Source organism: Equus przewalskii, chromosome 1, assembly GCF_037783145.1.
Source record: "Equus przewalskii isolate Varuska chromosome 1, EquPr2, whole genome shotgun sequence".
Taxonomy (NCBI): domain Eukaryota; kingdom Metazoa; phylum Chordata; class Mammalia; order Perissodactyla; family Equidae; genus Equus; species Equus przewalskii.
Window position 1 is genome coordinate 126,488,474 of NC_091831.1, and position 441,726 is coordinate 126,930,199.

At 49.1% G+C, this 441,726-nt stretch overlaps 2 protein-coding genes, 2 long non-coding RNA genes and 1 other non-coding gene across 18 annotated transcripts; 2 read left to right on the plus strand and 3 right to left on the minus strand.

The window, feature by feature from the left end:
- Positions 1-28,529: 28,529 nt before the first annotated feature.
- MEGF11 (multiple EGF like domains 11) lies at positions 28,530-365,433 on the plus strand. 14 transcript variants are annotated; one of them, XM_070576490.1, is made up of 27 exons: positions 28,613-28,759; positions 92,389-92,540; positions 143,048-143,153; positions 147,774-147,875; positions 152,011-152,111; positions 189,170-189,262; positions 286,310-286,556; positions 287,840-287,960; positions 295,052-295,188; positions 299,863-300,075; positions 307,129-307,303; positions 330,103-330,223; positions 331,096-331,259; positions 332,359-332,461; positions 337,644-337,790; positions 338,165-338,299; positions 343,170-343,298; positions 344,299-344,427; positions 344,896-345,024; positions 345,529-345,657; positions 347,195-347,431; positions 348,991-349,109; positions 351,546-351,612; positions 352,238-352,339; positions 354,861-354,917; positions 361,507-361,713; positions 362,333-365,433. In XM_070576490.1, exons 3-27 carry the CDS (start codon positions 143,056-143,058, stop codon positions 362,491-362,493), a joined length of 3,423 nt encoding a protein of 1,140 aa, XP_070432591.1. In that variant the 5' UTR covers positions 28,613-28,759; positions 92,389-92,540; positions 143,048-143,055; the 3' UTR covers positions 362,494-365,433. The 14 variants fall into 14 exon arrangements, 13 of the variants coding, with proteins under 13 accessions (XP_070432661.1, XP_070432629.1, XP_070432645.1 ...); XM_070576537.1 differs by lacking the exon at positions 92,389-92,540 and having other exon boundaries at positions 28,561-28,759; XM_070576497.1 differs by lacking the exons at positions 28,613-28,759; positions 92,389-92,540 and adding an exon at positions 67,798-67,936.
- On the minus strand, positions 301,452-349,781 carry LOC139076095 (uncharacterized). Its single transcript, XR_011527362.1, has 3 exons — positions 349,619-349,781; positions 305,252-305,399; positions 301,452-303,954 (listed from the first exon to the last, which is right to left on the minus strand). It is a non-coding gene; the product is annotated as an uncharacterized lncRNA (long non-coding RNA).
- Positions 365,434-370,568: 5,135 nt separating the features above from the next.
- On the minus strand, positions 370,569-389,539 carry RAB11A (RAB11A, member RAS oncogene family). The gene is made up of 5 exons (XM_008522658.2): positions 389,108-389,539; positions 382,345-382,540; positions 381,912-382,105; positions 380,652-380,732; positions 370,569-372,336 (listed from the first exon to the last, which is right to left on the minus strand). The coding sequence occupies exons 1-5, from the start codon at positions 389,145-389,147 to the stop codon at positions 372,197-372,199; spliced, it is 651 nt and encodes a 216-aa protein (XP_008520880.1). The 5' UTR covers positions 389,148-389,539; the 3' UTR covers positions 370,569-372,196.
- A 58-nt stretch (positions 389,540-389,597) lies between these two features.
- TRNAQ-CUG (transfer RNA glutamine (anticodon CUG)) lies at positions 389,598-389,669 on the plus strand. The gene has a single exon. It is a non-coding gene; the product is annotated as a tRNA-Gln (tRNA).
- A 37,599-nt stretch (positions 389,670-427,268) lies between these two features.
- LOC139076097 (uncharacterized) lies at positions 427,269-429,605 on the minus strand. The gene is made up of 2 exons (XR_011527364.1): positions 429,413-429,605; positions 427,269-427,467 (listed from the first exon to the last, which is right to left on the minus strand). It is a non-coding gene; the product is annotated as an uncharacterized lncRNA (long non-coding RNA).
- Between the last annotated feature and the right edge of the window lie 12,121 nt (positions 429,606-441,726).

The window sequence follows — 441,726 nt, forward strand, 5'->3', positions numbered from 1 at the left end:
ATAACCCAAAGTTTGCAACTTTTTGAAGAGCTTGTCAATCTATGCAGTATCAGCTAATTACAGCTAATGTTTCTCAAGCTTTTACGAGGTGCCAGGCACTGCTCTAAGCACTTTTTCTGTTTTCTCATTTAATCCTCAAAACAATGCCTTGACTATGATACTTGTTACTGTGGGGACCTGAAATTGGCCACCCCAAGATATGTCTCTTTGGCATCAGGATTATTTGAGGCTCCTTGCTTTTGATAAACTGGGACAGGCAAGGAGGCTCTGAGGAATGGAACTTGCCCTTTGTTAGGACACATTTACGTTTGTAAGGTAATCTCTATCTGTAAAAGGTGCCTCCCTCTCTGTACCAGGAAGAAGAGAGGCGATGACCTTCTCTCTAAAAACTCTTAATCAATACCAAAGGCAAGGACATAAAAATCTGCATTTTATTGTGCTAGTCTGGTAACCTCCTGTAACTGACTTCCCTCCCCCTCCCAACTTTGGCATTTCTTTAAGGATTAAGCATCTTTCCTTAGGCTAGGAACCGATTGCTGCGCTCACCTGTGACCGCCCAGCTCCAGACAATCCACTTGCCTCCTGCTACGCCCACCGAGATAGCAGACCACTACTTGCTGTGTCCATCAAGCCCTGTGCCAACAGGGCAATCTTGTGACTATTGTGGGAGGGACATTTCAATCACATGTGAAACACCCCGTTTGGGGGTATATAACCACTATGTGCACCCCACTTCTTCGGTGCCCTTTCTTCCTTCGGGAAGAAAGGCCCCGGGCCATGGTTCCTCATAAAGCTTTGTTTAATTTTCTCTTGCTATTCTGTCTCATGTGAATTTAATTCGTTCTCCGGCCAGATGAACCCCCATTTGGGGAGAGGAAATGTCCTCCTCCCCTACATTACCAACTACATTTTACAGGCAGGAAAATGAAGTAACGAAGGACTGAATAATTGCCTCAGGCCACACACTCGATGTGTGGCAAAGCCAGACCTGGAACCCAAGCAGTCTGGCTACAGAGCCAGGCACTAATGACACAGTCCTGCCACCTTTCAGCTAGTGGAGGGTGAGAGTTGAAGATGGGGTACCTTCTATAGTGGAGCAGGCATGAACTCAGTTATTTTAGGTTTAGAGAATTGGAAATGATGACATTCAAATAGTGACCCCACTACTTTCCTAACTCCCACGAGCCTTAGTGATTTCAACTGTAAAAGACAGCCAGCAGGACAGATGTTGCTGAGTATCGGTATTAACCAGTCAATGATTCTAAAGGGTCATGGAAGAGTCTAAAATTATCCCATTTGTCTGAAGAATCAGCCTCCTTTCATTTATGCTCCATCTCAGTGGCAGAGTCATTGGAGGACAGACGGCTGCTGAGACTCCTCTGCTACTTGTATTAGGGATAATTTAATTTCCAATATGTTAAAGGCTGTTAATCCTTGATTTTCACTTTTCCCAGCAGATACAATGGCTCCCTTTTGGCTTTCTAAACACCCTGTGAATCCCCGTAATCCACTTTGCAATGATTACTCTAAAATGTTCCACTTAACTCTTTCTAATTTTTTAAAGAGAAATTATTTTGTGCTTACCAATTTACATCTCAGCAAGATTTTTGCTGAACTGTTAACCTACCAGTAATTTTGTCCTTCTACCACTAAGGGGTGCTGTTTCATTGATTTTGGGGGGAGGGGGCAGCAGGCGGTTGCTTCCGCTGATGCTTGGCCTTTCACACAGTACCATTAAAATGCAGCCAATTATTTGAGACAAACAAACAAACAAAAAAACCTTAGTATTACACAATACCTTTATCCAAGGAGCTCAAAGGTCCAGATGCTCCAAAATTAATTAGACACCAAGCTTCATTGATTAATAACGGAAAAGAAAAAGAAAATCCTTTAAGTCTTGAAGCTGACTAGAGGAAAATTCAGTTATATGGATAAGCCGTTTATAATTCAAAAATAGAAATGTTACTATTAGTCATTTATTTTTTTTGTATTGATGTTAATTTGATGAAATTAAATTTTTATCTATCTGGTAGGATTATTATTACCAGTGGAATACCATTCATGGTATATAGTTATTCATTGGATGATATATTGCAAGGAGTTTTCTGTTTATTTTACCATTTTGTTACTGCGTATGTTTGAATTTGGGAAAGTGAATTCCATTTTATATCTTATAATGATAGACTATGAATTCTAAAACCTTATAATTACAATAGAAAGGTTGTGAAAAAATGGAAGAGAGAATAAAGAGTGCTTAGCCATAAGCCTAACCTCTAGGAAACCTTCCAGATTTGGGATAAATATAAACAAAATATTAAATTTTTAAATTTAATTTTTATTGTTTAATAAGGAAAAGGCATATTACACTACACTTTTGTATCTGATTCTCAAGGAAGAAGAATGAGGGCTAAAATTAAAATTACATTTATATTTAACTTTCTTGACATTCGAGGCCAGAGCAATACTCTATATCTGCTTGTATTGGATTTCTGCTGCTGCATAACAAATTACCACAAGCTTAAAACACGCTCAGTTTTTATCTCAGTTTCTGTAAGTCAGAAGTCTGTTCCCTGGCGGAATTCAGTTCCTTGCAGTTGTAGGTCTGAGGGCTCTGTTCTCTTGCTGGCTGTTAGGCAGGGACCAGTCTAAGCTCCTAGAGGCCACTCACAGTTCCTTGCCACGTGGCCCCTCCATGTGCACTCTCATACTCCAAATCTCTTTCACCAGAAGAATCCAGTCCTTTGGAGGGCTCGCCTGATTAGCTCAGGCCCACTAATGTTCTATTTTAAGGTCAACTGATTTGGGAACATGATTGCATCTGAAAAATCTCTCCACAGCAGCATCTAAAGTAGTGTTTGATAGAATAACCTGGAGAAGATGTGTGTACACCAGGGCACAGGAGCCTTGGGGGCCATCTCAGAATTCTGCCTACCTGTCTTAGTCCATTTGGACTGCTATAACAAAATACTACAGGCTTGGTAGCTTATAAACAACAGAAATTTATTTCTCAGAGTTCTGGAGGCCGAAAGTCTGAGATCAGGGTGCCAGCAGGGTCGATGGGGGCCCTCTTCTGGGTCGCAGACTTTCCCTTGTATCCTCATATGGCAGAAGGGGCTAGGGATCTCTCTGGAACCTCTTTCCCAGTCATGGGCACTAATGGCACTAATCCCATTCATGAGGGTTCCACCCTCATGACTTAAACACTTCTCAAAGGCCCCACCTCCTAATACCATCACCTTTGGGGTTGGGATTCCAACATGCGAATTTTGAGAGGACACAAACATTCAGACCATAGCACTACCATAATGATTCATGATAAACATTTGAACTCAATAAACTATATTTAAAGCTAGGGTATTTATTAAGTATCTTGAGTGCAGCATAAATGATTTTCTTAAAAAAGAAGAGAGAGAAGCAAGCCAGTAATCCAGAGGCTGTATGAAAGTAAATGAATAGTAGTGCTGTCTTGGTTGTTCAAGCTAAGGAGAAGAAAACCCCACCCATACTAACTCAGTTCTATTAATCTTAAGTAGCACTGATTCACACTGGGCCCAGAATTCCCTCCAGAATCGCTGCATAGAGCCCAGCCTCTTTTGCTAACCCAGGATCAACTTGGAGAAGGCAGTGTGTCTTGGGGGTCTTATGGATAAGAACCATCTTTTGTTTTACCCCTCAGTTCCTACCTTAGAGGAGTGATGCTGTATCCCCCAGATCAGAATTCTCTCCTAAAACCTCACTGTGATGCCCTGGCATTTTTTGAAGATTTGAATTTTAAATTTAAAATGTCATCATCATCACAGACGTCCTTCATTGTGTGGCTGGCTGCTGTCATCAAACCCGGGAGAGTGGGTGGCTGCCGGTGTTTGCTGCCGTCTTCCGTGTAGAATTGTGATGGGGTCAGGGCCATGATGAAGGAAGCTTCTCTGATTGCAGTGTTTGGGTGGGGGAAAGCAGGAGGGCTTTCTTTTCATTTTTTTCTATTAAATCTGACATTTTAAGAGATATCATTAAAAAATATTCTTCTGCCCAGGAGAGAAAAGGCTTGGATCTTCGATATCTTTCGTTGGAACCATAAAGCTCTTGTTATGTTTATCATTTCAGCCTTCAAGGCCTTATCTTTGCTGACTTGGAGAACTGAGGGCATTTGGATCCTCTTGCAGTTCTACAAATAATGTTCTTTAATCACCTTGAGGCATCACTGTTGATCAGAGAACAGCATTTCCTCCCTCCCTAAAGCGAACAGCACCTGCCAATCCCCGCATCCGGAAGCAACAGAGAAGGGCTGTTCTTTGAGCCCACAGAGCACTGTTATTTCCAGTGTATGTGAAACTGTAGAAAATAACCTGAAACCTCTTGCCTTATTAATAGATGCAGAGCATAGTGTTGTTTATAGATTTAAAAGCAAGAGCATGGACCCACATATCCACCAAACATTTATTTCTTTATAGCTAGTGTGATTGTTGTGATATTGGAAACACGGTGTTTCATTCCCACTGGCATTAAGTTCATCATCTTAGTGAAAATGTAAAAGGGATAAATGACTAAACAGGAAGTAAAAGTGTATTGTGAATCATATTGTTGATTAACACTGAGCAAGCTCTAATAAACCACACTTTTCTCTTTGAAGCTTCTTGTGCACATTATATATATATATGTAAAATCAGTTATGATTAGCTGGGTTATGCTGCAGTAACAAACAGCCCTCAAATCGCAAAGGTTTAAAACAACAAAGGTTTATTTCTTGCTCACATTGTCTGTTCCTCTGCTCTGTGTCATCCTTACCAAGAGATCTAGGCTGATGGAGACTCCCTGTCAGTGTGTCTGCGAGCCCTTGGCAGGGGAAAAGACTGAGACAAATTGTGTTCTCACTCCTAAAGCTTCCAGTTGAAAATGACACAGCGACTTCTGCTCACATATCACGAGCCAAAGCAAGCCACTTGCTCACACTCAATTCCAAGGGCGGAAGATAGAGAGCCAGAAATATTTGGTGAGCAGAACTTATGACAGACACACACATATACATATATATTTTTTAATGTGTAGATTGAAAAGGGGGGAAATAACTTCAATCGCAGCCAAGTGAAGAGAGTCGACTTTGATTTATCGTTGTAATATTGTTAGCGCAATAAGTTTAGAATCGGTGAAAACAATGACATAGGTTACGTTCATGAGATATACTGCAGTCAGTGAGAAGGATAAGGCAGATCTTTATGTACAGACATGCAAATATCCCCCAGAAATGCTGAATTTAAAAAAGAACAAGTAGCAGAATACCATGGTCTTGTTTATTTTAAAAGACATAGAAATATATAAATCTGTTTATGTGCACATTTGTGTGTGTGTGTTGAGTGCATAGGACAAGGCCTAGAAGGGTTGTTACCAGTTACCATCCGCGGTGAATACAGAGGGATTTGTGTGGCATGGAGGAGAGTATCGCCCTTTTTACGTTACATGATCCGGTACTGTTTGAATTAATTACATCTATTTATTCATGTGCTACTTGTGTTAGCTTCCTAGGGCTGCCTTAACAAGTTACCACACACTTGGCAAAACAGAAATTTACTTTCACAGTTCTGGGGGCCCGAAGTCAGGAATCTGCCATGGTCGTGCTCCCTCCAAAGGCTCTAGAGGAGGATCCATTCCTTGCCTCTTCCAGCTGCTGGTGGATGTTGGCGTTCCTTGACTTGTGACCACGTCACTCCAATCTCTGCCTCCATGGTCACATGGCTTCCTCCTCCTCCATGTGTCTCTTAGAAGGATGTTTGTCGTTGGATTTAGGACCCACCTGGATAATCCAGGATGATTTTCTCCCCTCAAGATCCTTAAGACTCTTTTTCTAAATAAGGTCACATTCACAGTTTCCAGAGATTAGAATGTGGACACATTTTTTTTTTGTATGTCAGGAAGATTGGCCCTGAGCTAACATCTGTGCCAGTCTTCCTCTACTTTGTATGTGGGACACCGCCACAGCATGGCTGATAAGTAGAGTGGGTCTGTACCTGGGATCTCAACCTGTGAACCTGGGCTGCCGAAGTGGAGCGCACAGAACTTTAACCACTCAGCCACAGGGCCAGCCCCCACAATTTCTTTTGGGGGAGGGGGTGGTGGAAGGCATGATTCAAGCCACTACACTTGTGTAATGTGAAAAAAAAATAGGAAAAGATTGGAAAAAAGCAATCATTATTAACAATGATTACTTCTAGGAGGGAAAATTTGCCAAATTTTCTATAATAAACTTATGTAACATTTATAGTCAGGAAAAAAACAAAGAGACAAAATCATAGAGCAATAACAACCACCACCACAACAAAAGAAAGACGTGTGCAGGTCCTAACTTACACACACCCTATGAACAAACGGCCCTGACACATCAGAGAGGAGTGGAAAGGTCATATCCCCAGACTCAGTGATGGGGCCAGGCGGAGGGCTTAGCTTTAGGGCCCGAGACACTATATCAGCCTTGGGTTCTTAGAACCCCAGAAACATTAGTCATCTCTAATAAAAGGTAGAGCCTTAACCTGGGATTAGAGCCTGGGAAGAGCCACCTACCTCTCCAGAAGAGGGGAAATACTTTCCTGCTGTTGGCTTGTAGAAATTAAAATGCTTTTTTTCCCCAAGGAAGCAACATTATGGAGTGGAGGTTGCAAGCAGAGGCCAATTTCAGCCCACCAACGTGTCTTGTTTCATCTGCACTGTGTATACAATTTTTTCAAATTAGTTGCCAACTATTTTCCCATAAAATTTTGGTTTTGGCTTCTCCTGTTCTGCTGCATTGGACCTGCATTCTCCCGTGGCAGCCGTCCGCTGCTGCTGGGGAGTGGCTGCCCTCTTGAGATGGGGCATGCGCAGGTGCAGCATAGTCTCCATCATTCTGTATTTTCCTGACCTGACTCTCCTCCTTTACATTGTCCACCTAGCCACTACAGGCATTTGAGAGGCATTGCAACCCCTTGATGAACAGGATAAAAATTGCTTTGTGATATTATAGTGTAGTATATTATGGGTTAAGTGGGTTTGTGCACACATTCTTGCTTCCAGGGAAAAACACGTTCTATGTTCCAAATAGCCAACAAATGAACTTGAAGCATGCAACCTGTTCATAAATTGGCAACTCCTCTACAGTGATATTTTATAGTCTGCCTAAACAAGTAATGGAAAATGCATATCCATATATGCACTCAGATATCAGAAATTCAATTCCACAGGCTATTTGGGAACGAAGTTTCAAAATTCTGCTGAGGATGGTTATGTCACGTGAGTCTGTGTGCAGGCGGGCATGTGTGCACCCACGGGGGCATGGACGAGCTTTCACACACTGGGGCCAGAATCTGTCCTCCTAACCTGAGTTGTGGGCATTACCAAGTCATGAGCTAAAACGAGCCTCAGCATTATTGGGGAAGAGCCAGGACCTCTACAGAATTTCCTCACTGGGATCTGTGTTGGCTCCTGGTGGTGTTTCCAGTGAAGCTCTTGAATTTTTAATTTGAGCTGAGCCGCGGAGGGAAGAGGAAGTGGGTCTCGTAGAGTGTCGCCTCACCCGGCCTGGAGCCTTTTGGAAGTCAGTCCTTTTCTGTAACTTCCAGAACAGATTGCTGACTTTCAAGATCTCCGTGGAGAAGAATGTTCTTAAGATTTTCTCCTTCTAAAATGATAAGTATTTGGTGAGCACCTGCTTTGCTCAGAGCACTAGGCTAGGGCGACAGAAATAGTGGGACGTGGACAGTGCTTGCAGACCAAGGAGCTTTCAACCTGATCAGGAAGTGGAGGCACAAAGGAGCAAATCATGAAATCACAGCTCAGTGTCGAGTAAAACAGACGAGATGCCACAGGTAATGAGTCACGAATTGCTAAGTAGATGATAGAGACTCTAAGTGTACTGTCTATACCTTCAGGGAAAAGAAGTATCATTGCAGGCCAGGGGATCGCCAAGCAGTGGAGGTGGTGGCCAGACTGAGTCTCAGCAGAGCAGAAGGTGAAACACCAAGAAGACACATGGCAATGGGAAAGTGGAAGGTGGCTTTGCCGTGACAGAAAATTAGGTCAGAAAGATTAAGACAGCAGGATTGTGGAGGATCTTGAAGGACAGGATACCCAATCCTGGGCTTTGTTGCATAGGCAATGGGGAACCCTGGAAAGTTTTTGAGCAGAGGAGTGATACGATCCAAATAGTGTATTAGGAGATCAGTCTGGAGGTGATGTCGGGGTGGTTTGGAAGAAGAAAGAAATGAGAGCAGGAGGTAAGCTCCTGCAGAGGAGAAATGGTTTATACTTGGATAGGCACAGAGGCTTGAATAGAAGAGATAGATGGGGGAGAGTCTTAAAGGAGTTGGTGGCAGGCAGATTGCAGTGAGTGGGGAGAAGGAGGAGGAGAAGCAGTAACAGCATCGTGGAGGGATGGCCCCAGGTTTGGAGCCAGAAACTTGGATGATGGGGGTGCCACAGGCTAAAAGAGCCAAGCGAGGCTGGAGGTCCAGTGGGAGATGGCAAGAAGAGCAGATTGATTTGAGTCCTGCTTTGAGGCCGTGATGGGGCATGCAGATGCAAGGATCCAGCTCTGGTCCCACATTCTCAACTGCTTGCTTGTGCTTTCCTGGATATGTTCATCTCTTTACTCACACCCTATGGGCTCAACACTAGTAATCAGATAGGCCCTATTGTGGGTGCTGAAACTCACTTGGTAGACCTCTCAGCCCCCCATGCCTCCTCCAGCTGGTGGTCAGTAGTCTCAGAATCCGCAGACCATTCACCACGCAGCCTTGCCTGGTTAAGTAAGTGTTTTGTACCTGAACGACGTGAAGGATGTGCAGTGGTCATTCTAGCCCATATCTCCACCTTCAGGAAGAGCCACACCTCCGAAAGTCAACGAGCTCCTTTGACTATGCTTCCAGGGTTCCCCACTCCCCATGGTCAGAAAGTCCTTCCTTACACTTACTTTACGTTGCTCACATTGAGCTTTGACCTTCACTATGGAGTTCCAGTGCGACCCCCTTTCCCAACGAGGCACCCTTGAAGTCCATGAGCTCATGTGTGTATGGGGAGAGTAACTCCATTAAAGGAAATACCAAGCTTGACATTATTATACTTCTGCTGAATACTCATTAAGTATTCACCAGAATGGGGAAAAGCAAAGAAATTGGCCCCCTGACTGTTTGGGATGGTGGCTATATGCAAAGACAAAATCACCAAGGGAAGCCTGAACTTAGGTACAAATGAGGATGCTCTGTTTAATAGGATTCTGAGTAAACCTCTGCTTATTCCTTTTTATTCGTCTTATTTCTTTGTCCTCTTCAATTTTCCCCCATTGGGCATCAAGTCCCTTTTCTCTGCCCTTTGTGCTCCTGCCACTTCAATATCCCCCTTTGTTGCTCCACAACCAGTCTGCATTGATATTCATTCCCAAAAAATTACCCAGCCCATTTCGTGGTAGAAAGCCGAGACTGGTGACTGGTGCAAATGTTGGAATATATAAATATGACTCTTTTTCAGGTAGCATCTAAGATGTCAGTCTTAGCAGCTTCATTTTAAAAACTATTTATATTCACAAAAGTCTATAATAGCCTTTTTATTGTGTACGCCTGTGATTTGGATGCATTTTTTTTCCCCATGCCTGTTTTTTATTATCGTTCAACACTGACTACAGCCTTAAATGATAATGAAAACAGAAACACTCTTTTTAAAAGGCGATGACTGCTTTCCACATCCGTTAGCCGTATGTATGTGCTCCCCTGCCTGAAGGGCCAGGTTAGCGTTTAAACTGTCTGCACCCGACGCCTTCAGAACCCAAGTTCATGTCCTTGCAGCATTGACTCAGTCTTTTATTCTTCTGCAGAGAATAAATTGAAAACCAGGCTGTTTAATGTGTGGGTGTCTTTGGGTTTTATAACCCAGAGCTCCTCTGTGGCCACTGGGCATGTTGGAGTTCTTGTCCTGCTGTCCTGGACCCGGGTTCTAGAACCTGACTTGGCTCCAGATGTCACACACTTGTTTTTGAAAAGAGGCGTTTATTTGCACCTTTCTTCCCTCAGCTCCTGTTATTTTTTGCTTCCATGATGTGACCTCCTGCATTCACCCTAGTTTTCCAGTGCGTTAAAAAAATCAAGTAACAGAACAGTTTCCCTCAAACTGCTACAAATATAAGCTTGTTATCTGTGTTCCATTATTATGAATAACTCGCCGACTCTCATGCCATGTGTATGATTGACTTGCAATTACGGGTTGTGTTTGACAGCAGCTCTGGTTGGTATTCTGCCCTGGCTGTTCCTTAAGCCGAGCCTGGAACCCCTGGGTCAAATGAGGAAGGGTGGATTTTATAGACTCCACCCTATTGTTGTTTTTTTTCTTTTTTACCCTAAGCCTAGATATGGGATCCGTAATTAGTGATGCAATAATAATACCTTCCATTTGCCATTTTATGCCTTTTCAAAAATGCTCTGCATGTTCTTGTGATTGACTCTCACAAAAATGCTTTTGGCACAGGCAGTGCAGATATTATGGCCTGGTTTTATAAGGAAACATACAAAACGAGGTTAAATGACTTGCCCAAGTTCTTACGGCAAGTCTAAGATGGATCTGGGACTGGAACTAGATTTCATGATTTCAAGGTGCGTGGTTTTCCTACGGCCACTGCATTTGTAACAAACTCAAGTCATTAGCTTTTACATAAAAGATTTCATTTGATCCTATGATGACGTCACAAGATAGGGTGAGCAGGTATTATTATCCTCATTTTCCAGGTCAGGAGATAGAAGCCCGGAGAGGTTGAGTTGCCAAAGTAATATGGTGATGAACAAAAGAGGCAGGATTCGACCTCAAGGCTCCAAGCCCATTGCTCTTGGTGACACTTTGCGGGCTGATTAATGACACCATCACTCATTCAATTGCCTTGGCCAGAAACTTAGACTCATCCTTGACTCCCTTTTCTCTCTTACCCCATGTCTGAGCCATCAGCAAATCTTACTGATTCAACCTTCAAAATATATTCCAGATCAACCATTTCTCACCACCTCTGCTGTTATTATCCTAGTCAAACCTTTGTTTTTTCTTACCTGGATTGCTGTAATAATCCTACACGGCTAATTTCCAAAGATGGTCCCCAGTGAACCATGCCTTCCAGAAGTTATTCCTGTGTGGTTCTACGACATTGAATCTCAGCTAGTCTGTGACTCATTTTAATCAACAGGATGTGGAAGATGTATTTTGTGTCTTTCAGGCCTAAGCATCAAGAAGGCTCTTGTACTTCTGAGAGGCCTGAGCCATTCATAAGAAGGTCTAGCTACTCTGCTGGAGAGACAAAGAGAAGAGACCACATGGAGAGCCCACTGAGGGAGGAGAGGCCCTGTGACTGCATGGGGTGGGAGGGAGGCCCAGCGGTCAGTGTCCCAGCTTAGCCCAGCCTTTCACTGCCCACAAAGGTGCCAGACATGTGAGTGAGGGTCGTGGGCATTTCAGCCAGGTGTACCCTCATATGACTGCAACCCAGTTGATACCACATGTAGCAGAAGAACCATCCGGCTGAGCCCAGCTGACCCACGGAGTCATGAGAGATAATGAAAGGCTTGTTGGTTTCAGCCACTAAGTTTTGGGTTCGTTTGTTATGTAGCAATAGATGCCTGACACATCTAAGGGGTCTCCTTGCTTCCACTCTTAGTTGCCACCAGTCTGTTTTCCACACAGGTTTTTTTTTTTTTAATTGTGGTAAAATACACATAACATAAAAGGTCACCATCTTAACCATTTTTAGGTATAGAGTTCAGTAGTTAAGTACTTTCCCATTGTTGTGCGACCAACCTCCAGAACTCTTTTCATCTTGCCAATTCCCCTCCTTTCCAGCCCCTAGCAGCCACTGTTCTACCTTCTGTTTCTGCGAATTTGGCTCGTCTAGGTACCTCAGATAAGTGGAATCGTACAGAATTGGTCTTTTTGTGACTGGCTTATTTCACTTACCGTAATGTCCTCAAGCTTCAACCATGCTGCAGCATGTTACAGAATCTCCTTCCTTGGGTTGTTTCCACCTTTTACCTATTGTGATCATGCTGCTATGAACACAGGTGTACAAACATCTCTTTGAGACCCTGCTTTCAGTTCTTTTGAGCACACACCCAGAAGTGGAATTGCTACATCATATGGTCATTCTATTTTTAATTTTTTGAGGCAGCACCCTACAGAGAAGATTTTAGAAACATAAATTTTGTCACTCCCTTGCTCAAAACCCTCTGTTGACTTCTTATTACTCAGAATAATAGCCCAGACCCCTGCTATGGCCTACAAGGGCTGCTATGACCAGGCCCGTGGCCGCCTCACCAGCCTCATTTCCTGCTGCTCCTCTCCCTCCCTCTGCTTTAGCCATTCTTAGTGTCTTGCTGCTCCTTGTCACCCCAAGCATGATCCTACTGTAGAGATTTCACACTTTCTATTCTCTCCACCTACAATATTCCTCCTTGGTTACTAACATGGCTCACACCCTCACCTCATTCAGGCTTCAGTTAAAATGTTCCCTCCTTCAGAAAGGCCATTCCTGACTGCCCAATTTTAAATAGCACCTCAATCATCTATGCCTTTATTTTTTTATTTTTGAGGAAGATTAGTCCTGAGCTAACATCTGCTGCCAATTCTCCTCTTTTTGCTGAGGAAGACTGGCCCTCAGCTAACATCCGTGCCCATCTTCCTCTACTTTATATGTGGGACATCTACCACAGCATAGCTTGCCAAGCGGTGCCATGTCTGCATCGGGATCCGAACCCGTGAACCTCTGGCTGCCGAAGTGGAACGTGGGCACTTAACCGTTGTGTCACCAGGCCGGCCCCTCTATGTCTTTATTTTTAATTTGTCATTTTATTTTTACCTGATAAGTGGGAAATCTATATTAATGGCACACACATATAATACTGTATGCCTGGCACTGTTCTGAACACTTTACACATGTTGACGTAACTGATCTTAATGGCAACCTGTGAATTAGGTATTATTATTATCATCTCCATTTTACAGATGAGAAAACTCAGAGAGCAGATGTTAAATAACTTCCCTAAGGCTTTCCAGGTAGTAATTGACAGAGGTGGGATTGAACTAAGGCAGTCAGGATCAAGAATCCACTATATGGTACCCGTCTCATCATAAATGTATACGTGTAAAATATGTATACGGCATCGTGTACATGCTTGTTTATTGTACATGCTCTCCCACTGGGTGTAAGCTCCACAAGGACAGGAACGTTGTTTTGTTCACTGTTCTCAGGGCTCAGAACAATGTCTGGTATGTAAGTTTTCAATAAAAACGTGTTGAGTGAACGACTGAATGAATTCCTGTATTAGATGGCCATGGACACCTGTCAACACTTTCGTGTTCCAAAGACTTGTACTGATAAAATTTATTATGGAGTGGATCTTGGTTTTTGAAGTGTATGTGGGGCTTTGTTAAGCTCTCAGTTGTTTTTCTCCATGAATCTAGTTGTGTCTGAAAAGCACCGCCTACCAAATAGAGCAGTGACATATAGTAGATGCTCCATAGCTATTTATTCAGTAACCATTTCGTGAGCTGCTTGGGGATAGAGACCTGTAGCTGTCTCACCTCTGTCTCCTCCGCAGCCCCTGGTCCACCGTTGGGCTGCCCAACCTTTGTGGCTGTCGTAGAAGAGAAGACTTCATTGAGTGACTCTAGACTCCTGTGTTGTGGCAGAGTTCTTGTTTTCACAGAAGTAGGTACAAGGAAACCAGCGCGCAAATTCCAAGCCGAAGGCTCTGTGGAAGAGAGACCATTTCCAGAATCTCTTATTTTGTTTTTTGTAATCCTACACATCAAAAGCATCATTTTTCATAGGATTTAGTGTCAGCTTGTTTTAGACACTAAAACAAGTTTCTAAAACTGTTTCTAAAACACTGTTTTAGAAAATACCCATGATTTCCTTCGTCATTCTTCTCCTTTTAAAGAACCTCCGTCAGGCAAAACCTGTTTCCTCATCTCAGCTTTTGGAAAAGTCAGGCTGCAGAGGTCTGCTCAGTGCCTCACCCCGAGAAATTGCCCCACAAACAAATGCTGCATTAATTAACTATTTAATTAAGCATTCTCTTCAGAAATAGATACGAGGAACTTGGTTCCATCATTGGTTAGCTTTCTAATTGGGAGCCAGCTGTAATTCAACATGTTATTTTTTTCTCTCTGGTTTCAAATCCACTTAGGAGAGTCCTTCCAGCTACTTTTTCCACCAGATTGTCATCAAAATGCAGGTCAGAAATAAAGAAGACCAGCGTCTATTGAAGAGGGTCGTCAATGCATTAAAAGTTACCCTGGTGGCCTTAAAGACTTACTGCAGCTCTTTAAAATGGCTAATTTATACACTGGGCTACTCCAGCTCGTCCTGGTGCACATCACATTATACAGAAAAGTAGATGGAACACACATATAGCAGGCGACGGCTGGGCTCACTTATGACCTTATTCTCACTGATAAAGACAAATCTCATAATTCACTCATAGCAATGTCAGTCTTTTATCTCTTCCTGGACTCATGAGGACACAAGTCACATCCACTGAGCCTGCTCTGTGTGTGACGAGGAAACCCAGGCGGCCAGTCACCACAAAGGTGATTCATTCATTTGCATTCAGAAATCCTGTTGGTTGAAAAGCATTAAAAGTGTTTGGGTCTTTCTTTTTTTTTTCACTCTATAAAAAGTGGCTTGCTGGTGAAATATACGCCTTCACTCATCTTGCAGAGCTGCAGTGAAAAATAACATTTGGCAGTGGGAAGTGGGACTTTTGCTTGAGGAACTGATATATATATATATAATATTTGTACATTTCTTCGATGGCCATGGACACTTGTCAGTCCTGTCATTTTCCTAAGACTTGTATGGTTAACATTTACTATGGTGTGGGTCTTGATTTTTAAAGTGTACACAAGGATTTGTAAAGTGCGAGATTGCAAGTTGAAGTGATGAGAGAAACAAGGGGATCGGAGCAGTAGGATGGTGACATTAAGTGAAGTGTTTAATCTGACTCACACCAGTCATGAGAAAACACTGTGTTTTCTGTCCCCCACATTCCCTGCCTGCTCGAGCTCCATTTCAGTCTTGGTTGCTCATGTCCGCTTCTGCTCTCTGCACTGTTTTTTGAGCCCTGACTTCGGCTGTGTTGACCAGTTGAGGGCCAAGCAACCCAGACAGGGAGGGTCTCAGAACACCGAGCATATTCCAGAGGACCCGAAGTTGCTCAAGGAAAACGAAGAAACAGCATCAGGCGGGTGGAGGGTGGAACGTTCCCATGTTGCCTGAGGCTGGTTCCCCCTGCTGGGGCATCAATCCAGTAGGGGAGCCTAGATGTTTACTTTCAAAGCAGGAGCTGCATCTTCCTTTATGCTCTGTGCTGTGCTAAGTACAATGTTGGCACTGGATAAATGTTAATAACAGCAGCCTTAATGATGATGACAATAACAATCTGGTAACCCCACCTCCTGCATGCCAAGGGGGTTTAAGAGACTCAACCATTTCTTGTGATTGATGTTAGTATAACCATGGGTAGCATTCCTTGTCCAGCAGACCCCGAACCCCTGGTGTTCTTCCTGTTCTCCCATCTGCTTGGAAAGACTCCGGGGAGGTAGGAAAGAGGTCCCAGAGACCAGGGCTCTCGCATGTTCCTCTTCAGAACAGTTACTCTGAGAATGAGCAAATGCCCCCACATGTCTTGTCTGCCAATCGGGACCTTCTGTCCGCTGAGACCCTTTAAAAAAACAATCACGATACCTCCATTTTAATTATTCTCTTTTTTGGTCCCACTCAGGATTATGCCTTTTAAATAAACTACATCAAGCTTTCTTCCTTCTCATCTCGCTCCTAATTAAGGACAGTGGGGGGTATTCTTTGGTCTTATTTTCTTATAATTTTAATTACACTGATCTTGGCTTAAAACGGGACCCATTTAAGTGCTGAGAAGATATGTATTTTATGGTTCAGTGAGGGTTTTCCCTTCCCATGCCTCTTAGAGGAGGACAAAGTTGAGAGATGGCCCTTCTTGGAGCACCGAACCTAACTAAGCCTTCCTTGCCCTGGATGAAGGACAGGGAGCCCCCATGGGGAGTCTAGCTGCTGCAGGAGAGAGCCCTGTATCCTCAGGAGGACTGGCATTTTGCCATAAGGAGCAGCCATCATGGTGGGAAGTCGGAGTTGGGAAGGCAGCTCCGGGAAATTTTCCAAGAGGAATGGAGTGGTGGCTGTCTCTGAAGGTGAACCATCTACTGGTTGCTCTTCCCTGCCCTCCATAGCACCTGGCCTGGTCTCGCTTAGAAGGACAGTCTTGTGCCATTTGCCTTCCTCCTCCTCTGCCTTCTAGATCCTGGTCTGGCATGGTCTTCTTGAAGTATTGCCACTCTCTGCTTCCTAGCGTCCACGTGATTCAGTGGTAAGAGATTATGAGCCCTGGAGGCCAAGGCCGAAGCCAAGGTTTGAATCCCAGCCTGGCCAACACTGGTGATACAGTCTTGGGCAAACGATTTTCCTGTTGGGCTCTGGGGACCTCTTCAAAAAGAGGGGATCAGGATACCTACTTGGCAGTGTGGTTGGGAAGGATGCCTACGGTAATGAACTCAAGTGGAGAATGCCTCCTGGCACAGGTAAGTGGTCCATCAATGTTTGTGGCCCTTTTTCTTTGTTAGACAGATGTGGGCAAGTACCTGAAAGGGTGGGCACATATTTGAAGGGCTGGATAATAAAGATAATAATTCTTGATCACACACAAACACACACACACAAAATGCCCTATCCTGTCCTCTCTGCCTGTCCCGCATCCCATCCTTTTCTCATGCCTTTTTCCACCGCCTCCTCCATAAGGTTTACTCTGATTGTTTCCAGCCTACAATGATCCTGCCCAACTCTTTTGTCCTTATTGCCTCAACCACACACCTTAACATTACATTATAAACTGTCGTGGTTTGTATGTTAAGATCTTCTGTCTCTAATAAGATAAGCTCCTCCTCGGGAAGGGACTACGCATGATTTTTTTTCCTGTCTTTGCAGCGTCCAGCACAGTGCCCGGCATGCAGTAAATGTTTAATAATTGATTATTAAGTGCAGTGCCATTACTAGTCCTACCTGAGGGCAGAGACTGTATTTTGTGTTTTCTGCGTCTCCACAGCAGTTTGCCCAGTGCTAAGCATCCAGACATTCATAGGCACTCGAAACACATTTATCAGATTAAAGGTACCTTTTGGTTTGAGGGGTGGTCAGCCATTGATAGGAAAAGTATAGCAAGAGACCTGGGGAGTAAAGGCTGAATCGACAAGGTTCTGAAATGCCTGGGATTCGGGGAAGGCATAGCTTCCTTTATAGCAGCTTATAAATCATGTCCTGTGAGGGCAGAAAGAGCCCTGTGCAGGCAGTTTGGAGACTTGGCTTCTGGTCTCCACTGGGGCAATTTATTTGATATGGCCTCATAGGCCAGGTCTGGAACCAGGCGGCCCTCTGGCTTTCAGTGAAAAAGTAGGTTTCCTCTTGACTCCAGTCCTTTGGAAACTTGTCACCTCTCAGTGACCCTATTGACAGCTCCCGGTTTCTTCTGATAGGTTTGATCTTGGCCCATAATCCTTAAATAGATAAAACTTTCAAGGAAGCTGATTTGCATTGGACTGAAAGTCAATTGGACTGCCGTAAGAATATGAAATTAGACCTCAGGGGAAGGAAAGCACTTATTTTTCAATTATCCACAGATCGGAGGCCGCAGTGGGGCTGCTCATCCTGGAGTCGCCCCTGAGAAGGTGACCCTCTGCCTTCCGTAAGTGTGACCAGGAAACTCAGCTGGACCCTTCTCTGGGCTGCTCTCTGTCGATCCCCTGGCCTGTCATGAGGCTCGTCGTCCTTCCACGTGTGCACAGCCCTGGCTCCATCCCCTTCCAGGACCCTGGCTGAGGGACCCCTGTGGCTGGTGGCTGACATGTTCCCTGACCTCGGGAGCTCAGTTCTGTAGGCCTTTGTGCCTCTAAGTGTCCACCTGACACAGCGGACACTGCAGTAACTGTGAGATGTAGCCTTGAGGCTACAAAACCCAGCAACAGGGCAGCCCCAAATTCTGACCCTGAGCTAGCTTCATACTGCTCTCATGGCAACGTACAGGCGTGGCCTTAAACACAGAGCCAGGGGATAGGGAAGTCCTGCTTTGTTTGTGGTGTTTCACACAGCCCTGTTTCTCTTTCGCCCAGCCTGATTTCTTTTTTAGCTTCCTTCGAACTATCCCAACAGTGAAGGGCCGAAGCCTTCTCAGCTGAGCTCGACGAGAGCTCTAGGGCAGCAACGGAGTCATCCTGGAGGAGGCTGTCCGAGTGCACAGCCCGCACTCTTTCCAGTACTTCACAAAGCTCTCTCCACGTGGGAGCCAGACAGGCAGCACTATTGTTATCATCTATCACCCGCACTGAAGAAACTGAGGCAGCTCAGGGACAGGAGGGCTGGCAGAGTGGGCTCGTCCAATGGGAAGAGGGGGTGGAGGAAGCGCTGACGTAGGCGCAGGCAGCCTCGGCCTGGCTCCCTCCGCCAGGGGCTCAGAGCAGGGCAAAGGGGTGAAGGGGGGGCCTGTGGGAGGAGCGTTTCAAATCAGGCACCCCACCACGGCCGTTTGCTCTTTGGGTCCTAAATCGAATACATTTTGATTCAATTTGGACATTCTGGATTAGTGGAAGGGAATGAGGCTTAAAAGAGGTCAGCTCCATTACTCAGCATTATTAATGATGTTGTCCGCCGTTAAAATCTCAAAAAACTAGGAAACTAATAAATTTTACATATTGAAAAATCACAGATGGATCAGGCAAATGGATAAATTCTTAAAAGTATTTAATATCTGTTAAGAGGACAGAATGATAAATTCAATATTGAAAACCAATATCAGATTCACAATTACAGGCCATTTATCATAACCAACTGCATGGACAGCATCTTATTGTGGGGAGAACGCTGTGATTCATAAGCAGAGACCCGGAACAAGTCCATATGAAACGAGAAATAAATCTGCTTTACATATTGGAAACTTATTTCCACTTCCTATCTTTACTGCCAACAATAACGTTAGCTTTCAAGAACAAATTGTTACACATTAAACTTATGCATAATGAACCCAATTGAGTCACAAACTTCCCTAAAAAGAGCTTTAAATTATTCCAAATTGGGTTATTAGCTTTAACTCTAATTCCTCTGAGAGGGCCCACCAATCTTATACATGGTAAGTTTCAGCATTTAACCAGACTGTTAGTTTCCCAGGTCCGGCCCCAAAGTTCTGAATTTGTTCTTTCTTCTCCTTCCCCTGAAGAATTAACACTGTCAGACTAAAGAACAAACATGATCGCATTTAACAGAAGCATTAATTAAACAAATTGCTAGAACAATGCAATTTATATTTTTGATTTTAAGATGAATTATTCTGCTTTCCTTGAATATTTGAGTACCTATGAGCAAATGGAATGACTTGAATTCCAACCATTGTATGTCACAGCTGGGACACTAGCTCAGTCAATGTTTTGATCCCCAGGCATCCTGGGCTCAAGTGGCAGGGAGGTGGTTTGGCTGTGACATCTCTCATTTCACGGACTGCCCAGGCTGACCCAACTGACAACACTCTAATCAAGACACAGAATGGATTTTTTTTAATTTCATTTTTTTCCTGATTTCAAGAATGAAGTACTCAAATGTAGAAAATTTGGATTGTGTAGGAGGAAAAAATCCTAACCCCCTCACAGAGGCCACTGCTAATTACATCTGACATGTGTCTCTTTCATTTTTGTTTTTTTTGTTGTGTATTTTTTTCTTTACACAGTTGAGATTACATATATATACAATTTTCTGTCCTATGCAGTCATAATCGCAATGGTTGTATAATACTCCATCATTTTATAATGGAACCTCTCCTGATGTTGGGCACTTAGGTTGCTTCCAACTTCTCTCTATTATAAATAACATTGCAATAATCATCTTTGTGCATGCATCTTTGGGTGAATTTCTGACTATTTCTTTAAGATTTATTCCCAGAAATTTCATTACCGGGTTAAGGACTGTGAACATTTTAAGACTTTTGATATATACTAAAGCTAAAAAGAGAATTTTATGTAAAGCCCTGATTCATGAGTTTGTTAATTGTTTAGACAAGCTGCAGCCGCAGCCTAGAGGTTGAAATCATGGATTTTGGAGTCATCCGTCTTCATTCAAGTTCCAGGTCTGCTACAGACCAGCCAGGAGATTTAACCACTCAGAACCGCCATCGCTGCATCTGTAAAATGGGCATCACGATACCTACATCTCAGGGTTGTTATGAAGATAAAATGTGACAAGGCCTATCAATGCCTGACACCCAGTAAACACTCCATAAAAGGCAGATGGTGAAAGTATAAATACTTTTGTGACTGAGTATTATAACACATGTCCTATAACAGGTATAATATATGCATAAAGACATCACGTAATTTTAAAAACTTTAGGCTTTAATAATATCCTTCATTATCTCCAGAATCAAATTCTAACTTATCAGTCAATATCCTTCCCCATCAGAGCCCAGCTCACCCTTACAACCTTTTTGTCTCCCTTTCCCCTGCAGTTACGTTTGCTCCAATTGCCTAGGACATGTATCCTTCATGAGTGTGCCATCTGCTTCCTATCACTGTGCCCACGTCACTTCTCTTTCCCTTCTTTTCACTGTTTGTCACTCTCCACTCATGGATTTAGGCTTGGCTCAGGCATCGCCACTTCCATCAAGTCTTCCTTGTTACCTTCCCAGGCAAAATGAGTGTGTGTGTGTCCTCTGTGCTCCCACAGCACCTTGTGTATACCTGGGTTGCAGCATTTCTCAGTCTCATGTGTTACAGTGGGTAAGGTACATTTTGGTCTCTTCCACTAACCTGCTAGCTCTGTAAAGGCCAAGATTGTGTCTTATTAATCTTGGTTTTCTTTAGCGCCTACTACAGTGCCTGACACAATAGAAGGACTCAATAAAAGTTTGTTAAGTGTAACACAGGTAGTGGGCATGATCTAAGAAATCCGTAAGTGGCATTTAAAGGCAAATTGAATTTCAACTGACTTAAAAGCTGATTGAACTTTAATTTTTTATTTATCATGGGATTTTAAATGCAAATGTACTTTGTGCAATTGTGAAGTGTTTTCTAAGCTTTGAAATACTTAATGCTATTTGCAAAGTGTTTCTAGGCAAATCATTGAGATTTAAAAATGTACAAAGAATTTCAGAAGACCCTGTATAAACATTTATCAAAATATCTCATGGGAGACTACTGGACGTGTGCGTTATATAGGTAGGGACATTGAAGCCCAGAAAAGAGAGACTATTGAATTATTGGGATCTTGAATTTCCTGCCTTATTCAAATAATATTATGGTTAAAGCTAACATTTAAAACGGTCTTTGTATTGACTCCAAACACCGCTTAACTAGCCTAGTAAAATATCTGGCTCATGTCTAAGGAACAGCACTATCGTCATCGTTATTTTTGTCTGTTTGGCCCAGCACTGGATCTCCAGTACCTAGACCAACGCTTGGCACATGGTAGGCACTCAATCAATATTTGCCAAATGACCAAATGAATCAGTGATCACATTTAGTATGACCCAATCTGCATCCGCTTTGGGTTGTTTAGTTCAACTTGACAAATCTTTATAGAGTGGCTTCTATGTTCCAGACACCTCGCCAAGGAGCTGAAGGATGAAGATGAATAGCATATGGTTCCTGTCTTCATGATCTCAAAGTCCAGAGTGGGAAGCAGACACATAGATAAATGCAGTATGCTGTGGTTAGTGCTAAGAGAGGCCTGTGCTCGGGGTGCCGGGAAACTCAGAGGAAGGGTGTTTGGTCCAGCCCGGGCACTGCAAGGAAGACTTCCTAGGGGAGAATAAGCCTGAGCTGCCTTGCTGGATGAGTAAGAATTAGATTGAAGAAAGATGGAAGGGCCTTCCAAACAGAGGAGACATCACTAGCAAAGACTAAGGTAAGACATCTCATTCATTAATTCATCCAAGAAACATTCACTGATGGCCTACTATGTTCCAAGTGCTGTATATATGGTGGCAAACAAAACAAAGTCGCTTTCCTCATGGAGCCTGTGTTCCCAGGACCCACAAGCCCTTTAGCGTCGCTGGAGGACCAGTGCAGGGCAGGGAGCGATGGCCGAGGAAACTGAAGAGGAGGAGGCAGTTTGTCTTATGCTTGAGAGTTGAATGGATACCCTACCTACTTTCACAAAGGATTTGAGGCATTTACAAAAAAGCGAAGGATTTTCCAAATCAAGCTACCACTCAGCAGGAGTCCTAGACCCCTTCCTGAGGTGCAGATTCTTCTGCTTCCCCCACGTCTCTTGGTTGCTGCAGGAAGATGGCTAATAGTACAAGAGAAAAGAGGCTGCTTCTGGACCCTGTGCGCTCCTAGAAATCCCTTTGGTTTGATTCAGTCATTTGCGTTGTGACTCAAGGCAGTGAGTGGAGAGCCTGGCACATAGTAAGAACTCCAAAAGTGTTTGTTGAATGAAAACATGAGGATGACGTATTTAAAACAAAGGAAGAGGCTAATCTCTTTAAGCTTTGACTTGAGTTGAAGAATGAGTGGCATTATGAGCTTCCTAGAAAGTAAGATGGTTTCTACACCAACACCCTGCTCGACTCAAGTCAAAGGATAAAAAGCCATAGTAAAACTCATGTGTCTTTATTTCCAACTCTGACCATCCATCCATCCAACATTAGGCCGGGGTCTGTGCTAGACACTGGAGATACTAAAATGACTTTATGGAATTCATTACCCAACAAGGGCAGGTAGACCTGTAAACAGACAGTGTTTACAGTGAGACAGTGAGAAAAGTGCTAATCGAGGTAGGTTAAACACGTAGGGTGAGGGGGCCAAGGAAGGCTTTGTCAATGGAGCAGACTTTTAAAGGATGAAACTGGGGTTTGCCAAGCTTGAAAGAGGATAGGAAGGGCGTTCCGGCTCTGAGAACAGCAGAAATAAAACCAGGGGTCCCAGAGCACTGTGTTGAATTCAGGATGTGCAGGTATCACAGGATGTGTGGCTATCAGGCGGGATGTAAAGGTTGACAGGTTATTGAAGACGGGGAGAGGGGCAAGTGTTTAGAGGTACACTTTTTCCAATTGTCTGTTGCAAATAAAAGAAAGATGGTATGCAAGGAGTTTGACTACACTGACTTGAGTCAGGCTTACTCTCCACCTGATGGGTTTATTGTCATTACTATTCCTTGAGCAGCATTCATTTACATTTGCTTTGGATCCCAAATCAAAGCAAATCAGAATATGACAAAGGTGTGTGAGTGAGATGAGTTATTTGATAAGGAATGCATTTGCTCTCTTTTGTAAGTAAGCAGTTTATATCCTGCTGGGTTGCAGCCTGCTGTGGCATAAGGACTATTTCCAAGGATTTGACTTTGGGTCCCTAACAAACCACATTTTATAATTACCGATTACCCAGAGAGCATCATTAATATAGCTGTAACATGTAAAATCTGCATATGTGGATATGCTATGTTCATTTATTAATTTCCAGAGTCTCAAATCCTCTAAGGACTTTCACGAACCTCCATGATGCCTCTGAAAGCTGTGTTTTGCATCTGATTTTCTTATTTCTGTAAAAAAGATTCAGAAATTCATGTTGCTTGTCTCTAGTCCACAAAGCAGAGTTCCTTCTCTTGGACAAATTGGTCTAGGACAAAGTATACCACATAAATTGCTTCCAGATTATTTTGTGCCTGTGGGAGGACTACAGGCTTGAGACAAGATGCAGTTCACACCATCATGTTTGGTCCTTTTTCCTGGTAAACATGGAGGAAAGAGAACAGAGACCCAATCCAAGTTTGCCTGGATGCAAGGAAGTTCAATGTCTAAATGTCACATTTCGTGGGACTGTGTAATAATCTATGTTATAATAGTGGAGCGTCATAACAAATAATGGTGGAATAATGTCAAGATGATAACCTATAATTTAAATAAACCCTTGAAAATGTAGATTGGAGAGATCTCCAACATAGCTTCTCAGAATGAGTCACAAACTCAATTCTCAATTCAAAGCAATTGGCACTTCTGACGTTTATACATAAATAGATTTCCACCGGTCTCATTAAATATTCAATCCATATTCAAAGTTATTAAATATTGAACACAATTTAATAAATACAACTAAGTTAATCAAGACTTTGATTGGTAGTTATAGGTTCATAAAAAGCTTGTGAAAAGAGTCATTCCACTTGGGGTTTATTCTTTTCCTCCATCTCCTTCCTCTGCTTTTGAGCGCAGGAATTATACGTGTGTGGAGGCGCTTTGAGTTGTGTTGGTGTGTACGTAGGTGTGTTGGGTTGTTATCTCTTAGCAATTTGTGTATTGGGCAGGATTGTTGTATGTGGGTACGTTTGAGGAGGTGTCCAGGTGTACTCTGTTGGTGTGTGTTATGTGAGCAGATATAACACTAGTGAGTTACCTGAGATCCTGGCTGCTCGTTGGTTTCCTCTTTGCATCAGGTCAAAGGCTAGGACACAGGGATCCCACAGTCCCCTATAATTTTCTGGGGGGTATCCAAAGATTGCTTTTGCTCAGGGTTGTGCAAGGGCAGAGCTGGTGCCTGATTGTGAGTGTCTTCTGAAGCTTTGGCCCTAGGCCTTTTGCTTGCCATTTCCTAGTCCAGCCTTGCAGTACAAGACACTATAGCATAGAGGAAAGATTTTGAACTCAAAGACTTGAGTTCAAATTTGGTTTCTGTCACGTCCTGGCTATGTGGCCTTGGGTAAGTTTACCGTCTTGGTCCCTCAGTTTCCCCTCTTTGTGAAAGGGGGATAATAATGCCTGTCATATAGAATTGTTAGGAGGTTTAAATGAAGCCATGGGAATACCTTATTAACACCTGATAGATATTTATTATTTTAACGAGGCAAGGCCCTGTGCTAGGCTTTGTAAAAGATAGGAAGGTGAATAAGACCCCGGAAGACAGACATTTTCTCAAGCACCCTAATATGTCAGGTTATACTTGAGGAGTTTAAAAGATCCTACAGGTTCTGAAATCGTTCCATCACTCAGCAAATTTCCGTCATCCCCAGTGTTGTGTGCACATCCCTGGTGTGTCCTCTGTGGGTATTCCTCCCTGGGACTTTGAGCCAGAGCTCTGCAGAAAGAGGGAGGCAAAAAGGTGGTCCCTCAGCAAGGAGAGGAGGGTGAGGGGAGGAAAACAAAGGGCATGTCCTGGACATCTGAGACAAGAAAGGAAAGGACCATCATGGTCTGCGGCCTGGACGTTCTGTCCAGTGTCCTAGCCTTCTGATAATTTATTTCTAAGAAGGAGGAGGTCCTCCTACCTTGGTCATCAGAGTTTTGGCCTCCTCACCTCCCACCCCCATCCAGGCTAAAGTGTGTAAACGGAGCTGGGGTTCAGATGCCATTTCATTGGAGAAGAGACACCTGGCACCTTGCAGGAAGAAGAATTAGAGAGGCAGAGGGGAGCACGTAGAGGTGGGAGCAAGGCCTATGAACTCAATTCTGCTTGGGTTCTCTTGACTTTCTGTGTGATCTTGAGCCAGGTAATTCTTCTCTCTGAGCCTCAGTTTCCTCCTCTGTAAGATGGGGATAGTAGCAGTGAGATCTCATTATCATTCCCACGTCGCCGATGAGAACACCAAGGCATGGAGAAATTAAGTAACTCACTCGTGGTCACATAGCTAACAAGTGATGGAGCCAGGATTTGAACTCAGGCATCCTCTTCCAGAGCCCCTGCTCTCAATGACCTCACTCTACTCCTCTGTTTTACTCTCTTGTAGTCCCAGTTGGAAGGTAAGCTTTTTGAGAGCAGGGTTTATCACTCAGAATAGTGGACTTCTGTTTCAGATTATGCCCTCAGATGAGGAGCCCGGTCTTTGATGTTACCCTAACCTCCAGATAAACTTGTTGCGGCTGGGTTGAACATCTATACAGCCGTGGGATGTGCAAAGCAGTGTTTCCCATAAGCGGGCTCTCAGGGCCTGGCAAATGAACAATGAATCATGGGCTCCAACGTGACCCCCAGCCGACCCTCAGAGATGTTTGCTAAAAGTGTTCCTGGCTCAGTTGGGACATGTGTCCTTGGAGGTCTGCCATCTGGGTGGAGAAGGTGCAGCTTTATAGATCTGTGTGGCTTTTTAGAATATGGCAGAAAACCAGGCAATCCCCAGCCCAGCGTGGAGGGGCTCAGCAGCCCTCAGACACAACAATTCACGCCTGGCAGTGTGGGAGTGTGGGAGAGAGATGGGGGAACGAGTTGCTTTCCAGTGCCTTTGCTGGTTGAGATGGGGTGGAATGGTTACCCGGGAAGACCTGCCCATGTCGCCACACCTATTAGAACTGGGGTTTGAGAATTATAAATGGATGGCTACCATACAGAAGTGGGGGAGGTGGGTGTTGGGAGTTGCAACTCATTATCAAAAAGGGAATGTGAAAATGAAGAAAAGAGATGCTAAAACCACCTTGTATAATATTAATTGCTAATGGTTATCAAGTGCTACTATGTGCATTATTTGGTTTAATCCTCACAGGGCTCACAGTACTGTTATCATTCCCATTTTACAGATATGCAAACTGAGGTTCGAGAGGTTAAGTCACAGTTAGTAAGTGGTGGAACAGGACTATAAACCTGGAAAGTTAGAACTCACTCTCTTAGCCTTTGGAGTCTCTGATACCCAGAAACTATAGCACCTCAGAGCTGGAGAAACCCTCACAGAACATCAGTTTCAGCCTCTTCATAGTCAGGAGGGGGAACTGAAGACCAGAGAGGGACAGTGATGGACCAAGGTCACACAGCTGGTTAGTGACAGCCCTAAGATCTGACTGCAGTGTCAAGGTTAGGGTGAGGCTGGAAGTTACCTAGGGTGCAGAGTTTAAGGAGGTGCCCACGCTCAGATGCTGACCCTGCACTTGCAGACCCTGAGAGTGAGCGCCACCTTAAACTTTGTGTCAGTGGCACCTCTCTTGCTTCACCAGAGTCAGAGCTCTGACCAGATGCTTCTGGTTTTGTGGCGTGAACAACAGAAGCCCAGCACGGGTTTATTTATTTGATTTGATGTCCCAAGGCAGGGAGCTTGGTATATTTGGAGTATTGTCAATATTGGAGTTTCTACCCAGGAGCTAGATGGAGGGTCTGCTTCTGGTTGGTGCCATGGAAGGGACACTTCTGAAGGGGGACAAACTGGAGGGGCCCCAGGATTAGAGCTGCAGCAGGGCTGCAGAGTGGGGTCATGGGAACCAGAAGCCTACATCTCTCCTCTGGACCTCACTGGGCTGAAACGGGGAGGTGCCAGGAAAAGCTTCTGGGGTGGGACTTGCCCAGTCAGACCCAGAATGAAGCCGATTATACACGTGGACCCCGGGTACTGGGCGTCCAGACACATGTACAGACATGAATTTCCGCAAGCCTCAGAAAATGCATTCACTTTATTTGCAAAAAAATTCCTCCCTGGAGGTGTGTACAGCACCTTTTCCCGATCTGAGCCTTCCTGCTCTGGTAGTTCAAGGAGAAAAGGAGACATACCACACAGGCAAAGGCCCATGCTGCTCTCCAGCCCTGGGAAGCGGGAGTGCATTGGGAAGTCCGCATTGCTCCGAGGAGTGGGGGTGGGGAGAAGAGGTTCCCTTCCCCACGTTCGAGAGCCAGGTCCTCCCCCGCCCCTGGGCTTGGCCCCTCTAGCGTGTTGAGGGGCAGCGAGGAGGCCCAAGGTGCTGTCGCAGAGGGAGACGCCTTCCTCCTGGTGGCCCTGGGGCCTGGGGCTTGGGGCGGGCCGAGAGGATGAAGGAGCGAATCTGCCTCTGGCCCCCTCGCATTTTGTGCTGCGGGGAGCAGTGGTGGTCCAGGCCCTGCCTCTGGGGCAGACCTCGGCAAGGCAAATCCCTCGCTCTCTTCTCTCTGGGCCTCAGTTTCCTCGTCTTACCAGGCGTGGCTCTGCCCGGCTTGCCCAGGGGCCTGACATTCCGAGTTCTTTGCCTTCTTGCCCTTTCCCCAGGCTCAGATGGTTTCTCAAGCCCTTGTGTGGAGTCCCAGACTCCAGCCCTGGCCCTTCCCTCTCTGTCCTCAGCCTGTTAGCAGCAAGGCCCGGGGGCTTCCCTGGCCCCTAAGAAACCCCCATCCGGAGCGGAGAGAAGGAGGCGGCACGCAGACCACTCTGACCCACCCGGAGGGAGAGGGAGAGTAGGGATGAGAAAGGAGAGTAGAGACGGAAAAGGTTAAAAGGGGGAGAAAATAGCAAAGAGAGACAGAGAGGGGTTAGAGGCAGAAAGGACTGATCGCAGGGAAGCGAGAAAAAGAACGAAAGGGGAGGTAGGGAGGTGGGAAAAGATGCTGGAAAGGGTTGAATCAGAGAAAAATGAACCCAAAGGAAAGCTGGAGAGAGAGACTGAAAGAAAGGAAAAAGAGCGAGCGAGCGAGCCGAGCGAGAGAGCAGGGTCTGAAAAGACCGAAGAGGGAAAAAGAGAGAAAAAAAGGGGGTGGGGGGAGAACAGAGCGAGGGAGCCGCGAGCAGGGAGGAGGGAGGAGGGGAGGGACGGAGGGACGGAGGGAGGGAGGGACCGAGGGACGAAGCGGGTGGGGGCTGGCTCGGCAGCAGCCGCCGCGGCTCCAGCCGCCCGCCGGCTCGCTCACTCGCTCGCGGTGTCCGCCGCCCGCCGCCCGGCTCCGGGCTGCCCGCGGCTCCGGCTCCTGGCCCGGCGCTCCGGCGCGGCTCCGGCTCCGGAGGAACAGGACCGCGCGACTGGCCGGCCGAGCCCAGGGCCGGCCGCGGAAGCAGGTAGGTGGCGGGGCGGGGACAGCGAGGACGCGGAGCCTCGGAGCGCTGAGGGCACAGGGGGACGGGGGTCGGGGGTTCTGGCGGCGGTGAGGGGGCTTTGCAGCCCCGGGACTAACTTTCCACCCGCTCGGTGGATCCCCGCTTCCCTGCCCGGGTCCGGGCTGCGGAAGCCGAGTTGGGCGCGGGGAGGAGGTGAATGCCGAGGGTTAGGAGAACGCCAGGGGGTCCGGGCAGGACGTGGGGCGCACCGGCGTGGTCGGGTGCGGGCCCTCTGGCCGCAGTCGGGACGCAGCGCCCGCGGCGGGGAAGACCCGAGCGCAGCAGCGCGGCGTGGTTGTCCCGGGGAGGGCGCCCGCCCACCCCTCGCAGTCTGGGGACTCCCACCCGCCAGCCGCTCCGAACCGCCCCGGGCGCGCCGGCTGCACGCAATGCAACGGGCGCCCTCCCTGCAGGGGTCGGGGCGCAGAGCCTGCGGGGCGCGGCCAGGTCCCCCGCCATGGCTAGCCGAGCGCCTAGCTGCCGCCAAGCCCCAGCCGGTGCCATGCGCGCTTTTGCTTTTTGGAAGCGCGAAACCGAACATATACCCCCTTCATTTCTTTTTCATCCTGTCACCCCGACTCACTTCGGGGAAGTCCGGAATAGCCCTGTGGGTCGATTCCCCGGACGTCTCTCCTACTCTCGGCGGCGACCCCTGCTCACGAAGTTAAAAGAAAAGCGAGTCACTCCCAGTGCGCGCCTGGAGCGCGGTCCCGAAGTTCCCAACTTCTCGCTCGCCACGGCCGGTGGTGTTGGAGGTGGGGAAGCGGGTGGTCGTTGTGGCTCCTTGGAGCCGCAGAGCGCAGCCGCCTTCCACCTGGACTTGCTTTCTTTTCCCAATTTATTAGAAAAAAACGCGACTTAAAAATATGCAAAATCGTTCCTCTCCGGCGTCAAGGTCTGTGAGTGGGATGGAGCCAGCACCCGAGAGGAACCTGGGAGCGCGGAGCCTCGGCCTGACCATTCCCGGAGCCCCCGAGCCCTGGCTGCTTTCTCCCGCACCTGGACTCCTGGGCTCCATCCTACGGCAGCCGCTTCTTGGGATCCGTCTCCAGCTAGCCCGTGCTGCGAGGCTGGTCTGACTCTCTCCCGCGTGGTCGTGTTCTCTAGAAAAATATTTCAAAGTGGCTCCGCTTCAGGGTCTCGCACTCCGTCCCCCCAGGAGCGCATAGAGCAGAGCTTCCGGCAGGTTGGAGGAGGCCTTTGGCTGGTTTGGGCTCCCGGCCATCTCAGCTCGCTCTGGCAAGGGTACTCGTGCCCTGGTATCTGCGCCCTCCCGCGCTCTGCCGCGGCAGCAGGGGTGGATGGCCGGGGCTGTTGGAGCCTGCCGGGCGCGGGTCCGCTCGCTCCCGGAGTCCCCGAGGCTGGATTCGCCTCCCAGGGCGGCTTCCTCGCAGCTCGCGACCCAGCCTCGCAGCCCTCTGTGTTGGAGTGCTGTTGGAGAGGGACTCTGGAAAGGTTTAGAGCAGCATTAGTGGGACCGAGAGCTGGGGGCTTGGCGGAGAGGGTCCCAGGGCCGACTGGCTATTGTCCCCTGCAGGTTTGGCCCGGTTCCTGGAGGGCATTGAGCCCACCACCCTGAGCACACCATCCTCAGCTCCTTTGGCAGGTTTTCTGTGGTGCCCACCACACACGGGATCTCGATGCTGGTATTATTTAAGCTGCTAGCAATTCAAGGTCCACGACTGCAGTGTCCAACTCTTCCTCCCATCTCACAGATCAGCAAACCGAGGCCCAGAGAAGAGTGAAAGGACTCGCTTAGAGCTGGTTAATAGGGAGGAAGGGAACGTCAGCCAGGTCTCCAGACTCCTAGTTCGGGCTTTTTCTGGTATCTACGCTGATGGTATCAATTTCTTATCACAGGCCCAGCATTGCAGTCAGGCCCCAGCGTGCCCTGGGCGGCTTGATGTGTGTGAGGTTAGAGGAAAGGGACTGTCTGGATTCTCTTGTTAGATGCTGGGCTGTGATCATCTGCCAGGATAAGTCACTTTGGTGGCAGTTTGTGGCATACCTATCCTGTGCCTGCACTGAAGTCTTGGGGTAAAAGGAGCCCTTCCAACCCCAAAAGGTGCAATCCACGGGGAAAGAGCAGCCATTGCTTCCTAGCCCGGGACTGGAGTATAGACTTTCTCAGGTGAAGCCGATTAGGGAAGGGGCGGGATGAGGGACCGCCTTGGGAGAAGGGAGGATGGAATTGAGTCTTGGGTAGCTTTATAGTTGAGGGAGGAGGATTGTGGGGCACAAGCCTTGAGTACTAAGAGAGAGGCAGGAAAGCTCTTGACTTGTTAAGTGTCTGGTCAAAGGACGACAGAGTCAGGGCCCGAAGAGAATTTGGCCTTTGAGTGAGAAGCGCTGGGGCAGTTGAGTTGAATCTTGTCTCATTCAACAAGACCCAGCTGCTCAGAGCTCCAGCTCAGCGCTCGGCCCCGAGGTCTTCCAGTTCTAGAGCTGGGGCGAGCAATTGGCTGGGAAGTCAGCACCCCATGAGCTCCCTCTGGGAAATATTCAGGCTTTTGCTTCTCCTTTCGCTCTTTCTCATTGTTCCCTGGGGTTTCTAGTAGTTCCTTTGCCCGTTCCCAACCATAACTTTTAGAATTTAGAGACTTGAGAGTTTTGGACCTACTAGGGGCAGGGCATTTACTGTGCTGGGAATCTCGAGTCACCAAATGGTTCCTTAGCTCCTACTTTGTGCCAGGCACTGGCCTGGGCCTTGGGGACAGGCAGAGTCCCATACCTCATGATGCTGACATTCTAGGCTTCCGTCCTCCATAGGCTTAAAGTCCAGTTGTAGAATGGAGGCAAATACACAAAAGATGTCTGAAGACGTGCTGAAATAGGACAGTGTGACAAAGAGAATCCCGTCAAGGCTCTGGATGATAAGGCTTGAAGCTGTTGGCTATGAGATTTGGAGAGTCTGTGGCTTCCATGACCCAGCTCCTGGTTGCCAAGGGTAACCCAGAGACAGCTGCATTGATGACCTTAGCTATGGCATTGGAAAACTGCTCTGCAGAGCTTCTACCAGTCAGAGTACTGCTGGAGGGAGCAGGTGAGTGTTGGCCACCGTGAGCTTGCTAGGTATCCATAGAGACTGGTGCCAGGTAACCATGTGCCTCTTAAATTCCAGCATCCACAGATACTTGGTGAACTCTGTAGCCCCATTGTACAGAAGGGTAAATGGAGCCCGGACTCTGCAGACTAGGAGAGCTATGCAGAAAGGAGCCCAGGCCCTACAGAGTCCAGGTGTCCCTGACCTCTGATTCAACTTAAAATGATGCTGTCTCCTTCCTATTCTGTAGACCACTGGTTCTCGAACTTCGGTGTGGAAGGCTTGTTTAAACAGATTGCTGGGCTCCACCCCCGAGGTTTCTGATTCAGTGGGTCTGGAGTGGGCCTAGTAATTTGAATTTCTAACAAGTTCGCAAGTGACGCTGATGCTCTTGGTCCTGGGAACACACTTAGAGAACCACTGTGGCAGAACAAGTGGCTCTACAAGTGATTTCCTTGAGATGATGCGATGGGGAGCCTGGAGCAAAGGCTGTGATTTAGCTCCAGGAACTCCCAGAATTTGCTTAGGTTCAGTCCCCTCTCCCTTACCCCCAGGAGGCCATGGAATTAAAAGAATATTTTATCTTCATCAGCACACACACACAGAGAATACATTGTGGTATAATTAGGGAACAAATAGGTGTCGTGTGTTGGATGAGGACTCCATGCCCTGTGGCTCCGTGGGGGTTTATTATGGCAGTGTTATAATGGAAAAGGTGTCATCCACTCGGACAGCCCCTCATGAAACTTTCATGGCCTGGGCGGTCATTGTCCAAAAAGGCATGTCTTCTTCATTTAAAAGGAAGAAAGTCAGAGAGATGGCTTTTCCTGCTAATGGGACTATCTGTGCTTCATCTGACAGTAACTATGCCATGTGTTCTTAAGGGAGAGAGAAAAAAATCGAACAGCCAGTGTGAACAGAGAGGGTTGGAGGAAGTCCACATCCCAGGTTTACAGATCGGTTTGGTGAACGTTTCAAAATGTTTTGAAACTGTCTGTGTGTCTGTTTCACCTACATTTTTGGGGTGAAGCTGTGTCTCAGCAGGACCGAGGGAGAGTTTGTGTTTGACTTAGCTGGTTGGGTAAATGGAACAACACACTTTATCCCCCATGTGTTAATTAGACCCAAAAGAAAAGAACTATAAAAGAGTTGTTCTCCTAAATGCTGGTATTTTTCATCTGGATTCTATTTATTGATTATTTTACAGTTGAGAAGGAGCAAAAAATCTATGTTTTTATAGCAAATAAAGCTGGCTGCAGTAATTATGCAGGCTCAACATGTCTGTTCTGGAGCAGGAAGTTGGAATTCAGCCTGACTCTCAAACATTTGGGTGAGATCTAATTGAGAAAGACATTTCAAAGAACAAATATTTAGGAATGCAGAGTTTCGCTGATGGTCCCTCTGGGCCAAGCACAAGTACCTTGCTTTTAACTTGATCCTCAGAGGTGGGGGGAGGCGATGAGGAAGGAGCTGGTCAGTAAGTTGAGACCCCAGTCAAAACGTGAGGCTGAAACTTAGAGATAATCAGAGAAGCTTAGTAAAGGGAAAAAAGATGCCTTCGGGGAATATATCCCCTGTAACTCGTGAGCAAAGGGAAAATTGATTAATCAAATATAGATTGAACACGTATTGAATGTTCAGTCTTGGAATAGGCACAATGAAATAAGGCACCAGGACTTTTACTTGTTATATATCTCCCATAATGCTTGGTTTAGGTATCTACGGTGACAAAAGCCTTTGACTGGAGTGGGTATTAGTCAGGGCTGCAAGCAGCAGAAAACTTGAACTCAACTGGCTGAAATAATAAGCAACTTTGTATCTTTCATGACAAGAAATGTGGGTTGTGTCTGTCCCAAGCTTGGTTCTTTCATTTTTTCAACAGCATCATCAGAGATCCCAGTTTTTTTCATCTTTTTTTGTTCTCAAGGTCACAAGATGGCTGCAACAGTTCCAGGTATTACACCCTTACAATAAAGTGCCGAGGCAGAAAAGACAAGAGGGGAGCCTTTCCTAGAACCCCTCAGCACACTTTCCCTTGTGTCTCTTTGGCTGGAATTGTGAATCACCCGTCCATGCGTAAACCAGCCTTAGGCAAGGGAAGGAGACCATCATAATTGACTAGTTGGATCTCAGAGATGCTTTTGGAAAGAAGAAAGGAGCAACTAACAGGGGCCTGCTAGCGTTTAAGACCTGGGTTTGAATTCTCTTTCTAGTCCTTTTTAACCCTGTGACCCTGGGCAAAGTATTTCACGTCTTTGTGCCTCAGTTTACTCATCTATGCAATGGACATTTATTGGGAAGATATATCTGAATTAACCCAATACTTATACTTGATTGGTATATGAGAAATGGAAGATTGATCTCCGACGTCAAAGAATTATAATCTAGTGCAGGAGACGTGTGAGGACTAGAGCATGTAGAGTACCAAAGAGTCAGAGGACAGAACCAGAGAATAAATAAATAATTATGATTGGCAGACCGCCCATGGTAGGAGGAGCATGACATCAGTGGGAGCCACAGTAGTCAGGGCCGGCTTCCTGGAGGAGCTGGTTCCTAGTGCATACTGGAACTCCAGCAGTTAGTTACAGATGAGTTATGTGCTGCTGCTGCCCGACTTGCTTCCTCTTGCTTTTCTTTTCTCAGTGGTAAAATGGGACTGTTAGGCCAAGATGAGCGCTTATCTCTACAGTCAGACCATTTTTGACAGTCCAAATATAGCCAGTTGTGGTTCTGTGAGGCAGGTCCCAGTGGCTTCCTTGCCAGTCTTGGATTCCTGGCTTTCATTCCTGGATGACCCATCAATTTTCACCTCTCAAACTACATTTCAGTTGCTGATTAGATATTATTATTATTTGGATGTCTGGCTGCCATTGTACAATCTATATGCCTGAAATGAAATTGAATGTCTTCCCGTCTCTCAAGCCATCTGCCCTTCTGGATCCTTCACTTTTTGTTGTTGGCAGCACCATCTTCCCAGATGCTTGGGCTCAAAACTTTAGCAACACTTTTGACGCCCACCTCCTTCCTCTATTTCCAATCTTCAAGCACTAGCTTTCTTTTGTCTTCATTGGGTTTCTTTGATATGAGTCCTCCTTTCTGACACGAGACATCCCCTTTGTTTGGGTTCTTCCCACGTCAAGCTGGGCGATGGCACTAGCCTCTGGCTCTGATCTCCCATCCTCAGGGGCATAGTGCATGGGGGTCATGGGGACGTGTGTCTCTAGGAGCAGTCTCTGGGGCTCTGCAAATAGGATGGTCCGTAACTCTGGTGCAGAGGTGGCAATGAGTCTGGAATCTGGGGCTGCAGACACATGATGCTGCTTGGGTGCCGTTTCCCAGCCTCTCATCTCTCCCTCCTTCAAGTCATCCTAAAACATCATTTTTATCTACTGGTTTCCTTACATTTTTTTCCATACTACTCACTGGATGAAGCCCAGACTCCTCAAATAGACCTTTGAAAGCCTCCACGACCTGCCATGCCCTGTCTCCCCATCCCTACCTGCTAGAACTCACCGCCACAGCAGACTCTGCTTCAAGTTCTGCCCTTCTCTGTGTTTAAGCCAAACGGCCCTTCCCTTCAATTCCAGTGTCAGAGCTGCATCCTCATTAGACATTCCCTGACCACCGTAGCCCACAGTGATCTCGAAGCATCGATCTTTCCTTCCCCTGAACTTCTGTAGCAATTATTGCCTACACCACAAATTCGGGACTGAATAGTATGCTGCTGGGGTCATTGTTCAGCGTTTCGTTGGAATGCTTCTTGTCTTCCCAATCGGATGTTAAGGGCATGGAGGTCCGAGATGGGGTGGATCCTTCTTTGTATCCAGCGTTGTGGCCACCAAGCACATGGCCCTTCAGTGAGTGTTTATTGAATTTATAAATCACAGGAATAGGGGAAATAAGGTTATTTACCTGAAAAGTCAGTTAATCTTCACCCTTTTTTCCTTAACCTCAATTTGGGGAAGGGACTAAATTTGATGAATGCTTGCTCTGTGCTGAGCCCTACTTTAGGGGATTTTTAGGGACTGTTTTAACTCAGCCTTGTTACAACCTTGCAAAGTCGGGATTATTGTCGTCATTTTACAGACGAGGAAGTGGAGGCTGGGCGAGGCGAAGTGGCTTGCCAAGCTCACTGGGCCAGCAGGAGTCAGAGCGCGGGGCAAGGTCAAGTTCTTTCCTCTCCATTTCATACATCTTCTTGAGGTCCTTCCGACCCTGTGGGTGCCCTCTTCTCTCAGTCTTCCTTTCCCCATTTGCTGTGTCCCCTGCCTCCTTCTGTCTCCTGTCTCTGCTGAGACTCAGGCTGTCTTTTGTCCCAAGAATGTGTGTGTTTGGGGGCTTTTTAAACTCCAGTGTTTACCGTGACTCTTTCCTGAGGCCTTTGCCTCCCGTCAGGTTGTGGCTCGTATTGATCACTCACCTTTTTACCTTGACTATCTTTCCTGCCTCCCTCAAGCCTGGACCAGAGATTCCTTTTAGAGCATAAAACATTCTGCTAGTGGAATCAAGCTGAGTCTGAGCCAGGTTTTCTGGACTCCTCTGCCCTTCCTTGTCCTCCATCTGACACTTCGTATCCTTCCACCCTCACTGCCACCACTCCTGTTCTGTGTCTCAGGGGTCTTACCTGTGGAAGGAAGACACTGCTGACTTATCAACAGGAAGGTGGTCTGTTGGAGGTCTCTGCCACCTCTAGGAGCTATGACTGGCATTCTTCCATGCTCTATGGAATTCTTTTTTCCTCTCAATCATTCATTCATTCGTTCTATAAATACACAACATTGGCCACATGCTCAGTATAGCAGGGGACAAAACAAAGCCCTTGCCTTCATGGGGCTTGCATTGAAGTGAGGGGAGACAGGTGGTAAGAACAAACACATTATGTAATATACTTTGTGATTGTTACAATGAAGAAAAATATCAAAGTAAAGGGGTATATATGGTGATAGGAGGCTGCTGTTTTACACAATGTGGTCAGGGAAGGCCTCTCTGATGGCGACATTTGAGCAGAGACTGAGAGGAAAGATGCCATGTGGATATCTGGGGGTAGAGGGCATTGAGCAGAGGGAAGAGTAAGTGCAAAGGCCCTGAGGTGAGAACTCCCTGGTAAGTCTGAGGATTAGCAAGAAGGTGGTGGTGGAGAGGGGGAGGGGAGCTTGGTAGGAGGTGAGGGCTGCTCACCTTCAGCCTCTTCACTGTCTCAGAAACACTGTTGCCCTTATCATAGCTGTTGCCACTGGCTGAAATGGCCACTTCCCTCCACTTAGCCAGGTCCCACTCCACCTTCACAGCTCAGCCCTGGTCTCCCACCTTCTAGGGGGCTGCCATCTCTGCCATTTCTCGTTGATCTACCTCTCCTTTTAGTTCCTACAACTCTCTCCTGTCCACTACACGCCTGAGCCCTTGATTACTTACTGGCTGGTTTCCCTTCACCTGGACTCTGCCCGTGTAGGTCTCACCTCCCTATCAAACCAGCTCCTCAAAACTGGTTTATTCCCCCTCCCCAGGACTCAGCACCTAGCTGGGCTCAGTGTCTACCCGTTGGTGATGCTGGTGTCAGAGACGGGAAAGAGGGGGGCTCTGCAGAGATCTGTGGCTGGAACCTTCTTCACACTATGCCCACTGTCCCTTCACATTGGAAGGAAATCTTTTCTTCCGGGCATTCTTGGAGCACTTTGAGCTGGAAGCCTCTGCTTGGAGCTGGGAGAGGAATCCACCTTTCCCCAGGACCTGGGTCCAGTTTTTTCTCTAACGGGAGAGGAAGGGGAGCTGGGATGCACAGAAAGCCACTTCTTTATTAGGCGTTATTCTCAGTCAAAGAGGAATAGGATGGTTCAGGAGCAACGGAGGAAGGAATTCACCCAAGATTCCAGAGACCTCCCTGCTGTTCAAGGTAGGAATCCTGAGTGGGGAGGTTGACCTGTGAATGACCTTGGACAAGTCACTTAACCTTCGCCTATTATGCTTTCTTCTCAGCCAAACCTCTCCTCTCTCCATCCATTGTAGAACAATAATCCTGATTTTTAGGGACCCTTGTTCCTCCTCAGGTTGGTCTCTGCATTAATTTTTAGGGCAATGGTTTTAAAACTGGAGAAATGTACAGCTGGTTCCATTTTAAAGGCAGGGGGCAGCTTCCCACAGACCTCCAATATTGTCTTCAATTATTAATGTAATAATATTTAGATATATATAAACACAAGAGTAGGCATAAACACCTTATGCTTTTAACTCTTCCACAAGCTTAAACTCTAAACAAGTTTATAAATTAAAATGCAAACTACAAAGCCAATCCCTTTCAGATTAACACGATTAACGTGATAGATGCTGCTGTGGCCCTCGGACTCCATCAGCCCTTGCTATGCCGTCGTGATTTTGGCCCCGTGGAGCTTTTTGGCTGCTTCCTCCACCACGTGCCCGGTGGTGACTCAACCGTCTCACTACTTTTTTAAGTTGGAATGACTGTGCAACCTTTGCTCCTACAGCCTGCGGAGGTGTCATTTGGCCAGCACTCAGCACAAAAGCATTTGTGTGCTAGGCTGCCGCTTTTCCCTCATTAGCCCAAACAATTAAAGGAGCTCTGTTTAATTCTCATGCAACAACAGACCCTGACGCAGAGCTGGACTTGAGACTGGGTGTCACTGGTTGGTCCCTGGGATGAAACACAACACTGGTTCTTACCGAGCCTCCGGAACTCCGGCTTGAGAACAACTGTTGCGCTCCCTGAAACGGCGCCCCCGGTGGTCTGAAAGAGTTAACGCCAGAACCGCTGTGAATTATTCTGCAATGATAATAATAGAAACCGTGTTTTGAACCTTTGTTGTGCACCATGAGCTCGAGAGGTGGGTGGAATAGTATTAGCCCCACTGGACAGAGGAGAAGGTTGAGGCTCAGAGGGGTTGGCCAGTCAAGGTCCCATCGGTGATGGGCAGCATCTGGATTCCACCCGGGCTGTGTGACTCACAGCCGGGGAACTTCCCACTAGGCTCCAGGGCGCTTTGAGTTATCAGAGTACAAGGACTTGAGAGTAATTCGGGGCCTCTAGATTCTCCCATGGACTCAGAGCTTTCTGGAGCCGTTAAGATGTTATCTGGTGCAGAAAAGAGGAGTGAAGCCAGTAGAGAGCAGGATAGAACTTAATAATGGTCCTCAGATCCTCCGGAGGCTTTAGATGGCAGCGGGGGAATGGAGCCTCCCGTGAGGGCGCGGGAGCAGTGGGTGCTGTTACCCTGAGAGAGAGGCAGGTGCGATACCTTAACGAGGACGACCTTACAGGGCTTTACACTTCAGCAAGCATTTTTTTGGTGCAAGTGTTTTCAAGTTTGTGTGTTTTTTTTTTAATTTTATTTTTAATATGCCACAACTAGAAGGACCTGCAGCTAAGATATACAACTATGTACCAGGGGGAATTTGGGGAGATAAAGCAGAAAAAAAAATTTTTTTATTTTTATTGTAGTAAAATACACATAACATGAAATTTACCTCCTTACCATTTTAAGCGTACAGTTCGGTGGTATTAAATTCAGTCATAAGGTGGTGTGACCATCACCGTAATGCTCTAGTGTCTGTTTTACAACAACTTTGCAAAACAAGGTATTGTCCTCAGAGACAGGGGCTCCAGTGACTTGCTTAAAGTCATACCCCAAACCTGGTACTTGCCTCTCAATGGTGACCTTGAGTGACAGTGGCAGGCTTGGCTTCCCAGGGGCTTGTCAGGGCCCCGTGAGGCGGTCCGGCTTCCTGAGGTACAGGCTCAGTGGGCTGACCCTGGAAGGGCTGTCCTGGTTCATTCTTCGGGTCAGCGTAGGGGTGACTTGCTCCTGTGTATCTAGGACCCACCTCTCCTTGGAGCAAAAATGAGTTAAAACCCGCTCCTTCCCCTGCCTGACCTGCCTGGTTTATCATCCGAGCTTAGAATAAATACAATAATGAAAAACACCCCGAAACTTTTTTATCCTGCAGTGGATGAGCAACGATCTACATATGCAAATAAATGGCATGCCAGTCTCCATGAATATTAATTTGGAAAGAGAGTCTGCGGCCCTCAAATACACTGAAAACTAACAATTTGGCATTTTGCAACTCCTGCAGCCTGCTCCCAGAATCACAGCCTTATCAAACGTAAGGGTCCCCTGCTCCCAGCTGACCTCCAGGTTCCCAGGGGGATGTAGAGTGTCTCAGGGGGGCAAGCCAGAGCCCTGGGGCCACTGGGTGAGCCTGACCCCGGGGCTGTGGCTGGCCTTGCCCTTTCCTGGTGGGGCCCCAGGCCTTTGCTCCTCTAGGTCCTGACATAAGCACGGAGTCCCCGAGGCCGGGGCAGTGCTGGGGAACACTGGAGGGCAACCATCAGCCTCAGGCTCTTGTGCTGCCAGGGAGATGGAGGGGCCTCAGGACTCAGCTTGTCTTGGCTCTCACAGGCAAATGAGGAAACTGAGACCCTAGGATGGTAGGTGACTTGGCCAAGGTGACACAGTGAATTAATGGCAGGAAGCGAGAAATCTTACTCGTGCGTTGCCCTGAAAAGCACATTTCTTTTTGAGTGTGTGTGTGGGAAGGGGTGGGCATGGTGGCATTTAAGGTGCATATGCTTTCGGGGAGTCATTCTTCCAGTGTGAACATTCACCCAGAGGCAGGCAGTGACTGAAAAACTTGCCTTGTATCCCATGCGAGTTGAAAGAAATGATTTCCTTCCTCCCCCAGGAGGTTTCGGAGTAAGATTTTACATAGGCCAGAATTCACGGGAGGTCGCAGCACAGAGCTCTCCCCAGCTGAGAGATGGAAGGGTGGGACAGAGATGGGCCGGGGGGGTCCCTGAGGAAGCCAGAAGGGACTAATGACTGGCTGGGGAGGGCCATGAAGGGGAAGAGTAAGAACCAACGGTGATTTCTGTGTCCCACTGTAGGGGGAAGGCTCCCCGGCGGGAGGGGGCTGTTGCCGCCTTGTGGTACCACCTGAAGTTGGGTCCTGTGGCTTACTGGGTCAGCTTAAGCCTATGGCTTCACCTTTGGGCCTCTTTTCCCTTGTCAGTAAATATTGGGATAATCACCCCACTTCTCACTGTCACTTCGTGAAGATTAAATGAGGATTTAAAGTTCCTGCTTCGTGTGTGGTACAAAATGGGTATTCAGTACATCTTGAGTTTGTTCTTTTCCAGACAGGTTTATCTGACTGGCTGCACTGGGTCAGCGTGGCTAGGTGTGCATCTGTGTCTGTGTTTCCGTGTGGGTCTGTGTTGGTGTGTTTCTGTGTGCATTTGTGTGTGTATGTGTCTGCTTTCACCCGTGTGTGTTTTTGAGTGTGCAGTGGAGCGGGTAGGTGTGTCTGTGCATCTTTGTGTTTGTGAGAGGCTGTGTCAGAGTTTCCATGACTGTTTGTGCGTGTTTCTCTGGGGGTGCGTGTACTTTAATGTGTGTCCACATGGTGACAGTGGTTGTGTGAGTGTGCATGTGTGTGTATGTAGTGCAGGGCTGGTGTGACCGGAAGAGCTCCGTGGGGCTGGGAAGGCTCGAGTTGCACAGAGAGCCCTGGACCTGGGGTGCTTTCTAAGGTGCTCCCACCCAAAACACTCCCCAGTCGCTGACCCAGGTCCCCGGGCCCTCCCTAATTGCCCTCTGTCGCTTTCCTCTGTCTCTAGGGTGCTGGGCCTCAGCCATGCATACACCCCGACCCCGACCCATTTGCATTCGCGTTTGCATATCGCATGCATATCATTTGCATTATCTACCCAGACTCTGCTTTGAGTTCTGCAGTTTTCATGGTAAATGTAGTTGCTCTTCTTGAAGGTCATTATATTAAGAATTGCTGCTTTTTGTTTTATTCTTTCTGGTCCAGAACTCCCTTTCAGAAGTGATGGGCTGGGGGCCGATGGAAGCCCCAGAAACCTGTTTTTCCCTCCGTGGAGCAGAGGGACTGGTTCAGTGGGTGGAGGCCCTGGCACCCTGGGAGGAGCAGCTCACGGGAGAAGACTTTCTCATTCCACGGGTGGTTGCTTCTGAGAGTCAACTATGTCGTGTCAGCCAGGGACAAATACAGTCCAACTGGTGCTGTCGCCGGCTTCTCCAGCTCCCACGGACTCCCCCCTGCGGGGAGGAAAAGGAAGGGCCACCCTGGATGCTTCACCACCTCTGTCCCTGTCCCTGGCTGGGGAGGGACTGTGAGGCCAGGCCTGGCCTGTGGGAAACCAAGGAGCAAAGGATGTCTTTTCTTTTGAAACACCTAATGTATAATTAATGATATTTCTAACGCCACAGAAAATACCAACCCAAAGAACTTCCCCAGGAGGGCTGTGCCCCCAAAGTATCTTCCTTATGGGCTGCCACTGCGCTCCGTGTTTCCTCTTCAGATAATCAGTTTGAGTCCTCGTTGCATGGTCTCTGACAAGTTACCTAACCTGTCTGAGCACCCATTTTCTCATCTGTAAAAGGGGGAATAATAATACTACTTAATGCTAATAATAGTACATAGGGTTGTTGTGAAAATTAAGTGAACAGTGCAGGTAAAGGGCTTAGCTTAGTACCTGGAACATAGCAAAGACCCAGTACGTGTGAGCATCGCCAGTCCTCACAGGCTCCGTTAGAAAACAGGGGTTCCAGAGCCAGCCCTGATGGCCTAGTGGTTAAAGTTCAGCACTCACCACTTCAGTGGCCCGGGTTCACTTCCTGGTCGTGGAACCACACCACCCATCTGTCAGTAGCCATGCTGTGGTGGCAGCCCATATAGGAGAACTAGATTGACTTACAACTAGGATATACAGCCATGCACTGGGGCTTTGAGGAAGAAAAAAAAAGAGGAAGACTGGCGACAGATGTTAGCTCAGGGCAAATCTTTCCCTGCAAAAAAAGAACGAAAAGAAAACAGAGATTCCATATTATGTCTTTTACACTCTAGTATAAATTGCTCATCAGACGCTCCTGGGACTAGCAACAGGCAACACTGGAATCCCCTCAGTGCCTTTCAAGAAGTCAAGTCCCCAGGGAACTTGGGCTGCTTTCCCCTCCCCATGGGTGGAAGGATCTGCAGAGGCAGCTCGGGAACAGGAGATCTTTTGTGTCTCCAAGGATTCAGGTCCCCACTCTCCCCCATCAAAGGGTCGGCAGTATCTCATTTCCTTCTCAAAGTCAAGTAATTCATCTTCTCTTGTGTGTCTTTACTCCGAGCAGGTCCCCCCAGGCATCAAGGCCATCCATGGCTGAGTGGATCTTGGCTTCCCCAGAAAACAGAGCTTCAGGCAAAACTTGGTGCTTTACTGGGGGTAGGGGTGCAGCCTCAGTCAAGGAGAGTGTGAGGGAAGGGGAAAGGAGGCACGGAAGGAGGAAAAGCACGTGCCGGCTTGCCGTGGCTTCATCAGGAAGGAAAGCTGCTGTGTAGGCGTGAGGGATGTCTGCGGTGGAGCGGCGAACCCGCTGTGACTCAGAACAGTTGCTGAGAAGGGGGAGAGCTCACCTGCCACCACCTTGGTGTCTCACTGGTCTAAGTTTTCCCCGTGGGACATTAACTGCCTTGCACTTCTGGGTCATGTCACCGGGTCCCCTGGGCACCCACTGGAGAAGTCAAATCCGTGCCCTGGGTCATGACAGCTCAGCTGAGTCCAGGAGCGGAGAGAACAGCCAGCACCTCTGTACGGGCAGGGGAAGGGCCCTGGGACTGGAGCTGCTGCGCCTGCTGTGGTGGGTGCAGAGGAGGCCGTGCCCCAGCCCCGCCCTCACCACAGGGGAGGTGGAGATGAAATCATGCAGTGGAGGCGGCCTGGCTCTCCCTCTGGGAGGCAGGTGGGGTGGAGCAAATCTGGGAAGGCACCTAGATAGGGTCTGATTCAGCCCCCTTTAGTCAATTAATTAATCAACAATTGGGATCAGGTGCTGGAGTCTGGCCCTTGCCCTGCAGGCAGTGTGGAGCCATCAGCATTCCTGAGCAGGTGAGAGACCCGCTCAGCACTCAGCAGTGACAGGGTCTGTTGTCTGCTCAGGCTGCCATCACACAATACCATAGACTGGGGGGCTTAAACGACAGAAATTCATTTTCTCACAGTCCTGGAGGCTGGAAGTCCGAAATCAAGCTCTCTTCCTGGCTTGCTGTGTGCTCACATGGCCTCCTGTCCTCCACAGGTGCTTGCTCCCACCTGGTGGCTTTTGTTTTTTTTTTTTTCAAAGATTTTATTTTTCCGTTTTTTTCTCCCAAAGCCCCTCGGTATGTAGTTGTGTATTTTTAGTTGTGGGTCCCTCTAGTTGTGGCATGTGGGATGCTGCCTCTGCATGGCCTGATGAGCGGTGCCATGTGCGCGCCCAGGATTCGAACTGGCGAAACCCTAGGCTGCCAAAGCAGAGTGTGTGAACTTAACCACTTGGCCACAGGGTGACCCCTGATGGCTTTTGTTATAACGACGATAATCCTATCGGATCAGGGCCCCACCCTTATGACTTCATTTAACCTTAATTACTTCCAAATACAACCACACTGGGGGTTAGGGGTTCAACACAGGAATTTTGGGGGAACACGGACAGGGCTTTGGAGAGGGTCTGTTTTCAGTCTGCTTGTCTTTGCCGCAAGCGGTCAGACAGGAGCTGTTCCAGAAGCCCTGGCATTCCCAGCTCAGACCAGGGGACAGACGAGGCTCAGAGTCACGGTTGCCCGTGGAGTTCCATTCGGCAGTGGGGAGGCTGGGTCCCCCTAAAACACAGGCCCTGATCCGCGAGGGGAATGAACCTCCTGGGGCGGTCAGAGCACTGGGTCAGGGACCAGAGTGCTGGCTTTGAGCCCCAGCTCTTCCATCTAAGAGCTGGGTGACCTTGGGCACGTGACTCAACCTCTCCTCATTCAACAAGTGTTTCTTGAGCCCCTGCTATATGCCGGGCTTTCTAGCCGTTGGGGACACTGTGGTGAACAACGCAAGACAGACAGACAGAGATCCCAGCCTCTGGGAAGCTTACATTCTTGTGGAGGCAGCCAGACCATAAACACAATGAGCTAGGAGATGATAGAGCGTATTTGAAGGTGATGAGTGATGTAGGGGGAAAGCATGAGGGTGAAGAGGGAGGGGTGGGGTGGGGCTGCAGGTTTTAGTAAAGTGGCCAAGGAAGGTCTCAATAGAAAGCTGACATTTGGGAAATAGCCCGAAGGAGATGAGGGAGTGAGCACTGCCATCTAGGGGAGATCCTTCCGTGCCTCAGTTTCTCACCTGGGCAGCGGGGTTGTGCTGGCTCCAACCACACAGAGCTGCGTCGAGGGTTGACTAAGTTAATCCATACAGTGGACTTAGACCTGGCCTGGCACTTAGTAGGCACTCATTAATGTGGCCTTTTATTATTGTCACTGCTGCTCAGGAAGGAGCCTGTCCTTGCTGCCGCCCACGGCCCACCTGGGTTCCAGACTACAGGGGCTTCGGTGGCCTTCATCTCCCCAGGAGTGGGAGCGCCTCTCCTCATCTCCTCATTAAAAGGGGACACACAGCCTGCAGTTTGAGAAGCAACACATGCATTTTCTTTTTACTCGAGCATCTAACTCCCAAAGGGACTCGCAGAAGAGCCTTCAGCAAAATCCAGGTTTGGGAAGCAGCTTCGAGCCTTTCTCTGGAGCATCTGCAGACGGAGGTGGGCAGGCACGTCTGGCCCAGCTCAGAGCTGGGCTCAGAGGAGGGGTCGCCCGCCTGGAAAACTGGACCCCCAGAAGTAGAGACACGGGCCCTGCCCTGCTCCCCCACTCCTGTCTGGGTGGCTGCCCAGCTCTCATCAGCAGGCGCCGAGTCCCTTCAGCAATTGGGACGCCATTATTTACTATCGCGGAGATTTTTGTGGCTGTAATTTACCACCACTGCGAAGCCCCGGGACCTGAATCCCAGTAGCCCTCAGTGTAGATATTGCATCTAATCAATCCTCTATTACTATGCAAATACATCCTATAGGCTACTGATGTCTTTTCCTTTCAAACACTTAATACATAATTAATGATACTTCTAATGCCACAGAAGACACCAACCCAAAGAGCTTCCTGCTATAATTTATATCCATCCAGACAAAAAGATTGGTTTATGGGTTCACTGATTATTCGGGAGTGTACCTCCTCCCACCCTCCCCAGGAAGGGCCCAGGGTCGGTGGGGGCAGGAAGCGCCGGGCGGGCAGCCTGCCCTCCAGACAGCATTGAGCTGAGCGGGATGGTGGCTCTGTGTGGGAGGGTACCACTTGCCAGCTCCTTTGTGAATTGTCTCCCTCGGTTCTCTCAAACCACGCCGTGAAGGAGCTCTTCCTGTGATCCCACTCCCCAGATGAGGAAACTGAGCCCAGAGAGATGACCCAACCCAAGGTCACACTTGGGCCTCTCTGCACACTAGTGGACTTTGCAGGAGAGCTTGGAGATGCAGGCTTGGACAGAGAGCTGTGTGACTTGGGCAAGTGGCTCAACTTCTCTGAGTCTCAGGTTCTTAACCTGTAAATTGGCAGCAACAGTTGTTCCTCGGCAGGATTATGTGAGAACTAAGGATAATGGCACGTGTTAGCCTCTGAAAATATGCTTGCTGATTTCCGTATTCGGAGGTGAAGTGGTGAGAATGTCGCTTTTAAGGGTTTTGTTGGGAGCTAGGTGATCTTTTGTGGTGGGGAGGGGGAGATATCTGGAAGGACACAAGAGGTCGGACCCCACTGGCGTCAGGAAGCACACCTTCTCTGGGCAGACTGGGTGTCCTGACGGAGTCCCCACGGGGAGCCTTATCATCGGGCTTTGGCAGCACCGGTCTTGGGAGTGAAGGAACTAGGTCCCTGTCCTCGAGGCACTGCGTCCAGTGGAAATGAACAGACTCAGTATCTGGTGTGGCAGGGCGTACTGGAGGTCAGCGCTCAGGCGCCAGGACCCCGACAGCTGGGGGCAGCCCGATGGTGTTGTCAGTGGGCAAAGGAGGGGGTGCCGAGTGGTGGGTGGGGTGTGGCTCAGGAGAGGCCTGAGAATGAGGATTGGGGTGAATTTCGAGAATGAGATGGCGGGGACAACAGTCCAGTCTTTCCCCGGGGTTGGGATGGGTGGCCCCTCTTGGCGCAGCCTGCTGCCCCTCCGTTCTGATGTAGGGAAGTGGACTGCGGACGGCAGAGCCTCCTCCCCACCCCAGGGCAGGAAGAGTGGCTGGAGGCTGAGCAGAGGCTGGAGGGGCCGGAGGGGCCTGGGCGTGATGGGCAGCTCCTGCAAACGGCCGTGTGGCCAGGAGGGCACAGAGCCTCACGGGACCCCTCCTGGGCAAAGGACTGGGGTTCGAGTTGCTTTCCTTCCCTCCAGCACAGCCCTTCCCGTGCCCCCACGGAGCCCCAGGGTGCCCCCTCACTCTTCCTCATCCTGCCCAGACCCCATCTGTGGCCTAATATAGTATCGAGGGTAGAGCTGCTTGTGCCCCCAGACCAGAGGGCTGCTTCTCCCCTCTCGTCCCTCCCCAGTCCACACGGCCTGTGGCCTGCCGGGGGACCTTTCTAAAGTGCAAACTGGACCATGTCCCTGTCCTTCGGAAACCCTTTAATGGTTCCCCATCGCCCTTGGGATAAAGTCAAAGCTCATTAGCACAGCAGTGAAGGCCCAGCTGCCTCTCCCTGTCCTTTCTCCATAATCCACCCTGTATTTTGTGCCTTGGTCACACCAACCTCCCCCAGAACACACAGTGCTGTGTCACACCTCCGCACGTTTGCTTATGTTGTTTTCTGACTGCAGTGCCCTTCCCTATTTCCTTAGTCCTATTGACTCTTACTCATCCTTCATGATTCAGCCTGGGCACCGCCTCCTCCAGGAAGCCTTCCCTGAACTCTCCTCCCTCGATTAGGCTAAGTGACCTGTGTTTCTGCTCCCTTGGCACTCTGCTTATTACAGTCTTATAACTTCAAGGCCACAGTGAGAGCCTCAGGAGCAGGGACCTGGCCAAACAGGGACCCAGTCCCTGGTGCTGTCCCTGGCACATAGTAGGACTAAAGATATGTTGTTATACCGAACTAGGGTAGTCCTTGCCCTTGATACGAGATCCTGAGGCTTGCTGTGGTTCTTCCTGACCTGCGGGGCAGAGGTGGGAGTGGGCAGCTCATTTTGGGGCGGACTGTGAGAGGCGGGAGTCTTGTCTGCCCCGGGACCCGTCCCGGCTTTTGTTCGGAGGATCCGGGCTTCGCTGGCCTTTAGAGAGCATCAGTGTTCTGAGGACCTGAGAACATATTTTGACATTTGAATCGTTTTAATCAGCTCCCACTTGTATGTCCCCAACTCGATTCACTGGCTCCCCCATCTGTGGCAAAAGGGATTTAAGAAGAGAAGAATCTTCAGAAAGCAGGAGACTCTGAAATGGGTCTTCGGGGGACAGTGGCACCTTCTCCCCCACTTCGTGCCGAGCAGGGGTGGAGAGGCACATGCGTACAGGCAAGGGCCCCTGGCTTCTTGGCCGTGGGGAGGACAATGCAGTGACATCCCGGAATCCTGATCCCCGAGGTGGGAGGGCGGAGAGGGCCTGGTGAGGGGCCGGGAATTGCTTGGGGGCTCCCCAGTGGAGGCTCCCTGTCCTTCTGGGTAATTTCCACCTTTAATTTCTCAGTGTTTTATGAACAGGGAGTAAATCAGGGCCCTGCGCCGACTGCTCCATGTAAAGGATTAATAAACCAGAGATTTATGGGGCAGCGCCAGAGGAAGGCGGTGGAAGTGGAGAGCGGGACGAGACTTGGTTCCCAAGGGGCAGGGGCTGGCTCCAGGACCTTCCCTCCATTGTGGGGTGTCTGCTGATGGCCCCTGTGGGACCCTTGTCCTTCAGGGCTGGGAGTCAGAGCTGGGTGGCCAGGCTGGGCCTGCACCCTGGCTTGTGTTTTCTATGTAGGATTGAGCCAGGCAGGCACATGGTTGAGGGGAGAGAACCAATTCTGGGTCTGTCTAGGTCGATAGCCTGGTATCCAGTCTTTTGAGTAGCACACAGATATGAGCTCTGGGCTTGGACTCAAGCAGTCAAGTTTTGAGTCTGGCGCCAGAGAGTTCACATTCCCTTTGGCTGTGTCAGTTAGGCTGCAAGTAACAGAGGATCATGACATCAGGGGCTTAAACAAGAAGAAGCCAAGTCCTTTCCTCCTCTCTGGCTGCTCTCCTCAGCATGTTGGCTCATCCTTGTGCTAACGCCTCATGGTGGTGAGATGGCTGCTGTAGTTCCAGTCATCACATTCAGAAATGACAACATCCAGTGGAAGAAGCAGGGTGCCCATCTCTTGCTGGGCATCTCCTTTTACAGGCAAGGACACTTTCTCCAGAAGCCCTCTAGCAGCTTTCCTCATGTCTTATTGGCCAGAACTGGGTCACATACTCCTTCCTAAACCAATCGCTGGCACGACAAAAGGGATTACCATGATAATACTTGGCTCCAGTAATGACCATTCACTTGGATTATGCTTCCCTGAGTCCTGTTGAGCAGGAGTGGGCACCTGGACAAAAGTGGGGTGCCCTGGGAATGAGGAGGGGGCATGGCTTCTGGGCAGGTATTTACTGTAGTGACTTTGGGTGGTTTTTTTTGCTCGCTAAGACTTAGTTTCCCCATCTGTAAAGTGAGAGTAAGAATAATAGTGCTTTTCCTGTGGCGTTGTGAGTATTAAATGTGCCAAGGTGTGTAAGTGCTGCGTAGGGCGCCTGGCACAGAGTTTCTGCTAAGTGAGGTGTTAGCGTTGGTAACAGCTGGGTGACCTTGAGCGCACTGTTTACCCTGTATGGTGTCAGTGCTGTGTGAAATGGAGGTGGTACTGTCTCCTCTGGGGTCACACCTGCCTGTGTTAGCACTAGTGGTGGTGTTAATTTGGTCATAACCCTGTGTGAGTCAGAGGTCAGGTCCCCAAGGACTGGGGTGCCAGTCAGCTAACAAGGCAGAGCTTCCATATTATAGAAGGAGCCAACAGGCAGGGGCAGAGGGAAGACCCGAGCTCAGATGGTCCAAGGTGGCCCAGAGCTCCCTGGGGACTTTAGATGCTGAGTCTCTGACAGCTCAGCTGATTCTGGCTGCCACCGTCTGCCCTGACTGGGGCTGGTCCAGCTGCAGGGAAAGGCCTCCCAAAGGCAGGTGACCAGGACTGAGCGTGGGGGTGGGGACAAAGGCAAATGGATAAGCCAAGGGGCCTGGGAAATTGCTGGGGTTGGTCTCTACGGCGTGGGGGTCTTGGTGCGGCCATGCTGGCTGCCCCGCATCATCCCCGACTCTCAAGACCTGCCAGTGGGGGATCAGCTGGGTAGGCTCCTGACCAGGGAGCACCAGCTGAGCCAGCTTAGTGGAGCGGTTCTGAGCAGGGCCTCCAGACTCCCCCTGCCTGGGGCCAAAGCTCGGCTCTGTCACTCAGTTTGCCCATCTGTACAATGGGGCGTAGAAGAGAACCTGCCTCCTAGGGCCGCTGAGGGGATTGTAAGTGGAACACCCCCAGCACGGGGCCGGGCACGCAGGAAGTGCTAGCGAGGATTAGTTATTTTGCTTGAGGATGATAAACAGATGCGTTTCCAGCTTTGACAAAGCAAATCGTGTTGTCTCTTACTCCTTCTTCTATGGCCCGAGGCCTCGCTACCGAGGGGGAGAAGCGTGGAGAGGAACGTGATAAAACTCATGCCTTATTAGTGATTAAGCATCAGTGTAGCTGCCCAAAGGGCCTGTGAACCTGCCAAAGAAGCTGGTGTGAGCACAAAAGGGGCCGGGGGTGGAGGATTAGCTGGGAAGGGAGGGGAGGAGCTCAGCTCAGGAGAGGGTTGGTGCATCTGTTCCTGTAGCGCGTGCAGGGGCAGCTCGTCCAGGAAGGACGACCCCGGCCCTCCTCCAGGAGGAAGCTTTGTGGGGCCCCAGCATAATTTGGGAGGCTGGAGGGCCTCCTGTGCCCTCTTGGCATTGTTGGCAACTCCCGCTCTGACCCAGCCATTATCCCAGAGCGTCATCACACCCCATAAGAGCCCCCAGCCTCTGCAGGTTATGTTTGTCTGACATCTGCCCCCAGCACTTCACATGCCCGGCAGGGTCCATCCTCAGCACACCGTTTCACGTGGGTTTCCCTTGGCCGGGATTCAGATTTCTGGAAAGCTCTGCTCTGGGCGCTGGTGGGGATCTGGATGCACAATAGGGCTCCTCTGCGCTGTGCGTCTGAGGCAGCTCGGTGATTCCCGACTGTGTTCTAGGAAACACTAGTTCTACAGAATGCTCTATAAAGGCTCTGACAAGTCCTGCAGGAAATGGACCCGATTGCTTTGTTTAACCCTTCGTTAAACTTCTTTAACCACGGGATCTTAGTCTCTGTCGAACCCTTTTAACATCCCAAGGAAATGATGTTTGTGGGACCTGCTTTGGGTGACAGTGACGTAGGAAAAGAGCCCTCGACAAGGAGTGGGGACGCTCCTTCTTTAGGCGTGCAGGTCCACACAAACTGAGGCACTGCGGCAAGCCCAGCCGCCCTCTGGGCTTCAGTTTCTTCAGCTTTAAAATAATGCTGGTGACGATCGTGCCTCTTACTTCCAGACAGAGTGTTTCTTGGGAAACTCTTTACAGTGGAAAATCCCCAATAGATCGCCAAGTAGAGAGAACGGTGTAGGCCCCGTGTCCACAACCCCCTCCTCAGCAGGAATTTGCATTTCACCTGTCTTGTTTCATCTGTTCCCCCCCAACTTTTTATAAGGATGATTTTGAAGATGATATAAAATTAAGTCTGTGAACATGCTTTCAAACTTCAAAGAGCTCTATGAATGTCAGTCATCTATCATTACTGTTATTAGGGTTATTAGTTCTTATTCCTAAAGTTCAAAGTGCTGTGTAAATGTCCGACGTCTGTCATCCTTATTATTATGCTTATAATTTCTTATTACTATCCAGTCGGGTCCCCCAAAATTCCCAGTGATGTGGGTATTTATGGAAATCTATTTGTAGGAAGCTGGGCTGAGCCTAGAGGGGATATAAAGTTTAAAACCCAGCCAGCTGCCAGGGTGCTTCTAGTGGAGTGGCAGGAGGGGAGGTGAGACAGGAGAGCTGAAAACCAGCCTCACAGAACCTGTGGTGCCTGGGCAGTGCCAGCCGGGGAAATCGACAGTTCTGGAGCAGTTCGGGGAAGGAAAGAAGCGGAAGGCTGAGGAAGGTCTGGCTGGAGGCGTTCCCTCGTTAGAGGGGTTTGCCTCTGCCCAGCAGGTTTGGGAGCTCGGCTGGGCCTGGAGGCAGCTGGCGGGAGAAGGTGCCCTTTCTGGGACATAGCCCCCTAAGCACCCAGTGATTTGATGGTCCTGAAGGAGGGCCTCCGTGAATGACGCTAATTTCCCCCTCTCCCGGGAGCTAAGGACGCTGCCATCACCTTCCCCGCTGTGGGGCATACGCACCACTGCCACTTTCAGATAGAACTTGGTGCAGCCTCAAAACAGACAGAGCTTGGTAACAAACAAACCAATGAATGAACAAGCAAAGCCCGAATAGCCCAAGCCTTTCTGAGGCCAGCTCATTGTCCAGGGGGTCCCTCACTTCTTTTTTTTTTTTTCTTCCCAAAGCACTACTACATAGCTGTGTGTCCTAATTGCAAGTCATTCTAGTTCTTCTCTGTGGGACGCCGCCTCAGCATGGACCGTGCTGGCCCTCTTCCTTCCAGGGTGGACACTCAGAGCGTGCAACCTTGGCAGGGCCATCAAAGCTGTCATCCCCTGAATTGTCTACGTAGAAGATGGAATTTCGGTATCAGAGGGTAACTCATGGGGGAACAAATAACTCTCTGTTGGCCGCGGATGCGTTTGGCTCGCATTTTGCTTTTAAAACGTGAGCCAAGAGAAGATTTCTCATAAAAATATGTATTTCCAATTCCTTTGAATAATTAGAAGACTCTGGGCCCGCCTGCCTGCCTGGCAACAGTGGAGGGAGCTGAGTGGTGGCCTCCTGTTCAGCCGGGTGCGTGCCCTCTGGGTCGCGTGGCTTCCTGGGGTGTCTCGGACTTACTGGTATTCCTGACTGGGTCCTGGTGGGCATTCAGGTTGGGGACCCCACTACAGAGAGCTCTGTTGCACTGAGAAACCACAAGGCCAGATAACCCCAAAGCTGTTTCTGCCTGACCGCCTTGTTTCTGGTCATGACAATTTTATTATCATTTGACCAAGAACATTTTCTCTGGGGTCCTGACAGGAAAGAGGTGGCATACTCAAGCTGGGTAATTTGACGAGAGTTTAATAAAGGGATTGTTTACAAAGGTGTGGGCAGAGTTTAGGAAAACTGACAAAAGTCAGCGCGACACCCTGAGGCTGGCAACGGTGGGGAGCAGTTAGCACCCCCTGGCCCGTGGGGACTGGGAGAGGGTACCGTGTAGAGAGGGCCACCTGATAGGAGCGTGGACCTTCTGGAAGGGACCAGCCAATCACAGTGATCCTGCTCACTCGCCTCCTGTTCTGCCATTACCTGTGGGCTGTCCCATTGGCCAAACCCAACTGGAAGGCGGAGGTCAAGGAAGCTTCTGACGCTTCTGATGCTGGTCAGCCTCCTGCGGCCCCGAGCAGAGGGAGAAGTGTGGAGGGAAGATATGCAGGAGTAAATGGAGAATATCCAGTACAGGCAACGTTATACCAGGTCGACAAAGCCCGATCCCTCAGCTGGCTGTGGTGGGAGGTGGTTCAGTGTGTGGGGAAGCTGGCCTGATAGTGGGGAGCAGTCCCCTTGGGGCGGGGGGCTGTTATTTCTGGGGGCTGAGGCGCTCCTCCCCTGCAGGCCTGCCTGGCCTGGCTTTCCGTCCTGTGGGGTGTGGCTGCTCTCAGTGTGTCTGTGTGTGAGTGGTGGGCACCCCGCGCCCCCCCAGCGACCCCTTTCTCTGGAGCTCCACAGGATCCCACAAGCAGCTCTACAAGGAAACTCAGAGCAGGAGGGGAGTGGGCCTGGCTGTCTGCGAGGGCTCACGTGGCCGTGCGGGGACAACCTTCCTGTGAGCTCTCGGGCAGGGCAGTGTCTCTTTATTGACTCTGTTACTTGAACACCCTCTGCGTGTGGTATCTTCTGAAGAGCTTTCCTGCTGTGATATGATTTAAAAAGCTCCCTCGCCTCAAATTATCTTCCCTGCTAGACTGCCTTGGATTTTGAGATTCTATGCAGCTTCCCAGCCTGGAGAATGTTACAGCCTGAAGGACTGTCCGGTCCCCTGGTTTGGCAGAGAGCAAGCTGAGGTCCAGAGAGGGGAAGGGACTGGCCCAAGGTCACAGAGTGATCCAGGGTTAGAGGACGGGGAACCTGGACTGGCTCCTGGGCTCGGGGTCTTGGGCCTCCACCTTAAGCACCCCGACAGGTGTTTTAGGGGTAAAATCTGGTGGGAAGTGGGGCAGTCTCAGAGACTGGGTGGCTGGGCCCAGGTGGTCTTGGGAGGGGGGGTCTGAAGCATAACAGGATCTGCTGCCTACTGGGCCAGGGCTGGCCCTTCACGGGGGCCTCAGGCAGAGCGGAGATGAGGCAGTATAAGGTAGGAGCCATTTCAGAGCGTATCTCCAACGGTGGGACCTGGACCGGGTCCGTGGGATGGACTCAGGAAGGAAGACGCTGTCTGCTCCTTCTGCTCTTCTCTCCCCACCCCCACCCTTTCTGCAGGGAGATGTTGAGAAGCAGGGAGAAGCTCAAAATGTGGGGCCAGGCGGGGAGGAGCAGGTCCCAGTGTGCGATGGGCACGGGGAAGTGGAAGGACTTCCCCGGAGGCCTGAACTGCGTGGCGGTGTGATCGTGGGCACAGACCATCTAAAGGCTGGGCTTTTATTTTCATTTGCACAAAATGAGGAAAATAATGCTTCACAGGATTGCTGTAGGATTTATCGTTGTTAATATTCAGTGTTAGTAATAAAGCCGAGGATAAAAGCTGTCGTTTACTGAGGCTCACTCTGTGGCAGGCACTGGACTTGGCAGTTTGCGTGCATTATCTCATTTAATCCTCTCAGCGACTCCACGAGCAAACTGAGGCTTGAGATGAGCGGGGGTTAGCAGGGCTGCAGGGGTTTGAGGAGAGAGTGTAGGAAGACGTTCCCTATACACTGCAAAACCCCGATATGCTTTCTCTTGACCCAAGAAAAGGTATCGCACCACCATCCACATGCCCCCCTCGGGCCGTGGACTGCCGTGGAGACCTGCTCCAGCACGGGGGTTTTCAGCGGTCCCTGTGGACCTGTGCGTTGTCGCTCCTCATGCCACCTGTCTGGGAATCCTGCCCAGGGGATAATTTTCAGAAGGAGGAAAAGAGCCTGGCAGATGGGAAAACAGTCTTCTGACTTAACTGCTTGCCCCCTGCAACCCGTGCTCTCAGCAGAGCGTGGAGCCCTGGAGGGCTGAAGGGCTGCCGTGGGTACGTGCGTGAGTGTGTAAGTATGTGTGAACATATGCATGTGATTGTATGTATGTGAGAGTGTGAGTATAGGTGTGCGTGAGGATGAATGTGGATGTGAGTGAATGTGTGCATATGGGCGTGTTTGCATGTGCATGAGTGTGTCTGTGCATGTCTGACTGTATGTAAGCTGTTTATGTGTGTGTGACCACATGTGTGTGCTTGCAAATGAATGCCTGTGTGTGAGTGTGTGAGTGTATATGTTTGTGTATAGGATAGTGTATTATGTGAATGTGTGCACGCTCGTGTGTGTGTGTGCATGAGTGTGTGTGGGTATGTTATGTGCATGTCTGTGATTGCATATGTCTCTGGGTTATTTATGAGAATGTGTGTATGCTCAAAAGTGTGTGACATTTGTGAGTGTGTGATGCAGACGTATGCCTGTGTGTGACCGTGTGTATACCAGTTGTGACCAGACTGGGTCCCTGCCTCCAAAGGGCAGTCATTAGGGAAGTGTTTTAATTATCCCAACCTGATAAGGAGCCTGGTGGGCGCAGAGCGGTGTCACCCCTAGTGCTGGTCTCCCACCTCCTCGCTGGGGCTCTAATGGCCACGGCGCCCTCAGCCATCACCTTCCTGGGGAGAGAGCTGGTCGTTATTGCCATTCTCAAGCAAAACGGAGCGTGGCTGATGGGCAAGCGAGCCGAAGAGGCCTCTCTTTCGGGCAGGGCTGCCTGCTCCCACTCCTGACGGGAGAGGGCTCCTGCAGGCTGGGCCTTGGCGCTGCTCCCTCATGGGCACTCCGGAGAGGTGCTGGGCTGTGACCAAGTGCGCATCCATGCCGGGCCACTCACCTCGGCTGGAGAGCAGATGGCGGGGCTGGGCCCTTCTGGCTGGCTGCTCCGCCGGCCCAGGCTCTCCCTGCTGCACACCTGCCTCCTCGTCTCAGGGCCCGAGGATGACAGAGCACGCTGCCAGGGTCTTTCTTGCATCCGTATCCTCCAGCACTCAAACGAGCCAAGATCCTTTGCACTGAGAGGAGAGGGGCTGGCATGTTTGGGCTGAAGGGAGAGAGGGCTGGGGGAAGCACCGTGTAACTCAAGGAGAAATGGGCGCTTGGAGGTGTTGAGTGAGATGAATATGAATTTTGTAAGACTTGCCCATCACTAAAACAATTACCGAGATTCCCTCCCCCATCTTGTATAGCACTTATACCGTGACAGGTACTTATATGTGTGAATTCATTTTGTCCACACAAAAGCCTTATGGGGGAGATAATATTGTTATTCCTTCACTTTATAGATGGCAAAACCAAGGCTCAGAGAGGTGAAGTAACTTGCCTAAGATCACACAGCTGGTCACAGGCAGATCTGGGGTTTGATACCAAGTGGTCTCCTGCTTAGTAGGAGTACTGCTCTTAGCCGCTACACTGTATTATACTCGGAGCAGTAAGTTGTCCTGTTGTTGATTAAATTTCTCTCATGCCGGTCGATTCAAAGAAAGAGGTCAGTCACTGTCCTTGTTGGGCCGAGCTGGGCGCTAACATCTTGAGGGAGGATGTAATAGCAGAAGAAGGATGCTCTATACTCAATGACCCTGAGTGGAGGATGTTCAGGGACTCAGGCTCCTGGGGCTCAGTCCTTCTAGCACTTGCCCCTGCCACTCAAAGTAAATGCCCAACAAGTGATTTTTAAAATAAAAACATTTTGATAACAGCTTTATTGAAATATAATCCACATACCATATAATTCACTGTTTAAAAGTGTACAGTTCAATGGTTTTTGGCATATTATTATAATTCAATGTATTTAGTATATTCACAGAGTTGTGCAACCATCACCATAATCAATTGGTGATCACCATGATCACCCCAAAAATAAACCCCATACCCATCCAAGTCACTCCCCATTCTCCCTCTCCCCAGCCCCTGGCAGCCACTAATCTACTTTCTGTGTCTATGGACTTGACTGTCCGGACATTTCATATAAGTGGAATCATATAATAGGTGGTCTTTAGTGACTGCCTTCTTTCACTTAGCATATTGTTTTCAAGGTTCATCCATGTTGTAGCTTGAACGAGTGCTTCATTCCTTTTTATTGCCAAATAGTACTCCACTGTATGGATATGCCACATTGTGTTTATCCGTTCATCAGTTGGTAGATATTTGAGTTGCTTCTGCTTCTTGGCTGCTGTGAATAATGCTGCTATGAAGCTTGTGTGTGAGTTTTGCATGGATATATGTTTTTCACTTATGTTGGGTGTATAGACAGGAGTGGAATTGCTGGGTCGTATAGGGTGACTCTATGTTTAACATTTGGGGAACTGCCGAACTATTTTCCAAAGTGGCTGCACCATTTTGCATTCCCACCAGCAGTATATGAGAGTCCCAGTCTCTCCGCATCCTCGTCAACGCTTTTATTATTTGCTGTTCTTTTGATAGTGGCCATCTTGACGGATGTGAGGTGATATTTCATTGTGGTTTTGATTTGCATTTCCCTGGTGATTAGTGATGTTGAGCATCTTTTCACGTGCTTCTTGGCCATTTGTATATCTTCTGTGTATATCTGTTGAGATCCTTTGCCCATTTTTTAATTGGGTTCCAACAAGTTTGTTGAAGGAAAGAATGAAGGAGTGAGTGAGCCAGCCTACCACATGTCAGGCACTGGGAATGCCAAGATGAATAGGACCCGGTCCTTGCCCTCGGGTAACTCACAGCCAAGAGCTGGAGACAAACACACAATTGAGGCATCAGATAGCTACGGTAGGTGCTTGAACAGCAGTAGGTGCAAGAGGCTGGGTCAAGGAAGGAAGGCTTCCTGGAGGAGGAGCCATTTGAGCTGGGTCTTCAAGGGAGATGTGGGAGAGCAGGGATGAGGAAGAGCCATTCAGGTGGGAGCACTTGCTCTGGGCGGAGGAGGCACAGGCGTGGTTGGGGAGCATCCAGGAAATAAAGGGCAGTGGAAGGACGAGGCTGGGGGGGTGGTGGGGGCAGGTGGCAGGCATCTAGAGAATGGTTCTGGATCCACAGAGAAAGAACCAAGAGAGGTGCCTGCGTGGCAGGGAGGTTGGAGTGGGGGGAGCTTCACATCGGTTTCAGTCTGCCCTCACAGCCGTGCTTGTCCTCGAGCCCTCTAACAGAATTGCTGAAGCTGCTGCCATGGTCCTGAGTGGGTCCTTTTATGTTTTAGTAATTATCCTGTCACCCACCAAAAATAATTTCATCCCAGGAAGAAGGAAGGTTTGGTGGTATTGAAAACTGCTGCCGTGTAAGTGCAAGTGGCCTAATTGGGATTCATAAATCCACTTTTTAACAAGCACAATTAGGAATACTTATTGCAGGCCAGCTTGAGGAAATCAGGAAAGTGCTGTTCACAGGAGCAGCTTTTATGTGGCTTTGTTTAATGGGATGGAAGCTTGGTTTGGTCCTGGCTTCTCAATTAGTCATGAGGGGAGCAAGTCTCAACTTAAAAGTGGAATTTTACCCCAAAGTTTAATTCTGGGTAGGCTATTAGGCAATATTAGAATGGGAAGAGGGGTGTTCTAGGTTGTTCTTTGGGAGAAAGTGGCAAATCCCGTAAGTTTGAGAAAAGATAAGAGAGATCCCCCATAAATAAGACTGATAATACAGACAAACACTCAAATAAGGAGGGTTCTATCCCTCGGGCCCCCCCCCCCCCCCCGCCCCCGCTTTTTCTTTCTATTCACTCAGCTCCACTCAGCTGTGGGAGGGGCAGTGGTCTGGCCAGATGGTTGAATAAGACTCCTGACGGTTGTGAAATCATGTGAGTCTGAGGGTATGGGGAGAACGAAGCGTAGAAGCAGCGGTGGTCAACGGTGGGAGAGACCTTGCGGACAAGAATCATCTGGAAAGCTCTCAGGGTGGAAGCAGGATTGGGCTGGGGCTGGGAGGATGGGCGGGATTCAGGAGGGTGGAAGGAGAGGGGAGCTCGGGACCCACCGTGAGCCCCTGCCCTGGGCAGCCCCCTCCCAGGGAGAGGTGCGGGAGGAAGGCAGGCAGGCAGAGCCGTCAGCGGTGATGGAGTGCTGCTGCGGTGGGACCTGCGTGGAGAGGGCTGGACACGAGCTGGGAGGCGTGGGGGCTAGTCCTGGCCCTGCCACTATCTCACTGCGGGACTGGAGGCAAGTGTCTTCCCCTCTGTTGGGGATATCAGTGTTCTCTTGAATGCTCTCCGAGGGTCATTCCAGCCTTGACACTGTGGAACGTGGACAAGACTCTGGCTCTCTACAGAGCTGGGGGAGGTTGAGAAGGGATGGTGGTGGTGTTGCCTAAGGCAGGCAAAGGATGTTCCAGTGAATTCCCAGGGTGGAAACACATGATGAAATGTGAAAGGGTGGAGCATTTCAGGGGATGTAGTGTAAAATGAACATCTGAAGATCCTCATATGTGTGGGGCCAGAGCACTCATGGGTCTGGTCAATTCAGGAAAACCCCACAGAGAGAAAGGATTTCCTATTGCTTCTTGATAAAAATGAATGAGTAGATGAAAGCAGGATGGGCTTTGTGCCTGGTGTAAAGGAAGGATCCCTGCTTCGGAGTCGGGCAGGCTTGGTCTGATTCCTCTTCTGCCCTTACTGGCTGTGTGTCATTGCATATGTTAACCTTTCTGAACTGAGGTTTCTTTGTCTGCAAAATGGAGATTTAATATTACTTGTGTCATAACCTTGTAATAATCAAATGAAAGAAAATAAAGTGCCTGGCACACAGTAGGTGGTGATCATGCTGATTCCCTTCTCTCCTTCCTATTCCTCACCTGCCTCCCTAATGTGCACCCCTTTCCATTTGGAAAATTGGGATGCTTACACCTGCTCTGCCTCTAACTGGGTTCTTTTTGAGGCTCTAAGGAGGTATAACATGTGTGTAAAAATACTTTGTAAACTATACTTTGCAACCATAAAGGAGTAACTCTTGTTTTTGCAGGACTATTTGGAATGCTACTAGGGTAATGATGGAGGGGAAGGGAAGGAGAGATGGCAAATGAGGTCTCAGAGCAGGGGAGAGTTATTAGCTGCACCCTATTAACTCTGGGGGCGAACGGCAGGGGAACTTCGCAGAGCCTGGCCGGGGCTACCAGAGAGGGTGTTTCTGCGGAGGTCTGAGCTTCAGGGCAGCCAAGCCCTTAGGGGGGCCCAGGGGAGGAGATCTGGAAGGCTGGCCTTCTAGAGGGACCTAGGTCCCCGGGAGAACCTTGTTTGACCTTGAAGGGTGGAATCAAACACAACGGCAGGTCCAAAAGACAAATTGGAGGAATTGTGCTGGTCAGGGTAAAGATCGGAACTAAGATTACTCAGCACCATCCATGTTCTATTCGTGGCTTCAGATGGTTTTACACACACTGCCTCGTGTGTAATATGTGCACTGAGTGTCAGATTCCTGTGTGAGAATTTACGTGGGAGGAGCCTGAGGCTCAGAGAGGTGAGGTGACTTGCCCTAAGCTGCAGAGTTAGTAAATGGTGCGGCTGAAATGCCAGCCCAGGTTTGTCTGCCTCTAGAGCTGGCTGGGAGTCAATTTTGAATAGTAACATGTTTTTTTCTTTGCGCTTGTAAGACATGTTGAATCCTCCCAACACTCCTTTTTAAAAAAGTTATTATTTTGAAATAATTTCAGGCTCACATTGAAGTTGCAAAAATAGAGAGTTCTTGGGTTCTCTTCACCGGGTTGCCTGATGATAACATGTGATGTAACCATAGTGGAAAACCAGGAGTTGACGTTGGCACCGTGCTGTTAACGAAACCGCAGATCTCATTTGGGTTTCACCAGTTTTTACATGAATTCACTCCACGTGTGTCTGTGTATCTCTCTGAATTTTGTCCTAGTTATTGACTCATGGAACCACTACCACAATCAGGATAGAGAACTATTCGATCACCCCCCAAAACTCCCTTGTGCTCCCCCTTTATAGTCCTACCCTTCCTTCCCCACGTGCCTGGTGACCACTGGTCTGGTTTCCATGCCTCTAATTTTGTCATTTTGAGAATGTCATATAAATGGAATCACACCGCGTGTAACCTTTTGAGATTGGCTTTTTTCACTCAGCACGATTCTCTGGAGATCCATCCAGGTTGCCGCGTGTGTCCGTTTGTTCCTTTTTACTGCTGAGTGGCATCCCATGGCGTGTTAGTTTCCTAGGGCCACGTAACAAAGTACCACCTGGGGAGACTTAAAACAACCGAATTTCTTCTCTCACAGTTCTGGAGGCGGAGGTCTGAAGGCAGGATGTCAGCAGGGCCACACTCCCCCCGGAGCCTCCAGGGAAGAATCTTTCCTTGCTTCTCCCTAGATTCTGCTGGCTGCCGGCCACGCTTGGTGCTCCTGGCTTGTGGGTGCACCTCTGCAGTCTCTGCCTCCGTCATCACATGTCCTTCTCAGAGGGACGCCAGTCATTGGATTTAGGGCCCACCTTAATCCAGTACGACCTCATCTTAACTTAAATAATTGTATCTGCAAAGACCCTATTTCCAAATCCGTCATCTTCTGAGGTTCTGGGTGGACAGGAATTTTGGAGGACACTCTTTGACCTAGTGCGCATGGTACGTGTGTACTACAGTGTGTTTAACCATTCACTCATTGAAGACATCTGAGCGGTTTCCATGTTTTGGCTGTTACAAATAAAGCTGCTATAAATATTCTTGTGTAGGTTTTTTCATGAACATAAGTTTTTATTTCTCTGGGATAAGTGCCCAGGAATGCAATTGCTGGGTCATCTGGTAGTTGCTTGTTTAGTTTTTAAAGAAACTGCCAAGCTGTACCCCATTACATTCCCACCAGCGATGCATGAGTGATCCAGTTTCTCTGCATCTTTGCCAGCATTTGGTGTTACCACTAATTTTTGTTTTAGCCATTCTGATGTGAGATCTGAGTGATCGCTCATTGTGATTTTAATTTGCATTCCCTTGATGGCTAAGGATGTTGAATATCTTTTCATGTGCTTATTTGCCATCTGTGTCCTCTTTGGTGAAGTATTTCAAGTTCAAGTATTTTACCCATTTTTAAATTGGATTGTTGATTTCTCACTGTTGGGTTTAGAGAGTTCATTGTATATTCTAGATACAAGTGCTTTGTTGGATATGTGATTTGCAAATATTTTCTTTCACTCTGTAACTTGATTTTTCATTCTCTTAACAGTGTCTTTATCAGAGCAAAAGATTTTCATTTTAATGAGGTCTAATTTATCAATTATTTCTTTTGGAGTCATGCCTAAGAACTCTTTGTCCTAGGAGATTTTCTCCTATGTTTTCTTCTAAAAGGTTTTACATTCTGTATTTGTGTCTATCCATTTTGAGTTTAAAAATATGTACCTTTATATCTCTCTCCATAGACATATCTATACCTATATCTATATATCTAGATAAGGTTTAGATCAAGCTTCAGTTTTTTGCCTATGGATTTCACATGGTTCTGACGCGGGATGTTGAAATGGTTTTCCTTTCTGTCCCAATACTTTCAGGCTTCAATATGGTGGGATAAACGGGCACTTTAGACAGATTCTGCTGCTGAGAGCTAAAATCCAGATAGGATGAAGGACTAATTTGAAGTTAACTGCAAGTTATCAACAGACTGGGAGCTAACATCCAGGTTTCCATTGTCCGAGGACATCCTCATTTGAAAGATGAGAAAATTGAGGCTAGTTGATGGCAAAACAGGCCCTGTCTTCCTGCCAGGGGCCACTATTCATAAAGCAAGCAGACAGGCAAACATACAGAATGAAAGACGAAAAGATCAACGTTTGGGGCTGGAACCCAGGACCTCTGTCCTACACCCATTGCCAACTGAGCCTCATCCAGCAAGGATCTGAGAAGTTTGTCCTAAATGAGGCAATCAGGTTCAAGTGCAGAGTCCGGGGATTCCCTCCTCCTTGGCTTTGAGAGCATCCTGACTCTTGCTGGAGAGCACTGCCTTGGAGGCTGGCATCCTGGCTGCTAGCAGTGTCTGGGAGCCATCGCTGTGGCCCTGAGAGCAGGCTTTTAGCTTAATTGAACCCTACTTTAAAATGGCAACTCATCAGTCAACTTTCATTTTGTTCCTTTTGTTTAATTGTATTTTCCTCTAGGGACTAACCAAATCAGTGAAAATGCTAGGTGATTGTTTTTGTTTTTTTTTCCCATTTTTAAATTTTGGGGACACATAGACAGGTGATTGTCAACTGTAATAACCCAGCTGGTAACAAAAAAAGTATCTCTTTAGTTGAAAAAGGCTCCCAGTAAATCTCGTAAAACGGCAGCGCTTATGCCCGGTTCTGAGAAGGTTGCTGGTGAGGTGCGCCAAGAGACGCTGAGAGACCACGGAGCGAGTTTTTGACTTAAGGGCCCACAGAGTGACAGAGTGACAGCTGGGCCGAGTAGGGACCAGGGAGTTACCTTCCTCAGTTACTCACTGTGAGCCGAGCCTCCTTGTGGGGTACAATGCTTGCAGCCTTCTGGAGGGTTCTGGGGGAAGCGTGGAGTCAGGAGGCCTGAGTTCCAGGGGCAGCTCTGCCAGGGACTGGCCACGTGGACAGGGACACGTCTCTTCCCCTCTCTGGGTGCCCTTGGCTCTGACATGAGGGACTAGACTAGACAAGGGATCTTGTGCCACCTCCACCTCTGTGGCACCTGCCACATCAGGGCTTGTCTCCCTTCTGCCCTCGATATCAACACGTGTGGGGAGTGAAGGCAGCAAAGCGGAGCACAGGTAGCCGCTAGGCTGCCAGGCAGTCACAGCAGGGCCCTCGCCCTCCCGTGGGAGCTCCATGGCGGGGCCAGGCCTGCAGAATTGTGGCCCCTTGAGGCAAGGGGACCAGGCCTTTAGACTAACTAACCAGGCATTGGATGCAGCTGCCCCAGGTTCGGGATGCGACCTTGAGCCAGGCTGAGGGCAATTCCCAGACAGGGACTAGGGAATGAAGGGGGGATCTGAGTGGCCCACCATAGACTTTAACATGTCCCCCCCGGCCCCCTCTCTAGGTACCCCAGACTGAGAGACATCAGTCTCTGGGGTGGAAAACCTAGATTTCTACACTCCTGACTGTTAGCTGCCTCTGGGCTGGACCAGGGTCTGGGCGGAACTGAGTTCCAGGACTTGCCCGTCCACTGCCTGCCCTCTGTGGCTGGCCTGGGACCTGTGTTGTGCCAGAGAAGGACGAGTTTGGAGTGAGTTTGCCCAGTGTGGCCCTGAGAAGACAGGCAGCATCTCGTCTGGTCTTCCACAAACGTGGCTGTGTACCAGCTGGGTGCCGTGCACCAGGATGCTGTTAGTGTGGGAGGTGCAGGGGTCTAAGTGTGACCTGGCTGTTTTGAAGCTCTGTGCCTCAGTGTCTCCTTCTTGGGGTGATGGGGTATCTTTTAGAACCAAAACCATCCTCCTAGCATGTGGGTCCCCCTACACTGGACAGTGCATGGATTTTAAGGGGGATCTGGAGTCCTTCCCCAAAGACCCCACCAGGCCAGCAGCTGCCACTGAACCTCCACCTTGCCTTAGCATCGATGGAAATTCCAATTTACGGATGGTGGTTTTGGAGAGACTTTGTGACAGAAGCCATCAATCTCTGCATTTCAAATTTATTTTATTTTATTTTTCCAGCCTGGGTGCCTGTTCTGCTGTGAACTCGATCTGTGTAATCAGCGTGCAGGCAGTAGAAGGAGAGTGGGTGTCCCCTTGATCTGGGGGGTTTATGTGCATAATTCCCTTTAATTCATCTCAGACAGGGCTTGGCGAGCCAGGGTTGAGAGTGATTTTCAAAGTCTCTCGCTGGAGTTCAAAGATGCATCTCTCCAGCCCGACTAGTAAATTACTGGGGCAATTTGCCACGAATTTCCAATGTGGAGCGATTCCCAGGTGCGCTGGTGGGGGGGGGGAGGTGCGGGGCGCAGCCGGGGGAGGTGCGGTCTGTGGCTCAGTGTGTGGAGAGCACCTCTTTCCCATGCTGACTGGACCCTAGGTGCCCCAGTCCTCTGGCCTTTGCTGGCCCCTGATCCTACAGACCCTCCCGCTGAGCGTTTCAGTCTCGTCTTGAACCTGTGCTGATGCCTCGTTTGTGGGGGACTCCGGGTCACTTGTGCACTCCGGTGCTGACAGAACCTTTATCCTGAGTGTATGTCTTCACACTTTATTCGCCTGTATGATAAATGCAATTTCCGCCTCAAGACTATCAGTCATTTTCTGATGTGATCTGTGCAGCGCTGCCTGAATTGGATCAGCTCCTGTATTATTGTGACAGTTTATTTGGTAGGAAAATGAAATCAGATGTGTAAATTAAAGTGGGGGTGTGCTTGGTGTAATGGGGTGGTTCCGGGGACTCAGGTGCACCTGCTGGGGCGTTTCCCTTCTCCTCTGCCTCCTGCGTGGGGCTCCCAGCTCTGCTGCCCTTTAAGCTCAGCAAAGAGACCAATGCAAAGACACAAGTGATGATTAGCAGAGGTGAAGATGCTGGCATGTGTCAAGGGACAAGAGGTTAAAAAGTCAAATGCACTGAGACTGGAATTCGGGTTTAGCATTACAGTCTCAAAGCAGAGGGCTTGAGAGAGAGCGTGTTTGTCTGTGCGTGTGGGGGAAGCCTTATGACTCCGAACTGGAGGTTAATGATAAGTAGGATGTGGAGACCATTTCCCCAGATTCCCTGTGCGTCTGCCTTCCCCAGCCCTTGACAGGCAGGGCCATTGCTGACCCAAGGCGGCAGTCCTTTTCTTCTCTCTTCCCCTTCCCTCCCCTCTCCATCGTCCATCCCCACACACTCAATTCAGATGAACTCTGAGCTGGGCCTGGGCACGGTGTTACCTGGGAGGGAAGAGCGGCCTCTGTGTGTGCCATCTATGTAGGAAGGATGCCCACAGCACCATGAGCTCCTTGGAGGAGATGCCAGGCTTGGGGGTGGCATGGCCAGTGAGCAGACAAGATGCTGCAGCGAGGAGGAGGGCATGCGGGAGCTCGGAGGAGAGAGGCAGCCACTCTGCCCCAGTCTGTGGCAGCAGTGGGTTCTACCTGGCCGGCTTCACGTAGAAGTAATCTTAATTAACCATGCCACCATTTCTCTCCTCCCCGAGGCCCGCCCTTTTCCTTTCGCTGTGTCATTTCCAGCTGCTGTTGAGTAGGCCTAGGCCAACCCAGGAAAACCAGGGCTTGCCCTCTGCACAGGACCTCCCAGAACACATTCCAGGAATGCTGGCCCCCTGCAGTGTGAGGACCAGAACTGGGAGGGGTCAGGCCTCCTGGGCAGAGGGAGAACTTGCCAGAAGCAAGGAGAGAGGCAAAGTTTTACCCTCAGCAGTAGGCAGCTCATGCGCAGTCTCTGTCCCCCGGATATTGCCAGCTGCTTCTGAGTCTCAGGAAGAGGGGTGGGTCAGGGGCCATTTTCTCCATCTCGGACAGTGGCGGGGATGGTTGCCCTGGTTGGGGAGCCGCCTTGGGGCCTCTGAGAGTTCCATGGGACAGTCGCTGGTGGTATTGTCCTGGGTGGAGGAGCTGGTCTGCTTAGCTACTGGCAAAGTGGAGACAACTGATTAACTGAGCTCTCTATAATGGCACTGTCCAATATTGTGGCTACTAGCCACATGTGGTTATTTAAATTAGAATTAACTAAAATAAAATTAAAGATTCAGTTCCTGCATGGAAAAAGATGTACCACACAAATATGAATCAGCAGAAAGCATGAGTGGCTATATTATTATCAAAGTCCACTTCAGAGCAAAGAAAATTACCAGGGATGGAGAGGGATATTACATAACGATAAAAGAGCCAGTCCATCGTGAAGATAGAGCAATCCTAATATTATGCACCAAACAGCAGAGCTGCAAAACGTATGAAGCAAAAATTTTGTTCTTTGGTCACACCAGCCCGATTGCCAGGGCTCTAAAGCCACATGTGGCTATTGACTACTGTATTGGACAGCAAGGTTAGAACTTTTCCATCACTGCTGAAAGTTCTGTTGGACAGTGTTGCTCTAGACTGTTAACTCCTTGTCTGTATTATTCACTGCTGTGTCTCCACCATCTAGACGAGGCCCCAGCACAGAGGTGGTACTCAGTATTTGGAGACTTGAGGAGTTTTGGCCCTGTTGCTGCCACCATCTTGCTGTGTGACCTTGGACATGTTGCTTGCCCTCTCTGAGTCTCTTCATCCATAAATCAAAGGGTTGGCCTTATCTCTGAAGTCCCTTTCAGCTTTAATGAGCTAAGATCTTAAGGATCTAGTTGGATGATTTCATTTATTTTATTCACAAGGAGGGGTCAGAGAGAGCAGGAAAGGATGAGGGGGCAAGTTTGGGTTTTTTCTTTTTTTAAAGATTGGCACCTGAGCTAACAACTGTTGCCAATCTTTCTTTTCTTTCTTTTTTTAATGGCTTTTTCTCTCCAAATCCTTCCAGCACATAGTTGTATATATTTTAGTGCAGGTCCTTCTAGTTGTGGCATGTGGGATGCTGCCTCAACATGGCTTGATGAGCGGTGCCATGTTTGCGCCCAGGATCCGAACCAGTGAAACCCTGGGCTGCCAAAGTGGAGCGCATGAACTTAACTACTCGGCCATGGGGCCGACCCCACAAGTTTGGGTTTTAATTTCAGGTCTGAGTTAGCTGTGCTCACCAGCACTCCTCCAGTGCTGAGATTTGCAAGCGTTGCCTCCCCTGACTTTTCCTTCCTGCTCTTCTTTGTGCTACAATTTTCAGATATCACCACACAGCTTCTTGGCCCTCCCCAGCTCTGCCTTAAACCCCCAGCAGATCTGCAAGCTCAGGAAGCCGGAGAGGGCTCCAGGGGCTGACACCGGTCGCAGAGCTTGGCCCTCCCTCCCTCCAGCTGTCTGGGGCTTGTGGCTCTTTCTCCCTTTGGATACCTCCTGTGGTTCACGGCTTCAGGTAACCTGCTCAAGCCCTTGAGTCCTGGCTGCTGGTGCTCCCCATGGGGGCCAACGGGAGTCCCTAGCTGTGGGGACTCTGCTGGCTGCTGCCTCAGAACATCTGCCAGCAAGCCTCTGGGGACAGCCCCGGCCAGGGAGATGCCATGTTTGTGGGTGGAGACCAGGCAAAAAGCTGGCTGCGGGGGCTGGGAGGAAGGGCATCCTTGTATGGCTGGGGGAAAATGTGCCAAGAGGAGGAAAAGAAATGTAATTACCTTGAGTGCCGGGCTCCCGGCAGAGTGAAGGGCCAGCCCCACCTGGCTCTGGGGCTCTGCAGGCTGAGGGTCTGGCCATGCTGGGAAAAGAAGTGCTCCTTCACCAGCTCTCTGTCCGGGGGGCCTAGGGCAGGGGCGGGCAGGCCCCCTGGCCTCTCCGTGGCAGGCAGTCTGCCCAGGACACACTATGCCTGTGCGATGGGGACAGGAGGATCAGGGGACGTCTCTGAGAGGGGAGGTGGGTGCTGAGTCCTGCAGGTCTGAGCCAGGCCTGTGGTTCTGGGTCTTGGCGCATAAGTGGCTGTGTGTGATAGGTGTCCTCTGTCTCTGTGGGTCTCTGATCGCCTCTTTGTGCCTCTTAGATTGCCTGCTCTTCTCTGCCCTCTCTGCCTGGAGAAGCTTGCTTTTGCACGGGCCCCCTTGCTTTCTGCCTCCTGGTTGGGTTTGGCCAAGGGGAGGCATGTATGGGAGACAGAGGGCGAGAGGAGACAGAGGTGGGGGATTTCTCCCCTACTCCCTCCCTGCTTCTTTCTGGCAGTGGCTGTGTCCCTCCACAGCTATCGCTCCCCCTCCTCGGCCCCAGCTCTCACCACCTCCTGCCATCCTGGTTCTTCACTTTGCTCTTTCAGGACTTGGGGTGGTAATGTGTTCCCACCACTCCAAATCCCTGAGTTTTTCTTCTTCTTTTTTTTTTTTTGGTGAGGAGGATTGGCCCTGAGTGAACATCTGTTGCCAATCTTCCTCTTTTTGCTTGAGGAAGATTGTCCCTGAGCTAACATCTACAATCTTCTTCTATTTTGTATATGGGATGCTACCCCACCATGGATTGATGAGTACTGTGTAGGTTCACCCCTGGGAACTGAACCCGTGAATGCCAGGCTGCCAAAGCAGAGAATGTGAACTTAACCACCGGGCCGGCCCCAAATCCCTGAGTGTTTTATCATTCTTGGTGCGTTCCCCTAATCCTGCCCATGCCTCTGTAAATAGTCCCTTTCAGTAAACTGTGCTCAGTTAAACACTTCTGAGTGAAATTCTGATGGTCTCTTTGAGTCTATGCTTATCTCGGGATGTCTGATTTTGTTTCATTAAGTCTCTGCTGGGGGTCTGTATTAGTGATTTGGGTCCTTGGGGCAACAAGTCAGTGTGTTTTTCTATGACTTCTCTGGCAGGGGGAGTTACATAGGGAAGGGAACATATCCTGGCATTCTGAATATATCCAGAGTACGGTGAGGAGCTGCTTCCAAGAGGCTCCCTCATATCCCATGTGGGTCAGAAGAGTGTCTTACCCAGCGTTATAGGCAAAATATTTGGCAGTTAGTACATCGTAGCACTGACCAATCAGAATGAGACATTGGCCAATGGGAAAGGGCTCCTGGCAGAGTCCAGAAGAGATGTGGCCTTAACACAACTGCTGACGCTGGATCAGTGTAAACTGCTGATGACCATCCTGGAGTGTGTCTTGGCTTTGCTTTCTTTCCTGTAAAATGGGGCTGAGTCACACACTTAACAAGATGCTGCTTATGTTTGTCTAATTATAAAGCTCACAGAGAAGGGCATGCCCAAGGAGACAGATAGGGACAAAAGGAGACACACAAAGTTACCCCATCATCCCCACAGCACCCCCCACCCCGCCCCCGCTTGATTGAGATGTGCAGAGAGAAAGCCCAAGATTGCTCCGTGCCTCAAAGGATAACAGCCAAGGAGACCTTTCTTCTCTCTGTTTGGCCGACATTTCTAATTCCCCCAAAGGAGGTATCTTAGTCCTGGCCCTTAGAAAACAGAATTTGAAGTAAAAACTTACTGACACTTAGGGAGGAGTGCCGTCCTGGGGAAGTAGGAGGGAGGGAGACAAGAAGAGGGGCTGGGAAGGAAGGAGAGCAAAGATAAGGCGGTGAGTCAGGGAGCCGGCACTGCGCGAGCTGAGGTGGGTGCTCCATCTTGCCTTCCGAGAGGCCGTGTGAACCCCTGTGTCTGGGGGAAGGGTGTAACCCCAGCCCCCGTCTCCCTGTGGCTATTACCTTCCCACACTTCCGGATGGCCCGTGTGTGGGTGCTGAGTGGCCGCTGGGGTATCTCATACCTCAGTGCCAACAGGGGAGCCCCAGGGCGGGAGAGGGGCTCATCGCAGGGGCATGAGGCCAGCTGCTGCAGGTCAGCAGAGGCTGAGCAGAGCCTTCCCTCCTGAGGGTTACTGAAGACAGGTGAGGCCAGGAGGATCTGAGCCGCTGATTAGAGGCGTGGGATACAAAGGGGGTCTGATTAGGCTGGCGTCCTGCTTCCCTCCTGGGTGTGCTCCTCCTGAGAAGGGAGCCCCAGCTGGCTGGGAGACCTTGACTTCCTGGAGTGCAGCTCCATAGGGTGAGTTCCTTTCTTATGGCAGAGCCTTGTCTTAGAGAAAAAAACTCTGAAGAGAGCAATTCAGCGCGTGTGTAATGCCTCCAGGGGAATGGATGGTGGCCGCGGGAGAGGAGGTGCCCAGGAGGTTGTCAGAAGTGGTGGCAGAGCTCAAACTGTACTCTAAAGTCATCCTTGACTGCCACTTCTTTCTCGCCACTTCTGACCTGCCCCTTCCCCTTGTCCTGGGGGTTCAAGTCCAGCTCTTCCTGGATCCAACGGCCCTGAAGATGTTTGTTGCTGGGAACTGTTACCTGGGAGGCAGAGATGCTGCCGTGTTTGCCTTTCATTCTGATGTGCTTTCTGCTCATGAGAGTTGGACGTGGAGTCGTGGTGAGAACCCCAGGGAGAGATGCAGCTGTGTGACTCTCCTGGGCCTCAGTTCTCCAGATATAAGGCCAGATGATCTTGAAAGCCTTTCCTCTCTTTAGAATTGGATGCACTTGGTTCCCCCTTAAGAGTGGTGGATCACCCCACTCATACTTCCTTACTGGCATCCACATACAACCGAGGTTGCTTGTTGCAAGACACTTGGACTACAATGGTTGGGAGGTGGGTGGTGTGGAACATCATTGTGTTCCTGGCCCCCTTAGGGATCAAACTTTGGTCCTCTAGTTCTAGAATTCTCCAAGTGGGCCTGAGAAAGCATCATTCCCAGGCAGGGCTGGTTCTAGAGTGAGGCAAGGGAGGCACCTACGGTCAACACTTAAGGAGGTGCTCACTGTCAGGTACTGACCTTGCACTTGCAAGACCCTGAGAGTGAGTGCCTCCTTAAATTTTTTTGAATTGAATTTCTATTTTGAGATACTTGTAGATTCACATACAGTTGTAAGAAATAATATGTTTTACTCAGTTTCCCCCAGTGGTAATATCTTACAAAACTATAGTACAAAGCACAGCCAGGATATTGACAGATATTGACAGGATATTTGTACAGTCAAGACACAGTGATAAAGTTTCTCCACATCCTTGGCAGCATTTGGTGTTGTCACTATTTTTTATTTTAGCCACTCGAGTTGGGACATGTTTTTTTAAACCACCCTGCCAATCTCAATCCCTCCTCCTCTCCTTTTGATTTTTTTCAATCTCTCTTTTAATTGGTGTATTTAGGCCATTTACATTTAATGTAATTATTGATATCTTAAGTCTTAAGTCTACCATTTTATTTTTGTTTGTTCTTTCTGTTTTTCATTTCTCTTTTATTTTTCCTGCCTTCTGAGGGTTACTTAAATTTTTTTGGAAATCCATGTTGATTTATCTACAGTGTTTTCCATGTATATCATTGTAAAGCCTTTTTAGGGATTGCTCTAGGTGTTTCATTATTTATACATAACTTATCACAGTTTTCTGGTGTCGTCACTTTCCCAGTTTGAGTGAAGTATAGAAACCTTACCTCCCTTTATATCCCTATAATTTCATTTATAATATAACACTTAATGCCAACTTAATGTCAATAGCATAAAAACTTTGCTGTTATATTGTATAGCTCCCTTCCCTCCCTCTGCTTTGTGCTGTTATTTGTCATACAAATTACAGCTTTATACATTGTGTGCCCATCAACATGGATTTATAATTATTGCTTTATGCTGTTGTCTTCAAAACCATATAGGAGCAAAAAAGTTACAAACAAAAATAGATTTAAACTATCTTTTAAAAACCCAGGGAGGTCACGATCATGTGAGGTCTTGAGGTCCCTCGTTGGTCTGCTTCTTCCTTCCCCCTTTCACAGTCTTCTTGTGATTGTTTTATGTAGTGTCTGGGGCTTTTATTTGTGCTTAGCAGGATGAATAGGGCAAAGTGCACTTATTTTATCTTCCTGGAAGTAGAAATCTGTAAATTTTGTATCTCATTGCCTCCTGCTGATCTTATCAAGTAGGGGAAATGCAGAGAAAGGACAAGAATGAACATTTATTGAGGCCGCACGGAGCATTATGTGCTTCTACATGTAGAAGTTCATTGAGTTCTCACGACTTGGTGAAGATGGTTTCATTATTCTTGCTTTACAAATAAGAGAAACCTGAGGCTCAAAGAACATACATTCAGACAGACAGGAGGGGCTGGGCTGGCCCTGAGCCCAGGCTCTCTGACTTCAGTGCACATGCCGTGTTTCCTGGAAGTCACTCAGCAGCTAAAATCTGGGTTTGGCACTGGCACCACGAGGCCTGGAAGTGTTCTTTGTGCCTCTTTCCTCCTCCTTTTAAAAGTGCGTGTTTTTTGATTTGTTCGCTTTTGTTTTAACTTTTTATTATGAGAATTTTCCAAGGCGTAGAAAAGTGGAAAGAATGGTACAATAAAAATCCATATACCACCACCAACATTCGACAGTTGTTAACATTTTCCTAAATTTGCTTCATCTAGTATCTTTTTTATAGAACCGCTTTGAAGTAAATTACAATATCATGATATTTACTCCTAACCATGGTAGCAGACATCTCCAAAAATTAAACACACTTTCCTACATGATTCCAAAAATATTATCATAACTAACAAAATTGATACTTTCCTAATATCTTCTAATACCTGGCCCATATTAAAGCTTTCTCTGTTGTCCCCCAAATGTCTCTTATAGCTGTTTTTTTCCCCCAAACCAAGCTCCGGTTAGGCATCATGCGTCGTTGCCCTGCTTGTTTGGTCTCTTTATCCTATTAATCTGGGTAAGTGTTTCTAACCTCTGAAGAGCTATGTTTTGGTTAACTTGGGTGGGGCGAGGAGGAAGGAGCAGAGGTGCTTTGGGTCAGAGCTGGGACTGCCTGACTCAGTTTCCCTCTGGGGTCAGAGTTCCCCTTGGGACCATAGCCTTCTCGTAAACAGGCAAGTTGTGGCACAGGAGGGGTCTGAGAGGTCACCCCTCGCATTCTCACAGTTTAGGTGCAGGACAACCCAGGCCTGTGTGCTAGCTCCTGCATGGGACCCCAGAGTCTGCCCTGAACGCCTGAGAGCCCCACCCGCTCCCCAGTGCCAGTTCCGAATGAAAGAACAAAACTCTGCCTCCTGAGAAACCAGACAGAGTGGTAGGTGCAATTCAAAGTCACTTTCCCCTGTGCTGCGGAGGATTTACCACGCCCCATAAATAACTGCCCGGCCCCTGCAGGTGAGGCTGGTCTTCCGAACCAACAGATTGATGCTCTGATCTCATGAAGGTCTTGGCGGCTGCCCCGCGTGGGGAGGGGGCTGCGCAGGCTCAGGCGGGTGGAATTGCAGAAGGCACTTTGGGGTTGCGGCCGCGGCCAGAGAGGCAGGGGCTGAGGCCTGCGGGAACTGGGCTGAGGTTTGGGAGCTAAGGCTCCCTGAGGCCCTTGCTGTGGAGTGACCTGAGAATGGGGCTTTCTCCAGGCAGGAGAGGGTGTGGGCTGGGTGGGGGATAGCGGCTGTCTCACGTGGCCAGATGCCTCAGGTCAGTTCCTTTAGGCCCCTGGCAAGCCTGAAAGAGGGTGGTGTCTTTCTCTGTCACTGTCACACGCGCTCTTCATATGTCCGCTTCATTGCCAGCAAGGCCTGGCCGTCTCCCTGACAGGACACTCACCTCCCCTTAGGGACCAGAGCTCCAGCAGAGGGGGGCACAGCCCTGCCTGGCAGTCAGTCCTGAAGGAAACCAACCATAGGCACGAAGGGAAGCTTCCAGAAAGGGAAGGAGCTCCTCAGATCTGCGTTGGGTGGGAAGTTGGGGACCGGGGGTGTTGCTGCTCAGAGACACTGAGGGAAGGGAGACGGCGGGGTGGCCGGGTGGGCGTGGTGGGCAGGCTATAGGGAGGCAGCGGTCAGGGCTGCCGTTAGGTGCTGGGAGATAGGGGAGCAGCTTGCGGCCGGCTGCGGCGTGCCCTCCCCTCTGAAGGGGTGGGGGCGCTCCCCCTACAGAGCAGAATAGGACTTGACCTTAGTGAGGAGGGCCGTTCTGCCCACTCACTGCGGGCGTGATTGCTCTTCATGGCCTCTAAATGTGTCATTGTAAATACACAGGGGTCCACATGGGCTGCCAAGCTGGCACTGGGCGTTGATTGCTCTAATGGCTGCTGACTGTGTTGAGGGCATGTGTATGTGTGTGGTGTGTGCACATGTATGGTATTTGTGTATGTATGTGGCGAGTGTGAATGTGTGTGCTGCATATGTGCATGTGTGCTTGTGTGGTGTGTGTCTGTGATGTGTGTATGTGCACACGTGTGCTTGCACGTGCATTAGGTCTCAGCACTCACAATGGCTCCGCCCCATCTGCCATCTCCTTCTGGATGCTGAGGAAAGCCTCTACCCACACTGGGATAACGGCCAGGTCTGGATGCAGGTTTAAGCTCAGGAAACAGTTCAGGGTGTTAAAGGCATCATTTGGAAAGCGGTGTCTGGGCAGGGGTGTTCGCGGACGTCGAGGGTGACATTGATTCTTCTGGCAGAGCTTCCCCACAGCTTTCACAGCTCCTCACACCGCCCTCTGTCCTGTCAGCGCTCTTGCACGGCTCTGCTTGGCCTCGGCACCCTGTGCCCTCTGTGCCTTCTCCCGCCGTTTTTCCTTCTGGGGTCTCCTTCCCTCTCCGGGTCCATCCTCTCCCCCAACCCCATTCTGATAGCAGCTGCGGGGTGGGGCTCCCTCCTGAGCCTGGAACAGCCTCTCTAGCCCCACATTCAGCCTGGAGGCAGAGGAGGGAGCAGGGAGAGAGAAGGGAGGAAGGGGGGCTGTGTTACTGCAGCTGAGGCCTGGAGGAAGAAGGGGTCATGGGGGATGGGTGGACCCGGGCTGGGGTGGGGTCAGTGGGAAGTGTGGACCTCACTGGGGCCCAAGGAGTTATGAGTGCGGGTTACGCAAGGCGTGAGGGCTTCTGTCTGGGCCTGTCATCGAGCATCAGGTGCTGCCCCTTCAAAGACCCTTCTTCTGACCCTGAGTGGCCATCTGGTCCTGGCCACAGCCCCCTCCCAGATGAGGTGTGCACAAGGGGACAGCCCAGCCAGCAGCCTCGGGTTGGTGTCTGGACACTGCTGTTTGACGGTGGGGAGGTTGAGGGTGCTTTGGCTCTGAGCGGCCGTTATCCCCAGGGACATGACCCTGCCCAGGACTCCGTAGGGGCACACTGGGGTCATGGCACTGGAGGGAGGCTCCAAGTGGCCTTGCTCTTTGCCAGCCCGCTCCTGACCCCCCTGGAGAAAGGAGCCGCCCCACTTCATGCTGAAAGGGAAGTTCTGGCTTCTGTCTAACCTCGCTCCTTCCTGTCGGAGTCATAATCCTTTCTTGTGTCTGGGTGCCAGTGGGGATGAGAATTGGCTGCTGTGTCACAGGCACTTTGCTGGCTAATTTGGGCTCAGTTACTAATGTTCCAGGGGCTCTGGAACTCAGGGTAGGGAGGGTAACTGATGACAAGAGGTAAGATGCCTGAATTCCTAGGGAGAGTAACTTCTCAGGAAAAGCACTCCCATTTCTCCAGAAGAAATAATACTCCATTATCCCCTTGAGACTTTTACAAGGATAAAACAATGTCATAAGCAAGCACAATTCAGATTTTCAAAACAGTCTTTGGATTTACAGTATAAGCTTTCATAAGAAAAATACTGTTTGGTTCTGCTTTATTTTTGTAAATGTAGAAGCAAAATTTGTTCTTTGTAGAAAACCAGAAAAAACCCAGAAATGTATAAAATAGAAAACCAAAGTCATCCATGATCCCATAAATCAGAGCCTTGCTCACTGCCGGGTGCGTAAGGAGCATTGACGAATACTTGCTGAATTGGTGAATGAAGGCAGAGAAAGCCTCTAGTAACGTTTTGCTCTGTTTCCTTCCAGGCTTTTTTCTCGTGCATGTTCATTCATAGTCGAGATTACACTTATTTTTCAGGAAGTGATGTGAGATGTGATGTGTCTCCTAGAACCCCACCCATAGCGGGTACTTTTATGAACAAAATTTATACGCTCAAAGCCAGTGATCAGAGGAGCAATTTTCATTCTGGAATCATGGTTGTTTTTTTTCTTCCCACCATTGACTATATATTTGGAGATTAAGATTGTCTTGGAAAACTCAGCCTGTGAGTCAGAGTGCATGTTTCCTACATCCTAGCTGAAGAGTGTCTTCTGATCTGGTTTTCTCTTTTTTTTTTAAGTGCGATATGGTTGACATATAACATTCTATTAATTTTAGGTGTACAACATAATGATTTGAAATATGTATATATTGTGAAATGATTACCACAAAAGGTTTAGTTAACATCCATCACCAGACATAGTTACAATTATTTTTTCTTGTGATGAGAGCTTTTAAGATCTGCTTTCTGGGCCAGCCCCGTGGCCGGATGGTTAAGTTCACGAGTTCCACTTCTGCAGCCCAGGGTTTTGTGGTTTCGGATCCTGAGCGCGGACATGGCATCACTCATCAGGCCACACTGAGGCGGCATCCCACATGGCAGAGCCAGAGGCACTCACGACTAGAATATGCAGCTATGTACTGGGGCTTTGGGGAGAAGAAGAAGAAGAAGAAGAAGAAGAAAAAAGAAGATTGGCAATAGATGTTAGCTCAGGTGCCAATCTTTAAGAAAAAAAAAACACCTACTCTCTTAGCAACTTTCAAATATACAGTCTGGAATTGTTAACTATGGTCTCCAGGCTGCATTACATCTCAAGGACTTATTTATCTTATAACTGGAAGTTTGTTATACCTTTTAACCATCTTTACCTATTTTACTCACCCCTCTCCCCCGACCCCCCACCTCTGGCAACCACAAATCTGTTCTCTGCATCTATGAGTTTGGTTTTGTTGTTTTTAGATTCTGCATATAAGTGAGATCATGCAGTATTTGTCTTTCTCTGTCTGACTTATTTCACTTAGCATAATGCCCTCAAGGTCCACCCACATTGTCACAAATGGCACGACTTCCTTCTTTTTTATGGCTGAATAATATTCCATTGCATCTACATACCACATCTTGTTTATCCATTCATCTGTTGGTGGACTCTTGTTTCCATATCTTGATTGTTGCGAATAATGCTGCCATGAACACAGGGGTGCAGATATCTTTTTGAGTTGGTGTTTTCATTTCCTTCGAATAAATACCTAGAAGTGATGGAATTGCTGGATCACATGGTAGTTCTATTTTTAACTTGCTGGGGAACCTCCAAAGTGGCTGCACCAATTTTCATTGTCACCAACAGTGCACAAGGGTTTCCTTTTCTCCACATCCTCGCCAACACTTGTTATTTCTTGTCTTTGTGAGAATGGCCATTCTAACAGGTGTGAGGTGACATCTCATTGTGGTTTTGATTTGCGTTTCCCTGATGATTAATGATGCAGAGCATCTTTTCATGTGCCCATTGGCCATTTGTATCTTCTTTAGAGAGATTATACTTTATATAGATTTTGAGGCCTGCCTTTGTACTTGATCTTATAGCTTGAGAATTTCCCCATATTACTAAAAATTTCCGGACACTGTAATTTTTAATGGCTGCATATTAGACCATCATGTACATATACTATAATTTGTTTTCCCAAAACCCTCCTGGTAGGTGTTTAGATTTTTCTAGTTTGGACTACATTATATAACACTCAAGGGACATTTTTATATTGTTGGTATATCTCAACTACGTAATTACCCACGTAAGTAGCGGCCTGGGCTTTGAGCTGGGCTGTGGGCTCAGGAACCAGGTCTGGATGTGGGAGCCTCTGAGACTGGCCTGGGGAGCAGGGTCCAGGCCCAGCTGATGGACAGTGAGTATACAAGGGCCCTCAGAAACACCAGAAGACTGGACGGAGAGCAAGCCAGAGGTCTGAAGCAGACAGCAACAGAGTGGAGGTCTGAGGGAGGTGGAGGCCAGAGAAACACGCAGGCAAGAGGGCAGGGGGTGGGAGGAAGGCAGGAATAGTGAGGAGGGTAAATGAAGGGGGAGTATTTTCAGCAGCAGCATCTACATCTTTTTAATTGTCCACTGCTCTTTATGAAGCGTTTTGAACTCCATTCTAATATATGTAAATTTATGTAAAATAATCAATGCACACTAAGTATTTAATAATTATTTTTCTCCTTTTAGGTAAAGTAATACAAATAGGAGAGGGTTGCTGGGGCCCACAGCCTTTGGCAAGACATCCAGGTGGAGAGAAAAGCGCCCGTGGGTGGGTTCAGAGTCACACCGCATGGGGTACTCCCACTGGACATGGTTAGTGAACATTTTTACATGTGACTTGAAAGTCAATATTCATGGTGCGCTCCAGGCTTGCTGATGACATCAAGATCACGTGGGTGGGGAATTAGGAAGCTGGGAGCAAATCAACTGGGGGAAAACTGAAGATCTTTACGAAGGGTCAGAGACAGCAGATAAGGAGCAAAGTGAATGAGAATAAAGGGATATGTGGCTGTCATTTCCAACCTGGGGTCCCTTTAAGACGTATCTCCAAAATTTCAAAAAGCATCTCCCTTCTTCCTCCCATTGAACATTTATCCATCTTAACAGACCCTTTTCTCTGCTTTTATCTGAAATGCTGTCAAGTCCACATGGTGGGAAGTTTCACACTGATCAGAAGCTCCCGACTGGTAGTGATGAATGTCTTCGATTAATTTAAAGTTGGAAAACTATTTTAACTATTGCTTGGTAAATGTAACTTGTTCCGTGGGCAAGATTTCCTGAAACCAGGAGGCCTTCTGGAAGGGAGGGGCTCAGGGAGCATTAGCAAGAGGGCTCCTTCCAGGAGCTCTGCTGGGCTGACAGGATGTGACTCAGCTACCCATTCGCACACAGCCCAGGACAAAGGAATTCTGGAGACTTTAGAGATGTAGTTGGAACCTAAAAACATCAGCTCTGTGAGAGACAGTGGCCCAGAAGGCAGAGAAAATTTAATGGACCTGGAGATGAGGCTGCGTATATTGTCCTACTGAGATGACACAAAGCATTGAATTGTCGAATCAGACTCATGAATCAGAGAGATCCTTACCCAGTATCAAGATTTACGAATAATTTCGAGAATACAGGCACAGAAGTGAAGCAGGGAGAGGTCTGGGACGGCTAAAGCAGCCCACCAAGTCCTTCTCCACCACGTGCAGACATGCTCTGCCCAGATTGACACCTGAGGGCTCTGAGAACTGTACGTGACTGCATCACTTCCACCCAAGGGAGCTATTGTGGCATTGAAACGTGTCCACCTTATACTCAGTGAGCTACATAGCTTCTGTGACAAAAGGGATCCACGCTCCACAGCTTCATAGATGTCCATGTTTTTTACCATAAGCAATCCTGACACCCAGGTAAACCAGGTACAGCTGCTAAAAGCATTCCACAGATAAGGACAAACACTGCTGGTTTATTGCCAGAGATCTGTCATTAGCAAGTTGACTAGGAGTTGGGCCAGTCATCTTCTTTCTTTCCCAGGAGGCATGCCCCCCACCTTCCCCTGCTTAACCGTTTCTTTCCCAGGAAACCATTTTAAACCAGGATATATCCACAGTTGCCACAGGCAATAGTTCAATAGTTTCTGGTCTTAGTCACCTTAATTGTTGGTTGAAAGTGGGTGGGATGAATGCTACACTTCAGGAAAGTCACAAAATAGCCATTCTTTCTATCCTAAACCTGTCTCCACCAAGTAGGTAAACTTTTTAAACACAAATTTGTTATGGGTCTCTCCCTACCCCTGCTTAAAACCCTTTGATAACTCCCATCCCTCTTAGGATAATGTTCCAAATCCTTAATATGAGCCTGTATAGTTTGGCATCTGCCTGCTTTCCCAGCCTCTTCTCCCACCACTGGTTCTCCGCCTGAACTCCAGCTACACTGGCCTTCTTTTAGTGTTTTGAATGTTCTATGTTCCCTCCTGCCCCAGGGCCTTTGCACATATTGTTTTTTCTGCTTGGAAAGCTCTTCCTGCCATTACCTGTCTCCAATTAACTCCTATTCATCCTGCAGCTCACAGCTTGTACCAACACCTTTTGGGCCTCACTTTATACCCTCTCATCCCCACATCTTACTTCAGCCCCTGCTGTAGTGACCAGTTCCATCCCGGCTTTAATCAGCTTTGCATAGATATACTTTGATAGGGTCTTACCTTGGCCCATTCCACAGGTCTCTTGCTTCCTGTCCCTGGAATTTTCTGACACTGAGCTGAGAGACCCCCAAGGGAACCCAGTGTGGAAGTGCAGAGGAGTTAACACCAGTGTGGCCGACCCTAGCCAGTGGGGACAACAGTGGTGAATAAATGCTTCCCCATTTTGTTTCCTGGCAGACACTTCTGAGATGCTCCTTAGGAGTCCCAGCAGAATGAGCCCAGTTGCCTGTAGCTTTAGCCGGCTCAAAATGGGTCCTTGTGTTGGCTCTCTGCCCTCTGTTTAACTCCTCTCGTGACTCTTTCCTGCCCTCTGGGGTCACCTCCAGATAAACTACCTGCCCCCATGCCTTTGTCTCGGCTCTGCCTTTGGGGAGTCCAGGCTAAGACTCAACTCAAATGTCACTTCCTCAGCGAGGCCTTTAAGGGTCCCCCAGATAAGTAGGGTCCCTGTTCTCTGCTCTCATTGTTATGTGCCCCTGAACGTTTATTTCTTAGAATATTGTTATGAGCTGAATTATGTGCCCCCCAAATCCATATATTGAAGCCCTAACCCCCAGACCTCAGAACGTGACCGTATTTGGAGACAGAGCCTTTAAAGAGGTGATTAAGGTAAAACGAGGTCATATGGGTGGCCTAACCCAATGTGACTGGTGTCCTTATAAAGAAGAGATTAGGACATGGAGGAAGGCATGTGAGGACACGGGGAGACGGTGGCCCTCTGCAAGCCGAGGAGAGGGGCCTCAGAAGAAACCAGCCCAGCCAGCACCTTGATCCGGAGCTTCCAGCCTCCTGAACTGTGAGGAATACATTTCTGTCGTTTAAGCCCCCAGTGTGCGGTGTTTGTTCTGGCAGCCCGAGCAGGCTAATATATTGTAGTCAGTACTTGTACACTTACGTGACTATTTTACTGGTATCTCCCTCCTAGAGGTCGGTCAGCTCCAGGAGTTTAGGGTCTGTACCTACTTTGCTTAATATTGTACCTCTTGTGCTTAACACCGTGCCTGGCACACAGCAGGCACTTAGATTTTTGTTGCATGAACGAATGAATGAAGTGGAGAATCATTGAAAGGACTAGGGGAGTCCCTGAGCGCAGCATAGGGGCAGACATATGAACACAAGTGAATCGGCTTCAGTCTGGACCACGGGCAGCTGGCGGAGGATGTGGTCGCAACATCGAGCATCCCAGTGGCTTTGGAGTGAAAGGACAGACTTTACCGTAGCCCAAAGTACCTAAAGTCTTCATGAAATGATGAAGCAGGGTTTCTAGCACAGGTCCTACCTTTCTCTGCTGACAGTGTGTTCACACATGATACTGATCTGAAAACAGAAATGCATCTAAGGACTTACACTGACCTGAGGATTGTTTGGTTCATTCCGATGATCCAGGGACGGTTGGGGTGTTCCGGGATGTCCTCACTATTGCCTTGGTGCTGACTCATGGGAAGCCAGAGGGCTGCAGGTATTTCCTGGCCCTGGAGGGAGGGCTGGTGTGGGTGGATTTCTACCCCCTGCCATCCCTTAAGGCCAGCGCTGCACAAGTGCTCGCATGGTCATCACATCGCAGTCTTGACCGTGGGCTTTTCAGCAGGAACAAACTACTTTCACATATGTGATTTCATTTGATTTTCTCGTGCCTCATTATTATTATCACTCCCATTTTAAAGATGAGGAAACTGAGGCTTGGAGAGGTTAAGTAAATTGGCTTATGTTTCACAGCTGGCAGGTTAAGAAGGTAGGGTTCAACCCAGGTGTTCTGACTCTACGTTTTGTGTCCTGGTGTCTTAGAGCCGGTTCCTGAGCAGCAGAGCTCGAGACAGGGATCTGGGAGCAGGGGATGCACTGAGTGCCCCTGGGAGAGGGGAGTGAGCCATGATGTTTCCCGTGAAGTCTAGTTCAGCCTGACCCTGCGGGGAGCTCTGCAGTGGAAGCTCTGCAGAGCCTCTGTCTTGAAGAAGGGAGCTGGGCTTTTATGCCATGATCCTAGTCAGTCGTTACCCACTGCGGGGGGGGGGGTGCGCTTCCAAGAGTCGCCATAACAGCAGCTCCCATCACCGAGGACGGTTCCCAGAGCAGACAGGGGAGGGGAGGGGCATATTAAACGGGAAAGGGACTCTGGGGCTCTGGGAAGGGCACACTGTGATAAGGGGTCGGGGAAATGGCGGGCAGGCACAGGCGAGGTCCTCACGGAGCATGAGGCCCTGGTCGATGGGAATGTGTGAGGGCTTGGGGAGAAGTGAAGAGCGCCACTGGTCGTGCTCCTCCCACATTCGGGACTGAGGTGGCACCTGCCATTCTCAAGTATCCCAACCCCTTGACTTCCACGGTGTCCCTCGGCAGGCATGTGTGCGCACGTGTGCATGCACATACACGTGTGTGTATCACCGGTGGCATTCTAGCACGGGAGCACTGTTTTCTTTTTCAGATTAACACTGACACATGCCCACTCAAGTGACCGCATGTTCCCCGGTGAATCAGCTCGTTTGGTGGGACAAAGGTCCTCATGCCAGTTTGAAGAACAGAGCAGGAAGGCCACAGAGGGAGCTCAGGGGCCACGCCTGCCTCTGGGAAAGCTGAGTTACAATTCGGTGAGGAGCTCGCTCATCATCCCCTCTGTCTCTTTCACTCTCTTTCTACTTCTTTCTAAAAAACTCAGCCCTCTCCCTCTGTAGTTCTGGTTTGGCCCAGGTACTGCAAGGATCCCTGGATTGCACTATCTTCATGGATAGGAACCCCCCTCAGATTGGGGACCCCCTCCAAAGCGGGGCTGGGGACTGAGGCTCCCACATCAGGTCGGTAGCTATTTCAGGGCAAGGACTGGGTCTTCCTGTCTGGCAGGTGCTCTCCTAGGGCTGGAGATGCATCTCCCCCATCAGACAGGGAGCTGCCTAGAGGCAGGGGCTGTGTCTCCCCTGTCAGACAGGGAGCTGCCTGTGCAGGGGCTGTGTCTCCCCCCTCAGACAGGGAGCTCCCCGGAGGCAGGGGCTGTGTCTCCCCATCAGACTGGCATCTCTGGAAGGCAAGGCTGTCTCCTCTGTGAAACGGGCCCAGTTGGTGGTGGTGCTGACTGACTCGCTACTGTGCTTTCATCAGGATGTGAAAAACAGGGATGTTTATTTCCAAAGCCAACTCCTTTCCAGGTGAAGGAGGCTGTGAGCCATTTAATTGTTTCCAGAAGCAGAGTTTCACAGCCTTTGGGTCTTTCTGTGGATCAAGAAGCAGAAGAGAAAACAAACAGAAGTTCCCAGCATCCTTTGAAGGCAGACGACTGTGAATGGTCTCCTGCCTGCGGTAGCTCCTGGGACGCAGGGTGGGGGCTGGGTTCTGCACCATGATGTAGCACAGTGCTTTCCTGCTAGAAGGGGAGAGAGACCAGGATCATGGTCACTCAGAGAAATGGAAAATGGCCTTCTTACGAGAAACACTGCTACCCGGAGGTGGGGGTAGGCTAGGGGCGGCCCACTGAGAGAGCTTGGAAATATTCCAGTGAGCCTGGTGGGTGAGGGATGTCACGCCCCAGTCTTTCCCTTACTTCTTTCTCCTCATCTAAACTCGCCTGTTTCTCTCCTGTGGGTCTCAGAGTTCTGCTTTGTACTTCAATATCCTTCATGCTCCTCATCCTCTGAGGTCAATGGACAGGAGGTGTTCTCCCATTTTTCAGATGAGGAAACTGAGGGTCAGGGAGATTCAAGAACTTGTCCCATGGGAGACACAGCTAGGAAGGATCAGAGCTGGGAGCAGAACTCAGGTCTCCCTGAACCAAAGCCCATGCCGTTTCTCCATCACGCCACCTCCAAAGACCATTTTGACAAATGAATAGCTAGCACCAAATCACAGACTCGTGTGATATTTGTAATATTTAAAAAGGCAGGGCGGTACAGTGAAAAGGACCCACAGAATCAGAGGATTTTGCCTGCCAGCCAGTGATCTGAGGTGAGTCTCTCAGGGTCACTGGAACTTGTCCTTCTTGTCACTGACACCGTGGATCGTCCCCGCTTTGCAGGACAGCTGAGAGGCTTACCCGGAGTAACGTGGTGGTGAAGAGCCCCACAGGCGGAGGGCAAATACGAGCTCTGTTACCTTCCACCATGTGACCTGGGGCAAATCACGCAGGCTTTCTGAACCTCAGTTTTCTCCTCAGTGAATTGGGATAATTATAAAGCCTCTATCCTAGGATTGTTAGGAAGATTTTAGCATTCTGCCTTTTCCAGAATAAGCCCTCAACATCTCTGAGCTACCGTTTAGTAGGGCTTCTTATCAGGAGTGTAACCCAGGCATCAGCTGGGGTCTCCCAGGTCCCCGAGGTCTAGATAAGACACACTCTAATGCCACTCTCCTGCTCTCCTCAAGGCTTCTGGGAGTTCACAGTGGTAGGGGGCTCATCTGAACGGGGTTGCTGTCTCAGTCTGAAGCCACGTGGACATCGGGCACTCTCACTGTCCCCCACCCCTCATCAGCCCGAGGTCTCATCCCATCTTGCCTTTCTCTGTGCTTGAAGGAGTACAGCAGACGACCACCCTCCCTGTGGCACCCTCTCCGTGGCATCCTCTCCGTGGCATCCTCCCCATGGTGCCCTTTCTCCGGAACCATCTCTGTGGTGTCATCTCCGTGTTGCCCCCTCTGTGATTGCCTGACTTCAGTGCCCTCGGACCCTCAGGGTCCAGGTCCCACAAGCAGCATATCAAAGGCTTTTCTTCCCCGAGAGACATTCCCTCCCTAAGAGGAATTCTGGTGCGGCTGTCAAGATAATGGATTTTTCCACTCAACTCTGTGATGCAAAGCCTCAATTGAAACCCCTGTGTACGAGCTGAGAGGCAGGAAGGGACCTTAAAAGTCAGCTGCATCCTTTGTGCTTTGGCCTTGACAGTGTGTCTGTAGTAAATGAAATGACCATTCGGAAGAGCGGGCCTTCCTCCAGCCTGGGCTCAGACAGGACTGTGGACAGCCAACTCGGGTTTATGCTCTGGGGGGTGCAGTTAAAACAGTGAAACTGCTTTGATCCTCCTTCAGAGGCAGCCCTCCGTCTTACCCCTGGCCTCATCTGGGGGGAGAAAACTACTTTTTCTCTCTCCCTGGAAGTGTAGCCAGGCTGTGTCATCCGCCCAGCAGGTCCTCCCCAGGCTGCAGCGTGTTAAAATCCCGATGATAGGTTGGAATACAATGGCAGCAGGAGGGACAATAAATAAGCCAATTTATTTTATCTCACCTGCTTGGAGTTGGGGTCTTTCTTGAATCGAAACAAGCAAATTTATGCAAATGACCTGCAAATTAGACCCTTCCCAGATTAATAGAAAGGAAATTGAAGCTCTGGTGCCCAGGGCCTGGCACTGTGTAGGGTGTATTGTGAATCGCAGTGTGCCGTATGGGGTGGGTGAATGGACTCACTCCCGGGATGATGTGCACGTCCTGAGGTTAAGAGTGGTGCTGGGGCTGCCAGGTCATCTGGAGTGTCCCTCTGGGAGTCTCATGTGGGCAAGGATCTCTGACAGGTCTGGCATTTTGAAGGGTGCTATCTCCTGGTCACCCACAACCCCTCTGTCCTCACTTCTTGCCCACTCTCCTTACCAGGGACCTTGCTTGGTCCCGTTCATACGCATCGGGGGAGGGCCTCTGGAGGGCCCCCAGCCTCTTCTTGCTTCCTCCTTCAGTCACAAAGGGCTCATTTCTGCTCTTACCGATCCCCATATAGGGACATTCTACATCTTCCCTTGGATCTGCCTTCTAGAGTCCTTTAGAAAAGCTCCACTTAGCGTTTACCCTGAGTCTTTCCAGCTGCAGAATAATCCACGTCTTCATGTTATATCCGAAACGGAGACAGATTAGCATGAAGGCCCTTGACCGCGACTGCACACTGGAGTCACCAGAGAGCCTGTAACACACTGAGGTTCTGATTTGATTGCTCTGAGGGCCCACGTGGGCTTCGGGAATTTTAGAATCTTCCCGAGGCTTAGTGTGCAGGCTGGTTGAGAACTATGGGCCTACCAGGTCTGTATAGGATACCTTTAGAACGGAGGCAGACGGAAGGCCCCTTGCCTTCCGCAGGTGCCCCTTGGAGCTATGAAGGCCCTGTCACTGAGCACCTGCTAAGTCTCAGGTGCCTTGGACACACGGACTCCTGCGCCCCTCTCAACAGTCCTGTGAGGTCAGGAAATAGGCTCAGAGAGGTAAGGCGTCTTTCCCAAGATCACCCACCGGGGAAGCAGCAGAGGCAGGATCAGACCCGTGTCTGTCTGAGTCCAGCGGCCCCTGCTGCTGCTGTCCCCCCTCACTGTCCTCCTGAGGCTGGTCCACAGAGCAGGGAGGGCAAAGGGCCCCAGGGCAGGGCTTGTTAGCTTTGCGACCTTGAGCCTAACCCTCCCAGCCTTGGCATCTCCATGTGTATACGGGAGTAGCAATGCAGGGCCCTTGGGTGGCTGTGAGGATTAAATAAAAATGAGGTTCTTTGTAAACCATGAAATGCGATACCCACATTAATTATGTTTCTGATACTTGCCCCCTTGCTGTCATCTGTGCCACTGCCCACCTGTCTCCCAGCACCTCCCCCCAACCCCCCCAACCCACAGAGGTGCACTGAAACTTTGATTCTCCTGCCTCCCGTCCTCGGTGCAGAGAACCTGCTTAATCCTCTCCGCTCAACAGAACACAAGCAACTGTCTCCCCGGGAGAGTGGAGTGGTAATTAGGTTAAATAATTTAAAGTAACTTTTAATTTTTAAATAATTCTAATTTGCATTTGTGCAATTTACTTTTCCTCCTCCTCATTCCTCCTCCCTGGCCGCCTTCCTTGTCTTATTTGTTTTTTGTTTATTTATTTATTTATTTAAAAGTTTGGGTGTTTTTTTTCCTTGGATAACCAATTGGCTCCTAATGGCAGCCAGCCAGTTTGACTCAGAATAGTCACAGATTGTAAGGCGCAGGCAGGAGGCAAAATCTGCTGACTCGGAAACTTCGGGAAGGCAACTTTGCCCAGCCCGGCAACCCACCTTGGGAAAGGAGGGTAAAGAAAAAACGCACGTGCGGTTCCCTTTCGATTTTCTGCGAGCGAGTCCACATGGGAGGGAGTCCGCCCGGCTCTGCGGAGGCTGGGAGAAGCCCAGCGCCCGTCTGTGCTGAGGGCCAGAGGGGTAGGTCCCCGGGGTGATGAGCCAGCGATGGACTCTCCGGCCCTCACTCCCAGCCTTGGGCTCCAACTGCAGAGTGGGCTTCCCGCATCCTCCTCGCCGACAGGAGCCTTCACTGCGTGCGCGTGTTTGGACACGTTCGGCGTGATCCTGGCTGTGGGATCCCTGACCTGCAAGCAAAGCGACTTAGGTCTTTTGGGGTGGAGATAGAGAGCTGGTAACTGGGCAAGGTCTTTCTCTTTCTTCCTTTCTTTTTTTTTCTTTTTAAATAGATTTTTTTCGTGCTTGTAGAATTTTATTTTTTAAAGCTTTTTAATTGGAAATTATTTCAGATTCATAGGAAAGTTAAAAAATTAAGGTTAACATTTTACCACATTTTCTTTCTCTCTGGATCTCAACAGGAATCAATTTTGCTCCCATTTGGCAATGTCTGGAGACAATTTTCTTGTCACATTTAAGTGGGGGATGGGTGCTACTGGCATCTAATGGGTAGAGGCCAGGGATGCTGCTAAACATCCTACGATGCACAGGACGGTGGTCTCCCCGACCCCCGCAACAGAATTATCCAGCCAAAGATGTCCGAGGTGCTGAGGCTGAGAACACTGCCCTGTGTGTGTGTATCTGAACTGTTTGATCGTTGGGTGCAGACGTGACACTCCTTTACCCCTAACTGTTTCAGTGTGCATTTCTGAAGAGCAAGGGCAATCTCTTACACAACCACAGCTCAGTTATCCAAATGTTATGGAATCGACATTGATACCAGGAGGCTTAGGTTTGCTGCTGGCTGGGGGTCCTCAGGGGGCATGCGGGACTCCGTGTAAAGGGCACTGGAAAAGGACGCCGAAGTGGACAGAAGCGTGGGCTCTGGTCTGTTGAGATCGGGCCCCATGACCCTGGACAGTCTTTTGTGATCTTCTTCTCTGTAAAATGGGGCTGAGCACTGCTCCGCTGCTCTGCTCCCAGGGCTGCGGGTGAAACAGATAACAGACGGGAGAGGAAGCGCGTTGCACGTGAGTACACAAGCCTGCTGTAATGTCACCAGCTCCACCTGGAGCCTTCCTGCCGGCATCAGAGATTGGGATGTGAGGAGCTGCCTCCCTCCTGCTGCTCCCTGACTGTGAAACTCCAGCTGGGGCCAGTCTTGGGGTTGTAGACAGACTTCTACCTTCAGGGGCGGACCTGGGCTCAGCCATTGAACCATGCAGAGCAGGTGGATGTGCCCCAGTGGACAGTGAACCGGGCTTCTGTGCATGTGCAGGGAGGGGAGGGGGACCTGGGAGGGCCTGCTCTATCTGCCCTGTCATAGGAGGGAGGGGGGAAAGAAAGCTGCAGCCCCCAGGTGGCTGAAGAGAGACTTGCTTGGCCAGATATGTTCCTAGATTCTGCTTTCTTGAGAACAGGCCTCCTTTTTCACTGAAAAGTCCCATGTAACCTCCATGTTGGAGCTGTCCCAAAACACTATGTTCTAGGATTTGGAATTGGAAAGAAGAAACAAACATTTATTAACTGCCTGCTATGTACCATCACTTTCATATATTTCATCTGTTTTATTCTCCCTTGTACCTTGTCAGATAGATAGTCATTAATGCTTTTGTTAGGAGAGGAAACCGAGGTTCAGAGAAGTTAAGTAACTTGCCCAAGGTCACACAGCTGGTAGGTAGCTGAGCTAGGATTATAACGTAGATGGGATTTACTTCAAAGCCAGTGTTGCCTCTGGTTTAAGCTCTGGCTCAGCCATCACCAGCTCTATGACCTTCAGCAAGTTTTTTAAACTCTCTGAGCCCCAGTTTCCTCTTCTGGGAAGGATGATAATCATGTCTGTCCTAGCTGTCAAGTGGGACAGAGAGAAAGTGTTTTATAAACTGTCCATCAGTTAGCATTTTGTCATTAGCACGAGTGGCATTCACCTGTGGGTTTTGTTCCCTGTCCACTGGGTGAATGGGTGGAAGCTCAGCAAGGTGGCTGTGCAGGGTCAGGACCACTCAGTGATGGACAGCCTGGTCCCTTAGTGATATAGACAGTGCACCCACAACTAGATCCATGACAGGTGGTCCATGCTTTTCTCCAGGACGATCTCCCACTATGTGTAGTTACCTTGCCTGCTCCCTGTCCCCTGCCTCCTTTCTGGAAGCTTCCTTCAGTGACCTGTCAGCCTTCAGGGCATGAGGCCACTCCTTCAGCATGGAGACCAATTCTGATGGCTTGTGGCAGAGAAGGGATGCCCACAGCATCGCCACCCTCGGGGTCTTCAGGCACCAGCCAGGGAGAGAGAGGGCTGCTCGGCAGTCCAGGGGCAGAGTGGACAGAAGCCACTGTGGCTACCCAGGTGTCAGCTGCTCCTCTTCAGAACTCTGGGCTCCAGAGCCATGCCCCAGACCTCAGGGGCTGCTCCCCATAAGTCCCTCCCTTTGCCTCTCAGAGAGTCTGTGCTGTGAATTCCTTCTCTTCCCCTGTGACATCTCAAGTGATGGAGAAGCCTGAGAATTATGGGGATGTGCTGGGGAGGCCCCTCAGCCTGGGTCTGGGGCTCACGCACAGCTCATTCATTTCCATGTCCCCTCTGGTTAGGCAGAGCCGAACCTATGAGGGAAGGTCCAGAGGGCTGCCCTCCACGTCCCCCAGGTCGCTGCTGGGGTGGTCCTGACCCTGGACAGGACTGGGGCAGAGAAATGACCAGGGTGCTAAGTGGGAGGGGGCAGTGCTGTGGCAGAGAAGAGCAGGAGTGACGGTGGCTCAGGGGCTGCTTGGGGTTGGTCTACTGGGACTCTGCCTGCCTGGCTGTCTGCTCAACCCTTTGAGCCCAGCCTTGCCCTGCCTCTTTAATTCCTAGGGCTCCTCGGGTGGCCCTGCTGCCTGGCTCTGCTTCCAATGAGGTGGTCTACCTGGTGCTGGGCTGACCTTTGCTCCCATTCCTCTCCTGGTGCCTCTTCTCCTGACCCCTCCCCTACCACCACCCATCTTTAGGGTGACCTCCTCTGGTCTCCTGAGGCTTTGCCCTGGGCAGGGAGCCAGTCTGGAGGCCTGACTGCCTCCCCTCCTCAGCCAGGGAGCCTGCCTCGCTTGCAGGGACTTTGTTTGGGTCCAGATTGTCCTCTGAAACTTATCTTCCTCCTCTCACGGGCACTGGCAGAGATTGGGATGCAAGCCCAGAAAGGAAACAATTATATCCAAACACAGCAGTGTTGAAATCTTGGGAAGAAAAAAGCCCACAAAAGCAGATGTGCTGTCGACCTCATGCAAAGCGTTCTTTGAAAGGAGGGTCAAGTATCAGGTCGGACGGGAACTTTCAGACTACCTGCATTCCTCGGGGACACGTGGTACCTTGGGGCCCGCAGGGGCTGGCAGGGGGCAGTTCAGGGAGGGGGGTCAATGAGCTGCTGTCCCCAAATCCTAGGAATGTCTTTGCCTAGGGATGGCCAAAGGCCCTTTTGGAGGGTTCACTAAATGTTCTCTCTACCACCCCCTCCTGTGTGTCAGGCAGGCACCATGTTAGGTGCTGAGCAGAGAGGTGAGCGAAATAGACGCAGCAGCCCCTGCCCAGGCTTACAGTGCGGGGAAGAGACGAGCATGAATCAAGCACCCATCCTGGTGAGTGCAGGGGGACAGACCGAGGACATGCTTGGAAGGAAAGGAATGTGGTCCTAGGAAAGTGTGGAGCAAAGGAGCCTGGACGGGGTGGGGGGCAGTCCAGGGTGACTCTTGAGGAAGGGACACCTGAGCTGGGACTGAAAGATGTGTAGGAGTTCCAGGGAAGATGGGTGGGGGTGTGGGATAAGCGTTGTAGACAGGGATTGGGGGGGGGGGTGCTTTGGGAGAACTGAAAGACAGGCGGCATGGCAGGGGTGGAGAGTGAGAGGAGGGGGTGCTGGGGAGTCAAGGGAGTAGGTAGGAGGCCCTCAGGGCAGGGGCTGCCTTTTGGTGTTTATACCCTTCCATCCTGGAGGATTTTAAGGTGATGGTGGGAGGTAGAACGGATGAGGCGAGGAGGACAGGGGTGGGATGGGGTCTGGATTCCTAAGCAGGCTTGGGCTGGGATGGTGGCCCCTGGCCTAGGGCGGGAGCTATGGAGGAGACAGAAGGATGCGTTCCGGCCGTGGAGCGCATTAGCTAGCTCAGCTTGAAATGCAAACAGGGCATCTTCAGTGTGGCATGAGGGGAGGAGGGACACAGATCCTTTTTTGTTTGCATTCAGTTTTGTTGAGGAAAAACCAATGCATAGGAAACTGTACGTATTTATTTAAAGTGTACAATTTGGTGAGTTTTGACATATGTATACACCTGGAAAACCCACACCATGGTCAAGAGGGTGAATATATCCATTATCCCCAAAAGTTTCCTTTGTAATCCATCCATCCTCCCAGCGCCACATCCAGGCAATCACTGGTCTGCCATTTGTCATTATAGATTAGTGTGCATGTTCTAGAAGTTTATATATGTGGAAGCATACATTATGATAATGTACTTTTTTTTGGTCTTTCACGCAGCACGATTATTTGAAATTTATCTATGTTGGACATGTAGACTCTTTCTTGGACTTGGCTGTTCAGTTTTCCTCTTGGGTAAATCTCTTAAGTCCTTGCAGCTCAAAGTGAGGTCCATGAAGCAGCGGCATCTGCGTCCCCCGGGAGCTTGTTAGCAATGCAGAACCTGGGACCCCACGCAGCCCTGCTGACCCAGGACCTGCATTTTCACAGGGTCCCCAGGACATCTGTGTGCACACTGATGTGCGAGGAGCCCTGTCTTCAGCTCTGTAGACTGTTTGCTGCTTTTCTTCCCGTGTTGGTGGAATGCAGACGCAGGGAGTTGAGTTAGTTACGCTCAGCGAATAGCTCATCGTCAGCATCAGGTTTGTATGGCCTTTCTGTGCGTATTTTTTCCTTCCCCCATCCTCACTCTCATTACCCGCCCCCGTCCGGAGTCACCCACTCTAATGTGTTTGGAATATGTCCTAAAATATGCGTGGATCGTTGTAAAATATGTAGTGTCATTCTGTGTGAGAGTGCTTTAAATTTGCATACTTTTTTTGTGCTACAAACCTCCTTCCACTCCCAACTTTTCCCACTCAACCCCCTCTTTTGGGATCCAACATATTGCTCTAGGTACTTCAATCCATGCTTTCTTACTGCTGCTGACTTCTCTGTAGTGTTTCCACCACCCTATGCATCCTCCCGGTGGTGGGTGCAGGAACCCCCGGGGATGCCTCCAGCTCCCCTCTACCACAAGTGGCTTCCTCCTTGTAGGCTGACCCTGTGTCTCCATCTTCATGAAAGAAGTGCCTTTGACTAAACGACCCACGTTACCTGCGGTTCTGACTCCGGACGCTTATTTTGTCAGTGGAAAGACCTCAGCGAGTTGCAGGCCCCCAAACTGTCAGGCAGAAGATCTGAATGGTTATGTTTTCCTTTGAGTTAAGTTTCCGGCTGACACCGTCGATGGTCTGCAATCCTTTGATAGTCAGAGTCCCTGAGACCTTCTCTTTTCCCCTGAGCTCGTGAGGCGCCTTAACTTCTGAATTTTTTTCCCTGTGAATAACACACCAGCTGCTCCAGGGAGCTGAGTGTTGCACTAGTTTGCAGCTCTGTTTAAAATCCCGATTCTGCAAACTCCTTAGAAGGGAGTGACAGTTCCTACTCCTGTGTAATCATTTATAGATCAGGTAATGATTTCCCTCTTGGCTTAATGACAGTGCTATTCTCGGGAGGGCCGGTCAGCTTGTCAAATACTGCTGATGTTCCCTCTGATGTGGGCCCAGTGGAGCAAGCACCGTAGCTCTGTCTGCCATTCCTTCTCAGCCCTGGCACCTACAAGGGGCAGGAGAAGTCACTTCTTTCAAAGGAGTCTCAGGACCGGGGAGAGCCTGGGGAGCAAGCTCGTGGCGGGGCATGAGGAATGCAGACTCTATTTGCCTTTGGTTCTGAGTCACTGAAAGGCATGCCTGCCTCCCTCCCTAGTCGGCATGCTGGTTGTTCTTAGAGGGGCTGCCTTGCAGAAGAGGAGGCTGGGAATACCAAGGGGGGGGGGTCCTCTGTGGATGAGGGGGCCACCAGTGACTTTTCAATGGAATTCATCAACTAAGTGAGATTCTACCACGTGCCGGGCCCCGTGCTGGTTTTGTGGGGCTTAGGGCAGGAGGCCTGGCTGGTTGCCCAAGAGGACGTTCCTCTAGGAGAACTTCAGTGGTGCTCCACCTCATTGTGGGGCAAATGGGCCAGCACTGGAGGAGCACAAAGGATGCAAGCTTGGTTCTTCTGGACCGTCGTGAAAGTGAGCTCTGCTCTCAACCACCTGGGCTGATGGCGGCGAGCAGAGACAGCACCCCTCTCCCAGCATCATCCTTCAATGAAAATTTAATTAAGAAAAATCAGTCTATGCTAGTGGTTCCCAAGGGTCAACTGTGGACTGGGGCTAGACTGTGACCAAGTTTTCGCAGATGAGATTAGGAGAATGAGAACAATGTAGTGAGTTCTTCATGAAGCCAAATTTATTCACTATTAAGGGCTATTCTTTAAGATTTTCACCCTGTATCCCTGGTGTTCATGAAATTGGGATGATAGTAGAAATTATAGTAGAAGATAATACAAGATGACTGCCAAGTCCTTATGGGGCTAGATAAAAGGTTGGCAAATCTCTGCCAGGCCCCTAATGTATGATGTGTGTGTGCACATGTGCATGGGTGTGTGCATGTGGGCATGCAACTCTGCATAAATTTCACTTGTCTGTGAACATGCAAAGCCGGAGGAGCACATGGCAACTCTGGAACCATAGACTTTGATAGGTAGCTTCTCCCCAGAACAAATATCTAACACATTGTATCCAACTGTGCCTAAGTAATATGCGTTACTTTGTTTCTAATAATACCAAAGTTTGTTAAGATCAAATCTTGCCTTTGGAAAAGGAGCAAACTCCATAAATCAGGTTAATTTAGCGAACATTTATATTTTAACGAATATATTCTGTTAAAAATTGCATAAAATGTAAATGAGCGGCAGCCTGGAGGAGCTGCTGAGTGGTCAGCTGAGGCTAATTGAGATTCACGTGGCTCTTCTGCTGTGGGTGTGGGGACACTATCGCCAGGTGCTGCCGAGCCGGTGCTGGGCCCTGGGAGCCTCCGCCGGCCGGTTCCTCTAGTGTGTTTAAATGGAGAGTCAGAGTGAGATGGTAATTAAATTGTGGTGGTAGAGCTAGACAGCTTAACTAGAGCCCCCTCATGCTACACGCTCCAGAATTTAATTTTCCAAATAAACTCAGTGTGGCTTTGATGCCCAGGGAAGATCAATAGAATGGAAATTGCTTGCAGTTTCCCCTAAAGTGTTACAATGGATTACTGCTCTCACATTTCCCCTTCGCGCTCCTTATTCCTGCCAGAGAGAGCCTGGTATTCATTCTGGGCACATACAGTTTGAGGAAACAGAAAGAAATAAATGACTAAAAAAGAAAACTACAAACCATGCTCAGGAGGAGGATGAGGCTGTGTCCTCCCGCCTGCGAGGTGACTGAGGGCTCCTGGGTCACCGTGAAGGAAAAAGTTGGTGTAAAAGAGAAAAGCATCCCCATCCCGTTCTGTGGGGCTTAGGAGGGGGTTGTGGGGGCTCAGGTGCTCTGAGAAGGGATATAGAGGGTCTGCCTCCCATCAGGTCATCTTCCCAAGGAGGCCATCCAAGAAGGTGTGCCAAACCTCAGGTCCCAACTGAGGGTGCTGCTGCCTAGGACCTCACCACCTGCTGATCCACTCTGGGATCTTGGGGAAGGTTCTAGCTCTTTCATATCCTCTCAGAATAGTCGGGGCAGGGAAGGGGCCTGGTGACACTGGCTTGCTAGTTCCTTTGGGGTTCAAATTGTGCAGGATGCCTGCAGCCCACAGACTATCTGGACTTGTAATCTGGCATGGAGCTAACATCGCAGGGTCAAGTCTCAGGTCCCTTTCTGCTCATTTAGGGAGGTACCAGTGAGCTTGTACAGTTGGCAGGAAGAAGGGGCAAGGTTCCAGGGTCCTAGGCCCCTGCAGTGAGGCCTTGGAAACCCTTCCCTGGTTTGGTGATGGTGGACAGGCTGGGAGCAGGAGAGCAGGAGGCTGCGTGCATTATGGTAGACCTTTATTAGGCATGTTCTGTGTGTGACAGTGTCAGGCACTGTGCACTGTGGGGGGGGGGGGGGGGGTGGGCATGGGCCAGAGTCTTTGCCCTCAAGGAGTCTATAGATTAGACAGGCACCCACATGGGTTTAATGCTTGGCAGGGTAACATGAGTTCAGGAATCTGAAACCGGAATGAGCACAATCTCCTTATTTTGCATTTGGGGAAACCAAGGCAGAGAGGTTGTTTTTCCCTGTTGCGTGCATTGTTTTGCGTGCATTGTTCTGTGTGCTAGCATGCTGTTTCTCTCAGCTGGAGCAGGTGCAGGGATATGGTCGCAGAGCAGGTCAGGGATGGGGGAGCCTGGCCCTGAGGCTCCCTGAGCTTGCTGTGTGCTCCTCTGCTCCCCTCTTCCCCTGAGTGGCACAGGTTCCAGAAGCACCAACCCCCTACAGCAGGTTCTGGCAGTGCCTCCCGGGGCTGACAGATTAACCATGTTTTGAGACAGCCAGAGAGTGAAAGTTCTAGAAAATTAATTAGTGGCAGTAGACACTGGCTACCCAAAGGCTGCAGGAATTTATGGGGTTTTGTTTCTTTTTTGTCATGGAATAAGTTATCAGCATGTGTGTTGATTGATTTCTTGCTAAATTCCTCTCTGTCTTAAAAAAAACAACGCTCTCGCAGTTTGGAGTCCTTTGAAGCATTTTAATGAACTCCCTTCTTGAGTCACTTGTTCTTCATGGTGTTGAGTCCCCCCACCTCCCGTCTGTCTTTCCTGGTTCTAACTCCCAAACCTGTCAGGAGTTGGTCCTTCAGAAGGGCCAGGACTCGGGTGAGGCAAGCAATGCACCTACGGCTGAAAAAGTTAAGGAGGCGCTGGCTCTCAGGGTCGGCACGGGCAGGGCTGGCACCTGAGAGCCAGAGCCGCCTTAAATTTTTATCCCTTCCGTGCTCACTTGCCTCATGAGGTGCTCCCCTTGCTCTCCTGACTCCTGTCCACCCCTTCACATCCGAGGGAGAAGCAAAGGCAACCTCTGTTTGTTTAGACCCAGAGGCCGCGTGGAGAACCGGAGAGCGGGGTGGTGTCAGCAGGAGAGCCTCATGACCTCCACTGAGGGGGATGGGACATGCCAGCTGCTCTCTCTCCTCTAGCCTCTTGGGTTCCTGAGGCACATCCTGTCCTCTGAGCCCCCCCGCAAGGCTGCTGAGTTGGGGACCAGGGCGCCCCACGTTGCTTTTTGGAGCTCACGATATTTACAGGGCATCTTCGGAGGTGAAATAGAAAAAACAAAAACACAGCTGTTACTAATTTAAAATGTGACATTCCCCTCATCTCACCCCCCTGGAACCGGAGGAGAGGAATTATTGAATATGTGACATAGAAGGAGAAAGATTACTGTGCATATTAAGCAAGGAGAAGAGTGATTGCTGAATACATGATGTAAAAGGAGATAGTCACCACAAAATTAAATACAAAAAAATTCAGTGGAAAATAATTATTGTCTATACATTACAGGCTTGACATATGGTAAGTTTTCTACTTTTAAAAGCCTTTTGTAATTTCTGGGTAACCCATTTAGCTGTCTGGTTCCCACTACCCCACCCCCACCCCTGCCAGGCTTCTGTGCTGTCAGAGAAGGTATTTTCTTGGCTTTTAACCCCTTGTGGGGATTTTCCCAACCATATATATGAATAATTTCTGGGAAGGTGAGGCCCCCAAAATTCTCTCTGAGGTTTTCTGAGCTTCCTTTAATCATGTCAGGGGAAATCTACCCGATCCTGGGGCCACACAGGTGTTCTCTGGCTCTTTCTCCTCTGCCCCTCCCAAGGGTTAGCATCCTTGAACAGGGGGAATTACCAAAGGACAGGTCAAATGGGGAAGGAGGAGGTGTCTGGCTAGGGGATGGTCAGTGATCCTTGTCATTGCTTGAAGCTTAATGTCTGTGAGTAAATTCTCTCGGGTGCTGGATGATGTTAGCTTGACCATGTCCTTCTTAGGTTCTGGTGACTGAAGTGTCCAGGGCCATCTCTCAGGCAGACAGGAACCCCCACCGCATGGTCACTTGTACCCAAGCTTCACTCTAAAACCACCTAGCATCTTCCCCAGAGCAGAGGACTGGAGAAAGTGGGCTGACGCTGCAGCAGGAAGGAGTCAGGCAAGCTAGAGGAAGCTCTTTGCAAAAGCAAAGGTTGACTTCTAGACCAGCACTGTCCAAAAGAACTTTCTGCACTGATGGAAACGTTCTGTATCTGCTCTGCCCAATGTGGTAGCCGCTAGTCACGTGTGGCCATTGGGCACTTGAAATGTGGCTGGTGTGGCTGAGGATCTGAGTTTTAAATTTTATTTGATTTTGATTAATTTAGGTTTAAATAGCCACAGGGCTACCAGATTGAACAGTGCAGTTCTAGATAATTTGAGCTTGAAAGAGGACAGTGTGGAGAAGGGAGGGGAGGCTGGGAGAGGAGGCGTCTGCCAGGGCTTGGGGGCTTTGCGTTCTTTAGGGATAAGCTGTGCTAGCTCCTCAGAGCAGCTTCTTCTAACAGCCGAGACAGGCCCGGGGTGGGGCTGGGCTGGGTTGCCTCCCTATGGCTCTGTTTCAGGAAGGGCATTAGGGAATTCTGGTTGTCCAGGGTGCAGAACCAGGGTTAGGCCACTGTTATTCCTTTTCCCTGGAAAGATGCACAGAGTTACATCACTTACAGCACATCTGATTCAACCCCTCGTTTTACAGAAGAGGCCAGAATGGGGAAGGGCTCAGTGGCAGGCTGGGGGAAAGACCAGGTCTCCTGATGCAGGTGACCCATTACCAAGAGCCATGTGGTCTGGGGAGAGGATCCTGGCTCAAGGAGAGAGCACTCACGTGCATGTGTGTCTTAGGATCTGGGAGGGAGTGTGGTTAGTCCCTTCAAGAACTGTTCTGGGTGAGAGGCCCCTGGCAACCAATGGAATACTGGCTTGATCTGTGGGGAGGGGTTGTTGGTTTGTGGCAGACTGTCCAAGGGTGGTCTCTGCAGGTGGCAGGTGGCCAGGGCCTTTTCCCTGCCCTGTGTGGGCTCCCTTGGGGCTCAGCAGGCAGGTGGGTTGGATCCTTCTTGAACAGCTCACAGGGCTAGGAGCTGTCCCTCTGGACCTCACTGGTCCCCTTCCAAGGGGGTCAGGGGGAACAAGTCCATCATTCATCCTCAGACGTGTAGATCTTATTTCATTCCACCGGGAGCTGCAGTTGGCTGTCTATGCCCCACTAGACTAACTCCAGTGCCAGCCTCATCCCAGCCCCTAGGAGAAGCTGGAATAGAAATTTATGGCTGAACTACTGTCTTCTGTAATGAAGGACTTGTGTAAGAAGAGAGGCCTAGGTGGAAATTTGGGCCTCCCTCTGTTGACTGGGTTGGGGTTTGATTGTGGTGGAGATGGCTGGGGGCTCAGCATTTTCTAGAGGAGGTGCACTGCTGCCTGAGGGGCACATATAAAGACTGGAGGAGAAGGCATCCCAGGCCACAGAGCGACCAGAGGCGGATGGCGAGGAGGGGAGCGTCCGAATGTGTTGATGCTGCCTTCTCTGGCAGGGCAGGCTCTGTGAGCCCCGGTGACACCTTGAACATCCTCCTCCCGGTGTGGCCCAAATAAAAAGAAAGGTGTACTCCAGTTAGGCAGGGACGAACAGGAATGCAGGAGGTCAGGTGGGTCAAGTCTCATCGATGCAGTCAGAGACCTGCGTTCTGCAGCCATCCCCGCCATAACTCACTGCAGGACCTCGGGGGAGCCCTGGTTCTCTGAGTCTCAGCTCACTCACAGAGAAAATGAGGTGTATTGGTCGGGGTCCTAATGGGGTCCCAGCAGGAAACAGGTGGCACGTTCAAGTTGAGTAATTTGAGAGGAGCTAAATAAAGGGACTGTTTATAAGAGTGGGGGCAGAGAGAGCACAGGGACAGCACAGGGGATGGGCAGTGCCCTGGGGTGAGTGACAGTGGGGCTCTTTCCAGCCCTAGACCTGAAGGGACGAGGAAGGGAGCATTCAGGGAGGGAGAAGCAGGGCTGGGGGCATCACCTGATAGGAGCTGGGACCTTTAGGACACAGCCAGCTCAAGGCGGCCCTGCAGGGAGGGGCCAGTCCAACAAACACCCCCATCTCACTCTCTCCCCTCCTGTCTGCTGCTGGGCTCCCACTGCAGAACACTAGCGGAGGCAGAGGGCAAGGCTGCCCACTGATGCCGTCCATGCAGGTCTGCCTCCCGGGCCACAGAGCGCTGGACAGTGGGTGTGGGGAGGGAATGGGCAACATCGCCGTGAGGGAGTGGACGGGATGCCCAGCCCTCAGATAGACGTCAGGGGGGCGGGGCGAGGGGCAGGCGTTTGTTGATTCCCGCCTGATGTCTGTTCTTTGAGGACAGTGGCTCCCCTCTGCCCAGATGAAGGTGGCAGTCCTTCTCCCGCGGAGCAAACTTCCGACTCCAGCCTGGCCGCGGAGCAGGCGGAGGGCCACCTCCCTCCCGCGCCGGCCACGGCCGCCATCCGTCACCCTGCCAGCCGCGTGAAGTGATGATAGATTAGTGCACATTAGGCCTCCCATCCTGCGGGCCCAAAAGCCGGGGCTTTACCAGTCAGCGCGGGGCCCAGCAGCGCGAGGCGAGCGCGGCTCCGCGCAGGGAGCAGGAGGCGCGGGGAATTAATAAGCACTTGGAGACGGCGGGGATATTGAACTCGTTCCTCAGATCAATCCTTAACCAAGAAGAATGAGGGAATGAAATTTCGGACAATTAGTGGGTAATGACGACCTTGTGAAAGGAGCTGTTGACAAAGGAGCGAAGGTGGGAGGGGGTGGGCGCCGTGAGGGGAGTAGAAGAAAGAGCAAATGGTGGTGAATCCGCAGGTAGGGACCCTTTGGGATGGGGGTCTTGGGGCGCGGCTGCTCCCATACTGGGTTCGGGGAGCCCTGCGAGGATGTCTCCGTGTGGTCTTCTCACTGGGTGGAAAAAGAGACGCAGAGAGAGCGCAGAGAGTTGGACAAGGTGACCCAACACCCACCGTTGCCCCTCCTCCTCCCATCTTGCCACCCCCGTCTCCTGGGACCCCCACCCCATGTGCAGTGCAGGGTGAGGGTCCCTGCATCCTGGGCAGACTCCAGCTGCCTCTGGGGTGAGGGAACCGCAGTCCTCTCTGTCTTCAGAATCTCAGGGGGCTTTGTGGCAAGGGGCTTTCTCCCCATCTCTAGTCAGCGCTGGTGTTACAGGAGCAGGACCAGGGGCCCAGAGGTGAGGGCCTCCCCCGGACATTGGTGGGAGCCCAGTCCTCCTCCCAGCCCTGGCTTTTCTTCTCCTCTTGTCTTTTGGCCTCCTCTCTGGCTGCACTGGTGTCTGTCTGGCCTGGCCTGAGGGGTCTGGCAGAAACATCAGCTGTCTTCCCTGCCGGGCCTCTGCCATGGGTCCCACCTCGGTGCTGTAGTCCCCATGACTCCAACAGCAGCCACAGCTGCATCAGGGCCCTCCCTTCAAAGGAGGCTTCTTCAGCAGCTTCCTCAGAAAGCAGAGCCTGAGACAGGGATTCAGAACAGTGACGCGGTTCTTCCGAAAGCAACCTGAGAAGGAGGGAGGGAAACAGGGTAGGGAAGGGGGAGGAGCTGAGCAGGGATGTGGCCTCAGGTAAAGCCTAGCCTGGGCCTGTCGCATGGGGGAGGGTTCTGGAGCCTGAACCTGAACTCAGAATGATCCTCTGGTGGGAGGGGGCCAGCCTTTTGTATTAGTCAGTCACTGAGAGCTGTCAGGAAGGGGCATGTAGAACCCCCTGGGCAGGTGGCTCAGTCAGCTGGGGGCTGTGTGTGGTGGTGGACGGTGGGGGTGGGGAGCAGTGAGCTTTTAGCAGCCCATCCTACCACAGAGGGCATCTCAGAGAGTCCACTGCAAAGGCATTTCAGAGCCGCTGGGCCACCCCTCTCCTTCTGTAAGGGATGATAATAATCAGAATCCCTTACATTTGTGCAATCCTTCACAAGCTGCTGGACGCTTTCAAGAAATTATCTCATTTTATCCTACAACTCAACTTGCTTTGCAAGGAAGGTTTGATCTCCATTTTATAGACAGGAAGCTGAAGCCCCGAGAGGCCGAATGGTGCCCCCAAAGGTCACCCTTCTAGTAGGAAAGGAGGCTGGGACCCAGCCCCCAGAGTCGCTGTGTCGATTCAGCTCAGACTGTCCTCCGTGGAGGCGTTCCCTGTTAGAGACTCTGCTCACTTAACGAGGAAGAGACGACCCTAAACAGAGTATGTTCTTAGTGTCTTGCACACACTCCCCACCCCACCATCCCCACCTCGCACTCTTAGCCTCCTCTGCAGGATGCAGGAATCTGAGAGCCTCCCTCCTCTGGACAAGACCCCACAGGCTGAGAGGAAGGAGGCGTCGTCTCAGGGCCTTTCTCTCCCCAGGTTCCCTCCATCTGCCTCATCTCTCCCTGTAGCCCACCCCAGTTCTTGACTCAAGCCTCAGTTATTGCTATTGGGATTACAGAGGAGAGGCCACTGCAGCTTTAATGCAGCCTTTGAGGTAGAAAGATGCCACACTTAATTTAAAATGACAAGTTAGGTTTCCTTCTGGATTTTTTTTTCTTTTTTTGGCAGACGGTCTCTTAGTAAATTACATCTGACAACTCAAAATAAATTGTGCCCAAGATTTATGCTTTCTGTGGGCTTACAGAGCCCAGCTCCTGAGATGGCAGGGTGAAGCCAGCCTCGAGAAGGACTGGCTAATTGCAAAAATTATCTGTGTGTGACTTACTCGGTTGGTCCGGATGCTGCCCGTCTGGCTCCCGTGCTGCCTGCGGGTGGGAAGGCGCAGAACAGTGCTGCCAGAGTCCTGCCAACGACACAGTGTCGGGATGGAGTTATTCTGGTCTGGGCTGCCTTCTTCTCAAGTGCTAACCACAAAACATAAAATGAAACAAAATGGGACAAGGAAGCTTTAGATAAGGAACCAAGGACGTGGGATCTTTGAAAGTTTTCCCAAAGGAGATGTCATTGTTCACTGAGACCGCCAGAATTTACTTTAGCTATTACTATGGATGAATAATTATGGTCAAGCCGGCAAGTGCCGTGGGTTCATGGCAGGTTAATTGGGAATAATGGCTTTCATTCCAAACTGTGAGAAATGATATTTCGGAGAGAGAGAAACAGGGACGGAGAGAGAGGCCTTGCTCACCCTCCCTGAGTTCCAGGGCTGTCCTTTGCTCACACACTGGCTCTTCCTGTCCTGGCCAAGCCTCTAGAGAGCAGACATCTGGGCCTGGGTCTTTGTTGGGCCGAGGGTGGGGGGTGATGAGGGGATGGGGGCTGAAGCCAGAGAGATCAAGTGGCTTATTTGCATTGCTTCCCCATCCTGAAATCAGGATGGGCAGCCTGGTGTTGACTCATTCAGCAAATGGCTTTTGAGTGTCTGTGCTGGGCGAGACCCCATGCAAGGCGCCTGGCCTCTGTGAGACTGCGCTCCGGGGAGCGGGCGCGGTGCGGAGCGGTGGAGGCGGGCATCGACCAGAGCAGTGCAGTCCCAGATGTAGACAACGCCAGCCACAAACATAATTTCAAATTTTCTAAAAGTCTTGTTAAAAAAGGTAAAAAGAATAGGTGACATTAATTTTAATAATATATCTTATTTAACCCTGTGCATCCAAAATATTATCGTTTCAACATGTAATAATATAAAAATTATTAATGAGGTATTTTACACTTTATAGCACATCTTAATTCATGCCAGTTGAATTTCCAGTAGTGCATGTGGCCAATGGCTCCTGTACTGGCTGGTGCAGGATCAGAGCATCACTAATATGCACACATGCGTGCGTGCACACACAGACACACACGCGTGCGCACACACACACGGCTGTGGTGAGTGCTGCAAAGGAGAGGTTTGCAGAGTGTCCAGCAGGCAGGCGTGGCAGTTGGGCAGGGGCTGGAGGGGTCAGAGAAATAATCACTTGAGCTTCAGTCTGCAGGACAGGCAGCAGTTACCAAGGCGAGGGGGTTAAGGGAAAAGCATTTCAGGCAGAGGGAACTGCATGTGCAAAGGTCATGTTGGGGGAGATGAGGGAACTGAGAAGGCCACACGGCTGGAGGGCGGTGAGCAAGGGACAGAAGAGCTGTTGGTGAGGCTGCTGGGGTGGGTGGAGCTTGCAGCATCTTGTAGGTACCCTGAGGGTTTTGGTCTAATTGTCAGAGGGGAACCGGGGAGGCATTGCAAGCAGGGAGAGCCAGGGTCAGACCTCCCTCTCCTGGAGCTCACTCTGGCTGCTGGGAGGAACCTGGCTCGGGGGATGCAGGATGTCCATCTAGCAGCCGTCACAGCAAGCTGCCTGCTGAGGGGCTCCAGAGGGCCAGAGGCTGCTTCCCCCAGAGGCCAGGTCCACCATGGGCTGCTCAGGGGTGCCACTTGGCCTCCCCTGGCCCAGAAACAGGCTGAGAGGCCCCGGTGTGGGAAAACCCTACCGTATTGGGAGCAGATCAGTGTGGTTTGTCCTGCCTGGAAGTCAGGGCTCCAGATGGGGATATTGACTCCACTCTGGGCTGTGCAACCCCAGCCACACCTCCCTCCCTCTGGGGGCTTCTTTAGCTGTAAAACTGAAGTGGGAGAAGGGTGTGTGGACCAAGGTCTCTGAAACTTCACAGCAGTAGGAGAGGGTCCCCCTCTGGGTTGTTTTGGGGCACGAACTCCTCTGTTCTGGCTGGCCCTAGACTGGGACAGTTTCTTTTTCTGCCCCCAGCAGTGGGAGTGGTAGTCCATTAGCCTGGAGCTGTTGGTGCCTGTCAAGATGCCCGGGCTCCGTTGTGGCTCTGTGCTTGTGCCTGTGAAAGGCAGCGCTGGGGCTGTGACGCAGCATGCATGGGAGGAGAGAGGATGCTCCTCTGGCCTCTGCACTGGCTGCAGCCGCAGGGGCCATGACCAAGTTCAGTGTGTCCAAGGGAGGGAGGAGGGGATGGCAGGGAACCGGAAAGCCACCTCCTGAAGAGCAATTTTGCCTGCCCCTGCTGTGTCCTCCACCCTGCAGTTATAGCAGTCTCCAACTTCATTCACTTACACATTCATTCGGCAGATATTCATCCAGGATTGCACTGTGCCAGGTGGCATAGCAGGTGCTGGAGATGCTGAGGTAAGTGCGGATAGGGTCAAGGACAGCATCTCGGAGGAGATGACTTGAGTGATGAGAAGGAGGCAGACGTGGGGAGATCTGGGGAAAGAGCTTTCCAAGCAGAAAGGACTGCACGTGCAAAGGCCCTGAGGTGGGAATGAGCCCTGCTTGCTGGAGGAACAGACAGAAGGTGCATCAGGCTGGAGCGAAGAGAACAAGGAGGGCATGATACAAGATGAAGCCAGAGAGACGGGCAGGAGCTGGATGGTGGAGACCTCCTGGGCCTGGGAAGGAATTTGGATTTTATTCCAGTTGTGAATGGAAGATGCCAGAGGGTTTAAAACAGTGGAGCAGTGGGATCTGATTTATATTTTTAGAAGCTCCCTGGCTGCTGGGTGGAGAGTAGACTGAATGGGCAGGAGGCCCGTTAGGAAGCTTCCGCAGGTGAGAGGTGCTGGGGCGCGGGGCGGCCTGGGAGCCATGGCGGGATTCCGCGTACATCAGGAGGCAGAGCCAACAGGATTTGCTGAGGGACTGGAGGTCTGGGAGGAGAGGAATGAGAATGACTCCAGCATCGGGAGGAATGGCGGTCCTCCCCAAGGCGGCAAACCCTGGGGCAGAGGGGAGGGGAGGCCAGGGGAGGCCCGAGTTCTGTTTGTTGGTGTTGAGTTTGAGAGGCTGGCTGTCCATCCAAGGGAAGACGTCAAGTGGGCAGTTGTCGGTACGGATCTGGAGCTCGGGGCGAGGGCCCTGCTGCCGTGAGTCTGGGTGCTGTCGGTGGGCTGATGGTGTTTGAAGCCGGGATGGACGAGATCACTCAGGGAGGGGATGCATGGACAGCTGGAGGGACTTCGTGGCGTCCACCTCTTGCTCTGCCAGGCAGGGCCACCCTGGCACCCAGAGCAGTGTTGCCAGGGTCCTGGGTTCCAGTCACGCCTCTTCTCCCGGTGCAGGAGTCCACGGCCATTCCTGATCGGAACGGAGGCTGGCCTGGCAGGACTCAGAGAAGAGGGGAGACCGACCACCACCTTGGTCCTCTGAGTCCCTCCCGGTGCTCCCTTCGGCATCGTAGGGGCCTAGCTCAGCGCAGAGTGGGGCTGGGAGCTTGTCTTCCTGACCTTTCCCTGTGAGTCCCTGCTACTCTGGGAGACAGGGACACAGGGAGGGGCAAGAGGAGAGGAGACGGAGAAGCAGAGACTGAGAGGGGCAGGGGACGGTCCCAGAAGGGGCTACCGAGGGGCCAGAGTGAGCTGGGGGAGGACAGATGTAACAAGAAAGGGACGGAGAGAGAGAGAAAAAAAATGTTCCTTTCCCTCTCTGGTGCTTGGGCGGGGGACTAGTTCTCTTTTCCTACCTGGGAGGTGAACAGAGTCCCTAATCTCAAAAAGTGGACTGAAGCCTTTGGACAAGGTCAGCTGCCCTCAGGACGCCCACCTTATGCCGGGAACTTGACCTACCCTCTCAACTCCACCCACCCCACCCCGCGAGTGGGTAGCATCACCTCCGTTTCACAGACGGCAGACCCGAAGCTCAGGAGGTTGATAGGATCCACCTGAGCTCACGGGTTTTGGGTGCTGGGGGTCGGCTTCAAACCCACGTCGGCCGGATGCCAAGTCCGGGCCCCTGTGCCAACCACCACCCGATTTTGGTTTATTTCTCTCAGCAGCTGAGCCAAAATTCTTGAAAAATTGTGGTATGACTTTCGGGGAAAAGATCGTTTCTAAAGTGCTATGAGGGGAAGGCCAGAGGTGCTCTCTGGTTCGAGAGCATGAGCCCACACACTCTCAGAGAGGGCAACCAGCCCTCCCGAATCACCCAGCCAGTCAGAGATGGAGTTGGGCTGGGAAAGCTTGCTCGTGCTCTGCCGTACCTCCTGTCCCCAGACTCTTCCTGGGGGCCCAGCTGTTGGCAGCTGCGGTCACCTGCCTGGGATTGGCAAACAGATGGCCCTGGGTTTCTGGGACAGTTCCAATTTCAAATGTTCTCCTGGTTGTCAGACAATGTACCGCTTTTTAGTTCAGAAATTATAGACCGCCTTCTGCATGGCCATAAATCCTGTCAGCTCTTGTAGGTTCTGTCCCAGAAAGGTGTGGCTCCTAGAAAGGCAGCATGGTGATGTTTAAGGGCTGGTGAAGAAGAACTGGGATTGGGGTCTGAATGGACATTGCAAGGGTCGTCTATAAAAGTTGCCCTCGGTTCAAAACTCCACAAAGCCCACAGGAGACATGCCAGAGCTGGTGAGAAAAATCCAGTGGGACAGGAATTATTGTGCCCATTTTTTGGGTGAGGAAAATAAGTTTTGGTGAAGCTATGCACTTGCCCATGGCTCTCGACAAGTCTGAGATGAAGGTAGAAATTGTACCTAGGTCCCCTAACTCTTGGGTTAGTATTCTCCCCATTATTCCATCTTTAAGAAGAAAGCCCTCTGATGTAGATTCAGCAGGACTGCCACGTATAGTCATCCAGGCTGTGCACTGCACAATTCCATTCACATTGGCAATGATATGAAATTCCATCCACATTAGCAGTGCAACAACTCTGGGTCTAGGGTAGTCTGGCCCTTCTCTGTCCATCCATTGCACTTCTGCCTCAGTCCTTCCTGGCACTACAATAGAAGATGTAGAAAGGGTGTCCACTCCCAGCCTCCAGAAGTAGCTGTGATGGTTCCACCGTGATGTTTTTAGTCTTGTTCAGGCCACACTAAGTCCCCCACCCGAGTCCACCTGCCCTGCTCCCAGGTGTGTGATCCTTTCTCATCTGCTCACTCAGCACCATTTGCTTAGGGATGGGGCTGGAGGGAGGTGGGTTTGGGGGTTCTGGTGGGAGGTGAGGCCAGCTGAAGGCTACGTTTAGGGCTGCTTCCTCCTCACTCTCTCCCACCCCCACATGCACCCCTGGAATTAAACCCAGGGCACCAGCTCTTCTTAAACGTGACACATCTGCTCCTGTGCTGGGAGGGAGAATTTATAAGTGAGAAAGCAGCAGACTGATCTTCACTCTGCTCCACTGGTCAGGCTGTCCCTGATTGATGCTCCGTGCTCCGCGCAGCCTGGACGGCTCCTTTTTATAGGCTCTGCCCGCCCTCCCATAACTCAGGACGGAGGCTGTAAATCCCCAGAGCAATCCTCCATCAGGACAGCCACCTGGAGCTCCTGGCAGGTCCCTCTCGCCAGCTCCACATCTCATTGTCGAGGCAGCTGTGAGCTGAGGGGACGTGCCCAGCACAGGAAGCCAGGAGGTCTGGCCAGCTCAGATGCTCCGGGCTGGAAGGGGCCTCTACGGGTCACCTGGTCCCACAAGTCTTCAGCTTATGCATTCCCTCTGCAGACGGAGAACTCACTGTCCACCCGCCCATCCATCTTTGGGAAGCTGCTACACTTCACTTCACAAGCTCTTCCTTCTCTCGAGCTGGGATCTCCTCCCTAGTGCTTCCATCTTATTTCTCTTCCTTGGGGCCAAAGAGAGAGAACCTAGAGACAGAGTAATGGCTGTGTTTAACTTCTCTGCTCACTTCAGAACCCAGCTCATTTAACTCTCACTACAACAAACAAATCATTTTACAGTGACTTAATATTAAGGCCGAATGGGACAAGCCTGGACGGGTGGGCAGAAGCCCTCTCGATTTCTCTCTCCCTGCCCTGCTCCCCAACACAATGTGACAGTCACTGTAAACACGGATGGCTGCGGGCTCTGGCATCCGCGCCTCAGTTTTCCCTTTGTTCTAGTCGTTGTCAAACGTAGTCTTTTGCAAACTTCTGAGTGCACAAGCGTCATATAACAGGGTTGTATACACCCAGACATGTGGATCTTCATGGGTGATTTAAGAGATTTGCAAGGGTCGTTCTGACTATATGCAATGTTTCTCTTGTGTGATGACTTGGAACTTGACCTCCACCCAAGAAGTGGTTTGATCATGTTTATTTTCTTTTTTTTTTTTCATTTCTTTTCCTTTCAAAAATGGGTTCCTTTCTTTCCTTTCCTATTGAGGTGTAACTTACAAGCAGTAAAGCGTGTCAATCTCAAGTGGACAGCTCAATGAATTTGTACAAATGGCTACACCTGTGTGGCTCCCGCCCAGATGAAGGTATAGAACATTTTTATCGCTCCGGGTGGTTACCCATGCTCCTGCTCAGTCAGTCCCATCTCCGCTCCCAGAGGCGACTCTCACTTTCTGCTCCTGTTGCCATCTGTTGGCTTGCCTGTTCTTGAACCTCTTACGGGTGGAATCACACAGCGAGCACTCTGTCTGGCTCCTGTGCTCGGCAAAATGCCGTGTTGCTGTGTGGGGCAGTGGTTCCTTCTTTTACAGGGCTGCATAGTATTCCCGAAGTGACACAACTCTACATTATTGAAAGGCAGTGACTATGGTCCATTCTCTCTCTCTTTCTTTTTTTAAGTCTAAATAATTTTTAGTTGTGGTAAAGTATACATTTCACAAAATTGACTGTCTGGACCGTTTTTAATTGTCCAGTTCAGCAGTACTAAAGCATCATCCCAGTGTTGTGCAGCCGTCTCCACTCTCAGGCCATTCTCTCAGAAAGAGCTGTCCGCTCATCTCCCAGGCCCTCTTCTGGTCTCACCTTACTTCTCGGCGTGGTCAGCCCTGAGCCCTGCTCTTTGCTCTGCAGCACCTGTTTGTCCCACATCTGGCACTGGGCACCAGGTAGTTCAGTGTTTTCCACGTTGCTGGTGGCACGTCATGAGTGGGTCATCAAATCAGCTCAGTGGGCCCCAACCCACATTTTAAAAACAGGAGAATGGAAAATGTTAGCTCGCCTTGTGTGGTAAAGGTAAATACAGCTTTGTGGGGCTTTCGTCTCAGTGTTACACGTATACGCGTGTACATGTTTGTGTCTAGTGGTTCGTGTGTCAAGTGTCCTTCTTAGTGTGGTTCTTTTTCTTTTTTTTTCTTGAGGAAGATTAGCCCTGAGCTAACATCTGCTGCCAGTCCTCCTCTTTTTGCTGAGGAAGACTGGCCCTGAGGTAACATCCGTGCCCATCTTCCTCCACTTTGTATGTGGGATGCCTGCCACAGCATGGTGTGCCAAGCCGTGTCATGTCCGCACCCGGGATCCGAACCGGCGAACTCCGGGCCACCAAAGGGGAATGTGTGCACTTAACCGCTGTGCCACTAGGCCGGCCCCAATGTGTGGTTGTTTCTTGATGTGTGGAAGCCACTGGTGGTTTGATTGCTGGTGTGATGGCCTCCAAGGGCACGTCTGTATTCCCAGGACCAGCAACAGTGATGGGCCCCTAGCAGCTGCTCAGCGAGTATCGGTGAGGAGGAGAATGGATTACGTCCATCCAGGTGTCTGCTCCTCCAGCTCCCCAGGCCTGTCCTCGGCCTGGCCTCGCACCCCGGGCAGCTTCCAGCTTGTCTGTGTCTTTCAGCTTGGCCTCCGGGGGCGTCTGCTCTGCCCCGTGCACAGAGTGGGGCCAGCATGCTCGTTTAGAACACGTCTGTTCCAGGGTAGGTGGAGGCTGTGGTGTTAGCTTTCCAAGTGAACGCACGCTTCTGTTGAATTTCCAGCCATGGAGCCCTCCTGGGCTCTCTTCGCCCACGTGACTGCCACTTCTTTCCCCATCCAGGGCTGTGCTGTTGATATTTTGGATCAAGAGCGTAGCCCCTCACATTCGTCCCTGTTACATTGCATCTTCTCTCGTTCAGTCTGTTAGCTCCAGCCTGTCAAGATCTTTTGAGACCCTCTTCCAGTTCTGTCGCACTTCATATGTTCAAGGACCTTGTGAGCCTGGACTCCAGGTGTTTGTCCGGGTTACTGAGAAATAAGTTGAAGAGCCTGGGGCTGGGGCGAGCCCTGCGACCCAGTGCCACGAGCCCAGCCGAGGATGCCGTGCTGTGCTCGTCAGTGTGTGCGGGCTGCTCTCCCTCTGCCTGGAACGCCCCTCCCCTGATGGCTGTGTGGCTGCCCCCTGCTCCTTGGAGCCTGTGCTCACATATCACAGCGAGGTCGTCCAGACCCCTCCAGTTCAAGCTGCAGCCCCCTCCCCCAGCTCTGGCGTTCCATACCCGCTTCTTGCTTTAGTGCTCGGCGTAGCACTTATCACCATGTGACGCAGATATCATGCACCTATTTATTTTCTTCATCACCTCTTCCTCCCCACTAGGATCTAGGTGCCTCCAGGGCAGGAGTGTGTGCGTGTGTGTGTGTGTGCATTGTGTGTGCGTGTCCTTTTAGTGCCTAGGACAGTGCCAGGGATGTGGTGGGCTCTCCACAAATACTTGTGGAATGAATGAATGAATGACATTAGTAATTATATTTCTATCTTACCTACATGTATATTATATCAGCACAGAGTTCCACTTCAAGAAAGGGGAAAAAAACCACTCAGAGTATTTTAAACAAATAGAGGTATTTATTTCCCACATAGCAAGATTTCTGAAGGTTGAGTATCTGATGCTGGCACAGTGATTCCACAGTGTCATTGAAGAACTAGGTTTTTTATCTCCTTTGACTCTACCATCCTTTGTATGTTGGCTTGCTGCCTCATGGTTATAAAATGGCTGCTGAATCCTCAGGTATCACATCCATGTTCCAGGCAGGAAGTGGAGAGACAGGGAGGGCTTTTCCTCAGGAGGCTTTGCCCTTTGATTTAGGAAAGAAAGTTTTCCCCAGCTGACTTCTTGACTCACTTTCTGACCAGAATAGTAACATGTGCCCACCCTTACACCAATCACTAGCCGAGGGGGATGAGATCACTGATCTTAACTTATTCTGGGGCTCGTGCTCCTCCTGTGGTGCAAGGGTCTCCACCTATCATATAAACAAATTCGAGTTGCATTAGCAAAGAAAAAGGGGGAGAGGGAGTGACTGTATCATGAGAGATATCGAAAGGCTTTCAGAAGATCCCTTTCTGTTTCCTGCCTTTTCCTGATCTGGAAGAATTGGGATTGGTCTGCCATGCCTTGTCTGCAGGGAGCCTGCATCGGGTCCTGGTGACCACCCTGCCCTCTTCTGGGGCCTCACCAGCCCCCTGGACTAACCCTCTGGAGTCCAGCCCCGGTGCGAGGTCCTGATAACCTTCCTGCCAAAGCTCGCCCTCCACATCCTCAGCTCTTTACTGCCCCTGAACCGTCCCACAGGGTACCAGCCACCACCACCTGTGTCCCCAGCTCTGTCTCCGTGGTCTTTCTGGCATCAGTGCTCCAGCCTGAATCTTCCCCTTCCATCCTTCCCTGTGCTGTGAGGTCACTGAGGGTCCAGCTGGGGTGGGGAGTGCTGGCTGGGTTGTGTGAAGTGTGGCCACAGTTGTAGGCTAAGTCAGGGGGCTGAGAAACCTGAGAGGCTTTTCCCTCCAAACTCCGAACAATGGATTCAAAGCATCTTAAGTGGCTTGGGGATGGGGCATTCATTCCTGGGGGTTCTTGGTCCTTCTTTGGGCTCTGGGGCTCCTGTGCACAGCTCTGGGTGGAGGATGAGGAGAAAAGTGTGCCAGCCCAACCTGGCATCAGCCATCAGGTGTAAAATGGGACCCAGTGGGCATTGTGTGAGTCACTAACTCACCAGCCCTTGCTGCCCCCATCACTGCCGCCTCAGAGCTGATGCTCTCCTGGGCTCCCTGCTTTGTATGAAGTAGTCTTCTATCACCTGAGTGGGAAGATTGGACCAGCCCTGGAAAGCAGTGAGTTCCTCATCACTGGAGATATTCAAGCAGAGACTTTGCAACCACTGGGCCGGAGTATTATAGGGCAGGTTCCCGCATCTGGGGAGAAGTGCTCCTTGCAGTGGAAAGAGCATTGGGCCACCGGTCCCACGGCCTGAGCGCTACTCCCAGCTGGAGCACTTTCTGGCTGCAGGTCTTGGAGCAAACCTCTTAAACTCTCTGACCCTCAGTTTTCTCATCTAGAAAGTGGAGGCAGTAACAACTGTGAGAGGATTGCTTGAAATCAGATGAGATCATGGCCATGGAAACATTTCATAAACCTGAGAGATTTAGAATCATTATTGCTCAAGCTAAGTTCAGGTGCATGGAGAGTCTGCAAGAGCAACTCTCAAAGAAAAAATTCAACCCTCATTCAGACTCAGGTGTAAACAACAGCTTAGCTTAAAATGTCCCTTAGGAGTAGCGGCATTAAAAATTTTTTTTCCAGCTTTCCTAAGATATAATTGACATGTAACAGTGTGTAAGTTTAAGGTGTACAATGTGATGATTTGATACGTGTATGTAATGTGAAATGATTACCACAATAAGGTTAGTTAACATCTCCATCATCTCAATAATTACTTGTGCGTGAGTGTGTGTGTGTGTGTGGAGAACGTTGAAGACCTGCCCTCTGCGCAGCTTTCAAGTATATGATACAGTGTTGCTGACTCTAGTCACCGGGCTGTGCGTTACTGCCCCAGAACTTACTCATCTTCTAATTGCAAGTTTGTACTTTGAGACCAGCATCTCCCCATTCCCCACCCCCAGCCCCTGGCAACCGCTGTTCTACTCTCTGTTTCTACGAGTTTGGCTTTTTTATATTCCACATGTAAATGAGATCAAACAGTATTTGTCTTTCTCTGTCTGACTTATTTCACTCAGTATAACGCCCTCAAGTTCCATCCACATTGTGGCAAATGGTAGGATTTCCTTCTTTTTATGGCTGAATAATATTTATATAGAGATGTAGACATATATCACGTTTTCTTCATCTGTTCATCTCTCGATGGACACGTAGGTTGTTTCCATATCTTGGCTATTGTAAATAATGCTGCAATGAACATGGAGGTGCAGATATTTTTTCAAGATAGTGATTTTGTCTCCTTCAGATATATTCCCAGAAGTGGTTGTATTTTTGACTTTTTTGAGGAATCCCCATATTGTTTTCCAATATGGAGTGGCTGCACCAATTTCCATTCCCACCAGCGATGCACAAGGGTTCCCTTTTCTCCGCATCCTCGCTGGTACTTGTTACTTGTTGTCATTTTGATAATATCCCTTCTAACAGGTGTGAGGTGATCTTTCATTGCGGTTCTGATTTGCATTTCTCTGTTTAGTGATGCTGAGCACCTTTTCACGTACCTGTTGGCTATTTGGATGTCTTCTTTGGGAAAATATCTATTCCTGTCCTTTGCCCATTTTTACATTGGATTATTTGTTCTTTTAGCTATTGAGTTGTGTGAGTTCCTTATGTATTTTGGATATTAGCCCCTTATCAGAGATATGGTTTGCAAATATTTTCTCCCATTCCGTTAAGGGCGTTTTAAAAGAGATGCAATCCAGACTTATCTGAAAACAGTTCAGAAGCCACAGTGTGGAGAACTTAGAAATATTTAAGTAGAAACTGGAGCTGGTTACCTGGCCTGTCTTAAAATGCGGGTTCGTGCTTGAGTGGGGAGTGCTGGAGCAGGGGGCCTCTCTCTGCAAGGGAGCGTCAGGCCCCCGGAGGCAAAGGAAATACTTGAAGAGCAGCGATTCTTCTGCTATTTCCCTTATCAGGGCTGCTGAGGTCCCTGCCTCCCAAGCCTGGTTGCTCATCAGGATCCTGGAGAAACTTTCAAAAACTCAGCTTCCTGGGCTCCACCAGTGGAGATTCCCTTCAGTGCGGCCGGGTAGGGGCCCAGGAACCAGCATCTTCTAAAGTCTCCTTGCCTCCCTGTCACCCCAGGTCGTTCTAATGTGCAGCCAGATTTTGGACCCTGATCCAGAGGTGGGTGCCAAGGGCTGTCTGTGCTCAAGGCGAGCAGCTGCTGCCGGAACCTGGCACCCCCGGTCCTGTTCTCAGCCCGAGGGGCAGCGGGCCTTTGAGAAACGTCCAGATGGTTCCATCTGACGGGAAGAGGGGGCTGTGTGTGTGAAACCCGCCTTTGGAGAAGGAGAACTTTAAATGGTTGGCTGCAGGGAAACCAAATTTCATTAGCTTTCCACACAAAGCTTCTGACTGTTGACTCTGCACACGAGAAGGGGAAGGCTCATGGGTGACCAACTCGGGACCCACAGACGTTCCCAACAGTCCTTCCGGTTACGGGGATGAAAACGACGCAGGGCTTAAAAGTGACATTTTAAATATTCAGTCCCTTTTCTGGCAATGTATTTATCAAAAATGAATCTTGGGAATCTGCAGCCGCACACATTTTTAGCCCATTTGCAAGTCGTTCACGCAAGCGAGCATTTCATCAGACAAATGGGAACCGCTGTGCGTCACCCAGAGAGCAAAACGTTTCAGAGGGGCACCAGCAGGAGGGGCATCTGGGGATTAATTTAAAATAAAATCGCATTCCCGTGTTCCCATTACCACCTCGGAGCTTGGCGTGTATATACAATCTCACACCCCTCTTTCATTTAAAATTAAAAAAAATATATTTTGCAGCACAACTTTAACCTTCCCTTTAGAAATTGGTCCAAAAGGTCAGAGCTGTGCTCCTGTAGATTTCCTGGGCTCAGCTGGGAACTGATTAAAGCTGCCAGGCCTGGCTTGTCAGCTTTGTCAGAGACAACCATATAAATTCTTTGTTATTCACTTTGCTGTATATTATAAATATATTTATCTTCCCCTGTCAGGCGTCTGCAGGACAGGTGCTAGGGGCCTGGGAGTCCTGCTTAAGTGCTGCCAACAGTGTCCTCTCTTCGTGACGTTAGTGCAGGGAACAGGGGCAAAGATGGCAGGAGATTCTGGACCCAGAGCGGCTGCAGGGTGGTGGGTGGGGATGCTGGGGGGGCGGGAGGGAATACCTGGCACAAAGTCTTTCTTGCAGTAGGCGCCCCCCACCCCCCGCCAAGGATTTGATTTCCTGTGGCCGGATGGGTGGGATCCAGTGGTGGGCTCTTCAGCTGCCATAACATGGGATGTGTGAGGTGACGTTGATGGGACAAGACGCTTGTGCCTCTTTACTCACTTTGACTAATGAAAGCAAAGCTGACTTTTTTTTCTCATTGAAGGATTAATACTGTTCTGCCAGTTGTGATCGGGAAAGTGGAGAGCAGAAGAGATGGTCCCCTGGGGCAGGGAGGAGGGAGGGTGGCAGTGGCTGTCCGTGGAGATGTTGCTAAATATGACATAGATGCCTCGCCCATGTGTGATGTGTAAATACAGAGTCGAGGCTTCCCCTGGCATGTGGCATATGAAGGCTTGAGGTGCAGGAGCTCACGCTGGAAGCACGGCTCATGGTTCCCGAGGCCTTGTGGGAAGTGATAGGCTGGGGTTTAGAGGGGTCTCGCCTTGACTCTGTGACCTCCAGCAGGTTTCTGGGTACAGAGAGAATTGGACTGTGAGGGTGAGGTCCTCTTGGCTTGGACACCACCCGCATCTGGGATGCCTGACTTCCACGGAGGCGGTTGGGGCCTCCTGTGAGCTCCTGGACCAGGGAGGAATTGAAATTCCTGTTTTAGTCAATAGCCGGGATTAACCAAGGCAGAGGGAACTGGAAGGGGACAGGGACAGGGGTGCACAGCCATAGCGGCGAGAAGGCTCCCAGACACAGGGGCTGGCAGGAGACAGGTGAGGAGGCTGCTGACAGGTGCGAGATGGAGTGTCTGGGACCGGGGTGGGAGCAGTGAGGGTGGGGAGAAGAAATCAGACTGGGGATACATTTCTGAAGGTAGAGCCAGCAGAACTTGCTGAGAGGTGGGATGGGGGGTGTGAGAGAAAGAGGAGAATCAAGGATGGCTCTTAAGTATCCCGGCCCAAGTGCCTGAAATGGGGAGGGCGGGAGGAGGGGCAGGCTTCTCGGGGGACCTCAGGTTCAGGGTGGGTTAGATTAGAGATGTCTGTTAGACATCCACGCAGAGAGATTGAGCAGGAAGGTGGAAACACGGATCAGAAGTTCATGGGCAATTTTGAGAGTGGTCGTGTCTAATAGATGCTACTTAAGGCCATGAGGCTGGAGGAAACCAGCGAGGATATAAATGTCTGACTCCTGACCCCTTAACCTCTGGTTGCATCACGTCCTGAATTTGGGGTGCCCTTTCTTCCCAAGACACAGAGCCCAGTGTCTTAGGGTCTGCCCAACCTCCTCCTGCCCCACTCTCCCTGCCCTCACCCCAAGGCAGGCATGTGCTAATTCTCTAGCCGGGGGCTCTCCCTCCGTGGTCCTGCCTCTGAGCTCTTACCCAAGAAGGTGGGCCTCACTGCGCGTGTACCACCCACCTGATTACTGCACAGTGCGGTGACCTGTGACCCCAGGGCTCAGCTCGGGTGACAGGTGGCACAGTGAGTGCTATGTGGGCCGGAGTCCTCTTCAGGCCCCGCCCTTAAGTCCCAGAGGGACTGAGAGCAGCCTCAGTTTCCACATCTGTCAACCAAAGGGTTGGACAAGATCATCTCAGTGGTCCCCTTCCAGCTCCGCCGTCCTGACTGTGTGATTCTGGTTTGGCCCTTGGTTTCCCCTGAAGGGGAGCTTGTTGGCTGTCAGAGAACTGGATGGTTCCCTGGGGAGAGACTATGACAGGGAGTTTCCGCTGGACTAACCGAGGGAGGAAGGGGTGTGTGTGTGTGTGTGTGTGTGTGTGTGTGTGTGCATGCATGCATGCGTGCTGGTTGTTAAAATATTGAAATACTTCCATACTGGCTGGTCAATAGCTGAGCTGCTTCCCCAGGTCCCCTGAGACTGTCCCCCCTGCCACCCCAGGCTTTCCCCTGGGACCGATCCCCACTGTGATCCATCAGCTTAAAGGGGAGCCTCCCAGCCCAACAGGAGGGTGATTGGTCAGTTCGTCTGCCCCCCTAGTTGTTAAAGATTTGACCATAACTCCGAGCATGTGTGTCTTTCTCTGGCAGGTCCCCAACAAACGTGTGTCATTTTAGATTTGCCTCTGTCTCTCACATCCCTCCAGCACTTTGCCTCTCATTTTAGGAAAATAAATATGATCTCAGTAAATAAAAATTAATAACTGCATCTTTAGGACCGAGAGTCAGACGCAGTCTAACGCTGGAATCCCTGTTAAATCCCTGGATTATTATACCTCAGATGTTGACAGATGCTGGATCGGGGATCCGAGTGTGTGGGCCTTTCCTTTCCTCTCTTCTCTGAAGACCCTGTAAGCTGATCAATTCTTTAGCCCCTTGGCTCTTGGGGACAAACAGTTTGCCACTGACTCCAGAAGAGATGTCTCTGAGCTGGCCAACTTCAGCGCAGCGAGATGGAGAGAGAGAGAGCGAGCGCGCGAGCGTGAGCCTGGAGGTGGGGGGAGGAGGGAGTGCAGCAACAGTTTAGGTGTTAAACCACTGAGGTGGAAAATTGCTCTGACAGTTATGATGTTGTTGTTTCGGGCAGCAAGGGTTACACTATCATTTACTCCAGCCACGCCTGCTGCTGGCGCTGCCGGGCTGCCCGCCTCATGTAAAGCTGCTCCTTGCCTGGTATCAGAGACGGGTTTTCACTTGTCTTTGGAGAAACAGGCCACTGGGGAGCTGGTGGGCAGCCCAGCTCCAGGGGTGGCCATCCTCAGGGAGCTGGGGTTGGCAGGACCTTGTGCATCGCTCCCCTGGGCTCCTGATATCCATCACTGGGGCCTGGATTGGAACCCAGAGCCAGCCAGTGGGAGGAGGAGGGGAGCTGGCATTTAGGGAGCACCCTCTGTGGGCCGGGCCCTGCCTGCCAGGTGCTCAAATGCGTGAGTCCCCATGCCCCTATCTGCTGCCCTGCCAGGTGAGGTGACTGAGCTTGAGAAGCCGCAGCCTGCTCAGGGAGCACAACAGGAGCACAGAACCAGAGTGTGGGCCCAGTCCCCTGATTCCAGAGCCCCAGGCCTGTGACTTCTCTGTGCTCCAGGCGCCTCCTGAAGAGCTTGGTGAGCAGTGGCCCCTCTGTACCAGGGAGCACCTGGGAGTCAGGTGCGATGGCCAAAGGGAGCAGGAAGTGCTTCTTTCCATCCCTCCATGAGTTGGAGCTGGTTTCTCTCATGGGCACTGGGTAAGCCCAGGGGAACCTGCCTCCCCCTTCCCATCAGCCCGTCCACTACAAGCTTTATGAATCACCTGTTTGGCTGTCAGTGCTGCAGGGAATGTGGGAGCCACGTCAGCCTGGGCCCTTTCCTCTGGAGAGTTTGGAGCCTGGGTGGGAAGCAACGAGGAATGGGTGTGAAAGGACAGCCTGGTGGGTTCCGGGTTCTCCACAGGGACTGAGGGCAGAGGTGTCTAGAGGAGGAGGGAGAGGAGAGGAGAGGTGAGGACACTCCAGGCAGGGGATGGTCGTGGGTGGCGTGTGCTCCCACAAAGAAGATCTGCCTATGAGCAGGGCAAGGCTCGGGGGGGGAGGGGGAGGCCTCCTCTGAGACCTTGAACTCCCTGCCATGACCCGGCTCTGGGGGGCCCATGGGGCTCTGGGTCACTGCTGCCACTTGGACAGGCTGGCCCCTGGGATACTCGCTGGTCACTGTGGATGTGCCCTCTTGCATGGGGGCAGGCAGTCTGGCTTGTGACCACCTGCTGCCCCGAGGGCCAGGTGCATCCGTAAGGCCACAACGGGAGAACAGCGGGAAGGTGCCCCTCGGTCTGCAGTCTCCTGTCAAGAAGGGGAGATTTCCAGAAGCCAGTGGTTCTCTCTCTGGAGACTTCGAGCACAGGAATAGTCGAGAGAGAAGCTTGGTCGGGCCCCTACTGGGTGAGAAGCCAGGGTTTGTGGAGGATGAGCCCTGTCCTGTCCTCAGAGGGTCCCAGGCAGGGCCCCTCAGATGTCAGGGGTCAGATATCAGGGGTCAGACCAGGCTCTGGGTAAGCAAGCTGCAGAATAATTTCTATTTTCTCTGCCTTGGAAGGTGATGCTGGAAGGTGACTTACACAACAAAGGAAAGGTCGTGAATCAGTTGGAGGTTGGGTGGGGAGGCAGGGGCAAGTCTAGGTTTCAATCCTGGTTCCTGCATCCAGCCTCTCATGCTTTTTGTGTCTTTATTTTGTCCCTGAAAAATAGGGACCCTCCTTCTAGCCCTTCCTACCCCGTGAGAGCACTAAAGATACGTTGAAGAGAAAGGTGCGACTTGAAAGCAAAGCAGGTTTTTATTGAACAAATGGGGACACTGAGACACAGGAGCATGCTCGCCAGTCATTCTGTTGCCATTTTTGGTGACAGGCCCACGTCTCCTGGGGGCCCAGCAGTGCCCAAGCTGGGCTGGGGGCTGGAGGAGTGGGTGGGTCAGGTGGTGCTTCCGAGCTGGGCCTCCTGGAGCAAAAATCCAGGAAGCAGGCAGGGGGCTGCCAAGGCTGGGGCCTTGGAACCTGGAGCTGGGCAGGTGGGAGGGGTGAGGCATGTCATGCAACAGCATCTGCCTGCATCTCCTCACCCCACCCCTGTGTCAGGCCATCGCGCCACTCAATGCCTGTGATTGCTTTTGGCATGGGAGCCAGGCACTGAAGAGCATCTGAACAGCAATGGGGTGTAGGTGGGGGGTGGCCAACCCCTACTCCGCATCCTGTCCTACTGTCCCAGAGCCTGCTTCTGGCCCTGCTGAGAATGGAGCTGGGAGCTCCGCTCCGGCCCCCAGGGAGAGGGGAGAAGCGAGGCTCTCCCGCAGCTGCTGGGAGCTCTTCTCTGCTGGAAACTGGGGACCCATCAGACCTAATGACCTGTTTTCCCTGGGAGACGCATTTGATGTAGGAAGCAAGGAACTCCTGAGGGAGCAGGAGGGGAAACTGAGGACTCCTCAGAAGAGTAGGAGGAGGCTGGGTTTCTCCCCGTCGTTTCAGAAGCTGGGGATATAGGCCTGAAAGGAGGCGTGGTGATCATCTGGGTGGTAAGCAACCTTGACAGATAAGAACCCAGACCCATGGTGGGGGTGGGGCGTGGGCTGTCCATTATTGCTGGCACAGCAGGACCTGAAGCCAGTGTCCTGGCCCCTGGTCTCTGCCTTTCCTCTGTAGAGCTCAATCTGGGGAATGAGGCCTCAGTTCTCCCAGAGGACTCAGCCCCAGACGGTGCAGGGGGAAGCCAGCGATGGTTGTGGGTGCTGAGGAGTGGGGTGCTGCTCCTCTCTTTTCTGTCCTTCCTTCTGCACTTGGTAGGAGTCTGAGGGGCAGGAGACCTTCTCTGGGGCCCCTGATCAGGGCTCCACAGTTTCCCGGCATGCAGCTTGCGTTTGGGGGGCTGTCTCAGCTGACTGGGACGTTCCTCCCCAACTTGGGGAATTCCGAGCAGGTCAGAGATGTGAGGCCGGACACTCCTGAAATATTCCCCGTGCATTTCAAGGCAGAAAGGGTACTTCCCTGAACCCTAAGACATTCCTTCCTCCTCCTCTAACCTTTCCTAACTTCCACCAAGGAACTAAGCAGGGTGGTGGTGGTGGAAAGGGGATGGCACCAATTGTCTGACGCCTGAGTTTTCATCACAACTTAGTCACTGACAAGGGGTGTGGCTTTAGAAAGTTTCTTCCTCTCTTTGAGACTCAGTTTCCCCATTTGAAAAAGGGGATTGGATTATGATTCAAGGTGTTCTTGCCCTCCTATCCTAAGAGCCTAATAGATTCCCAGGTGAACCTCTTCATTCATTCATCCATTCTTTCATTCAGCCAACAAGTCTTTATAGCATGCCTACTATGTGTAAGTCACTCTCTTCTTAAGATAGGCCTGCCCACCCATAGACAAGGGGGGTGGGGTTCCTGAGGTTGCTAAGTCACCACAACCGGGGGGGAAAAAAAGACCCCCTCCCAGGCTGTTTGACTCCTCAAAGAATATTAATTATTTTCCGAGGAAGTCTTCCTTCTGAGTAGTTCCCCTTCTCCGGTAATTAACATTACATGTCATTAACAGTCAGGGAACATTGTATGATCAAAGACAGCGTAATTCGTAGCAAGATTCTGAGGAATAGCACAATATTTGTTAATTATGTCATTGATTCTTATGGTCTGGAGTGCCCTAATTATTCCCGATCCCAACTGGACCCCACCATGCCTGCCAGGCTGGCTTTGAACTGCTGTCCTCCCCTGGGTGGGCGGCTCCCTGCTCCGGGGCTGGTGGGACCACAGCTTTCAAAGGGATCAGAGAAGCTTTATCTCCCCAGAGCCACATGAAACGGGGAGCTGTTTGGGACGTGGGGGCTGCTTCTCCCAGGCTCCTGCCGCAGCTCCGACTGAGTCAACGAGTGAAATGTAACATCTTGTTTTAATTAGCCAGATGCTGTTAATTGACTTCTTGGGGGCTGAGCAGGCACTGCTTCAAGGGGGCAGCAGGATGGGCGTTCTTCTAGGCCCAAGGCCACTTGCTGCTTCTGAAGAACGCAGCCCCGGGTGATGTTCCCGAGGCCTGGTGGGGTCTGGGAAGCCCCTGGGGGTGGGTACCAGTGGAAGTATCTCGCGTGAACCTCCCCACCCAACTCTAAAACTAAGTGGGATAGTGGATTTCTATAAGTGACATAATTACAAAATGATGCTTGTTTCTTAATCGGCTGTATTTATGAGTGGGCCGAGCTCCCTCCCTCTTGTTGAATCCTGCAATTAACCTTTGTAATTGCGTGACAGCCAGCTTCCCACTCCATGTTTTGTCTGAACCCCAAAGGGCTGTGTTCTGAGTGATGCTGACGGGGGTGTGGTCTGGCCAGCTCAGGAAGGTGCCTGGAGGTGGGGACAGCGCTGGGAAGATGGACTTAGCCTGAAGAGATCCATGGACACCGCCAACAGTGATATAAAAACAACTCCTCGCCGACTCACTCAGTCCTCACAGCGACCGCTTGAAGTAGGGTCTGTTAATATCCCCACTTTGCAAATGGGGAAACTGGGGATCCGAGAGATCAAGTGACTGTCAAGGTCACACGGCTGGGCGGAATCAGGAATCAAGCCTGTCGAGATAGTCTGGTGTTATGACCCGCCATTCCATGGAGGGTTTTTCCTAAGTGGCTTTTGGGGCATTTCTGGACAGTTTACTGAGGCACTGATCCCACGTTCCCCATCAGTGGAGCTCCAGGGTGCCTGTGTCTGTGGTTGTGGTTATTTGGGAAAGGATCCGGGAAAGAGAGCCCAGGGCAGTGGGGAGAGGAGGAGGCTGCGTGAGCTACTCCCTCAGGCACAGACCCTTGATGCCATCCTTTCTCGGGCACCTGCCTCGCCTGCTCTTGCCTGGTCTTCTCAGCATCTCCTTACAGCTCTGGACACTGAGACCCTGAATGGTGAGGTCACCCGACAAGGGCCTCCCATTACTCACGGTGAAGCCGTGTCTGGGAACCAGCCATTATTCACTGAGTGCCCTGGGGGAGTGAAGTGGCATGCCGGACCCAGGTGTGGTCAGTCCCCGGGACAGGTGTGGGGCCGGCTGGTGTGGTGGAAGTTTGACCACAGAGAGACATTGCGCCCTGGGGCCCACTATAGCCCCCCACGATTCTGCCTGCCCCAACCCCGCCCCGTCTGATCCCTTCTCTCCACATCTCAGCCAAGTGGGAGATTGCTTGCTTTTCTTTTTCGTTGTTTCTTGTTACATTCTGGGGCCACTGCCACGGGAACCTGAGAAGGGGCACTGGTCAGAGGAAGGGGCGGATGAGCCGAGACCCGAGGTCTCCCTGTAAACGATTTCACATGAATGTGATCATATTATACTTGGTTTTTAGCTCATTCTTTAGAAATCTTTTTAACTTGCTTCCCTCCTCCTTTTCCCCTGCATCAGGGCCTTACCTCCTGCCCACTCAGGGAATCCCTGCCAACATCCCACTCTGTACCCTTCCATTCCATGTCTCTCTAAGCAGACACAAACATGTATGTGTGTGTATGGATTGTTTGCTTTAGAAAAACAGGAGTATACGCTCCAGCCTTTGACTTTTTCCCTTCCCACTGCTCCTGGCAATCCCTCCAACTCAGCCGGTGTTGCTCTCATTCATGCCTTTTAACGGCTGCCAAACATTCCATGGTGTGGACATCCATCCATCATTAAAAAAAATATTTCCCTACTAATAAGCATTCACTTTCTTTCCACTTAAAAAAAAATCAGAAAAGGATCTTTTGAAAATACAACTCTGGCCAAATTGATCCCTTACTTAAAACCTTCCAATGGCTGCCCGTTTATCTCGGGACAAAGTGGTGGGTCACGGGCGCGTGGAGTTCTGGGGCTGACCCCTCTCCCACTCAGCCTCTGCTCCAGCCAGACGAGCCAGTTTTACTTCTGCAGATGCACCTGCTCTTTCTCCCTCTGCCCGGAGCACTCCCGCCCCACCTGGCTAACTCTTCTGCCTCCTTCAGGTCTCAGCGTACATGCCCCTTCTTCTGGCCAGTGCCCGTCTCCATGTCCCTTGACAACGGCCAGTGACCCCTGAGTCTGGGTCTTCTCACAGGCACTGTAGCTTCCCGGTCACGTGTTGTTCTCTGTGCCGTTAGCGTCTGACTTGATGTGTCTAGCACCTACTAGGTGCTTCTGTGTTGAATCAATGATTGGACAAAGGGCCAGGCTTCAGGCCCAGTGAGGAGGCCGGCAGGAACCCTGGGCTGGGTCACCACTTAAGCGCTTGGAGAAGGGCAGCGAGTCCGCATCTAGGAGCAGGGAGCTGGGCAGATGCCAGAGTGTTAGGCCGGGGCCTCCCCGGGAGGCAGGGGTTGGGGAGGGCAGTGTCAGGCTGGGGCTGCGGAACAGACGGACGCCTGAGGGTCACCGTTGGGTCTCCCTGGCAGCCGAGGAGACTCAGGACAATCCAGGGGCCTCGCAGCTTTGACTCAGCTGTGACACCCACCCCTCACCCCAGGTCCGGAAGGGTGTCCACATGGTGCCTGCCTCGGAAAGGATGGCTTCAGGAGCGGGACTGAGTTTTCAGGTGGGAGCACTGTGGGGGGGCCGTAGGAAGTAGTTAGAAAGAGCAAAAGCAGACGAAACAGGTGCAGGGGGCAGGTGGGTGAGAAGGAGGTAGGACGTTCCTCCTTGAGCACATGCTGACCTTTGTAAACAATGCAGGACCAAGGGGGCCGAGAACTCTGGCTCGTTCCTCAGTTCCCACTGCCTTCCACCTTCTCACAGTGAGCTCCGTGGACAGATGCCAGCCCACAGGCTGTTGGGTCTGCAGTGAGATAAGTACAGAAATTGAGAGAAAGCACTAGAAACTCATAGCAGCTTGACATTGATACAGTCAGTGGACTCCTCTCATCGGGCAGGGCAGAGACCCGTGTGGGGGGTGGGGATGGTGAGTCCTACCCTGCGTGAGCCGCATGAAGCGGAGGACCACAGAGCAGGCCATGTCTTATTGGAATCAGAAACAAACTGTTCTAGACGCTGAGGAACCCCCATCCAAACGGTGACCATTGGCTTGTCTCTCTCTCTCCCGAGGGCAGAGCAAGAAGACCCGTGCTGTCCCAGTAGCCAGCGGGAAGGACTTCAGCTAGACAGCTGTAGGAGTTAAAAGTTACAATCTGTCGTCTAGAAGAAACGTAGACTTTTTTCCTCTGAGGTCTTGAAAGAGACTGTCCTTGCTGCCTGGGGAAGGGAGGCCACCCTTGGCATCTAGAATAGCTTTCCTATTGGAGGTCAACCATGATAATTCCTTTCACTTGTGTCATTTATTATACATATCAAAGCACTTTCACTTGCATTATCTTTTTTATCTTGACAACCACCCTCCAGATGGATTAAAGCAGGAATTATCATCCTCACTTTGTAGAATAGTCAAGAATCAGAGAGGTTAAGTCAGTTTCCCAAAGTTACCCAGCAAATTACAAACAAAAAAGGATAGGGGACGATGCCCAGGTTGGTTGGTTTGTTGGTTGGTTTTCTATCGGAGGCAATGAAGAGGGTGAGGGGGGAACTGAAGGAGACAGCAGTGTAAACAGCAGCTACTGTTTACTGGGTGCCCAATAGTGATAGCAGCTACATTTGTTGCATTTTTACAGTGTATCAGATACTGTATGTGATCACCTCATTTAATTTGTACAGTGGGTAGGATTACCAACTCCATTTGAGGATGAGGAAACAGAGCCTCTGTGACTGTCCAAAGTCACTCAGCTGGTAATTCACAGAGCTGCTTCTTCCTTCAGACCAGCTGACCCCAGAGCGTATTTCTCTGCTGCTCTGCGGGATGCCAGACAACATCCACACACGGTCCTTCCAGGAGCCCAGCATGTATACATGCTCCTGCCAATCTCACAGCTAGAAACTGAGGCTTGGTCGCATTAGGAACTTGTCCTAGAGCCACACACCTACTGGACAACCCCACCTAGCTGGGGTTCATGGTGGGCCTTGCAGATTCCTGAGCCTTGCCCTTCTGGCACATTCCGCAGCCTCTCACCACTGTGAGCTGGTTCCAGGGCCCACAGGTGGGCGCGCTGCGCATGGTGCCACGCTGCGCATGGGTCGGCCCGCGTTGGACCCAGTCTGCGCCTCCCCCCTCTCTCCATGCAGCAAGGACTAGAAAGTCAAACCCATTCAGCTCAGCCCCTGGCAACTGCTAATTATTAACGCCTGAGCCGCTGGCAGCTCCTCCTTACGTCATGTCACGCGGAAGATTTATGGCCACTTTGAAAGTGGCTTTGAAATGAGACAAAACTCAATATTGAATTTTTTCTGTCTCCTTCTCCCTTTGGGGCTTCAGGGCATATGATATCAGCTTCCTCTCCATTAGCATATTTCTAACGAGCGCTTATTAAGGCGAATTTCCTTGCAGCCCTCAGAGTTTTCATTAGAGGAGGGAGCGGGAGGGAGGGTGAGACACAGCCAGAGGCGGGGACCTCTGGGCTCTCTGGCCCGGGCCTGCGCTCGGCTCCAGCCTCCTCCGAGTGAGCTCGCCACTCCGGGAAGGGGGCTTCCTGCGGCTCTTCACTGTGGGATTCCGCAAGAGGAGCGTGGGTGTTATATGGGGGGCTCACCACGGCCGAGGGCCTCGGTTGGCTCAGCCACTGCCCAGGGACGGGCAGGCCATCACTCTTCTTTGAGCCTCAGTCCCCTCACCTGTATAATGGAGACTATGGTACCTGCCACGTGGCTAAGCCCTGTGGGGAGAAACGGTGTCTGCTTTGTTCACTGCTGTATCCTGAGCACCTGGCACATCAGAGTTGCTCAGTCGACAACGGCTGCATAGATAGGTGGGTGGAGAGGAGAATGACAGGGTTGTCCCACAAATGGGATGGGCCCTGGATGCTAGGGCACCTGCCTGTGGGGGTGCTAGTAAGGGTTTGCTCGTTCACCATCTATGGTTGGGCTCCAGTGGTGGTGATTGGTGCCCTAGGGTGGGCGAGGGGGCTACCAGCCCTGGGATGGGTGGGGGGGCTATAAGCCCCTCTGCCCTGTGTCTATTGCCATAGAGATGTGCTATGGGGAGGGGTCGATGGGCATTCCTGGTACAGCAGCTTTGTTCTCCCCTTTCACCTGGGCCTGGCAGGTAACTTCACTGAGGCTTAGTGGACCCCTGTTTCTGCCACCCAGAGACACTTGGATGGGGTGGAGGAGCCCGGAGAGTCCAGGGCAGGACCAGGATCTTGGCAGGAAGGGGATACCGGGCTAGGTACCTGTACTCTGGGGCGAGAAGGGAGAAAGAGATAAAGGACAAGGTCACCTGCTCCACAGGTTTTCATCTCCATGGGGAGCCCAGCGCCTGCCTTGGGGAGGGGGGTTCCTAGTGGGTGGTCCTCAACCCTGGCTGCTCATTAGAATCACCTGGGGAGCTTTAGGAAGTACTGATGCCCAGCTCTCACCTACAGAAATTTGGTTCTAATTGGCCTAGAGTGAGGTCCCAAACATGGATGTTTTAGAATGTTCCTAGGTGATTCTAACGTGCAGCCAGGGTGGGTACCACTGCTTAGTGTGTGGATGTTGGGAGTGGGAGTTAGATGTCCTGCCCGGAAGGAGTGTGTCTCCCGCCTGCCACTGCCCTGAGCTCTCTGACTGGAGCGCCCTGATTTCTGCCTTAGCAGTTCCCCAGGAACAGAGGAGGTGCCAGAGGAAAGGGTGAGGTGCCTATTGCCACCTCTGGCCAAGTGTCAGCCTTCTGTCCCTGTGCCACCTGGTCCCCACTCTGCTACTGAAACTTTGGGACCCTCCTCACCCTGCTGAGTCCCCCTTCAGAGTCCTCATTTCTAACAGGCTCTTCTAGGGTCAAATGAGACAGTAGATGAGGACGTGCTTTGTAAAAAGCCCGTGAGAAGCTGAGGGATGGTTAAGACTGGGGAGACTCTACAGAGGCCGTTCCGTCCGTCTGGGGAGAGAGGGCTGGTGCAGAGTTCCTGAGGGCCCGGGGAAGCAGGGCCGAGAGCAGAGAGTGGGGTCAGGCTGTGGCCTCCCAGCAGAGGCCTCTGGGGAGCAGAAAGTCAAATTCTGGAAGCTTTCCTGCAGCACCCCGCTCTGCCTCTCTAGTTAGTTGTCTCTTCTGTGCCCCTCTTTGGAGGAGGAAAATAAATACCTGCACAACAGGCTGAAGGAGGTGGCAGGGGGAGACCCTGGCCAGCCACCGGCAGTCCTTCTCTCTGCTCCTGAAGCCCCTTTAGGAGAGGGCTTGGGGAATGGGCTGGAAGGGCCGCAGACATGGGGGTTGACTGAGGGGCTGGGAGATTCAAGGTGCCCAGAACCCAGTGTGCCCCGAGGGCCGTCTCACCATCCGCGGTCCCCAGGCTGCCTTGCCCTGCCCGCCCCCAAGAAGGCTCTACTCAAGGGCCCCCCTTTCCTTTCCCGGTAGCACGGCAGAGTGGGAGGGGCATTGGGTTTGGGGTCTGAAGACCTGGGACTGGAGGTCGGCTCTGTCTGCTATCAGCCATGTGACCTTGGGCAGGTCTCTTTCCTCGCAGCCTCAGTTCTTTCACGCAAAAACAGAGACCTGCTCTTGACCCACTGATCCAGTCATTGGCTAGTTATCAAACCTTTATTGACACCTAGCACTGTGCCAGGTGCCGAGAGCCCCGGGAGGGACACCCTCCTCCCTGTCATCGGCTCTTGCTGCAGAGAATCACTGTAGAACTTATTAGAGCTGAAGGGCCCAATAGTTCAAGTTTGGCTCTAAAATTACAGGACTGTCAGTCAAGGTCCTTTTATAAATGGGGAAACCGAGGCTTAGAGAAGCTGTTGAGAGTCTTCCCGTGGTCCCTTGGCTGGTGGGTGATGCTGGGAAGCTCAACCTCAGGCCTTAGGCCCATGTCCTCTCCTCAGGCGAGACCACCCACTCGAGAAGTTATTCTAGCTCTGCCTTATCAGGAAACAGCCCAGAGAGGTGCAGTGACTCATTCAGGGTCACACAGTGATTATTGGCAGACCTGGGGCGAGAGACCTGGTTCTGGGTTTCTCTGTCTCTGGCCTGGTTATCCGGGCCTTTGGCCAGGTGCTCAGCTCAGGCCATCCTTGGAGCGCTGTCAGCAGATTGTGCCCTCTCCCAGCTCCTCCCCACAGCAACTGCTGAGTTGCTCTTCCCACATTTCTATGCCGCGACACATAGACCCACAGCTCTACCATTTGGCTTTAGTGATTGCTCCACAGCGGGTGAAATTGGTTTGAAATAAATGTCTCCCCTGCCTTCCTCCCTCAGGGTGATTTTATCCTCGGCTCACTCCGTGGAGTGATCGAGAGTCTGGCATGCGCCTGTTCCATCTAGATATGTCCTCTTTGATGCAAAGATGTTGCCACGGCTACTGCTGAGCCAGATGTTTCTTGAGAGCCGCGCTGAGGTGGCTGCCGAATTCCACGACACGCTGCCCCTTCGCAGCTGCCTTGGGATGCAGCCCAACATCTCGGGGCGCAAGGAGCAGAGCTGAAATTTATGAAGGGCTAGAAGTGCTCTCACTTTGTAAGGTATTAGAATATTTCTGGCTGGGGCCCTGCTCACTCCTGGAGCCCAGACCCCTGTCTGCCTTGCTGGGGAAGTGGCCCCTCTATAATCAAATCCACTCCACATCCTCTGAGGGCAGGGGAGGTGCAGGGGGTCACGTGCTCAATGATTGATCCCATTCAGATCTCTCACCAGTTATTACTGCCCCCCTCAAGCTAGCCCGAAGGGTAAGGGGTGGGGCTTATCCCCTTAAAGCCCTGTCCCCGACCTCTCCCTTGATTCCTCAAAGCACAACTGAGGCAAGATTGGCACATTTAAAGAAGGTTGTTAGGCTGAGAAACGACACAAGGGAAACACATACAGAGGACGTTGGAAACTAAGGGAATCCGGTCTAGGGGGTCTGCATCCCCATCTGCAGCCTGGTCTGTGCTCAGGAGCATCACCCGGCCCAGTTTCTGCAGTGGAGGCACGCAGCCTCCTGACCTATCTCCGACGTCAGAGCCATAGGGACCTTCAAGACCGTCTAGTACTTTCTCAGCCAAGTTCAAGAGTGAGTTCAGCCCTAATGCCCTGTGCCGTCCACTGTATGTAATAGGCGGGCTTTTCTCCTATGCATCTAGAACCATATGAGTCATGTACCATCCTTGGGAGAGTTGACACAATAGTCCCTGAAATTATTTTCTGGGTTCAGATGATGAAGCTCGGCTAAGGAGGGCTTCCTCTCAGCTAACAGGGGACAGTGAAGTAAGGAGGCAGGAGATTTGCTCAAAGTCACCCAGCCAGCCCAAGCCAGCCCTTTTCTCACGTGGCATAGTGCCCTCCTTTCCTCTGCTCAATCTGAGCATGGAGGAAGCTCTGGTCCAAAGGGATGACCCCATCCCTCCCCTACACATCACACAGCACACGTGCACACACATGTACACACACACTGGCTCCTGAGTCTGAAGGACAAAGACATCCCTGGAAGCATAGTGATGGACAGGCAGGTGGTCCTGAGTTCGGATCTAATTCATCAGCTTCCCAATTGTGAGTCTGTTTTGTCACCTGTGAGTGGAGATCGTGATCCGTGCTTCATAGGGCCACTGTGAAGACTGAGATGGGCCAGGCCCCCAGCGCGGGGCAGGCGCTCAGAAACATGCATTTCCTTCCTTCTTCCGGTGCTCAGTAAGATGCTCCGGGGCTGGTGAGTGAATGAATGTTCACTGTTTGACTCCGCTGTTTGTCTACATCTGGGTTCTCATCCAGCGAGGGATATTGACAGAGTCTTCTTAGGAGGTGCTCTCAAAGCACCAAAGGTGGCATTACTCACAAGGCTCACTTGAGCTTGGATTTGAGACCCGATTTGCTAGCCGGCTGTGCACACTCAGGCCCCCAGACCCAGCTCCTACCCATCCGCTCCTCTTCTATTTCTTCTCCTCCTCTTGGCACAGCCAAACGTTGGTGTATGAGAGGCCTACCATGGTTTCGCAAGCTTGTGGGCTGCCTCCCGTTCCTCCCACCCCACTGAGTCCCTGTATGTGTTTTGGCAAATTTAGAAATTTGTGGGCACACCACAGAGTTAGATGGTTGGGGAAGCATGGTTTAGACTTGGCACAAGCTTCTCCATTCCTACAGAGTGGGGATTCAGTGTATTGGAGGCTAGCATCTCAAGGGCCGGCCTGCCTGGAGAAGGGAGAGGCAGAAAGCCACCGGGAGAAGCTGGAGTCCCAGGGGGATCCTGCCCCTGCCTCTGTTTCACCTTGAGGAGTGGGCAGTTCAGATTTCTGAATTTCCTCTTGGGTTAGAAGCTAAGCAGAAAAGACCTTCCTGTGGTTTCAAGGCCTGCAACCAAAACCCTTTTGCGATTGTGCCTTTTCCTTTCCTGCCTTGGTAAGTGGCTTATGATGAGTGGGATTCAATCCCTCTGGATTTATTGGGGTTTTGCATGATTTCAGGGTCATCATTCCTAAAGGCCTTGTCCTTGTTCAGGAGTGGATATGAAGCGAGGGAAATGAAGCTGAATAAATTATCAGCAAAGAAGCTAGTCCTGGAAACTGCTTTTCAGGAGAAAAAAAAAAAATCTCTCTGGCTCTGGGGTGGGAATGCGCCAGTGAGAACCAAGCCTGCCTGGCACAAGTGGGTGTGGCCAGCTGCTTTGGTGGCGTTCCGGTTAATTGCAGGTTCCAGTTAATTGAGCTCTGGTTACATTTTCTCTTGGACCCTGGTGCTCAGGATGGCTGTGCCTGGCTGGGCCTGACTCAGTGACACGGCTCAAATCCTCCTCACCTCCTCCTCATAACCTGCCAGGCCTCTCTCAAGCCTAAATGCGTCCGTCGGCATTGTTCCATGGAACCCTCAGAAGGAACCGCTCTGACATGTTAAGCTTTTTAATTTAGCACGTACCGCGCGTGTATGCCCCCAGACAAAACAGAATTGATTTATAATTCTCTTAATGGAAGCACAGGCTTCAGTTGCTCCAGAAATAGATCATTACCTCTGCCACCTTTTGTAATTTTTTCCCTCCCGTTTTTTTTTTTTTTTTAACACCATTGTGGTCTAAAAATATGACGTTTCGTTTCAGCCCTCTCTCGTAATCCACTAAATGGCAGACATTTCTTTTTAGACCTTTAATTTATAGCGTGTTTGTTGGGTTCACTTCATTAATTAATGTTCTTCCGAGGCCCCTGTGCCAGAGTCTTTGTGTAATCCTCTCTTACAGTAAGCAGGTGCTTTTATCCTTAATGAACAATTTCCTGGAAAATACTGAAACAAACAACGAATAATCAGGCCAGGAACACGATGAATCTGGGAGTTGTGCACCACTCTGCAAATTAAACCCGGGAGATGGGGGACAAATTTTTATCAGCCACAGCGCTGTTTTAGTGGCTTCTTCTTCAGGGAGGGGGCGAGGGGTGCTGAAATTCTGGAAGGTGAGCGAGCTGCTTGCTCCCCCAGGAAACCAGAGTTCAGACGACCTGTTTTATCGCAATGGCGTGTGGCTGTGAGGATGGCAGTCAGACAGCCTAGGCCAGAAACTCAGCCAAATTGGCCTCCGGTTCCAGACTTGGAATCGTCTCCAGCTTAGACTGTGGGTCGGCAGGGCCTGGGCTGGGCCGAATTGTAAACTTATTGAAATTCATCTTCAGTCTTTCTCTCTGTTCTGGAAGGCTTGCCCCGCCCCAGCGAGGGAGTCCTTATGGGAGGACCCTAAGAAACTCATTCTCTCTCTGCGCACACACCCCCAGGAGTATTTGTACCGCATCCCCCTACCCCTAGCAAGAGGGCAATGACTGTATTTCACGCAGTGTTGTGCTGTTTACAGGTCCTTCTCCTAATGCTTATCTCTTTGGCCTCTCTCCACCCTGTGAGTCAGATTTTCTAACTGTTCCCACTTGACAGAAGAGGAAGCAGGGACTCCCAGAGCTTTGTGACCTCCCCAAGGTCACACATTTGGCAAGAGGCGGAGCTGGGATTAGGACCCAGGAACTGAGATTCCAGGGCTCAGGTGCCAGTTACCCTTGGAGGGGCAGAGCCTGTGGGGGTGCAGGGGACAGAGCGAGCCCTGGAGTGGGGTGAGGCACTCCCGCCGACCTGGCTGGACTTCGAGCCAGAATTCATCAGTGTCATGGACCAAGGGCTGCAATAAATTTCTTTTAAAATCTGAATACTTGATTCATTTATTATACTGGATAGAGCTGACAAAAATCATACATTATCCATCCATTTTCCTGTGTGGTAAGATCATTTTGGGTCTTTGAAATGGCATAATGTTTTTAATCACAGCACGGATACAATCGCAGTGCGGTCACGTGCCGTACGACTGTAATGGCAATTCCCCCCAGGGCTCCAAGAGCTGCATGGGACGCTCCAGAGAGTGGCCTGTGTCCCTGGGGTATCAGGCTCTGGCTAGGAATCCCTGTTCTTTGGGAGGATGCACCCTGAGGAGCGGTGGGGGAGGTCCTGGGGTGGAGGAGGGTCAGCTGTGGGGGACCTGTCCAAAGGGGCCTGCCCTCTTTGTTTGCAAAACGAAGATAGTTTTATTGTGGTCTTCCAAATTTTAAATTTGAGATCAGCTCATCATAGAAAATGTAAACAGACAGACAAGTTAGAGAAGAAAGTTAGTCTCCTAAAACATTGTCACCCGGAACCCTTGTCAACATTTTTAACATCCTCTGGACATCTTTCTGTTCTCGCTCACTCTAAACACACACTCTCCACACACACGCACAGAACATTCTATATAAATGTGATCATAGTGTTCATGCTGTTCGGTAACCTGTATTTTTCACGTAATAATCCATCATGGTCATCTTTCCTTGTCGGTGAACTTATATCTATTATCATAAAATGTCTTTGCTTTTCTGATTATAGTGACAATGATGCTCACTCTAAGAAACACTAAATAGCAGCGTAATGTTTGACTTAGAAAGCACGGGTCCTATGATACTGCTCCCTCCCCGCTTAAAGATGATCACTATTAACGCTCCAGTGAGTAGGCTTCCCTATTTCTCCACACATTAATATTTTTAATGTTTGCATAATGTTTTGTTATGTAGATACGGTAGAATTTATTTAGCAAGGGCTCCACTGATTTAGGCATTTCGGTTGTTTCACTGCTGCAACAAATATCTCTTTATTAAGAGATGATGCAGAAAACATTCTCGAACCTCTCCTTGGCCTTGTCAATTTTTCAAAGTTAAATCGCAGAAGTGGAAAGCTGGGTTAAAGATATACACTAAAACATGGTGTTGTGTATTGTCGAGCTGCTTTCCAGAACACACTGATGTGCATTTCCACTACCAGTGCACAGGCATAGAACCCTTCAGGCTTTGGGATGGTTGGTGTCTGACTTCAGAATCTCCTGGCTTAGATACATACAGAAGGTCCCAGAAGGAAACCTGGAGAGGCTGCCCTAGTCTGATGCCCACGATTATGGGCCGACAGCCAGGCCTCCTGTTTAGCTCCTCACTAGTGGCCCCCGAGGTGTGATGGGACAGAGGCTGCCCTGGGGTGGGCACTGGGCTATAATAGCACAATGTAAGAGGCCAGTCTTGCAAAGGATGCTGAGGACTGGACAGAGAGGTGGGCAGGAGCTAAGGGGCCCAACCATCACAGTGCTGCTGATGCCTGCATTTCCACTTCTGGGCTGCAGTTTAACTCCCAGGAGAACCTGTTTTTCTCTCATCCTTCCCATATAGCAAGTAGGAAAAGGAGGCTCAGAGCAGTGAAATGAGTTCTCCAGGATCCAAGACTAGAATCCAGTTCTTCTGCCTGCTCTGCTTTATCTCGCTGCTGGGAGATGAGGTAAACCCAAGGTTGGGAGGGGAGTGAAGACAGAGAAGAATGTGAGGAGGGGAAGGGCAGCGAAGGAGACACATTGTAGATGAGCTTGTAGAGCTGGAAGGGTCCAGGAGGCAATGTGGTCTGAGCCCAGCCTCTAGGACAAGCAGAGAGTGAAACTCAGAGAGGGAAAGCAACCTTTCTTAGGTCACACAGCAAGTTAGTGACTTAGCAGACAGAGGGGAAGAATGGGGCCCATGGGAAGCTGAGCTGCTCCTGAGCTGAGCTGGAACTCAGAAGACCCAAGGGGGAGAGAGGAAGTGCAGCTGCTCTGAGTCCTGACAGAAGGGAGCTGGGAGGCTGGACAAGCCTGTGAACTGGCTGCTCTCCCTTCAGAAGCGGCAGCCCTGATCAAGCGTGGATTCAGAGGCAACCGGAATGGAGATGGGCCAGATTCAACGTGGGGGCGACCTGCAGGCATGTTAAGGATCCATTCCTTCAGGGGTCTCTGATATCCCATCACATTTGCCCCAGGCTTCCTGCCGGGGAAAGGCCTCGTGCTTTGAATTAAGCCATATCCTGCATCCCCTGCCCTCTGTCCCCTGCCCTCTCTTGGCTCTTCCCACACACCCTTCAGCAGTGTTTGGGGTCTTGGGGGCGGGGTCTGCCTGAGTCATCTTTCTGTCCCACAGCAACTGGAAAGTGTTCAATAAGTGTTTGCTGAATGAATGGATGAAAGATGGGACCTGTCTTGATAATTGTACAGTTAAGACTCACCCAGGAGTCAGCAAATAGATACAGCCAGCCTAGATTTTCCAGCAGAGGGTTTTTCCATCAGTTTTTTATCTTCCCCCAGCTCCTTAGAAATTCTGGAGTTCAGAATTAGAGAGTTGGAAGGGTTTTTAAGGTGGGAAATATGGATTGGGAGGAAACATTTTGGTGAGCATCTTCTATGTGCCAGACGCTGGGCCAAGTGCTCTACCTGCTGACTCATTTACTGTCCTAACAGCCCTGTGAGGTTGGTCTTACCTAACGTGATCCACTGAGCCCCAGAGCAGGTACATGATTTTATCCAGGTGACGCAGCCAGGAAGGCGGAGTCAGGATCTGAACCCAGGCCAGTGGACTCCACCATTTCCTTCACACGAGCCCCGCCATCAACATGTCATGTGACCTTGAGGGAGTCACCTGGGGACAGTTTCCCCTCCTGTGGGACAAGGCATATTGGACGGTGGATGCTCACAGGTCTGTCCCGGTGCCAGTTCTGGTACCATGTATCTTGCCCTTTAGCCCAGGTGGGAGACGGACCTTCCATTGATGGGTGGTTCTCCAGGACCCCATCCCTCAGCGATCTGTTCCCATCCGGGCACTTGTGGTTGCCTCTTGTGGTCTGAGAAACGTTTTTTTCAGAGTGGGCAGGAATGGGGACTAATCCCCATGGGGCTGTGTGATCCTGAGTGACTGACTTGTCTTTGGGGATTTTGTGGATGTCGCGGGGATTTAATGCCGGGCGTGAGGGCCTCCCACAGTTCCGAGAACCCCGCAGCCCTGGGAGGGGTGGGAGGGGCAGGCAGAGCAGGCCTGGAGTGGGCTGGGTTGGGGGAGGGAAAGGCAGCCTCGAGGTTGGCCAGGCCAGCTGAGTGTGCCCTGATTTGCAAAGAAATGGAAAGATGGAGATAATTGCTTTGTGAGAAATGGAATGGCCTAAGAACACAGATAAGTTCTCTCCCTTCATCTTCGGAGGCTGGGGGTACGGTGGCTGCTTGCTGGGAATGGGAGGATTGAGGGTCCGGCACCCAGAGGCAGCACATAATGGGGGCCCTAAGGCGGTGCTTTATTACTTTGGCATTTCTATACGGCGCCCTCCCCCCACTCCTCCCCACCCCCCGGTCCCGCACCCCCGCCCTGGGGATGCGCTGTGGTTTCTCTGGGAGCCTGCTGACGTCAGGGCCACTTCAGTCTTTGCAGGGCTGGAGGGTGCAGGGGACAGGACAGTTTTTGACCCTGATTGATGGGCATGGCAGGCCTCCCTGGTGCCATTTTCAGGATTTGCAGCCGGAGGCTTCCTGGGCGAGGAGAAAGCAGGATTTATCGGCGTGAGGAGCCCGCGTCAGAGGAGGACGTGTCCCACGTCGTCGCAGGAGTGACTCCGGTCCCCTCTGATTTATCCGGCGGGCGGGCACGTGGCGGCCCTCCGCGCTGGCGCGGGAGCGTCTGCTGCGCTCCTGCAGTCAGGGAATCAGGCTCTTGGAGATTAAGAGCTGTGGGTTTATTTTTTAAACTCGTGTTTTAAGCGCAGGGTGATTAGAAGGCGTTCAACATAAACCCAGCCCGGGTGGGATTGCTGGAGGCTAGAGGCCTCATCCAGGCAAAGGGCGATGCTGCTTAATCAGGGGGCTGATCTGGCTCCTCTTTCCAGCTCGCACTGATCAGACCCCAGCAAGGCCAGGGGACAGAGCGGGTCTCGCAGACTGGGAGCCACGGAGGGAACGGCAGGCGGATGAAGGGGAAGGGCCCCCCCCCCCCCCCCCCCCGGGATGCTGACCTTGGCATTTGCCCCATTATGTGCACACTTGGCTTTTTTGTTTTATTCAGGAAAAGATAGAGAAGTGTGTGCGTGTGTGTGTGTGTGTGTGTGTGTGTGTGTATCTTCTATAAATAGAAGACAGAAACCTCTCTCTCCCCCCGCACGCTGGGAGGGGTGTGAGGTGTCGCTCTATCACTCCCAGCGAGGCGTTTGCTTCTGCTGCTTCCCGGGCCTGAAAGCGCCCTTTCATGAGGCGCGAGGAGCACCAGTCAGTCCCCCAACTGCAGCTCGAGCTATTGAGTGGCCTTCAATGCCTGCCTTGTGCCGGTCCCTGGAGCAGATGTACCCCGGTGCTGCTGGGGTGGCCAAGGCAGGAATCTTTGAACTGCTCTCAGAACGTCGTGGTGCCCACTGTGCCCATCACCAACAGATTTGTGTTTCCGCAGTGCAGTGTTAACGCAGCGTGGAACGTCCCATGCAGTATGACCTGCTGTCACCACAGGTCTTGGGTGGCCTCTGTCAGGCCAGACACAAGTGATGTGGCTGGGCCTGAGGCTGGAGGTGGCTGAGAGGTGGGAGCAGGTGGCTGGCTGTAGAGACAGTAGTCAGTTGACATCGATGAATTGAGCCCCCTTTACATGCGGGTGATGCTCTGGGTGCTGGAGACAGCAGTGAACACACAGACCAAACCCCTGCCCTCGTGAAGTGTGTTTTGGTGGTGTGATACAAAGGGAAGGAAGAAGATGGGGGGCAGTTCTCAGCCCCAAAGGGAAGAGCTGATACCACGTCTAGATGGAGAAAGCCCCCTGCTGCCTGGTCCTCCAACACCACCGGCACGTTCCTGCCTCCGTGCGCTTGCTTGTGCTGTCCCTGCCCCTGAAATGCCGTTTCTCTGCCCTCTGCCTTTCATATTCTGTTCATCCTAAGTCCCATCCACTCCACAGGGTCTTCCCTATAGGAGAGGAGCAATTTCCAGAGTCCGTAACAACTGTTCAGCAATGTAGGACAAGGACAACAGGTGCATGGCCCCTGTGTGTCCCTCTCCACCCAGTGCCCACAAGAGGCGTTACTAATTAATCCTGGCACACCTTCCTGCTCAGTCCCAGTTTCGCATCGTAGCGTTCCAAGCAGCCACGACCAGTCGATCCCCAGTGTTGTGTGAGTAGAAACCTCCCAGGGCCCACAGAATAGTGCCTGACCACCGCCACCCCTGCCACCAGTGCAAATTTGTTGAGAAGGAAGGGCTAAAAGAGACTGGGATGGACAGAGAGCGGTTCTGGGTACACGGATCAGGCTGTAGTGTCCAAGATTTTGGCACAGGCAGGAGGACTAGGCAGGTGGAGGAGGCAAAGCAGGTGGGGGAGGAATTTTGCACAGATGGACTGTGAGGTCATAACAACTGATCCCAGGGCAGAGGCCATCTGTTTGTCTGTCTGCCCTCTGCCCCAGTTTTATGTATCTTGGCTAATGTGAGCAGCTGGTGTCTGGCCAGGTGTGTGCTGCCACCAGAGAGACAGGCTGCACTCTACAGGTGCTGGTGCTGGTGCTGGCAGGGCCCCAGAGAAGGCAAGGGCCTCTAGAGGATGCTGCCATCTCTAAGATCTGCTCAGCCTGCAGGGCCACCGAGGCCTGAACAAAGGCCCAGGCTAGGAGGAGGGATCCTTGGCTATGATGTCAGTGTCTCTTGAATACCAAGTGGCAGATTCTCTTTACCACCACCTGCTAGGCACAGAAAGCTGTCAAGTTTTAGAATAAACAAGGAAATACAAACTGTAAAGATGCAGATTGACAGGACCAGGCCTCTGCTCAGACTAGATCTTGATGGAGAGGAGCATTTTCCCGAGCGGGTATCCTGAGGACCCCTGCTCCTCGAGCAGCCACTGGGAAGTTTGATGGGAAACACTGGGTGAAACAGGGTCGAGCAGGTCTTCCCAGATTCTACGGTACGCTGCTGTGAATGTTTAAGATGAGGACACTGCAGGCCGCATTTCCTGAACTTATTCACGCATAAACCTTTGGGAGAGTTCTATAAGCATTTCATGTGACTAGAGTTCTAGAGAACTCGATTTTGGGAGATGCCTCCCAGAGGGTCTCACATCCCCACCAGTGCTCCACAGTGAAAGCCCCCTGCTGCCTGGTCCTCCAACACCACCGGCACGTTCCTGCCTCCGTGCGCTTGCTTGTGCTGTCCCTGAAATGCCGTTTCTTTGCCCTCTGCCTTTCATATTCTGTTCATCCTAAGTCCCATCCACTCGTCAGGGTCTTCCCCACGCCCCGCAGTGGGACTTAACCGCTTGCTGCTTTAGTCTCCTCCACCAGACAGCAGCTGACTTGTGACTCCGTCGTGTCCTCCCCAGCACAGCCCAGGGCTGGGCAGGCGGTGCTCCAGGAGTGCTCGGTGATGAGTTCAGGCCACAGCAGGTGTGCAGACTGACTGCGCCTGGGGGCAGGTGCGAGAGGCTCGCCCCCTGGCCACTTTCTCTCCCCTTGACCCCTCTGCCCAGTTGATGGGGTGTAAAACGCTCATACCCCCAGTCGGGAAAGAAGTCTCTCCACCTCTGGAACTTGGCTCCCTTCCTCTGCTCCTTAATATGCAGGGAGCACGGACAAGAGGGACGGGAACCAGCTGATCTATTTATATGCTCTCTTCCTCCGAAGTGAAACCAGGGGCATTTTCTTATTTAATTATTAATGCCCTAAATCAGATGGTGGCCGCCGTGTTAACCTCTGTCACTCCGAATGGAGTTGGACTAATAACCGCCGCGGTGGGATTGATTCTCCCTCAGTCAGCTCATGAGCATATGTCTTTGGGATCTGTCCTCTGGGAGACAGCCTGGGGGAGCCCCATTAAAGCTAACGGCGATGAGTTGTGCCCACGTGGGGACGGCTCTCTGCTGACTGCTCTTTGCTCTGCCTCAGTGAAGTGTCTGAGACAAGTAGAAACACTGTTTCTAAAATCGCTTCCTAAAAGGAACTGACTAGTTCAGCTTAGGACTCGACCCCACCTTCAAGGTGCTACAGACACTTTGGAAAGATAAAGTAAACACGCTGGAGAGATGTCAGTGCAAGATGGGGAGTGGTAAGTGCTGGGCCATGTGGTCCAAACTGGAAGCTAGAGGAGTGTCAAGCCCTGCAGCGGAGGAGGGGGCTGGGGGCCGGAGCTGGATCTCAAGTGGATGGTCTTTGGATATGCAGAGTTGAGAAGGAAGGGCATTGAGGGCAGGGGAGCAGGGTGAGCAAGGCTGAGAAGTAAGAAAGAGCAGGAGGGAAGACCAGCCTGGAGGGGAGGAGGAGTGGGGGATAAGGCTGCATCCCTTAGGTTGGGCCAGGTTCAAGAAAAAGTCTGAGGGCTGAAGGGGTCTGAGAGGAGTCAGCTCATCTGCCCTCAGGCTGGACGTCCTCCCCAGGAGCCCCCTGCTCTGCCAGCCTTAGCGCCATCACACTGATGGAGGAGTGGGGCCTCATACCGCCAGGTCCCCCTCCACTTCCTGTGTGCTCATCCAAACACCTATGACTCCCCCTGTGCCCTGGTATCCGGGTACCTGACTGTCAGTGGGAGTCAGTCAGCTAAACTGTCCTGCCCAGACCCGACTCTCAGAGAAAGAGATTTTCGTGAAGATTTAAAAAGATCTCCCAAATTATAGCAGTGATCCAAGTCACCTCCGTCTCCTACTTCTCTCTCATCACCTTGGATCAAAAGGGACCAGAGGAACAATCTCCTCTTGTCCAGATGGCCTCATCCTTTGATGTTCTAAGCTTCATAAGTTTGCAGATGTGGGCAGGGGGGGCCTCTGGGGAGAATGCCGGAGATTATGGGAGCATCCGAGGTAGTGAGTCAGGGCCATGGAGAGAACCGAGGCAAGCCATCCTCTGCAGTCAGCATTCAGACTCTGCCTCCAGAGCGCTGTGTCTGTTTGTTTATTTCTTTATTTGGTTTATTTGATGCTTGATCAGCCCAGAGCCCACCTGGAAGAAGATGCTCACCCCCAAAACTCAGTGCCACGTCCTGGGCAGGCTCTTTCTCGTTGGAGTTATGTCTGACAGAGTTATGTCTTTGAGGAGAATGGGTTGAAATGGCCTGCAGCCCTAGTGCTGGACAGGGTCCCGCTCAGGCGCTGGTTAGGTCTCCGAGGACTGGGCTGGGGTGGGGTGAGTGGGTAGGGGAGATGTGAGCGGCTGTGGCTTGCGTCCTCCTGGACGCTGCCAGTTGAGCAGAAACACCAATTCTCTTTCCTAATTGATTTTCAGAATGCATTTAGCCAGATTATTTCCAGATCTCAAATAGAGAGAAAAACCTCATTAATCATTAATTTGGACCCCCACGGTTATACAGAATTTGTGACAATTTGTTTACTTTTGAAGGAACTGCTAAGAAGGAGTTTAACAAGGAAATTATTGGGGATGGAGAGAGAGTGTTTAACCTTCCACGAAGCCAGGAGCTCCATTTAGCTTCCCTCTGGGTACGGATGGGGGCGTGTGCCACATCCATGCCACTCTGCTCTGTGCCGGGAAGAGCGGGTGCTTCCTCACCTGTAAACTCTGGGCCAACGGACTAGAAATCCTCAACCATTTCAAGCCTGGGGGGAACCCCTTTCCAATGTCAAAATATTGTCTATACCATCCCCGCCCCCAGTTATTAGAAGTTGCTTTTTTTTTTTTTTATAGTGTGGCTGATTGAAAAGAAAAGCTACTCTCAATTCAGTAAAGCTTTTAAGCAAATCACGATAGCATCTATGTACACATGAAGAATAGTGCTATCTTTCTGAGTCACGGTGTTCATGCAGTCTGTAGCTGATGTCTGAGCACATATGAATTCCAGGTCCCTTGGAGGTGGCTCTGGGTCCCCGGGATTCCACCGGGTGGCAATCCTTGGGCAGTTCTCTAAGGCTATAGGACCCTGGAGTCCTGGGGTGTTAGGGCAGGAAGGAGCCTTGGGGGTCATTTCAGCCACTCCTACCTTAATGGTTCTCTGCCTCTATGAGGAGCCCTTTGTTGGGGAATCCTCGGTTTAGAGGACCAGGGGGTTAGTGTTCTGCATAGGCACACTTCACACCTGTCACAGGCTGTCACTTCAGAGCCTGGATCAAACTCTATAAGCTGCTTCCTTGAAGGCCCCTAAAGGCTGCTCAAGCCCTTCATCCACGGTGGGAATGACGTACAGTGACTTGCTTCCCTCTGGGTGTCAGTGAGTAACACCCCATTGGAGCAAGAGAAACCAGGCCCAGCCTTCTGGGTGGCTTGCTTGATCAGAGCTGCCTGGAAGGGTTTGCTCAGCTCAGCTGCCCCGAGGGCCACAACAGACACCTTTCTTCTCCTTCGTCATGGCAGGAGGAGTAGGGAGAGGAGGTGAATGGGAAAGCGCATCGCAGATGAGAGAACAGGGCGTTGCCTTTAAAGTAGTCTAGATCAGGGGTTCTTGGTCCAAGGATGGGCTCAGGGGCCTGAGGACACCCTGAAATCATAGCCAAATGTTGTACATGTGGGCATTTTTCTGGGGAAAAAGTCTCTAACTTTCATTAGATTCTCAAAGCAGTCCACGAGCCAAAAAACTTTCAGAAGCCCTGGCGTGGAATTTCGACTTTTCCCTGACTCGGGCTTCCCACTCCCGGTTACTCAGAGCTGGAGAAGTGCTGCCGTGTTAGTGGAAGGCTGCAGTGTAAAATATCAAGTGCTTGTTACACCGCGAGGGTGGGAAACTTCGTCTGCCGAGCGAGTCTGTTCTGCCGCTTCCTGGGAGATGTCTCAGCGCCAAACAGATGCCTGGGAAGACGGTCTGATTAACGATGCTGCCTCTTCTGTTCTCCTGCACAGGGCCTGCGATGGCGCTCTCAGTGACAGGGCTCATTGGCTTCTCCCTCCTGCAAACCATCCTCTCTCTGAACCCCGAGGACCCCAATGTGTGCAGTCACTGGGAGAGGTAAGATGTGGGTCTCAGATGGCCAGGCACTCCCCGGGGGCCTCGCCCTGGGTTTGGCACTGTTGGGATGCAAGCAGAAGCAGGAGGTAGAGAAGCTGTCCACCAAGTCCCACTGGGGAGACAGCAAGATGCTGAAAGACAGGACAAAGCAGTACAGATTCTGTCTGAGACTCAGCCCTGTGGCAGCTCACGGTGGTGGGGTGAGGGACAGGCCACTTAAATGATGCAGTCTGAGGGCTGACAATGCACCCCAGTTCCTCCCTGCATTCACGTTTCCCAGCCATTTTACAGAGAAGGAAGTAGAGGCCCAGCGGGGCTCAGTGCCTGTCCGCAGCCAGGTGCAGTGCCGTGAGTGACTATGGTCCAAATGTGTTGTTCTCGATGCTGCGATGTCATTCCTGGTCTCCCAGACTGGCAACAGTGCAGCAGCTCAGATGCGTGGGGCGGCCAGCAGCTTGCCCTGAGGAGGATAGGTGAGGGGCCCTTGCTGCTTTTGATCTGGTAGGGATCGGGGGGCTGCCAGGGGAAGGGCAGCCAAGGACCACTGCAGAAGAGCTGGCTGCATTCTGGCTACGGCACTATGTCCAGGGAGAACAGGCCCGGGCCCTGCAGACGGCCTGACTTTGAAGCACAAGGTCAAAGTATTGATTTTGGTGAGCAGAAAGACAGTGACCAGAGACCCAATCAGGAAAAACTGAATTAAACCGTGGAATTGATTGGCCGTGCTGACCAGGACGACTCTGCCACTTAGATGTTAATAAATCAAATGAATAAAATTAAGATGAGGGCCTGATGGGGGAAGCGGATGGTAGAGGAGGCCAGGTGAGTGGGACCATGCCCGTGAGGGTGAATGTCTCAGCCCCATGCAGGGAAAGGCACCTCACCCAGGGCCCCGGATGGACTGGCTGGGGAGGCAGAGGCACGGGGCCTATGCTGGCGTGAACTCTGGTCACTGGGCGCTCTACTAGGAGTCCTACAATGTCGAAGCAGGAGCGAGGGCAGTGCTGTCGTGTGCCCCTTTTTGGTGAAGTGGGAAGAACTCACTGTCTGTGATGGAAGACCTTGCTTCATTCTGGCCTGGATTTTTCCACCTGTTAGCCCTAAGACTTTGGGGAGGTCTCTGAACCTCTCTGAGCCTACTGCCACCTCTGTACAGTGGGGAAATAATGACTCCTGCCTCACAGGCTTGTTGGACGACCAGGGGACCAGTTGCATGAAAGTGCTTTGAAGATCATAAAGCTCCATTGTTGTCTTTCCTTGTTGACAACTCTGGCTTTGCAGGAATGGTTATCACAGACTTGAATGCACATCAGTCTCACTGAGAGAGTGGATGAAAAGTGGGGTCTCCTGGATCCTCTCCCCAGAGACTCTGATCACACAGGTCTGGGGTAGAGCCTAGGAATATGCTTTCTTTTTTTTCAGGAAGATTGGCCCTGAGCTAACATCTGCCACCAATACTCCTCTTTTTTGCTGAGGAAGACTGGCCCTGAGCTAACATCTGTGCCCATCTTCCTCTACTTTATACGTGGGATGCCTGCCACAGCATGGCTTGACAAGCAGTGTATAGGTCCAAACCCAGGATCCAAACTGGTGAACCCTGGGCCTCCAAAGCAGAATGTGTGAACTTAACCACTGTGCCACCAGGCCGGCCCCGGAATATGCTTTTTAAATAAGATTTCCATGTGATTCTAAGGTGACTCAGGCCCCTTGCCCCTTCTGGTCTTGGTGAGTTTACACCTTTATTTCCCAGAGAGTGAGAGAGACATCAGGTGGAATTCCACATTAGTCTCTGGTTTGCGACTGCAGTCTCAGCAGCCTCCTCTCATCCACCTGTCCCAGCTGAGGCACAGTTGCTTCCTGCCGATGTCGGTGCTGTATCCCAGTCCCCAGAATGCCTCCCCCCTATTTGCTCACCTCTGCCTTTTCCAGTGCCTCCAACTAGGTCCCTCTCCTCCAGGAAGCCTTCCCTGATGGCACTGCCCACCCTGACTTCCCTCTTCTCTGAGTCCCATTTGCACTGGTGGATCAGCTCAAACTTAAACCAAGCTCTCTAATTTTCTAAACCTGCCCAACATGAATCTGTTTGGAATGTGAAAATATTCTAAACCAAGACTGCACTGAGCTGGCATTTCAGGCCAATTGGGCTCTCAGCTTAAGTTATAGCTTTGATGAGAGGACAAGGAGTGACCCTAACAGCTAAAATGAGGTCTGGGGACCCCTGGGCTTCCCTGGGCCCGAGGGAGGAGGCCTCGCAGTGATGCCCCGTGACACGAGATGCCTCCTTCTTCTTGACTTTTCCAACTGAGCTGCATCCAATTACACACGGATGGGTCTAGTCTGCATCATTCCAAAAGCCCACCCCAGTCCCCAGAGACTGCTTAGGGAAAATCTCCCAGCTGGATAAATGCTCCTGGCAGGCTCCTCATTAATTACGTCCCTTCACCACAAAGCCCAGTGGAAAGACCACCGACCCCAGCTAGTAAAGCCCAGCTCTACAGGGTTAATCTGGCCGTTTATTAGCATGTTGGCAAATGAGCGTGTTAAACCACCCAGCCATGAAACCAGGGGCACACACTTCGCCCTGAGACTTGGAGTTAGTTCAAGATCTCATTGCCAGACTCGCTCAGCTCAGGGCACCCCCACAGAGCCGGATCTGTCCCCACCACCTCCTCCCCACCCCTCTGTTGGGCTGATGCCTTTTCTCTGAGCACCCCCTGTCCCCATCAGTGCTGGGAGGGGCACCTGAACCCCTGAGTGCTTAGCAAAGGCAGGGCGTCTGTTCTGTGTGTGAGTCTTGCTCCCTCATCCCTGCTGTGGTCAGGGAGGAACGATCCCCCAGTGCCTAGCACAGGAGGTGAACCGTTGCCAGTCGTACAATAATGGTGGCCAGCGTGAATTAGACACTTACCGTGTACCTGTTAACATTTTACATGTATTATCTTGTGTTAAGCATCTTACATGTGTTATCTTGCTTTATCTTCCTACAAGCCTGAGAGATAGATACTGCTCTTGCCCTCCTTAATCCTCCCCAGAGCTACATGGAGTCCCTGGTAATATTTCATAGATTTACAGGTGAGGAAACGGAGGCTTATGTGAGTTAAATAACATGTCTAAGGACATGCTGCTAGCAAGTGACAGGTTCGAACTCGATCCAGAGCCCGTGCACTGTTATCCGTTCATTCTCCTGCCTCCAAGTGAGGCGCTCAGGCAGCGTGTTGGAGCACAGGGTCATGGAATTTCCAAGTTGGAAAGGGCCTTTGGGAAACCAGGGTGGGTGTCGAGCTGCCTCAGTTTCTCTAAGCCTGGAGATAAAACAGGGGTTTGGGCCATGTTTGCACAGCTCTGTGCCTCTGAGGCACCTCTCTGATGTACTGACTGGTGGAGGCTCTCCAAGGGCCCTGCTTACATCCTCAGTGCTTCAGAGAAGCAGAATTTCCCGCCACCCTCAGTCCCTGCACACTGCTGACTGCTCCTGGCCTCCTCTTTCTCACTTCTAGACCTTGAACCTTTTGGGCATCAGAGAGCCTGCTGTGGACCCACTGGAGGAGGTGGCCTGCCCAGCCCCCTTGCAAGTAAACCAACGGTTTCCTCAGGCAAAGCAGACTGGCTTTTATAGCCTGGACCTGGCCATCTGGCCCAGGTCAGGGAGCCTTCTGGGGGAAAACACTGAATAACACCAACCTCCATAAAGATTAATTCCTGACATCTCAGCTGAGGTCCTCTCCCAGCCTGCACAGGAAGGATGAGTCCTCACTTTGCATCACGGGTTGACTGCCTTTTCATGAAACCCCTGCCAGGGGACGGGCAGGTGGAAGGGCTTATTTTGGTGAAGCTGAGACCTGCTTCCCTGTGGCTTCCGCCCACTGGTCCAGGTTTACAGCTAACAGGCAGGATGGCAAGATGCCACCTCGATCAGGAGGTCTGGGGGCAGGTCCTCGATGCACCCCCAGGTATACTAGAGACATAGCAGAGCCTAAGGTAACTGGTGACCTTGGGGACGTCACTTATCCTCTCTGATGCTCAGTCTCCTCATCTGTAAAGTGAGGATAACAATGCCAACTACCTTAAAGATCGTGGGAGGATTAAAAGGGATTAAAACACTTAACATGGGCACTCATATTAGCAGTTATTGCTACCAGCTGTGTGATGTGGGCAAGCCGCCTCTCTCAGAGCCTGTTTCTTCATCTATAAATAATGGGACCACTTACTTCATAGCATTGCTGCAAAGACCAGCTTCCATGCATGTGCTTTAAAAACCATAAAGATCTGAACAAACATAGAGTATTTTAAAACTTGCTGGCTCTGCCTTCCAGAGCTTCATAGAATAAACCTAAACCCTCTTTTATTCATTCTCTATTAAATGAACAAATGAACTAGAATTTCAGAAAATGAGCTGGGCCAAAGGGCAGTAGGGGTTGTGTGTCCTGGATCCAGCTGGGGGGTCAGGAGGTTTGAATGCCGAGGGCATCCATGGGTGGAAGGGTCGTGGGTCAGGAAGAGGTTGGAGCTCCTGGACACTTGGCTGTGGGTCTGGCTTCCCTGGGGAGGGAGACCCTAACCTGATATCAGCTCAGCCTCCCAAGGGCTGACCACAGCTTCCGTTTCCTGTCTGGTTCTCAGCTATGCCGTGACCGTCCAGGAATCGTACGCACACCCCTTTGACCAGATCTACTACACGCGATGCACAGACATCCTTAACTGGTTCAAGTGCACCCGGCACCGGTGAGTATCTCTCGCAGACGATGGGGCAGGGAGAAAGTGCTGGGCCCTCAGGGCTTGCCTTGTGCACGTGGGTAAAAGACCCCTATAGTAGAGGTGGTTGGTGCACCAGCTATAGCCCCTCGGTACTCACTCTTCACGCAACACCTGAGATGCTCTCCCGAGAGCTTCTTTCTGGTCCGAGGAGCTTATGGGCATGGCTGGCCAGAAGTGCCAGAGAATTAATGCCCTTGGGGGCATCCCTCAACCAATGACTGATGGGGAGTTGGTGGATAAATACCCCAGCTTCCTCCCCCTCAGGGTAGAGGGGACCATTCTGAGCAAGTTCTACACTGTATCCCAGTGGTCCCCAGGGGGATGGAACCCCAGTAAACTCATACCAGTAACCTGCTCAGTAGCACACCCTGTATTGGCTGCCTTTACTTCCCTGTCTCATTTTTCTACTCCCTCCCCGCCCCCCCCCCCCCCCAGCCCCACCGAGTGCTTCCTAGGATCACCTCCCAAATAAACTGCTTGGCCTTGAATCCTTGCCTTAGGGTCTGCTTCTGGGGGCAAAACCCAACCTAAGACAGCTGCTCTCCGAGCAGATGTAGCCCATGCCAGGGCATCTGGCTTGGAGGACAGAGTTCAGGCTGGGATTCAGCAGCCTTCAGGCACCTTGGCCAGGCTGCCCACGGAAAGCGCTCAACCTGAACGATTGTGTATGGGAATCCTGCTCCCTTGTCTGCAGCCCTCCTGCAAATCATTCCATGCTGTCATGCCACTCGGGGAGAGAGAAGAGGAAGAAGAGAGAACATGTTTTGTTGGATGACCCTGAGCAAGTCACTTTATTTTGGGATTCCCAGTGTATTCATCAAACATGTAGTGATCTTTGCCCTACTTACCTGCAGGGTCCAGTGAGGTCAGGAATGTGAAAATACTTTGAAAAGTGTAGGGGGAAATGGAAAAAAGTGAGCTATTAGATAGAGGAAATGTGACTTTGTTATTTGAGGGGTGAAAGACCGTGGCTGAGGGTAAGTGAGGGAATGAGGGAGAGGCTGCTGGTAGGCCTGTTTCCTAGTTGCTGAGTGTCTGTGTTGGTTCCAGTTTCTTTTGCTTCCTTCTTGTGGGCCTAGTCCCTTTTTGGAGTTTGTGCAGGAATCATGGTGGGTAGCAATGTGGATGGGGAAACTCTCTTAAGCTGAAAAGCCAAAGTCCTGGTTTTCTTTGAGGTTTTGCGAGTAATGTGCTGTGAGACACCGAGCATAGCTATAATAGCTGCTTTGAAATCCTTGACTGCTAATTCTAACATCTAAGTCATCTCAGGGTTGGTCTTCATTGATTGCCTTTTCGCTTATACAGGTAATATTTCTAGTTTTTTTTAAATAAGTCTAGTAATTTCGGATTGCATTCTGGGCATTGAGAATAACAGCAACTGTGGAGACTGAATTCTCTGTTCCTACAGAGAGTATTGATCTGTTGTTTGTTTGTTTTAGCAGCCAGTTAACTTCGTTAAACTCAAATTCCAAACTCTGAAAGTTCAGGATTTTTAGCCTTAGCTGACAGCTTGGAACCTGCCCTCCACACACATAATTCAGGTGCCAGAAGTTCGGGCAGAGATTTTGCAAAGAATATGGGGCTTCCTCTTCATGCCTCTCTCCTTTCTGGGGTTTCCCTTTTCGCTTTCTAGTTGCTGGGTCCACCCTGGACTTGTCCTGTGGTTCTTCAAACACATAAGGATATGTGTCTTCTGTCTGAATTTTAGCCACCTGGAGGATTGTTGCCTGGAGTCTGCCCTTGGGCTCACCTTGCCCAGTGTCATTCCTTTCTTCCCAGTGTCTACTTCCGTCCAGCATCCGCCTTTGTCCTCTCTCTAGTGCCTTCAGGTAGTTGTTTTTTACATGTGTCCCAGATTGTATAGTTATTTGCAGGAGGGTTGATAAATAGGAGCTACTCAGCCATTATTGCATTCCCTTCCTCTAGCCCTTGACTGTGAAATGAGGAGGTGGGAACAAATGCCCTCTTCTGACTTCCCCAATTGTGCCAAGTTAGCTGCCTGTGGCCCTGGTCAGAGGTGGAGGCAGAAATAGGAGTCCTGCTCCCCATGAGCCCTGTCAGGCCCCGCGCCAAAGCCGAGTTTGCTCTGAGGTGTGGCTGTGTTGGGTACTTGGAGGCTGGGGCTGCCGCCCATCACCACTGGGGAAGGATGAGTGAGTGGCTGCTTATTAAAATAGGCTGCATTCCTGAAACGTGAATTATTTTGCTGAATGATTGAGTCACCCTGCAGCTTTCCTGATGACCCAGGGTGTGCATGCTGACAGCCACACCATCAGTCTGCTTTGGAGTGGAATGGCTTGTTTGAACATGGCATCCTTCTCCTGACAGCCACCTGGCCCCTGGCCCCTTCCCTCTCCTGCTTCCACCCCAGTACAAGGAGCAAGCAAGGATGGGAAAGCCGGAAGTGAGGGGGGACACCTCTCCCCTCAGAGGCTTTTATGATGCTGAGACCACCCCTCCACTGGAAGGCTTGGAGATAACCCTGTTTAGTGAGAGGAATGGACTGGATGACCTCTGAGTCAACCCTGAGTCATTCTTCATCTGAGAAGCTTACACACCCCCTGAGATTGCCAGGGGCTGCCTTCCTGGCCGGGGAAGCGGCTTCACTTTGAGGCCGGCTTACCTTCCGTTATGGGCTTTTGACAAAGTGGAATGACCTTAGTTTATGACATGCCCAAATATCACAAATTTCCCCAGAGCCCTGCACTGTCATTTGTCTTTAAGGACGGGGAGGACTGGCCCGGCCGGTGCTGCAGGACGCCCTTCCCAAGTTGGCCTGACCGTCCATGGAAGGCAGGCTGCAGGCATCACCAGGGACCGGCCCCTGCTGCTCTGCCCCCCGGGTAGGGGTCCACAGGGCAGGCTCCCCTGGGGGGGCTGCTGGGGAGGTGAAAGAGCTCTGGCCTCAGGGGTTGAGTCCTAGTTAAACCTTGACCTTGGGAAGTCCCTTCCTCTCTCTGGTCTTTAATGGCCGCTTCAGATCTCCTCCATTTGACCCTATGTGTGAGGAAGGGGCTTTGCCTTCCAAGACCCCATTTCGACTCCCTCTTAAGGACTCAGTCCTCACACCATCCCTTTCCTTTCTCTTACCCCTTCACTATGGCCATCCCGTGAGCCCAGCAAGCCACTGGCTGGGAACTGGCAGGGCAGTAGGTTAAGCCTGGTGGCTTTGAAATTAGAGTGACTTGGGTTTGAATCCTGGCTCTGAAACTTACTAGCTGTGTGACCTCAAGCAAGTCAGTAACTTCTCTGAATCTCAGTTTTCTCATCCATAAAACAAAGGGGGATAGGTACATAAAATAATAATAAAAACTCTAAAATATAAAATGAAATAAAAGGGGCATAATAATGCTACCTGCCTCAGGTGGAGAATGGAATGAGATTATCCTATAAATCTCCCTGGCACAGGGTGAAGTCTCCGCACCCATGTCAGCATAAGAACTGGAACCCAGGTCTCCGACTCCCTGTCCAGAGCTTCTTCTGCTCTCTGACCTTAGTTTCTTCCTCTGCAGAGCCAGAGATCAGTTCTGAGCCTCCCCAGGGATGGCATGCAAAGCCCTTCCCCAGGAGGTGTGATTGTGGTGTGAGGGAGATTAATCCACTCTCTGGGACTGAGTCAGACTCAGCGGGGCCTTTGCTGACTCTGCCTCTCCAAGTGGGTGGACCAGTTCCCAGGGGCCGTCAGCAGTCTGCTTGTTGAGGGGGTGGGGATGGGAACTCTTGGGCCCGACTCTTGTCCAGGTCCCCCCGTGGGCAACTCCAGCCCAGGGTCTGGGGGTTTAAAGGAGAAGCCCCTCCATTACCCTCCACAACGTCACCTGGGAAACTATCTTCTGTTACCCTTCTAAATATCACACTGAAGAGACTGGGGAAAAGCCAGCAGGTGTAACATGAATGCCACCATATCAGTAACACATTCTGCATCACAACAGGCCAGATCCCGCCATTGATTTTTCTCTATTGTGTTCCTTCACATTCAAGCCGCCATGCATTTTAAAGTAATTATTGAATGGCATCCTCGATATAGCTTAACACAAATATCATTCTAACGGGAGTGATTGATTTTCAATACTTTCAAGTGGCTTTCTCCCTTGTGCCTTAGGATCAGTTATAAGACAGCATATCGGCGCGGCCTGCGGACCATGTACCGGCGGAGGTCCCAGTGCTGCCCCGGCTACTACGAGAACGGAGACTTCTGCATACGTATGTAGGGGCTGCTGCTATTCTGGCCTGGTGGGGAGGGGAGGGGAGGGGAGGAGATGTAAAGAGGGGTAGGGCTGTCATCTAGGCCCTGGGCAGCAGGCCTCGGCTAGCCTAGGGCTCCAAAAGTCCCTGCCCGCTGCCAGCTCTGAGGGGATAAAGAGTCTGGTGCAAACACATTAGCACAGATTTGTCCATCAGATCAACCTCCTAAGAGGGGGATGGAAGCAGGTCAGTTCTAGGCTTTGCTGGCGTCAGGAGAGAAGGGGGTGCTCTGAGGAGCAATGGGGAAGAAGTGTTGAGAGTCTGGCACAGAGCTGAGGTGCTCAAGGAGGCTTTGTTGGATGGAAGGAGAGGTGAATGGATAAATGATGGAGAAATGGGTGGATGGATGGAAGAGAGGAAGGAAGGAAGGCTGGGTCATTGGAGGACAAGATCATAGTACCATGGAGGATGGCAAGAGCAAGACAGATCACAAGGGACCAGTTCCAGGAAGTAGGAGGATTTCCAAAAGGGGTTGGGAGACACTGAAGAAAAGGTGAATGCGTGAAGGATACATGTTACTTCTTTCCCTGTTTGTCTGCCGTGGCTCAGAAAACTGAAGCCTTAGTGTCCCCAGAGAGACAAGGGCTAAGTTGCTGGCAGCTGCCGGCCCTCTGGGTGGGAGGCAGTGTAGTGCAGTGGGAGGCAGTGTAGTGTAGTGGGAGACACCCAGGAACCTGCAGATCTGGGTTCTGGTCCCGGCTTCCCAGACATGCTTTGGGCAAGTCACTTAACTTCTCTGGGAGAATGAGCATAGACCTGTAGAGTCTAATGGACTCTTTCCCCACTCACCTCTGACCAGTGGGATGGGGTCAGCATGGGACTTTCCAGAGGGCATGAGAGGGTTCCCTCAACTGCAGGAGAGGGTCAGAGAAGCTGGGAGCCCCTGTGTAATGACTGAGAGGAGAAGCCACCCCCAAGGACTGCCTCTTCATTCGGAGAGTGATTTTCCTTGTTAGTATTCTCCTTGCCGTTCAGGTGGGTAGAGCGAGCTAGCACCAGAGAGAGAATCTGGGCAGAGTGGGCGTGTTGATGTTGGGAATGAAATGACAATTTTCCCTACTGATGTTACATCTCCCCTAATGCTGGAGAAACTCGATTCTAATTGCATTATAGGAGGGAATGAAAAATGCTCCTGCAAATGGGTTCAATAGTGATGGGTTTGCAGGAAAAATACAAAGATATTTACCCATGGCAAACCCCAAAAGGCTGTTTCTCAGGAGCAGGGCGGAGGGCAAGGCCTTGGTCAGTGCCTCACCTGGGATGGGGTTACCATGGGGACCTGAGTATAGAAGCGATGTCAGGACCAAGGCTTAACTTCTGCTGCTCTGTCTTCTTGGAGGGGAGTGAGAGTAAGGCCAGGGGTGGGACATGGGACTCATAAAGCTTGAGCAGGATGGATGTGAGTGGCCCTTCGGAGCTCAGGGCACAGTGATGGACTCAGGGAAATTATAAAGGGAGTTCGGACGTCAGCCTGGGGCTCCAGGAATGGATGAGCACGTTTGCTTTCTAATTTCCATTAGTGGGTGTTGGTAAAGCTCTTGGAAAATGAAGAGCAGGGCAGAAGCGCTGAGTGTCCTGATTGTGCGGGCTCCATGTTGCTGACTGGAAAGGGCAGCTTATCACCTCCCACCTACTCCTTATGTAACAGCCAGGTACTACCTGCTGAGCTGGTGGCCACGGCCCAGGCCATCTCCAGGAAGCCAAGCTAGAAAAGCCACTTTCAGGACTGAAGCCTTTTTCTAGGAGGGGACAGAAGGGCAGCGGGATGGGGCATTGTGGCATGCTGGGTGTGGTAGTGATGACACAGAGGGGCAAGAGTCATACAGGCCTGGGTTTGAATCTCAGCTCTGCCACCCCACCTTCCTCCTCTTTATCATCATCATCATCATCATCTTCAGCGTACACACCCCACACCAGGCACTGTTCTGATCACTTTACATACATCCATGCAACAACTCCTCACAACAGACCTATGAGGTAGGTACCCTTATTTCTCCCATTTTACAGATGGGAAAACTGAGTCACTGAGCGACTGAGGAACTTGACCGAGATCACACAGCTAGAAAGTGGTAGAGCTGGGATTTGAACCCAGACTACCTGGCTCAGAGTCTGCTCTGAACCACTTGGATCAGCTGCTTCTCTTCAGGAGCCTAGATAAGACGTCACCTCGCCAAACCTCAGTTTCCACTCATGTAAAATGGGGAGTGTAATATCTACACCACCAGGCACAGGGCAGAGACTTCATAAATGCCAGGTCCCTACTCCATGGCTTTGGGTCTTGACATATTTTCAGTCTTGACTTTTGTTTTAATTTCTCAGAGCTCCATGGACCCGTTCCCTGAGAAAATGCACACTATATATGTAAACTTATACATCCACACAGCCCTTTGCATGCAATTTCAGTGGGTTCATGGATTCCTTTACAGTGTCTCTAGGATCCATGGTAAATAGTTTCTGCCATATACTCATGTTTATCCATTCGACTTATACTTGTTGCTTCCTATTATGCAAATGTGGGGGCTACATAGATGCGGATGAGAAATGGCTGCTGCCTCAAGGAGCTTGCAGCCTAGTGGAAGGAGGTGGTCTGGTACACAAATATGCGCCACGAGTGTTACAGATGCTTTGACAGGCATTCTTATAAAGTAGGCAGGAGTAAAGAGAGGAGAGGCTGTCTTTTTGGCCACGCCCACTTACCGAGTGTTAATGAGAAATAGCTACAGGCTGAAGAGCGAAGAGGGAGTCCTCGATGGATGTTTCAGCCCAGTGATGCAGTTATTACCCGCCTACTGCGGCCCACCCACAGTGCTGTGCTGCCCTCGAGGGACCTCTAGTCTTGTTGGGAAGGCAAGACTGACACGCAGGAAAATCCTCAGATAACGGCCCAGACAGGAATGTGAGACAGACTACACAGGGACTGGACAGGCTCAAGCAGGAGAGAATGCCGTGACCTGCCATCCCTCGGGAGGCCTCGTGGGGGTTTGGGCTTGATAGAAGGGCATCTTTAGCGGGGGGTGGGAGAGGGAACCCCATCAGGAAAGACATGGAGGTGGGCCTGAGCGTGGTGGGGGGGTGCAGAGGCTGCCTGACCGCAGTGGGAGGATCTAGGCTGGGAGATGGGGTGCTGAGGCTGGCTGGGTGAGGCAGGTATTAATTTCCCTGGGCAGCTGTTAGCAAACACCACAGCCTGAGCGGCTGAAACAACAGGATTTTATTGTCTCTCCGTTCTGGAGGCCGGAAGTCCAAAATCAAGGTGTCGGCAGGGTTGGTTGGTTCCTTCAAAGAGCTGTGACAGAAGATCTGTTCCAGCCCTCCCTCCTTGCTTCTGGTGGTTCCCTGGCTTGTGGCAGCGTGACTGCGTCCTTCACATGGCATTCTCCCTGTATGTGTGTCGGTCTCCAAATTTTCCCTTTTTAAAAGGACACCTGTCCTACTGGATCAGGGCCCAGCCTATTGACCCATTTTAACTTGATTACCGCTGTAAGACCCTATCTCCAGATGAGGTCTCCTTCTGTGGGACTGGGGCTGAGTTGGGACTTCAACGCAGGAATTTTAGAAGGACACAATTCAACCCATGGCTGGGGGGTGTCAGCCATTACCAGTACTCTCTTGTTCCTGCTTATTGTGAGGGAGGAGAGGGAGGGGGCACCAGCCAGCCCCCCACAGGCTTTGTCACTTGTCTGTGAGAGAATGGAGACCCTAGGGTTGGGGAACTTGTGAGAGGGAGAAGGTTGTGCCCAGGGAGCTGGGTGCCAGAGAAGCTGTAAGCCTGGGAGCATTCGGAAGCTGATGGCCTGCAGTCTTCCCTCCCCACCTGGGAGGCCAGAGAACCTGCAAGTTCACCAGAAGCTGCGAGGAACCCACCTGATGCCGAGAGTGCTCAGGACCTGCACTAGAACTTGCTACAACACACACTCCTTGTTCCCAGCCTCAGTCTGGGTTTCAGAAGATTTGGGGTGGGGCTGGAGAATTTGCATTTCTAGCAAGTTCCCAGAAGATGCTCATGCTGCTGGAATGGGAGCCACACTTTGAAATCACTGGTCTTTGTTATCCCAGGGCCTGGTTGCTGTGCTGACCACAGCCTCCCAGTAAATTGCAAGGAGCCCAGGAGGTTGCTTAACAGGTGCATCTGCTTGGTATTCAGGGCTTCTGATGGGCAACAGAGAATAGCCAGCAAGGAGAGGGAATTTCTCTGTACAACGCCCCGTCTCCCATTTCCTGTTGGCAGAATTTCCCCCATGGGGAGGTGACTCCCCCAAACTTCCAGGTGGTGTCCTCTAGCCCTCATAGGGACTGCTTGGAATGCCAGAGCACGCATCCTGCAGTGTGGCTTTCATCCAGATCCAGAAGTGGCGGCATTAGCCAGAAGCTCAGGTCTGTGGCTGATGGGCCCAGCTGGGCTGTGGCCTGGAGGGCGCCCAGCTTACTTGAGCATCTAGTCAGGTCGGCTTCAGAAGAGGGACTGATGCGGCCCAGTGGGGTCAGTCTGCATGGGGGTGGCCAAGGGGGAGCCAGCGGCTGAAGGTCTGGGAGACGGGCTGCACGGAAGGAACCTGAGGCGTGCGTAAGATTTGGCTCCAGTGAAACGCCTCTCACCCTTTCTGGGATTTAGGTATTTCCGTTTTATTATTGCACTTGTTTCACACAGTTGATTACTTGAGTTTAAATTTGACTCCTATGTTTACTGATTTCTTTGCTCCTCATCTCTTCTTGAGTCTCACTTCTTCCTTCTCAGTTCGGCTTCATTCTCCTTGAAGGGTCTTTTTGAGTAATTCTTTCCGGGAAGGTCTACGAGGGGTCGACTCGTATGTTTGCTTGTCTGAAAATGCCTTATTTTTCCCTCACTCTTGAAAGATGCTTTGGTTGCCTGTGAGATTCTAGGTCCTCAGTCCTGTTCTTCGGCAGTTCGAGGATGCTTTCCGTGGCGTTCTGGACTTTGTCAGTGCCGTGCTCTGCGGTGTCCCTAGGACGTCTGGATGTGGATTATTTTTATTCATACTGTTTGCTCCTTAGAGGTGTACATCTTCTTCAAGCTAAGGATTCATGTCCTTTATCAGTTCTGGAAGATTCTCAGCCACATCTCTTCAAAGATCTCCTTACCTTCATTCTCTCAGTTCTCTCCGATTGGAGCTCCAAAATGCTGGACTCTCTCCTTCCATCCTCTCTCTCCTGGGCTCTCATTTTTCATCTCTTTATCTCCCTGTGCTGTATCTTGGACATTTTCCTCAGATCCATTTTTCAAATCCTTTAGCTCTGCTAATTAACCTGTCTGTTGAGGTCTTAATTTCAATGACTACATGTTTCAGTTCTAGGCGTTCTATTGGTTCTTTTTCAGATCTGCTTGTTTTTTTCTGTAGTGTCTTATTCTCTCATTATGAATTCTAATCCTTCTGTTATTGCTTTAATTATTTTAAACATATTTCTTTTACGGTCTCTTCCGGATGGTTCTCTAGTGCTCTTAGTTCTATTAGCCCAAGTGCCTAGAGCATCAATACTGTTTGTGGAAACTGCGCATTCTCCCTTATGGAGGGTTGTTTCCTTGTACAGGTCCTAATTTCTTTTCCTTTTTTCTGTTTTTTGTTTTTTGTTTTTTTTGCCAAAATAGCCTTTTTTCCCCTCCCGCATGCACTGAGTTGTGCAAGAGCCATACACACTAGTTTGCATTTTCTTATTAGGCACACTAACGGTTTTTGCTGGCTCAGGACCAGTCTTTGCATTGCTGACTTGGTTTGGGACTCCATGCTGCATGTGGTGAAGGCTCACGGTTTTTTCCCCCATTTTTTAAAAAAATTGATGTGAAATTCACATAACAATATTAAACATTTTGAAGTGTACAATTCAGTGGCATTTAGTGCGTTCACAGTGTTGTACAACCATCACCTCTATCTACTTCTAAAACATTCTCCTCGCCCCTAAAGGAGACCTCGTACCCGTTAATCAGTCATTCCCCTTTCCCCCCTCCTGGTTTTTTGTTTCTTGTGGGAGACATTTTCCCTTATCCAGAATCCCTTGTTTTTTCCCTAGGCTAGGGGGCAGCATTTTCAAGTTTACCCTACGTGGACCAGCAATTCCCAAGGCCAAGTCTGCCCCCGGGGGTGTGAAACCCCAGGCTCCCAGCCTGGGCGGGGCTAGGGCCACAGCTAGCCATGGCGCATGGGCCCTGGGCCCCCTCAGCTTCAGCATCTGACCCTCTGCAGCTCCTATAAACCCCCACCCTTTTTCTCACACATGGGGATTTACCTTTCCTTAGTGCTCAGCTACATATTTAAAAAATATTTCTGTTATATTTTGGGGGCATTTTTGTAGGAGAAGGGGCCTGCGTTAGCACTTTCTGCCGTGTCACTGGACTGGCCCCTGTTTTATAGTGAGTGGTGGAGTGGGGGGCTTTATAACCAGAGCCTCTGAGGTTTAATTCAGTGCTCTCTTGGACTGATTGCTGACTTCCAACACCAGTGTAACATCTGGTGGTTTACCCCTGCTCTTCCTGATACAATGTATCCCTTGCTCTCCACAGACTGGAGAAGTGAGTGTTATTATTACCGCCTCTGCACAGTAGAGGAAGTGAAGCTGGGTGAGGCCAAGTGACTTGTCAGCGTGGATCGGCGCAGCCCAGGGATTGAGATGGGGGCTACTTCCAGTCCTGTACTTTCCCCTCCTACAGTGGGTTTTCTCTCAGCAGGAGGGACCCATGGCCAGAAGAGAGAAGTGGGGTCGGACAGAGGGCAAGTGAAGAGCACGTAGGGAGAGGAAGGGACTGGAGACAAACTGGTTTGATTTCAAAATGTGGCTAAGGTGGGTCCTGAGAGGTGCCGGGATTAAGGTGGTGGGTGGGGATGCTGTGCGTGTGAGTGTGTGTGAACAGAGCTGTGGGTCCTGTCTGCAACTCGGCCTCTCCACACGGCTACTAGGTAAACGAATTCCCACCTGGCCCTCTAGGAGGCTCCCCGGGAACCCTGCTGACTGCCATCCCCAGAAACAGCGTGGATGCTGCTCCCCTGGGTCACAAACACCTGCTGAGCTTCACTGCCCAGAGCAACATCCATCCTTCCATCTGTCCATCCATCCATCAACATTTATTAGGTACCTTAGCCTTGAAGGTACTGCTGAGTCCTGGGGATACACAAATGAATGAGAAACATGTGGTATAGTGGGAAAAAATGTTTATACAGTCATGCATCGCTTAACAACAGGGATAGTTCCGAGAAATGCATCGTTAGGCAGTTTTGTCATTGTGTGAACATCACAGAGTGCACTTACACAAGCCTAGAAGGTACAGCTTACTACATACCTAGGCTACATGGTGCTAATCGTAGGGGACCACCGTTGTATATGTGGTGTGTCATTGACCAAAATGTCATTAATGTGGTGTATGACTGTGTGTGTGTAAGTGTATATTATATATATATATGTATATGTATACACATATAGACAATCTCTTGAGGTCACTGAAGAGTTTAAGCAGCCAGTGCCGTGCTCACAGTGGTGTTAGGACTGTGCTCTGGGGGCAGCAGCATGCAGGACTGTTGAAGGGCTGAAGGACAACTTAGGAGGGGTGTGCAGGGATGGGTGAGGCGTGGATGACCGTGCTCAGGCACCTGGGCTGGGGGAACACCAGAGATCGGGGGTCTGGCCGGCAGCGTTTTGCTGGGCTAGCCCTAAACCTTCCTGCTGGGCCTCACCCGCAGCGAGTGCCAGCAGGGTCCTGTGTGCTGACGCAGCCACGGAAGGATCCAGGAGCCGCTTGATTGCCAGCTGCAGCTGTAATTAAGCCTCTGCCATCCGGGCTGGGCAGCCTCAGAGGGGAAGCCTTTATTAGAGTCAGAGCAGTCGGGCACTTATGCAAGTCCCCATCCTGGGTGTCCTGGGCCAGGTAAAGCCTAAGAAGTAGCTCCCCCAGCCTAGCCCCCCCTTTCTCTGTGGAAGCCTCCATCTTCTGAACTCCCTCGGCGTCTGGAGTACCACCTCTGGTTCTGGTCCTGGCTGGCTGTTTGCTGCTTCTCTGACCTTCTTGCTGTGCCGCAGGTCCCATGTGGCCTGGCACCAGCCAACCCTGACCCACCTCCTCCCACTCCCTCCGTCTCCTGTGCTAGCCCCCTTCCCACCCCAGCACACGGGAAACCTTGGGTGCTGTTCCCTCTGCCGAATGCTTTCCCCCCCGGATCTCCATGTGGCTCACTCCCTTATTTCACTTAGTCTCTTCTCGAACGTCATATTAGCAGTCTTTCCGGACCGTGCTATCGGAAACAGCAGTCCCCTCCCTGGCGTCTTTCTGTACCCCCTTATCCTGTTTTTATTGATTAGCGCAATCACTGCCTGACACAGAGGTGTATAGAAGTACGCAGACATCGAGCACTGTGTGCTCGACAGGGCCAAGGGACTTGGATCTGTTCCTAGCTGGTTCCTCGACTCCTAGACCAGCACCTGGTGTCTAGGAGGTGTTCAGTAAATGATGAATGATGACTGAACAACACAGGAACCGTAAGCTCCTGAGGGCAGGGGCACCCTTTTAAAAACACGTCGTTGTGTGGTCTGCAGCGGCTCACAATGTGCCGGGCACACAGGGGCTCGGAAAATACTGAGGGATCAGCTTCCACCAATCCCTTTCAATTCCACTTCCAACTGCCACCCCTCCATATTTTTGGACTCTTCCCTCCCGTGCCCCGCCCTGCCACTTATTGCAAATGCTGTACCCAGGCTCCTCCATGCTGAGACCCACCACTTTGTGTCTCGCTTCCCCAGGGTCCCATTGCTGATCCTCTGTGCGCCACCCAGTCACCTGAATTCTCCACAGTCTCTCGGGGCCTTCGTACAGGCTGCCCCTGCTTCCTAGAACCCCTGGTCCTGCTTTCCCCAGCTTCTGTCTAGTGGCTCTTAGAGACTCAGTGCAAAGCTGCATGGTCTCTGGGAAGCCCCACCCAATGCCTCCCTCTCCCCTCCCAGTGCTCACCTCAGCCCCTTTCACCTCCACCTGCCCTGACCATTCTCAGCTTATTTATTCTCTCCCTGGACGTGAGCTCCTTGAGAGCCGAGGCTGCGGGACCTCTCTGTATCCCTAGCCCCCAGCACAGAGCCCAGCAGGGACACATGCTTTGTGCAGCCTTGATGACTAGAAGAAGGACACTTGGGCTGGCTTTTCCTGGGGACCCTCAAAGGACACCCAAAGGAGTGGTCTCTGGGCAGGGCTCTGAGACCCCAGAGTGGAGGGTCACCTGCTCAGATAGGGTCCTCGCCCCCTTGGGTTCCCAGAGCTGCTCCCAGAGTTCTGGTGTTTGTAGCCGGTGTCCCACTTGTGTGAAGAGTCTGGGGACCCTGCTCTGAGGCTCGGTGGGGACTGAGCCCACTGTCCCAGTACCCAGCAGGCTAACCCTCTGGGTCGGAGGTGAGCTTCCAGAACACGGGCAGACGGTGAAATTCCTCGTACAATGCCTCCTGGTTTGTCGAGCTCCTCCTTCCCTCCTGGCTCCTGGCCTTTGTAGCAGAGACATTTCAAAAAATGGCCATTAACAGGGTTTGTGGACGATGGACATGCCAGTCCTCAGGGCTCCTCTGATGCTGCTCATTGACTAAGAGAAGCCAAGCGGCTTCAGTGAGACTCCGAGCTGCCCTCTGCCTCCCGACGGCATCCAGTACTCTTGTCTTTGAAGAGCCTTGATCAGCTGCCCAGCAAGTTGGGGAGGGGAAGACTGGCTGGGAGCACTGAGCCCCCTTCATACCATGCTGGCCGGGCTGTGGCCGAGACTCACTGAGGCCCCAAGAGCCTGGTCCCGTCACCTTGTTGCAGGCACACATCCCACTGTCCCCATCTCATCTATACCTGGGCGTAAGAATGAGAATTTTTTTTTTTTTATTGAGTTAATGATAGGTTACAATCTTGTGAAATTTCAGTTGACATTAATGTTTGTCAGTCATGTTGTAGGTGCACCACTTCACCCTTTGTGCCCACCCCCCACCCCACCTTTCCCCTGGTATCCACTAAACTGTTCTTAGTCCGTAATTTTAAATTCCAAGAATGAGAATATTTAACTACAGGTATGGTACTCCTACCAATAGGTTAGAAGGGAATGGGGTCCTGGAGGCCACTTGTGGTGCCTGTAGGTGCTGGATTATGGGAAGGTGGGGGGCTGGGAGAGGGGAAGGGGTGGCAACCACCTACCCACCAGAGCAGAAGTATTTTAATATTTTCATATTCAGTGCCTTTCTGCCCAGGCTAAGTCTTGGCCTGAACTGGGGTGCCTGGTCTCATCTTCCCCTGGAGATGTGGTGTGTCTGGGCCTCTGAGGAATGGTGTCCCAGCTGGAGCGTCTGGCTGTGTGTATGCGTGTGTGCGTGTGGCCTCGTGAGTCTGCACGTTTGGACGTGGCTCCCAACCATGAGAGGGACGTCTGTGCGGCATGTACCGGACAATGAAAGGTCAAGCTCACAGACCCTAGGACCAGCCTGCTGCCTCCTCCTGTGTGGCTGTCGCTCCTCTGTGCCTCAGTTTACTCAGTTGTAAAGTAGCAACAGTACCTTCCCCATGGATTGTTGTGAGGAATTAGTAAGTGCATGTATGTAAACCACACGCATGGTAAGTGCGGTGGATGTGTTAGCTCTTATTAGTGTGTGTGCACAGGTATATTCATGAGTGTTAGGTTTCTCTGTGTGCGAAGAGCTCCCCCTCTTACATGTCACGTGCACACACGTGTTCTGTGCATATACTGGCTGTATGTGCATGTTGCGTATCTGCCAGTGAAAAAGGCCCCAGAACCCGCTTGTGAGTTTCGAGAGTTTGTGTGCTCACGTCCCCTCGGTTCTCCTGAGAGTCAGCTTCCCCGTCATCCTTTCCCACTTTGCTTTCTCTTTCTCTTTTTCAAGCAGCCAGTGGTGCCGAATTGTCACCAAGGGAGCCAGAATCACATCTTTGCTCTGCATGGGGTGGGAAGGGGGAGCCACATGACACCATCAATCTCGTTCTTGGGGTGGAGGCAGACCTGGAACCAAGGGCGAAAGCCAGAGAGGCCTCCTCCTGCCCCCGGCCAGTCAAAGAACTGCCCTGCTGGCCACCTTTACCCCAGGCTGAGCTGGACTGGAAGGAAAGGGAAAGTCCCAAATCTGGGACCCAGGGGAGCCCCAACTTCAAGGCAGCCCCCATCCCTTTGGTCGTCCAGGTGGAAGGACCAAAGCCTTGGCCTCTGTTTATCCACGAGTTTCCATCCCCAGACAGACTGCGGAGGCCTGACAGTCAGTCAGCAGCCGTTGTGATTTAAAGGATGCTGTTTGTTTGCTCAGCTAAGCTTTTGGCAAGGTAAACGCATAAGCTGCAGAAAATCTCTTTGAAACAGCTGCAGGGCTCGAACGCCCTTCAGTCCTCCATAAAGGATTCTCAAAATTATATGGACTAGATTAGTATCTCTATTACATAAAACCATTGCAGTGCCTGCTCAGGGTTTTGAGAATAAAGTTACTGGCCAGACCTTTTGTCGCTCTGCCCCGCCAGCGCACGGTAATTGAAGATTTCCCTTTAAAAGTGTGTCAGGTGGAAAGAGCTCCTAATTTACTAAGTGGAGGGGCCTTTGTTAGGGAGACTGATGCTTTGTTCTGCCTGTCCCTTTTAATCTTGTTTTTGCACAATAGACTTACATAAAGCACTATCGGAAGATTTGATGCTAGAGAGGCAGGAGGGGAGAGGCAGGCCTCGCAGAAGGAGGCCAGGCAGGGTCTCCATTCCCTCTTCTATCTGCCTTTCTCTTCCTCCTCCTCTTGCTTTTCCCTTCCCTCTTCTCGGCTCCTACCTCCCATGGGGCAGGTACAAGCCCTGGGACAAACAGTGTGGCTCCCTGGCAGTGGCTGCCCCTGTCTTTTCTCTAATCAGAGCACACCCTCCTCTTTTTTTAATTGCCTCTCTGCATGGAAACCCCAGAGGCAAGATCCAAGTTTGGGGCTACATTCTCTGCTGGTTGCCGGATTTGAGTCTAGCTGAGGTCTTCAGCCCCAAAGTCAAGTGCCATCTGGTGCTTGATGGGCCGGTTTTGGTTGGAGGGCCTCCACCATCCCGGGGCGCTAAGCAGCATTTGTTGTCTGAGAGTCCCCCCGACGCTGCCTTCTGACTCTGAGGAGGTCACCGAACCCTGACTGAGAGGACTTGGGTTTTTCCTCCAGCAGGGAGCCACGCCCTAGGGGCCTGAGGCCACCGTGGTGCTGTCAGATGTGAGCCCTGACCTGGCTTTCAGTGATGGAGTTCTCATTACCTGCGTGGCCATCATCTTGCTGTGCAGCTGGGCACAGGATCCCACCTCTCTGGGCCTTAGCTTCCTCATCTGTAATGTCAGAGGACCTGTCAGCGCTGAACTTTGATGAAACATGAGTTCCGATTATGGGGACTGTGGGGCAGAGGTTTTTCTCATTTTGCCGTCCATGGGCAAAGTTAACATGAGACCCAAAACCAATGGAATAGTTGAGAATGGAAACATGCGGTTGCAGTTCTCAGTGAAATGAATTGCAGGGAGAGCCAGACAGAGGCGATTTGGTTGGCAAAGAATCATGAAACGGTCATGGAGATCTCTGGACATGCTGTCTGGTTGGTTTCAAGGTGGTGGACATACACGTCTCTGGGATTATCCTGACAAGTTTCATGTGGGCGAGAGGTCCATAGCTTCCCAAGGGCAGGACCTTCCTGGCCCGCGTCCCCAAAGGGGCTGGCACAGGCCTCTGCAGACCCTCCTCGAGACTTAGCTCCTTGTGGGGGTGGGGCGAGGGGAAGGAGGAGCTGATGGTGACTCCAGATGAGGCAGAGAAGCTCGATGGGGCACAGCAAGGCCGTCTGGGACACACCTCCCCTGGACGACATTCACCTTCACAAAGAGCGGGACTAAGGGAGGAGCTCACGTTTTTGGGGTCAGGCCTTCACATATCTTAGCTCATTGTATTCTCAAGATGACTTTCCAGGAACTCTTCCTCTCCGTACACGTGTAAAAGTGAGACTTGGAGGAGGGCAATGCTTTGCCCAAGGGCCCCCGCCAGGAAGTGGTGGAGCGGGCCTTCCAGTGCCCTGACGAGGGAGCCGGGGCTGAGACATCCACAGGAACCTTAGGTCTAACAGAATGGGGCCCACGCCTGGCTGCGGTCTCCTTGTCGTTCGTGCTCAGGCTCTGTGCAGTACACGCCCAGCTCTGGCTTGGGGTTGGGAGGCTGGGCTGCAGCCCTCCTTTGCACTTTAACGAGCTGAGTGACTCAGACATGGCATTCCCCTCTTGGAGCTTTTCTTGTCTATAAAAAAGAGCATCAGCCGTGTCCTACCAGACAATGTGATGGGGCTTCGTAATCACCAGCCCCTGCCGACACCCACCTCCCCCATCTGGCAGTAGAAATAACCATCCTCTTCTCCTTCTCCTGCGCCTCCTCTCTTCCTCCTCCTCCTGCTGCTGCTTTATCATCGTCATAGCTAACACTTATACAGCACAAACTATATGCTAGGCCTCATTTCTGTGTTAATCCATTTAGTCCTCACAACACCACTATAAAGTAGGTACTATTAACGTTCTCATTTTATACATGGGGGAAATGGAGGCACAGAATGGTTACATACCTTGCCCAAGGCCACACAGCAATGAAGTGATACAGTAGGAAGTCAACCCCAGGCATCTGGTGTCAGTTTCATGCTCATAACCATTCTGTTACAGCCAGTGGCCTGTAGGCTCAGCTGCTGCAAGGCTACATTCAGCAGCTTCTAGGTCTGGTATCTCTGGAGGTTGAGGGTCATTTTTAGCTGATAGGGTGTTAACTGCAGTTGCCTGTCTGACCCCTGCAGCATGATGTCACTCCACCCCTCAACCTGGCCATCTGTCCTGCTCAGTTCCCATTTCCTGCTGGGGTGAAGCCTGGTCTGAGGAACTCTGCTATTTGTCCTCTCTGTGCCTCACTTTCCTCATCTGTGTAATGGGGATGATAACAGTACCTTCCACGTAGGCCTGTGAGGATTAGGTGAGCGCATTCGTGTAAAATGCTTGGAACCGTGCCTGGCACACAGTAAGTGCCTAATAAGCATCAGATCTTCTTGTACAGAATGGTGGCATAAGGCAGAGAGAGCTTCCCCACGGAGCCGAGGGCAGAAGGACCCAGTTTTCAGATGTGGGAAGGAGCCCTGCGTGTGTCAGTGCAGGGTTGGGGTGAGGCACACAGGCCCCCTCCCCTGACTTCCTCAAGAAAACGTTTGAAACTGTCAGAAGAGAAAATAAATATTCCTGAGCTCCTGGTGTGCATCCCAGAAATGAGGCGGATCTGTCGAGTGTGCAGGACAGCAGCTCTGTAAACGACGAGGCGCCAGTCACGGCTCTGCTGGTTCCAGGACAGTGCGCAGACCGCAGCATTTCTGCCCAGACCGTGAAGACAGACAGTCTCCATCTGCATCCTCAGGGCCCCGGGGTTCAGCCTGCAGGTGTCCCAAGGGAGAAACAATGATTTGAACCCCAGAAGAGGTCCCCTAGAAAGGGGTCAGGGGACCCAGCCTGCTGGTGACAGGAAGCGTCTCTGCCAGCCGTGCTCTTTATTTTCCATTGAGAAGGTCAGTGTGTTCCTAAATCACAAGCTAGTCTTAAAGGTCTTTCTTAATACCTTTACAACTCAAATGGTGAGAAGGTGTGCGTGAGATTCATCTGTCTCCATCTGAGCTGAAACAAGCCTCTGTCAAAGGGTGGGCAGTACGACCTCTGCAGGTCCCTTCCAGCCCGGAATTCCAGGGCACCTCTAAGTGGGGTGAGGGCTCGCCCTGCCCGGCACAGACGAACGGCGAGCTGATTTCTGGACGGCTTCTCTCTCTCAGTCTGTGACGGAAGACCCTCCCTTGAGAAGTAGGCAAGGCAGCCATGCCTCGCCCACCTGTATTTACCTTGACGGAGCTTTAAAACACGGCTCTGACATGTGTACAAACCACACATGAGCCTCAGCTGGAGGTCTTAATTACCTGCGGAGAAGAAGAGCTGGTTCTAAGATCTGAGAAGCTGCCTGTGGAAAATGGTTCCATTCGCAGGGCAGGGTGCAGAGCAGAGGGAGCCAGATGGCCCAGTGGTGGAACAGCTGTCTCTCGAGAAGGAACAATTCGGGAGCTTCCACCATCTGGGTGAATTACGAGACTTGCAATTTTCATGCATATGTTGCGGCAACCCACCAACACAGCAGTCAAGCGGGTGGATGATGGAGAGAGATGGAACGTCCCCGTGCTCTGTGCCCTGGCCCGCTGCACAGCCATCCATTCCCAGAAACCCTGACTCAGCGGCCTCCTCCTTGCCAGGCTGCCCTGCCAGGACCTGCCTCTGAGGTCCGGTGGGACGTTGCCCTGCCCGTTCCCCTGGGATCCCTACTGCCACCACTGGGCAGATAGGCCTTTGACTTCTTCCAGAAAATATACACATCATTCCTCTAACTGTGGCTGCTGCGTGCATCCTTGGCAGGGCTGGGAAAATCTAGTTGAAGAGTGCTTAGTGGTTTGGGGCTGTTATATTTTCTCTGCTCTATGATCCGTGTTAGGTTAAAAGGGCCAGAGCTGCTTTTCCTTCCCACAGAAGATAACTCAACCTGGACAGCCTCCCTCTGGGAGAATTAAAGGTGATGAGGAACTTCTGGTTGGCTAGAATCGTTAATATCCTTTCCCTAAAGTGGCTCTCTCCCATCCGCAGCTGGTTGGAGTGATGAATATATTCCAGTGTGTTCTCATTCCAAGTGACAGCTCTTTTCCTTTGCACGTGCTGCATATCCGGGGTGGGGGAGGAGGGCAGAAGGAGAATCACGTGGTGGGGCCCACGGTGTGCCCGCACCAGGATGGGTGCTCCTCTGATCTGCCAGCAGTCCTTCGCGGTAGGTTGTGTTATTGCCGGTTCACGGATGAGGAAGCAGAAGCACAGAGAGGTCAAGTAACTGGCCAGAGGTCCTCGGACTCGGAACCAGCAGAGAGGATTTGAACTTGGGTCTGTCTGACTCCAAAGCCAAGGATCTTCCCTGGAGACTGGCCAGACCTGGGCAGAGGCAGGTCCCCCCACGGGGAGGCAGCCGAGGGTGTGCACCTTAGGAAAGAGGCGTTGCGCACATTGCTGTGGCGCAGGGCCTCGCGATCTTTCTCCCACCAACAAGTCAGGGATTGTCACGTGAGAGAGTCTCCTGCATGATTTTCTGGTCTCCAGCAGGTTCCTACTAACATGGGGCTCTGTTCCGCAAGGAGGTAATGTGTTAGTCTCCAAGCTCCCCAGGATGGAGGGAGGCCGATGCAGGCGAGAGGGGAGGGGACACCGGGGCGGAGGACACTGCCTTCTTCCCTTGAAGACTTGATGCGAAGCCAGCTCTGCCCCATCCCGATCACCCCACGCCTCTTGATAGGATACCCCAACTTAGGTCTCCCAAACCGAGACACACAGCTGATCTCAGCTGGGTGGCCTTAGGTCGAGATTGCCTGAGTCCATTGCCAGGGAGTCCTAGCAGGACGGGAGCATGGGCTGTGGCCCCCTCCGTGGGCAGGGGACACAGCTTTAAGGCCCCATCTCTACAGCCAGAAGAAAGTGCTCTCCTCAGAAGCCCAGGGCAAGCTCTGGGTGCTCTGCCGTTTTACCTGCTGTGCTCTGTGTCACATTATGTCACTGTTACCTGTTCTCCTTCCTTGATCCCCTTGGGGAAGTTGCCCTGAAGGCCCCTAAGGCGGGGTTTGGGTCTGAATGTCTCTGTCTCCTTGGGGCTAACAGGCAGTTAGCAGGGTTTCTTGACCATTTCAATGTCTGCCAGGAGGGTACTTTGGGGAAGTCAAACCAGCCCCTCCCAAAAGAGGCTGGAGGCCTTCCTCATTAATCTCCAGTAGCAGAAGGGCTGATCCTGGCTCTTAGGGGGCATTTTCTTTTGGTTTCCCCTCCCTGCAGACAGGAAGACCTGGCCCTGGGAGTTGGTGAGCTGATCCAAGCCCAGCGGGCTTTGTGCTGGAGCTGGTGTGGCAGTGACCTCTGACCGGTAAAGCTGAGGCCGGAAAGAACTTCTTTCCTGCTTGGCTTCCCCTTCTCCCACCCGCACTTCTTCCTCCTTCAGGAATTTCCCTTTTCCTTGGGTGGAGGCCTCTGAAAGTTCTCCTCTTGTCATGCCCACTGAGAGGGGAGGACTGGAGCAGTGACAGCTGCATCAAAGGACCTCCAGAGGCAGCCAGAAGCAGGCGTCTGGTTCCTGAGATGGCTGCCTCTTCTCCTGTGTCTCTGGGTCCAGCAGGGACCTCCTTCCAGCCGCACCCTCGTTCTCCCACCCCAGGGCTCCTACGGTGCTGGGGGATGGCTCTCGGGGAGGCAGCCACCCCAGCACCCTGGGCTGGAATTTTGGGGGTTGTGTGTGAGTGAGATTGTGCCCAGATGGTGGAGGGAGAGGAAGATACACCAAGGGGACAATGAGCATCAGGGAACTCACACTTGGGGGTCGAGTGTTCTGATCTCCAGCAAAGTCATATTGGGAGAGCAAAGAACAAAAGTGGAATAGAGTAGCTGAGGCTTAGAGCTGAGTGGGGAACCCTCTGGTCCAGAACCCCACGCCTCCTGTGCCGTGGAGCTGGGAGCTGCAAATCCGGAGACATGGGAGCGGATCCTGATCCTTCTCTACAGTCAGATCAGGGAATCACACATTCTCAAGGTTAGGTGGGACCCTGCAGACCACTGACCCTGGACTCACCTCTCTAGATGCTAATCTCTACCTGGGCCCCTGGGCCATCATTCACGCGTTCTTGATATGTAAATGGAGCCCCAGGGAGCTGTGCAACATGGAGGCCCTGCTGCTATCACAGCCAGAGATGGTTGTTTAAGCCCAGTTTGATTACCTTGGTTGACAGGGAACTCACTCTCACATAAGGAAGCCCAAGTGTGGACTACTCTCAGTGGAAGAAAGATATTTATGTTGGTCCAGGAACAAGTATCTCTCTTTCATACAACTGTCTCCTCTCTCGCTGCCCCCCTCCTTTTTTTTTTTCCAGGTGAGATATCACTTGTTGATTTAGCAGTTGATTTTTAAGTACCTCTTATGTACCAGGCTCTAGGCTAGATGATGGAGAGACAGGAACTAATAAAATGGACATGGCCCTTCACTCAGGGAGCTCACAGCCCAGCAAGGTATCATTCCCAGATTTCTCAACTCTCCTCTTGAATGTAGGAAGGGCTGCAGGTCTGGCTTGATCAGGACAGAGGTGACACAGCCCTGCTTTGCTCTCCATACTTCTGTCAACCTCCATGTGAAGCAGGGGAAATCACTTAGCCTTCCTGGGCACCAGCCTGAGGACAGCAGCATTTGCCTTCCTACCTCACAAGGTTAACGTGTAGGGATCCGACAGGAATAGAGATTTTTACCTTGTTACATGCAAATGCAAAGCATTGTTTACATCCAATCCCATGAAAGCACGGGGAGGGGCAGGAAAAGGAACGTGTTTATTTTGGTAGTGTCCTTATGACAGTAATTACTGCACCTTTTCAAAAGAAGGATCATCAGTTTAACAAACATTTATTGCCTGCCTACTCAAATGTCTAAACAATGCATTCATTTGCTTTTTATTCAGGCAGCACGTACTGGGTGCTGCCTGTACTCAGTGCTGGGGCCAGGGGGTGGATGTTCAGGGGCGAACAAAAGAGATGGGGGTCTACCCCCATGAAGCTAATAGCCTAGTGAGAAACAGGCTTTCAACAGTCACCCCCCAGATAAATCAAGGATGACATTTTCCATGAGTGCCGTGAAGGAGAAGAACATGGGGTAATGAGGGCCAATGCCAGGGAGACCTCCTTCCGATGGAGGATAGGGACTTCCAGGAACAGGATGTGGAGCTGGGACTGAAGGATGAGTAGTGAAGCCTGGGGATGGGAGGGAGCTCCTGGCAGAAGAAACTGCCAGGTGAAGACCCTGAGGTGGCACGGAGCTTTATGCATCTAGGAAAGGAGAAGATGGTGATGGGCAGGGGGCTGGAGGAGGAGGTGGCAGGGGATAGCATTAGAAGAGGTGGGTTGGGCCAGATCCTGTGTGGCTCCCATGGGAATAGAACCCCTGGCCTTGGCATCCCCAGCTGACCGGAGCCAACGCAGGCAAGAGCCTGGCGCAGAGCTCAGGAGTGTGGAGGCATCATTGTTGCTGCAGATAGGAGTGCTCTGCCCTGAGACTGCCAGGCTGGGGAGTGGTGGCTGCTGCTCTGTGCACTCCTGGGGGGCTCACCCCTTCCCTTTATGGGAATAGGACTCGTGCTGTGGGGCAATGCCCCCTTGACCTCTGGCTCCCTCTCTATCGTGACTTTTCCAGGATGTTCTGGTACCTCTGTGCCCAGCACATGGTCCAGCTAAAGTAGGCTTTGCTGGACTGAGTTCTGGCTGTGACCTTGCTCTTAACTTGTTGTGTGACCTTGGCCAAGTCAGCTGTCTCCTCTGAGCTGCTTGGGGTTCTCATCCATCTCCACCTGACAAACAATCCTGGCTATGAACTGTAGGTGGGGAGGGGAGCAGAAAAACACGGGAGATCATGGGAAAGAAGGGTCTTTGGAAACTGTGAAGTGCTGGGAAGATATGTGCTACTCTGGTAACTGAGACCTACCCTCAGGCTGTCTTCCACCCCATCCCTTCCCCTCCCTTTGCTGAAGCTGGGGTCTGCCTTTACCTAAAGTGCCTGCCAGCGGCTTGTTCTTACAAGCATGTAGAGAAAGAAGGCAGCCAGCAGTTCGGTGAGTTGCCCTAGTAACTAGCTAGTTGCCTAGCTGGTGAGCGGTGGAGTTGAAATTTGAACACAAGAACCCCAGCTCCAGGGCCCACAATCTAACCACTGTGCTGTCCTACCACACCTTGTATTTTCTGCAAAGCACTTATTATTCTATCCGTGTACCTTGTGGCAAGCAAGACCTCATCCTCATTTTCCAGATGAGAAAATTGGGGCTCAGAGAAGCATTCACCCAAGGTCACACAGCCCGGTCTCCTGACTCTGGGTTGGTTGGTCTTACCTTCTGGGAGGCCTGAGTCTGGGCCTGGAGGAAGGTGGAGCAGGGGCCGTGGACTGTGTTTGCACGTGGGTGTGTGGGGAGCCACGGAAGCACGTGAACTGCAGCCCTGACTGCCGCCTTCCGAGGGCTTGTTGGACTCCATGGCAACCCACACATCACCACTCTGGGCCCGAGCTTGTTTCTTGTTGTTTTGGTGAAATGTTTTGTTGAGTGTATGCCGTTTGTGCCCTCTGTGGGCGCTCTGGGACAGAGGGTGGAAGAAGCAACAGTATTTATGTGTTTAAGGGGCTGAATTCCTTGTCACTCTGCCTACACTTTTCTCCCCTCAGGGGAAAGTAAGTGTCCTGCCTTTACAGGCTTCCTGGTTTCTGGAAGCAGGTGTCCTCAGCATCAGGGGAGCCAGACGTGCTGTGGGCCCACTCCCACAGCGGGAGGCATGGGCTCCTGGCCTCCATTCCAGCACAGCGCCCTGCCCAGGGGTCCTTCCAGCAGGGCCTGCGTTCAGAGCTCAGCAACCAGCAAGCATCCCCTTGGCCACTATGCAGTGCGAGGCTCTGGGCTGCATCTCTGCCCTGGAAGGAACATCATGTGGGGGTCTCTGCCCTCCGGTGGCTGATAGCCCAGCCTGTGAGATGAGCCCCCTGCATGCAAGGCGATAATTAATCATGCCAGCTGTGCTAGGAGTCAGGCCAAGAGAATGCTACAGGTAAGGAGAGGGGCTGAGCCGAGTGCCAGGGGCGTGGAGCGGGGAGAACTGGGCTCTCGGCCAGCTCAGGCTTGGGTGACCTTGGGCAAGTGCCTTCACGTCTTTGAGCCTCAGTCTCCCCATCTCTAAAGTGGGTATGATAACAGACCTGGCTTGCCTACCTTTTAGGGGAGTTAGAAAAGCAGATGAAATGGAAACATGAATGTGCATTAGACATTCTAAAGTGCTAGATGAATAGTAACTATCATATGCTCGGAAAATTCAGAGGCAGAGATCTGTTTTGTCTTTCTTCAGTTCCTCCCTCCCCCATTTCTTTCTTCCTTCCATCCCACCCTCCATCCTTTTTCTCCTTCCTTTCTGTAAATACCTGCCAAATTTCTTCCCTTTGTAAATACTGTGCTAGGTGGCAGATCAGGGCTGGGGGAGAGAGCAGGGCATAGATGAAAAGGCCTGGGTCCACCTTGTAAGGAGTCTGAGCTGGTTAGGAGCCAGGTGTCACCGGAACTGTGATCCAAAGTTGAGTGTGCCCTCCCTGCCAGCTGGGTTCCAGGCAGGACGCCTCCAGAGCAGGGGCCTGGGCTGACCCTTGAAGAAAAGGTTGGAAGGTGGATGCACAGCAGGAGGGGAAGGATCGGCCCACATCCCATGGAGGGGATTTGCTCCTCCCTGGGATGCAGAGAGGAAGGGGTACAGGGACCCAAAGAAGATGCTCACCCCGCTGTGAGCTCACCAGCAGTGTCGCCCCGCTGCTCTCGGCTGGAATGCAGTGTCCCTTCCTGCTGATGCTGACCACGCTGGGGCTCCTATCAGCTGCCTCCCCTGCAGGTTCCCCTGGGTGCTTTGACCTGAAATGACAGGGCCAGCCCGGCACATCCTGCAGCCTCTGCCCTGCTTCTCTTCTCTCCTTTTGTCCCAATCCAAACCCCACAAAGAGTGGGAGTGACCAGGGCTGGATGCCGAGATCGTCGCGGAGACGGAAGGAAGAAGGAAGCTTGTGACTTCTGGGCCTGAGCAGATGCTTAGAGCAGGGCTGTAAATTAAGTAATTAATGAAGAAAGAAAGTGGAAAAAAGGAAAGTGGGAGAGTAAACGAGAGCAGTGGGAGAGAAGGAAATACTCAAAAAGGAAGGAGGAAGGAGGAAGGGAGAAAGAAGGGGTCTGAAGAAGGAAGTCTTCTTATAAGATGAGATTAATGAAGCTTGGAATGAGGGAGAAAAGGCTCTTATTTGCAAGTATCAGTGCTCCTCTCAGTGATACAGGAGTGACGTCATCTCGGGGAATGTGTGCGGTTGTGTGTTATTGGCGCTCTCCGGGTTGTGCTGAGACCAGCAGCTGCTGGGAAGTTGGAGCAGGTGCCACTGCCCTGGCTCTGCGGCCTCACGCCTCCCCCAGGCCTGCAGAGACCCTGGGGGGCCTCCTGTTATCCTGGGCGGGGTTGGGGGGTGACAGAGACCAGGTGATTACTGGAGAGGTGATTTCTCGGGCCCTAACTCAGCAGCAGAACGACCCTAAGGCAGTGGCCGAGGTTTGGCCCCTGACTTGAATAAACCTTCTTCATAGCTTGTCACTCCCGAGTCCCATCCCGCAGGGCCCCGCTGTGCTAACAGTCACTGTCACTTGGGGCTAATAAGTTTGACACTAATGTGTTTCCTCTACCAGAAGATTCTGTGGTATGTTAGCAGAGGCTTTTTGCAGAGTGTGCCTTATTTTTGACAGTTTTGAAGGTATTTATTTTCTGCACAGAAAACACATTCACAGTTACAAAAGGAGATGCAATATAAAGGCCTTCTCGGTCCCCCCTTCCTGGAGGAAGCCAGTGGTACTAGTTTTTGTGTATCTTTCCAGACGCTTTTTATGCATATATAAGGAAATATGTATATACATTCTTTTTTATTTATTTATTTTTTTATTTTTTTTAAAGATTTTATTTTTTTCCCTTTTATCCCCAAAGCCCCCCAGTACATAGTTCTATATTCTTCGTTGTGGGTCCTTCTAGTTGTGGCATGTGGGACGCTGCCTCAGCGTGGCCTGATGAGCAGTGCCATGTCCATGCCCAGGACTCGAACCAACGAAACACTGGGCTGCCTGCAGCGGAGCGCGCGAACTTAACCACTCGGCCATGGGGCCAGCCCCTGTATATACATTCTTTCCCTATACTTTTTCATTTTTACACCAGTGGTAGCATATTCTAAACCCTGTGTTGCTTTTACTTTTTGCATTTTAGCTCTAGCTTTGTGTTTATCACTATGCAAAGAGCTCTCTGATTCCTTTTTATGGCCACGTGGTATTCCACTGAGAGGCTGTACCATACTTTGTTTACCCTTTCCCTTGTGAATGGACATTTAGGTTATTGCCAAGCTTTTGCTGTCACTGACAGTGCTGCCGTAAGTGACCTTGGTGTTTGTCATTTTCTCAAGCACAAGCATATTGAATAGTGCTTCTTCCCAAAGATTTAGAGACAAGCCTGTGCGTGAAATATTTGGGAGAGCACAGAGTCCCTGCCCATTCTTATCTCAGCTATTTCTTTGCAAAGCTTAGGGCTGCTCCAGGGCAGGGTGGGGTGAGGAGAGTGGAGGGGAGGCGGGGCAGGGTGGGAAGGAAAGAAGGGGAAGTCTGCTCCCCATCCCAGGTCACCAGGGCCAGGATGATGGCCTGTTGTTTGCCCTGGAACTGGGAGAGGCAGGTGAGTCTGCTCTGACCACTGGAGTCAGAGGAGAGAGCCAGTCGGGACTGTGTTGCCAAGACCTCGGTCTGTCCAGGTCCACCCACCCCACTGGGGGTTTCCTCCTCCACAGGGAAGCCTTCCCGGCTCCCCCAGCCCACGTGCCAGCCCTGCTCCATTGTCCGGCCACCCTGCAGGCCTGGTCTGCTAGAGAGGCCGTGTGGGAGAGTGGACAGGAGCACCAGCTCTGGGCCTGCACAGCCAGGCGCTTGAGTCCTGCCTTCGCCACTTAGAAGCTGTGGGCCAGGCGATGGTGATTTGAAAAGTGAGGTTATTTTAAAAAAACATTTCCCCCTAGTTACTAAAGCATTAAATGTTCAAATAGAGTTTTGAAATGTAAGGAAACACTCAGGACCCTGGATCAGGGGATGGTTCTGGTCAGGGGGATAGGAATGCACATCTCTAAACTGCCAACTGCCCGCCCACAGGACGTCAGACGGAGAGGCTCCAAGAGAGAGTCCACCTTATCCAGGTGGAGGGTGTGAGTGGTCCATGTGACAAATTGACCACCGAGCTGGAACCGAGTCAGAGGCCTCAGGACGCTCGGGCCAGGGATGTTAGAGTCCCTCCACAAAGAGAGGTGTTGAATCCAGAGATGGCGGGAAATTCCTAAACATGACTCAGGGAGAGACGAATCAGCCTAGGCTGTCAAGGAATGCGATTCTGATGAGGACTTATTCATAAAGCACCAGCTCTGTCGTTTGTGGGATTCAAGGAGTCCCCAGGCTGGGAAAAGTTGCTAGCAGGGAAGGCAGGAGCGAGACGGGGTGGGGAACAGCAGCTGACAGTGACCTTCACAGCCGCCTTTCCCACCCGCTTTGCATGATTTTTATTAAAGTCTTAAATCAGTGGTGCTAAGTAGCTCCTGATTTAGCTGCTCCGTTGGAATGAGATTTAAAACCAGCGGGACCGCGGGCTGCTCGCTGCTGGGGCGGGGAGCAGTGACGGCGCTCACAGACCCTGGGGTGGGCTTCCTCATGGCGGTCACTGGCAGCAGCCTGGCCGCAGTCCCCAGGACAAAAGCCTGACTTGGAAGGAAGGAAGGACACTGCTCCGTGGGTGGGCAGGAGCTGTGGGTTCCTGTCACTCTGTCTCCCATCTGCTTCGGTCTCATCAGAGAAAAGCCCCCTACAGGCTTGTCCCATGGAATCAGGATGAGATGTCCATTGGGAAGCGGGAAAGGGCAGACGGCACAAACCCAGGCAGATCTCGAGGAGGCAGCTTACAGCTCAGAAGCAAAAAGCTTTCTAGTAATCAGAGCTGTTCATAAATGGAAGGGGCTTCACTGAGTCACACATTCAGCAGATGTTTATTAAGCTTCTTCTCCGTGCTGGACCTGAGGATTCAATGAGGAAAGAGAGAGAGACAGCATCCTCCTTCCACAGGCTCCTGGTCCAGTGTTCAAGACAGTGAAACAAGCAAATCAGTGACACGTGACCTGTGCTGTGATGGGGAAGGCGGGTGCTAGGGGAGCACGTACCAGGAGCACGTAACCAATCCATGGTGGCCAAGGATGGCTTTTTAAATAGGCAACATTTAAGGTGAATGATGAATTAGCCAGGCAAGGAGGAGGGGGAAGAGAGTCTTTGGGAGGAGAATGGCATGTGCAAAGCCCCGGAGGTTGGAGAGGGCCTTTCTCACTTGAGAACGTGGATGCAGTTGAGTGAGGTTGGAGTAGGGTGGCTGCGTTCCCTGCTAGTGGAAGTGTGTCGGTAAAGGTTTGGTGCAGGATGTGGGAGAGGGGCTCCAAGCACCTGACAGGGTGGTGGAAGTAGGACTCTTACTACTTGGCCCCTCCTGCCCTGGGACGCTGTGGTTCTGGGTACGTGCCGAGGCTCCTGAGTTCAGCATGTTTGAGTGTTGAGAATGTGCTGCCTCCTCCAAAACCAACCACAGTGGTAAGAGCTGGGGTTTATGGGGCCCTTGCTCAGAGCCCACTCTGCCAAGCACGGACACGCATTATCTTCTTTAGCCCCTCACAACAACCTATTATTTAATTGATGCTATTGGTCCAGGTTCGCAGATGGAGAACCTGAGGCTTCTCATTGTTAGGTCATTTTAATTGACTCGAGGCCACAGAGCTGCCAAGTGGAAGAGCCAGGACTTGAACCCAGGTCTGTCCCACCTGAAGCCCAGGTGCTTAATCACCTCCCTCTGCCTGGGGCCTCCCTAACAGAGGGCAAGTGGTGGACCCCATCCATCCGTCTGCCCGTCTTCCCAGCGCCCCCTCCTTTGGGACTCGGTCACATGCATCCGTGAGAAGAGGCCAGCTGCTTCCTCAGGGAGGGCAAGTCTCAAGGCAGAACCAGGGCACTGGTTTTTAAATTAGAGCATTCAAAAAAATGCTCAACAAGCCTCATGTTTTGCTTTCCTTGTAGGTGGTGAGGATCAATTTCCCAAAAGAAAAAATCAATCAGTTGGAATGTGTCTTTCTGGAGAAAGCCTGGCATCTGTCAAATGGGGAAAAAAAGACCTAGAAAAAGAGATTTTGTTGGGTCGTGTGCTGGGGGTTGCTGACTCAGGCAGTATGCTCCAACATCATTAACAAGTTGAAAAGCTGTTGCTCCTTGCAGGAATGCAGAATTGGTGGTTTGAACAACTCAGCCGGGAAAATCCTTTACAAACTAGGAAGGCTGAGGGTACCAGGCGCATCCACAGGCAAATCTGGGGCCTGCGGCATCGATTAAGGGAATTGACTGCGATGCTGGGGCTTTTATCAGCCCCAGTGGTTGGACGTAATTGCTTTATGTGGAAACCTGATAGGGACGTTCTGACAAGTTGACCATTTTAATTGATAAACAATTATTAACAGTTAAGCTATGCCGAGGCAAGCCACGGGAGGCAGTCTAATATCTTGAGATGATTGGTAGTGGTACAAGAGAGGTCCCCAGGGGAGTTTGTGATCTGACACTGGCGTTTGGTGATAGATGGCCCCCAGGACTCCAGGCTGGAATAGGAAGGCCCAAATTCCAGACTGAAATCCTTCTGGTTGGGTTTTGCTGGAACAGTCCTTGTCTATTAGCTGGAGAGTCACTGGACTTTTTCTAAAGAGCATTTCACTGTCCTACCATGGGGGGATTTGGGGCTGGGCATTTAGTCTCTTGGCTGAATTACGTATTCAACCCTGACCAGACAGGCATGGCCCACGTTAGTGACAGGTGAGGCTCCGGGTGAAGGGAGAGGGGAGAGATCCTTTGCAGATGCAGATACTTATTCATTCAATATGTAGTTACTGAGCGCTTGTCATGTGCCAGGCACTGTGCTAGGTGCTGGGACACAAGGATGAACTACAGAGGCCCATTCTTTGCCTTTATGGAGCTTATAGGAGACAGACAAGCAGCACGTAGAAGTCAGCACTGTGGCCTATAGGATGAACTGGATGCTGTGGAAGCAGGAAGGGGACCTAACGCAGCCTGGTGGCAGGAGGGTGGGTAGTGCAATCAGAGAATGCTTCCTGGAGGAAGTGGCATCCGAGTTATTATGAAGGGCAAGCAGAAGTAAGTGGTGGGAGAGCTAGAGAGCTGGGCTGTGGAAGGCGTTCTAGGCTGTGTGAAGGCCCAGGGTGGGGAGGGTTGGGGCTCATTCACAGCCAGAAGAAGTTCCATGTGTCCAGGAGGAAGGGGCAGGAGGGGGGGCCAAGGCAGGAGAGGTGAGAGGGCCAGGAGAAGGAAGGTGAAGGAAGTTTTCTTCCTGCAGGAAACCCTAAGAGGCAAGATTTCCATGGTCTGTGGGAGTCGGGGTGGGGGGAGCTGTGCTGTATCTGGCCCATGGTAGGAGCTCAATGAATGTGTTGTGAATGAACGTCCAGGTGAGCACCACTTTCTCTGTGAAGCCCTTCCCCTGTCCCCAACTTACAGAAGGTTGCCTACCTTCTCTTGGGGCCCACCCTGGACTCTGAACCGCTGTGACTGCAGCACCGGTAACATTCTAGTGCCCTTGCTCGCCGCCTCACTCATTCGCCCACCCACCCACTCAGGTGCTGCCTCCCTTTCCCACTGTCACGTTGTGGTACCAAGAAAGCAGGGACTGTCACTTATCTATGGTATTCCTAGCACTTAGCACAGTGGCTGGCACATAGTAGGTGCTTAATAAATGCTTTCGAAATGAGTGTCTACTCAGAGGCAGGGCGATGGAACAGATGACCTTGAAAAAACTAATAGCTAGGCTCCCCTGTGCCAGGCACCGTTCTAAGCAGTTTACCTGTATTAATGATTTAGCTTTGCAACCAACTTATAAAGCAGAGGACCATTGTCCCCATTTTAAAGATGAAAAAACTGAGAGAAGCTAAGTAACTTGCCTGAGGTCAGACAACTAGGAGGTGGCAGAGCCAACACTTCAATCCAGACCAGCTGGCTCCCGAGTCTGTTGTCTGAACTCCCAGGCCTAGCCCGTGGGAATCGGAGCGCAGCCCTCACCTCTCTGAGCACAGTTCTCTGAGGGACGCTTCAGGCTCCTATGGGCCGGGGGTGGGGTGCTCATCGGGCGGCAGGGCTCAAGAGGAGGCAGATGGCGTAGTCACTGCTTGGGAGCCCCAGGAGCAGGGCAAGGCCTGGCCCTTTCTGCGTTTTGGACTCCTCTCCATCAGCCCCGCTCAGGGAGCCCAGCGCATGGCAGGAGCTGGGGGAGCACTTGTCAAGAGGATGCAAGTGTGGATAGGTATCTACACACATAAACAGAGGGTGCACAGGAGCGGGGGGACATGAGGCTACAGGTCCCCCACCCTGCCCAGGTTCACATTCCACCGCAGAAGCACAGCCAGCAGTCCTCTATGAGAGAAGGGGCTGGCAGCCGGACCGTGGCTCCTTTTGCTCTGTGCTCCTCTTCTCTGAACAGAAGAGGAAGCAGGCAGCAGGGCGCTCCCCTGGGTAAGTTATAATTCCCCAGAGAGCTGAACCAGGACTGTGTCTCCTCCGTCCTCGCCCCCAGTCCCTGACCTCCACTGTTCCCAGGGCTACCTACTCCCCTCCCTGCCCTGCCCGGGTGAGTGAGGAATCCCTTTCAGTTCTAACTCAGGCCATTCCTTCATCTTCTGCAATGAACCTGAGGATGCTCTGGGGCCATGGCATCCCAGCTCCCCTGGCCGGTGCTGGGAAGAGGAATATAAATAACAGCAGCATGAGAAAATCAGCCCACCAGCAACAATTACAGCTAACCTCTGGTCCTAGGTGCTTCACATAGAATTAACTCATCTACTCTTTGCAGTAACCCTCCAAGTCAACAGCCATTTTATAGATGAGGAAACTGAGGACCAGACAGGTTTCTCAAGGACATGCAGCTAATAAGTGGCAGAATACTGACACAAGCTTTCAGATAACGCTCCACTGCCAAAGAATAAAACTCAGCAAGGGCGCCTCCCGAATTGAGATGAGTGGCTATGGGCCAGCTTGGCAGGTTGGGTGGGGGTGGCACACCCCTGGTTATCCATCCTGAGTCGCCTGCGAGCCTCCCCAGAACCTCCTACTAGGAAGAAGGGGGGACCAGCAGGCCCGCAGGCCCCAGGCCAGGAGAGCGCTTGGCTCTTAATGTCCTGCAGGTGAAGTGATTTTTTCTGTTCACGTCTTAGAGCCAGATGTGACCACAGCAATTAAAAGCCAACTCGAGACATGCTGAGAGGAAAGGCCAGCCGTTTTGGCTCTTGCCGGCTGTGGAGGGGAGACCAGGCTGGTAATTATAAATGGAACGAATGATGCACATCTGATGAGTTGTTTTAGAACTCCCTGTGGTGACTCTCTGACACACACACACACCCCCCACAGACACACCCACCCCCCACACGTGCCATTCCACCTTGGCTGTGGCAGAATCACTTGTGTTAGGTGTGTCACTTTGGCATCGGCACTTGGGCCCACTTGGATGTAGGTCATTTTATTTCCAAGCTGAATCAAATGACAGCCTGATCTGAGGCTCCTGCCAAGAATGCTAATGGAGGACTGAGCAATGGGCCTCGGAGCACCGGGGAAGCTGGGTTCCGGGGAAGCACCAGAAGCCATACGCTGCAGAATTCTGGGAGGCCACACCTCCTTTCCCTGGCTCCCGAGCCGCCTTTTGTCCTAGCTGGTATCAGGCTGGTTGGCCAGGGAGCATGGAAGTTGTCTTTATTTATCTTGACCTTTTCATGTAAGTAATTTTTATAGTTCCATTAACCAGTGAGAACATTTGCAAACGCCGGGCAAAATACATTACCATGAACACCTCAGAGGCTGAGGGTTGTCTTTGTGGAATGCTAATAGGATCGAGGATTTATTCAGAGGGTCCACCACCAGCCAGGGACGGCAGACTGGACACCTTGGTCAGGGCCGGGCCAGTGTTGTCTCGGCGGTTTGCTGGCAGAGGAGACCCCAAGTCTGACCGAGCCCCCTTTGCTCCACGCCCAGATCCCCACAGTGGCTCCTGGGCTGCTGTGCAGGCTCACCCCTGCCCCAGGCCTGACGCCCTGGCCTCAAATCTGCACCTCAGAACACGTTTGTTCCCTTGTCAAGCTCTGTGCCTGCATTTGTGGAATGGATTCTCCTCAAACTTGGCTTGAGACAGTGAGCGAAAAAGTCAGTCACCGCTGCAGTGGAGGCCTAGACTCCTAGGGCTGGAAGGAATATTCGGATCATGTCATCAGACCCCTTCATCTCACAGACAGAGAAACTGAGGCCCAGAGGAGGGAGGGGACTTGGCCAAGTTCTCACAGCAAGCTGGTGACAGATCTGGCCTTCGAACCTACTTATCTCAACCTGTGGTCCAGTGGTGGTAGAGCATGTGGTTAAGAGCAGGCCCTTTAGCAACACACACATGTGGGTTCAAACCTCGGCTTGGCCACTGGATCAGTTTGGGTTCCGGCAAGAAACAGATGGCACGTTAACTGGAGAGAGGTTGTTTATAAAGACGTGGGAAGGGACAAGGGACCCCAACAGGAGATGGTGCAGCAGTAAGGGCTAGCAACTGAGGAAAGCCACTGCCAGAAGAAGCCCCCTGGGACCTTGAGCGGCGGGGTGGGGGGGGGCCGGCGCCCACCACCACTGCCACCCTCTGGCCCTGCCTCACCTTCTGCCCAGCCTCCCATCTCCTGCTGGTGTTTCCTATTGACCAAACCCATCCGGAAGCCAGAGGGCAAGGAGGCCCCTTAATGCAGTCCATGGAGGTCAGCTTCTCAGGGCACAGAGAAGGGTGGAGGAGAGCAGGGAGTGACCTGGAGGGACAAATGAAAGTGTCCAACACATGCGTTCTCACAGGGTGAAAACTGGTTCTCAGTCCGTTTACGTGTAAAGCACAGATGTACATATAGCACATAAACGGACATACAGTATTAGAGAATCTGTGGTATTAGAATTTCACAGGAGGGGTGATTAAGGAAAAATGTTTCAAACGGCTCCTGGGGGCAGGGGGTGATAAGGGAAAAAGGTTGAGAAACACCCGTCTCGCACAGCCTCTTGGTAGCTCTGGGAATTGGCACGAATTATTTAGCCCTTTCTGTGGTTTGGATCTCCAGCTGTAAATGGGGTAGTAATAACCCCTGCCTGGAGGATGAAACGGGGCCTGGACGCTGAGTGCCTAGCAAGGAGAAAGGATTTGTCACATGGGCTGTTTTTCACTCACACGATTACTAGTGTCTACTCGAGTGAGACTATCGATGGAACACAAGTGGTCATTAAATCATCCATACTCCTTGTCCCCAGCCCCCAGGAGGAACCAGGGGCTGAAATAAGGTGCTGAGTCAGCATGTGTGGCAGCTGCAGGGTTATGCTCCCCAGCTTGACGGCCCTTGTTCCTTGGGTGGACCCAGAGTACCACTTCTGAAAGGAGGGTGGCACCGTCTAGTATTTCCTAAGCACGTTTTGGGCTCTGTTTTACATCTGGTCATACTGGGGAGTGAGTAAATGATAGAAGGATGAAGTGGAGAAGGGACCTTAAAGGACCCACAATGTCCAATTTCCCACCGAACCAGGAACCCTCTAGAGCGGGAGGCCCCTCCGCCCATAAAGCCCCAGGTAGTAGAGGTTTTGGTCTTTGCTGACCGTCAGTCTCTGCGGTCACTCACCTCTGTCCTTGTAGTGAAAAGCAGCTGTGGACGGTATGTCAATGCATGGGTGTGACTGTGCGCCCACAAGACTTTATTTGCAGAAATAGGCAGCTGGCAGGCTTTGACCCGAGCGCCATAGTTTGCCTGCTGACTGAGCCCTGCCCTCCAGCATTTGTACGTCCCCTATGCTCTGCTTGAGCGTTCCCAGTGACAGGTTGCTCCTACCTATAGAAACAGCCATTTCAACTGCTGAACTCATTCAGGTGTTAGAAGGTCTTGCCTTAGGTTAAGCTGAAATCTGCCCCCATGTCCCATGCGCCCCTTGGTCCCTATTCTGTCTGGGACAGAGTGGCTCCCACCTCTCCTTAGCAGCCTTTCAGTGGGTCAGCTGACTGTGACCTGCCCCCACCCCCCAGTATCTCCTTCTCCAGGCTAAACAGCCCCCCAGTCCCACCTTCCCGTGAGCCTCACAGGTCACGTGTGCACACTCTCTGCATCCTGAGCCTTCTCCCCTGGCTTCTCAGTGTCCCTTGCAAAGCATGGGCGCTCACAAGCATCACCAAAGCCACACGTGGAGTATCTGTAAGGCATGGCCCCTGGGGAGACCTGGAGATGTTAAGACCTGGATTTACCCTCAAGGGGCTCACGGTCTACTTGCGGAGACCAGATGAACCCATGCTAAAGGGGGAAGTGGCAGGAGGCCAAATGCGTGACATACCACCAAATGCCTGTCTGCCCCTGCCCCGCCCTCCCCCCCCCACCCCCAATCACGGGATTCAGAGGAATAAGAGGCCTCCATGGGCTGGGCTGGTCAGGAGGAACCTTGTGTGGATGGGGGGGGGGTTCTGATGGGAAAATATTTCACCCTCCGGAATATACAAACTGGGGTGGCTGAAGCCCTCCTGGCTTCTTGGTGGAGCTGGGTGATGGAGGCTGTGCCTGGTCTTGGTGACCCAGGTGACTCAGGGCTAGGGAGCCCAGTGGAATCGTTTCAAGCTTCTGGCTGCTATAAGGTGGCATGGGGGAGCCAGAACAGCCCTGGGTCCGAGAGGAGCATCAAGGGTTGTCAGCAGTGGGTGGAGCCTTAAGGGTGTCGTGTTTTACAGAGGAGAAAGAGGGGAAGCCACCTGCTGAGTCGTGTGTCAGGTAGTACAGAGCCTGAACGCACACTCAGGTCCCCTGGCTCCTAATCCAGTGCCCTTTCCAAAGGAATGGGGGGCAGGAACCAGGGTCCCTGTGACGTCAAGAGTTGAGGTTTACTAGGCCATAGAAAGGGGATGGGGCTTGGGGGCCAGGAAGGGGGACTAGAGTAATGGCAGCAATCCAGGCATTTCCTGGAGGTGGTGGGTGGGATGACAGCCACGGGGGCAGGGCGGGTGGAGAGGGGAGATTCTTAGCCAAGCGGGACTTCAGACCTCATCTAGTCTATCTCCATTTATAGGTGAGGTTGCGGGGCCCCGGGAGGAAAGTGAGTTGTTTGACATCGTTGAGATAGGTGCTGGTAGACACAAATCCAGGTGTCCTCACCCCCACACCTCCATCCCTCAAGACCCCCATCACCGGGAAACAGCCTGAGCCAAGGGTCAGGGTCCAGAGATTTGGTGACCTCTCTGTGACTGAGCTCAGGGAAGATAGTCACTACCTCCCTGCATGCGCTTTGGTGCTCTCTCCCGGGGCAGGAGGCTCTCTCATGGGACCCACAAACAGCACCTACTGTGTATCAGGTAGCGTGAGGGGCTGGAGATCCTCAAAGGAGAGACAGGTGCTGACATAGCCAATTCCCACAAGGCGTGCTGGGATGGCCTATGAGGTAGCATGCATGACAGCCCCAGGGCCCAGCACATAGTAGGTCCTCAGAAAATGGTAGTGCACAGGAAGCAGCAATAAATGGTAGCAGCTGTCATCTGTCTTAGACATCAAGTCCGGGCCCAGTAGATGAGGCTGCTCTCCAGGGAACCGTCCCCAAGCAGGGATCTGTCATCAGGGCCCTACAGCCCACCCCATGTGTCTAGGACCTTGGGGAAGAGTGGGAGTGGGGGAGACGGCCCGAGTCTGGAGGCTAAGAGAGGCTCAGGCATCACAAGGCCCCTGCCTCGGGTCTGAGGAGACCCTCCTATAACAATAGCAAGACTCGTAAAGCACGTACCACACCCCAGGCACCACTCCAGGTACTTCGTCAAGTCCTGTCACGGTCCCCCATTGAACAGATGGGGACTGACACAGAGATGGCAGTAACTTGCCCGAGGTCTAGAGCTACTAAGTGGCATCGCTGGGTCCAGACCTGGCTTTCCAGATGCAGTCTGTGCTCTTAACCACCGTGCTGTGCTGTTTCTGGCTGAAAATGCCTCTAGATGTTAGATGTTCTAGGCAGGGTGGTAGGTGGGGCAAGCTGACAGCAGTGGTTCAAGTTTCTCCGTGGGGCAGGGAGGGGCCTGGCCCTCAGTGACACAGCCTGTCATGTCAGAGCTGGCCTCTGATTCTGTCCACGACAGCAGGTGGGTGTGCAGCGTGGAAAGAGACTCTATGAAATGTCCCCATTTAGAGTTACAGGAGCCAGAGAAGAAAGAGGCAGAACTCTAACTCAGCCCCTCCGAGGGGCTCGGCTGGCACAAGAGGCTGGGGTCAGAAAGAACTTAAGGGACCTGCACACTGTAGGAATGGCTGGGTGTAAACCCCAGCCCTCTGTGGAGGGGCTGACCCTGCTGGGCTACACTGGGGTCTGGGGTCAGCGTGGCACCCCTGCCCCAGGGAGAGTCTCACCTCCATCCTTCCTCAGGAGACTCTCCTTGCAGCAGCCCTGTCCCGCGCTCCCCTCTCCCCCAGGTACACAAACATAGGCCCAGTTGCCACATGTGGCCAGCTGAGCCTCAATTTGCTGTCTCAGACAACGCCTATGAAGTATGAGTGGGTTGAAGTTTTGACAAGCACATAGCCCAGGCATGATACCAGGGTGACGAGGAGGAGTGGGGGACAAGGAGATCTGGAGGGACCACAGGGACAGCAACCGCATCCCTGGAGTCAGGCCCAGCGTTGGTGGGATGGCTGTCCTCTCTGTGTAGGGTCGCCAGGAGCCAGTGTGCTGGATACAGGGCTGAGCCAGGGCCCCTGGGACTTGGGGAGGGACCAGCACAGAGCCTGCTCAGAGCACCCAAAGGCCCCTTCAGCTAGGAAGAGGGGGCAGGAGGTAGCAGTGGTCAGGTCACTAGGGTCAGAGGGCCAGAGAGAAGAGAGGGTTGGTGGGGCACCGGGTGGTTGTCCTCTGTCCTCCTGCCCTTGGCTTCCCTCCCTCCTCCCTTGAGCTGCTCCAAGCCCCACCCTGCAGGGCCCTCAATGAGTTGAAGCAGCTCCTCTGGCCTCTGTCTCCAGCTCTCACCCTCCTGGGGTCAATCATAGCACCCCTACGCTGTTCCCTCTGGCCGGTCTCCCCCTCCCCACCCCGAGCTGTCTAGGCAGGGGAGGATGTCCAGCCTGGGGCTAACATGGCGGCTCCATAGTCTTGGGCTCCTCTCACCTCCCTCCACTTTCAGAGGCCTCTGTCTCCACGAGTCTTTTCCCTGAGCTCCTTCCTCCCTGGCCTAGAGGCCACACGCTGTCCATGAGGCCCCACATACTCGGGCCTCAGTTTCTCCCTGTATAAAATGAAGGGGTTGGACCTGATTTTCTTGAGGTATCTTCGAGCCCTGACACTCGGCAGGTTCACGGTTCACTGCCTGCTCCCTCTGCTCCCCCAGGATCAAGGTGTTGCTCTCTGCAGGCAGAAAGCAACTGGAGGTGTGGTGAGCTCATTGACAAGCTGAGGGAGGGGTCTGCTAGAAGGTGGGCAGGCCCAGCTGTGGAGCATGCTGGGACCTCAGCCTACAGGGGTGGGATGGGGGAAGGAGGGAGCAACTGAGGCCAGGGCTGGGAGCTGGCTGGGCCGAGGGGCTGGCCTCCGATGGGGAGCCAGGGGATGGACGCCTATTGTCCAGTGCATACTGGGAACATTGACCCATTTGAGTTTGTTTGGAAAGTCCAGAGGGAACCAGGGCAGTGGGGGTGACCAGCTGGGGCCTTGCTAGCAGCTGGGTGAGCAGCTCATTGTGGCTTTAAATGGAGCTGGTCACTGGGGTCCGGGTCCAGCCTGGTTCCCCAGCAAGAGGTGGATTTAGTTGGTAGTCCCAGCTGCTCCCTGGAGCTGCAAGTGAGGGGCTGTGGAAGTCTTCAGCGCAAACCAGAACTCTCTCCAAAAGCCACTTGTACAAATGGGAAGGACTCAGGTGCCAGTGCTCTCCCCAGACACACTACATCCCAGGCTTGCAGAGGACAAGCTGACTGCAGCCCATTGAACACTGGGGCATCTGAAATGGCTCTTCTGAGTCTGCCTGGGGGCTTGGGCAAAGCTAAGGCAACAGCTTCAGGGTAAACGTCTGTGTTTGGGAGGGAACAGAGGACCCCACACCAACCATAAAATGGACTTTGTTGTCCACCCTAACAGTGCCCTCCCAGGGGGCATTCAGGCCAGGCAGTGGACATGGCAGCAGGGTGGGTGTTTGAAGGTCAGTGGCTAGCCCTCACTATCAGGGGCCACCTGCTCCCCCAACCCAGGCCAGACCAAGCAGAGAGGAGGGCTCTACTGGCGCCATGCTGACCTGAGACCCCAGTGTGGCCCAGCAGGGGACAGATAACAAAATAGATAACAAAGATGATGAACAAAGATGATGTCTAAGAAACTGACAGTGTTGATGGTAGCCGCCAATTTCCCCAGCTTGCAGAGGTGGCAAATGGGGTTTTTCTGTACTCCTTCACTGACGGATTAGATGATGGGGCAGACCTCTGAGGAGCAGGGGATGACCTTGAGAAAATGTGGATGTCAGAGGAAGAGAGAAATAATCTCCCTTCCCCACACTGCTGCCAGTGAGCCTTCTCGGCGCTGGAGCAGTTGCTGGAAACTTTGCTGCTCTTGTCTCCCCACTCGGGAGGCTGCAGCATTTGACTGGGTGATAAGAAATTGCCAGGCGCTTTCTAATTACAATTATCATCATCGTGGATGTCTCTCTTAATTACTTTCTTATAATTAGCTGTTGCTTTTTCCTCGGCATTTGTGTACTTTGCAAATTTGCTGACATTTGAGAGCCCCAAAATAGGGAGTTTTGGGGAGGAGGGCAGGAAGGTGAGGGAGGAGGGCGGGAAAGTGAGGGAAACGGGAGGGGAACCTGTTCTTTTCGGGCAACCTGATAAATTTCAGGACCTTTGCGGAGAGAAGTTGGGGAAAGCAAAAGATGGACAGGACAGGTCATTTCCTGAGCTGATGGGAAGAGCGGGAGCGTGGATTTAGGGGGCGGGGTTGTGGAAGGTCTCCGAGTGTTAGACTTTGGAGGAGATAGTCTTGAAAAGTCACCAAGGCTGCCATTTCTCAGGCTGGGGTTTCGTTTTAGGAAACGGGGCTGGGATGAAGCACACTCTTGTTGGATGTATTTTGGAGTTAATTAAATGACTCAGGTCAGGAGTAGCCTGATTTTCCCCAAAGCCAGTGATGCGTTCTGAGCAACCCTGGGCCCCGGGGAGTGGTTGCCAAGTGGTTTATGCTCCTTGACCAAATGGTTGGTTTTCACTGTCTGTCTCTGTTCTTCCTCCCTCCCTGCCCCTTGCAGCCCTGTGTACGGAGGAATGTGTGCATGGCCGCTGCGTTTCCCCAGACACCTGCCACTGCGAGCCCGGCTGGGGAGGGCCCGACTGCTCCAGCGGTGAGTCTGGGGTCTTCGGGGGTTGGGTGGCACCCTGGCTCTGGGTCGGGTCGGGCTGTGCCGTGTGCATTCTGAATCCTTTGTGTTGGGCTGGGGCTGCCTCGGCGAGCTTGGGCATCTGGGAGGACACATACCTGCAGTTTAGTACAGGGTGGAGGGCTCTGGGGGTAATGTTTCAGGGGTCTGGAGGGACATGGTGTGTGTGGGGAGTTGTGGAGTCATCTGTACAACTCTGACTTTGATGAAATACCTCTAGATATGGTCTTTGAGGGTTGATGTGAAATTGAGATACCACCCAAGGGAGCAGACTCAGGAGGTCACTGTGATCAAAGCCTGGTCCTCAGCTTTGCTGGTCCAAAGACTCAGTTTTGTGGGTGCTCACAGAGGCTTGGGGCTGATTCATGAGATTGACAGGCAGTGAGATGCCTCTGTGTCCCCAAAGGTAGGAGAATGGGACACTCGTGTGGGTGGGTCACCGTGTTCCTACATCTCTCTAGGCAGACAGTTCATATTCCCTGGGGAAGGCTTACTGGTGAGTTTGGAGTGAGGTGGATGCTCTTGGGACGGACCTAGCGACCCACAGCAGCCTGGGACATCGTCTCTACTGTGAGGCTGGCCACCGAGACCACAGGGTACACTCGGCAGCTGCTCGGGGAATTCTCTGCCAAGAGCCTAGTTAAAGACAAATCCTTTCCTTCTGGCTCATTTCCCCTGAATACTCACAGATGACACCCTTTCCTTTGCACATTTTGCAATCAATGGTTGGTTAACATCATGGTCTTATTTGATTTTCAAAGAGCCCTTGCTTGGCGTTGCTGCCCAGTTTTCTTCCTTCCTTGAGCTGGAGTAGAGTCTTTTTCATTGTCCCTCAAGTAGGTAACAAAGCTAAGCTGATCCATGAGGGCTCTAACCCCCATTATGTACCCATCTTTGGGAGCCACCTCCGTGCTCCTTGTCCCATAGTGACTGGAGTGGTCAGGATAACTTGGAAGGTAATGGTGTGTCCCTGTTGGCCCAATGTGGTGCCCTTGCCCTCTCCCACTCTCTCTGCTGGAGTGGAAACATCTCATTATGGTCTTTTTTCCCAAGGCCTTGACCGGAGCCTCCCTGTCTATATAGTGCATGAGAACCTACCAGGCAAAGCAAGGCTATTGGATGTGGTTTTGTCTTGAGCCTGAGTGGTTATCTCAGCTCGGGGAGTCCAAGATCTATTTGGGTGCTCATGTGACTCTCTCCAATGCACTGGGACCCCCAGTGACCATGGTGGCCTCCTCCTCCCACCTGTTTCACTGCTTCAAGGTGGCCTGAGAAACAGGCCAGGGACTCCTCCAGACAATGAAAAGTAAACCTGAGGGACACCTGGGTTAAAGGAATGTGTTCAAGGTGGCTTTTTGTGAACTTGAACTACAGGAAACACGTTGGCTTAAATGTTTGAGAGCTTTTTCTCCCTTGTCTGTGTTTTGTTTTGTGTAACTTTGCTTACAATGAGTCCTTGATGAAGAACCATCTAGCCTGGATTAGGTGAGCCCACCTGGGACAGGTGTGCTGGCTGCTGCTGGATTATTATCCAGCCTGTTGGAGGTTGAAATACAGCCTGAGTCCTGGGGGTCCCGAGTGCATATAAACCACCAGTGAGTGCAAGTGTGTTTGGTGCTCACTCTGTGCTGGACTGTGCTGGATAGTGGGGTGGGCCCTGGAGGGTCTTTCAGATGTGGTCTCTCTCTCTCAGCGCTTCCAGTCTAGCGAAGGAGGTGGAATGAAGGCGGCACTCGATGAACAGGACTAGGAGGTTAGACTAAGTCCGGCCTCCAGAGTGAGTTTACCATGCAAGTGGGGAAGAAGCTTTGCTAACTTGCAGTACCAAACTGGGCTGCCTGATTTCACCCCCCATTCACTCATTAAACTTGGTGCTGAGCAACCTACCATGACATTCTTGCCGTGTCTGGAATTCTCCCAAGGAACTCAGTGGACAAGGCCACAGACTGTGTGTGGGAAGCCAGTCATCTTAGAGCAGTTGATAATAGCCATTGAGGCCACACTGAGAAGAAATCAGAATCCCTTTTCATGAGTCAGCCCATCGGGTATCGGAAGACAGTGATCACTTCCTTCCCCAAGTTTTTGTTCTCCTTTATTTCTCACGTGATGTGGTCTGAACTGCCTTCCCCATTAGGTTTCTCTCCACTTTGGCTGGGGCCTTCATTCCTCTTAAACTATCATTCTTAGATCTGACTATGCAACTGCAGGCTTGTATGGAAAAGTAATGAAAGAGATAGATACTGCTTATTGAATTTTACTGCACACTGGATGCTTTATATTCTCCTCTAGTCTTCACAATAACCCTATGGTGAAGGAATTATTATTAGCCCCATTTTACAGATAAGAAAGTTGAAGCACAGAAAGCTTAAAGAACTTTCATCAGACACACAGCCAGTAAATGATGAAACTGGGACTATTGACCAAGCAAAAGCTTGGGTCCTAAACCTGAACTCATAATGATTATGTTCTCCTTCCTTCTGGATGCTCAACCTCTGTTAATACAGCTTAAGGTTGAAATAGGACTTTGATGAGAAGACATAGTTGCTCACACGGGAAGGAGGGATCTGCTTGAAAGATGCGGCCCCAAGATATTGTTGTGGAGGTAGATGATCAGCCGTGGGACACAAGTTGTGACTGGGTTTACTCCAAGAAATCTGAGCCTGCTTGCCATTGTGCCACTGGATGCCTGTGTGCCTGTGTGCACTCTGCAGTGCCTAGGGGCTTTGTGGGGCCCGTGCCCAGGGGATGGGTGCCCTGCTCAGTGCAGAGTGTATCTGGAGATTTCTGAATGGGATCTGTCCGTATACATGTCTACACATGTGACACTCTTACAGGGAAGTCTTGATCGTTATTTAATTGAAAGCATCATCCTTGTTGTTATTTTTTTTTCTGAGTTGAAAATTATGTCATTAAAAAAATTCAAACTGCACCAAGAGTATAGACGAAAGGTGAAATACACACCCCCTCCTGGCATGGGGGTGCTTGCCCTCCCTGTTATTTCTCTACACGTTTGCACTGAGAGCTAGACCTGTATACAACTTCTATTGTTTAGATCAAATGTATGTGCTATTCTATAACTTACACTCATTTACGTCATGTACTCACTTCCTTGTCAATAACATGAATCTCCCTTTAAATTTTTAATGCCCTTAGGGAATTTCAGTCTATGGATTACCAAAAGTATTTCATTAGTCTCTTGTTGATGGGCATTTAGGTTGTTTCTAATTTTTCAGTTTTAGGCCCACCATCCTTTATCCAAGATCCTTGGGGCCTGTTGGTTTCAGAATTTAGATTTTTTCAGAGTTTGGAAAGGCATATGGTGACTATATCATATATGACATATACCCCTGGTGGGGCCTGGGCAGCCCCCTGGGATGAAACATGGTCATATTTCTGAATTGACATGTGACTGATCACATCTAGAGACATATAGACGATATATAACAACAGATCAGTTCCATGAAGATTTTGCCTCTAAATGAATTTTGGTGCCAAACTTTAGAAATGAATTCCTTTTGGACTTTTTAGAGATTTTTGTATGGTGGACATGTGGATGAGGGACGGTGGCCCTGAGTAAAAATGCCGCAATGATTCTTCTTGTGTATCTATCTTTGCCCACTTGTCCCAATTTCTTCTTAGGATCAATTCCTGGAAGAGGCAGGAGGGTTATAAAGATCCATCATCCCGCAGCCCGCCCCTGCCCTGCCCTTTGTGGCTGCCAGGGGATTTACGACTTTGAGAGTTAAAGGGGACAGACCCAGTACTGTGGTGGGGGTGGGGGACTTTTCATTTTTATACAGACTTAACCCCACAACCTAATTTCTTTAAGACCTGGACTAATTTCTTTCTGCTCCATAAAGGAAGTGAGGTGATGCTGATTTGCCTGGTAGGTAAACATGTCAGCTAATGTGGATAATTCTGAGATGTTAGATGGACCAATGTGGGGAAACAGAGTAGCTGCATGCTTGGTCATAAACCTCCATCCCATATAATAATGAAGAGTGAAAGGATGAAATGTCAGTTTACACTGAATAAAGACGACAGAGTGACTCTTATTAAATCGCACTAATCTCACAAGTGGAGATAAAAAGAAAAAAGTTTTCCTATATTGAATATCTAGCTTTTTAAAGTAATTAGGAATATTAAACCACTGACAATGATTGAGATAGAAACATTATTCATAACTTTTATTTCCGCACTGGGCAATGATCCAGTATATTTCATTTATGAGGTTTCAGCTGTAAGGAGAAGGACGTGAGCCAATTCCTAAATTAAATATGTCCTGTTAACTTTTATAAATGATACCCAAGAATCAACTTGGAAATTTAAGCCTTCATTGTATTATTTAATTGTTGTATTTCCTGGGTCCTGCCTCTCTGCCTTCCATCCCATGGTGCTTTGCAGTTTGGGTTCTGGGCCATAGAATGGTGTTTTGGTTTTCGTCTCTGGCTTCCCCAGAAGGGCTGGGGTAGACATGAGAGAGAAGCTGCTCCTCCATGTTTCCACCGTCTCCTACATTCTTAGATTCCACTGAACTGGTTTTATCCACGTGCAAGGAGAATGTGCAGGACAGTAAATGCTTGCTACACAGTGTCTTGCTGTATGGCCACCGCCTACCCCCGATGCTGGACACGAGGCAGGATTGCACAGCAGGCCTGAGTAACGAAGGCAGCAGGAACCACGTTGGGTCACAACCAAGAGCAGTTTCTACCAAGTCAAATGTGTTCTTGTCTTGAATGGTGTGTGGGACCCCTGGCTGACTAGGCTTTCAGCTCTCCTTGCAGATGAAAATTAAGTGTTTACCAGCTCAGAAATATACCTGCACTCTTAAATGAGCCTGGGACCCTTTAGGTCAGTGCTTTCAAAGCTAAGGTATGTGTTTGCTAGAGATTTGTGTGGTAAAATGTAAATAACATGGCGTTTGCCATTTTAACTATTTTTTGTTTTGTTTTGTTTTGTTTTGTTTTATTTTGTAATGGATAAATCTTTTTTTTTATTTTTTTTATTTTTTTTATTAATGTTATGATAGATTACAACCTTGTGAGATTTCAGTTGTACATTTTTGTTAGTCATGTTGTGGGTACACCACTTCCCCCTCCGTACCCTCCCCCCACCCCCCCTTTTCCCTGGTAACCACCGATCAGATCTCATTTTAACTATTTTTAAGTGTACAGTTCTGTGGCAAGAAGTACATCCACATTGTTGCACAGCCGTCATTACCATCCATCTAGAGAATTTTTTCATCTTCCCCAACTGCAACTCTGCACCCATTAAACACTAGCTCCACATTCCCCCTCCCCCAGCCCCTGGCAACCGCCATTCTGTTTTCTGTCTCTATGAATCTGACCCCTCTAGGTACTTCATATAAGTGGACTCATACAATATTTGTCTTTCTGTGACTGGCTTATTTCACTTAGCACAATGTCTTCAAGGTTCATCCATGTTGTAGCATGTGTCAGAACTTCTTTGCTTTTTAAGGCTGAATAATATTTCATTGCATATATACCTCATTTTGTTTATCTATTCATCTATCAATGGCCACTTGAGTTGCTTCCACCTTTTGACGATTGTAAATAAGCTGCTGTGAACGTGGGTGTGCAAACGTCTCTTCGAGTCCTTCTTTCACTTCTTTTGGGTCTATACCCAAAAGTGGACGGCTGGATCATATGGTGATATGTTTAAGTTTTTGAGGAATCACTATATCTTTTTCCACAGTGTCTGCACCATTTTACGTTCCCATCAGCAATGCACAAGGGCTCTAATTTCACGTCCTTGCCAAAACTTGTTATTTTCTGGTTATTTGGAGTTTTTGGGTTTTTTTTAAGATTGGCACCTGAGCTAACAACTGTTGCCAATCTTTTATTTTTTCTTCTTGCTTTTTCTCCCCAACCCCCGTCCCCTCCCCAGTACATAGTTGTATATTTAGTTGTGAGTCCTTCTAGTTGTCCTATGTGGGACACCGCCTCAGCATGGCCTGACAAGCGGTGCCATGTCCGCGCCCAGGATCCAAACCAGCCAAACCCTGGGCTGCCGAAGCGGAGCACGTAAACTTAACCACTCGGCCAGCAGGCCAGCCCTTGGTTTTTTTATACTTGCCATCCTAATGGGTGTGAAGTGATATCTCATTCTGGTTTTGATTTGCATTGCCCTAGTGATTAGTGATGTCGAGCATCTTTTCATGTGCTCATTGGCCATCTGTAATGTCTACTTTGGAGAAATGTCTATTCAAGTCATTTGCCCATTTTTAAGTTGGGTTGTTTGGTTTTTTGTTGTTGAGTTGTAGGAGTTCTTTATATATTTTGGATATTAATCCCTTATCAGATATATGAATTGAAAACATTTTCTCCCATTCTGTGGGTTGCCTTTTCAGTCCAATAGAGTCCTTTGATGCACAAAAGTTTTTGATTTTGATGAAGTCCAGTTTATCCATCTTTTCTTTTGTTGCCTGTGCCTTTGGTGTCACATCCAAGAAATCATTGCTAAATCCAATGTCATGAAGCTTTTCCCCTATGTTTTCATCTAAGAGTTTTATAGTTTTAGCTCTTTGATCCATTTTGAGTTAATTTTTGCATATGATATAAGGTAGGGGTCCAACTTCAGGGGTTTTTTTGCACATACATATCAAGTTTCCCCAGCATCATTTGTTGAAAAGATTTTTGCTGAAAATTCTTAAAGCCATAGAGATGAATTTTTTTTTTACCATGTAATGGTACATTAGTTATCTGATAAATAATGTAGACATTGCTCCTTATATTAAAACAAATACAGATTTATTATAGAAGTAAATGCAGAATTAGCATTTATTTAAAAAAACCAAAAATGTGATAACTTGAGCATTTGGTGGACCTTTTGGGGCTATGCCACCAGGCCTCCCTAGGGGCAGGGCTGTTTTAGGGGTGAAGGTTGAGAGGCAGTAGAAAAGGCAATAACTGGAATTAGACCTCCCAGGGCTAGTGACTGTTTGCAAGGATGGTTTAGAGAGGGATCAGGGCTCGAAGCCCTCTCTCCACTGCATTCTTGGGGACTCTCTCTTCCCTCCACCATGCTAGGCTGTCTGCAATAGCCCCTCTGTCTGTGCCGGGGCTCCTTGGTTCTAGATTGGCACAAGGGCTCTGGCCCAGCCCACACTACCTCATCTTGGGTGTTCCAAGGTCTCTGCATCTTTCCACGGTGCTCGGTACTGACCCTCCGGAGCTGTGCGTCATATGAATCCCATATTGCTGTGGCTTAGGCGTCCTGTTCTCCTGAAGATCTCTTCACCTATCTTTTATATATGTACATATTCCTGGAATGGAGTGCTAGGAAGTATGGTCTTGGATCCCAGAACTGAATTTCTGGTTACTGAGATCTGATTCAATGGTTACTGAAACCACTGAATCCAGAGCTGGGAGGGACCTCAGAAACTGTCTGGTCTAGTCCTTGCATTTTACAGATGGGCAAACCCAGGTCCCGAGAAGGGAAACTGCTTGCCTGAAGTTACCCAGGGAGGCAGTGGCAGAGCTGTAACTTGGTCCTGAGTCTCCTCACTCCCATGACCTTCGTCTCCCACCAGCTTCTGGGAAATTCCAAGCTGGACTTGTCTTAGAAGCAGATGGGTCTCATTATATCAAAGCAAATAGGCCAAGTTGTTCTACAGACTTTTGTGCAGATGATCTAAAGGTTCAAGACCATCCTGGTTTCTTCTCTCCCCAGGCTGGGGGACAGACTCATGATGATAGGTCAGGCCAGGGAACTGGGACTGGGGACTTCCAGAGGGGTCCACCCTGCCACCTGCCTGTCTCAAAAAGTACATGAGGGAAGAGTTCCCATCTCAGGGGCCCCTGGACAGGCTTCTCACTGACGAGCATGGGGACATCACGGTCTGACAGCACAGGATGTGGGAGCAAAACAAAGGGATGCGATGTGGGCTGGGGTTCCTGCCTCTGTCCGGGGGGCAGGTGAGGGGGCCCAAAAGGAGATGAGCAGGGCCAGAAGGGGTCTTCAGTGGGCCCGGCTATATAGGTCTGCAGAAAGGGCCACTGCCAAAATGTTGGGGATCCTTCCCAGCGAAGGAGGAAGGAGCCTGAGCGTGAGTAGTGAGAGAGGCGAGAGGAGGAGGTCAGAAAGGAGCGAGAGGGGCCATACCGTCTGAGGAGGGAGGTGAATGGGGACTCCTGCACCCACCGTGTGCAGGTGCCTCACATAGATGACCTCATTTACTCTCCCAGCAGCTTGGAGAGGTTGTGCGTGTTGTATCCTAGGCTCCGGGACGTGGAGCAACTTCTGATATTCACTTGGTTAACAAGTGGCAGATCCGGGATTAGAACCCAGAACTTGTTTTCTTCCCACAGCTCCATGCTGCCCTGAAAGTCCTGTGCCATAACCCATAGGAAAGCTGGCTCTGGGTCATACCTCTGCCTGGTGACCCTAGCTCATTCCTTCCCTTTCTGTGGGCCTCAGTTTTCTCATCTGTAGAATGGGAAGGTTAGTGTGGCTTTTCCAGCTCTAAAATCCTGTGATGCTCTGTTTCTGGGAAGTCAAAATCCAGCGTGGTTTCACCTGATCAAGGGCCCGGGTGACCTTCCCGCTGACCTCTGGGAGAGGGAGTCTCCTGCCCCCCACCCCCATGCATGGCCCTCCTGTGAATCTCTGCCTTCATTCCGGGACCTGGAAAAGAAGTGGGGAGGGGACAGCCACGGGTGGGGGCAGCCTTGTGACTCACATCCTGGCCTCCCCCGGGTGGGGTCTCCTGGTGAGCCCTGGATTGTCTCATGTGGGGGCGGTGTGCAGAGGGGCGTCACGCTAACCGGACGGCCGCAGCCGTAGGGTGGTTTTTTTCACTACACCGAGCCTGCTGTCAAGGTTAAAGCAACTTCAGATGAATCGCCACAAAGCAATTACACTCGCTGTTCCTCACGTGCGCTCTGCCCTGCCCGAGGCCCCTCGCCGAACCGCCTGGGCTGCCTTCTGCTGGCATCTGGTGTGCCTGTGGGCCTCCCCAGGACAGTGGGCTCTGTGTCAGCTCCGCACACTGGGGCTCAGTCACCATGACGAGGACAGAAGGGAGCTGTGGATGCGGCTGCAAATGCTTTTTCAAGGTCTGTGCGTAAGAAGAGCTGCTATTCACCCCAGAATTCTAATTTTGAACAACAAAGAATTCCATAGCCAGGGCCACTGGCCTCATGACGCTCTCTGTCCCTTGAGTTCCATTCAATGTGCATTTAGTGAGCGCTTTTCAGAGGCCAACCCTGCCAGGGGTCCAGGGCTGAAGGGGGGATTTAGGGACGAGGAGGGTAGAGCACCCATCCTCAGGGGACTTTGAGCAGAAGTCAGAACCACCAGCACAGAGAGGAGGGAGGAGGAAGAGTCCGAGGAGAGAGAAGCCCCTGGCTTTTATGGGGCAGGGCCTGATGGCTCAGGAGAGCCATCATGGGAAGGTGGAAGGAGGAAGGAACCAGGTGTGTGCCATGGTCCCATTATAGGTGAAGAAACTGAGGCACAGAAGGTTAGGCAATGGCCTGGGGTCCTACAGCTGGTGAGCATCAGAGCTGGGTCTGTCTGACTCTCTCCACAGGCCACAGGTAAGAAATGTGAGAAAGAACTGTGAGGAGCCTGTGCTGGAGGTGGAGAGGGGCCCTGGAGAGGGACGGTGGAGCGTGTTAAGAGACCTCAGCCCAGTCTGAGTCCTGGGGCAGGAGCTGCAGGGGAGGACAGCAGGAAGGCTGGCCTCTGTCCGTCTCGTAGCCCATGCCCATCGCCTTCCCCCACGCCCTCCTCCCTCTTTCTGAGACACTCCAGCCTTGGCTCTGCTCTGGAAGCCATGAAGAGGTTCATTTCCTCCCTGCTGGTGTTTTCTTCCAAAGGCACCTCCCAGGAGGAATGAGAGGTGAGAGGGGGCAGATGCTGGGGTGCCCCGCCCTGCTGCGGGCCCAGACAGCTGTGTGGATGAGAATGAGGCTGGGTGGGGGCAGCCTGTGGAGACCCCAGCACATGGGACTGAAGGCAACTGGTCCCCTACCACATCTCTGCCCTTGGACTGGGTCTTGCTCCTGTGCTGACGCCCACCAGGAAAGGAAGGGAGAACTCCTGAGAACCTGCTTCCCAGGTCCAAGGGAGGTAGGCGTGGGCAGAAGGGAGCCTGGGGCCGCTGCTCCTCTAGTTCCTTGAGAGATGCAGCCTCCCAAAGTTTCACCACTTCCCCCTCTGCCCCTCTGCCCAGAGGAGGTATTGAGACCAGTCCCATCTGAATAGGGTCAGGGGTTAGGCATCTGTGGCCCATCCTGAAAGTTAATTTTTGTGGAAAGCCAGAAACTGCATACCTGGGGTCTGTGTGTGAGCTGCGTGTTCCAGGGGGCTGTTGTAGGGTGGGGAAGGGAGGTAAATTCTGCACGACTCGGCTCCAGCCATCTGCTCCCTGAGAACAAAATTAATAAATAAATGACACTCAGGGAGTCTCAAGAACTGGGGGGAGGGAGGAGGGAGGGAGGAGGGTGGGAGAACCCGCCCAAATGTGACGAAAGCAGAAACGAGTGGCGGGAGTCAAGCTGGCGTCATCGTGTGGGGCTGGCAGGCAGCGCTGCCATCCTTCCCCCCCCAGCCCCACTTGGGCATGAAAAGGACACTGTACCGCCCCCACCCCCCACACACATGGCAGGTCCTTCCAGGGTGGGCGCATGGGCTGGGCCTGCATGGGAAACATGGTCCTGGGGAAGGGAATGCTGAACTGCTCCCACCTGTGCCCCACCACCTGGAGGACTGGCCTGGGGCTCTGACGGGGAAGCGAGGAAGGAGGTGCGTCCTCTCTGTGGCCGAGAGGGGCCCACTGATGGCAGGTCCCACTCTCTAAGACCTGCCCCTGCCCCCGAGGACTTTCCCTTCAGTCCCAGTCAGCCCAGACCTGCTGTGTGCCGGGCACCACGTGGGGGATGGACGTGAGGATCTCATCTCATCCTCCCACTGCCCCGCCAGGTGGGGATTACGACCCCTGCTTTGCAGTTGAGGAAGCCGAGGTCTGGGGAGGTTTAGTCCTTCTGCAAGGTCACTCAGCTGCCCCAGAGGGTGTGCTCTTTTCCCTCTGACCTCTTTCTACTGGAATACAGGCTGTGGAGAGGCGGCATTCGAGGCTGAAAGGCAGGGACCTCTGGGCTTTGCTCCCGCTTATTAGACTTCTCCCCTAACTCATACCCAGCACTCAGTCTACATGCTGTCCTGTAGTAATTCATCATTATTGTACCCACATGACAGATGAGCAAACTGAGGCTCAGGGGGGTTAAGTCCTGGCCCAAGGGCACATGGCTAGTAGGTAGCAGAACCAGGATTTGAACCCAGGCAGTCTGTCTCTGGTGACCACACTTGCAACTCTGCTTGACACTGTTTTATAGGGCTTTCTGCAGGCCTTCTCCAGCCCTTCCCACGGTTGGGAGGTGGGGCAGTGCCTAAAATGCAAACCAGGTCATGTCACTTCCCTGCTCCCCTTTGCCTGCCAGGAAGTGCCCTAGCTCCTTGGCCAGGCCTCCAAGTCTCCTCTGGGGCTAATGCCTGCCCAGTTTTCAGCCTCATCTCCCATCGCCCCACCACCACCCTTCCCTCTGGAGGTCACATCTAGTTGGAGAAATGGGAAAGGTGGCAAGAAGGCAGAGGAGCCAGAGCTCAAGGGCGGATGAGATTTGGTTTCAATGGTCAGCTGTGGAAAGAGAGGGTGTTTCAGGCAGATAGACCCACGTGTGCAAAGGGACTGCATGGTGAGCATGTTCGTGTGGCTGAAGCAGAGGAGGCCTGGTGTGGAGGAGTAGGGGCCAGGCTGCACTGCGAGGCCAGGCCAGGTGGTGTGGTGCTCTTATACCAACAGCCTGAGGAGCTTAGACATTATCCCATGGGCCACGCGGAGCCCCTGAAGGCTCATTTTGCATTGTTTCTTGGTAAGGCCACTTCCTGACTCTTTCTTCTCCCAAGTAACCTGTGACTAGGTGTGGGCCTAGGTATGGAAATTTAGGGAACGCTGGAGGCTCTGATCTGCCCCTCCAGTCCTGGCTAGTCCCTCCGGGCTAGCTGGGCCCTGCTGTCCTTCCCTTGTCCCTGACTGGAGGCCACCGAAGAACATATGGCAGGCGATCTTGGCATTGTATGGGAAACAGATTGCATGGAAGGAGACCGCCATGATTAAGAGTTGGTGAATGGATCTGGGCAGCGGGTGGCCCACAGAGGCCAGCTTGAACGTGCTCTGATACCCTCCTGTCTCCCTGTCTGGGCCAGGGGAGGCAGACCTGATGTCCAGTGGGATGTCCATGCGGAGCGCCTACAGCTGCCTTACTGGCCCCCAGGCTCTCTGACTCCCATCCTGCCTCTCAGTGACAGCCCTCCCTCCACCTCCAGTCCTCAGACACCAGTGGGCCCCAAGGCAGGCAGCAACTGCCCAACATTGCCACAGCAGCAGAAGCAGCAGCAGAAGTGGGGAATCTGTCACCCTCTAATAAGGAAAGCCCATTCTGGCAGGCTGGGTAATAGGCCTCAAATTGAATAATTAATAAAGTTATAAAAATGTGTCTACTATATGGCCAGAATAATTCAGCCCAATTAGAAGCAATTATTTCTTGCAGTTATGCCACTCGGTATTTTTTATGAACAGCTCTAGCATCTAGACAGGATTCCCAGGGTTGGCTGCCTGCTTGAGAGTTTCTGTTGAGATCAGTTCTCCCCTGGGGCTTCTTGCCGATGAGGAACATCCATCTGTCCATCCATTCATCCATCCATGCATCTATCCAACTATGTATCAGTTTATTCATCCATCTGTCCATTCATCTGTCCATCCCTTCCTCCATCCTTTCATCCATCTGTCCATCTGTGAGTGCATGCATCCCTTTGTGTATCTATTCATCTATCCATCCATCCATTCATTCAACAGATACTTCTTGAGCCCCTTCCATGTGCCAAACACGGCTAGGTTCTGGGCATGCAGAGAGAGTTAGACTGCCCCTGCCCCTGCCCCAAGGAGAGCCCAGCCCAGGCAAGTGGACCTCTGAGTCATGCAAGCTGTGGTTCCTGTTCTTCAGAGGTCCTGCCAAATACGATTTTTGTCCTTCATCTCTTTCCCTGTATTCCAGGGATACATACATAGATATTTGGACTTAAACCTGGCCTTCAGCTAGGTAATATGCTCCTTCCCAAGATGGTTCAGCTTGTGCCCCTACATTTGAGAGCTTAGGGCTCTGCTGGCTTCAAAACACCCACTGCTCTGGGTCCCAAACTTTTATCAAGTGGAGGTCAGGTGATGCGGGATCTCAGCTCCGCCCTGGCCTCTCTGCCTTCAATGTGACCTGGACAAGACAGTTACTTTTTTTTGGTCTATCTATAAAATATGAAGCATCGCTGTTACCACTGTGAGCTCACAGGGATGAGGTGAGTCAAGAGGCTTGGGGCCGCCTGTTGGAGACCCAAGTTTGCTTCCTAGAACAGTGGATGTGAGTTGAATTTTGAGTCAAATGAACTAATCCTTTGTAGGCATCCTACAGGAAATCCTTCCATAAAGCCAATGCTCTTTGTGCACTGAAGATATACTCCTTCTGATTTCTCTGCCTGGACATTGAGACTTTTCTTAGAGTGAAGCAAGACCATGGCTCGATTCTTTAAGTCTCCACAGAGCCCTTGCTGTAAGCCTAGCTCTGTGCTGGATTAATCTGATAGAATTTCCTAGTTGAGTTATACTACAGTCACCGAACGCTTATTAGGGGTCTGCTCTCTTTAGGCTCTGGGGATGCAGAAAGACTTAAGCCTTCACTCTGCCCTAGAGTTGGCCTGTCTGACATGGCTTTCCTTTTGCCTCGTTGTGAATCAGGATGTCAGAGCTGGCAAAACAAAGCGAAAAGGCAGGCCACAGACTGGGAGAAGATATTTGCAGCATGTATCACCCACAAAGGATTAATACCCAGAATATATGTATTTTTAAATCCTGCAAATCAGTAAGATCAACCCAATTCAAACATTGGCAAAGAATATCAATATATTTGTGCACTTCACAGAAAAGGCTATTTTGGGGCAATAAGCATATGAAAAGATGCTCACCTCACTGGTAATCAAGGAAATGCAAATTAAAACTTAGAGATGCCCCTTTTCACACCCAAGAAATTGGGGTAAATCAACTCCTGATAATACCAAGTGTTAGGATGCAGGCAAATGGACACTCAAATGCTGCTGGTGAGAGTGAATCGGCAGTACCATTTTGGGGGACAATTTGGGTAATTTTAAATAAAGCTGAAGATGATACCAACCATCACTCTATGTTTCTCAAACATTTTTTTCTACCACAACCTAGGTTAAGAAATACATTCCCTATTGTGTCCCAGAACATACATTTGCGCACACTGATATTTTCAAAATCTCTTCTATTTAATTTTTAAAAATCAAAGTCGTGACCTTTTACATTGATTTCATGACTCTCTTCTGGGTTACAACCTGCAGTTTGAAAAGCTCTGCTCCGAAGAGCCCCTCCCAAAGGCACATCCCTGCGTCCTTGTTTGTAATGCTGCAAAGCTGCAGGTAACCTGGAGCTCCCTCAAGAGGAGAGATGAACTGTAATACATTCACACGGTGGCCCCCCCCCCCCCCCCCCCGGCAGTTAAAAGGAATGAATAGCGCTACCTCTGTCCACGTGGATGAATCTCAAATACATAATATCGAGTGGAAGAAGCAAGCTGCAGAGGGCTACATATGTACCATAAGATATCATTTATGTAATGTTTAAAAGCATGCAAAATAATGACTATGTTCTTTATGGGTACATTCAGACATAGTAAAAGTATGAAAAGAGACATGGAAATAATCAACATTAAAGTCAGGCTTAGGTTTCCCCTGGGGAGCGGGGAGCAAGGGATACACGATTTATCTTGAAATAAAAACGTCTGTAGCAAAAATGGGGGAAGGTTAAGATTTGTTTGATGAGTACACTGTTTTAATTTTCTCTAAGCTTGACACCATGCTTGAAATATTCCATGTGCAAAAGAAAAGGCTTTGTCACCTCTTTCTCCACCTGTCCAGCACCAAAGCTCGTGAAGAAAAAAATGTGTTCATTTGTGCTAACAACTCAGGGGTTAATTTCATTTAGTTTAATTCAACAAATATTTATTGAACATCTACTGTGGGTCTGACCAGGCCAGATGTGAGGAGTGGGGTAGGCAGGTGGGTGGGGGAGGATTTTGGAAGGGAAAATGTGGAGTCCAGCCAGGGCACAGGCTGCCCGCCCATCTTTGCCATAAAAAGCAGATAAACATTTGTGCCACAAAGAGGGGCTCGAAGTTCAGAGCCTGTGTCTCCCTGGGGAATTAGGAAAATCTCCCTGGAGGAGGTGAGGACTCAGATGCGCCTGGAGGATCGACAGGGATGGTCAGTTAGAGCCTCTGGAAAGGAAAGGAACCTTGAGCTCCAGAAAGGTCAGGGCCTGCATGGGAACGAGGGGGCGACAGGGCAGCTCAGGCTTCTGAACTGGAGCACTGCAGCTCAGATGGTGACCTGCGCCCTTGACAGCAGTGGCCAGCAGGAGGCAGACAGATGGAGTGGAGAGGTGGGTCTCATTCATCACGGGGCTTAGGAGAGCCGGGTTCCCAGAAGCTGCAGGAGTTGGAGACAGCCTGCCCACCGCAGAAGGGCACAGCTCCTCAGGGACAGCCCGCTCCACGGCTCCTTCTCGGACGAGAGCCCCAGTGGGGGAGAAGGGGAACAAGATTCTGCTCAAATCCCAGACTTCATATTTATTTGACCAGCTCCCAATAAATTTCTCATGCCTGAGGCCTCACCATCCATCTCAGGGTGTGGGACAGAGGTGGGGCTGGACTGAGCAGGAAGTGTCTGTCTGAGATTGCTTGGGGACACGGCCACATGTCTTCCAGGAGGCAAGGCCCTAAATCCTCCTCTGACTTGCTCCCCTCCTAGTAAATCTGAATAGTTTAAAATAACTCCCCCCGACCTTGAGGCTGGTGCCAACTTTGTGTCATCCATCAGCCCTGGCCGATTTCTTATTAAGGTTCTGCTGTTCTCTTGGAAAAGTCGCCACCTTAAATCAAAGGGCTGATGGGGCCAAGGAGAGACAGAGGAGCTGGAGGGTGGGGGTGGGGTGACAGCAAGTCAGGGGGACAAGGTTCTAGGCCTACTGCTGGGGCGAGCCGGGCCCCCTTCCCAGGACTGGCTCTGCAGCTGGCCCGAGGGCCTAAGGATGTCAGTTGTCTGAGCTCTACCTGGCTCAAAAAGGCTGCCTGTGGACAAACTCAGAGGTGAGCACCTTCCTGAGGTTTTCCCAAGAGGGAGAAGGCTCGGGGATGGGGACTTCGAGCCCTGATTGCCCTCACTCATCCATTCATTCAGCGCTGATGAGTACATTTCACTTATTTAACACTTTGCTGTAGGATGCCCCCTCTCGGCCTGTTCTAGGTGTGGGGGAGGCAGCAGTAAGCAAGACTGAGAGCGGTGCCTCCCTGGAGCTTACCTTCTAGGGAGGGAAACGACAAGTGCTTGAATAAATATGGTAATTTCAGGTGCGGGTGTGAAGAAAGTAAAGCGGTAACGAGTTAGGGTGAGTGGTCAGGAGGCCTCCCTGAGGAGAGGACATTTGAGCCGAGACCTGAAGGATCAGAAAAAGCAGAGAGCGGAGGGTCCGTGTGTCGGTGAACCTTGACGCTTGGGCTGTTTTTGACTCAGCAGAACAGAATTCGTTTGATGCATGGAGGACAGTTGCCGAGCAGGCTCTGCTGAGGATGTGTAAATGGACAGGCAGGTTCCTGACCACACAGCGCTTTCAGTCTCGTAGCTGTGAGAACACGGCTGCCCCAGGAAGCATAGGGCAGGGTGCTTTGGGACCACAGCGTTGTGCTGGAAGCTCAGAGAAGGCGCAGGTCCCTTCCAACTGGGATGAACACCAAGGGGCATCCTGAGGGCAGAGCGCCTACAAGGAGCTGTCTACAGGACGTGGGCTGTGCCAGCAGCGCTGGGCTGGGATAGTGCTCATTTATCCCCTCTGGTGCCGGGCCTGGGAGAGTGGGTGTGTCCCATTAAGTACTACTGAAGCGAGCGAGTTGTTTCTTGGGGTGTACGGAATGCAGATGACACATATTGCCTCATCAGCAAAAGAATTACGGGCAGGGAGCAACTGGGAGTTGGACCCAGCTTGCTTTGAATAATTGGCTGCGGGATGAGTGACATGGCTTGTTTTTTCCTTGCTGTTGCTGCCGAAGAAGGAAACCACTGAGGTTTCCCCTCATTTTTGCATTACATGTCTCTGGGCTCCGGGTCACAGCCCTGACTGGGAACCAGGAGCCCTGGATGGTCCAGATCACGGGGAATGACAGGTCTCCAATCGGCTTCAGGGCTTCTCTGGGGAGAACACAAACCACACAGGCAGGTCTGCTCTTGACATGAGCAACTCTCTTCCTTAAGTCAATACAATTTGCTTAGCAAATAAAGATTAGCAGGACAGACTTCTCTGCATTTACTCTCAGATCTACACATCTCTTGACATCTGTCACAGCCAGAGGGTCCAGAAGACAGCCAAGAAATGCAGGGACTCTCCATGTAGCTTAGAAGCCGATTGGCTGATGTCTTCAGAGGCCGGCACTGTATCCTGCTGTGGGAACTCTCGGGGAGCCGCTCCGGGCTGGGCACTGGGGAGACAAGGCAGTAAGATGCGGCCTCTTCCCGTACGTAACGGAGAGTCCAATGGAGGGAGGCAGGCAGGTGAGTGGGAGTGTGAGAGTGTTGTAGGTGCTACCTCAGACCTGTGTTCAGGGCAGGGATGGGGCATGGGGGGCAATTCCATAAGGTGGACCTTGAGTGGAACACAGAGTAGAACAAGTGATGTGAGACACCGCAGCTGAAATGAATGACGGCAGTCTTTTTCTTAGTTCTTGGGGGCGGGGGAGATCAAGCTAATGCATAATTTTCTCTCAATTGTGTATTTTTCTTTTCAAGATCTTCCTATAGCCTTTGATTTCTACAGTTGCTTGACCACACAACAATCTAGGGATGGGGATTGAATATTATTAAGCACCTACTATGTGGCAGGTTCTGGGCTGGGCGCTCAGAGACATTGGTCTGGTTTAATCCTCCCGGCAGCCTTGCAAATTATCCTCGTTCTACAGATGGGTGAACTGAGAGGCGGGGTTGCCAGGGCCTCACGGCTGCTGGGGGAGAGGCAGATTAATTTGAAAGAGCACGCCTGTGTGAGGTGATATTCGCCTTAGCGCAGGATGCTCTAATTAGCTCTGCAGTAACTTAGTAAATGGTGTTCTACAAAGACACCCTGTCACTGGATCCAGCCTCCTGTCCCATACGGAGTTACAAACCTCTGCACCAAAGATTGTCGGGCACCATTTTTCCTTGCTCATTGGTCATCCCGTAACGCTCAGTATTCTGCCTTTCCTGCCAAAGTGGACCTCGTTGTCAGGTCAGACACCCACAGCCCAGCCAGGCAGGTGTGGGCACTTGGGGCTTGGTCACCAATGAGTCCCGGTGCAGCAGGTAACATCAGGGCAGAGGTGCCTTGGAAGTTTCCAGAGCCCAGCTGTCTGACTAAAGGGAGAACCAGGCCTGATGCAGTTCCCACAGCCCCCAGGCTCTGTTTCTAAACATGAAGTCTCCGAGGACTTTTGCCAAAGCTGGGCTTCCCAAGCCCTCACCACCTGCAGGGGCCGCCTTGGGGCTGACCCCTGCCCCAGAGTCCAGACAAGTGACCTTTACTCCAGCCTTCCCTGAATGTCCTCCCCAGACCGCTGGAGTCATTTCCTCTGGGCCGGGGAAAAGAGAGAGAGGCATCTGGGCACTCTTCCTGGGTAAAGCAATTCTCTTAAAACAGGTGTGAGCCAACTACAGCCCATGGCCCATGTCTGTTCCATTGCCTACTTTTGTAAATAAAGTTTTATTGGGACACAGCCATGCCCATCGGTTTCTGGCTATCTGTGACTGCTTGTTCACTGCCATGGCAGAGTTGAGTAGTTGTGACAGGGACTGTTTTGCCTGTAAAGCAAAAAATATTGACTGTCTGGCCCTGTGCAGAAAATCTTTGCCAATTTCTATCTTAGAACGTTAGAATTTTTGCCCCACTGTTTTTCCCCCACGGAAAGTATTAAATGCCTTAGAGGCGGGATCACCCAAGCTTTTCATCGCCAGCATAACATAACAACAATGATAAGAAGAGCAACAGCGGTGCTGGGCTGGATGCTCACCCTGTGGGGGCTCAGAGCTCAGGTTCTGGAAGCAGACTGGCTCATACCCTGGCTTCACCACTTCGTCTTCTGTAAAATGGTGCCTTGTTTTGGGGGTCCCTGTGTGAGCTGAATAAGGTATTCCATGTAAAGTGCTGGATGGTGCCTCGACGGAGCCTTCGGTCTACTCACATAATCCTCATGCAAACCCTTTATCACTGGCAGTGCAGGACCTGCCCCTCCAGACCCGTGCAGTCCAAGGTCAGAAACAGGAAAGAGAGGTATGAAGTTTGGGATCAATTACTCACCATGACGGCTTCCTCTCTGAACTTGGCTAGACGTGGACGGTGAGGGACACTTGTGCTTGTGATCTTTAGGCTGGTGTCATCATCATTCCCATTTGACAGACGCAGAAGCTGATGTTGAGACAGGGTAAGGGGCCATGAGGAGCAGGACTTGACCCAGGCTGACCTTGGAGCACCCAGGAACCAAGCGCCTGCCGCTCCCTGGTGACTCTTGGCTGACTGAGTCCCTGTCTCATAGGAGGTGCCCATGCTTGATGAGTGAATTCATGAGTGAGGGACACTGTAGGAGCAGGCTGACCACAGAGGTGGCTGTGTCCCATGCATTGTCACCCTGACAGGGGACCTTGTACAACTGGCTACCCAGGCCTCTTTGTGATCAGCACTCACATTACAGGATGACTGAAGAACAGCACAGCAGCAGTAGCCACCTCTGGGTTGGAGCCCATGACCACAGCCTAGAGGGAGGGGCTGCGACAATGAGCCATTGAAGATAAGGGTGAAGGGGGAGGAGCGCTGGGCTTGCAACTGGGACACCTGGGTTTGAATCCCAGCCCTGCCACTAACTTGCTGTGTGACTTCTGAAAGTCACTTTCCCCCTCTGGGCCTTGACTGCCTCGTTTTTCAAATGCGAGCATTAGATTTCACTAGATCAGTGGTTCTTAACGAGGAGGTGTGGGTTGCCTCTCAGGCGACATTCGACAACATCTCCAGAAATTTTTGGTTGTCATGACTGGGGGAGAGGGTGCTCCTGGTATCGAGTGGGTGGGAGCCAGGGATGCTACTAAACATCCTACAGTGTGCAGGACAGCTCCCACAACAAAGAGTTAGCAGTGTCAAGTGCTGATAGTGCCACTGGGGAGAAATCCTGCCGCCTATAAATCTTTACGGGCCCATCCAGCTTAGAATTGTACCCTTATTATTCATAAAGACGTATTTCTCAGCTGCCTATCATGTGCCAGACAGCAAACAGGACCAACTCCCTGCCCTCTTGGGGCCCCAGATTTGGAAGGATAATGATGATAATAAGAGTTCACGATGGCTGAGTGCTAACTATATACCAAGTTCTTTACATAAACTGGCACTCTTGACCCTCATAAACTATCATTTATTACTCCCATTTGACAGATGAAGAAACTGAGGCTCAGTGAAGTCAAGCAGCTTGCCTCAGGCCACACAGCTATTGAGTGGTGGCCTCAGCATTTACTCCAGATCCCGTGCTCCTAACCAGACAGACCCTTGACTGTCCCAAAGCGAGGGGAGGGAGGGTGGGTCCCTGCCCGCTACACAGATGCCGACTCCAGAAGAAAGGCAGCTCAGCTGCTGAGACCTGGTGGTCTCTTCATCATGCAAACCGTTTAGTGGACTGGAAAAGGGCCTCATGACCATAAACCAACTGGTAATGACCTGACAGGCAGAGGGGGCTGGAGAAGTGTTAGGGCCATGGAAACATTAATCTGCTTCCAGCCCCTACTGCTGGAAAGACATTTGTTCCCGCGGTCGTGGGAGCTGTCAAAGGCTATTTGATGCAGCCCTCCCTGCGGCGGGCACCTCGGTGACTGGAAAAGGGGCCCCTCAGGGTCAGGTGCTACAGGGCCTGTTGGCCAGAGGCAAGTGCTCTCACCTGTCACAGGTAGGATGCTGTGGAGGTGACACGAAAGAGCGTGGGGCTGCCCCAGGAGAGCTGGGTTCTGGCCCCTTGTATGACTTCTATGTTTTAGACAGCCTCAAGGCCTCCAGCAAGTCCTGTAATTGCTCTGGGCCTCAGTTTCTCTAAAATGGAGACATTAACGTTTATCTCACCGGGCTGTTTTGAGGCACTAATGAGGCCACCGATGTGACAGTGGGTGTGAACGGATGGCACCTCTCCTTCCTGGGGGCCTCCACTGCCTCCTGATTGCTGGGGCCACAGGCATCTCTGATCTCAGCCCCCCAGCAAGGAAGTGACAGCACACTGGTTCATTTTTGTGGGTTTTGACTTTTCCTGGGCAGTGGGATGACTCTGAGCCTCAGCTGAAGGTGCGGTGGGTTGACCTAGGGGGTGCCTTCAGGAGGCAGGGCTCAGCCCTCTGCTGATACCCAGAGGGGACGTCTCAGCCCCACTAGGGGCCTGGCAAGGAGATGGCAGGGCCTTACCTCAGGGGGGCCTAGAGGTCTGGGCGGTTTCTGTCATTGGAGCCTGTGTGAGGACAGTGCCGCAGGCTTGTCTTGGACTGGGACACATAGGGGACAGAGGTCTCCACTTGGGAGCAAGCCAGGAGCATAGCAGAGGGGGGCTCCACCCCGGATAGACAGAGGGGAGAGCGGGGAGGCCAGCCTCCTGCTGAGTTACAACGTGGTCGTCCAAGTTTTGCACAACAATCCAGGTTTTGCTGATGTTTGGTTTTTTTAATATGATCATTGAAAGACACACATAAAAATTTAAAATTCCTGTAGATTCCTTCTGGGCCTCCAGCAGTGCTACAGAAGCATTCCCCTGGATGGATCTGGAGCCCACGTGGGTGATGAGAAGGCCTGGAAGGAGAGGAAGGGTCAGTGACGAGGGAAGTGGCCCGGCAGGCTCTGGTGCTGATGCTGGGACCTTAAGGTCCATGCTCCCCAGACCCCTGTCCCTGGTGTCTCCCTGCGTCCCCTCGCCTCCCCTGCTTCTGCCCTCAGGGAAACGGCCTCAGTACCCATCTCGTGATCTTGCTCACGAGCTGTCAGAAACCCCATTTGGCAGGTTCCCTCTTTGAGGCACTTTATTTCTAGGGTTTGGGAAGTTCTTAGGCAGAGGCCGAATCCCACAGAGCTGTCCAGTGCCTTCCCTTCCATGTTCCTCTCCTTTGGATCCCTGTTCAGAAGTGCTGGGAATGGCAGATGGACAGAATGGCTTTTTCCACCCCCAAATCCTGCTAACTTGGGGGTCTCTTTGCAAGACACGAGGGCAGAGGGCTCAGCCCAGCCCTCAGGCATGTTCCTGACCCCTGGGCCCCAGCCCCTCTGCAGCAGGACGTCCGGGCCGAGGTTCCCACGTTCCTTAGAAGAGAGTGAGGGGAACCCCAGCTGCTCCCCCCTCTTACTGTGCCCTCCTCAAGTACCCTCTGCAGTGAGAAGTCAGGGGAAATCTTGGTGTTTGCCAAGTAGACAAGATGGGAAAATCAATAGAGGGAAAAAAATCTCATTTTCAAGCTTCCAAGCAGGTATTGCAATCAATAATGCAGAGAGCCATGGGAGGCCATTAAGCCACACTTGGCAGCGTCCTCCTGCCTGGGAAATGTTTGCTGAGCAGCGAACCTCAAGGGCGCCTTGGCACCCAAACCCACCTGCCCACCAGACAGGGTCTCTTAGGGGAGCCAGTCAGAGGCTCCATGGGGGAAACGCCACTGGGAAGTGAGTTAACCAGTCCCCTGACCCCGGTGTGGACCCTAGTGTGGTGGACCCTCAGATTCAGAGCTGCAGAGCCAAGGGAGACCAAAATAGGGAGGGGCTCCAGGCTGCCTCGCGGGGTGGGGCTCTCGCCAGGAGAGGCCCTTGCCATTTTCCCCTTTGTTTTCGTCTCAGTCCTGGCAATAAACTTGACTTGTTTTTCACCATCAGTCTAAATAGACTCATAGTTTACGTTCCGTAATTTCCTAGCTTGTTTGTTATACTGCAGAGTTTCATTTTTAAGTCGTATTTCTGACCATTGCCAAAAAACGTTAGGTGCCATGGTGGGGTGTTGGGAGGTGCCCCGACGGTGGGCACATCCCCCTCCTGCCTCACCCATGGCAGCGTTCCCTTCTCCTCTTGCCTCTGTCAGCTGGTACTGTGCTGCTAAAACCGGTGGGGTCTGTGTGGACGTGAGGGCCCAGTGCATGCGGGCTTGTGGAGGGGGCTCAGTGGGCCGGGCTGGTGGTCTGGGGGAAGGGGCGTGGTCTGGTCTCTCCAGAAGCTCCCAGGTTGGTGTGGGAGCCCCAGGCTCTGACTCACAGGGCTCCCAGTCTGTTGGAGGAGTCTAGTCTGGATTCCTGTCTGTAAGACAATGGGATAACGGCACTTAAAAAAAACCACATCAATATGTCATTTCACAAACCCATACTCTCCCAAGTCGTGGTCCTAATTCATTCATTGTCCTGGGATGCTATTGCACTAGGTATTGCTTGGGAAAAGTGGGTGATTTGCTGGGGTTTGGAGTTGTTCTATGCAGTGTTTTATTTTCTCACAATGGCATTGCATCAAAGCGCTAGGTGGCTGGCGTGGTGGGGGGTTCTAAACATGGACTTTGGAGTCAGACGACTGGGTTCAAATCCCAGCTGCAGAGCTGACAGTTCCTGTGCCACCTTGGGCCTTTTACTTGACGTTTCTGAGCTGGTTTCCTCATTAAAAAAAAATGAAGACAGGCATGCCAATCATATGCTTCACTTAAGAAAGAAACGCTCCCAGCACTCTGCCTGACAAGTAGTGGGTTCTTACGAAATGTTTATTTTACTCCCTTTATCTCTTTCACCTCTGGATTTCAGTCTGACTGATGAAAATCTAATGGAGAACTCCCAAGTGTGGAGAGCTTGAAGGCAGAGGCATGCTCCAAGTTTGGGGGGTTAATCAAGAAAGGCCCCCCAAAGAAAGCTCAGTGTCTCCCCCAAGCCCAACATGGGGTCCTCCTAACCTAAACAGAAAAGCTGAAATGAGGAGCTGTGGACCCTGACACAGGCTTGCACACAGTAGGTGCTCAAGCAGGCCTGAGGGCTTGCAGCCTGGTTTTGGGCTGAAGCCATGGCCTGGAGTTTCTGCTGCCCAAGGATGAGGACCAGGCTGTGTCGTTTCCCCAGCCTTTGCAGGCCACCCCAGGGGCCCACTGGAGACAAGCCTGGGCGGGCTGGCAGGAAGGGACCACAGTAAGGTCTCTCATGACTCACCAAGAACGGTGCGGTCATCCCTACCTGGCCACCCCGTGCCTGTCCTTGCCCCCGTCAGCCTGTTCTCCACCCAGCAGCCAGCGTGGACTCTAGCACATGAGTCAGATCAGGTCCCTCTTCTGCTCAAAACCTCCGGAGCGACTTAGAAATGATATTTAAAGCTTCAAGCGTGTCCTGGAGTATTTCCAAATAAAGGTATCAATTTATCTAAGTACAAAGCCTTTGGTTTGAAATTATGTAACTTGTCAGCATTTGAGTAAAAGTGAAACTTTGGGGCAGTGGATATATATACCTTTTTACCACCTTAACTGTGGTGCAGGGGACATCTTAATTGCTCTGAATACGTATGTCTGTCCTGGTTGTTTTTGTAGATTGTGTATTTAAAATTCACATCTTAAAATATACTTTTTCATAATTCAGAGAGATTGTTTGACAAAAATGTCTCACACTAAAAACAAAAAAAAACCCTCCATGTCACTCAGTCATGTTATTCAATTTCATCTACAACTGCTCCCTTGTATATCTGCCATTCTGACCTCCTTGAGGTTCCTCTCCTGCCTCAGGGCCTTTGCACTGACTATACCCTCTTTCTGGAATTGTCTTCCCCCAAATATCTACACAGCTCACTCTCTCACCTTATTTTGTTTTCTATCGCTGCGTAACAAATTACCACAAGTTTAGTGGCCTAAACCAACACAAATTTATTATCTCATAGTTTCTGTGGGTTAGGAGTTAGAGCATGGCTTAGCTGAGTCCTCTACTCAAGGTCTCACAAGGCTGCAACCAAAATGTCAGTGGGCTGCAGTCTCATCAGAGGCTCCATTGGGGAAGATCTGCTTCCAAGCTGCCTCCAACTGTTGCAGAATTCATCTCTTTGCAGCCATTAGACCGAGGCCCTGTTCTCCTGCTGGCTGTTAGCTGGGAGCTCCTCTCAACCCCTAGAAGCCACCCACAGTTCCTTGCCGTGTGGCCTTCTCCATAGGCCTTCTCACAACATGGCAACTTACTTCTTCAAGCCAGCAAGGGAGAAAAGTCTTTCTAGTGCTTGCCAGCAAAATGGAGCCTCATGCATATTGTAATGTAACATGGGAGTGCCAGCCCGTTGTCTTTGCTGTATTCTGCTAGTTACAAGCAGGTCACAGGTCCAACTTACACTCAAGATTGGAGGGGATTTCACAGGCTTACACGCGGGCCACCCTAGGGTCTATCCATCACATTCACCTTCTTCAAGTCTTTTCTCAAAGACCATGTTCTCAGGGAGTTCTTCCTTTTAATTGTAATTGTGGAATTACACCCCTCTTCCTGTCCCCCAGCATTTCCAATCTCCCTTTCCTGCTGTTTTTCTCATAGCACAATATGTTTTGCTGTGACATATAATCTACATATTTATTCCATCTGTTCTCTGTCTCCTCTACTAGACAGTAAGCTCCACGAGGACAGGGCTTTGTGTCTGTTTGGTTCTTTTTTTTTTTTTTTTTTTGAGGAAGATTGGCCCTGAGCTAACATCCGTGCCCATCTTCCTCTACTTTATGTGTGGGAGGCCTGCCACAGCATGGCTTGCCAAGTGGTGCCATGTCTGCACCGGGGATCCAAACCGGTGAACCCCAGGCCACCAAAGCAGAACGTGTGCATGCTGTGCCACCAGGCTGGCTTCTATTTGATTCACTGATGAGTCTCCAGGGCCGAGAACAGTGCCTGGCACACAGTAGGTGCTCCATAAGTATTGGCTGAAAAAATGAATTAGATCTTGTCCCACCTGCTACAATCCTCCAGTGGCCCCCCCATTTTCCTTAGAAAAAATCCAGACTCTTGGTTGTGCTGACAAGACCCGGCATGCCCTGGCCCTAGGCTGCCTCTCCACTCCCCCAGCCTCGCCCCTGCAGGCTCACACAGTCCACACTGGCCTCCTGCTGTCAAGCATGTAAAGCCTTTTCCTGACCCGGGGCCTTTGCTCTCACTGATCCCTCTGCCTAGAAGGAGCTTCCACTGATCTTTGCAGAGCTGGCTCCTCTTGATCCCTCATGAATCAAATGTCACCTTCCAGAGAGGCCTTCCCCGACCACCTGACCCAAAGGAGGCTCCAGCACCTCCGCCCTGTGCACTGTGCCCCCCACCCGCCACCCAGGCCCTGGTGACAATCTGTGATCGTTGCGTTGCCCAGGCTCGGTTGCTGTCTTTCTCTCCTGCAGATCCTAAGCCCACCGAGGGGCCTCCTCTAGTCTTCACCAGTGTATCCCCAGTGCATGCAGCAGTGCCCTGTATGCAAGAAATATGGGGATGAACGAATGAGTGGGGCTGAGATGTGGTTAGAGAAGCCTTCCCAGGTATGGGACGGGCAGGAAGTTGAGGTGTTAGGGGAAGGGGACACTGTGGCAGGAAATCTGCTTTGGCCTGAATGCCTGCGATGGCCTGGGGTGACTCCCTTCACCTCCCTGGGCCTCAGTCTCCTCCTCTGTAGTCGGGGTGGAGCTCTGGGTTCCCTGGTCCTCTGAGCAGAACCAGCGTTTAACCCCTTGGCCTTACCCCCAGGTTTGAGAGGGTGGGGGTGGGAAGGCAGCTTTCAGTCACCCTAATTCAGTGATATTCCTGTAAGTCCATCCTTTAGTCCCTCCTGAGGCTCCAGTATCTATGGCCAGCACACCCCACCCCGACTTCTTGGGATCCCCATATTCTACCCTGGCCCTGGCTGAGGGCTCCCTGCTTCCTATAGTCCCCAGTCTGGCCCCCACCTCCTCCGGGGGACTGGGAGCCACTGCCATAGGCCCTGGGCACCACCGGGTGGGCTTGCCCAAGCTGGAGGCGAGCCAGTTGGGCCCCAAGGGCTCTCAGTGTCTCTCTCGTAATTCCTAGGTCTTGTTCCGCCTTCAGTTCAATTCCACAGATCTTTACCACTCACTCACCGTGCTAGGCACTGGGGACAGTATGATGGACAGGCATGGTCTTTCCTGGGAGCTCAGTCTGAGGGGAGGGACAGGCGCTCCCAGATAACCAAGGGGCTGAAGCCAGTGGGCGGGCAGAGCTCCTTGGGGGCCCCAGAGGACAGAGGGTCATTTGCCTGGAGAACACACTCTGCAGAGGATGTGGCATTGGAAATGGGTGAAGGAGGTGCTGTGAAAGGAGACGGCTGCATTGGTGGAGGGTTCTGCACAAGCAAAGGTATCAAGCTGGGATGCTTAGGGTCACGCAGGAGCAGGGGACAGTTTGGAACAGCAGGTGCCTTGGGCATCAAGATGAGTCTGGGAGGGAAGAGACTGGTCGGGTCAGGGGCCTTAACGAGTGCCCACACCCCCATTGTCTCTTTCCCGGTCCCCACTCAGATCCTCCTCTGTCCTTCCCTGCTGCCAACCTCTCAAGAACCCGAGCAGGGAGGTGGAGCTACATTTTGAACAAGAGCGTCAGTCTGCCTTAGTTTCCAGCTTGTTTGTTTTACTATAATTAGGTTAATAAATCAGCACATTAGCTCCCTGCTTAGGAGCCTGACTTCTAGAAGGAGCGGCTCTGTCGTACACACAGTGCGGGCAGGGGAGTCCCTGGGGGTCTGGGACGTGTACTCAGCATTTCTTGAAGGCTGGCCAGCCTGCTGGACTCTCCTGGGTCCCTGCCTCTCCCCGCCCTCTACTCCCGAGCCTGCATGACTCATGTTTCTCCACTTTAAGAGCCTGGAACAAGTGGCTTGCTAGTCCTGTGGGGGTCTCTGGGGCTGGGCAGGGGCTCTGCTGAGTCAGACGCAAGTGGGTCATGAGGGCTGCAGGTGTTGCTCATTAAGCCACATTCCTGTTTTTTCCTGACTCCCCACCTGGACGGGGGCCAAACGTGGCGGCCAATGAGCTGCTGTCCCCTCTGCCCAGGACCATTAAAACCCAATTAGCAGCAAGTGGACCTGCTGAGCAGGGCGCCATCCTCCTCTGCAGGAATGCCAGGCTTTAGGGGAAGGGGAGTATGGGGCTCTAATGAGGCTGGCAGGACTGAACCAGAGGAAGTGGTGCCCGGGAGCAGCAAAGCCTTGAGTCAGAGCTGGGGAAGGACGGGCGAGGGGGTTCACCCCGGCTGTGCTGTCAGTCACACCCTCTCACTGCTCCTCTGAGAGAGTTAAGGGGCTTAGAAGGATGGTTTCCAAGTGTGGCCAGGTCCAGAGCCGCTTCTCCAAGATAATCAGGGGCGATGTTGGAAACGTGTGTGGTGGAGGGTACTGAGCCACCCACCCCAAGCTGCCAAGAGGAGGCAGGAAGGACCCTTCAATTGCTGAGTGTCTGGGAGCCCTGGAGGGGGAGGTCCCAGTGAGGGACTAGGATGGCTGGGGCAGGGGGCTGGGGAGTCAAGGGCTCAGCGAAATGGCTCTTTTCCAACTAGTACGGAAATATGTCAGGGTTTAGTAACTGGAACAGACACGCCAACATGTACAGCTGAGTAACAGCACTGCCTGTAATCAAAGGGGGCAGCACCACCTCTGTTTCTTTCCTGAGAAGGGGGTGGGAGTTGCACTGGAGTGGGCCACCCCGGAAGGAGGGGGCAGGATGCAGTGACCTTGTGATGCCACCCTTCTGCGCAGAGGGGATATGGCTGGAACACCCAGAGCTACTTTTTATCCCTTCCTCAGGGCCTCTGGAACTGTGGACTGGGTGTGTGTGGGGGGCACCTAATGGGATGTCCCTGCCATGCCCCACATCTGCCCCTGCCTCACAGCAGTGGGGGCCCCAGAGCCCAGCCCAAAGCTGCCCCTCAACTCCTTGCAGGGATGTTTTCAACGGCTCCCGAAACTGCTTCCTCAGCTCCTGGCTTGTCTCCGCCTAAGTAGGCCTTTTGGATTTATTAGTTCTGGGGGTGGAAAGAAAACAGCTTCTCGAAGAAGTATGTTTAATGCCACATTTCAAACTTCCAGGCTTGATTGAGATGGTAGTTAAAACATTTTAAGGCTCCTAGGTAAAGCTGTATTTGCCTTGCGCACGGCCTGGATGCTGATAGTATGTTTATTGCGGTTGCCCTGTTGCATTGCTGAGAGGCAGCACTTTATTGAGAGCTGTCAGCCCATCTGGCAGGGATGTGGCCCCAGCTTCCGTCTGCGAGCCCATCTCATTGAAGCCACCAAGAAGAAAAAAGTCGTGGAATAATTGTGCATTTTAATTAAGCCTCAGTGTGCACCCTATTGTGGAGATGCTAATATTAAAGAATTCTTTTCACGTGACAGGAAGCTGTAATATTTGTTCCCCACGTCATTTTTATATTCCTTTTGTGTGGCAATTCATATTTAACTCCTGGGAAATAAAGCTGCCACCTGATACTGTCTTTATGGCCTGGTATTAAAATAACTGTTCCTGATAAACTCTTGTTGTAAAGTATCGGGAAGACCCTGCTGGCAGGGGATTTAGTTCAGATATTAATTCTACTCAAGGAGCTGGGCCCTGAACAAGTCTTTTATCCTGGTTCATTTCGTTTTTCATGGTGACGCGTCAATGAGCCTAAACAATCATAATGACCGAGGGGAAGAGAATAAGGTGTATTTAAGGGATGGGGGACTCGGTTTGCCTTCTTCTCTCCCATAAAGGTATTTCCAATTAGCGTGATCGCTCTGCAAATATGGTGCCTATAACTTAGCCTTCCTCTGCTCGCATCACCTGGAGCCGGAGCGTGTCCTTGACGTAATAGAGAAGGTGAAAGCCGCACATTTGCAGTCATTGGTAGGAGCCCAGCTCTACCTGATATCAAGAGTATTTAACTGGGAGACCTAATTTGAGTTTACAAGTGATTACAAGCTGTCCTGTGGGACTCCGCTTACCAATGAATTCTCAAATAAGTTGCAAAACAGTGACGAATTAACTTGTTATGCTGTCAAAATCAATTACTGCAGAAGACAGCTTAACTTCCCAGCCTGTCCTCAGGCCCCTGAGCCAGCGCCACTCCCCTCTGCCTGCGAGAGCCCATCCAGGGAACGGGCCTGCCCCAGCCTCCTGTCACGCCATGCCCCCCCCCCTCCCCCCCGCCTCACCGTGCTTTGGTCAGAGTCTCCAGTTTGAATTTCGGAAAGTGAATTCTCAAAAGCAAGGGGTGGAGGAAAGGGAGCGGCGAGTCAGCCTGACATGTGGTCCCCCGTGAAATGATGTTCTCTCCCGTGAAGGCTGGGGGAGATTGATTCTAGCTGGGGCTTTAAGTAAGATAAACATCTGAGGGCCCCAAGATCTTTACTCCGCAGCATTGAATGGAAGGTGCTATTTATAAATGTTCCCTTAATACTTCTGAAACAGATCAGCCAGTAATTTATAGACCGCAACAGTGAGGACTGAATTAATTTTCCTGGTGAGAAAAGTGTACATGCAGTTTGGCGGGAGCAGTTCCCTGCGTCTCCAAGCAGCATCAGAGAACGAGAGAGTTAGGAGGGACCTTGGAGGTAGTGAATTCCACCCTCTCTGTGGCACAAGTGGGGAAACTGAGGCCTAAACTCACGCAGTACATTTTTGGCTGAGTCAGGTCTGGAGCCCCAGTCTCCTAAGTCCTAGCCGGGTTCTTCACTCTGTGCCCTTCTGGGTAAGTGCTGTCTCTTTGTGGAACTCATCTTTCTGTGTTGCTGGTACCTATGGTCTGAGAACCCTGAGGGATCTGGCTTGCTCCTCTGTCTTTTATTTCCTTTCTTCTCAGGAGATGAAGCCTTCCTTGCCTGCATTAGGAGTTGTAGGCCTAATGCTCAAGTTTGGGGCAGGCTAAGGCCCTTGCCTGCATGGCTGTCCACTGGATATGTGGGGTTCACATGGGGAACTAATATCTATTGAACACCTACTGTGTGTCAGACAGTAGGTAGGCACCAGATCTCCACTGTTTATAATCTTCACAACAACTCTGAGTGGGGCATGTATTTTGATCTCCCAGTTTACAGATGGGAAAAATGAGGCTCAGGAGGTTGTCCTGCTTCCTCTTCCCACCCCCCACCTGCCCCGTGCGCAGCTCCTCCCCCTTCTTAGGCCCAGAACAGCAAAAACTGAAATGGGTCTGAGATTTCCAGCATTTGGGGGGATTCAGAGGGGCATTAACAAGACCAATGTCTCTCACGTTGTAATGCGCACATGAGTCACCTGGGGATCTTGCTAAAATGCAGGTTCTGATTCAGTAGCTGGGAAGGGCGTGGAATTGGGGGCCTGAAATTCTGCATTTCTAACAAGCTCATGTTTGATGCCCATGCTGCTGCTCTGGGGCCACATTTCGAGTGCTAAGGGTCTGGATCATCCTGTCAGAGCCTTCTGTCCCCAGGCTTTCCGGAAGCCTTTGACCTAGTGTCATACAGTGGCACACCCCTGCAACTAGCAATGCCTTCCAGTGGTCCATTCTCCTGCCTCTGGGATTTGGGGCTTTCTTTCTATCATGGGCAGTCTCTAGGAAAGAGATAGAAACTCCCTCAGAGATTCCTGAATCGTATTGAAGCTGTGCTGTGTTTAAAACCTAAGTGGTGCGGCCATGTAAGGCCGCCCACCATTGTGATTTAACAACTAGTAATTGAACAACAAATCGGTCCCTTACATTTCCTTGGTCTTTGAATCACAGAGCTTGCTTCAGGGGCAAGATATTTACTGTGAAAATTGAGTCGAGACCAGAAGGTTACCAAACATTATAAATAGCACCGAGTTTATTTTCCAAATGCTCCATACTCTGAAATGAGAAAAGAAATTCGCAGAGCGGCGGAATCCAAGAGGCCACCGCCTTCCTCCTGGCTCTCAGGCACCAGCGCAAATACGCGCCACCGAATGAGGGTCCCTTGTGCAATTACGTTGTGGATCACGTCTGAATATCTCCTTGTACATGACATTTATGGAGAAAAACACTTGCAAATTAAATGTTTGATTAACATTACATCTTTTACAGTTTAAAATGGGCGAGCATAATTGAAAGCTGCATTAGCTGAAGAATATGAACTTTATATGAGCTTTATCCCAGGCCTGTGAGTCGCAATAGTTTTACTGAATCCTTAGGGCCGATGGCCCAGAGTATTTGCATCATGTTTCATGAAATAGTCTAAAAGTTCAGGAGTTCGAAGCCTACCAGAGGAAAATTGGCACAGTTTGAGCGTGAAGCTTGTCCAGGGGCAGTGGAGTTCATGTTGGAATTTTGGGTGTATTTTATCAAGGCTGAGTTGGTAAAACGTACTCTTTCTGTGTAGTTCGATACAGGAGGGGTGGTTACTCAGTTATCCAGATTCTATGTCTACACGCACTGCTTATCCAGATTCTCTGTCTACACCAGTTATGTGACCTGCGTTTATTGCCTGCTTCTAGAGAATAGCGTCTTTTATAACCTCAAGATACAGACACACACTTTCTGGACTATTCCCTTCTTCCCTTTTATATCTCATCCTCTTTCCTTTTCTTTTTTCTTTTCCTTCCTTCTTTCCCTCTTCCTCTTCCCACCACCATAGACCTGGCCATGCCTCAAGCTTGAGGCGTGCATCAAATCTTTGAAAGGAGTTCCTTATTTAAGAGCATCCCACAGTGACTGTGTGTTAAATGAAGAATTTTATAAAGTGGAGTGAAGCCCCAATTACATTATTTGGACTTTCCTCTATTGAGATTTTTCAAAGACACACTTGAAGCCCTTGTCCACTCACTCAGTATTCTCCAGGCCACTTATTCTGCCCAGGCCAATGGAGGAAAATCTTCATCCAGGTGACCCTGGAGGTGCTTTTTAAAGTCTGAGTTGAAGTTGGTCAAGTGAAGAGGCTGGAATAGGGAAGGGGCATTCCAGGCAGTGGGAATAGCACATGCAAAGGCCTGGCGTTGGAAAAGGGCCCAGTGTGTCTGGGAAATGCTGAAAAATCCATGTGGCAGAAGCACAGGCCAGGGAGAGGTAAGGGGCTGGAGCTGGAACTGGAGGGGCCTGTTAGGATCGGGCTGTAAGGACCCCTCAGGGAGGAGCCCACAGAGAATTTTAAACCAGAAGGGGACCTGATCAGCTTTGTGTTTTCAAGGTACCATGGATGGCCAGAGTGCAGGATGGACCACAGCCCGGGAGACAGGGACTGGTTAGCAGCTGCCACATCAGCCCATCAGGCTGGCACGTTGGAGTCAGGGCCAGGCTGGGCAGCACTGCCAGGAAGCCTGCTGGGGACTGAGCCGGGCTGGGAGCTGAGGACCTGAAGGGAACAGGGATGCTGGCTGGGAGGGTAAAACTGGTGAGAGAAAGGCTAAGGCCTCAGGCGGAGATCAGAGATGCCAGGTGGCTGAGTTGTGATCCCCTCAGCTGGGAATGGGGTCAGTGTTAGGTTTCAAGGACTCTCAGAATGTCTGGGCCCGTGTCTCCATGAGTGGGGCCTGGACCCTGAGGGTGGCCGCTAAAATGCCACCAATAGCAGGATGGCCACTGACTACAAGCAATGCAAGGAAGGTTGGGAACACTGCTGTCGAGTTGGGAAACTAAATATTAGGGATAATGATGATAATAATAAGACCATTCCCTGGTGCATACTACACTTTAAAATTTTTCTGAGCCACTTGACCTCGCCAAGTTGACAGGGTAATTATTACCATTATTGTTGTTGTTAACTAGCACTATGAAAAATCTAAGGCAGGTTGATTTGACTAAAGTCACAATAAATGAAGCATGCAATATTTAAATCCCTATCTTCTCCTAGTCTAGTGTTTTGACCATGCAAGGATGTTAGGACTCCTTTGAGCACTGGTTGTACCTGGCTCTATGCTGAGCATTGTGGGGGAACATCAAGGATGTGAAAATCCTTGCCCTAAGGAAGCTCATAGTCTTGATGAAAAGAGGAGGTCAACCCAATGGAAGTAGCAAATGATTGCAAGGAAATATCCATTTATCACCCACCCAATCCACCTATCTACCCACCGTCCTTCCACCCATCTACCTATCCATCCACCATCCGTGCACCCATCTACCCATGCATCTATCCATTCACCTACCCATCCATTCACCTACCCATCCATCCACCCATCCACCCATCCATCCATCCATCCACCCATCCATCCATCCATCCATCCATGTAGTCGCCAACCTGTCCACCTATCCACCCACATATCCACCCGTCTATCTATGCATCCATCCATTTAGCATTCATTATAATAAATATAAATTGGGTTATCCACATCCCGAGTGCGTTCTCCCAACTCTGGCCAGATATTAGAATAATGTAGACCTTCGAAAATACTGATGCCCAAGCCCCACTCCAGAGATTCTGATTTGTTTTGTCAGGGCTGGAGCTGGGCTTTGGAATTTATTTACAGCTCCCTGGGGATTCCAGATGTAGCCAAGGATGAGAATGCTCTAAAGCGGTTCAGCAGTTCAAAGGTAGAAGGCCAGTCAAGACTGGGACACTCAGTGAACTTCAGAGCTGGCAAGGTCCTAGAAGTCCTTTGTGCAGCCACCCATTTTAAAGATGAGGAAACGGAGTCCCACTGAGGGGAGGCCTGGTTACTGTGGAGCCAGGGCTTGGCTCCTCATCCTGGTGCTCTCAGCTCAGGGTACCTTGTCTTACCCCTCTCTGCCAGCAGTCAAGGAAAGCACTGAGGAGGAGGCATGATTTGAGCTGGGCTTTGAGGAACGGGGAGGCCTGGGATACACAGAAGGGGAAAGGCATTTTAAGTGGGAGTAACGGCACGGCCAGGGGTCTGGACCAGGAATGAGGATGGTGTGCATGCTTTTGAGGGCTCTTTCAATCCACAAAACAAGCATCTTCCCACACACTCAAGCATTCCTTCTGTGGAGCACCCTGACTGTGGTCCCATGCCTTCCTTTTGGGGGAGGTAACAGCACCGCTGGGCCGCTCATCACCTCACTGTCATAATTTACCGTGGATTCTGCTGTTCTCCGAGCAAATGCCATGCCCCCAGCCCCTCTACGCTGCCTCACCTGGAGAGCAGTGGGGAGAGATGAGCCTGTTGCAGGAAGGAAGTTGAAACAGTTACTTTGTCTCCTTTAAAGTTCCCAGCTCAAAGTGCTGATTAAGAAGGGTAATGGCTCTCTTTGAGCAGCAGCATTACTGCGAAAGTGGAGATGATGGATGCTCACCCCTCCCCCGCCCACATAAATCTCACCTGCGTGCCTTTGTTGCCTCCTCATGATGCATGTATGAGATAAATTCTCCAAATCTATTTTTGTGCCATTGCCAGCAGCCTGCTGATGGAGTAAATAAGAGTTATGGCTGCCATAATGGCATCACTTATGAGGGGCTAAAAAAAAGCAAACATGTCCACACAGTTCTTATAAATCTATTATAAATGTAGGCTCAAGTCTCCAAGGAAGTTCCACCGGACTGCACAGCACCCTCGCTCTCCCTGGAGTCCAAATGAATGACTGAGCAGGCAGGTGCCAGAGAGGGCCACAGGTGGCCCGAAATGACCACTGATCGCTTCCCTGTCGCTTCCTCCCTCCCTGAGTTCTAAGCTCTGGTTAGCCACGAGAGTGCGAGCCACACAGCCATGCACAGCCACGCACAGCCACAGAGCCATGCCCCAGAGGCTCCAGCCCCTAAGGGCTGAAGGGCTGCCATCAGCGCCTTCACTGGACAGCTCTGGGTCAGACCGGAGGAGGCCAGGCCAAACCCTCTCATTTGCTGGGCCAGCACGAAGAACCTTTGAGAGAGGGCTGGCTTGGGATGAGCCGACCCTCATCTTCCTCCTGCACCTTTTTCTCCTGAGTGGAGTTGAGCCAGGCTCCCCTGTGGAAAAGGGGGTCTTGGACCGATCAGGTCTCAGAGTCACCTCCTGAAAGTCCAATGTCCGTGGCCAGAGGAAAACTGCCTTTTTTCTTGCTTCCCATCCCAGCCTTTAGGGAGAAGGGGCTCACGTGACATGGGGGGTAGAAGGCAGCGAGACTCAGGGCCCTCTGGAGTCTGGCCCCCTCCCCACCCCAGACTCATCTCCCAGTCTTTCCTTCCTGTCCTCACTCTCTTCTCCTCAGTTTCTTCATCGGCAAAGTAGGAACAATAGCAAGGATAAAATAATAGCACCTAACTTGTAGGGTTGTGGTGAGATGCCCACGAGCTCCTGCGCGTGGAAGTGCTTTGTGAGTGTTAAAGTGCTGGAGGCGGAGGGTTGGTGTGGTTACTGTGGTGCAGGGCTCACGTCCGTCCGTCCATCCATCCATCCGGGAAAGATGCCTGAGCCCTTCTCCTCTGAGCAGGATGCCCTCGGTGATTCCCCTGGGGACAGCTCTCAGCAGACGCTGCCGGGCCAGGCTAATTAACTGAACGCCGGTGACTTCTCGCCCCAAGATAGGCTTTGAGTCCCCAGAGGGCGGTGCTGGCCTCTGAAATGGCCTGGCAATTCCCGCTGAGCACACCACCCCCACCCCGTGCACCTGTTGGAGAACTTCCTGGTGGTCAGGATGGGGAGAGTTGGTGGACTCATTTTCTCTGGGGACCCATGAGGACCTCACACCTGGATTACAGCCACAGCATCCTCACTGCTCTCCATCCAGTCTCTCTCACAGCTGCCGGGGGCTGGGGGGGGGGAGGAGTGCGGGGGAGGGAGGGAGTGCTTGTAAAACGCTGCTCAGATCATGTCCTTCCTCCAGTGGCTCCCCATGGCCCTCAGAGTAAGAGCCCAAGCCCCTTTGGAGGCATCTATGGCTCTGCGTGATCCTTGCCTGTCTCTCCCCACCTTGCTCACTCATCTCCAGCCACACTAACCTCCTTGCTGTCCCCTGCACGTGGCAGGTCTCTCTTGGAAACCTCAGGGCCTTTGCACTGGCTGTTCCCCCTGCCTCCATGTGACTCTCTCCTCACAGCTTCGGGTCTTTGCTCAAATGTCTTCTTGGTGAGGCTTTTCCTGACCACCGTACTAAAACTGCTGGTCTCCTACCCCAACCCTCCCTCTTCTCCTTCCCTGCTGTATTGTTCCCCCAAGCACATTGCACAATTGATGTTCCCCATATCACAGTTATTAATTTTGTTTATCCTCCGTCTTCTCCACTAGAATGTGGGCCCCATGAGGACAGGGACTGGGTCTGTCCTATCCTCTGGGGCATCCCTGGTGCCAAGAACACCGCCAGCACATACTAAGCACTTGGTGGGTGATAGTTGCTTGAATGAATAAATGGATGGATGGATGGATGGAAGGACAGATGGACTAAAGAATCAAAGAGCCCACTGGCTGGACTGGAGGAAGCTGACCACACTGTCTGGAGGCAGGAGGCTGGACACAGTGACCATTGGAAGGCACGGTCTGCCCTGGGAGGAGGGTGGAATGATTCTTGGCCAGAATCTTTTAGTTCCTTAGATTGTGAGAGTGAAGCCTGGGGCCCACCCCAGAATGGAGCCCTCTCTTCCTTCTACCCTTCCTGGCATGGACCAGAGCAGAGAGAGCGTGTCCGGATGCAAAGACAGCTGCATCTGGAAACCACATGTGTCACAATTCCCACAGTCACTGGCACTCACTTGTCCAGAAAGCCAACAAACCGGGCGGGCCCAGTGACACAGCGGTTAAGTTCGCACATTCTGCTTCTTGGCGGCCTGGGGTTTGCTGGTTCGAATCCTGGGTGTGGACATGGCACCGCTTGGCACGCCATGCTGTGGTATGCATCCCACATACAAAGTAGAGGAAGATGGGCACGGATGTTAGCTCAGGGCCAGGCTTCCTCAGCAAAAAAGAGGAGGACCGTCAGTAGCTAGCTTAGGGCTAATCTTCCTCAAAAAAAAAAAAAAGCCAACAAACCTGTTAAAATGCAGCACGACCTGCACCTGGTGAGGAATGCAAATGGCACAGGGCGGGGAGACCGCATCCACAGCTCGGGTTGGAGTCCCCATTAAGAAAACATCACCTCCCTTGTGCAGCACTTGGCTTGCAGATTCTAAATGTCAATAGTTCCCCCAGTGGAGGTGGGCAGAAGGTTGAAAGGTTAGCCATCGTAGGAAGGTAATTGCCATCGGTAAACTATGAACACACCAGCCCTCCTCCTTTGTCACCTCTCCCCCCATCACGACCTTGTCCCTGGCCCAGGGGCCCCAGGAACGACACAATTTAAAACCCAGAGTTGCAACCAAGAGTGCAGTTTTTCTGTGATGAGGATGGTAAGGGGAATAAATTCCCACCTTCCTCAAAATAAGTGGATCCTGGTGCGATTTGCAGGCAGTCCAGACGTCAACCCTTGCCAGTCCCAAAGGCAGGGCTGGCTCTGGCTCTTGCCCCTGGTTTTGTGGGGTGGAGCCCGTGGAGGGTGCGGCATGCTGTTGGGACGTGTGGTGGCCCCTGAGGACCCGCAGCTCTCTTCTGCAGCCCTTCTCTCCTGTCTCGAGAAGCACCCTGATGGTCTCTTCTTAGGGGAGGCCAGCTGGGCTGAGAGTCATCCAGCACCTCAGGGTCCCTGACTGTAAAATGGGGAGGATGAGAGTGTGTTCCCACGGGGCTGTTTTGAAGTCCACAGCGGGTAAGGCCTGGAGTGCTCAGCACAGGCCCAGGAAGCTTGCATAAGTGGTAGCAATTAGAATTTAGCCTGTTAGTTCTGGTGCCGCCTAGAACTTACAGCATCGCTTGTGGGTCGAGTTTGCCTCCTCTGGTCTCGCTTGCCCACCCGGGCCCCTAGGATGGCCAGGCCTTCCTCTCCCTGTCTGCTGCCCACCAGGGCGGCAGGGCAGGCAGGAGGCTCAGTCCATCAGCCAGCATAGGCCGGACGCTGTGTGTCAGGGGTTCAGCCTATGGATGTTTCCACGCGTCATCTCCTTTGATCGGCACAGTGACCTGGGTGGCAGGTGCTATGGGGAGGTGGGGTGCTGAGGCTCGGAAGTTGACTTGCCCACAGTGACAGGGCTGCTGTGCTCCCTTGTCAAGATCCACACACATGGCTGTCTCTTTTGCTTTGAACCTCTCAGGGGAGGGCACCTTCCCGGTCCCCCCTTGGTGACGCCGTGCAAGATCTGAAAACTTGGAGAGAGCCACGAAGCTCCCCTTGGGCCGACGGACCCCACTCCTCTGAGGCGGCTCCAAAAAACACTCCTGTGGAGCTGACTTAATTCCCCTCAGGCTCTTATCCTCCCGCCTGGGCCCAGCATGGCCCCCTCCTACTCAGGCCACACGGCTGCCCCACTGGAGGGCACATAGCCATCCATCGCAGCCTGTCCCAGAGGACACCCTGCAGGGACAGCAGCCTGGCTGGCATCTTGCGAGACCTGCTCTGCCAAGACTCTCCGGGCTCCGCGGGGTTCCTACCTGCTGTCTGCTCCTTTGTTCTCATCTTTTCAATCAGCTTCACTGGAGTTTGAATGGAGCTTGCGGGCCAGGAATAAAGGGATCCAGAACAGAGAAGACATGAAAGGAACCGAGGAACGTGTCTATTCTAGATACTGGATATTATTCTTTGTGGAATGGAACGGGCCCCTAATAGGTCATAGTAAAGAAGGGGAGCCAACGTTGATTGTGCCCAGTGCTGTGTGTGTGCTCAGATTTCATTTGATCCTTAAAACCAGCCCTGAGGACAGTAGAATCAGTTCCCTTTTTCAGATGAGGAAACTAAGGCTCAGAGAAGATAAATAAGTTGCCTGGCTAGCAAATGGAAGAAACAGAGGTTCAGAGATATTTAGTAACTGACTCAAGGTCACACATGTAGTAAAATACAGAGCTGGGATTCAAACCCAGTTCTGTCTGTTGGGGAAAAAAAAGACTCTTTTCATTATGCCGTGCTACCAACAACCATACCACAGCCGTTCAGCCTGTTCTAAACAGCAGGCATTTAGAAAGGACCTAATGGAATCCTTCCTCTCTGGGTAGGGGTTTTTGCCTCCCAGGTCCATCCCTTGAAGGGCACAGGAACAGCACAGCGCCCAGTGTGGCTCCCTTTGGACCCAGCATTTTGGAATCTGTTGAGCTGAGAGTCAGATAACTGCCTGAGACACAGTGAAACCCACATTTATTGATTTTGTGCCTCCACTGATAACATCACGTCCCCTGCAGAGGGGCCCTGGGGAAGAGGAGCCTCCCCGCCTCGTTTTCTCCATTCCTGACAGGTGACCATGGGGAGTGGGGTGTGGCGTTAACTGGCCGATTGTACACATGTGAGCTCTGGGCAGAACCCACCAGACAGAGGCGAGGGAAGGGTATTTCTGGTAGAGGGAACAGCCTGGGCAAAGATATGGAGGTGAACAAGTGCCTCATGCGTGTGTTGGCAGAGCCGGCCTGGGGCGGGTGGTGAGGGCGAGGGGCTTCCCATTAGCATTTCTCTTCGCTGCTGCCCCAGGATTCCTCTTTAGAAGTGGGCATGGTGTACGCGATGAATGAACAGATCCCTTAAGATCAAAGCAAACGTGGAAGCCCCCGACCCCGACCCTCCAACTAAAGCCTGTGCAAGAAGCTGAGCCGGAAGCGGAGGCCTCTGCTCACGGCAGCTGCAGACAAGCTGCAGGATGCTTACTCTGCCCGCCAGAGTCCGGCTCTCTTCCCAGATCCGTTTCAACGGCCCTCTCGAGAGAGCCTGACCGCCAAGCCCACTGTGAGACCCATGCACTGCAGGCCGAATGCCCACCTTCTGGAGTCTGACTTCCCGAGCCAGGATGGGACCTCCTCTGTTAGATTAGGTTATCTGGGTATTTGATCCAAAGGTGATCTGGGGTATTTGGTTATTTGGGATAGTGGGTGTGTGTTGAGGGGTGGCGAGATAGAAGACAAGCTGGAGGGAAAGGGAACGACAAAATAAGACGGGAAAGAAAGTGGAGAGACAGCCCCTGCTGCTTAGCTGCTGTGTGACCTGGAGCAGATCACTCACTTCTCTGAGCCTCAGTTGCTGCAACTACAAAATGAGGGCATGATAATCCTTGATGCACAGGGTTGTGGTAAAGGCTCGAATGAGATCGCAGTGGGGAAAGTGCCTTGCAAACTGTAAAGCCCCGTGTCCACATGAAGCACTGCTGTTGTTAGAGAACAAGGGAGCCAGGGTGCATGCCAGAATCACACCTACTCTTCTCTGCTTCAGTCAGAGGAGACACCAGTCACTCTCCTAACAGCCCACTGCCCAGCACTAGTCGCTGGCCCCTTCTGGCTGGGGGCTGAGAAACATGGCGGAGCACCTGGATATTGGGTGGGCATTAATCTCTCTGCTGCAAATGGTCAAGCTGATATGCAGCCAAGGGGTCCTGACTCAGGGGAAACTTATGCAGAGGGAGGTTCAGGTCACGGAATCGGCAGGTGACCCTGGGAAAGTGCCTTGAGCGGACCAGCTGGCTCCCCCTCCCTCTGCTCTCTCCTGCTACCCTTGGAGTCCTGTGGCCCAGGACCCTATACAAAAGCCCTGCTGGGCTCTACAGCCATAGGACTGCAGGCGGGGACAGGAGAGAGAGAAGGTGTTGGCGGGTGGGCGCTCTCCCCTGCTGTGGCAGACATGAAAGCCTTGTGTGGAGACGGTGGAGCCACCAAATTGGAGCTGCCTGGATTGTTGACTCACTGCATGAGGGCCAACTGCCCTGGACAGCTGCCTGGACCCACCATAGACTTTGTATGAGCAAAATATAAATCTATGTTGTGTTAATCCTCTTAGATTTGGGAGTAGTTTGTCACAGCAACATGACCCAGCCTATCCGTACTGATACACTTCCTCATCTTGGACTGTTTGCGCTTCATAATTCAGACCGTCCCCTCTGCAGGGCACTGCTGTTAAGACTTTATTCCAGTTCCACATTCTGTGGACACAGCCTCCTGGTTAATACACCACCCCTCCATTCTCCTCATCCTCTGGCTTAACCCGTGGCCCCTAACGCAGACAAAGAGAAGTTTCCATCACCCACTTACTCTTGTGAAGAGACTCATGGGGCGCATTCTGCGACACTGGCCCTGTGTGTGGCATCAGGGATATGAAGATGTATACTATCCCTTTCTGCCTTGAAGGAGTTCCCAGTGTAGAGTGGAGCACAGAGAGAATACAGTGTGATGGATGGATGGATGGATAGATGGATGGATGGATGGGTAGATGGATCAGGAGATGGATGAGTGGGTAGATAGATGGTGGATGAATGGATGGGTAGATGGATGGATAATGGATGGATGGATGGGTAGATGGATGGATGGATGGGTAGATGGATCAGGAGATGGATGAGTGGGTAGATAGATGGTGGATGAATGGATGGGTAGATGGATGGATAATGGATGGATGTGTAGATGGATGATAGATGGATGGAGATTGATGGTTGATTGATGGATGAACAGATACGGATGGATGATAGATGGTTGGGTGGGTAGATGGACGATAGATGGATGGATGGATGATGGATAGATGCATCAATGGGTAGAGAGATGGATGAAATGATCATTGATTCAGTGCCTATTGTGGGCAAGGCCCCTTCTCGTCCATTACCTTCCTTAATGCTACTCTGTAAGGTAGGTATTATTTTCTCAAATTTATGGGTAGGATTTGACTCATGTCTGGGTGATGCTGGAAGCCATCTTTCTTCTATGTCATCTTGCTATGCAGAGATGTCTGTTTGCTTTGTATAAGCTCCCAAGGGCAGAATGTTCCTCTCCTCTCCCAGATTAGGCCCAGATCACTGCCTCCTCTGGGAGATATTATTCTTAATACTCTTTCCTCCACCCACTCCCACTGTACCAAGTGCCTCTTGCATCTTTTCTTTTTAATTATTATTTCTTAAAACTTTTCTTATGGAATATTTCAAATATATATAAAAGTAGAAGAGCAATATAATGAATCCCACGTAACCATCACCCAGCTTCAATAAGTATCAGCTTCTGGCCAGTATTTTCATCTACATCCTAACCTTTCTCCTTGTCCAGGTATCATATTAGTTTATCTGTAAATATTTCAGCATATAGTTAACTATTGCTGCGTATCTTTCCCCCTCTGGGGCTGGTATTGGGGTCTTTTTCATCCTTAGTGCTTGGGTGACTAGAAGCTGTGCCTGGTGTGTTTGTTGAGTGAATAAGTGGGTGAGTCCTGTGTGGGGTCATTAGTAAGTGGCTGGTGCATCTTACTGCCTGCAAATCAGCTCCTAAAGAGTCTTGCTGCCCAGCAGGGTCTGCCCTGCAGCCAGCACTTCTGGATGGAACGCTCCTTAGACTGCGTGTGTGTGAGAACCTTTCCGTTGCAGTAATCTGGGATTTTTGGGGTAGCTGATAAGGCCTTCTCAAATATGGCTCTTTTTGTGTCAACATCCCACGGGCATGATTACATTGGCTGTGCAAACACGTGGGTGAAGAGCCACTGGGCTGTGTGTCATTTGGCATTAATGTGGCCTCTGGCCAGACGTCCCTCAGAAGCCCTGCCAGGACGGCAGATGGGGGCCCGTTCAGGACCCTCCTACCCCAGGACGCCCCCAGCATTTCGGCTGACCTGGCAATGCCCGGTTTATTTGCATCTGTTTTCAGCCCAAGAGGAGCCACAGAGCCGGTCAGCCCTGTGGCCTTGTGGCCCAGCTACTTTTCCAACAGAGGCCTTGAGGGAAGTTGGACCTGATCATTGGGTTGCCAGCTACTATTGAACACCTACTGTGTGGACCCAGAGGGAATAAGACCCAGCCCCAGCCTCAAGGAGCTCTCAATCTATATGGACGAGGAAAGCTCTAGAAGAGGACATTTGTGATGGAAATGGCCCTGAACTCACCCCACCCTGTTGTCTGCAGGCCTCTGTTCCCTCTCTCTGTCTCTGGCTGGCTCCCCCGACTCAGGGAAGTGTTGGGACAGCCCCCTCAGAGTTTGAGATGTCCTTTGTTATGGCCGAATTGTGTCCTCTCAAAAAAGGCATGTGGAAGTCCTGACCCCCAGTGCCTCAGAATGAGAGCTTCCTGCGAAGTGGCGTCATTGCAGATGTAATTACTTAAATCAAAATGAGGTCCTACTGGACTGGTGTCCATATAAAAAGATGGCCACGTGAAGACAGAGACACACAGGGAGAACGCCGTGTGACCACGAGGGCGGGGACTGAAGGGCGGCAGCTGTAAGCCAAGAAACGCCAAGGATGCCGGCAAACCAGCAGAAGCCAGGGAGAGGAAGGGCGGGCTCCCTCAGTTCCCAGAGGGAGCACGGCCCTGCCGGCATCCTGATTTCAGACTTCTGGCCTCCAGAACCGGGAGAGAATGATTTCTCCTGTATAAACCACCCAGTTTGTGTTACTTTAGTTATGGCAGTGCTGGGAAACTGGTACATTCTCCCAGTGCTCTGAGCTCCCCTGGAAATAAGTCTGCTCCTGAGAAGTTTATCTGAACTTTTCCTGGCCTCATTTCCCACCTCAGCCCCGACCAGCTCTCCTGCTAGTGAGATCTGTGCATTCTCTCCCTTGCAGGAGCAAGGACTGCCTTCTGTTCGGCTTTAAGCTGTTGCCCTCAAGCCCCTGCTTGTCCTTGGGGTCTAGGACCTTGCAAATTGACCCCTGCTTTAGGGACAAGAGAATAATTTTGTTTTAAAGAGCATGGACTCAGGCCCCTGCCCACCCTGATTTGAATCCCAGCTCTGCCACTTTCCTTCTGTGTGACCCTGGGGAAGTTACTTGACTGGTCTGTGTCTCAGTTTTTTCATCTGTAAAATGGGGGTGATAGTCTTAGTACTTAACTCATAGGGTGGTTAGAAAGCTTACATAAGTTAACACAGGGTGGGCAAACTTTTTTCTGTGAAGGGCCAGATAGTAAATATTTTAGCCTTTGTGAGCCACAGGAAAGATTTCTGTTACAACTACTCAACTGCCGTTGTAAGTGAAAGCAACCAGACGATACACAACGAATGGCATGGTTGTGGTTCAATAACACTTTATTTATAAAAACAGGTGGTGATGAGGCCAGCCCCACAGCATAGTGGTTAAGTCGGGCGCATTCCACTTCGGCAGCCCAGGTTGGCAGGTTTGGATCTCAGGTGTGGACCTACACCACTTGTTAAGCCATGCTGTGGCAGCATCCCATATACCAAATACAAGAAGATTGGCACAATGTTAGCTCAGAGCAAATCTTCCTCACCAAAAAAAAAAAAACCACACCACCACCAGGTGGTGGGCCAGATTTGGCCCACGGGCCATAGTTTGCCAACCTTTGAAGGATGTGTGGAAGCACTTAGTCCAGAGTGTAGCACAAAGCTGCCCTCAAGGCACGGGAGCTGTTCTTATGTAGCACTTCAGAAGTTACAAAACGCTTTCTCATACGTAATGTCATTTGCTCTCACAGAAACCCTGTGAGATAGGGATTGTGGGTATCCCCACTTCACAGACAAGGAAACTGAGGTCCAGAGAGTTGTCCGTCTTGCTCTGTAGGAAGCCTGCAGTAGAGAGCCTGTGTCTTCTGCATAAGGGCATTTGCTTGTTCACTCTGCCGGCTCACGATGTGCCTTACAGACACAAGTTCATCTCTCTCCTGGTCGACCAGTTTCCCGAGGCCCTGTGTGTGCCCCGAGCTGTGTTTAGCTCAGAGAGGGAGAACGGGGGACGCAGGGAAATACCCAAGGAAAGTACAAGCCACAGGTCCTGCCCCAACTTTCTGGAAGCTAGATGCTGCTTTGTGGAATAACAAACCTGCCCATCTCAGAGCTATTCTTCCTTCCTTGCAGGCATTCTTAGAGTCTTGCTTATTTTCCTGCATTTATTGATGAAACGAACATGTACTGAGGACCTACTATGTGCCCAGTACTGTGCTGGGGGACAGGGTCACAGCTGGGAATAAGAGGCACAGTATCAGGCAGAGACACCGCCCCTGTCAGGCTCCCTTTGTGAAATCTGCCGGAAGGCAGCCCTTCCTCTGATTGGATGCAGCCCCCGTGGCAAGTTGCCAGGAGACTGGATTTCAGCCCAGTTCCCACTGGCCGAGTACCTTGAGCAGTACACAACTCTCAGAACCCTACATGATGTTCCTGTTCCCTTGTTTCCTGGAGCTTCAGTCTAACGGAGGTTTGAGGCGTGGAAGGGAGTGATTACAGCAATGATATTAGTGCTGCAAAGGAGAGAGGAATCAGATGCTCTGGGATGCCCTCAACTTCCCTCCACGTCTGCCGGCTCCACACTCCCCATTTGGAGCTGCCACCCCTCCGCCCACATAACCAGCCCTCAGCCTGGGCCTGCATCCCCACCCCCTCTGAAGAGTGTCTGTCTCACCTTGAGGGCTCGGAAGGGGCACTACCTGAAGGACTGAGTGCACATTTGCTCAGTGAAATAGACTTCCTGACGTACCCAATTTGCATTAATGTGTGCCATTAAAAGATAATTATCGTGTGGGAAAGAGGCCCGGGAAGCATCAGTGAAACATCTGGAATTGTTTTAGAGGCCTGATGGGGAGAGCCAGTCTGAAGTGCCACACTTTTGCAGCCACCGCCGCCACTGGCATTGACTCTGAGCACCACAGACCCGTGCGTCCCCTGTGTCTGTTCCCAGAAAGTCCTCGCAAGCTGCCTCAGGTCACACTCATCTCTCTCTCCCCTCTCTGAACTGCTAAGCCGTTCACATGGTATTTAACCACTTGCGGTCTGGCATTGGTAACTGTTTCATTTGGGTCGCATTCGTCCCCCGAGTTGGACACTAAGCCTCACTGAACGTTGCGAGGTGAGTGGCTCAACCCCACCCTGAAACAGGGGGGTCACTGAGAGGTGGAGGCTGGAGAGAGCAGCCTCTCGTCTGGTGCTCACCTGACACGGCACAGAGCCCTCAGCCAGGTGGCTCAGCTCTGCCCTCTCTGGAGGCACCCGGCTTTGGGGCAGAGCTGGCTTCCAGACTCCGTACTCCAGGAGAGAGCAGGGGTGGGAGCACCGGAATCATTGAGACCTGGGTTCGAACGGAAACCCGGGTGCAGCCCTTTAGCATAGTGTGTGTCAACTTGGGCAGTCTGCGCAAGCTCTCTGGGCCCGCTTCCCCATCCGTGAAATGGGGAGAATGCCACCTGCCTTTCGTTTGTGAGAACTAAATGAAGCAAGGAAAGTAAAATGTCTAGCTTGGAGCTGAGCGCATTGGAGAGCCACACACATCCACGCTTTTCCCTTAGTCAGTAGCTCGGCTCGGAGGCTGGAGTTAGGCTGAGTGTGAGAAATGCTGACCTCCTCTGCCCTGACTGTCAACACGTGCTCTGGGCGGAGCCCCTCCACCACCCGTCTCTCTCTCTCTCTCTCCCTCTCTCTTTCCCTCTCTCTCTCTGTCTCGGAGCGGGTGGGTCCCTGTGCTCCTGGAGCATTTATCCTGTGGCCTCCGCACAGTGCCCTGAGAGCCTGCTCCCTCCTCTTCCTCGCCTCACATCTGCTCAAGGGAGGTGTCTCTCAGTGGAGTAATGAGTCCTGGCATCTCCGAAACTATATCAAGTAGATAGCCACCTCATGACCTTGCACAACATGGGCCCATTTATCATTCACTTCTGATTCAGTAGGTCTAAGGTGGAGCCTGAGACTTCGCACATCCAGTGAGCTCCAGGAGACAGCCATGCTGGAGCTGCTATATGGGGACCACACTCCGAGCGCCCTGGCCTGGACAGCGCCAGCAGGCGTCTGTGCCGTGAATGAGCTGTCACGCCCCGCAGGTGCTGAGGGGTTAAACCAAGCCTTCCTTGCCACTCCCATGTCCTTTTTTCCCTCTGCTTTGGATCCAGGTGCTGCTAAGCACAGGTGCCCCTGAGACCCAGGGGATTGGGTTAGTGAATTTGGCTAGATCGCCTGTCATCTGTCTGAGAAACCACATCATCTGGTGGGGAGAACCTAGGCTTGGACGCAGAACCGGGTGCAGCCTGGCATCTGTTCCATAACAGGTGTGACCTTGAACCGCTAGTAGCTGTGAGTGAAGCGGTGGTGGCCTAGCTCATCTGGGCCTCAGTTATCTCATCTTTAAAAGGGAGACAATAATGTTCTCCTGGCTCATCTCCCATGATCTTACAGGATATGCTTGAGAAGGCTTGGTCAAACTAAAAGGCCAAACAAAACTATAATCTTCATGTCCCAGGTGTGAAAGAAGAGGAAAGAGTGAAAAATTAATTTTTACACAAAGATGCAAAGCCTTAGCCACGTAGGGGTCTTGGGGGGGGGGGTCATTCCCTTAAACATCTCCCCATTTTACAGAGGAGGAAACTGAGGCTCAGAGGCGGGGAAGCGACATACCCATGGTCAAATAGCAATACCAGGAGACGAATTCGGCTTTCCCCTGAGCCCCGCTCTCTCCTCCATGCCGGAGCATGAACGTCCCCCAGAACCGGACTCAGAACCTCTTCCTGTCACCCCATCTTTGAAGAGATGTGTGTGTGCCTCAGTTTTTCATCCCTGACCCTCTTAGGACGTTTCCATTATTAATCTTCTTAATTATTCCTTTCTTTTCTCCCCCTGGTCCTGGGCTTGTCTCCTTTTCTTCCTCTCCACGCCAAGACTGAGACAATAAAAAGTTTTATTACATATAAAACTGCTCTGGTACGTGCTGCCATTAGCTGATAATAAAAAGAATCTTTCGAATGTTGCGATCAGGTTTTTTTTACCTTTCCTGTTAATTGCTCAGATCTCCAGGTGTGGTGCGGCCATGGGGATGTCGGGTTGAGGGTGCCTCCTGTCCATGTCCCCAACACCTGCCCCTCCAGGGAGGGGGCCGTGGGCCAGACACTGGGGGCAGCAGCCAGGTGTTAAGTCACCTGCCTTGTTGTACCCTGGATACCCCTGATCTGAGAAGGGAGGTGAACTTGTCCTTCCTCACCTTGGGGAAAATGTGATCTCGAGGGGGAATGCAGGCCCTGCCTTCAGAGGGCTCCCAGACGATGGGAGGGATCTGGAGGGACTGGGGGGTTTATCCACCGTTCAGAGGGAAGAGACTCTTTCCTGAGTTTGAGAGCTGCCCCCACCCCCGCCACCACCACCTCATCATGGGGTGGGAGAATTTCCAGGCTGCAACCTTCCTGTATGCCAGGCACGGGTCTAGGTTCTTACTCTTGCAAACTCATTTTGTCGTCACAACGGCTCTGTGAGGTGGGGACTGTTCTCATCGTGAGGCACCGAGGGGTTGCCACCTGCCTGAAGCCAGCCACCAAGGAAGCAGCAAAGCTCAGACATGGCCACTGGCAGGCAGATAGTGAGTTCGTTCGTCCCCTGACTACAGTAGATGCTCAATAAATGCTGATTGCGTTGTTGACTCATAGCAAGTATGAGACAGAGGTGCTAAATGCTACAGGATGTGGTGCCTGGGAGAGTCGGGAAGGCCTTCCCAGAGCACGTGGGTTTTGATTGGCGGGCTGCATGCTCCTGCACACCCGCCCAGCATCTCCCAGGCCTGACCAGTAGCAAGAATGTGGAACTGCTGCCTGCAGGCCATCTGCAGGCAGGTTAACAGGCCACGAACTGTCATGTCATTCTAAGAAATAGCTCAGGTTATTGCTGGCAAAACTAGCAGGTACAAGCTGTGCTGGGCCGGAGGTGGTGGGAAGGAGGGCCAGGCAGCCTTTGCGGGTGCCTGTGGCCTGGGAGGACACCTGGGAGGCAGGAATGGAAAAGGGAGAAGAGGAAGGGAGAAGGACGAAATGCAGGGAGGAATTAGAGGAAGGGGAAGTTGATGGAGGCGTGACCCCACCTAACGTACCTGGCACATAAATACTGACTGTGAATGAATGGGTGATCATCCAAGTAGATGGTGATCTCCAGCTGGGTGGGGGATGGCTTGCAGGCCACCAGCTCTCCTTGAGTTTATTTGGTGAGTTAACTTCCCTCCTCCCTTCCTTCCTCTGCCTTCTGTGGCTCGCCTTTCCTCAGGGAGATGTGGACTCCGAAGAGGTAAAGGGCTATACATGGTGGAATGTGACCAGGGGTCAGAGAGCCTGGTGGAAACCACGGGGCTGTCAGCAAGCATGAGGGGAGGCTCACAGCAGTGCTGTTTGTCATGGGGAACCACAGGAGGCCACAGGAGTGGCCTCAACTGGAGACGGGGTATATATTCCCACCTGTTCATTCTGTGGAATACTGTGGGGCAGGGAAAACCAATGAGATAGAGTCATATGTAACAACGTGGGTAATTCTCCAAAGCGACATTGAGAGTGGAAGCAACCCTGCCTTAGCTTGGGTTCCCCGAGAGCAGGGCCTGAGTGCAGGGAGCTACTGTGGGAGCCGTCCCAGGAGGGAGAAGGAGAGGACCGGGAAGGGACAAGCCAGTCAGCGGGGACTACTGAGCAGGTCACTGTGGGGGCAGCTGCGGGCCCTCGGAGGAACCAGGGAGCATACATATCAGAGATGGCCTCTGACTGGGGAACTGGGGCGTTTTTCCACTGACTCCCATCCTCCAGTAGTTGGGGGTTGCCCCCCAGGGATGCCTGCTCCTGGCGTGTCTGGCTGTGCCTGCACAGGCTGAGCAGCCTTCAAGGACTGAGGAGGAAGCCCTGGGGCAGGAGAGCAGAGACACCACGGGGCTGAAGTGGGAGGCTGGCGGGTGCCCCGAGCGGTTCCCACCGCTGTGCTGAAGGCAGCGGGCTGAGGACGTGTGGCACAGGGTGCAGAGAGCACCTGCTACAGGTTCCACACATACGCATTAATTTTGGAAACATGCAAACCTGCAACTTAGATCGATAAGGGATATAGATGTGGCACAATCGTACAGACACTCCTGACGATGATGAACGTACATGCAGGACGCCACTTACCTCTGGGAAGAGGACGACAGGGAGCGCGCTGGGCGGCTTCAGCGGTTTCTGTGACTTCTTTTCTTGTTTAAGCTAAGTGGTGGGTACATGAGTGTTTGTTTCATTACTTTGTGTATGTTTTAAATATTTCATAATAATAAACACCATAGAAATGGAGGGACCTCAGGATGAGCGGTGAGAGGGTGGTTCATGGTGGAAGCTGGTAAGAGCTTTGTCTCTGAAGGGAGTAAGATTCATCTAGATGGGGGCAGAAGGGCTTCCGGGTGAGGGGACCTCAGGAGCAAAGGCGCGGAGGTGGGAATGAGCGTGGAGACCAGGCCAGTCGCTGGAGGGAAACAGTAGTGCTGGGGAGCTGGCGGTGGAATGTGCAGAGCGAGGCCCCGCTGTGCAGGGTGCTCAGGGCCACGCTGAGGAGTTTAGACTCCACGACGGGAATATCAGCGTGGCAGGAGCAGTAATAGTAGTAGCAGCAGAAATAATAATAATAACATACTACCAGTAAAACAGCTGCATACTACGTGTTAAGCCCTTACTCTGTGCCAGGCACTTTGCTGCTTACTCTGTGCACATCAGCTCATTTAAATTGCACAACAACAACCCCGTGAGGAGTGTATTCTTATCCTATTTTACACATTTGGAAACTGAGGCCCAGAGACGATAAGAGGTTGCCCAAGGTCACATGCTTAACCAGTGGCAGAGCGTGAATCTGAGTCCACTCAGCTTGGCCACTCTTCCTGACTGCCTTTCCACTGAGATTTGCATATGGATGCTCTCTCCCCCACCCCCCAACCCCAGTGAATTCCTGAGCATGGTGCAGTGCTTCTCTTGGAACGGCATGTAGTTCGCATCCCGCACACCGCCTCTGATCTGTTGGTGCAGGGCTGGGTTGAGAGAGAACCCCAGCCCGGGCTCAGCAGGGGAGAGTGGGGTGATCAGAAAGCAGTGTTTGCCAAGACGGTCTTGCATTTTCCAACCCTGCACCTGGCCTACCCTCCAAAGGCACCAGCCTTGCCTGTTCTATGCTGTATCTCACGGAGGGAAACCAGCCTGGGCGTAGAAGGTCCTGACTGTGCACAAAAGGGCAAACCACCCCCACCCATCAAGGAACAAGCACCGGGGAGTATCAGATGTTCCTGGGGGCTGAGAAGGGGCTCCTCTCCATGTAGAAGTGAGGGGACCTGTACTCAGGTAGAGCACAGAACCCATCAAATGGTGCTCATAAGACATTCTGAGTTTGAGGATTTGGTCCTGGTGCTTCAGAAAGGTGGTCAGAAAGGAGATTCAGCTTCCCTCCGCCTGAACGAGGTCTGCTGTTCTCACATCAGATCTAAGTGGGCCCTAAGTCCTCCTAACCCAGGACATGAGCCCTTTTAGCTCTCCATTTGTTTTTCCCGGAATGGAAACCAGGCCCCAGGTGAGATCCTCAAACCCAGCCTGGGGATTAATTAGGCATGTAATGCTCGTTAGCAGTAACGAACTCTCCTGCTGAAGTCCTTGTGCAGCTTAGCGGGGGACGTGGCCTCTGTGGCAAGAATTGAGCATTTTTCCTGAGCGGGATCTTGACACTGCAGGAGCCCCAAAGCCTTCGTGGGAGGTGTGTGTATGCGTATGTGTGAGAATGTGTGAGTAGAGTGTGTAATGGATGTGTGCTGAGGCATGTATACGACATATATGGGATCTATGTCATATGTGTTGTTTGCATAGCATGAGTCTAGAAGGGGTGGGCATTATGTACTAAGTTTTTGATATATGTGTGGTGTGTGTGCGATGTGGGAATGCTGGATCTGCTGGACATGTAGTGTAAATGAGTGCAATTTTACTTACGACACACATGTATCATGTGTATTGCAGACATGTGGCATGGGTACAGGAAGGCAGTGCCTGAATCTCTCTGTGAGTGTGTGCTCAGGCATCTGAGCCTGAAGGACTTTGTCACTGTCAGAAGCAATAGATTGCGGAGAATTCCCATGACACTGGGCAGAATTATGATCCCGCTTAGCGCTGAGATAACACTGGTTGGAAAAAGGACGGGTGAAAAATGTCCCCAGGAATAGAGAAAGGAATTTGACTGCTCAGCAGAGGATGAGCTAGGGCTGGGAGACAGGAAAAATACCTGATTGAAACTGAAAATCTCTCTTAGCAGGAGAGAGAGGTCCAGAGGAGAGAAAGGGACAGCTCAGCCTAAAAGAATGCAGGAGGAAAGAGACACAGTCATTGGAAACAGGAGGCCCCAGGAGGCCATTAATGTTGGTGGAGAGATGTGGAAAGAGGATGTTCCGGGAGGGGAGAATGAAGGCATGGGTGTCCCCCATGAAGTCCCCAGGACAGAGACAACACATAAGAGCTATGAAATAGCGGGGGAGTGGGTGAACCAAGGCCCACCTAAAACATTTCTTGACATCTCTGGGTCTGGGCTCCCCTGATGAAAAACGCTCCCCTGCCCCATTTGTCAGTCACAGAAGCAACTCCTCTCCTCTTTTCCTGCTTGAATGTCGTTTGGGTAATGTGACCATGTCCCATTTGGGACACTTTAGAGACTAAAAGGGGCAATTGATAATTATGCCAGGACAGCAGGTGAAAACATCCTGTCTCAGGCACCCAGAAGGTAGTTTCTCAAAGCTTGGAGGTAAGGGTGGGTGGGTGTAGAGAGAAAGGCTTCTCATTCCTCATCAGGCTCAGCCGGTCTCCCATGGGCGAGGCCCTGGCGGGGAAGACCCGGTGAGCCATCAGCCCCTTGAACTTGAATGTCCTCTGGACCCCTCCCTGGTGCAGCCCCCGTAGGTGCACTGCAGGGCAGCACAGGCTTCTGGGAGACTGAGAAAATCTAACCTTCCTATAAAGCTACCCAAATCATTTAGGAGCACCCAAAAAGGCAGGGTCATTCTGTGTTTGCATGGCCACGCTTCTCTAAGTCTCAGCCCCATCCAGAATTCCACTGTTTATTTAGACCACAGGGAATCTGGCCCAAGCGACTGTGGGATAGAGACGAAGCTGGATCCAGAGCGCCCCAGACATTACCCCCTCTCCCTCCCCCCCTCCCCTTGCTCTCATTGACAAACATTTATTATTTGGCTACTTAACTTTTGCATTATGAAAATGGCATTATAACACTCTTATAGAAACGGTTTAAAAGTACAAATAAATCACCTCTAGTCCTACCACCTTAACATAGTAATTAATTTCATTTTGCCTGGTCTCTTCTGATCCTTGCCAGCACTCCCACATTTTTATTACGTAGTTATAATGCACATATAATTTTACATTCTGAGTTTTTTATTTCACATTTTATCATAAGCATTTTTCCATGTTACATAGTTTTCATAAATATTTTAAATGGCTACATAATAGTTTGTTGAGTTTATATACTATAATTTACTTAACAATTCCCCTATTGTTGAACATTTAGGTTGTTTTCCGTTTGAGGCTATTATAGATAATGTTGCAATGACTATCTTCATGCATATCTAACACTTGTTATTCTTTTGAAGGATTTTCTTTGGATATAGCATTAGGAGTGGGATTATTGGGTCAAAGAGAATGAGCGTTTTTATAACCCTTGATATATATTACCATACTGCTTTCCAAAATGATCATTCCAATTTTCAGCATGATCAGTAATGTGTGTACCAATTGCAACATAACATTGTCAGTGGTGCATGTTACATTTTTCCCTATATTGCTAATTTAGGAAGTATAAAATAGGACCTCCATATTGCATTAATTTGCATTTATTGGCTTTCTAGCAAAGGCACACATGTTCGGTACAAAAGACTTTTATTGGGTCTGTGCTGGGTGCTGTGGGGGCTACAGAGATGCTAAGACAAGGTCCCTGTCCTCAGAGAGCTCGTAGTCCAGTACAGGCCTGTGTACAAATGGCTGCCAGGAAAAGGAGACTGGGCACAGTAAGGGACATCTTCCTGGAGAAGGTGCCGTTGCGGTGGCTCTGGAAGGGTGGCTGAGCTTCACACCTGAGCAGGGAGGAGCAGAACCCGGTGCAGAGGTTACAGTTTGAACAAAGGCACGGAGGTGGGAAAGCACAGTGTGTGTACCTGGAGCTGGGATGGAGGGTGGGGAGAGACCCGGCTGCGAAAGCGAGGCTCAGTCAGCAGAGGAAGCCTGCACTGTCAGGCCAGGGACCCGTGGAGGGACTGTGGTTGGCGCTGGCTGGCTGGGCCTAGGGCCTTGCCGAGGCCAGGACTCCGGGAGGATGCTGGTGGGTGCCCTGGCACCACAGTTCTCAGAGAACCTTGAGTTTGTGTGGCACACCATCTTATCAAAGTGTTTCCACACTCTTGATCTTTTTTCACCCTGATTATTCCTCTAAGACAATTGGCTTCACTATCCCCATTTTGCAGATGAGGAAATTGAGGTCCAGCTCTGTTAAGTGGCTCATATTAGGTCACAGCTTAAGGTGCAGAGCCAGAGCTTAAACCTGGCATTTCTGATTCTAAACCCAGTGTTGTCTAATGGCATCAGCATGAGGAGAGGAGAGTGTGGAGGGCAGTGGTTCCCAGCACTGACCATGCATCAGCACCACAGGAAACTTAAAAAAAAAAAAAAGGTAGATTCTGGCTACCCCCACCCAAGACCTGCTCAGTCTGAATCGTGGTCTGAGGCACTGCTGAGTTTGTGGCCGCTGACAGAAGGTGCAACGGGGTGGGAGGTGGGCCCCCCAGTGGGACAGAGGGTGGAGTTGGGGCTCTGCCACTGTGAATGGGGGAGAGTGAGTGGCACCTGTCAGCTCAGTAAACGGTTGTGGTTCAGAGTGATAGAGAAGAATGAGTTCCAGGTGGCCTTGCCTCCTCATGGGTCCCACCTGCGCTGCCTTCCTGCCTGTCTGCCGGCGGGGTCAGCTTCAAGAGACACTGGTTGGTGTGCAGGCACCACAGCCCGGGCTCCATCAGAAGAGGTTGGTTTGGAGGCTGGTTGTTTGCAAGGCTACCGGGAGCCTGAATGTCGGTCGTGACGAAGGGGCAAAGCCGGGATTTGAACCCAGCTCCTCCTGGTCTTGGTGTGTTTATAAATGCGGAAGTATGCTTGTTTCTGAGTGAGCCGCCTGGCCAGGCCTCTGAAGCTGGGTGGGGAGATGCAGGAGGGTCAGCATAGCCAGCATGTCCAGTGCATACTTGATTTCAGGGATGTAGGGCTGCTGGTGCGTGAGGGTTGCCAAAGATAATTGGCCAGATTAGAGGCACTGAGAGGTCACTGAGAGTGGGATGCGCCATGTGTGCCCTTCGGAGGCATGTAAAAGAAGAAGAAACAATATTAATATCAATTTGTTTCATATACATGATGCCATTTTATTCTCCTACTGATCCTATAAAGACTCTTGGGGCAGTAACAGCATACCAGTTTCACAGATGCAAATACTGAGGTCCATGGTTGCTAAGTGCCTTGCCTAATCCACAGAGCTAGAACAGTGAAACTAGGATTCGAATGCAGGCCTCCAGGCTCCAAATCCATTGCTGTCTCGATTATGGGTGCTTCGAGTTTCACAAGTGTTTGCTGAGAGCATCCACCGTGTGAAGCCTGTTCGGGCTGGCAATGCACAGAGATGATAAAGCCACGGTGCCTTCATCAGGGCAGTGTGACTCCAAGTGTGGTCCCTGGACCTGCAGCATCAGTATCATCCAGCGCTTGTAGAAACACAGAATCTCAGGCTCCACCCAGGCCTCGTGAATCAGAATCTGCATTTTAACCAGACCTCCCAGGTGATTCTCATGCACATTAAAGTGCACAAAGCCTTGTCTCTAGACAGAGGTCACATTAGAATCACCTAGGGAGGAAAACTCCCTGCCCAGTCCCCCCGACCCTGGAGATCTGAATCAAGCTCTGGGGCTGGGCCTCGGTGTGGACCTTTATAAGTTCTCCAGGGGATCCCAGGGTACAACCAGGTGAGGAGACTGGTCCTGGCTCTCCAACCAATTCTGGGCAGGCCTCTCTTCCCCGACTACCCTGCTGTGTTCACCTTCTCAGCATCCCGTGCGATGTGCTATGTGGTTGTGAGGCTTTGCTGTTAATTATCATCTCAGGGAATTCCCCATCATTGTGGGGTTTAGAGTGGTTGATCCCAGACCCTGGGAAGCAGGTGCTGGAGGCTTGGGTCAGAGGCTTACAACAGCTTAAGTCTGCAAGCACAGTCTGGGTCTCGGGGATGCCGGAGAGCTCCCAGAGGCCTGCAGGGCCGAAGGCGGTCCGTCACTTCACGATTCACGCAGCACTGCCCAGCATGGTCTGGGTGGTATAGATTAGGAAATTGAGGCCTGGAGATTTTTAGGTTTTAGCTCGAGGTCACTTGGGCTTGTAAGAGCTAGACTTGAACCCAGATCTGACTCTGCTGTGCTACCCTTGTCGTCAAGGTAAAAACAGGACACCTAGTGACCCTCATTGCATCAAGCCCCTCCATTGGAGCTTTCTGCATCCCAGCCCCTCCCCTCTCCTCCCTGCCTCTAGGCTGACTCCAGGGCCCAGCATGAGTTTCCGTAAACTGAGCTGGCTTGGGCCAGGAGGAGGCCCCCACCCAGGAGTCAGCATGGAACCAGCCCCTCCTAGAGGTGGCTGCCAGCCACCAGGGATGTGGGCAAGAGAGAATGAATGTGTGTGTGCATATGTGTGCGTGTGCCGGCGTGTGTGTGTTCCCCCTTTCTTGGGCACCGGCCCAAGTTTTTCATCTTCGTGCTGGAAGGGAGAGTTCAATTTGGCCCCGATACAAACTCCACAGTCACTGAACTGCCATCTTCATTTAGTTAACGTTCTTTCTGGGCAGACCTGGCTGGGATTCATCTTCATTATCCAGCGAGGGGGCTCACTCCGGGCCAGGCTTTGATCTCGGAGCAGCAGAAAATCGCCTCTTGCAGACAATTTCCCCTGAAGGCCATTATCAGGGGTAGTGGGAGGCTGAATTACCGGGAGGGGCCTGCCACAATCCCCCAACACACACCCCACTCTACCCGGAAAGGCGTCCCATCCACCTCCAGCAAGACCCGTTAGCCTCTGACCTCACTTAGCTAAGTGGAGAGGATGGAGATCCTGGCATACTCCTCTCTGCTCCCCGCAGTCCCCCCTGCCCAGTCCCAGCACTGGTAACTAACACCCACAAAGCACTTTACAAAGTCCCTTCCCATTGGATTTTTACAAGCTCCAAAGCCACACCCATCAGGGCTCAAATCCTGGCTTGGCTACTGGCACACTGTGTGAACTTAGGCAAGTTACTTCACCTCTCTGAGCTACAATTTCCACATCTGCAAAATGGGGTAATACCACTAGCCTGCAGCATTCTTGAAATGACTCTACGACACACTGCACGTTTAAGGGCTTGACACAGGGCCCAACATACAGTAAATGCCAGAGCTCATGATCACTTCTGTGGGGCCGATACAGCCACACCTGTTTCTCAATCAGGGAAACTGGGGTTCCTGGGGGCACCCCTGACCAGCTGTGTGACTCTGGGAAAGTGACTTCTTTCTGAGCCTCGGTGTCCTCCCCTGTGAGGTCCCAGTGGTAACAGCCCCTCCTCGGGGCTTGCTGTGACGGTCAGGGGAGATCGTATGTGGGAAGGCCTAGGAACCTAGCTGGCTGGAGCAGCTTCAGAATTCTGGAGAGGTGGGGCTGCCCTCGTGGGGGGATTTGTTCTGGGCAACCATGCTCCCAAAGCACCCCAACTCTAAATGGTGGCCTGGGGCCCCAGGAGACTTTGTGGCTCTTAAAATTTCTTCCAGCGTTGCCTTGGGCTCCAGGAGCACAGACAACGCTGGGTCAGCGAGATTCAGAGCATGGTTCCCAAATCTGTTCATGGCTCCCCAGGAATAATCCCGCCCTACCCTGAGCCATCACTTTTCCCCCCTGTCCCCCTCCTTGCTTTTGCAGGTGACCTCCATCCCCTCTGTCCCAACCCTTTCCCGCCCTGGTCCCAGCCCCAGCCTCCTTCATCCTCAGCCCGCCAAGGGCAGCCCTGTGCACCTCCCCCAAGGCCTCCAGGCTGGACCACTGCCCGCCCACCCGCCACCCCCGCCCCCACCCCCACCCCCACCCCCGCCTCATTCTTGGCTGCTAGCCCAGCCTCAGGCCTTTCTCCTGGGGACTGTGCCCCCAGCTGGTTTTAATCCCCTGTGATTGGCACTTTCTGACAGTTCTGGGTAGGGCCATTTGGTCTGAGCAAGTGGCCGCCTCGCCGCTATTATCTGCCGGCTGCGGCAGGGTCTGTAATGCAGCCATCGATTCGGCAGCTTCTCTTCTGCACAGGCGCCTGGGCGCTCCGACCCCACTTCGATTTCTGTAAACTCTGCCGCGGAGACAGGGGAGCGTTTTTGGACTAGGGCTGTGAGTCTTCTCCATTCAGAAGGGCAGCCGGGGGGGCGTTCATAAAGTGCCTCACAGATCCAAACAAACGCCTTGTGTTCCCCAGCACGGCGCCTTGGCCCGCTTCCCCACACCTGACCACCCATTAATCTGCCTTTTAACTGGGTCTGCATGTGGCCGAGGCCCATGGTTACATTCTCCAGCCCCAGCTGGGCCTCTGACAAACTGGGTCGCCCTGCAGGGCCACGTTGAGTGGCTCTCATGGATGCAGCCCTGCTTCTTCCAGGAGGCTCCAGCCCCCGGCCCTGGGCTATCAGACAGTTTACTGCAATCTGGAATTGAGGGCAAGAAGCAGCTGCCCCTGGGGTCTGTCCAGAGGATGCTGAAAGAATAGGGTCTCCGTCTGGGCTTTTCACTGAGCCCAGAGGTCCTAGAAATTCAAATTCTTAAGCAGGAGTCTGTGGACCTGGGCCCATGAACTGCTTGAAATTATGTGCAAAATTGTGTGGGTGTGTGTGAGTGTGTGTGCATTTTGATGGGGATAGTTCGCAGCTTTCAGCAGAGTCTTAAAAGGGTCTGAGACCCAACGCTGTAGTCAAAGCACAGCTGCCTTAGACCATCGGTCGTGACCAACAGCCCTAGAGGGGAGCGCAGAGGTCACACAGGCCAAGCCTTTGCTTCACAGATGAACCAAGTGGACTAGGGGCCAAGTCCAGGGCACCACCAGGAGGGCAGAGGCAATGAGCTAGTTGTGAAAAGGCAGGGCCTGAAGAAAGGCGAGTGGGCGTGCAAAGGGAGGCACTGAGGAGTTTGGGGGAACAGGATCAACGGAACTCGTGCCTGGTTAGTTCCAGAGGGTAAGGAAGAGGAGGATATCTACAATGGTTTCCAGATTTCTAGCTGGGATTTGGGAGTTAGGGGCTACCGAGGTGGTACTGAGAGGAGGAGAGGAGAGGAGGAGGAGATTTTGTAAATTGGATTGCCCTTTTATTTATTTTCTTTAATCTTGTGCCCACCATGAGCAAGGACAGCCAGGAATTATCAGTACTGGGAAGTAGGCCCCACCCCAGGCCAAATGGAAGTTGGGCGGCAGGCCCTTCTCTTCCCCTGGCTGAGTTTCCCCGTTGCACTGGGGCCAGGCGGGAATGCATTTGTAGGAGTGGTGAGAGGTGGGGGCTGGCTCAGAGTTTGCCTGTGGGGGGACGGAGTCCCTAAGTCTGGATGGACAGGGGAGGGGAGCGTGGGTGTGTGCTCAGGAGAGGGCCACAGTCCAGCTCAGCCTCAGAGAGCCTGGAAACTTACTTGTGGTCCTGGAGCTGGCTCTGCAGAGCCCACGCCCAGGTCAGGGCAGAGCCTCTTCATCTTGGCCCCAGCACTTTCCGTCTTCAGAAAGCCTTCTCCTGCCCCTGGAAAGACAGTATGGGGCCCATGCCCGTGGCTCCTCTCCCTCTGGATGGACCTAGCCCCAGGCCAGGGCGCACGACCTGGTGAGTGACGTTCAGCCCCCATGTCCCCTCACTGGGCACCCTTTTGCTGCGATGTATCACATGGTGGCCCAAGAGAGTGCTTGTGATAGAATAGCCAGCAGATCTGGAGCCCCTGCACCTGCCACCGCATCCAGGTGCCACGCAGCCAGGCCCTACCTACAAGAAGGAGCTGTGAGCTCAGCTGGCTGAAGCCCAGGGCCAGGGTGGCACTGTGTTCTGGTTGCAGGGACCTTTATGTCTGACCTCTTGCTTGTCCCTGACCCTGAACCTTGAGGGAATCTCCAGACCAGCCCGCCTGCCTGGCTAGCCCTAGCCTCCCCATTTGCCCTTTGCCCTGATCCCAGCCGAGCCAAGAGCCCTCCCTCGCCTTTCTCTCTGGGCGCCAGCCCTTTCCTGGACCACCCCTCCCCCTACTCCAGCCTCAAGGCGCCCTCTGACTCTGGAGAATCACATTTTCTCTCTTGCCAGAAGCCACTTTGAAATTTGCAAACTCTTGCAAATGGGAGAAACATGAACTGAGAGCAGAAGGGAGCTCCCCATAACTGCTTGTGCTCCCCCCGTCCTCCCTTCTCCCTCCTCTTTGTGAGCTGTCACACCTGCCCACCTGGGTCTTGGTTCCACACTTGGCCAAGGCCTCTGGGAACCACCTCCCCCTTCTGATGTCCAGAATCTCCTGTAGAAAACCATTCAGGCTTGAGGCCCTGGGTGCTGGCTGCTGAGTTTTTGTCTCCCTGAGACACAGCCTGTTTCCTTTTCACGAATTCTCAGGGCCAGGAAGGAGCCTACGGACCCCCCTGTCCAGTTCTCCTCTACTTCAGATTTTGCCCTGAGGATGGCATTATTGATTTGTGGGTTGTTTTTTTTTTTTTGCTTTATTTTAATGTGCGTCTTCTATTCCTAAAGAGATGGTGAGGTTGAGGACAGAGTCTTGTCTTTATTTTTATTCCCCAAGTGTCTAAAACATAGTAAAGACTCATAAATATGAATGATAGAGCTAGGTTTGAGTTCATCTTGTCCAACCCCCTCATCCCACTGACAGGGAAACTGAGGCTCAGAGGGGCTTCTGACCTGCCCGAGGCTTCCTGATCCTGAGCTCTTCCTTCCACTACACATTTGTTGATTGATTAATTGATTGATTGGTTGATTGAGCAACATTCAGGAACAAGGGCTGCAAGTGAGGGAGGGGTGGGCCAACCCCAAGAGTTGTCCCTGTGGGACCTACACCAGCTCCCTGGGGGATGCTGGGAATTTCTCAGGGGAGCCAGCACTGCAGGCCCTGATTGCATCTGAATTCTTAAAGGTGCCTCCAGGGGTAAAGGGACTGGGACCAGCCAGCACAAAGCCCCACCGGTTCTTCCATCCGATGCGCCGCTTTCCCCAGATACCTCCCTGAGGAGGAAGAAGGTTTTAACTAGTGCAATAAAAAGACATGCTTCAGATCCCAAGCATTAACCAGTGCTTTTCTATTGCGAGCAGCAGAAACCCAACCTAAGGTGCCTTAGGCAGAAAAGGGGATTTGTTGTTCTTACAACTGGAAAGAACAGAGGTGCATGTTGCCCTGGACAGAGCTGTGTCATGGGGCTCCAGTGATGTCAGTAATCTGTCTCCACCTGGGCTCTCTTTTCCTCTGTGTTGGCTTCATTCCCAAGTGTCTCTTCTCGAGGAATGGCAGAGATGGACACCAGCAGCTGCAGGGTCACAGCCTCTCAGCCTGACGTCCCCAGTGAAGAGAGAGCACCTTTTCACCTAAGCGTTCCTGCAAAAGTCCCAGGATTGAGTCTCATTGGCCTGATTGGGTCACATGCCCATCCTGGAACAAATTACTGTGGCCAGGGAATGGAATGTTCCAATTGGTTGGCTCGGGTCACGTGCCCTCCCTCTGGATCCAGGAGTGGAATCAGCCCCACCCATTGCACAGGGCCTGAGCCTGGAGAAAGGGAGTAGTGCTTTTGTGCTGTCGAAACAACAGATGCCCACTACCCCCTCCCCAGTTTCGCCCCCCAACCCCTCCTGGGTTTTCTTACTGGACGTGGCATGGGCTGGAGGGTAAAGGATTCAAGCAGAGACATAGCAGTGGAAATGGCTGAGAAGCATGGACTCAGAACAGGGGAGGCTGTCGAGGGGTTAAACATTTCTGGATAACTCCTACCTTGGCTCTCAATCCACGGGAAGGATAATAACTGATGTATGTAAAGTTGTTCATGTCCATTGTGTCTTTATTGATCCTCATAAGAATGTCGTAAAGTAGGGAGAAGAAACTGAGAATCAGAGAGTGAGATAATGTGACCAAGGTCACCCAGCAAGTCAGTGTAGGTGCAAGTATTTGAACCTAGTTCTCCATCTCAAGCTCCCGGCGTTGCCCTATTCTTGACACAGGGCCAGGCCCCCTGAGGAGCTGGTCTGGTGATGACTGGGAGGCGTGGGGGCCTGCCACTGCCTGTCCACTCTGAGAGCTTCCCAGGGCCCTGGAACAGGGGCCTGAGCTGCCCCGGGGTGCGGGGAGGAGGACGGAGGGCAAAATTGGCCTGAGGCCAGTGCAGGCTGCAGGAGGGGGCAGCCTCTTGCATATGAAATATTCATGGTGGTGATTGAATCAAGTTTTATTGGAATAAAAATACACTTGATGAATACATTTATTTCCCCTGGTTCCTTTCAGCCCCCTTCCCTCCCTGAGTGATTTGATTTGGGGGCCAGGGAAGTTTCTTCCCCAAGTAAATTAGACGGAGGTCAGCAGAATAAGCGTGTGATGTCGGGATTGGTGCCTGGCTGGAGAGGAGCCCACTGGGGGCTGTGGGGGATCCAGGACGACTGAGGGGTGGAGGGATGCAGGTAGAGGGGCGGGAGGACGGGGCCAGGCCTTTCTGCAGGGCGTGCTCCTGCTTCATACACACAGGCCCTGCCCACCGAAGCCATCCCCACCTTCACAAACATGGTGCTTTCCCCTCCCTCAGCCTCCTCTCTTCCCCTCGATGATTAGGAGGGGCCGAGGCCAACATTTGGAATCAGAGAGAGCCCCACAGGCCTGGGGTTGCAGTGATAGATCTCACCGTTGGGCCGACCCTCCAGTCCATCTTAGGGGGCCCCCATCTAGGGGGATACACAGGCGTCACTGACTCTGCCATCTCTGCCCTCCCTGCTGAATGGGTTTCCTTTAATGCTTTTCTTCTTCAACTTACCTCTTCCTGTTTCTGTCTCTTGTCTCCATCTCCGCAGATCTGCCTTTCTCTTCATCAGTTCTTCAGTGTTCTCAGCTTCTCCAGGGGCCTCTGTCTCTCCAGGTGCCTCTCTTGATCCCAGCCCTGTGTGTCTGCCCGACTCTGTCTGTAAAGGTCTCTTTGCCTCTCTAACCTCACATTCAGAACTGTCCCACAACCACACACAGTCTCACACGCACCCCGTGACACGCTCTTACACTCTGACACGTTCACAGCTACAGCTTCACAAACATGTGTGCACACTCCTACACACACAAGCACTTAGTCACCCCTGCTCTCTTACAGGTTCACACCCACACCCTCACGCACGGTCGCAGGCTGCTGGCTGACTCGGCAGATAGAACCGGGGTCCTCTGTCTCCCCTCTCCACCCTGGGGTGGGTGTCTGGGGCTCACGCACCACTCTGCATCCACTCCACCGAAACCATAGGGTGGCTCTGAGGCCGGCCCAGCCCTGGGCCACCTGTACACAACGCTCTTCTTCCACAGGGAGGTGTCCAAGGTGAGAGCCAAGAGGATGGTGCCCAGGCGGTGTTATGGGTCCTGCAGGGCACAGTGGGATGAGGAAGAAGGTCCCTCCTGACTGGGCAGTGCCTCCTGGGTGGTCCACACCCTGCTCAGTCACTGGAATGAGATGGGAGGGGCAGACCCTGAGCTGTGCTGGGGGCTTCATGTGGCCCTGAGACTAGACTGTTGAGCACCCAAGGGAGACAGACATTCCTGTGAGCAGAGCCTGGCTTCCCTTGCTGTCCGTCCATGACCATTGCCTCTGTGACCCACCCAGCCTTGTCCTGCAGGCAGCCGTGTGACCTGAGGCCTGGGGGACCCTTCTCAGGATTGAAAGGCCCTGCAGGGTGAGCACTACTTGGGTGTGGCTCCTTGGGGACTGCTGCTTCCTTATCCCTGGTCTTGTCCACACTCTCCCATCACACATCCTCGCACCTCTGGTGCCCTTTCTCTCACCTTCACTGGCCGGACTGTTTCATTTCAACCCTACCCAGCTCTTCTCTGGAGAAGTCTGAAAGTCAGGCTCTTTTCCTTCCCAGAAAACCTTTCAAGTCTTATCTCTGAGGGCCTGTCCCATCTCTCTCTTCCTAGGATTTAAGTCCGGTGTCCCCTTGGGTCAGACTCCAAGTCTTACTGTGCTCTTCAGACTGGCTGGCAAGTCGAGTTCTCCCCACCCCACCCCCCTACGCCTCTCTGCATCGATCTGACCGGCAGGCCTTGGAGGGTAGGGAGTCCAGCCCAGTCATTTCTGTGCCTCGGGCAAAGATAGCAGCAACAATGCCCTTTGGGCTTCAGCTGCCCAGAGACCTCTAGCAGGTGGAGCCTTGTGGGCACTGAGGAGAAGGGTGTGACCCACAGGCAGCAGGGAGCAAGCAAGCACCTCCTGGGGGGAGGCACTCTGAGGAGGGGAGAAAGGATGGGCCTGGCCAGCAGGGTCAGAGGATGCTGGATGGCAAGCGCAAAAAAATCCAGCTTTTTCTGAGAGGGAAAAAGACAGACCTGGCCCTATTCCAGCTTCTTCACTTTGCTAGCTGTGTGACCTTGAGTAAATCACCTAACATTTCTGACTGTCAGTTTCCCCTTCTGGAAAATGGGCACAGTACTCCCATTTAGGTGCTAAAGGATGAAACGTGCATGGTCCACAGAAGGAGCTCAGTTAATCGCAGTTGCTATCATCACCATCATGAGCAGCAGCATCCTGAGGACCTGTGGGTGCCAACAATTCCCTGAGGTGGTACCAAGGCCTCCTGTCAATCTGACCGTCTCTGCCAGGCCTGACATGCTCTCTCTGTTGGCAGATGACAGCTCCATTGTGGTAATAATGGGCCTGGCTTGTGAGTCCTCCCCTCCTCCACCCCCTGCTGCTTATGATAATTTAATTGATCAGCTCACACTGGCTGTGCATCTCCAGCAGCTCTTCTTGGCTTAACTCAGAAAGGAAAGGAAAAAAAAGAACCCCTGTCCAACATCCCTGTAATTAGGAGGTTGGCTCAGCCCTGAGTCAGGTGACCATGGGTGAACCAGAGGGGGCCGCAGAGTCTCCCCTGTCGGGAGGTGTTGGAGGAGGAGAGAAATCAGCCCTGCCCCAGCTACACCACCTTTGGGACAACTTCCTGTCTCCATCGACATCCCTTTCCCCTTTCACAGGGAGCGGATAATTAAACCGGAGAGTAATGAAGACTCATTCATTGCTAATTCCTGTAGAGTTGAAGCGAATTTACATTCCTGTGCAAAGGAAAAAAGAATTAAAAATTTGGAAATAAAACTTCAAATACTCTATAGTGCTTACTATGTGCTAGACTCTCTTCTAAGCCCTTTACAAATAATAACTCATTTAAACTTGTCGTTTTGAAGGTGATATTTGGCTGTCAGCCTGGATTTGTGGCTGAAAGCTTTGTAAAAGAAGGCAGTTTGGATCAGAGACAATTTGTCAATGTTGCAGGTTGTCAAGGGCGTTGCTAAGAGGAATCACTGTGTTTAAATTTTAACTCCTTGCTTCCAGAAAAAAAAAAACGGGATGGATGGGAAGGAGGTTCTTTTTTTAAAGAATAGACTGACAGATTGTTTTTATTGGAAAATTCAGCGTTGTGATTCCGATGGAAGTCGCTGAACCATGTAAATGAGACAGCCTGCTGCCCTCTGGTGGCAGCATGCGAGTATTGCAGGAAAAGTACTCAAGAGGAGGTTATTTTGCCAACTTGGAACGATGCAGGGAGCAGCAAAAGCTCAACCAATCCCAACTGATCATTGAAGGAAAAAATCATAGTCGGGGCAAGGATGATAAGTCCAAACAAGACTGGCCATAGGCTGATGATTACTGAAGCTGAGAAAAAGGGTTTTTTAAATTAATTAAGTAGGAGGAAAAGATAATTCTATAAATAAGTAGCAAATTCTTTGCCCTGTCTTATTCTATGATTTGAGGCTGAGAAATATGGAAGGATACATCTCCCATCACAATGACAGTGATCTCCTGCCCAGCCCCGTGACCCCCCTCAAGTGGGTGGATTCTGATGAATCTGCAGAGGCTCCACCCTCCCCTATTCCCCTAACCCCTTCAGCAGAACAGGGAAAGAAGACAACCACTGATGAGCAGAGATTCAGGGCCAGGGAAAAGGGGGCCTTCCCAACATCCTCCTGGGCTGTAGCCCAGCGGCCGCCTTTGCAGTCCCCGGAGCTTTTAGTGTGGCACCTCACCTGGAGCAGGTGCGGGCCATCCATTTGATGATTTCCTGCTGCAGATTCACTTCCCTAAATTTACAAAACTTTTTCTGAGCCCCTACTCTGTTTCCAGGTACCATGTTGGGAGCTTTCTATGTGTGTTCTCATTCTATTTTCTGGGGTAGACCCCTTACTCCCATAGATGAGGAAATTGATACTGACCCCATGATATTATCAGTTTTATGACTCCCTTCTCTACCAGATTGTGAGTTTCTTGACCCAGGGACTGCGTTTTATTTTTCATCTTTATTTCCCTATCATCCTATAACAGTGAAGATTCGATGATTATTGAATGAATGATTAATCATTTAACAAAAGTTTATATGACTTACTCAGGTTATAGACTAGCAAATAGCAGCATCTGCATTCAAATCTAGCCCAGAACACTTTTTGCAGCACCTCAGCTGCCGAAATGATGCTCAACTTCCCCAATTAAGAAGGAATCTGCAACTTCTAAACTCCTATCAGTTGGCTGATGCCCACTGAAGAAGTGACTAATCCAAAAAGGGTGCTGGCTGGTGGGGAGAGGGGTTGGGTGTGTAGACCCTTCCTCATGGCTCCCTGGGCCCCAGAGAACTGTGCAGTGGTGTTCCAGAGCTGCCTCACGCTAGCTCACAAGAGCTGATCACGCGCTTCTCTTCCCAACTCTTCGTTCTGTTACTTCATATTGGTAGCTTGAAATCGGCCATCGTAGGAGTATTTACACCATGGAAATCAAATGCTACAAATCAGGGCTTTTCTCTCTCTGTCTCTCTCTCTCTCTCTCCCTCTCTCCCCGCCCCCTCTCTGAAGAGCTGGTTGTTAAGCATTTACAAGCACCCCATTGACTAGGTTATAGCTGGTATAGGAAGCTTCTGGAGTGACTTGTGAACATAAGGTGCTCATCTCCATGTGGTTATTTTCTCTCGGGAGGGCTGGTCGACCTCATAGTTCACCCTCTGGCACTTGCTACAGATTGCTCCGTGTGCTGTGATGCTGATGGTAAGTCCATGAAGATGAACGAAGAGAACTCTCAGCTGCTTTGACTCACTTGTTTCTCTCAGGACTTGGCATCTCCATGGGGGGGATGAGGGGCTCCCCAGGGCATTTGATGAGTGATGGGCTACCCTAGTCCTTGTTCCTGGGTTGCCCAGGGAATCTCAAGGCAGTTTTTGGTGACGATCGCTCTCCCTTCTGGATTTGTCCTTCCAGGTAGTCTTTCTAAGGCTTCCTGGTTGGGGATTTTAAAGCAAACGCTGCCTAGAAGAAGAAAAATGGAAGTCAGGTAGTTGTTTGGCATAATCATATCTCATTTAGACCTAGAAAAGAACTACCCTATGAGGTAGATAGACTATTCTCTCGTGTACTAGATTGAATACCGACCCCCAAATTCATGTCCACCTAGAGCCTGGGAATGTGACCTTGTCTGGAAATAGAGTCTTTGCAGATGTAATCAAGTTAAGATGAGATCGTATTGACACACCAGTCTCCCAAATGCAAAGTCTAGGAGTCCCCACTTTCCATCGATTGCAGGTGCAATCAACCCCACTCAAATTTTCATGTTGCTGTCTTCCCCATTCCCATCACCACTGCCTGAATTCCAGGTCTCCTTAGCCTGTGCCTGGACCATTGTGGTAACTTGCTAATGGTCTGTGCTTCGTCTGGTCTGTCCCCACTCAGACCCACCCTAATCAGATCCCTGAACCACCACCCACAGCCCTCCTTGGTTCAAAGCCTGTAGCCATTCTTATTGGCTCCAAAGTGGAAGTCCAGATCTCCTCCTGGAATTCACAAGTCCTGCTTGATCTGGCCCAACCTATTCCTCTAGCCTGGACTCCCCCCAGCCCTTTGCTCCTTCACTTGCCCTAAGCCATCCTGTATCCAAATTGAATTACTCTTGTTCTTTCCCCATACTTCCCTACCTTTGCTGGGTTCAAAGTGTCACTCCTCTGTTTATTGACGAGGTGTCCTCTCTGGACCCACTCCACAGTGCTTTTATGAGGACTACACACAGCCTATGCGGTCTCCACTGTTATGTGCCCCTCCTGCTTTCTTTCCTTCCTTCCTCCTGCCAATGAATCATGATGGCTTTGGCATAAGACAGTCCCAGGTTCAAATCTTTGCCCTTATTCACTGTGGGAATGTGGCAAGTTACTTTCTCTCTCTGAGCCTTAGTTTCCTCATACATCAATTCTTCAGTGAGTTATGGAGACTAAGTTAGATCATGGGTGTAAGGTGCCCAGCACAGAGAAGGCACTTAGGAAATAGGGGCTCATCTGGGTCCCCATGGACTCTGAATTGCAGGTGTGTAACATAAGTCACCATGTTGATATCAAGAGTGGGTGTGGAGTCTGGAGAACTGGGGCAGGAGAGAGAGGCCTAAATTCTCAAGGCCCATGAGGATAATAACAGGAGCCAAGCACAGAGCCAGGGTGGGAGGGTAAGGCCAAGAACAGACAAGGTTGGCTCACCAAGACCACACTGGGTACCAAGCTTCTCTGCCTGATGACAGGCCCCGTGGTAGAAGACAGACAAAAGATAAAACCTGTCCCCACCCGCCAGTCTCCCCCAGCTCAGCTCAGCAGACTTTCTTCTCCACGTGGGTGGGAAAGGACATGGAGGCCAAAGACTTGAGTTCCCACCCCAGCTGTGCAGTGACTCAGTGGGCCATCTTGGGCAAGACCCTGCTCCTCCAGGGGCTTCAGTTTCCTCATCTATAAAATGACAAGACAGGAGAGGAGGATCTCCAAGGTTCTTACTACAAAAGGAACAGTGAGTTGGAAGTTAGTCTCTACCCACTGACACAGCAGAATTCTAAACAGATTCTACACAAAGCCCAGAGCCGCTGTCTGGCACTCGCAGAGTTGACCCTTGCTATACAGCCTGCTGCGCCAGGGCTGGCCTGTCATCAGTCACCTTCTCTGCTTCCTTAGGGGAGCTAACAAGGGCTGGGGTCGTCCCCCAGGGCTCCTAAGGGAAGCACTGCTGCCGGTGGCTGTGGTTGCTGGGGAGTGGGGGTGGGACAGCAGCTCTGGGCCTGGTTTAGGGCACGACAGAGATGACAGCCGCATCTGCCCTACGTGTGTTTTCTTATTTGTTCCCAGCAGGAAATCGATGATGTCAGAAACTGTGGGATAACTCTGCATCCCCAATCAATAGACCCTGATTAATTCAGTCATGGCCGTTGGGTAAATTTGCTGCATCATAATTAGAATTATTAATTAAAAATAGGAAATCAATTGACACAAATTAAGCAAAGGAGGAGTCAGTTGGGCCACTTTGACATTGCTCAGGCAGGTGCTTGAGGACACTCCATGGTCGCTCGAGCTTTGGGGTCCAGCATCCCATGTGACCCTCAGACTCCCCCAGAGTGTAGGAGTCCAGCCTCCAGGCCCGACAACTAACAAGGAAGCAGAGAGAGCCCCTAGGCCTCCGGATGCCAGAGTTGGAGGCCTCCCGGGACCATCTCACCCAATACCCTTATTCTTTAACATTGAAAAAAAGAATTTGGGGAGAAAAAAAATCTTTATTTCTGCTCATTATTTTGCATTCTCTGTTCACGTGTGTACATCATTTTATCATCATGATGTATACGTATGGTATGTGATAGTGTGTTCTTTCTTCTCTCAACAGCCTGGCACAATCACTCTTTCATTTGCCGCATAATTATCATTTTGAATGGCTGGATAGTATGCCATGGAGGTACCGTAATTTGCCCAACCAGTTCCTTCTTGTTAGCCATTGAGTTGTTTAATAATAATTGTAGCAAACGCAGTGGGGGTCCCTTCTCACAGCTTGCTTGTTATTTCTCCAAATGACATTTTACAGATGGGGAAACTGAGGTCTGAAGCAATTTGGTCCAAGTGCCACAGCTGGCCTATGGCATATCCAGGACGGGAGCCAGGCCTCCTGCCTCGCTGGTTAGGACTCTGTCTACTCTCCCTACGGTGCCACCTTCCTCTTTGGTCCCCTCCCTCCTCATAGCTCCCTCAGGGGTCTCTGAAATCTTATGGTGGCCACTTCTGGTCAAAGCAGTCCCTGAGAACATGTGTCCTCAACTGAATACAGAGGCTGGAGCTGCTGCAGGAGCAGACAGGCCTGGTCCTGCTGCCTCTGGGCATTTCTCTACCAGCTATGGGGTAGTCACCACTTGTGACTGCTTCTGCCAGGCCCCTTTAAGCACACCCCCATATCATGTCACATGGAGAGCTGCGGGGACCCCAGCACCCCGTAGCTAAGGAATTTTCTCCCTCCACCTTCTGCCGCACCCCTGCTGCCACACCTGATGGCTCCCCACCTGTCGGGAGCCGACCATCTGACCATGTCCCCAAGAGCCATTTTCTCAGCCTTGATTCCACCGAGACGCAGTTCATGTGGGCTGGGACCAAGATAAATTGGCTGTGATTATGGGCAATCTCTGTGGCTCCTGGTGGTGGAACCTCACCCTTTCTCCCCCATTTAAGAAATGCAAATAACACAGAGGGAAGTTATCATGCACTTACAACCTTGACACTTCTGTTATTTAGTATGAAAAATAAATTATTTACCACGTTTGTACTACATTAGTAGCAAGTCACTTGTGACAAACCTCACGCTCTGTTGTGTGACGTTGGTTTGTCATGCATGACACAGCAGTAAGAGCACCTAGCTAGAATACACAGACTGCTCTGCACTGGTACCAAAAACTGTTTTCTAAAACACCTACAGCTGTGGGCACTCCTCCAAGGCTCCTTTTTTCCCCTTTTGTTTAGAAGACCAAATATGACCCAGCATTTTCGCTCACTAGATTCTGCTCAGTGGCCCCAACCTCTGCTTTTGAAATGCCACACTCTGCCACTTTCCTTCACTCTGACAGCCCTCCTCCCAGGACAGAGACACTGGGTCTTGGGGAAGATAGTCTTGAGTCTTGTGTCACAGACGTGAACCTGCCTGACAGCCTTCTGGCTCTGCTTACATCTCCACTCCCTCCTCTGCCATTTCTTCCCATTCCCACAATCTGCAGCGCCCCAGCCCCTAGGAAGGGGCCCCCAAGGACCCTCCCTCCTCTCAGAATGAGGTGTGTGGCCCCTCCTGACTCTCAAGAAGTACCGTTAAGGGACTGGTCTTCCTTCTACTGGTAATTTACAGCACTTGTGTGCCATAAAAAAAGTTTGAAGTGTTCTCTAACCAACTTAATTACCACGAGCCTCCTTCTGAAGCTCGTTCCAGCTAGTTGAATATTAATCTGCAATTCAAAGAGTCCCCAGGCACAGATTGCAAGATCTCATACATGCAAGTAATTAAGACCATAAGTAGACAGACTCCAAAGAACCGGGAATTCTCTCCCAGACGCAAGAGCGACAAGCTCTCATAAACTTAAGGTTACGTTGCTGTCCTTCCCACCAGCCTCCCGGCTCACCTGGCAGGCCAGGATGGGAAAGGAATTCAGGTTTTGGTGTTTCATGGGTTCTAGAAGAAGGGGATGTTGTTAGATAGAGGCAGGATTATGTAGTAGAAAGAGCACTGGACTGGGAGTCCAGGGACCTAGTTTATAGCCTCTGTGACTCTTTGACCTTGGGCAAATCACTGTCCCTCTCTACGTAAGAGCACCTTCATCTATAAAAGAAGGGAGTCAGACCAGACTGTATGCCCTGTGAGGCAGGGATCGTGTGTGGGTCTGTGTCTGTGTGTGTCTTTATTTTCCTACAGTTGTCCCAAGTATGAGCTTGGCTATTACTTGAGGCTAAACTTTGCATAAGCCTCATGCTGATAATGATGCATGTTAACTCTTCCATGAGCGTGAGGAGGCAGCCAGGGCTGGCAGAAGTGCCTGGTGACTCACCTGTGTTGACCTGTGAGCCTTCCTAAGTTAGCTCACTCAGTGCTGGCACTGTGGATCCCTCGGCCCCAGGTGGGTCAGCAGTGTGCTGCCATTGAATCAGAACCTGAATTGGCCTTACCGATAGCCACTGAGCCAAGAGAGAAAGGATTCAAAACGGGATAGTAGAAAGAATGTGGTGAGGTGCAGCCCCCCGGGTGAGGAAGAGTGAGGGGCTTGCGTTGGCTTGCAAGGCTGTGTTAGCAGGCTCCACTTCCTCTGCTTCCCAGGAAAGCATGAAGGTCCCTCTCCCATTGTGTGTCCACAGGCACAGGCTCCCCTTTCTTGAAGACTGGACAGGCTGCCAGTAGGGAGCTGTCCTTGGCTGTCTCCCAGCCCTGAGCCCACCTCTCTGTGCTTCCTGCTCTGGCCTTTAGAAAGGGCTTTTATGTACAGGTTATCTTATGTCATTCAGATATCTTATTCCTGGAGTATAGACTGGAACAAAAAACAGAATGACAACAGCAATTAATTTTCCCGTCAAGGATGCCAGCAGCAGGGAGGGAGCCAGAGCTGGGGAGCTGAGCAGAACACCAAGATTTTGAATTCACAGCCCAGAGTGTCTGGAGTCTCGGGGGCCCACCGTATATAAATCATGCCCACTTTGGGGCTCAGCCACACATGGAGGAGAGAGGGGGAGGGAAGTCTATTTACTCTCTGAACCTTGATGCTTGGCCCTTCTAATCAGAGATGAAATGGAAATGAAAGTTGTTGGCTCAGCCCCTCCTCCTCTCCTCAGAGAGCTCTAGGCCAGCATTGCTTTGGTTCTGTGGGCCCAGAGAACTCAGGGAGAAGCCCAGTGCTTGGGTGTGTAGGACATTCTTCCTGGTAGCGACCAAGTCCCTTCCTTCATTTTAGAGATGTGGAAGCTAAGGTCATGCGGTTGAATAGTGGTAGAGCACAGACTAGAATCCCAGTCTTGACTTTCAGCTCACCGTCTCTCCTCTGCCCCATCCTGCCTCCCTTCTTCCCTCACAATGATAACAAAATGGGTGTGGATGTATGATTCTTCTCCTCATCCTTATCCTGCTTATAAGGTCAAGACTTATTGTCTCCATTTTGCAGATGAGGAATACTAAGGCTCAGAAAGGTTAAATAGCAACCATCATACAGTGCTGCAGGTTAGCAAGCCCTTTGTCATCCAAGACTTCATTCTACTTTATAACCATCCTGGTGGGTGGATTGTAGTATACCCATTTTTCACCAGAGAAAACTGAGGGCTGAAGAAGTGAAGCAACTTTCTCAAGGTCCCACAGCTAGTCAGTGGGTAAGTTGAACTTGAGCCCAGCTGCTTTCCATTATGTGAACAGGTTAGCGACAGAGCCAGGACTAGAATGTGGCCCTGACATTAAGCCCTCAAGCCCTTAATATTGTCTGAGGAGGACCCCATTTCCCTACGCACTGAGTCTGCCCCTCAGCTCAGTGAGTACAAATGACAGCACACCATCCTTTCCACTTAGAGATGCTTCACAACCCACCTCCTCTGTGAAATTCTGTGATGCTTGCAAATGTCACCAGGCACCATCTGAAAAGGTTTTCATTGACCCACAGGGAAGCCAACTGAACAGTTTTTCTCAAAACTTTCTCAAGAGTTCTCTTAGCTTGACTCAACCCCCCATACTCACGGCCTCCTTTTCTTCCCACCCTGAGAGATAGTTCCACTTCATACTTACTGAACCAGAATCATAATAGTATTACCAATTAATCATTATATTGCACTTAAGTGTTTTTGCAAGCATGTTTTCAAGCATTTACCACCTGGTGCAATTATTTCCACTTGACAGATGAAGAATCAGAAGCTCACTTTAGTGAAGGGATTTTCCCTGGGTCAGCCTGTCAGTAACTGAGCTAGAACTCAATCCCAAACTTTCTGCTTCCCAGTTCTATGCTTTTCAGCAGAAGGTTGGGAAAGAACAAGCAAATACTAGCAGAAAGTTGGAGTGGGAAAAGAAATTTCAGGAGGGTAAATGCCAGGAGCCTCTCTAAGAAGGGCTCTTCCTATCATTTTGACCATCAGAATATTATGGAAATTGAAGCATTAATTTGTTTCGTAGAGTGACAAGAAAGGAAGGAATTATTGTTCTGCTTTTCACGGTCTGTGCTGAGCAGTTCATTGGTATGGAATTCAGCACCAAGGACAGTGCCTCTGGCCCCACAGCCCTGGCATTGTAAGACCTGAGAGAAGTAGAAGGGTCCTCTGAGGTCGCAGAGTGCAACCTTCACCCTCTGTACAAACCACTTCTGCATTATTTAGAGCCCATCTGACCTCTGCTTGAATGCCTCCTGCTATGGAGGATCTTACCACTCCCAAATTCAGTCCTTTCCATTGGTGTATGGTTTGCGCTTAGAGATGACACCTCCTATTGCAAGTGGAAGAAGTCAGGGAGATCTTACTGCTGAGAAGAGGATCACCAAATTCTTTTAAAAATTATTAAGTACTTGTGACATATAGAAAAACAGAGAAAATAGTATAAAAAACACCCACCACTCAGACTGAAAAAATATTAACATTTACTGTATTTGCCTCAGATCCTTTTTAAAGAAAGAAAACATTACAAAAATATTTGAAGGCCTCTTTGTGCCCCTCCCTGATTGAGTTCTCCTCTCCCCAGGGATCATCAGTATGGTTGTTAAGACTCCTTAATCCTGAAAGTTATGTCAGAGCCGAAAGGGTTCCTGCAGACCTCCTTTTCCAAACCCCTCACTTAGCAGGTGAGGAAACCAAGACCTGGAGAGAGGACTTGACTTAAGATCTCAGTGGTGGTCCTAAGCCTTTTCATGGCCATTATCTTCTCTTTCATTTCATCCCAGTCTTTGATGTGGGGTGGGACATGGATTAGTATATCCATTTTACAGGCCTTTGTGTTGTCTGTCTGCCTTCTTAGCTCTCCACTTCAACTGGAAGATATCAAATTACCCTCTGTTGCATGTGGAAATACCAGGGCATCATAGGTGGAAGATTTCCTTGGCTCACCCCTTGTTTTCCGTATGAGAAATTTGAGTCATGGTAAAGATAACTGAATCGTAAGGGAAATTGACTTTCCCTGTGGGGTCTAGAATGGGATTAAGTGGAGCAGGACTCTGGGTGATGGGGCCGGGGAATAGCTTCAGCAAAGTGTGAGCACACGAAGGCAGAGTCTGCTGGGAACCTGGGCGTGAAGGGAAGGCTAGGCCTGCATGTGGAGGGCTTCGAATGCCAGGTCCCCATGCATCTGGACTTGAGCCTCAACTCACTGTGGAGCCATGGAAGGGCTCTATGTAGGGCAGTGACCTCATCAGATTGGTCATTTGGAAAGATCACTCTGGAAGTTAGACAGAGGTGGGGTGGGGGAAGAGGATAAAAGTGGGGCACTGATTTGGCCACTTGTTACAACAATCTACAGCCACCCATGGCTGCTTTTTCTCCTGGTGCTGGTGGGTTATTTGACAGGTAACGGGTAACCCTCAGGCCCTGATGGCTTATCCTGGGCCAGCTGCGCCCCATCCCCGCTCCCCCCGCCCATTCAGCCACTCCCAGGGATAGAAAATTTGTCTTCATAAGACATGAGAAGATGGCATATAGGGGAAGCCACCATAGCCCACTCTCACGTGGGAGGACAAGATGAGTAAAGGGGCATGTTTTGCACTATTCATTTCTGACTTGCATCTGTGGTTCAGCTCTGATGCTGTGGTAGAAGCAGCCCAGGGCCTCTGGAGACCTGTTTCAGGCTCAGCATTGCCCCTAGGTCGTCGTGTGACCTTGAACAAACCACTTTCCCTTTCTGGGCCTCTGATTCTTCACCTGCAAAAGGGGAGGACTGGATCAGCTGATCGCTAAGGTGTCTGAGGTTCTAGTACTTTGTAATTAATCCTCCTCTTCACTTTTGTGAGTCATGTATGGGATTCTTAACTGAGGCCTGCACAAACAGTCATGAATCGATTAACACTGGGGATCCGTTCTGAGAAATGCATCAGGTGATTTTGTTGTGCGAATATCACAGAGCGCACTTACACAAACCTAGATGGTACAGCCTACTGCACAGCTAGGCTATACGGTACTAATCTAATGGGACCACTGTCGTGTATGCAGTCTGTTGTTGACTGTAACGTCGTTATGCGGTGCATGACTGCAGTCTACTTAGCCCTGGTCCTCCATAATCGTAACTGCTACAATTCATTGTCCCTTTATTGGGCGCTTGGCACTGTGCTAAGCTCTGTGTAGTTGCGTTTAATTACTACAACTACCCTACCAAGGTGCTATAATTGTTTTCGTTTTACAGATGGGGGAAACTGAGGCAAAGGATGTTTTTTAATAAGTAGCCCAAGGTTACCCTATAGAACCAGAAATTGAACCCAGGTCTGTTAGCCTCCACAGCTGTGCTCTGAATTCCCACACCTTAATACCCAGCCCCAAGCTCAGGCCCAGGCCAGGTCTCCATAGTAGTGCCTTTCAAGTTCTCCTTGGTCCACATCAAACCCTGAGAGAAAAACTTCTCTGGGGCTCTCCTGGGCTTTGTGAGTTACCAGCCCCACCCCTACCTGGAGAGCTCTGCTGAGGAGCTTGCTTCCTGTTTGCTCATTTTAATAAGATTGGTCTCTCTCCCAAGCCTGAGTGATGACAGGTAGCCAACTAGAACTAACTACAGCGTTAACTTTGCCTTGAAATCCTCCGCAGGCTCCCCAGCTGGAGACAGCTTGAGCCATGAGCTCATTAAGCAACAGAAGCCTGTCTCCCTATTGCCTAGATGCCAGCAAGAAAACCCCTAATACACCTGCTTTTACACTGAGTTGAAAAGAGCTGCGCTCACCCAATCCCAACGCCTTGTTGCAGCCCCCATTCCACTCCCCGCTCCTGGTATTCAATTAGCCACCAATTAGGCATCGAGGGTTCCCCAGCCCCCTGCCAGCCCCTGACCAGAGCCGGAGAGGATCACAGAGCTCTCAGCCCAGGTTCAAAGGCATTTTGATTGTGTTCCTGTGTTTATCCCGCTCCCTTCACGTGGGCCTGGCTTCCTTTGAAAGTGAAATGCTTTAAAAGGAGAAAAAAAAAGAAAACCCCACACACTGGGGAGGCCCACTGGGACCCCCATTCGTTCAAACATCCAGTTCAGATGGCCTCCCCACCGCCCTCCCACGCATCTCCCAGCACGTCCTGGGCCTCAGCCTCACCTCGTCCTCCCACCCCAACCCCTTTGGGTCCCAGCCATTGAGGGGAGGGAGATAAGAGAGAAAAATGGGTAGGGTAGAGGAAAAGGAGGTGAGAGCAGGGAGAGAGGCAGCAAAGATAGAAATGGAGACAGGTGGAGAGAGATGGAGGGACATCAGGGGAAGCGGCTGCTAAGTCACCTATCCTCCCAGAGGGAGGCTGAGCTGTGAATGAGAACCACCTTGGTAGTGCTTCAGCTCCCAGGAAATCCTATTTTGATAGTGACAGCGTCCTCTGCTGGGCCCTGGAGTGCTGAGGCAGAATCCCAGTCAATCCAGCCTGGGCAAGTGTCCCCTCTTCCTCAGTTTCTAAGTGTTTCTTATGCCTCTCTCCTCCTTATACCAGCCAGACAGGGCTGCTAGGTACAGATGTTCGGGTTGTGCACTGCATAGAGCAGACATAGAGAAACTTTTATGGGAAGCACGTGGGTGGGTGTTGGGGACTCCAGCCCTCCCAGCAGTCCTGGAGGAGCCTCTCCCACACACACTCACTGGCACACACTGCCTGGAGGCTGCTCCCAATCCTGATTCTTCCTGGACAAGCCCTGAGGTCCCTTCTCTTGTGAGCTCTCTGGGGCCAAATTTCTGTCACCACCCCTCAACTCTAACCCTGACAAGGTTAGAGAACCTAGAGACGCTCCCTAGACACCTGCAATGACTTTCCTGCCTCAGGCCTTTGCTTACGCTGTTCCCTCAGCCTCCCCCGCTGTTCCCTCAGCCTCCCCCACTCCTCGTGGGCTCTTCCTTCAAGCCTAGCAAGTCGTGTCCTCCTTCAAGCCTCCCAGCCCCAGGGGCCCTGCTCTGCGACCCTCAGGTTCACAGTGTGCCTCCCTGGTCCTTTGTCTTGTTCTTGTGTCATTGTGCCACCCCCATCCCCACCCCCAGGTCATGAGGACCTGAGGGCAGGGGCCATGTCATCTTTTATCCCCAGCTCCTCTAACTATTTCTTATGTAGATTTGTTGATGAATCATTCATTGAATTAACAAGTATTAGCATCGAGCACCTGATGCCTAGCGGACAGCGTGTCAGGAACCGTGTTTGCAGTGGGGAATGAAACGGACTTGTCCTTGCAGCAAATGCTCTCGGTTCCCCAGACCTCCCAGCACTCACCTCTGTACACGAAAGGCTGCCTGTGACTCTGCCACGGGCACCATGCACAGCCAGCGGGGAGTGCTGGAGAGCGGATGGTCCCGCCGGCCGCCCTCCGCAAGAAGTTAATGGACAGATGCCCTGGCCTCCTTGCCCCGTGATTGGGGTAACTCTGAGCAGTGTTCTTCATTGTCTCCCGGAGGTCCAGGCAGATTAAGCTCCAGTTGTGCTTTCTCTCCCTTCCCTTCCCTTCCCGGTGGAATCCCGTCAGTCTGCTTCTGGGGAAGCCCAAACCTATCCTTTCCCAGAGGAGTTTCCGGCCTGGTGATGATGATGATGACCTATTGTTAATCCAGCTCAACGTTCAGCTCCCTCGTGAGTTTGCCCTTGCACATAGCACGATGCCTTGAACGATGACTTTGTTCATGCATTTATCTCCACGTTTCCTTGAAGGGTTTGTTGAATGGTACTGAGCGCCTCCTACTTGAGCACTGACTGAGGTGCGTTTTCACCATATCCTGACCACAACCCTCTAAGGCCTGTAAGAGCCCCATTTTATAGGTGAGATGAGGACGCAAAACCTCAAGGGGCAGCATAGCTGGCCCAGGGTCACACAGGTGGTAAGAGGCAGAGACGGGATTCGAGCTCAGGTCTGTGTGATTCCAAAGCTCAGGGGCCTGATGGGTCAGCATCCACCTCAACACAAGGCAATGAGCGGCAGGCACGACGCGTTTAGAATGAGGTGGAGAGCAGGAAGGTTCTGGAAAGCTTCTCTAAGGAGGAGGCATTTAATCTGAGCCTTAATGGGTAAGGGGAATTCAGAGGTTGGAGAAGCCCCTGCCCTGTGTGGGGTCTTCGGAGCCTTAAGGAGTGAATCCCACGTGGAGGACGCAGATAGATGCTCTGGAGGAGGCTGAGTGCCCCCAGACAGAATGAGGGGTGCTGAGGCATGGGCCATGTCTGCTGAGCGAAGCTCATCAGATTCCTTCTGAAGTCCCAGCCTCCTAAGAGCTCAAGGGACATCCTTGAAGTATAAGATGTGGATGTCCTGCTTAATGAAGGCACCTGCTGCTGCCCGCTCTGGGCCATGCCTGTGGTCATCAGAAATCCGAAGGGTCATTAACCCCATCCCTTTTGCTCATGTGCTGGTCATGTTCCTTGCCTGGGTACTAACTGGGTAATCAGCTCCCAGCGGTCCTGGCCTGCCCCGTGTGCCCCAGTCTCTTCTTCATGGTTCCCAGCTGCACAGGGGGACCCACCACCCCTGGGACCTGCCCTCTCACCTCTCCAACTTGTGGCAGACACAACACCTACATTTAGTGATGGGTGGGCCAAGCTTCAGGAGTCAGTGCTTGACACCCAGAGACACAAATAGCAATAAGGAGAACTGTATTTAGCGAGGCCTCCGCCTCTCCTAGAGGGGGCATGTAATTTATGAGATCCCAGCTTGGGTACAACTGTCTGCACATTATCTGAATCACCTGGATGCCAACGCGCCCTGAGGTGCCCCCACCGATTCTCCTGCCCTTTCATTCCCCCTCCCCGGCTGTCTTCTGCCTGGCATGGGGTCAGGGGAGGGCATCTCACCGGCACCAAGCAGTGCTATGAGCAACTCTGTGGAGTGTAAAGGCCAGTGCTCGCTCACGCGCACTCTCTCTCTCGCTCGCTCTCTCGCTCGCTCGCTCTCTCACTCTCTCCTTCTAAGCCAGGAGGTCCTGGCCTACCTAGGATAAAGATGGGATGCAGAGAGGGACCGTGTCCCTCTGGGTCCAGGGCTGTAAGTCCCATCCACAGGGAAGCCCTGCTTTATTACTGTCATGGAGTCACGACAGAACCCTTCAAGAGCTTCCCATTGCTCTTAAAATAAAACCCCAGCTCCCTGCCCCGGCCACGTGTGATCTGGCCCCGTCTGCCTTGTCTAGAGCCCTTCCCTCTCTCATTTCTCTCACAATGTCCTGACTGTGCTGCCTGCCTCAGTGCCTTGACCCTGTCAGCCTTTCTCCACCATGGGACGTCCACCACATTCTTCCTTCTACCTGGAAGGCTCTTACCTCTTGCTCTTCCCACGGCTGCCTCCTCCTCCTTCACCTCCCAGCGTAAATGTCAGCTCTTCAGGGAGGCCTTCCTTGACTTCCCAATTGAGAGGAAGCCCCCTCATTGTTTTCTATCAAGCTTTTATTTGCACTTTCATTCCCTTACTGCAACTTTTAGTTATATATTTCCTTGTTAATTCACTTGCAAATATTTATTGAGCATCTACTATCTGACAGACACTGTTCTAGGTGCTGGGGATACAGCAGTGAATGAAACAAGGCCCCTGCCCCCATGGAGTGGACATTCTAGTGGGAGTCACAGACAATAAGCCAAAAGGTGAAAATAAATATATGTTGCAGTGGTTACATAATATCAGACTGAGTAAGTTCCAGAGAGAAAAAATAAAGCCAGGAGATGGGAAGAGAACTCAGACAGGGTGGCCCAAGAAGGCTCTGCGGGATGCCGTCTGAGCAGAGGCCAGAATAGAGGCCTTCATTTGCTTCTTGTCTCTATGCTGCTAGACTCTTAGCTCCAGGAAGGTCCCATGGGCGCTTTATTCCCCACTTGATCCCCAGTGCTGGTACAGAGTAGGCAGTCAGTAAAGTTTTATGGCCGAGTGAACAAATGGACAGCTAACCAGACCTCCTGCAGCTGCAGCATGAGTGTCTTTTCTTGACTTCATCCTTAGCAGATCCCAGGAGAAGCTGAGATAACATAGCAGCCCCACCATTCGATAATTCTTAATAGATGAGAAGGCCATTTGTCACTCGCCCTCAGGCCTCCTCTCTCCAGGGAAACCAGAGGTCCTCACCCAACATTGATGGATGGAGGATCCTCGGACTGGCAGGCCCAGCTGGGAGCTGCTCTCAAAGTCCCTCCTTACACAGGGAAAAATGGACACGAATGACACAAATGGCAAGAGAGAGTTGAGCAGGAGACCCCCAATACCAGAGATACGGCCTCCTGATGATCGGTGGGCCCTGTATGAAGTGACCCCACTGGGGAAGCAGTGCCATGGAGAAGGTGGCTGGGGTCAGAGCCTGAACACCTGGAGTCTTGATTCTCCTGGTGACTAGACCACTGACCTTGGGCAAGCTGCTTCACTTCTCTGGGCCTTGATCTGTCTGAGCAATGAGAATGCCAATCTTTGCTTCAGTGACCTATAAGCATAGAGGCGCTTTGGAAGGTCAAAGGTATATGATAAACAGGGTTACTCTAAAGAGCAAGTTAATCGCACAGGACTTGGGAGAATTGTCGTATCAAGTGAGGCAAAGCTGCGTTTGTTGTCTTGGTTGTGAAAATTCTATTTATGCCTAGAATTCAGTGGGCGCCTGTGAGCAAAATTCAGAGCACACACTTGTGCTCCAAGACTCAACGCTTTGCTTCCTCCTTTGGGTTCACTGTCCTCCACGTGCCTGAGTCTTTGTCTCTGATCCCCCAGGTGACTGAGAGAGCCCAGCACGTCTGGGATGGAAGGAATCTTTGGAATCGTCTAGTGCTACCCTCTTCATTTTACAGTGGGGAAACCGAGATTCAGAGAGGGCATGTGACTTGCCTAAGGCCACATAGAAAGTCAGCAGGGGGACCTGGACTGTATCCGCGGAGTCCATAACTCCCAGATGGGGCCAGAGGCAGGGAGGGGATGGAGAGCCGAGGCAACATCCGGATGCGCTCCTTAGGCGGGATGTTACCTCTCTGTGTCTGTTTCCCCATCTGAAAATGGAGATTATGGGGTTGTTGGGAGAGTTCAATAAGATACAACCCATAAAGAGCCCAGAGAGAGCTTCATCTAGGTGAGCTCCCAGCATGCTGACTGCTACTGTCCTGGACACAACAGGCACCAGCAGAGCCACACAGCCACTCTGATCAGCAGGTGCCCTGCTCTACCAGTGGGGAAGTATTTTGAATGTCACCCTTGGTTATATTCATCATTCCCAAGTTCCTTGTCCCTTAGGTAGCACAGCAGCCTCTGGGAGTTCCGGGATTTCCCAAAGGAGACAGAGAGGACAGAAGTCTTGCGCAGCTGGATCGCCAGTAAAACTGCCTGTAAACCTGTCTTGGTCTAGACTTCATCCCTCCTCTGAGCTGTATTCTAGCCCAGTGCCATTCAGAGTGGTCTGTGGCCCCAAAATCCAGGAGTTGTCACTGGCCAGTGATGAGCTAAGTAAGAAACTGAGAGTCAATGTTTAGAAACTTAGAGTAATTTTGGCATTGCTGTGACAGCCGCGCCCGTGGTTGGTGGGCTCCCCTGCTGGACAGGGCAGAGCCTAGACTGGGTGTGGCCTGAGCCTCACGGTGAGTCCCACCTGGAGTGAGCTGCATGCTCAGTTAGGACCGGGTATCTGTCTGTCATGGACTGGAAAACAAAACAAAACTGTCCCTTCCCCACAGGCAGTTTGAGAAGCGGAGGTCTAGCCTTCTATCAATGAGACAAACTCAGCCTGCTTCCTGGGCCCTGGGCCACCAGAGCTGTGTGCCCCCTTATTCCAGACCGCTTCCACCCTGAGCCCTCCCTCCCTTTGCCTTTGCTGTCTTCTCTACTCAGACTATCTTCCCGTGCTTTCCCACCTATTGAAATCCTATCCCTCCTCCTAGATCCTAAATCAAATCCCATCTTTTCCACAGGCTCTCCTGGGCAGACGGAGCCCTGCCCTCCCCGTGCACTGTCACCTCCCACAAGCGCCTCTCTCAGTCTGTCTCGTAGGACCCATGACGATGGCACACGTGCCTGACTTTGATCAATCTGTGGCCCCGAGGACCAACCAGGCCCTCCCACCCTTTTTAAGCCCCACCCAGTCCCGGCCTTACATCCAATCATTCTCAAGCAATGTCAGCCAAGCTGATCCAAAGCACTGGGGCACCAGTGGGCTCCAGATACTGCTTTTGCCAAAAGAAAAAGTGGCTCAGACGTAAATGCCTTTCATTGGGACAATCGCGGTAAACCCTGCAGGACAACCAGAGGAGCGGGTGTGTCTGCTGGTGAGAAGAGCCTTCCACCAGGCCCCTGGGGTGCAGCATTAACTCGCAGGATGAGTGGCTGGGGCGGAGGGTTCCAGGTCCGTCCTGCCCCCAGTCCACAGCCTTCTTCTGGCTGACTCTCGCCGTGACTCCAGGCTTCCCTGGTCCCAATTACCCCTGCTTGCTTTGCCTCTCCCTGGGGCCTGTGAACCCACCAATGAGTTGCTGGGGCAGCTGCAACACAACAACCACCCCGCTGTCTTCTCCTTCCCACCTGATGAGAAAGACCCCCGGCTCCATCATGAACAGGGCAAAAGCTGGGCCAGGCCTGAGTTCAAAAATGCCCTGTGGGCCCACGAAGGAGCCAGCCCCCTGCAGGGCCTCCACTTTCACTGCCTCTGTTCTGCTTCCTGCATTTTCCCTGTGGGAGTTTGGCCGCAGTGCCACACAGGAAGTTGTGGAAGGACAGAGACCCTGAGCATCACTTGACTGCCTCCCCATGAGCATCCATTGCCGTGCTGGGCCTGAAGTGGCTGCTCAAGGGGTGAGCAGAGGAAGGAAAAAAATTAAATTACAGCAAGAAATTCCTCAGTTAGACCTATGGAAGAACTTTCCGACTCTGACAAGGAATTAAACACAGACTTTTAAAGGCAGAAAGGATCTTAGAAATTGGGTTTTCATGCCCCCCCCCAACGCCGCTGACCCTACACACACTTTTCGCTGCTTAATCCTTTGTCCTTATGTAAGAACCCAAAAGAAAACTCAGCAGCTCTGGAGCTGTGGAAATGAGGGGTCCAGAGCCCCTGCCATGGCCTCAAGTGCCACCCCAGGTGTGGGACCCCTTTGGACTCCATGGGTCACTGTTTGTCTCATCTGGGCTAATCCTGTCACTTTGCCAAGGGGCACACTGAGGACTCGAAGGGTGGTGCCTGCTCAAGGCCCATAACAGGGCCAGAGAGAGGTTCTTTCCACCAGACCAGACGTCACTGTCTGAAGCAAGTTGGGGGGAAGTGGGATGATGGGACGCTGGTAGAGAATGTTGCGGAATGAGTTAATTCCTCACAAGAAACAGGCTGGGACCCCGTGACCTTCCTGTGTCCTTTCCCTCAGAGCACATCTGGGGGGTCCCACCCCCACACGGTGGAGCTTCACCAGACTCCCTTCGATCCCCCCACCCCACCGCCCAGGGTTTGCTCAGGAGCTTTGAAAGGGAGGTGAGGGACGGCCATGCTGGAGAGGGCGCAGGGCCGAGGCAGCGGCCCCCTGGTGGGTCTGCGGTGTCTTTGCCGGCTGCCTTTGAAAGGCTTTTCCAAAGAGGTAATTCCTTTGTGCACAGACATGATTTATGAGGCTTTCTAGGCAAATTGTGGAGATAAATGGTCTTTGGGGCTGGGAAGTTTCAAAGGCAGTGATGCAGGCAGATCAGAGGGAGCTGGGCAGCCGGGAGCTGGGCCCTCATTAAAAGCCTGTTGGGGAGGGGTGGGGGCTGAACAGAGCTGAGGACGGACCAGCTCTGGCTGGTCCCTGGGTCCATTTAGGGCAGCACCCAGCTTGCCTCTCACCCTGGGCCTCACTGACCCCGATGATGCTGAAGTGTATAAGGCAAAAATGCTGGGGCTGTTGAGACGCATTTATCCCACAGCTGGGTGCAGACTCGGGCAGAGGTTTAGAGGCTGGAGGGGGTGATGCCTGAGCTCCGACTTGGATTCTGGAAGTACAGGGAATGACAGCATGGGCACTCCTGCAGGAAGCCCATGGTGTCTGCCCCAGCTGTGCTCAGGGTGGCCCAGAGACCTTGCCACCCTCTCCTGTCTCTCACTGATGACCCAGACAGGTCCCTTCCCTCTCTGGCCCTTGATGTCCTCTCTGGACAAGGAAAGCACAGGCGTGAGCGAGCTCCGGCACTCCAGCTCTGCAGTGACTCCCAGCCCGACACTCTGCAGGATGAGGTTGTTAAATGTCCCCGTTTGAGAAGCAGGCCAGAGGTCACACTGGCTGTGAGGTTGGGCGTGAGTCATCTAACCACACGGAACCTTGGTTGTTCCTCTGTAGAATGGGGAGAATTACGGCAACCCTGAGGAGTCATGCCATGGATGGAACGAGTTCGGTCCTACAAAGACCGAATGACTAGTTTTCTTTCCCATCACCTGTCCACACGATATTGTGGCATTCTACACCCGGAGCAGTCCCGGTGAAGGTGATAAGTTTGACTTTCACACCATCTCCTCTCTCCAAAAGCAGTTAACAAACACACGCACGCACACCCTTCCTAATCCGGCTCCCAGGTCTGCTAATTGCCACTTGGATATTAACAGATAATTGGGGAATTAATGGCTGATAATGCCTCATGGTGTGACAACACCACCATCCCCCAACCCCCCTACATGAACATGGGATGACGTACGTTTTAATAGGGGATTCCTTATTAAGAAATGGAGTCCTCATGGTGAAATGCCAGGAAGGCATAGCAATATCTTGAAGCAAGGGCCCGGTGCTGCTTTCCAGATCATCCATCCACAGAGATGCAGGGCTCTGAGAAAATGGAGTTGCTGGGTCTCCCTGCTCCCTCCTGATACTGTGATGGTGTGGCATCTGGTTATAATGGACTTGGTGGCCTAGAGCCATGATTGAGGCTGTGGCAATGGAGATGAGGAAGGAAATGAGCCAAAGAGACTGACTCTGCTTAGGACATTTAATGTACCCACTGGCTTCATTGCCTCCTCCTGCCCTGCTGCCCTGAGGCCCTGACAGCTCCGGGCCCCCTGACCCCTGACCTGACGGTGGGACACTCTTCCTAGCTGTGGCTGTCCCAGCAGAGCTTTCCCAGCGCCCTCCAGCCATCCTGTGTTTCCTGTTTGCATGTCTGTTTTTCAAACCGACTGTGGGCTTCTCAGGCCCTGGAACACAGAGGGTGCTCAATAATTGTTTGAGAAGCCAGTAAATGAGCCTAATTCATCTCCTGAAAGTTGGTGTGGTGGTATGGAATAAGCCTTAGATTGACATAGCCAGCTAGTTTCAAGTCTAGCTCTCCAGCACATTAGCTGTGTGGTCACAGGCAAGTCACTCAGCCTCTCTGACCCAGTTTCCTGACCTGTAAAATGTGGGGGTTACATGAGATGACCTCTAGAGCCTAGGAGTAAGAAAACTAGTCTCTGACTCTCAACTCTGCCTTTTGCAGTCCCGGTGATTTTGCCCCCAAGGGGACATTTGTCAATATCTGGAAACATCTTTGGTTGTCACAACTGGGAGGGTGGGTGCTGCTGGCCTCTAGTGGGTAGAGGCCAAGGATGCTGTTAAACATCCTACAATGCACAAGACAACCACCACTTCAAAGGATTTTCTGGCCCAAAATGTCAATCGTGTCGAGGTTGAGAAACCTGATTTGTTATTTAATGTTTCTGAACCTCAGTTTCTTACTCGGAAAATGGAGTAATAATCCCACCTCACATGGTTTGCCTCAAATGCTCTTTGGAACAAGGCACAGTAGGAATAAATGGCACAGGGTTCATAAGAGGATTAAATGAAATAAGCATGAGAGGATGCAGCGAGTCCACAGTCGGCTCCCAGGGTTAGAGGTGTTTTCTGCCGTGTGTGTTGACTCCACCACCCCTGCTGCTGGGAGACGAGTGGACACTGCGGTCCACGCAGTTGCTGTGGATCCCGCCTCCCCTTGGAGGTTTGGGGAGATACAGCTAGTGTGGTTGAATAACACAGAGTAAGGAACAAGTGTAATAAATAGATCACTAAGAGCTAGTGATGCATCATTATAATCCTGTGCTGTCAGCATCTCCTAGGTTTAGGGACTGTGCCAGGAGATTTGGATTTTAATCTACAGCACCTTGGCCTATTAATATTTAATTCCAACAATCTGAGTGGTGGAAAGATAGGGAGCTGAGCGGTGGCTCAGCTCAGAGCCTGGGTAACCACCTCGAATCTTTCTTTTCCACACAAGGACAAACACGCCTCCGACCCCGTTCCTCTGGCCTCTTTCTCACATGGGGACATTTAGCAACAGAGCATAGAATCACACAATGTCAGAATAGGAGGAGACCCCAGCATTTACCTGCTGGTGTTTCTTAGTGAGGAAACCACTGGCATTTGGAGAGCATAGTTCTTCATTGGGCAGGACCGTCCCTGATCATGTGTGACAACCTTATCCCCCTCCCCCCATCTCCAGGTGCCCTCTTGGGGAGGGTGACTTACTCCAGGCAAGAATCACTGATCCAAATATGTCACTTTACACATGTGAAAACAGAGGCCCAGAGAGGGGAGGGGACTGCCCAAGATTGCACAGCATTGCCGCTGACCCATCCTTCCTTGCTCCCTCAGAATTGCAGCTTAGGTCTGAAAGAGTGGAGGGGCTCAGCCTCTGAGATTTTCCTGTGCTTTTATTGGGGCAAGTCAGTTGACAAATGGGCTCACTCACTGGGAAGTCACTTTATTTATCAGCTGGAACGGTTTCAGGCGGCTCCTGCTCCATCTCTGCCTCCTTGCCTGCCGCTTTGTAAACTCAGGAGCAATCCCATGACCTGTCAGCTCTCCCTACTTCTTCCTGGGGCTGTGGGACATGAGGAGCAGACTTGGGGGCCACGGGCCATGCTTGGGAGGTGCCCTGACTGCGTCAAGCATTTCCATGGCTGCAGGGGTGCTGCAGGGCCTCGGCCCCGGCTCCAGCGCAGGCCTGGGCAGCTCAGGGTCCATGGACTCCAGCTTCGTTTCTACCCCTGACCTTCAGTTCTGAGCCCACGCCCCCTCCTTGCTGAGTCTCGGAGTTCCTGGCTGTGGAATGGGAGGACTCAGCCCTTGCTGACATCCCCGCCTCAGGCCCAGGTCCTCCCGCCCGTGGCTCTGAGAGGACTGGTGAGAATGCAATCACCAGAAGGATGGAGGTTCTCACCTGCTGGGCTTTTTAGAAGGACCTATGCTTGGGCCCGCCTCCCCAGGATAACTAAATCAGAATGTCCAGGAGTGAAGCCCAGGCCTGACTGTTTTATAAAACCTCTGGGGTGAAGCTACTGGGCAGCAGGCCGAGAGTCACTGTCTGAGGAAGTGCGTCCCCATGAGTGGCTGGGAGGGGCCTCTGTGGTCACTGGAAAAGGACTGGCCAAGCACCCTTGTCAGCACAGCTCACGGCTCTTCCTGTTCCCAGCTCTGGGCTAGACGCTGGGTGAAACTGTGTGCATGTGGGGGACAGGGGCAGCTATAAACAAGGACACCCCCAGCTCCCCCAGCTGCAGCCCATGGAGACTCCAAGGCTAATGGAGGAGACTGGACACCTGCCGATATGGAAGTGGTGACAAAGAAGTGATCAGCCAAGTTATTGTTCCTCATAGGGAAAGTCAATAAAGGCATAAAAGCGTAGTTAGTTGTGCCTTTAATAAATGATCTTCAGGGGGCTGGCTCCATGGTTGAGTGGTTGGGTTCACGCACTCCACTTTAGCTGCCCAGGGTTTACAGGTTCAGATCCTGGGCCTGGACCTACACACAGCTCATCAGGCCATGCTGTGGTGGTATCCCACATAGAAGAGCTAGAATGACCTACAGTAGGATATACAACTACGTACTGGGGCTTTGGGGAGGAAAAAAAAGAGGAAGATTGGCAACAGATATTAGCTCAGGGCCAATCTTCCTCACCAAAAAAAAAGCATTAAAGGGGTCAGCCCAGTGGCATAGTAGTTAGTACGCATGTTCCACTTCCATGGCCAGTTCGGATCCCGGGTGCAGACATGGCACTGCTTGGCAAGCCAGGCTGTGGTAGGCATCCCACATATAAAATAGAGGAAGATGGGTACAGATGTTAGCTCAGGGCCAGTCTTCCTCAGCAAAAAGCTGAGGATTGGCAGCAGATGTTTGCTCAGGGCTAATCTTCCTCAAAAAAAAAAAAAAGCATTAAAAAAATGATCTTCAGGGACTCAAAAAGATACTTGTACACCCATGTTCATAGCAGTATTATTTACGATAGCCTAAAGGTGGGAACAACCCAGGGTCCATGAAGACACGAATGGATAAACAAAGTGTGGCATATTTGTACAATAGAATAGTATTTGGCCATAAAAGGGAATGAAGTACTGACACATGCCACAACGTGGATGAACCTTGATAACATTATGCAAAGTGAAAGAAGCCAGACACAAAAGACTTATATTGTATGATTCCACTTACATGAAATATCTAGAATAGGCAAATTCATGGAGACAGGAAGTAGATTAGAGGTTGCTAGAGGCTGGAGGGAGGAGGGAACGGGGAGTTAACCCTTAATGATTCTGGAGCTCCTGTTTGAGGTGATGGAGGAGTTTTGGAAATAGAGGTGATGGTTGCACAACGCTGTGAATGTAATTAATGCCACTGAATTAATGGTACACTGAAAAATGATTAAAATGGCAAAATGTATGATATATATATTTTATCACAGTCGAAGAAGTTCTGAATAAATAGTCTTAACTGAAGAGAATAAAATTATGAGAAATAGGGTCAGTCATAGAAAACCTGGGACATATGAACACCGTTCACACAGAGACCGATCCCGGAAGAAGAAGTCTGTGAAACGAGCCTCTCCTTCCTCGTCTCCTTGTGAGTTACCCAAGGTGGCTGCTTAAGCCCAGGCCGGTTGCCTACATCCCATGCCCGCTCTTCCATCAACACCAGACCACACCCAGTAGGACAGCAGGGGTTAGGGGCTCAGACACCCCATCACTCCCCAGCTGTGTGACCTTGGACAAGTTATTTAACCTCACTGAGCCTTTGTTTCCTGATCTGCAAAATGGGGGTACTAATATGACCCATTGCAAATGGGTTGTTGTGATCATTAAATGAGAAAATTTGCTTTATGGCTTTATCTCATGGCCTGGCACATAATAACTGCTCGATCAACTGTAGTTACAAATTGAAAAGCATGTCTGTGGTGAAGGGTGGGGGGAAGGGAGTGGTGAAGCTGCTCGCCCTTGTGCAGAGCAAGGAGCACAGCAGGCCTGGCCTGGAAGTCTGAAGGGGTCAGGGGGGACATGCACTGGCCGGGAAGGGGAGTGAGCTGGCCAGCTAAAAGGAGCCAAACAAGCCAGGCCACACACTTCTGGGTGCCCCTTGAGCCCAGGGAAGATACTTGAAAAACCAGCCAAAGCCAAATATAATTAGGAAGGAGCATCTGTGACAGAAGGAAGAGAAAGTGCATGAGGGGTGACATTCCAAGCCCAAACTGGAGAGTTTGTGATTCCCTGTGAAAGAACGCAGAGTCCTGTTGTACTTTTAACGACGATAGTTTTTATTCACCTTCAACAGGGTGGGTAAGTGGCGCACTGTAGCCGCGCCTCATTTCTCTGTCGTTGCTGGGGAATGAGGTGTTTTTAAGTGGATTTTCTAGATAACTGAAGCTTATCCCTGTGCACTCTTTTTTTTTTTTCATTTAATCACTCTGCGGCAGGGGAGGGGGATGTCTATGGAACGGATTACACACTTCCCTGCTTCCTTAATCAGAATATTCTAAATGGAATGTAACCTCTCCCTGTCAATTTGAATATGAGGGGCCGTTTACCTCTATATTAATAGCTCCAAGTTGCTTTGTCTTTCTAGTCTGCAAATGTTTTCTGTTTATTTCCATGGTTTCCTACTGTGGCACAGAGCTCTTGCTACTTATTTTTAGGAGCCCCATAAAGCACAGGCACACACGTAGACACAAACACACACATACGCGTATGCACACGCACTCACACACCAATCCGTGGTCTGAGAACCCAGACTGTCAGACTTGACAGAACTATGTTTGCATGTGCCTCTCGAATGCCCCGAACTGCCTATTATTGCCCTTTCACAGTGTGCCTTAAGGGCTCCTCCAACGGCTCTGTCCCCACTGGACTGCACTCTCAGAGGGCAGGACGCTTTCTGGCAGTAACAGGTGCTGGGTAAATGTTGAAGGGACCGGTAGAAGAATGAAATCGCGCAAGTGTTACTGTATCAGTTAAGTGGTAAGTGTGTGGGTTTTGAATGGCTTCCCAGATGTCCTTTAGACACCTCAAATCCAACAACCAAAATTAACCTCATTCTCTTTCCCTAGTATTTGCTCTAGCCGTTGTGTTTCCCATAAAGAATGTGGAACCAGTATGCCCCCAGCAGCCTACGTCGGAGCTGGGGTGACATCTTCCTCCCTCCTCTTCCTTCCCTTAGCACCCTGTCAATCACCAAGTCCTTGCTGATGCTACCTCATAAATACGGCGGGAGTCTGTCCCCTTCTCTCCATCCCAAATGCTACTACCTCAGTCACGGCCGCACCCTCTCTCTCCTATTATAACAGCGGTCCCCCTGACTCCGCTCTCACTCTCTCTCTCACAAATCTGTTCTCACCAGGGCAGCGTTTCTGCAGCCACAGCTGATCACGTCAGCCGTCTGCTGCGAGCACACTCAGAGCTTCCGGCCCCGTGGGAAGTCCGCACCCCTGCACATGGCTCACAAAGCCCTCGGACCCGGGACTCTGCCCGGGACTCTGCCTCACCTTCTACCTTGCTCTCCCTTAAAGTCTGCACTCCAGACACCCATAGCTTTTTTTCATTTTCTCTCACATGTCATGCTTTTTCCCAGCTCCAAGCTTTTACATATATTATTTCCTCTGCCTCGATCCATTCCTCACCCTCACCCCTCCTTCAGGTGCCTTCTTTGAAGATCTTCCCTAACCCCCTAGTCTGGGTTCAGACCTGCCTGTGTCCTTCTCTAATGTGCTGAATGACCCCTAGTGTACCCTTTCACAACGTGCCTTAAGTGCTCCTCCAGCAGCTCTGTCCCCACTAGACTGTCCACTCCAAGGAGGCAGGACACTTTCTGGCACTAACAGGTGAATGTTTGTTGAAGGGATGGGTGAGAGAATGAAAGCACCCAAGTGTCAGTGCATGAACTTTGTGACAATATTCCAGCTCCCTTTTCAGAGGCGTAGTTTTGCTTCCCCCTGGGTTTCAGCTGTGCCACAGAGAATGGAGGTCACCTCTGATAGGCAAATCATAACTGGATGCCCTGGGTGCACCAAGGACAAACTTGCCTGGACTCCAACAGTTTATCACAGAGCCAACGTCTGAGAGCAGGAACCATGACCCTAACAATGAGGGCAATCCCTTATTCCAGACCCCAGGGTTGCTCACCGTGATGAGCGGAGAGGATGTGGCCAGTCTCCGTAGTGTCACTGCCCTTGTGCTCTGCAGCTGCCACCTTGTCCCCAGTGGCACCCCTAAGTTTCTCTCCTTAGAATCGTCTTCCAGAAAGTGTCTCATTTACCTGCAGTGGAGAGAGCCAGAGCCAGAAGACCTGGGCCTGCCCTTGACTATAACCTTGGGCAATCACTTAACCTCCCTGACCCTATATTTCCCCATCTGTAAAATGGAGAATAATAAAACATAATTCAGAGGGTTTTAAATGTCACAAGTGAGCATTTAACACGTGGTTGTTATTATTGTTACAATGGAGTCATGTCATGTGTACATTAAACTTATGCAAATTCAACTACATGTACTTGGCGACAGAAAGAGATAGAGAAATGGAACAATAGGTAATTCTGCTAGTCCCTCCATTCACAGAGTATATATCCCAGAGAGAGGGTGGGGTGGAAGATGCTGGACGGCTGGGTCTCTGTCACTCTCTGTCCTATGAGCCTCTGTCAGTGTGAGTGGAGGTTGTAGCTGTAACTGGACTCAATTTTTTTTATTGAGGTATAATTGACATATAACATTGTATTAGTCTCACAGGTACAATACAATGATTCGATATTTGGATACATTGTGAAATGATCACCACAGTAAGTCTAGTTAACATCTATCACCACACATAGCTACAAATTTTTTTTCTTGTGATGAGAACTTTTAAAATCTACTCTCTTAGCAACTTTCAAATATACAATACAGAATTGTTAACTATAGTCACCATGCTGTACATCACAAAGTTCATTTATCCCATAACTCATTTATCTTATAACTGAAAGTTTGTACCTTTTGACCCCCTTCACCCATTTTGCCCACCCCCCTCCCCCCGCCAGCCTCTGGTAACCACCAATCTCTTCTTTGAATCTATGAGTTCACTTTTTGTTTGTTTTTTAGATTCCAGATATAAGTGACATCATATGTTATTTATCTTTCTCTGTCTGGCTTATTTTACTTTGCATAAATGCCCTCAAGGTCCGTCCATGTTGTCACAAATGGCAAGATTTCCTTCTTCTTTATGGCTGAATAATGTTCTATTATATACGCATACCATATTTTATTTATCAATTCATCCATCAATGGATACTTAGGTTGCTTCCGTGTCTTGCTATTATAAATAATGCTGCAATGAACATGGGGGTGCATGTATCTTTTCGAGTTAGTGTTTTCATTTCTTTCAGATAAATACCCGGAAGTGTAATTGCTGGATCATATTGTAGTTCTATTTTTAATTTTTTGAGGAAACTCTATACTGTTTTCCACAGTGGCTGCATCAATTTCTATTCCCACCAACAGTGCACAAGGGTTCCCTTTTCTCTACATCCTTGCCAGCGCTTGTTATTTCTTGTCTTTTTGTGAGAATTGCCATCCTAACAAGTGTAAGATGATATCTCATTGTGGTTTTGACTTGCATTTCCCTGATGATTAGTAATCTTGAGCATCTTTTCATGTACCTGTTGGCCATCTGTATGTCCTCTTTGTAAAAATGTGTATTCTGATCCTCTGCCCATTTTTTCAATTGGATTGTTTGGTTTTTTGCTATTGAGTTGTATGAGTTCTTTATACATTTTGGATATTAACCCCTTATCATATATATGATTTGCAAATATTTTTTCCCATTCACTAGGCTGCCTTTCATTTTGTTAATGGTTTCCTTTGCTGTGCAGAAGCTTTTTACTTTGACGTAGTCCCACTTATTTATTTTTGCTTTTGTTGCTTTTGTTTTTGGTGTCAAATCCAAAAAATTACCATGAATACCAATGTCAAGGAGCTTACCACCTATGTTTTCTTTCAGGAGTTTTATGGTTTCAGGTCTTCCATTCCAGTCTTTAATCCATTTTGAATTAATTTTTGTGTATGGTTTAAGATAATGGTCCAGTTTCATTCTTTTGCGTGTGGCTGTCCAGTTTTCCCAACACCATATATTGAAGAATCCTTTCCCCGTTGTATATTCTTGGCTCCTCTGTTGTAAATTAATTGACTGTATATGTGCGGGCTTATTTCTGGGTGCCATATTCTCTTCTATTGATCTATGTGGCTGTTTTTATGCCAATATCATACTGTTTGGATTACGATAGCTTTGTAATTTGGTTGGAATCCGGTAGTGTGATGCATCCAGCTTTGTTCTTCTTTCTCAAAATTGCTTTGGCTATTAGACTTGATTTTTGCCTCACTTATGTAGTACCAGGTGGAAAACGCAGGGTGAGGCTCACTCATAATTTGGCAGTTCAGTTTGTGTATATGAATACTTAGGGCACAGATGAAGAAGAGATGAAGCAAGATAGGGTGATTCTGGGCCTAGGGTGGTTCCATCTACTAAAGGATGACAGACAGGCTCCATGACATTGACCACTTGACCCTGGGCAGCAAGTGGGAGGTACGTGCAGGGGCGTTGGTGGGGCTGATGGAGTGATTCCTACATCAGCCCTTTAGTCCCCAAAGATCCCATGTACTCACTAGCCTCACTAGAACCTTGTGCTCTTGTCCATGCTCAACACTCACGTGCCACCGTCTCTTTGCTCATACTGAGTTCCCCCAACGACACCTTCCTGATCCCACTCACCTGCCCCTTCTCCTCTCTGAGCGTCTAAACCCTAGAATCACTGGAGCACAAAGGTCATTTAATCATCTCCTGGTCTCTAGGCAGTAAGGTGACTAGCCACTCCAGTTTGCCCAAAACTGAGGGATTTCTTGGAATGTGGGAGTTTCAGCGCTGGAAACAGGACAGCTGGTCACCGTGATAGGCAGAGAAGTGAGACATCTTTTACGGCCCACTTCAGATGGCTTCTCTTCTAGGAAGTCTTGCCTGCGTTCCTTAGCTGGGAGCAATCTTTCTCTCCACTGAACATGCCCTAGAACATTACTTGTGGCTGTGGATGCCTGAACTCCACATCCACCTTACTACGGGATTCAAGCGAATGAGGCTATAGTTTGAGGACATCTAGTTGTTGTGTCCTGTATGTACCAGGACGGGTCAGAGTGGGAGGTGGCAGCAGGCTGGATGCCCTACCTGGGGGTCTGCCGTTCAGTCCCTTTCTGTAGCTGCAGAGTGTGAATTTCTGCAAAGCTGGCTCAGATGTCACTCTTTGAAACATTTAATTACATATAAGGATCTTGAAGGCTGTCTGCCACCTCCCAGGGAAACATTTCTTTTTCCTGCTCCTTCTGAAGTTGGCTGCTTGGAAAGTAATAAAATTGAACTGCAGATGAAGCAACCAGGGGCGTAGGCATTACTGAAAGGAAGAAGCCTCGGAAGAGAGATGGGAAAGGTGACTGGGAGATGGGGGGCGGGGGGAGTTAGAAGACTGTTCATGGAGAGTGAGGTGCGAGAGGTGAGAAAACTAATGAGTTTCAAGAAGAAAGGAAAAGAGGAAGGAAAAAATGGAGCGGTGGGAGCTAGGCTGGGGAGGCACCAAGAAGGAAGGTGGGGTCACAGAGAAGAGGGGTGGCAGACGGGAAGAGAAAGAGCCTGGCTAAGGGGAACAGAGACAGTCAATCAAGAACTTAGCAAAGGCAGAGAGAGGTAAATAGCTTGCCGGTCCAGAATTTCAACAGAGGAGAGAGGGCTCTGGGAGGCACTGGTTGGAAGGGAATGGCCTGAGAGGAAATGCGCTTCTTAGTGTGTATGATTATTTGGGTGGCTTGGTGGAGAGCTGATGGAGGTCAGCACCAAAGCCGACAGTCTCCTCTCTTGCAGGCTGCGACAGCGACCACTGGGGCCCCCACTGCAGCAACCGGTGCCAGTGCCAGAACGGTGCCCTGTGCAACCCCATCACGGGCGCCTGCGTGTGCGCTGCCGGCTTCCGTGGCTGGCGGTGCGAGGAGCTCTGCGCGCCCGGCACCCACGGCAAGGGCTGCCAGCTGCCGTGCCAGTGCCACCACGGCGCCGGCTGCGACCCCCGCACTGGCGAGTGCCTCTGCGCGCCCGGCTACACCGGCGTCTAGTGAGTACAGGCCCGCAGGCGCGGAGGGGCGGGCGGGGCCGGCTGCCCTCTCCCCGGGAGCTGCGCGCCAGCCGGCCTCCGTGGGACTGGGCGGGGCTGTGGCATCTCCTCGCTCTGCCCACAAGAGCTGCGGAAGCTGAATGCCCAGGCCTCCCTCACGCAGGTCTCAGATCCCCGCCATCCAGGCCCCGGGGTGACTGGTGCGGACCCGAGAGTTTGCACAGATGGGCGCGCCCATGGCCAGAGGCGCTCATTCAACTCCTCCCAGGAGGCCCTTCCTGGTCGGAGCCCCAGACCTTAGCCTGGACTTCTCTTCTGATCTTAACCCAAATGCGGCTGCTCACCTGGCACCTGACCCCTCCAGGCCATTTGAGGCAGAACCGGGTGAGGGCCCTGGGCAGATAGCCTGCGTAGATTCCAGGGGTATACTGTGCCTGTCCCTCTGCCCTACCTTCTCCCGCCACACCCCAAACAGCGCCTCACTCTGGTTCCCTGGAAAGTCTATTGTCTTCGGAGCTGTTTGGTTCAGACCCCCTCAGAGGCAAGATTGACATTCTCCTCCCTGCTATGTTGAAAACTCAGCAGCCTTCCCAACAGCCCTAGATCCTGAGGGGGTGCCCAAGGACTCTGACCACAGACACATTCCTGAATGAGGGTGCTCCCTGGGCTGATGTGTGGCCAGCTCCAGCTAGATGCCGGAGCCCCTGGACTGAGGCCCAAGGCGAAGACCCCGTGCCAATCCTCCCCTGCATCTCCTCAGTGCCCGGTCCCCACACTTGAGCCTGTCAGGGGAGCTGAGAGCCTGGAAGGCGTCACACCCCAGATGCTCGCTCTCTTCAATCCAGGTAGATTCCTGAAGGCTGGATCCATGGCCACTTAGTGCCTTTGCTCATGCTGTTCCTTCTGCCTGGCATGCCCTTCTCTCATTCTCCTGGTGAAAGGAACTTCACCTTCAAGACTCACGTAAAATGTCCCCCTCTTAAGGAAGCCTTCCTCAGCTTCTCTTCCCCAGAACCACACTCTTCTTTACCCTAAAGACTCTTGAGTCATCCCACAAGTACTGGCCCAAGTACCCGCCGTTCCAGTTCATTATATCTGAGCCCTGCTGCCCCCTCCTGGCAGGAGGCAGGACTGCATCTCAGCTGACCTTGTGCCTAATATGGTTCACATTGACTGAACTCGCTAAATCCTGGGGAACCCTGGAGCCTGGGGACTGGCAGCCCCTGGGCCCTGCCGTCTGAGCTGAATGCTGCTGCATCTAACACCTCTGCTTCCCCATGCAGCTGCGAGGAGCTGTGCCCACCTGGGAGCCATGGGGCTCACTGTGAGCTGCGCTGCCCCTGCCAGAATGGAGGCACCTGCCACCACATCACTGGCGAGTGTGCCTGTCCCCCAGGCTGGACGGTAGGTGGACCTGCAGGATCTGGGTAGGGTGCTATAAGAGGTCTGAACATCCGTCACTCACACCCACCCAGGAGGCTAAATTCCTCGCCCTCCCTGAATACTCTCCCTCCTATTTATGGTCATGGGCATCATTAGACACTGCCAGTGGTGCCATGGACAAAGCTTTGAATCTCAGGTCTGCCGTCTAAGTGCTGTGTGACCTGAGGCAAGTTATTTACCACTCTGAGCCTGTGGTCCCTCATGTGCAAAGGAGTTGAATTGTTCTCATAGATTGGCTCTGGCTTTGGGCATAGGTATTCACTTGAGCTGCCATGGGCTCTGGGCCAGATGTGGCAGAAAGAATGTGCTGTAAGGACGGGGGGAGGAGGAAACGCAGCAAGGTCTGGATCACCAGCGTTCATAGAACTTCAGATTCCCAGCCTTCACCACTTTCACTCACATGCACACATTCTGATTCTGTGGGCCCCAGAATCTGTATTTTAACAAGTGCTCCAGGTGATTCTGGTGCAGCCTCAACCAATCCAGGTCTCGTCTCTGGGAACCACCATTGTGGGAAAGGGGCATAGGGTTTATAACCTCACAGGCCTAAATTCAGGTCTCACGTCCAATGTTGACCCTGAAGAAGCCCTCGGTTACTCTAGTCTCTGCCTCCCCATCTGCAAAACTGACATAATGGCAGTCAGCCCTGCCCCGCGCGGCTGCCGCGCTGGCAGGAGGCTCAGATGGGGCAGTGCACATGCCAAGTAATTCACAAACCCGGACGTGCTGTACGATTGCTTGTTTTCTGTATCCCGGGTTGCCACAGACAACCCGCAAGCCTCCTTTTAGCCGTTGCTCCACCTGTCCATGCCCCTCCTCATCCTCCGCAGACCCCAGCTCTTCCAAAGCAGCGAGTCCCTGAGGCTGACTCCTGTTTCGGGGGAAGCTCAGTGACACAGCTGGCTGCCTCCCTCTGGAGCCTGAAGCTTTGTAAAGCCAGGGAGGACAGGAGCAGGGTATTTTGGACGGCTGTGAACATCGAGGTCACGGGAGGCAGGCAGGAGGGACGTCTGCAGGGCCCGCTGGTGCAGGCACAGGTTTCCCAGGATTTTTTTAGAGCAGGAAAGGACCCTGGGGATCATCTGGTCCAGCAGCGTCCAAACCTGGCTGCACGCCAGAGTCATGGAGGGGTGGGAGTGGGGGTTAAATACAGATGCCCAGGCTCCACCCGCGACCTCTGGGACCCTGGATGTCTATTTTTTGGTTTTTTGTGAGGAAGATTGGCCCTGAGCTAACACCTGTGCCAGTCTTTCTCTACTTCATGTGGGACACCGCCACAGCATGGCTTCACAAGAGGTGCTGGGTTTGCACCCGGGAAGTGAACCTGCGAACCCCAGGCCGCCAAAGCAGAGTGTGCAAGATTAACTGCTACACCACTGGGCTGGGCCCCCGGGATTTCTATTTTTAATAAGCTCCCCAGATGATTCTGAGGCAGCCAACCTTGTCTGCAGGTCTGCATTTGGAAATCATTAATTGAGATGGTAGGATTTTCTTCTGTGTTTCTCAGAACCCTAGGGTTTCTTGGGGGCAAGGGTGGGGGTGGGGAGCCTAATAATTAGGGCTGTGGCTCCCACACACCCTCACTTCTCCATTTTAATTTACTTTCTATCCTGAGGTTCTAGGTAAGATTTCACATTAAAAAAACAGGGTCTCTCAGCTTTAAGAGGCTTGAACACCACAGCTCTATCCATTCCTTCCTTTTCTCAGATGAGGGAGCTGAGGCCCAGGGAGGCTAAGTGGCCTGCCCAAGGCCACGCTGCTGGCTAAGAGGGAGGTGGGGCTCGGATCCAGGTCTCCTGAGCCCTAAATCCCAGCCCTTGGAGTCAGTCTGTCTCTTCTGAGGAGGACAAAGGGGCTTCTGTCGCCTCTCCCACACCTGCCCATTTCTCCCACCCTGAACCACTCTCTGGAAAGGCCCTCCCGTCTCCAGCCAGCTTCCGGAATTCCACCTCCCACGGGCTGGGTCCTTACAGGCCAGTGGCAGGCAGTGGGTTGGATCAGGAGGTGATAGGGGGAGAACAGGCCACAGGCAGGCTCTGTACCTGTGAAGCCCTTTCTGGAGAAACTGGTGGAGGCTGGTGGTCGAAGAGGCTGGAGGGGGGCAGGGAGCCAACACGTGGAGGGATTTTTTTTCTCTCCAACACAGTGAGAGTTTTGTTCTTCCAGATGACAGGAAACTCTGTCAATAGAAGCCTTTAGACTCGGGGACTTTATGTTTTTAATTTTATTGTAGACAATTGCATTTCTATTTTTGACACAGTATTTAACTTGCAGATTTGTATGAATTATTAATACCCCTTGTGCATGCAGAGTCACAGTGTAATGAAGCTGCAGCGCAGGCCTAAGGCCCCTCCCAGGAAGGGCTGGGGCCCGGGAGAGGGTGCTGGGCAGAGGGGTCCTCCCTTTGTCATCCCCCATTGCCTCACTTGCCTGCTGGCCCCGGGGGGCTTCATCCACACTCAGAGATCTAAAGGATACGATTGCTAACTCACGTGGGGCAGCCCCCCAAAGGATGGAGGCATTGTGCAGAGCTGGAGAGGAGCCGCCAGGGACTCTGGCCCTCCAGGCCCCTCCTCAGAGAGTCCTGCCACTGGGCGCTGAGTGTGCCCACAGGACACTCCACTTGCCCAGCTGTGGTGAGCCTGTTCCAGGAGGGGCCTCTGCAAAGGGCCTGGGGAATTAGTTCCTCTCTTTTTCTGGGCTCTTAGACCTTGCAGGAGAGAAAAACCAGATGTGAGTAGTTTGATGAGAGTGGGCACTGCAGCTGGAGGGGGAGGGGGAGATGTGACCGGCCCTCTTAGGAGTTCCCAGTCTGATGGCGGATGCTAGATGTAGAGTATGCGTGTGTCCACACACACACACACACACACACACAAAGGAAACCACAGGCCCAAAGAGCAGGGAACCAGGAGGACTCTCGTGGAGGGCCAAGAGGAGTTTGGGGCTGAGGCTGTGGAGTCGTGGAAGCTCAGGCTTGGGAAGAATGATGCGTGGAGCCCCACGCCCCGGCCTGTAACTGGGTCATTTCCACAGCACCCACACCAACCACCGTTCACTGCTGTTCAGTGTCCTTTCTGGGCATCCATGCCACCTGGGACAGCAGCGATCATTAGAAATGCCTACAGATGCTTGGAGAGGCTGTGTGGTCTCCTTGGCATGGCCCAAGGTCTTTCACCATCTTGGCCTCCTCCTTTCTTATCTTCCATTTCCATGGGCTTCTTAAAGTGCGGCTAGTTTCCCAGATTTTGACAAAGCATTTGGTCTAACCAGTTCTGAGAGGAGCAGGACTATGGCCTCACATCATCTCTAACCGTCTAGATGCCACACAGCCCAAGAGCCCACTACAATGGGAGACGCGCACTCAGGTGACCATCGGGCAGATGGGTGAGGGCGTCACAGCAAAGTAGCACAGACTGGGCGGCGTGAACAACACAAGTGTAGTGCCTCACAGTGTGTGCTGCTTTGCCATGACAGCCCTAAGCCATGTGCCCCAGGGTCTGAGGTCCAGGGATCAGCAGGGCTGGTTCCTTCCGAGCCCTCTCTCCTCGGCTTACGGATGGCCGTCTTCTCCCTGTGTCTTCACGTGCTCTTCCCTCTGTGTCCTGATCTGCTCTTCTTATGAGGACATCAGTCATACTGGATTAGGACCCCCCCCAATGACCTCATTGTAACTTTATTACCTTTATAAAGTTGCTGTCTCCAAATGCAGTCACATTCTGAGGAGCTGGGGGTTAGGATATGTGACTCTAGGGGGACACAATTCAGCCCATAACAGCAAGAGAGAAACCATGAGGCCACAGCCCTGTCTTAACCTGATGCTTTCCTGCCTGCTTTCTCCCCCTGCCTCTCCCCAAAAGTCTGTTCTTCCAACAGCAGTAATGAATTAGGTATGTGGCTCTCTTCACCCATCTCAGTCCCAGGTTACACTGGCCTCCTACCACAGGCCACCTCATCAGGTGTCCACTCGGATTGAATTAATATTCATGAAGGACCTGCTCTTTAAGGCACTGTACCCGGTTCCTTCACAGCTCTAATCTCACTTAATCTTTACAACCACCTGGGAGACTGGGGCTTACCACTCCCATTTTATAGATGAGGAAACTGAGGCTCAGAACGATCACACGACTTGTCCTAGCTCAGCCATCTGGGCGGAGGTGGAACTGGGATTTGAGCCCAAGTCCTGACCATGAGTCCATGTTCTTTCCACCCCACCAGGCTTGAGGGCAGACTCCCGTCTTCTCTCAAGAACCCCTAGAGTTCGTGGGGTGCAGTGAGAATGGCAGGCCCCTGCCACGCCTGGGGTACCCCCACCACCTCCAGGAGGAGGGGACCCCTCCTCTGAGTAGCTTTTCCCCGCCCCTCTCCTCGCAGGCACACATTGTCCTCAGCTGCTGCTCTGCCCTCTCAGTCGCCCCTTCCTTTCCCCCTCTGAGCCCCCCTCTCAGCTCCTCCACTGTCTCACTTGTGTGTGGAAGCGAAATCTGAGCTAACAGGTCTCCAACTTAATTCATTACAAGTAAATTGGATGATATTGAAGGATGATTCTGGTCAGCAGGATTTTCCTGACTAAGCCAGCCTCCTCAGGGTTGGCAATTATTGGTGGTTAATAATTGTGTGTTGAACTAATTGATTAATTAATTGTAGGAAGGTCCTTGATCTGCATAAGAGAAATGACTGTCTCTGGTGTGAGAGGCAGAAGGGCAGCAGGAGACAAGTGCACGTTCAGATTTCTGTTTGAAAAAGACCCAAGATTTCTATTCATCATTTTAAAAGTTATCTAATACCACAAGGCTAATACCGAGGGAGGGTAAAGCAGTCCCCTGCCCCACTCACAAACACCACTCCTGAAAGGAACCATGTTCAAATCTTCTAGGTTTCTTCTGGCACGTCCCTCCGTATTTCCACATAACATGCCTTCCTGCCACTTCCTGACTCCCCCATCGTAGATATTTGCTGAATCTATTGGCTCCCTCCTGTAGAATAAGGCTCAGCTCTGTCATTCACACCCGTACAAACACAGCTGTGCTTCCCCTTCCCTCTCAATGGGGTTTTATTACAATTTTTGGTTAAATCATTTTTTACTGTTTATGTTAATATGCCCACATATGTGTTGTTACTAATTTATCCCTAAAACTCTCTGCAGACACATCTGAAATCTCTCAGTTTGGTTTCCGTTTGTTTTGTTTTTGAGGCCACACTTGCAGAACCCTGAAGGCCTCTGCTCCTGCCACGCAGGTGTCGTCCTAGGACCTCCTTTCACCACCATCCTGCAATGCCTTTGCCTCTTGCTTCAGTTGGATTCCCTGTTTCCAGGAATCTGCATCTTTCTTTTCTTGAATAATTCTCTTTGATGGAAAAAATCCTCCAGTAGCTTTCCTGAGAAAGTGTTCATGGAAAGTTAATTTTTGAGGCTGTTCTCCCTCTTGAGAGTTAGTTTAGCTGGGTATAGAATTCTAGGTTGGAAATGATTTTCCTCTGAATTTTTGAGGCATTGGCTCCATTGTCTTTTAGCTTCGAGTTAAGATGTCTGATATCTTGGGCCAGCCCCATGGCTGAGTGGTTAAGTTTGCACACTCTGCTTCAGCAGCCCAGGGTTTCACCAGTTGGATCCTGGGCATGGACATGGCACCACTTGTCAGGCCACTTTGAGGCGGTGTCCCACATGCCACAGCTAGAAGGACCCATAACTAAAAATACACAGCTATGTACTGGGGGGGTTTGGGGAGAAAAAGCAGGAAAAAAAAAGATGTCTGATACCTTTTGATTCCTCTTTATTTGTACATGAGTCTCTAAAAACTTTGAGGCTCATTTCTTTATCAATGGAAATATAAAACTTTACAGTGATAAGCCTTAATGTGGGTCTTTTTTTCATTTTTCGTGCTGGATATGCTATAGGCACTTTCAGTTCAGAAATCAATGCTTTCCATCCTTCCATTCTGGGAAATTTTCTTGTATTATATTTCTCATTCAATTTACTCACCTCCATTTGCTCTGTTCCACTGTCTGGAACCCCTGTTAATTAGACGTCAGAATGCCTGGACCGATCCTCTAATTCTATTACATTTTTCTCTACTGTTTTCAATCCCTCTCTCTCCCCCTCCCTCTCTCATTCTACTTTTGGGTGATTTCTTTACCTTTATCTTCCAGCTCTTCTGCAATTTTTAAAAATTTCTGTCATCTTATTTTTAATTTTCAAGAACTCTTTACTGTTCTCTGGAATCCTCCAGAATCCTGCCAGAGGGAGTATAGTCTGGTAATCTGCATTCTAGGAGCTGAGCAGGGGAAGAGAGCAGAGTCTGATGACCCAGCAGGCAGAGTTCCATATAATCCCCATTCTCGTGGCACCCCCACCCTCAGCTGTGCTTGGTCTCCAGTGTCCAAAGCCTGTGTGGGTCAGCCTTTCTAAAAGTCACGGCCAGTCCTGGGGAGTCAGCTTTTCTGCCATCACAAAGCAGCCTGATGTCTTCCCACCTCAGCAGTTACTGCCCCTCCATTTCCTCTTCCACCTTCCAACTTGTGACGTCTCTTGTCCTCTGCGGTCTCCTCTCCCATTCCTTTCCCCTAGTACACTCATGTTAGCTGGGTTTGGGAAAGGAGTGGAGATAAATGTATGCTTCCAGACCCTCACGTTTAGTCACAGTCTCTTCTTTGTTTTTCCTCAACACTTTGTTATGTACCGTGTGAGAGCACTTGGCACCTGGCACTGTACTTACCTGTTTTCTCATCTCTCTTCCCAGTAGACTGGGAGGGCAGGAATCGAGTCTCACTCATGTTTTTGTATCCCTAACACAGGGCCTGGTATACCACAGCCACTCACTAAATGTTTGCTGAATAATTGGATGAGCAAGTTGGCCTCAGTCTCCTCATCTGTAAAATGGGGCTTTGGAGCCATGATGTCAGCTTTCTCTGCTTCTGTGATTGAGGAGAAAGTCCCGCTGAGGGGTTGGGGTGGTCTCTTGGGCCATGGCAGCTGTGCCACTTCTAGGAGAGAGGGGCCTCTGGTTTGCACCTCAGAAGCACCACCTATGTGTGTCTTCCCTCTTCTGTTGCAGGGAGCAGTGTGTGCCCAGCCCTGCCCACCAGGGACGTTTGGCCAGAATTGCAGCCAGGACTGTCCTTGCCACCACGGAGGGCAGTGTGACCATGTGACTGGGCAGTGCCACTGCACAGCCGGATACATGGGGGACAGGTAAGGATGGTGTTGACTATTGCCGTTACTGTTCATGTCGCTCATTTTTCCCAGCAGCCTTGCAGAGATGAGCTGAGGTTTACCAGCCCAAGCATTCTTCTGCCAGTTCTCCCGTTCCTTTTGCAGAAAGCATTCTGAGTCCTCCTGCCAGGGCAATTCATCCCCTCATCCAGCCCAGTGCCCCACGCCCTGAACTTGCATTCAGTCACCTGCGGAAGGAGGCGAGCCCCTAAAACCCACTGTCTGGTTTCTGCCTTCCCAGAGGGAGGCAGCGGCACTGACAGTCTAATGAAGCTGAGAGTGTAACCTCAGGTCACACATTCTGCATGATTTCTTCTAGTGTGGATTTTTATTCCTAATATGAGTGCTGCCATTAGTTTGCGTCCTCTGAAGCCCTATGGCTGAGAGCAGACTGAACAAGGGCACCAATGTCCTGGAATCAAGCCAGCCTTGCAGAGTGGATAATCCACAGAACACCTAACTGGGGAATTACTGTACGTGCACATTTGCCACAGCAGGAAGAAGGATGCCATGATGATCGGGTAGGAAGAGGGAGAAGCAATAACCAGGGTGTCTGATGGTGAGTGAGTTCCGGCTGGAAGAGGACATTTGCCCACAGGACCAGGCCAAGTCTCCTCCCTCTCACTGTTGACCCTAGGTGTCTCCTGGAGCAGAGAGAGGGGCAGTAAAGAGGGGGCTCTCATGCCCCTTGCCTGGTTCTGTGGGATCCATGTCTCATCTCTGGCTCTGGATTTTGTTACTGTGCTCAGAAGGTGAGGGAGAGGAATATTTATTTGCTGTCCCTCTACCTTCCCTGCCCAGGTAACATCAGGGAGCAGGGATTGGGCTGAATCAACCAGCGAATCCTTCTGGCTCTGACCCACATAACTGGGCTCCTCCAGATCTCACTGGAGTCAGCCCCAAATCCTTGGTGATGTCCAGAAAAGAGATTTCCCACTTTTTTCCTTGGGCTTGCTTACCCCTAGCTGGAAGTCTTTTCAGCCAGATCTGATCTCTGTGTGAGCCAGTGTTCATCTCCATGAGTTTCCCAGGCACAGAATATGGGGTGTGGCATCTGGGGATCCACCCTCCCTGGCCTCTGTCAGAGACTGGGTCCCTCAGGGGAGCAGGGGTGGAAAGACTCAAGCAGTGAATCCACCTTCCCACCCTCACCATCTCCCTCAAAAAGGAAAGCTCAGGATGAGCCACAGGGACAGGAGCCAGAAGACCCCAGAACCAGAACAGGACCCCTTTGTTTCAGTCCACTTTCACGTGAGAGGGCGTACAGCCCCCTTGTTGTTGGAGACGAGCAGGCCCAGGTCTCCAACTGGCTGGACTCAACGCCAGTAGACCCTACCTCATTGGCACTCTTGATTTTCACTGCCAAGATATACCAAATGGAGAAGTAATCCTAATCCTTCTTCTTGTTGGGGCCCAGCCCACGATCCTGGGGCAGAGAGAAATCCCAAAAGCCTGAGGGTCCTCTAGCAAGCTGTGCCAATTAAATACAGAGGAGAGTTCAATAGAAGGGCCGGGTAGCATTTGGGTTTCCCAACAAATGGGCCGCCTGGTGTTTAATATTTTGTAAAATTGCCTCCATTAATTTTGTAGGTGACAGCTACATTAACCCACCCCAAATCATGGCGAGCATATTAAAGTTGAGTGGGTGTAATAACGCAGGCCTCCCCGGATAGGCAGAATCCAGTGCAAATTAAACACGAAATGTAACGAGGGCTTTGCAGCTCATTTTGTAATTTAATTGAGCAATGTATCTGGTTGTTAATGGCAATATCGGACACATTAGATTGATATGTTGCAAAGGAAGGATGTTTAAGTAGAAAACTAATTCCTGCTGTGATTACCCTTCTGTTCCACGGGCCCCGTTATTAGCGTGCTTTGTGTAAAATTCATTAGCAGTCGTTGCTTGATCTCTAAATAAATAAGTTGTTTAAATTGTGAGTAGGAAAAAAAAAAGAGGCTGATTATGTAAATGGATTAGGTTGTCAATATTTCATTTCCAGATTCTGTTTCTGGGGCTACAGTCAGTTGCTTCATAAATATGGCGGCATGGGGAAGAGCCCTTTGGTAGGAGCTGGCTGTCCAGGGCTCTGCCTGGTCCTGCTGGATGGCGCCCAGCAGGAATGTTCCAGGGAAAGGGAGGAGCCGCCAGGTGTCTCCTGGCTTGAGTTTCTTCCCCTGACATCTGAACATCCAAGGAGAGCCAAACTGAGTGACTTCTGGGGGGACCCATACTGAGGCTGAGCAGGCACTGGCAGTTCAGACGGTGATTTTCCAGCTCTTCCTCGCTCTGTGTCCTCCCCTTCTGCCTCAGTCTGCCTCCTTACCTCCCCCATCCTACTTCCCCTCCTCGTTCCTGTCTTCCACTGGCCATTCCTTCTTCATCCCCGCCTTTCTTTCCTTTCCCTCCCGCTGTTTTCAGTTCTCCTTCTTTTCATGAGGCCTCAGACTGGCTAAAATGCAGCAAGATGATCTGGGGTCATCCGGGCCACTTGCAGGCTGCGTGAGCTCGTACAGTCACCTCACCTGTCTGCATCTCAGCCTCCTCAACTCCAGAGTCAGGGTGATGAGCCATCTGCTGCTTCAGGGCCTGGGGACAGGGTTTGGGGCCTAAGCCCCTCTCCATGGGTGCCTGGGGCTGTAGCCACGAGTGCTCTTGCATTCTACCAGATTCCTCCTTTTGCCACCGTGGCTGTGAGAGGGGAGAGTGAGTGGCATTTCCTGTGAGGGAGTCAGCAAGGCTAGCCCCCAGTCACCCTCCTCCTCTCCCTGTCATTGTGGGCGCAAGGCAACAAAGAGAGAGAGGAGAGAAAGAGACCCCCCAGTGGAGAGTCATCGAGGCTCATGCCTGACACACAGCTGCCCTCACCCCCAGGCGCTCACAGGCTGGCCCTACCACATCACTGGGGTCTGGCCACTCACCCTCATCATGGGCAACTGAAGGCACCCAGACATGGGTCTCCCCACCCTGTTGTGGAGAAGAACACTGGTTCCAACTCCAGACTGTCTGAGGTTTAATGAAGAAGCTAGGGTTGTGGGTTTTTAAACATCTTTTATGGCCCCACCCCCATCCCCGACAGATTATTGTAGAAGGCGTATAGAAAACCGGGAAAATGGGAAAACATGACAATTGAAACACTTGTAATTCTTCAAGTTCACTCCATTGTTAGTATTTTGGAATTCTTCCCTTTGAGCTTTTTCATGCCAGAATCTGAAGCAGAAGGTAGGATGGGCTCTGTTATGAGAACCATAGAAAACAATACTGACAAGAGTAATAATAATAACTAACATTTCTTCTTGAGCCCTTACCATGCGCCGGGCACTTTTCTAAACATTTACACACATTGTTTCATTTAATCCTCAAACAACCTGGTGAGGTTGCATTCTTCTCATCCCATTTTGTGATGAGAAAGCGGATGTCAGAGCTGTAAGATCAGTTCTCCATTTTCCACATTGTTGAAGCAGTGCTGGGACACAGATAATCCAAAACTCCCAAGTCCAGAGATTATTTCCGTTTGTCTCTGGGACACAAGAGTCGCCCACCTCTTTACCCCTTATGGCCCCAGTTTACCCCTTAACTTGACAGGATCCTGTTGCTGTGACAATGAATTTGCACCCCTGAGACATAGCTCTGAGCTGGGGTGAGGGGTGTCTGGGCACATCCAGGAAACCAGGTGATCAAAAGTGGGGTCACAGCCACTCACACCGGATCCACAACCGAGGGCTACGAGTCCATGAGGTCTAATAACCATCAATATGCTGGGAGCTCCAGGCACCAGCATGGGTGGAGGCAGGAGGCAAAGACCCAGTTCTCCTCCTCGAGGGGCCCAGAGGCTGACGGGAGAGCCTTAGCCCCACCCTTGAGGGGACCCCTGGTCCCAGGAAGAGGAAATAGCCGACTCATGGAGGGTTCTCCAGTCCAGTGAAGGAAGAGGCCTCTGTACTCAGGGAGAAATTCCACACTGGGGAAGGAGACACATCTCCCAATATGACACGGGAGGCTGTACATCTCCCAAAAGACTCAAAAATAGAAACAATGAGTGGCAATGAAATTACCCCATTTCATTAAATCTAAGATGCCACCAATTGTAAGATGCATTGTTATTTTGTATACTGCTAAGAATGAAAAACACTGGTAAGGTTTTATCAGTGACATGCCATCAGTTAAAAGACTTAACAGATTTCGGATGTGTTAAAATGTATTTTAAGGAGAAAAGATTTACTGTGTAGTGGGTACGGAAGTTTCAGTTTGGGAAGATGAAAAGGTTCTGGAGATGGATGGTGGTGATGGTTGCTCAACAATATGAATGTACTTAATGCCCCCGTACGTTAAAAATGGTTAAATTGGTAAATTTCATATTATGTATATTTTACCACCATCAAAAAATTTAAAAATATGGTTTAGAATCAATGAAATATGATGGTACAAACTCCTTGCTGGGGGACTGAGGACACCTGGCATGAAGGTGGAACTGACTGGGGTGACTAAACCATGGCACACTTCCTGGAGGAGGAGAGGGAAGAGGGGAGGAGGCCGTGAGGCGGGTGCAGCACACCAGGCCCAGGCCTAGAGGCAGGGGGTACAAGCTGGATGGATCTGGAGGGGCAGGGCAGGGGACCCAGCCGCAGCCTCAGCTGCGCTCTGCTATCCCACAGGTGCCAAGAGGAATGCCCCTTCGGGACCTTCGGCTTCCAGTGCTCGCAGCGCTGTGACTGCCACAACGGGGGCCAGTGTTCACCCACCACGGGCGTCTGCGAGTGCGAGCCTGGCTACAAGGGCCCGCGCTGTCAGGAGCGGCTGTGCCCCGAGGGCCTGCACGGCCCGGGCTGCACCTCGCCCTGCCCCTGTGACGCGGACAACACCATCAGGTATGAGCTGGGGACAGGTGAGCCCAGGGACAGGGGTAGGGTGGACATAGGTGGAGAGGGGGCTTCTCAAGGCACAGACCCCTCCCCCACCTCCAGCCTGACCATCCAGGCAGGGCAGAGAAAGAGCTAGGACATCAGCTCTCACCTTCGGTAACCACTTTGATGAAAAGAAGAGAAGACCAAGGCCACACAGAGTCAGGACAAGGACCTAGGCCACCTGCCTCTGTCCACTGCACTGGGCTGCCAGCATTGAAAATGGGCCAGTCTGGGACCACAAATACAGGAGTAAGGAGGGAGCTTGGTGATCCTCAGGGGAGCTGGGGTGGGAGTGGGGCCACACAGACCGGGGGGCTGAGGTGGATGGGCTCAGAGTGCCACAGGCTCTGGGGGCATTGTCCTGGAGAACATTTCCTCTCCACATGCTCTGCATCTAACCAAGCCCTCCCTGACCCCAAGGGACCCAGAGTCATGACCACCAGGGCAGAAGCAGGGGCTTGAGCCACAGAAGGGACCTTAAAATCAGTATGGCTCACCCTGGGGCCTGCACCAGCAGGCCCTGCCTAGGGTGGAGGAGCAGGATGGTTGAAGTGCAGGCCCTTCGTCAGGGCCTCAACTTAAGGCCAGCCTCCCGCTTCACTCTGTGTCCTTTGGGGCTTGAGGACAGTGGAGCTGAAGCTGGCCCCACCTGCTTCCTGAGGAGCCTGAATCTGGGAAGTGGAGAAGCCGGGCTTCCCTGGGCCCCCTCTCCCAGCTCCCTTCCCTTCCTGCTTCCTGCACCAGCTGGCACCGCCCTCTGGTCATCAGTGAGGCTGTGGGCCCCAGACAAACACCTCCACAGCCCTGTATGTGGCTGCCTCTTATCTGTGAGGGAGTCTCCCTTCTCCCCTCGGGCCCGGGGGGCGTGGTGCTGCTGCTGGCTGTAGGCTAGACAGAGACGCCTCTGTTTGCAGCCCTGTCGCTGGGACAACTCGGATTTGGTCTCGGCCCCTCTTCATTTCCAGCTTTTGATTCTCCACAAAATCACTTGGTCACTGCAAGCAGAGGCGTCTTAGCAAGTGTTATGACTTAGACGGAAGTGGTCCTTGGTCCTCAGTGCCTGGAGCTGAGCGGCGGGGGGTCGTACTGTCTGCAAGGGAGGAGGGTTGGAAAGGAGACTATCAAGAGGGGGCCCTGGAGCCAGTGCAGCTGGCTGGTATATAACCTGAGCATTCGTTCGCTCGTTTGTTCATTCAACAAACACCGAGTGCCTTCAGGGCTGGACCTCATGGAGGAAATGAAGGGTCCCTCAGCACCAATCCAGCTCTCAGGAACTAGGGTCTGGAACGCTCACAGGCACTGAGCACCTTCTACCGTATTTCTTCAAATACAAGACAACATTGGTAGTGAGGCAAAACTTTATTTTATGTACTCTCACAAAGAAAACACTGTCAATGGAACCATGCTGTGCCACCGACAGTTTATATCAGCGGTGTGAAAATGTGGGGGAAAGTGCATCTTAGAATCATTGAAATATATACAGCTGGCCCTGCTGGGTCCCAACGTGTGCCCAAGTAACAGTGACCCAGGGTTGTGTGCAGAAAACACCGTAGGAGACTGCTATGCTGGTCAGGGAAGGCTTCCTGGAGGAGCTGACATCTGAGCTGGGTCTGGAGGGCAGGTTGAGAGCTCTAAGGCTCTAAACACAAGTGTCCCACATGGCTGGCCAGGGGACTAGGCAGCTGCCTCAGATGGTTCCATGGTGGGGGACAGCACCAGGAATCCCCACCTGTGCTGGGAAGCCAAGGGAGGACCTTCTCAGGGACAGGAAGTGAGGCCGCCATTGAGGCCCAAAGCAGAGAGAGTCCCTGCCCCTGAGATCTAACCAGCCCCGAATTAAAGAGCTATTGTTTTCCTCCCGTGCCGAGCAGCATGCCCTGCATAATTTATCCTTCCTCAGAAGGAGTCCTCGATGCATTATTAATCTGGAAGGACTCCCTCTTCTCCGTCGCTAATCTCAGCCCATCCAATATTGATGATTATTTGCTTTACCGTCTTTAACGCGAGTCGTGTTTCAGGGATTGGGAGGCAGTAGCGCTTCTTAGGAGGGGGGCTCCTCAGTGTCTGCGTCCGCCTCCTGGCAGGGAGCTGCGTCACAGCCCCGGCTCCATGAGGCAGGAGGAGCCTGGCTTTACCATGTCTGCAGCCTCAGCATTGCATGGCACCCGGCACAGAGCAGCCCTTTAGTAAAAACAATCACTCAACTCATCTTAGATAGCCCATTCCTCTAGGTGGTTCTGCCCCTGAGCTGATAGCTACCCTATTTCTTTTTAAATATTTCATCCCTTTCTCTTGGCACACTGCCCCACTGACTGAGACCCCAACATTCATACGAAGTTTTCCTTCAGTCTAACTCAGAGTTTCTCAACCTCGCCACTGTTGACATTTGGGGCTGGATAATTCTTCATTGTGAGGGTCCGTCCTGTGCTTTGGAGGATGTTCAGCAGTATCCCTGGCCTCCCATCTACGTGCCAGATGCCAGTAGCAGCACCCTACTCCAAGTTCTGACAAACAAAAATGTTTCCTGGGCGGGGGGGCAAACTGCCCGAGGTGGGGAGCCTCTGGTCTCACTCTGGTCTCTCTCTCGAGCTGCACTTCGCTTTCTTCTCATGGACACAAAGAGCAGCTCTCTCCCTCTCTGTGGACACAGGTCACTCCTCTCTTCCCATGAGCTTTTGTCTGCTACAGAGCTTTCTCTTGGGATCCAAGAAAAGCAGAGAGACAACTCTAAGACTCCTAATCTCAAGGCAGTTAAGCTGCAGGTTCTGGGTGGGGTCTGGCGCCCTGAGTCCTGCCCTCAGAACTACCTCTGTAGTCTCAAATATGCACTTCTCTCTTTGTCTCAGTTTCCCAATCTGTCCATCATCTTTCATCAGCTCAGTGGGGGTAGAAGTTCTGTTATGGCCTTTGAAGGAAGCATCCATTCAACTCCCCAAGAAATGGAGTGTGGGATCCCCAGAAGCCTAGCTACATTTCCCCCCTGACTTCTGCAAGAGCTTGCAACAGAGGCTTGTAGCATCTTTCCTAGGGAGACAAAGTACTCCCAACCCCCAACCAAAGAAAGCCCAGCCCTCTTAGCCTCAGCCTCTCTCTGCTCTGTGCCCCTGCGGCTTCAAAGAGGTCGAATCCACTGCCCTGGGAAGGAAGGAAGTGGCTGGTGAGATTCCCCACACTTTATTCCCTTTACAGACACTTTGTAGCACACACAAAGAAGTCATCCCCTTCATAAAGGAATAACCTTGAGAAAGACAGTGCCTGTGTGTCAGGCATCTTCCGTGTCCCCTCCACAACTGGATTGTCATAGACGAATCCCAGCAGCCATGATCATGTGTTACCTTTGAAAGATTTGATTTAGCCAACAGATGCAGCATTGATAGAAATCTCAGAGCAGCCAAAAGAAAGGCAGAAAAATCCGCCCCGAAAACATTCCGCTATTGTTGAGCTTTCGGCTCCTATTAACTTGTGATTAATCTATGTCTGGGGAAAATGGACAACAGGGGAGGGGAACAGAGCAAAGAGAACCAGCCTAAACGCCAGTGATGGTGACTTTTGCCTGAACCTAACCAGCAGTCGCCTGCCCGCCATCGAATGGCTCTGCCGCCGCCAGGGAGAAGGAGAGCAGGGAACAGGGGACGCCTGGGAGAGGGAGATGTGACGAAGGTGCCCAGAGCATGGTGATTGCGGTCCTCAGTCATAATCACTCAGCCGTCATTCTCCGCCCTCTCCTCAAAGGGGTTTTGATGGAAAGTAGGAAATGCAGGAGTGCTTACAAGAAAGCATTTGCTGGCTCACTGTGTGTCCCGTATGCTTTTTGCAGGGTGGTGTTCCCGCCAGAGCGAGGACCTGTAAAGGGAGAAGCTGTTGATAGGAAAGGCCGAAGGGTGCCTGAGACCCTGTAGAACCCCTGGGGCTAGGCAGAGCTGCAGCCAACACGCCTGGTCATTCCCTGGGTCCCGCCTTGTCCATCTCCATGTCTGTGACTGAGCGGGCCTGCTAACCCTGAACCACATCCTCAGAGGAGGCCCCTGGGAGGTTGGGACTGAGGAACGCCGTGCCTAACGGCTTTGCTCAGAGTGTTGAGACAGAGAGTAGTGCCCCATGCCTTCTGGCTGAGGGTCAGGGCACCAAGTGGGGCCACCCACCTTCAAGGCACCCATGTAGGCCACTGTATCTATCCCCTTACAGTGTGGGACTCAGGGAAGAATTTTTCTGGAACCATAAAGGTCAGGAAGTCTTCAAACACTCATCCCTTACACTCATTCTTTTCTTTTTACATATTTACAATTTTTATTGCTTTACTTATGTTTATAGATATAATAGATGCTTAGTTTGGGAAAGTTAGAGAATATGTGGAAATTTAAAGAAAAAACAGAATCGCTCAAAAAATCATTTTCTTGTAATTTGTTCATTCTCCATCCATATCTGTGTATATCTCCATGACTTTTTTTCATATTTTAGATCATGACTTTCTATACGCTTATTTCACTTAATGCTATATCATTAAATAATTTGGAAAATATTTCAGTATTTCCCTAACATTCCTTCGTATTAATTGCCACAATTCGTTTACCAAGTACCCTGTTGTCGGAGGCGGCAATTGGCCGTGGGCAGAACATGGGCAGCTGGGCCTGGCTTTGAATCCCAGCCGCTGCTGACGGAGCTGTGTGACCTTGGGCAGGTCACATAACCTCCAAGTGCCATCTGTAGAATAGAGGCTGTAGTGCCTAAGTCACGGGCTTATTTGAAAATTAGAAGTATATGTGCAAAGTACCTAGTGCTTTAATAGCCCAGTGACATATTATTTATTATTATTTAAATTGCTTCCATTTTCCACTGTTATAAATAATACTTCAGGGAACATCTCTGCATAAATCTTTCTCCACAACTCTGATTATTTCCTTAGGATAGATTCTTAGAAATGGAATTACAAGACCCAAGGGTCTGAATATTTTTAGGACTCCTGATACATAACCCCGAATTGTTTTCCAAAAACCTTTACCAGCATTGAATATTGTCCTTTTATTTTTTTCTAAATCTTTACTGTTTTGATAGAGAAAAAGTGATATCCAGTTGTTATTTAGACTTCATGATTAATGAGACTAAACATGGTCCAAAATGATTATTAGCTACTTGCTCTTACTATTCAGGAACTGTCTGCTCCTGTCCATCCCTCGTTTTCCATGAGAAAATCCAGGGCTTGGCTGGGCTTCATACAATCAGTTTGTTCATTAATTCATTCGCCAAAGATGTGCTGAGCACCTCCAGTGTGTCAGGGACTCTGCTGGGCCCTGGGGTACAATACAGAGGTTAATCAGACAGACAAAGTGCCTGCCCCCGTGGAGCTGCCACCTGGCTGGGGAGACAGATGAGAAACAAGTCAGCAGACGCAGAAAGTAATTACACATAGTGAAAGTACTATTTATTCCCCAATATTAAATTGGGCAGTGAATATGAGCCAGGCACTGGGGATCCAGCAATGACCCAGGGAGACAAGGCACACATCTTTGTGGAACTTCAGAACCAAGACTTGTACCCAGGAGCCAGCCCGGTGGCACAGCGGTTAAGTTTGCACATTCTGCTTTGGTGGCCTGGGTTCACTGGTTTGGATCCTGGGTGCGGACCTACACACTGCTTGTCAAGCCATGCTGTGGCAGGTGTCCCAGATATAAAGTGGAGGAAGATGGGCATGGATGTTAGCTCAGGGCCAATCTTCCTCAAAAAAAAAAAAAAAAAAAAGACTTGTACCCAGCATCCTCCTACCAACCCAGAGCAGGCTTCTTTCGACATATCCCGTGAGCTAAACTCTGGAGCAGGGAAGCAAGTGACATGGGGAATCTAAGAGCCTTGTCTTTACCATCCAGCGTCTTCTCTAGAATGTTAGTCTGGGTCCTCCCAGAAGCAGACGCCAAGTGCAAGAGATTTACGGGGGAAACAACTGTGAGGGGGAAATGGGGAGGGTGCTGGGGAGGCTGGGAGAGCATCAGATCACAATGCAGGTCTGCCTTGGGGGAAGGAGAGAGGGAAGGAAGGCTGGGTGGAAAGTCTTAGACTGCAGCACAAGTCTAAGAAAGTTTGGCAAGAAGGAGAGTCTTTAAGCCAAAGCCACCCGTCAGAGGAGTCCCAGATCCCCCAGGAATGTGCCCACCTTAATAGGCCTGCTGTGCTCTAGCTGGGAGCAGCCCAAGGGAAGTGTGGCCTCTGAGCAAATGTAGTGATGGATTTCAGACATAGCAGCTGGGGCCATCAGTCAAGTTCACTTCCGCAGAAGCTCTTGAGAAGTACATTGTCACCACACCTGTCATCCCCCCGATCATGAATTATTGGCTGTTGGATCAGACCTTGCCAGCCAGAGATTGCCCAGTCTCTAGAGGTCGTGCCAGGCAGCCCTGCCTCCAGCCAAGTGGTCCTTTCTCTGGCCTAGACAGACAGGAGATGGAGACGAGCTTGCTCCCTCTTAAAGAGCCCTGGCAAAGCACAGATGGAGGGGATCCTCTCCAATGCAACATTGCCAGAGAGGGGAGGCCACGCCTGCCCTGAGGTCTCATTTTAACTCAGCAAATGTGCACTGGCACCTATGATATGCAGAGCCACTGGGGCTCACTGCGCCCGCTCCCACCCTGGCATCTGCCTTGGGTGAGGGGTGAGTGAAGCTCTTGATCCCATTGTTCGCAAGGCATGGGACTGAAGAGGCTGCCTTCCGCTTGTGTCTCTGTATATTTGTGTTATAAAGAGCACTTGTTTGGGAGTCAGGAAACCTGTGTTCTGGTCCTGACTTTGCCACTTCCTTGCTGTGCGACTTTAGGCAAGTCATATAACCACCATGAGCTTCAGTTTCTTGGGGCTAATAAGACATGTGGCCTTTGTGTCTTCTGACAAACAAACAAGGCATTGAGCAGCTTAAGCTCAGAGGCCCTTTGATTGTGCTACCCTGGGCAGACCAGACTCAGGGTGGGCAGAGGGTGGGACATGGCCACCTCCCTGACTAGACTGTCTTCTCATCGTTCTCTCATCTTTCAGCTGCCACCCAGTGACTGGAGCTTGCACCTGCCAACCGGGCTGGTCTGGCCATCACTGCAATGAGTCCTGCCCTGCTGGCTACTATGGCGATGGCTGCCAGCTGCCCTGCACCTGTCAGAACGGCGCCGACTGCCACAGCATCACTGGGAGCTGCGCTTGTGCCCCAGGCTTCATGGTAAGACGGGAGGGGTCTCCCATGGCCTCTCTGCCCCCCACCCCCACACAGGAGAGGAGGGGCCAGCTCCTCCCACCTCTGGGTGGAATTGAAGAGTGTGGCCTTGTGCCCAGGGATGAAGAATAGGAAGTGTCTCTGCGTCCCCCTCAGAGATAGATTCCCCGACTAGAGAGCCCCCAAGGCTGTTCTCAAAGGGCCAGTTCTGCTGGGGTTTGTGACTGTAAAAGTAATAGAAGGAGGAGGTCTCTCCATTGTCCCCTCACCCTGAAACACCAGTTGTCCTCTCTGAGCCCGGCTCCTCCCTGTCCATGTCCTCATGCACACAGTATTTTTATAACAGGTGACCACCGTGCACACAGACAGTTCTGCATTCTGCTTTCTTTCACCCACATCTACTGCTTGGGCTGCTTAATTATCATTTTAAATGGCTGCATGACACTTCAGGAGCTCATGTACCCCGGTTTACTCAGCCATTCTCTCCCTGCTAAATATTGAGTTGTCTCCAACGTTCACAGCAAATGTCGCAATGAGCGTCTTCCCACAAACAGCCTTTCCTCTCCCATTGAATAGCTTCCTTAGGGTGGATTCCCAGGGTCAGTGGGCATAATGTATTTACACCTCCTGATGGATGTTGCCATATTACTTTCCTCAAGGGTTATATAACTCTATATACCGCTACCAGCCGTGTATGAATGTACCTATTTCAAAACAACTTTGCTAATATTCTTTTTTTTTAATTCTTGCTAATTATATAGGTAGAAAATGGCTCCTCCATTTTGCTCTAATTTGCATTTCTCTGATTACTAGGGAGAGTGAACCTTTTCCCCACGTGTTTGTTTACTATTTGTATTTCCTCATGAATTATGCTGGTCTTTATGAGGTTTGATTCTACGGAATTTGACACTGGAAGTGGAATCCTGTTCAAAGGTGGGGTGTGCCCAGTGGGTCTGAGGACCCAACACTCAGAGGTCCCCTGTGGCCGTATTTTTTATTGTGCAGTAGAAAGTGTGGCCTTTGGAACCAGATCGGGGTCACGTCCTGGTGTCCTGCTGACTCGCTGCGTGACCTCGGGCTAGCGAGCTAACCTCCCTCAGGATCAGTTTCCTCACTGTGGAATGGAACAGCCGCCTTGCAAAGTTGTTGTCAGGTGTGGAGATGGCATGTGTACAGTGCCTGGCCTCAGCACTCCTCAGACTTCAGGGAACTTGGGAATCACTTGTTAAAGTGCAGATTCTGATCCAGTAGATCTGGGGAAGGGCCTGAGGTTCCACATCTCTAACAAGCTCCCGGGTGATGCCAGCGCTGCTGGTCAGTGGCCTCACTTCCAATAGGAAGGGGATGGTGCTCAACTTGGGCTGCCCTTTGGAAACACTTGGGGAGCTTTACAAACACTGATGCCTGTGCCCCCCTCCCAGAGATGCTGATGTATTTAGTCTAGCTGTGGTCTGGTTGAGGCCAATGTGCTGCCAAGGTGGAGATCCACTGAAGTACAAGGAAGCATTTGTCATGATATAGGAATGTGGTTGGCCCAGTGACAATGTCTTTTGTGGTCTATAGAAGGAAACTGTTCAGCTCCTTCTTCCTCCTCCCCAGTGCAGATAAAACTGGGTGAAAATGACCTCCAGGGGCCTCTTTGAAAGAGAAAGAAGTCTGTTCCTCCTGCAGGTTTCCTTTCTAATTTACCTTTATTGATGTGAGCCTTGTCCGTAACTTCATAGAAAAATGGCGTGCCCTAGGTTTTGGGTTTGGGTAGGAGAGAATAGTTGTTTCGGATTAAAGATCTCACATAGCAAAGTGATCAGGTGACTGAAGCTGAAGTGAACAGACCACAGCAGACTGCTGGTGGGGCCTCCTGACCCCAGTCCCACCTTAGCTACCAGAGCTATTCTATGAGTTAGGGCAGGGGGCTTCCCCTCTCAGTGTCCCAGTTCCTTCATCTGTAAATGGTGAGTGTGCAGGAGGAGATGAACCAACTGATTTCTAAGATGGTCTGTTATGTGGACTCCATGGACCAAGTCAGGAAACACACCCTTCTGGGGGAAATGAGGGAAAGTAGGAGCAAGGAGGTGTGTGCGTGTATATTGGCTGGGGGAGAGGGGCTCACTGAGGTTGTTATGGTCTGATTGCAGACATTGTCTGTGGGCCTGCTGAGAGTTCCACCTTCCTGTTCCCCCTTCTTCACCCCCAGCTGCCTGCCTGGTCACTGCTCCTCAAAGGACGGGGAAATCAGGGCCCTGGGAGGGCCTAGGAGGGTCCTAGGGAGGCTAGTGTCTATGTGTCCTGAGGCCAGGGCTCCAACAGTCTGCAGGCCAGGCCACGGCCTTTCTTCCTCCCATCTGGGTGCAAATGACTTCCTGCCCTTGAACTTTGGGGGACCTGGTGCTTCTGTGGAGTCCTGGCTGCCTGGGGCTCAGGGCTAAAACAGATTGTGAGCCAAGCTGCCCTGGTGGGACCCTGTGTACTCCCATCCATCTCCTCCTGCCCAGCCTCATTATACCTGGAAAGGCTCTTCTGGGGCCCTGCCGGGTGTTGAACAGGAGCCTTGAGCAGGAGCCGCTCAAGGTGATTACAGAACAGTCAATTGTTCTCATCCAGCGTGACTCATTCCTGCATGCGCCAAGGGGGAAATTATTACTGTCGCCCTCTTCCCAGCTTCTGAATGAATGCAACTTCCTGGCTCTGGTCAGGGTGGTTGGTTTGTGAATGTATGCGCCTGCCTTTTTCCTTGAAAGATATTTAGGATGGGCAATTAATTAGAGAATAATTAAAAGAGTCCTTTTCTGAGTGTTTTGAGCCCTTGATCCTAGGCTCAGCAACCTTAGACGTGTCCTCACCTTGCTAGGCCTCAGTTTCCTCATCTGTAAGATGGGAGTCACATCAGGTCCTGCCTGCTATTGGATGTGAGTAGCCAACATGGTAATGGATGTGAGGCCACATCCTCAGCTGTCCCCTCCCACCAGAGCCCTCAATGCCAAGAGCTCTTTAGGGAGGACGTTGGGATAACTTTATGAAAGCAGAGTCTCTGAGGACTGAGAAAGGCCTCAGGCTCAACATAAATGTGAGGAGTGCTGATGAGGTAGTGCAGAGCCACCCCTGGGAGCCCACTGACATGCCTGCTTCAGCCTGGTGGTCCCCACCCCCTGAGGCCTTGAGAATATGGGACAGAAGCCAGCCCTGCCTGGCACTCTGGGTGTGCTGGCCCTCGCACTCTTTCTCCTTCCTTCCCAGGATACTGGATATTTAGGCTGCTAAGGACTTGGGGAGCTGCTGGGGGCATGGAAAGGCTAATCAGACACCCATCCAGCCTTCAAAGAGCTTGTGCCCAATAATAATCATATTCACCCTAGCAGCAAACACTTATTGAGTCCTTGCTGCGTGCTTCATCTCTATCCCTCACAAGAGTCCTACAGAGGTGTACTTTCATGTTCCTCAATGTGAAAACGAGGGGCTGAAGTTCAAACAGGATAAGTGACTTGCCCAGGATCACAAAGCCAGTAGTGGCGGGAGCCCTGAACTCTCGTATGTTAGATGATAGACTTTGATTGACGGGTCACTGTGGAACCACACAAATCTCAGTTCAAATCCTGGCCCTCCAGTCCTCACCCTGCCTACTGGCAAGTCACTTATTCTGCCTAAGCCTGAATTTCCTTATCTGTTAAGAGGAGACTTTGCCACGAGAGTGAGAAACTTCATATGGAAAGTTCATGGCTCAGTGCCTGGAACACAATAGACACCCAGCAAAATGGTAGTAATTAGTGATAAAATGAGACTAGTGGGGGAATGTTGCTTCCCCCAACCCCAGCACTCTCCTCGTCCCAGGGAGAGGGTCAGAGTGAGCTACACCCAGGGGTTCCCTTTGGAGCAGAGCCATGAACATGCACAGTTGCTGTTACAAGCAAGTCCTTCCAAGCACCTGCAGAGGCACTGTGGGGTGAACACACCTGTCAGTGTTTGTGGAAATGGACATAGGCATGGAGGTAGGAAGGGAGTCTGGGCATTCGTGTGTTAGCTTGGCCACAGCAGTGCATTCACTCAGGGTATGCATTACTGAATTACACGGGGGCTCCTGGGTGGGGGAAAAGAGATGAAAAGCCAAGAAGCCAAGTTCCTAGCTCTGGTTCTGCTTAATTTTGGGGCTTCTATTTCTCATCTATAAAATGGGAATGAGATTCTCTGCCAAACAGAAACAATGGTGTGGGAGCCAGTCCTTAAATTGGGATTGCTCGAAATTGGAGAGAGGACATTGTTTCAGCACCTTGGACAGTTCCCATGAGCCTGTGCTCCAAGGTTGCTCTTGCCTTGTTAGAACCCAGGGTCCTCACCCAGTCAGAACACCAGGGTGGACAGGGATGGAGGAGGGCAGAGGGAGAGTCATGTGACAGGGGCCTCCAGAGTCCTGGGAGTGTCCATGTGAGGGGAGATCCAGGAAATGAGGAGGGATTCGCAGACTTGTGGTTGAGGGAACCAAGTGGAGTCGTCCATCCCCTTGGGGCTTGGAGTCACATCACCCCTTTCCATGGCTTCTCGTTACCCACCAAATAAAGCTCAAACTCCAATCCTCTGTAACCTGCCCTTAAAACTAATTAGGCCACCCTGACCTTATCTCCTGCTAAGTCCTGCCACAAACCTATGCTGGGGCCACACAAAACTCACTTCTCCCTAAACAATGTCTGCTTTGAGGCCTCTGCTTATGCCTTTTCTCAAGTTTTTCCCTCTTCCTAGAATGCGGTCCCCACTGTCCTTATCTCAGTCTATGAAAATTCTTCTCAGCTTTTCAGGCTAAGATCAAAGGCTGCCTCTTCCATGAAGCCTTCCCTGAATATTCCTCTCTTTCGTCCTCTCTGTCTGCACAGCACATGGCTTATACTCAGAGTCTGTCTCTCTCCAACTCTGCACCTCCTACTGGCCCCCCCCCCCAATGCCTACCATGTGAACATCTTGCTCAGTATACTCTTTGAAATGAATCAAATTCTTGGGAAGAGCAATGAATGCCATTAAGCAGAAGGAAATTCATGGCATTTCTCAAAGGACCTTGCCAGCAGGTCTGGGGCTTGAATCTACCCATTGGCTTCTCTGCAGTTCAGATAAACAGCTGCAGTGGCACTGGAGCATCTGTCCCTCAACCTCGTCTCTGGGTTCTTTGGGCAAATAATGTAATACTGTGTAATGGTTACTCAGAGGCTCTGAAGACAGATTCCCTGCCTTCAAGTACCAGCTTTGCTGCTTATTAGCTGTGTGTCCTTGGGCAAGATACTTTACCTCTCTGTGCCTCTGTTTTCTCATATGTGAAAGGGGAATAATAATAAACTCCATGGGATATTACACTGATTAAATTAGTTCATATATATAAAATAAGTAGAATACCTGACATATTAGTAATCTTTCAACAAGTGTTAGCTATTGTTATCATTATTGTTGTTGTTGATGCTGCCACTGCTATCGTTGTTATTTACCCCAAGGGGTCCCCCACTTGAAGAGGCTGACTGGTCCTGGCCTGAGTGCCCTGTTTGAGGGTACAGGTAGAAAGGGGGATGAGAGGAAGAGAGCAGAATTAGTAGAGACTTCCTCCTGGCTGGGAGCTGCAGGGTTGCCAAGGGCTCTGGCGTTCCCAAGGGCAGCCACAGAGCCAAGGATAGACTTTCTCATCACAGGGGGGAGAAGGCCATTTTCTCAGTCTTCCATGCTCCTCTGTTGACCAGCTTTCCTTAATTAAGGCCTCACCTGGGTGGCCAGACTGATGAAGCCTCCTCTGCTGCTCCAGGACTAATTGCTGCCATCTTGGCACCGGGAACAAACAGCCTGTGAGGTCACTGCCAGAGCTGCAAAGACTTGATTTCCCAGACCTCCTCCCCCTGTGGAACCCAGGGCTAAGAGATAAGGGGCCTCTGGTCATTCCTCAGCACAGATGCTCCCTTTCAGCTCTGGCTATAATGGGGATGGGGAGCAGGACAGGCGCAGGAGGGGGCCTGGTGTCCCCTCCCATGGGATTCGGGGCCAATATTTCTCCCCTGGTTGACAGAATTTCTATTACCTTAAAGGGCTCATCTATTTATGCTGCAATTTTTTGAAGCCCTGTCTGCCATTATTGAACCCTGCATGCCAGCGAGGGGAGCGGGCACTCCATCACCAAAATGAACAAACTCGTTTCCACATTTTTCTCTCCTTTCTCCGTGCTGTCGGTGGCTCATACGCAAACCTCAGCTGCTCTGGCTGGGGAAGGCGGGAGCGGATAAGAGTTATGAAAATCCACATCAGTGGAGCAGTGATTGAATTTTCCTTCAAGGCTTCCGATGTGCTTTAAGACGTCACCCTCCCCCCACCGACCTCCCCCAAGCTGGGCAAAGTGTGTGTCTGCCTCTCGTGCGGCTCCTGAGCTGGAGCTAGGGAGCAAGGGCAGCTGGGGGGCCAGAAGAGAATGTGGACTGGAAATTATAGCCAGGTGACATGTATATAACGTGCGCACTGTCCCTGTCCTAGTTGTTTTGTTCTTCATCAAAATGCGGTCTGCAGACTGTTCGTGCTAAGGGAAGAAGAGCAGTTTCTCATCCCCCCCCCCACCCCCCTCACCCCCACCCCCCCCACCCCCACCCCCACCCCCCCCCCCCGTTGACTAACTTCCTAATTATTGTAGTAAAAGATTCTCCTGGATGCTGCTCTGGGGGTGAGGAATTCACCCTGTAGCTGCCATGCCCGTGTGAGCAGAGGAGCACAGGTAGTGCAAAATAGCAGAAATGACCCAAAACTATAAACACATCCACACAGGTACTCCAGTACTCAAATCCCGTCTCTGCCGTCACCTGCTGGGTGGCTTGGGCCCAGTCACCCAAGCTTCTAAAGCCTCAGTTTTTCATCTACAAAACAGGGTGGATAATGGTACTATGTGAGGGTGTTATTCTTAGGACTGAATTAGATCGAATATGCAGAGTGCTTAGAACAAAGCCTGGCGTGTAGCCAATGCTCAGTAAATGATAGTTGAGGTTTCTTATGTAGTTGTGTGGAGATGACACACTGGAAGCAAAAGGCGTGGACTTTGGGGTCAGACAGGCCTGAACTGAAATCTCAGGGCTGTCACCCAATAGCTGTGTGGCCTTCGGCGATGTGCTCAGCCTCTTTCTTTAAAGACTGGCACCTGAGCTAACGTCTGTTGCCAATCTTTTTTTCCTCCTTCTTCTCCCCAAAGCCCCCCGGTACATAGCTGTATATTCTAGTTGTACGTGCCTCTGGTTGTGCTGTGTGGGACGCTCCCTCACTGTGGCCTGACGAGCCGTACCATGTCTGCGCCCGGGAGCCAAACCAGCAAAACCCCGGGCCGCTGAAACAGAGCACGTGAACTTAACCACTCGGCCACAGGGCCGGCCCCCATACTCAGCCTCTTTGAGCTCCAGTTTCCCAACCATAAAATAGGTTAATAATGCCTGCCCTGTGAGCACAACATGGGAATTATTCTTCATAATGGCAGAGTTAGAAGAATGCTCAGTGCTTCCCTAGTACAACCTCTCATTTTACAAAGAAAGAAACCAAGATCCAGAGAGGGATAGTGACTTATCTCAGGTCACACAGCAAATCTTTGGCAGAACTGGGATGGAAAGCAGGTGACAGAACTCCCAAGCTGATGCTATTTCCCCCTTCGCCTCCATCTCATGAGTTTGCTATCCCCAGAGCAGACACCTACTGATTTTTCCCAGGGCAGAGAGAGAAGAGGGGGGAGGTCACCAGACGGTTAAATCACATTGGCAATTAATCCACAGAGCAAAGTAGGGAAAATTGGTTTTATCTCACTGAGGCTGAGTCCAACCTTCCCCCTCGGGGACACTGTGGTTTGTGGTTTTATTGGGGAAAACTGCTGACTCTTCCATCCGAAAAAAGAGACGTTCCCCGTGTCACACTGCCCTCTCCCTGCTGTGCTCCTCAGGCCCTCCTATCAACGCCCTCATCTCCAGGGTCTGGCGCTGGGGCTTCCGTCTCTCCATGCCGCAGCAGAGGCGGTCGGGGCACGTCTGGGGCGTCCATGCTTTAAGCACGCCCAGTCTTCTTTTTGTCCAGGTCTCTGGCATTGTTGCGGTTTCTGCCTCTGCCAGGTCCCAGTCCTGGCCACCCCACAGACGTGGCAGAGGGAGGCCAGGGCGGGGAGTCAGAGGAGCTTTCCTGAAAGGTCTGAATGGGATGGCCGAGTGGGGATGCTGATGGCCCATACTGGGAGCACTGAGTCCCGGGGGCCCGGGCCAGGCACCCTGCTCCTCATATGTTCTTGTACTTCATCCTCCAACAAGCCTGAGGTAGGGGCCGTTGGGATCCGTACTTGGCAGATGAGGAAACTGAGGCTCAGAGAGGTGACGTAACCTCCCCTAGTTGCTAACTGGCCACCAGGAGCTGAGCCTATGGCTGTTTGAACCCAGAGCCTGCCCTTTTAGCCACAAACCAAAATTGTCTGGAGAGGAGAAGGCTGTGGATCCGTGTTAAATAACCAGCTTTAGACTCTCTGGCCTTTTCCTAGGAAAGTGGACAACGCCTGGCAACCTCATTTCTCAGCTGGAGCCAGTGAGCTCCCACCCCTTGTCTTCAAGGGGAGGTAGGCTGAGACCCTCAGTCCCCCTCCCTTACTTTGGGGCAGCACTTTACAGTTTACCCAGCCATCTCACACCTGAGCTTGTTAGTCCTTACAGCTCCCCTGTGAGGAAAGCAGGGTGAGTATCATTAGCTGTATTTCACAGATGAGGAAACCGAAGCTCAGAGTGGTTACGAGTCTTGTCCAAGATGATGTGACTTGTGAGGACATCAAGCTGGGCCTAGAACCCAGGGCTCATGGCTCTAGGCCAAGCTCACCTCAGGACAGCCAAGTAGGGAGGGGAGGTCAGTGCTGAGGAGGGGCCAGCTGGGAGTCAGACCTGGGCTCCGACCCTGGCTCTGCCAACCTACTTGCTGTTAGACTTTGCCCAAGTCACTTCACCTCTCTGTGCTTTAACTTTATCTTCTGCAAAATGGGGCACAAACCCTACTCCCTGTATCCTGGGGCTGGTGTAAAGCTGAGAGGAAACACGTTGTTGGGAAGAACTGGAAGTAGGGCCAGGGTGTGTGCACCCAGAGGCACGCGGGGAAGCAGTGGGCCCCAGGCCCACAGACTAACTCCCCCCACCAAGGCTGTGGGTCTGGAACAAAGGAAGATCCCACTATCGCCCTGCTACCTCTGCCCTCAAGCTCCGAGACCCCACCAGCACGGCCCCTCCCCAGCCATCTCCCCCTTAGTCATTAGCACCGCTACTCCCATCTGCAGGAGTAATTATGGACCCCAGGAGGGGAAGGAATTCCTGCCAGAAGATGTGATTATGTCTGGAAAGTGAAAGATGTTGCAGAAAAAGGTCATGAATAAATTACTTCAAGGTGGGGCTAATAGGAAACTAACAATGGGGGTAAATGCAAAAACAAAACACAAAACAAACAAGCGTTCTCTCCAAAGACACCACTAAAGAATTGCTCTCACCTCTCCTAAAAGTTCAGAGGGGGAGTGTTACTGCCCTGAGACAGGCACAGGGAAGCCGGGCAGGGCTGCTCAGCCACCAGGCACAGAGGACCCAAAGAGCAGGGGTGTAGGGAATGTGAAGGAAAATAGTGGGAGCGGGGCAGCCTGGGCCCTGCATGCCGGGGTGGGGACTTGTGACGAGGGAGCCATTGCAGTCTTGAGCAGGGGCAGGTGTGACAAAACGGTGCTGCAAGTTGACCTCCATACCCTGTGCAGGGAGATGGTGACATCACCATCTAAGAACCCAGCATGCAGTAGGCACTCAATAGATGCTGGTTCCCTTCACTCCCTGTGGTTCCTCAGTGGAGGCCGCTTGGCGGAGTGGGGAGAGCGTGGGCTTTGAGTCAGGGAAACCTGACTTCGAATTCAGCCCTGCCACCTGCCAGGTGGGTGACTGACAGCAGCTTCCCCTCTGGCGCCTGACTTTGCTCCCCTGGCACGTGGAGTACCTTGCAGGATGGTTGTGGGAGGGAAACAGGACAAGCAGTGAAAGTGACAGTGAAATGGACAGAGCAAGAGGGTAAATCTTAGTTTCTTTTCTTACATCTGTGGTGGGCCTAGGCTCTTACTGGGCCACGTGTAATAATCAAAATGCCTAAAGCGTTTATAGCACTTCCTCTGGGCCAGGCACTGTTGTGAGAATATTACGTACGTTAATTTGTTTAATCTTTACCACTACCCTTGGAGGAAAGTACTACTGTAATCCCCATTTTGCAGACAGGGTAACTGAGACACAGAGGGGTTCATAACTTGCCCAAAGTTTGTCAATTAAACCCCAATAAAGCTGAAAAAATAAAATAAGTTGCCCAAGGTCCCATAAGCGTCAGAACCAGTACCTGAGCCCAGTAGGCAGGTTCCAGAGCCCATGGGCTTGACGTGGCCTTCTGCCACCTCTTTGTGACCTGCCTCCTCTGTGGGCAAACCCCGAGAAACCCTCGCTGCTTCCAACCAGGAGGAAACCCTAACCATGGCCACAGGGCTGCTCCGGGCAAGAGAGCTGAATTTGGAGGTGGCGTCAAACTACGGGGCAATCCGGCACCCGTCAGTTAGCTCAGGGCAAGTGTCTATTTCCCAGGTGGTGGCGTGGATGGAGCGCCCAGTCGTCACCCTGGCACACGTCTGTATCACAGTTCTGCCGCTACACAATGCTCTCATGTCCATCGTCGCACGTGTCCTCACGGCCCTCTGAGATTACATGTCACTGTTGCCATTTTACACACAAGGAAATAGGCTCAGCGAGGTTCCACAGCTCTGAGCATCTCAGCCCTCCCCACTCACAAGCCCAGGGCTAACAGGAGGAACCCTTCCTGCCTCATCTCCCTCCCCCTGGGACCTGCAGCCCCAGACAGGCCCTGCCCCAGGCAGGAGTCACCAGTCCTTCCTATGGGGAGGTCTGAGCTGAGCTCCCTTCACACCTGGCCGCCTGAGGCCTCGCGGGGAGCACAGTCCGGGTCCACATTATATGTAGTGAAGCATTCTATGACAACTTGGCTGAGAAACCTCTGGGAGCCAGAAGAATCCAGAGGAAACCAACTTTATAAAGACTTGGGTAATTTAACTTGGGTAAGGTGGGGGTTGGGAGGGACGGGCGGCCTCCACAGGCAGGGGCAGCCTTTCTCATCTCCTCTCCTTTTCGTTCCCTGGTAAAGCTGCTCAGGTTTCATCTTCTGGGCTTTCTTTGTGTTCAGTCTGTAGTTGTTTTTTTTTAAATGATTCCACAATCGATAAGCGATCGGATTTTCCTGAGTTTGGCCTCTCAGCCTCTCTGAAACAGAAAGGAGTGGCCCACATACCTGCCTTTGGGGGAGGGGGTTCCTAAAATAGGCTGGAACACTGAGTCACTTGCTTGGTCTCAGGGACCCACCTTTGTCTTCGGGGCAAAATTTGAGGCCAGGCATTCAAGGCCTTCATGGCTGGGCCAAGTGTGAGCTCCAGGCCCCTGTCCCACTGCTGCCCATCGTCCCTGGTGCTCCAGCAAATGCCTTACCCTGGAGACCCCCTCACCCATGGACAGCCCCACCTCCATCCCTTTGTTCTATGTGTCCCTTCCCTGAGATGCCCCAGCTCTCTGTCCTCCTGGCCACACCCTGCCGGAGCACCTCTAGGCTCCGCTCAGAAGCCTTCTTGCTTTCTTCCTGTCAGGACGTAACCTTTCCGTAGTACACTGGCACGCCCACTCTGGTGGCACGTTGTGGATGTTTCTGTCCTCTCTGCTGTACGGAAAGCTGTGGGGGTCAGGTCTGTCTGATTCAAGCCTGTGTCCCTACCCTTTTCCTCATCCTGCCGCCCTCCTGACCCCAGCCCACTCCCAGGCTGGCACAGTCTCCTGCACAGAGTGTGATCAGTAACTATTCACTGAATAAATGCACAGGTGGTTTAGAGCATCCCCTAAATCGTGAATGTGCCACACTTTTTTTGAACCTAGTAAACACCTCCCATCAGCCTCTGCAGGCCCCTCTGTCCCCTACAATCTGGTGCCCACTTGGGACATTGTCACCATCACTATAGTCAGATTCTGCCTTTGCAGGCCACTGCCCTGGGCCCACACCACCCAGCTGCCACCCCAGAGGAGCTGGGTTCTGCAGTGCACAGGCACGCACGCCCTCTCCTATATATCCAACCCCCGCAACGTGGACCCAGCATGCCCACACCATGCACACCATGTTCAAAGCCTCCGTGATCAAATCACCCTTGAGGCTCTCTGGCCAGGATCGGCCCAAATGTCCAACATGCTGAGCTTACTCCACAGCTGTCACACCACTGACACAGAGCATTTAGACACACCAAACTCCCACACCATATGGACCACGCATGGGGGTACCCTATAGCTGCCATCCAAATCAGGACACTGGGACAACAAGCCTAAATCCTATCCCTAACCTGCTCTTCTACAAGTGCAAAACGCATTGTACCTCGCAAAATGCATAGGGCCCACATGTATTATTCGTATGACGTACATCACACACACGCACGCACAGGCTCACCAAGAACAGCGTCTGGAAGTAGGGAGGGAGCCCGCCCACACCCCTCCCGGGCCACAGTCTCATCTTGTGCCCTGCCCCCTCCACATGCCGCTCACACACTCCTCTAAATGCTCATGAAAGCTTCCCCTAATGTCCAACATCGGCTTTCCCAGCAGTTCAGAGACACTTTTTTAAACCACTAAGGAAATCGTGAAACCTCATGTGGAGTGACTGGGGCCTTATGCTGTCAGTGTTTGCCCAGAAACTCCCAAAGATGGCAGCCCAGCCTTGGCAAGGAAGCCTGGTTCTGTTCTCAGAGGGAGTGGGACCCAGAAGGCCTGCGAGAGATGCTCTGATCCTCTGTGGCTGGAACCCTCCCCACCCCCAGCGCCTCAGGGAGCACAGGAGCTCTGGACGGGGCCCAGCCCCGGGAGCAGGGAGAGCTCCAAGGCCTGGAGTGGAAAGCAGGAAAGTGCAGGTGTCATGGGAAGCTGTCTCCTTTAGCTAAGGGCTGAGGCCTGCCTGTGTGCACAGAGCTGATAGCATACCCAGTCATCATCAGCACCAGCAGCGGCGGCGGCATCATCACTATCATCTTCGCTATCGCCAGCTTTATCTCTTTCAGAGGATGTGCATTATTTGAAGGATGTCAACAGCCTAACTCTCGCTCGCACTGCCTGTTATTCCACCATCTTAGCCTTATTCCTTCAAGTCTTGAAACCCTTTGGACTTCAAGAGCCTCCTAACATTAGAAACAAATGCCCCCTGAGAGTTCCTACCATAAGCCCCTTTAGCCATTTCTGCCTCCACTGTCAGCACGCGTTTAACAGATGTGTGGGAAGGCACCTGCCAGAGGGCCTGGCATATGGTAGGTGCAGGGACATTTGGGTCCCGTCACTGCTGCCCTGTGGGGAGACAGCTTGGGCTGTGGAGTCAGTCGGCCCCTTCCCCACCTGTGACTTGGGGCACGCTGACCGCGCCTCTCTCTAGGATGGCCCCTCTCTAGGAAGGTAATTCCTTCCCTGCAGGGCTGTTGTCAGAACAAAAGGAGATAAGGGACAGGCTGGCACCAAGGAGGTGGTTAAAATCTGAGTTTCCTTCCTCCTGTCTCCGGCACTGGGGATGGTCAATCTGTCCCAAGCCAAAGGGTCGGCGTGTCTGTAGGGTGGGAGGGCGTGGACAGTGGTGAGGAGGGTCCTGCCCGCCTCCGCTCCCCGTTCTCTGCATGGACCCAACACACACATACGTCTCCAGGGATCTCAGACTCGGGAGTCACCTGAGAAGACAAGAATTCCTCCTGAGTGCTGAGCAAGCCATTATCAGCCAGTGGTGCCTTCTCTGAACTCAGGAGAGACTCTTGGAGGAAGGAACAGTTGGAGAAATGGAAGAGGCTACAGATAGGACAAGGGCATCGGTGGGGAGGAGAAAAGAAACTTTGTTTCACCAAGACAGTAGCTGAGTCTCCAGGAAGACCCCAGGTCATGCAGCCAAGTGAAACAGGCTAAACTTGACCCCAAATGTCCTTCCTTGGCCATACTCACTGTCTCACGTCTCTCTGAAATGTCTTGGTATCTGTTTGGGATCTATTAGAAGGTGTCTCTGCTCCTCAAGAGGCCTCTTGAGATATCAGAGTCATAGAACATATTTGTGCAAATTAGAAAACGGTACCCCTTTCTCAAGACATTCTACTGACATCTACCAGAAAACTGATGTAATATATACACAAACTATGACTATAATGTGACTGGCACCTCTAGAGTTGTGCAGTACACAGCCTGCACAGCTGTACAGAGCAGCCTCAGGTCACTGACAGCGCATTCATTTTGGACAGGCGTAGGGCTTCCAGGCCTAACTTTTAGCCCTTCTGCACCCATCCCCCATGGGAGCCACACAGAATGACTCAGCCGCATAAGCCCAGGGCATTCCCCCCTCAGCACAGGAGGCAGGGATGGGGATGAACGTGACAAGTGGCCTCCATCCCTCTCTCCCTCTCACCTCTCTGGCCCTCTGCTCCTCATGCCTTATGCAGAGTTTCTTTTCCCCAGCATGCCTCTTCTGTCAGTTGCTGCTTTATCAGTGACACACTAATTAGGTCCAGTGAGGTTTGCTCTGCATTGGAGAGGCCTCCGTGGCTGGCGTTCTGTCCAAGCTGTTCTCTCTTTGCTTTGTGGGCCACGTGTTACTCTTTCTCCCTGGAAACTCACAAATGAGGCTCCCCATCTGGGAGTCCCACTACCTGAGCCCTTGGAGCCAGGAGTGGGGTGACTGAGAAGGGTGGGGAGGGGGAGTGCAGCAGCCCTGGGCTGGTGCTCTCCTTGCCAGAGCAGACGCTTGCCTTGCAAGGGGCTTTGTAAACAGTAAAGCACACTCCACATGTGTGCCGCTGGCGCTGAGGTGACATTGGACACCAAAATCAGGCTGCTTTGGTGCCTCTAAAACTCCTGCAATAGCAGGGGAGTGAGCAGAGCATTGGGAGGCCCCTGAAGGCAGCCTGCAGAACATCTGGAAGTAGGGAGGGGACCAGCCTGCTCTCCTCTCACGCCACAGCCTCATCTGTGCCTCCCCGCCGCCAGCCACTAGGCGGTGAGCTCTGCGAGGGCAGGGACAAGCTCTGTTCCGCTCACCATGTGTCCCCTGGCCTAGCACAGTGTCCGACACATACTAGTGCTTGAAAACCATCTCCTGAACGACTGAATGAATTCAGTATGTGTGCACCGAGCACCCACTGGGCGAGGCACTGTGCCAGGGCCGGGGCCCCAGGGTCGAACACAGCCAACCCCCTCCTTACCCTCATGGAACTAACAAGCTAGTGAATGAGAGCTGATTTTTTAAAACTCCTTACAACTGTGGTGAGGGCCGCAAAAGAGCCGGGAACAGGGAAACCTGCTCTGCAAGGGGGAGGGCAGGGAGAAAGTTAAAGAATAGGGGAGCGGAAGGGGACCTCAGGGGACCTCTAGTCTAGGGTAATGGTTAGGAGACCCAGGGCCCATCACGGCACCTGGCCTATGGTAGATGCTCGACAGACATTTGTCACTTTGAGCCAGTGCTTTTGCCTGACTTGGATCCATGTACTCTGACCCCAGGTCCAGGGCCCTTTCTTGCCTAAACCATCTCTACTCCTCCAACAAGAAAACTTGTGGGCCAGGGCGATGACCTGGTTGCCTGTCCCAGAGTCCTGCCTGCTGAGCTCCCACAGGCTGGCAGGAGCACGCTCACCGCCTCGGCTGAATCCAGAGAACCCCATTCCACTCTGTTTACACTGCCTCCTACCCACAGAACATATGTAAGGGGACTCAGAGATGAGCTTGCACAATTGCCTCTCTCTTTTGTGTGAGGGAGGGTCAACCACTTTCCATCCTCCTCTTTCTTCCACTCCAGAAAATACTTATTAACCTCCTCCATTGCAAGGAAAACAGATGATCAACCCAAGAAGCCCAGCTGTTGATTAATTTTCCCAAACAGGGCCAAACTACAAAGCAGCATATTGCAAGGGAGAAAATTCAATAAACAGCATTTGAAACAAATGTAATAGAACATATAACTCACTACCCACTGGGATCCGGGCCTGTGCTGCCACTTTGTGCAAGGAGGCAGGTGGAAGGCAGAGGGGAGATTTGCGTCTCTTTAGCGGGACCAGCTCCGGGGGTTCCATTCCGCCAGTAGCTCTTTCAGATTAAGTTCAAGATGTTAATAGCCAATGCTGCATCTATAATTAACAGGCCTTTGGACGGGAGGAAGAGTTCACAACCATCTTCTACTCACAGAATGAAAACGCTGAGCTGCACTGACAGGCTTCCTCTGGCAGAAGCTGGAGCCTCAGGGACCGGCCCCTGTGGGAGGTGGAGGGCTCCCTTTCCTGGACTGGGGGGTGTGGGCTGTGGAGGCGAGATGGGGATAGATAAGCATACATAAAAACACCCAGACATCAACTTCCAGGTGTTGAAAAAGGGCCAAAGCATCTGGGCCTCAGCAGGTAGCCCCTCCTCAAGGTCAGGGCCCTATCTTCTGGATCCTCTGTGCGTAGTTGGTGAGTGTACTATCAATATGATCAGGGGCAGCGTAGGCTATCCCAGAGTTTTACCACATCTGAGCTGTTAGCATCCTGGGCTTAAAATGGGAGCCAGGAGATGCCATCTCTGCCTAGCACTGGCTGTGTGACCTTGGGCAAGTCACTTTCACTCTCTTGGCCTAAGTTTCCACACCTGTGAAACAAGGCAGCTGGACCAGGTGATTCCCAACATCCTTTCCAGCTCTGGCACAATGGGCTGTCTTCCCACTGTTAGGAATGGGCATGTGGCCAGTCCCAGGCCATGAAATAGCAGAGTGGGTGGCCACACAGCTGGTGTGTGACGCTTAGAGGCCCAGGAGGGCTCCCCACCACTGGGCCTGCATTCCCACCGCTCCTCACTCCTTTGGGGTAAGATCCCTACTGCAGGCAAGAAGATGCTCGGAGAGTCAGAGCTGAAGGGCCCTCAGAGACGACCCAGCCAGTGGTTCCCAGCTAGACACCTGCAAAGGCTGCAGCAAGTTGCCTGCCAGGAGGGTTCTGAACATTTCATCAAGGTTCCGGGCCATTGTCCATTCCCTCTGATGAAGCCGACTAAAACACCAAGGGCTTTTGGTTTTTTGCTTTTAATTAGAATTAAATTAACTCTATGTGATGTCCCAGGTTAGCGTGCACGGATCAGAAGCTCTGACTGGTTGTAGGTGACATCACAGGAATTTCTAGGTCATGGTTGGTGGACAAGATGCTGCCACCAAATTCACATGGTGTGCAGTCACTGGCCAAACTGTACCTGTTCCATACGTGCCTGGTCTTAGACACTAGCACAGAGTGACAGCAGTGTCTTTCAAGTGAGAGGGCTTTATAGAAGGAGGACACTGACAAGGGTTCCTGGTGTAAAAGGCTGGGGAAACTGATGGCTTTCAACAGCCGCATGTAATTGATAAGGAAACCAAGGTCTGTCTATTACCCAGCATGAGCATCGGTCTAGCAGAAGAGAAGGCTGTTTTCCGAGTAAGATGTATAGGATCTCTGGACGGAGATCTCGGGGAACAGCTTCAGTAAAGGCTCCTTAGGGTCTCCTGGCTGAGGGAGTGGGTGGAGGTGCCAGGAGGTGGAAAAGCACGTGAGATGCCACATGCAAACTCCCCAGCTTTGCAGCTGATCTGAGCTCACAGCCCTGGGCTCTCAGCCTGTCCTTCTCCCCAGAGTGTGAAAAGATCCCAGGCACCAGCTGGGGGAGGCGGGGTGGATAAGACATGGTCCCTACAGCCGGTCCCCTGAGGAGCACTGGCCTGCAAGTCTCAGCTCTGCCTCGTGGGTCCACTCTGACTTTCGGTCTCCTTCTCATGAAGGATGGATTTGATCATCTAAGGTCCTGTTCAGCTCCGAGGGTCTTGTCTCCCTTAGTGGATGCACTAGAGGCCAACAGTAATTTTCTGGCTGTGCGTCTGACCCTCAGCCTGGCTGGGCAGGGTTTGGGCAGGGGGTAACAGGGGGAGGTGTGGAACCATAGACCAGGATCTGGCCTGGCTTTCCCCTTTCTCAAGAGCCCCCAGGGAGGCCCAGAGACCGTGTGGTAGCATGGGACCCATCCTTAGACCAGACAATATTCTGCTCCCTGTGTGTGACGGGAGCCACAGAACCCCAGCCCACAGGGGCCCCTCACTCATTTGTTCAACATTATTTATGGAACGCCTCTACTCTGTGCTGGGTACTGAGCGAGGGATACTGGGGCAACCCAGACAAGTGACATACCTATTCTCACAAAGCTTCTAGTCTAACTCGGGGTGGGGGGGGATGGGGGGAGACAGTAAATAAGTGGACAAATAAACACATCTGCATGCAGGCATGAGTGTGCCTGGGTGGACACTGCCTGGGAGTTGCCCAAGGGCAGAGACTGGGTCTCAGGCTCCTGTGTGCCCCTGGTGCCCACCACCAGGGCTGGCCCAGAGCTGGCCCCCGTTCAGCAAACATTTGTTGAAGTGCCTGGCATGAGAGAGAAAGCATATGGAAAGTGCCCAGTCCTGGTTCTGTCCACAGTAGAAGCAGTTTGTACACACAAACATCTCATTTCAATTAAACAACATTTATCAAGGACCCATTATATACCAGCAAGGTCCCAAGCCCTGAGACTCTAGACGTGAATAAAATCAGATCCCCGTCTCCCAGAGCTCACAGCTAGGGGCGGAGGCAGGCACGTGAGCCAGCCAGGACCCCTGGTGTGCTAGGATGGTGGTGGCTGTGTGTGCACGCCATTCTCATCAGCGCAGGGCTAGGGGCTGGGGAGGGAACAGACCAGGAAAGAAGGATGAGGAAGGAGTCACAAATTTATACCCAAACCCACACAGATGGGTCAACAGATACCCCCAGAGACAAACACACAGACTCACAGGTGTGTATGCCAACTACCTAAGCATGTGTAGACACAGATACTGACCCCTGTAGACTTGGGCACCACCTAGGCCATCATGATTGAGGCCTGTTAGGGGTGCCCCAAATCGGGGAGCTGTGTAGGTGAGAGAAGGGCCTGTGTGTTGGGGTTGGCCCCTGGGGCACCTTGGGAATCACCAGACCTTGGCCAGGGGACGCCCTGAGGGGGGCAGAGCTGTTAGGCTAACCCTGAGGAGTTAGGCTGATTATTGGCTTTCCATGCATGTCAATCACCAGAGACAGCCAATCAACTATGCACCAGGCCTGAGCCTCAGATCAGAGGCCAGAGGTAGGGAATTTGACAAGAGTTTACCTGTTAGGACTTGTGCTGGTTGAGGAGTTTGAACCAAGTCGGGGTCAGAACAGTGAGGTGGAGGAGCGGGTGTCCGGAGCTAGCTGCACCAGGCTCCCATTCCTTCAGGGCAGAACTGTGCACTTTAGAAACTTCCCACTTCCCTCTTTGGAATTTTTGCTATCAGGAGGTAACAAATGGGAAGGGTTTGGAACACTCTTGGCATGGGGTAGCCCCTCAGTGAGTGGTCATTCCGTCCCCCAAGACCACACCCTTGGTACGTGGTGGTGAAAGTTCCGGCCTGTTCAGCTGTGAGGAGGGGAACCAGGAAGCCAGCCTGGAGGAGGTGGCCGGAAGGTGACCTGGAGTGTGAGGTGAGGCCTCCTGCTCCCCGAGCACCAGCCCTCCTCTCCTGCCCAGGGCCCTGCATTCGTTTACTGAGTGAGCAATGGGTCCCTCCTCCAGAGCCACCTTCTGCTGAAACGTTGGAGGGTTTTGTGTGTTCTTTTCGTAAGAGATACTATTTCTTTGCAGTAATAATAGCTTTTGTAGTGCTTTCTGCCTGCCAGGCACTATTCGGTCTGCTTCATGTATAATAACTAATTTAATCTTTTTAACAATCCTATGAAGTAGGGATGTTATCATTCCCCTTTTACAGACGGAGGAACTGAGTCCCGAGGGGTTAGTAAATTGTGCAAGCGCGCACAGTGAGTAGTGGAAGCGGGATGGCGCTGTTCTCGAAGCACTGGGCTCTGCCATCTCTCTGGAAGGAAGGCCTCGTTCTTCCTCTTCACCCTCGCTGACACACCGCGGGGCCCTGGAGAACTCACTGCCCCTCTTAAGTCTCCATTTCCTTCTCTGGGATGCAGAAAGTCCTCTGTACCTGGTGGCCTCCCAGGGCCGTTGAGAGACCAAGCTGCCTGTCCATGCGCCTGCACGGGCTGCGCCGGGAGAAAACGATGCCCTGGCACAGTGTTCTGGGAGCAGATGCTTCATGCTGGGCACTCTGCATCTTGGCCCCTGGAGCAGGGCCAGGTGGAGAGTCCTCTCTGAGCCTCACCAGCATACCCACAGCTGGGCCCACAGGCCCTTGAGGCCTCCCAGGAGGCCCGGGTTTGGGGTCACTAATGAGGATGCCAGGAGAGAAACCGCTCTTTCTTAAATTCACACAGAGAAATCATAAACTGTGTGTGCAATTTGCACCCGGGCCAAGGCCCTCAGAGCTTAAATATATTCTTATGGGCTATTTATAGTCTTGGAGAAATTAGAGTTTCCTGGGTAATGCGAGTGCTGACAGACTCCAGCTGGTCAGGGCCTGCCAGGGACTGGCAGGGGAACCAGAAGTAACCTTGGAATCTTCTGGGGCAGGACTCCGTGCTCCCCAGTCTCTTCTCCCTGACCCAGCTGGTGCAAGCGGGACAGGAGGAGAAAAGAGCTCGAGAGGGGTCTCCCTTCACCGAGGGCCCACAATCTCTGGTCTCTCTGTGGCCTAAATGGGGGTGAGACAGCTGCCTGGGACCCTTAGAGTTGAGAGGGGAGCTCCTCTACTTTAAGCCTGTCATTTCACAGATGCTGGAACTGAGGCTCAGAGAGGGGCAGGAACCTATCCAATGTCACACAGCTGGTGGGGCCCAGATGAGCTCTGAATTCCTGGCTCAATCTATGCATCAGCATTGCCGCAGTAAGCCTAGGCATAAGACCAGAGAAACTGGCTGGAGAGACTCCCTAGGGGAACACAGTGGGAATTCAGCATCCAGTGACCACATGCTCCCGAGCAGACAGCCCCAAAGTGGGTTCTTGAGTAGGGAAGGAGGCATGTCCTGGAGGACTCAGGGAAGAAAGCCCAAACTCCCTTACCTGGCATTCAAGGCTCCCAACTCCCCTTTTAAACATCTCTCTGGCCCCTCCCTAGGTAAGCTCCTCCCTCCAGCGCCCCTAGAACATCCCAGCTCTCATACCCCTCTGCACTCTCGTCCACACTCTCCCACCTGGACTGCTTTTACCCGACTCTTCTCTGATCAACTGAACGTTCCACCCCTCAAGGCCTCTGAAGTCCCCATTCCTGGTCCCCCCTGCCCTGTGACTTACCCTCACTCTGAGCTCTTTGCTGGAGCCGGTGTAGTGGATGCTGTCGTGAGCCACCAGACTCACAGTTCAGGACGCAGGCACTCCTTTCTCCCCAGCTGCAGGGAACTTAAGGGCTCCCAAAATTGCCCTCAAAGAACACAATGCACCTGAAGTCACACCCCCTTCCCTGAGGCAGTGGCTAGCCGATGACTGGTGGGGGTATAAGGGCTCTCCCTCCCTTCCCTGGGGGGACAGTTCTAAGGGCCACCCTCCAGAGCCTCCTGGCACATCAGCTGAGGCCTCAGTTCAATTTCTCCCTCTGCCCAGTCCTGCTTCCTTTCCTCCTCACTGGGAAGGTTCTGAAGATCTCGCTGGTCTCCGTCTCTGAGAACGCTTTCCAGAGACGCCGGTTTGTGACGCCTGGTAACAGAATGGTTGAGCAGCCAGCCTGGGTTCCAATAGAGATCAACCATTGTTAGCCCCATGACCTGGGCTGAGTTACCTGACTTCTCCATACAATTGCTTTCTCCATTAAGTGGGAATAATGCTGAGGCAATGGTTCCTGTCTCCTGAGAGTATTGTGAGCTTTAAATGAGATGATGCATGCATGGTGCCTGATACTGAGAAAGCCTCCATAAGCATCAGCTATTGTTATTTATGTTTAACTCCTTGGAGGTTCGGGTAAATGGGGATAGATGTTATTATCTGTGTTGTGGGATTGTTGGTGAGAATCAAATAAGACTGAGAAGCAAGGGTTAAATTCTTTGCTGGCGTGACCTAATACAGACTCAGGGGTCAAGTTCCCTGGGGGCTTTGCCCATCCTGGAGCTGTAGTCTGGAATCTCTGTAGTAGTTTCCTGTCACTGGGGGCTTTGCCCATCCTGGAGCTGTAGTCTGGAATCTCTGTAGTAGTTTCCTGTCACTGCTCTAACAAACGCGGTGGCTTAGGACAACACAAATTTATTCTCTCACACTTCTGTAGTCAGAAGCCTGGTGTGATCCCGCGGGACTAAAGTCAAGGCGTTGGCAGGCTCTGTTCCTTTGGAGGTGCTAGGGGAGAACCCATTTCCTGCTCACTGGGGTCGTCAGCGGAGATCAATTCCTAGGGTTGTAGGACCAAGCTCCCCATTTTCTTGCTGGCTGTAAAAGGAGGGTTGATCTTAGCTTCCAGAGGCCACTGCATTCCTTGGCTCGTGACCTCTTACTCCATCTTCCAAGTGAGCGCAGGCAGGGGGAGGACTCCTCATGGCGTCTCTCTCTGACCAGCCTCTTTGGTTATGTTCTGCATGTAAGGACTCATGTGATTACTTCAGGCCCACCCGGACAATCCAAATACTCTTCCCACCTCAAGGTCCTTAATCACATCTGCAAAGTCTCTTCTGCCATGTAAGGTCACATATTCACAGGTTCCGGGCATTAGAACACTGACGTCCTGGGTAGGGAGTGGGGGGTCGTTATTCTGCCTCCCACAGCCACCCAGCATGGGGCAGCCTCTGATCCACAATCCACCTCCTCCTTTTCCAGGGAGAGGTCTGTGCGGTTCCCTGTGCAGTGGGGACCTATGGCCCCAACTGCTCGTCCGTTTGCAGCTGTAACAACGGTGGCACCTGCTCCCCGGTGGATGGGTCCTGCACCTGCAAGGAGGGTAATGTGCTCTTTCCCAATCCCATCCACCTCAGATGTGGACACCGCCCAGGTGGCTGCTGGATGAGGGGTCTGGGCTGCTCCTGCCCTGCCCACCCACATGCAGGGTCAAGGAGCTCATATGTCAGGTTGCAGCCAAGGAAACCTGTGCCAGGGACTTCAACAGCAGGAATGTGAGACTAGCAACTGTGGGGAAGCTGCTACCACCCGAGGCAGGAGAGTCAAAGGGAGGAAGTGGACTTCCCTGAGCCTGGAGTGAGGGCCACCTGGCGGGAGCTGGGACATGGACAGAGGGCTGCATGGTAGTGCTGGAGCATGAGGGAGACACAGCCACCACCAGAGGCCCTGCCCAAGGCAGAGAGAGAAGAGGAGATAATGTTGTCTCTCCTGCTCCCGCCCTCCGGTCTGCGGGCCACGTCTCCCACTGGCAAGCACTGTGGGAGTCAGCTTAGGGGGGCCCGGGGTACGCAGCTGCAGGGGTTGGCCCCCTGTGACACAGAACAGAGCAAATGAAGGGAGAAATGGATCTGAGAGCAAGCAGGCTAGTGATCAGCCTCAGAATGGGAAACCAGCCTGTCCTGAAAACAAAGGGTCCTGAGATAAGCTGCCTGACTCCACTTTGGCTGGGGGTCCCAGGTGGGATCATCCACCTACAGCAAAAACAGTGAGAACGGAGAGGCAGGAGACCGGGTTCAAGGCCCAGCTCTCTTAACAGCTGTGCTGTGTTTCTGAGCAGACTGTGTGGAATGTGTTCTAACCCAGCGATCAGAGGAGCCATGGTTAGGGTGGGATGCCTTGTGCAGAGCTGGGAGATGGGCAGAAAGCTCTGCTGGGCCCGGATGGAGAGATGACAGCCCCTTTCCCTCCCCGCAGGGTGGCAGGGTGTCGACTGCACCCATCCGTGCCCCAGTGGGACTTGGGGCCTGAACTGCAATGAGAGCTGCATCTGTGCCAATGGGGCGGCCTGCAGCCCCACAGATGGCTCCTGCTCCTGCACGCCCGGCTGGCTGGGGGACACCTGTGAACTGCCCTGCCCAGTGAGTGCCCAGGACGGGGAAGGCCTGGTAGGCCCAGCATCCCGCAGGTCCTTTCCCTATGGTGACTTTGTCCGCAGAGGTACACGGAGAAGAGCACTGAACGAGATGGTGGGACACTTGGATTCAGGGCTCAGCCCTAGTTCTGACCTCTCTGTGGCCACTTTCCTACTTTGGGCCTCAGCCCCCTCATCTGTAAAATGGCAAATACTTGGCAGATGTAGCAATGTGGCATCACTTTCCCCTTGCTGCTCTAACGTTATTGACTCTGACACGCGTACCTGAGCCCAAATGCAGCTTCAGAATCCTTCATTACACAGTGCTACAGGGCAGCCCTTACTAATCCATCAGAGTTACCATTCCTTGATAGATAACATCTAAGCTTCTTTTTGTTCCAACAGTCTATAATTTTATGATTAGGGTGTGGGAGGACAAAATCAAGCATTATCCAGCAATAAGCACCCAGACTTAATCACTGGATCTTAATCTAAAACACAAATAAATTAATTAATGTGATATTGTTGAATGAGTCCTACAGTCCTGGGTTCAAATCCTGGCTTTCCCACATTCTAACTGTTACCTTGAGAACATTACTTCACCTCTCTAACCCTATTTCTCATCTTTAATGCAATCATCTCATAGAGTTGTTATGAGAATTAAGAGAAATGAGTAATGTAAGGCTCTTGGCACCTAGTGAGCATGCAACAAATGTTGGTTGCAACCTTCTTTCCCAGTAACAAAGAATAAATATAGCCATTCCTCACATATGATCAATGTATTACGATTTGCAAAGTATATTTTCATTTACAATTTTAATTAGCGATCAGTACAATCCTCTGAGCTTGATCATTGAGAAGTGCGGCAGGACCATCACCTTCCTCCTTCCAAGCCCCATCCTCTTGTTAATGCAACCAAAGAATTATTTGCAGTGGCTTCATGGCCATGTTGATCCCCAGTTATAAAAAGTGCTCCCACCATGCTCCAGCCCCGGGCTCTCTGCATTCTTGTGGGGCAGTGGCTCAGTTTTCTCATCAAAATCCAACCAAAGTGTGTAAACCGGGGTCTAGGTCTGAGCAGTTCTCTCTCCCCCTTCTCTCCACAGGATGGCACATTTGGGCTGAACTGCAGTGAGCGCTGTGACTGCAGCCACGCCGATGGCTGCGACCCCATCACAGGCCACTGCTGCTGCCTGTCTGGATGGACAGGTAACCCCCTCTGCCTCTCCACCACCAGGGCCTGTGGAGCCTGGTCCTTGGTATCCTCCTGCTTCTCCTGACCGTTCTCTCCCTCCTTCACTTCTGCTTCTCCCTGCATATGCACCTTTCCCTCCACTTCCTCTGGGGGCTCTGTTCTAAGGGGTAGGGGGACACCAGTGAAAAATCAGACAAAGGTCTAGGTGCTTAATCTGTGTTTGCAGAGGATATGGTGGAAGGGGACAAGGGACTTTCTCCTTAGCCCAGGCTCAGACTCCTGGTCCCTACATGTGTCCTGGCAGCCTACCTCCTAAACACCTAGCGAATCCATCCACTTCTCTCCATCCCACTGCCACCATCCTGGTCCACCGAGCACCATCTCTCAGCCGGCACTGCCTCGGCCTCCTACTTGGCCCCTGGGCCTCCTCTGTTGCCCAGCTGCATCCATTCTGCACGTGGTGGCCAGAGTGAACTTTCCAAAACCTAGATCTGTTCACATCAGCCCCTGCTCAGAGAACACCTCACTGGCTTCCCAAGGCACTCACATAAAATCTGAAATCCTTCCAGTGGCCGGGGCCCACAGGATTGGGCCCTGCACAACTCCTCCACCTCTCTTTTGCCCCCTCCCATCACTCTACACTCCAGCCACCCAGGCCAACCACCTTCCTGACTCCAGGCCTTCGTATGTGCATTCCCTCTGCCGGCATCACTCTCTCCTTTCCTCTTCACTTGATAATGCTTTCTCATCCCCCAGATTTCAACTGACAGCTTCCTTCCTCTGGGAGGCCTCTCTCCCCCTGCTACATCCCACCTCCCTAACCTGGCCAAGACGATGTAAGAGCCCCTTTTATTAATTCGTATAATACCCTACACTTTTCCCCAATTGTCACTGAAATCTGATTTGAGTAACTATTTATTTATTGTCTGCCTCCCCAACTTGACCATCAGCTCTCTGGAGCCCATTGCCATGAACCACATCTGTCTTGTTTACCACTGTATTCACTGCTTGCCACCCACTGAGATATAGATGACACAGTGGTTAAGAACATGGAGCTGGAGCCAGACTGCCTGGATTTGTGGCCTTGGGCAAGTCATTTAACCACTCAGGGCCTGAATTCTCCATCCATAAAATGCAGATAATTATAATCCTTGCAACCACAGGGTCATTTTGAAGTTTAAATGAGTTAATACCTGTAAGTGCTAACAGTGCCTGGCACATAGGAAGTGCTCAGTAAATGTAAGCCCTGAATACAGGAAGTGGTTAATAATGATGTGCTGTGTGAATGAATCCAGTCCCACAGTGGTGGACAGCAAGGAGAAAGAAATACAGGCATTGCTGGCAGTGTAGGTCCTCAGATAAATAATTCACACTATGTTACTGAGCAGCCTCTGTTCTCCATAACCAGAAAGTTTCTGAGCAGCTGAGGGCCAGGGACATTGCTTCCTCTGTAGCATCTCCGGCCTCACTCCCCTGCCCTGCCCCTTAGTACAGAGCAAGGCTCCACCCTGGTCACCAGTACCCTAGACTCTTAGCTGGAGCCAAGTGGAAATCCACTTCAATTTTTCGTTGCCTTAATTTCGAGTGAGCCGGTAAGATTTCAATGACATCTGGTGCTTAAAAATTCCCTCTTTGATGGACAACCTTTCAGCAAGGCCTCTGCTGTTCTAAAGCTAATTTCCCCAAACAAGGTCCTGAAGTCATTTCAAAGGAGCGATTGATGTCCTGAGGTTTGTCATGCAAATAGAGACCAAGGAGGGATAGGGAGGGGAGGGGGTCCAGGCCTGGCCTCCTGCTCAGTAAGTGCTCCCCACCCTCCGCTGCCCCCAGAAGTCTGTCCCAGCTCCTGGCATATGGCTTGCACCTTGGCTCAACACCGGTTTTGCTCTGCCCTAAGGGTGTGCCTGTCTTCTCCCCTCGCCCCCATAAGCTACAGGCTTCTTGACGACTGACATCATGTCTCATTCCCCCTGCCCTGCACATAGTAGATGCTTATTAAATGTCTATTGAAATGAATTGAAAGAAGCTGGGCTATAACCATATTTGGCTCTTCCCCTGGAAGTGAAGGAGACCTGAGAGATGATCTACTCCAACCTCCTCACACTGCAGACGAGGAAAGGGAGTTGCCCCAGGTCTCAGGACATTAGTGCTAATAGGATGCGAGACACAGGATTGTCTTGTAAAGGGGAGCCATTTATTCCTTCAATTAGCATTTATTCACTCCAGCAATCGTCAAGTCTTTATTTGGCAGCTACCATGCCCAGCACCATGTTGGGCCCAGCAATAAATGGCAAAATTCACTAACAGCAATAGTTCTTGAGTACCTACGTGTCAGACACTGTGCTGGGCACTGTAGATGCAAAAATGACCAAGATGGCATCCTTATCCATTAGAAGCACCAAATAAGGAGGGTCAGAAGTATCAGTAAACCATGGTCCCTGTCTTCAAATTGCTAGTAAGGGAGACAGGACTCATATGTATGAAACATTCAAATAATAGGTAGAGAAAAAGCTGTATGCCATTGACTGTCAAAGAGATGTTTGAATCCCTGGGCAGGCATCTGGGAGGGCTTCCTGGAGAAGGAGAGCCCTAAGCAGACCCAGAAGGATGTGGGCTGCTGAGTTGCTGCTGGCCTTGCGGCATGAACTAGAGCTCACAATATATGGATTCTTAGCTTAGCTTTACCCACCAATACAGATGTGTAGGGGGTCCTGAAAAATAAAGCAGGGAGATTCCCTAGGGGTCAGAAGGGAAGGGACCTCTACCGGGGATTATGATCCCCATTCAACTATAGGGAAAGCAGGGCCTAGAGAAGGTCACTGGTGAAGCTGTGCCTCTTCAGAAGCTGTGGTCAGAGAGTGTCCCACCAGGCCACCGTCAGCCCCTGTGACCACACCTGAAGAAGTAGGGCACTCCATGCAGGGGGAAACCCTGGACCATTCTCCCCACTTAGGCCCCAGTGTCTTAAGTTCCAGAGAGCCCTTAGAATGTATAAGAACCTCAGACAGGAGCCCCACTCCCACAGAGCCAGCCCTGGAATAAAATAATTGCCAAACCCTAGAACCCAGTGGGCCCTTGCAGCCACCTGCAATCTGACCATAGTCACCTTCCACCCACGGTTCTCAATCTCCAAGAAAGAGGACCCCTTTTTCACATGAAAACATTTTGAGGATTCCACACATGAGTGTGTGTCCATCAGTTGGAAGAAAACATAATAGCAACAGGCTGCCATGAATTCAGGGGTGCTTTTGTATGCATTGTGTTTTATTAATCACAGTAATATCTGCATATAGTTTCAGGAAAGAGCAGTGTTGATGTGTGACACATGTGCCTTGGTCAGCCTACAGAGTGCTGGAGGCACAGGTAGGATCAGAGGCCCCTGTCAGACAGTGGCGCTCGGCCTTCGTCCTGCGTGCCTCCCAAGAATGGCAGAGTCCCTCGGCCTGCAGTCTGATCCTGGGTTTTCAGCCACTACAGGCAAAACAATTCCTTGGGGCAGATCACAGCTTTTGGTGTGCCTAGAGAAGGGGAAACTTGGAGAGGGAGCCAAAGCTTTGAACAGCTTCATGGGTTCCCCTTCCCCAGGCTCCCCTTGGGTCAGTCCATGCTGCTTGTCCAGGGTTCACCTTTTGAGCACCTGAAACTCGACAGCAAGAGACCTACATCGACGGGTGAAATGTGCCCCCTAGATTCTCACTGGGGAAAGATCCCATTCCCTGGGGAGGAGGTCCCCGCTCCCTCCTTACAGAGGCCTCATTTGCTGGACAGCGTCATCTGAAGGCCCACCTTGCTGCACAATTGATATGTCACAGGGAGGGAGGCCCAGGGAGGGAGCGCGGGCGCCAGACTAGACTGAGCACTGGAGGATGAGTGAAGCCTGTTGCATCCCCTCCCTCTCCGCTCTCTCCCGGCTGTTCTGCACGCCCGCCCCGCCTTCCCCAACAGCTCAGGTGGACTTGTACAATTCCAGCCTGCCTCTAAATTGGTCCCACTGCTCTCCTTCCGCTGCTTGGGCTGGCTCTGTTCACTGGGCCTGAATGTCTTCCTCCCTCTTTCTTTCTCTTTTTCACAATCCCTGTCCTTATAACAAGGCAGACATGATTTTTAAACTAATTCTGCTCCTCTTTGAGCCTCTGATATTCACCTTCCAAAGCCAAGCCGGTCTCCTGGGTCCACACGGTCCATTCACCTAATGCATGTCAGCCTGGAAGCCTTTGCTGCCCGAGAGGAAACTTCACCCAGAGCTGGGGCCTTCAGCCTCAGGCCTTCTGAAATTCCTTCCTAGCCTTTGGGCTGTAATCACCCCAGTACACATTTCCTCTATCTCAGCTCAAAAAGACTAGGTAGGCCTTTCCTCCTCCTGCTTATTGAGAAATTCCGTCCATTCCCCCATAGACCACTGTTTGTCAAACTGAGGGTCATTAAGTCAATTTCTTGGGTCACAACTAGTTTTTTTTTTTATTAATAGAATACATCACAGTGCACAGAAAACATCAGAGTACATCACACACAGTGACAGAAAATGTCGTTTTGCAAACTGTCGGTTTCTATTATACATATGTGTGCACGTATGATGTAAAATACATATTGCACTGAGGACTGTGGTCAAAAGAGTCTGAAAAGAGCCGCCCACTCTCTGGGCCCCCACCCCGGGGCTGGTTGGCTGGGACCCGGCAAGGACCAGTCCCTCCTGGACTTATGCGGGTGTCACAGAGCTCACTCCCAGCTTGTGCAGCCCCCAGTAACGCCACTCACCTGCCCCATTGTTGGTTTCTCCCAAGCCTAACCTTGGATAACCAACTAAGATGTCCAAACAAAAGAGGCCTTTCATGATCTGGTCCCCTCTTAGTCACCCAGTCTCCTCTCTTGCCATACCCCATTTTGTGCTTTATGGTTCAGCCACACTGCGTTAGTTTTTCTTTCAAGGCACGATTCTCTCTCCTGCTTCCTGCTCTTTGCACATAGAGTTTCCTTGACCTTGTCAATTCCTCCTTGGCCCTTAAGACTCAGTTTGGGTATCACCCCTTTCTGGAAGCCCTCCTTGACCAGCCAGGCCTCGTCTAGGGCTTTCCTCCATGTTCCCGGCTGCACTGTGCTTGCCTCCACCTCTTCATACTGCACGGTGCCCCCTTCCCATCAGTCTTCCTTTTGCCCTCACCCCATCACCTCTGACCTGAGTCTGCCTCTGGCCCACAGGCATCCGCTGTGACAGCACATGTCCGCCCGGTCGCTGGGGTCCCAACTGCTCCGTCTCCTGCAGCTGTGAGAACGGTGGCTCCTGCTCCCCAGAGGATGGGAGCTGCGAGTGTGCCCCTGGCTTCCGAGGACCCTTATGCCAGAGAAGTAAGGCTGAGCACCCCCATCTCACAGACCTTGGACGGCTCCTCCTCCCAACCCCTTCCCAGTTGGAACTAGTCCTGCCCTGAGAGAGGCTGGGCTCTGAGTCAGCCACCATCAAATTTCTCCCTCTATTCCCCTCGCTCCCTGCCCTGGCTTTTCCATCCCCAAGCTCAAGGCCCAGCCCTGCTCCTCAGTGGAAACAGGACCAGACCACAGGTCCTCTCTGCAGAAAGGGACGGGCCCTCCAAGTTGTGGGGCGGGTACGGCTCTCCCCATACTTTTGAGGAACCTCCCTTCATCACTATGCGGGACCAGAGGGGTAGCCAGGCTGGCTGGGGCCCCTTGAGCTGTTGACCACATCTCCCCTTCACCCCCAGTCTGTCCCCCCGGGTTCTATGGCCATGGCTGCGCCCAGCCGTGCCCTCTCTGCGTGCACAGCAGTGGGCCCTGCCACCATGTCAGCGGCATCTGTGAGTGCCTCCCTGGATTCTCTGGAGCCCTCTGCAACCAAGGTACTGTCTCCTGGTGGAAGGCATGGACCTGGGAGGTGGGGAGTCCTGGGAGGGAAGTGGCAGGGAAGGAAGGGTGTGAGGATTCTCACCAAACTCTGGGGGCAGCTCTTTGCCTCTGCAGGGCTTGGGACTACCTTTCTAAGAATTGGGTCACCAGAGGGAGTGAGACAAAGCTGTTATGCAGTTAGAGGAACAGGCTCAGAGAGGTCGAATGACTTCTCCATGATCTCACAGCTAGCAAGTGGCAGAGCTGAGAAACAAATTCTGACTCCAAAGCCCATGCTAAATGGATGAAAAATGAAATAAGTGCAGATGAGGTCCACATAAGAAGTGGCCCCAAATGGCTTATGCTGAGTGCCAAGTGGTAAAGGCAGAGAATGCGGTGGGAGCTCAGAGGAGACAGATCTGGCTTCAGCTGGAGATGGCAACTTCCTGGCCCCTTCTCCTCGCACTCAGGCCGACAGCACTAATCCCTCACCGCCTGCTCTCCTGTCTCAAATGCAGAATCCTTCACAACACCAACTCCAGCCAACCTCTAGCACTCAACAGCAGTTGAAAAGGGAGACAAAGCTTATTTGCATTGGTGTGCTGCTAAACTGGCTCTCTGTGGGAGAAAAGCCCTGATTTGTAACATTTGCAGATTTCTATGATGTAAATATTCCCACCATGACTGATCCCAAGGTACCAATGGTTTAACACTGGACACAAAACTCCTGAATATTCAACAACCAGTGCAGAGACAGAAGCTGGCTCCAGCACACACCATTGCTTATTGCCATCCTTGGCTTAGTTGGGCCAAGGCAGTGTGGATTTGGGGGCCGGCTCCATGCTGTGCAGGACTTCACCTGGGCCTGAGCCTAAAAGACGAAGAAGGAACAAAGGTGCTCCAGGTAGAGGAAACAGCCTGGGCAAAGCACAGGGCCTGGACATGCAACTGTTCAGCAGTAGGGAATGGCTGAAGGAGGCGGGGACTGGGGATGCAAAAGCGGACTGAGAAGGTGCTCTGGAGCCTTCAGGACAGCTTTGAAAACAAGGTTGCAGAATTTGCATTCTAACCTATAAGAAGCAAAGGGATCTTAGACCAAGGTAAACTTAGAGCTAAAAGCAACTTCAAGGTCATCTGTGCAAGAATCTCATCTGGCCTCTGTTTAAATACTTCCGTTGAGAGCTCACTACCTCCCAGGGGAACCGATTCTTTTGATGAAGAATCACTGAGCTGGGCTATTTTTGTAAGTGTATGGGCCGTTAATATGTATGAGCAGAAAGTTTACTCTATGATGCTTTGAGGTCATGAGAAGTTTGGGCCCCAGGGAAACATATGTGACAGTTTCATTTGCTTGCAGCCCTCCTAGGACAGTTTAATCATAATCTGACACATCGAGGTTTACTTATTAAACATCGGAGACTCAGCCGTCAATACAGATAGGCCGGGTCTAAATTGGGACCTAAGCCGCCCGAGGAGTAACTCTCAGATCTTGCAATGTCTGATTTATCGCCCGCTGGCCTAATGAGTATTTTCCACATATAGATCTAATAGAGTTTGCTATTAATGGCAACTGCCCTGGTTAAGTCTCACACCTTGTAAAAAATTGAACTGACACTTTCTAATGACCGGTTTTCCAGAGAGTTACAAATTACAGACACTGCTTATGCAGAATCATTAAACATAGATTAAATATAACCAGATGTTTTCTTTTCACCAGCCCCCCTTCTCTCCACCACCCCTCTTTGCCTCTCTTCATTCAGCCAAGAAGTCGACCAATTAATGTATTAGACTGATCACATTAGCAGTTCCATGGGTGAATTAGTCAGCCTTGTATATGTGAGAAAGACTTCAAAGATAAGACTGTCTTGTTAGAGAAGCTCAGAGCTGGGGGTGGGGGTAGGTGGAGCAGCTCTGGCACCCCACTTCCCACAGAGGGCCAGGGCTGGGGATGGGTTCCCCAAAGCAAGCACCTCCCAGTGGCAGGGAAGAGGAGGCCGGGCTACATGCTTTTCAGGAAGCTCAAGTTGCAAACAGGTGAGATGCATGTCATCCTCCTGGCAGTGGACCTGGAAGGAGCTAAGGTTTTTGCCAGAGGACATGTAGGGCCCAAATCAGCCAGCCTGCTCATAGCTGTTAACCATGGCCTGCAGCCAGTGGGTGAGAGTTATCATCCCCATTTCAAAGATGAGGAAACAGAGACTAAGAGGGGTGATGTGGTTTGCTCAAAGGTACTTAGCCAGTAAGTGGCAGAACATTCTAGCTGTGTGACCTTGGGCAAGCTACTTAACCTCTCAGTCCCTCAGCTTCCTCATTTGTAAAGTAGAGTTAATAATAGAGAGTAATAACGAATGTATATAATATTGAGAGTGTTACAAGGTTAATTGAACGAATATTTGTAACGCATTTGAACAGTATCCAGTGCATATAAGCTCCACAGAAGTGTTTGTTGAATACATAAATAAAACTAGGGCCCAAACCCAAGCCTTTGGACTGGAGATCCCGGTACACCATGTTGCCTTCCTTATTGTCCCAACCGCTAATCATGTCCAGGAGAGGCACAGAGAGGACACGGGATGCTAGGCACCAGGTGCCCACAATCTGGTTGGGGAAGGACTGGCAATATGAGGCAGTGTGGCATAAAGGAGAGGGTACCAGCCCAAGGTTTGAGAGACCTGGGCCCTGGGGAAGGGGAACTTCACAAATCAACGTTTTCCCATGATGCTGCATGTGGCTCGGCCAACTGAGGGCCTCAGAGATTCAAGGAATTCCTCCCCCATAACAGATGCAAGGAAGCCTTCTTTGAGGAGCTTGGGCTGGCTAGAACTGGGCTTTGAGGGGGGCAAGGTGAACAGAGAGGAGCTTGAAAGGACAGAAGTCACTGATCCCAGAAGAACCCACTGGAAGGTCACTGCTCCTGTGGCGTGTTTTCACCATTTTGGAACAATTCCTGAGTGTTCGCTATACTCAGGCACTGTGCTGGGCACTCAGACAACAAAGAACAAGCGAGCCAAGTTCCCTGTCCTCACAAAGCCTATAGACTAGGGGACAATTCTGAGCTCAGCCTTTCCAGCAGAACTTGGGAGTGAAGTGGGAGGAAAGGGCAGCCAGTTTATTTCCATACATTCAGCCACCATGCCTTGAGTCCGTGTGGTTTTTCCAGGCATTGTAGGGGACACAGACATAGGCGGGACACAGGCCTGGCCTGAAAACAGATTCACAAGTCACAGTAACAGAAGACCAGGGAAGAAACTAACAGAGGGTTCTGGAAGCTCAAACAGGGACACAGACCCCCAGGACAAAGAAGAGGGATGAATTAGTTAGGATTAAGTTCAGCTATAAGTGACATAAAAACACCAAAAAACTAGCTTGAAAATGACAAGCATTATTTCCCCCTCACACATTAAAAAGAAAAGATCCAGAAGTAGGCCATTGGGGAATGGCAGGGTAGCGTACAAAGATGTCAGGGACCCAGGCTCCTTCTCTCTCGTTATTCTGCCATCCTCAGCATATGGCTTCCACCTCTGATGAAAGATAGCTGCTTGAGCTCCAGTCATTTTGTCCACAGTTCTTATCTATAATCTACATTATCCCTCAACAAGGAGGAATGGGCAAATAAAGTCATGCATTTCCACTCACCATTGGCCAGAACGTAGTCACGTGGCCACACCCAGCTGTACAGGAGCCCAAGAAATTCCAGGAAATTCCAGGTGGCCATAAGCCCAGCTAAAACTCGAGATTCTACTTCTAAGGAAGAAGAGACTTGATATTGAAGGAGTAGCAGTCTACTAGAGAGGGATCATGGGGGACGTGGCAGTTGAGTCTTATAGGCAGAGTAGGATTTCCACAGCTGGACATGAGGGTCAGGGAAATTTTGGAAGGGAAGAGCTGGAGTGACGGCATAGAGGAGGAAATACAAGGCATGTATTTGGAAGGTGGTGTGTGGTCCGGTGACTGATGGGTCTGAGTGAGGCAGGTTAAGTGCTGATCTCTAGGATCCAGATTTCAGTGTGAGGCAATGGGCAGCCACTTGAGGCCATCCGGGCAGGCACAGGAGTGCTCCAGCTGTAGGAAGCAGGTGGGGGATGAGCTGCAGGGGCAGTGAGAGCTAGCTAGTCAGTTAACACTCAGACCTAGTCCTAAGGGAGCTTGAAGTCTGGCTAAGGAAACCAGGCCTTCCTCCAGGGACCAAGGAGTGACTCCTTCAGGAGGGACTGGGACCAAAATCCTACAAGTGACTCAAAGTGCAAATGCCATGGGAACCCAGTGGAAGAGAGCACCTTGTGGACTGAGGAGGGCTCTCCTGAGGAGGGGGCTGAGCTGAGGCTTGAGGAACAGGTTGGATTCGGAGAGACAGAGGAAATAGATGGACAAGGATAGACATTCAGGAATAGTCCTCCAACAGTTTCTCTGCAGACAGACCTGCTACCCTGCATTTGTCCCTCTCCTTCCAGCTATAAACATTCTCTGCCCTTGTGGCTATGGGATCAGTGATGCTGGCAAAAGCGTGGTAATGGAAGGCAGAAGGCTGTGGAGCAGGGCAGGGAGCAGTGGACTGAGAGTGCAGAAGTGGGATTCCCAGTCTACCACTTCTGTTCGTGAGACCTAAGTGGAGTGATCTACCCCTATGAGCCTCAGTCTCTTCCTCTATCAAAGGGTATCATTAATAGAGCCTCTCCAGAAATGCAGCTGTGGGCACAAGAGGGGAACTCATTTATGTGCAAATGGAGAGGGGTGTTGGGGGTACTGAGATGGGCACTTCCCACCCAGATCTGTGACCCTAGGGTGGTCATGGCCGTGGCCCAGAACTCTTAGGTGTGCAGCTATGGGTGGTGGTCTGAGGAGTACAGATGGGAGGGCAGGTGCCAGGCTGTCCTGTGCCCACAGTGTGTGCTGGAGGACACTTTGGGCAGGACTGTGCCCAGCTGTGCTCCTGTGCCAACAATGGGACCTGCAGCCCCATCGATGGCTCCTGCCAGTGTTTCCCCGGATGGATTGGCAAGGACTGCTCACAGGGTAAGCTGCCCCTTGGGAATGTCCCCCACCCAGGGTTAGGCCCTCCTTGCCCAGAAACTCTGTCCCTGGCACCTCCACCTCCCACAGCTGAAATTTCCTGTAGATAGAAATGTCCACCTGGGTCCCATTTAGCTATTTAGCTAACATGATGAATTATTAGGACTGATCACTGGCATTATTAACTGCTGGTGTTAAAGGTATTGACTTTGTTGATAGTACTATTAATACTGAGAATTAATACTCCATTAGCACCTGAGCAACGAGTAGCCCCTAAGTTTAGATGGGGAAGTAGAGGGGCAGGGACTGACATGCTGGAGTTTGGGAGTGGGGAAGTGAGGTGAGGCCAGAGCAGTCCCCTCAAAGGGGCGAGGGTGTCCTCTGGGTGGCCCATGTGAATGATGTCCTGGGCATCATAAGCCTGGACAGGGTATTGCAGGGGTTGTTCATTTAAGGTGTACCCAATCTGATGCAGAGGTAACAGAGACCCATTCTCTGCCCCGTGGAGCTCATGGGTGAGGACCAGTCCGTACGCCTAAGGAGGTCCCAGTTAGATGACCTGGCCTGAGGGAATTTTCATTCTGATGGAGGACACACAGATGCCATAGTCAGGGCGCTCACCAGCCGAAATAAGAGAGTCCCTGCTCTGGGAAAGTCCCCATCCTCATGGGAAGCTAGCACACACAGTATTCACACCTTAAACCACAATGTTTACAGTTTATCACACACCCACACTCTCCAAATCACAGTGCCAAGAGGGAAGGTTCAGGAGCCCTCAGAGCTGGGAGTGGGCAGAGATGCTGAGCTTAATGGGAATCTTGGGTGACTGAGCCAAGAGGTGAGTGAAGGAAATCTGTGAACAGTGTGTTAAGCCCCCTGAAAGCCAGGAAGTGCCACCAGGGTGCATCCTGGCAACTTGGCTCTGACTCCCCCTTCCTCTCCCTCCCTTTCTGTCTGCCCCTCTCTGCCTTGCCCTCACCCTCTGCATCCCACCCACCTCCAGCTTGCCCATCTGGGTTCTGGGGCCCTGCCTGCTTCCACACATGCAGCTGCCACAACGGGGCGAGCTGCAGCGCTGAGGATGGAGCCTGCCACTGCACCCCTGGCTGGACTGGACTCTTCTGCACGCAGCGTAAGCTCCACCTCCCAGCTATTCGGAATCTCATGCTGCAGCCTGCTGGCTGCCATAGGCATCGTCTGGCCTCAACGGAGGGAAGGAGGAGGCGGGCCCCAGGGCCAGAAGCTCCCCACTAAAGGACTGGGGGGCCTAGCTGGATTCAGGGCCCAAATTCCTGGAAGGTCAGGGCTATAAGGTACCCCAGCAATCAAGACCAGACTCTTCCTTAGCTAGTGAGGCCCAGAGTGGGGAAGAGTGAGCTTTGATTGCACAGTAAGGAGACGCCAGCCCAGCCTCTGGTTCCAGGGCAGCTTTGTCCAAAGGACTGCCCCGCCAACACCAACCCCCTCAGCATGAGTGGTCAGAGCGGGGAGATGGCTCAGCTGCAGTCTTGCTAGTCCTCACCCGATGCCCAAAGAGGCAGCAGAAGACAGGTTTGGTCCCAGCTGCACCTCTGCAGTTGCCCCCACCCTGTTTCTCCAGGCTGCCCAGCAGCGTTTTATGGGAAGGACTGTGGGCGCGTGTGCCAGTGTCAGAATGGCGCCAGCTGTGACCACATCAGCGGCAAGTGTACCTGCCGCACTGGCTTCACGGGGCGACACTGCGAGCAGAGTAAGCTGTCCCAACCCCTGACCCTAGGTGTCAGTGCCAGGCCTCAGCCTCCTGCAGGGAAAGCCTCCCCCCATTTCAAGGCCCACCCATTCAGGGCTCTGCACCCCCTGCTCCCTTGACTTTTGGAGCAACTCCCAAGGACATTGGTGTTTGAAGAGTTTCTTCTTCCAGTTGGGGTGGCAATGGGGGATGCTGAGGTAGAGCAGAGGCCTGAGGGAGTAAAGAGGGAGGCAGATCTTGTTTGATTCTTCTTTGAAGCCCTTATGGCACCCAGCTCAGGGCCTGGCACACAGAGGATGCTGTGTAAATATGCGTCAAGTAAGGACAAAGCAGGGGTAGGTGCTCTCTCTACCCCAGGTATCAAACCAACACACCTCAGGAGCTACAGGGAAATAGGATTCATTCAGGGAGACCGAACTGGCTCTCACAGCTGTCCACATATGGGGGCGAGGGGTGGAGAGCGGGTGCATCTCACTGTCTACCCCAACTCTTCGTGCTGCACAGGATGTGCCCCAGGAACCTTTGGCTATGGGTGTCAGCAGCTATGTGAGTGCATGAACAATGCCACCTGTGACCACGTCACCGGCACCTGTTATTGCAGCTCTGGATTCAAAGGAATCAGGTGTGACCAAGGTAATAGGTGGCAGAGCCCCGGGGCAGGGGGCTGTAGAAAGGGCCCCATGGAGGCGGGCTCCAGGGAAGATTCCAACAGGGACAACTGGATTTTATAAGGATGCTTTGTGACTTTCCTTTATGCACGTTTGGGGGCAGAGTGGGAGTGGGGTGGGCTACAGAGGTCGAGGCTCCAGGCGCTGGAGAGGCAGATGGAGCAGGCAGCCTCTCGGTCACGGCTTCCCCATGCTCATCTTGGCAAGCTTCCTGTGAGCCAAGCGAGGGTAAGCACAAGCTAGTGCTGTGGATAGACCACCGGACAGAAGATCTGCCAAATCCTGGCTCTGCCATTACCTGCTAGGTATCCTTGGGCAGGTCATTTCCTTTTGCTGGGCCTGTTAATCCACATGCAAAGTGGAAAGAGAAGATTAATCCTTGTCTTCCACCACATCACAAGGTTGTGCTGAGGGCCAAGGACCCCAAAGGGGCTCAACCTTGGCCCCAGCTCTACAGTCAGACAACACCCCATAGTGCAGTTCTGAGAACCAAGTTGACATAATGTGAGTAAAGGACTCAGCACACTGCCCGGCACATAAGTGAGACCTTGATAAAGGGTTTTGTATGCATAAAAACCCTTTGTAAAGTGCTGCACACATGTGTAAGGTATTATATTGGTGGTGGTTGTAGGAGATGGAGGATCAGTGTGTGCTCTCAATTATCCATATTACAGAAAAGGGGCCAAAAGACATTTCCATTGCATTCTGACGATATGTCATTGAGCAGGATCATGCAGCACATTTACTTCCCTGGTGATGTTGGCTGGCTCTGTTCAGCCCACTGCTCACAGCCCAGGAGGGGCCTAGAAGCTGCCAGACCAGCAGGATGTCCCCCTGGGCTGAGCATCAGCTCGGAGGGGGTTGGCTCACACATATATCATCGAGAGGAGTTTTGTGGGCAGTAATTCTGGGCACACTGGCACAGTGCTCACAGCTTTCCTTGCCATATGGTGCTCACAGTCTCCTGGGGAGGGTGGGATTACTGTCCCCAGATTACAAATGAGCAAACTGAGGACTGAGTTACACAGCTGGTAAGAGAGACAGAGGCTGAGTCCAGTCTTTTTCAGACACTTTGAGAGACCTGACTACCAATTACTGGTTGTGTGATCTTGGGCAAGTTACCTAAACTTTTGGTGACTCAGTTTCGTCATCTGTGAAAGGGAAATAATTACATAATTCCTATTTCATAGGGCTGCTGGGAAGATCAAACGAGTTAATATCTGTACTGCATTTTTAGAATAGGGTAAAATACTCAATGAACATTCGTTATCATTTTGTTTCCCATCCACGATTGCATTTGTTCTGGTCATGACTCCGGGACTCCGTCCCCTTCAGGCAGTTGAAGAAACAGGCACAGTGAGGGTTGGGATCACACAGGGATTGAAGGATAGGGCCAAAACCAGAACCCAGGCTCCTAATGATAGAGGCTTCTAGGCCCCGGGCCGAGGAGATCTGAAGAGAAGCAGGCCTGCTCCAGGCTCAGGCCTTCCCTCCACCTGCAGCTGCCCTTATGATGGAGGAGCTGAATCCCTACACCAAGATCAGCCCAGCACTGGGTGTAGAGCGGCACTCGGTGGGTGCTATCACAGGCATCGTCCTCCTGTTGTTCCTCATTGTGGTGCTTCTGGGCCTGTTCGCCTGGCGCCGCAGGCGGCAGAAAGAGAAGGGCCGTGACCTGGCTCCCCGAGTCTCCTACACACCTGCCATGAGGATGACCAGCACTGACTACTCCCTCTCAGGTAAGGGCTCTGCCCCCAGCATCCCCCTTCTCCCCCTCCACACACACACAACACAGGCAGAGCCACACAGTATCCTTGGGGACAGCCGGGGCTATTGTTGAAGGTGGGTGGTCATGCAGAGTTGGTAACTGGGGCTGGATGCTCAAGACTCTGCTAGAGAGACAGTGGGGGTGGGGAGCAGAAGCCTACTTGGGAAAGGTAGATGGGCTTCCACAGGGGTGTTGTTTCCTGGGCCCCCAGCTCTGGGTGCCTAGGATTAGGAGCGTCCTCCACTTCCCCACAGCTTCCCAGCCTTCTCACCAGGCGTCGGCCATAGGAGCACTCACACTAAGCAGAACTGTCCTAAACTCGCCAGGGGAACCTTTTCCCAGCCTGATGCCTGTGCCACCTCAGGAAACTGGCCTTGAAGCCCAGTGTCCAGGCCCCGTTCCATTATTGCTTCCTTCATGAAGGCCTCAGAGCAACCCTCCCTCCCACTTCCCAGATTAGAAGGGCCCTATAGGTACAGTGGAAGGGGATGGTACTTGACTTGGGGGAGTCTGAAAGTTTGGGCAATGTCCCTCTGGCCCAGCCTGCTGGAACCCAGTCTGTCAGAAATGTGCTAACAACTCCTGTGAGCATTCTATCTGTAAGTCTGACTGCAGTGGGGTAGGGCTGTTGGGCTGGATCTTTCCTCTCCCTTGAACCCTGGACTGCTGCCTTAGGAATAAGAAAGGCTTTTTGCTTCATATTTAAACACAAGAGGCCAAAATGCTCTGAAACTGCCCATAGCCCTGGGCCACAAGAGGCTGGGTCTGTCTGAGCACCAGGATGACAGCTCTCTCCAGCTGGCTCCATAGCTCATGGCTGACCTGCAGCCTCCTGCTCCTTGTGCTTAAAAACCAAGATCATGTCAGCCCACTCCCAACTAAGTGTTGCCTACTGTGTGCCCAGCTCCATGCTGAGTGCTACAAGATAGACAGAGGTGGCCCAGGGGCAGACCCCGCCTTCAGAGTTCCTGGCCCGCATGCCCTGCTGGGTTTCAGCCAAAGATATCTGCTGATGAAATCTCAAGTCCACAGAGAAGATTTGGGGATTTTCTTCTATGACTATAATGAGCAAGCTGGGCCATGTTTTTCCATGTCATTCCACTGGAATTCCCCCAACTTTGTGGAGAACAAATCCTAGAATCCACAGGAGGGCAGGACTGGGGCCAAGAGGTGTGGGGTTCGCTTTATAGCCTCACTACTGGGATCTGCCCCTGAGGGGAGGCAAAGGAGAGTCAGCACAGGGACATCTGAGGCTGTCAAAGCCAACACTCCTCATCCATGCTCCAGCTGCTGGTGCCACCCTCCACACTGGCAACCTGTATCCTGAGGGAGGGCCACTGAGATGGAAGGGCAAAGCAGGCTCTGCAGATTTCTGTGGGGGCTGTGGATGCCAGGAAGCTTGGGGGATGGGGGACTTGGCTGTCCCTCTGCAGAGCACTCTCAAGACTGCCCAGCCCAAACGTTAGTATTGGGGAGTCTCATGCCAGGAGCAGGAGTTTGATGGTATGTGGCACCTTGTTCTCTTCCCAGATTTATCTCAAAGTAGCAGCCATGCCCAGTGCTTTTCCAATTCCAGCTACCACGCACTGGCGTGCGGGGGGCCTGCCACCAGCCAGGCCAGCACTCTGGACAGGAACAGCCCCACCAAGGTACCGGGCCCCTGACTCCCCAGCCCCCATCCACTGTCCTCCCATTCAGCCCTCACCTCTGCCCAAGAAGGAACTGCACCCCCCCACCTGGAGGGTGCGTGTGGAACCAACTACCAATGCATTAAATGCAGCCCTGTGATCCATGGGACGTGTAAACACTTGGTAAACCAGGTAACTGGGAGCCAGCAGATTACATTGAGCCAACAAATGCTGGTAACCAACCTCAGCATCACTTAATATAACATATACCCCCACACCCTGTGTGTAACCAACTGGTACCAAGTCATAATCCCGTGTATCCTTGTCACACATAATCATGCACACCATGTAGCCACTTTTGCCATGTTATTAACATGTAATCAAAACACTACACCACCTACCACCAAGCACTGCAGTACATTGCCAACACCATGAGTACAACCAGCGTATTATAGAGTAACCACTATTAACTTAGGTAACCACCTGATATCTTTGTATCTGGACATACCACGTCATCAATACATACTCACAAGTATCTGTTACAATCAGAACCAACGGGGCCGGCCCGGGGTTCACCGGTTCGGATCCTGGGTGCAGACATGGCACCGCTTGGCAAAAAGCCATGCTGTGGTAGGCGTCCCACATATAAAGTAGAGGAAGATGGGCACGGATGTTAGCTCAGGGCCAGTCTTCCTAAGCAAAAAGAGGAGGATTGGCAGTAGTTAGCTCAGGGCTAATCTTCCTCAAAAACAAAAACAAAAACAAAAAAACCCCAGAACCAACACAAGGGACATGGAACCCACACATCATCCATAGCCAGGGTTCTTGTTGATAGTGAGTCCTGTGAGCCTTCCTTCACAGCATAACCCTGGCTAATGGCAAGATGTCCTCTTACAGGCCCTTGGGCAAGGTTGTCTCAGAACACATGTGTAGAGTGCCAGGACCCATACTGGGCAGAGTGAGAGGTTCAGAAATGAAGAACAGCCTCAAGGACCACAAGGTCTGACAAGTTCATGCTGCACACCTCCTGACACCTACCTAAGTATGTGCGCGTGCATGCATGCATGCACACACACACACAATATAGCAGGACCATTAGGGATGTAATATCCATCCTGAGTGAGGAACATGGATAGGAGCAGTTTTCATCCTCCAGGCCTCTGCCCTAGAGCTCTGGTAATCCTTTCTCCATCTGCCCCACGGACAATGTCCACCAGCCCACAGACCATGCCTGCTGCCACAGACCTGGTGGCAGCGTAGCCCGAACCCCCTAACAATAATAACACACTATACAGCCCCAAGGGCAACCACTGTTGTTTCATATATATGAAACATAGCCCCCCTGATTGTTCTCTTCAGGGGCTTTCAGCCTCAGATTTCCTATGAAACGGGAGTGCTGCATACAGGATGCCTTGAGGCCCATATGCAAAGTCTGTGCCCATCAGCCCCGTAGACAGCACCCCTGTAGCTTTAGCCACTCTTTCTGTATATCTCCTCAGTTCAGACCCTCATTCCCATCTTCAGCTTTAGGCTTGTCTGAGGAGCTGGAGGCTGAGGGAAAGGATCTTCCCAGTAGGCCCTTGATTAACTAGAACCACATTATCAAGGCTGCAGCAGGTTAGAGGCAAAGGATGACAAGGAGGAGAGGCAAAGGCCCCCTGTGGCCATGTCATTCTTGGTCTCACCCTCTTTCGTTAAGGGTCAGAGTTACTGCAGAGCTGCCCACTTGGTCACCCTCTGGCTCACTTAACCCAAGGACCCCTCAGCCTGGGAGATAGGGCATGTGTAGCAGAGGCAAGCAGCTGTGATGACATGGAAAGGACATGGGTCTGAATGCTGAGACCTGAGTTCTAGACCCAGCTTTGCCACTGAAGGCCCACAGGCAGGACTCAGGTCCCTAGCTGTGAAATGAGGACAACCATCCTTGCCTCTTATGAAGGCTGTGAGAATGCAGGAGGATAGATAGGGACACCCTATCCTGAAGCTTCCCCTTGGTCACACAAAAGTAAGATTCACACTCAGCTCAGGCCAGGTGGCAGAGGTGACAGTGATGTTGCAGACAGCCTCAGCACCTCCCTCCCTACTGGAGATGGCTGTGCAGCTGAGACACAACCAGAACCCCCTCTCCTGGAGCTTAGCCCCACCAGCTGACCTGTTTTCCCTGTCAGGGCCAGCTTGGCTCAGGCCACTTCTTGGCTCTCAGGAGGCTCTGCCCCAGGGGCCTGGGAACCCTACAACTTCAGTCAGACAGCTTAGGCAGGGGTATGTTTTGCTCCCACTGGCCTCAGCCACCCCATGGTGGCCTGTCCTGAACACCTAGCTGTCCCTTTCCCTCAACAACCTAGGACCTAAGTGAGTCAGGATCGTCACAGGGGTGGGAGAACAAGGCAGTGAAGGCTGGGCAGGGGCACCTCGGTATTAGGTGGTATTAACTGGCTCTCCTAACTCTCCAAACAGCTCAGTAACAAGTCCCTTGACAGAGACACAGCAGGCTGGACCCCCTACAGCTATGTGAACGTGTTAGGTCAGTAGTGGTTTGAGTCTGGTCCCCTGCCATCATGTCCCACCCTGTTCTCCTTCCACGTTGAGAGGGGCCCTGTCCCAGCTCCAAACAAGAGGGTTAGTAGATGAATCCTGAGCATGGTTTCCCACAGGGAGAAGGGGTCTGGGGAGGAAGCCCAAGTCCCATTTCAGCTCTCATAAGCAAATGAGGCCCAGGACCCCCTTTATTCCTATAGAGACGATAGGGAGAGGATGGCTATGACTCAGGGACCACAAGGGAGACAGCTAGGGGCCGACGTGGGGATTGCAGAAAGAGGCAAAAGATGTACTCACCATCTGGGAATGGGATCCCTGCCTGACCCAGGCCCTACCAAGGTGCCCCTTTCAAGGGTTCCTTCTCTCTGCCCCAATGCCTTGTGGGCACCAGTTCCTATAGGAGTGGGGGTGGGGGTGGGGAATGAGGGGAAGCAGGGCAGGTGGCCTCAGCTCTAGCAAATCCCCCTGGCCCTGCTGGCCCCAAACCCCTTTGGACACTATAGAGAGGCCCTAATTCCTTCAGCCTGTCCCACCCTGACCCTCATGTCCTCCTCCCCTGCCGTACCAGGGCCCTGGGAATAATGGCTCCTCCCTGTCATTCCTCTCACTAGACTCCCATTTCCAGATCAGTGCCCTGGAGGCCAGATACCCGCCCGAGGACTTCTACATTGAACTTAGACACCTCAGCCGCCCCGCTGAGCCACACTCACCAGGTTAGACCCCCAGCCCTACCCTCAATCCCCCAGGTCCCTGAGGCTCTCATACCAATCCAGACCCAGCACCTGCCCTACACCCGATTCCTGCCCCTTGACCACCCTCACTGGCCTCAGAACTGTCCCCATTGAGTCCCCTCCCTCCTGACATGAGTAGTCTACAAGCCCAATCCCTTATCTAAAGAAAGAAACCGGTCTGCATCCCCCATCACCCCTTCTGCTCCCATCATAGTCAGTGGATGTGAACAAACTATGACTGGTATTAGGTGAAGGGGAACAAGATAACTGCACTCTGTGCGGGCCACAGAATACAACCCCAAACGATTGAGAAATGACTTGGGGATGGTGACAGCTTTGGGGTTCTCTGGGCCCTGTGGGTGTGGATGACAGAGAGTTGGCTCTTTGGCCAAAAAGCCCAGTGTCCCCCAGACCCACCAGTGGCAGGCAAGCGCTCTCAGATCATAGGGTAGGGTTGTTGAGCAGGGCTCTGGAGAGGTTGGGGCAAGATGTGTCACCAACATCCTCTGTGCTCATGTATTAGACTCAAACCTGGTGGCTTGGGAAAGATGCAAAAAGGAGACTTGCAAAGTCAGCCCTGCCATGGGAGGATATGAGTAGGAGTTACAGAAGTAGGAGTGAGGAGTGCCCACAGGAGTGAGAGCAATGAATGAACAGAGAATGTGGCCTCCCTACAAAGTGGCCCCTCTAAGGCAGGGCCTTAGCACACTGGACAACCTGGGCCTGAGTTTCTCAAGTTCAAGGGAAATGTAGGTCCCTGGGTCCAGCAGCACTAAGAAAAACAAAGGTTCTGAATTCATCTGCTGGCTGAGCAGGCATGGGCTGCAAAGACCCTAAGCCTGTACCCAAGAGGCTATGCTCTTGGCTATGGGTCCCCTGGGCAGTGTCTAGGACATTCAATAACCTCACCAAATACAACCACACACACATACACTACCACCACCCTGTATCTCGTTCCACATGGGAGCATCTCTGGGCTCAGTCCAGATTTATCCCTACTTTGAGATCTCACTCTTCAACCAGTGTAGCCAGGGCCACCACATGCTGTCCTTTTTTGCTCACACTCAGGCAGGCTGGTGGCCAATGGGAGAGAATACTTGGGGAGATCTGGGCTCTAGTTGCAACTCAACTTCTCACTTGCGTGATCTCAGGCAAGTCACACCCTCTCTTTGGGCCTTGTTTTCTGTTATATAAAATGGGAAAAAGTTAACAGCCCAGGCTCCCTCCCTCAGGAAGGGCAAAGGAAGCCGTTGTCTGGTATAAAGTGCTGAACTGATGCCAGAGATACAGATTGTTGAAGTCATGTTTCTGAAGGGCACAGATACCGATAGGAGAATAGTGAACTTGAGAAAAACTTGGACCTGATTCTGCCCTGTCACTCAGTACTGTGGGGAAGGCAGGCGGACAGGAGTAGACTCCTGCAGATTCAACTTGGGAACTCTATGTGGAGAAGGTACGGGAGGCATCTAAATAGCAATGGGCTGCTCTTCAGTGTCAGAAACTGGGGAGAGTCAAGTGGAGCAAAACTGTATTTTAGTACACACTCCTGCATGCCTTGCCCAGTGTTGTGTCCTCAGTTAAAAGCTGGGGAAAAGAAAGAATGACTTTGACTCTGAGCCAGAGTCATTACTGTCTCAACCTAAAAATGTCAGACAATTTCTTTTCTGGGATCCCCAGCAGCAAAGAGCCTGAGCTTGTTCCCTGAAGCTTTATGTCCTGCCTATGGCTGGGGCTCAGGACTGTGCACTGTGGCAGCCTAGCATAAACTATGACAGCCAAAAGGGAGAACAATTCTTGGGATTGAAAAACACTGGTAATACTTTTCAAAGACAACTCTCAATTATGTGCAAATGGTCCACCCAAAAGAATGGGTAACGGAGAGAGCTGACTGTAGATGGGAATGACTGTACATCTTGTCAAGATGACTAATCAAGAACCTCAGCCACCTGTCCACTTCCCTCTCTGGGTCCCCTCAGTCAAGCTTCAGATCCAGGAGCAAAGAGGCAGACCCAGAGCTGAGAGGTGAGAAACGGTCTTCAAGCCCATTCCAAAATCCAACAGAACTAGGATTTGGAATGTTACCCATCCTTCCCCCAGGCTAAGAAGTGCTTCGGATTCATTCCTTATCCTATACTTTTGGAGACTGGAACTTCACCTACAGTGACTGCGGATGGCATAAGAACCGACTTTGATCACCTCCTGGAAGGCATTCCCCTCAAACATTCCCCTCAGAGTGAAGGTTAAAGAGGAGGAGTGCTGAATATGCCAGGGGGTGCTGTAGCTCACTGTTAATGCTTATGAGCCTTTTAAGAATTCCTGTGTGGTCAAAATGATTTAGAGTAGATTAAACCCAGAATAATTTTCTAGCACTAAAAGACTATTATCAGGGTAGGGGAGAAAGAAAAAAAAACCAAGCAAAAAAAACCCCAAAGCAACAACACATGCAGTCTAAGTAACCTTACTCACCCGCATATCTGTCTTTCCTTATACTATTTTTATGCAGGTGCTTGTGGAATGGATAGACGTCAAAACACATACATTATGGACAAAGGCTTCAAAGGTAGAGTATCCAATCCTGCCGTCCCATTAGAAAGGGCTTAGCAAGATAAAGAGTGCAGATCTGAAATGGCCAGGAATTCTACCAGAGAGGAACTGCGCATCTCTTCCCCCACCCCCCAAAAAGCTAACAGACCACAGGACCTGGGGCTGCTGCCCAGGAGGAGCAATCATAATAATAATGAATTCATCTTTCAATTTCAGTTGCACCTGCTCAGCAAACACTTGTGGGTTTTTTATAGATGCCAACTAAATGTCTTCAGAAATGTAGAACGTCATTATCCAACCAATTAGTATGAGTTAAATTGATTATAAAATCCGAAATAAAGTCAATCTACCTGCCCCAGAGGCCTATTGTTGTTGCGCTGGCGACGAATGTCACCCTGCACGTGCTGGCTTTCTGGGGCACAAGGACTGAAAATGACACCAGTGTTAACAGTGTACAGCACTCCTCCCTCAACAGATCTCTGCCCCCGAGAGCAGGGAAGCCAGGACTAATCCCTAACATACGGGAAGTGCAAGTCCTCCTCCTTCTAGGAGGACTACAGGTGAAGCCAAAGATGAAAGGCCAGGTCTCGCCCCTGGGCTTAGGCCCTAGGTTTAAATGACAGTCAAACAGGCAGCTTTGGAACTATATCACTTATTAACTGTGACCTCTCCAAGGCCCACCTTCTTGATCGGCAAGGTTGTCCTATTGTCTACCACCTGTCCTGTTATCTAACAAGGTTATCATGAGTATCCAATAAAATCACAGATGGGAAGTGTTTTTGCATATTGTAAAGGGTTGTACTAATGTAACAGGGCTGTCCTTTTGTCTCTGAGGTCTATTTAAGTCTCAGCCAAACTGAAAAAGATACGACAGCAAAGGTCCCAAAGGATATCCTAAATCTAGCAGTGCACCAGAATCACCTGGAAACCTTGCTAAAAATACAGATGTTCACACCCCATCTACTCACGCCTCTGCTGTAGATCTAGAGTTGGGCCCTGGAATCTACATTTGTGATGAGTACCCTGATGCATTTGTGCTGAGTACCTCAGGGTATCCTTATGCAGCTTATCACCAACTAACACTTAGAAACCACTGGTCTAGACTAACCCAGATTTCTCAGATTACTGTTCTGGTCCTTCAGACTTAACCTTAGATAATACCTAAGACACAACCATTTCCTAACCAAGGAGAGCTAGCCTTTAGTGGGGCAGCAAACAGAAGTAAAGTGAGCTAGAGGTGGGTTGTGGTGGTGAGTATTGTGTTCTGAGCAAGAGAGCAGGAAGGGCAAGTCTCCGCTAGTGTGTGTGAGGATGTACAGTGCCCAAGAAGACGATCTGAGGACAGGAGGTCACCCCGAGGCTCCTGGCCAGCCAAAGGACACTATTCCCTTGGGAGTATCATTCTGGCAATTTTCTGAGTTTTGACTTAAACCATCCAAATAAAGGCAAGCATCATTACAGTAGGTGAGGCTAAAAACAGAAAAGACAGCTCTACTGTTTTGTCACTGTGATTTGGGACCTCAGTTTCTTTCTCAAAGAGGCATGGGGATCGGGCAGAAAGATTTCTAAGGGCCTTTCCAGGTGAGAATGTGCATGACTCAAGTGTGAATAAGCTCAGACAGGCCCAGACAGCTCAGTAAGTGAGCATACAACTTTCCTATGCACTTTGTTGTCCTACAGCTGCCCACTGTGATTAGGGGAGCTACTTTCAGACTTGCAACCATAAATGTAAAACAAACCTAAGGAGAACAATGTCTCTGCCTCAGCGTCATTCATTCCTGTTTTGTGGGATCATATATCTGAGCCTCTGAGTGCGGGGAAGGCCTTAGCAGGCTAGCAGCCAGATTTAGTTTCACCACTCTGGATGTAATCATCCTCTAGAGAGAAAAGAAGACCGTATAGGCAAACATACCGCAGGTGTTGGGAACCAGCACATCAGAACAAGAGAATTCAAAATGAGGAAAACAGAACGTCACAGTTCAGAACTCTACAGAAATACTTATCAAAGACATGGAATAAACCCCACTAACTGACTGAACTCCCAAATAAACATTCAATAAACGAGTTTGTACCAGGAATGAAATTATTTCCTAAAACTACTGGGCCAAACCAAATCAGAACTGCTAAGAGTAAAGAATCGAAGTGTTCTTCGAACTCAATGGGAAAGAGCCCTGGCCTGGGGGTTAAAGGATTTGGGTCCCAGTTCTTGCTATGTGACACCAACTAGGTCATAGTGTTGTTTGCTGCATCTTAGTTTCTTCCCCTACTAGAAGGATGGGGTTGTAGTAGCACCATCTCCAAGGCCCCTTCCAGCTCAGACATTCTAAAAGTCATCAATTCGGCCAATGCTCCCTTTCCCGTTACTTACTGAAGACCTCCATTCACTGTCATCCTGGAGGTTGCATGAGACCAGTCACACTGCTGTGCTAATCTCATTAACTTTTCTCTAAACACTTTTCATCTCCCCTTCCCCTTCTCCCCCTCAGCACAAGGATTCTGCAAAAAAACTGCCTCATGTTCAATTCCTTGTCTGTCAAGCTTTTCAAAGTCCTCTAAAGAAATCCTCCCCACTGCTTTCCATCATCTTTATGATCCTAAAATCCTGGATCCCACTGTTGCTGCCATTTTCCCCACCTGTATGTTCCTTGGTAATCTAACTGCCACATCTCTCCTTGCAGTCAGCTTGGGTTCCAAGGCAGTTAGGACCCCACTGACATCCTGAAAACTTTTTTCAGCTGGTGTGGTTCTCCTTCTGACCCTGAGATCTCCACTCTTCTCCCTATATCCGTGTCTCTCAATCAGAAGGATGCTAACTAGGGCCAGAAAGAGAAAAGGCAGTGTAGGCTAAGATGCAAGAGATGGATGTTTAGTGCCTAGGTTTTCCCCAACAGTGAAATACTGGCCTTAACTAGATGTTAATATGAATCTAAAAGCCTGGGTAAGTTCAGATCTCACTCACAAGGTGGCCTTGGAGAGTCATTTCCCCTCTCTGGATTTGCTGCTTCCTTTATCAAATGAAGATGTTTAGCTCATTTCAGAGGCCCCTTCTGCCTCTAATAGTAAATGACTGTTTGTGATTTTGGGGAGGTAGGAACTAGATGAGAGCAAATGCCAGGGCATTATAGGGCTAAGCCTTTAGTACTGATACTAATTATAGGCCTTGGAGGAGTGACACCTAGAGCTTCGGTAGCCTGCATCGAAGCTTCCCCTTTCTTTGCAAAATGCCCTGAAGTGTAAGGACTGGTGTGGGGGTGGGGCTGCAAAAGGATGAGGAAGTGTCTTAGAGAAGCTAGTTATTCTTCCCCTTACCCCGCCCTCCCTCAGGCCGGGCAGGTAGATGACTCAACTGGAGAAAAGAGGAGCTTCCTTAAGTAGGGTTTTCCAGCACGCCTTGCCCTTCCCCAACCTCCAGTTCCCAGAAATAGAATCCAGATTATTCTATAATTCAACAGTCTCCCCTCACCATCTACACACACACACACACACACACATACACACACACTTCTCCATCCTTTATCTTTACCTCTGGCCCTTTTACGGAAGATAGAGCTTCTCCCGGAGACTAATCCCCTCCCCCTCCCCCAACTTCTCTTTTGTCCATTTAGGTGCATCCCCTGCTGCAGAGCAGCCAATTTATTCCCCAAACCTTGAAAGCAGCCCTGACTTTTCTGGTGGAAATCAGAAGGGGGGCACTCTTGGCTGACTGAGGCTCATTTTAGGCATGGAGCTGGAGCTTCAAGGCTCTCCCACTGCCATAACTGAATCAGTCATGGGACATCCACAGAAAGCTTAGAGCTTGGCCTTTCTCTCAGCAGGGTTTGGCCTCATAGATGAAGGGTTTTCCTTGTTAAGGGTAAGGTGAAGCTGTTGCAGACATAATGTGTATTTAGACACACAGAACAGGAGCACAGGTAACAAGATGTAAGGGGAAAACACCTTGACTGGGAATCAGAGAAGACGGGCGTTGAGTCCTAACTGCTTATAACATTAGGCAAACTTTGAACTTCAGCTTCCTCATTTCTAAAGTAGTAACAATAGTCCTTCCTGCCCAGCCCCCTTCACAGATGTTACAAGTTTCAGATGACCTAACCTGAGTGAAGACTGGCTGAAAGTGCCACACAAAGTGAGCTATTGCTATTCCTCAAGTTTTAGAAAACATGCAGCTGAGGCAGCTGCCAATCAAAGTAAAAGGATGTGTCTGGGTGGGGAGGAGGAGAGAGGTGTGAGGACTTTCCACTCAGGAGACAGCCCTTCTTTAAGCAATACTAGTCGTCAGCTTCCAAACAAGCAGCTCTGAGTCATACTGGCGAGTTCCGAGAACCCAAAGTGGGACCAATGGGCCATGCTAGGGTTCCTGGACCTACCTCCGCTCCCTTGTAATGAGAAACAAAGTACCCGGTAGAGGCATGTATGCGGCTTGGGGCAGGTCATGGTCCAGGACCCACAGCCACCTTTTCCCATGTGAGCCTCACCAGCAGCTGGGCCAACCCAGCATCCCTTTAATCCTTGCTGGGGCTGGCTGGGACTGTTCACTGTCTAGCAATGAATGTTCTCTCCTTCTCTCTAGGCTTCTATGCTAGAAAGAGGCCACAATCTAAGATGGGACCAAGACCAACATCCCCCTCCACTTGTGGGCTACGTTGTGATAGAAAATGCCCTGAGCCTGGTTCTAAAGCTTGCTCTGCTACTGATGAGCAGTGTAACTCTGAGAAAGCCACTTCCCCACTCTAAGCCTCAATTTCCTCCTAAGTGAAAAAGGGCGGCAGGGGTGGGGGGGGACAATAATTTTTGCTCTACCTACACCACAGGGTGTTGTGAACACTTGAAGGAGCTAATGGATCGATGTACTTTTGTACAAGTTTGAGGAAATGTTACCTGCTAAAACAAACATCATAAACCCTACACTGGGGCCAACCCAGTGGCACACTGGTTAAGTGCGCATGTTCCACTTCGGCGGCCCGGGGTTCGCCGGTCTAGATCCTGGGTGCAGATATGGCACCACTTGGCAGGCCATGCTGCGGAAGGCGTCCCGCATATAAAGTAGAGGAAGATTGGCATGGATGAGGGCTCAGGGCCAGTCTTCCTCAGCCAAAAGAGGAGGACTGGCAGCAGTTAGCTCAGGGCTAATCTTCCTCAAAAAAAAAAAAAACAAAACCCTACACTAACAGAAAAGCAACCCCACCCAACAGTTACCTGTTATGGGAGAAAAGAGTACTTGTGGTGGCACACATCTCAACTACTTCAGCCATGTGGAGTGTTCTGCTCTCAGTGGACCAAGGTACATCTAGTCACCCCTTGAGTTACATCATCGCTTTCACTTTTTTACATTTCCATCAATCTCCCAAGTTGGAGGGAGAAAGAATAGATAGACAAACAGCAGCCAAAAGTAGAATTCATGGTGGTTCTAGTGAAAGATCATCCAAGAATTCTGCCATCTGCTACCACTAATAGAAACTCAGAGGCCACTTAGATCACTTTTGCCTACCTAGCCCAGTGCTTGTTTCCAGAGCCCCTGGCTAGCAAAGCCTCACAGATGGATGACAGGCAGAGCTGCCAGATTACAGAGTCTGCTGCTTTTTGCAGGCAAGTCCTGCCTCATTTGGGAAAATCTACAGGAGGCAGTGATCTTCTCCAAAAGGGGAATGGCACAGAGGTTGAAGGAAGGGCTCCCCTTTCCTCCCATGTCTCCCAGTCACAAAGAGAACTTTCTTCCTCCAGTGGAACTAGTTACCTCGCTTCATATTTGCAAACTAATTTGCATCCTTTTGTACCCTAACATACCCTGAAGTCTTGGGGATGATGCACCTGAAAGGCAATAGGAGAGGAAGAATGCGTTCTCCTAGTATCAGAGAAGGGTCCTGCTAAAACAGGTTTCAGTTAGCATTCATGAGAGCTGGGTAAGTGACTCCAGAGACACACTGCAGACTTGCTAGAAAACAGGAACTTTCCAAAGGCCAGCTTGAGACCAAGGTGCTTTTTACACCTTTACTACACTTCAGTCTGCCTCACCTCTGATCACGAGCTTCTGGAGAGCAGGGATGCCACCAGAGTTTGCTGCCTAAAGGTTACCATACTGCCGACACCTGTGCCAAAACACACAGACACACCTACTTCTTCAGAACCTAAGCTTCTTAGTCATCAAGAAGAATGATATCACAGAAAACACACAGGCCAAGGAGTCACAAGGCACGGATTTAAGTCTTGGCACTGACATTTATGAGCTGTGTGACCTTAGCCAAGTTACTTCATTTCTCTGGGCCTCCATCCTATAAAATGTAACCAACTATCCTTGCAGGATTTTGTAAAAATTAAGTAACAGATGTGAAAGCATATTATAAATATCTTGAATTAATCCCTTTCTAATGCTATACCTGACTACTAAAAACAAAAATGTTCCTCTCTCTCCAAAAACATAAGTTTCTTTGGAAAAAGAACTCTGCCTACCAAGGAAAAGACTCTTCAACATATTTAATAAGTAAATCTTAGATTATCATAGGCTTTTACAGTTCCAGGATCCTGAAGACACATGAATTCAAGTGCAGTCTGCTTCTGGTACTTAAATCTTATGTCCTTGCTTGTCCTAAGAAATCTCTCTTGCCTTGCAGATTACATGAAAGAATCCGTGTGCAGTTCTAGCACTTGCTCCTTGAATAGCAGTGAAAACCCTTACGCCACAATTAAGGACCCACCCATCCTCACCTGCAAACTTCCAGAAAGCAGCTATGTAGAAATGAAGTCGCCTGTGCACAGGGGGTCTCCGTACACAGATGTGCCATCCTTGTCGACATCTAATAAAAATATATATGAAGTTGGTAGGTGTCTCAAATAAGTAACTTAGTGAAATCAGGGCAACAGTGCAGCATCTGAAGCCCTCTCCACTCACCCTGTCTTGAAAACACACCCTTCTTTGGTTGCTTTTTAAGGAATCCAAGGTGAACTGTCTTTTCCACAACTGCCCTCCTCTCTCATGCAGGAAATCAAATTCTTGTGCCAACTCTGCTTTAAAAAAACACCAGGACTAGTATGAAGCAGAAGTACTCGGGGTGGGGAGTGGGTACACACACAGACACTTCAACTGACTGTTGATACAAATTCCAGTTTAAAAAAGAAAACAATCAGACAGATATTTGCAAGTTTCTAAATCACCCTCTTCTACCTTCTCCTAGTTTAACCTGTCCCTGGGCTCAATGATAAGATCCCTACCTCGAGGAGATTTTAAATCTCTTGATTTTGACCAGAGCTTGGGATTCTGACAGCACACTCCCTCAGGTTTTCCATCTTTTTAGCAAGCCTCAGTCCTAACCCTCATGTTTACCACAGATTTATAAATCCTTGGCTTCTCTCCCCACCCAGTTAAATAGAACTCTTCCCCACAACAAGGCAACCAAAGCTAATCTGTTCTCTGAACTCATTTTTCACTATATTCCTTAGAACCCACAGTCAGTGTGGTCCAAGAAGGCCGCGGTCATAACTCCAGCTATATCCAGAATCCATACGACCTACCTAAGAACAGCCATATTCCTGGTCATTATGACCTCCTCCCAGTAAGACAGAGCCCTGCCAATGGGCCCTCCCAGGACAAGCAGACTTAGGAGGGATAAGCCTCTCTCTTGCAATGTGCTCTGCTGAATATTCTCTGACTCTGAAAGAAGACAATCCCTTGACTTGAAATAATGGTACAGACTGACTCCAGCTGCGTGTTAGTTGTTATTCACCTGGAACTAAAGAAGAGCTTCCAACGGGACTGGGGTAATTGTAATTGCTCAAAAGGTCTGTTCACAAAGGCAAAGCCTATCACGCACCCACCCCCAACCCCAAATGTCCCGGATTATATGATCTTTTAAAACATTTAAGATACAACTATTGATCAACATCAGCTAAATATATATACTTATATATTTAATTACTTGAATCGATGCTTTAGAAAGCATGCAGAACAGGTTTTCCAACCTTCCTAGGGGGAAAAGAGGACTGGGGAGGGGACAGGATTACTTTAAAGCACCTGGAATGTATATGTACTTTTGATTGCTGTTACCATCAACATCTGTTTGATTACCTAAGATAATTAGTACATAGATTCAAACTGTGCTAATATCAGTCCTAAAGTACTCATACATATATGTCTGGTCCATCAAATTACAACAGTCAAGATTACAGAGTTTAATGTATAGTCTAATGCTGACAAATTCAATTTTTTAAAATAAGACTTTAATAAATACAAATTAACTTTCCCTCTTCTGCCCCTGCTGGTAGGAGGAGAAAAAAAAGTTTCCAAAGCATAACAGCCTCTTTCAGTCTATGACAATAATTTCCAGGGGCCGGCCCCATGGCTGAGTGGTTAGGTTCACGCGCTCCACTTCGGCGGCCCAGGGTTTCACCAGTTCAGATCCTGGGCGTGGACATGGCACCACTCATCAGGCCATGCTGAGGCAGTATCCCACATGCCACAACTAGAAGGACCCACAACTAAAATATACAACTATGTGCTGGGGGATTTGGGGAGAAAAAGCAATTCAAAAAAAAAAAGATTGACAATGCTTGTTAGTTCAGGTGCCAATCTTTAAAAAATAATAATAATAATAATTTCTAGGCCAGCTTTACCAAATCTTGCCCATTAAAAGTTCAAGAATATTGCAAGTCAGCCCTGGCCTTGTCACATTTCCTTAGTCCATCCAACACTTGAGTCATATGTGAAACAGAACTCTGAGATGATGCTTTTAAGCAAGCAGTCACAGACTGATAAGAATTAAGTATCTCTAAAAATGGCTATTTGGTTCCCCAAATTTACTTGGTTGGCATTCCTTGACTTAGAAGAGTACTTTCTTTCAAACATTTCTTCATAAATCTTGAGCTTGCCATAATATGGTACCTAAAAGTCTAGAGGAAGTTAGACAAAAGTGGATATACCAAGTTTAAGTTGCTTAAGTACATTATGCTTTTTGATGGAACTAAGTGAAATGATGAAGAATGGACTGTAATCAGTTGCTATAACATGATGTAAAAACTTTATAGTAAACAGCATATAAGGCTATGAAAATACTTCTACCTTCTACTTTAAAGCCATCACCTACTTAGACAGCCAAAAATGTATTACAATAAGCTAATACTCTAGATCCCAGTATTCAGATGTGTCTATACTTTCCACTACTAATGAACATAAGTAAACACAGGCTCAGATGAGTCAAAATGGAGCCACCCCCAAGCCCTAAAGAGGACCTCATCACAAGAATTAAAGACCAAGTGGGTAAACAGAGGAAACTAATGGCCACCCTATACCGCTCCATTCTCTGGTACAGTCCACCCAATAAAAATACTTCCGAAAAGGTATAGAGAAGAGAAACTAAATGACTGCAAAGCTGGAACAGCTGTTACAACAAGTGTGGGAGTTCTGAAGCCCTTGATACAAATTGGAAGTCTGCCATGGACCCATTAGTTTGGGCAATAACCAGCAAAAGCAAGAAAATAAACAAATGATAAATCTTCCCTCCCCCACTTCACACAAGGCTTAAGCAAATTTTATTGTTAGGGGAAAATATTTGATAAATGAATGCTGCATGTGTGCATGGGAGCAAGTGATCAGCAATAGCAAATTTACTTTCCAAAAAAGCCTTATTAAAATATAAATACTAGAAAATTACCTTGTAGACCCAAGTAAATATTTCTCATACATATGTAGAAAGAAATATAGATAAGAGACTTACCTCAGTATTTCAGGGCAGCAAGCGCTCAAGTATCTTTGTGAAGCAAGAATTGAGAAGCAAGGCAAAGTCAGATCAGCAAGGAGAAACTTCATCTCACTCCTAGGTTTTATCTTCTTCCCTTACCCTGCATGTACAATAACTGTGGCGTGGCAAACTGCAAACAAGCAGCATCACTCAAGTTTCAAATTCCACCTCTTTTTTGCCAGCTATCTTCTGGGAAAAATTCAGCAGGAGGTGGCATGGCGGAATTGCTAAAGCATATTCACATCAAGAGATTTGAGTGTTGCTTGCCCTCTCTGAGCTTTTTACCCCATGTATAAAAGAAGGGAGAAGCAGAGACGGGTAAGGGAGCTCTAACAACCCTTCAGCTCTAGCATTCTATGATGTTTAAAGAAATGTAATACAACTCAAATCAGGCAATACAGAGGAGAAGGGCAAGGCAGAGGGTGTGACTGATCTATAGTAACAGCTGCCTTCACGTATCTAAGAGTTACTGGTGAAAGACACTTCAATCTTACAGAGCAACTGTTAGAGCTTCTGTGTAGCACTGTCACAAATAGGTTCGTGGTCAACCTAAACATGTGTACTCTGCATTTTATTGGCAACTTGGAAAGACCTGTCCAATTATTTTACAGAAACCAAGTTTTCACTCAAAGTGATATGCATACAATTCAAATCAATAAAGAAAACACAATTATTGTACAATATAGCATAAGTGAGACTATGAAATGGCAATACTTTTTTAAAAACAACCCAGATTTGTAATATATTTGTTCACTGTGCAGAGGGATCATACCTTGTACAAAATAAAATAAATTTCTCAAACTAATTTAACAAGAATGCGTACTGTTGTGCTGCAGACTGAAAATGTGTCGTTAATCTACACCTCAGGTTTAAAGGCAGAAATAACCTACATTTTGTGTGGTCACTTTAGAGCCTGAAAAGTGAGAATTATCCCAAGAGATGCTTGAAAATAAAGTGAAAACATTCTATCAAATTTATAACAGAGTCTCCTCCTTTAAAGTAATGAATGGGAGCAACATATTCATGTCCAAAAATTACTGAAAAATCTCATAGACATTAGTATACTCTAATAGAGAATTTCTCTGCTTTCAAAAAGATTTGGACTCAAAGACAACTATTACAGCTTGTGCTCAATTCCAGAGACACAAAGGTACTTCTGTGGAATGGAATAAAGGCAACTCTAAGGGCCACCTCATTTGCATAAGTGCAATGAATAGTTTTCCACTAGGACAAGTTATCACCCAGTACAGTACTCTGGGTCCATCTGTTTTAGGACCCTTTAAAACACAACCTTGTGACCTAAGTGGTAAAGCAGCAACAGGATTAATTTTGTAATAAAATACAGATGTTAAAAATAGCTTACTGTATGTATTCAATGGTATAAGTTTAAAATTTCTCCTTCATACTTTCAAAGGTTTGTATGTAATCTTCATATTTAAGTCAAACTAAACCCTTTCAACTTGTCAGTTCACAAGGCTTATGTGATACTGAAAAGTTACTCCCATTTTAACAAAATATTTAACCAAGAGTAATACATTTTGCTAGTTAGAGATTAAGACTCATTAAGAAAAGATCTTACTAACAGATAATTCTCTAAGATGTCATGGGCTGGAGCTTGACATTTCAGTGAAAGACAAAACACAATCAAGAGTTATAAGGCTAAAAAAGGTATTTACTGAGAATAGTGTAAGATTGTGACTTAGCAGGCTCAGAATACTACCCAATACCATAAATAATAACCAAAGGCTGCAGGTTGTGCACTCAGTACAGAAGATTCAAGAATGATACATTCTATTAGCATTCATCTAACCAGAGGGAAGACAGAAGAGGTCCATTTAATTAGTATGTGGCAAAAGGAGATGGAGAATCTTTCTCAGAAGGGATGAATGGATACATAGGGATTCACTATACTTTTGTATAATAATTATTTATATATTCTAATTTTATATAATTTTTAATGAAAAAAATTTTAACCTGAATGGTAATTCTCAGACTATAGCTCCCCAAGCTAACCTAGAAAGAACTCTAGGATTAGTCCCCTCCCTCTTTTAGATAGTCCTTCCTTATTGTTCTGACATGGGGTTGTAAGGAGGAAGAGATAGTGGAACGTAAATATGAACAAAGCATATTCCCTGCTCTGTGGATTTTACAATATAGCAATAACAAAAGGGCAGGGATACACGGAGGGCCCTGGTGATTGGTGAGGTGCTGATTACACAATTTCTTCCCTGATTGGCAGAGGTGGAAAGACTGAGCAGTGATACAAACCAAACCCATAGAAGGTAGCAGCTCTGGTCTGTAGCTACAGTTGTTAGATTTCCTCCTCATTCCAGCTTCTGCCTCCCAAGCCACTGTGCAGCCCAGGCAGATGGCCCTTCACAGCCATGGGTAAGAGAAAGCACGGGGACCTGAGATCTTACAAAGTACTGTTATTTAGGCATCCACTTAAATGTGAACCAAAACCAGTAAGTGAGAACCCTAACATTCTCCTCCAGAGTTGGTTTAACATCAAAGATAGCCTCCAGAAAAAGGGTTGCTTCCTGGGGCTTCCCAGACTGCCCCATTTCAGGCATGACCTTCTTCTATAATATTCTCAGGCCAGCATGATGAAATGCTTTGGCATAGAGGCTAGAAGTACAATGGTCAGCAACTTCTTAAAGATACCATACCACTTCCCTAGAGAGATTTGAGAAAATGTTATGCTGAGAGACTAGAGGTTGTCAGTAAGGGAATGGGTGCTAAAAGCAGTACACTTCTCATTGGGATGGGGATAACAGGATCTGAGATTTTGTGGTCTGGGGCAAGGTTAAATTCCACTGACTCAAACATAGGAAAGGAATCCTGTTGGCTACTAATTTTCATTACCATCACTAGTACTGGTAACAGAGTTGTTAACAGCCAATATACATGACATTTGTGCCAGAACCTATCAATTCTATGCTTAATAATGTTAAATAATTAAATTCAAACTTTAGACTACTAATAGATTACTACACTAACAGCCAAATAATGCCGTTTATATCACGTGTGTACACACATAAACCTATACACTTGGATTTAATCATTGGTTCTAAGTGGGAAGCTAGCTCTGCGGACTGATCTACTTTCTGGATTGATCTACCCTTCTGGTAGATTCCTATTGGAGATAATTTTAAAAAATTAAACACAAGATGCTTTTAAAAGTTCTCTCTCCCAGACATGAATATATTTGAAAGTATACAGTAAATGCCAGCAGAACTTCTTTAACAGTAAAAGGCAAAAACAAGCAGTTCTCAACTTACAGTTGACATAGCAGCCCGTAAGTGCTTCTCCCCTCTTAGCATATATGGTACTTTGATGCATGTTGTTGAAATTGACAGTCATTTTGCAAATATTCTGAAAGCTTTCACCTTATTTAATGGGATTAACATGGAAATAAAGATAACATTTTAATCAAGTTACTATGATAAGACCAAAAACATCTTGCAGGGCCTGGCCCCAAGGCCGAGTGGTTCTGTTTGCACTCTCTGCTTTGTTGGCCCAGGGTTTTGCAGGTTTGGATCCTGGGTGCAGACATGGCACCGCTCATCAAGCTATGCTGAGGCGGCGTCCTGCATAGCTCAACTAGAAGGACCTACAACTAAAATATACAACTACGTACAGGGGGGCTTTGGAGAGAACAAGGAAGAAAAACAAAAAAAGAAGATTGGCAACAGACGTTAGCTCAGGTGCCAAGTTAAAAAAAAAAAAAAAAAACTTGCCAGTGTACACCTGATTTTTACTTATCTATTAAATTTGAGTTAGAATGTATAATAATTTGGCTCTAGTATCTGAGAGTTCATTCACAGAATTACTAAATTAGAGCTGGGATAAATCCCAGAAATTATCTAATCCAGTCTCCTCATTAATTGGAAGAAGGTGAGGTTCAGAGACAAAATGACCAGAAGAGCCATGACCAGAATCCAAGTCTCTGTTACTCAGTCCACTGCTCTATTATACCTGCCGCTTTCAACCTTTTAACTCACAGAGCTTAACATACTTTCTAATATACACCTAGTATCAATGTCCTTTCAAATATTCTTTCTCTATCCTCCAATTCAACTTTCAGGGAAATGGATACTTCTGTTAAAATTCTCTCTCAGTCTAATGGTCTCTTTTATGTAAGTTGTACTGACATTAGCATTTTGTACTATTTCATTGTTACCATCAGCCTCCTACAGTTTGGGGAAACACAGTGTTTAAAATGTTAGAGGGGGTGGCCCAGTGGCATAGTGGTTAAGTTTGTGCTCTGCTTGGGCAGCCTAGGGTTCACAGGTTCAGATACCAGGTGCGAACCTACATACCACTCATCAAGCCATGCCGTGGCAGTGTTCCACATACAAAATAGAGGAAGACTGGTGCAGACGTTAGCTCAGGGCCAATCTTCCTCAAACAAAAAGAGGAAGATTGGCAACAGATGTTAGCTTAGGGCCAATCTTCCTCACCAAAAAAACCCCCACAAAAAAACAAAAAGACGTTAGAATGACAACTCCAGTTTATCTGGCATATTGCATAGGTGAGTGGAAAAGGTGACCTGTCAAATCCCAGAGGGCAGTGTAGCATCAGTACTGCCCCAACCAGGAGAACAAAAGTCAGCCCTCTTCTCTTCAGCATTAGTCTGACTGGTATGCTAACCCATTAAATGATATGGTGGAAGAGGGTCCTTTCATCGTCTTTGTTCATTCATTTTTTTTCTCACACAGGGAATGGGCGTCATGCACAGCCCTTATATAAAATTCACATTTTGTTTTGAATTTTTTCAGGCTTATGATGTTTGTGAGACATCAAATAATGAATTTCTATTTTTTTCCTCTGTTGAAAAAAAAGAAAGCTCCATAAACTGAAACTTAACAGGTTGGAATAAGTTCTTAGTTATCTGCCCAGCTTTGAATTATTCTGCTTCTGGTGTTGGCCAAAATTGTCTAAACAGTTTTTTCTCTCATTAAGGTAGATGGAAGAGATTATCATAATAGCTCAAACCATTGAGAGCGTTTCATTTTGTAAATACAAGTCCCTGAAGACAAAAATTAAGATGTTCATTTTCCCAATGATGAAATAAATATGACTAGCTCTGCTAGGCAATCCAAACTCTGAAGTCTAATTTCTCTGCAGAACTCTTCAGAACTTACGAGCCCTCTGACCTAAGTCAGTGGCTAGCACCCCTTCTTAGAATTAGAATTTAGCATACTCAATGCAATGGCTAAAGATAATTTACCCTTACAACGTAACTACTATTAGAGAAATCACAGACAGCGTTTGAGAACAATGACATACAAGTTTAAATCAAGTCAAAATGGCTAACTGACTTTTCAGGAGAATACAATAGTTTAAAAAAAAAACATTCAGAGTTAAAATAATTGAAAAGCAGGGTCAAGCAGAAAAATATTTCTAAACGGCCTTGAGCCCTAAATAACCATAATATTTAAAAACTAATTATTTCTTACTTGAAACAGTTTGTCTCCAGATAGTATTCAGAATGAAGACACTTGTTGAAAGGCAATCAAAGCCATTTTCTACTGCTTAAGGTTTTTTGGAATTCTCCTAAGATCCAACCATGCCGAAAATTCAAAGTTAATTTACTTATTTTCAGTTCACTACCTAGTTTCTCCTTCTCTTAAATAATTTTGTAAGAAGTTTACTACCAATTTTGAGTAAAATAAATAGTGATGGGGCCTCTTCCTGGGTCTGGTGACACTGTTATGTATGAAAATACAGAGATTACTTCCCTAATGTTTTCGGTAATAGTTTTCCTAAGAAAAGCATAATTGAACTACATGTCTGAAATCAAAGCTCATCACACAATGATGCTTCCAATTCAATGTTTACTCTGTAATGCAAGGACCTATGCTCTTACTCATCAGAACTGAATATTCCATGGCTGCATCCGAAGCACTCAAACAAAAATGTAATCTGACAACATAAAGAATAGTCCCCCTATAACTGTTTATTAGAATGTGAATATATTCCAAATCAATAACTAAAAAAAAAAAGAAATCAAGTTACAGAGCATGCATAAAATACAAAGTAGCGATTTACAAATAGATAATAGTATTTTCATAACCAACACTAAAATAATAAAATGGCTACAGAAGAAAACCAAAATGATTGACCACAGCAATGCCTTCCGTGCGCCCCACACGTCATGAGCACCGCAAAAGACAGAAGATTAACTATGAAACATAGTAATCTACGCAAACTCACACACATATATATTTTGGGGATATTCCACCATCCTGAATAGTATTCACTTCAGTTGAAACGACTTTCAGAACACTGCAGAGTAAGTGCTTAATATTATCCACAATAAAGTAAAACTAAACATTAGTGTGCACATTTCTGAATGAGAAACTAGTTGCTCCATTGATTTCAATAATGTAGTGGAAGAAAACTATTTCAGGTTTGTATAATGCCTAAATGCATTCTATTTAAACTCAAGGTACTATTTTATCCTACCTACTAAAAGAATACATGCCTTTAAGTGGTACCACTTAAGCAGAAACTAACCTCTCACTGTATTCTTTAGACATACTTGAAACCAGATATTTAACTGGACTATATTCCATAACATACTGCAAAAATCAAAAATCAGCATTGTTAAGATAATTATCCATGCCTGCTGGTGGAAATAGTGACAAAACTAGGTTGCATTTCATTTACTGGGAAGTTTTAAGACAAAATTAATACTTTACAATTTGATACTAAGACCATTAAACCAGTTATTGCCTGAGCAATAAATTGCCGCATAATCTACTGCTGGGAAATTAGATAAATTAAATGACTTGGGCTGCCTGATCATCGCAACAGAGGCACCTCAGATGGAATTCCACCAGTCTCCCAGGTTCCCAGCCTGCCAGGCAGCGTTGTTTACCATATGGTCCCATTACCATAATGCTACTGAAACCGTAAGTCTTTCACGCTTAAGATAATTCTTGTCCAGAAAAAAGTGTCCCCCTCTCTAATCAACTTTGATGCTTACAAAAATTAAAAACCAAAATTTACTAAACTATATAACCCTATTAAGGCATTTTAGAAATTGACTTCCAGAATAATGGAAAGTTTTCAAGTTCTCAAAATCCTGCTATGTTTATAGGGCAATTCCTCAATTTGTGGAAATATATACTGCACTGAGAGAAGAGTGTATGAATTATAAGCTGCTCATTATAAGCTGCTCTGTGGCAAAATGATAGCTTATTTCTTAAGTCTTCTTAGTTTGATTTGATCAAGACGAATAGGTCTGAGCTTCAAGTGATCAAGTTCTATTATGTCCTACAATGACAGGCTTCCATGATGAAAAGTAAACAATAACTGAGGAATCCAAACATTCAGTTTATTAAACTAAGGCTAGTGAAGCCATAGCATGAAAAAAAGCTGCAGTCATTCGGGACAAGTGGATGATTTTATAAAGCTAAAATCAAGACTTAAGACATGGAAAAATTCATAATTATGAGGAAGTAATAAAACACAAAAGTGACCACAAGAATTACAAATATATTTAAATCTCAGACCTGGGAAATGGACTATACACAGCCTTCTAGGGGAGAAGAGAAACACCTTATATGTTCTGACAGCACTGCACCTTTGGCTTGTTTTCAGTGGTTGGTGGAACATGAATAGGAACCACATTGTTGCTTGGAGACATGTCATTTTCACGTCTGTCTGACATTTGCTTCTGGGAAACAATGCGGTATATCTCTGAGTGAAAAAAAGAAACAGCAACACTCAGTGTGAACAGATCCATCAGTAGTGGCTATAAAAGATGCACAGAGGTAGAAGGTACATTTGCAGCAAAGACTGCAAATAAAATGAACAGAGAATGCATAAATTTAAAGTTTTATTTTCAAACAGCTACTGATTAGCATCAACTCAATATTTTAACAATTTCCCTTAGGGTAAGAAGAGAAACAAAGGTTTTCCATTTCAGAGAGAAAGGTTTACCAGTCAGTTAAATAAATCTTGGTCTAAAGAGATGACACAGTTTATGGGCTTAGATCTAAATTAAACCATGAGAATATTTTCAGTCTACTCTTGCCAAAAGAAGCTACATACATTGACACTGTACCACAGAAAAATAAAAATGAATTTGTACTATCAGACATATTAGGTATTTTTCTTGGCTGTGTAGGGAAGAGCATAACTTTGTAACATGCCAAACTCTCAAAGGACTCTTGGAAGGGGAGGGAAAGATAATGTTTTTCAGTACCTTCTGAACTAAAGTTAAACTGTAATTAAATAATTATTAAAAACAGGCAAATTAAGATTTTATATGACACTTATCAAAACTAACTGTTTAGTGCCTACCTCTTCCACTAAATGCTAAACTACATAAGGACCAAAACTGTGTCTACTTTATTCACAGCGCTATCTGCAGCACGTAGCATATACTAGGGGTTTGATAAGTAATTGCATGAATAAATGTTATTAAATTCCTCTACAGCAAGTATCTTTATTTAACACATTTTATTTGGTCTTATATTGCATTGCCTAAGTGTAGTTCTCTCTGACTAGATTACAGAGAATGGATATCTTTGTTTTCCAGTGCTCCCTCCAAAAAAAAAAAGGAAAACCCTCAAAAGGTAAAGGAATTCTAAAAATGGGACTAAGTGACATGATATGCCTCCCATTATGATGTACTATGAAGAACACAATGTATTCCTATGAAGGACATCTATGTATTCCTACCAAAAATGTTGAAAATGAACTTATCACGAGGAAACAATTAGAGGAATCCAGATTGAGGGATATTCTACAAGACAACTTGTTGAGACTCTTCAAAAAATTATCATAAAATACATTTAAAAGATGGGGATAAATGTTCCAGATCTGTGCTGTCCAATACAGTAACCACCTATTTAAGTCAAACAAAATTTAAAATCCAATTCTTTAGTCCGCTAGCCATATTTTAAGGGCTTATTAACAACCTGTGGCCAGTGGCCACTCTATTTGATATTCCAGATATAAAACAATTTCCTCAAAGCAATGTGTGATTCTTGATCGGATCCTAGACCTAAAAGGTAATAACCAAGTCTATAAAGGACATTTGACTACACTTGGAGAAATCTGACTGTGAACTGCACATTAGATAAAACTGTATAAACATAAATTTCTTGGATATGATATACGGTATACAGATAATGCAGGAGAATACCCTCTTCTTAGGAGATAAAATGCTCAAATATCTAGCAGTAAAGTGCCACAATGTCTACAATTTATTTTCCAAAGATTGAACAAAGGGGAAGGAAGTATATACACATGTAGAAATAAACTAAATGTGGCCAATTGATGATTCTAGATGAAGGGTATGTGGATGTTCACGGTATTATTTTTGCAATACTTGAAATTTTTAAAAATATCAAATTATGGGGTAGGGGCCAGCCTGGTGGCTCAGCAGTTAAGTGCGCACGTTCTGCTTTGGCGGCCCGGGGTTTGCCGGTTTGGATGCCGGGTACAGACATGGCACCGCATGGCACGCCATGCTGTGGCAGGCGTCCCACATATAAAGTAGAGGAAGATGGGCACAGATGTTAGCTCAGGGCCAGCATTCCTCAGAAAAAAGAGGAGGATTGGCAGTAGTTAGCTGAGGGCTAATCTTCCTCAAAAAAAAAAAATTATGGGGTAAAAAAGAGAAAGGGGAACTCTATTTTCAAAACGCTCTAAAAACATATCGACCAACTGCAATGTATGGACATCATTTGGATTCCAACTTGAACCGTAAAAAAAAAGTTTGAGACAGGAAATTTTAAAAGTTTTACTTTTCCTTTTTCTCCCCAAAGCCCCCCAGCACATAGTTGTATATTTTCAGTTGTGGGTCCTTCTAGTTGTGACATGTGGGATGCCACCTCAGCATGGCTTGATAAGCGGTGTCACGTCTGCGCCCAGGATCCAAATCGGTGAAACTCTGGGACGCAGAAGGGGAGCATGCGAACTTAACCACTAGGCCACGGGGCTGCCCCGATAGAGGAAATTTTAATATTGTTTGCATAACAGATGGTAATAAGGAATTACTGCCAATTTTTAAGTGGTTTTGTTCTTATGCGTTTAAATCCTACTCTTTTAGATATATATTATATTAGATATACATGTATATCTATTAGATCTACATATATATTTTATATATATGCTATATATTAGATATACATGTATGTATATCAGATATACATTAAGTCCTAATCTTTTAGATACACATTATGAAACGTTTACAAATTAAATGATATAATATCTGGGATTTGTTTCAAAGTGACGGGAGAGGGAACAGGTGAAGGAAAGACTGGCCGTAAACTGATGGTTGTTGATGTTACATGGGAGTTTATACTACCCTACTTTTGGTAAGTTGGAAACTTTCCATAACAAAATGTTAAAGAAATGTATTAACTGAATTAATGCATTTTCTCCAAATTAAAAACTAATTTCCCTGAAGCTGAACAGCAGCAAGCTGTAGTCAACCGAATATGTAAACTAACAAAAATGCTGACAGCTAGTATATCTTTCTTACAGTTTTTGGGGGCGAGGGGGATGTGCTAAGATTCATGTTTGATGGGGCCGGCCCGGTGGCGCAGCGGTTAAGTGTGCATGTTCCGCTCCGGCGGCCCAGGGTTCCCCAGCTGGGATCCCAAGTGCGGACATGGCACCGCTTGGCAAGCCATGCTGTGGTAGGCGTCCCACATGTAAAGTAGAGGAAGATGGGCACAGATGTTAGCTCAGGGCCAGTCTTCCTCAGCAAAAAGAGGAGGATTAGCAGCAGTTAGCTCAGGGCTAATCTTCCTCAAAAAAAAGAAAAATTCATGTTTGAGAAGGCTGACAGTGGTTCAAAGCTGAAGAAGCATCAAGGGGAAAAATTAGATTACAATAAAGAAAAGCTACTGACTAGAATAAAAAAAAACACAGGATATGAGTCTTCATTTAGATTCTTTTCATTGAAAAGGGATGAGACCAGAGTGGGAGGGTCAAGGGTAAAGGGAAAGACAGTCATTCAACCAGGCTAGTGGCTAAGGAATAAAGATAATCATCAATTTACTGTAAAACTATACCATTCATTCTTTTTTATATTTTCTCTCTAATCTCAAACTGGATGGCTTTTCTTTTTCAAGTACAAATGATTAAACGTGACTGATCCTCCACAAATTTTAAATTCTTTACAAGTTGTTTTTAAGATTAAGTTAGAGGAACCAAACAAAAAATATTTTGAAGGTTTTGTGAAAAGCAAATACTAGAAGAGGGGAAAAGGGAGAGTACTCAGAGAACATAAAAAGGTAAATAATTAAAGAGATCCCATTACAAGGCGAGAAATTTGAGCAGTGTAGTATAACTGTCTCCAAGAACTGTATACTGTTTTACAGAAATGGATTATGGCTACATTCGCTCCAGTCACCAAAAAGATGTCTGCTAATAAAAATGCCAAGAAGGCAATAAAGAAAAAGGAAAGCGTTGATGAGAAAATTAGGAGAAAATTTTTCTTTCAGGTAGAATGGGCACTAAGAGGCCACACAAGTAATTTACTTAACATCTCTTGTGGCGGGGTGTTATCGCTTAAAAAAAAACCACAAAAACTTTGATAAGAAAATAGGAAGCAGGTGCTTTCTAGCCGGTATCTGAGAGGTTATTTGGGGGGGAGGGAGCAGGACTAGTAACTTGCTGAAGTGGATGCAAATGTTTCCCTCTTTCAAGGGCATGTTCTCCTTTCGAGCCCAGTGTATGTGGTACACTAATCCCTGTGCTGCGGTTCCTTTTCAAGATGTCCAAAAAATAGGCAAGGTTAAAAAGAAAAGCAATTCTGCCTTCTCATTCTTATATCAGGATCTCTTGTAGAAGGTAATAAGATAAAACATTAACATAAAATAGCTTTAACCAGGTAAAGTTAAATAAAAAAGAGAGATGCCGATTTCTACTCTAACGGAAGCATGGATCAATTTGCAAAGTAAATTCTAAGGAAATCAAATGCAACTACTCCAAACTGGGAAGAAAAACAGCTGAAGCTCTTCAGTCCCTCCAAAATCAAGAGAACAGCAGAGACCCGAGTTACTCCACTACAGCCTAGGTCAGAATTCGTCAGGTCTTCTTCAAACCCACTGCTCACCATGAAAGTTCCTCAAAGGTCAAGAAATGCTCCGATTTGATATACTGGCATGTATTTAAAAGGTTGCCACATGCAAAGAACAAAGCTACTACACCTAATTAAAAGATTCTTACTATTCTAATAAACTTAATGCCTGAAAACCCTAGCCCCACTTTTAACAGTCAATATGCTAAGTGAATTAAAATTCTTTCAACCACAGAATTAAGAATTTAGTCTTCATATTAAAAAGATGGCTAGACTTATTAATTACATGGAGAAACCTGGCAGATATCACCTTAAACCAAGTGATCAAAGTTAACATCACCAGTAATGAATAAGACAAACCACTATCACAAGCCTCACGATATGATGCACTGAGAACATTTTGTGGTGTTCCTGCTGAGCGTGCATAACATGAATTCAATCATGAAGAACCACCAGAAAACCCAAATGCAGGGACACGGCAAAATAACTGACCTGTACCCTTCAAAAAAGGTCAATAAACAAAAGAAAGACGAGGAACTGTTCCAGATTAGAGGAGACTAAAGAGATAAAACAGCTGAATGCAGTAAAGTGACTGGATCCCAGACTTTCTTTTGCTAATAAGGACCTAATTGGAACAACTGACAAAATTTGAGTAAGGTCAGTAGCTAAACACTGATGTGGCAGTATTATCTAACACCCTGATTTTGATAATTGTACTATGCTTATGAAAGAGAAATATCCTTATTTTTAGGAGAAACACAGAGAAAGTACTCAGGTATAAGGGGTAACATGTCTGTCACTCTCAAATTGTGCAGAAAAAAAGTATGTACACATTTAGAGGGAGGAAGAAAAAAAGCAGATGTGGTAAAATATCAACATTTGAAGGACGTGCAAATTCTTTGTACTATTATTGCAACCTTTCTTTAAGCCTGAAATTAGCAAAGTTAAAAGAAAAAAATAATAAAGTATGGAAAGTATGGATTAAAAACATCCCTTAATAAACTTGAGGATCAAAGAAAACAAAGCTGCACTGAAATGCAGAAGGTGGGCCATCTATCAGGCTCACTGAATGTGCCAGCTAACTACCTCTACAAATACCATCAGCAAAATTATGTCATAGTTACTGTTAAATTCACGGGTGTCAAGAATGCCATGGGTCTATTCTAAAACAAGGAAGACAATTAACTGGGGAGCAATAATGTAGATACATTTTCCAATATATAATTTTGCATCTTAAAAATTAAAAAGTTATTTTTTCCTTCCAGTAACATCAAAAGACAGTGTAAATGCTCCCTTAATACTGTTAACATTTAAGGTAAAATTAAGCCTAATGTGATCACTATTCTCTTTCCTGTTTTTTCTGTGCATAAATAGTCCCACTGGTATATAGAAGAAAAGTTCATAACAAACATCCTAACACTTGCAAAAGAACACAGCTGTCTGCTGCCATATGCAGTGATCGCTGATCCCACAGATCAACACTGAGATTTACGCAGGAAGCTGAGGAAATAGTGAATATAGAGAGGAAAAGTTGTAGTAAATTAAGCTAAAGTCTTCTTTGCTTTCAAGCAACATTAATCAAGCAGTAACAAAAGTTTAATCTAGAATGAATTTTAAGAAAAATAGCCAGATGTTCTTCATCTTTAAGGACAAAACAGCTCAATGCCAAGTATATATCACTGCTTATTGATTAATTTATAGAGTGGATCATAAGTTCAATGTCACAAAATGATACATAGAATAGTTAACTGCAGATAGAAGAGAAGACTTGGCCTCATCTTCACTTAATATCACAATAAATGGGCTAGAAATTGAGAGCCGAACAAATGGGCTAGAATTATAGCAGAGGAGATTTGACAGGACATAAAAAATATCCCAACAACAAGGATTGACTAAAAAGTTTTTTCAAGCGAGGTTTTCAGAGCCCTGAAGAGACTCACAGACCTTCAAGACGACTTGTCTCACTCATTTTAAGACACTATGAATCTGAGGACCAGGGAGGTTCAGGGACTTCAGTTACACAGGGAGTGGAAGCAACGCGATAGAAAATAAAAGAACTACAACTCCTGGGTCTAAATTGTGTACTCTACATGTTGACTCAATAGAATCCACACAAGTGGTTATAAAGAAGAAAAAGAGGATTTGCAGACATCCTGCATATTTTATCAAATATGCAGGAAACAATCTGCAATGAACTCGACACAGAGTAGACCCTAAAGGAAGCTAAGTTCCAAAGACCATTTATCCAACCCTAGCACCAGGTTTTTAGTCCCTATTTTTCTGAGAACAGAAAAGAATTCTAATAAAATAGGCATGAGAATCACTAATATTTAGTTTATTTTTAATGCGTCATTATTTTTTCATGCATCAACTATTTAGTTACTAACTTATCAAATGTTCCCTATGTACCAGGGATAGCTAAGCATTTTACATGTATGAACTCTTGTACTCATTTTCGAATCAGGAGTAGATGTCTAGTGACAGACAGTTCTTTTTTATGGGTTATAGAGACAAGAACCTTTAAGCCACAACTTAACAGTGAAGTCCTATCACAAGGTATTTATAAATACAAGCCCTCTCTCAAAAAGAAAAGAACTCCCCAAAACATATTTAAAATTTTACAGACAAAGAAATTAAGGCCTGGAAAAGTTAAGTAACTTGCCTAAGATCATAGCGCTAACAACAATAGTGGAAGAGCCAGGACTAGAACCCAAGTCAGCCTTCTAAGTCCATGATCTTAAATCCTAGGCTTTATTCCCCACATTTTTACAGTAAAATAAGATAGCATTTAAAAGTTAAAATCTGTTCGCCTCTAATTCAAGTACTGCATACAAAGAATAAATTAAAATCTTTTTATATTATAATTGGCAACTAATTTAACCATTTCTCCATATAGACTTTTTAGAACACCACATAAGACTCTATTTTGTATTAAGACTATACTCTAAATCATGAGTTATTAAAAGTAATGTACAATTTTAAAGTACTTAAAAACACAGTGAAGTACTTATTAGAGGGTTAAGATTAAATTTACTGATAAATTCATCATTCTAAGAAAGTCAGGGTAAATATGAGTCTTCTTATCCCTGAGGTTGACCTTGTCTGCACATCCACATTCCAAAACAGCATGAACTTTGTTCCTTTCCCATTACTTATTTAAACTTTTCTATATGTAATCACTGGATGATTTTCTCCACAGGTGACACCTTGCTTCTTCTACAATATATCATGTGAGGATTTTACTTTGTGTTTCTTCATTTAAATTTTTAAGAACTGGAGGCTGGCCCTGTGGCTGAGTGGTTAAGTTCGCGCACTCCGCTTCGGCAGCCCAGGGTTTCACCTGTTCGGATCCCGGGCGCGGACATAGCACCGCTCATCAGGTCATGCTGAAGTGGCGTCCCACATGCCACAACTAGAAGGACCCACAACTAAAATATACAACTGTGTACTGGAGGGATTTGGGGAGAAAAAGTGGGGCAGGGGGAGAAGATTGGCAACAGTTCTTAGCTCAGGTGCCAATCTTTATAAACATTTTTAAGAATGTATTTTTCCCCAGCTGTTTCATTAACCATCAGAACCAAGAATGCCTTCTTTACTGAATTTCAAAAAGGCATTTATATCTTTCCATAGTCAGGATTTAAAAATTTATCTTATGAAAATACATTTAAGCAGTACTTTGTGCTTGTGACCATAAAGTATGGAATATGTGGACTTACATAATAATAGAAATGAACAAATTATTTTCAAAGTATTTTTCCCACTATAAACCAGATGAATTAGCATGATTAAAGCTCAGCAAGCAAAGGTTGTAACTAATTTTGTCCTGTAAACAGCTCTTGCTATATAGTAGCTCTCAAATTATAGTCATTCTCAGATAGAGTGACATATAGTTTAGCTTCCTGATTAATCTGTTTAAATTATCTTTCTAAAACTTCCAATTCCCACTGGTATAATCTGAAAATCTAAGTCTTACCTGTCAGAATTGTCTGAAAAGCAGCTTCTACATTTGTCGAGTCTAGAGCAGATGTCTCAATGAATGACAAACCATTCTTTTCTGTGGGGAGACACAAAAACCTCAGTCTCATCAAATTTTAATACAAGGGATGTGATACGCTCAAGCCTTCAAAAGGAAAACCAGGGGCGGGCCCCATGGCCTAGTGGTTAAGTTTGCATGCTCCACTTCGGCGACCAGGGTTCGGTTCCCAGGCATGGACCTACACTACTAGGCAGCCATGCTGTGGTGGCCAACCAAACACAAAATAGAAAAGACTGGCACAGATGTTAGCTCAGGGCCAATCTTTCTCAGCCAAAAAAACAAAAAGAAAAACAAAAAACCTTTCTAAAACTTAAGACCTCCCCCAACTTCTTGGGCAGTTAGGGCACCTTTTTACATACACTCCAATAAGTTAAAAATAACAGTGAGAAATTTTTATTGGCTTCTTAATTAAAATAAATGTGTTACATCTAAATACTACCACTAGCAACAAAAGACACTACTCAAAATGTAGTAAATTTATCAAATAGCCAGCTATTTCCACCCCTTACTGTCCTTCTCCCCATCAACCACATAGCTAAGGCATGAATATGGATAGGTCTATGTGATTCACCTAAAATTCTGTTAACTATATTATTTAAAATAAAGCTTCATCCCTGGGAAACTAAAGAACAGTGATAGAAAACTTTATTCACAGCATAATCAGTAATGGAAGGTCACAACTTTCACTGCCCAAGAATGTACGATGGGCCTTCCGGTAGGCCAGCCCTACCAGACACGTGCAAGAGAGAGGCGACCTTCTATAAAGCCAGAAAAGTTACGAGCCCTAAGCAGCTACAACTCTACTGGACCTGCACGCTCCCTGGGCCACTATTTTTCAGATCCACGTAGAACAGCCTCGGTAAAAGACAGAGACATAATGAGAAAAGAGACAGGGAGCACAGAATAAACTGATACATTTCTCTACCACTTTCCGGGAGAGAAAAAACCAACAGTACTTATATTCAATTTTTGGCAGCAAAAATTCAAAATACTACAGTGTTTTAATGACTCAAAGTTAAGCAAAAGAGCCATACAGTCATCACACACTTTCAGAACAATAATCCTTGCTGAGCATTCATATTTACCTTTCCGAAACTACTGTAACCAATTACCCTCCTTGGAAAGGTTATCAAAACTGTAAGCTATAACACTAAGAAATACAGAATCACTGTATATCAAAGAATTTATATCACTAACCTGCAAAAGCTCTTGCTTCATCTGTAGGAACTGCCCTGAGATGACGCAAATCACTCTTATTGCCCACAAGCATGATAACAATGTTACTATCAGCATGATCTCTGAGTTCTTTCAGCCATCGCTCTACATTTTCATATGTGAGATGTTTAGCAATGTCATAAACCAATAAGGCACCTACAGCTCCACGATAGTAACTGAAAACAGAAAAAAGTAACCATTAGAAAACAAACACAAGATAGAAGGGGACACCAGGAAGAACTAAATATATGGATTATATATTTTTTAAAACACACTTACAAATAAATTTCAAAATCCTATAATCATGGAATTCTTAAAAGGAAAGAAAAAAAACAGTACCTTTTCCAATACCAAAAGTTAGCTAATTCACTTGATGGCAAGCCTATTTCACAGAACTATAAACTACGAGACTTACGCTGATGTTATAGCTCGGTATCGCTCTTGCCCTGCTGTGTCCCATATCTGTGCCTTTATTGTTTTCCCATCAACCTGGATGCTTCTGGTTGCAAACTCTACTCCAATGGTGCTCTTGCTTTCGAGATTAAACTCATTTCGAGTAAATCGAGACAGGAGATTACTCTTTCCAACACCAGAATCTCCAATAAGGACAACTGAAAAGACAAAGAACTTAATGTCATATGAATGAGGCAAACACATTCAGAATACCACCACGGTTTAAAGCAAGAAAGACAGGGCATCTGATGTTTAAAAAGGGACTGGGGTGGGGAGGAGCTGAGTAGCTCATGTTCTTGACCTGTTACCAATCGATAAAACCAATGTATTCTTTTAACCTGTTTCTACCTGCATAATGACTACCACACATCATCTGCTTAACACAGATATAGTATCCTGTCTTACACATGCAATTTTAATCATGGGTCTACTAGGCACTGATGATAGGCTAATGCATTAATTAACCATCAATGCTGTACCAGCTTTACTACCTTAGAAGGTAATAACTTGAAAGATAAATCCTAAACCAAACGAACAATTTGTGATATTAAAATGTATCAGACATGAAAGCAATAAAGCATGTTGGCAGGTGATGGGAAGGGAAAGAATATGTTCTACTTAGTTTCATCAAAGACTGGGTGTGACCTCAGGACTCATACCTAGCAAAATGAAACACATTTAACACATGAGGCAACGGGTTTATAAACTTTGTCACCCAGGTCACAGAAACTACAATGACTCCTCAATAGTGGAATTTATCAGACTGGCAGGAAGCTAGAGACCTCTCCAAAAACAAACACCCCACTAAGTTTAACAGGGGACCTAGAAGCTGACTAATAATCCTGACTGACTTTGAGTCAAGGCCAGAGAGAGGTGGGCATACACTTACACTTCACGAATTTTTTTAAAACAGGTTTTGATTAGATGAATTTATTTCTTCTGGCTACTATAGGAGGCAGTTTATTTACTAACTAAATACATGGGGATTTTTTTCACTCAAGGTGATACTGCACTTAAGAATTTCAAAAACAATGAGGAAATAAGCAGTTAACTTGTTTTAAAGCATTTCTATCTGAATTTAAAGGACAAAATGAGTTCACAGGTTTACAGAATCTGAGCTTGACAACATTTTTTTCTTTGTAAAAATTTTTATTGGTATTTCAGAACATATTATGCTTATTTCTACTGTTGACTACTAATGCTTCTTCTTACTAGCTAACTGATTTAGACACCAGAACTTGAAAATCAAAAACGCAAGAATAACACCAAGGAAGAAGACCATGCCTTACTCACGAGACTGGAAATTGGGGTGGGGGTGGAGAGGGAGGTGAAAACTGCACTCTGGTCAGAGGGCAAAAAAGTCCATTCTGCATTCTTTCCTTGCCACAAGACTAGATATAAGCTGGCCTCTGGACAGTCTTGGAGGGAGTACACTATCAAACACATATCTTTCCGGCTTCCTCTATTAGCTGTTTCAGCAAGAAATCATCCAGGCCGCAGAGACTCCACACTGCACAACAAGTAGTTATTTCTAGCTACACAGTCAGTTAGAGGTGTCACAGGTATTGTGGCAAACACAGGTATTACAGTAAATGCTTTAACCTGGACACTAGAGAAGATGTTAAGATCATGAAGGTAACATACAAACCCAACGCACTTCCGATTTTACAGGATGGTTGGTTGATATGTTAGTTTCCAAGGTCCACCACCCTGGATGTGAGGTCAAATCCCTGTTCCAGTAACAGAGTCTACCTGTTGCCTCTTAGTGCAAGAGGCCAGATGTTCTGCTGAGGAAATCTCCTTTGCATCAATTCTGGCCCCATACTGTCACTGAGGCATAAAAGCCTCACTTGAAGTGGGAATACGAAGGAAGGGAAAAACCAAAAAGTTCGACATTTCTAGTTCACAGGCACTCAGATATCAATCAGTAATTCATGAGCCAGTCACTGAGTTTAAAGCCAAAGAGCAAGACATCTAGAATGATGATGCCTTTGGAAAATTAAATAAATAACTCAGAGAATACTTTCTCCCTCCCACAAAAACTCCAGCACTTTCAAGTTTTGGTTTCCTCCCTCTGGACCTCCAGTTTTACTAATAACTATGTTCACTGTCTCCCCGTCCTCAAATCTTTATGCCGTCATAAAGATAGTTAGTGAGGGCATTTTTTCCCTCAACGTAACCAATTAACTTTAACATCATAAAAAATAGCACCCTTATCTGAAAATAGTTCAAGACTCATGAATGCTTTATACTATATAAAATAGTTATCTCAAATAGACATGGACAAGGTTGCCAGAATTAAGACTGGCAACTTGTTAAACGATTATATCTTAAAGGACAACAGAAGATATCGGCTCTTTAAGAACAGTGCTGCCAACATGATGCTGAGAAATGACACAATAAGGAAAGCTGCTTCTATTCAGTTACCAAATGAGAAACCAAACCAAGAAGGGTTACATTTATGCTCACTAAAAAAATCAACTAGAATGGACTAAATTACCTAAGCAAGAGAATTTATTGGCTATGAAATAAAAAACAAACCAAAAAACCAAAAGTTCATGGACTCAAACTTAACTTCCAATCAAAATAGCTTCTCTCATTAAAATGACAATATTTAACTGCTTTTTAAAAATGCAACAAACTATATAATCACATCATTCGGTTCAAGAAAGGCATTTGCAGCGACCTTCTCATGTTTTCCTAACTAGTATCTTAGGTTAAAAGTACTTTAAACGTTTTATAACTATAGCCCTCTATACAATACACATGCGTGTGTATAAATTAAATTACAGCATCTATATATGAAACATCTACAGCACTTCTAAAATAACCTGATATTTATTACCACTTGATAAACCTCAACTGCTGAATCTTATCATCTCTAAGACCTAATACTAAATTTGGTTCATTATATATTAAATATTAGGCTACTAAATGCCATAAAAACAGAATATACATATTAAGCATTATTTAATAAAAATTGCCACCTCTTCAATCACATTTAATTTTTTACGCTCTCTTGCAAACTAATGTACTGGACTAAAATTTAATTCAACAAATCAATCATAGTAAATCAGACCTGAAAGTTATCACCTGAGGGAATAACTGATAATTTCCATACTGGTTTTTATAAATAAACTTGGAGATGTTTCTACTGTTTCAACTATATTCACTGTCCAATATCACCAAAACAGTCTTTAAAATAAAATGCATTCAATAAGGCTGAAGTCTAGTCAAGCTTCTCCAGATTCAGCAGAATCCGAGTTGCTCAATCAAAAGTTGTGAAAGACAAACTACCAAGATGTAAGACAGCAAAATTCCTGCAATTGTTCCCACTGACAACCAGCTGATAGTTAATTACTACTGATGTTCAATGAGATTGAAAAGAAAATGGTGTAGATTACATCTCCCGATATTTTCAGAAAATGTGACTTTGACTCGCGTCTACCACAATATTTGTAGATAGGAATTATAATTGATGCTTACTTCACTTATGTGTCCCACAGGGCCTTAACCACATTGTGTATAAATATTTATGGAATTAAAGTTTTTAAAATAAAATGTCAAGTTTTAAAAAATAAAATTAGGGGCCAGCCCCGTGGCCAAGTGGTTAAGTTTGTGCACTCCACTTTGGCGGCCCAGAGTTTCGCAGGTTCGGATCCTGGGTGCAGACATGGCACCACTCGTCACAGTGAGGTGGCATCCCACATGCCACAACTAGAAGGACCCACAACTAAAATACACAACTATGTACTGGGGGGATTTGAGAAAGAAAAAGCAGAAAGAAAAAAAATTTAAATTAAATTTAAAAAAGAAGATTGGCAACAGTTGTTAGCTCAGGTGCCAATCTTTAAAATAATGAATTAAATTAAATTAAATTAATTCCTCCCCATCAAAAGCTACTGTTGAGTTTAACTAAAGATTAACGTTCAAGAACAAATACGTAATTTAGAATAATTGTCCTGCTCTCCTCACATTACATTCCCATTTGGACCACTCCATCCTATACTAAGCAAAATATCCTTTCATTTTCAACTGGTTAGAGTTACAAACTACGTTCCAATTCCCTCAACTATCAAGTTTGCTGGGCAAGCCTTCTTCCGAGAAGAGAGCTGCAGCTCATCTCAGTGAATAAATCTCTGTAGCATTAAACCATTTTAAAATGAAGTTATTGTTGCTTCACTTTAAACTATGACAATTGTATAAATAAGAAAGTGGCTAAATAATCAGCATTGAAGTAAAAAAAAACAAGTGACTCATATCCTGTAAGAGCTTTTAAAAAAGTGGAAATCCTTCTCAGCAGAATTTTTTAAACACCCTATCTTAAACTGCAAAATGTACAACAAAATGAAACCATAACCCATGGAAATATAAAATCCTTTACAAGTTCCAAGTTTTAAGTTTCTTTACTAATACTTAAATGCTCTTACATGTATAAAGATTTAAGGTTAAAAAAACTGACAAGAACCACAGTAACCTCTTTCATATTACTAACATTTATTGAGTCCTCACAGAAGCTAAAATTTTACCACCAGTCTCATTTACCTCTCACAAGAGCCCTGAGACCTAGGTATTATCTCCCTTTTATAGATAGGGACCTGAGACTTTAAAAGTTAACCTTCCCAAGGTCACAAAGCAAATTTAAGACCTGAGTCAGGATTTGAATCCAGGCCTCTGTGTTTCCAAAGCCCTGTGCTCTCAATCATTGTCAGCAGGATGGTCTAATCCCAAAGTTAAATTAAAATTCCTTAAACCAATCCAGGATAATTAATATCCTTAGTGACAAAATAAATGGCTTCTATAACCAATATTCAAGTTCCAAACCAAACAGGAGAAATACTCTGATAGTCTATCTCATTCTTAATTACTTCAAAGGTAGCTAGCTGCCACCTGCCATTGTACCTTATTTAAAAAAACAAGTCTCCCTTTAATGACTAAACCCTAGTCTCCAGGGTCTCACTAAGTAATTTCACATGACCTCAGATGCCTTCAGCAAACTATGCAAAGTAATCCACGTTTCCTTTTTGTATCTGTAAAATGCATTAAGTACCCTCTCCTCTGTAAAGAACTTTTCACCATGGGAGGTGGGGGTGGATACTGAGGGTACTCACCCTGTCTATCAGACTATTCTAGCCAGGGGAGTATCATCAGCTAAGATGTGCAAAGTACTGGTAAAGCTAAAGAGATGTGTCCTGCTTCGTTTAGTCAATCATTCTTAGGACCCAATGGCAAAGTCAGAAACAATCACCATGCTCTACACTCTTTTTAAACTCCACCCCCCACTGTACAGCTTTAATAGCAATGGCTTCTTCCTCCCTGGTAATGATCTTTGTTCAGCACACTACTGATGGGGCTGCCCTCCTAATTCAGGAATAGAGAAAGAGCAGCACAGAGCGCATTCACTGAACAAAAAAAGCATTTACTGTACTCTTGACCTTCGTTGATTAAAAAAACTATTCGGATTCTTCCTGGACTAACCAACAAGCAATTCTTTCTATCCACCCCCCCCCCCCCCATCCTCCAATATGTTTTGTTCAAGGGCACTAAATGTTTCCCTATTTTATAATAAATATTTAATTTAAGCAAAGAGCACAAAACTCCCCCCACCCCCCCCCGCCCTCCACCTTTTGGGAAAGGTATGTGGCCAACTAGGGCCCTTCCTTTCCTGTTCTAAAAACACCAAAAGGATGGATCCTCCCAGTGTTGCAGCAGGAAGCAACCAGTCCATAGTGATAAAGCAGGCTAGTATTTGTGCAGCGCACAACCTTTCCTGCTCAGGAACTGGGCCTTCAGGTCTGGCAAGGATAACAGCCACCACCCATCCGCAACCCCTTCTCGCGAGCAGAGTCAAGAGTTATCCGGGGCTGGCCGCCGCTGGGTGGGGAACCTAGGAGAAAAAAGGCTAGGTGGGAAGTCACATCAGTCGGTCGGGTCACTGCGACAAGTGCGCGCGTGGGTGACAGCCAATCCCTCTCGCCCTACCCCCTACCCTGGGGGTCGCACAGGAGACGTGGGAGAGTCTAAACTATGTGGGGAGGGAAGGTAGACGGGGAAGAACTACCAATCCCGGGGGCAGTGCGAGGAGGTTATTGGCCGGGAGCACGGCGGGGCGGATGGGGGTGGGGGCGGCCGGCCCGCTCGGATTTTAACCAGGGCCGAGCCCGGGGATGGAAGACGACGGCTAGCAGGGGCGTCGGGCCGAGGGGAGGGGCTGCGAGGACACGCAGAGGAGAAGCTCGCGGAGGGGAAAGGGGGCCAGATAAGAAAAAGACCTGTAGTGGGAGTCTGCGCCGAAGGAGAGGTGGGGAGCTGAGGAGCTGAGGGAAGGGCCTGTCAGGGGCTCGGGGAGGGGGTGGGTCAGGAAGGGTATACAGGGAGGGGCGCCAGACCCGAAAAGACAGACGGTGGGTGGGGCGGGCCCCTTGAAGGGGCCACGGAACCGGGGAAAGGAAGACGACGATCTGGGAGAAGGACCCTCAGTGAGGGGCCCTGAGGCTACAGAAGGCCTACGGGGAGGTCGCGAAGAGACCGGTGTATGGCGAGGAGCCCCTGTCCGAAGGGAGGAAAAGGGGCTGAGCTGGGAGACCCCAGGACAAACCCCAGAGACAGGCAGGGCTGAGGCAGGCCAATTTCAGGGCAGGGGTGGCCGGCACGCGGGTCCCCCGGGAGTGTCCCGGGCCCCCGATCGGGGACTCGGTGGAGAGCGGGCGAGCCCGTGGCCTCACCTTTGAAGAGGTAGTCGTACTCGTCGTCGCGGGTGCCCATTGCGCGGCCGAGGAGCGAAGGGGCGGGAGCAGCAGTGGTATCGGTGGGACCAGGGGGCGTCGCTGCAGGGGTAACCCGAGCGCCGAGCTCCAGCTGCCGGACCGGGTAAAGAACCCCTCCCTACCATACGCCACTTCCGGCAGGCCCCAGCCCCTTAGTGGAAGTACTTCCGGGGAGGCGGCGCCCCGCCCCTGAACCCAAAAAGGGCGGTGCGCGCGGCTGTCGTGTAGGGGTTCCAATTGTCACCCCCTCAAGGAGGCTCGTGGGGGAAACCAAGCCCTGGACTCCCGGCTGGCTGCACTCCCAGCGGCCTCTCTCATTCCTGGCGCCGCCTCGCCGGCAAGCGGGGCGCTGGGGAGCTCGTCAGCCCCGCCTGGGTGAGCTGTGTCTGTGGATGGGGGCGGGGGTGTCTAAGGATTAGAGAGCCGAAGGCGGCCGTCTGAGTGTGGTGGTTCCATGGTGTAATGGTTAGCACTCTGGACTCTGAATCCAGCGATCCGAGTTCAAATCTCGGTGGAACCTGCAGTGTTTGCTTTTGTTTTTTTCCCTGGCCACACTTTAAATACGTTTATTCATTTAGTGATTGTTGTCCAACTACGATATATATGGCCTTGGACTAAGTAGGGAGGGAATTTCACAAAGTATAATCTTTGCCTACGAAGACCTCACAAATTACCACGGTCAATTCCGTACTCTGTCACCTGGATGGCTCTTAAGGAGCCTCTTCATTTCGCCCTTTTTTAACCTGGGCCCTCTGCCTCAAACCTTAATTCAAAACTTCCATGAAACTTGATTCCTTTTGCTAGAATTTTCAGCCTCCAACTTTATTCAAGGGCAGACTCCTTTTCTCCGGAAATCACTCAAACTATCTCCGTATGTCATTCAGAGAACTTCACCCACCCTCCTCATCAAGATTCATCAAGAACTTCTTGAGCCCTATTTGTCATCCTCTAAGCTGAACCCCTTTACGTAATTATTTCATTTAACACACAGAGCAAAGGATGGCAATTTCTGTTTTAGCAGAACTGTGGATACTGAGACTGAAGTGATTTGCCAAAGATCATGCAGCAGGGCATCCTTGTATTTGAAGAGAGTTTTGTTATTCCGAAAAGCGTTTCCCATTTATTGTCACAGCCCCTACTACCTATATGCAAACCCTCAATGTAGTCTTTTGGGGAAGAGTGCCTGTAGTGAGCAGAATAATGGCTTCCCAAAGATATCCACTTCCCATCCCTGGGTACTGTGAATATGTTAGGTTGTGTGGCAAAGGGGAATCAAGGTTGCAGATGGAATTAAGGTTGCAAATCAACTGACTTTAAAGTAGAGAGATTATCCTGGATTCTCTTGGTGGGCCTAAGGTCACAAGCGTCCTTAAAGTGGAAAAGGGAGGCAGAGGAGGTCAGAGTGAAGTGATGTGAGAAGCCTTCAATCAGCGCTTGTGGCTTTGAAGATGGGGGAAGGGGGCCAAGAGCCTAGGAATGCAGAGGCTTCTAGAAGATGGAAAAGGCAAGGAAATGGATTCTTCCTGGGCCCCAGAAGAAACACAGCCCTGCTGACACCTTGATTTTAGTCCAGTGAAACCCATGTCAGACTTCTGATCTGCAGAACTATAAAATAATAAATTTGTGTTAAGTCACCAAGTTTGTGGTAATTTGTTATAGCAGCAGTAGAAAACTAATACAGTGCCATTTTCAGGGCTTTCTCAGTGTAAAGCAGTAGAAGTTTTATTTAAGGTCTAAATACTACCTCGTGTAGGGGTGAACATTATCCACGTTGGGGGAGATGCACAATATTACTCAAGCAGCTGAATATTATGTGTACTACAGATTATTTGTAAGACACAGTCCCAGGACTACTCAGGTGGGTAGACAAGATGGGCCCAAGAAAAGGGGAATATCAATAACTATACATTGTGAAGGAGTAACTAATGAGAGTTCTGGTGATAAGTGCCGCTGTTCAGAAAGACTGAGATAATTATGAAGAACTCCCGGGAGGAGGAGGAACTAGCATTGACCCCTGAAGGAAGAAGCAAGGAAGGAAACTCTTTTTCGGAAGCGGAGGAAGTTAGAGGACAAGAAGATGTTGAGCAAGGCCTTAATGCCGGAAGAATAATTATAACTTTTTTCCTTAAGTCACTATTTCTCAGTGTGCATCCTGAGAAGGTCAGTAGTGTTCCTCAAAAGCAGGGTTGCATGGTCAAATAAATTGAGAAGAACTGCACACTGTCTCCCCCTCTTAGACGTTCCCCTGGCACACTGGCATGTTCAAGTCTAGATATTCCACTCTGAAGAAATCTTTTTTTAACTGTGTTGAACGCAGCATTTCCGAGGTTCACCGGAGCCCAGGACCCTTTTCCCAAGGAACACCTGTTAGCATCCCTCTGAACACTTAGGGGGAGCCATAAAAGATCTGTGGACAGAGAAGTGATTGAAGTAAACGGGTCTTAGGAAAAGTAACTTCGCTGGCTGTGGACTGCAGGACTGGGGTGAAGAAAGACTAGAGGTGGGGGTGTCAGAAGGCTACTGCAATTAACCAGGCACAGACTAATAGAAATGGGGCGTAGGAATGCGAACAGAGAAGAAAGACAAATCAAAGGCTGTTGTGGAAAAAATGGTGAATGGATTCCACGGACAAAGAAGAGAATTAGGGTTTCACTTTCTTTGGGGAGAAGGGGTAGTAATTGCTTGCTATATCTTTTTTTTAATCTTTCAACAAATATAGGTACTTAGTGTAAATTACTTAAATAATACAGAAATAGAGAGTAAATCCCAAAGTCTTCCTCCACTTCAATTCCTCTTCCAACCCTAGAGATAGCTGCCACATTTTCTGTTAATAAAATCACGTACTGTTTCTCATCTTGAAAAGTCTTTCCACATCAGTCCATACAGATTTAACTCATTTGCTGCATACTTTTCCTTAAGAAGGATGTACCATCATTTGTTCAACCATTCCCATTCTGTTACCCATGGATATGGCAGATACTGAGGGTCACTAAATTAAAACCTGTTCCAAAGCCATTTCTTCCTTGCCCACTTCCCCTTTAGAGGCTGGACAAGCCAGATAGTCATTTTCCCAGCTATTCTGCAATATTTTATATACTAGTAAAAATATACTAGTAATATATTTAATTTTTGCCCATCTGATTTGCCCAATAATTTCTACTTCTCTGATAACCAGTGAGTGTAAACATTTTCTCCTGTGTTTATTAGCCATTTATATTTCTTCTATGAATTTCCTGCCCATATCCCTGAGCATTTTCTTGTTGGGTTGTTTATCTTTTCTTGTTAATGTGGAGGATCTCTTTATATATTCTACCTTTTAGTCTTTTGCCTGTTAGATATAGCACAAATATTTTCTCTAAATAAGTCACTTGATTTTTAATTTTATTAATGATACTTTTTTCCATACAGAAGTTTTAAATTTTTATTTAATCAAATCTCTCTCAGTCATTTCTTCTGTGGCTTCTAGTATTCCATTTTGCATAAGAAGGCTTCTCCACACCAAGATTATTCAAAAATTTTCTTTTCTTTAAATATTTTTATAATTTTTTTCTCCATCTGGATTTTATTTATATTGAGAATGTTGTGAAGTAGGGGGTCTAAATTAATTCTTTCCAAATGGATAGCCAGTTATTTCAATATGTACTTGAATCGTCTGTCTTTTTCCCACTGATTTGAAAGGCCTAATTTTTTGTAAATGAATTTCACATTTATAAATGAGTCTGTTCTTGAATCTTTGCACCCTACCTCTGGCTACCACAGAGGAACACTGCTCAGATGTCCTTTGAAGAGAGGGCTTATTGTGAGAAACGTCGTTGACTGACAGTCTCCGGCTGCCACACCTCCGAGATCCGCTCCTGTGTTCACGCGGAAGCCACGCTCTCCCTGGACTGTCCCAGACAGCGACTGAGCACAGCGGAGGATCTAGAGCTGGGCCAGTTCTGTAGAGAGTGGGGCTCTTCTCGTGGGCAGTCGTGGCTCCAGAGCTCTCCATTGGCCTGACTGAGATTTTCTCAGAATCGCAATTACAGTCTGAGGCTCTTCCTACCCAATCCTTCTTCCTTCCCTCTCTCCTGCGTAGGTATTAGACCTGCATTGTGGTCTAAAGGCCCCACTTCTCCCTCTTGTCCATCACAGGCACTCCCCCCAAATGAATCTCTTACACTTCCAATTCACGGGGTATCTGCTTACAGAGGACCTGACCCTGTAAATGCGTTTATTCCTATGCCAATGTCACACTGCTTTACTTATTATAGCCTTGTAGTCTATTTTGATGTCTCCTACGTGGTATTAAATGAGTAAATATTGGTATAGTGCTTAGAATAGTGTCTCACATAGTAGGAACCATATGCATTTGATAAATAAAAATTAATATGGCAATTCCCTCTCACTATTTTTTCTTTCTAAACTTTGACTATTTTTAGGGACTCTCTTTTTCAGGTGAACCTTAGAGTAAACTTAAGTTCCAAAAAGATTCATATTACTAATCATTAAAAATACTTTTTTCAGAAGTGAAATATAGAATTTGGACAGAATGTACAGAAATATGAGATTCTGACTATGAAGGTACAAAAAGAATCAGAGAGGTCTGAGGTTTAATATCTATTTGGGAAAATGATCAATAGAAAAATAGAAGTGAGGAGAAAAAGCAGAAAAAGAGCAAAAATGTTAACGTGAGTTTCAGGCATGGCTAATTTAAACAGTTAGTAGGAAAACCAAAACGAAATATCCAGCAAAAAGCCTGGAAATACAGATTTAGAATATCTTAGCCTCAGAATATGTGGAAGAAGCAAGATCTGGAATATATCCCATCCTCTAGAGCCTGGGAGGCAACGTTACATGGTTATTGAAAATAAAATGGAGACTGACAGGTCTGTGTTTAACTCCAGCTCAGCCACTCACTTACTGTATCTTAATAATTTACCTAATCCTGCTGAAGCTCAGCTCCTTATGTGCAAAATGGGGACAAATGTGAAGACTGAAATAATATATGTACAGCTCTTGGCACAGTGCCTGGCACATAGTAAATGTTCAGTTAATGCTTTGGGTCTCAATAGGGGTCAATTTTGCCCCCAGGGAATTTGATAATGTCTGGAGACCTTTTTAGTGTACAACTGGGAAGTGCTACTGGCGTCTAGTGGGTAGAAACCAAGGGTGCTACTAAACTTCCTATAATACGCAGGACAGCTCCCCCACAACAAAGAATTATCTGGCCCAAAAGATCAGTAGTGCCAAGGTTGAGAACCATGAGTTAATAGTAAGGATTAGCCAGAGGGCAGGCTAGGGCTTATGATGGGAAAAGGGTAGGATGCCCATGAACATCATCTCTCCATCCTAGCTCATTTTTGAAAGGCTGAACATACTCCCCAGGCTTCAGGAAGAATGCCCAGGACAGACATACCTCCCCGCTTCAGTATCCCATAAAGCAGAGCTTGGGTATCCACCAGCCCAACACAAACTACTTCCATATGTGTTCCTATTTGTTAAGTAAACAGACCTCAGGGTTCTATTTCTTGACCCAAAAGGATTTTTACAGTGTCATTCACTTTATAACTATTTGTTAACTCTACATATCAGTTTCATGCATTTTTTTGTAATGATATTAGGTTTATTTCACAATAAAAAGAATTTTTGGGGAGAGAAAAGTAAACAGACCTTATGAAGTGGTGAAATTTGTTTTCTGTGCTTTTTATCTTTTCTACTGAGTATATTGTAAGGTAACAAATTGTACACAAGATCAGGAAATTCTCAACTTTGGTTATCTGTTTATAGTCACTAGAGCACCAACTAGTTTTAAAGAAAGAAATGGTAAAAAAATATTTACTTGTATATAAATACATTTAAATTATAAATGTATGTTTACATATAAATAAAGTACATGTATATTATAAACAGCTTATTATTTATACCCAAATGCTATGTAGCTCAATATAGGGGTTTTTTTCCGTATCATGAAACCTGAATCAGAATAATTTTTTTTAAAGATTGGCACCTGAGCTAACATCTGTTGCCAATCTTCTCCTCCTCCTCCACCTCCTCTCCCCCTCGCCCGAAGCCCACAGTCCATAGTTGTATATTTTAGTTGTAAGTCCTTCTAGTTGTGCTATGTGCGATGCCACCCCAACATGGCCCGATGAGCAGTGCCGTGTCTGCACGCAGGATCCGAACTGGCGAAACCCTGGGCCACCGAAGCAGCACACGCGAACCCAACCACTCAGCCATGGGGCCAGCCCCAACTTCCAACTTTAATTATAACAGTTTACTCTTCACATGTTCTTAGCCTTCTAGATCTGGTACTCATAGATCACAAATCATATGGTATAGTCATCTTTCAAAAAGTAAAAGGAGGGGCCAGCCCAGTCGCACAGTGGTTAAGTGCACACATTCTGCTTTGGCGGCCAGGGTTTCACTGGTTCAGATCCTGGGCATGGACATGGCACCTCTCGTCAGGCCATGTTGAGGTGGCGTCTCCCATGCCACAACTAGAAGGACCCACAACTGAAAATACACAACTATGTGCTGGGAGGATTTGGGGAGAAAAAAGCGGGAAAAAAATTAAAAGGAAGGACACTATCAAGAGAGTGAAAAGATAACTCACAGAGTAGAGAAAATACTTACAAATCATATCTGATAAGCAATTAATATCCAGAATATATAAAGAATTCCTACAACGCAAGAATAACAAAGAAACAAACAATCCAATTCAAAAATGGGCAAAGGACTTGAATAGACATTTCTCCAAAGAAGGTATACAAATGGCAAATAATCACATGAAAAGATGCTCAACATCATTGGTTATTAGGGAAACACAAATCAAAACCACATGAAATATGACATTGCACTCATTAGGAAGACTATTATTAAAAAGCAAAATAGAAAATAACAAGTGTTGGAGAAGATAAGAAGAAATTAGAAACCTTATACGTTGCTGGCAAGGATGTTTAATGGTGTAGCTGCTATGTTAAACAGTTTGGTGGTTCTTTAAAAAGTTAAACATATAGGGACTGGCCCAGTGGCATAGTGGTTAAGTTTGCGCACTCTGCTTCAGTGGCCCAGGGTCTGTGGATTCAGATCCCAGGCGTGGACTTACACACCGCCCATCAAGCCATGCTTGTCAGTGTCCCACATCCAAAATAGAGAAAGACTGGCAACAGATGTTAGCCCAGAGCCAATCTTCCTCACCAAAAAAAAAAAGTTAAACATACAATTGCTATATGACACAGCAATTCTACTCCTAGGTATATACCCAAAAGAAGTGAAAGCAGGGCGTCAAACAGATACACATACACTAATATTCATAGCAGCATTATTCACAATAGACAAAAGGTGGCTACAACACAAGTTCCATCAACATGATACCAGCTCAATACAAGGTTGACATAGGGAAGCCACACTGTAGAAAAGAAACCGTATTGCAACTTTGAATGACCTCTGATTAACTAACGCAGACATGCTCTGTAGGTTTTATGGCCCCTCCCAGCTGCTATAAGTTGATAACTTTGTTCTTTTGAGTTCCTTAGGAATGTGATGACCCACGGGCAGAGAGTCTATGCTGATAGCCATCATCAATGACAACCAAAAGATCTGGGTATAGGGCGTTGCTCCAGCTCTGATGCATATCCAGCAAAACAAAAGACTACCAGGAACTGAGACCAGATGTCTGCCTCCACCTGGAGACCAGATGGAGGCCCTAGTGGGATTAGGTCTATTTTTCAGGGATTGTTAGAATTTGGGTTGTCTATACTTCTTTTCCTTCTGGTCTGATACTTGATTATAAAATGTGCCTTTAGATGTTGTTCCAAAACTGTTGAGCAAGGTACAAAATTCTAATCACGCAAAATATCAACCTGAAGCCCGGAACAAGAGAATATTTCCAAATGAGTGCTAAACAGTTTCATTCCTCTAAGCCAGATCTACGCCCCAATTCAGCAGGAAGTAGCTAGATCAGTCGTCACCCTGAATGCCTCAAGAATGAGAAATGACTAGAGAATAGGAGGGATTGAAACCAGCAGTTAGCCATTGATGATGAAGTAACTAGTAACTAAAGTTTTTTTCCTTTTTGCAATTACTGATTATAGCTTTTAGCTGTTTAACTCACCCATTGTTAACTGTGCTGTGTAGGCAATATGCTATCTGACTCCCACTAGGTTCCTATAGATAACATCTCCCTGGAGCCTAGGGCACAATGGTAATGAGTGTGTGAGCTGTTCTTCAGGAATTAGAACTCCTTGTCCACTTCAGGCCAGTTGGGACTGATGCAGACTCGGTGAGTCAAGGAGTCGAGAAAGAAAGATTTCTTGGACTCTCAAGGTCTTGCAGTAGTGCTCTTTTATTCAGAGAATAGCATGGAGTAGCATGGGGACAGGACCCATGGGCAGTAAAGAGCTGCAGGCATCGGGACAGGACCCATAGGCAGTAAGAGCTGCAATGTGTTGAGGGTTAGGGCTAAATTTATAAGGCATGCGTATGTACCTGACTTATTTTTACCAAAGGAAAGATGATGTAAAAAGTCTTTAAAATGGTATCAGTGCATGTGGCGTCTGGTTATTGGGTGGTCCTATAACTTTAGATAAGAGTCAGATCGGATTAATTCAGGACATCCTAGGCTTCCTGGAGGATGATATAGGTCAGTATGTAGGGCGGGGCACCTTGGGCTTCTCTCCTTGGGGCAGGGGCAGCCTTGATCTTCATCAGGGACCACCAACCCATCAACTGGGCCCACGCAGATGTCCCATAGGTGACCTTTTGATGTCAAGAGGCTAAAAACTCCACCCTCAGATCATGCTAACGCCGCCACTTCATGAACCTGCATCCTGTGAAGAGGCATGGAGTCTGACTGCGCTTGTGCAGATCATTAATTATCTCACCTCTCCTCACCTCCAAACATCTGTCTCACATTTCAGACCACCTTGCCCCCATCCCATAAATATCCCTGAGTCCCTGTTTTAGGAAAACGGATTTGAGACTCATTCTCTCGCTTCCTCACTTGGCTGGCTTGTGATTAAGCCCTCGCTCTGCTGCAATCTCACTGTTTCGGTGTTTTGCTTTCCGGGCAACAGGCAAAAATGAACCTGGTTCAGTAACAAACAGACACATGGATAAACAAAATGACAAAATGTGGTATATACTCATAATGGAATATTATTCAGCCTTAAAAAGGAATGAAATTCTGGGCCAGCCCGGTGGCATGGCAGTTAAGTTGGCACATTCTGCTTTTGCAGCCCAGGGTTCGCCGGTTCAGATTCCAGGTGCAGACCTACCCACCGCTTGGCGAGCCATGCTGTGGCAGGTGTCCCACTTATTATTAATTTACTTTTTTGAGGAAGATTAGCCCTGAGCTAACATCTGCTGCCAATCCTCCTCTTTTTGCTGAGGAAGACTGGCCCTGAGCTAACATCTGTGCCCATCTTCCTCTACTTCATATGTGGGACACCTGCCACAGCATGGCTTGCCAAGCAGTGCCATGTCCACACCGGGGATCTGAACCGGCGGACCCTAGGCCGCCAAAGCGGAACGTGCAAACTTAACGGCTGCGCCACCGGGCCAGCCTGGCATCCCATTTATAAAGTAGAGGAAGATGGGCACGGATGTCAGCTCAGGGCCAATCTTCCTCAGCAAAAAGAGGAGGATTGGCAGTGGATGTTAGCTCAGAGCTAATCTCCCTAAAAAAAAAAAAAAAAAAAGAATGAAATTCTGATACATGATGCAACATGGGTGAACCCTGAAAACATGCTAAGTGAAATAAGCCAGACACAAAAAGACCAATACTGTATGATTCCACTTATATGAGGTACCTAGAATGTGTAAATTCTTAGAGATAGAAAGGGAATGGGGAGCTATTTTTTAATGCATACAGAGTTTCTGTTTGGGATGATGAAAAGTTCTGGAAATGGATAGTGGTGATGGTTGCACAACATTGTGAATGTATTTAATGCCACCAAACCACTTAAAATGGTTAAAATGGCAAATTTTATGTCATATATATTTTAACACACACACAAAGCTAAAAGGAACTGGATCTCAGTTTTTAAAAAATGGATAAAAACAGGAAACAGAAGGTCAGGATAAAAGAGCAGATGGTGGTGCAAGACTGGGACAGTCTGAGTTCCTCAGTTTTCCCAGGATCCCTGTCATTCTGTGGCTGCATGCCTCTTTCTTGACAGCCTCCCGGAATTCCTGTGGGCTTGCTAGCTTTCTAAACCAAAGTTAGCTTGTTCATCCTCATCCACATCTGGCCCATAAAGGACACCTCCTATGGCCTCTGAAATTCCACCATTACAGATCATTTCTTTGCGTGAGTACTGATTACCAGCCCCCTGCCTTCCCCACACTCCTACCCTGAGCCTCCCCATGCTCACTCAAAAGAGAAGAAAAACTAGCAGACCACCAGAGTCTCATTTTTGTTTCTCAATCATTTATTTGGAAAAAACTAGACCTTTTAGTAATTTAAAAAACCACAATACTAAATTGGTCAGTATGAGCAAAAAGAAAATAAAGGTGACAATTTTACTTTTTTTTTAATTGCTTTTTCTCCTCAAATCTCCCCAGTACCTACTTGTACATTTTAGTTGTGGGTCCTTCCAGTTGTGGCATGTGGGATGCTGCCTCAGCATGGCCTGATGAGCGGTGCCATGTCTGCGCCCAGGATCCGAACCAGCAAAACCTTGGACCACCAAAGCGGAGTGCGCAACTTAACCACTTGGCCACGGGGCCAGCCCCACGGTGACACTTTTAAATGTAGAGCCAAAGCTTAGAACAGACAATAATTACAGAATGACCTAGTCAATACACTCCTAGGTATTTATCTGAAAGACATGAAGACACATATCCATACAAAAACCTGTTCATGAATATTTATATCAGACTTACTTGTAAATGGCAAAAACCTGGAAATAGCCCAAATATCCATTAACAGGTGACTGGATAAGCAAATTTTGGTATATCCACACAATGGAATACTACTCAGCAATAAAAAGAAACAAACTACTGATACACACAACAAAGCACGACAAAGCGGATGAATCTCAAAATAATCATGTTGAATGAAAGAAGCCAGAGGAAAAAAAAGAGTCCATATTGTATGATTCCATTTATATAAAATTCTACAAAATGCAAGCTGATGTATATAAAGCAGATTTGTAGTCTAGAAGGGAGAGAGGGATTAAAAGATATGAGGACGTTTGTGGGGATGATGGATATGTTCGTTATTTTGATCGTGGTGATAGTTTTACAGGTGTATACATACCCCGAAACTCAGCAAATTTCACACCTCACAGTGCAGTCTATTGCTTTTTTAGAGAGAGAGAGCAAGAGAGAAAAAGTGAGCACAAAAGCAGACAAAGGGTCCTCCCTCATTTCCAATATTCTCGAATGCAAGGTTGGAATACGTAGATTCCAAAAAAAAAAAAAAAATGCTGCCCTCACACACACTAATCACTAAGTCCCCCGCATGTTTCTTTTACAATATCTCTGAGTAATGTCCCTTTCTAGTCCCACAGCCACTGGTCAGGTCTCATCCGTCCTTCCCTATTATTAGGTTACAAACTAGCCTTGCCCTCAGTCCAACATGCAGGTGGCTCCCAGAATAACCTTGACAAAGGACATCTCCAACCATATGCCTCCTATTTCCAGAGCCATCATTGGAAAATCTATGTGTGTACACCCTTGCCTGAAAACAAAAGGTTGCAAAATAAAATGTTAGCAGTGGTTATCCCTGGGGAGTGGAATTACAGCAGTAATCCCAAAACTATTTTGTACTGGGTTTTTAAATAAAAATACCCTTATTGGTTTTGCTTGTTACAAAAAGAATGAATACTCACTGTAAAATATTCAAATAATACGAACAATATGGGAGTACAGTAAAGTTGGAAAGTGAAGTTTGTTTCCTCCTGGTGGCCAACATTGTGGTTACCTCCCCACCATCCACCCCACCCCTCCCATCCAGGAAGCAGCCAGGCAGTTTGGGTGGAATTTATCTCTACCCACAGCTCCAGGAGTGGCTTCTGGAATGGTCTAAACGAGCAGTTCTCAACCCTAACATCCAAACCCTGATATCATAACAAACGTTTCATAGCACTGCCTTACCATCCTGACTCACAAAATCAATAAATCTTACATTATGACATGATGCTAAAAGCATAATATAAAGGAGAAATGATAGGAAAATAATTCATTATAAGATGATATGTACTTCAGTATGTAAATGATTAGACACAGCTATAATAGAAGATGCGATGACGTAGTTCGATGCTTGCACCTAATGGCAGAATCACCATTCATTCAACAAATAGTTTGTGAGCACTGTCCTCAAGTTTACTGCGGATACAGACAGAAATCCCTGGCTCATGGAGCTCACATTGTAACACGGTGGTGAGATATAGACAAGAAACAATCAACATACTACAGAAGTAAATTATATATTATATTAGAAGGGGATGAGTGTAATTATTGGGAAAAAATAGAACAGGGTAAGGGGAGATCAGAGTGCGGGGCAACAGGCAAGCAGGTAGTGGGCTGCAGTTTAAAACTGAGTGGGCAAGGCAGGCCTCACTAGAAGGCAACATCTGAGCAAAGACTTGAAGGAGGTAAGGGAATGAACCATGCAGAGATCTAGGGGAAGTTATCCAGGCAGAGGGAACAGCCAGTGCAAGGGCCCTAAGGCAGAAGCTTGTCTGGTGAGTGTGTGGGCCGTAAGCAGCCAGTGAGGTGGATTGGAGGGAGTCGTATAAGAAAAAGCAGAGGTAGGAGATGAGTCTGAGGGAACAGAGCCACATCTTGAGGGCCTCACAGGACATCATAAGGCTTGTACTCTGAGTAAAATGGTGCATCATTAGAAGTTTTTGAGCAGGGGGTGACATGATCTGACCAACATTTTAAAAGGAACAATCTGGCTGTGTTGAGAATAGAGTGCAGGGTGGAAGCAGAGAGACCAGTTGGCAGATTGTTACAAGAATCCAGGCATGAAATGAACACAAGAACTACAAATGCAGACTAATATTTAGTATGGTATTTCATAGAATCCAAGATGTCAGTGATTGTAGGAAACATCCGGGTTTCAGAGATGAAATATGCAGTGTGGATTGCATTATGCAGTGAGAATTGCATTATGCCGGCTGAACCAGTGACTCAAACACCACAGTGGTGCTGCTTGTTGGAAACAGGATTTTCTGAAGTAGTGAACAACTCTTGGTAAAGTTCCAAATGAAACAAAGTACTATTTTCTCTCAATTTACCCATAATTCTTACATCTTGAAGTTCAGTTTATATTAAGATCACGAAAAATAGTCCGTTTATATATAAAATGGAGTTACGGTCTAGGTTCAGATTATTATAAACAGGGTTTTAAAATCTACATTAATGTCAAGTGAGACATTAAAAGTCATGCAAGATATGGGAAAATTCTGTAATGTATTTGACTGTCCTATGCATTATCAGAAATCTAGGGGCCGGCCCAGTGGTGCAGCAGTTAAGTTCACAGGTTCTGCTTCTTGGCGGCCCAGGGTTCGCTGATTCGGATCCTGGATGTGGACATGGCACAGCTTGGCAAAAGTCATGCTGTGGTAGGTGTCCCACATATAAAGTAAAGGAAGATGGGCATGGATGTTAGCTCAGGGCCAGTCTTCCTCAGCAAAAAGAGGAGGCTTGGCAGTAGTTAGCTCAGGGCTAATCTTCCTCAAAACAAAAAAAAAAGAAAGAAATCTAACATTTCTGGTGCACGTTCTCTAAATGCCCAATCAATGTGACAACCAAAATTGCTCCCTAAATTTGCAAAGAGGTCCCTAGAATGTGATGTCAGCATAGCGCATGATTCAGGAACAGGCAGATGACCATACTATTATGGTTCAATCAGAGGGAAGCCGGGGCGGCTGTGTGACAAGTGAAGGGAGCCACCGATCCTCAGGGAGCCTGAGTGAAGAAGCCCAGAGCCCCAGAACATGCCAGCAATCCTCCCACCATGGGGGGAAGCCAGCCTTGGGATGAGACTTTTAATCTTCTTTTTATTTATTTATTTATGTTATTTTTTTTTTTAAGGTTATAAAAGTTGACATCCTTGTGAAATTACAGTTGTACATTATTATTAGCCATGTTGTAGTTACACCACTTCACCCCTAGTGCCCTCCCCCCACCCCTCTTTCCCCTGGCAACCACTGATCTGTTCTCTTTGTCCATACATTAACTACCACCTATAAGTGGAGTCATACAGAGTTCGTCTTTCTCTGTCTGGCTTACTTCACTCAACATAATACTCTCAAGGTCTATCCATGTTGTTGTGAATGGGACGACTTTGTCCTTTTTTATGGCTGAGTAGTATTCCATTGTATATATATACCATATCTTCTTTATCCAATCATCAGTTGCTGGGCACTTAGGTTGGTTCCATGACTTGGTTATTGTGAATAATGCTGCAATGAAGATAGGGGTGCATAGAGCTTCTGAAATTGCTGATTTCAGGTTCTTAGGATAGATACCCAGCAGTGGGATGGCTGGGTCATAAGGTATTTCTATTCTTAACTTTTTGAGGAATCTCCATACTGTTTTCCATAGTGGCTGCCCCAGTTTGCATTCCCACCAACAGTGTATGAGGGTTCCCTTTTCTCCACAGCCTCTCCAACATTTGTCACTCTTGGTTTTGGATATTTTTGCCATTCTAACAGGTGTAAGGTGATATCTTAGTGTAGTTTTGATTTGCATTTCCCTGATGATTAGTGATGATGAGCATCTTTTCATGTGTCTATTGGCCATCCGTATATCTTCTTTGGAGAAATGTCTGTTCATGTCCCCTGCCCATTTTGTAATTGGGTTGTTTGATTTTTTTATTGTTGAGTTGTGTGAGTTCTTTGTATATTACGGAGATTAACCCTTTGTCGGATAAATAACTTGTGAATATTTTTTCCCAATTAGTGGGCTGTTTTTTTGTTTCAATCCTGTTTTCCCTTGCCTTGAAGAAGCTCTTTAGTCTGATGAAGTCCCATTTGTTTATTCTTTCTATTGTTTCCCTCATGTGAGGGGTTATGGTGTCTGAAAAGATTCTTTTGAAGCTGATGTCAAAGAGTGTACTGCTGATATTCTCTTCTAGAAGACTTATTGTTTCAGGCCTAATCTTTAGGTCTTTGATCCATTTTGAGTTTATTTTAGTAAATGGTGAAAAAGAATGGTTGATTTTCATTCTTTTACATGTGGCTGTCCAGTTTTCCCAGCACCATTTGTTGAAGAGATTTTCTTTCCTCCATTGTAGGCCCTCAGCTCCTTTGTCAAAGATTAGCTGTTTTTAATCTACTTTTTAATGGAACATTTTTGTAAATGGTGGTAAACCATACATAAAATCGACCATCCTAACCATTTTTAAGTGTACGTTCACATTATTGGGCAACCAACCTCCAGAATTCATCATCTTGCAAAAAGAAACTCTAGACCTATTAAATCACAATTCTTCATTCTCCTCCCCCCTCAGTCCCCGGCAACCACCATTCTACTTTCTGTCTCTATGAGTTTGACCATTCCAGGTACCTCATATAAGTGGAATCACACAGTACTTGTCCTTTGTGTCTGGCTTATGTCACTTAACATAATGTCATCAAGAAGCTTTTACCTTTGAAGGCAAAGTGCAAAATGGAGTAAAAGCTGGCAGCTGAAGGACACTGTTGAACCCACGCATCAGCCCTTCACCAAAGCCACGTTACCTCTGAGCATTTTCGTTACTTGGCCAATATATTCCGCTTATTACTGAGGTATATTTGTATCTAATTTCCTATTACTTGCAACTGAAAACACAATAACTGATACCCTTTCCTTCTTTCCTCAAATAGTATTAACAGTTTGGTATATATTCTTTCAGCCTCTTTAATATACAAATAAAGATGTGTATATTATTTTTACGTAAGTGAAATCCTACAATACTGTTAAGCAACCTAATTTTTTCTCTGACATCTCTCAATGTTAATAAATATAGATATAGCTTAAATTCTTTTGGAGTGCCATTGTATGGATGAACCACAGTTTATTTAACCAACCTGCCATTGATAAACATTTTTGATACTAATAACAAGCTGTAATGAACATCCTTCTGCACACGTATTTCCTTTGAATACATTTCTAAAAGAAATGCCTTCCTAATGGTTGTACCAATTTCTATTTCTAATAGTAATTTATGAGAGTTCCTGATTCTCTATATTCTTAAAAATATGTAGTATTGTCCATTGTTTTCATCTTTGCTAATATAATATATAAAAATAATATCTAAATTTTATTGTTATTAGAAGTTGTCTCTTGCAAATGAAGTTGAGAATTTTTTAAATGTTTATTGGGCACTTCCAAATCTTTTTTTGTGAAATGTCTGTTCAACTCCTTTGTCCATTTGTCTACCAGGGTATTCATCATTTGCCTAATGATTCATAAAAGTTGTGTATAAAATTAGGGATATTTAATCCTTATCAATCATATATGTTTGCAAATATTTCCCCCAGTTTATTATTTGTATCTTAACTTTTTAAATGGAACCTTTCCATATAGAAGGGGTTTTTTTAGCATTATTCTTTTCTTATATGAATATCCAGTTGTCCCAAAATCATGTGCCAGCTGCTTCTCATAGTTCTTTTCTTTCTTTCAAAATTTTCTTGGCTTATCTTGCATTTGTGTTTTCCAGAAGAACTTTAGAAACAATTTGAGAAATTCCAAAGAATCAACTGGAATTTTGTTTGGAATTGTATTGCAATTATAATTTGTGAAGAAATTATTTATTTATTTTTTGAGGAAGATTAGGCCTGAGCTAACTGCTGCCAATCTCCCTCTTTTTGCTGAGGAAGACTGGCCCTGAGCTAACATCCATGCCCATCTTCCACTAGTTTGTATATGGGACGCCTACCACAGCATAGCTTGCCAAGCGGTACTATGTCTGCACCGGGATTGTAACCGGTAAACCCTGGGCCACCAAAGCGGAACACGTGCACTTAACTGCTGCGCCAGTAGGCTGGGCCTGAAATGATTTATTTTTGATATTGAGTTTTCCCTTCCATGAACATATATATTTATTATTCATTTTATTTTATGTATGTTAGTAAAATTTTATAGTTTTCTCTGAAAAAACCCTACACTTTTTAGATTAAGTTTATTTCAAGGTATTTCATAGACTTTGTTATTACTGGGAATCAATTATTTTTCTAAACTGGCATATATATTATTGTCTGTGTGTGTTGGTGTGTGTGTGTGCATGTGCATTTACATACATACCTATATAGCATATATCCCCTGAGCCGCCTTACTGAACTCTCTCAAAATGTTTTCTTCCTGGGGCCAGCCCCGTGGCCGAGTGCTTGGGTTCGAGCGCTCTGCTTCAGCGACCCAGCGTTTTGCTGGTTTGGGTCCTGGGCACGGACGTGGCACCACTCATCAGGCCATGCTGGGGCAGCATCCCACATGCCACAGCTAGAGGGACCCACAACTAAAGATGTGCAACTATGTACCGAGGGGCTTTGGGGAGAAAAAGGAAAAATAAAATCTTTAAAAAAAATTTTTCTTCCTTCTTGGATTTATGTCAATAGACAATAAAATAGTCTTCAAATAATAATTTTTAAAAATCTCTCTCCAAAGTTATACCTTTTAGGGGCCAGTTTGTGTACTCTGCTTCAGCACCCCAGGGTTCACCAGTTCAGATCCTGGGCATGGACGAAAGCACTGCTCATCAGGCCATGCTGTGGTGGCATCCCACATGGAAGTACTAGAATGACCTACAACTAGGATGTACAACTATATATTGGGGCCTTAAGGAGGAAAAAAAAAAAAAAAGACGACGGTTGACCACAGACGTTAGCTCAGGACTAGTCTTCCTCAAAAAAAAAAAGTTATACTTTTTATTTATTTTTCTTGTTCTACTGCATTAGATAGGACTCCCAGAAAAACATTAAACAGTAGAAGTAGTGACTGACATCTTTGTCTTGTTTCTTTTTTTAAATAACAGTTTTTTTGAGATATAATTCATGTACCATAAGGTTCACACTGTCAAAGTGTTACAACTCAGTGTATGTACACTTAGAAAGCTAAGGTGGATCCTAACAGTACTAAGAGCGGGAGGCTGTCAGCCAACTACAGTCCTTGCAGCTGACTGAGCATGGCACTTCCACAGTTGCCATATATGTCTTGTAATCCCTTATGTATATAGCACCTCACAAAGTTTAGAATATCCTTCTCTTCTTTAAATAATACTTTGTATCCCCCCAAGTGCCTAGCACAGCTTCTTGCCCATGGTAGGACCTCATTAAATATGTGAAGAATAAATTAATAAGTACCTACCCATTAATTTCAGGATCTTAAGATAGTTCTGGGCAGGAAAGTATATGACATAGTCCTTACCAGTGATGTGCTGGTGAATGTTTAACAACTGATTTCTACTGTTTGTTGATTTGTAAAGAATAAATATTCCCACCATGGTTGATTTCAATATCATGTGATGTTAACTAGGATGCAAAATGCCTAAAAATTTAATAATAAGTCCTCTCAATCTGATATAAGCCAGCTCCAGGACACTGCTGGTCCTTATTTTCAAAGAGGTTTTTTTCTTCTTCTTCTCCCCAAAGTCCCCCAGTACATAGTTGTATATTCTAGTTGTAGGTCCTTCTAGCTCTGCTATTTGGGACACCGCCTCAGCATGGCCTGATGAGTGGCGCTAGGTCTGCGCCCAGGATCTGAACCGGTGAAACCCTGGGCCACCAAGGCAGAGTGCACAAACTCAACCAGTTGGCCACGGGGCTGGCCCCTCAAAGGGATTTTTTGCTTTTTCTTTCATTTGGAGTTTTATTTCTTGAAAGATAAAGTTAGAATAACATTAAATGAAATTCTAAAAAATAATTCACTCAGGGGCCAGCCCTATGGTGTAGTGGTTAAGTTCAGTGCACTTCACTACAGTGGCCCAGGTTCACAGGTTCAGATCCTGGGCATGGACCTACACCACTCATCAGCCATGCTGTGGCGGCAACCCACATACAAAATAGAGACAGATTGGCACAGATGTTAGCTCGGGGCTAATCTTCCTCAAGCCAAAAAAGAGGAAGATTGGCAATGGATGTTAGCTCAGGGCCAATTTTCCTCACCAAAAAAAGAAACTTAAAAAAAAAAATTCACTCCTAATTCAACTACTCCAACAGCTAACATAACACTTCATTTTCCCATATTCTCTCCCAGTCTTTGCTTTATGGATATGTATTTTAACTAGTTGTAATCACCCAATTTTAGAAAATTTTTATTGTAACAAATTTTAAACATATACAAAGTAGAATAAAATAATGAACCCCATGTACCATTACCCAGCCCCCCAAAACATTAACCTATGGCCAAACCTGTCACATCTACATCACTAGCTACTTGCCCCCACCCACATTTTTTGAAACAAATCCCAGACGTGATATCCTTCCATCTGTAAATATTTCAGTAGTAACCATTCAATTTTTCATTCAGCTTTTTCACTTGTAGTCTAAGGAGACAAAGACATAAATAATTCAACTAAAAAAAACATTTAAGTATTCTGATGTTGGCATCGAGGATTGATTTGGGGGCAAGAGAGGAGTGTCTAAAAGCTACAGCATCTGAAGAACTCTATTAATGAATCTTCTCTCTTTTTTTTTCCCCATCCTTCGTCCTTCTTTTTGTGGTAAAATGAAATAGAACCCAATTAAAATTCTACATGTTGTCATATACACACCAAATCACATGTAACATGGACCAAATCACAGTGTCTCCATACATAAAAAATTCCCATCAAAACAAATTTTATTTAATACAAATAAATCCCAAGGCAGTTATTAGTCATCTTCTCCGATATTAGCAATTTTTAAGGATTTCACTCTAAACCCCCTTGGACATATTTTATTTTTTGAACTTTACATCTGATTACCCATCGGTCCAACATTTCTTGGAAGACAGATGACTATCTCTTTCCCTCATTCCATTAATTGATGCTACAGTGTCGTGAATGGCGTCACCCCTCAGCCCTTTAGGGAAGAGCATATAGAGGAGGCAACAATGAAGGCCAGTCCCAAATAGAAAGTTGGCAAACAAGAAATCCTCATTATTCTCACATGTACCATACACGGCATTTCATATTCTAGTAGAATAACTCAGTGTAATCTGGTGGGGCCAGAGACTGTCTTTATTAGTTTTATGACCCCTTTAGACTATTAGTGACAATTCTGGGCACACATGCTGTTTCTTACCCCAGATCTATCCTACAAGGTAGATTTTGTTGTACCAAACTTGCACATGAGAAAACCAAGACTCAGAGAGACGTACTCAAGATCAAATACTTAAATGTGGTGGAGCCAGGATCTGAACCCTAGTGCATCAACTGGGGTTACTTGGCTGCAAGCAAAAGAAATTGGCTAAGTTCAGCCAAAAAAGGGACATTAATTAGGGGGATTGAGCAGCTCCCAGAATGAATGGGAAGCTGGAGGAGATAGGGCTGGAACCAGGGCAACGGGGATGACTCATGCTCTAGTTGGCAAAGTATGAACATTACCCTTTTTCTTCATCCATCTGTCATTTTGTTTAAGATTCGAAGTTCACGGAAAAAGACCTCAATTGGTCTTTAACTTCAGGAGGAGGGCAGAATATGTAATTTACTATCCCATGAAGAAGTCTTGTGCTGTAGAAGAAGTTAGTCCTTGAAAGGAATTCGGGGTGCAGTTTTGAAGGGTGAAATGGATGCTGGGTGGCAAAATAAAGAAGTTGTGTGGTGACATCTTGAAGGCACTGTGCAGGTCTCCCTTGCAGGAAGGCCCTGTGGCCGAGCTGCAGGAGTGTCGTTTCATACCGCCTTCAGCCGTCAGCCCTTTGGAAACTGCCTTGGCAGCAGGGAGCCGTGTCATCTGTGGTTACGCCCTTCCAGGGACAGCCCAGGTTACTGAAGTTGGGGGATAGAGGCCTGGCCATTTCAGCTCAGCACTGGGACAACTCTTTAGTGCCATTTTTGCTCCAGGGCTCCCTGCGGGCTTGATCGGGGCTGTTCCAGAGCCTGTAGCACAGCTCAGTTCTTCCCTGTACCCAGATTCCAAGAGATTTTAAAAAAATAAACAGTCTGAATGCTAAACTTAGTCTCAGAGTCTGCTTCCTGGGGAACCCAACCTGTGACATCTCTGCTCACCAATTCTATCTCCGAAGTCCCACATTCTTACCCCACCAAATATAAGTATGCTTCACTATGACTTTTTTTTTAAATTGTGGTCCCCTCTGCTTCTCCCAGGCAGGCATCTCTCCATGTGGAGGGTGACTGTGAACCTAAGACTGTATTTTGCTGTCACACTGCACCAAACACAAACCAGCTACTTCATCTGGTCTCAGTAAAAAAAACAGTGATCTGCCCTAGGACTAGAGAAAAAATCGTCTGGGTGGCACTTAATAAAAGATGATGTGTCAGGGACAGCTTGAGGCCTTCCTTAAGGATTTTCAAGGGTGATTTGGACAATATCCAATTTTTACCTCATACGCTGACCTTAGAACCTCACCCAGGTGAGATACAACCCTCTTTACCTTTGCCTCCATTGCAGGAATGCAGCATTAACTTATATCAAAAATTGTAAAAAAAAAAACAAAAAAACAAAAAACGGTGAATGGAAGTACAGGAAAAAAAGGACAAACTGAAAGAAGTTCTTCTTGGAGTACTTATGGGGGCCGGCCCAGTGGTGCAGTGGTTAAGTTCGCACGTTCCACTTCTCGGCGGCCCGGGGTTCGCCAGCCCGGATCCCAGGTGCGGACATGACACCGCTTGGCAAAAGCCATGCTGTGGTAGGCATCCCACATATAAAGTAGAGGAAGATGGGCATGGATGTTAGCTCAGGGCCAGTCTTCCTGAGCAAAAAGAGGAGGATTGGCAGCAGTTAGCTCAGGGCTAATCTTCCTCAAACAACAACAACAACAACAAAAAGAGTACTTATGGATTTCCCTGTTCCTAGGACTCTATAGCAGTGCTGTCCAACAGAAATGCAATGCTAGCCTGCTACCCTCATAAGTCATTTAAAATTTTCTAGTTAGCCACATCTTTCAAAAAGTAAAAAGAAACAGGTGACATTAACATAATTCATTTAACCCAATATATATCTAAAATATTGTCATTTCAATGTGGAATCAGTATAACAATTATTAATGACATACTTTACATTTTTGTCATGCTGTGTATTTTGCACTTACAATGCATCTCAGATTTGAACCGACCACATTCAAGCACTCAAAGGTCACATATGGTTAGTGACTTCCTTATTGGACGGGACAGGCCTCAAACATATTCTCCGATAACAGAGAAATTTCTTATTTCTCTGGAAAGTTTGGTGTAATTGGGTAACATTTGAGGGAAAGACATGCAAATATAAGTAACTCTGCATCAAAACTTTACCCGCCAGAGCTGGGGAAGACTTTCATGCATCCTAGACTACGAAGCGGACAACAATCTGCCTCTTGGCAGGGTGAAAACCCAAACCCAGCCCAAGAATGCACCCTGAGCAGAGAGAAGCAATGTCTCCAGGGGCACAACATGAATCAATAGTTTCCAATTCCCCAACAAGCGGTGAATTATTAAGGTTTCTCAAGGATAAGTGACAGTGCATTCCAATCGAGTCTGTAAATTATAGACAAGAAGTCTATTCTTCAAGCCTGGCTGCCTTCCGTCTCGGAGGAGAAAACAGCAACAGCTAAGAGATAAGGCATGAAAAAAGTACCCAAGTATTGAACCGTTGATTTAATTTAAAACAACAAACTCTGCTTTTTACAGCAACATAAACGAATGGAAGTAAGAAGCTCAATTTTTACTGCTTTGAAATGAAATTGAAATATGGAACTAGAAACAGCTTTAAGAAAAATGAGACAGATTTAAAAACTTTCAGCTCCATTCTACTAATTCCATGTCTACATAATACCAAACAAAAGGACTGGTTTATTCATATACCCTTAGGCAGATCACACACACACACATGCACACGCACAAATTTGCATCTGATGCAGAAATCTTGAACTAAAAATTCAACATAAAAACTCTTCCATAATTAGTGAAAACTGCAGGGTCTTGGCAGCAGCAAACTGTGACCTGTTAGAAACACCTTCAACATCCATGGTACACAAAACTCCAGGGAAACAACCTGGCTGCAGATAAGCCCAAAGTCAAAAATTACAAACCAAATAAGGAAAGGAATCCCTAAGAGGGAGATTAAAAGGGGGAGAGATGGAAACAACAAAAAGGAAAAGAATGTACCTCCAAAACTCAAGATAGCAGAATAATCTAAAGGGATTTTTAAATAAGTTCCTTTAAAAATTTTAAGAAATAGCTATCTTATGGAAAACAGGACACTATATAAAAATACCAAGATGGCAGAAGAATTAATCAGAAATTTCAGAAACAAAAAATACAATCATTGTGAAAAACACTTAATGGACAGATCACACAGTATATTAGACATAGCTGAAAAGAAATTAATGAATTGGAAGCTGGATATAAAGAAATCATCCAAAATGCAGCACAAACAGATAACGAGATTAAAAAAAAACACCTCTTAAAAATAAATTGGGGACATGGAGGATAAAATGAGAAGATCTCGCATACATCCAAAAGAAGTTACAAACAAAGAAAATGGAGGAGAGACAGTATTTGGAGAAATACGGATGAAATTTTAAAGATTTTGTTCTTTAAATTGAAGAAGCTCACCAGCCAAGCAGGAAAAATAACAACACACCCTCAGCCAGAAACATTGGAGTGAAACTGTAGAACATCAAAGTCAAAGAGAAAAGTCTCAAAACTACCAGAGAAGGGCTGGCCTGTTGGTTGGGTTTGTGCACTCTACTTCAGCAGCCTGGCGTTCATGGGTTTGGATCCTGGGCACAGACCTACACACTGCTCATTGGGCCATGCTTTGGCAGCATCGCACATACAAAATGGAGGAAGATTGACACAGATGTTAGCTCATGGACAATCTTCCTCACCCAAAAAAACTACCAGAGAGATGATAAAGTTTATCTTCGAAGGCATGACTATTTTTAGACTTATAGCAGATTTCTCGTGAGCAACAATAGGTGTCAAAGACTGGAATATCATTTCCAAAGTGCTGAGGGACAATGACTTAGAATATCAGACTCTTCCACACTCCCGCTCAAAACATTTCCAGACATAAACACTGAGAGTTTACTTTTTACAGGTTTTCACTGAAAGAGCTATTAAAGGATCTGCTCAAGAAGAAAGAAACCAAACTCTGAAGGAAGGAGTGGGTGCCAAAAGCAATTATGAGCAAAGGAACTGGTAAACATATTGGTAAACCTACAAATGGTTTAAAGAAAGAATAACTAGCTGATAACATATTAGCAATTAAAAGTTAAAAAGAAAGAGGCAAATATTCTGACAGTTGGACACAGTTGTAAAATAACCCATGGTGCAAAAGTTACAAATACATAAACAAGTGAAAAGGCATAATTTTCCTTAATTCTTCATTTCAACAAAGTTATTTTCTATCAAATTGTTTTTTAACATGTCTTTAGCCAAATCACTCTGTATCCCCTACCTCCACTCCTGTCTCCAAAGACCTTTAGTTATAAAGGAGCAAAAGGAATCAACAGTCTCATTTCAAAAGCATAAATTTTAAACATCATTCTGGGTGCTGCACAAAGCACATTATCTAGATACAATCCCAACATTTTAGAAAAGGGGAAAAGAATCCTTTTCCACTCCCAAGTCAGATTCAGCTCTTAATTCCATCTAATACACAGAGCAAATATCAGATCAGATCTCCTGACTACTAATCTCAATAACAGCATCTGACTTTAAAAGTCTTTATTATTAGTATCAGAAGAGCCCTCAAGCTAAGAATGATTTTCTGAGACCATTTTTTCCTATGGAATGTGGCATTCTCTATTTCCTGAGAATAACAGTAGAGATTTTTCTAACCCAAAATTCAGGAAGATAGGATTTCAAGAACATCTGTACTTTCCAGCTTGAGCTAGGGAATTAAAATATTGTCACTGATGATTTTACCTATGTTTACTTTTGAGATTACTAACTCAAAGGTCTACATTTTTAAAAGAGGGATATCTTTGTGTAAACGTCAGCTTCTATGTTTCTGTCTCTGTATGCAAAACCCTAGGAATTGTGTTTGAGTTTTTAAAAGATATATATCTAGGGGCTAGCCCGGTGGCACAGCCGTTAAGTTCACACATTCGGCACCCCCGGCTTCACTGGTTTGGATCCCAGGTGTGGCATGGCACCGCTTGGCAAGCCATGCTGTGGTAGGCATCCCACATATAAAGTAGAGGAAGATGGGCATGGATGTGAGCTCAGGGCCCGTCTTCCTCAGCAAAAAGAGGAGGATTGGTGGCAGATGTTAGCTCACGGCTAATCTTCCTCAAAAAAAAAAAAGAAAAAAATATATATATATATGTCTATCTCTGTGCCTTTCTTTCTTTGTACAATTCCATGTCCCCATCTTAAGACAAACCAATCAAGGCTTTCTTTCTTGGTTCCTCTGTCTGCCTTTCCCTTTCTTGCCTTTTTTCTATCTCTTTCTTCTCTCATTTTCTTTCCTTATCTTATCTTCCCTCTATTTCTTTCCCTTAACTTTCCAATCTTGAAAAACATTTTTAAATAATCTGTTTGAGAAGTGACATAGAGGAAAGAGCTTCAGATCAGATCAGATGGACCAGGATTTAAGTCCTAGTTCCTTACTTCCGAGTACTCTCGACCTTGAGCAAATTATTTTCCCCTCTAAGCTTCCATTTCCTCACCTGTGAAGAGGGGCAATGATGTCTACCCGAGAGTGGCTGCCAGGATTACTTGAGATATAATCTCAAGTATGTGAAATAGACAACACAGAGTAAGTATCCAATAAATACTGGCTCACCTTTTCACTCATATAGAGTTTTACGATCTTTGTTCCTAATTTTGAAGCAAATAAATGAAATGCTTTCTATTTCTTCAAAAAATTACTTTATACTTAGCAGACCTGAATTTGCTTTCTTCCGTTAGTAATTAGCGGGCTTTTTGATGGAAAACCATTTCCCACCCATCAGTGTTTCCCAATTACGTTCCATGGAACATTAATATCCTATCAGACATAATAGAGGTCAAATAAGTTTGCATACAGTATCTTCTTCTTGTAGATGCATGGTGCACACTAGCCTATTAAAAATAACTCTTCGACCCTTTCCATAAGCAACTGTAACTCAGTGTTTTCCATCATTAGTTGACCATACCCATTTTTCATGTAAAACCTATTACCATCCTGCACAACATCCAAGCAACTTCTTTCAGGAAATGCTAATCTAGAGAGATGGATGGACTTCTGTATACTTCAATCAATTTCCATACATATAACTCCTTTCAACAGAGAGATAAGAGCTAAATAGCATCCAATTAAAGTATAGTCTTTGGCAAGGGCCTAAGGAATTTTAATTTGGTGTTTTAGATTGTTTTGGTTTTGATTGCTTTATTCTATTTTCTTCAAATGTGGCCATCAGTCAAAGGCCACCAGCTAAGTGTACCCACAGAGTACAGATTACAAAGACAAATCACACACACTCTTTCTTTAAACCTCAGTTTTCTTGTCACTAATATGGGATAGTAGAGGCTTTTTTGCTTGGCTTGCAGTGAGAACCCAATGAGATTCCCCATGTGAAAGTATGGTCTATACCAGAGCAGCATGGGCTGGGTAAAAGATAACACCCTCGGGATACTGTCGATTGTGGGGGTGGAAGTGAGGGAGGGACATCTAATGGTTCTAAACAGAAATAATCATCACTGCTCAACTGGGCAGGGGGAGCTATTTGAGCTCAGACCCAACCAGGGTATGATTTTTCTTCCCAAAGGAATTGGAAGAGACACAAAACTCTCAGATTAGATGACCCAGCCCTGGAGATCTGGGCAAGTTGGAGGAAGGAAAGAAAACACACTACTACCTACCTCAGAGGGTTCTTGTGAGGGCACAGTAAACATACAATAAATGTCAGCTATTATTAGAGAGCAGTAAATACTGTATTATTTGGGAAAGATATATCCGAGCATATAATGAAAGGCACAAATGCCCACTTATAGAACTAAAAGCAGGCAAAATACCCTCGAAATTACCAGAAAGAAAAGAAGGCATAGAGAATCTACTGAAAGACAGAAAAATAAAGATATGCCAAAGAAGCATAAAAATAGAAAACAAAATAAGATTACAGAACTGAAAGTATACATAATAATTAAAATACACATAAATAGGATTAACTTATTGAAAGAAAAATACTCAAATTGATTAAACAAACTGAATCAGTCTACAAAAACCACGTATAAAACCAGAATTTGATAAAATCCAATGTTGGTGACAGTGGGGCAGAGATGTCCTTAAATCCAGTGTTGGTGGGAAAATAAATTGGTATATTTCTGGAAGGAAGTTAGCCTGATTGTATTGTGGGGACCTGGAATTGGCCACCCCAAGGTATGTCTCTTTGGCATCAGGATTATTTGAGGCTGATGCTTTTGATAAACTGGGACAGGGAAGGAGGCTCTGAGGAATGGAACTTGCCCTTCGTTAGGACACATTTACATTTGTAAGGTAAATCTCTATCTGTAAAAGGTGCCTCCCTCTCTGTACCAGGAATAAGAAAGGAGATGACCTTCTCTCTAGAAACTCTTAATCAATACCAAAGGCAAAGACTTAAATCTGCGTTTTATTGTGCTTCTCTGGTAACCTCCTGTAACTGACTTCCCTCCCCCTCCCAACTTTGGCATTTCTTTAAGGATTAAGCATCTTTCCTTAGGCTAGGAACTGATTGCTGCGCTCACCTGTGACCGCCCAGCTCCAGACAATCGACTTGCCTCCTGCTACGCCCACCGAGATAGCAGACCATTACCTGCTGTGTCCATCAAGCACTGTGCTGACAGGGCAATCTTGTGACTATTGTGGGAGGGACATTTCAATCACATGTGAAACATCTTGTTTGGGGGTATATAACCATTATGTGCACCCCACTTCTTCGGTGCCCTTTCTTCCTTCGGGAAGAAAGGCCCCGGGCCATGGTTCCTCATAAAGCTTTGTTTAATTTTCTCTTGCTATTCTGTCTCATGTGAATTTAATTCATTCTCCGGCCAGACGAACCCCCATTTGGGAAGAGGAAATGTCCTCCTCCCCTACAGTTTCAAAATGCAAAATGTATACATCATTGTATTGAGCTAGTCCTCTTCTAGAAATTAGCCTGAGGGGAAAACTGCACAAAAGCCAAAAGCTGAACTCAGGATGTTTACCATTGTGTAGTTTATGGTGTCAAAAATTGTAAGCATCCTGAATGTCCAACAATAGGAGGCTGATTGAGTAAATCATGGTTTATAAATATGCTGAATGGTTGGCGAGCATTAGCAGTCTACAGTGATGTGGTGTTAGTCTGTAGTTATTGACTCGGAAATCTAGCCATTGCATATTGTGAGTGAAAATAGCTATTAAAGAATAACATGTAAATGATGATCCCATGTATGTGAAACGGTGTACGTATATCTCTCTGTGTATATATTGCACAGAGATGTCTAAAGGATGCTCACCAAAATTGTACCAGGTGGTGGGATTTTGGGGGTGATTTTTATTTCCTGCTTTGTACTTTATCTTGGGTAAAAACACTGGTCATGAGAACCCCATTTTTGTGCGTGTGCTGAAAAACGTATAAGCCTTTAAACCCGCTGGGTCAGCCTCACAAGATCCCAGATATCTACATGCTTCGTTCCTTTCATTCTCCCAATGATAAACTTTGGGAAGGGGAAAACAACGGGTTCCTATCAGGAAAGCCATGCCCAGACAGGCTTCCTGCCTGGAACAGACCAACGGGGACTAGTGATGAATACCCAGCCACTGTGTCGTCCCTAGGACAGTATTTAAAGCAACTCTTAGGACTAGAGTTGAAGAATTACTGAACACAAGTCTTTCTCTATTTGTTTGTGTGTTTGTTTATAAAAATTTCTTTGCTTCTATTGTGTCTATAATAGAGCAAGTGAAGGATTTTACCCAAATTAGAAGTCTACAGTGATTAAATTCTGGGACTTCATGAAGCTGTTGTGTATTGGGCAGCCGCATGGGTGGCTGCCTGGCAGCTAAGGGTTCTTGCAGTGGCTCTGTCGGCAGCAGTGAGACCAGGTGAGCCTAGCAGGGGCCTCCTAATGCTTTTATTTACCAACTCTTATTTTAAAAAAAGAGCGTCAATTACTTTTGTAAAAACGACCAAGCTATTTTGTAAAGGATAGAGTGGTCCGCAGTGTCAGAGTACGATAAGGACCAAGACAGGTTCACTGGATGCAGCAGCAGGGAGGACCCTGTGTGACCTGGCCAAGAACAGAATCTGGGGGCCGGCCTGGTGGGGCAGCGGTTAAGTGCACACACGTTCTGTTTCAGTGGCCCAGGGTTCGCCGGTTTGGATCTTGGGTGCGGACATGGCACCGCTTGAGCAATGAGTGACTGAAGACAGGAATGAGGGGGCAGAAAGAGGTATTTAATTGTTTGTTTTGTTTTTGTTTGCTTTTAAGATTGAAAAGGAGCCTGTAGACAGGAAGTGATGATTCAGCAGGGAAAGGGGATGCCCCATAATGGGAGTGTCGGGAAAGGAGGAAGAGAATGAAAGCCAGAGCACCAGGAAAGGAGTTGGCCTTAAACAGCATGAGGAATGCAGTAACTGGGGAGAAGGAGGAAAAGCCATGGAGAGATCATACGGAGAGCTGCCTCTCCAATGATAACAGAGACTGAAGTAAAGATGGCCCTGCAGGGGCCACTGCCACTGTTTTTAAGAGGAAGGTATTGCTTTTACCATATAGTTTTGAACTGGGAGCACTCACCCTGCTGGACTCTGAAATAGAAAAGCTGTCTGTGACGGAAATGTTCATTATCTCAACTGTGGTGGTTTCACAGGCATATACAAGTGGGAAAACTCTTTAAATTGTATATTTTAAATAGTGTAATTTATGGTACATTAATTATACCTCAATAAGGGTGTAAAAAATTTTTTTGTAGTTTTAAACTGGCACGCCTCAGTCAACAGGGGGCGTGGTTGTGCACAAGAAGATGGGAAATGGTCTTCCTGAGTTTTAGTTCTATGGTTGTTTTTCCTGATCTTTTCTCATATGACAGAACTCTTATTTTCAGGCATTAAAAGAAAGCAATGAAGTAATTATAGGCATGAAGATATAGACAAATGGATGTGCCAAGTTTAGATTAATACCCAGAGCTGCTGAAATACTCTCAGTGCCTGGGTAGCAAGCATTTACAGACTCAGCCAGAGAAAGGAAGAGATAGCAGGACAAAAACATTTCTTCACAGTCACGTGGGAGCTGTTTATGACATTCTCTGGTGGCAAAGATTACAGTTGCTGCCTTCCAGAGAGGCAAGTTTTGTTACTCGTTTTTGCGAATAGGTCAATGCCAGGACGGCTATCACACTACTGGCCAACTGGAGAGGTGAAGGAACAGAATTGAGAAGAGGCTCTTTTGCACCACATGCAGTTTTAGGGCTTTCCTGCAGCCTGGGACAAAGTGAGCCCTGGCCCCTGACCCACAGGGGACATAGTTGTCTCCTCTGTTAACTCCTCATTGTAACATTTTGGGGCGATTGGTTTCTTTTCTCTGGGCCTCTGTTTTCTCATCCGCAAAATTTGATTGACAGTCTTTGCCTTGCCTGCTTCTCAGAATAAAAGGGAAAGCTTCCAATGAAAACTGAAAAAGTAAAAGGAGCTGTGAATATGAGATCCTAAGGCAACTGCAACAATTTGGCAACACAGAAATAATCCACGGCTCCCTGGTTTGTGCAAAGGTTACACATCCCCTGGGCCTCCTCTGCCTCTCCCTTATATTTGCGGCCAGATTTGTTGATTGAATACACTGGTAAATGACCCCTTCTTCTCACCCAAGGCCCATCCACCTTACCTATCACAACAACACGTAAGGTAGACCTTATCAACCCCATCTTACAGCAGTGTAGAAAGAGGTACAGAGAGGCGAAGAGTCTTTTCTTGGGTTACAGTTAATAACATAGAAGAACTGGAATTAAAACTCAGGACTTAAACACCAATATCTAGCCTCCTACTTTTCTCTGCTCCCTTTCAAAACACTAGTATCTCTAGTACAGTAGTCATTAGTCACATGTGACTATTTAAATTTAAATTAATTGAAATTAAACTAAATACAAACTTCAGTTCCTCACTAACCACATATCTAGTGCTCAATAGTCACATGTCGCTACCATGTTGGACAGCACAGATGTAGAACATTTCCAACACACTAAGTTGTAACGGACAGTGCTGCTAGCATATTACTGTCATGCATCAGGAAGATACAGCAAGACAAATGAAATACCTTTACCTGGTTCTGCCTCTCTTTTGTCTTTATTGTCTAATTCTGAATATTCTCTCTAGTCCCCCTTCACTTAAGCACCCAGAGGGCATGCCTGGGGCTGGCCTGCTGGCTCTGCAAGGCACCCAGCACACAGGACAGACACCGGAATTGTGATGACAAAGACTGATGCCGACACTTTGCCCAAGCCCAGGAGACAGCAGCTTTGAAGCAATCTGCAGCGACAGCACCGGGGTAGGAAGTGAACAGCCTGTTTCTGCAAATCTGCTGTATTTTTGCCAGATCTGTCAGAAGCAGACAGAAGCAGAAAGGATAAAGGGAGAAAATAAGAAATGAAGTGACAAGACGAGAGTAGTGGGCCTAAAGACTCCAGAAACTCGGTGATCAAATTGTCTTCTTCCAGTTCTTCCAGGCACAAAAGTTTATCCTCTAAAACCGTAGAGGAGAGAGACTTCATGTGCCATTCCTACAATGGTAGGGATTTAAGAGTCACTCACCCTCTTAAAATACCCACCAAACATGAATTGATACAATCCGGTATCAAATTAAGTGCTAAAACTATATCCTCCAGTTGATGAAGACCCTAGGGTAAGTGCTGGAATGAGATGTTGCTTGAAAGAAAGAAAAAAACCATGGGTGACCTTTCTCCTCTCCTGCTGCTGTTGATACCTACTCCTTTGTCCTCATGCTGTACTGAATATTTAAAAGCCCCACATTCACCCTTCCCCGGAGTTGTTTATACCCATGGGAGAGTTACCGGAGGACTGGTAGAGCTTCTGGCACTCTTTCTGACAACACACCAGCTAGGCCACAAACTGGCCACCCTGTCTAAATGTAGCGAGTTTTACCTGCTTTGCTTTTCTGGCTAGGTTTCTCCAGCTCTTTGTGTAATTTAGGAAGTAGCATCTTCAGAACATTATAAAACACTCCTTAAGTAATTTGGAGGTGCTCTTTTGCAAGGTCCTGCCTCACTCGTATGAATATTATTTTAAAATACTACCTCTGGATTCCTGGTCTTTAATTTGAAACTTTTGTAGCTGCTTCAGCATTTCCTTTCCAGAGAGAGCCTGTGGCCTTGCTCCAAACAACACTATACGTCTTCCTCTAAGTATCTAGGTTTGTTTTGGTTTCCTACAACTGAGCCGTCACTCTGAACTGCTATAGCCAAAGACCGCTGGGAGGAAGACAGGAATGGGCCCCTGCGGCACCAAACACAGGGCCAAGGAGTTTGGAAACCACTTGGAGGAGCAGCTGGGTGAAAAGTGGCAGGCCTCCCTGGGATTCCTGGCCCCACCCAGTTGGGACACAAATGACACTGGAAGCCTGTGCTTATAGTTTCTCAAGGACCTGGCACTTGGCTCTGTTGCCCCAGTGACTCAGGTCTTCAAACTGGGTCAACAAGCTTTGTTGGTCCAGAGAGCTCCTCTGGGAGGCCACTGTAAGAAAAGCAGGCCAAATGGGGATGTTTGGCCAGGTGATTCTTTTTGCTGGCTTTTAGCCTGAGGAAATATTACCAGTATTCAGGCCAGGAGTTTGGAGGATTAAAAGCTGCGGGGCATCTGAGCTGGATCAACATTCATCAGCATTATTAGTTAAGTGTTAACCTCACTGCTAATGATGGCTGTCACCATTCAAGAACTGAACAGATGACCTGGGAAGACCCTAAACCAAGATGTCTCCCTCTTATAGATAAGAAAGACTGCAAGCTTGTGCTATGAATCTAGTCATGGAAGGTTCCATTAACCCTGTGGGTGTGACCTGATCAATTTCTTTATTAAGCAATGGAGTCATCCCAGGTTGATATTCCTCAAATTTGAGAAGTCACAGACCCCAAGAACATATCTGAAGATTTATAGACCGAAATTTTCATAACTTAGAAGTTTCTCGTAGCAGCATTATTCATAATAGCCAGAAAGTGGAAACAAACCAACTGTCCAATATCTGATGAATGGATAAACAATGGGATATGATGAAAAAATATTCAGCCATAAAGGAAGAATGAAGTGCTGGCACATGCTACAACATTGATGAACCTTGGAAACATGCTAAATGAAAAAAGCCAGACACAAAAGGCCACATATTGTATGATTCCATTTATATAAAATGTCCAGAATAGGAAGAAGATTAGTGGTGCCAAGGGCTGGCGGAGAGAGGGGAATAGGCATTCACTGCTAATGGCCATGGGGATTTGGGGGAGTAATGAAAATGTTCTGGAATTATATAGTGATGATGGTTGCGAATCAACAACCTCGTGAATATACCAAAAACCACTGAATTATACGCTTTAAAAGGATGAATTTTATGGTATGTGAATTATATCTCAATTTAAAAAAAGTTATATTATTTTAGTTGACTACTGGGTATCAAGATACTTTGTGTGGGACAGTGAATCCTTGTGTCCAGATTCCCTTAATGAAGTGGTTAGCCAGGTGGTCCAGAAGGCATTTATGTTAACTTTGGATGACCACAGAAGGAGATCTAAAATTAAAAATATTCATAGATAAATTCTAGGCCCCAAGGACTCATCAGTGGAACTCCCAAGGGTCCATGAACACTGGTTTGAGAAACATTGGCTCAGATAACCTCCCAGGATTTGCTACCCTTTCACATGCTGTGTGATGAGGACTTTTCATAAGGTGCCTTCCCACGACAAAGCCTGACCAGGGACACCTTGGGATTTATAAGTCCCTTGGCTAAGCTGTGGTAACATAAGCAAATTACTCCATCTACACTCCAGGTAGTTGATTAAACATTATGATCTGTGAGGATGGAAAGGCATCAGCCCCATGATGAGATGAAAAAGGAGTTTGATACCAGGTAATCTAATGTGGAAAATCCTCTGAGGAAGGCCTCCCACTTGGCTTCACTTGGGTCATGGATTGACCATCCCTGATTTAAACATTGTGACCTTTCAAAAGGATCCCTAGCAACAGATTAAAGATGGATGCTACAAACTCAAATCAGAGGGGAAGGCCAGTGGGCATTCATGTAAGCAAGGGGGCTTTCCCGCGTGGTATTTTAGGCATGGGCAAAAGTCGAGGAGTACAGGATGTGGTTCATGACTGGCTTTTCTACTTATTTAGCTGGAGGGCAACTGTCTCAACTTTTTGATCTTTTGTTTCCTCACTTAGGAAAAAATCAGAAACTATCCCATCTCTTGGGCTGGTTGTTCAGATGAGTTCAGTTCATCAAACTTTTACCGAGCATCTGTTTTTATGTATTAGACACTGAGCTAGTGCTGAGAAGAAACTCCCTGCCCTCAGGAGCCCACAGCCTGGTGAGGGAGACTATTATACTGAGTGTGACGGAAAGAAATTTTATGTTTAAAGAACTTTGGAAACTATTGAATGCTATAAAACATGTGGTAACAATATATCTTGATTATCCAATATAAGTCAATAGTTGGTCTGATTCCTCGCTCCAGGTACTTCTCTAATAAGAACACTTCTGTAGAATTAAACATTGGGGCATTTATTGCATATTATTTACCTGGGTATTGACTGAACACACCATCTCCCATAATGACATTTTCATGTTGTGCCCACTAGGTGTCTCATTATTTTGCAAGAAAATGGAAAAGCACAACGCTTCCACGTGTATCACGAGTCAGCTGTAGCATCACTTGGCTAAAATTTCGGCCACTTTCAAGCAACCATTGTGTAAAATGCCAGTAGTGTAGTTGCTCCTCGTTTGAGAAGTAAGGGAAGATGTCTTTGTGGGTTCTTTCTCCTTGTCATAATCCGTGTACCTGCAAACTGCTCTCCTCAAAAATCCAGGACCAGGAAGCTGAAGTAGGAATTCTTCCACAAAGTGAATACTAGACCTCACAGGCAGCAGCGCTGCATCCCCACTGGTTTCCTGGGCTAGTGTCTAGCCATCGTCTGCATATGAGCTGACATCCCCAAACTACACCATACTATCTGTGTGCCGAATGTGTTCTTCCCTATTCATAGGTGCCAGTCAAAGGAGTCGTTTTTACAATACAATTCAGGATCTATTCTTGCATTGTGAATTTCAGGTTTGCAGATGACATACAAGTGCTTATCCCAATATTTTCATCTTTGTCCTACACGACTTTTCTTTAGATGGTCTATGGCAGAACCTTGTACCCATGAGTGACATCAGACGGAAAGGCACCAGATAACAAACAGAAGACTGAACACCTTAAAAAATTTATTTCCATTTTAAGAGCTCATCTACTCAGGCTTTCACACTCTCCTAATGGGAGTGTAAATGGCTATAACCTTTCTGCAATGCAATTTGGCATATCTATCAAGAATGTATTTTAAAAGTTTATATTCTTTAACTCTGTGTCTGTCAGGATCCCAGAAGAAAAGGGATTTCACCCAAAATGGCTCAGATGAAGAGACTTTAATAAAAGGACTGCTTATAGATGAGCAGACCAGGTTAAGGCAGTAAACACGGGATGTTGAGGCACCTCGAGCAGAACAACAGTGGGAAACTGTTACTATTCCTAGAGCTAAAGGGACAAAGGGAGGAAATAATCTATGGAATCCACTAAGAGCTGGAACAGTGAAGGAGGGACCACCAAGAAAGGAGGGTGTGCTGGAGGTGGGGAGGGGCATGCAGCGACTGCCTCAAAGCGGGAAGAAAGTGAGGAGGAGGTACCCCGACTTCTCTCTTCTTGCCCTCTCATCTCCTCCTGGTGCCACTCACTGACTGAATCCCTGGAAAGCCAAAGGGCAAAGCCCCTGGAGATGCAATCTATAAGGAAACAGAGTAGAATGAAGAAAGGCAGAGAAGAGCTGGGGGTAGGAATGGAAAATAACCAGCTCAATTCTATAATTCCATTTCAAGAACATATCCTAAGGACATAATCAAAGATGGAAGAAAAGAATTATATGCAAGAATATTCTTCATAGAATTAAGTGTAATAGTGAAAAAAATGAAAACAAGCTAAATTTCCTATAATGGAAGAATAGATAGATAATTATAGTGTACCCATACTTGGAATATCACTGTGTCATTATAAACATTTTTGAAGAATCTGTGATGATATGCAGAAATGCTTACCATAAAATGTTAATTGAAAAAAAGGACACAAAACTGTATGTGTAGTATTAACTCGATTCCATGAATATAGCATTAACTCAATTCTATGAGCATCTATACACAAAGGGAAAAATGCCTAAAAATGTTAACAATATTTCTTTTTTGAGGATGGGGTTACATTTTTATTTCTTCTTCATAACTTCTGATGTTGTTTTCTTTTCACAATAAGCATATGCTTTTGTGATCAGAGAAAAAAGTCAGTGCCAAAGAGGAGAGTCGATCTCATTGAAATGGACTCTATTCAATTTAAAATATTAATAATGGACACAGCAATTGTTTAAGTAAATTAAAACCAGTGACATGAAGGGTGAACCTCAATCTGTGTCTGTTTGATATATGGAGAAAAAGTGAAAGAAAAATGTCAGTTTCTACATGATATCAAATATTCAGGTCTATTAGATTATTTTAATTTTTGACTGTGCTTTTTACTCCTCACTCGAATGATGGGTATCATATTAATTCAGCTTTAGTTGACTCATTCTTATCTTACAACTCGGGAAGATCCAAGAAATTTCTATAACCTAAAAGTTGTTCCTTATGCTGAAATAATAATATTCTTTCTTTTAAATTTTATAGTTTAGTGTTCAGTATCTTTTTTTTTTTAATTCATTCTTTATTTTTTTTTTTAAAGATTGGCACCTGGGCTAACAACTGTTGCCAATCTTTCTTTTTTTTTTTTCTGCTTTATCTCCCCAACCCCACCCCCCCCTTACACAGTTGTATATCTTAGTTGCATGTCCTTCTAGTTGTGGGATGTGGGACGCTGCCTCAACGTGGCCTGACGAGCAGTGCCATGTCCGCACCCAGGATCTGAACCCTGGGCCGCCACAGCAGAGCGCACGAACTTAACCACTCAGCCACGGAGCCGGCCCCTTAGTATCATTTTTAAACTGTATTTTACTTTTTATAATTTACCCAAGTAATACACAAATACATTACTGTTTTAAAGATTCAAATACTTGAGTGTGGAAGTAAATAGAGGGCAGCAACACGGAAAGTCTTAATTTCCTTGATTAACAGAAACAATCCCCTGGGGTCAGCCCAGTGGCACAGCGGTTAAGTTCCCATGTTCTGCTTTGGTGGCCTGAGGTTTGCTGGTTTAGATCCCAGGTGCAGACATTTGCACTACTTGTCAAGCCATGCTGTGGCAGGTGTCCCACATATAAAGTAGAGAAAGATGGGCACAGATGTTAGCTCAGGGCCAGTCTTCCTCAGCAAAAAGAGGAGGATTGGCAGCAGATGTTAGCTCAGGGCTAATCTTCCAAAAAAAAAAAAACCAAAACCAAAGCAGAAACAATCCCCCATAAAGATATAGACATGGTTTGTCTTCATTTTGCAATCATTACAAATTTTGTGTATAAAATATGTGGTCATGAGTTTGATCATTGTTATCTGGGACTTGAGACTTCCAGTTGATTTGGGCCACAGATATTTGTGGTATCTTTTTGTGTTTAATGCCATTTGAAAAGATTTTCATTTGTCCTTTAATGTTTCAGTGTTATAGTACTTGGTATTTTCATTTTTTGCTGCACAGACTGAGTGTGCATGTACCCCAATAAACCACGGAGTCCTTCCTATTTACAGAAAAAAAGAAAGAAAAGATTCAAACAATACCAAGAACATCAAAGTTTCCCTTGGCTACCTGCTCACTTGGTCTTCCTCCCCTAGGCAACCTGTTTTCAGTTTGTTATGTAACTCTCAAGACATTTGCTTATCATTTACATGCACACATATGCATATAGAAATACATACTTTATTTTCATTTTCTAAGTAAATGGTGTTATAGTGTACATATTATTCTGCAACTTGCTTTTTTCACATATTGAAGCTCCACTTCATTCTTTTTCAGTGGTTCACAGTTTTCCATGGTTTGGATATTCCACATTTTATCTGACCACTCCTCGTGTTGATGGTCATTTAGGTTGTTTTTAGTTATCTACAATTTCAGAAAATGCTGCAGTCAAAAATCTTGTACATGCATCTATGTGCATATATGTGAGCATTATTTCTCTAAGGGAGCTATTGAAAAATGGAATTTCTGGTTTGAAAGGTATATGCACTTAAATTTTTACTTGGTAGTGTCTAGCAGCCTTCCATAAAGCTTCATCAATTTACGCTTCCAATGAATAGATGAGAAGATGCCAAGCCTCACTAATAATCAGGAAAATTAAAATTAAATCAGACACCATTTTTACCATTTTGGGTTCACAAATTTAAGAAGATTGATAATGCGAAGTATGGAAGAGGATTGAGCCATGTATCCTCAAATAAAAGCTCTTTTTACAACCAGCACCTACACATTAGCGACTCTTCCTTGGAGATTTATCAAAAGTGGTTTCGCTAGATTGTTGTGATAAATAAACAAACACCATTTCTGTTACAAGAGTGTTGATTTTTATACATGCTAACAGCTGTTAGCAAGTATTTACCCAGAGTGTTTTTATCAGGTATTATTGTTTTATAATTACTAATTCCTTAATTTACTAAGTAGATACGAATTTCTCCATTTTAATAACCACGTTTTGGCTTACAATTTATACCGCACGTTCTCAGAGGTTACTTCAATTGATCTCTGCCTCAGTGACAGTGTGAGGTGCTATTTCAGAGGAGAAAACTGAGGCTCAGAGAAGTTAAATGATTTTCCAAGGTCACACAGCCAGTTATAAGCAGAAGGGCTCAGGTATTCTGAGTCCCAGTACCATTATCTTCTCACTTTCTAAATTGTTTTTAAAACAAAGGACAGTGGAAGTCCTTCGCTGCCTTCTGTGGAGTTCAAGACATCCAAAAGGAACCACAGGGGGCAGCCTGGTGCAGTGGAAGACACATCAGGCTGGAAGCTGAGAACTGGCTTTTTATCTCTACTCTGTGCTCCTCCCAGCTGCGTGATCATAGGCAAATCATTTAGCCTCACTGGATCTCAGTTGCCTCTAGAAAAATAGACAGGATGCTCACTTACTAATATTGAAAGCAAGGGTGATGCCGCGCAGTTCCTCCTAGCTGTGAGATTTTATTTAAGCCAAACTTAAGACTAGTGCTCCTTCTCTGCTCGTACCTTTGATGAAGACTATTTTCTGCAATGGATTTATTCTCTGCAAATTTGAACCCACAAAGGAAAAACTTACTATACAATGCTTTCTTTGATTGAAGTCTAAAAATGTTCCCTTTTTCTTTTCTTTTTTTTAAACATTCTTAGGTAAACCCCTTGCTAAAGGGTAGGGAAATCCCCAGGGAACAGCAGCAAATGGTTTCAGGTAGCTGGCATCTGAAAAGATGTTTTCTGCCTGGATCTCTTACTACTTGGCATGACTCCAATTCCACCTACATTTTTTGTTGTCTATTATTACAGACTTTTTTTTCTTTAAGATTGGTACCTGAGCTAACAACTATTGCCAATCTTTTTTCTTCTTCTTCTTGTTCTTTTTCTCCCCAAATCCCCCCAGTACATCGTTGAATATTTTAGTTTCGGGTCCTTCTGGTCATGGCATGTGGGATGCTGCCTCAACATGGCCTGATGAGCGGTGCCATGTCCATGCCCAGGATCTGAACCCTGGCAAAACCCTGGGCCGCCGGAGCAGAGCTGGCAAACTTAACCACTCGGCCACCGGGCTGGCCCCCTGTTACAGATTTTTAAAGTGAGTTATTTTCCCACCCTACTTCCAATAGCATGAAAGCTTTAACCAGAGTTGTTCTTTATAGTTCCAACTTCCATAAGCTAAAGATTTTAAGAGCTGGACGGAGTCTTAAGAGATCACTTGATCCTGTCCTCTATCTTTGAACAGATAAAATATTTTCCCACTTAACAGAGGAAGCATCCAATGCCCAGACTTCCTGTAACTTATTCAAGGTTTCGCAGCTAGCAAGCCTCCTTGTACAGTACTTACTCCATTCTTACTGCATGACAATTTCTTGGTGATCCTGGCTCTCCCAGCAAATCACAATGAAAGTCAAAATGAGTAAACCATATGATCATTGGTTGTTTTCATTTCATCACACATCATGAATTCTTCTAGTTCCAACCATATTTTGATGCATTATTTATGAGAGCCATCTGGTCACAAGTTCGTGAAGAAAACTCTGGAATTTTAAAAGTATGCTTCATTTTTCCAAGAAACACACTGCATAGCATGGATCTATCCCTCACCTACTTATCAGTGATACATGGGACAATCAGATTTGCAAACTACATTCTTTCTTTAAAAGACTGAGGTATAACCTACATACAGTAAAGTGCCCAACTGTACAATTCTTAAGTATACAACTCAGAATATTTTTACACGTGCAAACACCACGTAACCACCACTCAAATCAGGACACAGAGCGTTACTGGCACCTCTGAACACCCCTTGTGCCCCATACCGGTCACTACCCTCCAAACATAACCATGATTTTAACCTCTATCACCAGAAATTCATTTTGAAGTTCAAAAAATTCTGGTTTTGAACTTCATACTAATGGAATCATACAGTATGGACTATCTCGTGTCTGCTTTCTTTCATTTAACATTATGTCTGCGAGATTGTTAACTACATTCTAAAAATGCAATTCACTTTCTAGCTCAAGTCCTCAGGGAATCTCTCAAAATTGAGTACATAATATGCCAGCTATACAGAGGTATGTGTGGTCTAAGAAAAAGGCAATGGAGAAAAGAACTTTTTTAAATGACTAGGATAGAATAATCTATACTGTCCTCATCACTTTCTACTCTTGCATCATCAATTTCCCTCTTCATCTCTGCTTTTAAATGGGCTCTGGGCCACCCAAGTATTCTCTTTTCTTCTCCCATTAATGGATAAATAACTTACACAACTTTCTTTACTTATTTATATCCAGCATTCCCCATCAGTGCTCCACAATCATTGGTCTAAAAGCTGGAAATGCCTCAAGCTATCATCTGACACAGACCTCTCTTATCAGCAAGAAAAGCATTATTATCCCCTATTTCCAGATTCAGCAAATATTTACTGAGCACACATAATCTTCGATGTATTTTTCTAGATATTATGGGGGGGACTACAAAAATGTAGCAGGCATGAGCCCTACCCTCATGAGCTTCCGGCAAGGCAGAGAAGCAGAGAAGTACAGATATCTACATAAAAGATCATAATACGAGCTATAGTGATAAATGACACCATTGAGTCAAAAGAAAAAAGATGTAGTGTGAGATCAGGAGGAAAGGTAACTTCTAGCTGGGGTTGTGTCAAAGAACCTTGACAGGAAGTATTTGTACTAGGAGGATTATTAAGAAGTAGGATGCCACAGCTAGGAAGGTTTAGTCATGCAATGATGGGGAAGGCATTTCAGATAGATAACTGTAAGGACAAGGACACTGAATTGGGAAATCATGTAGCACGTATAGGGAGTGGCGATGGAGTTTGACCCAAGAACAGAGCAAGTGATGAAGAAACTGGGGCCTAAGGTGGTTGTGCATTACCCAAGGCCATAGCACCAGGGAGAACTAGAATAGTGATTGAATCCCGGGCATCTTCCTGCTTTAATGTTCTTCCCATAATCTGATCAAGTCCATATTTTAGCTACTGCATGCTTTCCTTACAGCAGCCCACTCTATATTGTTCATTAATTAATTGTTTCAACAAACACTTATTGAATGTCTCCTACATGCCAGGCACAAATGGACACCGTGATCTTCAAGGCTGATTTGGCATGTGTTATAAAATAATTTTTCCAAGTGGGGAATAGGGCTGATATGATATTGGGCTAGGACAGATTTCCTTTCCCTTTAACTGCTAGAACTTGATTGGGTTATACTTCATAGCAAATACCATAAGTAACAGAGAATTAAATAAAACTACAAAAAAGGATCTCTGCATCATGTTTTTCTACATGACATCAATACACTGACTCTTATCATTGACTACACATGTGGTTTTTCCATAGCTACTTTTAGTCATGTTTGAGCAAGGGGTAATACAGGAGGATGTGAAACCTTCCATTCTTGAGCAAAAGTTTAAAAACACTCCTAATATTCTACTAGAACGAGACTCACTTCCTTTTAGCTTATCAACCACCAAAAGACATTTCCTCTTTGTACTTGTTATGTGTAATGTAACTATGGAGACGCAACACTTTCTCTGCAACTGACACAAATGATTCTGGTTTTAATGTACTCATTTTCTGAGAAACATTAAAAAAAAAATTGTGGTCACTATTAAACCTCTGAGCTACTTTGGCATTTCAATGGAAATCCAATGCATGCATTACTAAAATTCATGAGGGAATAGTTTAGTACCAGGGCCTACAGATTCCTTCTAATTCCATTGACCTGTTCCTGATTAAACTTTTGTTGCCAGAAAAAGAAAGGTAATTAAGATTTGGACAAATTAGGCTATCAGATATTTTTATAAATTGTAGGGTATATAAAGTTGAGTTTTAAGAGTTCTACTTCTAGGCATATGGCAGGCTAGACATTCAGACTGCCATTCCCACTGGAAACAAATAAGAAGGCTGAATTTAAAAAATAATCCTAAACTTCTTAAAAGCGCTGAAGCATGTACTAGAAAGGAAGGAATTAGCAGTTCAAAGAGAAGTAAACTAAGAACCCAGACAGGGAAATGGAAAACATTGTCGAGGTGTAAAACACCAGGAGGCACCATTTGCATTCTGTTCACCTAGATGATGCTCCTGGAGTTACTCAATTCTATGGCCCTAAGGTTGCTTTTGCCTTAAAGGCATTTGCTTAAGATGGTGAACTTCAGCTTTGGCTTGAGGGGTGGGGAGCTGGGACAGAAGACAAAGCCTAAGGCTTAGAGAATCCTATAGGAGACCTCTCTCCCAGTAGAGCCTGGACCTTTTAGGTGGGGATGAAAAACTACATACCCATTCATCCTCAGATGCTTGCAAGGAAAATTCCAGTGATACTTAGCAGGAACCAAGGAATAAAACATTCTGTCTTCGAGAGATTTTAACCTTATGCAAATCTACAGCCAAAATAGGTCCAAAAAAAGCCTCAGTCCATTCCTATAAGTTGAGTAGGCCCTGGGTGCATGGAATAAACAAACACAAATCTTCTCAGGAGGAATGTACCTCAATAACCCACAAATTGTTTTCTAAGAAAAATGAGCAGCTCAGAGTAACAAACACTAAGCACTCAAAGAAATAGGTTACTATGGATGAGAAGCAGCAGAAACAATATCCAATAGGAACAACAGACAACTCCCACAAAAACCTCGGATATTTGAATTATCAGACACAGAAGGTGAGATAACTGTTTTATTTCTTCAAAGAAATAAAATACAAAGCAGAAAACACCTATTCAAAACAGGAAACTATAGAAAATAGCCTAGTAGATTTAAAAAAACCTTCTAGAAATAAAAAACACAATAATTGAAATCGATCACACGATGGACAGGTGTAACAGCAGAATAGACACAAGTGAAGAGAAAATTAATAAACTAAAAGATATGACAATAGAAGTTATCCAACATACACTAAAAAGAGACAAGGAGAAAGGAAACATGGGAGAGTGGTTAACAGATATAGAGAATAAAGTGAGACATTCTTTAGCATGCATCGATCTAGTTGTAGTTCTGGAAGGAGAGGAAAGGAAAAATGGTGCAGAGGCAATAGTTGAAGAGACAGTGGAAGAGAATTTTCTGGGACCAATCTGTTTCAAAACACAGATTTAAGAAGCCCACTGAATTCCCAGCAGAATTAAAAAACAAAACAAACACTTCCACTTTAACACGATAGTGAAGCAGCAGAATATCAAAGACAGTCTTAGAAGCAGACTGACGGCTGACTTCTCCTCAGGAGGAAAAAATAACTGCCAACTTAGAATTTTAGCCCCAGAAAAAAATATCTTTCAAAAAGGAAGGTGAAAAAGAGACATTTCAGATAAACTAAGTGAAAGAGTTTGCTTCCATGGTGTTCATAAAAGGACATTCTGAACAATGTACTTAATTAAGAAAGAAAGTGATTCCAGATGAAAGTTTTAAAAACATGAATAAATGAAGAGCAAAGAAAGTGGTAAATGTGGGTAAGTCTAAACAAATCTTGACTGTAAAGAATAACAAGAATCAGGTCTTCTGGGATTTAAAAAGAAAAGACAAAATACACGACAACAGTCACATAAAACTTGGGAGGAAGTAAATGGAATTAAGAGTGCAAGGTGCTTGTATGGCTTGAGAGAAGTATAAAACTCTGATAAGTTAAGCATGTACATTGTAATTTCAGTGCATCTTCAATTTTAGCATGCATCAGAATCATCTGAAAAAGTGGTCAAAGACTTGAATATATATTTCACCAAAGAAGAGGCATGGGTGGCATACAAGCACAAGTCTGATTCAGGAGGTGTGGGGTGAGCCCAGGAATTTACATTTCTTTATTTTTTCTTTTTCTTTTTTTTTTTGGTGAAGAAGATTGGTCCTGAGCTAACATCTGTTGCCAATCTTCCTCTTTTTGCTTGAGGAAGATTGTTGCTGAACTATCATCTGTGCCAGCATTCCTCTATTTAGTATGTGGGACCCCACCACAGCATGGTTTGATGAGCAATGTGTAGGTCTGCACCCAGGATCCAAACCTGCGAACCCCAGGTCACTGAAGCAGAGTATGCAAACTTAACCACTATGCCATGGGGCTGGCCCCAGAATTTACACTACTAATTAGCCTCCAGGTTGATAACTGATATTCAAGACTACACTTTCAATAGCACTATTGACTAGCCAAAAACAAAACAAAAACACAACTCAATATAAATTCCAGACTAGTAGAAGGGAAAAAAATTGAAATGAGGAAAAATAATTCAAAAGAAGGTAAAAAAAGGAAATATAGAACAGGAAGAACAAGAAGAAAGCACGAAACAAGATGGTATGTACAAATTCAAATATATTCGTAATTACATTAAATACAAAAGGATTAAAAGCTCTCATTAAAAGATAAAGATTGATACAAAAAATGAACTCTAAATAAAGCTTTTAGAACAAAATATAGGAAAAAATATTTGTGACCTTGGATTAGACAAAGAGTAATTAGATACATCAAAGACAGGATCCATAAAAGAAAAACTGATAATATGGACTTCATCAAAATGCAAATTTTTTGTTAAGATAATGAAAAGACAAGTCATAGACAGAGAGAAAATATTTGCAAATCACATATTTGAAAAATGACTTGTATCCACAATATGCAAAGAAATCTCAAAATTCAATAGTAAGAAAACAAACGGCCCAATAAAAAAGTGGGCAAAAGATTTGAACATATGTGTCACCAAAGAAGAGGCATGGATGGCAAATAAGCAATGGAAAGTTGTTCAACATTATCAGTCATTAGGGAAATGTAAATTAAAACCATGATGAGACACTGCACATCAGTTAGAATAGCTGAAATTAAACAATCTGACATACCAAGAGCTGGTGAGAATAGGGAGCAACTGAATTCTCTCACATGTTCTCATACATTGCTGGTGGCAATACACAATGGTACAGCCAATCTAGAAAATAGTTTGGCAGTTTTTAATAAAGTTAAACACAGAATTACCACAGACACAGCAATCTCACTCTTAGATATTTACCAGAGTGAAATTAAAACTCACATTCACTCAAAAACCTGAACACAAATGTTTATTTGTAACAACCAAAAACTGGAAACAGCCACGATGTCCATCGACCTGGGAATGGATAAACTGTAGTACATCCATAAAATGGAATACTACTCAGCAATAAAAAAGGAATAAACTCTTGATACGCACAAGAACATGGATGAATCTTAAAAGCGTCTTGCTAAGTTAAGGAGGCCATACTCAAAAGACTATATATTGTATGACTCCATTTATATGACATTCTAGAAAAGGCAAAACTATGGATCGGAACAGCAAATAGATTAGTGGTTTCCTGGGGTAAGGGTGGGGTGACAGTTTGATCACAACAGGGGAATTTTGAGGGGTTGTGTTCCGTATCTTGACTGTAGTGGTAGTTTGACCACCCTACACATTTGTCAAAACTATTTTTACTGTATGTTAAATAACTTTTTTCTTTAATGACAAAGATTATCAGACTGGGTAAAAATACAGTTGGGTCTCTGACAGTCTCTGTCGGCCAAGGGCAAACTTCGCTCAAGAAAAAGTGAGTTCAGTTCTCATTCTGAAAACTCTTATGAGATTATGCACCAAACCTCATTAAAAATGAACAGCATTTCTATTTTTAGGTTGCTAACATGTAGCAGGAAATAAAAACCAACATACATCAGACTTAAATAAACACACTTTAATGTACCATAGTTTTGTGCATCTTATAAAACTGTAAAACATATGGAGATCAAGAATCAAAGAGGTTGAGGCTGGCTCCACGGCCGAGTGGTTAAGTTTGCGTGCTCCACTTCAGTGGCCTGGGGTTCACCAATTTGGATCCTGGGCACAGACATACACACTACTCATCAAGCCATGCTGTGGTAGCATCCCACACAGAAAAACCAGAATGACTTACAACTAGGATACACAACTAAACTGGGGCTTTGGGGAGAGAAAAAAAAGAGGAAGATTGGCAACAGATGTTAGCTCAGGGCCAATCTTCCTCACCAAAAAAAGAGAGAGAGTGAGAGAGAGCATACTTTAAAAAAAAAACAAATCAAGGAAGGAAAGGAAAAGTTGTTAAAAAAAAAAATCGAAGAGGTGGTTGAAATTGGATGTCTGAAACAGCAAGATGAGTCCTTGAATTTTTCACTTTTCATCCAGCTGCTTTGCCATCAGAGAGCTAATTTTAGAAGCAATCTTATAAAATACAATGTAATTAAGAAAAGTAGGGTTGGTTTGGGCTTTTTTTGAGACTTCTAATTCAAAGTTGTACCAAGCCAGAGCCTGAGAATAGTATGAACCATAAATCTAAGGGTAAATGAATCAAGGGTTGAATTCTAGCCCCTTTATATTAATTGACTTTAAAATGAAAATAAAAATTAAATTTTTCCTTGTTCCGTGAGAAACAATATGGAAATCATAGCGTGTGATGGATTATTCTTCCCTGCGAGTTGAGTACCTTTGCTTTGTAATGCATGTAGTGCTTGCTTACTCTGCTGAAGACGGTGATCGCTGCTTCCCTTCCTTTCTTTTTCTGGCGGGAATCGTCAGCAACATTGAATACATTGCCACATTTTTTGAGCAATGGTATTTTCTTTTAAATGTAAGTAGTCAAGCATAAAGAGTCCGACCCAAGCCAGATCATTTAGACCACAAAGTCCAGACTAGTTTTCCCCATTTCTCAAAATAACTGGAACCGAGTGCACACCAAATCTCCACTTTTCGTTGTGCCATGTGGACACTGCCACAAAGGCAAGAACTTCTTCACTTTTCAGGTCAAAATTAAGCCATCCTTTTCATTCTGTTACATCGGTGAACCATAAGTTTTCACTAACTATGAAACAAAATAGGTTAGAAGACAATTTCATGTAACTCCTCCCACATTCAAGCGCTACATGAGGAAGCATTTAGGCATGCTGGTAACAGCTTATTCAGTGCATGAGTTTCTATTAAACTACTTAATAAAAATCTTAATTTATAGAATAATTCAACCAACCCCAAGGTCACCTAAAGTAAGGTATTCCAGCCAGCCAAGAATCCAGAAACGTCTATACACAAAAAAGACCAAAGGAAACTGGCAAACTGGCATCTTATATTGCCATGGAATCAGCTTTTCCTGAGGCTTTAGTGTCACCTGATAACCATAAAATAGCGCTCCCAGTCACACAATTAAAGCTGTTAGATAGATCGTGAGGCCACTGGCTGGCTGAACATACTTTCGTGTGGTTAGGAAAACCATTTTGCTGAACTGTTGGCCACCGGCTTGTGACATTTATAAGAACGCAGGCAATTTACCCACAACTAAAAAAATAATTTTTTTTTGACTGTTCTTCAAGTTTCCACGTTAAAGATGATCTTACGGATATAGGCATGGAGAAAAATGTGGAAAAGTTACTCTCATTAGTCTGGCTTTGACTGGGTACACCATGTTTACAAAACGTTTTGAGATGGTCAGATAAGCACTCCTAAGGACAGCACATTACCCAGTTATCAAAAGCCATGCAGCCTAAGGAGAACTTTCAGTCTATCAGAGCGGCCCACATGTTACTATTTATCATTTCAATTTCATATTGGAATTAAAATTGAAAAAAAGAAAACTTTGACACCAAAGCAAGTCATCTGTGGCCAGAGTAATAAGGCCTCTTGAAAAAAAAAAACCAAACCAAACCCGAGAGATTAACACATTTTTGAGAAATGGGCTTTGGTTTCAGAGCATTATTGCACCTGTTTAATTCATTTGCTGATGCAGCTTAAGTATGTAGACATTTACAGTAAATTTTTAAAGAGTTTATGTGCCCTCAGTGATTTTACCATTTTTAAGAGAAATGAGAAACACTATGGTAGTTACCAAGCAGTAGCTCTTATTTTCAGAAGCTGAATTTTAGTGACTAAAGCAGCACTTGTAGATAACAGGGTTATGTCTCAGTTGTAGTGCTATAACTGAATGCTACAGCGATTGAGAACTCTTTGATATGGAAAGAGTATAGGGTCACTTAAAGAATAACGTTCTTGGGGCCGGCCCCGGGGCCGAATGGTTAAGTTCCTGTGCTCTGCTTCCACGGCCCAGCGTTTTGCTGGTTCGGATCCTGGGCACCGACCTGGCATTGCTCATGAGGCCATGCTGAGGCAGCGTCCCACATAGCACAACTAGAAGGACCTGCAACTAGAAGATACAACTATGCACTGGGGGGCTTTGGGGAGAAGAAGGAAAAAAAAAAGATTTGCACCAGATGTTAGCTCTGGTGCCAATCTTTAGGAAAAAAAAGAAGAAAAAGAGAGAGAATAACATTCTTCTAAAAAGATGGTAGCTTTCCTTATAAGAAGCAACACATGAAGTCTAGCAGGCATGGTTTCATTTATTCCATTTTGATTGCCTAAGTTTTCAACTGGGCAGTACTCTATTTCAAGGCCATTCTGTTGCACAACTTGCTGTGTGGTTGTAACACAGCTGTGTCTGTTGTAAACCAGAGAGGACAGCAAGAAAAAAAAAGAAGAAGAGATGAGGAGAAAGAACACTCCATGTAACTTTTCACATGAAGGTCTTATAACAGGTAACTGATTTTTAAAACAAAAAATTCTAAATTCTCTGAGCTTCTACCCTGAATGAGCTCTATTTTTACCGAAGATTAAGGTGATTCCGGCAGAGACCCCAAAGTTTAGGACAAAATTGGATTAAGGACAATTAAGCGTCTAAATAAGTGATGGTCATCTTTATACTGTGAGAATTATGAAGACCAAGGCAACAACAATGGTTGATCACAGTTTATCGAATATCAATAAGGTAAGTAGTCCTATGTGATTCCTTTTGAGGTTTCAGGGTTTCAGATGGGGTTTAGAGGGATAAAAATGAGAGACCAAAAATTTATCCTATAAAATAATTGTCTTCTGTGTTGAGGTTATATTTGTCTGATAGAAAAAAGGGAATATGTCTGTGGAATATCTTTTGTATATGCCTACTTGTCTGGCTATATATAGATACTTGAATTTTTTTGTTGTGTTTTGGGGGGTTTTTGTGAGGAAGATTGGTCCTGAGCTAACATCCGTTCCCAATCTTCCTCTTTTTGCTTGAGGAAGATTGTCCCAGAGCTAACATTTGTGCTTATCTTACTCTATTTTGTATATGGGACGCTACCACAGCATGGCTTGACCAGTGGTGAGCAGGTCTGCACCCGGGATCTGGGCCCATGAACCCCAGGCTGCCGAAGAGGAGCACTTGAACTTAACCACTATGCCACTGGGCCAGGCCCCTAAAGTTATAGATTTTTTTTTGAAGGACCTCACAGAAGTTTCTCAGAGGCATCTGCACAGTTCTTGAAAAATTTAGCATCATAACTTCCCATTCCAAAGAATTTAACTTGGCCAAAAAGAAAAATATTGAGTGAGGCTTCCTAGGCCCTGGAGATGAAGTTTCTCTGGACTATAAACTAATAATCATGGTTCAAAGGCACGGTCTTTTCACAAACAAAACATGTCACAAGCATCTTTCCCGTTCCAGTTCCAGAAAATGACAGATCTCACTCTATACTTGCTTAACATCTGGAACAAATCTTTTTTCATAGACAGTGTGCTCACTCAAGCCATAATCTCTTTCTCACAATTCAAAGCAGTAGTAATGACAAGAGCAAATTGTTTTGGAGGATATTTTCTGACCCACTTTAGCTGGCAGCAGAGATGTGTCCAGTCTAGATGATATTCTTATTTCCCCAAAACAGCTTCTGGTCGTTATTCAAATTCTTTGAATTTCTTAGTTCTGAGCACTGACGTGGGCATAAGGAATTCTTCCCCAGACTTTCATCTGCAACCATTTCCAATAGACTCTAACCTCAAAATGTGCATGTTTCAACTTCCTTGTTGCTTTGGAAACCCCTACGTATCAAAATTTAGAGTCTATTTTGCATTATTGTAGTTCCTTATAAATAGATTCATTGTGTTCTCATCTCTAGGTATGAAGATTTGTTTTACATTGGTTGTTTTTATACATAGGATTTACTAATATTCTAAAATTTTGCTTTTCCTTAAGTATATGTATTAGTTGAAAGATTAATAACGATTCCGCATTGGATTTTGTAGATCATATTAAATCTACATAGGCAAAGTCTTAGACTTTACACATGTTCTGTGGAAAAATAAAACCAAACCTAAGTAAGTAAAATAAAAGGTCAAGTAAGCAATCCAGCAGAGACTCTCCCAAAGCCATAACCACTTCTTACCCTAATTTATAGTTTCATTACTGACCACACTTTTATTCTGCTTACTTTTTTTAGTTTCTTCCTTAGATCTATCTGTTACATATGCTTTGGGATAGTAACACCCACCTCTACTGAATTCCTCCTCTAAAGCAACTTGGCCAGTTCCATTTGAACTCTAGGTACCCCATATGACACAAAAGGCCATGTCCTGAAGACCCAGGAATGTAATGGTCCTGATGAAATGGTATTTCTATCGTCTTTTCTCATCCTCTATCCTTTTAACCTATCACCACTAAGGTGAAGCTACTATTAAACTACAATGACCATACTTAGATAGTCAACGAAATATCCCTGCTTGTTTTGTTTTGTTTTTTTAAATACTCTTCTTCTTGGCTTCACAGAGTATAACAGTTTTAGAGCTGGTAAGTAGAGAGAATCCTTCCTTTATCATTTTCAGATTAGGAAAGACGATTTTGTAATAATCTAATCTTTGACACATTTTCTTGTTTAAAACTTTATGAACGTTTACTTAACATCATTAGTTGTTAGGGAAATACTAACTGAAACTACAATGGGATACCATTATACCATGGTAAGCCAATAAGGATGGCTTAAGAAAAAAAACTCCAAACAACCATAGAAACCAAAACCTGACACTATCAAGAGGAGCAAGTGGAACTCTCACACGGCACTACTGGTGGGAATGCAATATGGTACAGCTACTTTGAGAAACAGTTTGATAGTTCTTCACAGACAATCTCTTATCGTAAGACCCACCGAGCCTCCTTCCTAGGCATTTACCTAAGGAAAATAAAGGCGAATGCCTACACAAAAACCTGTGTACAAATGTTTATAGAGGCTTTATTTATAATTACCCATAACTGGAAACATCCCAAATGTCCCTCAAATAGAGAACAGATAAACAAACTGTTGTGCATCCATACAATGGAATACTACTCAGCAATAAAAAGCAACAGGCCGCTGATGTATGCAGCAGGCAACGTGGGAAAATCTCAAATGCATTATGCTAAGTGAAAAAAAAACTCAAAAAGCTACATATTATATGATTCTATTTATTTGTCATCTTGGAAAAGGCAGTATTATGGGAATAAAAATCCAATCAGTGGGGCCGGCCCCATGGCCGAGTGGTTAAGTTCACGGGCTCCAATACGGCAGCTGGGGGTTTTGCTGGTTTGGATCCTGGGCTCGGACATGGCACCAGTCATCAGGCCACGTTGAGGTGGCGTCCCACGTGCTACAACTAGAAGGACCCATGACTAAAATATACAACTATATACTGGGGGGATTTGAGGAGAAAAAGCAGGAAGAAAAAAATCCAATCAGTGGTTGCCAAGCGCCAGCCTACAAAGGCACATGAGGAAACTTTTAGGGGTAATGGAAATGTTCTATATCTTTTTTTTTTTTCAGGAAGATTAGCCCTGAGCTAACTACTGCCAATCCTCCTCTTTTTGCTGAGGAAGAC

Bases quoted from the DNA above. Each gene is read 5' to 3' on its own strand.
- MEGF11 (XM_070576537.1), top strand. From the start codon at position 143,056: ATGGCGCTCTCAGTGACAGGGCTCATTGGCTTCTCCCTCCTGCAAACC. The intron at 189,263-286,309 runs GTGAGTCTGGGG...CCTCTCTTGCAG, and splicing joins AGGGCCCGACTGCTCCAGCG to GCTGCGACAGCGACCACTGG. The intron at 337,791-338,164 runs GTAAGGCTGAGC...CTTCACCCCCAG, and splicing joins AGGACCCTTATGCCAGAGAA to TCTGTCCCCCCGGGTTCTAT.
- RAB11A (XM_008522658.2), bottom strand. From the start codon at position 389,147: ATGGGCACCCGCGACGACGAGTACGACTACCTCTTCAAAG. The intron at 382,541-389,107 runs GTGAGGCCACGG...TTGTCTTTTCAG, and splicing joins GTACGACTACCTCTTCAAAG to TTGTCCTTATTGGAGATTCT. The intron at 382,106-382,344 runs GTAAGTCTCGTA...TTCTGTTTTCAG, and splicing joins TACCGAGCTATAACATCAGC to TTACTATCGTGGAGCTGTAG.